Source organism: Myxocyprinus asiaticus, chromosome 17 (genome assembly GCF_019703515.2).
Source record: "Myxocyprinus asiaticus isolate MX2 ecotype Aquarium Trade chromosome 17, UBuf_Myxa_2, whole genome shotgun sequence".
NCBI classification, from domain to species: Eukaryota; Metazoa; Chordata; class Actinopteri; order Cypriniformes; family Catostomidae; genus Myxocyprinus; species Myxocyprinus asiaticus.
In genome coordinates, this window is record NC_059360.1 from 38,319,207 (window position 1) to 38,858,028 (window position 538,822).

General features: G+C 38.3%; 2 protein-coding genes across 9 annotated transcripts; one reads left to right on the forward strand and one right to left on the reverse strand.

Moving 5' to 3' along the window:
* Positions 1–14,347: 14,347 nt before the first annotated feature.
* On the forward strand, positions 14,348–459,002 carry LOC127454684 (neurexin-3a). 8 transcript variants are annotated; one of them, XR_007899593.1, is made up of 24 exons: positions 14,348–14,495; positions 19,261–20,458; positions 26,029–26,046; positions 27,163–27,192; positions 29,436–29,447; positions 109,713–110,014; positions 121,010–121,171; positions 131,400–131,838; positions 133,777–134,160; positions 165,363–165,566; positions 168,011–168,037; positions 172,640–172,759; positions 173,120–173,501; positions 177,186–177,376; positions 177,480–177,653; positions 182,918–182,944; positions 184,738–184,857; positions 331,133–331,314; positions 374,478–374,649; positions 397,787–397,876; positions 399,535–399,839; positions 440,317–440,401; positions 449,063–449,643; positions 451,124–451,271. XR_007899593.1 is itself a non-coding variant. In XM_051722045.1 (23 exons), exons 2-23 carry the CDS (start codon positions 19,762–19,764, stop codon positions 458,485–458,487), a joined length of 4,179 nt encoding a protein of 1,392 aa, XP_051578005.1. In that variant the 5' UTR covers positions 14,348–14,495; positions 19,261–19,761; the 3' UTR covers positions 458,488–459,002. The 8 variants fall into 8 exon arrangements, 7 of the variants coding, with proteins under 7 accessions (XP_051578005.1, XP_051578002.1, XP_051578003.1 ...); XM_051722045.1 differs by lacking the exons at positions 449,063–449,643; positions 451,124–451,271 and adding an exon at positions 458,432–459,002; XM_051722042.1 differs by lacking the exons at positions 449,063–449,643; positions 451,124–451,271 and adding an exon at positions 451,754–453,489.
* A 15,411-nt stretch (positions 459,003–474,413) lies between these two features.
* Positions 474,414–478,701, reverse strand: dio2 (iodothyronine deiodinase 2). Its single transcript, XM_051722063.1, has 2 exons — positions 478,169–478,701; positions 474,414–476,473 (listed from the first exon to the last, which is right to left on the reverse strand). Exons 1-2 carry the CDS (start codon positions 478,385–478,387, stop codon positions 475,916–475,918), a joined length of 777 nt encoding a protein of 258 aa, XP_051578023.1. The 5' UTR covers positions 478,388–478,701; the 3' UTR covers positions 474,414–475,915.
* Between the last annotated feature and the right edge of the window lie 60,121 nt (positions 478,702–538,822).

A 538,822-nucleotide genomic window follows, 5' to 3' on the forward strand; every position in this document is an offset into this window, starting at 1 on the left:
TCTAGACATTACTCATTTGAACAGAGGAAAGTCACGAAAAACTCATGTAATTTTTTCAAATGTCACATTTTGTGTTTTATAAGACTAACAACAAGTTTGGTAATGACACTTTTTAAAAACACATCCAGGTTTTCTGACTTCACAACACTAATATTTAAAAATGTTAAAATACATCTACTCAACATATGGTCCAGGGAGAGGAAATTGCATAATTTGTCTTCCTGGTCACAGTTTGGGGTGTAGCCAAGTTTTGTTTCAGTCCAGAGAGACTTTTTTGTGTTTGTTTTGGTATTGACAAAAAAACAAAAAACAAATTTTCACTCTAAATATTATTATTTATTTATTTTTTAAGGTAGAAAACTTATGTCAACTAAATTTTAGTAGGACTTGACAAGGTGCATTATGTTTAAAAAATATGAAAAATCATTTAGGTGTTTAATTTTTACGTGTATTTTTCGGAGTTAGATTGGGGAACATGTGCCACCCAATAGAAAAGAACAAATAAACCACTATTTTTAAAGATTTGTAAAGTTATTACATCAATTATTTCTATTGCCTCTGTTAGAACTCAACTTGAGGGGGACAGCATTTTGCACCACTCCTGTAGAATGACCCATATATATATATATATATGTGTGTGTGTGTGTGTGTGTGCGTTGTGCATTGTGTGAGTGTGTCGTGCATTGTGCATCGTGCGTGTGTGTGAGTGTGAGTGTAGACAAAGCTAAACAAAGAGGGATGGAGGAAAAGAGAAGAAAATTATCACTCACTGATCTCTGTCTCACTATACTTTATTGCCTCAGACCACTGAGTGAGCTGGTAAAGACAATGAACACAGTTTTATTTATTTAAAAACTCAGAGAAGTGGTGCATGTCTGCGGTTATGCATGCTGGTGGGACATTGATTAACTTGTGTCCCTATTTTTATCAGAAGTACATTATGAACTTGACTCAGTCGCTCATCAAACTTGGACTGAACTCTTACTGCAGTCCGATGCTTCATGTTTTATTGTTATTTAGACCAGAAATAGTACTAATTTATTAGTTTGTTTGTTTGTATGTGTACATACCCCATGCTCTTGTTTCTCTGTGGTAGTTTCTGGAGGTACTGACCCAAGAGTACAAGCCAGGGTAGAATTTCAGACCATGGTCAGATACAGTTTTCATCAATTTACATACTGTTCAAGGGGGATATCTTGAGCTTACTAGACCTTTCATTGCCCTTCTTAAACAGGCCTGTCAGTTTCACTTTTCATTTAGTTCTCACAAGTTTTGTGCAAACACAAGACATATAGAATAGGCTATATACATATGTACAATAATTTGACTAGACAAGCAAAGCACTCCATATGCACACATGTATGATACAAAAAGTATCACTGTGTTTCCTTATTGGGTCTTTTAACTGTCCTGTGTCTCACACGTTTATGGGAAATATTTGGGGAAATTTCAGCTTACCTATTAAATCCTCTCCTCTGTGTGTTTTGTCAAAATCTAGCCATTGCATCACATACTCTGTTAATGTAATAACATATTCTTAGCTCAGATATCCTAATTACAGAGCGTTTTTATTGCAGAGCAATTATGCTGTCTTTCCATTGCAGGATAGAAAAAGAACAATCACCCATCCTATCGCTTGCCTTCCTATGCCAGTCTTCCTATAGCTCAAATTAAAGTGCTAGTTCACCCCAAAATGAAAATTTTGTCATCATTTACTTAACCTCATGTTGTTCCAAACCCTTTTGTGCGACACAAAAGGACACATTCGGCAGAATGTTAGTCTCAGTCGCCATTCACTTTCATTGCTTTTTTTTATTTCCATACAATGAAAGTGAATGGTGACTGATGCTAACATTTTGCATAAAATGTCCTTTTGTGTTCCACAGAAGAAAGAATGTCATATGGGTTTGGAACAACATAAGGGTGAGTAAATGATGATAGAATTTCAGTTTTTGGGTGAAATATCCCTTTAACACCATCTGACAAAAAACAAAAGAGCTTATGAGTGCTAAAACTGGTAATTGAATAGATTTCTTTATACCAAAAAAAAAAAAAAAAAAAAAAAAAAAAGGTTGTTCAGAAAAAAACTTTCTGGAAAGTTCGTAGCAGTCCCATTCATGTGTAACTTGCCATCTATATTCTCTCCTACAAAAGCAATGCTTAGCTTGTCATTTCTGTTGTCTGTGCATGTTGAAAAACGATGGCTTAGTAAGTGTAGAATTTAAAAAGAAAAACCTATTTGTTTTGCAACACATCTCGATCTATGTTTCTGGCACAGACAACAGCTGCCATCAGGCATTCTTGTTGCATAGCGTTTTCATGTATAATTAATGTGGATATTCCTGCCCTTAAACACACAGGCCAAGATGCAGTGACACATTATACCTCTGCTATAGCAGAAGAGTTCTCTCTGCAGAGCAGTTTTTCTTGTGTAAAAAGACATCGATGAATTTCAGAATCAATTTGAGACTTTATTTAATAATACACATGCCAATCTGCCTTTAAAATATCAGAATTCCGTGACTGCTGACATAATAGAAACTACGAGATACATTCTAAATGAGAGGTACAATAATAATGATTAGAAACCATTAATTATCGCATTGATATGTAATGTATATTTAGAATATACTATATAGACCATTAGGCAGCATTATTGTATTTTTTCAGTTTAAAGCGGTTTCATCTCAGTGAGTAAGGTCTTGGCTTTGTTGGTGAACTGACAGGTGGACGTGTGCATATATGTATGTGTGCATGACCTCTGCTGCCATCACCAGCTTACATGGGAGATAAGGGGACTCTGGGGAAGGCTAGTTTGTAGTATAGTCTCTCTGACAGCTACATAACCAGGGTAGAGTTTTGGTATGGAAGTTGGTAGGGACATATTACAAGGAGGATAGTGTTTATTTACCTTTCATTCTCATATTCATTCATTACCAGGGGCATCTCTCTGACTGGGAATACCCCACATATGGAGTTGTGCAGGGAACCCTATTACGGCTCCAGGATGGAATAGAGCACTGGAAATATGTGGATGATATGACTCTGGCCCAGATGTGGATGCCCCAACTACCCTGTACCTTCCAACAGACCCTGAATGGTCTTGACACTTGGGTAGAGGAGCATAAAATGAAACTCAACCCAAAGAAATGTAAAGTTGTACATGTCTCCTGCGTGAGACATTCACCAGCTCGGCCGACTCTCTCCATTGATCAGAACATATTGGAAGTCTGTGACAGAGTCAAAGTCCTGGGGATCACCATCCTGGGTAACTTGAGATGGGACAGTCAGGTGGACCACATGTTGACCCAGAATTGGTTTCCATCTATACAGGCTATGTACGTCCGGTACTGGAGTACGCAGTCCCTGTATGGCACAGTTCTTTGACTGCAGACCAGGCTAAAAGACTGGAAGGCATGCAGAAATGGGCTTGTAAAATCATTCTTGGTCAGAGGTATTCAAGGTACCCAGAGGCTCTCTGCACCCTCGGATTCTGCACTGTGGTAGAGAGACGCAATCAACTATGTCTTGGCTTTGCAAGAAAGGGTGGAGCTCACAGGTCGCCAGACAAGGAATTCAAAAAAATTGACCATCCCAAGATGTCAAACTGAGTGATACAGGAGATCCCCTATATCTCCTATATGTGCAGACTCCTAAATTACAGCGTTCTTTTTAGAATTTAGTCTGTGATATGATTGATTACTAGTACTGGGTGTTACAATCCCTGAAGTACTACACTGCAATCGACTTGAGTGGGGTTGTTCTTGGGTATGACCGTTAGCTGATGTTATAAACACTACGACACATCTTCAGTTGTGTACCTTGACGTCACTGGGTGTTTCTGCCTTTTATCACAAGACAACCTCAGCTGAAGCTGGTCCACCGCAGGCTGATCAGACCTGGGTGTGTGTCTCATGGTTAGTCTCTAGCTGGTCATTTGGCAGCCCAGACATTATCTTTTTTTTTTAGCCACAGCCAGTGACTGCCTGTTTCAGCAGTATTGGCAAGTGCTTTGATTGCCTTCATATGGGCCTGGACTCTAAGTCCTACTTCCCTCAGGAGCCTTGCAGTGGAAGTGGCTACAAATCCCCTGCACCCCACCTCAACTGGGCGCACCTTTACTTTCCAACCTCACTCCTCTGCTTCAGCTGCAAGGTTGGCCGATCGCAGCCTTTTCCGTTCAAATGCCTCATCCACAGCATCCTCCCAGGGGACCGTCAGTTCAATGATGAAGACACGCCAGCAGGAGTTGGACCAGAGGATCAGATCCGTTTGCAGATTGATTGTTGCAGTTTCGGAGGGGAAGGTGAGCCTCTGGCCTAGGTTGACATGCATTTCCAGTTCCTGGCTGCGATCAGTGGGCATGAGTCTGGAGGCGAGGGGTTAGCCCTCGGTTTCTCTCCTTCCCGGATAAAGGATGGTAGTGGGACCATTGCCTGGGCGTTGAGAGGAATGGCGTTGATGGTTAATCTCTTGCACTCAAGTTCAACTGCCTCAGCACCTGGTTGTGTTGCCAGTTGTATCTGCCTTGTTTTAGGATGCTCTTGCAACCAACCAAAATGTGCTCGAGGGTTGCCAGAACTGCACACAGGGGACAGGCTGGATTCTCTCCCAGCCAAAGATTTAGGTTTGTGGGAGAGGGCAGGACATCATATGTGGCTCTGATTATGAAGCTGAACTTGTTTGACTCCATGCTCCACAGCTCACACCATGTGATTTTCCTCCTCTCAACACCCTCCCACCTCATCCAGCAGTCTTTCTTGGCTTGGGATGTTGCTTTAGCACACCTGGCTGTTTCTTTTTGGTGGCGTACATCCTCCACCAGCAGGTGCCGGCGTAGAGTTGGAGTAGCCTTTTGCAAGGTAGGTTTCATTGCTCCCAGGCCAAAGCCCTCTCTGCCTTGTTGGACATACAGTAGCCCACTATTTCCCAGTGTCAAAGGGCAGATTTTGCATCCTGTACTGCTGCGGCTGGGGTCCACTTCTTCCCTGTTGTTAGGGTTGGAGCTACTCCTCTTACAGTTGAGTCCCAAGATTCTTTGAGTGTCATATCCAGCCTTGTTTTGACACATTTGTATTCCTCCACCTGGTTAGAAATTGGCAGTGATAGGGCTCCGATCCCATAAAGCCCTATGCTGCTGAGGAATCTCAGTAGCCCAAGCCACTTCTTAACTTTTGAGCTCACCAGTCTCTCCAGCCGGTTTGCATGAGATAAAGTGACTTCGTAGATGGTAATTGGCCACATTAGTTGGGGCAGCAATCCAAATTGAAGGCACCAAAGCTTCAGCTTCCCAGGGAGAGCAGTGTTGTTGATTTGCTTGAGGCCACTGACTGTGTCCTGCCTGAGTTGTTCCAGCAGCTCTGAGTCTTTGAGGTCTGTGTTGAACCATTGTCCGAGGCTTTTGATGGGCTTCTCTCGGACAGTTGGTATTGGTTTATCGTTGATGTGGAACCTTTCTTCGGTGAGGCGGCCTTTGACGATGAAAATACTGTGGGATTTACTGGGTTTGATTTCCATTCATGCCCATTTGATGTTTCCCTGGTGTTTATCCAGCAGGCATTTGGTGCATGCTTTTGTTGTTGTGATTGTGGTCATGTCATCTATGTATGCCCTGATTGGGGGAGAAGCAGCCCATTTTTTAAGTGTTCCCCTCCGACCACCCATTGTGATACTCGGATAATGAGCTCCATTGCCATGGTGAATGCCAGAGGTGTTGCCAGGTGGTGGTTTTGTCCTGTGTTGTGACACAGGACTGGAGATCCTGGAAGTAAGCTTTGACCAGCTTTGTAATGCTCTCTGGGTCCTGGAAGACGTTAAAAGCTGCCCACAGAATCTCATGAGGCACAGACCTGAAGGCATTGGCAAGATCTAGGAAAACCACATGCAGGTCTCTCTTCTCCTTCTTGGCACTATCTGGTGCCAGATGACATTTGCGTGATCCAGACATCCAGAGAAACCAGGTATACCTGCTTTCTGCACTGAAATGTCGACGAAGTTTTTGCTCTGCAGAAATGCTGAGAGTCTTTGGGCCTCAACAACAAAGAACATTTTACCTTCCACATTCAGGAGGCTGATCTGGCGGAACTGGCTAATTGTTAAGGAGTTCTTTTCTTTGGGAATTAGGATTCCTCCCGCCCTTCGCCATGCCTTAGGTATGATTCCTTTCCCCCATGCCACATTCATTGATACTAGATCTTAAATTAGCTAATTCAATTGTTACATTTTGGTTGATTTTAAATTATTTAGGTCTACTTAGTATTGATGTCCTATGGCAACAGCAAAATAATTCAGTGTTTTTAATGACAACTGTCTTTATGAACCTGTAATAATGCTGAAAGGTCAGTAAAACAATAAACAATAAAACAATTAAGAAAATGCTAGAATGTCCATCTGGTAATGTAGGCTAAATGACATTATGTCCTCATTTACCTAACAAGTCACATTTCCCATTTCTCTGGCCCACCACATTAAATATTAGCCTAATTTTTGTTTGTTTGTTTGATTTTTGTTTGTTTGTTTGTTTGTTTTTGAAGAATAAAGAGGTTTAGGCTGACCACTAAGGCTGCTTGATATGGAGGAAAATGCCGTATGTGAAAAACTTTTTGGATTATATGATGACAAAATGCAATGCAAAAAACCTAAGATTAGTGTGTCAAAATCAATTTCAATTGTTTTTCGTAGATCTTCATTGAGAAAACAATTTTATCCAAGGGCATAAAGTAACATTCTGTTAAATGTATTATACGGCATTGAACAAATGGAAATCTAAACAAAAGATGGACTAAATTAACAAGTTACATATGCAAAATGACTTCTCAAAATAGACAAATTATGGGGAGACTTTACATTTCCCCCCACTTTCTACGTTCCAACTCCCCTCACTCCCTCATATTTCACCCCCTTACCTGGCACAGTCATCCAAATTTAGAGTCTTCCTTTAGAGGGCACTTACTGGCTGTAAAAACAGAATCATCCACAGGGCCGCATGCAAAACTCAGGACGTTTTTTTTTTCTTAGACATAAAATGTTTGTACATGAAAAGTATTCTTGTTGAAATCAAATGGAAATTTGCTCACGTATTCTCCAGAAAATTAGTTTTATAATAAATTATAATATTTATGCAGTAATCAAAAACGACTGTGATTGGTGCATCCTGAACAGCGCTGAGAAAAGTAACAGGTGCCACATGACAACACTGTTTCTGTGCTGCTCCAGAAGAGATGGAACAATAATTTAAACATGAATTATGATACTGAGGAACTTTAATAGTCATTCAAATGAAAATAAAAACATAGTATAAAGTGAAAGTATTTTCTATGTGGTAAAATTGCCCATATGTTGGTGGGGACATTTCTGATTTTTTTAAAAGTTGGTAGGGACATATCCATACCATCCCTTGCTAAATCTATGCCTATACCCATAGACCACTGACCCCCAATGGATAAAGCTTTGTCATCATCACTGCACCCATTCAAATGACAAATCAAGAGTAAACTGACACTTATGAATACAGTAGGCCTTATACTGTAGTATGGATGGTAATGAGCATGTATTTTATTTTGAAAACAGTCATATGCCGTCTTTGACTGTATGGATTTGTGGATAATATTGTGGTTTAAAATAGTGAAAGAATACACAGGAGTAACCACCCACTGCTTCCAACTCAACTGTTCAAATAACATTTACAAATGGACAATACCACCCCATTGTTGGTTCTGCAGCTGCTGAACTTAAGTCAATAGCCAGTGCCATTTACACAACCTCTGTATATGTTGTTTCCTGGGACCATTAATGTGCTTTTCACTCTGTCATTGCCTTAATTATCTGGTTGGAACCGATTTTCATTCATTAAGAATGCTTTCTCATACTCATTGGATACCTTTACCTTAAAGAAAATGTTGAATCCAGTGAATTATACAATCACTTTCAACAAGGTCAACTTTAAAAAAATAATTTTTATGGATAATTTTTGGGGTCCAATTTGTTGAGATTTGTCTCGAAATTGTCTTTTGGCAGGCCTAGGACAGTCAGCTAAATGTCTACTGTTTTAAAGACTTTTTAAACAAATCAAACTCAAGTTTGTGATTTACTTTTATATAGATATGTAAATCTGTAATAAAGTGATGAACAATCAGTGTATCGTCGAATATTAGGCTACTGATCATGACGGAAAGCACTCGAGCAGCCTGCTGTTAACTTCTGGATTCTGTTTAGCAGCAAGTAAAATTACAGAGTCTGACTAACTTGTAATCTACATTACTGAAACATTGTTTGAAAATACTTGATAAAATATATTTTTTTATTTTTTGTTGTATGTATAATTAAAACAGTTTAATATTTACTGTTTTGTTTTTGTTCAGACACCCATAATTTGCACCCTATTAATCGAAGTATAACTGAATTTTGATTCTTGCCCCCTAAGATATCCAGCCACCTAACGCTAATGTGCTGGTTTTGAAAATCATGTTTCACAAACAATCCACTTTATTTTGCACAGATTTTCCATTTGCTCTAGGCAATTAGGAACTCTCAATGCTGTTTTGAATGCATTCTCTATTTGTATGTTTGTACCACAGAGTATTTCCATCCTAAACACTTGATTATAACATGATTGTGCTCTTAGCTGCTGCTGGGGTTGAGGCATATTCCTCTCTGAGTCAACATCATGATGCAGTGGACATCCCAACCTGCTTTTGTGTGGGCAGCTCTCTCTGTGGGTCTACTCATCATCATTTACTTGGTACCGGAGGTCGTGCGTATGGGATATGCTTTTAAAGCTCTTTCAATAGAGTTTAGTTTTCCGGGCCAAATGTCATGGTAACATTGTGTTTAATGGTCTCGATGCAGGTCTCGAACTTCACCAGATAAAAGATGCATGTTAGGAACTTAGTCTTGTTATGAAAGACAAGATTGGTCTGTGTCATCCTGTCCCGAATTGTCATTGACAGTCTATCCCTTCCACAGCATATTAAGATACAATTGCAGACAAAATCCAGAGTCCCAATGTACTTGCCCCAAAAAACTGAACAAAAACAGATTCATTCAATGTCATTTACAAGATGGCTCTATCCATGCAAGATCAGGATCAACTTACAATACAATGGATTGTGAAATAGTTCAGGACGGACTATTGGAGGAAAATTAAGTCACTTCTCTCAACCAGAACACCTTATCCACAATTTGCAATAAGATGAAGCACTCAGCTTATCTGAAGCTGAAATGGAAATGTAAGTGCAGTCAGTGATGTATTTCCTGTGCTCTTCCTCTACCCTTATGCCTCAGCTCTTCTATTTAAAGCAAGCAGCATCGGCTTGACATAGATTTGTTCTTCTTGGCTCGAAAATAAATTGTCATGTTGAGGAATGAGCCACTGAAGACTTTAAAAGATGGCAGAGTAATCACAGTAATTAGAGATGAGGTGGGAGGAGGGCATGCTCAGGAGCCAAGATGAAAGATCCACCGCGGTCACAGAACAACACAAAATGGAGAGGTGTGCATTATGATCACTTATTGTTAACATTTTCTCGTTGAAAGAAAAATTCACGTCTCGGAAATGGTTTCGACCAAAGGTTAAAACAAGACACAGACTTGACTTTGACAAGAAGATAGACAAGTAGGACTTTTGAACAGAGAAAGAGTTTTCTCTCACTGGCAGACAGGAGAAGAAGAGTGGGAAGAAGTCGATGAAGTCTGATAACAAATTTAGAGAGGCAGGAGAAGCTAGAGTGAGATAATCCTTATAGAATCAGCACTAGGAGATTTAATGGAAGTTGGACTGGTCTAGGGACAGGATGTGTCTAGTGTAATGCACTCATGATGTCAGGGCAAGTAATGAGCCACCCAGACATCAAGGAAATGAGGCTTTGATAATGTCTGCATTCCCAGAAACCAGGCAATGTACAAACTTCTTTTGATAGAAAATGGGTATGAAAAGTTAAAGGGAGAGAACTGGCTAGGGGAAAGATGACATAGGAATGGTATGGTTTGCAAAGGATTAATACTACTTGTGGTGAAGGGAAACAGGAGTGTTAGCTAGTCCTCAGCATCAGCGTCCCACCCCCTACCCTCAGCTCACCTGCAAATTTCGTTTAAGTTATGAGAAGCTTGTAGCTTTGGAAGCTACAGTTTCAAAGTAGCTTCCCCAAAAATAATGATGCAAGTTGAATTCACCTAAAGTACACCATAGCTCCGACATTTACTGCAATATTTAAATCAAGCTAGTGAATGTCATTACATTACCAAGCAGAAGCAGTAAGGCCAATAAGGCAATGCAAAATCAAAAGGGGATTCTTAACGGTATAGGCAGACTGATTTGATGTCAGCATGTTTGTAAATCCAAATAAAACCATCTTTTGCTCAGTATGCCATATGGGAAACTGTTGAATTGTGAAGGCATTTTTTCACCATTAATTTAGTATATGTTACTTATCAAACTGTTGGAAGTGACATGCCTTCAGCCCAAGACAGCTGGGGTAGGCTCCAGCACTACCCGTGACCCTATATAGGACAAGTGGCTTTAGAAGATGAATGGATGGATGGATGGAAGTGACATTATGTTTGTGTCTATAGGGGGGCAGAGAGAAAAATAGAAGCAAAACAGGCAGGAAGTATTATATTATAAAGGTCTATTTTGTCTTATAGTTTTAAAAAAATTGAGCAGGTGAGACTATGTTTTGAGATAACAAGGGATAAAGTTAGACAGGCTGTGAATGTGAGACACAGAGAGCTATTTCTCCTCCACAGTGTAAATGTGGATGGTTTGAGCAGATGCTCACAGAAGGTTGATCACAGCGAGAGCAAGAGATGTGCGATATGGAGATCTTGCTTGATGAATGTGGGAATCTCAGAGGAAATGTCAGTGAATGCTCCAGTGACTCAGTGTGTTATCACTCTTTCTTTTTCTGTTTTTCTATCTCTTTCTTTTTTCTGTCTACCTCTCACCACCCGGTTTCTCCTTTCCCTATCTTGTGTCTTACACACATTCATTGATACACACAAACAGACTGATGCACAACATTTTCGACTCCATACACTTTCAGACCTCCTCCTCATTCAACTGTAACACAACTGTGATGTGTTCACCTCTGCTCACTTCTTTTTTTAATCTAAGGCCATTTTCCCTGAAAACAAGTGTATTTTTTTTTGATCAAGCTTTTTGCATGTCTGCTAATAAGCAGATATTTTTAATCTGTGGTCTCATGACTTCTGTAGATCAGACTTTCGCAGGATTTTTTATATGTATTTATTTTTTTACTTTATTTTTGTACTTTGAGGCAAGAAAATCTGTTTTATCTGATTTTATGAAATTCTGGCATCAGATGTGCTTACACTAAGACTTGAAACCATGCAGCAGAAACCTGGATTTCTTATGAATTGTTATGTGTTGACTAAACCTACCCTTTTTATATCATCCTATTACTACAAATCTTGTGTTGTCTGATTTCTGTCTGACACAAGCCGAGAGAAAGGGAGAGAGATTTCCTGCCTCAGCTCTATGATAACCAAACATAATGAACTTAAAAAATCCCAAGTTAAAAGTTATCCCCAGAATTGAACACTCCATAGGTTATTCAAAGTTAACCAGAATATAAATACAGGGCTGTCAGTCTCTGCCAGCAGGGTCTCTTTTTAGCTTGTGTCATCAGTCGCAACACAGGAATCTCAGGACTGAGTGTATCAGTCAATATGTTGTTTACTTAGTCAATCTAAGTAAATCTGCTCTGAACTCATACCTGTGGGCACTACATTGATCCACTTGACCCTGGCAGCTTCCAGGTTTAGTCGAAAAAGAACAGCTGAGACCTTTATGAATTAACTGAAGAAATCAATATCTGCAGAATGCCAACCTGCAAACTCTTTCTGTATACAGGGATGGTGCCAAAGAAGCTAGCAGAAGAGGAACCAGATGGTTTGCTGTGCTATTGGTGTTATTGTGTACTGTACAAGTGTACTGTACTGTTTTACTTACTCAGCATTGTTAGTGAATGTTGTATGTCAGTGTGACGAGGAGGAGGGTGTGGCCGGGCCGTGAGGGTGCAGGGCCGGCGCTGAATCAGCTGATCAGCGGGAGAGTGGGATAAAGGGGAGCTGGAGACGGCAGTTCGAGAGAGAGAGAGACGCACGCGGCTGCGCTGCATGTGTATGTGTTTGTTTATGTTTGTTTTATGGTGAGTTTTACATTAAACATTATGTTGACTGTTCAGCCGATTCCCGCCTCCTCTTTGCCCATCTTTTAACTGTTACAGTGTTGTCGAAACCCGGGAAGGAGGAAGGATGCGCTGTCGCAGAGTCCTCGCCGCTGCTGTCCACCAGAAGAGCAGCCGCAGCCATCTGCCTGGGGATGGAGGGGTCACTTCCAGTCGACGAGAGCCAGAGGAACTGCTGCCGTCCTCTGAGAAGGGGAGGACTGGTTCTGTCCGCCAGGGGTCGGAGAGCTCACTGCCATCCGCCGGGGGAGGAGCGAGCTGTCATCTGCCAGAAGGCAGAGGAGCGGTTGAGTTTCTTAGCATGTTTGTTTGGTACATTTGGTAAAGAATAGGTCATATTTCTGTTGCACCAGCTTTCATTTTGATTTTATTTCTCTTTCTTGTTTTGATGTATTTTGCCTTAAAAAAAGAGGGGTTGAGCTTTGTTGGGTTTGTAAATGGTAAAACCTTCTTTTGGACTTGCTTAAATGGCACAAATATAATAATTGGTCCTAAATGTAATAAAGGCCCTAAATGTAATAACTTTTGGTCTTAAATGTAATAAAGGCCTTAAATGTAATTACTTTTGGTCCTTAATGTATAATAATATGCTAATATGGTATATTTTAGGTAATCTAGTTTAGGTTTAGTGTTTGCATATATTAGTATATATGGAAATATAATGTTTATACACTAATTTTATAGCTAATAATAGTTAGTATGATAATGCTAGTATAGTTAATGAAGGTACACATAAAAAATATTTTAGCCTATTTCTAAGATTTATGCATTTCAATTTCATAACAAAATTCCATCAATTTCAACTGTGTAAAATTCTTCATTAAAGGAGTTCATTCTCATTTTTCATTCTAATTTTTATTCTGGCATTTGATGGATCTGTATCTCCAACAGTGCAGTAGTCTGGATAAAGGGACATGAGTTTGCATAAGACCAGGGCCACAGGAAGAAGAAGAAGAAGAAGAAGAAGAAGAAGAAGAAGAAGAAGAAGAAGAAGAAGAAGAAGAAGAAAACAGTTACACATGACCTGGTAATTGTGTACTACTACAGGGAGAACAGGAAGGAGTTGGGACATGAGTGAGAGAGATGTTGAACTTTCAGGTAAAATGACTATTTTAGAGGGTAGTTTGGAAGGCTTGTCTTAGTGCAGTGTCTGACATGTCATGAAGAGGACAAAAAGAGCCAATCTGTCACACAGGGCTTGTAGATGCCTCAAGACTTCTAGATGTGGGTGAAAACTGGAATGGACATATATACCTAAAAAGGCACATTGTATGAATGAGACTAAACTTAGTCATCTCACAGGTACACAAGCTCTGCCTGTGATAAAGTGCTATGCTATTAGAGGAATCTTTTCATGGCAACATAGGCACTGCCTTGAACACTTATCATACTGCTTTATATGAGCTTGGATCTGCAGGCTGGTGAGGTTCGATCCATACAGCACTGAGACGCGCTCAATTTTCTGTTGGATCTATGATGGATAATTTGGGCTTATTCATTGGGCAATGACATGGTCAACGCCTATCGATCGCCATGTTAGTTTTTTTAAGCGTTTAAATTTCACTTACGTCACTGAAAAGTAGCAGACTGTGTGGAAATAGCTTAATACTCTTTCAGAACCCAAAATGCAGCAACTGATACATTTGTTCAAAGTAAAGTTTCAGTAGCCTAGCATTCACGTGAAAATTCAGCACCAGGGACAGCGGTCTCTTTTAAGACAAATACCGCGAAAAGGATGAGACAAAACACGTCTTGTGGGTGGGTATCGTTTGCTAATTACATAACATACTTTTCATTTTAGCGGTTTTATTTCTTTAAGCTCCATTAGGAAAGCGAAGAGGATGATAGTCTTTCACAAAACAACTGCGCGTTTCAGTAAGGGCACGACTCCACACATCTTAAATAAGCAAACATGTCTGTTTCCACAGACAGTGAGTTGCCTTTTCCTACAATGACATTTAAACAGCTTTAAACAGAGACTAACCCTAACCTGGCTGTTTTCTCCCACCGGTTTTACTACACCTTTAAATGGCGCGAGCCTAGCTGTAAGAGGAAGGCGGAGTCGCGCGGCGCGTGTGTGAAAATCTCGTGATTACCCATCAGTCGCACTGAGCGCGCGACTCTCTATAACTGCACGCGAGCACAGGACGAGGAAAGTGCAAGCGGGTAAAACAAATCATTACAAGATCGCTAAGAACAGCTATTTTTAGTGACGTGGACCAAATAAGACCCTGTTGGGAATGTAATGTGGATTATTGCGCTTTGGGATATTTTTGTACGAATACTGAGGTTAGTGTCTTTCTTTTTTTTTCTTTTCGATGAAACATCACTGACTTCCAGTTGATTTGCTTTAACATTGTTCTCCGTATTAGCCTAATATAGTTTTTCTTTTTTACTTTTATTATATAAATGTAGCTAATCTGTCTCACAGAGTCGAAACAAATAATATTAGCGTTGTTTCGCTGGGGAAGCGGGATAAGAATATCAAACCACAGCATAATTTAATTCATAACATTCAAGGTTCGTTAGGATTTACACACGCTGTCAGGTTTTGAAAATACTTTTTCGTGTAATTATATATTTTTTTAAGAATGGCCAGTCATTCTCTACAAACCAGCATAGGTCACAATGTGGATAAAGTAGAACATTTCAGTCAGAGTTGACCGGTTTGCAACATACGGAGAGCAAAATTTTATATCGCCTGAAATATCACGAAATATATAGTTTATTTTGAGTAAAGTACACAGTTTAGGCCTGTGTTGTGGCGGCATGGATAAAAAAAAAAAAAAAGACCCTCTGTGAACACGTAACAAACAATTTGGCGCTTTGCTCCCAGGAGTTCTGTGTTTTTCTTAATCTGTAAAAGTAGCTGTGAATAATTAATAAGAGTTCTCATGTGTCTGTGGAGCACATGCAGGGGGCATCATGTTCAAACGCCACTCAAGATAAACAGCACGCATGCCCACTGCGGCTCCATCCTTCAGTGTATCGTGTATGGTTGCACATAGACATGGACTGGTCAAGCATACAGAACAGCATATTCATGTTTTGTTCATGTACATTTTTAGAACCAAATATCTTCTTAGAAATCAGCCGATTTTATTTTGGTTAGATTTATTTTTAATATGCAGACACGTGGTATATCTTTAGCCTAATACATATTGCCCTTATGCTCCATAGTGCAATACTTAATTGTGGTTTTCGACCCTTAAATGTGCGGGGAAATTCTAGCAGGGCAATGTATTGACATTATATTTATATCAATATTTAACATTTAGATTAATGCTGGCTATTCTCACAGTCTGTAATGATTTAAAACGATTATTTACAAACCTTTTAAATTATTAGACATAAAACATAGTCTTGTTGTCAGGTTAAAAAAATCCAAATGCAAGGGAAATTTTAGAAAGAATTTTTGGCACGTTTGCAATTTAGTGGGCAGTTTCAGCTCTTTTGTCCTGCTTGTGTTTAAGCGATCAAGTGTTTGCAGCGCATTATTATTATTATTATTATTATTATTATTATTATTATTATCAATTTGTAGTGTGTGTGTGGTTAATTTGAGACGTCGCACCACCACCGCATGTTGGTTCGGCTATCCTTATGAGGACTCTCCATAGACATAATGATTTTTATACTGTATGAACTATAGATTCTATCCCCTAACATTTTTACATTTTCAAAAAAACATTATTATGTTTTTTAAACAATTTGAATTATGGGGACACTAGAAATGTCCTCATAAACCACATTCATAGCATAATACCCTTGTAATAACTGTATTCCTGTCTGTAACCTAAAAAAAAATGTCCCCGTAAACCACCCAAACCCGGCCACACACACGCGCGCGGGCGCGCATTCCTTATAGGCTATTATAGGCTCCTACTTTTTAATAAATTTACTAGGCTACGTGTTTTGTCAAATGTTTTTCTGGGTTTAACATTTTTTTAACCTAATTTTAACAAAAGCACATGCGTTAGCGTCTGTGCTAAAATTGTAAAGAAAGAAATTACATTTCCTGAGCGCGGCCTTGACATGCGTTTCATCAACGAATTATTTCACAGCTAACAAAAATGAAAATAAACATGTCTGTCTACGTTGAAATTATACATCCTACATTTAAACGACCGTGTTTAATTTCTCAGTGAACGCCAAAATATAGGACAATGTGTGAACCGGTGCTGTTGTGTGCGACCTCTGTAAAATATGTGGTCTTTTCACCACAGTGTAGATTATTTAAGTTTGTTTATGTTCATAGGTGAGACTGCATGCCATGACTGGTATTGTCATTGCGCACAATAGTATTAATTGCCTATGTACCCATGGCATTTTGGCATGTACCATCGATTTATTTGTTATTTTTAATTTTTTTGTGTTTCAATGTATTAAAACACGTTTTACGATTATTCTAAATGATCATACCCGCTTTGAAACTGGTGCAATGTAAATGTTGTTTTAAGAAACGAAATATCTAAGCATAAAGGCCTATCAGATTTTATTATAACTCTTTATTAATGAACATTTTATTTTAATAAAACAAATAATTGATCATAATATGAATTCACATTTATTTGTCGGCATATTTTAAATAAATAAGACATAAAATAAGACTATATATATATATATATATATATATATATATATATATATATATATATATATATATATATATAATTTAATTTAACTGTAGCTTTTTCTTTCTTTCTTTCTTTCTTTCTTTCTTTCTTGCTTTCTTTTTTTTTTTTAGAGATAAACGATATACAATAATTCAGAATTGCTAATTTCTGAATGGAAGAAATTTGTAAGATTAAGTTAAAACGAATAATAATAATATTTTATTTTTAGAATGTAAATGCAGTATTTTTTCAAGAACTTGAAAAATGCACACGATAAAAATTATTTTTATTTGTAACGAATACCGTTTTAAACGGGTTTTGCGTATTTTCCCCTCCAAAATAGCCTTTTTTTCTGTCGCAGAGGGGAAAAAAAATCTTCTTGGCGTTGTGTAATGCACAAGCTCATCGAATGTGCGCTGCCTTCCCAATACACCGCAGTGTGACGTGATCTTTCTGTCTAGATCAGAGCCCTTTATAAAACACACTGTTCACACCATTACTACAGCTCAGAAATTACAGTACTGATTCTGTGGTAATGATTATAAGGACTGTTGTAGTGAATACTATCACACGTGTGGTGTTTTTGGCAAGGTGATGTAATGCTGTTAACCACTGCTGCAAAACTAGTCTGCTCAAGAGGTTGCTGTTCCAATTCAGTGGTTTATTTTGATGTTGCTGGTGGTACCCGTGCCCACTCTGGGTCACAGGAGTGAGGCTGGCTGAGGCCAGGTTGGAGCCTTACGCCTCCCTCTCATCTGCTGGCAGCCCAGGTGGAGAGCGCTGGGCGGACGCTGATGTCATCCATTTTGGCCCAGCTTTACCTCACCCACACCTCCACTCCACCACGCGGAAGCTTGATGGCAGCCGTGACACGCACAGCATTATACCTCTGAAATGGCGTGCACCTCCTCCCTGAGCCTCCATGATATCATCAGGGTGCACTGGAGGACATTTTGTCGCAGCTCTTCTGGTGTAAAGGCAGAGCATAATTGAGGCACCTGTGGTAAAACCCAGCTTTGTGTGTCTGATAAATGGTTGGGCCTGCTATCATTAATGCCCCCCCCCCCCCCCCATCATTAAACCTCCCTCTCCTACTCGCCGGCTTTTTATACAGCATCCAAATGCAGGAGCTTTATTTTGTGGTGTCGTGTGCCGTTCCCAGTGGGGTGTGTCAGTCAAATATCAATGAGGACAATGATGTGCTCAGCTTAGCCTTTCCACCTCTCTCCTCCTCTCAGCGAGCCCTAGCTCAACAAAAAAAAAAAAAGAAAAGAGAAAGCACACATGCATATTTGTAGGTGTGGGCGCTAGCCAACGTGGAGTATCTGTTACAAGCACGCAGTTGCTTTTTTCCCTCTTCAGCTGCAGCAGGCAGAGCAGGCATCTGCCTCTAACGGCATGCACTGTGTTTCGGCTTAGTTGAATCGTGTGGGCTGGTAGCACTATTGTCCTGCTGTACCTGCTGCCTACGCCTTTGGCAAGGACACAAGCAATATTAGATGTCTATTAGGATACACCTCGCATGTTGCTATGTAATTGGAGCATACTAATTTATGCATATAGGGGACACATGTTAAGAGGAGACGGGGCTGCGTTTTGCCTTCACAAAAGTCTTACTAATCTATATTGGCTGAAGGCCAAGTATTATTTTAGAATGTGAGTCTTCTCTCACATTTATAGAACAATGAGGAACATTGGTTGTGCATGAGACAGGTTCTTTTAAGAATGTTTGATTAATTTGATCACATTTCCAGAATTGCATTTTTACTGCATCTTTTATACAATAGTAATTCAGTATTGCTAAAACATATACAGTATGTAATAATAATAATAATAATAATAATAATAATAATAATAATAAAAAACAAGGATTTTTTTTACTAAAATGTAATTACAAAATATTTTAATTTAATATTTTTATATAGTACAGTCATATTTACTTTTCCACATTTTATAACCACATCCAACTTAATTATTGTTGAAAATCATATTTCCTCTAAAAAACAATGTACAAATGTGGAGTATATGTCATGTAAATGTGCAGACACGCATATTATCCTTTTTATGCATTGTGAATCCTCCAGAAAGCCTTTTAATTTTCCACATCATCAGATAAATGCAGGCTCCGTGCTATTGACTGATAGCTGGAGCTGCCATGTGAATAATGCTGGTAATTTACACACTAGATGACCGATAACATGCAAGAATCCTTTGGATAAAATGCTTGAAAAATAGAAACTTTAATTAGATTTATCAGGATTTACCTTTAACAATTTATTATTCAAAACAATAATAGTTTTTAAAATTGTTATTAGTGAAATTGCACTGAATTATTTTGTTTCTAAAATGTATTTGTTATTTATAATTTAGTGTTATGACCTGACATAATGAGACATTCATGAATTAGTTTGTAATATAATGCTTTTTTATTTTGACAGCTAGTGTGCCGTAGCCAGTGCAGAGAACTATATGGACTACATTACCCACAAGGCACCATGAAGACTGAGCTAGTTTCCCAAAATATTGAAAGAGTCCAACCTGGAGGACTTGTCTGGATGATTGAGAGAGTGTGTTAAGTCTGGGGAGATACCTGCAAGAAAAGAACACCTCAGCAGATAAACACCACCTTATCTGCACTCGTCTTCTCAAGTTTGTCCATTCCAGGAAACAAGAAAACAAACCTTGATTGTCGTCAGACAGAGATTGGATTGTTGTGCAATGTGATTGGCCTTACAACTGTTATTTAAGACTGTTCTCCCTCTCAATTCCCTCTCCTCTTTACGGATATTTTTTGTCACTGCGTTGACGATCTCACCTCTTCTCTAATATCTCTGGGCATGCTGTGGGATGTACTTTGGATATACTGACCTTTGAACCAAAGCAAATTCAATGATTTCCTTCTGTTCAGGATTATAACCCCAATCTCCAGCACTTTTACAATGCATTTCTTCAGATTCCCAGTCCAGATGCAGCTGCTGCTCAGTACTGTGCTTGGGCCCTGCTTGGGCCTGGAGTTTACAGGGTCACAAGGCCAGTGGGCACGCTATCTCCGCTGGGATGCCAGCACCAGAAGTGACCTCAGCTTCCAGTTCAAAACAGACGTGTCCACCGCCTTAATCCTGTACTTTGACGATGGTGGCTACTGCGACTTTCTGCAACTTCTGGTGGTTGAAGGGAAGCTCCAGTTGCAGTTCAGCATCGATTGCGCTGAGACCACCATCGTATCGGACAAGCGAGTCAATGACAGCAGCTGGCATTCTGCCACCCTGAGCAGGTACAACCTGAGAACTGTGCTGGGTCTGGACGGAGTGGGCAAATCAAGTGAGGTGCGGCCACAGAGGCAGTACATGAAGATCGTTAGTGACCTCTTCCTGGGTGGAGTCCCACAAGATATACGTATTTCTGTGCTCACTCTCCCAACAGTGAAGGATCTTCCACTGTTTAAGGGAATTATCAGGGAACTGAAGTATAATAACAAGGAACCTATTCTACTGAGCAGCCAGAGGGTCCGAATGGACATGGAGGGAATCTGCATGGAGAACCCATGTGAGAATGGAGGGACGTGCTCCGTTGTTGATGGGGAACCACTATGTGATTGTTCAAAGACGGAATATGTTGGCCGATTCTGCAGTGAAGGTAAATTTATTTAAATTCTAAACCATGTAATATTGCTTTGGTTTAAATAAGTACAACACTGCTGACATATACAAAATAAATGCTTTAATCCTTATTTCACGTGATTCACAACATTTATTGACACCCACTTTCATTAAATTCTACTTAAGATTGTCAGTCGTATCTGCTGAAATGTGAAAAATGTTCCCAAAATCCTTCACTCTCAGCTGTTTCATGCACAGGAGCTATTGAGGCAGAGGTTGACTCTAAGGTCCAGGTTAATGGCATCACTTATCCTACAGAAAGCTGCACTCCTTAGTCTCTGTTCCGTGCATTGGCAGGTTTTTTGCGTTTAGAATTTCTTGTTCAGCTTCAATACCACACTCCTTTACTCCCCCATCGCGTCTTCTGAAAATTGAAAATGAATGCCATTGAAATGCACTACCAGCAAAGCCTGCATTTTTACCTCTGTAAACCACTAAGCTGTTTGTCTTGGGCAAGCATTTTTTGTGTTAATCATCCCAGGCAGAGGTGGAATGTGAGGATGTTAAGGTGCCTTTTCAGATCCCCCAGTTGTTTTTGTGAAGTGGCCATTTTAGTTTCTCTGGGGATTTGAGGAGGCCATTTCACATCCCTGGGTTTTGTTGTTGTACCTCGTCAACAGAGAATGAATCAGAGAAAGGGGATAATTGCTATTTTGAACATGTCAATTTCAATTCTTTATGGTGCTGGTACTAATATTCCTAAAGCGAGAATTCCATGACCTTGGTTAGACAATTCTTCAATTCTGTTTTTTTCATATTCCTCTGCTGTATTACTATTGTACTGTGTTAAACCGTACTGTAAAATGTATCCTATGATAACTAGAAAAAACAATATAAACTGTCTACCTGATTAAAGGAATATTGAATTTTAATTAGCAAGAGAACATTCAGAGAAAGGAACGGTCTTAGGTCTTGATTAGACCTAAACTTTTTTTCCCCTTGTGATTGAAGTGCTTAAGCTGGGTGATTGATTTGTAGTCAGTGCTCTGAGCCATGTGAGTTGCTGTTTCCCTCACTGTAGACACAACCTCTCCAGTGATTCTCTTCTTAAATACACAATTACATAATGTGATTAACCTAAATGTGATTTAAAGATTTAAACAAGGACGCTGTCTGTGCAATCAGGTATTTTATACAGAAACTTGGGTGTATGTGTACATCTGTATGTCCAGAAAGAAAGAAAGAGAAAAAAATAGGAACTGCAAAGCCTGCCATCAAGAGAAGACCGGGCACTAGGTTTAGATTTATAGACTATAAAGAGAACAGAGTTTCGGGCTTGATTTATAGCCATTGTTCCTCTCCATCTTGTTTGGCTGACTGGGTCCTGCAGTCCACTGACAGGGGCTAAAGCCAGACATAAAAGCAGCTTTGATGACTTTGAATGCTGGGAATCAGTTCAGCCAATCATAAAAGAATATATAAACCTTTTTTTGAGGCCATTTATATTGATGCACAAGGGGATCCTGAATTTAAATGCTCTGCTTGAGGGTGTAAGGCCAACACCCTCTAACCCGACAACTACAGCTTAACTTTCTTCATTGGTATCTCTTACAAATCTAAATCGAACCAGTATGATGAAATGGCACATTAATATAAATGCATTAGTCAGTGTTTGAGGACAACATAAAAAAAATCCAGTGAACCATCTTAATTCCATCTTAATCAAGAGCATCTGAAAGCTTTTAAAACATCTGTACAGGGTGATAATATCAGTTCTGAGCCATATGGCAAGCTGGTTTGAAGTGTTAAGCGTTATCCTTCTACGTATGTTCTACTGAATCCAATTGCCATAGCAGCGGCAACAACATTTTGACAGTTCTCTCAATGGCCAGATGGCTAAAATGGCCTCAGAACTGTTTTCCGTTACCGTGGCGTATGTTCCTTACTCTGTGGCAAGCACAATAGCCACAGCGCTACATCATTTGTGAAAGCACGTCATCTTTTGGCGGATTAAAATAATAAACATTTGGCAGCTAAACAAATTCTCAATCTGTCTTCCCATGTGGATGCTGCTTGAATTGGTATGTTGAGGTTTATGTTTAAGCCAGTCACTGTTTACAGATCTGCTCACATGTTTTTAATGTGCACAGAATGAAATTCAGACATGCCTTAAGAGTATAAGTTTCACTTACAATTAATTTTTCAGGATATGGCACAAAAATATTTTAGATTTTTATGCCTCTTCTACCACAAGTTATTGTTAACTGGTGCTTGGCCACCCACTGATTCAGCCATCTTGGTATTTTTCCCATTCATTTCTTCCAAAAAATATCTTTAACTCTAATTGCAAAATATTCAGATATATGCAAATATATAAATAGTTTATGAGTGTAGGGTGACCAACTCGGTCGTAATTGGGAGTGATTGGTCACTGCACAGCTATTTTGGTGTGCTTTGTTGGCCGCGACTGATTGGTGGATCTTTCTCTTTAGGATCATGGATAGTGTATATTCACAAGGAATTCCACTATTAAACACGAGTTTAAATAACACGGACTGATGGCTTCAACTGACATATATACCATCTATTAACAAACCTCGGAGCTCACGGTAGGCCTGTCTTAAAAATGTATTTTTATAAATCAGTTCATCTATAGAGAAAATGAATGGGATTTTTACTTCCAGAAACAGACTGTTGCACTCTTACTATTGCTCATACTTATGGTTTGGGATTTGAACAAACCACTATCCATATCTAAAGACCAGAATATCATAGGGGATGGGCTCTTTTGACTTGGGCCTGTCCTGTAAGGTACCACACAGAACATCCTAGCAACTAGGGATGTGTAAAGCTACCAATTTTCATACTTGACTAGTCGGTCAGTTTTTTGAACGACTTGTCAGTGTTATAGATAATAATGTATAATTAGGCTCCTTTATGTTCACGTGATTCTGATCAGATGCCTTTTTTAGAGCGATATACGAACGCTAAGTGCAGCACTTCAACATGGTGACTAACGGATATTAAACAAATAAATAAGCTAAATAACTATAACATCTTATTGCACAAAACTATCAAAGTAAGAAAAGTAAGAAATAAGAAAGACTCTAATATAGAGTGGCACAAAACCTCTTACGCGCATCCTAACGCAGAATGATGTGCTTCAATGTAACCGGAGTGCTTCAGGGCGATCCTCGCAGCGCATTCAAAAGCGCAGAGCTGCAAGATAATATTGTGGGTACATATCTAGTTCACAACATCAAGCAGTTTAAACCTTTTTTAATGCAGCTTTTTATTTAAGTAATGTCAGACAGAATCAGCACAGCTCATCTCTCCACAGCACCTCACAAACACGTGAATATTACTCACAGCAGAAGATTTCATGTCCGACAGTGATCGTCTTGAAATTAAATGTTGATGCAGCGCTTTGCTAAAGCATTAAAGCATTAAAGAGATGAAACTTCTTGTAGAGGGTTTTATTGTGCTGACTGTTATTCACGGTTAAGCTGAACAAGCTATCATCATGAAAAAATATTCTCTAAGAAGTTGCGTTTCTCAATTAATTTGAGAATTGCGTCCCCAATTAAAACCGCCACCACTAAAAATATTAACGTTAATAGTCGACCCTACTAATTGACTAGTCAGTTATTAGATGACTAGTCGATTAGTTGACCACCCTGGCACATCCCTACTAGCAACTGCATAGCAATGCACTAAAACCACATAGAACACCTTAGCAACCTTGTAGCAATGCCCTGTCAACCATGTAAAACACCCTAGCATTGCGGCGCCAACTTTTGCATGGGCAAGCACCACTGTAAATTTCTAGTACGATGGTTAACAATTTATTTAGTTGAAGACATTGCATTGATTCGGCTCCTCTTTGTCAGGAACATTGCAATTTGATGTGAATTAAACACCTCACTCTATTACTTACTTCAAACTAAATTATCACAGCATCTGTGACCAAGCTGTTGTTAGAAACAGAGCTCAAAACTAAAGAAACCAATGAAAAGATCCACAAATCAGCCATAAGAACAAATTAATTTTGGTTTTACCAACTGGATAATTGTAGAGGGCTGGCAGAACACGGGATAGAGAAAACCAGTGTAGATACACCACAGTAGACAATCATATTCCAGTCAAACACCAGAACTTCAGTACAGGTCATCTCAAGAGCTGAGCACATCAATCAATTCACCATAGCACTGAGTGTAACTCAGCATTCCCCTCTCTTTAATTATGTCCTAATATTTTCCCCACCAGGTTAATGCATCTCATCAGAGGACTTAATGTCCTGTACCAGCCTTTAACAAGCACAGCAGACTGACACACACTTACACACTGGAACGTGTCCATAAGAGAAAACATATTGCATTTTTAGCCAGTACAGACACCCTCACATACAGCACTGAATTAATGTCTAATGTAGCTGTAATTACTCTGCACTAAAAGCATTTCATGGAGACAGACCCCATCAGGTTCCCCTTAATTTCCTGTATTAGCAGCAGTTTGTGCACTGGCAACAGATAAATCGGGTCTTCTGCCTGCCAGTCCCCAGTACTAAAGAAATCTACTGTACAATCTGTAATTCTTAAGAGTTATCCATTGAAATAACTATATCTAGATAATCTCTAATCAAATATGTGCCAGAATAGATTAGAGAAATGGTATATCATCTGTTCTTTGTCACACAGAGCATTGTGATGCTTCCTCCAAACTTGTTATCAGTGTTGTATTCCCTTTGGTTTGGGAAAGGACCAGAGTGCATTAATGAAATGAGTCATTCTGCCAGTGCAGCCCATTGCTTCAATTAATTTTAATTAATTTAATTAATTTTCTTTATTTATCACACATTATACATTTGCACATATACAGTGAAATTCTTCTTTTTCACATATCCCAGCTAGGCTGGGGTCAGAGTGCAGGGTCAGCCATGATACAGCGCCCCTGGAGCAGATAGGGTCAAGGGCCTTGCTCAAGGGCCCAACAGTGGCATCTTGGCGGTGTTGGGGCTTGAACCCCTGATCTTCTGATCAGTAACCCAGAGCCTTAACCGCTGAGCTACCACTGCCCCTATATTCCAAAGGCGGCTTGTAAGAAAGCAAGCAAGAAAGAGAGAGAGTGAGTGTCTACAATAAGAGGAAAGGCAACCAGGCTTTGAGTATGGAACAGTACTTTAGACAAACATCAACGTCCCATAAATCCACAACCCTCTCTAAAGGGAGCAGGTTCTGTTGCCTGTTTGGATTTATGACTTGTGTGGATGTGGGCTTTGTCAGAGTGTGTTAGACATGGAAGATGAACTAGACCTCTTAGATGCTGGTATGCCATGGTGGGTCAGAACGCCACAGATCTGATCACCTTGCCTCACTTCTGTGGGAGAAGAGGGGGCAGATAGATGGTTGCAAGGTCATTTAAGGATTTCTGTATACATGCACAGGGCAGATATCTGCTCGGTGCATGCTGGCAGGTGTGTCAGAGTTTGCATGATAGTGTTCATGCAAAGATGATATGAGTGGACTCTAATGGCTGCATTTTTTCTCTTCTCTTCTCTTTTTTTTTTTTCTTTTTTCCATTGTGTCTTTTTTGCTGCAACACCATCAGAGGCCAACAGTATCCCAGGTGAGTTTAGGAAGCAAAAGTGATTTGATAATATTTTTAAGCTATTTAAGTAATTTGAGTTTAATTATTGCCTCTTAAAGGCATACAGAACAAACAGTATGTGGCAGCACATACGTGACATTCAAATTGAGGCTTTCAAACATGCTTTTTTTTTAAATTAAAATGTATACTGCACATTCTGAAGGATTGTCCTATATTGCTGCATTCACATAATGTCAAAATGACCATAACTACTGTAATTACGACAACTCAGAGATTGTACTCTTGAGCTTGGAAATAATCAGTTTCTATGGCAATGCTCATAATGCCAAAATTGACCCATGTGCGGCTTTATTGTTCATGACAGCAAATTGCTTAATTATTACATTAATTCACCTCTTTATTCTTTTACAAAAAAATAAAGAACAAATAAAGTGCATTAAGTAATATTGGCTGTAATAAAAGTACATTTCAAACGTAGAGTTAGCTATCTATGTGGTTACATGATTTTGACAATAATGTGTGTCTGGATCAACATCCTTGTTGGTCCTGGAAGAACATACTAGGGTTAAGCTTACTGGGGAGTAATGGAAGACATGTAACGGGATTATGAATTTAAAATACAAAATATTAGTAACTGTAAACAAGTGAAAAAATTACCAGTGCTGAAGAAGTAATCCAAAGTATTTGTATTATGTTACTGACCTTGAGTAATCTAAAGGAATATGTTACAAATGACATTTTACAGCATGTATTCTATAATCTGTAGTGGAATACATTTGAAAAGTAACTCTGCCAATCCTGGATATGGTTAGAACAAAAGATGTTGGTCCAGGAGCACATCCTACCCTACTATAAATACTTTCAACTATTATAGTCATGCCATTTTGGTTGTTTTAACAAGACATCACAATGGTCAAGTAGGAGAAGGCGGAGCTTTTTATAAAATTCTTGTAATCATGAACAAAATAAAAAACATTTGAATAGTTTACAAGTAAAAAACGTTTAATTATGGTCATTACAACATGCATGTGAATCATCCAGATACATTTTTCATCTGCAGCGATGTGATGTCAAAATGCATATAGTATATCCTCTGATATTCTAAAGATGATCTTCTCGTTCTATTCCTCAAAGGTTTAGCACACATGATGATGGCAGATCAAGGTATGCCACAACTCGAATTTGTTGTTTACTCTGTTGTGTTTCCTTTTAATATTGCATGCCTGTATTGACTAATTTGCTGTGAAGTGAATGATCTAAACCAGGGGTCGGGAACCTTTTTTAACTAAGGAGCCACATTTTTTTTTGGTTGATGCATTTTTTCGAAAGAGCCATAGCACAAACAAATAATTTACCATTTTCAAAAATCAAAGTTTTTCAATTAAATAAAATGTTAATTATGCCCATAGACTACTCATAAACACAAAAAGAAAACAAACATGCAACAATAAATAGGTATGCAATATGGAATTGAGTACACTTGTTTGTGTGGGTCACCATAAAAGGACTTCATTTTACAATTGTTCATGAAAAAGTTCACTTCCCTTTTGGGCTGGGTGATATGTAAAAAACATTTTAGTGATAATCGCCTTAAAAAATATTGTGATATCCGATTATATCGTCAACCCCCCTCCGAGGGTCAGAGAATATTTTTGCTTTATTGATTTTGCTTTAAAAATTTCATTAATTTATTGAAACATGAAAAACTTAAACAAAAGACATTTCTAAATTCAAATTGCACTTTAAACGAAACAAAAAAAGCAATTCAAATAATGAAGTGATCAAAAAATCTTATATATAACCACCTCCCCAAATCCAAACATTTACCGTCTTCAATGGCCCCATTTGCCATCACGCAAGTATCCCTCAACGACAACAGTTGAAAAATTACTGATAGCCTACAAATTAAGAACTAAAGACAATTATAAATGTAAAGATAATAATAGCAATAATTATAATAAATAAGCCTAATAAATTCCCATGTGTTCCCAAAAAAATGCTGCCAAATGTGTGTTCTTATTGGATGTGTTTGTATTGCGAATTGGTAATACAGTTTATGCTGCCTAAAGAAAATAAAATAGAACTCAATTTTAGGTTCAAGGTGTCTTGTATTATTTTATGATTTAATCACTTTCATCTTTAATACAAATATATATATATATATATATATATATACTGTATAAATATATTAGTATATATATATTACTAAACCTGCAGAGCTGCGTTCACAATTCGTAAGAGCGAACTGCTCCATGGAAATAAAGCGAAACTCACTGCACATCCTGAGAGGATCAGAGATCATTTGCAGCATTCTCATAGATGACATTTTTCTCACAAACATTTTTCAGATGAATGAAACTGAGAAAAAAGAGTGATAACTCTTTACATGCATGTGTTCCACGAGACAGGCAAGCGCTACACGCCTCTGAACAAACAGCGAATCAGACACGAGCAATGATGGCTTTTCTTTTGTCTGTTCATATATGATAAAATATAATAAAGTTTCTTCAAGCACGTGTCATTGTGACTATCAGCATTTCTTGTCATGTGTCACTCCAAGACAGCTTACCGGTCACCCGCCTGTTGCGGGTAGATGAGCAAAATTACTCGTGCATGAAATACCTGCATTTGGACGAGCAGCTTGCGAACTGGATTGAGACTCATCACATTTGGCGAGTGGTGGGTACTATTTCACACACTGGGCGCACATTAAAAATAACGAACATTCATAAAATCGCTTGTAGAAAATGCTCTTAACCGCTAAGATCAATAGTTATTGGGAAACGAGGCCCAGAACTCTATGCACTCGTGAACAGCAGAGCTCACTGCGCACATATATCAAATTAGATGCACATCAGCAGCTTTTCTTTTATCTGTTCTTAAAAATATAACCAAACATGTTTCGTAAAATGCGCGTCTTTGTGTCTAATTTCTTGTCATATATCACTCCGAGAAGTGGGTCGCCCTCCACAGTGGCTGGTACATCAGCAAAATTACCCGCCACTGTGCATGAAAAATCCACATTTGGCGGGTGTTAATTTCAAACCTTACAGTAGGCTGTATGACAAATTCTGGAGAAAGGAAATCAAAACAGTGTCATTGACTTCAAGCTTTGCAATGGCACCCACACATTCTGCAGGAAAATTATCTTTAGAAAGTTTTGAATGTTCATGTGTTGATGAATGGTGAGACACCCGGCGAGCCACTTGATTTTTAACAAAGAGCCACTTGTGGCTCGCGAGCCATAGGTTCCCGACCCCTGATCTAAACTGTAAGCTCTACAGCCAATGCAATTCTGAACTTTTAATGCATACATGTGGACTGTGCTTTGACCATTTCTTTATATTTCTCCATGCTGTCCTTCTCTGGATACTCTTCATCTCTCTGTGACCTTCATCTTTTGCAAGCCAAGGGCAAAGGTCAGAACCTTTTTCTTCCTCATGTTGTGCTCTACAGTGTTTATATCCTTGTTTATAGTACTTTTTTGCTAATAGCAGCTCACTGTGGGTGCCTGGATCAAGAGGATAATTAAGTGAGAATTAATTGAAGGCAAACACACAAAGGGTATTCTGGTTGCAGACTGAATGGTCTGAACTGTGGTGTCTGCCTCCCTGGTGATCTCATACCCAGTAGACATTTGTATCAGCTGCTAAAAATGCTTAAACCTCACAGTGTGACCCTGTCTCATGAGGGTTTATCTGGCTTGAGACCATAACATAGTATGTCATGCAGTGTTTGTTGTGGTTTGGGTCTCGCATGTGGAATATTGAAAACAGATGCATAGATGTACAAGTTTTATTGTATTCTCTGATGCTATAAGATCACTTCTGATTTTGGAATGTGAAAATATGAAGAAAGGTGAAAGAAAGACAAAGAAATAAGAGAGGAATGTGATCTTTTAGTCTGACAGTACATGTGTGCTGTCATGTCATTGCATTGCTGGGTTCTCTAAGCAATCTGGTTAATTAGCCTGAATTAGCCTGCTGGGCTGTGCCTTCTATGCTTCTCCAACCAAGATGCAGTCATCAGTAACAGTGTACTGTAATTTCTATTCTTGCCTCCTCATTTTCTTTTTTAGAGTGATTTGTTAAATATTTCTCTTGCGTTTTCTTTCTGTGTTTTCACACTACCTCTTTTGGTTTGGACCCGGGTTCGCTTGCTGTCAGAGTTTGGTTACTTTGGTTGGTGTGAAATCTGTTTTGTGAACTTGGTTATAGGGCTGTTGCGGTGGCAAATTTGTTACCACTGCAATGTTTAAGGGCCAACCACTGTAGGTGAATTGTGTTGCATGGTGGTTGAAGGGCAGGGGAGGGAGTGTGCGCAAAATGCGTGTTTACTGTGGATCAAACTTTAAAAAGTACATAGACACAAAATAGAAATTAAACAATTTGTTAAATATAAAAAATACCCAAAATACCATAATACAAAAAAATAAAAAATAAATACAAAATAAAAAATTCTGTCTTTCATTGCGCCAATCTTAAACATCGGTAACATGTAAACGTCAAAGGCTAAAAATATTCCAGAATGTCAAAATCTGTTAATATCGCTAAACACAAATATTAGATAATACTAAATATCAGTAAAAAGCTGGACAGTAATTCAATGGTTTAATCCTACCTTGGCTGAAAGCTTTTCAATTGTCAGATGTTTTTAATTTGTTCAACAGGAAAAAAACAACATTGTCTGGTTTTAAAGAGGACCTCACTGGGGAAATTATGTTTCCAACTGCACTGAATTCACGTTCAGTCAATGAAATTACTGACAGAATGTAATTTCATTTCTTTTTTTCCTTTTTTTTTATTCCAGTAACAAAGATGAGATGGAAAATAATACACATCATGAGGATGATTAAAAATTCTACTCAAAACATACTATTGACGAAAATATGATGTAAAGTAAATGATAAAGTCGTTGTATTATGAGGATTGTAGCAGCTGACCTTTTTTCAAACACATCCTATATTATATTAATCAGCCATATTAACAACAGAAATATAATATTATCACTTTAATCTGCTCAGAAAATGAATTGCGATTGCACAACTGAACAAGTTGCGTTAGATGCTTAACTGGCATTGTGAATCGGCCAGTGTTGTAACGATGTGCTATGTCGCGCAATTTTATTTATTTTTTTTAAATGTATACGTCAATAGCATTAAGGATCGACAACACAGTAACTATGGATCCAATACCTCACTGTACTCATATGCTATTATTTCACTAATTTATTTCTGATCTTTGCAAGGTCTTATAATTTGATACATTTATGTGCACATCACCGCCGGTGGCACTCCACCACCGCGTTGAGGTGGTTGTCATGGTGATCCTAGCAGCCCTACTTAGTTACACATCAAGAAATCTCATCCATATCTGCTTGAAAATAAGTGTTGCAATTGGTATGAAAGCAATCCTGGCTAATTTGTGGAAGTGAACTGCTTTTGATTTCCAAGATGAATAGAAAAGGTTTAACTCTTCGCATCTCTTGCACTTCATCATTAGCCGATTGACACATGACCACTTTAACTTGACATACTAAAAGCCTACTGAATATCAACTGAAATACTACTGAATGTTCCAGTACCCTTTAACCGACCCCATTTTGACAAGTTACTGACAAGTGCCATCTTCCATCAGACATCTTTGCATCAGTTTAAATGTGTTCAACTTTTCTTGTGACACTGCTGATAGCACATGCATATTCTGGTCTCATAGAAACCAGGAAGTAATTGTGTCTTTTTTACACATTTTTACACATCTACATTTAATATTTGACTACACTGATGGTTATGTTTAGGTTTTGGTTATGATTAATTAAATGCACATTCCTGTTGACTGTATTGAATCATTTACAATTAAAAACAACTCTATTTATGACTCGCTTTTGGCGCCACTCTGTGGACATTTCACTTGGAAACTGGAGCTCAACATGCCCATACGCTGCACAAAACTTCCAACTTTGGGCCACTGGGGGCAGTGCTTTGAATTTCAGAAAGCACAGATCAATTTCAGCTGAAGGAATTTTGACCTATTGTCACTGAATTCACTGTAAGATCAGACAAAAACATGAGTGAAAAAGTCAAGATAGTGACACAAATAATACAATGTGAAAAGAGACCAGCAGTGGGAGGGGGGTGTAATTGTATTCTGGTTAAGATTTGGCAATTGATCCAGGTGTGAAAACACCCAAAGTCATCTATCATAAATTAAAAAAATAAAAAGAAATAGGTAGTACAGTATGAAAGGTGTGAACCTTTATTATGAAATGTGTCTGCATTAGGGCTGAAACGCTTAGTCGACGTTATCGACAACATCGACAATAAAAAAATTGTTGACAAACATTTTTGTTGGTGAATAATCATTTGATCTCATTTAACATAACATGAGATCACATTAAACTCTAATGATGAGAGCAGCAGCACTGCAGTTCGCGCCTGACTGAGGAGAGGAAGAATTACACAGCTCACAGTCCAGATGCACTCCAAACTTTCTAAACAGCTTCAGGTGATGTAGATCGCAAAGTATGAGGGAATTATAATGCAAAAATACAAAATAAGTAAATACAGAAGCACTCTTGTTGTGGAATAAGTGGAGCTGGAGCTGCCACTCCACTGAAGCAAAACTTGCATGTCGAGTGTCTTTAAAGGAAACACCCCAGCATGTTTAATGCAGTTATATTTAATGCATTATAGCTTTATTAATGTTCAAATAATATGGAAGCAAATCATGTAAATAACTACAAACTCTGAAACTGGCATTTTTCTGTGTGGTCAGCACCTTTTCTATGAGTTTTGCGAATGTCCCGATCTAAGGGGGAGAGATTGAAACTGCACCCGGCTGATGCACACTCTGTCGCGGGGACGCTCATCCCCCTCAGGTGCGCTTGCCGCAGCTAGATTATAACGTGATGGCTTACGACTTATTGAATCATAATATATCACTGTGCATTTCTTTTCATGAAAAAAATTGGCAATACGCAGCTTTATTAAGAGGAGAGAGTTTTTTTTTTTTTTTGAGTTAAAGATGGATCAAGGTGAACAAAAAGGTGAGAGAGGGTAGTCTTCACCCCATTATACACTGCAACAAAATACGTTTATGATTTTATTTTTTTGGCTTGTTTTCCAATATAGATATCTAAAACTCCTTTAAAACATTGTACATTTTCTTTAGCAGCTATACTGCAGAAGAATTGTTTTTTTTTTATCTGAGAATGTTGAATATAATATAAAAAATACAAATATTTTAAAAAGTCTAAAAATCCTTGAAAAAAAGATGCAAAGATGCATTCACCTGAGAAGCAGCATATAAGATATTTAGACTTGCTTTTAGAGAATAGATCCTGAATATAAGTATATTTTGTCTTCTCTGCACTTGCAGAAGTATAACCAAGTGAAAAAATACACTTGTATACAAAATACATACAGGTGCATCTCAATAAATTAGAATGTCGTGGAAAAGTTCATTTATTTCAGTAATTCAACTCAAATTGTGAAACTCATGTATTAAATAAATTCAATGCACACAGACTGAAGTAGTTTAAGTCTTTGGTTCTTTTAATTGTGATGATTTTGGCTCACATTTAACAAAAACCCACCAATTCACTATCTCAAAAAATTAGAATATGGTGACATGCCAATCAGCTAATCAACTCAAAACACCTGCAAAGTTTCCTGAGCCTTCAAAATGGTCTCTCAGTTTGGTTAACTAGGCTACACAATCATGGGGAAGACTGCTGATCTGACAGTTGTCCAGAAGACAATCATTGACACCCTTCACAAGGAGGGTAAGCCACAAACATTCATTGCCAAAGAAGCTGGCTGTTCACAGAGTGCTGTATCCAAGCATGTTAACAGAAATTTGAGTGGAAGGAAAAAGTGTGGAAGAAAAAGATGCACAACCAACCAAGAGAACCGCAGCCTTATGATTGTCAAGCAAAATCGATTCAAGAATTTGGGTGAACTTCACAAGGAATGGACTGAGGCTGGGGTCAAGGCATCAAGAGCCACCACACACAGACACTACAGTTGTCGTATTCCTTTTGTTAAGCCACTCCTGAACCACAGACAACGTCAGAGGCGTCTTACCTGGTCTAAGGAGAAGAAGAACTGGACTGTTGCCCAGTGGTCCAAAGTCTTTTCAGATGAGAGCAAGTTTTGTATTTCATTTGGAAACCAAGGTCCTAGAGTCTGGAGGAAGGGTGGAGAAGCTCATAGCCCAAGTTGCTTGAAGTCCAGTGTTAAGTTTCCACAGTCTGTGATGATTTGAGGTGCAATGTCATCTGCTGGTGTTGGTCCATTGTGTTTTTTGAAAACCAAAGTCACTGCACCCGTTTACCAAGAAATTTTGGAGCACTTCATGCTTCCTTCTGCTGACCAGCTTTTTAAAGATGTTGATTTCATTTTCCAGCAGGATTTGGCACCTGCCCACACTCCCAAAAGCACCAAAAGTTGGTTAAATGACCATGGTGTTGGTGTGCTTGACTGGTCAGCAAACTCACCAGACCTGAACCCCATAGAGAATCTATGGGGTATTGTCAAGAGGAAAATGAGAAACGAGAGACCAAAAAATGCAGATGAGCTGAAGGCCACTGTCAAAGAAACCTGGGCTTCCATACCACCTCAGCAGTGCCACAAACTGATCACCTCCATGCCACGCTGAATTGAGGCAGTAATTAAAGCAAAAGGAGCCCCTACCAAGTATTGAGTACATATACAGTAAATGAACATACTTTCCAGAAGGCCAACAATTCACTAAAAATGTTTTTTTTATTGGTCTTATGATGTATTCTAATTTTTTGAGATAGTGAATTGGTGGGTTTTTGTTAAATGTGAGCCAAAATCATCACAATTAAAAGAACCAAAGACTTAAACTACTTCAGTCTGTGTGCATTGAATTTATTTAATACACGAGTTTCACAATTTGAGTTGAATTACTGAAACAAATGAACTTTTCCAAGACATTCTAATTTATTGAGATGCACCTGTATATATTTAAGATACATTCTCTTAAAGCAAGTCTAAATATCTTATGTTGCTTCTCAAGTAAATGTTTCTTGTTTTAAGGATCTTTAGACAATTTTAAGTTGAAAACAAGACAAAAACACTTGCTAACAATAGGATTTTTTTGCAGTAAATTTCTTTACTGAATTAAACTTAAAAAAAAAAATAAGTGAATGTCCCCTTTAATTCAGTGAATGTCATTTAGAGGTATTTTTAAAAGATGATTTTGTCCTCTTTATTGTTAGTAAGCACGTTTAATACAACAGGGCACAAGCTGAATAATGGGTTAAGAGCTAATGACTAATCATTGCAATAATTGCTGAATAGTCGAATAATCATTCTAATAACCATTAGATTAATTGATTATCAAAATAATCGTTAGTTGCAGCCCTAGTCTGCATATATCTAAAACTTCCTGTTGAGCTGAGCACCAAATTGAACTGAATAGCAGCATATGCTGCGATTCCACTAGCCAACCTAGTTTCTTTCTTCAACCCAATTTAAGTGCTAAGTCAGAGCCCAGTCAGCGAGAACCTGGCAGACATACAAAATTGTATATCCAGTCAGATGCATTAGCACGTATTTGCCTGCATTGCATCAGAAGCTCTGTCATACTGGAGTGCTGTCTCCGCCACTGTCTATCTCTCCTTCTACCGCCCTGCACTAAATCCCTCCGTGAGATGGGGGGGACATTATTATAAATCAGCCTGGCTGTACGCCCAAGTTAAGATGACAGGGGCTTCCATTTAGGAGTCCATTTGCATCTCAGCTATGCTGAACAGGTCTTACAAAATGTTTATTTATCTGCATTTGTTTCTGCCGCTGCATCTCTTCTGCTCACTTGTCATTGCCACACAAGTTTGTATAGCACATAAATCTTGAAATTTTCCTACCCTCTGAAACCTCCAGTACAACAACAAGCTAAACCTCAATAAGGTTCCTAAATGTAGTGCTTTGTAATGTTTGACAATGTTTTGTCTGCCATACTGTGGCGGGAGGAAAAGAAAGGCAGCAGCTGTTTTGGTTAGCCCAGGGCTTAATCCTCGTATCTATGTATCTCAGTACTCACACACGCTGTTTCTCTGCACCCGTCTGAAGTCAATCATTTCAGTCAGCATGTTGGTCTCCACAATGGCACAGACATATGTCAGCAAACAACAGAAAGTCAGAGGACAGAGATGAAGAAGGGTCTCCAGGGACTTCCTGTCTCTACCCATTTTTGATTCAGTTCTCTTTCTTTCCATTGCTGTGATGTAACCTCCTCTTTATTTTCACAGAGGAAAAAATATTGTTCTGAGATTGCTCTTTCATCATTCACGAGATTTAATGATGTTCTCATTTGTGTTTCATTGAAACTTTTTTGTCAAATGAGACAATTGTTGACCTAGAGTAAGAGTATAGAAGTATAAAATTAATGTAGATAGAAGGGATGTTGCTGTAGCCGAATACCTTATTACACTAATAACGAATTCTATGAAATAATAGAAAAATATTAGTTTGACTGATTATCCAACAACAAGCACAGGGATAGAGCGATATTTTAAATAAACATATCTAAAATGACAACGCAATAGTGAGTCTGCTAAGCCAATGTGATGTAAATATAAACTTTTTAAATGAAAATGTGCATGGTGTGATTTAAAGTTTAAATCTGATGGTCATGTTGCATTCTCCATTTATTGCAACATGCATGGACATTACATTTTAGCTTTGCTATAGGCTATGCATAATTTCATTTCATTTAAACCGACTGATCTCTGTTCAGGAGACTCTAGGCTGTCATTAAAGGGTTAAACTTTCGACACACCGAGTCATGTGACAGAACAACATGGCACCGATCTCAGCTGAAAATGTGAGACTGAGATGAAATGAGAAACTGCAACAAAACTACATCTGGTAAGAAACCTTGAGTTTTTACATTAAAACCTGTTTGAGTCAAAAGAGTAGAGTCTCACGTTTTCATCGATTTATTGCGAAATGGCACGCTGTTAAACACAATGACCACATACGTAAACTATATCTTAATTTTCCTTAAAATATCATATATATTCACTGTGCATTATCACATTGAGAATGAATGGATGCATCCAAAAGTTGGAAAACGCTGCTTTCAGAGGCTGTATAGAGAATTAGGATGAAAAAATATTTCAAACTGTTCTGAGACCAGTGTAGACAGACAGCACACTGGAGGTTAAGCAAATTCCTAATTAGGGAGAAAGGGAGCAAAGGAGCATCCTACAGCTTTCCTATTCAGCCAAGTGCATTCACTCCTACTTCAGGTCAAAAGTTCAGTTTCAGGCTGCAGATGATGTTTGGACCACTCAACATGTTTGGCAGACATGGGACAGTGGTGATCAGTATGTAGATTTAGAATTTTTAATGCAAGATTTTACTTCAACATGATTGGCAGTAATTAGATGATGCTGGCCATTACTTTGAATCAGAATTATTTATGCTAATTTCTGATGTAATGTCTTTCACTAGGGGTGCCAATCTAAATTGGCCGATCTTCATCTTAAGTCTGCGATCGGCCGATCGTCTCTAGAATCAGGGCCAATCTTTTTTGCAGCTTGCAGGGAATCACACATACACTGCTACTCTAATGAATGAGCGCTTTCTCAGCACTTGACGCATGACAGTGTGGCCTCTGGAGGGTGAATTGTTGGCAGTTCTAAGTATTCACAAATTTAAACTTTCAGACACGATGTTATACAGATGAATATGCAGGTTTGTTTTTAAAAACTGTGTAAGAATTACACGTGTATGAATATCAAGTTGCCCATTTTCTGGAGTCATTACGGTAGTAATTCTGACTCACTGCACTGTGAGCACGGAGAGGATAAAGAGACTGCAAACGAGTATTGAGCAGTTTTAGAGCTTGTAAGGGATATATTTTTCTTAATTTTGAACGTATCTCTTCTGTGTGTGATGCTCTCATGGTTTTTACTGCTTACCAATATGTCACAATGACCTTTTGATATTGACAACAGAACTATTAATAACTGTTTCAAAACAAATAAGTGTTATCAATTCACAATTAATGTAATTTTAATGTAATTTTGGTAACTTTATAAAATGGTACCATTTGTTAACATTAGTTAATGCATTGGGTATCATGAACAAACAATGAACAATATATTTCTACAGCCTTTATTAATTGTAATGTTAGTTAATAAAATTAGAATTGTTTATGGTTAGTTCATGTTAGTTCAGAGTTCATTAACAAATGTTCCCTATCTGTCACTCACTCGACGTTGTGTCGATGTAGTGACACTAGGGGTCACCCTTGGGAGCCCCAAACACCTCTGATCTTTGAGAATAGGCCAATGGGAATTGACGAGTGGAATTTGCATGCCACTCCCCCAGACATACGGGTATAAAAGGAGCTGGCTCGCAACCACTCAGATTTTCTCGTCGGAGCCGAGCAGTTGTGTTGAGTGAGCTGAATTACTCTGCCAATCCATTCACCTGGATTCACGAAAAGCTGTTAGATTTACGCCGCATTACAGTGGTTTCTCCTCCTCGTGCAATGGTGGAGTGCAGAGAACACCCCTGGGCACTTCAGCAGCCTAAAAGATTATATTCTTCCATTAAAAGAGTATATTTTCCTTCTAAAAGAGTGGCACATACGGAGAGCGTCTTTTTAAAGATGTCTTTCCGTTTGTGTTTAATTCCTGGTTGCGGTCGTTATCTTTCCACTTCCGACGGCTACGATCGCTGTCTCACGTACTTGGGTGCTGCCCACGTGGAGACATCGTTCGTGGACGGGTCATGTCCTCACTGCGAGAACATGACAATGGCAACGTTGCGGTCGTGGCTTTCCTTCCTCAGAGGGAAAGCCACCCCAGCAGCTCCCCGCCGCGGTCCTTCTACCTATGGGTTTGAGGCCGTGTCGGTTAGCACTGGGGGTGATTTGGGGACCCCAATGGGAGCCGCTCCGCCGGGTAACCCCCCCACAGACCTCCCATTCCCTAGCACGCTCGTTCGCTCCGGTTGAGTTCTCAGATGAGACCGCCGGTTCGTCTCAGGGCGAGTTCGCATTCTCATTTGGGGCTCGCGAAGAGGATGAGCTGTTGATCGCAACATCGGAGAGCGGGCTCGTCCAGTCTGACGCTGAGGACTTGGGCGGTCGCCCAGTCGCAGGCCGATGCGGAACCCTCCACTCCCCCCTGAACCCTCGCGGCTTGACGATTGGTTCCTGGGCTCAGAGTGCCGCTCACGGCCACGGCCACGCCCCGCCCCGGTCCCTTTCTTCCCGGAGGTGCATGAGGAGCTTACGAGGTTGTGGCGGGCACATCTCACTGCCCAGACCTGGTCTCTCAGCTCCTCCACTCTCACTACCCTCGATGGTGGGGCTGTCAGGGGGTACTTGGCGATTCCCCAGGTGGATAAGGCGGTTGCGGTGCACCTGTGCCCGCAGAATGCTGCCACCTGGCAGAACCGCCCGAGACACCCGTCCAGGGCCTGTAGGTTTACATCATCTCTGGCAGCTAAGGCCTACGGTGCCACTGGACAGGCAGCCTCCACCATGCATGCCATGGCTCTCCTGTGGTAAAAGAACTGCACGAGGGTAGTTCTGACCTGGGATTGATGCTGGAGCCGTGTTCGGTGACCGATCTCACTCTCCGGGCGACGATGGTCATGGCGCGGACTCTCGGGCAGGCGATGTCCACCCTCGTGGTCCAGAAACGCCACCTTTGGCTCAACCTGGTCGAGATGAGGGAGGCTGACAAGGCATGGTTCCCCATCTCTTAGGTTGGCCTATTCGGCGACACCGTCGAGGACTTTGCCCAGCAGTTCTTGGCGGTTAAGAAGCAGACGGAGGCTATTCAGCACATCCTGTCCCGGCGCGGATCAAGATCCCGCACCCCATCTGCTCGTCGCCAAGAACCTGAGGAAGGCTTCGAAGCGCCCCTGAGACGGGCGACCCAGGGACGTGGAGACCCGCTGCATTGGAGGTGGTAAACAGACCACTCCATCCCCTGGTGGAGGGCCGGGAGGAGAATCTTTTGTTTCCTTTTCTTTTGATTTCGCCGCATGCCCAAAGGGCTGTGGTACCCACATTGTCAAGAAAAGAGCGGTTTCCTCATTCCCTGGGTCACACATCCGGTGTTCACGGCCATCGTTTTCACGACCGCTGGACACCGCACCTTTACGGCAGGCATAGCGCCCCGGAGGCGATCCCCCCCACCCCTGCGCACCCAGCTGTGGCACAAACAAACCCACGCCACGTGTTCACGAGACCGTGGACCCTGGATGTCCTTCCTCCTTAGCCCTGTGGTAGGCGAGTTCGCGGAGAAACTTGATGCCGGCCCAGTACGTGTGCTAATAGGCCCTGTACAGGGGTAGGTGCTCCACATGCACTGGTTGCCTGTCTGTAACCACGTGTGATGTATCTTCTGCGAGACGGTTTCCCCGTTGGTAAACCCGTGTCTTCCTTGGGCAGAGTCCCCTCCCCCCCCAACGCGGACACTTATGGCCCCAAGTCGATCAATTTCCACTCTTTTTTGGGGGAGAAGAAAGAAGAGGCCACATCCCCCTTTTAGGTGCAGGGGACCATACGACGCTCGTAGGAGCGTTGGGGGAGGTTACGTGACGGCCAGGTGCGCTGGCTATGAGGCACGCAATGGTCTGCCCGTCTCGCATCTCCAGTCCACGTAACACAGTTCAGCTAGTTGTGGCGTTTCGTATAGGGACCCCTAGTGTCACTACATCGACACAAAGTCGAGTGAGTGACAGATAGGGAACATCCATTCCCTGATGGAGGAAACGAGACACGAGACTCCTGCCACAACACTGAACTATCCGCTGAAATGGCCGGGACCTTGTCTCGGTTCCTCAGCACAAAACCTGATTGGTTGCGAGCTAGCTCCTTTTATACCCGTATGTCCGGGGGAGTGGCATGCAAATTCCACTCGCCAATTCCCATTGGCCTTTTCTCAAAGATCAGAGGTGTTTGGGGCTCCCTAGGGTGACCCCTAGTGTCACTACATCGACACAGTGTCTCGTTCCCTCCATCAGGGAACGGAGGTTACGAAAGTAACCAGGATGTTAACTAATACAACTTTTGATTTTAAAAATGTAATAGTATATGTTGTAACTAACATTAAGTTAATTAGTTCATGTTAACTACAGTAATGTCGTTAAATAATGTTAACAAATGGAACCTTTTTGTAAAGTGTTTCTGCAATTTAACTGTGTGGGGCATAAACATACAACTGCACAATGTAACTTGCAAAAGTGTGGCAAAGGGCACTTTTTTAAAAAATCGGTATCGGCCGATCTTAGTGCTAAACAAAATCGGAGATCGGTATCGGCCTCAAATTTCCTGATCGGTGCACCACTATCTGTAGCATCTCAAAAACATGAATAACCAACACTCCTGGAAATATAATAAGCAATTTGATAATATATATATATATATATATATATATATATATATATATATATATATATATATATTATATAGCTTGGTATTATTTAAAATTTCACAACGTAGTCCCACTGTCCACATACAGTATGTGGACATAAATTTTTAGGAAAACTATTTTGTCTAAAAAATAGCCATGTTTCTTAGGGGCTATTAGTTACAAATCAATAATGGAATGGAAAATGCACACAGCAGTCAAGCTCGGGTCTCAGGAGGTTAAAATAAAAATGTAAATTTACAATGCAAAGATGAGTCTGTGAACTTAATATGTCTAAAGTGTAAACTGAAATGAAAATGCACACAGTATGATCTCAACTTTAAGTCAGATGGCCGCGTTGCAATCTCCATATATTCTGCACTTCGGAGAAATCTGTGCTTGTCAAGAGTAAGCTTACCTAAGTTACTAAATCATATACAATTTCCACTTTTTGAAATGTCTATGTTAATTTTTAAAACCTTTTGAGTGAGATATATGTGAACATGCATCTGTATCTCACTCACATCTCAAGCAGGCGAGCAGACAGTGTGTGAGGTGAGGGAGGGGTTATGAGATTTATTTCAAAAACAAAATGAATGCATGTCACTTTCCAAGAACAAGCACGATCTGCAGGGCTGTGTAGGGCTGGGATATCATTCCAATGATTTTGCTGGCAATATAAAATGAAGCAATATTGTGATAATATCATGATGATTTTAATGTACTTTTTATTTGGTCACTTGATTTCTTAAAGAGAATTCATAAGAATTCCGCGATCCATCAGGGCTGCACAATTAATTAAAATTGTGATATAATTATATGTAATTTTTAAACCGCTGTGATTAAATGTAATTATTAGCCTACATGGTCTATATGCACTTCAGATTGAAAATAAATAATTAAATAATCATAATAGTAATAATAATATTAATATTAATAGAATAAATAATTTTATAAATATATATATTTGCAATATGGAAACAATAAATAGAATAGAGTTACATTTAAAAATGTGCATTTCATTTAGTTTTTGACAAACTTCCTGTTTAAGCTCCACCTACATCCGGTTATATTAGAGTACAGATACAGATAATTTTGCCATTGCAAAAGAAACAAAACAGATAGAGATACAGATAATGGCTTCACTGCACACCTCTAGTAGATATTATAGCCCAGATAATTTTGTCTTTGAATTCATTTTGAAATCTCTGACTTTTGATTGCAGAATTTAGTATCTTGGCAAATCTGAGCATACATGTGTCATCTCTTCTAAAACTCTAGAGGAGACACATGCAAGATAAGATTTTATTTTTAGAAGAAGGTAGAGCTCTGTCAGGTCCTTATAATGCAAGTACACTGGTGCCGGCACTTTGATGGTCCAAAAGTCACATTTAGGCAGTATAAAAGTAATCCATGCAACTCCAATTGATCAGTGAATTTCTTCTGAAGCAAATCGATAGGTTTATGTAAGAAACAAGTCGATAATTAAAAGTTTTTAACTTTAAATCGGCTCTTACATCCAGGGCTCTGATGCTGTTTGAAATGGCCGATCTCTCGCGTGACGTTCGTTCTTCTGTTGTAAATAAGCGGCGCTTATGAATTCTCGTGTGAACTCGCCAACACGCTTACGTCACAGCTACGTGATGCGTCAGCTGCAGGCAGGAAGCACTTTTTAAAAGTTAATAATGTTTTAATAATACATTTATTTTTTACACAAACATATCGATTTGCTTCAGAAGACATTCATTGATCGACTGGAGTCACATGGATTACTTTTATGCCGCCTAAATAAGACTTTTGGAATGTTGAAGTGCCAGCACCCGTGCACTTGCGTTATTAGGACCTGACAGAGCTCTATCTTCTTCTAAAAATCTTCATTTGTGTTCTGCTGAAGAAAGACGGTCATACACATCTAGGATGGCATCAGGGTAAAGGAATAATAAGAGAATTTTCATTTTGGGTGAACTATACCATTAAGGAAATCTCTTGTGTGTTTTTTTATATATAGGTGTGGAACTGCCTACTGGTTGTGTGTAGTTGTATTTTCTTCCATATGATTTGTCTGAGTTTGTTTTCATTTGCTTTTTTGGTGGCAGAGTAAATGGTTAAAATGGTTCTGGTTAATATGCCATGAAAAAATCTTATACCACTGATTCGTCAGTATACATCTGACACAATGTTAAAGCCTCTTTTTTAATCACCTTAAAATATTTTGCCAAAATTGGGTGGTCCATTTTAATAAATCTGAATCAATAAATGTTAGTCAGCAAATATGCTCTTCTTTGCACAGCGGTGAGATGGTTACTGTGGCACTGGTCCAGACCACCCAGAGACTTCCGAAGGCATTCCACAAGTGCACAAGACTTTGACAGATATTAGTTGGTACAGGAGGCAGTAAATGAGTTGACCTTTCTGGATGGCAATGGAGAAGTAGAGCTTTACTACAGGATAGAAGGGAGTGGAAACACTGTAGCTCACGCTATGCTGATGAACTCACACGCAAGGAAATGAATTGCAGTGCCATTATGCAAATAGTATGCTAATTATCTAATCAGATTTGATTCCATTAAGGATGTACCCAGCTTCCTAATCTTGAGAAGGAAGGCACTGGTGATAAGAGACTGATCAGCTCTCTCTATCTCCTACTCTCTCTTTTTCTTTCTCATTCTCTTTCTCTTTTTTTCCTTTACTGTTTTTCAGCCACTTTCCTTGGACAAAAAAACAGAAAGCAGAAAATGGTTTAGACAGTAGGACCATCAAGAAATGACGCAAACCAGACTTCAATTTTAGTTGCTAATATGTGCTAACCGCTAAGCCATTGCTCTGATTGCTTAAAGGCTTTCATTGTTGTTTTGACGTTTCAAATGAAGAGTCTTGTTGTGATTTAACACATTTACACTTCTTTATTTGCTGCAATATGAAAGCCTAATAGTGATATATTCAGGCCGCTATGCCCCCCTTTTCCTCAGAGCAGGGTGCTTTTGCGGCACAGAGCAGCTTTGGCACATCTGAAGGCAGATCTCCCAGACAGTGAGGTGAGACATGGTTTGTGTGAGAGGCAGATAATGAAATCTTTATCACATATTTGGGATGCCTGTAATTCCATTTGCTCTACTAATCCCTCAGTCACTCTGTCTCTCTGTCACTCACAAACAAACAGGTCTTAAAATAATTTTCCCTCCATTGATCCACAGTTTACACTCAATTTTAATGCTAGAAATGCTATGAGCCTAAATCACAATTTAAAGACATCACATCAAAATTAATCCTATTTACTTAAAGAAATGTGGCTGGTCTTATTGTGAAGGATGCATCATAATTCTAATTTTTTTTCTTTTTTTTTTTTTTCGTAATCTTGCATCAAATGTAAAAGATTTCTCTATCTCTGAAACAACTTTTGTTTTCTGCTGATGGAACCAAGGCCATGCAGGTAGGAAAAATAATATTAAACAATAATTTAATAATCTACTCTTCACAATCCAATCAAATCTCATTGGATACACTCATGCCCTACATTATTTCCAGCTGAATGTTCTGCTTAACTTCTGAATACTGTATGTCACATTACAGATCACATAACCGAAGTTAAACGTGATTCAAATGCAGTTTCATTTGGGACAAAATGCCACTAAATGTAACAGCAATGACCCAGATATTTATGTGGTGAGTTCCTTTGTTGCTTTATCTGTTATCTAACATTTTATATACAGTGGCAAGAAAAAGTATGTGAACCCTATGGAATGAGTGGGTTTTCTGCATTAATTGGTCATGAAATGTGATCTCATCTCAAGTATAAAAAAACACAATGTGCTTAAGCTATCAACACACAAACAGTTATAATCTTTCATGTCTTTATTGAACACATCTCATTAAACATTCACAGTGCTGTGGAAAAAAATAAGTGAACCCTTGGATTTAATGACTGGTCAATCATCCTTTGGCAGCAGTAACCTCAACCAAGCATTTCCGGTAGCTGCGGATTAGATCTGCACAACGTTTAGAATGAATTTTAGACCATTCTTCCTTACAAAATTGCTTTAGCTCAGCCATATTCTTTGGATATCTGGTGTGAACAGCTCTCTTGAGGTCATTCCACTGCATCTCTATTGGGTTAAGTTCTGGGCTCTGACTGGGCCATTCCAAAAGGTGGATTTTCTTTTTTTGAAGGCATTCTGTAGTTGATTTACTTCAATGTTTAGGGTCATTGTCCTACTGCATCACCCAACTTCTACTGAGCTTCAGCTGGCGCACAGCCACCCTGACATTATCCTTTAGGATATCTTAATAAACTTGGGAATTAATTTTTCCCTCAATGATGGCAAGCGGTCCAGCCCCAAATCGTGATGCTCCCTCCACTGTACTTCACCATTGGGATGATGTTTTCATGTTGTGGTGCCCTTTTTACACCATACGTTGCGCTGCGTGTTCTTCCCAAACAATTCAACTGTAGTTTCATCAGTCCACAAAACATTTTCCCAGTAGTGTTTTCCCAGGAGTGTCAAGGTGGTCTTTGGCAAACTTCAGGCATGCAGCAGTGTTTTTGTTGGAAAGCAGCAGTTTCCTTCGTGGTGTCCTGCCATGGACACCATGCTTATTTAATTTTTTCTGTATAGTAGACTCATGAACAGAGATGTTAACCAGTTCCAATGATTCCTTCAAGTCTTTAGCTGTCACTCTAGTGTTCTTTTTTACCTCAGTGAGCATTCTGCGATGTGCTCTTTGAGTCATCTTGACTGGACGGCCACTTCTAGGGAGAGAAGCCACAGTGCTAAATCGTCTCCATTTATAGAAAATGTGTCTAACTGTGGACAGATGAATATCTAATCTTTTCAAATAACTTTGTTACTCTTTCCAGCTTTATGCAAAGCAACAACTCTTGATCGTAGGTCTTCTGAGATCTTTTTTTTTGCGAGGCATGGTCCACGTCAGTAGATGCTTCTTGTGAATAGCAAATTCAAAATGTTTGAGTGCTTTTTATAAGTCAAAGTAACTCTAACCCACACCTACAATCCTGTTTCATTAATTGGATGTCAGGTTTGCCAACTTCTGACTCTAATTAGCTTTTATTGACGTCATTAGCCTAGGGCTTCACATACTTTTTCCATCCTACACTGTGAATGTTTGAATGATGTATTCAATATGTACAAGAACAATACAATAATTTGTGTGTTATCAGTTAAAAAAAGATTGTGATTGTTCATTATTGTAACTTAGATAAAGATCAAACCAGATTTTAAGACAAATTTATACATAAATGCAGGTAATTCCAAAGGGTTCACATACTTTTTCTTGTCACTGTATTTCATATATTCTATGCCTATCTAGTTGTTAGGCACTGTAGTGACCATTTCACATTTTTGATTCAACTGAAGTATTTAAATTTACATTTCACAAATGTAAGTCACTATGTGTGTTAGACAAAAATATGGCCTTATAAATGTAAATATTGCCTCTAAAAACAATTCCTGGGTGCAGATATTGCCCCTTAATAATAAATGATAATTTCGACACTGCACCTCTGTTTGAATATGTATTTAACATCTGGTGTTACTTGGAGGACCATGGAACTCAATGTTGTCCATTTAAAAAAAAATGTCACACACTGAAGACTCCTCAGGCCTCATCAGAGCAGAAAGAGCTCTTATAAAAGCCTGATTGGGGCACCTTGCAGGCTGTCTGCTGATCAGAAAGCGACGACCTCTCTTGTGTAATCAGGACCAGCCACACAGAGTGTCCTCTAACAGAATAGCCTCATCACCTCCCTCTCCGTGATCCCCTCCTCTTCACACGCTGTAACCGAGACAACAGAACTCCTCCCCACAACCCTCTGTTTCCAACTCCCAAAGGCTCTTTTCAGTGTAACACAGAAAAGAACATCAATCACACCCGATATACATGCACATACACACACAAACAAACAAAACGAAGCCTGGCTCCCTCCCCCCTTTCCACGCATCTGAATGCAGTTATGCCCATAATTGCCTGCAATTTCCCTGAGTCACACCTGACATATTAAGCTACTGTACACAACGATTTTCTTTTCGGTCCCTAGAGGGAACAAGTGCCATTTGATTATGGCTAAATGTGATTATTGTCCTCCCGTCCAACTGGCTTGTGGCGGTCTTTTGTCCCTGACAAAACAAGAGAACAAGGCGACCACTCTGATTGTGATGGACCAGCACGGATGCTGCCGGGTGAACAAAAAACGTAATTATTTGTTGGAATTGGCAATCATGACACAATGAAAGGAGCAGAGAAAAATCAGATGCACAAAAATCTATGGGTAAATAGCTACTATCACATGCCATTTTGCATGAATACGTTTTTATCTCCATGCATACATAAAGAGAAGCTTGTGTTGTGTCTTAGCATATTGTAAAAACAATTGCAAAATGTATTATTTTAAACTTTTAAATATATAAAGAATATATAGGGAAAATAAGAAAGGAAAAAAAGTCCTTCAATAATTACCCACCCTTTGCTTTTCACCTGTAAAGAAAGAAAGAAAAAAGTTATTTTAATAAAATGCATGACTCCGACTCTGAAATCACACCTGTGACTGCACATCAGTTGAATTTCATATTAAGGCACCATTATCCACAATATTACTCACAGATACGCTAAATAAATATAATATTTGGCGAATTGTTTATTGTAATTATTTCCATTAGTAAATGTATTTATTGGACATCTGTGTCTTTTATTCTGTTGCTGTTGCCACTGTTTTATAAAAGCAATAAGCAATAAGCCATTTGTTTGAGTGATAGATGCAGGACATGTTTGGTTGGTCTCATCAGAAATGCAGACGTAGCAGGCGCAATTGCAGAAATAACTGCTAATTTAGAGCCACTTGAATCAGCAAGACTTAACCACTTTAGCGAGAAAGAGAAAGAGAGAGACAGACAGAGAGAGAGAGGGGTATGGAGCAAATCGTTGTCTGCAGATGAAGAAAATATAAAGCTTAGCAAATAATATAGCCTACATGGATCAATCCAAGCCTGCTTACTTTGATCTGTTAAATATCAGATGACTCTTTAAAGTTGTTGTCCTCAACTTCCTTATGGCTGTTTTTCAGTGGCCACTTTTTCTCTGTTATCCAAACCTTTCAAGATGTTACCTCTATTTCTATCTCACTCTTTTTTTAAGTATCTCAATAACTTGGCTACATCTTTTTGAAAATGTTCTGCTTCATACAATAATTTCCCCGCATTCATAGTGAATGGTATTGGTCTGTTATTTGTCATTTGAAAATGTCATGTTTCAGTAATGGAAATTGATTCTGAAATGACACGACTTGTCTTTATGACATTGACAAAAATAAGACTCTGGGCAGACGTAATGGAACTCTCTGTGTCTATGAAACAAGACCATGCAGTGAGGAAAAATGTTGGCTTCAACATGCATGCTTTGGATTGATACTTTAAAATAAACGATGCATGCTTCTAAATACTTAAAAATGATTATTGATATAATCAAAGATTTTGTAAATAATATGTTAGCTGCATTAAATAGGCATTAGTAGAGCAAAGAGGTTTTTATCCATTTAAGTTATGTTGTTTAAAGGGTCAAGGCAGATATTTATCTTCAAATAACCATAATAAAGTGAGTCTGTTAGTGTGTGTACATGTCTGTTTCTGCACAGAGGTTTCACAGTGCATGTTGTCAAGCTGTAATTGTGTTGCTAGAAGTGGGCAGAAGTGAACATCTGGTGTCCAGCAACACACCTATTGATCCTCATTACTGTATGTACTTGAAGACAGCAGAGGGCTTTCATTCCATAATAACTCTTTCAAAGTGACAAGCATGAAACAAGCATATTTAGCACTATTTACAATCATTGATTTAGGGTAGGGGTGGGCGATATGACCAAAATCTTATATTACAATACGAGTAATTTTATATCACGATAATGTTATATATCACGATATAGTAATTTATTTTCTGGAAAACCAATAACAATTGGTTAACAAAATAACCATATTGTAAAGCCTGTTTTTGGAAAATGCAGTCAGTGATATAAATACTTTTTAAAAGAAAACTACTTACTCTTATATCATTTTCTCCTTATTTAGAACTTGACAAACAGTCAAAGTTGTAAAACACTTGGTTTTAAATCAACCTTACTATAATACTCAATTTCACATTATGACACATTTCGGTCTGATATGTTGTTGATCAATATTATAAACTTTCCTCAAGAAACTCAAGATCTTTTCAAAGCAAAGTATTTTAGTAAAAAATCCACAGCTAAAAAAACACGTCTTGCAGAAAAGACATTTCAAAACTATTTAAAACACTTGCAACAAAAAAGAAAAAAGAAAAAGAAAATAAGACGGAATTAATGCAAAGCACATCTTTTGGCTTTCATAATGTTCTTTAGCGTGCTTACCTCAAGTGATTATCATCACACAACACATTTTGCAGATTACATTTTTATAATCTTTGCCAGCTTTTGTGAACCTACAACACAGATGTCACACCTGTTTTAATAACAAGCTCCCCTTCATTTTCTTGACTTTTCTATTGATCATATCAGCAATAATTCATCAAATGATGGAGAAGTACAGATGTGCAGTGAAGTCAAGTGAACCTCTGCATGTTAAAGAGATGATACAGGTGTCTGGATCACCCTACCGCTGTCCTGGTAGAGTGTGTCTCAGTGGACTGCTGCATCCTCAGCTATAGAGTGCTCACAATCGGCCCGCAAAATCAGAATTGCAAAGAATCAGCAACAATTTTTTGCCGCGTTTGGGCCGTTGCCCGATCTGCATAATTCCTTTAATGAATCTGCTGCTAAACCAGCGTGCAAATTTAACCAGCAACAATTCATTCCCCACTCAAGCCTGGTTTCCGTCTCACATGAAGCATGGCCACTGATAGATACGTATGCGCTGTGCACATGGACATTTACATATCACGATATACATGATATAGAAAAATCTATATCGGTTGACACTTTATATCATCGCCATGATATATATCGTCATATCGCCCAGCCCTAATTTAGGGTCATTTAGGTTGTTTTTTGCAGATTGTGTCTTTGTAAATGCTGGGCAATATCAGAGTGAGCATCTATTTAATATTTATTAAATGGGTCAGGGCATGTTTCTTTATTTTTTATTATTTTAATATATTCCTTGAGGTTCACTTATTATATTAGTAGGGGTGTGAATTGATTAAAATTGTGTAACTAATTCAATGCACAATTTTCTGTGATTAATTGTGATTAATCATGGTACATAGTATACGGTACATTCAAACAAACATTGGGTCTCTTTTGCGCGGTTTCGCATTTGACACTGGTTCAGATGACATTGAATGAGCGTTTTTTGGTGATGTGAAGAGATACGGCAGCTTGCCCGGATCTCTCCCACACCTGGCTCACCACTTGCGGATGAAGTTTCCATTCTCCATACAGTAAATCCACTCCTGTGTTTATTATGCCCGTAACATGCATCGTGTGTAATGAATAAATGTTCATTGCTTCACACAGTTTTGGAGGCGGTCAGATGCAAATGTCTACCACAGTGTGACATCACAATGAAGAGGAAGTAGAAAACTAGTCAACAAATGCTCTTTTTGCAGTGAGGAGGAAGTTTTGAGTTCTGACACTTACAGTATGTTTTTATAGTACAATGACCTCTCATATGTCAAAAGCTTAAGGAAAATGTTATGCCTTATGTCATGTAATAAACCATCTAGGGTCCCATTCATTTAGTTTATAGGAATCTAAATTCATTAGGTATTCATCTCTATTTGTTTTAGGGATGCCAATTTTGGCTAATGCAGATGAAAGGCAAGTGTGTTCACAAGACAGCAGCCTAATGATATATAATTTTGAATTTTTTTTTCATTTACTGTATGCGTATTATGCTTCAGTTGGGATACTTTCACTCTTTTCTTATATTTTTCAGAACTTATTGTTCATTTTAGAGTAAGCTATTTTCAGGGTAAGATGTGTGTGTGTGGATATATACAGTGCTGTATGTGTGAGACCACATAAACCTGTTGTTAATCGAAACCCCTCTCAAGTGGAACTTGGCTTCCATGGTAACACCTGTCATGCTGTTTGGGTTTGGGATGGTGTGAAAGCATACTGCTTGGCCTGGTTTGCCATGGTTGTATGTTAAATCTAACTAGAGTGGACACATTTGTGCACTGTGTGCATTGTGTGCATTTTGCATTTTGTGCAAAGATAATTGTATCTTTTTCCTGCCTATGATAATTCACTTGCAGGAATAAACAATTCAACAGAGTAATGGAAATTACATTTGAAAATCTAGAACTCCAAGAATCACTAAGATATGGATGTATGAATGAAAAGCAAACATAGCAAACATTATATAATCCTAATAAAACCTCTTTAGCAAACATTTGCACAGACAGGTGTGTAAAACATGGTAAAGTATATTCTCTGTTGATTTTACACTGCAAAACAAATGTTAGCATTGCCATTTTGTCACTTTTATGTCATGTCTTATATCAAGTAGGAATATCCGACATCCAACTTTGAATGGCACGCAGCATGATCTTAAATGGGATATCAGATTTTAGAAGCTCCATAATGGTTGTAATAGTCCAGCAAAATTTATTTCACTCAGTGATTAACATGAAGAGTCACTTATGTCTTGCAAACAGGTGCAACAAATCAGGTATGTGTCAAATTAGTGGATCTGTGCATTAGAATTTGCAGTGTAAATGCACTAATGCAGCCTAATAGATCTGCAGCTGTCTATTATGTTGTTAATATTATTCAAAAAACAATACTGAAAAGAAAGCCAGTAACTGCTCTTTATTTATTTGTTATTATTAGCCTACTATGTTCTTAGTTTACTTAAAACTTTGGCTACTTCTTTATTATTATGACTATTTACCCAATAATTAAAAACATAAAGCAGTGTTTTCTTAACTGAGAAACATTAAGGCAACATATCATTGTTTTTATTTAATATGTTTATATTTACATTAATATTTAACTTTATATGTACAGTATATATCATATTTATAATAATAATAATATATAATTTTTTGCTCAGGTGGCCGAAACTTCTGCCCAATAGAAATAGGATTTGCTCAGCAAGAACAAAAGTAAGAGGGAACATTGCTGGTAATCGTCCTAAATATCAATTAAAGTGAGACGCCTGGTCTCACTGTAATTGTACTTTTGTGAGACAGGATCTCTGCCTCAGTGTAGACACTCTGACCTCTGCTTTTGGTTAAACGCTACACATCTTCTCTTTCCTGGAATGCGCATGCCGAAAGTAACTGGTGTCTGTGTCACGCCAGTGCTTGGTTTGAGTAACCTCCCCCTCATTGTTCTAGAAGCCTAAGATACAGTAGTCACCTGATCTGGCCACACTGTGAAAGGAAAGAGTTTGTGACCTCAAATCAGATGAGATGTCCTGCCAACAAGAACAAACAAACAAACAAACAAACCATTAATGATTGATGATTGTCTGGATTTAAATGCTAGTACTATTTAATTAAAGGGCAATTACCATGTTCTTAAGAGCACAATTCAAGACTTTGATTAAATGTTTTATAATGTATAATGTAAATGCTTTATAATGTGTTCTTGTTTTGCTGTATAAAAAAAAGCATCTTTCCACTGATATATGGCGGTTCTATGATTTATTGCTGTATCTTACACAAATTTGCATAGGAATACAAATGATCTTACATTACAACATGAGGTAATTGTGACAAATATGGTTTCATACTTACAAATTTAAATTATTTTTTAAAGTGCAAGAAATATGGCTGATGGGAAGAGAAAATCAAGTGCTGTTCCTTTAATAGTGTCATGATATAATCAGTAGTATCCGTAAATCAGTTGAGAAATCCCGTTGGCCCATAGGACAGTTTTACCTCAGGCAAAGTCAATAGCAGAGGGCAAAACGTAATTTATCTAGCGCACGCATCTGTTGTGTTTAGAAAACATAGGGGTCTGATGCCAGGAGATCTACGATAGAATACTAATAAACAGTCTGTAAGCATATTTTTGACTTATTTACCAGAAAGGATATGGTATTAAAAATTTTCCTGTTCACAATCTGTGTTTGGGGAGTAAACATGTATTGCCAATCTCTTAAAGATATATTAATGTTCATAGTAACTACTAGTATTAGAATCGGTGTTTAAATAAAAGTTTAAGGTTAATTTAACAAAATTGCTGTTACTACAATATGATTGCTTTGGATAAAAGTGTTTAGCAAATGAAAAAATGTAAATGTAAGGAATAGTTTGCCCAAAAATTTTAATATTATTATCATTGAATCACACCCACATGATCTTTAGAGATCCTTGGCTCATACATGGAAAACACAATTATGAGCATTGCGTGCTCTGTTTTGTAGCAGATGACAGCAGGCAGAGCGCTAATTCACTTTTTAGCACAAGTCATATACAGAATACATATTTGTTTAAATAGTAGCCTTTTGCTGTTTAATAATCACTTTGGGTCACGTAGCGACTGGCTTTTCCGGATTGGATATCTGCCGTCATTCTGCCGCTCCTTGGTCATAACAACACAGAAACACTTCAAAATAAAAGCTCAATTTAAATGAAAAAGTATGACAGAAATAGATCACTACTATATAGTTATGTAATATTCACTGTTATACTACTACTACTACTACTAATAAATCAATAGTAATTGAATTATATTTAAGCAATATCTCACACCTGTGTTGCTTTGTTATACAGCACTTTATTTGACAAAAATAACTCCAATGATTGTGCTGTGAGGTTCTGTATAAAATCACTTCATCTGATAAAAATAATACAATATCATGTTGAAAATTAATTGTTATTCTTTCATTTGATTAAAGTTTTAATGAATTTATTTATATACTGTAACACCATTTTGATGATAAGATTGAAATAAACTGCTGATATGGAGTTCAGAAATAAAAAACTGGTATCGGACTCGGTATCGGCAAATACTAAAAAAAGTATCGATTCTCGTACTCGTTCTCAAAAAAATGGTATCGGGAGATCCCTACATTTAACTATTTTTTTATTCTCAGCTTTTTACAGTGTTAGATAGAAATCCAAAGCACACAAGTACCCCCAGTGCTGTGAGCAGGGCGGTTAATGTTTTAAGGTCTTTAGATCCACCATCCAACTTCATAAAAGCAAAGGGAGAAAAAAAAGGTGTTCCTTTTAATAAACATTGTGAATCCTTCTCTCTCTCGGAAAGCTCGATTTAGGAAATGAAAGACTTCAAAGGCAGTGTTGTGCCCTTTCATGTCGGCAGATTACGCTCTGGCTGTAAGAGTGGGTTTGCTTTGCTAGCAGGGAAATCCATGCTGATATGATATGTGCGTGTGCGCTTATAGGTTTTCCCGTTCATGACAGTTTGGATTTAAGAGATATTCACATCCTGGCACAAGACGCTTGTAACGTGATTGGTTTAGGATAGAAATGAGGGGGAAAGGAAGTGACACATCAGATTATGATATTCTGTGTGCTGTGTTAATGTTTACTTGTAGTACATCATGTTCTGCGTGGATTGATGTTGTATATCTGTACCACATAAATGTCTATATCTAACAACTCCTGATGAGCATGCGAGTCGATACATAACAGTATCTTTTAGGTTTGAGGTTTAGGGTAGGGTAGGGTAGGGTAGGGTAGGGCAGGTTGTTGGTTTAAAACTCGATAAAGCATTTCCCTTATAAATCTATTTTGGAGAAAATGTAACTCGCTTTTAGCAGCACTCAGAGCATTTTTCACGTAAGAACTGTCGCAGTATGTGTAAGGAACCATCTAATATAATTTTGCAAAAATTTCACCACAGTTCTTTAGGCAGCACAATTTTGTTTGCATATCTCTACACATACTAGACACATAGTAGGTCAGAGATGCATCAGATCTGACACACAAACTTACATAGATTTGTCTTTGACCTGGCTTGTGGGGAATAGCTGGCAGATTGATGCTGAAGGTGTGGACTTCCTGTCAAGATATCACTGCTTTGATTACTATTTCCCCTGTCACTTTCTCTCGTCCAAGGGCTCTGGGAGTGATGGGTAAGGTGGCTTAGAGCAAGGCCACCAGACATTCATGCTTCTGGGCTAATCACAAGCTGTTGTTTGGATGTCATCATGTGCTCATGTGTCAAGTTTGCTGCCAGGGTTTTGCAAGTCTTGCTCGTATGTGCCAGGAGCATTACGCTGGATGAGGACTTCCTCTGTTTACACCCACTGGCATCCAACATGGCTTATGAATTTAACATAGCAGACCTTTGGCATGAGACAGTTTGCTATTTTTGGAAGGTTGACTGTATTAAATAAAATATTTAGAGATTTCATTTCAGCTCTTGCTCGACTATGAAAACAAATGTTTACCTGAAATTGGCAGACTAGTTTTATCATTTAACCACGGTTCTTTAAAGCAGTTCTTCTTATAAATCAAATCTCTTTCAATCATTTTAAACATTTGTAACGAGGTGATTCATTTTGCCAAGTCTCTCGAAGTCTCATTAGCTTTTTGTTTTCAACAAATTGTACTAGGAACTATAAACACATGGTAATTAACCATGACACCTCACGCAATGGTTTACATTCTTCTCTTATCAATACAATCAACAATCTGTTTAGCCTATACCTTTAAGAGTAATGTTGCACTATACTAAAATGGTGTAGCTTTTAATATTTTCATTTCAAGTAAAATTAAAACAGCTTTGACAACCCAAAAATCCACCAGGATATATGATATTTCAAGAGTTAGATTTTCTGCTAAAGTGCATGTATGTGGTGTTTAATTCTCCCTGTAGGCTTTTTTTTTTTTCAAAAGAAAGAATCCTTTTAAATTCCATTTCTGGCACATTAGCAGGAGCTGACATTCTGATGTTACACTACACTAATGCGACGTTGTCTTAAAAAAAGAGAGCAACCTCATCAGTTTGTTACACACTAGTGTTAGTGAATAATGCAAGCTTGTGGAAAGTTTTGAAGTTAAAAATAATGAATACTCCAGAGGTGTTATGTTCACATTCATCCAACATTTGGAGAGTTTAAGGTGTCATTCCTCATGTCTGCTGATGACAGAGAGCAAATAGGGGCAGAGGCTCAGGGAGGAATGACAAATATCCCACCCTGTTTTCTGGTTAAATTTAACAGGAAAGAGAAAAGTGCTAAAGCGGGATATTAGGAACTCAAAGTGGAAGTAGATTGGTTAAATAAATGCCTATGGCTATAGAGAAGACATGGGTTTACAACAACAAAAAAGACCCAAGGTGCAGAGTAGATCCCTGAGACTATCCAGCAATTGAATTAAGTACTCAAGTAAATATACCAGGTGAAAATAACATGCAAACTACCAGTGACTGAAAGAATGACACTAGCTATGGAAAAACAACTCTTGGAGATTTTGATCCAAAAATACCTAAATATTGTCTAACCATAGAATTATTGTATTTTCTGGGACAACACAAACTCTGATGTTCCACTGGATGATTCAGGGCTTGGTAAGCAATGCCAATGTGTTTATTTCTCCCCATTTCTATTTTTAGTGAGCAGCTAATATTAACAGTTTTGTCAACTCCACTGCGCCTGTGGTAAAAGCGCTTAAGTGTATCTTTTGCGATTTAAGTGACCTGCATTCCGGCATCGACTTTTCCCATTACTGGGAGTGACATTTCATTTAGGTCCCATCATTCATCTTTCTTGCGCCTGGGCCTGGGACATAAGCGCCTGTGCCCTCTCTCTCCTGCAGCTGAACGTACTGCAGAGAGCCTTGCCTCAGTCCTTTGTTTTTGTGTGTATTGTAATGTTCTTTAAAATATACATTTCATGTTTTAAGCAAGCATCTAGCTATGATTTTTTTGGTTTTGTAAAAGAAAGATTATCAATACAGTTATGAATCAAAAATATGCATATTGCAAACACCTCGTCATTTTGCCAGTGATCATGATCGAGTCAGTTTGGAAAGATTATATAAGGAATAATTGACGACGGACCGAAAACGTCACTTTAGAACTAGTAACGGAGGATGTGCTGCTTCTCGGTATTGGAGTAACAAGGTAGTGCATGTGTGTGTGTGTGCACGAATGTGGGCGTATGTATGTGTGTGAGTGTGTGTAATTTCGAATTGTAAAAAAAGACGAGGAGCGCAATGGTGCTTTTCAACCAAAATTGAAATAAATGTAGGATATTATAGAGATTGTTTGATGTTCTTAACAGAGCCTGACTGATATGGATTTTTTTTAGACCGATACCGATTTTAGAGGGGGAAAATTCACAGATTACCGATATGGTGGCTGATATAGATAATTTTTGAGCTGGAATGAAAACAGACCATTTCTATGTGGATTGTTCGCCGATTTTGCACCGATATGACTATGCAAAGGTATTCAGAAGGCTGCTTTCTTAAACAAATATTTTTATCAAAGAATATTTGACATTATTATTATAAATTGTCAACAAATTCTAGAAATGAACACTGAGAAAATAAAGAATAAATAAAAATACAATAAATAGCTAAATAAACATCAGTACTGTATGTTTAGTATCAGTCAAATGCTGACCATTAAAATAAAGAATAAATAAAAATAAAATAAATAGCTAAATAAACATCAGTACTGTTTAGTATCAGTCAAATGCTGACCATTAAAATAAAGAATAAATAAAAATAAAATAAATAGATAAATTAACATCAGTACTGTATGTTTTGTATCAGTCAAATGCTGACCATTAAAATAAAGAATAAATAAAAATAAAATAAATAGCTAAATAAACATCAGTACTGTTTAGTGTCAGTCAAATGCTGACCATTAAAATAAAGAATAAATAAAAATAAAATAAATAGCTAAATAAACATCAGTACTGTATGTTTAGTATCAGTCAAATGCTGACCATTAAAATAGAGAATAAATAAAAATAAAATAAATAGCTAAATAAACATCAGTACTGTATGTTTAGGATCAGTCAAATGCTGACCATTAAAATAAAGAATAAATAAAAATAAAATAATTAGCTAAATAAACATCAGTATTACTGTTTAGTATCAGTCAAATGCTGACTATTTTAATACTGCCAGTCAATTATTGGCAGGTTGTAAAACAAGAACCATTTACACCTGCCGAGACAAGAGAAAAACAGTGGCAGTGGTGTTACACCGTATTCTGCTATACAACTTCAGGGGAAACTTTCATCGGTGGAAAACCAGACTTCTAAATATTACATTTTTATAAATGCAACGACTGGAATTGTTCGGTTGAAGGGGGTACCAAACTGCGAATCCTTAACAAAACAGTTTGGTGAACACGTTTACACATTAGCTTCCACTCAGCTGACAAGCAATGAAAGTAGCTACATGGTTAGCTAGTTAGTTATAAGCTCGTTGTCATTTTTTATTAAATGTGATAAAACCAGCATTGTGTCTCACCAACTAGGTAATAGCATAGCGTGAAATCAACACTCAACAGACACAATCCACCACCGCACCGTCATCTGATGAGCTGCAAAAAGATGCTCTGATGTTTACCTTTCAATCTGCTACATTACTTAATGCACTGACAAACTATAGCTGGCTAACAGCAAACAGACATGAGTGACATGGTTGTCAGGGACAGGGTTAATGTTATATTAGTTATATTGAAAAGGGAAAATGATGGGGTCATTGTTTATTAACATTCCAGTATGTATTTCACAAACTAGTTATAAACTTACCGCGAAGACACCGCTCAACTCCGCACCGCTTAACTCCGCCCTGTCTGCAGAGCCACTGTCAGTTCAGAGTTAGCTCTGTAAACAATGGAGACGGAGCGTGCTCTGCTGGACAAACTACTTAATAACACCAATTCTAAAGCATTGTTTTCTGCATGATATGTTCTGAAAAAAGTTTTCATATCTGCGCATATCGGTAAAATATATGCCGATACCGATATATCGGTGAAAGGCTAATATCGGCCAATAATATCGGGCGACCAATATATTGGTCAGGCACTAGTTCTTAACCGATTTACTTTGACCATTGTCTTTGTTAATATTTTTTTTTGGCTGTAATAGCATGTACGGTGTGTGGGTGTAGGTGCGTGGGTGAGATGAAAGTGAAAGAGAGAGGGAGCTGCAGGACGCTTTTCTATCAAAATTGAAATAGATTTAGGATATTATAGACAATGTTTGTCATTCTTATCCTATGTACTTAACCAATGTCTTTGTTTTAATTGGTTATTTTGTTGTGGTAGCTTGTAGGGCACTTTGAAAATGATATGGAACTGTTATGCGGTTAAGACCTGGAACTACTTCATAGCCGTGCGTTTACATGAAAAATAATTGCACACCTTAGAATGTCCGTCAGCCAATCAGAATCAATCATTCAATAGATTCTGCATCATAATTTTTATAAATTGTGATAGATTTGTAAACTATACTCATAGTGAAAGATCTACTTAAATCTGGCTTTTAGTCTAACACCTACTGTACCATCATCCATCATGTCCCCAATAGGTGCCTGAATTATTTATACTGAAATTTGAGTTTGAATTTGGTCATGTTTTAAACCTTGCACCTTACTTCCTCTTTCAGGTTTCAAGTGTTCAAGGGTTTGCTTAAAATAAATGACATCACTCTAGAGGAATTTATGATAACTTGGATGATAAATTGGATGATTACATAGAAGCATCCCTGGTGTGTTTTGGGCCTGACTTCTCATAGTGTAGTTTTGTGTAATGATGTTTAAAAATCCCAGGTTAACAGCACTGTATCATGGCTGAAAATAAATTAACTGATTTTGAGTAAACAGATAATGATGTAAAAAACTAAAACAAATCTGATTAATTAATCAAAACAGACTGATAGGACTATATTATAAAAAATATTTATTATCACCTGGAGTTGCAAGTTCGAATCCAGGGCGTGCTGAGTGACTCCAGTAAGGCTTCCTAAGCAACCAATTGGCCCCGTTGCTAGGGAGGGTAAAGTCACATTGGGTTAACCTCCTCGTGGTCGCTATAATGTGGTTCTCGCTCTCGGTGGGGCGCGTGGTGAGTCGTGCATGGATGCCGCGGAGAATAACGTGGGCCTCCACACGCGCTACGTCTCCGCAGTAACGCGCTCAACAAGCCACATGATAAGATGTGTGGATTGACGGTCTCAGACGCGGAGGCAACTGCCACCACAAGGACTTAGAGCGCATTGGGAATTGGGCATTCAAATTGGGGAGTAAGATAAAATATTATCAAAGGGAACTGATTTTTACCATATCCACCACTTTGTTCTAACAGTAATGGGTTATGTGTGTGTGTATGTGTGTGTGTGTGTGTGTGTGTGTGTGTGTGTGTGTATATATATATATATATATATATATATATATATATATATATATATATATATATATATATATATATATATATATATATATATATATATATATATGTATATAACTTGAGGGAAAGATGCTAAAATATAAATTTAAATCCTGATGCATCTTATATAAAGGAGAGTTAAACTGGACTAAAAAAGGGCAATTTGATGATGCTGAGTCCTGTGGTTTGTTTGTGAAAACAACAGAAATAGATGTGCCCTTAGGGGAACAAATCAACGCGAAATGAACAGCACCGGCTTCCACGCACACATTCACTTATGTGTTATTATCCTGTTTTTGTATGTTTAATTTGTTTAGCTATTTGTATTAATAAGAGGGAGTGAGAGCAACTTGATAAAAATGACATTTGTGTATAAGCGTGTTTTGTGTCTTTATTTTGTTGTATGTGCATTTCTATAGTAAATTATCTTAGATATAAATGTAAACATATGCTGTTTAAAAAATCTTTGAGACAGGTAGTTGTTGAGAAAAAACATACCAACAAAATGTTGATATGGCTAGCTAATTTAAACTTTTTATAGGGGTTGTGACTGAGACTCTCAGATAATACATTTGTGAGTAATGTTATTGTTTTTTCAAAAGTGACCTTACTGATATAGATAGAAAAATGAATGTTTCCAAAAGCATGATGTTTTAAGATAACAGAATAGCCTATATGGATTTTGAAACCAATGAGGGTGATGCACCTGATTGCATGTTATACAAGGTGAGATGTATGAGCCTTCTATTTTAATCAGAACCAATTATTCCTTGTAATAGTTTCCATTGTAGCTTAATTATTTAAACATTTGTATTTCTGTTATGGGATTGTGAGCTTCATATACTGTATGTGGTGCATATATCTGACTGGCTCATAGGTGATTGGTACTTTGGCAGAGATAAACATCCAGTGGCAGTGCATAATGGGTCGTGGACCTTGTCCAGCATGGCAAAACTCCCTTCTTTACATCCATCAGAGGACAACACAAGTGTGTCCTCTACAGAGTATGTCCTTGTTCTGTTTCCTCTACTGAAAGCACTATCTGATTAAGTCGGAGATTGCAGGGTGAAGTGCGTTCTGGGGCAATACCCACTCCTTTAGGGAATTGCCAAGAGCCATTTATAATTTAATGCAGATGCAATATTGATGCCTAATATACGCCTAAAGAAAAGTACTGTCTAATCTTTTATAAAGAAGATATCATTTATATCTATAAAAAAATTTGGGGGATCACTGCAGTGACTGCATCCTATGTATTATTATTATAATCATGTATATGGAGCTTTCCTGGTTTCAAGAAATTCTGCATATAGGTCTTCTATATTTCTTTGATAAATGTATATCAGCCCTCTTTATTGCGAGTAAGTTACTCGCATACGTGACTAAATTTCGTGCTATGCGACTGAAATATTTCTGTTACTAGCCAGTGGCGAGTAAATATTTAGATTTTACTCACCAGAGTTTGAGTTGTGAAATGGTAAAGAACAACTTAAGCACCGCGATCCTTTTTCTGAAAAAGAAGCTGGTGTTAAGAAGCTGGATTCAGCCTTGTCTTTTACTGCGTGCTGTGTCTCGTGAGCGTGCACTCCAAAGGAAATTTACCTTATTTGGCTGCAGTGGGTCCTGACTCCTGAGGTGGCGTGGATTGTGGTGTCACCATCGCTTTAGTTGAGCCACGATATGACATTGACATTGCATTTAACAATGTCAACTCTGATTATGGTTAAACTTTTCCACGGACTGTTTTCACAACATTCTCCATTTTATAGCTTGGCTACAGACCAGTGATGTGCCTGTTGGACGTCTGTTAGAAAGTGTTGCAAAACTTGGGAGCTTGTAGATTTGAATTTGAGAACTTTTACAATAAATGTGTACAAGCAATATATAAGTCAATATACATTATAAAAGTAAAGGTTTCCTTTTGGCTTGTTCCAAGTATTTTGTGTCCATAAGATGAGATCCACACAGTCCATTTTCAATTTCATTTTCTTTTAATCAGTTGGTGATCAAAAACTAAAAAATAAGCATTAATTCTTATCAAACATTGCACAGATGAGGGAAAAACCACCATGCAACTTCTCTCGTTAATGTGCGCTCGTTCAACTGTAAAAATTTGCTTGCAGAGCTGGCGGTTCTCTTAAAGAGACAGTACCAATTTAGTGCTTGTTATATGTCAATTTAAACTCAATGTAAATCGCACAAGTGCATATGAACAAACATGTAATAAAATATTGTAATGTGGTAAGTGTAATAAATGTGATAAAACATAAAAAATTAAAAGATAATCATACATTATGAAAAATGTAAATTCAGAAAATACCGTAAATATTAAATAATTTAACAAAAAGGCTTATGCTGAATCTATGAAAGGGTTTGGTAAAAAAAATGTGCATAGTAGTTTTGATGTAGTAGCACTTAAATTATTATTTTTATAATAATGATTAAATCATTGTTATATGTGTAAATCTATTTTCATTATTAGGTTCCAACCCTGTGAATATATTATTAAAAATGTGTATGAAATTTTAAACAATGAAAACAGCTTGTATGCTTATTAAAAAGCTATTTCATGACATCATATAAATTGATAGAATGTGAAATGTTTACTTAAAAAAAAAAGCTAAAATGTGATTAAAAATGATCAAAAGTTAAATAAACAATATAATGTACAGTTCCGTGTACTATATTGTGGGAAGTCATATGAAAGACAAAAATATTTGAAGATGCCCCCTTCTCGTTTTTCTTAATATCTTTTTCAGTTTTCAGTTGCATTTCGCTTATATTTCATCAAAAGTCTGGCGAGTTAAAAAAATGTACTGGCCAGTGGTGATTCTTTCTCCAAAATGTCCATAGATGGTTGTAAATGCTAATTAGAATGACATCAGCACAATAAACAACATGAAGTGGCATTCGCAATGCATTTAACTTTAGTAATGTAAAATATTTCCAAGTTAAATGGAATAATTAGCACGAAATGGTGTAGGGCGGGACTTGATTTTATCCATAGGGATTTTATTAGATCATGAAAAGTTGGCATTCAATACCAAAATGTGTCTGATTTTATTGGTCAATATTATTTTTTACCTTCCCCAACCATGTGCCCTTGGTTACATAACTAGAAAAGAGAAGTCATCTAAAAGGGTAAACAAAGATATTACATTTTGAAAAAAATATTATACTAAAAAAAAAAAAAAAATTATTTAGAATAATTTGCAAAGTATGACCATTGACATTTAATAAGAAAGTAAATAGTTTTTTTTTTTTTTTTTTCTCATTGCTTTTGCAATAAGTATAAATCGGTTTAGGCAAAGAAGAAACAAAAAAAAAGTTAAAATATACTGTGAAAAAAATATGACCAGTCTATTGCTTTGTATGTCTTCAGCAGATAAAGCACTGATTTGGTACCATAGTGTACATTTATGGCCCAATACTTGATTCTGATATGTACCCTGTGTCATTGTTTTAAAATCTCGACACTCTTGAGCCCTGCCCTTATGTACATGTAGGAGTGGTGAGGTGAAGTGATTTGAATGTCTCGCATCTGTAAAGCAGTGTTCCGAAGCAATGTTTTCATTTTTTGGAGAAAGGTACCTGTAGCTTCAGCCCTGCCTCCGGCTTTTCATCAGGTTTGCCAAACAAAATGGCTCATCTAAGGCCACCTTTAATTCCTTCAGACACTGGTTGGAAGAACATGTTTTTTTGCCTGATTCTCCACAGTGAAAAAGCTTCCCTGAGGGGAAACGTTTCTTACCAGCTCTGACAAAAACAATTAACATGAAAAAACAGCACTGAAATAGAAACGCTGTGTGCTTCTAAGTTTGTTTAGGTTTACTTTAATAATGCATCTTTAATGTGCACCTATGTGTTACATTTTGGCTCTTGGACAAGCCAGAAGGATGCACAAGGTCATTTTTAAAGCTATTTATTTATTTATTTACAGTATAAGTAATTTATATACAGTATAAGAAGCTCACGATCTGATAACAGAGAAACATATTTAAATAATTAAACTATGATGGAAACTATTACAAGGAATAATTGGTTCTGATTAAAATAGAAGGGTCACACATCTCACTTTGTATAACATGCAATCAGGGGCATCACCCTCATTGGTTTCAAAATCCATATAGGCTATTCTGCTATCTTAAAACATCATGGAGGAGGCTTTTTTTTTTTTTTTGGACTTCCTCCCAGCCTCCCAGTCCTCCCAAAATCACTCGCTCAGGCTGTATCTGAGCAATAATGTTCACAGCAAAACAACTCTCGCATCTCTCTGCCAGTTTAAAAGGACGAAGGCAATGTGGAGCATGTCTGACAATCTGATAACTGGTATATAATAAAAGTCCTGCAGGCTAATTTGTAGTGAAAGCAGTCAGGAGTTGCGAATGGTACGATATCCATTCCATCTGCCTGCATACAGGAGACAGGGAGAGTGAAATAAATAAATATGGTGGCACTATTTCTTTCACGTCAAATCTATAATAATAACACTGAGAGATATTCCAATAAGAGCCTGATTATGTATACTGTATGGATATTTTAAAAAAATTTTGGGAGTGATTTTAAAAATGATTTTGGGAGGACTGGGAGGCTGGGAGGGTGTCCAAATACACAGCATTTCAGCTGAGACCCTGCCAGAACAGAATGCTCCCTTCTTACCTACCATCAAATTATTTATAGCTAATTAAAGAAATTGTACTTAACAGTTCTTAAAAGAAATATACAGATATCGAAAGTCACACAATGGCATAATTACCTATGCCTGTACATTAACAAAAACATTCTTATTATAACAGAAATGTAACCTCTGTCCATTGTATAACATAACATTGGACTCATGATTCTGTCCTCTTTGTCCATCCTGAAAGGATGGGGCTTCCTGTCAGGGTTCTGCCCTTAGTTTTTTTTTTTTTTTCTTTGGGGCAGAGCCCTGACATGTACGTGTTCTTTGTCTGTTTTATGTCATGTGTCTGGATTCAGCCACTTTGGTTGGATTGGTTTATTTACTCTGTGGCTGAGTCCAGGCACTTGTGTGTTCTCATTTCCTTTTGCATTTGTGTCTGTCTTGTCTTTATTGATACCCCGCCCTCTCGGTTGCCTTATTACCGGTTTGATTATTAGTTTATGGTCTTCACCTGCCCTGCGCGTTATCCCTCCTGACTTCCTTCCCTACTTATTCTCCCTTGTATGCTCTGTCTGTTGCCAGTTCGTTGTCTCTACATTGTCTAGTCGGTCATCGTGCTTTCTGTAGTCTTGTTTGGCCATTCGTGTTTGTTATTTTATCTGTTAGTTTTTGTTTCTTGTTTTGTCTCTCCCCTGTGAGAGTTTTATTTCCATTTTCATTTCTTGTTTGGTTGGTTTTTGGTTTTCTCTCCCTCGTAGGAGTTTTGTGTTTATTTTTGTAGTATTTTCAATAAAAGCCCATCTTTACTCTCTAGCGTTTGGACCCAGCAGAGAGAAGATGGGCATCTTCCTTTTTTCATCTCCCTCCACTGGTTTTACCATTCGTCAATGCATGGTTCAGCTCGTCCACCTGCGCAATGTCCATCGGAGGGGAACTGATGTGAAAGACTTTGCTTGTGACTTTTTGATTGCGGTGGACGAGCTGGATTATGATGAAACTGACCTTAGAGGTTTTTAACACCTGACTCGACAAGCCTCTTAGTCAGAGGAAGATGGAGAAGCTGGAGCGTTTGGGCTTTTAGAATTTCATATATCACCTTTTCGGTCATGGTAAGATGAAACTCTCATCCCAAGAGGGGCTTCCCCAGACGGACCTCACCATTGTCCCACCCTCTACAAGCCCAATCCCCAGTCCTCCTATGACCCTTAAACGGAGGATGAACGGGCCAGCTGCAGTTCCCCTGGAGATGCCCGGTATACCCGCTGCCAACCGCCATGATTTTGATGTTTTCAGTGAATTGGTTTGGATTAATCCTCTTTTGCTTGAGAAAGGATAGTTGAATGTAACTGTCAATATATAGCACTCTCCAAGGTGTCTAAATAAGCCATGACGCTTATCATAGAGTAGATGCCATTTTTAAAATGTATAACATTGATTATATTAGCATCAGTTAATTTTTCCATAATCTGTTGGTAATCCAGGTATACACAATGTGTTATAATATAGATGTTCTGATTTTATTTTCTCCATACACATGAGTCCAGTCATCTGTACAATCTGCTTCAGGCTGTTTATATAAAGCAATTCAATTTAAGCACATGTACTGAGAGAAAATTAACCCAATTATGCCCCTTAATCAGTACCCTGCTTCCATCCAGACGAGGGTAATTGTAGGCTGTGTTCAGCACTTTGAAATTGAGGGCGGAAGAGGCCCCTGTCATTTTTTGGGGTCTAAGACGTCATATAAAGGTTCAGCCAATTACTGTAATCAGCCCCAGACAGCGCAGTGTGCTCCAGTCATGATCGAAATGAGAAAGAAAACAGACTGCATCTTTTTCTGTTTGATCGACTGTCTGCTCTTATTTTGAGATGACTGAATGTTGCCAAGTCATACATCTTGAAAACTAGCCTAAATGATCTCTTATATTGATTTTTATGTGTAAACTCCCTCCGAACTAAATTTGTATTATTATCCACAATTAAATGTTTAAAAAGACGAAAAAGTAGTATGAATAAGTAGTACTGTATATGCAAAGGTAGAGAACAAATTATATTTTATTTTCTGATTTAGTTCTATACTATCCATTATCAAAATACAGCATTCCTATCTGCACGGCAAACATTCTTTAGAAATAAAAACATCTACTTGAAGCTGGGGCAAATTGTATTTATTTAGTATATATTATCATTATTATTAATTTAGTACAAGTATTTATATTGCATATTCATGAATTTGTGTTTTGTGAAATGTATTTAATTTGGTTTAAAAGCTTGAGTGTTGGAAATACAGACTATGTTCAGTTTCATTTTTAGTTTCTTTGTGTGAGATAATATATTATTCTGAAGAATTTAATCTTTTTGGTTTTGATTATTTTAATAAACACAGTCCGATAACTTTAATTCACTAAACATAAAGACACTTTATTAACTCAGGTCTTTAGAGACCTGGTACATATATCTATCAAAAATGGATCTACAAAATGCCCAGATATTGTAAAATTTTCAAAATATTTAAGACAATTATTAATTAGTAATAATAATAAAATAAAATATATTTTGATTTCTTTTGAAGTTTATTTTTCATATGTCAAAGAGATAATGCAACAAATCTAGAACAGATTTTATTTCTTTCACACTGAAATTTCATGAGACGCAACTGGCTGTCAAAAATATATTGAGCTATACATAACACATAATCTACACATAAGATACACATAAACTACACAAAAGGATTTTCTCAGGCACTTATTGAGTCTAAATAGTTGCATAACTTGCATAATTTCAGAAGTCAACCCAAATGTCAAAAGTCATATCATACTGTTTATGTGTTGTACTTGCTATAGTTTACTTCCATGTTGTTTCTTTGTCAAATAGCAATGTCAAATGTAAATCAAGTCAATCACTGAAACAACAGCGCCACCTTGAGTAAGAAATAGCATTTATAGTATGTACTGTATATGTACATGCATATGGGATACAGATAATTCACAATTTTTGTACCGAAAATCTATGTGATATAGTATTTATTTGTATGAAAATAGTACTCATTTCTCTTGAAATAAGCAAAGAAATAGACATCCTGTGATAGTAAACTTGTATAGATATGAAATAATCATAAAAAAATATTTATGAAAGTGCAAAAAAAAAAAAAAAAAAAAAAGAAAAAAAGAAGAAAAAAATAGAAAAGAAAACAACAACACTATTACATACCTAGGGCCTCTAATGACACACTAAACCATTATATAAAAATATATTTTTTTTATTTTTGCAATTTGGCATTTAAAAAAAAAAAAAAACTATTTATAAGAGATAGATTGAGGAATAGTAAAGAGGTGGGGGCACAACTCCAAAAAATGGATGAGGTACAGGGGGTGAAATGAAGTTCCGGGTCTTTAAAGACCTGAGGTATGCGTTTAATACATTTTCTTTGCTTATCCTGGACAAATTATTATAATTATTTATGTACCACCATGACAGTATTAATCAGGCCAAAACAGAACTACAGCCTTCTATTTTGTTTATACGTTTTAATACATATACATTTTACTATCCTCAAGAAACTAAAGGGTCCCATTTACAAAGACTATATCTTTTTTCGTGTAGGTGTCTATAATGAAAATGAAACACATTTAGTTAGAACATTAAATTCACCAAAATGTGCTACTAGCAAATGCGGGATCTAGTGAATGAGTGTTTGGGAGTGTGTGTTTTTGTGAGTTGGGAGGTGGTGTTGAATGCATGCATTACATTAGATGTTTCTCTTAACCCTCATGTTGTGTTCCGGTCATTTTGACACAGAGAGGATTTTCTTTTGCCTGAAAATGCTAGTTAATGTTATGCTATTGGGCTAAAACTTACTGACTTTGCTTACACAGGGTATCACAACTTCCCAAAACAATTTTGATAAAAAAAAAAATAATAATAATAATTTATGGGGGGGTCACCTTGTTACACATTTTTGAAGTGTGACTTTGGGCCATCTTGCACAAAATAAAACATTTCAAAACAAACTTCCTGGTTAAACATTAACGCACACTAGTGTGATAAATAGTACAGAATGTTTTCCTGTTTTATTTAAAATTGCCAAAATTATCCACAAATAATGCTTTTTTCACTCAAAACGGAGGTGCATAAGCTCAGGTCAGTGAGGCCTACGATCAATAAGTTCCAAAAAGAAATACAAAACCTGTGCTAATTGAAAGAAAACAAGTTGGCAAAAAAGATCTAATCCAATATTTAGTGATAATATAGCATAATGAGAGATTTATAAGCAATCTTTATAGACCGGTCATTTTTGACCGGGAACACCACAAGTGTGACTTTGTGCCATTTTGTACAAAATAAAAGCATTTCAGAACAAACTTCCTGGTTAAACATTAAAGCACACTAGTGTGATAAATAGTACAGAATGTTTCATATTTTATTTAATGTTGCCAAAATTATCCACAAATAATGCTCAAAATCAGAGGTGCATAAGCTCATGTCAATTAGGCCAACGATAAATAAGCTGTGCTAATTGAAAGAAAATAAGTTGACAAAAAGGTCTAATCCAATATTTGGTGATAATATAGTATAACAATAGATTTATAAGCAATTTTTAACAGGCTGGTCATTTTTGATCGGGAACACCAAATTAGGTAAAACATTTCAACACGGCACAAGGGTTAATAAGAATGGAAATGTATCTGGTGGTGTATTTGTATAGTTATGGTTCATAGCCTCCTCTCTGTTTTTGCCCTTAATGCATTCCATGATATTTTAATTTCTTTTTTCTGGCAGGATAGTACATTAAACACACACTCGCACATTTAGAGATTAACATATTAAAGGGAGATTTCAAAAACAAATGATACTAAATGTCGTGTTCTTTCTGCTGTTGACTACTTTCTCCAGGAGATTGTCTTTGATGCGAGAAACAGGAAAGGTGAGAAGTGAGGATGATGCCTCCCGGGGCTAACGAGAGGATTAATAGTCATTTGTGTTTAGTGTAGGTATTTATTGTATTGAGTTTGTCCACAGAAAACAGCAATGACATTTGAAAGCCCAGATTACTGTACCGTCAAAATGAAAACGAACCTGCCTTTTTTTTTTTTTTTTTTTTTTACTGAGAGCTAATGTTGCCTTGAATGTTAAATCTGTAGCCAAACGGTCAAAAAAAAAAAAAAAAAAAAACATCCCATTAGTTGGTAAACACTCTGGACTCACTGACAAATACTGTCTTGCAAGATTTTTCTCATCAGAGATGGTTATGACACAGTGATATTGCTTTGAACGAATAGTTCAGCCAAAAATGATTTACAATCCTTACTTCTTCAGCCGGAGCTCACAAATTTAATTTGTGCTTGTTGCAATTAAATATAATGTCTTTAGATACATCATGCCAGGTTTGATGTAATTGAAGTCAACCACCTTTGGTTTTCTGTGTGTCTCAAAGAAATATTCCAAGTTCAATACAAGTTAAGCTCAGTCGACAGCATTTGTGGCATAATGTTGATTAACAGAATAAATTAGAGGTTCCAATGAGGCACTTACAATGAAAGTGAATGGGGCCAATACTTGGAGAGTTTAAAGGCAGAAATGTGAAGTGTATAATTGCATTAATTCTCTGGTTAAAACTTGTGTATAATTTGAGCTGGAAAGTTGTTTATATTTACGTTTTTACGGTCATTTTATGGTTTACGGGGTTAAGTCGTCATGGCAAAGAAGTTGTAAAATTGTAACTTTACACAGAAAAGGTTAGTAAGAAATTGTATCGCAGTAAAATCATGTTAACACCCATATTGTTTATATCTTGTGACTATACATTTGAAACAGTAAATAGTTTTAACAGTCATGGATTGGCCCCATTCACTTCCATTGAAGTGAGTGCCTCACTTTAACCCAGATTTTTATTTTTTATTATTTTATTTTTTTTAAAGAAAAGGAGGGACAAGTCGAAATAATTTTTTTTGCGGTAATCAACATCATGCCATAAATGCTGTAGATTGAGCTTAGCTTGTTTTTAACCTGCAGTGTTACTTTAACTAAACATGGCTCTTTGAATATGCAGAATGGAAATAGAGATTTGAGAGCTAAGTCAGAGGAGAAGATTTTCAGTGAATAAGGACATTATGTATGTTGTAAAAGCAACTTTATTTTCTCCTCTTTCTTAGTTAAAGTTATTTTTATATTATTTTCCTTTAAAAAAGCACATTTACGATGGTTGTCTTCAAAATGACCTCCTCTGTTTTATTTCTATAAATATATATTTTTGGCTTCAATTCAATTCGTTCTTTTATAAATAATTTAAAAGACTCACTTAAAACCCACAAAGGATACATTTTTCAGCTTTGTTGTAGAGACATGCACCTTATTGAATGTTTTACTGTGGTAGTCATGTGAGGTAGGACAAGGCCAGAAAAAAAATAAAAATAAATCCAGGGAAAGGTCTGGGAGAAGAGAGAGCGAAGAGAGAGAAACACTGTACTTCTTTTGTTTCACTCTGTTCCTGACAATCACTTTGGCGCTGAAGCTGTCCTTTTGTGTTTGTGACAGCTGAACAGACGCAGATAAACAAAAGGGCTGCGTCTGCACTTCACTGAAATGTTGACTGCAGCTCCGCTGGGAGATTCCAGTCCTCTCAGATTTTGTTCCCCGTTTTGAGGATTTTGACAAACTGCAAAAGAATTTGGACGTAACTCCCCTTTAATAACTGTGATTTAAGATTAAATTAGAGGGCCAGTGAGTCAAGTCTATTGGAAATTATGATCGTCTCTTTGCTGGTCTAATGTTTTATTTATTTTTCCTTTTTTGATGCTGTCTTTGAAGGTAGTTTTAAACTGGCAGTACATATCAGTATAATATAAAAGTAGCTGTTCACCCAAAAATACAAATTTAGTCATTATTTACTCCCCCTCATGTTTTGCCCTCTGCCATAGTTCTCAATACTCATTCATGCTTCACCCACCATATTTGAATATGCATTAGTGCAAATGAGATTTGTGAGCTGCTGTGGTGGGAATGATTTTCAGTGAATAAGGACTTACTTTTCAGTCTATTCTTGATGCAAAATTATTTTATTACTTCAGAAGACATGCAATATAGCACACAATTTGTATGGAGTACATCTATGTTACTTCTTGGTCCTTTTTGGAGCTCGACAGCTTGTGGTCATTTTGATATGAGCTGTTGTAAGGATATAAGCTACATAAAGATTCTTCAAAAATTCTGAGGGTGATTTAGAAATTTCTATTTCTTCATGGACAAAGTAATTGCAATGTTTACACATCCTTTTGATATTCTTTTAAAGGTTGCCTAAAATAAAATATATACCATAATACAAAGCATATATAGGCATAACAGAAGTTTAAATCCTCCTGTAGACTGTTGAAGAAAGTGCAATTTTCAAAACTGTCTGTAAACGTACATTAGTGTAAATGCATTGACCCTAATACTGAGCAATCAGTCTACATAGCATTCTGCAATCTGATAAATAGCTTGTGCAGTCTTTGACTGGAAAAGGTCAGCATGAAAGCCCTACAAGCTTGCTTCAGATACTCCATGCAGATAAAAATTCCTTTCATCTCTTCCCACCGTGGCTGTTACAGGCTGGTCTGTTGTCACACAGAGCACTGAGCAAACATGGCTGCCGTTCCTGTTTCCCTACCGTCCTCATGCTCTATAGTGATTGTTATGAAAATCATGCTTCAGAAGTAATTAAGTCGCAGGAAATCTTTGACCAGACCTGCAAAATCCAGTCTGGTCTAGTTCTTGCAGCTACATGCCACTCCAAGGCTAATATTACAAATATAGATGGTTGTCATTGAGCTGGGAACTTTATTTCAGGATCTAAATGCTGATAATTATTTAAACTCTCATTATAAGACCAGAGAACACATTAGACTGTAAGCCATTTGGATTAAATCTTGTTTCAGTCTACAAGCATTTGTGCCATTATGCAGTGTATTATGTAATGTGCTTTCCTGTTCGTGATTTTAAGTTTGTCAATTGTGTAATTTCTGCAAAACTAAACAGAACTGCAAAAATTATTATTTTAAAACAAGTTTCAAACAGGTAGTCCACCCCAGACTCATTACATTAGTCCATTAGTTGACGCTAGATCGGGCCGCTCAAACAAACAGCACAATTTTGAAATCGCCACAGTGTTTACACTTTTCGAGTAAATAAGCCAAACAAATAGCTTACTAATAGTTGTGTCTGCACATTAAAGTCTACTCTGAGATATCCCTGCAACTTTGTCTCAGGTGTTCCTGCATAAAAAAACAAGTTGTTCTTTTGTTAATTCGATAATATAAACTGAGGTATAAACAAACGTCTAAACAGCCTATTGTGGCCAGGACTCTATGAAATAAAAAAATATGTTTTCCATTCAGGTTCATTGAGCGGTAGAGAAAGGGGAATGGCCAGAAACTACAATGTCAATCTTCCCTTTGAAAAACTACATGTGCAAAAGCAGGCAATCAAGCCGGCATGTGGAGCTTCACACATGAGTGGCTTCCACTTACCCGTCCTGCCCATCTCCACACAGAGCCAAGCCAATCCAGAGCGGCCCACGCGGCAACCTACACGCACCGTTTGCCATACCTCACCCAGCTCTCCGGGTTTATCCATCAGCTTTAACCTGGCCAAAAGCGATCCTGTGGCAGTAGCCGTTCTTTGTTTGGTAGCCGTTAGCCCACACTGAAGGAAAAGAATGATTTAGGCTCAGGTCATGGAATAATACCATTCAGTTTATGCCTGCATTCCCCCATCATTCCTCTTCACTGAGCAGCAGTCACAAAATACCCACCAACCCCCACACCAATCCTGTCCCCTTCCATACAATACAGAACCACATTGTACATCAAGAACACCTTATTTAGGTAAATGATGCATGCCATAATGGATTTTGGCAAATTGTGTAATTTGAAAATGATTAGATTGATGTTGTAATGATTCAATATATAATTTAATATATATAATTTTATTCATACAACAATATATATAAATGGCTAGTTTTTTTTGTTTTTTTTTGGCCATACATACTTACATATATATATATATATATATATATATATATATATATATATATATATATATATATATAAGATCATGTGGTCTGATGAGTCCAGATTTACCCTGTTTCAAAGCAATGGGTGCGTCAGAGTAAGAAGGAAAGCGCATAAAAACGATGCACCCGTCATGCATAGTGTCCACTGTACAAGCCTCTGGAGGCAGTTTTATGATCTGGGGTCACTTCAATCGGCCAGATTTAGGCTCAGCAATGTTATGCAGCAATAAAATGTCAGCTGACTACCTGAATGGACTGAATGACCAGGTTATCCCATCAATGTATTTTTTCTTCCCTGAAGGGACGACAATGCCAAGATTCATCATGCTCAAATTGTGAAAGAGTGCTGAATTGGCCACGACAGATTTCTTGACTGTAACCCCATTTAAAGTCTTTGGGATGTGCTGGAGAAGACTTTATGGAGGGGTTAGACTCTCCCATCATCAATACAAGATCTCAGCCAAAAATTAATGCAGCTCTGGATGGAAATAAATGTTGTGATGTTGCATAAGGTTTTTGAAACAATGCCACGACAAATGCGCTCCGTATTCAAAGATAAAGACGGTCCATTGAAGTATTAGAGTATGTGACTTTCTTTGGACCAGGCAGTGTACTGTGTGTGTGTGTGTGTGTGTGTGTGTGTGTGTGTGTATATATATATATATACAGTGGCAAATTCTCAGGGCCAGCAAAGCCTTCTCTGCTGGCCTAACATGCCAAATAAATAAATATTTTTCATCCTTTCATTCTCAATAACCTTTTTGCCTATGTATTTTTATTTGCTTTCTACTCTTAATTAATCTACAAACAAATAGAGAAAAACAAAAAGTTTATCCATCAGAATTTATTCCTTGATGCTTATAAGCGAAGTGTGACAGTTGTTTCACAAATCGCATGCCCGAAGCCCATTGCAGTGCGTGAGTTTGAGCTCCTCCCCTTCAGGCCTTCAGAATTTCCACAGAATCCCTCAACAGTGCAAATGAATGAGCAACTAAGGTCAGATTGTCAGATTCATCAGCCAATTTGTTCTTGGTGGGTGTGATCTTTAGGATATGTCTGGGTCGAGGCCTTCTAGCTGGCCACGAGTGACGCAATTACGCTTTAAGTGATGTAATTTGAAAGCGAAGAGCGCAAGATGTTGCTGATGAGTCGGCTGTCATCACTGCTGGTATTGCCGTTGAGAAAGAGATCCTTATGGATTTACAAACACGAGATGTTCTGCATGACCGTGTGATTGCTTAATTGATTAAACAGGAAAGGAGGACTGGTTTTCACTTCAAGCAAATTGATAAGTGCTTTTTGCATTGTTATAGCAACATCAGGAGTTTTCTAAGTATAAATTAGGCTGCTGGAGCATTCAGTGTCGGATCAAGTTTTGAAAAGTAGTGCTGCGTTCCATTCAACTCAGAAAGTCGGATTTTACAACTTCCTACTAGGAAAAGTGCAATGGAATGCATCTTGAAGTCAGAATTACAACTTGTAGGCTCATGCAGAAATTCTCAACTCTGATTTCACCGAGATGCAGCGGCATGATGTCACACAAACATGTCGATGCTCAGGGAGATATACAAAGTAAGTGATAAACATTCACTTTATTAAGTAATATCGATAAATGAGTTCATTTCCACGTTACATGATATTAAAGCTTGTTTAAAAAACACCTGCAGAAACAGGTGTATAAAACATGGTAAATTATAATCTCTTTTGATAATCGTACATCTGAAGCACAAATGCTAGCGCTGCAGCATTGTTTATCAGTTGGGTTGCTAGGAGACATCTCTGAAGAGAGTCAAACCACTGCTAAGCTAACGGGAGCGTTGCAGTTCCAAATATCAGGGAATGGAATGCATTTATGGTCGGAGATATCAAGCAGGAATATCCCACATCCAACTTAAATGGAATGCAGCATAACCGTGTACCCTGATGAAACGAAATGTATTGCAAGCAACATTTAAATCGCAAATATTATTAGATAGATTTTTCCAGGTATTATAGACCTCCTTGGTAGACTCATATGAAAAATCATGATTTTTGAATGTCTGTTCGGGAGACGTTCATTTCATAAAACAGTCATGCTGCAGTTAAAATGAGGCTTGCTTGTGCATTAAGTGTCGTTTCAAGTTCTGGCTTTTGTGCGTGGACGTGTTTTTAAAATGTCAATTGGTATTATTAGTTAGCTGCGACATAATGTATGATGATCAAAGGCATAGGGTGTCTTATTCATTGTGAATTGTGTTTTCTTAATGGCATGAATCACACTGAAGGCCTGGACTAAAAATACACGGCTCGCCACTATGTAAATATATATATATATATATATACACAGGGTTGGGGAGTAACGGAATACATGTAATGTGAATATTTAAAATACAAAATATAAGTAACTGTATTCCATTACACTTACACATTTAATTAATTGGTATTTAGAATACAGTTACATTCAAAAAGTATTTTGATTACTGAAGAGATTACTTTGTATTTTATTGTCATTTGTTTAATTTAATATTTAGTCCTTTCAGATGGAAAACATTTATACATATAAATGATGTGATCCAAAGTGCATTTGAACAGCGGTGAAACACTTTCTTATGATGTGTTACATTCATACGAGCAGACAGAGAAGTAAGTTTGAAGTAAGTTTGGAGCAGAAGAAATAGAAATAAACCTTGTGTAAATTGTCAGCTTTACACAAAGCTAAAATGCTATTTCTAGCCATTTTACATGCGCATTTTACCAGGCACGATCATATTTTTTTATCAAGAAAATTCACGTTAGATCATAATAAAACATTTTCTAGTAAGACCATTGATATTAGGGCAAAAATCCTATTCTTGATAATAATTTTTGTATTGTTTTCCTGTAAAAATATCTAAAAATCCTTAAAACAACACTGCATAAGATATTTAGGTTTTTCAGAGAATGTATTTTTAACATGTGTATTTTGTCTTACTGTACTGGCAGAGTTTTTATAGTCAAAACAAGTGAAAAAATCTACCAGTAATGAAGTAGTAATCCAAAGTATTTAGAATAAGTTACTGACCTTGAGTAATCTAACGGAATACATTACAAATTACATTTTACACATGCATTCTGTAATCTGTAGTGGAATACATTTCAAAAGTAACCCTCCCAACCCTGGATATATATATATATATATATATATATATATATATATATATATATACACTACTCAAAAGTTTTGAAACACTTACTCATTCTTTATTATAATTTTTTTTTCCACATTAAGAATAATAGTAAAGTCATCAAAACTATGGAATAACATAAATGGAACTATGGGAATTATGTTGTGACTAAACAAAATCCAAAATAAATCAAAACTGTGTTATATTTTAGCCTCTTCATAGTAGTCACACTTTGCCTAGATTTTGCCGAAATGTACTCTTGACATTTTCTCAACCAATTTCTTGAGGTATCACCCTGGGATGCTTTTTAAACAGTACTGAAGGTGTTCCCATCTATGTTGGGCACTTATTGGCTGCTTTTCTTTATTATTTGGTCCAAGTCATCCATTTCAAAAACTTTGAGTTTTATAATGAAATAAATTAATATGGTGGTGCAATTATATTTTTGTCTACAAAACTAATTTCAAACATTTAAGCAACATTTCAGATAAAAAAAAATAAAAATTAGATCATGAGAAACATTTCAGTTAAGTGTTTCAAAACTTTTGACCGGTATATATATATATATATATAGTACTGTAAAAACACATATGTACTGCATATACAGTAGCTATAACTTGCCTTCTGTATTAGATAAATAAATACAGGATATGAGGAGTATCTGGATAATTTTTATTCTACAGATATTATATGTTTGTCATTGTTTAGTTTCAAGGACATATCCAAAAATATCTTCTAAAATAAATAAAAAATGCAGTACTAAAGCTTAATGTTTTACCCCATTGGAGATGTAGTTGGCTTTAGGAGTAATGATGCCACTAATGATGCATCACACACAATTTATTAATTCAAGGACTCAATAAGCACCAGAGGGAAAGCAGATTCTTCCACATCACTTCTTCACTAGGATCTACATTTTCTGAAAATGTCACATTTTCACTGTATCTAAAATTCAGCTATTGTGACATTTCCCTATGTAAAGCTCAATTTCTTTTGCTGTTATTTGGTGTGATGGTACAGAGCGGTTGATGTAATCCTGAAAAAAAAAAAAAAAAGGCACAGAAAAACTAGAACAAGTGCGGCTTTAAAGGAGAATGATACTGTCATCTCAGAAGCAAGACTGGGATGACGGAAACTAGAATACACCTCAAAATGAGAACCGATGAGCCAGAGGAGAGTTTCCTCCAATGGAATTGAAGCCAGATAATCATCAGCAATTTCTGCACACACAAGAGAACTCGTTTGTTAGTCCCCGTAACCAATGAAAAGCCCGGATGTCAGTGAATTTAACGTCTCAAAGACGAAACAACAGATCTTGTTGGAACAAAAGCTGGAAACAGTGCTGGCTGCCATTTTCATTATGATGAAAAGCTCATGAGGGCTGTTGTTCTTTCACATATATAAAAAAATCCTATATAGCACAAAATGAATGAATTCAGAAACAAAGCCATTTTCAAATACTGAAAAATGTAATAAAGGGGGAAATGGCACTACCACCCTAATTTTGCTGTGTACATCTGGTCCAAAAATATTTGAATGATAAACACTGTATTTTTATAGCATACAGCCATAAATTAAGCTCTAACCCTCTATTTGCGAGCGGTGACTTGTGTGTTATGCGGAAAGGCTGTGTTATTCAGAGGAGTGCTTATATATGCCTGTTCTTTGGGTCAGTATGTATTCTAGCCCGAGGCATGACAGCCAGTCCCACAAGCATTTCATTTACTTTCAACATACTACAATGTTATTGGCCATTATCTCTGCTGTCAGCTGCAGTGTTGATATTTAATGAAGGGGCATCTATGTCTGGATGCCATTTTTCAGCTGCCTTGGCGTTGCCATGGAGACATGCCGGTGGAGGGCAGTGGGGCTTGGCCCATCATTTTCCACTTGAACCAGATAAGACAGGCATTTAGTGCCAGAGTCCAGATTCAATTTTTATTTTCCATCCCCCTTCATTTGCTTTTCATATGTTTGAAATGTTACACCTAGAGAGAAAGAGAGAGAAATAGCTTGTTAGTAGGATTACTGTTTTATAACTTACAATGGAAGGTTACACTGGAGGATATAGGAAAGATATATTGCTGCACATGGGGTGAGATACTCAATACACAATTTCTATTGCAATACACAATGAAAGACCAACACAACTGTACATGTTACTGCTGATCGCACTTAACTGAGGTCAAATAAAGATTTGTTTTTTTTCTATTTATGTAACAAACAACAATAAAGTAAACTTATTGCAAAAGTAGCATTTACCGGGGAAGGCAGCAGAGCATACGACCAAAGCAAGCTAGGTGTCAAATCTAAGAAGCAAATAATTTAAGAAACCCACAATAATTACAAATAGACTGAAGTTCTAGTTTTGGTGACCAAACAAATATTTAAACCATTTATAAATACAAACCCATATACAGTCAAAAGTGAAAAGGAAAGACAACTAATACAAAGCTTTAATAGAGCATTTGTGGAGGTGATAAGTGTGTATCATCATATTCCATGCCAATATATTTATATATATATATATATATATATATATATATATATATATATATATATATATATACACTATATTGCCAAAAGTATTCGCTCATCTGCCTTTAGACGCATATGAACTTAAGTGACATCCCATTCTTAATCCATAGGGTTTAATATGACGTCGGCCCACCCTTTGCAGCTATAACAGCTTCAACTCTTCTGGGAAGGCTTTCCACAAGGTTTAGGAGTGTGTTTATGGGAATTTTTGACCATTCTTCCAGAAGCGCATTTGTGAGGTCAGACACTGATGTTGGACGAGAAGGCCTGGCTCGCAGTCTTCGCTCTAATTCATCCCAAAGGTGCTCTATCGGGTTGAGGTCAGGACTCTGTGCAGGCCAGTCAAGTTCTTCCACACCAAACTCGCTCATCCATGTCTTTATGGACCTTGCTTTGTGCACTGGTGTGCAGTCATGTTGGAACAGGAAGGGGCCATCCCCAAACTGTTCCCACAAAGTTGGGAGCATGGAATTGTCCAAAATCTCTTGGTATGCTGAAGCATTCAGAGTTCCTTTCACTGGAACTAAGGGGCCAAGCCCAGCTCCTGAAAAACAACCCCACACCATAATCCCCCCTCCACCAAACTTCACAGTTGGCACAATGCAGTCAGACAAGTACCGTTCTCCTGGCAACTGCCAAACCCAGACTCATCCATCAGATTGCCAGATGGAGAAGCGTGATTCGTCACTCCAGAGAACGCGTCTCCACTGCTCTAGAGTCCAGTGGCGGCGTGCTTTACACCACTGCATCCGACGCTTTGCATTGCACTTGGTGATGTACGGCTTGGATGCAGCTGCTCGGCCATGGAAATCCATTCCATGAAGCCCTCTACGCACTGTTCTTGAGCTAATCTGAAGACCACATGAACTTTGGAGGTCTGTAGCGATTGACTCTGCAGAAAGATGGCGACCTCTGCGCACTATGCGCCTCAGCAGCCGCTGACCCCGCTCTGTCATTTTACGTGGCCTACCACTTCATGGCTGAGTTGCTGTCATTCCCAATCACTTCCACTTTGTTATAATACCACTGACAGTTGACTGTGGAATATTTAGTAGCGAGGAAATTTCATGACTGGACTTGTTGCACAGGTGGCATCCTATCACAGTACCAGGCTGGAATTCACTGAGCTCCTGAGAGCGGCCCATTCTTTCACAAATGTTTGTAGAAGCAGTCTGCATGCCTAGGTACTTCATTTTATACACCTGTGGCCATGGAAGTGATTGGAACACCTGAATTCAATTATTTGGATGGGTGAGCGAATACTTTTGGCAATATAGTGTATATATATATATATATATATATATATATATAATATATATATATACATACACTGTCATACAAAAGTTTGGAATAATGTACAGATTTTGCTGTTTTGGAAGGAAATTGGTACTTTAATTCACCGAAGTGGCATTCAGCTGATCACAAAGTATAGTCAGGACATTACTGATGTAAAAAACAGCACCGTCGCTATTTGAAAAAGTCACATTTTTGATCAAATCTAGAGAGGCCCCATTTCCAGCAGCCATCACTCCAACACCTTATCCTTGAATAATCATGCTAAATTGATAATTTGGTACTAGAAAATCACTTGCCATTATATCAAACACAGTTGAAAGCTATTTGGTTCATTAAATGAAGCTTAACATTGTCTTTGTGTTTGTTTTTGAGTTGTCACAGTATGCAAAACACTGGCATGTCTTAAGGTCAATATTAGGTCAAAAATGGCAACAAAAAAAAAGAAACAGCTTTCTCTAGAACCTCGTCAGTCAATCATTGTTTTGAGGAATGAAGGCTTGAAATTGCCAAAAAACTTAAGATTTCATACAAAGGCGTACACTACAGTCTTCAAAGACAAAGGACAACTGGCTCTAACGAGGACAGAAAGAGATGTGGAAGGCCAGATGTACAACTAAACAAGAGGATAAGTACATCAGAGTCTCTAGTTTGAGAAATAGACACCTCACATGTCCTCAGCTGACAGCTTCATTGAATTCTACCCACTCAACACCAGTTTCATGTACAACAGTAAAGAGAAGACTCAGGAGTGCAGGCCTTATGGGGAGAATTGCAAAGAAAAAGCCACTTTTGAAACAGAAAAACAAAAAGAAAAGATTAGAGTGGACAAAGAAACACAGACATTGGACAACAGATAATTGGAAAAGAGTGTTATGGATCTGAACCTCATTGAGCTTTTGTGGGATCAGCTAGACTGTTAGGTGTGTGAAAAGTGCCCGATAAGACAACCACATCTATGGCAAGTGCTACAGGAAGCGTGGGGTGAAATGTCACCTGAGTATCTGGACAAACTGACAGCTAGAATGCCAAGGATCTGCAAAGCTGTCATTGCTGCACATGGAGGATTTTTTGATGAGAACTCTTTGAAGTAGTTTAAGAAGTTCTGATTTTTTTCCCCCCAAATTGTAATAGTACATTTTTCACGTTATTAATGTCCTGACTATACATTGCGATCAGTTGAATGCCACTTTGGTGAATAAAAGTACGAATTTCTGTCCATAAGAGCAAAATCTGTACATTATTTCAAACTTTTGGCCGCCAGTGTGTGTGTGTGTGTGTGTGTGTGTGTGTGTGTGTGTGTGTGTGTGTGTATATACAGGTGCATCTCAATAAATTAGAATGTCGTGGAAAAGTTAATTTATTTCAGTAATTCAACTCAAATTGTGAAACTCGTGTATTAAATAAATTCAGTGCACACAGACTGAAGTAGTTTAAGTCTTTGGTTCTTTTAATTGTGATGATTTTGGCTCAAATTTAACAAAAACCCACCAATTCACTATCTCAAAAAATTAGAATATGGAGACATGCCAATCAGCTAATCAACTCAAAACACCTGCAAAGGTTTCCTGAGCCTTCAAAATGGTCTCTCGGTTCACTAGGCTTCACAATCATGGGGAAGATTGCTGATCTGACAGTTGTCCAGAAGACAATCATTGACACCCTTCACAAGGAGGGTAAGCCACAAACATTCATTGCCAAAGAAGCTGGCTGTTCACAGAGTGCTGTATCCAAGCATGTTAACAGAAAGTTGAGTGGAAGGAAAAAGTGTGGAAGAAAAAGATGCACAACCAACCGAGAGAACCGCAGCCTTATGATTGTCAAGCAAAATCGATTCAAGAATTTGGATGAACTTCACAAGGAATGGAATGAGGCTGGGGTCAAGGCATCAAGAGCCACCACACACAGACATGTCAAGGAATTTGGCTACAGTTGTCGTATTCCTCTTGTTAAGCCACTCCTGAACCACAGACAACGTCAGAGGCGTCTTACCTGGGCTAAGGAGAAGAAGAACTGGACTGTTGCCCAGTGGTCCAAAGTCCTCTTTTCAGATGAGAGCAAGTTTCATATTTCATTTGGAAACCAAGGTCCTAGAGTCTGGAGGAAGGGTGGAGAAGCTCATAGCCCAAGTTGCTTGAAGTCCAGTGTTAAGTTTCCACAGTCTGTGATGATTTGGGGTGCAATGTCATCTGCTGGTGTTGGTCCATTGTGTTTTTTGAAAACCAAAGTCACTGCACCCGTTTACCAAGAAATTTTGGAGCACTTCATGCTTCCTTCTGCTGACCAGGTTTTTAGAGATGCTGATTTCATTTTCCAGCAGGATTTGGCACCTGCCCACACTGCCAAAAGCACCAAAAGTTGGTTAAATGACCATGGTGTTGGTGTGCTTGACTGGCCAGCAAACTCACCAGACCTGAATCCCATAAAGAATCTATGGGGTATTGTCAAGAGGAAAATGAGAAACAAGAGACCAAAAAATGCAGATGAGCTGAAGGCCACTGTCAAAAAAACCTGGGCTTCCATACCACCTCAGCAGTGCCACAAACTGATCACCTCCATGCCATGCCGAATTGAGGCAGTAATTAAAGCAAAAGGAGCCCCTACCAAGTATTGAGTACATATACAGTAAATGAACATACTTTCCAGAAGGCCAACAATTCACTAAAAATGTATTTTTTTTATTGGTCTTATGAAGTATTCTAATTTTTTAAGATAGTGAATTGGTGGGTTTTTGTTAAATGTGAGCCAAAATCATCACAATTAAAAGAACCAAAGACTTAAACTACTTCAGTCTGTGTGCATTGAATTTATTTAATACACGAGTTTCACAATTTGAGTTGAATTAATGAAATAAATGAACTTTTCCACGACATTCTAATTTATTGAGATGCACCTGTATATATATATATATATATATATATATATATATATATATATATATATATATATATATATAGTATATACACTTCAGTAAGTTTAGAAAATGACACACAAAACTGATCTTCACTGTAAATAGTGAAAATGTACAGTTGTTACTGTACCGTATTGATCTATAATGATCTGACCAGGGGGCGTCTCTAGGATTTTAAAATGTCAGGGGCTGAGGCCAAATGTCAGGGGCTAGTATCCAACCATAAGCTATGAATCCATAGACATAAAAACTATGTAGTACATTATATTTTGTTTTCCACACAGGAGGGGCGTTTCTAGCCTTTCATGATTCACCTATCAAGTAGAATAGTGATCCCTTATTTTGTAGGGGGGTCTGGGAGCATGCACCAAAAAGAACAGCACCAAAACATATGATATTAATGAGTTTGGGACCAGCATTTCTACATTTTCTTGTGTAGCTTGAATGTAAATATGGGATACAATGCATCTCTAGAGTTAAATTGTATTCAATATAATACAATGGCCTTTCAAAAAAAAAAAAAAAAGAAAAAAAAAAGAAAAGTAGCTTGCTGTCACAGTACCTTGCTAAAGGGATGGTAATACCATGGTATTTTGATTTAAACTATGTTATTTAAATGATACTCTAAGGTATCTGAAGTATTTCAGTACTCTGACTTATTTTCCATTATCTAAGCATCTGTAACATTTAGTTGAATATGACAGATTGTAATTTTATTTTATTTTTTTTTGCTTTAAGGTGATATATGAAATCAAACTAAATGTATATAGCACCTTATTTCTATGAGATTAGTTATGATACTAGAATCGTTTGTACCCATGAGTAGACCACTTTACTGATTTAGGACTGTGCTAGTGAAAATGCTTTTTCCTACTCCATAACAGATATTGTTTTCCTTTCATTAGGCTCTTTATGAAGTAATCTTTAGGAATATTTTAAGTCAAACAAGGCCAGTTTATTTATGAAAAATCATTCATCCAGAACATCACTCAGGAGGAAAACTTTGTCCATCATTTTTAGATACACCTTTAAAACCCTTATATTTACAGTGCAATACCATAAGCAGGTAAGACCATGGATGGTTCCTTATTACTGTGGTTAGGTTACTCTTTCATCTTTACATTGTTGGTGCTGTTTAGCCATTTGAGATGCTTGATGTCCTCCATATCATTTTAAACTAGACAATTCTGAGCAGATAGTTTTGTGATAAGCACCAAAATATCGAGGGAAGCCCATACAACGCGTGCACTCCAGAGATAGAGCAGAGCACATCAAGCCTGTTTTTCATTGGGAGAAGAGTGCAACCACGGTACGCATCAAGTATAAATGCCTCGGGTCGTCGAGAGCTGCGCAGAAGATGCGTTGCATTGCTAGTTGAAAGTATAACTGCAGCTTCACGCGAGTGGTTTTGTGATGGCTCGTGCAACACTTGCGTGAAAACAAGGCTTGAATCGCACGTGTTTCAGATAATGAAGCATATTTAGTGCGTATATAGCACCAAATGCCAGATGAATATCATTAAATTTGCAGGAAAACCATTGCAATAACTTATATTTACTTAACTCCCGCTTCAGTTTCACTCAAACACCTGCAGTTCCAGACAAAAACATTCAAAGGCTGTACCAGAATTATTTGGGGCTTAAGCCCCTGTATCTGACCCTTAAAAATTATTTTCATTGGCATATTATGTTGACTTGAACCACTTGACTTAATGTTAGCACATGAATAATGTTTTAAGTTGCCTGACAAAACATTTACATTTGTCAAAAAATTCAAAATCACAAATTTTACTTCCTATAAACTCACAATAAAAAAGACCCTGCTCAACAAACATAACAGAATGACCTTAAGCCTCCAGAGAGATATATATCCATGACTCGTATCTGTCAATAGACTCAGGACCCAACAAGCACCATTAAAGTCGAGGTAATAGCCTATTCACTTCCACAGAAAAAGAGCAGGTGACACTGATAAAGGATATTGATCACCAAGGACATCTACTCCCTTTATATCTGTCTATTCATCCGTATATCCATTCATTTGTGTGTGAAAAAGGAAAGGCTGAATCTTAAAACTTGTCATTTCATGCAACATTCGTCTTCCTTGCATGTGAATCAATGAAAGTTGGTAAAACGGTATGAAGACTGTTATTAGTCATGAATGATTAGTAATCATATAGACCTAAAGGCTGTGTATGTGTGCACACAAAATTCAGAAGCAATATGGACAGCTGTCTTCTTGCCTTTTCATAATTCCTAATAAAGCCTGTACTGCGTTCCACCGGTTAGAGAAAATTATTGTGTTGTGACATGAGAGATCGCACAAGCTAAGATTAATTAAAAGGTTAAACTAATTTACGTAAGGATTCAGAGTGTTTGTGATAAATTACAAATATTAAAGTCAATGTGTGTTTCCTTCATGTATGTAAGTAAATAGGATTGGACAGGCACAAATGTTATGTAAGAACAATTAACAGGGGCTGAGGGAAAGGTCATTTCAGATTTAACTGGCAACAGACAGGCTGTTGCAGACCCATATTTAATTTTACATTTCAGTTCATCTAACGTAAGCCAAACTGTATTGGAAGTGTGTATGTGGGTAACCAAATGATGGTGCAACAAACAAAGCAAGCAAGCAAACAAACAAAAAAGAAAACAAAGACACAAACCCAGCTCTCCCTATGTGTAGGTCAAAGTGCTATGATTGGTTGTCCAGTCGTAACCAGATGTACCCTGCAGCAAAAGCAACATGCTATCATTGTTTAAAACGAGCTCCGCTGAGTTTTGTCACAAGAGAAGAGGAATTCAAATCAAGGCTTTAGAATAGCAAACACATCACTTTGCCTCTCTTTGTTTTCCCTAAATTAAACCATGCTGCTGACAGGTAGGCTGAAATCAACATGTTTGCCCTAAGGAAGGCCTTCCAACACTACTTAATCTATAGGCCTGTATGAAAAGCCTAGATGACATTTACTAGGGAGTGGGTCACTCGTAAGCCCTGTGGCACTGGGAAATGGCTTTCCTCATTTGGGGAACATTAATTGTAATGACAATGATAGGTAATTTATACACTTGTCAACATCAATCTTGACATTTGTCTGGTATAAAAAAAAAAAAAAAAAAAGGTTTTATTTTAGAGATAAAATATTTACTGTTATTAACTGTGTTTTGGGAATACTCCTACTGCTACTACTATTATAATTACTTATATATATAATTACTAATTATATATATATATATATATATATATATATATATATATATATATATATATATATATATATACACTATATTGACAAAAGTATTCGCTCATCTGCCTTTAGACGCATATGAATTTAAGTGACATCCCATTCTTAATCCATAGGGTTTAATATGACGTCGGCCCACCCTTTGCAGCTATAACAGCTTCAACTCTTCTGGGAAGGTTTAGGAGTGTGTTTATGGGAATTTTTGACCATTCTTCCAGAAGCGCATTTGTGAGGTCAGACACTGATGTTGGACGAGAAGGCCTGGCTCGCAGTCTTCGCTCTAATTCATCCCAAAGGTGCTCTATCGGGTTGAGGTCAGGACTCTGTGCAGGCCAGTCAAGTTCTTCCACACCAAACTCGCTCATCCATGTCTTTATGGACCTTGCTTTGTGCACTGGTGCGCAGTCATGTTGGAACAGGAAGGGGCCATCCCCAAACTGTTACCACAAAGTTGGGAGCATGGAATTGTCCAAAATCTCTTGGTATGCTGAAGCATTCAGAGTTCCTTTCACTGGAACTAAGGGGCCAAGCACAGCTCCTGAAAAACAACCCCACACCATAATCCCCCCTCCACCAAACTTCACAGTTGGCACAATGCAGTCAGACAAGTACCATTCTCCTGGCAACCACCAAACCCAGACTTGTCCATCAGATTGCCAGATGGAGAAGCGTGATTCGTCACTCCAGAGAACGCGTCTCCACTGCTCTAGAGTCCAGTGGCGGCGTGCTTTACACCACTGCATCCGACGCTTTGCATTGCACTTGGTGATGTATGGCTTGGATGCAGCTGCTCGGCCATGGAAACCCATTCCATGAAGCTCTCTATGCACTGTTCTTGAGCTAATCTGAAGGCCACATGAACTTTGGAGGTCTGTAGCGATTGACTCTGCAGAAAGTTGGCGACCTCTGCGCACTATACGCCTCAGCATCCGCTGACCCCGCTCTGTCATTTTAGTTGCTGTCATTCCCAATCGCTTCCACTTTGTTATAACACCACTGACAGTTGACTGTGGAATATTTAGTAGCGAGGAAATTTCACGACTGGACTTGTTGCACAGGTGGCATCCTATCACAGTACCACGCTGGAATTCACTGAGCTCCTGAGAGCGGCCCATTCTTTCACAAATGTTTGTAGAAGCAGTCTGCATGCCTAGGTGCTTCATTTTATACACCTGTGGCCATGGAAGTGATTGGAACACCTGAATTAAATTATTTGGATGGGTGAGCGAATACTTTTTGCAATATATATATATATTATTATTATTATTATTATTATTATTATTATGATTATTATTTGTTTTATTGTTTAATAATTATTAATTTCCATATGATAATAATATTTATTATTATTGTTATTACTATTATTATAGCACAATTATATGTTTTCTTTATTTTGCATTGTAAATAATACAAATAATAATAATATATTTATAATAATAATAATATTGTTTAAAAATAAAGGGTATGTTTTAATAACATTTAGAAGAAAACTATTATTATTATTATAAAATTATTTTTGTTTTTTAAATGTAAATATTACAAATAATCTAACACAGTATATAATAATAATAATAATAATAATAATAATAATAATAATACATTCTTTGAAAATAAAGGTTATATTTTAATAACAATTAGATGCAGTAGCTATATTTTTTTGTTTGTTTATTTTATATATTATTTATTTTATTTTATTTTTTATCCACTTTTCTCCCCAATTTGGAATGCCCAATTGCCACTACTTAGTAGGTCCTCGTGGTTACTCACCTCAATCCAGGTGGCGGAGGACAAGTTTCAGTTGCCTCTGCTTCTGAGACCGTCAGTCCACACATCTTATCACATGGCTCGTTGTGCATGACACTGCGGAGAGTCCGCATGTGGAGGCTCTTGCTATTCTCCGCGATCCATGCACAACTTACCACACGCCCCATTGAGAGTGAGAACCACTAATTGTGACCACGAGGAGGTTGCCCCATGTTACTCTACCCTCTCTAGCAACTGGGCCAACTTGGTTGCTTAGGAGACCTGGCTGGTGTCACTCAACACACCCTGGATTCGAACTCGCGACTCCAGGGGAGTTACCCAGACCCCCTTTTATTTGATATTTTATCAAATTAACTACATATCTTCACATCATGCTTCTAATTATTATTTCTTAAGAAGCTAAATGAAACCGGTTTCTCATCATATTAACGACACTGCAATGAATTTGCAGATTAACACACATGACAGTGAACATGCTCAATAAACTGTAAGAGACAGAAAGACAGATGTGTCTGACAGACCCACTGTTGGTTCTTCCTCAGAGGAACAGGCACCCGGCCAACAGCACTGCATGAGCCCTTCGGCAAGCCAGTGTCAAACACAATGACCCTGCAAAGACTCCCAGAAGTCTGTATTATCTCAGGAGGAGAGAGGAAGCACTATTCTGTTTTCCCCCTCTCCTGTATACCCCCTCGTACGATCTGTCCATACCCCCGCCCCCACCCCTATCCCCCCCGGGGTAAGTGTTCTTAACCCATTCTCTCATGGGTACCAGACAGAAGGAGTCCCCAGGCGGCCCATAATCACCTCCTTTCAAAATGTTTCCCTCCTCCCCACAGTACTCTTTCTGCAGTACTGCCTAGCATTCCTCAGACTGCATTGCTCCAAATTCTTTCTGACATATCTATCTCTTTGTGATTTATACTGGCAAAGCTGTGAAAAAACAAACAAATAAAATACATGTCTAAAAGTTTAATTTTTAGTATATAATAAATTTATATTTCATATATAATGCTTAATAACTCCTATACATTCTGTGTATATATATATATATATATATATATATATATATATATATATTACGGCTGTCGATTTAAAGCGTTAATTCAGTGCAATTAATTACATTAAAAAATAATTTGTTCAAAAGAATAATGCAATTACTCATGCACCTGGACGAAAATAAGGAATGTTCATCTTCATGTTTTCAAGAGTCTCAGTCAGCAGGGGGCAGTTAACACAACTCCAGCTGAACAGGCAACGTGCAGCTGTATAGACAACAAACAACATAGATTATTTTATACAAGGAGATACCAACCTCCAGGGCTTTACCATAGGAGAGAGCGTAATGGTCAACTTGCATCACATGAGCCTTCTAAGCTAATCAAATAATGGCCCTGACACTAAATCACTGTTTGCGGACATCATACAAATGAATTGGGAAAGCTGTAAACTGACACCTACCTGTCACAAAATTGTTTATGATTTCTCTTATGAAACAGCAATTTTATTGTCGTAAACTCCATACATAGTTCACTATAAAAGTATTGTTTAGTGTAAACATTTTTGAAGATTAGTGGTCAGTTCATTAACTGATGAGCTGTTTCATTTCAAAAGCAGTTTATTCAGCACACTGAAGCATCGCCTCCATTGACATCCATAAAAAAATGATGGCCTCTGGTCTCCTTGTCAGTGTACCACCACGTTACACTTTGTATTGCTTATTAAGGGCCCTCATGGGGAATCTCTGACCACACTTACTGACAGCAGACAGCACAAGATGTGGACTCGTTTATGCATTTAAACACAGCTGGACGGAGCGCAGCTCCGAATGCAGGATTCTCGAGATGTGTTTTTCTACTAGGTTTAACTTGACAAAGTGTCCTAAAAATGCAATGCAGCCAAATGAAGGGGCTCCAAAATGTCCGCCTGATGCATGTCTACTTAGATGCGTCCTTAGAAAAGCCCTTATAATAATATAAGTCTACTTTGGACAGATTGACGGGTTCTATTGCAATATGGATTGCTGTGGACTGTGGGCCAATGATAGGCTTATGTTCAGTAGAGCTGTTGGAATAAATCTTTCAGCGCTGCATTGCGATTTATACTCAAACAATTCTGAATCGATTCTCAAAAGAATCAGAATTGATTCTGAGTTCAGTTTAAATCACGGTAGAGCAGTGGCGCGCGCCAGAGACAGATGTAGAAACAGAGACGTGAGTTAAGTGCATACACTAAAGTCAAGTGCACAAACACGACTGTTTGCAGACCAGCTGTATCAAACACATGACAGTTTGTGCCCGAATGAAACTACGATCTTGAAATTCTTTTACAAACCCACGCACATAGCAAAGGGAGAGTTTATTCGTGATAACAAGCCAACCAACAACATGAAAATGAAGAGATTATTATACTGATTTGCACACAACGGGGGAAAACACAGAAGAAAATAATGACGAGGCAGTGTTTCCCCCGATGCCTTTCTCTACTCTTGCGCGCTCTCCATTTCATTGGCTTTTGTCATTGCCGGTCACTCGCTTGTCAGGACAGTGCGCACACCTGATGATAAAGGTTTGAAATCCATCGTAGCTTTTGTGACAGGGTCGTGTGATACTTCTACTATACGAGACGCTTGATAAATTTCTGAAGCAACAACTGCGCTATTTAAACTGCTTTACAATCACCTGTGCAGGTGAGGAGAGGAGAGGAGAAGCTGACAGCTGCACTCTCATAGAAGCAGATATCTCTCTCATCCTGGACCAGCAACTTCCATTGTGAAAATGAAAATGAAAATAAATAGCATGGCATAGATTAATTTTAAATAATAATTAAATACTATTAAATGATTTACAATGCTTAAACAAAAATAAAATAATAATATAATCAGATGAAGTAATAGTATTCAGTGTGTTTTGATTTTTTTGTGCTTTTAAGAGATTTTTTAATAAGGTTCTAAAGAAAGAAACTGAAAAACTGAGATACTCTTTTAAACTATAGAACCATTTATTTAAATTTGTGGATGTTCCATGTTTTGTTCACAACTCATACTGAATGTAAAAGGCCAGTTTATGTAATGTGACTCGTTCTGATTTTTTAAAACAGCTGTTAAATAAAAAGCTGAATGGTAAAAAAAATTGAGAGTAAAAAACAAATTTTGAAGAAACTGAAAAAAAGAAAGAAATTGAAGGACAAGATGCATCGTGATGCATCGAGAATCATTTTATTATCGAATCGTTACCCTTTGAATCGTAATCGAATCGTGAGGCCAGTGAAGATTCACACCTCTAATGTTCAGTGATATGGAAATGAAAAATGTATTGCCTTCAAAGCCACTTTTTGTATTGCCTAATCAATGCTTTACTTGTCTGCCATAATAATGTAATGTAATTTAATAATCTGAATTATTATGTGTATGATTATATTATGTTTGAAATTATTTAAATGTTATTAATGATTACTTTATTTGTTAAATAATTTTATTGATTATAATAATTTTATCATTTATTCAATAATTTTTATTTATGGGCCTTTCTTGGCAATACTGATATATGCTGATTCATTTGATTAATAAATCAGCACGTTTATTAATTCTGTTAAAAATTGTAATAGGTTGACTGTTGTGCTTGAACATCCCAGGAGATCAGCGGTTACAGAAATACTCAAACCAACAATCATACCACACTCCAAATCACTGAGATCAAATTTTTTCCCCATTCTGATGGTTGATGTGAACATTAACTGAAGCTCCTGCCCCGTATCTGCATGATTTTATGCATTGCTGCCGCACAATTGGCTGATTAGATAATCGCATGAATGATTGTTGGTACCAGATGGGCTGATTTGAGTATTTCTGTAACTGCTGATCTCCTGGGATTTTCACACACAACAGTCTCTAGTATTTACTCAGAATGGTGCCAAAAAAACAAAAAAAACAAAAAAAAAAAACATCCAGTGGGATGCAGTTCTGCAGATGGAAACTCCTCGTTGATAAAATAAGTCTACAGAGAATGGCCAGACTGGTTCAAACTGACAAAGTCTACGGTAACTCAGATAACTGCTCTGTACAATTGTGGTGAGAAGAATACTGTATATACTATATATACTGAATATTTAAGAGTAAGGTTTGATTAGGAGTTATAGCTGCTATGTCTTCTGTTGGTTGATTTTAAAGTCAACAATAAATCAATATAACCCTATTTACTTTTATTATATACAGTATAAATAGTATCTTTACAGGTCTTAATCAGTGCATGTTAATAAAAATGTTTTTATTTATTTATTTATTTATTTTTATCAAAATGTAATAACTGCCTCTGAATAAACTTCCTTTTATGGCTGATGTCAATAAACTCTCTTATTTTTTTTTTACACTTTTCCCCTCCAACAGCCTGTCACATTGAGACAACTTTTTACAATTCAATCATTTCTTGATGGATAAAATCAAGTACTGCCCTACATTTTTTTCTTGTTGAATTTTCTGTAACGTATCACATTACAGAAGTAAAATTGGTTGCAAAAGCCATTTCATGTTGATTTGAACTGGTAACTATGGATTTGGATTTCATAAGACCAATTAAATGGATTCTGAATTACCAAAGTAATGTTGTTTCTGGAAACCATCTTCCTTTATTGGCTTCATATCACTGGTGGTTATTTCTCTGATCTGATGACCAAACAAAACTATTGTTTGTGAAGGTTAATTTAAACAATGAATTAAAGTCAGACCAAAATACCTTTACTGCATTTTTAAATGGTAGTGCTTTAATAATTTTGTTTTCTTTTCCTTCAGATGTCCGCTTAATCCCAGAGCATCATACATGTAATTGAAAATACGAGAAAAAATGTAATGAAATGCATTTAATGCCAGAGATCAAAAAGAGCTGGCAAATTTAAATTAGCTGGGTATGAAATTGCTTTCCCTGTATTGTAAAAGCCAAAGCTTAAACAGTATCCTAAAGCTTTTCAAAGGTGGAATAACAATTTCAGTGGAATGGAGAGAAGCACTGCTTGTCATTTCAAGAGCTGATCTGCATTTAGTATGTAGTTTCACTTTTGCTGTACAAAAATGAAGCTGGAGAGAAGATAATACTCTCATCTATGACAGATGGGATGATAGACATTTTAACTAGGTGTGGATTGTATACTTTATCTTTGAATTTCGTATCCCTAAGTTACAATTAACGCATTTGTAAAGGCTTTGCTGGGAGAAGTTGGTTTTACTCTTCCAGTGTGTTTGAAAAGATCTCATCCCACTAGAGATTTTAAACAACAAGGAAAGAGTTTTAAGAAAGTTGCTTTGAATGCTCAATCCAATGCTGCTTATAACAGTTTTAAAATTTTAGAGCATTTTTGTGATTTACATTGTGTTAAACTGAAACTAATTGTTCTTGTTTTGCTTGGAAACTTTGTGTAGTGTGACTAAGTGTACTCTATGTTCCTGCAGAGGTTATATCTTTATCAAACACAACTGTTTGAATTCCACTTCAGATTACATTTATGTAACCCTGTAAACCCTGTATAAATATAATGCATTATAAAGATGTTCTTACATTTTTAAAGGTGTTCATAATGCCTTATAAAACACACCGAATTTAATTATATATATATATATATATATATATATATATATATATATATATATATATATATATCTTTTTGCATAAGAACTTGTAGTTATAATACATCGTACATACAACTGATTAGAATGTGTGTTATAAAACCTTAGGAGCCTTTCACACCAAACGTATTTTTGCGTCCATCAGAGCTGATTTTAGATGGATGACTTTAACCTTTGCATCACATCGCGCTGTTTTTTCAGTGTCTCCCGCAGGAGCATTGCATTTTTAGACACTGTGTCAAAGAACTACAACTTTTAAAAACACATCTCAGGACAACTGTTTTCTATTCAACTGTTTTTAAAGCATTTAGTCTGAACTGCTACTAGTAATCCATTATGATACCGTTATAAGGCATTAAAGGTTTTTCAAAGTGTAACAGTACTGTACCTTTAATAATTGCACCAAATGCAATGCTGTTAATGTAATGTGTTTCAGAACTTTTGTTGACTTGGTCATTTGAAAAAGACCAACAGATGGTCAGATCTGGAATTCCTGTCTTCTCACACCTGGTCTAATTCCAAAACTCCCTGCTGATCTCACTCCCACTCCTGTCCTAGCTAGTCACGTCACACACAAACATGCACGATCACACACTCTTGCTCCACATACAGCAGTAAAAAAATTATGTTATCCGTACAGCACACTCGATACGACCATTTGTACATCCTCTGTTATCTTTGCGATGTCTCTGAATATCATGTGAACTGAACTTTCATAACCCTGTAACATATCCTATTATACTATATCCACTGTGAAAAACACAAAAGTTTGGAGTTCAAAGGTCAAGGGCATGCAGTCTTCCATAGCAGTTTGGATGCTTTTATTGCTGTTTTACACAGCAATAAATTGCAGTGTGTGTTTGAACTTCCTGATTCTCGTGTAATCACTAACAGCTGTTTGTTTCACCCAGCACATAGATTCATTTTTCTATCCAGTGGGTATTACAGAGGCAGACAGGCACCAAGACACCAGCGGGAAGGCAGACAGACCAAGAGAGAAACTCAGAAAAAGGGAGAGAAAGCCAAAAGTAGCAGCTAAAAGCTGCAGAAGGGAGGAACGAGCCATTTAAGCTAAACAACGGACTGCAGCAGGCCTTCAAACAAAAGATTAAAATAAATAAATAAATAAAAAATGAACATTAACACCAGAGCTAGGGAGTAAATAACTAAAAGTTACTACACTAGTAACTTTTTTAATTAATTTTCTTTATTCATCACACATTTGCACATATACAGTGAAATTCTTCTTTTTCACATATCCCAGCTAGGCTGGGGTCAGAGTGCAGGGTCAGCCATGATACAGTGCCCCTGGAGCAGATAGGGTCAAGGGCCTTGCTCAAGGGCCCAACAGTGGCATCTTGGTGGTGCTGGGGCTTGAACCCCTGATCTTCTGATCAGTAACCCAGAGCCTTAACCGCTGAGCTACCACTGCCCCAACTTAACTACATTTTCAGTAGTGTAAGTAGCCCAACAACTTTTAAAACAACTTGCCAGTAACAAGCTAGAGTACTTTCCAACAAGTAGCAGTTTAACGTGACAAAGCGCTACATAGCTGTTTTATTTTTATTTTTTATTTTTTTTATGTCGCATAATAACTAAGGCAACAATCAAACATAAAAAATACTCACTGATTCATTCATTTGAATCCCTACGCAGCATTTACGTATTTCTTGATATTAAATGCTGCTTTTCATCTCTGTTTTCGACTCAGTTATAAACGTTAGGCTTTTTTATCTGTTTTTTTAGTTGTATTTAGAAGGGACGTGCAAGATGGTTGACTAATCGACTAGTTGTCTAACAACTGACTTGTTGATTAGTGGGGTCGACTACTAACATGAATATTTTTTAGTGGTTTTGGTTTTAATGGGAGACACAGTTATCAAATTAATTGAGACACAACTTCTTAGAGAGCGTTTTTGGGTGATGATAGCTTGCTGTACTTTAGGTTTAGTCTTTTTATGCACTGTTGTTACAGCAAAGCACCACTTCAACAATACATTTCAAGGTGATCGGACATGAAATCCTCTACTATGTGTAATGTTCCTGTATTTGTCAGGTGCTGTGGAGAGATTAAAGTCTTTTGCTGATTCTGTCTGACACTGTTTAAATAAATGGTTGCAGTAAAAAAAAAAAATCAACTGCTTGAGTTCCTGAACTAGATGTGTACCACCAGTATTATCGTGCAGTTCTGCGCTTTTTAATGCACAGCGAGGATCACACTGAAGCACTCCGGTTACACTGAAGTACGTCTTTCTGTGTTCAGGATGCACATAAGTGGTTTTGTTCTGCTCTGTATTGGAGCCTTTCTTATTTCTTACTTTTCTCACTTTGATAGTTTTGTCCAATACGATGTTATAGAGCCAAGGTATTTGTTAAATATCTGTTCACCATGTTGAAGTGCTGCATTTAACCTCTGTATATACCTCTTAAAGCCATTTGATCAGGTGCACATGACCATAATGGAGCCTGATTATACATTATTATCCTTAACATCGACTTGGCAGATGTGCAAAACTACCAATTTTCATAATCAACAAGTCGGTCGATTGTTTCAACGACTAGTTGATTATGAAAACTGGTAGTTTTGCACATCACTAGTATTTATAGAAAATTATATCTGTTTAAGTTTAACGCTGGCACATAACTGAAGAAGGGATGGGAGCTTCAAACTGCCAGCAAAGCTATAGGGAGCCCCTAACTTAACCCAACCCTTTCCCTAATACTAACCTTGAGTGGAAGTGATCCCCCCTTTTGGAGTTGGCGCAACCCCCTTTTTGAGAAACTCTGCCCCTTTTGGAGTAACTCCACCATCTTTTGGAGATCCCACCCCCATTTGGAGATCTCAAGCCTACAGCTACAACTACTTGCATAACTGAGATCTTTGTTTTTGTTCTCGATTAATACTGCTCTGCAAGCAAAAATAAACTGATGATCTGGTAGTTATAATTACAATTTTTGAATAGCTCCAATTTAGTTAACTAGTATTACTATTACTCACTTGCACTGTAAATAACTACTTTTGTAAAAGGATAGCTTGACTGTTGTTTAACTACTTTAAATCATGAGTACAAGGTGTAAAGCTGTAGCTTGGAAAGCTTCCTCAACATTGATAAACACACACTCCGCTGAGCCACCGATCAGCAAATATATGTCTGTCAATAAAGGCTTAATGGACAGCAACCCGAAATAGCTGGAAATAGAGGAATTAAACACTTTAATAGCATCAACCACAACAGGGTGACTGGGGACATGTCTATTCTAACTGTGATCTCACTTTTTTCAAAATCAATGTCTGGTGCAGTTTAAAATAACCTTGCCTGATCTAAGGGAATGTACAATAGAAGTGTAATTGCAGCAGTAGGTGGGTTTGGTTGCAGTTTGACAATTGGAGGTTATTATACGGTTGTTAGAGGCTGGTGAGTCAGCAGCTGTCCATGACGGCAGTGCGGCCTGGACACGGGTCTCTCCAGGTCAGCCTCATGGAGACTGGCCTCATCCCTCCTTCTCTCTTTATTGATTCCCTCCGTCACAGCTGCATGACGGATGCTCTGACTGCTCTGTCTGGAGGCTCCCTCTGGATCTGCAGAGATAGATTAGCCTTAACACTGCCTGCATTTGACAGACTGAGAAAGAGAGAGATAAAAAGAGAGACAGAGAGTAAGGGAGATTTATTAGCTCTAATTATGCACTCTATTGCAAGAATGTGGTCTATCTTTTGATTACTATAAATTTGTGGCTTTATGTTAAACCCAGTTACATCCCTTAAAAGGATAGTTCACTCAGAAATGTACATTCTGTCATTATGTAATCTCTCTCAAGTTGTTCCTAGGGTTGTGCAGGTATAGTCAGTCACTCGGTTAAACATTCGGCACCCCTCTATTCGAATACGAAAATATCTATTCGGTTATTGTATACGTGCAATAGAGGTCTGCAATTTTTTTAAGTATACGGTGAGTTAGGGGCTGGAGGAGCAGTTGAGGATCGGGCGACAGCATGTCCGGGAGCCGGTGAGCAAGTCCTTCTCTCTATCTCCTCTCTCTCTCTGTGTCTCCACTCAACCTTTCCCTCTCCCTGAATCGGGTGGGGGAGGAATGTGACGAGGAGGGCGTGGCCGGGCCGTGATGGAGCACGGCCGGCGCTGAATCAGCTTGTTTCAGTGTCTCTCGCAGGAACGTCATTTTTTTTAAACACTGTGTCAAGTTAAAAATCACTTTTTATAAACGCATCTCGAGATATCTGCATTCTATTTCATTCTAGCTTTTCTAGCACAGGTGGCATAAAAAATCCGCTTTTTCACCATTGGGCTGAACGGTTCTGAGCACGGTACGGAACGGTTACAATAGCATTTCCACTTGAGCACTGTTCGGCATGGCACGATTATAAACCGTCCTCAGCCCGGAATTCTCGGCACAATTAGCTAACCGTACTCAACCGTTCTCAACTGTGCAGGTGGAATGGCTTTAGTACGTGGTGACTCGTTTAGTGTATTGCCATGGTTTTATTACGATGGTTTAACTAGTATTGTAGCCTATATTTATTTCTCTAAACATCTTTTCCATCAGGGAAGTAGATTACTAGCTAATTTAAACTCAAAATACACCAATGTATCCTCATATACTATTTTCATATAATACTTCATATTATATATATATATATATAAATTATATATAATATTGTCAAAAAATATCCTTTTTAGCTAGTCTGTGAACTTTTACCTTTCTGCATGTTCGTGTCCGGTGGCAAACACAAGCCCTCAGCAAATGATGGTAAACCTATTTCTCTTTACTTTCCGTTTTGCGACATGGTCCGTGTCTTTGTTGTTTGTTAGCAGAGTAAAACCAGGGGAAAAAACAGTCCTAACAACTGAAATATGCAGTCATCCTCCATAGCGCACTCACTCCAATGTTGTGTACCTCTCACACTGTCACCAACAGACAGATCAGTTGCGTACATACTCCTGATTTCACTGCGACACAGTGGAAAAAGAAACCGTAACCGCGCCAGCTGGCTCGGATCAACACGGAACTGTATGGTTTTGCGATGAGAACTGTTCGGCCCGATGGTGGAAAAGCAGCTAATGATTTGACGTTCTGCAGTAGTGCAGGTTTCTTTTACACTGTTACACATGATTCCAGATTGTTTTTCACCCTGCAAAGTTTCAGCGCTTGATAAACGTTAAGCCAATTTTTTTTTTCTTTTGCTCTGGTGTACATACTGAATACTTGCTTACACTAATTTGACAAGTTCAATGCTAAACCATTTAAAAATCAAAGCATCCCGAAGGGGCTAATAAATTGGATCAGTTTAACACCACTGACATGACAATACGAGCATTCACTTCTTAATGGAAATGAGAACCTGCCCGGGCACTTAAACAACGTATTTTCCATTGGTTAAGAATTCTATGTTACAGGCAGTGACAGTTTGATTATTTTTATTTGACTTTAATGTGAGTGATTTTATTATTTAAAGAGTGTAGTGTGCTATTTAGGCTCATAGCTCACTGTGCACGTTATTCCCTGCTATTTTGTGTAGTAGGGATGGGTGATATGACCATCACGATAATGATATACATCACAATATAGTAAAGGTTTTCTGGAAAATCAATAAAAAATTGCCTTATATATTAAATAACCAAATTGTAATGCCTATTTTTGGAACTCCAGTCAGTGAATTAAATACTTTATAAATTAAAACTATTTGGAACAAGACAAATAAAGTAAATAAATACATAAATAAATTAAAATCAACTTCTTTTCAAAAATCAACCTTACCAAAATGCTAAATATAAAAGTATGCCACATTTCAGTTTAAAGTGTTGTTGACCAATATTATTATTATTATTATTATTATAAACTTTGCTCAAGAAACTTAAGATCTTCTCAAAGCAATGCAAAAAATAAAAAATAAATAAATAAATAAAATAAAAAAATCCAACAAAAATAAACACTTCTTGAAGAAAATAATTATCAAATAAATAGCACTTCCTGCAAAATAAATAAAGAAATGACCGAATTAATGTGAAGTTCATCTTTTGGCTTTCATAATATTCTTTTGCGTGCTTCATTTTGAGGTTGTAAAACAGATTGCTTGCATTACGAGTGATAATCAATAAATGTTAATTATCGATTGCAGATTACATTTTTCTGCTCTGTGCCGGCTTTTGTGAACCCACACCACAGATGTCGCACCTGTTTTAATAACAAGCTCTGCTTTATTTTCTTGAGCTGTTTGGGAGTCGTCCCATTCTGTGGCGATTACTTTCTCCATTTGGGGTTTTCCTGGGCCAAAAATAATTGAGTAGCGTGAGTGATCCCGCTCTGAGCTCTCCTGTCTCTGGAGTACAAATATCGGAAAGCCTGCTCGACTCACGTAAATTTTGGACTGGAGCTCCAGAGACAGAGCGTGGCACAGTCACTTAAAACATTCGCGTGTCAGAAGAGAAGAATATTTAGCGCTTTAAAAATGCCAAACATGATATGAAGGTCATTCAATTTGCTTGGACGGCCTCAGAAAAATGTTCAGTGCCGGAAAAACCCTGTCCATGTTTCTTTAATTCTCTTAGTCTCACGTGAAGCCCTGCCCACTGATAGATAAGCCCACACTGCGCACATGGATATTTACATATCACGATATACATGATATTGCAAAATCTCTATCAATTGACACTTATTATTATTATTATTAATGACACTTTATATTGTCGCCACAATATAGTATATCGCCATATCGCCCAGCCCTATTGTGTAGCGTTTGAAGCATATCCATTGGAAAACAATTATCACAAAGCAGTCATTTATAAGTAAAATACACTCACTAAACACTTTATTAGGAACGCTTGTACACATACTTATCCATGTGATTATCTAAACAGCCAATCGTGTGGCAACAGTGCAATGCATAAAATCATTCAGATATGGGTCAGGAGCTTCAGTTTATGTTCACATCAACTATCAGAATGGGGGAAAAATTTGATCTCAGTTATTTTGACCGTGGCATGATTGTTGGTGCCAGATGGGCTGGTTTCAGTATTTCTGTAACTTATGATGTCCTGGGATTTTCACGCACATCAGTCTCTAAGAACTAAGAATGGTGTCAAAAACAAAAAACATCCAGTGAGCAGCAGTTCTGCAGAGGAAACGCCTTGTTGATTAGAGAGGTCAATGAAGAATGGCCAGACTGGTTCGAGCTGACAGAAAGGCTACAGTAACTCAAATAACCGCTCTTTTCAATTGTAGTGAGCAGAATAGCATCTCAGAATGCACAACACATCGAACCTTGATGCGGATGGGCTACAACAGCAGAAGACCTCGTCCGGCACTTTATTAGGACCATAGTGTTCCTAATAAAGTGCTCAGTGTGTGTGTAATGTACAAGTAAAAAAGTATACCCAGGCCTTAATTGTGCAGCAGCATGTCACACATGCTCGATGCAGCATGACTTGTGTCTTTGTAATTGTGCAGCATTAGCAACAGCAGCATGTCCACATGCTTAACTCAGTATTTCTGTGTATATTCAAGCAGTAGCAAGTCTCCATACTTGCTGTGCAGCAGCAGCAGCAGCAGTAGCAGTAGCAGTAGCGTATCAGATCTAGTCCACCAAAACCAAAATACTATCAATATATCATACCCACATTAACATTGTCATAACTCTTATGTACTATCTTATTATATATTCCTGGTCTGTGCATGTGCATTATTTATCAATGAATGTTACTCTTAAAAAACTAAATGTTTTTTAATCTTTCAGCAAAATTTAAACATTTTCTCTGCCTCTGAAATGACATTTATCTTTTATGCCGATGTAAATATAAATAAGGTTACATGGGTGAGTAAAAACAATATTAAACAGTAATAGTATAGCCCATTTTCACGATCAAATCAAATCCTGATTGATAAAATCAAGTCCCATATTACATTATTTCACTTAGAAATGTGTCACAGGTTTGGCGTTCACTGAGGTTAAATGTGTTTCGAAAGTAGTTTCATGCCCTTTTTCTACTGTTTGTATCATTTGTTGCATCAATCACTGTTAGCTTGAAGTTTATGTTTTAATGTCAAATAACCAATAAATAAATAAATAAGCTGCCATTTTGGCGAATAATTGCAGTTGATGGTTTATGGTAGACAATGTTACTTTTTACAAATGCCTTGATGTTTTACATAAATTTTTAATACTTAATTGTTCCATCAGTTATTAAACACTGCTATATAGTTTATAAGGGCCTATATAAACTATGTAACTATCAATCAAATTCAATACTTAATATAATGGCAGTAATCCTAACATGCCTAGTATAGGAGTTTTTTCCTTCTGTGTCTGTCATGGTAGGCTATATATCTGAGGGCACTGTGTGGCAAACGGCAGTTCTGTTCTTAAAAGTTGAGAGGGCAATTGGTCAGAATGTTGCCTGCATCCATTCACATGTGATTGACAGGTTGAGAGCTCTTACCCTATAATGGTCTATCCTCCCCGAAGCACGTTGGATTTAATGGCTTCCCTAACGACACTACTTTTCTCCACTCCTGGGCCTCTGACACCCTTACACATGAGCACGCCTCTGACCGTACTGCCGCCATTCGTCTCTGTGTGTATTGGAGGAAAAAGGCATTAGTGGACCATCACAATTGTGACTTGATAACAATCTCTGTCCCTGGTGCCGATTTGACTAATAATGATGTTTTCATTAAGATTTCATAATTCAGCACAGTTGCTATCTCACACACAGACTATAACCTCACCCCTTTGCCCCCCCTGAGGATTTTCATTAAAAATCTATACAGATAAGGTCTGTTTTGAAAGGAGTGCTGTGGTGAGACAGAGACTGTGGGAAATAGGCTATTGTACTCGGCTTTGTGTTCGCACGCTGCTCTGTGTGATAGTTTATGGAGTAGAAATTCTAAAAACAAATACAAAGCAATGAATAAATGATATTTTAATCTTGGTTGTAATGTCCACTTGGGCTGGGCTATAAAACGATATCGATATTTATCGTGATAAAAAAAATCCACAATATCGATGATAAGCTTTTGAGGAATTTTCTATATTTAGTGCATGTCGCTAAAAATGCAAGCAGTTTGGCTTTCTCAGGCTGCTTTTCCACTGGCACGGAAGAAATCCGCTCACAACCCTAGGAAAGAGCTTGCTCCACATCACTGTCAGTCCTACAATCCACCTTGCGAGCGTGGCGCTCAGCTTGCGTAGGAATGAATTGAAAACGCTCTCTCAGCTTCGCTCACAACATGCCAGTGGAAAGTAGGGTCAAACTGGATGAACTTGCTAATGTTAGCTGCCTTACTAACAATTAGACTACGTCGGACACTGAATTGATTCCATCCGCAATGCAAGATTTCATGACAATGGTTGCGCCCTCTCATCATCTCTAGTGAAAAACACAACAAAACAACAATGCTGTGTACACCAGCTCTGATCTTTCTGCGCTGTAGTCTTGAATATTTTTCTCTAGCACCAAACACGCATCATTTATGCCCTGTCCCGCACCGCACCGCTCGCTTTGCCTCTTTTCCCTGCGTGTGTGTAGACATGTGGCGCCGCACAAGTTAATGTGGTTCCAAAGTGCCTTTTAGACCATAACGTTTTTCCTTCTAAATTTAGCTTTATTAATCAGCATGTTATGAGCCTTTAATAATGAACAAATCGATTTCTGTTTGTTGTGACTATTTTGACTGTTTAGAATGTATTTTTTCTTCTTTTCTTCCGCCAACTTTGAAATAAAATAAAAAAATTGTAAATGTGAATGTATATCGTGATAAATATCAAACAGTATGAAAAAGAATATTGTGATAACAATTTTGGCCATATTGCCCAGCCCTAATGTCCACTAGGGTTGTCAGCTGGGCTGAGAAACTAAATTCAAATGTTTACCTTAAATATGAATTAATTTCGAATTTTAAAGTCACCAGATGTCTAAATTGACGTTGTTTCCTTAGTCCACAACAGACCCAATCTTCATTATAATGGCGATACCACAGTGTTTTTCATTCATTATATAGTAGTAGCACAACATAATGGAACAGAAGGCGAGGATCTCGAGACACAAGTTTTGAAATTTAAATTCTTTCCTGACAAAGGACTTTAAAAAACATTGCTTAATCTGAAAAACGCTGATAAGAGAGCAAGATGCAACAGCCATTTTGGTCTTATGATGCACATGCGTCATAAGAGATAATTTTAAGATACTTTTATGGTGCTCTTTCAGTCATTTTTGGAGCTCAGTAGCCCTCGGCCCAATTTAATTTATATGAATTATTTCTATAAAAGATTTTATGAACACACCTGTTTTCTCAGTATCGTCAAGAGTTATCTGCCCTAAACTTTATGTAAAAAGATGAACTGTTTTTTTTTTTTTTTTTTACATGTCCATTAAATGGCTTCTTCTCGTCTAAGTTGGTGCATCTTTGCCAGAATAAGTTGCGACATTGACTAGAGTTTGAGTCAAACATCTGGCTATACAAGACTGCATTCTCTCTCAGAGAGAGAGAGAGAGAGAGAGAGAGAGAGAGAGAGAGAGAGAGAAAGAGAGAGAGAGTGAGAGAGAGAGAGAGAGAGAGGGATATACTCCCTCCATATATTGTGTATCCATTCCTGTATTCCAATCTTATTTTCCCTTATTGACCACTCTGAATATATCAGTCAAGCCCACATCATACCAGCACTGAAAGGTGACTCTTATTAAGTATTCACTGATCAAGATGAATGGATGGGGTAACATCTGGCTGTAATGCAGATCGGTGTCTTTAGTAAAAACAACACTCTGTTTAATTAATAATTGATCAGTACTCTCTCTAGGCACTTTAACAGCGGGTCAGGGTCTCAGCGATGCAGTTACCTCACAGAGGTGGTCAGGACAAAGGAGATAAGCTGTCGAGGAGCTATTTGAGGGCCTGTTCTTTTGTAAAACCCAAGCTAACAGTAGCTGTACTCTGGGGAGTAATAATGCATCTGCTAAGGTGTCAGCACAAGACTTCCATGCCATCATGTAGCACATAAAAACAACCATGTGTGACTAGGGAAAGCTTTGGGCCCTGTTCAGAAGCCAATAAACTGTGCTTTTGCTTATTTTAAGCACATCTGATCTGATTTGATGTTGAGATTTAGAGGTTATGTAGTGTAAAACAGCAGGTAGTTAAAGAAAAACCACTGAAATATTCACTTTGTTTGACAAATTCAAGTCCTGAAAAAAGGAACCCACAAAGCAAATTATTAGCCTCAATCATGGTTCACTTTCATTGCATTGTTTATTTATTTATTTAATTATTTATATATATATATATATATATATATATATATATATATATATATATATATATATATATATATATATATATATATAATGAAAGTGAATGGTAAATGAGGCTGTCATTCTTTCTTACATCTGCTTTTGTTTTCCACAGAAGAAACAGTCATACGGGCCTTAAACGACATTTGCATTCTTAGGTGAACTATTGCTTAAAGACCGACTAGTCATTCGGACAGCCCACTGACTAGTCGATTTTGAAAATATTTAGTTTTGCTTGAAAAACTCCATGATTCTGTTTAGCCCAATCCTGTAGTCTTCACTATCTAAACATTAAGCTCTATCTGTTTAGGATTTGCACTCTGAGCAGCCAAGTACATCTAACTGCCAGTTTCTGACACATGGATCATTCTATATCCAATCTCCTGCTGGTCACCATTGATTTGGTAACACTTTATTTTGACGGTCCCAAATAGATATTTAACTGACTACAAGTGACATATCAACTGGCTTGCTATAGCTAGTAAACAGTGTTTCAACAAACATTCAGCAGACTTTCAGTAGCCTGTATATAGATCTCTATTAATGACCTACTTACATTTATCAACTGACTTGCTATAGCTAGTAAACTGTGTTTTAACAAACATTCAGTAGACATTCAGTAGCCTGTATATAGATCTCTATTAATGACCTTCTTACATTATTGTTGAGAACATCAGTTCATTAAAAGGTCATTAATAAAGATCTATATACAGGCTACTGAAAGTCTACTGAATGTTTGTTGAAACACTGTTAACTACCTATAGCTAGTCAGTCGATAAGCTGTTATTTTGTTGTTGTTATACAGGCTATTGGACATCTACAGAATGTTTGCTGAAACACTGTTTACTAGCTATAGCAAGCCAGTTGATAAGTCACTTATAGTCAGTTAAATATCTATTTGGGACCATCAAAATAAAGTGTTAGCTTTTTCTGTCATTACTTTCATACTTGTAAGAAACAATATTCTGTATCATAGCTCAAATTGTACATACGTACTGGATTGTGTTCACTATTTTGATTTATGACCAAATTTGAGCTAAAGTTACAATAGTTTCTCCTATCCCTGCATAATATGCAGAGACAACTATACAAGTAAGCCATTTGTAGGCTTATTTCCCTGAAAAGTGTGAACACTGTGGCACTTTCAAAACATTATTTATGTATTTTTTTGTAAGATTTCCAACCAGCCTAACATAGCAAAATTGGCTAGTGGTGTGAGTGTGGGGTAGGATTATCTGTTTCCTGACTAATGGAAGATAGGGGGAGAATTCTGGAAACCAGTTTGAAATCAGTCATTATTTTTGCAATTCCAATTGGTGTCAGTAGTGGTGCAGAAATAACCTGCTTCCCCTTTAAAGCTTCAAACAGATTCCAGAAAATTCCCTTCATCTTCTATTGGTTGCACAAAGAGATAGTATCGCCATAAACTCACACATTGGTCAAGCCAGTGCTTTGTCAGGCTGGATGAGCCACTCAAACAAACATGAATAGTTTTAAAAGCACCACAGAGCTACAGTGTTACACTTTTGGGTGAAATCAACCTAGAAATGGCTGACTTAAAGTTGCCTACATGTTAAGCTGGGATACAAAGAAGAATTTTAACACTGAAAAAATTACACACATCAGTTTAAATGTTAGCGCGACCACCAAAAAACACAACCAGCTGCAGCAGGGCCCCATGTGCTTCCAGTATGTTCCAATGTAAGTCACTTTTCCCTGTGCTTTAACCGTGAGGTTATTACCATGTGAAGTGTATCACAGCTGGGCACCAGCACCTGTCCTGATGAGAAAATCAGCTCAGCAACCCTGCAGTCCGTTCAAGTCAACTCAGTCCAATGCAAAACAGGGCAATGCGTCTTTTTGCAGGACTGTTAAAACACATGCTACATCCACTAATGCTGATTCCTTAGATGGAGCATAGGCTTGTATATGTGAGTGTTTTGTCAACATTTAGCAGGAGAATATATTGACCTGATAAATCAATGCTGCCATTAGTGCTGAGATCCTTCTTTAGCCACTGATGTAAATGTCCAGTGTTGGTTTGGAGGAACAGTCTAGTAGATGTGTGTTTTTCAGTTGGCTCTGCACAGCCATGGCTTGATGATTAATGTACTGTGGACCAAGGGGACCAGGAGTGAACTTATTTCCATAAGTGTGGATGCAGTAGATCACCTACTCTGAATGCCAATGACCAATGGGCCGCCGGCCTGATCTTTTTCCACTTTAATTTAGCGTGCTGTCATAATAGCTGCATCTACATGGTGTTATGAAGAAACATTATGTTTTATATTGTATTTTATTGTATTAAGTAAGAATAATTACTCTTAGTGGCATTGTATGTATTTAGTCATGTTATGTTTTTAAGTCATTTAAGTAGTAATAGACAGGTTTTGTATGTTGGATTTTAGACACCTCTTTCAAAGCTCTCTTAAATTAAATAAAGTTTTTTTTTTTTTTTTTTTTTTTAAGCTGTTGGGTAAACAAGCAAACATAGTCAAAACCACATTAACATACATTCAGTCAAGTGTCAACTGTATTATGAATACAAGTTGTCACACTTGTTTCAAATATCATAAATGTATACAATTGATCAATTATAATATTTGTTGGCCAAAACAATGTCTTGATATTTCTGTCTGTTATCTTTTCCATTTTTGTTGTTTTATTATAAATCATTTTGTGAAACATAATTGTTTTACTTTTAGAATTTTGCTGACAACGCCAATAATATGCTGTTTAATGCAGGTTTTATGTTTTGGTGGTGGTGGGGTGACAGGGGAACGTGTGTCCCCCAGTATTCACATGACACCTAAGCCAGCCGCTATTGGCACATGTTGTCACAAATGTCAACATGTCTTCAATAACTGTATCTTTTATTCCTGGGTAACATTGGTAAAAATGTTCAAAAGACTTTAATGTATGTAGCCATGCAGAAATTAACTTTCAAAAATAAACCCACCCTGAGAAATATTCATTGGAGTAGAAAGTGTGCCAAGTCTCCTCTATACTGTATATGATATCACCCTGGTCATCCTGTTCTCTAGATATGGCGTCTATGGCATCAGCCATTGAAAAGCCCATATTGTTCGACTGGTAACTTTAAGTGATGAAAAAGTTCTGCTACTTATGGATTTTGACTCAGATGTACTACAGTAGGCATTCACTGGACATTAGCACATATAAGCTTTAAAGAAAGAGATCTAATTCAAGATGATCTCACTGATGATCTTACCTAATTTATGGCTTTAGATACACATACTTGGAGAACATTTTACTCAGCAAACTACCTCACTTTGCCTTACCTCATCATGTCTCATTCTGTATCATCTGGCCTGATCTAATTTGCTGGTACTCTTGCTCCATCACTTTAAAATACCTGCAATTGAATTGCTCCAGGAAAGCATTTCCAGAGCTAGCATTTACGTTTTGTTTTGTTTCAAGATGTTGTAATAACATTTACACTCTTTATTTGTGTTCTCTTACAGCACGAGAAGAGAATGTGGCCACGTTCAGAGGTTCCGAATACTTCTGCTACGACTTGTCTCAGAATCCCATCCAGAGCAGCAGTGATGAGATCACGCTGTCCTTTAAGACCTGGCAAAGAAATGGCCTTATCCTTCACACCGGAAAATCAGCCGACTACGTCAACCTGGCGTTGAAAGATGGGGCCGTTTCACTGGTCATCAACTTGGGTTCCGGAGCCTTCGAAGCCATTGTCGAACCTGTCAATGGCAAATTCAACGACAACACCTGGCACGACGTGAAAGTCACACGCAACCTCAGACAGGTAATGCTAAAGAGACAGCACTAATTTTGTTTACAGCCAAAAAATACTGTACACCGTAATAATTAAATGCTATGTTTGAATTAGGGGTGTAACGGTATGAAATGTTCACGGTACGATAACCTTCACAAAAAATACCGCAGGTATTACAGTATCACGGTATTGTAAGTGCCTTGCTAAAATTATAAGCAGTTTGATATTTATTTGTGATATGCCGTTTTTCTGGAAATAAAGTCGCACCTGGTCAAAATCACGTTGCTCAGAGAAAAAAAAAAAAACACAGATAAAGCCAGGCATACACGGTGCGAGTTCTGACACTTGGGAGGTCGTGAGCCCCTGCACATGTTACGAGTCAGTATATCTGATAATCGTACAGATGCTGTGGTCACGACACGACTTAACGACCTGAGCAATTGCACATATTTTTACGCTATTTATCATTGTAAGACATAAAGCCAGAGGAGGACATTGCTTCCATTCCTTGTAGCTTGTGATTTAGAAATAAAAAAGAAGATTGGCATGGCCAGGGGCTGCATTAGCTAAAAACTCAACTGCCAATTTAAAAAAATATATGGATAATTATTACAAATGCTGTCCAACATTTGACAGATTCAGATTTCGAAGGGAGGCTGTGTGATTTCATGACTGCATGCATCAATCATAACGACAGTGTGTTGCTGCCAGTACTGCATGATAATAAAGCGCACAAAATGAACAAGATTAAAAAGAAAGTGCGCAAAATTCGTGCACCATTTCTAATGGTTATACTTGGATTTAATCTAAGCGCAAACATGACGTTTAGTGCAGAATTAGGAGTTATTCTAGTGGAGTAGGCTACCTGTATTATTCAACATTAGATGTAGGCTACTTCCTTCTCATCTGTGTCACGCTGTCACTGCTGGTATGTTGGTAGCAGATATGCTGAAGAAGTGTTATCCATGTAAATGCGCTTTAAAGCTGCACGTAGCAAAATGTAAAAATCTTGTTTTAGCACTGCGGTTAATTGACAGGTCGAACTTTCAACCTAGAAGTCCTTGGTTTCACCAGACTTGCACTTGGGGAGTTGAAAAATATCTCATATCACATATCCACTATCATGTATATACAATTATAACAGATGCTATACTCCCCTAAATGTAGCCCTAGAACTGAAACAAATGCAAGTATGATGAATAAAAATAGACCATGATGGAAATTTTACAACTTTTTCCATCAGAGTGATAAAGATGATTTGTTTGAAGAGCAGAGAACAGCATGGCATTTCTGTAGAATCCTTCCCAGTGATGTGGTCATGAAAAATATGGGAAAAACACAGTTTTAACACAACCAATTTCATCAAATGTGTAAAAGCTTCAGGAACACTCAGTTTTCATTGATCTTACGAGTTGTAGCACCTTCTACTGATTGGTCAACTTCAGGTAGACAGCGCCTGAATTTTTAGACAGTTTTTTAAATTATCGGGAGGTCGTGAGCTGCTCGTAAGCCGCTCATAATTCCTCTCACACGATGCGTGCCGTGACCACACGAGCACCAACGATTTCCACGCGATCTCTCCCAACTGGACAAAATCGGTCGGGAGCTCACACGACAACCGAAAATCGCACCGTGTATGCCTGCCTTAAGCCGCATTTTCTCTGCATCCGTCAAATGACAGACGATAGACCGGAAGTCATTCATTTCCAGTGGAGAGTTGAACGGGGGCTGTGTGAGATTCCGACCGCCTCTGGATGCAACATTTTCGGATCCGATTTGAGCCTCGGCTGCATTTTAATATTTAAACTCGGGTGACTAGACCGTATGCGACCACCCAGACGGAAGCGATGTATTCATACAAAACTGTCAGCGCGAAGTGAGAAACATCAATAGATTTTGTCTTAAACATTTTTCTAAATGCCTGCTACTTCTGTGTTTTGGACAATTAATAATGTAGAACTCAGAAATGATTGTTTACGTTGCAGATATCACAAAAAGCTTTTGGAATTACAGTAAACGTGTGATTAAATGTGTACGTTTATTTATGCTCACACAAAACCTACATATTTAAAATCACATCTATGAATTTCTGATTCATATTTGCTGAATTAGGGTTGTTGTTGCTGTTACTTATCATAATATTAACTATAAAAATAGTAATAATGATAAATAATACTATTAATAATAAATACTGAGTGAATATTTATCCTGAATTTTATTGAATTGATTCATCTGCTCAACAAAATCACACACAGTAATGTCATTCTTAGGTAAATCTCTGGTAGCTTTTCCTTCAATGAACAAAATCCATTGCAAGCAGAATGACAATTCATCACGACTACCACTGGGGGGAGAAATACGACAGTCATATGCAAATGTCGGAGACAGTGAAAAGGCAGCTTAAAGTCACATATCTGTATAAATCGCGCTGACAGAGATTGTATTCAGCAGGCACTAGTACCCGAGAGCAGCCGCCACAGTCCCGACTTCCCTTCATACGCTCAAAAGTCAGACGCGCTCCATTATGAAGATTAAATTACCTCAGGAAATACAGATCTCTATGCATGTAACTCTATGCTGTATACAAATAAACAGCTTTTAGTCTGAGACTAAAACAGTATGCCTGTTGTATTCTATTCATTCATTAATTTTAGAGACTGTCTATCTGTGGATATTTCTGATAATTGAACCCTCTATGCTGTGCATTAATTGTCCGGTTTACTGACTGAAACTTAGTTTTTTTTTTGTTTTGTTTTTTAGAAAAATGTTATGATGGACAGAATATTTAAACTGGTTGCATAAAGTACTTTTGTAAAGGCAAAATATTCTGAACTGGCCACTTTAAAACACTTCTACTGTCTCTTTGACTGATGTTTTCATCTGTTTGAGTGTAAGTATTTGTGCTTTGGTGTGCGTGTGTTTGAATGGCTGACATTAATTACGTTTAAATTATGTATATAAATCGCTTCAGACTATAAGTCGCAGGACCTTTCAGATGATGAAAAAACGTGACTTATTTTCAGGAAAATACAGGTAGTCATAGAAATCTTGTATATCTGGGAGTGTTATGAATAGGGGTTTATAATTTATTAGAATATATACTGTATTTTCACTTACATTCATCTCCGCAAAATCCTTTGGATGACCACGGATGTGGCTTTTCAGGTTTGAAGTGTTCTCTGCCTGAACCAACACTTTTTCAACAAAGTTTACTGATTGGCTAACCATTACTGGTGGTACGACGGCATTTTAGTGCCATGAGGAAAATAAATTATTTCTAAGATTTCGAGAATAAAGTCGTAATATTTCAAGAATAAAGTCAAAATTTCGAGAATAAATTTGTAGCATTACGAGATTAATTTTATTATTTTGAGAATAAAGTCAAAGTTATGAGAACAAAGTCGTATCACTACGAGATTAAAGTGGTAATACTTTTTGAATAAAGTCAAAAATACAAGAATAAAGTCATAGCATTATGAGATTAAAATTTTAATATTTTGAGAATAAAGTCAAAATGACCAGAAACAGTGCATCATTATCACAATGATAGAATGCCAAGCCAGCAGCTTCATCAATGCAAGAAATGGATGTAGATGATTTAGTTAAATCATACATTACTTTAGGATTTAGCAAGAAAGAAATCCTTTGTCATCTTTTGGCACATCAGCACGAAGTTATTATTGGGATCCGGACACTGCAGTGGTTATGACTTGAATTTATTCTGGAGAAAGAATCAGACAGACATTCGCGCATCCCGCTGGGCATGGGTGATGCTTGGGCTGGGTTTCCCGAAGCTCTAAGTTGAAGGTTAGTAGCACTTAAATTGTACTTACTACAGCACGTTTCCCAAAAGCATCGTTAACTAAGTAGCAGGTAAAAATGCTTGTAAATTAACTTGAGCTATGATCCGCTCTTAAGTCTCTGATGCGCTGCTTGTTCAGAGGAGTGCAGCGAGACCGTGTCTCGTGGAACACACATAAAGCGGCAGGTTCACTTTATATAGGAGATGTGTATACAACCTAAACAAGTTCACCTTGAACCTAAAATGTATTTATATTTTAATTATTATTATCATTATCATTATTATGTTTACATTTATAATTGTCTTCAGAACTTAATTTGTATTAGTAATTTCCCACCTATTGTAGATGGATACTTGCATGATGGCAAAAGGAAGGGTGCTTATATTTGTGTAATTTGAATTTAGAAATATCTTTGGTTTAAGTTTTTCATATTTCAATACATAAATTAAAATTTTAAAGCAAAACCAAAATCGCAATTGCGTGTGCAATGGGGTGGGGGTTAACGATGTAATCGATATGGCTATATTTTTTTTTTCTTCGAAAAATATAATGAATATATTTCTTTCATGTCGCCCAGCCCTACTGTGCACTTGTAGACTTACTGCCATTATGCAGCATATAATTTGTGACTGCCACATAAACAGACTAGGACTATTTGAATCATTCATTGGAGGGAGGAAGAAGAGGAGGAGGAAGATGTAGAATGAATCACTCATTGCACACTCTCACCCTCCTTTGTTAACCATATTTTAATTATTTATTTTGGCCTATTTAAGTTTTAAACTGCAGGGTCACATTACCCACATGTCTTCTAAGAAAATCTGTTCGACAAGAATATATCTTTCTGTTGCCATTACAATTATGCTTATCAAAAGAAGGCCAGTAAAATGTTATACTGTATTATGTCTCATGTAAATTTAGATCTATCTTTAGACCTAATTTACGCCTATCATGTGGCGTGTACAGACTGCGGAGACTGCCTAGTGATTTTTGTGTGATTTTTTTCAACACTTTTTTATCCTCTGAAACCGTTTACAATGGATTTTCAATTATCATAATATATTAATATAATTTATTAAATGTCCCTTTGTATCTGATAAACTGTGAAAGACACGAGAACATTACGAGTTGCAATTTGTGGATTTAAGAGTGGATCATAGCTCAAGTTAATTTACAAGCATTTTTACCTGCTACTTAGTTAACGATGCTTTTGGGAAACGTGCTGTAGTAAGTACAATTTAAGTGCTACTAATGTTCAATTTAGAGCTTCAGGAAACCAAGCCCAAACATCACCCACGCCCAGCGGAACTGCGCGAACGTCTGTCTGGTTCTTTCTCCAGAATAAATTAATTTAATATGATTTAATATTATTATATTACGACTTTAATCTCATAATGCTATGACTTTATTCTCGTAATTTTGACTTTAATCTCGAAATATTACCACTTTAATCTCATAGCGATACAAATTTATTCTCATAATTTTGACTTTATTCTTAAAATAATACAACTTTAATCTTGTAATGCTATGACTTTATTCTTGAAATTTTGACTTAATTCTCAAAATATTATGACTTTAATCTCGTAATTTTGACTTTATTCTCAAAATAATATGACTTTATTCTCAAAATCGTAGTTTTTTTTTTTTTTTTCACGTGGCACTAAAACGCCGTCATACTGGTGGTGCCTTGTGGGTCTTTTAAAAAAACTAAATATTCCCATACCCCAGACTTCAGCTGCTTGATGAGGGAAAATAAATTTTCAGGCTTTGACATTTCCCTCTCTGCCGTGCAGTTCGTGCATGTGGCTTTTAAAATGAAGTGTCGGTTTAGTGAAACAGGAGGATGTAGAAAGTTAGACATTTATTTGATGAAGTTTATATGATGCTATGTAAATGTAGCCGATTCTCTCTTAATTTAACTGATATTTACAATGGAAACTTTTATTCCTTTACTCGGATTTTAAACAAAAAAAATCAAAGTAATACCATGAATGCAATACCGTGAATTATAAATGTCAATGGCTTCCAAACCCAAATGACTTTCTTCCGTGCAACACAAAAGGAAATGTTAGGCAGAATGAATGTCTCAGTCACCATTTTCTTTCATTGCATCCTTTTTCCATACAAAGAAAATGAATGGTGACTGAGGCTAACATTTTGCTTAACATCTCATATGGGTTTGGAACAACATGAAGCTGAGTAAACAATGACATAATTTTCATTTTTGAGGAAACCATCCCTTTAAGTTCTTCGACATGCCAACACAAATATTCCTCTGCGTTCTTCTACCTTGCCTCATGTTTTGACTCCTCAGGCAGTTACCTCTGTCTGAAGCTATCAACAGTGTGATGGCTTCAAGAGGCTGCCTCTCTCACCTCTCTAGATATTCACCTCACTTCTCCAAATAGTCTGTCTTATCAGGGCAGCGGGGAGAGGCACCAACCAACCTCAACCGTTCCATTTACCCACAGCCAATCTTTGTTGAACTGTTAAATCACTCAGCGCACCGCATTTTAAAATATGTAAATATTTTGGGTGGTTTTGCCCCTCAGGAGTGAAAGGATGTTACTTTTGCATTGGCATGGGTGGAGGCGCAAGTGCCCATGAGCACTAGCTTTTTCAGCTTTCAGATCCACTAGGATTGCAACATTGTTTTTTTTTTTTGGTTTGTTTAATAGCTGTTTTACAATCAAGCCAAAAACATGCATTAGAAACACCTTATCCAGTTACCAGAGGTATGTCAAAAACCATATGAATCAAAACAAAGAGCCAGTTAGATAGAGGTCACCATTCACATTTGTTTAAAAAGGGTAGCAAAAAAAAAAAAAAAAAAAAAAAAAACAATGTTGTGAATCATAAAGAGTTCAAATGGAAGCTTGAAATTTGTCGATGAAAGAGAACAGACAGCATTGTTTTTTTTTGTTTTTGTTTTGTTTTTTGCGGAAGAATACAATCTGTATTCTGGAGGGCTTTTCAAGTAAGTATGTGCTTAAAGTTCTTGCTAATAAGTACAATGCCTCAACCTGTGGAATATTTTACAGAAGTGAAATGCTACAGACTCTGGAGAATCCCCCAGAAGAAGTCCACTCTCTTTCTTGGTCTTTCTTTTTTCTTTTCCACCTTTTCTTACTCTCACTCATATATGCTTTGCCTGTCTATGGAGACTAACCACTCATGAACCATTGTCTAGATCAGTGGTTCTCAACCTTTTTTAAGATGACCCCCCCCCCCCCCACACACACACACACACCCACACACCCACCAATAATTGCATAATTTTAAAGTTGTGTTAATACATTCAGCAGGCTTACGCATCATGAATGTGAGACCAAACTTTGCATTTCTGAATTCAAACAGCTGTAGGGCTATACATATCTGGGGCCTATAAAATGAAAATGCGAAGACAGAAACTAATAATAAAAGTAATAAAAAAAGTGATATTGTTCATATATTTCAAAAATAAGTGAAAAGACCAATAATATTGCAAATTTTGTCCCACTGAAATGCTCATTCTACATTACAGCATTGATTTTTAGTTGGATGAAGATGTAAATTTACTCATATCATCAACAGTAAGGTTATCTGTAACATCTTTAAAAAGTAAACCAGATATTTTCTCTTACACTCAAACAAAAATATTTTAGCCCATTTTTTTAGGATATACACATATCTAGGGCATTTGCCCTTTTGAAAATTGTTATTTATTCATTCATTATTTATTTTTATAGTTTAACAATGTTATTTGTAACAAGACCATATAAGCAAGCACATGGAAGCATAGATCTTCTTCACTACCAATGGTTAGATGTAACATAATTTCTATAAAACAAACTATGGCAATTTTTATTTATTTTGTTATTATTTATTTATTTTTCTCCCCTTTTCTCCCCAATTTGGAATGCCCAATTCCCAATGCGCTCTAAGTCCTTGTGGTGGCATAGTGAGTCGCCACAATCTGGGTGGCAGAGGACGAATCTCAGTTGCCTCCGCGTCTGAGACCGTCAATCCGCGCATCTTATCACGTGGCTTGTTAAGCACGCTACCGCGGAGACATAGCGCGTGTGGAGGCTCACGCTATTCTCCACGGCATCCACGCACAACTCACCACGTGCCCTATCGAGAGCGAGACCCACATTATAGCGACCACGAGGAGGTTACCCCATGTGACTCTACCCTCCCTAGCAACTGGGCCAATTTGGTTGCTTAGGAGACCTGGCTGGATTTACTCAGCACGCCCTTGATTCGAACTCACGACTCCAGGGGTGGTAGTCAGCGTCTTTACTCGCTGAGCTACCCAGGCCCCCTTAAACTATGGCATTTTTGAAATTATAAACAGTAGACCTACTCTAAACACATGTGAAAACAATAAATACAAAATATAAATATGTAGAAGTTGTAACAAAAATTAATTATATTCCCTCATTCGCCTAATTTAGCCTATGACAAATTTAATAGAGCTGAAGTTGTGATATGATAATATCTTTTTTACCAATCTATTTCTCCCTAAAGTACAGTTAGTGTTACTATAGTAAATTCAAGGGTAGTGATGTAGAATTCTGTGCCAAATTCAAATGGTTTCTGCTTCTTTCACCTTGCTTCTCACCGATTCTTGCAGAGCTGCGCGTTAAAGAGCTTGAGACCGGTCTGCGAGTAAAAACGCACCCTCTTTGCCTCGCGCTGCTCGGTCTATTGAGCTGTTTCCATCTACAGAGCCATACAGGTGCATTAGCCAAGTTTGTGCCTCTGCCTGTGTATTTGACGCAGCTAAACCCGATACTTCAGATGCGTCACTAGACTTCAAAATCAGATGAACTGCGGTACAATTGCATACCAACCTGTATAACTGAGAACCAACTGATATACTCCAAGTCTAGATAAACGTTTTAATGCAAAGAGGAACTTGATGATAGATTTGATTATTATGAGTGATAAACACCCCCCCGCCCCATTTGTAACCTAACGCCCCCCTCTCTACTAATTTGCTCTCAGCGCACCCTGGCATCCTTTGAATGCCCCCTGGGGGGCGGTACTGCCCCTGTTGAGAACCCCTGGTCTAGATTCTTTAATCTACTAACAAGAACTTAAACTAATATTCTAACAGCCTGATTACTCATCATAAATTCATTTGAGTTTATTTCATTTTATTAACAACTCCTTTGTTTATTGTTTAATTTCCTTTCTTCCCCCTTTTCTCAAAGCATTCAGGTATTGGACACGCTATGGTAAACAAACTACATTGTCTGGTAGATATCATTCTTATTGTCCTTTTTTTGGGTTTACAGTGTGTTTCCCTGGCCCTTGTGTCTCTTTTTTGGTGGGGGGGGGGGCTTTATGGCATCATGAAAAATAGACAGAATGGGCTTTGTATTTCTGGGATTTCCTCCTTTTTTATTTCCATCATCCTTGTCCCATTTTTCGCCAAAGCTTTACCGCCATTTTCCATCCTTCTTTCTTTGATCTTCCTCTTCTGCCCAAGATTTTTGAAAGGTTTAATCTGTTTTAAAAGGCTTTGTTTTATTTATTTTTTTCTCAGTGAGACTGTCAAAAAACTGGCAGAAGCTTTCCAAAACAAAAAAGTGACAAAGTGATGAAAAACAACAATATAAAAATAAATAAAAATGAATAAAAAAGCTACTTCAGCACGGGAGCTCTGACAGTTGATTCCAGTTGTTTGCGCATGTTACGCCAACCCGTTTATGCTTTAAGACATCTGAAACAGTCTTGCCCTGTGTTACTAACACCAAACATCTTGTCTAAGCAACCCACCACCTGGTCAGTATGTCCTATCCTCTCTGTGTAGTGATGGAGGTCATGATTTCCTGTGTTCTCCCTCCCTGCCCCTCATGGTTTGTCTTGTGTGTGCTGCTTCCCTTTGCATGCTTAATGAAGATGCATGCTTACGTGATTGCAGTGGTTGAATCCCTCACAATAAACCTTTTATTAGAATAAGAACATCTGACTTCTTTGCTGCATGCTCTTTTGTGGTAGTATGTATTGTATTAGTGTTACAGCAATGCATGTATGCATACAGTATCTACTATACATGTGAACTAACCCAGTGTGCACAAAATGTGAACTAAAATAAGCACAAGCAAATTGTCAATGGTTTGTTACATAACACTAACCCCTCAAACTCAACAAACGTCCCGACCCAGAGAACTCATATCCAGTGCTGGGTGGATTACTTGTGAATTTTAATCAGGTACAGATTACATGTCAAAAAATGCAATCAGTAATCTAATCAGATTACTTTTGGATTACTTTCAACCTAATTCTATTTTATTTTATGTCACATGCATTTGAGTAGGATAATCATTTTAACATAAAAGTACAAAGATGAAGAAAATGTATTCCATTCTTTGAACTAGTGTGTACCCTGTGGGAAGGACCCTTAGAGATAACATCTACTAGATCCTTTGAAGCAGTTAAATTCAATGTGTGAGCTGCACACCATTGGTGAGGTAGTAAGAAATAATAACAAATAAATAAAAAAACATATCTAGTTCACTTTAAGTGCATAAAACAATAGAAACATTACATAAACAAACAGTAATTAACCTGAAATCAACAGCAATGACATTGCTAGACCAAAGCTAACAGCTCAAAACTCTGACACACTTACTTTTAACCTTTACTACTTAGTAGTAGTCCATCACCTATTCCTTAGCTGAGGTGCATATCTTACTGTTGTAACATAAATGGAGCACATGCTCAAAATGTTCATCTCTGAGACTATTGCACTTCGGGGTAAGAATATGAAAATGATCAATAAATTATTAACAATTTACTGCCGTTGCCTTGTTAATATGTAATCATGTCATCAATCTATAAAAAGTAACTGTAGTCTGATTATGAGTATCTTAAAATGTAATTTAATCCAATTACAAGTACTTGGATTTTGTAATTGATTACATAATCCATATTACATGCAATCTGTTACTACCCAGCACTACTCATATCTAACCATTTGTGATAAAGAAAATATGCCGCCAGAATATTTTCTTTATCTGTCCTTTGTAAGACAGGACAAGAACTGTCTACGTAATACAATACCATAAAAAACAAGAACTGTTTACTCAAAATCCCAAAGTCCAGGGGTTTGGTACACATTCAAAGACAGACCTCAATCGAAGACCAGAGTGATTCCTGGAAGAACCACCATCACATCCAAGACGTTCATGAACGGATCTCTCCCTCCCCTTTTGTTGTTCCTCTCAAACAGGTGACAATATCAGTGGATGGCATCCTCACCACCACAGGTTACACTCAGGAGGATTACACCATGCTTGGCTCGGACGATTTCTTTTATGTTGGAGGAAGCCCAAGTACAGCGGATTTACCTGGGTCACCTGTCAGCAACAACTTCATGGGTTGCCTGAAAGAGGTAGGGGGCCTGATTTAGATGAACTCCTTCTCAGTCTTCCAGCTACTAAATACATGCATACATCATATCACCATGTCATTGTCTGGGCTGAGAGAGGGAGAACAAGTTTGAATACACCATTCGAGCAGGATAATAGATTATGTACAGCTGATCTTGCAAAAAGGATAGGGTAGACATCATAACCCCAAGTGTGTTTCTCTAATGAAATTCGCTGGAGTTATACGTTTTTGCCTTGACGTGAAATTGTTTCAGGCATATTTAATTTGATTTTTCAATTGTAGTGAATCATTTGATTCAGTTCCACAGGCCAGAGAAGAAGCTAAGGTGATTGGATGAAATAAGACTTTGCATAATGATATGCATTATGCTCAAAAGATAACTCCACATATGCTGTGAGTCTGTGGGAGGATTAGATTTTACATTTGAAAAGACAATTGTCAATGACAAACAAAGCCACACCTATGAAATGCACAATGTTCAGACTCTAGGGTGAATCACAGAAAACAGGTCTGGTTCACATGACACACATTATATATAGATATATATTTTTATGTATAAATACTTTACAGTTTAAATTGTGTATCATTATTTTAATGGGATTTTTTGGAAATTTAAGATAAGCCATACTTTACGCCCAAACATTACAAGTTTGAGGCATGTCAATTCAAGAATCGTTGCAGAAGTAAATAGGATTTGGTAATAATTATGTTTTAATTTATTTTGAATGTATTTTTTGTACTGTTGATGAATATAGTGATAAATCTTGCCAGAAAATACTACTCATTTTGACAGACTTTTGTAACAAAAGTGCTGTACATTTTGCATTATTGTCTGTGGCAGCACCAGAATGCTAAAATACATTGATAAAGTATTAATTACATGCCTAATGTCCATTTGCACATCAGCTGTGTGCCTCATTTGTTGGACCAACGCTAAAAAAGCTTCCTATCTTTGTCATTAAGTGATAAAAAAAAACATACAAAATTTTAAATTGACCAATACGTAAATTTTTTTCCAACCAAAATCACTTTCACACTCATCCCATTTTAGCTTGAAAGTAGGAACTTCCAGGGAGGACTTAAAGGCAGTGTTACTTGTATTATTGTCACAATGCAAAAAATCTGAAGGGCCCTAAAAATAGCTTTCACTTTCTTACTTATTTCTGTTAATTTTGGTTGTGAAACATAACCTGGACATGTTCTTGACAGATTTTGTGAGATTCACCCTCTATTACACTGCTTGCAGAATTTAGATGTCATTCTCTTTATTCAGCTGTTCACTACCACATTCCTTAATCATCAGGTCTGGAGAACATTATCAGCAAATTGATTGATCTTTAATATAGCTGGAAATAGACAATTACTTTGTTGTGAGGCTGCCGGCGAGACCCTCCATTAATTCATGCTGAACAAACAGCAGACAACAGAACCTCCTTTCCGTAGTGAGTGCTACAACAGCCTGCTATCTTTTAATGACCCACCATCAAGCTATCACTGCCATTTCTATCTCCTCGACTGGCCCTCTTATCGCAAGACTAAAAACCCGCTTCATTGGCATTTGTGAGAAAAAAAAATCATTTGCACTTTACTGCGCTGAGTTTTGGTAAAAGTGCCACCCGTGTCAGAGATTACAGTAATCAGTCTCATATGTTCTGTGATATAGCGAATGGTTATGTAACACTCGCTGCAGTGTTTGCAGGGTGAACATGGTGCTAAGAGCTGCTCGCGATATCAGAATCTACACATTCTTCACCCACGAAAAGCGCCCATTATAGGCCTCCTGATAGGCTGAGGTTAAAGACGAAAAGAAATTATATACGGTTCTCAGCTTTTAAAACCTCACATTTAATTTGAAAGCTGGAAATGCCATAGTCGTTATGCATGGCTGCTCAGACACAAAGAGCGTTTGTAATATGGCATGAGAGTGTGCCCATCTGCTCTGAATGACCTTATCCACCGTTCTGTACTCTTTGCCGGTCCATATTTTCTGAAGTTATGCTTGTCTTGTAGTGTATGTTGCAATCACTGTCAATCTGTGTAATAGCAGACAAACATACTACACATAGTGTTTCTGGAATATGCAGTATGTTTACTGTGCACAGAATGCAAATTTTACAAATGTATGGATACCGGATGAGCTAAAACATTTGCCAAATTGTGCAATATACACTCACTGAGAACTTTATTAGGAACACCAGTACACCTACATATTCATGCTTTTATCTAATCAGCCAATGGTGTGGCAGCAGTGCAATTAATAAAATCATGCAGATATGGGTCAGGAGCTTCAGTTAATATTCACATCAACCATCAGAGCCATAACCACCACAGACATTGAGGGGGACATGCCCCCCCCCCCCCAATATTCATAGTAGTGGTCTACTGATATGGGTTTTTTCATAGTTGATTATAACATTTTTACATTTGGTACCCCCCAATCCTGAATATGTGGTTACATCCTTTAGAATAGGGGAAAAATGGGATCTCAGTGATTTCGACCATGGCATGATTGTTGGTGACAGACGGGCTGGTTTGTGTATTTTTGTAACTGCTGATCTCCTGGGTTTTTCATGCACAACTGTCTCTAGAGTTAGAGAATTGTGCCAAAAACAAAAAACATCCAGTGAGCAGCAGTTCTGCAGACAGAAACGCCTTGTTGATGAGAGAGGTCAACGAAGAATGGCCAGACTGGTTCGAGCTGACAGAAAGGCTACGGTAACTCAGATAACTGCTCTGTACAGTTGTAGTGAGCAGAATAGCATCTCAGAATGCACAACACGTCAAACTTTGAGGCAGATGGGCTGCAGCAGAAGACCACATCTGGCACTTTATTAGGACCATAGTGTTCCTAATAAAGTGGTCAGTGAGTGTACATCAAAACACACAAACACAGTATTCAGTGTTTACTGATCAGTATGCAGTACACTATTAAGGTTTTGTTTATTGTTTTGCCAACGCTCAAGTACAACTGTTTTCATTGTTTGAAATGTCATGCCCATATTTCTCAAACAAAGCATTTCTTGATTTTAGTTTTTATGTGTTTTGGTGGCAATGGGGAGTAAGTGTCTGACTGCATTGATGAGTGATATTATGCCTGTAAGAATAAGTCTTCAGATGATCAGATTATCCAATAAATACAGAGAAAGTCTATATAAGCTTTACAGTAGCCATGATAGGTTCATATATTGTCAGATGCACTGGCCTTAAGCCTCCATGTGCCTGCTCAGGTACATTTATGAGAACACTAGCCTCTACTAGCACTGACAATCAAGATGTTTCCTCTGCAATATATTTGTTTATTAAGTAGTGCTTGCTAAGGTAAGCTTGTCTTGTCATTTGCAATAGAAATGGTAAAAATATAGTTTCAGAAAAATCACTTGTATTTTTAATTAATGAATGTATTATGTTGTTTCCATGTATTTTAGTAAGTTCTTTTAAAGAACCGTGATTACATTTTTCTTCCTGGGGTATTTTTGTAGTAGTACACTAACTTAACTAACATTAACATAATATCAGTGTGTAATATTGTACCACCCAGTGGCACAAGATGCTTACTGCAGGCATGTTGTTGGAAGTTAAATGCTCATGTACTTTTTTTTTAATTTTTTTTTTTTTTATTTAAGACAGGTAGCACACAATTTGGTCTTAACACATAACACCATAGTATCATGAGCTGAATTCTTATTTGCATAATGACCATACCATTTTTCAAAAGAAATGTAAATGACATTTGTTTTTTTAGCACATAAAATAAAAAAGAAATGTCTCTTTAAATGAAGAGGGCTATTGTAGATGTAATGACAATTATATTGTATGTAATAAACTCTTCAGACCTGCCTTTTAGTGCCCGTCTTTCAAACTAAGCGTAAAGGGTAGTAATTAGGGTATGGTGGGGTGTGTTGCTCTGAAGGGCTCTGCCAGCACTAATGACTGGACACTAAGGTTCCTCCACTACCAAGCTGGACTGCATCTCCCTCCCTTTGTGCACCACCACCACAATCAGTTTTCAGGATGTGTGCATGGTGATTGTCATTTGTCACTGGGATGAAACTGCCCCTGCTCTCTGGACTCTTGCTCCTGAACCAGCACTGCTCTACGGATGCAAGACAGGTCTGAGAGTTCTGATAGATAGGTTAACCCAGCTTCTCTGTATCGTTCTGTATCCAACAGATTTGTTTCAATGAGCACCACAGGACTGTTGATATTTGGCAAAAGTTTAGAGTTGCAATACTGACCAGCCTAAAACAGCTGGAGTGGTCTCACTGTTGTAAGTCAGTGGCATAGTGTTAAAATTAAATAGATATGCAAGATATTTTGTTGCTGAAATAACACAAACATCAACAAAGAACATCCCTCATAAATACAAAGTTTATTGAGGGGTAATAGGATAGATAAACAAATAAATCGATAGATAGATATATTTTCATTTTTACTACTAAGTATTGCGACTAGATCTGTTTTTTCTACTGAAATGTACCTGACCCTGACCTATCTTCCATGTCCAATCAGGCAATCAAATACCTTTCTGCAACTCGCTGCCCCAAGCCCCCATGCAAAACACCCACAAACGATCACCTGGCATGCTTGACTAGTGAATAATCTATACCGATTTCCATGTTTTCTCCAGTTGGACCAGGAGGCTATTAATTCCTTGAGAGTGGTGGGTTGGCACTGTAGTCAGAGATTTATAGTAGGAGCAGACAGCTGTGGATGATAAATGCAAGTGTAGGGTGACCAGACGTCCTGATAAAACCGAGACAGTCCAGATTTTATGAGCCGTGTCCCGCATCTTGACGAAGGTACAGTCGGGACACCTTTGGTCCTGACATTCAGTCTTAGCTTAAAATGTTTTACGAAACTGACATCACTGTGCTTCATGCTTTTTCTGTCGTGAGTATCAAGTGTCGAGAGAATAATTTATTTCCTCAGTTAGAATCAGTGGTACTATCTCCAAGCAGCTCCCAGCCTGTGCTAAACTTTCCTCCTCACCTCCCCCTCCCACCTCTGCTGCTGTCTGTCTGCCCATAAAACATTGACAGTCTCCTCACCTGCTAGAAGCCAAAAACCGGGGAGGGATGGGTGATAATAGTGTCATACAGTACATGTCAAGGTAATCAAATGGCAAAATAAAATGTGTCCTCTTCATATAGCCTACTACTGTCCATCCTCTCATCTGATATAGACTACAGTCAGTAGAATCGCTCACATGTACTGTACCAATGTCCATTTTTCATTTTGTCACCATAGCAGAACCTTAGCTCTAAATTCAATTAAATATCTCAATCTCTTTACATATGTCACCTGCATAGACTTAATTGAGAACTTATGGCATATTCAGTTTGATGCAAACAAAACAAGGCTTTGAGGGTTGGAAGAACAGTCCGTTCAATTTGTAAATTTTTATTATACTGTCTTTGATACAATACTGTCTATAATAAGTGTCCTATATAATATTTACTTTTCACAACCAATATTTTCTAGACAGTTTTTTTTTTTTTGTCATCTGGGAATTATGAAACATATTTTCAATGAATTAACGATTTACACCCAGGTACAGTGCAATATATTGAACGGACTGTGCTTCAATGTACTTATGAGCTCTGTAAGTAAGCTAACTTGCTATATACTGCCTAAATAGGCAGCTTCAGTAGAGATGCACCAATAAATAAGCCAAACATCAGAGATCGACTGATTGTTTAAACAGTTGATGATCAGGGCTCATAATTTTTTTAATTCTGTCAAAAAAGGGGAGAAAAACACATCAGACAATTAGCCTACAACTCAAGCTGTGGTAGTATAATGTCTCTTGAATGGATTTGCTTTCAATTGGGTGACAATGACAGCAGAGTTACCATTTATAAGCATTGCACTGCTAAAATTTAATGAGGTGGAACTATCATTAAAAAAATGCATTAACAACTAATTTTATTACACACCTTAAAATTTGACACAGCAAGGACTAGTATGAGTTTGTTAAAGCTTGAGTGGAGGCTGCATGCTAAAAAGGGACAATCTTCATTACTGAGTATATATATATATCAACAAAGAACATCCCTCATAAATACAAAGTTTATTGAGGGGTAATAGGATAGATAAACAGATAAATCGATAGATAGATATATTTTCATTTTTACTACTAAGTATTGCGACTAGATCTGTTTTTTCTACTGAAATGTACCTGACCCTGACCTATCTTCCATACGTATATGTGAGTTAAGAAGATTAAACAATAAATAAATAAATCTGACCAATTTAATGTGAGCCTGTCAGGAGGCTATGTAGAATTCAGTTAATATTAGTAAAGAATGTTAAAGGTGCTGTAAGTGATTTTAGCTGATCTAGAATTTCCACAAGCTGAGCCGTTGGATTAGCCATGGCCCCTCTTTCCAAAACCACACACTCCACATACACCGAATGAGCTTTATTAAGAATGACATCGAGCAAAACCGATTGTCACAAAAAAAGCAGCAAAATAGCGCCCTCAGCTGACATCTTTTATGAGCAAAATGCCATAAAAATGGCATTACGCCTCAGTAATTTTTTGAAACAACAACACTATGAGAACGCACAAAATTATTGACAGGAAGAAAGCGTCAATGACCGCGGCCCACAGACACATTTTTGTTTGCTGTTTATAGAGTCTAGAGTTGTCCCAGAGACAGTGAGATATCTCACAACACTTATTTTATTAATATCTTTCAGGGAGTTTCCATGAAAACATTTTATTACAGCACCTTTAATGTGAGTTATTAATGTGTTTTTAGTTTCAGTTTTTTCTTTATAACTGAGACCAGTTACTCTGAAAAATGAAAGACATTTATAATAATACATAGAGAAAAAGGATCATTTAGGGTCATTTTATTTCAAAGTTGTATAATTAATTATTTGTGATTTGAAACAAGGTAGCGAATAACACCAAACTATCGGTATTGACAGATGTTGTTCTTAATATTGATATTGACACACAAAAAAAAAAATTATCGGTGCATCCCTACCTTTCTGTATTGAATGAAATATAAGTATATTTATAATTAACATTTCTCTTGACTCGTCTGCCATCTTGGAATACATTGTTATGGCGTATTCTCAGATGGCCTGGTTCATGAATGATACATGCGAAGAATTTGCCCAAAATTAGATATCTTAGAAGGCATAATGTTGCTGCCTACCTTCTGGAAAAAAACTTAATGCCTGGAGCGCAACAATGATTCCTTAAATTGCTGTTTAGGTAGGCAGCTTACTAGGTTTTGGACTAGAGCTACAGTGTCTACTCTGACTAAGGTCTATAATGCCATGGTGTTAATCAAACTCTGAACTTTTGGCTGAACTAATAGTCATTTACAACCAGAAAGCCCAGCTGCAGTAAGGCTAAGAAATACAGCAAAGACATAAGAATCGTAGTTCTTTCCCTCATTTTTTGTTTCTCCTTTACCAGTTTATTTCTGAAGGTGTCTGCAAGGCAAGATAACAACCTGATGAAATTCTAGTCCATCCACACGTTCAAACAAATTTCTTTCTGTGTCTGGAACCAGTCAATCCTTACGTTCCCTTGTGGCCGAATCCATAAAGCCGAGATAGTTCTACGTAGACAGATATTTGGTGTGAGTCCTCTCGTGTCTATCTATAGATTAAGGCTCAGTTACACCTGCCTGCCTTTCCCTCTGTTCCTGAAAACACATCTCATACTAGGTGTTTTTAGATAAAGCCCCGGCATTATATTCAAATGTCAAATTTCTTTAGGTGCTCCATTCAATCAACCATGTCTTGCCAGTTTTTTTACCCAGGTGAACAAATATTTGTCCTCACCTGAAATGTTGATTTTGTATGAGTGACATTTGTTGCTTTTCCACTATGGTTCCGACAAAAGTCAATTAATGCAATTAAAGAATATTTCAGTGAATAGGTTTAGCAGTTTGGATCTTGGAATGTGATTTTCTTAGCTTGGTAACATAAACAAGACTCAGGAAAGGGTGCAGATATTTCAAAGCTCTGAGCCGCTCATCAGCTGAATTAACCGGTTGACATTTCACGGGCCGCCTGAACGCATCAAAATGACAATGCCATAGAACAGACCAAATTGCAGAGTATCAATTTGTGTCAGAGACAAAGGCTGGCCCTGGTGTTGTGGACAATTTGCAGGATGAAACTTGATTTAGATGATGAAAAATGCACCAGACAAGCATTCGGAGGATAAATTGAAATTATAATGTTACAAATAACAGCAATCATTGTCTAATCAATGTCTGGCGGTTTTCAGTCATGTTAAAGTCAAGGCCATTTTGCACCTATGAGAATGGGTGGAGATTCTGTGTGCAGTATGCTGTCTCTATATCTACATAACTTGATTTCCAAGAGACTGTCTGATGTTCCAATTAATTCGTTATATTTGATGTACAAAATTGATAAAACTTGTCAATTTTGGAAAGATTAATCAGAAAACTAAACCTTAATCAATACCCAAACAAATCTAATCCAGCCTAACTCTTTTGTTTTAGTACAGGACTTAAGCAGTTTGAGGTTTGGTGTTAAAGCAATGCTCTGCACAGTATGTGCACTGTCCCTTTTGTACTAAAGCATCAACCAAGAAAATAAAACCTAGACCCTCTTAAATCCCCCATGAAACCAATTTTTCTGTTTAATATGCTCCAAAACCAGAAATATTGACTGCTCAGGGGCATATAGAATTATTTTTAGACCACAGCTGCAGTAAGTACTTAAAAAGTCTCTGATTTTACAGGTAAAATTATTTAATGTTAATCTGCCTGACAGCACCATGATGGTTTACAAAGAAGAAATACTATTTTTGAAAGAACATACTGCAGCTAGTTTTAGTCTTGTGGAGAAAAATAATGGTGCTTGTGTGAGTTGTGAACCAACGTATGGCTTTGTCTGAGGAATGGATCCCCCTCGGGGAGGATGATATTTATGATCTATCTGATAAGGAGGACGGCCGAGGCAAAAAGCCTTAGATATCTCAGTGGCTTTACTACAGGAACACAACACAATCATGCCATTCCGCTCTGCTCTTCCGGCAGAAAGAGAGGATGTCTGATTTAGGGCCAGAACTTTCAGGATTAACTGTAATATCAGGGCTAGAAAGTGTTTCTTTAGAACGCTCTAAAACGTACACACAAAAAAGATCTCTTTCTCCGAGAAATTAGTTAAAGTTGGCAATTTCACACCCCAGCGAATTTCTGCACAATTTGCAGGTACGCTCTATGTTGGTTTAATCTTTATGAAATGTAGTGTGTGGCTGCACTGTGCAAAATTAGCTGTGGAAACACAGAAATAGTGTCTGCAAGTCCAAAAGAAAAATAGCCCAGATTACAGTGGCCGCAAAAATATTTGGACACTTCACCCACACTTTAATCTGTATAAATGCCAATGCATAAGATTATTACAAAATTTCAAACAAAGTTGCTTTTATTTTGAAGAGAGACAACAAGCACACTTTTCAAGCTAAATATTTCACACAAAAGTTAGGTTTTAAATGAAAACAATAGATATACCGTCCAAAATTAAGACAAAAAGTATTTGGATTTTGACATTTTCTGGTTGTCAGATTTAATGGAACATCCATATGTTGTGGAACTTTCTTCATCAATCCTTCATACATCCACTAAAAATGACATGGGAACAGTTGGGACCAATTCATTGCAAAAATGGGTCAGAAAAATGAAGGTAGCCTTGTCAAAATCTCTAGTTTGCAGATGCCACATGGTTTTATATGTTGGTATCTAATGCAGTGACATCCATACTTTTTTATATGTGTGTTTAGGATTTAAATACCTTCTGATGCAACCAAATTTGTAGTCATGTGCTCAGAGCACATGCTGGGTGTATTACCTTTAGAAAACAGAGAATGATGTCAGATTTTAGAAGCAGGCAGTGGGCAGGCCTTGTTTCTCAAAGCTTTTGTGGCAGAGAGTGCTAAGGCAGCTTTGTCAACCCATTACCATAGTTATCAAGGAAACCAGACCCATATGCTTGTGCCAGAACTGCCAGAGTCAATAACCACTGAGAGACAGTCATTTGCAGATAATACCAGAAGCCTGGCCTATTGGTATTATCACAGGTCATATTTGAATGAAGTCACCTTTCCTGGTCTCTCTATTTAGCATCCAGCATAAAAACCTAATTAGCATATTCCTATTCATTATCTTCAAAAGCAGATAAAGATATCTTGTATATCATGATCAGTCTGTGATTATTTGTTTACATCCTCACAGGTTGTTTACAAAAACAATGACATCAGGCTGGAACTCTCCCGTCTCGCCCGTATCGTGGACCCCAAAATGAAGATCCAGGGAGATGTGGTGTTCAAGTGCGAGAACGTGGCTACTCTGGATCCTATCTCATTTGAGACACCCGAGGCCTACATCAGCCTGCCCAAGTGGAACACCAAGCGCATGGGCTCCATCTCCTTTGACTTCCGTACTACTGAACCAAATGGCCTTATTCTTTTTACCCATGGAAAGCCCCAGGAACGAAAGGACGCCCGCAGCCAGAAGAATACTAAAGTGGACTTCTTTGCAGTTGAGCTTCTAGATGGGAGTTTGTATCTGCTGCTGGACATGGGCTCTGGGACTATCAAAGTGAAAGCCACGCAGAACAAGGTGAACGACGGGTCCTGGTACCATGTGGACATCCAACGAGATGGAAGATCAGGTCAGTGGATACTAAGACAAATAAACTCACTCACACTTGCTTAACACACTTAGTATTATGTAGTTTGTATAGTCTATATCAAAACAGATAGTTTTTTGGCTTAACCTAAGGCCACGTCCACACAAATCTGATTTAGTCTGAACATGCATTGATTCTGCTGTGTTCACGCAGCTCATTCAAACTACAACAGCATTTTCTTCTATTTGAAAACGTGTGAGTGTTTTGGAAATGCGCTCCATTACCGAATACTTTGGAAAACAATGACGTTAGGAAGCTGAAAACTGAGTTTTCAAATGAAAACGGATAAGAATTGATGTGACCTAACACATTTTCATTCCAACACATTATGTTTGCTACATTTTTGCCTCTCATCCACACTAGAACACAGATTTCCTCTACCTAAATGGACGCTTTCTATTATTGCCTACTTTGGAAAACGATGCATTAGGAAACTGAAAGCAGAGTTTTCTAACGAAGTGTGGACGTAGCATAACATTCTTAATGCTAAAAGCTCCCTCCCACAGACCATTTATGTAAGATGTTGCAACACGAAGATGTTAACTAATCATATCAGAAGTCATTTACATGTTTTAAAAGTACAATAGCCGAAACGGCCCGTTTAATTTTAGAGGTCAGGAAAATGGTGGTAAGTGGCCATGCAAATCTTTATCACGGTGCTAGAAACCTTGACTAACCATTGGCCTTAAAATATATAAAATTGCCCTTTTATACTCTGCTTTCATGTGTTATTATATCAGAAGATACACTGATATAAATAAGACCCAAGCCACAATAGGTTTCTTATTTTTTAACTAGTTAAAGTTTAACTAAGCATTGTACGAACCCCCACTTTCAGTTTCATTATTAAAACAGTCAGATTCTGCAATAGCTTGTGTGTTTTCCAGGAGTGTTAAGCTCTGCAGCACAAAGATAACAGCTTTAAATAAAAAGCATAGTGGTTGTTCATCATTTACAGACCGATTTATTTTTATTTTTTGTAACACCAGCTAATATTTCCATTCACATATACTTTGATTAAACTCTTTAAGGTTTTATCACTTTCTCTTTTCTCTCTATTTCTCCTTCACCCCATTCTTTTTACACTCGCTTTTTCTTCCATCGCCCTTGAATCGCTGTCACTTTTGCTAAATTGATCTGTGACTACACCATATCACTTCGTAGCACAGGGCCCTTGGGAGGTCTTGTAGGATATCAATAATGTGAGCTTTTAGACAGAGCCATGTGGGTGACTGAGCCAGTGTCAGTTCTGAAGAGATTATTCCCATTGATCCCCTATTTCGCACATGGGATGCATTGTTTACATCTGTGTCTGTCTGAGGGACAGCACTTTACAAGATTCACACACTCCCAGTGAGGTCATAAATAGAATATAATCCTTCTGTACACCCCCCTCTCCGCTTTTTCTCTCTCCCTCTATTACATACTCTGTGGTGTCTTACTAGTCTCCTCATCATTTCCTTATCCTGTTGTTTGTCTCTTGTGATGGTAGATATCACTCTGAGGAGAAAGAGGACATTTTATTTTTTAAAGGATTAGTTTAAACACAGTTGATAGTTTGCTATCATGTGACTTTCGTTCTTCTATGAAACACACACACACAAAAAAAAGTTTAGCAGAATGTTCATGTGTACAGTGAAAGTATACAGTGACAAGTGGCTGTATAGCTCCAAACAGAACAAAAAAGCTACATAAAAATGGTCCATAAAACTGATGCACTATATTCTGAAACCATACGATAGGTTTGTGTGAGGAACACTCAGAAATTGAAGATTGCCATCTCAAATGCACAACCCTAAGAGTGTGTAAAAACTAAACTGTAAACTGTTATTAGACCACTAATAATACTGGTACTATTTTGAAGGATAGATCAACATATTCCCATCTTTTTCTCTCTTGCTTTGTCCGACTTATCCACAGGCACCATATCTGTCAACAGCCGTCGCACTCCGTTCACTGCCAGTGGTGAAAACGAGATCTTGGACCTGGAGGGGGACATGTACCTGGGCGGTCTCCCTGACAACCGGGGTGGCCTGATCCTACCTACCGAGCTGTGGACAGCCATGCTGAACTATGGCTACGTAGGCTGCATTCGGGACTTGTTCATTGACGGCCGCAGTAAGGACATCAGGCAGATCGCTGAAGCCCAGAACGGAGCAGGAATCAAGCCTTCCTGCAATAAGATGTCAGGGAAACAGTGCGACAGCTATCCGTGCAAAAACAAAGGCGTTTGTAAAGAAGGATGGAACCGTTTTATCTGTGACTGTACGGGCACCGGTTACTGGTCGCGTACCTGTGAGAGGGGTGAGTAACTTGGTTTTATTTTGAACAGTGTGTTTAAAGGGATAGTTCACACAGATTAAAAAGTTATTTAATCCTTTACACAGCCTCTCAGAAATTATTTTGTTTTGTCTTGGAATAAACATGAAGGCGGGCTTAATTTCAGTTGCAACATTTGAATGAAAAAAATATGTTTTACATTTACCGTCACGCCTGTTTGTTTAACTTCTCACCTGTAAAATCCCATTTGCTGCTGTTTGTAAATAGCGGATTAGCTCTCACATAATCAGTTCACAATATAAGCTCATTAATATCTCAGTAAATTGCAATATATAATCTGATGTTCTCTGGCGATTGGGGAGTGCTGTGTCTGAGTCAAGCCCACGATGATGTCATATCTTGGAAAAAGTCCAATCATGCTTTCAGACCTTAAGATGTCGCAGGGATAGAGATGCTTAGCGGGAAGGATTTGCATAACAATGTAATTGAATGAAACAATGTTAAGATGCAAATTCTGTAGTGGATGAGAGGAGAGAGAATGGTTGTGAATCTTTTGCTTGAAATCTGTTGTAGCTGAATGGTAGAAAGACTCCATATGGTCAGGTAAGCAGGGGTTCCAAGTAACCAGGTAATAGAGGGACTTCCACTGAGTCTGAGCAAACCAAATTTATTATTTTGGCACTAGAGCTGGTGACGCTGTTTAGGCTGTCAGGCTAAATTTGAATTAAATTAAAACATTTTTTATTGTTACAGGAAACATCAGTTCAGTTCAGTTCAGTTGTGTTTTATTGTCCCACTTGGGGAAATTGGATTAGCAGCTCTGGTACCACAGTCTATACAAACACTTAAATATGACATAAATACACCAATAATAATGAAAACAGATAAAAGTTTCATTACATAAGAGCACAGCATGTATACAATGTTTACCGCAATTTAGGATGGCAGATTACTCTTCAGGAATAATTCAATAATCCAATGGCTACCGAGATTCTTTTTTGATTTGTCAGGGTAAATGGCATGCTATCATTTATAGTCTTTGTGTGGAGAGTTTTTTTATTTGAAAGTAGAAGTAAATACTGTCCTCATAGGCTTATACATTGCAGTGTTACACTCCATTGACAGAGATATACTCTAGACTGTAAATCAGCCTGCATGCACGTTCATTCGCCATGAATGTCAGTCTTGATGATTAACAAGGGCATCACACTGAGTGTCACCTTGTGCTATACCGAGTCTGTAAGCAGAGCAGGGCACTGTTCTCGTATAGACTAGAGACATGTCTAAGCGTTGTCATTTGAGTAAACTTCTGCCACAAGGCAAAACATTCAGTTTCCAAGTGTCAGTCAATCACACACATCCTGTTCTGACACAGAGATATACAGTAGGTAATTCGTGAGTGTTTGCATTTGTATGCACATTGGCAAGGAGTCTTCTGGTCATGATGTGACTGAAAGCAATGAAATCTGTGTGCACCTGCACTGCTCATTTCCATGGTTTGTGTAATAACCGAACTTTAATATGACTAGACACCCTTAACATTCAAAAGAGCACATTGTAATTGAAGTCATTTTTATTTGTATAGCACTTTTCACAATATATATCATTTCAAAGCAGCTTTACAGAAAATTATGCGGTAATGTCTGTAATGTCTTAAATGTTTTAGAATCCTCATTGAGAAATTTCATTGAAAAACATAATTGGAAATCATGCCTTAAAATTATTTGTCTTTCAAATGATTTGTTCTTAGTCCCCTAGTGAGCAAGCTAGAGGTCTTCACAGGCCTTAAAATTAAACCCGAATCCGACCCATACCTGAGACCGTGTGGCCCGAACCGAACCCGAAATCACTCACTATATTTATTATTTCTTCTAGCAAGTACTATTGCAATAGGCTATATTTTATGTATAGCAGAAACCCATCAGGTTCTTGGGTCCCGTGGGGCCGGCTCAGGTTGCAGGCCAAAGGTGACTGTGGAAAGGAACCTAAAACTCCATTGGATGTTAATGGAGAAAAAAAAAAAAAAGACACTTGGGAGAAGCCAGGCTCAGCTGGGGGAGCTAGTTCCCCTATGGCTATACAGCATGAATATAATGTCAATACCAGTTAGCTATATTTACATGTATGCATTTGTCAGATGCTTTTATCCAAGCAACTTACAGTGTACTTATTACAGGGACAATACCCCTGGATCAACCTGGAGTTAAGTGCCTTGCTCAAGGACACAATGGTGGTGGCTGTGGGGATTGAAATACCAACCTTCTGATTACCAGTTATGTGCTTTAGCCCACTACACCACCACCACCAGCTAATACAGAAGTGCATTTAGGTGCAGTGTCCTTAGTAATTTGGCTGATAAAGACTTTAGTTGGTAGTAACTTATTGTCTGTTTATACCACTGGTCTGTTAAATGCTTTATTCTGATTAGTTGACAGACGTTCTAAGGTGTGCAATTATTTTCCAGTAAATGCATGGCGATGAAGTAGTTCCAGGTCTTGACCCCATAATAGTTCCATATCACTTCGTCAAATTATTTCAGTTATTTAAAAGAGCCGTATAGGCTACCACAGTAAAATAACAAAATAAAACAAAGACATTGGTACATCAGATAAGAATGACAAACAATGGCTTTAATTTCCTAAATGTATTTCAGTTTCAGTTGAAAAGCACCCCACGCTGCGCATCATGGCCCCATTACCACCTCGGGGTGTGCATTATTTTTCAATAATTCAACGGTCCATTGTTAATTATTCCTTACGTATTCCATTTTAAGAAAAGTGATGCAAGCAGTGGTCAGAGAAGTGTTACTTGCTGTTCAATTGGATTGCAGTTGATAGCTGTTTATTCACTGTGTAGTCCATCCTAAGACCAAAATGATGCAGGCAGTGGTCAGAGAGGTGTGCCTTGCAGTCCAGATGAAAGCTTATGGCAGTTCATTTCCGGTGAAGTTCATTCTAAGACTGAGGTGCAGGCAGTGGCCAGTGAAGTATCCCTTTATCCCTTGTTGTACAGCTGGAGTTGGCAGCAGTTCATCCTCTGTGAAGTCCATCGTACCCAGACTGATCTCACTGTGAATTTGGCGACTGTAGGTCGAAAAGTTCTTCAGCTGAAATTGCTCTGTGCTTATCGAAATTTGAACCACTGTCCCCAGTGGCCTAAGCATGAAGTGTTGTTGAATGTATGGGCAAGTGTCAGCTCTAGTTTACTGGTGAAATTTCCATAGAGGGGCGCCAAAAGTGAGTTGTCTTTAGTTGTAAATTATGTAATACAGTGAACAGGAAGGCATATTTTATTAACCATATGCCCTAACTCAAACCCCAACCCTAATCCTAACTGTCAGTGGAATAAAAATGTAATTGTAAAGGGGAGAAAAGCAACCTCCGTATCATGCTCATCATTATGTGAGTATGTGAATGTGATTACTTCCTGGTTTCCATGGAACCAGAACCCAGGTCTTTGAGGTAGAGCCACTGGAAAAGTTAAACACATTTGAATTGATGTAAAAATGTCTGATGGGAGATGACGCTTGTGAGTAACTCAGCAAAATTAGGTCAATGTTAGGGTGCCAGTATATTTAGTCACTTTACATGTCGGTCAGACAGCATCTTCCTGTCTAAGTGGGCAGTTCTTGGCTGGAATAGGCTATGATGTGGACCAGACTTTATGCCAATAGTCAAGCTCTAGTTCTGCAAGACTACATGCCCACAGTCCAGTTCTGCTTTTTTAGTGTTGTAAGTCCAAACTCACACTCTGCCAAGATTGCAAACCCAGCTCTACCCGATGTTTGTCTAAATCTATTATCTGCTCCATAGAAGCTTGTAGCTGCTACTCGGGCCAGACAACTGCTGTCACACACCAAGCTCTCTTTATGTCAGCCCACATACACTTCAGATTTTCTCTAATGCATGCTCAGCATTTAAGCACTGACAAACAACTCTTTTTTCAGACTGTGGAAATGTGATTGTATGCCTGGAATTTTAGCACTGGAAGATGGTGTGTTTATAAGGAGGATACAAGTTCCCTGATCATTTTAGTCCAGTTTCAGTGGCACATTTTAGCATGGATTGCTTTGTTTTGTGAATCTGTCACAATGTAATCCAGGCTTTGCAAAGTAGCTGTTTTTGAAGGATGGGGCAGCACAAACTTTATTAGACTAGACAGCAAACCCACAGCTCTTGAGTTATGTGCAGCAACACACTGTTTCTCATTTCATATGCGAAGAAGGTGCTTACATAGAGTCTGGAGAGTGCTTAATGGTCCTAAAAAACTATAATGACTGTTGTTGGTGCGAAAACCTTGACTAACATTATAAGTTGACCTCAGGGTGAGTAAAACTGCTAAACAAAATAGTATGATATGACTCCTTTAAAATGTTTTATTATTTAAGTTTTTTTTTTTTTTTTTTTTTTAGCATATCTTTGATTAATCAAATCTAACATCTGTTATTTCACATTGTTATTATTATTATCATTATTATTATATTTATTTATTTATTTTTTACAAAAATGCACATACTTGAATATAAACTTAAATATGAATATGTCATTTTCTTTTGTTTCCCTTCCTGAGTTTAAATGGCATGAATTATCTTCTAAATTTAGAAAATATATCTTACAAAAATGTCTTCTGGAACATAAAACAAACCCAAGCTAGATAATAACTGAACTGAATCTCTCCTATTTTCTTAAGTTATTAAATCCCTTTTACAGCTATGATCTTTCAAGGTCATCTCATAACCTACTCCTTACAAACAACACCATTACTGCATAGAACTGATAGGCTACGTTTACACCGCAGCAGAATGTGGGCCACATCTGATTTTTTTCACTCACATGTGACACAGATCTGTAAATTGGAGCGCTTTGAATCTGACATTTTCAAATCCGATTTGGGCCACTTTCATATGTGGAAATAAATATGTAACTGACTTCTTCCAATGTGCCTTCAGTGTGAACAACCAGGTCAAATTTATTTGTGATTTTTACATCAGTCTAGCTCAACATTCATTATTTGAGCACTTGATATCCTGCATTAATTGGTGTGTTATGGTTTAAATCTTTTAATTGCAAATCATATCTTTTCAAGTTAATGCATTCATTTCTTTTTTTTTTTTTTTAAGGAAAACAAAAACTTTAATTAAACAGTTGGGTTCAGCGATTCATTTGGACTACACATAGTAAAATATGCTCATGAAAAGATACAGAAAAAAAATTATGTAAGTGCTTTACTCATGTCACTCGCACAGAAAACACAGTTTCTATATTTCTCAAACTGTATCAAAACGTGAATGCAAGTAAGTTAATGGAAATCTGAAGTAATTGTAGATGACAACTCTTCTTACCTTACATACACTATATCTTATGCTCTTTAGTAATATTACACTTTGATAATTAAATTGTACCATATGACAGCAAATTACTTTATTTAAAAATACTTTATCCAACAAGATGGTCTCCAACATATTACATTTTTAAATGAAATTTAATTCATTATTTATATTATAATGATGAACATGCCAGAGTTTGTTATGTGCATGCTAGAGGAGTGTTAAAAGCATGCAGGTCAGTTTAGGAATATCAGCTGTTTAGACCAGTATCTGATATGGCTACATTTCAAATGTCATGTGAACAACCTTACGAAAAAATCTGATTTGGGCCACATTCAGCTCCAGTGTGAATGTAGCCTTAGAGATGAATACAGTACAGATTATTTAAAGCAAAGTTGCAAAGTTGCAAAGTTTTTTAACACTGTATTTTCTAGTGCTGTCAGTTGATTAAAATTGTTAATTGCAATTAATCACATAATATTTTTGTAGTTAATCACGATTAATTGCAGATTTTGAAAGTGCTGAAATTTGACATCCCATATGGGCTTGTTTTGTACATCCAGTAGTGTTAAGAGGTCCTTTCTCCATCATTTTATCACTGACACAGAAGCGCAGTTGTGTGTGTGTTATGAAGTGTGCGTCAGTGTAATGACACCGTGCAGACACATTACAAAGGTTTCACTCTTCACACCAGTGTTTGCTGTATTAACGGTAAATGCGTTAATCGCGATTAAGAAAAATGAATGCGTTAAACTTTTCTAATTAATCGGGTGTTAACGTGTTAATTCTGACAGCTGTCATTTTTTTCATATCAGGTGCAATGTCTGTGAAAACCACATTTTTTTTTATCTTATCAAAAAAGAGTGAGAAAGGGCCTTCAGGTGAACCCAAATTTTTTATTTATGCTTTATCAAAATATAATTTCTTTACAATATGTGACCCAATTACATGCTCGCATGCCCTGAATTTCTCTGCCAATCAGCATTAAATGAACTTAAGTTTTTTAATAAATCTGCCCCTTTTATATCTGAATGGTAGTTTGCTAGCATCTAAGCTACCCATCACAAGAACTCCAATACTTCCCAAGTGTTATTACTCACAGGAAAATAAAGTTGATAATGTGTAAACAAGTTAAACCTGTTTTAATATGGTAATTGAACCCATTTCACTGGATCATCTGATGTGCCTTGCCAATTTATTGCTGAGATATCATTTTGCACAATAATCCTGTAAGGCATTAATGTAGAAAATGAGTTTGTTTGGTTAATAAATGCCTAACCTCATTTCTGTATGGATGGCCCTGATCATTACAAAAGTACTTCAACAGGTCATGCCTCAGTTATAATAAATTAAATAACGAGATTGCATGATAGCAAGATGAGCTGATATGTTGATAATTGGCTAATATATTTTGTTCATATGCATGGTTTGCCATGCATATTTTTAATATAACTTTTATATGTCTACGCACTGTATTTTTATGTGTTTATGTGTGTGTATATGACCAGGTGTACTGGGAACTTGGGTTCTCTCCTAAGCACTGCTGGCTATAGCGCTAGAGTTAATTGCTATTGATTCAGGGAGTGTGAAGGTCATATATGCAGGCCTGGGGGCCTCAGTAGAGCCAAAGTGGACCCCACAGCCAGGGCCCTTTGAATCATCTGAGAGTGCCCTGACTGCAATAGCTTCGGGTCCCTTAAGGACACTCAAAAATAATCACAAATAACAGAGTTTACACACATTTTCCTTTCTCAGGGGGTTTGTATTGTGTCCCCATCTTTTGCTATACTGCATTTCTCTCTGGTTTGACTGTAGTTAAGCCTGCGTGGCACGCAGGCCTACGTGATTAGTGTAAAACTTGATAACACAGGCTGCAGGGTCCCTCAGAAATTCATTACAGGTCTATTTTACTTTCCTATTTTAGCACAAAATGGTTTACTGCCAAATGATTTTAGCATATATTGATTTGATACTGTAGTGTCTCTGATTAAGCCACAAAGTGCAGAGAGAGATGACATCCGTGAGGGTTTATCTTGCAATTACTCTTTCAGGCCTAATCTAGGTAATTATGTCAGTGATTTTACTCTTTCCTCAGGTTGTCTTTTCTTTTGATTGCCTGCATTTCTCTCTCTGTCTTTTCTTTCTGGAGATGATGAGAAGGAGGAACCTTTGTAAAAGGCACAATGATTGGGTATAACATTTTATATCAAAATTCACAAAGGCAAAACACACATACATTTTAAAAAGCATCAACCTACAGTACAAAATACATATACAGTGGCCTCAAAATGTATTTAAACGCTTAAGCTACTCATACTGTAAAAATGAATGAATGCCATTGCATTAGACTAAACCTTTTCCTATCACATTCCCTATCTGTCACTCACTCTAAGTTGTGTCGATGTAGTGACACTAGGGGTCACTCTTGGGAGCCCCAAACACCTCTGCTTTTTTTTAAAAAGGCCAATGAGAATTGGCGAGTGGAATTTGCATGCCACTCCCCTGGACATACGGGTATAAAAGGAGCTGGTATGCAACCACTCATTCAGATTTTCTCTTCGGAGCCGAGTGGTTGCATTCAGTGCACTGAATTCAATTCCCTCCAAAGACGTACCTCAAAACTGCTGGATTTACGGTGCATTTCAGCAGCTTCTCCCCCTCTGCACCGGTGGAGTGCAGAGAACGCCCCTGGGCGCTTCGGCAGAGCGAAAATAAGAGAGTATATTCTAAAAGAGTATATTTTCATTCACAAAAAGAGCGGCACACACGGAATGTCTTTTTAAAGATGTCTTTCCGCTTGTGTGCTATTCCTGGTTGCAGTCGTTATCTATCCGCTTCTGACGGCCACGATCGCTGTCTTACGTGTCTGGGCACTGCCCACGCGGAGACATCATTCGTGGATGAGTCATGTCCTCATTGCGAGAACATGACCATGGCAACGTTGCGGTCACGGCTTGCTCTTGTAAGAAAGCAAGCTACCCCAGCGGATCCCCGCACCGGTCCTTCTACCTACGGGTTTGAGGCTGCGTTGGTTAGCACTGGGGGCGATTTGGGGACATCGATGGGACCACCTCCGCCGGGTATCCCCCCCACGGACCTCCCATTCCCCAGCACGCTCGCTCGCCCTGGTCCGGCTCTCGCACGAGACCACCGGCTCGTCTCAGCGCGAGTTCGAAGCTCGTTCGGAGCTCGGGAAGATGATGAGTTATGGAGCGCAGCATCGGAGAGCGGGGTCGTCCAGTCTCGCCCAGTCTCACGCCGACGCAGAAATGACGGACATGCTTTCCCGGGCGGCCGCGAGCGTTGGGCTAGAGTGGAACCCTCCACACTCCCCTGAACCCTCGCGGCTCGACGATTGGTTCCTGGGCTCTGGGCGCCACCACGGCCACGCCCCGCCCCTGTTCCTTTCTTCCCAGAAGTGCATGAGGAGCTGACAAGATCGTGGGAGGCACCTTTTACTGCCCGGTCCCGGTCTTTCAGCTTCCCCGCTCTCACTACCCTCGATGGTGGAGCGGCCAGGGGGTATTCGGTAATCCCCCAGGTGGATAAGTTGCTCGCCGTGCACATGTGTCCGCAGAGTGCTGCCATCTGGCACGGGCGCCCGAAGCTCCCGTGCAGGGCCTGTAGGTTTACATTGTCCCTGAGGACTGTGGCTTGCGGTGCCTCTGGACAAGCCGCCTCCGCCCTGCACGCCATGGCTCTCCTGCAAGTACACCAAGCCAAGGCGCTAAAAGAAATGCACAAGGGTAGTTCTGATCTGGGATTGATGCAGGAACTGCGCTCGTTGACTGACTTCACTCTCCGGGTGATGAAGGTCACAGCGCGGTCTCTCGGGCAGGCGATGTCCACCTTGGTAGCATGCCCAGGAGGCTGCGGCACCCAAAAGCCTGACAAAAGAATGGTTCCCTTGTCTCCTGGGTCACATGTCCGGTGCGCACGGCCGTCGTCATGACCACCGTCTACCGTCCCATTTTGGCAGGTATGGCACTCCAGCAGCAGACCCCCCACCCCTGTGCGCCCAGCTGTGGCACAAACACAGCCACACGGGATTGGTTCCGGTGGACTACTGGGACGAGATTCCTCCTCCCCCCTCATCGGCCAATCATATAGTGGGCGGCAGGAGCCAGGTAAGTGCTTCGATGTCCCTGGACTCAGCACGGCCACGGGGCTCAAGTCCTCTCGACGTGGCACCTCGAGCTCCTCCCCGCCGCGAGGCCCCACCCGCCGGTACGTCCGACGTGATCATTCCCTTGGTCCCCCTCGCCCAGAGTTTGTGCGTGTGGCTCACACTTTACAACCCGTCGCGATAGCTGACCCGGACCGTCCGACTCGGCTAAGCGATTCAGTTCGCCAGGCGCCCGCCCAGGTTCAGTGGCATCTGCTTCACCTCAGTGAAGGGTGAGAACGCCACTACCTTGCGTGAGGAGATTGCTACCCTTCTGCGCAATGGCGTGATAGAGCCTGTCCCTCCAGCCGAGATGAAGAAAGAGTTGTACAGCCCTTACTCCATCGTACCGAAGAAAGGCGGTGGGTTGCGACCAATCCTGGGCCTGCAAGTACTGAACCGGGCTTTGCACAGACTCTCATTCAAGATGCTGACGCAAAAACACATTCTAGCGAGCGTCCGGCATCAAGATTGGTTCACGGCGGTAGACCTGAAGGACGCGTACTTCCACGTCACGGTCTTACCTTGACACAGACCCTTCCTGCGGTTTGCCTTCGAAGGCCAGGCGTACCAGTACAAGGTCCTCCCCTTCGGCCTGTCCTTGTCCCCTCGCATCTTCGCGAAGGTCGCAGAGGCAGCCCTTCCCCCCCTAAGGGAAGTGGGCATCCGCATCCTCAACTATCTCGACGACTGGCTAATCCTAGCTCACTCTCGAGAGTTGCTGTGCGCACACAGGGACCACGTGCTCCGGCACCTCAGCCGACTGGGGCTTCGGGTCAACTGGGAAAAGAGCAAGCTCTCCCTGGTTCAGAGCATCCCTTTTCTCGGTTTGGAGCTGGACTCAGTCTCGATGACAGCACGCCTCACAAATGAGCGCGCACAGTCTGTGCTGAACTGTCTGAAGGCATTCAGACGGAGGACAGCGGTTCCACTGAAACTTTTTCAGAGGCTCCTGGGGCATATGGCATCCTCAGCGGTGGCCACACCGCTCAGGTTGATGCATATGAGACCGCTTCAGCACTGGCTTCAGACTCGAGTCCCGAGATGGGCATGGTGCCACGGGACACATCGCGTGACCATCACGCCGATCTGTCGCCGCCTCTTCAGCCCTTGGACCGACCTTGCATTTCTACGGGCAGGGGTTCCCCTAGAGCAGGTCTCCAGGTGAGTCGTGGTTACAACAGACACCTCCAAGATGGGCTGGGGTGCCATATGCAATGGGCACACAGCCGCCGGCTTCTGGACTGGCCTGCGGCTGCATTGGCACATCAACTGCCTAGAGTTGTTGGCAGTACTGCTCGCCCTGTGGAGGTTTCGGCCGTTGATCCAGGGCAAGCACTGGGTCATTGACACCATCGCGATGTCATATCAGGCTCAGGACGTGCCACCCCCTGCAGGGTTACAAACCCTCTCTACCAGGAGTGTGGCGGCCTCCTAGGCCCTGGCCAGTGGCGCCTCTTTGGCAGACATCTGCAGAGAAGTGGGCTGGACAGCACCCAACACTTTTGCGAGGTTCTACAATCTCCGGGTTCAGCTGGTCTCGTCCCGTGTATTGGCAGGCACGAGCAGGTAAGTTCAGGGACAGCTGGCCGGGTGTACCGCTTGCGCATAGCGCCTTTCTCCTCCCTTGAGGTGAAGACGTGTGCTCTTGACTCCCAGTCGTGTTCACAGACTGTGATCCCTGGATGACTTTCCTCCTTAGCCCTCTGGCAGTTGAGTAACTTGCTGCCGGCCCAGTATGTGCGCTAATGAGACCCTGTACTGAGGTAGGTGCTCCACATGTGCTGGTTCCCCGAAGGCGACCCCATGTGATATCTTCCGCAAAATCGTTTCTCTGTCGGTAAACTGCGTCTTCCTTGGGCAGAGACCCCTCTGCCCCCAGTCTCCATGCTCTGTAGAAACTCCTCCCCTTTTGGGTAGGACCTACCATGGGACCTCTCCACATGACATACTTCCGACAAGACTCGGAACGTATTCCACTCAAAATACCCCCCCCCCCCCCTTTTGGGCAGGGTGTGGTCTCCGCGGTGTCTTCCCCTTGGGAGGGACACCCCCCGACGTAGACACTTATGGCTCCCAGTCGGTTAACAAATTCCACTCTTTTTGGGGAGAAAAGAGAGGAAAAGAGGTCCCTATTGTTGGACAGTCATCTTGTTCCTGTAGGACCGTTCAACACACATAAGAGCGTTGGGGGAGGTTACATGATGGCCTGGTGCGCTGGCTATGAGGCACACAGCGGTCTGCCCGTCACACACCGCCAGTTCACGTAACACAGTTCAGATAGTTGTGGCGTTTTGTATAAGGACCCCTAGTGTCACTACATCGACACAACGTCGAGTGAGTGACAGATAGGGAACGTCATGGTTACTTTCGCAACCTCCGTTCCCTGATGGAGGGAACAAGACATTGTGTCCCTCTTGCCACAAAGCTGAACTACCCGCTGAAATGGCCGGGACCTGGTCTTGGCTCCTCAGCACAAAACCTGAATGAGTGGTTCCGTACCAGCTCCTTTTATACCCGTATGTCCGGGGGAGTGGCACGCAAATTCCACTCGCCAATTCTCATTGGCCTTTTTTCAAAAAAGCAGAGGTGTTTGGGGCTCCCAAGGGTGACCCCTAGTGTCACTACATAGACACAACTTGTCTTTCCCTCCATCAGGGAACAGAGGTTACGAAAGTAACCATGACGTTTCCTGTCCATTTTTGCAATACTTTTAACAAACTGGTCCCAAGAGGATTATAGTGGATATATGAAATCAGTCCCCCTTAAGTTGACAACCAAAAAGTGTCCAAATTCATTCACTTCAAACAATATATCTGTTTTAGCATTTAAAAGCTAACAAACTTTACATTTGTTTTGCTTGAAATGTGTGCTTGTGCTATCTTTCTTAATTTAAATTCCATTTGGTTTGATATTTTGTTATCTAATAATACAATGACATTCATTTTTAAGTGTGGTTTAGGTGTCCAGATACTTTTGGTGTGACTGAATGCACACACACACACACACACACACACACACGAAACCCCCAAGCAAAAAAATGTATGGTCCCTAAATGTATAAATATATACTAAGGAGCTATTGTGTATCTTTAAATGTACATTTATATGTTGTTTCTCTGAGGCAAAGAAAGCGTACCTTTTTTTTCCCCTCCTTAAGGGTACAAATATGTACCCAAAATAAGGGTACCACCCCAGTTGATGACTTTGTACCTTAATCTGTAGCTTTTTTTATGAGAGTGTGCCATGTAGATGAAATCTGACCCAAAAACACAACTGCAAGCACACATGTAGATACTCAAACATACCCCCATGTCTGTTTATCACATACATTATTTATGTAAGTTTGAGGGTAAAGATCAACACTCTGCAAGTCAGATCTTCGGGGTAAACACGTCAGTATAAGTTTTCACAGCGATCAAAACATGATGCTCAAGTGGTCCCAAAGCCTCGTTTTCTTTTCCCTCCTCCCCTACATCCCCAGCGATCTGCCTGATTTCATGGCTTCAAGAAATCAGCACATATTTTGCACATTTTTCCTCCCTATCATTCACCTCTCTCTGAAAAGTCTCTAATCGCGCTGAATAGCCAATCAGTAAAGCACTAACAACAGCATTCATTTGGCCAGCAAACACAAGCTCATCCAGTCAGAGGTGAAAGGGATTTTTGTGCCTGTGTTTGTGTGGCTCTTTATTTGGGACTGGGTAAAAATGATTCCCTCCTTTGTGAGATGTACCAGTATGTTGACATTTCAAACCCCATCAATAGAATATGTTCAACATAAGCGTGCAAAACATGCCATTCCATCACGAGAGGGGAGAGGTGGTCTCTGCTGTTGCCTGAGGAAATGGGAGATAGCAATGCTTTGCTTGACAGATGGATACTGGATATTCCAAGCTGTCTAAGGCTTTTCAAAATCATTCTTTTTTTTTCTTTAAATATAGCATATTTGCACTCTTCTCCTATTTGATACTGTCAAGGAATAGTTTAACCTAAGGTATAGTTCCAAACGGAATTACTTTCCTTCTTATGAAGATCACAAAAGGAGATGTTTTAATGAATATAGCGATCCATCTTTTCAGTACAGTGGCAGTGGATAGTGCATTACTTTAAAGCTTAAAAAAAATTACCCAAAATATCCTAAAAGTAGTCCATGTGCTATGAGAGAAGCTCATTCACAGTGGTTCACGTGCTCACTAATGAACACAAAGATTTTCTCTGAAAAATTACATTAATTTCGGGTTGTTTCTCACCAAAACCTGTTGTGTGTCTTCAGAAGTCTTGGAATATGATGCAAAAATCACATGGACTACTTTTATGGTACTTCTGGATCCTTTTTAAGCTTTAAAGTGAGTCATTATCAAATGCCATTGTATTTAAAAAATATTCATTAAAACATCTCTTGTTGTGTTCTGCATAATAAGAAAGTCACACCGGTTTGGAGCAACATGAGTAAACTGACAGAATTTTTACATTTTTAAATGGACTACTGTTTTATAGGTGCCATATTCTTTATTTTGTAGCATTCTGACTTATTATTAATTAACATTATGGTCCGCTATAATGTTAGGTCAAGTTTTCAATTCTAAAACAGTCATAATGTAGTTTTAAATGGTCATTTACCACTATTTACCACTACTGTAGTGACTGTTTAGTCACTACAGTTTAACCGTATTGAGTCTGTGTTTTGGTTTGAGACACAGCCAAAAACGTAATGTGGAAAGGACAACATCAGTTGCCTCAGCTCTTAGTGTTTGGAGAAAAGTTGTTGATCGGTTGTTGACTGGCCTGTCTTTGCCACCCCACTGGGAGTTCAGACATTTGTTTCAGACATTGTTCAGACATAGCGGCTTGTGTCCTTTCTCTGTCACCTTCTCTTTCTCATGCTTATTCACAAAATCTTACAGTACACTATTATCATGGACAATCCACTTTAATCTAAGTGTCTTTCTTGAATATACAGGAAACTGCAGATTATTATAATAAAATAGTGTATTAGTGTTTCTTTTAGTTTACATTGTCTATTGCATTATACAGAATTTTATAATCAGATTTTTATTATTAAAATATGGTAACTCAAATAAGGGTTTCAGAATCCATTTCAGGTTTTAAAAGCATTCTGATGAATTATTCAGTAGACTTCCATGAACTTCATGTAAGATACTCATCAAGACAAAAAAATACTTTTTGAGAGTTCATGACTAATCAAAAGGGGGTAAGTAAAATGAATTCATTAGAATAACAAAATATCCTACACATTTAAAACATTTTAAATCAAATCTTTCATATGCAAGTCCATTAGATATGCTAGGAAGCATTTCACCTTTAATAATTTTAGGCTGAAAGTTTTAAGAATTGTCTGCTAATGCATTACAGTTGAAAAGCCAAACAAGGTTTTATAAATAATAAAATGCTCAATAATACAAAAAGCAACAGAGCAGAAACTCAAACTAATAAAAAAAACTGAAATTAAATTCATTTATTCACTTTATCCTAATCGGTCATCTTACATTTAAGCTAGTAAGGCATCATAACATATGAATTGCAGTAGCTCTGAGCTAATTACATTCCTTTCAGTAAGATAATTTAATTTGACAGTACAGGAAACATTTTAGGATTTAGCACAATACAATTGTATGGATGAGTGTGAAATCAAATAATTATTTCTCAGTTGTGGCAGAAACATGATTATGTTTAATTATTTGTTTTTTTGTTGTTGTTGTTTTTTTTGTTTTGTTTTTTTTTTTCAGAAAAATGGAAGCACATTTCTTCCAAAAGCTTAAAGTAGTTTTATTTTTCTTTGTTTGTCTCTAAGCACTTATCTGTCATGCAGACTTGAATAATTATTGAAATGAACAGACTGTGGAAAGAATATTGTTATATTTTTTATAGCTCAGGCGGGGATCAGCTAGAAGAGATGTTGTGTCTCTCTTGTCTTGCTTACATCAGTTTCTTTGCCACACAATTAAGTGTGAAGGTAATTTAAAATGTTTAAGATGTATTTTAAGATTCTGCAATCCAATCTGCCGAAGGGGCTTTTTGAAATACAAATGTTACACATGTGTATTCCAAACAGGTGCAAGCGATGCTGATGTACTTGATACCTATTAATCAATATTTATTGACTTGAGTCAAAGCTAGAGTCAGACCCAGACGTCATGCCCACAATCTATTCACAGATTGTCTGGTGCATATTACACTTATGTGGAGTTGCCGTAGCTCAACTGGTAGGGCATGGCACTAGCAATGGCAAGATTGTAAGTTCAATTCCCAGGGACCACACAAAAAATACCTTTTATGCACTGTAATTTGCATTGGATAAAAGGGTCTTCCAATTGCATGCATGCAAATGTAAATATTGCATACAAAGTGGCAAGAAAGAGCTGACTGAAATCTGATCTGACTGATTGGCCTCAACATAATTTCTTGGGGTCAGAGTGCAATTTTTTTTTTTTTGTGCTGAGAAACAAAGGCATGTTTACTTGTTTTCCAAAGTATTTGGTACTAGAGAGCTTTTTCGAGAGAGAGTCTCAATTTTTGGTTGAGGAAAACGGCATTCCAGTGTGGATGAGAGCCATAAACGTAGCAAAATTAATGCTTTTTCATATGAAAATGTGGCCTTAGATGGAGTGTAGCATGTCATACCGCATGACACAACAACTACCTCTATTCCGATCTTTTATGAGTTATTTCCGCTTTAAGATCTTCCCTCCCCTAAAAATCTAACTGTGGTCGGTCACTTTACATTTTGACAGTCTGTTCCTTTCTAAGTTGTCAGTTCTTGGCCAGAATAAGATGCAATGACCAGATAGTCAAAAGTCTCGCTATGTGAGACTATGTACTGTATGAGCTGACTCTTAGGTCACTGAATTGTAATAAGCATGTAAATGGTGTTTTATAACACTGCAAATTCTGGCTGACACCATGTAAATTAGTCATTATTGAGCATTCACACCCCACAGTATCTCATTTTACATCAATGTGGCTTTTTCTCTTTCTGATCTCCATGCATGGAGGCACATATGAGCCAAGGTCTCTTTCTGTCCCCTTGTCACACCTGGTTAGAGGAGCAAGAGGTGAAGCCCCATATAATCAGCCTAACATGCTCTTAGTAGTTGCACACAGGCCAGCTGAATTTTTTAGATCACAGGTGTTGGCAACCTCGAAAACCTTCATGAATTAATGTGAGTTGGGGGCCTTTAAATGAAGGCAGGCTGCTTTGCAGTATTATTTATTTTGCTTCTATTGCTTAGATGTTGCTCATTTAAAGCTCATGAGTTTCAGTTAGGCTTATTTAAAGTATCAACTTTGTCTTAAATATTTTTCTTAAAATTCCTTAGAAAATCAGTAGGGGTGTCATAAATATCGCTATATATCGATTATTGATTGGCACGTTATTTTATCAGTAAATATATTAACATCAACTGACATTTAAATAAGAAGCCTAATTTGTGTGCTTTCAATTCACTGTTGCATTCCATTCGATGTAGTCTGATGTAATAGCTTTGGGAGACCACAAGGGGGCAACATAACATTTACTGAAGCCAGTCGAGGTATGGACATGGCAGATATCACACACACATTACAAACTGATGACATTCCAAAGTTACAAAGATTTTTGTACTTCAAGAATTAACAAAGTGACGTTGAAGAGATTGCAGGTTAGTGTATGAAACTGGTGTGACTGTGCAAACTGAACAATTAGAAATGGTGACATTTATTATGCAATTCCCATGTATGTAGCATTGATTTGGTCTTTCACTCATGCTGCCAAACCACAAAAAGACATGGTTTGTAAATGAAAATACATTGTGTAGGCTTCTTGAAAGATGCTTCTATACAATATATCATCCAGTAGTGACTAAAGTAAATTATCTTTGTCCTTTGATAATGATTTAGGTCAAATTTAATGGAAAACTATGCGAGTTGAGCTCTGTGGCGCTGCAGAATTTTTAACAGCCTCCAGAGACGGCAAACCCACGTTGTGTATGTACCTTCATAGAAAATAATTGTTTTGCATTTTAGAATGTACCATGTCATCCGTTAGATGCATCCGATATGCGGCCCACTTTAATTAACGCTGTCGTTCACATTTTACCAAAGTTGTGTAGAGAAATATGTTTAAAAAGACAAATACTATTGTAAAACGAGCAGCCCTATTTATATATGAAAAAATCCCAATATACAGTATATATTAATAATCATCGGGAAAATCTTCAGATTATTGATACGTGGAAATGACATAGATCCCAAGCCTAAAAATCAGACAATTGTTGGCATACAGTAAGACTATAGAGCTATAAATGAATGTGAATATCATAGCTCAGATACTTCGATCCTGGAAGAATAATTTGTTTTAAGAGTTAATGTTGAAATCCGTCCTTTTGATTTGAGACTTTTGTATCTTGTCAAAGTTAAGTACAGTGTGAGACACTGTTGAGATCTCTTCTGAAACTTCAGAGGAGACATATGAAAGATTTCTAAGTTCTTTTTTTCAGGACAAAAGTCTGTGAAGCACACCAAATTAATCACAAATCTCCATTGCTCTCCATTAAATCTCTTAGCTGTCTAGGAGAAACATCTGAGATATTAAAGCAAACTCATTGGAGTTGGTCCTTTCCTCTGTCTCCCCAATAATTTCCTGCCATTCTATGCTTCCTCTGCCCAGTAAAATAAGAAACCCCCAAAAAGAGGAACACAAGAAAAGAGTGAATGAGAGAAAGGTTGTTAAAAGAAAGAAAACAAGAAGTTTATGGAGGTGTCATAGGTTTGCTGCAAGCGGGTCAGCTCTGCAGTTGAAAACAGTTTATTTTCAGTGGCAGGAGAGTTATTGAACTCTTTCTAATCCAGCGCTGAAACTAAATGAGCACAGAAGAGAGCGGTCAGCTAGCAGCTTCCACAATTGTGGCTGAAGCAGAACGAGGTAAATCCTTTTGTTCCAGTGTTGGGAGGAGCACAGAGGAAGCACATGGAGGAGGATGTGGCTGTTTCGTCCTCCTCCTCTTGTTTTAAGGTCTGCTCTACTTTATTCAGATTGTTGCTGCAGTATAGCTACGATTTGCTGTGTATTTATGGCAACAGTGGGTGTGAGAAACCCCCCTCAGGGTTTCAGTACTAACCAATCTGGCCCCACACCAGCCATCTTCTGGAAAGTTGAAACTGATTCGCACTTCAGATGGTTTTAGAGGCTATGTCAAAACCTTGTAAATTATCTAACCCTGTGTAAATAGTGTGTTTTTCACAGACAGCAAAGCTTCTTTTAAATTGTGTATTGTTTACAGTGTCAGTGCACTAATGATTAACTGTGTTTAATGTCGGCTGACATAAATTTTCGTGCAAGCGAACACATTGAAATGATATGGCATCTGCCTCCATCTAGTGGCACATGATAGAAACTCTCTTTGAGGGTCAATCGATGAAGACAGAGGACATTTTAAGGGCAGATGCTTGTTTCTGCATATTTATCCTTTTTGAGGCTTTGCTTCAAAGATGTCCCTATTTTATAATGGAAAATTGTAAAAGTGTTAAGTCTATTATTAATATCACTATACTAATGCTCAATGTTTGTTCCTTTTCTTAAATGTGATACTTTAATTGTTTCTAATCAGAAGTTGTTTATTTCTACATTTCAGATTTCAAAACAATTTCACAAACCACTGTAAATGACATTTTAAGCACACAATCTTATGTAATACTCATCCCACAGCTTTTAAATAAACTAGGGACACTTCCCATAATTTTTATAGATAAGCTGTTAAAGGCCTGTGATTCTCTCTTAGATTAGTATATGACTTTCTGCTGTGAAAAACCAGAGCATTTTCCTCCGTTAAGGCACAATCATCCCTGCTTTTATGTTAAAAGCCGCTTTGTTTCATGTACACTATGTGATTATGACAGTGACTTAAAATCACATGTAATTTCTTTCATCCTCCTTATTCAAGCTCTTGTTAGAGACTGTAATTAGCACCATCTGGGTATACATTTCCTGCGCCGCAAAATAGAACGTACACCTGTGACCCGTAGTTTAACATGCATGTGTATAAGAGTGTTTATGTGGGCGTGACCACCTGCAAGTCGTTCTGTTTAATTACAAACATGCACTGAACAATTTTCTGAATGATTCGGTTTTAGTATAAACGCAAAGACTTTGTTTTATATTTAGTGGTGGAACTCAGCACACATCTAAAGGACATACTACAGTTATAGTAACTTCTATTTTTTTTTAGGTAAAGCTAATTGAGGTTTACATGGAAAACCTGGAAATACAGTATCAGGGAATCTTAAAATTGCATTTTCCAGGCCTGAAAAATTGGTGGAAATTAATCATGGAAACTTCAATAGTGAATATATAGGTTTCAAGTTTTTCTCTGGTATAAAATTTCTTGAGCTAGATATTGCTTTTTGTATTGAGGTTGTATATAGTAGTTGGTTAGACCATTTGTCAAAAGGGTAGAACCCCTTCTAATTATAAAACACACAAACTCATACCCCTAAAACTTCTAGCATTTTTTAAATAAAAAAAAAGCTTACATTATTTTTGAATATTTTGTACCTCATTCGTGTCCTTGGGTGTCCCTAAAAGTGGGCTCAACTTGAATTATTCCTATGAAATCTGTCAAGAAAATATATTGGTCCTATTTGTAATGCTGGGTTCTTGGAGTGGAAGAGAGGAGATGCAGGAGTAAATACTTTAAATCCTTTAATAACAACTACTGGAGTGGAAACAATAAAGCTTAACATCATAACTTAACACAACCTAACACTTCAAGGACTGACCAATGAATGAACAAAACTAGAGGAGCTAAATAAACACAAGGACCTAAATGAGGGAATGGAATACAGGTGCGGATGATGAAGAACAGATGGAAGTGATGAGGGCAGTGAAACATGGGAGATGTAGTCCGGAGGAAAACTTCAAAATAAGAGTCCTTGAAGAACGTGAGGGAGACAGACTGTGACACAATTTTACCCCAAACTCAAAAGAAACAAATAAAAATTAGATTGTGTACAGAAAAAAGCCTAGCTTTAGGGCCATTAAGATTTTTTGCATTGTGACATTATTTTCATGGCAGTTATGCACATTTTAACCCCCAATCCTTGTCACCGCAGTGCAAAAAATATTAATAATAATAATAATAATAATAATAAATAAATAATAATAATAAAAATAATAATAATTATATATATATATATATATATATATATATATATATATATATATATATATATATATATATATATATATTCTTTTTTTCTTCTTTTTTTTTATTTTTTTTATTGTGGTTATTATCGCAACATGAATAAATAAACTCATTCTTAGCCTTGCGGAACTTTTGGACCCATTTAGAACCATATTAAAAACAGGTCAAAATGACCAAGGAAGGGTTAAATTGTAAAATATTTATTCATCATAGTAGTACTCTCTTGGTACTGTCTTTATTTTTTGCTGATTTTAATTTGCAAAATTACAACAGCATATTTTTTTATAGTACAAAAATGAATGTGTTCCTCATTTGGCAGCATCCTCCGCATGCTGCCAAATGAGTGCCAACCCACCATGGCATGGACTCTACAAGACCCCTGAAGGTGTCCTGTGGTATCTGGCACCAAGACATTAGCAGCAGTTCCTTCTAGTCATTTAAGTTGCGAGGTGGAGCCGCCATGGATCGGAATTGTTGGTCCAGCACATCCCACAGATGCTAAATCGGATTGAGATACGGGGAATTTGGAAGCCAGGGCAATACCTTGAACTCTTCACCATGGTCCTCGAACCATTCCCAAACAATGTGAGCAGTATGGCAGAGCGCATTATCCTGCTGAAAGGGGCCACTGCCATCAGGAAATACCATTGCCATGAAGGGGTGTACCTGGTCTGCAACAATGTTTTGGTAGGTGGCACGTGTCAAATTGACGTCCACATGAATGGCCGGACCCAGGGTTTCCCTGCAGAACATTGCCTAGAGCATCACACCCCCTCCACCGACTTGTCGTCTTCCCCCAGTGCATCCTGGTGCCATCACTTCCCCAGGTAAATGGCACACACGTACACGGCCGTCCACGTGATGTAAAAGAAAACGGGACTCATCGGACCAGGCGACCTACTTCCTCTGCTCCAAGGTCCAGTTCTGACACTCGTGTGCCCATTGTAGGCGCTTTTGATGATGGACAGGGGTCATTATGGGCACTCAAAACGGTCTGCGGCTATGCAGCCCCTTATGCTGCAAGGTGCGATAGACTGTGTGTTGTGACACAATCCTCCCGTAACCATCATTTAAAATTTTTGTGACATCTGCCACAGTAGACCTTCTATCGGTTCGGACCAGATGGAATAGCATTCATTGCCCTCGCACATCGATGAGCCTTGGGTGCCCAACATCTTGTTGCCAATTTGTGGTTTGTCTGTCCTCGGACCACTGTCGGTAGGTACTCACCACTGCTGACTGGGAGCACCCTACAAGCCTTGTTGTTTCAGAGATGCTCTGACCCTGTCGTCTGGCCATAACAATTTGGCCCTTGTCAAAGTCGCTCAGGTCTTTACTCCTGCCCATTTCTCCTGCATTGAACATGTTGACTATGAGAACTGATTGTTCGCTTACCATCTAATCTACCCAGACCTTGATATGTGGCCTTGTTAGGAGATGATCAACATTATTCTCTTCACCTGTGAGTGGTCATAATGTTTTGGCTCATCAGTGTGTGTGTGTGTGTGTGTGTGTGTGTGTATAAATATATATATATATATATATACTCCAGACAAAAAGTGGCTGGTGTATACATGGCAGTATGATGGCTTTCTTCACTTACTTTTCTGGTTTGTGCAGTTTCAACAGGAATTATATAAAATCTAAATCGGCCAGTCGGGCACCCCGCTGCAGTTGCAGATGTAGAAATCTTAATTTTCAGCATGGTGCACCACAGGAGCTAATAAAGGTTAAGAGCCTAACTGAACGGCAAAAGACAGAGGCAACACCTCTTCCGATTTGAGGCACTGCCCACCAAAGGATCTCGGCACATCTCTCTGCCTTGCAGAATAGAGTGAAGGTGGAATTTAGATTCGTCCCTACTGCCAGCATTAATGACCTTGTCATCCTTAGTTTAGGATTTTTCATCTGCTCTCTAGCAGGAAGACTGACAGTTTAACGAACATTGATTGGCTTTTATGTCTGATGTTTCTCTCATTATGTCATTGAGACAAAGCTGGGTACAGGTCAGGCAGATCTCCTTGTGCTGCATAGATGATGATGATAGATCATATCACAGATACACACCTTAATTAAACAGCCCACGCTCACTCAATATTAGAAACAAAATCAATAAATTTGTATTCCAGAGCTGTGGCCGTCCAGGTTAATCGAAACATTATGTCAAACATGAAAAAGAAACATGATGAAACACGAGGCATGCCTCAAGCAATGCCAGTGACTTTATGAGAAAACCAATATATATGTGCACACACAAATGCATGCACATGTTGGTTAGCTCTTTTTTTTATCACGGTTTTGCTTTTTTTGCAGTTAAATAGTCCTACGGCATGGCAAATTAATTTTGAAAGTGCAAATATTTCCCATAGTCTCTCAATTATGTTATTGAAAGTGCCTGCATAATAATCATAAACAATGCTGCTTAACCCTTTAACAGAACTCTCTATGCATCATTTGCTAAAGTACATTTTGGATATGATATTGTAGAACAGCTTCACAGCAGTAGGGAAGGAGAACACAGGGAAGCAAGTTTTTCCAGGCTCATGTAGGACTTTTAATCGGCCACTTCAATGCTTTACAACTTCACAAACTCATCAGTTTCACAGGCACGTAGTCACTTAAACACATCAGCTTCACAAACATAACAGATCAAATGTAACAGCTTCAGCTTCAGGAGCACCGTGGCCTTCCTTATGCCAGACTCTCTCTCTGCTGGTGGCATGGCTGCTTATATGCCGCACTCCCCAAGCTCACTGGAATTAGAGACAGGTGTTAAACAAAATCTAGCTCAAAATCTAGCTGTGCAAACGCCCTTACCGCTTTCTCTCTCTCCGGACGGACGCTTGACCACGCCCCCGCTGCCACATGTATCCTGTTGAAAAAATAAAACTATATGTACTCAACCCGACTGAGGCATCTTTACTATTTGGTTGCTGTATGATAAGCAAAAAAAATATATAAATAAATAAATAAATAAATAAATATGACAGTGGTGGCTAATAGCTATTTAATTTAATATTGCTTTTTATAATAGTTACGTATGGTATTTTGTCAGAAACTATTGTTACCATGGTCGACTTTAGTAAGGAAAGACACAGATAAGTAAGTTTGATTGTGTTCTATTATGAGATTGCCTATTATGACTTACAGTATTATGTTGCCTACAAATCTGTTTTTCACTTTTGTAACATTATAGAGATAAACAAATGTGATTTCTCCCACACAAGTTTAACACATTACAGGTTTTCATTATAAAAGAGATATGTTTAGGGAAAAAGCATTATATTTCAAATTAAAAGAAGTCTATGCAGGACTGCTTTTATTATTGTCGGAAAGAACTACAAAATGCAAATAAATAAATTGTCCTTTTTTTTTCTGGGTGTGCCAAATTTCAGGTTAAAATAGATTTAGATGAACCATCACAATGCAGGACACGTGCCACACGTCATGCCATTGTCATGTCAACTATTGGCATGTCCTCTTGAACGTGCATTAAAAATTAGATGCACATATGCATGCAAGATCTTAATGCTGATTAATAGCACTCAGTGTCTGTGAAGGATAATATGTATCTAAAGGTTCACCTGCATTAAAGAGAGAGCAAAAAATATTCTGATTAAACATTCCATGTATTCAGTCATCAATTAGTGAGATGGAATGTCAGTTAAAACCCTTTATATATTGAATTAGCCTCTCCCTTGTGTAATCTTTTTTGCTACTCATTTGACTTTCATGAACAGTGTTTCATTCGGGCATGTGATTGAATAAGTTATGTGCTCATTAATTACATACTAAAACAAAAGCAGGGCTTAATTAATGTACTGATATGTCGAATGTGGATGCCACTTTTATACAGCCACATCAACTGCTTTAATTATCTTTGTTTACAAATCAAAAACGAGAGAGAGTTGTGCATTTTGCGGGAGGATACAGTGCACGACTGCCCTCACGTGTTCTCAAATAGATTTATGAGACGTTTGGAAAGGAAACGGCTGTGTATCTATGGACTCTCTCAAGATGGCTGACTGTACTCTGTTGAGTAACAGCAGTCCCTTATTCACTCTCTGAAGATCTCACACGACTCATTCCCCCACATGCAGAGACACTGGAACCCTGGGGTCCTTTTAGCCCACTTAGCTGAACTTACAATATGAAAATAAACTTCTGCTCCCTCACATTAAAAGCACATTTCTGATACAGGCTATAATTGCCTACACTAAAAAAAAAAAAAAAAAAATGATGAGTTGGATTTACTTCAAATATATACGTAGCATTTTTGCATCACACTTTTTAAGCAAATTCAACTTATGGTCATTTTAAGTCAATTTAGCTGGAAAACCTTTGTTAGATATTCATAATGTATGAGATCATTCAACAAAATTCACACCAAAAGATTTAACAAATAATGTTGTTGTTTCAGAATAATATTTAAGCTAAACTTAACTAGAAAACCTATCTGTGTGTGTGTGTGTGTGTGTGTGTGTGTGTGTGTTTGAATTCATTCAACTTTTACTAAGTACATCACACCAATATGATTAAACAAATAATGGCAAGTCATTTTTAAGCTTTTCAAATACAGCTTATTTACATAACCAAGGTTAATTCAGCATGTTGATCCAACATAAAATTAGATCGATATTTTTTAAAACCTACAAATATACTGGTCTTCTCCTTACAATCCTCCAGAACAAAGTACTGAAAAACACACCACAAAGACAGTTAAAATATTAACATGTTCTTTATTTTTAAAAGTGTAGCAAAGTGCAACATGAGCAGTATGGGAAATGTCTCAAAGATAAATGACAGATTACATTTTTAAAAAGTACATTTCACAAAATTCACTTGTTTTATTCCACTGCCACCCTCGTGATTAATGCATCTCCAACATTAACAACACAAAACATTTTCACATGAACATCATTTGAATGTTTGATTCAGTACACGTTAAGTCTGATTGACAGCATTTGTGACAGTGCTGATTACCACAGAATATAATTGACTTGTTCCTTAAATCATCATGGTACAGTAAGGCACACACAATAGAAGTGAATGGTGCCTGTCATTAAACATTAAAACACACACTGTTTCAAAAGTATAGACTAAATGTAAACATTACATGTGTTAACATGTTGTAATCACTAACCGGATTACTATTACAGCATCGTGACAATCAAGTTGTAAGATTGGAAATAACTACAACCAAAAAGATTAGAAAGTGATTTTCATTACACTAATATCATGTTAACACGCATATTGTGTATATCTTTTGGCTATACTTTCGAAACAGTGAGTATTTTAAAGTGTATGGATTGGCCCCATCCACCGTTGTAATTTACTTGATGTAACTGTGATAACTTTTTTCAATTGGGATTTTTGTGGTAATCAACATTATACTGTTAAATGCTGTCAATTGAGCCTAACTTGTATTTAACCCAGAATACTCCTTTTAATATGGCACAGTTGAGCACATCCTAACAGTGTGCAACAAATGTGCAACAGTATGAAAGAAAAACTTAAGAAATTACAAGTCTTATTATAGCTTCATAGTGCAGAACTTTTCAGTGGAAGTGGAAACAGAATCAGAACAGCCATGTTCTTCCACTGTGTTCAAAGCAGACAAACTGTCCAATTAGTTGACAATGTCTGAACACAATTGACAGGCAACTGTAAAATTTAAATTATATATGTGTGTGTGTGTATATATATATATATATATATATATATATATATATATATATATATATATATATATATATATATACTGTATACAGTTGTGCTCAAAAGTTTGCATACCTTGTTTTGTTTTGTTTTGTTTTGTTTTATGATTGTGCCATTCTGTTATAACCTACAGTTGAATATGAATCACATAAGAAATAAAATAAATGTGTTTTGCCTGCTCACTCATTATTCAATTCTCAAATTTTTACCAATTCTCCAAGGGTATGCAAACTTTTGAGCACAACTGTATATATATATATATATATATATATATATATATATATATATATATATATATATATATATATATATATTGAATAGTTACCTCTGAATGCTTTCCTCCTATAGGATTCCAAAGGTTGCTGCACATCTTGTCTTGCTGTTATATGGAAAGATGGATATTCACATGTTGATAAAGTTAAGAGAAACAAATGAGAAAAACCATGAAAGGTTTAATATCAAACTACACTTAATGCATGTGTTAAACAACTGCATACAAACACAAACAAACACACACACACACAAAATGAAATAGGGGAGACCAGGACTAGATGTCACACGGGGAAGTTGTCACAGGGGCTAAAGTATATCTCAGTAACTAAGGGTTTGAGTAAAATGTCCAGTTACACAAATGTGTACCTTTTTTCTTTGTAATAACAGTTGTAATCTTCAATATAGAGTTCCGGTAGCCAATATTTTATGGTGCCTAAAAAAAAATGTACCCTGAAAAATATTCACTCAAGTAAAAAGTGAAAACTAACCGTCTTGCCTACTCATGCATACGGGAAAATGGCTCGCGAAAACGAGAAACTCTTTCACTCGCATGCCAGCTACCCCATGGATGCACATATACTTAGAAAATACTCATGCATTAAAGTCACTCAATGGATGATCATATACTTGTGAAATACACGGAGCATGCACATAGCCTATACTTAAGAAAAACTTACAAAGTCTGTGGATGTAAAAAGTGACCACCCACCCCCTTTCGTGCAAAACTAAAAATGTCGAAAATATGCAGTTTGTGAGAAAAAGCAATTTATCTTATTACGTTGTTGTTGTTGAGACAACTAATCATTTATTTCAGTGTATAGTCTAAAAAGTTGCCACGTTAACTTGTCCTGTCACAAACCTGGCCTAGCTGAACCGTCAGAGTTATATATCAGAGAAGTGAAGATAGCTTCACTTTGCTTCATTCTCATTTTCTGCAGTGTGTTTTAGCGAAAGATGCCAATAACCATCTATATTGCTGCTCACTGTGTCTCTGCTGCTGTTGTTATAATAACCACGCCTGAAACTCTTCGTACAGTAAATCAGGCTTTATGCGGCACCTCGTGTATAGCGAGGGAGAGAGATGCAACACACATGGAGCGGGAATGAAGCGTGTTCAGCGCTAGAGAAAAAGATCATATAGCGCTGAAAGATCTGCGCTATCTACGCCCCTTAGCACTTGTGGTCTGTACAGCTCAGTTGTTTTGATGCGCTGCTCACTAAAACTGTAGAAACATTAAGATAGGTTAACCGTGGAACCAAGGTCTGCTAATTGGTGACCACTGGTCTATAGTTTAGCTTCACATGTTGTGTTAAACAAGTAAAAATGCATTTTTGCCCCATACTGCTAAAAAGCCAGATCTGTAGACCTACTAAATTCCATACAGTCTGAATACACTTACTATATCCAGAGAGGAATATTGACAGTTGGGGAAATAAAATTGGTGCTACATCTCCAAGCATCTAACACACTAAAGTAAACTTTATATTTGATTTAGTGTATACTGGTAGGAGTAAGGATGTTAAAAAATAAATAAATTAAATGATTACACATTCTCACACAAGTTCAACATAGCCTCACAACTCGTAATAATTAATACGAAATAGCATAATCGCTATTTCATCAAATTAGAGCTGGCCTTCTATCCAACACTTTATTTTAAGAAAGGAAAGATTTGTGATTTCAGAAGTGCAGATGTACATTTTTATAGAGAAATAGCCAATTAATGTGCAGGTAACTATTTTAATTGTTAAAAATATTATAATTATTTTACTTTGAATATCTCGATCTTTATTTCTAGTGCCTTGATGTTAAATCGTTGACATTTCAGTTTGAGATCTCGTAGGTGCTCTCTACTACACTGCCCTGCAAAGCTAAAATGCTGTTAAAGCAAAACGGAAACGGAAAAACGGAAAAAAGGGCTTCAAAGTTTCTTGATTGTCCAGCCAAATGTGGATTATAAAACAGTCTCATTTTGTTTTCTATGAATCTGAGCTTTTTTAAACCAAAACAGTCTGTCACAGGACGGAACATAGTTTAATAGACTCAATTTCGGTCGTAACAAATTGTTGACAAGATCTGTACTTACTTGACTTTTCAGGGCAGTACAGAATTGTCCTCAGGATTAATTATCTACCTCTCCATGTAGTGATGTCACAATCTGCCCACCCCCCATTTCTAATCCTTGTTCTGGCAACAACACGGGCCGTCACTCTTGCCACATACTTGATGGCATGTTTCTGTCCATCCACATCAGCCCGCTACTCAATAACATTGATACAAAATCATTTTGATATGCTTTCACTCAGAGTTAATCATCAGATACTGTAGAGGTTAGTCCCACTTATCATTTTCTCTTTCTCGCTGTCTTCACTGATGGCAAGTTTGACCTCATTTTCTCTCTCCCACTCTCTCCTTGGTATGCTGGATGTAAAATTAGCATTGGCAGGGCCTTAGGCACGATTGAAAAGCAACTAATTGCACATAATAACATATTGATCACTGTGTAATTGTAGGGTTTGTCAACATTTTCTAGGTATCGCTATTTAGGATGCATGCTTCCAGAAAGGAGTTTTCACAGCTGAGGATTAAATGAGTATTTGCTGCTGCTAGCTTTATTATGGATCTTCTTTTGGAGATACTGTGTCATTGCATAAACCATTTCATTTAGCTGTATTATATTATGTAGTCTAATGTGTATTTTATTCATTTATGTATATTTAAATGCCAGTGTTTACAAAGTGCTTTACTGAAGAAATATACATTATACAATAGATCCAAACGTCATATGGAAATCTTTACATAATAACCTAGAACAGAATGTTTTAAGATTTAAAAAAGTATACTGTAAATATTTAAAGTTCTGCACTGTCATTGTTGAATGTAAACAAATTTGTGACACTAACCATGCTAACTCATAATGCTAACTATAATGGGTAAAGGATGGGCAAGGAGGAGACGGGAACTGGTAGAACAGTCAACGTAAACTTTAATGATAGAAATGAACTTAAAACAACATAAAACACATAGACACACACACACACACACACACTGCGACCGTGTGTATCTCTCTCAAACTGGTGCCCCCAGCTTGTCTTTATCCCCTCTCCTGGCTGATTAGGTGACTCAGCACCGGCAATGCACCCTCACAGCCTGACCATGCCCTCCTCCTCATCACACTCCTCCACCGCCCGATTCAGGCCAGGGGATACCTCTGGCATGACATACTCCCCTCCCATCCTGTTGCCTTTCCAGCCGTCCTTCTGCCTGCAGGTCTTCCCCGCCTCTCTGGAGCCCTGGGAGAGACAAGGAGAGGGAGAGGGGAGAGGGAAAGAGCGAGGGGGAGAGACAGAGAAGAGAGAGAGAGAAAAACACGCTCGCCGGTCCCCGGACACACCGTCGCCTGGTCCTCGGCCACTCCTCCGCCCGCTGGCAGACGACAGCCCCTTCTCCCCTGGTGGATGGCAGCGAGTCCTCCGACCCCTGGAAGATGGAATGGCTCCTCCCCTTCCTGGCGGTTGGCAGCGGTTCCTCCAACTCCCAGCGGCCGGCAGCGATTCATCCGTCCCGGGTTTTGGCACCAGTGTAACGGGTTCAGGACGGACAAGGAGGAGGCGGGAACCGGCAGAACAGTCAACCTAAACTTTAATGACAGAAATGAACTTAAAACGACATAAAACACATAGACGCACACACACACATTGGCCGCGTGTGTCTCTCACTCTGTCTCTCTCGAACTGGCGCCCCCGGCTCATCTTTATCCCCCTCCCGGCTGATTAGGTAACTCAGCGCCGGCCGTGCACCCTCACGGCCCGGCCACACCCTCCTCCTTGTCACACTAACATATAATCTTAGATGATTATCGCCTACCTGTAATCCTGCATAGACACAGTAGTGAAGCTTTGATTTTTTTGTCTTTATTGTCTTCATGTTTCATACACCTTATTTTCACAAAGCAGACATTTTATGCCCTACTGGCTTTTCTAATACAGTACTTTCATATGGAGTTTCTTCTGGCCCACGGTGCATTGAATGACAGTTACTGTACATGCTCGAGCTGGAGAGAGAGGGCATCTCTGCATCCATCAGCCCCATCTTAGTGGTGTGCTTTGGTTGGGTACTTGTGTGGCAGATTACTAAATGTGCAGATGTGTTCAACATTTCCCATGGCAGGAGAGATCTGTTTATTTATCTGTTGAGCCAGCTAATCATTATCAGTGAATAATGGCAAAATTCTGGGCATTTTGGTCTAAATTTTGGTATAAAATATTCAATAAATTTCTGAAAAATATTTGTAAGGTTTGTAAAAAGTCATGTAATGCATTGCTTGTTTTTAAAATCTTGCCATGCAAGTTTTTGGACAAAATCCGAAACATTTGGACTCGACCAAATAGGCCAAGTCTTTTTTTTTTTTTTTTTTTCAAATTAAGAGCATGTTTTGTCCTCTCAAAATGTTTGCTTTGGCTTAGTGCAGGGGACAGATTTTCAAAGCTTGCTTTTACATCTCACTACTCTATAGACATGTCTTGTTTTCTTTTGTCTGCAGAGGCATCCATCCTAAGCTATGATGGGAGCATGTATATGAAAGTGGTGATGCCAACAGTGATGCACACTGAAGCTGAGGACGTGTCCCTTCGCTTTATGTCTCAGCGGGCATACGGCCTGCTCATGGCCACCACCTCCCGTGACTCTGCCGATACTCTTCGGCTGGAGCTGGACGGAAGTCGTGTCAAACTCACGGTCAACTTAGGTATTGTATACAACCTCCTCCTCCTTCAGGATGCATCTCTTTCTATCCCTCTTTCTCCCTGTCCATCATTCCAGCCCCACCTTCCCCTGCCTCTACGTACATCATTACAGTCATTAATAAGATATATTAAGATGTTGTTTTATTGTTTGCTTTATTTGCATGGTTCACCAGACATTTGATTAAGTTCAGTTTGAATTGATTGTTTTCTTAACTTAGAAAGAAATTAACATCTTGAATTTAACTCAGATTTCAGCTATTAATTGATAAGGGTTGGGCGGTTAAAGACAAAACACTTGAGTTAAAGACAATAGACTTAAAACAGTAAAATTTGAAATAAAATAAAATAGTTCAGACTCTAAATTCTGATTGGACAATCGATGCCATCGTAAAATAGTCGATGTATGCAAACCTGTGACCGCACTTCGGTTGAATTCTACATTTATTCAGCCAGTTGCTATGTTGCAACAGTAAATGACTAAACATTCTTTTTTTCCTTGACTTTCTTGTATTTTTGCACTGCTGCATTTTTCTCTGTTGCGCTCACATGTAAATAACGTAAAGCAGCCCTAGCCACTAATAGTTATGCAAATATATCTACTGCTTTATAAACGGTATACAGTAGCAACATCTCTACCAGTTGACACATTTCTAATGTTGCATGGCATATAGTATCGTCACACCGCCCTGTCCTAATTGACACAATGATTGGTGCATCTTTTAAATATACTGACCATGATCATTGTCATAGTGATGACAAAAAGTCCTTTGAGACAGTCACAGCACTGCCTAACAGATCCTTTTACTTTGATATCGATTTCTGAAAAGATGGGTAATTACTTTTTACGATTAGAGACACAAGTGTTGTGACTTTCTGATTGTCAACTTAACACTAATTCTTGTCATCTTCTCTACTTGATCATGTCTTCAATAACTCTTTTCAAACCTCATTTTCTGTCACAATTCTGTTCGTATCACATTTGTGCTTTGGTTGTCATTTCCTTTCTGTTACATCACTTCCATTTAACCACCATCACACCTCTTCCTCCCGTTCTATGACACACATCCTCCATGCTTTGTCAAAAGATGGTATTCACCCCTTCAAAGGCCTTTAGCCTGCGGCCCGGTCGGCAAACAGCCCGAGAACAGAGCTCTCAGCTTCACCTGCAGCTGGTAGCACCTCTCAATCCTCAACCCAGCACCATTACTGTTAGACGAGAGATGAGAGACCCTAACAGGTCATTAAGTCACTGTGTCATCATTAAAGCAAGTGACATAACAGCCTGAGGTTTTACAGTAACACTGATAATCTGTGACAGCACAGCCATAGTAGAGATAAACATAGCCCACACACTGTAAAGGTACTGTCCTGAAAGAGACGAGAATGTCTTGTCACTGCATGCACAAAGAAATCTGCTGTACGATTTGACAGTCTTGCAGCCTTAAACCATACATTAACTGTATAAATACAGTATGTATATCATTAGAGGTATGCACAGGACTGTCCTCTAAAATACCAGATTATTTTACCATTAGGACATTTAAGACGTCTACAACTATGCTTTTACAAACAAATCGAGACTATAGTATTATTTGTAATGACTTATTTGAGTGGTACAGTGTGAAATAAATCTTGTTGGAGGTACAGAGGCCACTGCATGGTGCTGGTGCTTATTGGATCGAGGCTGTTTGCTCCCACTTTTCTGTTGCGGTTGACGACACATGGTAAATCCAGCCACAAAGAGCACAACCCAGAGCATAGTGCCATTCAAAATTAGACAGCAGGTTAATAGTTTTCACTGTATTACAATTTAAGAGACAGTAAATTAGCCTGTTTGCATATTTGGTTCCTTTAAATCTAGTCAATCAATATTTAGGATATTGTTTTGATATTTCAAGCTGAAAATGCCCCATCACCAACATTTTGCTAAATATAATAAAGCTATTATAGCATATTTAGCTAATGAGTTGGTGTGATTTCAATGGGGCAGAATCTCAAATATATTTACTAAAAAAATAAAAGCTCAGGGTTGAAAAATCATTGTGGTTGGTGAGCTCCAAGCGGCCATTTTATAACTTAATAGTATTTGTCGGTTCCTACTGAACCCATATCATTTGAAATCTAAACATAATCAAAAAGGATTAAATTGCTGATTCCTAAATGTGTAAAATGTGTAACAGAATCAGTAAAAAAAAAATAAATAAATAAAAAAAAAATATTCATAGCTATGATTATTTACAGTATGTCTGTCTACTTTGACAATTGCAGCTAAACCAATGATATTGTTATACAGCCTTTACATTAAATGGTTTTGTATAATAAAAAATAAATGGCCGCCTCTTTGCATGTGGACGTCCCCGGAAGGGTGGAATTATTGTTTTTGGATGTCTGCAGCTGTAACCTTGAAGGATGCAATTTCATCTGTCATTTATTCTCCCCCATCTAGACTGTATCAGGATAAACTGTAACTCCAGTAAGTTAACACTCAAATTTTGCTCCTAATGATTCTCTTGTTGAAAGGAATGTCTTGAGTCTTGTACCTTTTTCTCCATTAAGTCAAGGAGAGTTTGCATTTAGTGAAAGGGTCAGTTGATGAATCTCTCCAATCAGGATTACTGATTCGTAAATGGTGGTGACTTAATAATCATGGCTTGTTTTTGATGGCCTATAATTTACCTGTCATGTGGAGTTATTTCCTACCCTGTTAGCATCAAACTAAGAAATGGCTTGAAGGTCTTAATGTGTACTTTAAACATTGGAGGTATCTTCTAAAGTTCTAGTTTAGGTACAGTAATTACTGCATTTAGTCTGGAATGCAAGGTTTAGTGTAGCTCATTGCATGCATACATATTCAATATTTTGTGCATGCTGAAATATACTGTATGTGTAAATATTTATTTTAAGAGAAGCCTTTTTGTGATGCAGCAACTACAGTTTATGATTCTATATTTAAACACCTTATAAAGTCACCACATATCAAATGTGTTTTCTAAAATTAGACATATTGGTAAATATTAATTTCAGGGTATTATTATGATATGATGTGATATGTTTTTGTCATGTTTCTTTGTTTGTTCATATGTTTGCTGGCTTGGTTGTTTTTGTTTAACCCCTCCTTGGTCTTAACGATCAAGTCCCTACTTTGTCCTTAAGGGTCAAATTGACTATGTTCAAATTCAAAAGCTTGTAATAAAGGCTCTGTTTGCTCTATCTCTCTACTTTTGGTCTTAAATCGTTCTTCTAGGTGCCAGCTAACACTAGATTTTTTTTCTCTATCACCTTCTATCAAAATATACAGAGCTGAAAGGCAGGGGGTGCCTCAAATCCACCCATAGACATCTAGTCTTTTTTAAGAAGCCTCACCATAAAATTGTAGAAAAGGTCAAAATGTTATTATAAGAACAGTCATACTCGAAATTTCACACACACAGACACCCACAAACATTCATTGACAACAAATGCAAACACAAAAATGCAAAAAAAAAAAATATATTATAAACAAATTGTCTTTTGAATATGTTCCTGAATATTCATGATAAAATGTTATACATCATTGCAAACCTCAGGTTCTTAGCTTTCAAATGACACCAATATCACACGGGGCACCCAAAAAAGACTGGATGTCTATAGGCGGAGTCACAAATCACGTTTGGGGTGCCCCCTGCTTTTCAGATCTGTATGTTGTGATAGAAAGTGATCTGTATGTTGTGATAAATGTTTTTTATTTTATTTTATTTATTTTTTTAGTGTTTGCTGCCATCTATTGGAATGATCTAAGACTAAAAGTAGGGAGATAGAGCAAACAGAGCATTTATTACAAACTTTTGAAGCTTTTTTTTAACAAGATTTTTGAAGCCGTGTTGAGGCATCCCCTGCCTATCAGAACTGTACATTGGAATAGAAGGTGATAGAGAAAAAAATATTTTTTCTAGTGTTAGCTGGCACCTAGACGAACGATTTAAGTCCTAAAGTAAAGAGGTAGAGCAAACAGAGCCTGTATTATAAGCTTTTGAATTTGAAAAAAAGGTCATGTTGACACTTATGGACAATGTAGGGACTTTTTTTTTCAGGTTCAGATCACAAAGTTAAGTTGATGTAAATCAGTGTTAAAAATTCAAAAGGGTCAAATTGACCCATAAGACCAAGGAAGGTTTAAGTAAAACGACTGCCAATTTTTTTAATAATATATATTATTTGAAGCTTGCAAGGAAACTCTTTTTAACTGGAGCATATATGATCGCTATGGTTAAAGATATTAAAAGAAAAGGATATCAGTTCAGGCATATCATGTGGTTCTGAGAACAGGGGTACAGAAATATCCTTTTTCAATACTACAATTAATTTAGCTATGATATTTCAATTACAGTGTACTGTTAGTAGAGAAATCAAGTGTCCGCTTTTACTCATAAATAGGTATTGACTTCTATCAATGACAATATTCTGACATGCAAAAATAGTCCAATTAAAAAGAAAATGGGTGGGGGTATACACAATTGGAGAGATTTAATTATGTTCTCTGCATTTGTTCACAACAAATAAAACCACTAACTATAATTTTTCTTCTTGGAAAGGTAAGAATGTACACCTTTCAGACTGTATCTCATTGCTTCTGAGCTGACTTTTGTAGATTTTCATATTTAACTGCAATTAAATGCATTACCATTTACATTTTTGCATGCCTATGTTGGATATTAGAAGATGTATGTTACGGTACACACCTACATGTATACATGAAAATTATTGTAAATGACTTGGATGACTTACGGAACTTGGTATTGCTTCAGAGTTGTTTGCACATTTGTTTTCTATAATTTGTGACCTCTAAAACAATCTGGTGGTCTGGCAATACATAGGTTGCAAATTGAATTCCAGGTGATCCGTATCCTTACAATAACTGTACAGTAACTTACTCTAGATATAAATTGTTTCTGCATGGTGGTGTACTAGGGAGTCTGTGCCTTATGTAAATGTGGTAAAGTGAAGGTCTGCTTAATTGCAAGTAATCAAGTGAATAGACAAGTGATCCACAAACACATCTCCACCAAAATTAACCGACCAAGTGGTACACAGCTTATCATATCGCACATCATGCAAGATTAGTCTCACATCCCTTTACCTCCTCCAGTTCAAGCTTTCCATCACTCAGATTAATGTCACTAATTGTATGACATGCTTATCAGAGTTATTAGTTCTCAAGTGCCTATTACAAAACCTGCATATTTTAAAAGCATTGAGGTGCAGGTTATTAACTGGAGGGCAGTGGTCTCTGCAAGAGTGTTTAATATTGTTGGATGTGCATGTGAAACACAGTGATTTTTGAAATGCGAGATCACTCTGACAGATGCACTTTCAAAGCTAGAAAATACTGCAGCCCTTGAAAATATCATAATTGTTTTCAAAGGTTACAGTTTGCAATTGACCTTTAATACAGTAGTTGTAGTGTGAAACATTTACAGTTTTCCTAAGACATTGTGTTTTTTGGGAATTATGAAAAGGACCATGTTAACATTACAGAACAAATCTCTCTAAATTACATTAACAGTGCAAAAATGTGATTATACAGTAGGTCACAATGCACAAGGTGTTGGTTTTAGCATTGTATCAGCTTAAGGATGATCCAGTAGATATACATAATTTAATAAACTGTCCAAACAGTGTCACTGTTGGCAGATATTGCACTTCTAAGTATGTCAGTCAAAACGTATTTACTGTATGTCAGTGTTGATATGGCGGAAGGTATTATTCTATATGAGGAACACAGGTAGGTAGTACAATTTCCAAAGAGCAGAGAGATTTCAAAAGATGTTGGGCTCTGAGCTAAATCCAAAACACCTCACCTGAACTCACCTTTTTGACCGTTCAGCTCCTCAACTGTATTAAAGGTACACTACGGAGATTTTTTTTGTTACATTTTTCATGAGAAATTAACAAAATACCATTATTGAGTCAGTACATAAACTTTTTTTTTTTTTTTTTAAATCAGTGTTTTAAACAGCATTCTTGACTCCACTCCAGTCACTCCAGTAAGTCTACAATAATGATTTATATTCAGGTCTGGCTACAATTTTCTACATACTTGCTCAGACAACATGTTTTTGTAATATATCTGTCTTGTAGGATTTTCTTCTTACTATCAGTGACTCATGATGTGGTCAGATCCACTCTGATATGGTGATCACAGGAAACATGGGTATATCGAAGCACAACTGACAGAGAAAACAAAACAATGTTCCTCTTCCTATAACTTGCAATTTTGAATTACGTAGTGTACCTTTAAGTCAGTAAAAAAATATATATTTCTATCTTGTAAATTAATTCTCATTTCAGTTATTTGAAACGGGTGTGATTTACCTGTCTAATAAAAGCAGAGAAAGTAATTTGTCTGTATTAGGGAATATTGTTTAGACATTAGAATTTGCAACTATTATCGACTCTGTCCTTGAGCGGTGTATCAAGACCTTTTATGAGTAAAAGCCATTTTACCTCAGGGATAAGCTAAGAAATAATAGCTGTGAAAGACAAAGAGAACATAGAATTTAACTTGGTTTTTTTATTTATGTATTTTTTTTATTTTTATTTTTTTATGTTTTTGTATAATAATTCAATAACATCTGAACCAAACCTCTGCTTTCCATTTTGTGTTTATCATATCGGCTTTTTTTATTTATAGAGATACCATACTAAAAATACACTGTAAAAAGTAAAAACATGAAGTTCTTACCTTCAAAAAATATTTCTACCTGATCTGACCCTGAATAATTACTTTTGTTGGTATACCCTTTTGTAGTCAGGTTGATTCAGTCATATTACTTTATATTTTTGGCTTCAATCAAACCCGTTAATTAAGATTTTACCACGTAAAGCACATTTGTTAGGTTACCTGACAAAACAGTTTTTACAGAGTAGGTAAGCAATTTAATTAATTTGTTTTAGGGATTGATAAATATGCCTTGCATAGTTGGCAGCATTTTTATAATCTTTGTAATCTTAATTTTTCGCTTTTACACATTGAAAGCAAAGGTTTGGTCAAAGACAATTCAGGTTGCAATTAACGTTTCATGACCGTCGTTCTCAGGCAAAGGACCAGAGACACTGTATGCCGGACAAAAGCTCAATGATAATGAATGGCATACTGTGCGTGTGATCCGGAGAGGCAAAAGCTACAAGCTAATGGTTGACGATGACGTAGCAGAAGGTACTATTATTGATCTTCAGTCTGAAAGACAAGTTTCTCAGTGAATGGTGATGGGTTATTTTATGTGAGCATCTATAATTTATTATGGAATTATGGACCCTACTGCAATGTTTCATTTCAATAAAATCCATACTCTTCAGGTTCATTTTTGTCTTTGCATAATGTAGGACTCACCCTGTGTACCCAGTAGTGGAGTTGCCTGTTTGAGTAGCTCTTTAAAAAGTCATTGACTTGCTCCTTGAATAAGAATTTTGGTATATGATATAGTTTTCTTGCTGAACAGCAGTGTAATATTTTGTGAGGGTGTAGTATAGCAGCAATTTTTTCTTGTTTTCCCTCCCAACCTGCTGTGACTTTTAGGTCAGATGGTGGGCGACCACACCCGGTTAGAGTTCCACAACATTGAGACGGGTGTGATGACAGAACGCCGTTTCATCTCCATGATTCCCTCCAGCTTCATTGGTCACCTGCAGAGCCTCAAATTCAATGGCATGCTCTACATCGACCTGTGCAAGAACGGTGACATCGACTACTGCGAGCTCAATGCCCGTTTCGGCATGCGTTCCATCATTGCAGACCCCGTGACATTCAAATCCAAGAACAGTTACCTAAGTCTTGCCACATTGCAGGCTTACACATCCATGCACCTTTTCTTCCAGTTCAAAACGACCTCTCCAGATGGATTTATCCTGTTCAACAGTGGAGATGGAAGCGATTTTATCGCTGTAGAGCTGGTGAAAGGGTAAGCCTGTTAATGAAAGAAGAGCTCACTCAGTTACAGTTTCTTTTTACAGTTGTGGCCAAAAATATTGGCACCCTTGGTAAATATGAGCAAAGAAGGCTGTGAAAAATATGTCTTTATTGTTTATCCTTTTGATCTTTCATTCAAAATATTCACAAAAATCTATTCTCTAGTCTATTGGATATCAAACAATTGCAAACACAACACAAGTTTTATCAAAAAACATATTTTTGTCAAATATACTGTATGTGTGGCATGATTATTGGCACCCTTTTATTCAATACTTTGTGCAACCTCCCTTTGCCAAGATAACAGCTCTGAGTCTTCTCCTAAAATGCCTAATGAGGTTGGAGAACACATGGGATCTGAGAGTGTTTGCTGCCAAAATGCTCTATTTTTGTTTAATCTGACCATAGAACATAGTCCCATTTCAAGTTCCAGTAGAGTCTGGCAAACTGAAGTTTGAGCTTGTTGTTGGATAAGCGCAGAGACTTTTTTCTTGAAACCCTCCCAAACAACTTGTGGTGATGTAGGTGACATCTGATTGTAGTTTTGTGGACTTTCTGAACCCAAGACCCAGCAGATTTCTGCAATTCTCCAGCTGTGATCCTTGGAGAATTTTTGGCCACTCAAACCATCCTCCTCACCATGTGTTGAGACAATATAGACACATGTCCTCTTCCAGGCAGATTCTTAACATCTCCTGTTGATTGGAACTTCTTAATTATTGCCCTGATGGTGGATATGGGCATTTTCAATGCTTAAGCTATTTTCTTAAAGCCACTTCCCATTTCGTGAAGCTCAACAACAACTTGCTGCACATCATAACTTTATTCTTTGGTCTTACCCATTGTGATGGATGACTAAGGGAAATTGGCCTGTGGGTTACATCATATTTATACCCATGTGAAACAATTTCATGTTCCTAGTCACCCAGGTGTACTAAAAAATGTAAAATATGAATGGGAATATACTTCAGATATATTTTACTCATAATAATTTTAGGGGTGCCAATAATTGTGGCAAACGTGTTTTGGAGGGAAAAAAAAGAAAAAACAAATTAATTACGAGATTTTTTTTACCCCCTTTCATTTAGTTTACTTCAATTAAAGGTTAGATTGTTTTTGTATATTTTGAATGAAAGATCAAAAGGATAAACAATAAAGACATATTTTTCACAGCATTCTTTGCTCATGTTTACCAAGGGTGCCAAAATTTTTGGTGACTGGATTTGATTTGCCAAAGTCTTCTTGGTTTGTTCTAGCATGGAACATTAAAAAAAAAATTTTTTTTTAACATTGTAAAAAGTAAAAAGTAAACAGAATTAGACTGATGTCACTGTGAATTCGACAACAGTTGGTTAAAAGCTATTTTGCTGAAATCAGGGTGGCATACCAAAATTCAAATCACTGTACTCCAGTGACCGAAGCTGGAGTGTGTGGGCATGGGCATGTGCGAGCTCCAGTTCCTTGGTGAAATGTCCACATATTTGGCGCCAATAGCGAGTATTATTTTTAGTTGTAAATTATGTAATACAGTCAAAAGGAATGCATATTTTATTATCGCTACCTCCTACTGTAACTCAAACCCCAACCCTAAACCTAACCATCAGTTGAGTAAAAAATTTAATTTTAGAACGAAAATGCAACCTGTGAATCAGGCTCATCATTGTAATCGTGATTAATTCCTGTTTTCCATGAGACCAGAAACCAGGTTGCTTGAACAACGTACTAGAAGGAAATGCGTGTTCATGCTTAAATCCATGCAAAAAAAATGTCTGATGGGGCATGGCGCTTGTCAGTAATTTGGCTGAATGGGGTTGATTTCAGGGTGTATGAACTTTCAGAAGCAGCATGCCGTTTTCCGTGTGATTGTGTTGGAAAAACAGTATATTCAGTTGTTTTCCGATTTATGTCTGTGAAGTAATTGATGCCTACCTGTATTATATCTGAATGGAGAGATATTCTGATCACAAAATCTACTCACATTTAACACTAATATCAAATTTTTGTACAAGTGTTCATGGAGAATGCAGCACTATTATATAAATGAGCTGTCACATTTTTGATGGCCAGTCTAATGTTGTGGTGTTTTACCCACCCCTAAATGTTGCATAATGACAAAATTAACTGTGGTTGGTGGCTAAATATGTTAGTCAGATGGTCTCTTCCTCTCTAAGTGGGCAGTTCTTGGCCAAAATAAGCTACTAACCTACATTTCACCTAGCATTTACTTGATCATAAAACAAAGAAATGGTTATTATTTCAGTCATTCAGTACATTTACATGCACTTTGATTAAAAGTTCGATTTCAGATGGACTAAATAAAAAATGAGTCTTCCATTACGTTTACATGCACTTCAGAGTTTGATTTCAGATGGAATAAAACAGTAATATGTATTTTTAAATGTATTATTTATGTATTTTTTTACTGAAATCGCACAGTGCGGCTTTTGCGAAGTCGCACTAACAGACATAGATAATGTGATTGTAGCTCTGCTTCGTCCAGAATGTTTACACGTCAATCGGACCACAATTGGCCTCAACGTTTTGCACATAATCTGAAAGACAGAGGTGATGCACAATGTGTATTTAACACTTCCACAGCTGACGTCCTTCAAATATTTAATTACGCACTGTGTCATGTATCCACACTTTTCCTGACCAACCATTGGGCAGCACCATGATGATTCTGATTGCCCCTGGACTTTATTCTGGTTCCATTCTCCATAATAAGCAATGTAAAAACTACCAAAACGAGCAATCCAGAAGGAGAACAACAACCATTTTAAGTGTTAATTGGCGTAAAAGTGAGTTGAGGCTCAACTTGCAATGATGGCTGGCATAACAACTCAAAGTAGTTAATGATATTAATGTAACTAACTTTGGGCAATATTTTCATGTCATCGATCCAATCGGGTGAAGCACTGTCAAAAGATGGTCATCTTTGTGTGTCAGTAGATCAATATGATTAATTAATAACAATACTAATAAGTTTGTTTTGTATAGCACCTTTCCAAAGCTCAAAGATGCTGTACAGAAATTAAACATTAAACAGAGAAACATATAAGAAATATACATTACAAAACAATGAAAAATGGAGAGAATCAAAGCATATTTCAAGCAGATGACAAGGACACGAGCCAATAGTCTCAAAGAGGCTGATAGAGAAATCAGTCACAAAGCAGGGGATGCACTGCATACAGCTCATTTACACTGCCTCATTATTACGAATAAGCTGCCTTTATTTATATCGACTTGCTTGACGGAATGGAATACATAATAGGATGCAGATGGCACAACAACCGGAAAAGAACCTCCAAATTAAATTGCACTTGACCCAGCCTATTAGTGCTTTGTACGCACAATTTCGCCACATGCGCCTAGACTTAGTGCATGTTTGCACGAAAATATCAAAACTTCATGACCATGCCCACTGACTTTGCGAGTATAACGTATCTCATAACATTGTGCTTAAGGCATAGCACTCTTAAAATAGGGCCTGAAGACTGTAGCTTGACTATGCAAAAAACCTGGTTTGGTGCAATACAGGTAACTGTAAATGTACTGATTGAGTCTCTCATCTTATTAATAAAACATCTAAAGGTCTGAGAACAATTATGGAATATAAGCTTTGAAATCAGACTCACCTTGTAAGCTGGTCTTTCACACTTTTGTCTTATAGGTACATACATTATGTGTTTGATCTTGGAAATGGCCCCAATGTAATCAAAGGCAACAGTGAAAGAGCTCTCCATGACAACCAGTGGCATAATGTTGTTATAACTAGAGACAACAGTAACATTCACACACTGAAAGTCGATGCCAAGGCAGTGAGCCAAGTTGTCAACGGTGCAAAAAATCTGGACTTAAAAGGTACGTGAACCAACTCAAATTCATATACCTGCATTCCCTCAATCAGAAGGTAGGTGAATATGATGTGAACACTGCGGGGTCTATATTACCTCTGTTTACTTAGGTGACCTCTACATTGCTGGATTGGGACCCAACATGTACAACAACTTACCGAAACTGGTAGCCTCCAGGGATGGCTTCAAGGGTTGTTTGGCATCTGTGGACCTGAATGGTCGCCTTCCTGACCTCATAAACGACGCCCTGTTCCGCAGCGGTCAGATCGAGCGAGGATGTGAAGGTACACCCTCTTACAACTCTAGCTCAAGGAGCCCGTTCTTTCTCATGAATGCAAACAGTAGTTCCATCTCCACCTCACTGACCCATCACACCATCTTTCTCACCCTGCTTGTCACATCTTTTGCCCATCCAGCTCTTTGTTAAGCCCACTGGCTGCTTAATAGTTTTGTTGGCCATATTGGTCATGCTAGGATCAGCCAAGTCGTTGTTTGTACCAATTAGTATGACACTGTTACAAACATATTTTATGAAGGAATATTTATGTAGCAGTATTTTGAATTGAAATGGAATTCAGATAGAACTTTTGAAACTCAAAACATCATTTTATCTGATGGGATTTTGACCTTAAACCATAAAAAAATAAAAAATAAATGGGCAGCTGTTGGGTAATTATGGAGAATGTGTTATGTGAATGTTATCCGCAGTTCTTGTTTGAAATTAGATTTTTAAATGTAGAGTTTACTTGTAAAAGAAATGATTTGTAATTAGTAAAATGTATTAGATAGATTTGAATGTGAGTTAAAGGAATATTCCGGGTTCAACAGAAGTTAAGCTCAGTCGACGGCATTTGTGGCATAAAGTTGATTACCACAAACATTTATTTTGACTTTTCCCTCCTTTTCTTTAAAAAAAGAAAGCAAAAATGGGGCACTTACAATGAAAGCAAATGGGGGCCAATCCGTAAACATTAAAATACTCTGTTTCAAAAGTATAGCCACAAGACGTAAACAATATGTGTGTTAACATGATCTGAGTGTGATAAAATTGCATGCTTATCTTTTCTGTGTAAAGTTATAGCCAATTTTACAACTTTGTTGCCTAAAACCCTAAAACAACCATAAAATAACTATTTAAACAACTTTACAGCTCAAATAATACACATTTGAACAGAATAGTTAATGTAAGTGCTTTTATAAAATTATAAGTTTCACATTTCTGCCTTTAAGCACTAAAAAATTGGCCCCATTCACTTCCTTTGTACGTGCCTCACTGTAACCTCGTTTTTTGCTTTTTTTTTTTTTTTTTTTTTAATGAACAGGAGGGACGAGTCAAAATATTTTTTTATTGTAATTAAAATTATGCTAAAAATGTTGTTGATTGAGCTAACGTCTGTTGAACCTGGAATATTCCTTTAAATAGATATATTATTAGCATATTGTACATAATTACATAATACAAGTCTTTGTGCATTTGATTTTATATATAATAGTTGTTATTTAATTACATATCAGAGTAGTCTTACAGTGCTGTATATCAGTACAAAGAAAGAGCGAATTAAATTCTTAAGTAAATGGAAATGTACCAAAAAATGACTGTATTTTTGGAATGATGAACTACATAGAATTTGACAGTTTGGGTGTCAATAAATTGAAACTACAGTTTTCAATATGGTGACCACAAGGTCGTAGAGCTGAACAGCTTTTAAACTTCAGTCATAGCAAATGGTTTTATGTTAAATGCCAAACATGTTCTAAAGATCTGAGCATGGATCACTTGTAAACCACACAAGAATTTTCCTTTACTGACTCATTGCTAATATCCATTCTATTTTGGACATGATATCTCTGCCATTGTGCATGCTAATATATTTGTTTTCTGTACATTTAAATGTTGTGTAGGCTTGCAATTTTTTCTTCTTTTTTTGTCTGAATCACTTTTTTGTTCTCAGTGTTCTGTTATTCTTCATTTTATTTATTATAGAAATGTCTTGTTTTAGTAAAACTTTGTGTACAAACATTTCTATGACTTGTCCATCCTTCACAAAATTAATTGTCCATCATGACTTCATTACTCATCACATCTCAATGTTGTGTTTCAGTGATTTTGAGTTCATGTTACTTTTACATTTTGCTGAACCAGTTTAAGAATAAAATTGAATCAACTGAATTTGTTTGGTCTTTTGTTGTATCATCTTCACGTTTTGTTGCTTGACTGTATGAGAGTCTGTTAACTCTGCTTGTTACTGGTATACTGATGTCTGTGATTGGAAACAGTAGAAGCATTACAGAAGACAAAAATACTGAGATCTGGTGTATGAACACCACAGGCCTTAATATATGTGAAAATTACTTTCCTTTAAACTAATGCACATTTACTGCTTTGACGTCCATGTAGGCACAGACCTATTCACAGTGAGCAATTGCGCAATTTAAAACATGCAGTTTATAACATCACCGTTTGTCAGCAAATAAAATTAAACTTTTAAATTTAAAGTCTGGGACTTTAGAGCCTGGATCCATTAAGATGTGATTTCTGTACATCCACATCAAAATAGCTGCCTGGCTTCACTGTAAAAGAAATGTTCCAGGTAAAAAAAAGTTCTATCAACAGCATTTGTGAAATGTTGTCAATCACCACAGAAAATTATTCTTAAAATGTATTGTGTGGTGTGTCCAAATTACTTATTGTTCTTTTTCTTCTTCTTATATAGCAATATTAAAGAAGTCATCAAGACTTTGAAATAACACAAATGGAAGTATGGGAATTATGTAGTGACCAAAAAAAATTAACAGACCAAACTATCTTATATTTTAACTAACTAAAGTAGCCACCATTTGTCTAGAATAAACTCTGCACAGTTTGGGCATTATCTCAAACAACTTTATGAGGTGCATGTGCTGTACAATTCATATTTGCCTAAAAAATTAAGTCAAGCATACTGTTAAAGCATAAGTCTGTAGGTCAAAAGGTTTTCAAGATCACAAGAATTTAGTCAAGTGTTTTCAAACTTTTGACTGGTAGTAGTTTAATTATCCAAAAAGACTGATTACATAGAGCAAATTCCACCAGAGAAATGTGTCTCTACAACATCCAGAAGTTCATCCGCCTGGAACAGTAACAAGTAAAATAATGACTTAGACAGTTTTGCTGTTCAAATAGCAAACATTGCATGTAATAATTAAAACAGGCACAAAAATAAGCACATTTCTGCTTTTAAACCCTTCGGAATTCCTGTCCCTTTAGACTTAAATTGAAAGTACAGTACTGTAAACAATTTAGTTCACCCAAAAATGAAAACTTTCTCATCATTTACTCAGATGTGTATGACTTTCTTTCTTTTGCTGAACACAAAGATTTTTAGAAGAATATTTTAGCTCCGTAGGTCCCTACAATGCAAGTGAATGGAGACCAAAATGTTGATTTTAGTTTATTTAACTTTTCAATTCACATAAAGGCAGCTTAAAAGTAATCCATAAGACTCCAGTGGCTAAGTCCATATCTTCAGAAGTGATATGATAGGTGTGGGTGAGGAAACAGATCAATATTTAAGTCATTTTTTACTGTCAATCCCACTTTCACTTTCACATAATTATTTTCTTCTTGGCGATTTGCATTCTTCGTGCATATCAACACCTACTGGGCAAGGCAGAGAATTTATGGTAAAAACGGACTTAAATATTGATCTGTTTCTCACCCACACTTATCTACGGAACCCCTTAGAGGACAGGACGGGAATTGTTTTTCTGAAATAGTTTTGCGTGCCCTCACAATAGTTTGTGTTCCAAGAAACAGATCAGTCCGTTTTTACCATAAATTCTCCACCTTGCCCAGTGGTGGAGATGACTTAAATATTGATCTGTTTCTTCACCCACACCTATCATATCACTTCTGAAGATATGGACTTAGCCACTGGAGTCTTATGGATTACTTTTAAGCTGCCTTTATGTGGTTTTAGAGCTTCAACATTTTGGTCTCCATTCACTTGCATTGTATGGACCTACAGAGCTGGAATATTCTTCTAAAAATCTTTGTGTTCAGCAAAAGAAAGAAAGTCATACACATCTGAGTAAATGATGAGAAAGTTTTCATTTTTGGGTGAACTAAATGTGTTTACAGTACTGTACTTTCAATTTAAGTCTAAAGGGACAGGAATTCCGAAGGGTTTAAAAGCAGAAATGTGCTTATTTTTGTGCCTGTTTTAATTATTACATGCAACATTTGCTGTTTGAACAGCAAAACTGTCTAAGTCATTATTTTACTTGTTACTGTTCCAGGCGGATGAACTTCTGGATGTTGTAGAGACACATTTCTCTGGTGGAATTTGCTCTATGTAAACAGTCCTTTTTTTTTTTTTTTTTTTTGATAATTAAACTACTACCAGTCAAAAGTCTGAAAACACTTGACTAAATTCTTGTGATCTTGAAAACATTTTGACCTACAGACTTATGCTTTAACAGTATGCTTGACTTTATTTTTTTAGACAAATATAAATTGTACAGCACATGCACCTCATAAAGTTGTTTGAGAGAATGTCCAGACTGTGCAGAGCTTATTCTAGACAAGTGATTCTTATTTTGAATATGTCATACTTTTTACACAGCTAGAGACACATCCAACACCATCTAAATTCAGCTCCTCATTTCATACATGAATAGGACAACTTTGTGTGTGTGTGTGTTTACGTTTATCTCTCCCGCACAGCATCCAAAAGTGAACGTGAGTAGGTTTTTATGTTCACAGAGAAGCATGAAAACATATCTCTGTATGTTCTTAGTACAACTGTAAGCCGTGTGTGGAATGGCTACACAATGGCAACAGAATCTCTGCTGGTTCATAACGCAATGAATGCGCCCTTTTGCTGTAATGAAGCTTTTCATCCACCAGATGGCAAAGATGCACCAGTGCTTAGGAAGGCAAAGGCTCGATTACATGCTGCAGTAATGCTGCATTGTTTTTTTTTTTTTTGTTTTTTAACAGAATGCAAGATCATTATGTGTCACTCCTAACTGCTTGCCTCACATAATCGTAACAATTATTATTATTATTATTTTTTTTTTTTATGATTTACGTAAAGCATTCACTTTTTTATCATATCCATATTGTGCAACTGAAAGTCATTTTAACATCGTTTTGCTCTTAGGGCAAATAAATGTTGACTTAAGTAGACTATATGTTAATGAAAAGTGATTGTCTGCATATTTATTCACTAATTACATGTAAATTACTTTACAAATTAGCCTGCAAGCCTATAAGATCATGTATTTTGGCACAATCAAACAAGTGAATTTTATTTGCTTTGCATCTATGAGAAAGACTTTCATTGAGTGCCATCACACTTTATCTACACAGCCATTCAAAATCTGATCATTGATTTTATTACTATTACTTCTAACCAAATTTACATTAACTTAAAGAGTGCAAACCCTTCCTAAGAATGGTAAAAGCATGTCCTGTTAGTAAAGCGGTTGCTTTATTAACAGAAGCCATCAACCACCTTCTTACCTGTTTGATTGTTTTCGCTTTTCTGTTCCTTGCCTAACAAAGTTGGTTTCACCAAAGCAGATCTACAAGGTACATAAGGTTCAGTTCCATTCTGAGCTCGGCTGAAAGCTGCTGTTTGTCTTGTGGTGGTTTTTTTTTTGTTTGTTGTTTTTTTGCTTCTTTCAACACCCAGACATAAAGCGGACTCTAGCTGGTTCACTGTAACAATGTCTTGGTATAAAATGGTTCACTTCTTCTAAAAGACGAAGGCCTTGCTTCTATGTGAAGGTCGTGGGACTTGCAAAGTGCGAAAAGTAATGATTGCAACTGAGAGTCTACATTAATAAAACATGAGCCCTCCTTTATAATTAAGTCCCCACGTCTTGTTTTGCTGTATATAGTCTTGCTTCTTTTCCTTTTTTTTACGCTAACGACATTTAGCTGAGAAAGGGTGAAGATGGCTCGGAAGAATCTATTAAAGATCTCACCCTGGGTCGCTTCTCGTCTGCCTGTAGATGCACTGATCAGGAATACTATTAGCAAAAGAATTAATAGGATAGGCGTGATCATTGAACTAGAAATGCCAGCACACTACCATAGATATTTATATAAACTACACAGACCACTTTAACCCAGAAAGATGTGAAACTGACAACATGATCTCATGACATAATAATAGTACAAGATGGCAAAATCGTATAAGTTGTCTCCCACAGAGAAAAATAAGCAAGCCAACAAACAATGTTATTATGATTTTCCCTAAGTTTAAGCCCTAATCCAAACCTAACCCTAACCATAAAGTCTGACCCCTTACCCAAACCCTGAACCTAAATCATGATTTTAATATGAAACTTACTTTTGTGTACCAGGGAACAAAGAAAACATTGGGGTTTGAAACGAAAGAACAAATTATAGAGTATCACATCGAGATTCAGTTTTTGATTGGTTGGTTTCTATAAAAGTCATACGATATCTTACGATTTTACTGTCTCGTACCAATTATTATGAGCTGTCAAGAGACAGGATATTGAGGAGTGTTTTGGCTTTTCACACCAGTAAGAGTGTTATTATAACAAATATGAGCATGAGTCACTGTGAAAGTTCAGGAGATGGTTTTCTCTGATTTCCAATTTGATATCTTATATTTGTAATAGTAAATAGTTTGGGGTGAATCATTTTATGAACCTTTCAATTGCATTGAAGTTGCACTTTGCGTCGCGCAATAAATGCACTTCTAATTTTTTTTTCTTTCAGTAAACTAAAGTTTCTTTGTGTTTAACCTCCTTTTGTTATTATTTCACAAGAAAAATGCACTCAAACCCAATTTATTTGCAGTTAGCTTGTTTACATGGTAAATTCAGGGGAATGCTTTCGCTCCCTTGCACTGAATTGGACAATGAGCTCTATTGTTCTTGCTGCATTCCCTCAAAATGAACCCAAGTGTGCCAAATAACAAGATGTGTTTAGCACACGCTGAACACTACTGCACGTGGCTGGTGTGCACACTATTTGGTCTTAACATTTGTAACAACAGTACATACTCGACTATGTACACATCTTGCTATTAAATGTTGTCATTGACCTTTGTTCCTCTGTGCAGATGTTTGAAAGTTCATGCTTGGCCCCATGTATGAATCTACTGTTGTAACAAGCCATGTTGAACATGTCTTCAGTATGACGTTCTCTGCCCTGTATATATTACTAAAATCGAATCATATAGGGAATGCTATGTCTCAGTTTGTTCAACAGCTTTCGGGATGTCTTTTGAGTACCTCTACTAACCCAAACTGCATGCATACGGATGCATAAACACCTGCATGGCAGCTGACAGCATAGTGGGACGTTTGCCCCTAGTATTACATTGCTCTGCTTTGCTACCATAGGTCCTAGCACTACATGCCAAGAAGACTCCTGTGCCAACATGGGGATCTGCATCCAGCAATGGGAGAACTACACCTGTGACTGCTCAATGACCTCCTACACGGGAACGCAGTGTAATGACCGTAAGTCACCCTCTGTCCTCTATGGTTTCCTTAGTTTATTTAACTTTACAATTCACTTGTGTACAGAATTTAAATGTAAGCTAGAATTACAAAAACACTCCAACACTTTTACTCTCTGAAACATTAATTGAGCCCACGATAATCTACACAGCAAATGTTGCACAAACACAAATAATATTTGCTTGCACAAACACTTAGACACATGCTTAAGATCGTATACAAACACACTGCATTTGTGTTCTGAAGACTGGTTTGAAGACGTCAAAGGTACGTGATAATTACTTTCTGATGCTGGTAGAAGGTACTTCTACCAAATGTAACATTTGTTTTCTAAAGAATAACAGGACACGCACACTTCTCAAGTAAAATGTTTCACAAATTAAATTTGTTTAAATGATAAAACAGTAGATATACTGGCCACGATTTTGATAATTTGGACACTTTTTGGTCAAACTTAGTGGCACATGTACTGTACTGTGGTTACTCTGCTAGGACACCTCTGTGAACTTGAGGGGAATTGACTACATATAGTAGATCCACTAAAAATGGCATTGGTTTCAGTTGGTTAAAAGTAATTGCACAAAAAAAAAAAAGAAAAGTTTAACATTTGAATTTTAAATATTTGAGGCTTAAGTGTCCAAATAATTTTCAGGGACATTGTACGGTATAGTGTTATATTCATAGAGAGTGTGAAGTGTGATCTTTGGGGTCAGTTTAGTAAAAAGCTGATTGAAGTGCCATGAAGCCATGAGATGAAAACAAGATTTTAATGAGATGAAACTCAACCATCAGAGGGACACAAAATCAAAAGGTCTGCTCATGACCAGGCTTTTAAAGTTCAAATCCTTAATCACTTTACTCAAGGGCGTAGCAGCCGCGGGGGATGTGGGAGACACGACCCCCGCACTCTTTAAAAAGATGATTTTTGTCCCCCGCACTTTTCCAAACTAAACCCATACCGAGTCCAAACGGTGGATTTGTATACAGTATTTTTTGCATTTTATTACTTTGGGCTGATTGAGCGACCATCCCGGCAATTACAAGTGAGTTTCATGAGCCGAAACAACACTTACGTAATAGGCCGTCAGTCAGACAGTCTAATCAACCGTTCATTTCTACAAAGTCGCTTTCAACATTAATCCATTTTTTTATCGGCATTGATGTTGATCTACAGTATATTTATAATCTTGAGATGAGGAACACACAAACGAGAGTTATGTATCGGCATATCGTTCTTGATTGGGAGTGTTACGTTAAATGCACAGCAGAAAAAAACAAAGGACAATCCTTCTTTTAAGCACACATTGTAAGTGGATTTTATATCAGCTCATGAGTCTTCATTAAGTTATGCGTTTTACATTATGTTTGTGAGGTGACAGTTTGATCGATTGTTTTTTCCTATTTAAACAGATTACTAGATCGGTGTTAAATATGTAAAGCTATTTTTAGTATCAGCTCCTGTTTTTTACCTCTATGTTGGTGTGCAGTCGTCAAACTATAGGAAAAAGATAGACAAGTTTTTTTTATACATAAAAACGTACGGACATTAACAAAATTATTATAAGACTATTATTGTTGTCTTTTGATAAAAGTCATGTTTAGCAGCTCACAGACTGTAGGGAAATGATAGATTTGCTTTGTTCTTCTAATGCTTAAAACCTCTACTAAATTCTCTTTGCAGGTCTGTATTTTTTTTTTTTTTTTTTGATCGTTGATTCAGTGACTAACTAATTTCACACAAGACACTCATTTGTCACCACCTTCTGGCATCTTCAGAAATGGTCACTGAATCATTAAATGGATCTCAACGAATTTTGGTGTACGTAGTCAAAACATTTGAGCCACTTGGATACATTTAAATCCCACAATGCACAAGCACAGAGTAAAAAATAATTGACATTATTGTACTTGATTAAATAATTTATTCAGGACCAGCCTGTGCTCAGTCTTTATTGTCATGTGTGAAACAGAAGCAAGTGCTCTGCAAGATGCCCTTTAATTTTGCAGCTAATTTTGCAATTATTTTGCAATACTTGAATCTTTAAAATACTAAAAATATTGAAAGTAAATAATATGTATATATTAATATTTGCTGTAATATATTAATACTGCACTGTAAGTGTTGGGTCTGTGCCAGCCACCTGTTGACAGCTGTGTCCCCCCACTTTTAAAATGGCTGCTATGCCCCTGACTTTACTAACATCTTTATGGATGTAATCAGATCTGATTTTGTAAAGTATGGGTGCTAGAAGTAAAAATATAAAAACACTATTGATATAACAGTTGGACATCTACATCATCAATTTTTGTAACATAGGCTACATTATCCACAGTTTTCCTGAGCAACCACTGGGCGGCACCATGATAATTCTAATTGCCTGTTTTCTGTTTCTGGTCTCGAGACGCAATGTAAAACTAAACAAAATGAGCGATCCAGATGGAGAACTAACAATGACCATTTAAGTGTTATTTGAGGACAAAATGAATATCATGCTCAGCTTGTGCAGTGTTGGCTGTCATAACAACTCAAAGGACTTAATGAAATCAATGTAACTAACCTTGGATCATCATTTCATGTCATCTTCATACTCACTGGTACTGTAAAAAAAAATAAAAAAACGGTTGTCTTGACTATATGAAATATGGACACTATAGAGCAGGGGTTCTCACTAGGGGCGGCACTGTCCCCCAGGGGGCGTTCAAAGGATGCCAGGGGGCGCTGAGAGCAAATTAGTAGAGGGGGGTTCTTTAGGTTACAAATGGGCACGTTTAGCACTCATAATAATCAAATCTATCATCAAGTTCCTCTTTGCATTAAAACGTTTATCTAGAATTGGAGTATATCAATTGGTTCTCAATTATACAGGTTGGTAAGCATTTGTACCGCGGTTCATCTTATTTTGAAATCTAGCGACGCATCTGAAGTATCTGGTTTAGCAGCATCAAATACACAGCCGGAGGCACAACCTCAGCTAATGCACCTGTATGGCTCTGTAGATGGAAACAGCTCAATAGACAGAGCAATGCGAGGCAAAGAAGGTGCCGCAGACCGGTCTCAAGCTCTTAAACGCGCAGCTCTGCTAGAATCAGTGAGAAACAAGGCGCGAGAAGCGGAAACCATTTGAATTCGGCACAGAATTCTACATCACCACCCTCGGAGGCGTTCATCTAAAAAAGGTTGAGAACCACGACTATAGAGTTACATGTTTTCTTTTACAAATCTAATATTTTTTCTGCTAAGAATTTATGCTGATGCGGGTGAAAACACAGGAGACCGGAAATTGAAAACAGGCAAATCATGGAACACGTCCTGATTCAGGAAGAGGTGGATACAGTGGGGTCCAAAATCTGAGACCACAAGTGAAAATGCTTCTATTTTTCATTCTTCTAATTTAGTAAAAAAAAAAAAAAAAAAAATCTTCATTTCACATTATATTATCGGCATAACAATTTGAGTGAATTTGAGAATCTATATATTTACATGAAATTCAAAATTTCTTAGTACTTGTTTTTGTTCTAATGACATCATGCACTCGAGCTGCCATACACTCCACAAATTGTTCAAACCAGATCATGTTATCCCATCATGATTTGTAAATATTCCAAAGAGCATCTTCCATCTTGTGTTCTTCCATGGAACTAAGGAAAAGTGACCTTTTGTTCAAAGGAATTTACATGGTCAAAATCACAAATTTTCTTATTCAATTAGAGACCTACAGAAGAAAGAGCAGAATTTTATTTGTTTAATATTTTTTCAAAATCCTAAAAGTTTAAATTAAATTTCGAATCCCAGATTTCCAATGTAGTCTCAGACTTTTGGACAACACCGTATAATATCTGTCTAAAGAGAGCCTGAGAACCAAGAGCACAGTCAACCCAACTCCAATCAATCAACAACAGTGGACTTCTATATGAACAGACAATCTTTATTCTATAGTCATAATGATGCCATTGTTTGACATGACTGCCACAATAAAGGGTGTAATCTGTGAGCTGGTGGAGATAAACAGCATCCCTACAGATGGAGAAAGCGTCTCAGTGTGTGAATGTGATATGACTGAAATTGGAACCCCTCCCTCTGCAGCAACAACAACACACTGACCTTCCAGAGATTGAAGACTGACATGCGGAATAACACGCTAGCCTGCTGCTTTGACACCTCGTATTTTTGTGAGACAGGCAGCTGTGAATCAAAAGCATGTTGGTGAAGATAAGGGCGGATTTAATTGAATAATGCATAGAGAGTGATGTGTATGTGTTGGCTTTGTCAGTGTGGGAGAATATCTGACTGGCTTTATAAAGGGAGGGAATCAAGAGGAAGTTTGATGCAGACCAAATTCCCTTCTTATATTATTATTCATAGGGCATTTAGGGTTCACCCAAAAATGAAAATTCTCTCATCATTTACTCACCCTCATGCCGTCCCAGATATGTGTGACTTTCTTTTTCTGCAGAATACAAATGAAGATTTTTAGAAGAATATTTCATCTCTGCTGATCCTTTCAATGCAAGCCAATGGTGGCCAGAAATCTGAAGGTCCAAAAAACGGATAAAAGCAGCATAAAAGTAATCCATGCGACTCCACTGGATTAATCCATAACTTCAGAAGCGATATAATAGGTGTGTTTGAGAAACAGATCAATATTTATATCCTGTTTTATTAAATCTCCACTTTCACTTTCAGATGTATCATCTGAATATAGTCCTTATGGGACAAAAAAAAAAAAAAAACAAAAAAAAGGACTTAAATATGTTTAACTGTTTCTCACCAACATCTATCATATTGCTTCTTAAGATATGGATTTAACAACTGGAATCTTATGGATTACTTTTATGCTGCTTTTATCTGCTTTTTGGAACTTCAGATTTCTGTCCACCATTCACTTGCATTGAAAGGACCAACAGAGATGAAATATTCTTCTTAAAATCTTTGTTTGTGTTCAGCAGAAGTAAGAAATTAATACACATCTGGGATGGCATGAGGGTAAATAAATGATGAGAGAATTTTCATTTTTGGGTGAACCATCTCTTTAATGTTATGGTATATCTGGTATTCTGGTGAAATGTCTCTATAGCTAAAAGCATTGCTGTCTTTTTGCTAGAGATTTGCTTGATTATGTATAGGCAATTGTTTTATATTACAAATTAATAAAAGGGGTTTTATTGGATGTTAAGTGCTATTATAAAGAAAAACAAACTACTATCTCTTGTGTAATGTTTTTGTAATTGCAGTAATCTGAACCTCTCTAGAGTCACTCTGAGACACTGGGTGGCAGTAGTGCATTATTTAGAGATGAAGATGGCCATACAAGTTCTATGGCATGCTTGCCAGAACATCTAATAAGATTAGAATATTTTAATAATGCATTATGAGGATATATAGCACTCTGTGTTCTGCGCAATGTGCAAATATTGTAGGATAATTTGTTCTCGTACTTCCTTGCCAGTAATATTGCAGACATTTCTTTGATTTTTTTATTATTTGGAGTCTGCAGGTCTAGCCATTGCAAACCAGGTAATCATTTTTCATAAATTAACAAGGATAAGGCTTTCTTTTGTTTCAACCCTGTCAATAGATAAATTCAAAGTTACTGGTTAATAGTTCTGGGTATAAATTATGGCAAACAACAACAACAACAACAACAAAAACAGTATTGACTGTGAGCTGTATAATTTTGAGTAACTAAAATGATTCCTAAAGCAAGATTTATATGCACAGTTTTGTGTTTGTGCTTGATGCAAACTGCATAAATAAGCAAATTCAGAACATCTGAGATTTAATGACAAGTTTGTGCTTCAATTAGATTATTGCAGTCATTTACCCTTTCAAAGGTCAAATCTCATTGTTTATAAATACGCCTCCGTGCATCAAAACTGTAATCAATTATTTATCGGTCATGCTTCCAGAATTGTAGAACTGTGGCTTGTGGTCTGAATTGCAGAATTTTGGTTTGTGGTCTGTAACAAATTCAACTAAAAACTATTGTTTATGCACATCTTTGCAATCACAATTAGTCTTTGCCTAGTTTACATTTAATTTTAATTGCATTGCTTTTAATAAACCCATATGAGAATATTTGATTGAAATATAAGAATGCGTCCAATGCCAGATCAGCCAATAGAATGTAACTCATTGAAGCCGGCTATCATACTTGCACTACTGTAACTTGGTTCATCCAGGGCCAGGGATTATCAAAATGCTTTTTGTCGTATTACATTTACCACTGCTTAACGCATATTCAAGTGTATACTTGTGACAGATGTATTTGCCCTTCTGAAGTTAAGATGAAATCTGTGTGTGCAGTGTTATTGTATTAGACAAGAACTCCATTATGAGAGCTTGTGTATGAACGAGATGCATTTGTTGCCTCGATCAACAGCCATAGCTAACCAAACACCAAATTGCAACTGCAGTTGCCCCTCACATCCCAAGTCTTTGCTTATTAATTTGGACACACTCTGCAATCACGTTGACTGAGCTGTGGTAATAAATGACTTGTTAGCAGCTCCATTGCCTGCTAAATGAACTCGTGGCAAATGAATATTGCTTAAAGGAATTTACCAGCAACCACTAGACTTTCTCAGTTTACTGAGCTGTTTATTCAGAAGTTTAGACTCCATCGATTCAAGTCAGATTCTTTAAGTTCCTAAATGCGAAGCAGTTGGCACTCAAGATCCACGAGGCGTTCACAAATGGCTTTTGAAAGAAGTGTTCTATACAGTTTCTAATGAATTCCCCAAGGCTTTTTAGTGAAGGTGGATGTGATTTTCTAGGCTGGGGTCCCTTGATGGCCACCACATAGTGTTTTCTTCATACTGTAGCTACTTACCTCACAAGAGTTTTAGATGGTGACTCAGTATGTGTGCATTCCAACCTATAAATGACATTTATGTCTGGGGAATGGAAAATTCTTGATGTTGCCTTTACGTCTGATGCAAAGAATATGAATCTTTCTGAAGCAGTTTTACAAAATGCTTAACCAGAGGAAAGTTGTATTGTTCAAAGGTTATAGCTAAGGAGACAAAATGAGAGTTCTCATTTATGTTTCATTTAAGTATCAACTTTGTTTCCTTAGGATAAATTTAAACAAAGGAAGAAATGAGACAATAGTTGTCCTACAGTTAGTGTATAGACTATATTATTAAAGGAAAATTCTGGATCCAGTATAAGTTAAGCTCAGCTGACAGCACTTAATAGACAGGCATAATGTTGATTATCACAAACGTACATTTTTGACTTCTTTATACAAATAAAAAAAAAAAGAAGCCTAAATCTGGGTTACGGTGAAGCACTTACAATGGAAGTGAATGGGGCCAATCCGTGAACCTTAAAATACTCACTGTTTCAGAAGTATAGCCACAAGAGGTAAAAAATATGCATGTTACATGATATTAGTGTGATAAAATTGCTTCCTAACCTTTTCTGCATAAGTTATATCCAATTTTACGGCTTCGTTGCCATATGACATAACACTGTAAACCCTGTAATCACGGTAATTTAGTAGTCTGCCACAAAAGCGATGATTTAAACAACAGCTCAAATAATACACGTTTTAACAGATGAATTAACGTAAGTGCTTTTATAAAATAATAGCTTCATATTTCTGCCTTTAAACCCTGCAAAATTGGTCCCATTCACCTTATTATAAGTGCCTCTCAGTAACCTCGGTTTTTGAGGAGGGAGTTGAAATTATTTTTTGTGGTAAACAACATAATGCCACAAACACTGCTGATTGAGCATAACTTGTATTGATCATGAATAGTCCTGTAATATGGCAAGTACAGCTTATATAATTTGATCTTGGAAAAATTAAATGAGAAAAACATGAGTTCATATTGAAATCTGACAGTTTGAGACATTGTTGAGATTTTATCTGAAACTCTAGAGGAGACACGTGTGAGAATATGGATAAGAAGCATGAGACTTCCATTTCCAGTTTCATTTGCTCTCCATTTTATCTCAATTGAAATGATGCCCATGGGCATTCTTCCATTTTTTTTCGCCCCATGTCCAACATTTGTTTTATGGACGTATAAATAAAAAGATGGATGCACAAATAACATGCTGGAGGGATGGATTTGTTTTCCCCCGTGTGTGTCTGACATGAACAGAGTATTGGTAATTAAGGAGCATCCTTTTCTCTGTCTTTGTTGGGAGTGTTGGAGAGGAAAGAGGAGGAGGACGCTTCACACCCCTGCTGGTAGCGAGACTTCATCAAAGCTGTGTTCTCCTCACTCCATTAGAAACAGGAGAACCCGTCTGAGCCACACCATCAATTAAGATGCCAACAAAAGCAAAGGCGCACCTTCAGCTATCTTGTGTCCAATGTAGTGTTACTCAGACAATACGTCTCTGCAGGGAGAGAGACACGCATTAGAGATGAATATAAGACCATGTGTGTAGTCTTAAGTAACATTTGTCTGAGAAAGCAAATGTTCCGCAATTTAATTATCGGATGTGTAAATGCATTTGGCTGCGTCACTGTGATGCATCAGGATGGAAATTTTAATTAGAGGAGCTTGCTAAGACAGCCATCACAATTATTATTGCTCAGACTTAGGGCTAGGGATTTGAACAAACCTCTTACCATAAGTGTTTAGAAATTTGGAGCACGTCATTCCGCACAATTTATTGTACGGACATGAATCTTACCTCAAGTTGTGTGGCTTATTAAAGAGAGGTGTGCTATTACTTTGGACTTATGATTGGACTTATAATTTGTGCTTGCTGGACGAAGAAAAAAAAAATGGCTTATGTTTTTAGCTTTTTGAAGGGACGACAATGAAAATGAGTTGTTTCATAACTGTTTCATAGTGACTATAACAGTTAAAATTGCACAATGCTGGTCTGTTATGACCATAGATCATTGCTGTAGCCATCATGGTGATCTGCAATGTAAGTTGCATGCAGTTCAGTAAAAATGTTCCATACTAACTAGCTGAATTTGGCCAATTACTGCAGATATTTTTTTAAAAACACAGCAAATTAATATGCCGTTTTAATTAGAGAGTCATAGTGGAAATAGGACAGAAGGCCTGTGGACAATGCAATGCAGAGGAGGTCAATTCGGCAGCAGATATGACATTCTATCGATGAATATAGATAAGCAAATATGATTTGAACTGTGAACAAATCAGCTTGCCATAACAAAGGTATACAGTTGGAGTTATTAGATATGACTTCTTTTTCCATTTTTAATTAAAGGGACAGTTGACTCAAAAATTATAATTCTCTCATCATTTACTCACCCGCATGCCATCTCAAACTCATACGACTTTCTTTCTTTTGCGGAACACAAGGATATTTTGAAGGATGTATGATGTGTTTTTGTCTATACAGTGTAAGTCAATGGGGTCCAAAACGTTCAAGCTCCAAAAAGGACATTAGGCAAAATAAAAGTAATCCATACAACTCCATGACTGATGATTTAATCCATGTCTTCTTAAGTGATACAATCATTTTGGCCAAAATATCCGCAGTCTCTTTGGTATGTTCATGAGAGAAGCTCGTTCACACACTTCTATGTGCTTCATGCGCAGAGTGCTGCACACAAACCAGAAAAAGTGTTGCCAGGTTCGCAGTTGTACTTTTTTTTGGTGGGGGGGGGGGATACTTTAAAATCTACCACGGTCGCCAAAATGTTGATCAACACTAGAAAATGAGAATGCAACATATTATTGATGTATAACGATACCTGGATAGAGGACTTGGCAACTTCAGCATCAACCATTATGCATTCAGTATGCATTACTTTAATGCTGCCATTATGTCCATTTTGGAGCTTGAAATTTTTGGTCTCCATTGACTGTCATTGTATGGATAAAAACACATACATATTTTAAAATATCTTCAACTGTGTTTTACAGAAGGAAGAAAGTCCTACAATTTTGAGAAGGAATGAGGGTGAGTAAATAATGAGAGAATTGTCATTTTTGGGTTAACTATCCTTTTACAAAATGGAATAAAAATCTATTTTATGAAAGAATTAATTATTTAGTAAAAGCACTGACTGTCCTGGTAAAGAAAGAAAACTTAATACTGTCAGATTAAGGACCAGATTATCTTTGTTTGTTTGTGCAGTTCATAAGAATCAGTCATCTTCTTGGATGAGTTTGTAGACTGCCATAGCTCATGCTGTTCTCTCTGGGTGGGGCTATTTCTGTGACTCTCAGTTAAAAATGGTGTTGTTGATGAAAAATCTGAGGTGCTGGGAAGATGAATCGCTCATGTGAGTCCATATTCATCAACCAGGTGTCCCGCATTTCCGATGGCCCCTGACACAAGATAAAGAGCTGTGAGACAGGGGAAATGACTTCATCTGACAGCCTCAAAGTGAACCAACAGCACAATGGAAATGGATTGGAGCTTTCACAGAAAATATTACTTCACGCTGTATTCATGATGTGTGTTGTGATATGCTCGGCCCTTTTCGGCCCTCCAATTGAATTGGCAGCATTTGATTATTTTAGTTTGTTTAAGGTGAAGCACAAGGCGATGAAGGAGCTGTCTAAAAATACAGCCTGATTGATCTGCGAAGGTTTAATATTGACCTGGTGGACCTTTTTTGCTGTCAACAGCATTATGTACTGTATGAGTTAGTGTGGTGCATGTGTGTGTGCTTTGCTGTTTTATTTTTTTTTTAATCTGATTTACTTTATTTTTAATTGCTTTTGTTTGTGATGACTATCTATTCGCCAGCATACTTAAAAGGGACATATTATGGAAAACAGGATTTTCCTTGCTCATTTCAAATAGAAGAATTCAACATAATATTGTTTACTAATGAAAATGTTTCTATTTTGTATTTTTTTAATTTAATGCAAAATTTTAATTACCAATTATATTGTCATCATAACATTTTGAGTGAAAAAATGTTTATGGATTTTAGAATTTCTCAGCATGGTCAATGTCACAATATTACTTTTTGACTGATTATTGACCAAAAAATAAAACAATCATATTTGTCAAAATCCTGAAACATTTTATTTATGTACAGGTTTAAATAATAGTTTTATTTCAATTTTATATACCAGATTTTCAATGTGGACTCCGACTTTTGGACCCCACTGTGTATTTCAATACCCATTCAATAATCTGCACATTGTTATACTCATTTCACATGTAAATAGGTTAAGCAGTCTTTACTTTTAAAGAAAAAAAAAGAAAAAAAAAAGAAAAAAGACTAACAGTGGGCTAAATAAGTGCAAAATACTGTATGACCCATTAGAGTTTTTTGTAGAAATGACCAGTCAATGATTAGACCTCAGAAATCATGTTGAAAAATAATGTTAGTGCTTCTGCAATGATTGTGGATTTTATGTGTTGAGCACCGGACACTTTCAAGGACCCTGCAAGCTTTAAAACTGGAATGATATACAGTAGCATTTAGAGGAACAGACAGGGCCACGTTTCTGTTGAAGAAAGTTCATTTGATCTCTAACACTTCCGCTGAGAGAACCATGAAACACAATAAAGCATCTTAGCATAATCTTTCTATTTATCTTGCCTTTTTTTCTGCAGAAGCTTACAGTATATTCTTTGAACTCCCCTGCATCTCAGAGTGTCTGAAATCTATCTCAAATCAATACTGTCGTCTGATACCTTTATTTGCTGATCTCGGCGAGGGCTACTTGGGATTGCGTTCAATCAACAGGCGCATCTGACACAACCATAAAACATGATTTCCAGCGAGTGACTTCATTCAATAGGGCTCATAAAGAAATAGTAGTGTGCAAAAATCCATTTTTTGGTCAGGCATGGTGACCTTGTGGGAGGGGAAGTGTGCTTTGCTTTAAGGCTTAGTCACTCAAGTGGAGCCATCCATTACTGTGCATTTCTAGGAAAAACAAATTATGCCCCGTACCAGCACATAAATGTGGCCAATCAATATCTCTGCCCTGCCCGAAATGCCACACGTTTTACACCATTCCAAATCATCTTGTTGTCTTTCTGCCTCTGCCAGTTCAATGAAGTGTATCATAGCCATTTATTTCCCCCCTATTTTATTATTTTCTTTTGGTTAAAATGTGTGACATCACCTTGCATCTTTTGAATTTGAACTAATCGGTTTTGTTAGCTATTTAAATCAATTGCAAGACCCTTGTATTAAGTGACCTTTCGGGGGATTTTATCAATGTTATTTTATTATTATTATTATTATTATTTATTTTGCAGTGATGGATATATTCAATAAAAGAAATTGAACACTGAATACGAGTCAGCATAAATTCCCTTAAATTTTAGTGTATTGTACTGAACTCTTCCTTGATCATGATATTTCTTTAATCCTTGATCTGTGTATATATTCCTATCCCAGCTTAATATTCAGAGTCAATTCTAAGTAAGCCATTGATAGGTTGACTTCCTGAAGGAGCCTGATCTGTGATCTGATCTCATATTCATGACATAACTGTGATGACATTTTAGCAAAATTATAATACATTGTTCCTTACACGTGTTGCTACAGATCCATGAAAAGTCCACTGTGTGGTGCTAAAAGGTAGTTAAAATGCACTATAGAGTTTTAAATCAATATAACCTCCCTACCTACCATAAACCTTGAACCTAAACCTACTGATAGTGCCATAAAAACCATATGTGACATGAAAAGCGCAATTACTGAAGCAACCCTTATTTTCATCAAGAAACTGATGTGACACGTACAATGAATCATGCAAACATTATTTAAAGACTTAGCATGATTTTTGGGTGAGATTATCTGTTGCTTGACCAATGACAAATGCAGGAAGTGTTCTGGAAACCTGTTTGGTGCCGCTATAGTGGTGAAGAAATTACACTCTTTACCTTTAAAGACCTTTGCTTGATATTTGCAACACACTCTCATGGCAAAATCGTCAGAATTAGTACAACTTTTCTAAATTTGGCTAATTCGTATGATATTGTGCGACTACACTTGTTTGAATTCCTACGAACTTTTACTAGAGCCAATGATGTCGCTGGATATCGTTTCCATCTAATATGCAACAATTACTTGCTTCTGCCACACACAACATCTTCCTATCATGTTTACACACTCTACTGATTGTTTAAGTTTAGATAAGGGGTTTGTGTAAGGGCATAATATTAATGAGTATATCCTTAAGACCTCATGCTCGGAACTCGCGCTTACATCCGCATCAGACATCCGGGAATTTGCACGTGATGAAGTTGTACGAGTTTATTCGAACAACATCGTGCGAGACCATACGAAACAGCCAACTTGTAAATTATGTACGATTTTTCATGAGATCGGGTCCTAATCCGTAATCTAAAATAGCATTTTGCAAGCGTCCTTAGTCTACAGCAAACTAGATGCTTGATGCCACTTTGTGGGTTTTTAAAATCTTAATTATAACAAAAATAAGTGTCAATGGTAAAAGCAGATATATGGAAAAAATTAACAAACAAAGAAAACCATGAGATCTGTTTTTTTTTAGATAGTCCCATAGTATAGTCAGGAAAAAGAGGTGCCTTTTCTTTGGGATTTAAAAAAAATCATCTCGGATTCAGTTTTTCTAGAAGTCATCTGTGTCATGTTGCCAGAGAATCGTTACGGGGACGTGGCCAGAGCTCCTCTCTCCTCCTCTCTTATCTGCACAATTTGGCTCTGATTGAAGCGGCAGCTCTCTCAACTGCCATTGATCAGGCTGTGTGTCACTTAAGTCTTCTCTGAATGTAGTCTCATCTTCCTCATCCTGCACAGTTCCAGATCGGCTCTGGCTTTCAATCAAAAACACAATTAGAACAGCGTTAAAAAAAGATGTGGCTGCTCAATCTCATCCATTCAATCAGTTGCTTTTTGCTTCCTTCATTCATCCTTCTCTTTTTAATTTTCTCCTTTTGTTTCACAGCATGTCAGTTTTTATTGAAGAATTAACCATCGATCACTCCCTGCACTCTTATGTGTAATAAATGGAAGTGCAAAAACCAGATGGATTTGCTGCTATGGTCCAGCAATCTGGTTTATTCTTTATTTATTTATTTTTATTATGATATTTATTTTCTGCATTAATTAAATGGCACAGATCGGAGATGAATTCTGTTGCCATGTGATGCTATTTCTTTAGCTCACCCCTTTGGCTGTTCTTTATGTCATGCCAGTGCAGAAGATTGTTCCCGGGAAGACAGGCAGGACTTAAGGAAAACATTAATTACTGCAGAATGGGACCATTAATCAGTGCTGCCAATGCCAGACAGAGCAGAAGGCAAGCAGAAAAGGGCTCCTCTCTGCCTCTATGCTGAATTACTGGAGTTGTACTTATGCATACTACCCTAGTACACAGGAGGACTGCAGTCAAACTAGGACATAATGAAGATAGATTGGCTTCGGAGACCTCACCATTTCATATGTACGGCAACAAGGGGCAAGAAGGACTTAGTAGTGCTACAACTTGAAAACCCTTCTCCTGCTTTTCACTTTGCATCTTGAATAATTGCAAATGGAAAATACAAAATGCATGCAAAAAAAAAAAGGATGAGTCATAGTCCCTCTCTTCCAAAGCCTAAGGGTGTTGGCCAAAAAAACAAGTTGGCTCTACTATATTGTACTGTAGGGTACAATGGGGCTAAAGGCACACCTTGAGGTATATGTGCTTTTTTTATTTCTAGCCACAAAGTGTATTGAACAAATTCATTTCTTTTTATTGAATATTGATGGAGCAACATCATTTGTGTGAAAAGAAATAATAACGGACGGTTGTTTTTATTAAAATTCATTTTTAAAAGGTGGCGAAGGAGACTTTACCCCATACCTTAAATCTAATAGAGCATTGCACCAGTAGAATGTAACCCTATGTATAAACTATATATTTATAGCAGCCTCCGACCAGGAGTAATGGTTGGAATAAAAAGATGACATCGGTGAGCTCATGTTTTGCGTGACAGTCTTCAGTCCTTTAGACATACAGTGTATGATGATGTTGACATTTACACTCGTTTACATTTACAAGAGAAAGAACATTATGTAAAAAATTTACTTGTTAGCGGCTCTTCAGCATGAAACAGATCTAATGGTGCACTTTCCGGGGTGTTTCACTCAGTGTCAAGTTTCATCACATACAAAATATATAGGATATTAAAATTAATAAATGTAAAAAATTTTCAGCCTAGTATTTATTTATTGACCCTCATACATTTTTTTATACAGTTCCTGAATAATATTATTTACATAGGCTAAATATTCTTTTTATTAAATCTACATTAATTACGTATCCTTTTTCAATGTGGATATTATTTATTACGGCTGACAGTTATGTGAGAATACACATTGAACATAAACTGAAACAAGATAATAATTTAATGAATAATTTATTAATTAATATTTAATACTTTGTAGGCTACTTATTGGATCAGTACAGGTAAACATCATATTATGCGATTACGCATTACTTTATGGAGTGTTTACGACTTAATAGCTCTTGCCTTAAGAACAGGTGGTGCAAACAAATTAAGCACTGACTTAGTTACAAACTAACTAGTAGTTACTAAGCCCTTAGTTTAAACTTTAGGTCCCAACTTAAGCAAAATCTTACGCACAGCTGGTGCAACCCTACCCTGGTCCATTGCATTGCAAGTTGAGCAATTTAATAGCACTGCAACAAGCTTGTAAATATAGTTGTTAATATAATGCAAATATTAAAATGTACATCCTCACAAGTCATGTGCTATAGTAAAAGTGTTTTGCTGTCATAAGATAGCATTGTGTGAGGATCAGAGCGAAACAGGTAATCGACCGTTTTACTGGTGTTTTGTGTGAAAGTGAATGAAAATCATTGTTGTTGTAGCGCCTCTAGTGTTTATTTCACCAGGAAACTGCTGCGATACATAGGAAAAGCCATATAAAAGTAGATATAGTAATGTTATTCTATGAAACAAGGTTGTTTTTGCACAAAAATACTGCACGCAAAGTCCTGCAACTGTTTAGTGAATTCGCTTCAGGGCCTGATCATATTGTCAACTGTGTCCTAAGGATTGACTAGTAATGAACTTAATGCATTTGATCCAATTGAAGTAATTCAATTCAACAACCATAACTGTTAGCTATGGTCTTGGATGACTCAATACTACAAAAATCTGCTAGATTTTGACAACAATTCACCTAGAGAAAGTGTCTTGAGAGTATCCTAATGAATATGGTTTCCTCCATCTATCTTCTGCCAATTATGGCAAGGAACAGACAGATATAATCTGTTTTGAAGACTCCTTTCATATCAGTGAAGTTCCTTCTGGCAAAACATACGTCTTGATAAACCATCAATGTGCTAACCTTAAGCGAAACCACTGGCAATTTTATGAGTTTTATGTCATCATATTAGTCTCAGTGATCTCATTTTCAGTCTCGGCTCACTTGTTCTTCTGATTTTGTTTGTAACTTCCATCTAAGTACATGTTCTTTTTCTCATTGTTAGTGCTGTTGAAGCAAAAAGCTGAATAAAGCTTCCCCCTGCCAGAATTTATTTGTATAATTAGCCTAATGTTTTCTAAGAAAATAAAGCAGATGCTTTGTTGTGTTTTGCATCACTACGGCACGCATTCAAAAGGAATTTTTGCAAATCGCATCGATCTCGCACATCAACCACTTTAAGTACTCTGTCTAATGTTGCATTACATCCCTGCCTTTAATTATCGGAAAACTCTCGGCTGGGATGATAATGGATAATGCTTATTTTAACGTCTTCAAGGCCTTTACTCAAGCAGTTTAGGCTTTGCTCTGCAAGTGTGCTCTAGTTAAGTGGAATTTATGAATAATTTTGAAATCTCATTAGCTCCTAACAACATTTTTTTCCTGATTTACTCTGCCCTTAAACTGGTTGTCCACCTCTGACATCATTATGATGTCATCAGGGGAGTAGAATGATCTGAAAAGTGGGGGTTGGACACTTTATACTGTAAACCTTATCATCTCAGCTCATAATAATAATTAGGTGATATAAGGTTAGCCCAATAGTCCTTGCTGAAAGGAAGATATGAGGGTGCTACCATAGCAGATTTTTTTTTTTTTTTTTTTTTTTTGTGGCTGGTGTTATTTTTTCTTTATGCTGTGTCCAAAATACATAATGATTGAAACTACAATGAATGCTTCCTAAAAAGATGTGTCATTATTTTATTCCTAGAAAGTCGGTTGCAGATCCAGTCTCTTTTCAAAGCAACTATGTACAGATTGTGTATGTTAATATCTGGTTGTCCGAAAACTGTCTCCTTCCGATAGATAAACTTAAGCAAATAAGTGATTTAACACCAGCGCTTTAATGGCCATTCACTTTGCTGCCAACACCAGTTAATGAGTCCACAATAATTAGTTGAGGTACACTGAGCAGCACCAGTAAAAGTCCAGGTGGTGTGACTAATTACAAAGGTGTTCAAGCCCTTTACTTGCACAAGAACAAGATAGGGGAGACTCTTTGTTTATGCTCAGCTCTTGAGTCAAGGGCTGGGCAAGTGTATTGGTATCATCTTGAGAAGAGAACTGAATATCCTTTCCACAGTAAATGTTTCTGCTAATGTATTTTTTTCTTTAATGGTAAAGTGTGTAATTTATATGCCATCTGCATGCATATAGGTATAGAAATACTTGTAATTATAAGTAAAAAAGATATCTAGTGTACAAATAAAAGCAACGTAAAAAAATGGATCAATGGAGAATACTGTTTTCTAAGGCATCAAGCGCCCCCTTCAGGAAGAAAACTTTGCGTCACATAAACATTTAGTGGCTGTCAGCATCTGTGGTCTGTTCCACACAAAAATCGATTGTATGACTTAAGTTAACTTAGAATATGTCATATAAGTCATATATGGAGGACTTGTATGGTGCTTGGAGCTTGACAGTCCTAGTTCAATTCACTTTTGTTGGAAACAGTCGCTTTGAAATTCAGCTAGATGTCCCTTTTTGTGTTCCACGGAAGAAAACAACATTGTAGGAGTTTGAAAATACATGAGGATTAGTAGATGATGACAGCATTTTGAGTGCGCTATCCCGCTTCTTATTTTGTTGTGCACTTACATAACATTTGACGCCATTGATGTCTCTTGTAAAGTATCATATTCGGTTGTTCAGCTTTGTTTATATTTGTGTTTGGTTTAAGAATCTGTATGCATGATTGTAGCCTACTGTCTTGTGGAGGCATGATTACTAGTAGTAACTATTTGTTCAAATAATAATTACTGTAGCATTCAGGGCTGTTTTCTTCTGGAAATTATTGTATTGATGAAATAGTTTGTTACTGTGTGGTCTTGTGTACACCTTGTATTATTTACAATATTGCTATGTCAGGGTTTTTATGCATGGCTTATGGTGTCTCTGCATATTAAGTTATTGGAATTAGAAAAAGATATATATATATATATATATATATATATATATATATATATATATATATATATATATATATAGTGGTGGCCAAAAATGTGGCACCCTTGGTAAATATGAGCAAAGATGGCTGTGAAAAAAAATCTGCATTGTTTATCCTTTTGATCTTTCATTTACAAAAAAAAAAAATCACAAAATCTAAAATTTAATTGAGGTAAAACAATTGAAACAGGGGAAATATCTCATTATTAAATAAATATTTTTCTCCAAAACACATTGGCCATAATTATTGGCACCCTTTTATTCAATACTTTGCCAAGATAACAGCTCTGATTCTTCTCTTATAATGCCTAATGAGGTTGGACAACACCTGGCAAGGGATCTGGGAACATTCCTCCATACAGAATCTCTCCAGATCCTTCAAATTCAGAGGTCCATATCGGTGGACTCTCCTCTTCAGTTCACCCCACAGATTTTCTATGGGGTTCAGGTCAGGGGACTGGGATGGCCATGGCAGAACCTTGATTTTGTGGTCAGTGAACCATTGTTGTGTTGATTTTTTATGTTTGTTTTGGATCATTGTCCTGCTGAAAGATTCACCCAGGGCCCATTGTAAGTGTTCTGGCAGAGGCAGCCAGGTTTTTATTTTTTATCTGTTGGTATTTAATAGAGTCCGTGATCCCATGTATCCGAACAAGATGTCCAGGACCTCTGGCAGAAAAACAGCCCCACAAAATTAAAGATCCAGCACCACATTTAACCGTGGGCATTGGGTACTTCTCTGTGTGCGCCAAACCCATCTCTTGTGTTTGCTGCCTAAAAGCTCTTTTTTTTGTTTCATCTGACCATAGAACCCGGTTGCATGTGAAGTTCCAGTAGTGTCTGGCAAACTGAAGATGCTTGAGTTTGTTGTTGGATGAGAGCAGAGGCTTTTTTTCTTGAAACCCTCCCAAACAACTTGTGGTGATGTAGGTGATGTCTGATATATATATATATATATATATATATATATATATATATATATATATATATATATATATATATATATATATATTTGTTTTGGTTTTTTTTTTTTTTTTTTTGGTACTTTCTGACCCCAAGACCCAGCTAATTTCTTCAGTTCTCCAGCTGTGATCCTTGGAGATTCTTTGGCCACTCGAGCCAATCCTCCTCATTGTGCATGGAAACAATATAGACACACAACCTTTTCCAAAGATCTCAAGTTGATTGGATCTTGTTAATTATTGCCCTGATGTTGGAAATGGACATTTTTAATGCTTTGGCTATTTTCTTATAGCCACTTCCCATTTTGTGAAGCTCAACAACCTTTTGCCGCACATCAGAACTACTATATTCTTTAGTCTAACCTACTGTGATTGAAGATTAAGGGAATTTGGCCTGTGTGTTACCTCTTATTTATATCCCTGTGAAACAGGAAGTCATGGCTGAACAATTTCATGTTCTTAGTCACCCAGGTGCACTAAAAATTTTAAAATATGAATGGGAATATACTTCAGATATATTTTACTCATAAGAATTTCTAGGGGTGCCAATAATTGTGGCCAACGTGTTTTGGAGAAAAATATTTATTTAATAATGAGATATTTCCCATCTTTCAATTGTTTTACTTCAATTAATGAAAGATCAAAAGGATAAACAATGCAGATTTTTTTTCACAGCCTTCTTTGCTCATATTTACCAAGGGTGCCAAAAGTTTTGGCCACCACTGTATTTATGGCTGGATTGGGTGGTTTACGAGGACATTTTTTTTAGGTTACAAACTGGTAAATACAAGGTTAATATTCTATAAATGTGGTTTATGAGGACATTTCTAGTGTCCCCATAATTCAAATCACTTTTTTTTATTTTTGTTTTATGTAAAAATGCAGAAAGTTTTTTGTGAGCGTTAGGTTTTGGGGTAGGGGTAGGGTTAGGGGATAGAATCTATAGTTTATACAGTATAAAAATCATTATGTCTATGGAGAGTCCTCATAAGGATAGTCGCACATGTGCGTGTGTGTGTGTGTGTGTGTGTGTGTGTGTGTGTGTTTAATGCACTCAATGTATAATTATATATTTGTTTTCAGTCACTAAACATTTGACATTATTGGAAAGAGCACTATGTCACTTTCTACAAGCGCAACTTCATGCATTATGGAACATCTGTGTAAACTATCACAAATAGTCTGTCGACAAAAACTGTAGGCACACACTGCAGAATATTAACGTTTTCATGTATTAAGCAAAAAACAACAACAACAACAACAAAATGCATGAACGACAAAAGAAAGAAAAAATGCACATGATGTGCTAAATATACCATTACCAATTTGGTTTTTGGTACCTCTCAGATCCCTCCATGCAGGTATTTTTTTAAGTGTCTCAGGCACATTTTTGGAGGGAAGAACAACTTAAGATGAAAGAGGTAGTTCTCCTGCAGGATTATGTATAATGAATAATTTAAATTGGAAAAAGAAAGCTCAATTCAGTTAACCTTGTAAGTTATTTATTGTTTTTTAGATGGCTGTCATGTTTGCTAATATCCTCCCCAGTCAGACCCCACTGAAAATGAAAATTCGGTGGAGTCATTTTAGGGACGTCGTCCCAGAGTGCATGCAGTCTCTGACAGATGACTCGTACAAGGCCAGAATTTTTCTGGTAGAGTGAAAGAACAGAAAATCAGAGGAGCCTTGAATATTGGTGCTTTATTCTTGATCTAGACAAAAGCACAAGCACTGTAAAACTGACCCAAAAAACTGAACATTGCATCTTTATATCTGCCATACATTTAAGAAATTGTTCACGCAAAAAATAACAATTTCCATTTCATTTAATCCCTTTCGTGGCACACAGAATGAATGAGGACTAAGGCAAGCTCCAAAAATAACAAATAAAGCACCATAAATATAGCCCATGTGGCTTGTTTGCTGTATTCAAAGTCTTCCAAGGCCATATGATGGTTCTGTGTGACTAACAGACCGAATTTAAGTTCAAATCTCTTTCGCAAGTATGTGGACGTGAAAGAGATTTGAGAGCTGTGGCAGGAGAGCATATCTTTAGTGAAAAACCTAAGCTAAATTTGTTTCAGTGAAATTATTTACATTTCGGTCTGTTCCACACACAATCTATGAGCCGTATATACTTCTTTTTTCTTTTTTTTTTATACTTTTTTGTCCTTTTTGGTGCTAGACGGCCTCGTCATTTACCTAGCATTCACAAAGCAATGAAAAAAATTCAGCTAAACCCCTCTTTCTGTGTTCCACAAAAGAAAGAAAGTCATAGAGGTTTGGAATGATATGAGTGTGGGTAAATGATGATAGATACATAAGACGATCACCAAAACAGAATTCAAAGTTTTCTGTAAAACCTGAAGTTTGAACAATGAAGTCGTCTATACTCTGTCATTGTTGAAGGTGATCACTTTGATGTTCAAGAACCTTTTGTTTTTTTTTTTTACTCTTCCAAGGATAATAAAGTTCCTTCCTTCATTTAGATGAATTTCCAAAGCGCTTCAGTGACAGATGGCTTGTTTAAGAGAGTGCTGTGACAAATAGATTGTGATATTAAAGGTGAGACACAGGCCAGCATTTTTATGGTTTGAAGGCGCAAGCTGCTGCAGGTGCAGATGTATGAAAAAATGGTGTCTGGGTACTAAAACACTATTTCTAGGCCATTCAAAGACTGGTTGATAAGGAGGAAAAGATAATACTGATGAAAGAGAGAGTGAGAGAGAATGAGTCAAGAAAAAAGAGATTGAGAAGATGGAGGGTGATTTGTACGGACATCAAAGGTCAGCCGCGAGAAATTTTCATGCCTTGGCTTTCCTCCCAGGAAAGGACAAGGTTTTGCTGACTTGTTCTGCTTTTATTTTATTTATTTTTTTCAATTTCTTAACAATTCACTCAAGGTCAGCTTTGGAGTGTGGGTCGATGCATACGTCAACATCACAACTGCAGTGCTGTTCATTTCCCAAAAATTTTACAACTTCAGAAAAGTCACCATTCCAAAGATGTTTATCCGACCTGGTCCCATAGAATCATGTTACAATAGCTACGTTTTTGCAAAATTATTTTTACTTGGCTCGTTATATGTATCACGGCAGTTTCCTGGTGAAATGAACACTAGAGGTGCTACAACAACAACTTTTATTGGTTCCTCACACATTTACCTGTGCATGACTTGAAAGGCAATACATTTTAACGTTTGCATTACATAATCAACTACATTTACAAGCTAGTGCGATCAAATTGCACAGTAGCTCAGCTGTTAGAGCACTTGCAATGCAGAGGACCGGGTTACAAGTCCTGAAGAGCACGCCAGTCGAAACATGAGCAGAAAGTGTCATAGAAGCACCACAAAATGACTTGGTTTCTTCAGCAATTGCTTTTTTGTCACATTTGCTTTTCATGACACTATTGGTTAGGTTTAGGTTTAAGGTTTAGGTTAGGGAGGTAGGTTTTGTTTATTTAAAACTCTATAAGACCATTTCATGGGCTATTTGTCAGTTTAAGAAAGTGACATCTTTGTCCCTTGTACATTTCTGGCTAGTTGTCAAACTCATTCAAAACAACAGCGGGAGGCGCTTCATTCATATTGATTTTAATACAATTACCATTAATATGATTGTAATAGAATAATTATATTAAAATGTGGAACATATTGTTCAGTGGCTGGATGCTCCCTGGATGCCTGGAACTAACGGAAATTAAAGTGTTTAGATTTCCGAAAAAGCAACCACATATGGACGCATGAAATGCTGAGGTGAAGCGAAACAGCTGGATGGATACGTGCAGAACTAACAACTGTAGCAAACATCTTATCTCTGGTAGGTGAACAACATTTTTGCCAACTAATAGTAAGTTTGATAGGTAGAGTTTAGCTGGCTTATTAAATCAGAGTATTTCTTTATGGGCTCTAAAAGTGACAATAGATCGCTCCCATTATAATGAATGAAGCTGCATAAGTAATTTACATTTAAAATCATTTAGCAGACGCTTTTATCCAAAGCGACTTACAAATGAGGAACCTAACAAGCAATTTGTCATACAAAAGTCAACATTATCTGCAGTTTTGCACTGCCAAGATCTCAGAGTAGCTGGAGTAGTATAGAAGCTACCACAGAAGAAAGAGACACACAGGTTAAGTTTTTTTATAATTAAGAAGAAATCCCTTACCTTGTTTGCGCTTGCAGTGTGAACAGCTTCATTTTTTATAACAGGAGTGATCCAATATTCCCAACCTTGCCACTGAGGAAATAATTGTGAACATCTAAACTACGGTACTCTTTCATTGCCTCTCTTGCGTAGATGGTTCAGTATCAACAACATGTCTGGATAAGTCAATTCAGGTAAACGTTGGATGTTCTTGGAGAAAAATTGTTGACTCAGAGTCTTATTTAAAGGATCCGGTAATGGTACCTAATTGTTTATTTTCAGTTTTTGCAAATATATCGTTTGTTCTGTTTTAGCTAGTCTCAAAAAGTACGTGCTTCAGGACCAGACATGCACAGTAGCGTTCTAATTACTTTGTTATAAAACCTCATCTGTTTGTGGGAACATTTAGTACTCTTTGTACTGTTGTAAGGAAACATAAAATAAATGAGCAAAAATGTCACCACAGTCACGTAATTTTCATGAGATTTACCTATTTCTAATTTGTGACCTTGTCTTTCTATCTACAGTTTCTCAAGCCATTAAATAGATCTTTGGACTATAGATCTGCTCTCATGCAATTTCAAACAACACATCAGAGTGGCAGATGTCTAGTTGTTTATACAAAGTCTAGTTTCACAAAAGTCCCTTGTTTCCATATGTTCTTTTTGTGTCCTCTCCTGTGGTCATTTGATAAATCACACTGACTTTGGTTTATGTGGTGTCCTGGTACCTTTGGAGCTACTTTTGGCTCAGCATCACTTAGGCTCTAAAGGACTGGAGGTAAATTCTGCAACTCGCAGTAATTCGCTCATTGTTTTTGTTGTTTTCATTCCTCAGAGCAAATGGTTTTTCGTGTAGCTCCCAGAGAGAGTTTGTATAGATGGCACTTACCTGCTCCCTCAGAACCTGTATGGCTTTTACCTGGGCGGTTCCTGGTGATTGTTTCCCTGGCAACAGCCTGACATATCTTCACCTGTGTGCATCTCTACCTTCGCCTATGAATAATTCATGTCATAGTGCTTGGAATGTGGCGACGGGTCTGTTTCTCCCACAGGTGTAATGAGAGGCAGAAGTGGTGGGCTTTGAAAAGGATTCTATGTGGATGCAGGCCAAAGCCTTCCCCTTCCTTGGGTTCAATGTGACCATTGAAAGAGAGCCAGGCTAAATTTACCGCTAATGTCTCTCTGAGATCCACCTCCACCCCCCTCTGTTCGGTATTAAGACTTGTTTACCTCCACCATTCTGAGAATCAGCCCTGGAATACGCCGCCATTTTTTTCCTTCCTCTTAAAGGGGCATATTTTTTTGTTCATGAACTCCAGACCTTGTCTTCCTGAAACACATTAGTTATTATGTGCACTGTAATCTGAGTTCATGTGATGTTCTTTTCTCCCTAGCGTAATGTGTTTATAGAATATGGCAGCCTTGTCAGATCAATAAAACCAATGCAGGCAGACTCAGGGAGGACAAGCCTGGGAAGCATACAAAAAGAGCCATGGTATCAAAGGCGTAGCTATCATTTCCCAGCCTTGTATCATTAGAACACAAAGTGACATGTTGTCTGTAGCACATTTATTTAACCGACAAGTTCACCCATGCTGTCATCCCTTTTGTCCATTCCAAGCATCCCGGACTGACCATGTTTTGGAGCACGAGACTTGTGACAGTATGGTACATGGCATTCCGTAATAAGATGATGATTTGAGATGAGCTTGCTGGAGGTTTTACTCCTTCAGGTGCCCAAACATCTCCAAGAATAAGCTGAAAAGGAAAGACAAAGAACTGCGGGCAGGAAACAATGTTGGACTTTTGTTCCTGTCTATTTTCAGAATGGTTTGTACTCTAAATTTGTGCAATCATTACTGGCAGGGGCGATTCTAGAAATATTTCTTGCATTAAAGTGATAGTTCACTCAAATAAAAATCTAATAAAAATAAAAATCTGTCATGCTTTACTCACCTTTATGTTGTTCCAAACCCATATGACTTTCTTTCTTTCTTCTTAACACAAAAGAAGATGTTAGGTATTATGTTAGGGACTGACAGTCTTAGTTAGCATTCACTTTCACTGCCTTTTTTTTTTTCTTCCATACAATGAAAGTGAATGGTGACTGAAGCTAACAGTCTGCCTAATATCTCCTTTGTGTTCCACAGATGAAATAAATAAATAAATAAATAATAATAAAAAAAGTACACAGGTTTGAAAAACAAAAACAACACAAAAAACATGAGGATGAGTAAATGATGAAAGAATTTGAAATTTCGGTTAAACGTACTGTTTAAAGGGATCGTTCACCCAACAATGAAAATTAATTGTATGACTTTTTTTTCTTTTCTTTTTTTCATGGAATTATGTTAGTGCGGTGGTTTGAGGATGGAATGATGTCACGACTAGTCGAATTTGACTAGACTAATGGGCTCGACTAGTCAACTATTAAAAATCAGTAGTAGTAACTTCACACATAAAAGGTCAGTAAGCAATGTTATCACACTAAAATTATTTTAGCATGTATATTGTTTATATTTTGTGGCTATGCTTTTGAAACGGTGTGTATTTTAACGTTTATGGATTGGCCTTGCTCACTTCCATTGTAAGTGCCTCACTGTAACCCAGAATTTAGCAATTTTTTTAAAGAAAATAGGGAAGGACAAGCTGAAATAAATGTTTCTGGTAATCGACAATATGCTACAAATGCTGTTGATTGAACTTAACTTGTATTGAACCTGGAATATTCCTTTAATGTTTTATAACTTATGTTTTTTGATGACTGGTAGGGTGAGCAGCTGCAGATAACCTCAAATAGCTAACTGCAGCCGCTGTTTACAGCAAATGTGAAAAGTGATCGCATAATCACAGATTTTTGAGGGTGCTTGCACCTTAATCACAGATTTTTAGGGGGTTTCAGGGTCCAACAATCAGAATTATCTCACAGTGATATCGGAAACAGTAGGTTGACTTTTCTGTCTGTTTACCGAAATGTGAAACACTGCCCCAGTGCCCAAATCTGTAACTGTTGTTGGGTGTTGCATGTGTGAGCTCCATTTTCCAGGTGAAATGCCCATGTTGGGGTGCCTGAAGCCTGTACAGGCTGTAATACAGTAAAGAGGAATGCATATTTTATAAACTGTACCCCCCATCCCAAACCCCAAACCTAAACCTAACCATCAGTGAAGTACATTTTAATGATAGAGGGAAAAATGCATCCTCACTTGTCACTGATTATACAAATGCGATTTCTTCTTGATTTCAATGTGGGATCCCTCTCACACTGCTGACAAAGCCAGCTTTTGGTCACGCCACAGGGGAAAATAAACAAAAATGTCTGATAGGAGATGATGCTTGTCTGTATATCGGCATAATGTGGCTGATCTTAAGGTACTGGAATTGTCGGAAATAACATGACAACTTCCTGTGTAATCTTGTTGCAACAATGCCTATGCACAGTAAACTTCCCTTAGAGGATACACAGATGCACATTCTATAGACATGTTAATATATTCCGGCAATTACTGCATTTTGGAGCAGACAGGGAACATAGAAGGTTATGAGAGAGGGTCAGTCAGCATGACCTGAATCACAGTTTTCTGTGCTCTGTGTAATTTTCTCCAACAAAATGCTCTCGACCCTTTATTATTTCTCAGTGCTTTCATCTTTCCCCACTGAAAAGTCCTTGTGAGAGTGACTTTGATTGAGGTTGGCAACTGGATCTTGTTGCACAAATTCTTTTGAGGCTTCAAGCCTTTTTTTTTTTGTGACAGTTTCCTACCAACAAATTTATTTAGTCTCTTTTAATGTCTCGGAAGAAAAGTTCCAATGCAATGACAATTTCTTTCTTTTCCAACCCTCTCTTTTATTTGTTTGCTTTTCATTGCACTGTCACATTTTGAAATACTTCAGTACGCTTGCCACCTTTCTCAGCTTTATTGAAACATCTAAACATTTGCACATCGTAAACATTTTCACTGCAACAAAAATGAAAGCAAAGTGTCTGATTTTTGTTTTATTCTATAAATATCTAATAAAAACCCACAAGACCGTCAATACTAACACAAAAATAACATGCTATATATAAAATAATACATGCATCATAAACCTTTTGAGTGCATTGTTTTTCATACATGACTACAAGTCTGTTCTCCTCATGAATGCATTTTAAAAATGTCTACCTCAGCACGTGTGCTTACGACGCTCCGTGAGCCGTATTCGAAATGCTTATTGAAGAATACATTCATTGATTGTCAGCAAAACATGGCTGTGAGACATGTACTTCCTACCTCCATGTACCCTGATTCTCAATATTTCATCAAGACAACATTAACTTCTCGAATGATTCAGCTCTTTGCCGTATGGTTATTGCTTTGTCGCTTCAGTATCTCAGTCAACCATGATGACCCATTAAGAAACCTCATTGTTGTTGTTGTATTTCACATATAGGCCTGTTATGCCAGTATAACCAAAGGAAAACAATTACCTTAGGCGTTCAGTAATGACCCATAGTTTAGATATGACCTTGCACATGATTTGTCTGCACCATAAACAAAAAAGGTCGGCTTTGTGGGGGCGTCTGAGTGGTCTTCAGATTTTGATTATCTTAATCTTGCCGAGGGGCTTTATGGCTACGCCGTCAATGAGCAGGATTCAGCAGTTTTCTGGAGAAGGTTAAATCCGTGTTTCTGCCTGCTGTTCTGTTACGCGAGCAGCTGTGCCATTTTCACTTCTGCCTAAAAACCCATACAATTTTATCTGAGACTTTCTCAAGGTGTCATGATCTTCAGCTTTGCAGGTGTGATGCTATGATGTATGTGTGACTGAGCAAAGCGTTTATTTTTTTAAGTCCCCAATGATTGTTTCAGCACCTAACTGAATTGTAAACAACTGTAGAGTTGCATATATTACACTATGTAACACAATTTTTGTTCCTGGGTAGTAAGTGTTATTTCCTAATTGCGTATGCCTCAAAAGTATAGAAAATGGCTATTATTCCCCACAAACTTTGCTTTTGTGACCATTCTTGCCAGTCCAATGTTTTGAAGGGTCCACCATGCAGAAGTAGCAGTTGCTTGAGTGGTCAGTGGGTTCCCGCCAAATTCTTGGGATAGCGAACTTCATGGCTCTCTTTTCCCCTCTGTACCATCCTACAAAAATACATTTATTTCACCCATGACTAATGTGTGAGATATTTTTCATATATGATATAATTTTTCAATAACATTGAAAATGTTAAAATATTTTAAATTAAAAACTTTTACAATTTTAAAAATTAACAAAATTTATAACATAAAATTCCGAGCAACAATTGTCCATCTTACATTCCAGAGTTTTTTTGCAGTGCTCGCAGGTGAAATGAGGTGCCCAGGTTTGTCTTGATCCCCGACAGGCATGCCAAAATATGCCTTGTAGGCCTCACACATCTTAGCAGATGCTTCCACGGAGTACTTTTTCGCTCTTGTCTTGATAAATTGGCCGCAGACATAGCAAAATACGTCTGCCGGATGCTTGCAGCCTCTTGATGCCATCTCAGAAAAATGCAGATACTGTATGTATCCACTTAGGCAGCTGGAACTAAACTGAACTGGTGGGCTTAAGGCCCCTGTATTTATACTACAATTTATATTACTGGAAAGTTCTAGAAAGTTCTAGAAAGTTCTAGAAGTTACTCCATGTTTACTCAGCACTGAATCTATCTGGAATGTTCTGGAAAATAGGTTAAATTTCAAAATATCACTGTCCTGGTCAAAAAAGCAAAGTTTGTGGGAAATAATAGCCATTTTCTATACTTTTGAGGCATAAGCAATTAGGAAATAACACACTACCCAGGAACCAAAAAAAAAAAAAAAAAATGTTACACTGTGTTATCAAGTCACTGCACTGGATTTATATCTGAGCAGGCACTGACAATAGGTAAAATCTGAAGTAGTTGCAACATGTTTGCATTGCCAGATGGAGTATTTAGGGCTCTATGAGATTTATTGCCTATGCATGTAGTATTTAATGCAGCTCTTCAGATGAATGACAAAAATGTGACTCTAAACCTGCGGGAACCATTATATTATATGACAATATCTTATTCTACTGCTCCTTGTCTATAGTCAAGGACTCCTGTATTTCTCAGTCAGCAGCATCAGATATCAACCTCTGACCTACAGGAAGTCGAGTTCGATTACTCCTTAAGACAGAGCTGCAGGACAGGGAACCATATGCCGTCCTCTGGTCATTGAAACTGATGTGCATTTGTTAAGGGTACAGGTTCCCTTGGTTGAAACACATCAAAGGAAGGAGGTGTAGCTGACAGCTGCCGGTTGGAGCGGCTATCGGAGACTGTATCTGAAAGATAAATGCATGCATGCCGAGAGCATCCTCTGGCCTCCGTCCTGTAGAGAGACTGGAGTAATTGAGAAAGATGGCTCTTGCTTGAGTGGGGACACAATGTCCTCTGCATGTGTCTGTTCCTTTTGCGAAACAAGGTGAATCTTCTTCCAGAGCTTACAGTGTTGATTTACTGAGCTCCAGCCACTTCTGTAGACAAATGGTCCAACCTTCAGGAGGTGGGACTGGTGTAAATTATGGGTTATTAATGTTCCTCATTGAATACATATGGAAGAGGCTGATGATGTTGTTGAATGACTTCAGATATGTGAAGGTGTAAGCCATACACAAATGCTCTGTTCCAAAACCTAGTGAGCTGCATAGGGAGGCAGCATTTTTAAGGCATCATTATTAGCTGGGATATCCCGTATTTTGACTGAAATGATGTCGTCACGTACGGGATGCCTATTCTCCCATATTTAAGCAGCCAAATGCATTGCAACAAACTCAGTGAAAAAATAAATTCAAGATGGTAGGCGAGGCGAGAAAAATTCCAATTATAGGCACGGTATAAATACTTAAAATATAAATATATCTTTCATCAATTCATTTTAATTCATTTAATGCTGAAAGTATCAAGACAAATAGTGTAAAATAATAAAAAAATTTACTGTTCCACCCAAAATTTGAGTGTGCCATGTATACTCATGCTTATTAGAGTCCCACACAGTACCTCTTGTCTCAAAAGTATTGAAATCAGTTGTGACTCGAGTCTTCCATGTGCTTCGTATGTGGAGTGCGATTTGTATGACGTGCTGATTTATGTATGTAAGGATGCTACCTTCTTGGCCGTTTACACCGAAAGTGTTTTTGCATCTGTCTGCACTGTTTTTCAGTTGTTTTTCTATGTAAAAAAGGCGTTAGAGAGACGTTTTGACCATTGTGCCACATCTCGCTATTTTTTCAGCATCATGTGCAAAAACGCTGTTTCCAGATGATATGTAAAGTTATGAAGAACTCCAACGGGTCTTGAGACACTTGTGTTCTATTCTATTTGTTACACTGCGTCTAGCTTTTTAAGCAAAACAATATGTTCTGTCTAAACTGCCCCTTAGGAGTAGCTGTTCAATTTATCGTAATAAAATCGCAACATGAGTATGTGCAATTTCTAAACTGCAGCAACCTGCAATTTAGTTTTTTTACACACAATTCTGTGATGTATAATTTGCTATTTTGACTGGTGCACATCTTTTGCACACTGACGAGATCTTGCTAATCAGAATGCAGTGCGCAAAAAAGCTACCAGTGAGAGAACAAAACAATAATCGGGAAGGTAAATAAAGAATAAAGAAAAATAAAAAGGCATAAAAAATTACTGATGGTATCATCTATCACTTATGCAAAGACTGTTTTTTCCCCTCCTGAAATGTGGTTTTAAACACTAAAATGTACTAATGTTAAATGTATGAATAAGGAAAAACATTTGCCAAAATCGCAATTAAAATCACAATCGCAATATAAAAAAAATTGCGATATGCTTTTTGGTCCTTATTGCACAGCCCTCAGAAGGCAGTTACCTATGTAGTTGTAACTGGAGCCAGCTGGTGTGACAAGACCAGTGGAACACCTCGAGAAGAATGCTTACATGTTCATTGGTTCTTCCACACACTCAGCAAATGTGTCCATGTTATCAGAAGAGAAGCAGCAGGAAATCAAAGCTCCTCACCCTTCTCATGTGAGCACATCACACACTTATAAGCCACATGGAATAGCTCGCTCCTTCTTTTCTGCCTCACCGTTTTAGCCTAATTGTGCCGATTCACAGGCAGAGCAAGCCGCATGCATAATCAATTCCAATACTCAGACAGAGGAACCCCAGCTTTCTGCACATCAAAGCTGCAGAGCCAGCCAAGACCAGCTGGTTATTCTCGCCCCAACCATCCCACACAATCAGCAGGGGAGGACAGGCCGAGGATGAACGTTTGTCATAAGTCAGTGAGAATGTTTTTGAACTGTAAATACAGTATGTTCACTGTTAAATATGCCACACATAATATCTCTGCTAAGTGATGACTCCAGTCATGGAGATGGCATAAAAGAGATACCTGACTTCATTTCGCTTCTATCACGGACACTGTTATATGGCCTCCTACAGAACATGTTTTCTCTTGACCAAGTATTCAGAGAGCTATTCTCATAAAAGACTCTAATAATGCCAGCAGTTTTAGTGATTCGTTTTTGGAGTCTGGCAAATTCAAATAGAGGTGGTCCAGATGGTCCTTCCGAGAGGTGCGGTGTCCCACTAGAAACCCATTCAAAGTGCATGTCACATTTGAGCACTTTTTGATGTCCTCTCTCCCACGGCCCCATCCTGCAGAATCATACAGGATGTACCAAACTGAAGTGTTTGATTTAAAGAGTACAAGCACATATTCACCTACTGTCTCCGTGGTAATTGGTTCCCTATCTGTCACTCACTCGATGTTGTGTCGATGTAGTGACACTAGGGGTCACTCTTGGGAGCCCGAGACATCTCTGGTCTTTGATAAAAGGCCAATGAAAATTGGCGAGTGGAATTTGCATGCCACTCCCCCGGACATACGGGTATAAAAGGAGCTGGTATGCAACCACTCATTCAGATTTTCTCTTCGGAGCCGAGCGGTTCTATTCATTGAAGCTGAATTCATCCGCGAAGTTCATTCACCTCATCTGCTGGATTCTACGGTGCATTTCAGCGGCTTCTCCCCCTCTGTACCCGTGGAGTGCAGAGAACACCCCTGGGCGCTTTGGCAGAAACAACTAAAAGAGTATATTCTATAAAGAGTATATATTCTTTCTAAAAGAGCAGCTCACACGGAACATCTTTTTAAAGATGCCTTTCCGTTTGTGTGTTATTCCTGGTTGTGGTCGTTATCTCTCTGCTTCTGACAGCCATGATCGCTGTCTTACGTGTCTGAGTGCTGCCCACGCAGAGACATCGTTCGTGGATGGGTCTTGTCCTCATTGCGAGAACATGACCATGGCAAAATTGCGGTCGCGGCTTGCATTCGTAAGAAAGCCCTCCTGACTGCGCTCACTTCCATCAAAAGGGTAGGGGACCTGCAGGCGTTCTCTGTCAGAGAATCATGCCTGGAGTTCGGTCCGGGTTACTGACACTTATGGCTCCCAGTCAGTTAACAAATTCCACTCTTTTTGGGGAGAAAAGAGAGGGAAAAGAGGCCTCAGCTGGGCTAGCCTGTCCCTATAGTTGGGCAGTCGACTTGTTCCTGATGGACCGTTCGACGCTCATAAGAGTGTTGGGGGAGGTTACGTGACGGCCTGGTGCGCTGGCTATGAGGCACACAGCAGTCTGCCCATCACACACCGCCAGTTCACGTAACACAGTTCAACTAGTTGTGCCGTTTTGTATAGGGACCCCTAGTTTCACTACATCGACACAACGTCGAGTGAGTGACAGATAGGGAATGTCCTGGTTACTTTCGTAACCTCCGTTCCCTGATGGAGGGAACGAGACGTTGTGTCCCTCTTGCCACAACGCTGAACTACCCGCTGAAATTGCCGGGACCTGGTCTCGGCTCCTCAGCACAAAACCTGAATGAGTGGTTGCATACCAGCTCCTTTTATACCCGTATGTCCGGGGGAGTGGCATGCAAGTCCACTCGCCAATTCTCATTGGCCTTTTTTCAAAAAAGCAGAGGTGTTTTGGGCTCCCAAGTGTGACACCTAGTGTCACTACATCGACACAACGTCTTGTTCCCTCCATCAGGGAACGGAGGTTACGAAAGTAACCAGGACATTTCTTGTTGTCATTTTCTGGTGATCTTTTTCTTTATTGCTCTCTTTTTCTCACTTTCTCTCTCACCTCCTTCTCTGTTAATGTCAAAGGATTTCTTGTTGTGTGTTTTAGCAGTTAGCTTTAGAGCTTTAGAGTTTATATACAGTAACTGATGTGTTGCCACTTCCTACAGTGGGGCAGCTTGTGTATATCATTTCTACTTAAGTCAGCTCAACTGTGTTAATTCTCTCATGGTCTGTTGGGAGAACACTCAGTCAGAACATTTAAAAACAATGCACTCACCATATGATGTATCATTACACCAGGCTATTAAGACAGACAGCAAGTAATGGAGAGCACCTTTTCAGTATCTAGCACACTCTGAGGAAACTATAGATTACCATCACAGCAAACACACACCCATACACATTTGCACAGGCCGGAAGGGATGTGTTCATCTTGATTGTTCCTTACATGGCACAAGATAATGAACTGCTGTCTAAAGGAGCAATTACATTTGTGTGGCCAACCAGGACAAACACAAATCTTTGACAAGAAATAATATTACAGTATCAATCCAAGAGCAACCCTAGTGTGCACATGTCACCCCTTTGTGCAGAAATGGTTTGGCATCACATCACCATTGGATTGGTTTCTCACAGTTGAGTTGGCATGAAGCAAACGTTTGGTCATGACTTGTGGGTTTATCACGAGAGGTTTGAGCCTTTCTTCTCTTGAGCTGTTACTGCGGACTCACAGGAAAGAAAAATGACAAATGAGGTCACTTTAATATGAACTCAAGTCCTCTATTGTCATTTACACAGAGAAACAGGTTCACTGTACAATGCAATTTTTGTGTGTGTGTGTTTTCATTTCTTTTAAGGATTCTTATAGCTCTATTAGATATAATCTGAGACAAAGTTGATACTTAAAGTAATATTTCAGGTTCAATACAAGTTAAGCTCAATCAACAGCATTTGTGGAATAATGTTGATTACCAGACTAATTTATTTTTAACTCATTCCTCCTTTTCTTTAAAAAAAAATAAAAAATCGATATTACAGTGAGGCACTTATAATGAAGGTGAATGGAGCCAATTTTTGGAGGGTTTAAAAGCATAAATGTGAAGCTTATAATTTTATAAAAGCACTTACAATGATTCTTCTGATAAAACTTGTGTATTATTTTAGCTGTAAAGTTGTTTAAATCGTCATTTTTGCTGCGGACTACTGTTCTATATTATGTCGTCATGGCAACAAAGTTGTAAAATTTGATATAACTTTACAAAGTAATGGTTAGTATGCGATTTTGTCACACAAAAATTATGTAAACACGCATATTGTGTACCTGTTGTGGCTATACTTTTGAAACAGTGAGTATATTAATGTTACAGATTGGCCCCATTCACTTCCATTGCAAAATGCCTCACTGTAACTGTGGGACAAGTCGAAAATGATTTTTGTGGTAATCAACAGCCACAAATGCTGTCAGTTGAGCTTGACTTCTATTGAATCCGGAATATTCCTTTACATGAAACATATCTAACTTCATTAGCTAGTCTCCTGAGCTATTAAAGGGATAGTTCACCAAAAATGAAAATTCTCACATGATTTACTCACCCACATGCCATCCCCTATGTATATGACTTCCTTCAGCAGAACACATTTGAAGAAAAACGAAAAATATCTCAGCTCAGTAGGTCCTTATAATTGATGTGAATGGTAGCACAATTTTTGATGCTCCAAAAAGCACAGACAATCAGCATTAACATCATCCATGCAACTCCAGTGGTTAAATGAATGTATTGTGATACGGTTGCTTTTGTTGCAAAGAAAAAGTACTTTTTAACTATAAATCATCACGTCCGGTAAGCAGCAGTATGCGTGTTCACGAGAGGGCTGAGGTCACGAGGTCTTTCCAGCGATAGCATGGCAATGTTCCATTCATTGCAGCAGATGCTCTCTACCTCTGTTGGCTTTTTCTGGCATTGCCTACATGTGCACTACCACATCTCCTGAGCTCTCTGTCTCTCTGAGGCTTGTATTGTGCTTCTGTTGGTCCAGCCTCCTCCATCTTCCTGTGCTCCTGGTCAGAGTACTCAGGTTCAAATAAATATGGCTGTGCAAAAAATTTGCTTCAATTTGTTTACGGTGTTCGTTCTTTACAGCGTTCTTCCCACTCAGTTGCGCTGCTCTTCCGGGTGTGTCGTGCATGCGTCACTTCTCATGTGAACATGCCAACGGCAATATGTCAGACGAGAGCCTGCTTAATAGAAGCGATTATTTATAGTTAAATATGAATCTTTTTTGCACCAAAAGCGATTGTATTGCTTTATAAGACATTCATTTAACCACTGGAGTGGAGGACATTAATATGGAGGACATTAATGCTGATTGTCTGTGCTTTTTGGAGCATCAGAAATCGTATTTCCATCCACATCCATTATAAGGACCTACTGAGCTGAGATATTTTTCTATTTTTCTTCAAATGTGTTCTGCTGAAGAAAAGAAGTCATATACACTGGCGGACAAAAGTTTGGAATAATGTACAAATTTTGCTATTTCGGAAGGAAATTGGTGCTTTAATTCACCAAAGTGGCATTCAACTGATCACAAAGTATAGTCAGGACATTACTGATGTAAAAAACAGCACCATCACTATTTGAAAAAAGTCATTTTTGATCAAATTTAAACAGGCTCCATTTCCAGCAGCCATCATGCCAACAACTTATCCTTGATTAATCATGCTAAATTGATAATTTGGTACTAGAAAATCACTTGCCATTATATCAAACACAGTTGAAAGCTATTTGGTTTGTTAAATAAAGCCTAACATTGTCTTTGTGTTTGTTTTTGAGTTGCCACAGTATGCAATAGACTTGCATGTCTTAAGGTCAATATTAGGTCAAAAATGGCAAAAAAGAAAAAAAAAAGAAAAAAAAAACAGCTTTCTCTAGAAACTCATCAGTCAATCATTGTTTTGAGGAATGAAGGCTATACAATGGTTGAAACTGACAAAAAACTGAAGATTTCATTCAAAGGTGTACACTACAGTTTTCAAAGACAAAGGACAACTGGCTCTAACAAGGACAGAAAGAGATGTGGAAGGCCAGATGTACAACTAAACAAGAGGATAAGTACATCAGAGTCTCTAGTTTGAGAAATAGATGCCTCACATGTCCACAGCTGACAGTTTCATTGAATTCTACCTGCTCAACACCAGTTTCATGTACAACAGTAAAGAGAAGACTCAGGGGTGCAGGCCTTATGGGAAGAATTGCAAAGAAAAAGCCACTTTTGAAACAGAAAAACAAAAAGTAAAAGTTAGAGTGGGCAAAAAAAAAAAAAAAAACACTGACATTGGACAACAGATAATTGTGTGGGATCAGCTAGACTGTAAGGTGTGTGAGAAGTGCTTGACAAGACATCTATGGCAAGTGCTACAGGAAGCGTGGGGTGAAATGTCACCTGAGTATCTGGACAAACTGACAGCTGGAATGCCAAGGATCTGCAAAGCTGTCATTGCTGCACATGGAGGATTTTTTTGATGACAAACTCTTTGAAGTAGTTTAAAAAGTTCTGAATTTTTTTTTCAAATTGTAATTGTAATTTTTCACGTTATTAATGTCCACTTTGGTGAAAAAAGTACCAAATTCTTTCCATAAGAGCAAAATATATGTACATTATTCCAAACTTTTGGCCACCAGTGTACATCTGGGATGGCATGAGGGTGAGTAAATGATGAGAGAATTGTCATTTTTGGGTGAACTATCCCTTTAAAGTGCAATCAAAATGTAAATACAAAATTAAAAAAATAAAATGTCCTCTGGGAAAATATAAAAAAAAAAATACACTGAAACCTAAAAAAGCAGGAAGGCCGAGACCACCAAAAAAAAATAAAAATAAATAAATAATAAAATAATAATAATAATAATAATAAATAAATAAATAAAAAATCTCACTACATGAATAAACTTTAAAAGAATCATGCCTTCTTTCTCTCCTTTTTTCCTTTTTGTATTTATGTGCAGCTTATCATATACAGAAGCTTTTACTGTATCAGAGTAAATAAAGCAGGATCAGTGTTTTGTGAGGATTTATCCGTGGAAGAGGTATTTGGTTTAGCAAAGGATTTAAGTCTCCTGCTGCTCTTTTGAAATACCACTGTCTTTGATGTCCACAGGACAGGGCAATGATATTTCTTTTCCTATATATGCCCATTTTGTTTTATTTATTTTCTAAAAAATTATCTTAATCCATATAAAGTCAACATGAAACAGCATTCACAACCCATTTTACTTTTATGTGAAGGATTTCTGAGTGAAACCAAATAATCAATGAGAAAAAAAAAAAAAAAAAAAAATGGAGGATGTGACTTGATTGATTGGATCATGAAAAGTGGATGCCAACATCAGCCAAAAGGAAAGTGTTTAAAAAGACTTTTACTTTGAGCAAGCAATAGGTCAAGTGTAGTTATTTATTTTCTAGTTGGGTCTTCTTCCTACAATATTGCTGGTTTAGACCATAGCTGCAGGCCGGAGATCTCAAAATAGGGGCGGAATCTCCAAAAGAGGGTGGGGTTACTCTAGGAGGGGGCATGTTTACTCCAAAAGGGGGTTGCACCAACTCCAAAAGGGGGTGTCACTTCCACTCACAGTTACAATAGGGAAAGGGTTGGGTTAGGGGCTCCCTATATCTTTGCTGGTGGTTTGGAGCTCCCACCCCTTTTTGGAGCTCTGCCTGCAGCAATATCCTTCTCGAAAAATAGGGCTCACACAAGCCCATACACCCAACAACACTTGCTACTTTAGCCATTGGGGCAGTGTTTCGAATTGTGGTAAGCACAAACCAATTTTAGAAAAAGAAATGTCAACCTACTGTTTCCATTTCACTGTGAGATCTGACTGATCAGACAGCACCAGGGTTGAGGGTTGAAATTATCAGGCTTGGAGGTGGTTTGCTGCAGGCAGTGAATCCTTTGACATAATCTTGTCACATTTGTGGGGAGCTGAAGTCCTTTTTGGTATTATTAATGTGACATACTGTATTATCTGTTATGTGAAGCTAAGCAGGCTTAGAAAATAACATACACCCAAAAGACCAAAGACTGAGAGACTGATTACATTTATTTATTTTTTTATTTTTTTATTTGTGAGGGCTGTGGTGCAGTGGTTAGTGTGCATTGTGCTGTCATGTTGAGCCATGGTGCTCATCTAGGTAATGCAGGTTTGATGCCCGCAAAGTCCGTCTGAGACTCAAAGGGTCATTCCTACAGTTTGGTGACTTTTAAGTCCCCAGTACGAGGTATGGTATTTATAATGTTTAATTTTAACCAGTTACAATTCTAATAGGCTTGTTAAAAAGAATAACGACTCTTTGTAATGTTGTGCTGTCAAAGCCCATTATGCTACTGAGATCCTGGTAGATTTAAATACCAAAAAGACAAATATGTCTTGACCAATCAATACAATTTGTGTCAATTACACTTAAAGTCAGCTATTATAACGATTTGCTGTGCCATTTGTTTAGCAGATCACTAATGTATTTCAGACCCAGTTATTTGATTAAATGGCAGCTCTCCAGTTGAGCACTATGTGTCCTGCAGGCATTGATCAATAAATTGCATTAAACCACTTTAGATGGATGAAAGTTACAGTGCCTTATAAAGAGACAAACTCTTATGTTTTTGTACTGCTCTCATTTGTTCCAAATAACCCACCCTTACCAGTTATCAAATAAATAAAATAATAACAAAAGATATTAGTACCTCTTAATAAAGATCCTACTTTGGAAGAAGGTGTTCACAAAAAACGCCCAAGGACTTTGCCATTGTGTAAATTAGCCTAGGCTTGCACTTGCTACCTATTTTGCTCTGAGGACCAATATTCCAATAGAGCGTTTTATGCTGCCTGCAACTCAAGATCGATGTTCCTTTAGAATAAGTGAGCTGTTAAATTCATTTCAACCTTGTTTGAAATGCTTGCTATTATTTGATTTGAGATTGTGTTACGACACGTTTGCCTCCCCTCTCCTTCCAGATGTTTCACCCTCTCCCTGGCTTAATCCATTTTATGATGGCCAGCAAATGCCAATCAATCACTCAATGTAGTTTTTCATCTACATTTCCACAGTGGAGCCGTTATCACAGTGCGGACTGAGTTTCTACAGTTTAAGGCATCCGAAGTAGCAGAAGGGTAGGTGTGCACTCGCCTGTCTTCTTGAACTTACCCCGGTATCTGCTGGCTCATCTTTTCCACACCTGCTTCACTGTGAACAAACAGACGTCTACTTCCTCGCAGCTGCTAATTAAATTAGAACCATTAATCTTCATCAGATCTGGGTCTGGCCTCTCAAGTTTCTACTGCAGTGGATGGAAGCTCTAAGAATGGAAAACAGAGTAGGAAATTAATTGGCAAACGCTTTAGCAAATCATGCTGAAGGGTTTATCTTTTGCGCCAAATGTAACTGACGACCAGTTGAATGGAAAGCGACAGCCTGCAGCTCAGATCAAGCCTGCTGAGGGGCATGGACTTTATACACAGTAGCGCCATTTTTAGTTTTTGATGGGAATGACAAAGAGGCTGTGAACCACACCATCTTTTTCCAGAGCAGCCTGTATTTCTCCTGAGGTTACCTGTCGGTTTTTCTTTGTATCCCGAACAATTCTTCTGGCAGTTGTGGCTGAAATATTTCTTGGTCTACCTGACCTTGGCTTGGTATCAAGAGATCCCTGAATTTTCCACTTCTTAATAAGTGATTGAACAGTACTGACTGGCATATTCAAGGCTTTGGATATCTTTTTATATTCTTTTCCATTTTTATAAAGTTCCATTACCTTGTTACGCAGGTCTTTTGACAGTTCTTTTCTGCTCCCCATGGCTCAATATCTAGCCTGCTCAGTGCATCCACGTGAGAGCTAACAAACTCGTTGACTATTTATACACAGACACTAATTGCAATTTTAAAATTGTGGGAAATTAACCTTTAATTGCCTTTTAAACCTGTGTGTGTCACCTTGTGTGTCTGTAACATGGCCAAACATTCAAGGGTATGTAAACTTTTGATCAGGGCCATTTGGGTGATTTCTGCAATCTTTGCTCATGGACACTCAGTTCCAGGCAGTGTTGGGTGTAATCCAATTACAAAGTAATTAGTTACTGTAATTTAATTATTTTTAGTCCGAAAAGTAGTGTAGTGCATTACATTTAAAATTCAATTCTTGTGATCAGATTACAGTTTCAGGTGTGGGTGTGGGTGAGAAACAGATCAATATTTAAGTTCATTTTTACTATAAATTCCCTCCCTGCTCAGTCAATCTCCACTTTAACTTTCACTTCTACATACTTCTTCTTGTTTTTTTGGTGATTCACTTTCTTCATGCATACACCCTCTACTGGGCAGGGAGAAGAATTTCTAGCAAAAAAGGACTTAAATATTAATCTGTTTCTCACACACACCTATTATATCACTTTTGAAGATGTGGATTTAAACAATGGAGTCATATGGATTACATTTATGCTGCCTTTATGTGCTTTTTGGAGCATCAACATTTTGGCACCCATTCACTTCATATGGACCGACAGAGCTGAAATATTCGTATAAAAATTTTAATTTGTGTTCTGCTGAAGATAGAAAGTCACACACATCGGGGATGGCATAAGGGTGATTAAATAAGAGAATTAAAATTTTTGGGTGAACTATTCCTTTAAATTATTTGGTTTTCCTTGAAGACGGTTTAGGTGAGTGCCTTTGATTAATCCCTCAGCTCCATTGCTGCATTTGCAATACAATGTGACAAATGTAGCATTCTGTGACGCTACAGCCCTTCTCGTTGGAAAATGTAGCTTGTTACTGGAAAAGCTACATTATTGTGAAAATAGCCAAGCTACTGTTGGACTACTGAAAAATGTAGTTAAGTAAGTAGCGCTGCTACTTTTAGTTAACTACCCCTTCAGACATGTAATGCAAAGCAAAAAAAGCTAGCTAAAGTAGGCCCTTTTGTCAAAATACAATAGTTCTTTTGAATGACAATGAGAGAAATATATTTTTCTCCCATATTTTGCCTCCAGAATGGTTTAGTTACAGCCAGTGTTATTATAGTATTTTTTTTAATTAGTTTTTATTTTTATATTATTTTCAATTTTAAGTTAAACTTCAATTTTAGTTTTAGTATTTTTCTTAAAAAATAAAAAATAAAATAAAAAAATAGTTTTTATTTTTTTAAAACATTACTATTTAGATTTCGTTTATTTTTATTTTTATTTGTTTTGTTTATTTTTATTTCAGATTTAGTTTTAGTAATTTAAATTTAAGGAAGTACTTCAGCTGACTGAGTGAAAATGGATGAAGATTAGATTTAGATTAGATTTATCAGAGATAGTGTAATAATTGTTCAAACAAAATACAGATTTAATCAAGATATTATTTATTGTATACAGAAGCAATGCAACATGCTCACATCACTACTGAGATAAATGCATATCCAACCACTGCCAACTAAGGAACAAAAATACAATTAAATAAAATAACAATTTAAAATAAACAGGGAGAATTTTTTATTTATTTGGATTAATAATGGTCCTAAATGTCTACTTGTACTTTTTAAATGTGGTAACGTGAACAGAAAATGTGATGTACACATGATTTAAAGTACAACACTCAAGGTCTATGTATGCAAGTTAGGTAGTGAAAGTGTGAGCAACAATGCGAAGAACAGGGAGAGGGAGAGAGTGTCAGAAGCCTTTTGCTTGTTTTTAATTTACAACTTTTTGCAGATCCTCAAAAATGTCAACACAAACATGAAAGAACAGAAATTATGTTGCTCATGTTTAAAATGTAATGTGTATATCTATTTCATAATGTGTATGTTAATGTGCATGCATATAAATTATAAAATAGATGTTCATTATATTTGAACTTTACTGTTACTGTATACATATGTTTGAAATATTTTCAATTGCTCAACAACTTTTTGTTAACCTTCAAGAAGACCCTATGTTCCAAAGACGTGGTTGTTCTGTTGCGCACTCCAGGTGACAGCTGTCCGCATACAGAGAATATGCGTTAAATGAGTTAAATGTTAAATGAATGCTTCTGAGGCAGGTGAACAAATCAGATCTAATGCCACAGGGGCAGTCTGTGGATTGACAGAGTACCGTCGCTCCATACACACATATTACACAGTCTGCAAAGGGGACTCACTTACCTTAGGGTGGCACCACAAACTCCACCAGCTGCCCTTACTCGCACAATATACGTTATTGTAAGCAGTCGTGAAACAGACGATCGTTATTACTCGCACAATATACATTATTGCAAGCAGTCGTGAAACAGACGATCGCCTCACACTCACACTTTCGCACCACGCCTCGCACACCTATTTTTACTCATTTGAACCTTTGGCCCAGGCATGTGACCTTTCAAGACACGATGATAACATCTTTTGTTTAGTTTGTTTAATGCTGCTTGTCGTTTCCATGTTTCTGCTGTCTTTGCCACGAATGCCTAGTATTGTACAGCACTCGTTTGCTTTCTGCTAACCACCATTACATCAATGTACCCCGAAACTCAGCTCGCACATTTTGCAGACTCAGTGTAGGCATGGCTCCGTCCGAACATCTCCGCCTATTGTTGTGGTTCTATTTGACCGTTCAAAACCACAGATGAGTTATTTTTGCCCATTGATATTCACATAATTCTGGATGGAAAAATGAAGCGAAAACGAAAAATACGAAAACTAAATATAGTTATTGTGTTTTTTATTTTATTTCAGTTAGTTTTCAAGGAAAGATTTTTTTTTATTATTTTTTTTATCTAATATTCGTATCTTATTTATTTTAGTTAAAGAAAATGTTTTTTTATTCGTTTTAGTTTTCATTAACTATAATAACACTGGTTACAGCACCAACCTTAAGGGTCTTACTGGACCAGAATGACCCCCCTCAGCATATTGAATTGAACCATGAACCATTCGACAGGAAGTCCTGTTCTGTAGCTCACTTCTTTCCAGTGCAATTATCTGGCTATCTGCATTCTCTGAGACTCTGTACCAAAACACCATGAATTCGTTAATAACTGCTGCATCGTTATGAATTCAGAGTATGTGTTTCAGAAACTCTCCACATCCCATTTCTCTGCTGTACTACTTCAAATGCAGAGGAGTTTAAATTTAAAGAAAGAAGTGCATCAGGGCTCTCCATTGAGCTCCTCCTGGGTTCTCTTCAGTTTTATCTGATTCTGTGATCATGGAAAATGTAAGATTAAAAGGACCTTGTGTAGGCTACTTGTTGAAAGGTCTTATCAGCTGGGCTGCATAATTAATTAGTATGTTAGACATGTTTTGCATGATTAATTATTCTTTTGTGGAAGGATTGTTAAGTTCTGTTGCCTTTCAGCAGTCATTTTTTTACCACGTGCCTGCTTTCGCAAATGTTCTGTTAGGTACAATCTATGTGACATACAGAAATCATATCCTTTCCTATTGAGTGACATTACTTTGGTTATTCACCAGGGTAATTTTAAGACCTTGCTTTGTGATTATTGAAATGAATACCTGATGATTATGAAAACTGATTTTCATTAAATAGCCTTCATAAGCATTTCTTTGAAAAGTAAATGTTTTCCATATCGAGTCGTTTGACGTAAGTTTCATTTGCGCAAATGAAAGTGGTCCTTTTAATTTCTTGTCCCAATATGTATGAGCAATATTTCAAAAGTTCTTATCACATTTTAAAAAGTTTGTTGAGGATTATCTGTGAGTGACCTTGTATAGCAGACAAGATGTATTCCATCATCTTATTCCAATAACTGAAATTATGTCATGGAGGAAAAGGACAGTGGGTTAGAAGTCAGCAAAATATTACTCAACCAGTCAAGTTGAACTCAAAACACAAATCCTTATGACTTTTTATGACTGATAGATGAAGTTCAGGTTTAAAGGTAATGCATTGATTTCAGATGGATTCTGAAGCATTTTTCAGTCGGTTCAACTGGCCTCTTTTTTTTTCCTTAGTATTGTGTGCTGGGTGGAGCCAGTTCCGTGGCTTTTAGATAGGTCTCTTGAAAATTGCTCAAAATGGACAAATATTCTGTATTTACTTTTAAATTTAACATTGACCATTAAAATTGACCCTATTTACATTCCTGATAGACATTACTGGTCTAATTGGGCACAATTCATTCAATTCACAATTCACTGAAAACTTGTACTCCACTCCATTTTGGTATGCAATGCCACTTATCAATTTACAAATGTGAATGCTTTTCATGTGACAGTGTGGTTCTTCATCTTAGTTCAGTACATACTCTGTATGTCAAGTTCATGGTCGAAGTGTCACACTTTTAAAAGGTTTTATACAATAAGGATGAATCAGTTGTTTTGTCCACACATATTTGCTCCAAGAGGACATAGGCTAACTATAAATAAATGTTGTTTACCTTGAGCCATTCACTCTTTATAATGTTTAGGCATGCCTCCAATGGGCAATATATTGTAATGTTTGTAAGATGATACATTATGCATGTCCCATTGGGATCTGAGAAAATAAATAGTACCAGGTTTTAAGGCTTACTAATATTGAATCACTGCAATCTAGGGCGATGTTAGCGGCTCTTCTGTGTAGATAGGGTCACCGCTAACCACTGTCTTTTGTAATTAGGCATTTGAATATTTTATTGACTCCTACATATTTAATTACTTCACACTCAAACATGTGGCCACATATGGATGATCTCTCTCTCTCTCTCTCTCTCTCATTCTTCCTTCCAGTCCTTATCACAGACAATGTTCATTTTTCTGCCTGTCATATTGCATAGCGATTGTTATTCCTAGTTATTTGTACATGAAGTGTACATGCGTATTTTTGTATGTTTGGATAAACACTGAAATCTAAAATATCAACATATTTTGATATGCATTTAATATGAAAACTAATTTACTGTGTGTTCTCACAATAGTTCCTTTAGTAATTCTTTAGAAATCACCCAGAACAGAATGAAACTATTAGAATCAGAATGAGCTTTATTGCCAAGTGTTCTCTCGTACACAAGGAATTCTTTTGGTGATAGGAGAAACAAGTGCACACAGAACATTACAGTGTGACAGAATATAAAACAAGATAAGAGTATAAATAGACACAAATAATAGGACATATAACAGAATGGCGTATGTACATGTGCAAGTGGTAATATACTGTATGCGCATGTGTATGTACAGTTATTGAATTAATATGTGAATTTACATATTTACATGAGATATGTATTACATTATTGCACTATGGGGGAATCCTGAAAGCAGTTTAATTGTTCATGAGGAAAATAGCCTTAGGGTAAAAACTGTTCTTGTGCCTGGATGTCCTGGTGCTCAGTGCTCTGTAGCACCGGGCAGAGGGCAACAGTTCAAAGACGGAGTGAGCAGGGTGTGTGGGGTTCAAAGTGATTCTACCTGCATGTTTCCTCACTCTGGAGACGTACAGGTCTTGGAGGGTGGGCAGGGGGGCACCAATATTATGTTGTCAAATAAGAAAAACGTTAACTGCGTTAAATTAATGTGATGCCTTTAATAATTTAATTAATCTTATTATAAATGCAATAAAATGAATCTATGAATTCCATGAAGTCAATATGCCATGAAAGGATTCTCTAAAGTAATGTACTGTATGTAAAAGGGTTTATGTTTTAGAAGCCATACATATTGTATACCAGTGTCTATCCTGAAAAAGAAAACTGTAATTTACATGTGCTAAAAATCACACTTTATAAACAAATACCAATGTTATGGTGCGTATTGCTTCTCTATTTTTCAAACTGTATTTTAAACACATCTCTTTCTATCAGTTGTTGTCTGAATATTTCAATGCAACTAATGCAGCTTACCCTCATTATTGATCCTGATTAGAACTTTCCAGAGCTGACACACACACACACACACACACACACACACACACACACACACACACACATACATATATATATATATATATATATATATGTATATATGTGTGTGTGTGTGTGTGTGTGTGTGTGTGTGTTCACCAAAGAAAAGCTAAGCAGAAATTCAACCTGCTTGCTTTTGACTGGCAAAAAAGTGCTAGGTCTGCATTATGAACCCAGTGTCATGATAAAAACTCATGAGACAAAAGACACGTGAACTGGCATGTCATGAGATGACACACTCCCTCACCTCATTCCAGGTTCCCCTCAACCTGATCAAATGGTGTCAGATACAGCGATGTCAGTACACAACAGTTGCAGACAAGAAGCCCTGTCCATCAAAGAGCTCCCAGGAGCTCGGATGCCATTTGAATATGAAGGGGAGGTTTGCAGGTTATTGTGTGTGGTGATGGAGCCTGGCTGGCTATCGGTGGGGTGACTGAGAGTCTATTTTCTACATGACTGGGCTTTATTTCAACCCTGCCGCGAGCTAGATCACAGTGATTGATTTTTCTCCTCGGCCATAAAGCACTGCGATTATGCACAGCATCCAATCTTTAATCAGAGCTAAGTGTCTTAATCCATTATTTCAAGTGGGGATAGGTGGACATGGAATCATCCTTGTATAAACTCCATTCGGTTCTGGCCCAGACCTAGACACTGGTGTGAAGCTAATGTGTTGAGATACTACACAGAACAAGTTATAGTTAGTAGCGATGCTACTTTCTCAACTGCACATTTAAGTAGTGTGATAGTAGCTCAGCTGCTTTCAAAAAAATACTGTGGCAGGCTATTTTTTTCCAACAAGTAGCAATGTAGTTTGATAATGAATTCCATTGTTACAGGTTGCAGGTTAATATGTGTGGTGATGTAGCCCAGGTGGCTATTGATGGGGTGACAAAGAGTCTGTTCTATTTACTTGTTTGTGTGCAATCAAATTGTGCAGTAGCTCAACTAGGGATGTGCAGCGAAGCCATTATCTGTATTTGTATCTGTATCTGTTCATATGACAAAATTATCTGTATCCGTCTCTGTATTCGGATAGAACCGGGTGTGGGCGGGGCTTAAACCAGAAGTGCGTCAAAACGAAACACCCATTTTTAAGTGTTACTCTTACATAAATAGTTTCTATTAATAAAATATGCCTTGTATATGCCTTTTCATAATAGCCTAATAATAATATAATTATTATTATATTTTTTTCTTACCAGTTGAAGCTGAATTTGTAGGCTACATTAACTGTGGTTTCTCCTGATATTTCAGATATTAATATCTGCATGAAACAGAATTTTTGTTTGTCTGTGCATGTATAACAACATTATTCTGGATGCAGGATGTGTCAAGCAAAATGCGAAATGTCAAGCACACATTATTCACTGCAAAATAAAAACTAATTCAAACATTAAAATAAAATCAATATAGCCTACAGTCTATCAGGAATTTTTATGATAGGACACCATTATTTTGTTAAATAATAACTTTAAATTTATATAGCACCAAGAACTTTTAACATTCTCAAATTTAGCACAGTTTAAAGAAGTAGAAAAGTTTCTTCATTTTTCATAAGGAGGAATATTCCTAATAGATGAATACTCTATGGAGCATTTTAACTTTTTTCGGAATGAAGTCTTAACCAGATAATTACCTTAATTGGTAATTTACTCCCATTCGATCTGAAATCACACCGTGCATATTTTCATCCATAAGGTTTACACTTTAGAAATATTTGCTGCACAGATTCATAAATTCACTGTAATTTTGGATATATTTAAAATGCTGCTTTATCCTTGTGCTTTTTTGATAATCAGTCATACAAATGTCTTATATTATTCAGATGAATCTGTTATTTGTTTTAAAGTCATTATTCATGCCTTTCCGAATAATGTTTTTGGATTCGGGCACATCCCTAAGCTCAACTGATTGTTGCACTTGCGATGCAGAGGTCCGGGGCAGTGGTTCCCAACCCCGTTCCTGGAGTCCCCACAACACTGTACATTTTGTATATCTCCCTTATCTGACACACCCAATTCAGTGCTAACGAGCTAATGAGTTGAATCACTTGTATCACTTGTGTTTGATTAGGGAGATATCCAAAATGTGTAGGGTTGGGAACCACTGGTCCGGGGCATGAATCCAGAAGAGCATGCAAGTCGACACACGAGTCGAAAGTGACATAGAAGCACCAGAAAACGACGTGGTTGCTTCAGCAACTGCTTTTTTTAATGTCACATTTGCTTTTTTTGACACTATCAATTAGGTTTAAGGTAGGGAGGTTAGATTTGTTGACTTAGAACTCTATAGAGCATTACTCTTCAAAACCTCATCTGTTTGGGAGAAAAATTTACCTTTTAATGGAAATCTCATTTCAGAACTGCCATGATACGTTTAAGGAATCACGCAATCAGTTTGCAAAAATGTTTTCAGTCATGCAATTCTCATGAGAACAGGCTCAAATAATATAAGATGATAGGTATTGCCCCCTTCAATGTAGTTGGCTACTTTTTGTTTGTACTGTGTGGCGGTTTAAAGTGAAAAATCGAGTGGATGTAGCCAACTACATCCTTGGGACTCTCACCCAAGGACTTCATCTTAGCTAAGAGGGAACCACTCACATCAGAGAGCACAGGTTTGTTCTACCCAGCGATGATGGTTAAATTAAATCTATATAAAAAAAGAAAACACACACAACCCACCCCACACAGGGAATGCTGGGGCTGGCCTTCAGGGAGGCAAACTGCACTGGGAGAACGAAAGAATTCCACTCACTACACCCACACACTAGTACTCCCACTGCACAAATTGATAAACCTGTACTTTAATGCAACCATCACAGCAAACAGAAGGGCAAACACTCCTGGACCAGCCTCCCTGGGGCAAACACACAGCGTTCTCTGTAAATAGATAAATATTAAAATAGATCAAAAAGGTCAACAAAGTGACAGCAATGAGGAATGTGTTGACATCACAATCAGTGACTCCACAAAACAAAATGCTCAAATGAGCCAAAAGGTCCACATACCAAGATTACCAACAAACAATTATATTTAAACAATTATATTTCCAAAAAACCCAAAAAGACAAAACAGCAGCGCAGCCTGAATTTACACTTCCTTGTGGGCACTCACACCATTCGATATCGTAGATGGGCAGACAGACCCACCCCTCAGCCCTACACACACACAGTGCAGGGACCACACAAGCGAATGGGCTGCATATTATTGAACACTCATGCAACTCCAGCTGCAAAACACTAGCTATAGTTATGGATATGCAAGGGTTTTACAAATTCACAGCACAGTTCACATGCGCACACATACCTCAACTCACTACAAAGGAGAAAAAACAAATGAAATCCCAGGCAGCCCAACACCAATAGGCCCCACTGGGGGAATGCCAGGAGTGACAAGATTTACCAGCCACCAGCAACGAACCCAGGCAACTACTTGGGATGTGCTTATATTGCCTTTGCATCAACCCAATTAGCAGAGGCACAGGTGATGGCAATGAGTGGAGTTGCACACCACTTAATGAAAGAACAAGAGCTGTGCGTCCTGCTACATGTAGATTGTAGACTATCTAACTACATTTTTGAAAGAGAAGCCTGACTAGTTGAACTATTTAAAATTATAAGTAGCTTGTAGCCTGGAAAGCTACAGTTTCAAAGTAGCTTCCCCAATACTGGTCGAGATGGCCGTCCATCAGAGTCTGTCTCAAGTGCAATATAAATGACATCTCAGCACCGTTAATGTGTTGTTGATTAGAAATAAATAAAGTGTTTGTTGACCTTCACCTCGCCTTGGGTTTGGGTGAATGTGCAAGAATGTGTTTTCAGACTCCAGTAAGTCTGTGCATTTATTTCAGTGAGCATAAATCTAGAGCTGGGGGCAAAGAGAGAGAGAGAGAGAGAGAGAGAGAGAGAGAGAGAGAGAGAGAGAGGGGGGGGGCAAAAAAACAGCCATGCATCACCATAGACAGGTCATTGGAACTGTGCAATGCTGCGTCTGAGAGTTTCAAGATTAGAGGGACTAATAATTTTTGAGGGCCATGCTTTATGTTAATGTGACAGCCCACGCTGTATATTTCTGCTGAGACGGTGCCTTTGTGGTGCTTAATTTTGCTTTAATGGAATTGTTGTGTTAGTATCTGCAGCCGGCCCTAAGATTTAAACCATCTGGAATTAACTGACTTTATTGCAGAGGACGTCCTGTGATTTATCTCACGTCTCCTAACATCAGGAAGGACACGTGAAAGCAAACAAGTAAAAACTGTAGTAAATTAAGTTATATTGCTGTATTTTCATACCTGTGGATGGAGATTTTGCCTTTGATAAAAAGGTAAAGAACATCTGAGGTATTAGCATTCAGAAGTTGTTTTTGGCAGTATAGTAGGGCTTTTGTTCATCTCAACGGGACAAGTAAAGGAACTCAGTCCTTATAAATAATGTATACAAGTCAGGAATGCTGCTGGCAAACACAAAAATAAAAAAGGTGAACATTTTTTTTTTTTTTTGGAGGGTCAACGTTTGGATCAAGACGTTTTTAAACACATTTATGATCATTTTCGGGTAGACGGTGGGCCGTTTACTCACCCTCACCAAACCTCTATTACTTGCTTTCTTCGGTGGAGAGGCACAACTTCAGTCACCACTGACTTTCATTAGAAAACAATGGGAAAAAATAGCAGTGTCAACATTCTTCAAAATTTCTCCACTTGCATTTCAAGTCATATGGGTTTGGAATAATATGAGGGTGACTAAATGATGAAAGAATTAAAAATTTTAGGTGAACAAGTCCTTTAGGTTTACTCTGTGATATCATATCACATTTTATCTTATTTCTATAAAACTCATGCTGAGTCCCAAACTCCCACATGGTTTCATTTTAAGAAAAACAAGAGCTCACAAAGTAAAAAAAAAATATGCAAATTAAGTACGTTTTTCTATTTATCATCTAAATAGCTATAACCAAACCAATTAATCAGTCAATCAATCAGTTGAAGAAAGCCATAATTTCACTTTCCACTTTCTCTTTATTGCACTAATTCATGGTGCATGATCTTGGCTGTCCAGATTTATACAGCTGTCATTTTTCTTGAATAAATTAATTAGTGGTAATATAAAACCCTGCTTGAATCATTCATGAACTCAGTATTAATATTTAATCTATAATCGTTATACACTCATTACGCTAAATGTTCATTAAATAATGTAGTTTATCTTTATCCATCTCAAAACATCATTGGTGCAGTAGTTCAAAATGTGCCAGAAAAGTGGGTTTCCCTATCTGTCACTCACTCAACATTGTGTCAATGTAGTGACACTAGGGGTCACTCTTGGGAGCCCGAGACATCTCTGGTCTTTGATAAAAGGCCAATGAAAATTGGCGAGTGGTATTTGCATGCCACTCCCCCGGACATACGGGTATAAAAGGAGCTGGTATGCAACCACTCATTCAGATTTTCTCTTCGGAGCTGAACGGTCATGCTCATTGAGCTGAATTCTTACTGTTCATTCACATCTGCTGGATCTGATGGAGCATTTCAGCGGCTTCTCCCTCCTCTGCACTGGTGCACTGCAGAGAACGCCCTCTTCAGTTCTCACTGCGAGAACATGACCATGGCAACGTTGCGGTCGCGGCTTGCTTTTGTAAGAAAGCAAGCCACCCCAGTGGCTCCCCGCCTCGGTCCTTCTACCTACGGGTATGAGGCCAGCGCGGCTAGCACTGGGGGCGATTTGGGGACCCCAATGGGATCACCTCTGCCGGGTATCCCCCCGCGGACCTCCCATTCCCCAGCACGCTCATCTGCCCCGATCCGGCTTCCGGATGAGTCCGCTGGCTCGTCTCATGGCTCGTCTGGCTCTTGTTTGGAGCCCGCGAAGCTGATGAGCTCTCGAGTGCAGCATCGGAGAGAGGGCTTGTCCAGTCGGATGCAGAAGCCTCAGCTGGGCTCCCCCCTTCGGGGACGATTGCCTAGACACAGGCTGATGCAGAGATGACGGACATGCTTTCCCAGGCGGCCGCGAGTGTCGGGCTAGAGTGGAACCCTCCGCTCTCCCCTGAACCCTCGTGGCTCGATGATTGGTTCCTGGGCTCACGGCACCGCTCAAAGCAGCCTCACCCTGCTCCAGTGCCTTTCTTCCTGGAAGTGAACGAGGAGCTGACGAAATCGTGGGGGGCACCTTTTACTGCCCGGTCCAGATTCCTCAGTTCCCCTGTCCTCACTACCCTCGACGGCGGGGGGGGGGCAAGGGGCTATATGGTGATTCCCCTGGTGGATAAGGCGCTCGCGGTGCACCTATGCCCGCAGAGCGCCGCCACCTGGCGCAGATGCCCAAAGCTCCCATCCAAGCCCTGTAGGTTCACGTCGTCCCTGACGGCTAAAGCCTACAGCGCTGCTGGACAAGCCACCTCTGCCCTGCATGCCATGGCTCTACTGCAGGTCCACCAAGCCAAGGTGTTAAAAGAACTGCACGAGGGTAGTTCTGCCCCAGATCTGATACAGGAACTGCGCTCGGCGACTGACCTCGCTCTCCGAGCGACGAAGGTCACGGTGTGGTCTCTCGGGTGGACGATGTCCATATTAGTGGTCCAGGAGTGCCACCTTTGGCTCAACCTGGTCGAGATGGGTGAAACCGACAAGACACGGTTCCTTGCTGCCCCATTTCCCAGGCTGGCCTATTCGGCGACACCGTCGAGGACTTTGCCCAGCAGTTCTCGACGGTGAAGCAGCAGATGGAGGCTATCCGGCATATCCTGCCCCGGCGCGGCTTAAGATCCCGCACCCCGTCTGCTCATCGCTAAGAGCATCACCCTGAGGTGACTACACTGGCTCCGCCGCAGCCCACCCCTTCAGCCCGGCCCTGGCATGGAGCCCACCGCAGGAAGCAGACGCTACCCGTCTCACAGTCGGCCGCTAAGAACCCACGAAAGTTGTCAAAGCGCCCCTGAGATGGGCGACCCAGGGTTGAAGAAACCCACTCAACTGGAGCTGGTAGGAAGACCACTCCATCCCCCGGTGGAGGGCCGGGCGGAGAATCTTTTGTTGCCTTTTTGTTTGATTTCGGTGGTCTCCCCGCCCCTGCGCGCCCAGCTGTGGTACACATCCGCCGCCGATGTGACAGTCTCCACGGGTCACGAGGACAGGCCTGTTCCGGGGATGGTCACAAGGAGCCAGGTAAGTGCTTTGATGTCCGTAGACTGGCACCTTGAGCTCCACCCCGCCGCAAGGCCCCACCTGCCGGTACGTCCGACGATGTTGTCCCTTTGGTCCCCCTTGTGCAGAACTTAGATGCGTGGCTTGCGCTTTCCAATCCGTTGCGATGGCTGGTCCGGACAGTCTGACTTGGCTAAGCGATTCAGTTCGCCAGGCATCCGCCCAGGTTCAGCGGTATCCATTTCACCTTGGTGAAGGACGAAAACGCTGCTACCTTGCACGCGGAGATCGCTATCCTCCTACGGAAGGGTGCAATAGAACCTGTCCCTCCGGCCGAGATGAAGAAGGGGTTTTACAGCCTCTACTTCATCGTACCAAAAAAAGGCGGTGGGTTGCGGCCAAACTTGGACCTGCGAGTACTGAACCGGGCTTTACACAGACTCCCGTTCAAGATGCTGTCGCAAAAACGCATTCTGGCAAGCGTCCGGCATCAAGATTGGTTCACGGCGGTAGACCTGAAGGACGTGTAATTCCACGTCTCGATTCTACCTCAACACAGACCCTTCCTGCGGTTTGCATTTGAGGGTCAGGCGTATCAGTACAAGGTCCTCCCTTTTGGTCTGTCCTTGTCTCCTCGTGTCTTCATAAAAGTCGCAGAGGCAGCCCTTGCCCCGTTAAGGGAAGTGGGCATTCGCGTTCTCATTCTCGATGATTGACTAACCTAGCTCACTCTCGGGACATGTTGTGTGCACACAAGGACATGGTGCTCTCACACCTCAGCCGACTAGGGCTTTGGGTCAACTGGGAAAAGAGCAAGCTCCTCCCAGTTCAGAGCATCTCTTTTCTCGGTTTGGAGTTGGACTCAGTCTCTTTGACAGAGCGCCTCACGAACGAGCACGCACAGTCAGTGCTGGCCTGTTCAAACAGAAAACAGTGGTTCCACTGAAAATCTTTCAGAGGCCCCTGGGACATATGGCATCCTCAGCAGTGGCCACCCCGCTCGGGTTGATGCATATGAGACCGCTTCAGCACTGGCTTCAGACTCAAGTCCCAAGATGGGCATGGTGCCGCAGGACACATTGCATGGTCATCACGGCGGTCTGTCACCATCTTTTCAGCCCTTGAACCGACCTCTCATTTCTACAGGCAGGTGTTCACCTAGAGCAGGTCTCCAGGCGCGTCGTGGTCATGACAGATGCCTCCAAAACGGGCTGGGGCGCTGTTTACAATGGGCACGCAGCCGCCGGCTTGGGGATGGGCCAGCGACTGCCTCGAGTTGTTGGCAATTCTGCTCGCCCTGCAGAGGTTTTGACCGTTGATCCAGGGCAAGCACGTGTTAGTTCGGACAGACAACACGGCAACGGTAGCATATGTCAACCGCCATGGCGGTCTGCGCTCTCGTTGCGTGTCGCAACTCGCCCACCATCTCCTCCTCTGGAGTCAGCAGCACTTCAAGTCGCTGCAAGCCACTCACATCCCGGGCGACCTCAGCACTACAGCGGACGCGCTGTCATGGCAGGTTACCCTCAGGGGAGAGTGGAGACTCCACCCTCAGGTGGTCCAGCTGATTTGGGGTCAATTCAGACAGGCACAGGTGGACCTGATTGCCTCCCAAGAATCCTCCCACTGCCCACTCTGGTACGCCCTGACCGAGGCACCCCTCGGCATAGATGCACTGGCACACAGCTGGCCCCCTGCCCTGCGCAAATATGCATTTCCCCCAGTGAGCTTACTTGCACAGACTCTGTGCAAGGTCAGGGAGCACGAGGAGCAGGCCGTCCTGGTAGCACCCTACTGGCCTACCCTGACGTGGTTCTTGGACCCTACGGCAAATTCCACCTGAGGAAGGACCTTCTTTCTCAGGGACGGGGCACCATTTGGCACCCGTGACCAGACCTCTGGAATCTCACACCTAAGCTGTCTACCACCCGCGGTGGTAGACACGATCACTCAGGCTAGGGCCCCCTCTAGGAGGCACCTGTATGCCTTTAAGTGGCGTCTGTTCGCTAAGTGGTGTTCTTCCCAACTGGAAGACCCCCAGAGATGCGCAGTTGGATCAGTGCTTTCCTTCCTGCAGGAGAGGTTGGAAGGGCAGCTGTCCCCTTCCACCTTGAAGGTGTACGTTGCTGCTATAGCAGCACACCACGACACAGTCGACAGTAAGTCCTTAGGGAAGCACGACCTGATCATCAGTCGTACAGTCAACATAAAACGAGAGCGCAGACCGCCTTGGTGGTTGACATATGCCACTGTTGCCGTGTTGCCCGTCCACTTTCTTTGAAGACAGCCCTCCTGCCTGGGCTCACTTCCATCAAGAGGGTAGGAGAACTGCAAGTGTTCTCTGTCAGTGAAACGTGCCTGGAGTTCGGTCCGGGCTACTCTCACATGATCCTGAGACCCCGACCGGGCTATGTGCCCAAGGTTCCCACGACCCCTTTTAGGAACCAGGTGGTGAACCTGCGAGCGCTGCCCCGGGAGGAGGCAGACCCAGCCCTGTCGTTGCTGTGTCCGGTGCGCGCTTTACGCATCTATTTGGATCACACACAGAGCTTTAGGATCTCTGAGCAGCTCTTTGTCTGCTTTGGTGCACAGCGGAAAGGAAGTGCTGTCTCCAAGCAGAGGATCGCCCACTGGCTCACTGACGCCATAGCTATGGCATATCATGCCCAGGACGTGCCGCCCCCGGTAGGGCTACGAGCCCATTCTACCAGGGGTGTAGTGGCCTCCTGGGCCCTGGCCAGGGGTGCCTCTCTAACAGACATTTGCAGAGCAGCAGGCTGGGCAACACCCAACACCTTTTCAAGGTTCTACAACCTCCGGGTGGACTGGGTTTGTCCCAGGTAGTGGCACACAATACAAGTGGATAAGCCCGGGATAGCTGGCTGGGTGTATCGCTTGCACATAGCGCCTTTCACCTCCTCTGAGCTGAAGACGTGCGCCATTAATTCCCAGTAGTGTTCACAAACTATGTTCCGTGGTTGACTTCCTCCGAGCCCTGTGGCAGTCGAGTTTTCGGAGAGACTTGCTGACGGCCCAGTACATGTGCTAAATAAGAGCCCCGTTCTGGGGTAGGTGCTCCGCAAGGTACCCCTGTAAGGTAACCCCATGCGATATATATCTTCCGCTAATTCGTTTCCCTGTTGGCAAACTGTGTCTTCTTTGGGCAGAGCCCCTCTGCCCCAGTCTCCATGTTTGTAGTAACTCCTCCCCCATTGGGTAGGATCTAACATGAGACTCTCCACATGGTCGGCAAGACCCAAAGTTATCCCAAATGCTGTCAGGGAAATTTGTAATCTGATTTTTCTTTGATGCAGAAATGTGTAAATTGCACAGAGAATTCTTGGCATAGAGACCTCTTAATATGTGATGCATTTGTTAGCACAATTTGTTTATAAAAATGTGGGGGAAAAAATTCTGTTGAAACTGGCATGGTATCCACCTCTGTTTACCCAGGTCTCAGTCGCACATGTTGGTGCGGCTATCCTTATGAGGACTCTCCATTGACATAATGATTTTTATACTGTACAAACTATAGATTCTATCCCCTAACCCTACCCCTAAACCTAACCCTCACAACAAAAAAAACATTTTTACCTTTTCAAAAAAACATTGCTTAGTATGTTTTTTAAGCATTTGAATTATGGGGACACTAGAAATTTCCTCATAAACCACATTTATAGCATAATACCCTTGTAATTACCAGTTTGTAACCTAAAAAGCAATGTCCTCATAAACCACCCAAACCCATAATAATTTTAAACCATTTCTAGGTACAAAACAACCTGTAATTCTTGTGACGGTGTTGTCACCTGATGCTTATGCTGATGATTCAGTGGGTTCTTTCATACAGCATTATGTAAACCTGTTTTCTTTATCTCAGAATAAGAATAATAGAATAATGATGACTCAAAATGCACAATTTCATGATGAACTAGCAGAAGGGAGCTCAGGAGGTCATACTTTGTCAGCTGAAGAGGTTTTTGACTGATCTTTCAGTACAGTGAGCACATAAGGAGAGAGTGGAAGAGGTGTCACACCAGACTTCACACATTTTAAAATATAAAGACTTTAAAAGTTGAAGAGTTAACTGATATGGTGTGATTGTCAGTACTGATTTCTTTACATACTGCAGTCACATTTAAACCAGTCATATTTACACAACTGGTATTAAAGTAATACACTACGAAAGGCTGTGCATTGCAGTTGTGGCTTTTTTTGAGTTGCTGGCAACATACTGTAGCATTAATAAACATGACAATTCCTCTGCCAAGTAGTATAGTTCATACTGCTAACTGTATGCTGTTTGTGGTTGCTAAGCAATGTAGCAACTTGCCACATTGTGGTGTGTTCAGGTCATGTTGGAATTAACATAATTTTTCCTACTTGTAAAAACCATTCACGTCTTCATAAAACTCACAATTTCAAGTTGTAAACTCATAATTCAATGAATCTTTGAATTCTTGACAGTCGTAAAAAGAACAAATATGGCAGCGGCCTCAACGGTTAAAGGTAGTTTTGGCATATTTTGGCTAGATATGCCATTTTATTGTAGCCAGTGTTACCTGCAGCGCTTGTTCTTAAACATTTTGCAAGAATAGTTAGAGCTGAATTAATGAATTAATATAGTGATTACATATGTTGCTGTCATCAACAACAAAGCCTCACATGTGTCAGTTTTGGTGTTATGAGCATTGCCATAGAAACTATTAATTTCTCAGTCCAAGGACGTGAAAAGCTCTAAGTAATTCCGACGTGAATGCAACATTTATAAAGAATGAGAGGTCACCGATGTGCTTTTATCAGAATGTGATGCAAAAAGTTCTTAACAATGATAAAATTCCCTTATAACGCACAGCCTGTTTTAATCATGTTTTAAAGGGATAGTTCACCCAAAAATAAGTCCTTTTTTTAACTATAAATCACTTTCATTTTCACATTTTCTTCTTCTGTTTTTGGTGATTCTTTGTGCATATCGCCACCTACTGGGCAGGGAGGAGAATTTATAATATAAAATGACTTAAATATTGATCTGTTTCTCACCCACACCTATCATATTGCTTCTGAAGATATGGATTTATCCACTGGAGTCATGTGGATTACTTTTATGCTGCCTTTATCTGCTTTTTGGACATTTAAAGCTCTAGCAACCATTCACTTGCATTGTATGCACTGACAGAGCTGAGACATTCATTTGTGTTCAGCAGCAGAAAGTCAAACACATCTGGGATGGCATGAGGGGGAGAATTTGAGTGAAATATCCCTTTAAGGGGAAATAGTTGCACGTGTCTTTACATATGCACATGCGATCTGTAAGTATTTAAACTGCCATTTTGTTCTTAGAAAAACTTAGTCACGATCTTCTGAAATGTGTCCTTCAATGGCAAATAAGACAGACTTTTCTAGAGCAGTTTTGTGGTGACATGGAAAGTTAGACAGTGCTCAAGGATAGCCCAGAGGCTAGGTTAGCCCAGAAACAGACAGAGAAACTCTAACTGAGACTGTCCCAGAAATCTGAGGGGAAAATTCAAAAGAGAAAGGAGCACAGAAACAAAGAGGATGATCAAACTCTTTCTGCAGGAAGCATCTTGCATACCATACTGTATATTTATTGCATAGCTTTTAACCTACTCTCATTCAGCTACATTTCAAACAAACATGGCACAACACTTTGTATAAGCATTCTCTCAGACTTTCAGCACTTTGGGCTATAAAAATTCCAGTGCTGCACCATCGATATAGGGCTGTTCACTAATATTGGCCCGCACTACACCCAGCTGTTTGGCACAGATAAATTGTATTGAAGACAGGAAATGTAATATTCATATATGCCATGTGGAAAGAGCTGTGCATTTTAATCAGTCTGATCCTCATGGAGTGCAAAGGGCAATTCGGTACAAGGAGCGTGCTGGGCATTGTGAGTCAAGCTGTTCTGGGACAGAGAGTTCTCTGTGTACGCTGTACGGCTCATTTCATCACACACAGCAATTGTGCAATTTTTTTAGTGTTGTCAGTGTGCATAGATAAAATACATGATTCAGGATTTACAGTGCTGCTATTCATTACTGACAACAAGTTTGAAAGATTTAAGCTCAGTTTCAAAACTTACAGTACATTTTTATTTTTTAGTTTTTGAGGGAGTTTCTACATCTTTTCATTGGTCTTTCTGCTACTTTCCTGCTTGATAAATCCAATACTGCTTATGAAAGTTTACCAATGGTTACCATACACCATGGTAAACTACAGCTTTTGTTAAAATAATACAATTGTTACATTGGTATTAGTGCAAGCACTACTAATAAAGAAACTAGAAAAGGAAAGTTCATCATGACAAACTTACTAGATGGATGGAAGGATGGATGGATAGATGGATGGACAGATAGATGAAAGAAAGAAAGAAAGAAAGAAAAAAGAAAAAAAAACGTCCTGTTTACTTTCGTAACCTCCGTTCCCTGGTGGAGGGAACGAGACGTTGTGTCGATGTAGTGACACTAGGGGTCACCCTTGGGAGCCCCAAACACCTCTGATGTTTGAGAAAAGGCCAATGGGAATTGGCGAGTGGAATTTGCATGCCACTCCCCCGGACATATGGGTATAAAAGGAGCTGGCTCGCAACCACTCATTCAGGTTTTGTGCTGAGGAGCCGAGACAAGGTCCCGGCCATTTCAGTGGGTAGTTCAGTGTCTGGGGGAGTGGCATACAAATTCCACTCGCCAATTCCCATTGGCCTTTTCTCAAAGATCAGAGGTGTTTGGGGCTCCCAAGGGCGACCCCTAGTGTCACTACATCGACACAACGTCGAGTGAGTGACAGAGAGGAACAAAAAAAAAAAAAAAAAAACAAACAAAAAAACAAACCCAAGTTTGGACTTTAAACGTATGTTGACATTGTCAAGCCTACATAATTAAACAAAATGACAGAAAGATTATAAACATTTTAAATGCTTCTTAATTTATTATAGTTTAACTATGGTATTTTGGCCAAAACTGTAGTTACTATTGTACATTTTGGTGTAAGGATCCTTATTAGGAGTGGGAATCAGCAGGGACCTTGCAATCTGATATTATATTGATATCAGGGTCACAATATGATAATATTGCGAATCTTTTAGTGTATTGTAAATCAAACTTTGATAAATTTAAATCTTTTATTGCAAGCTTTACACGCTTGTAAACCTTAGGTTTACTTTACAATGTTTATATTTAAAGAAATAGTTCACCCAAAAATGAAAATTATCTCGTTATTCATTTACCCTGATGCCATCCCAGATGTGTATGGACATAAATGAAGATTTTTTGAAGAAGATAGAGCTCTGTCAGGTCCTTATAATGGAAGTACATGGATGCTGGCACTTCGACGTTCCAAAAGTCACATTTAGGCAGCATAAAAGTAATTCATGCGACTCCAGTCGATCAATGAATGTCGTCTGAAGCAAATAGATAGGTTTATGTAAGAAACAAGTCAATAATTAAAATGTTTTTTTTTTTTTTTACTTTAAATCAGCGCTTCCATCAAGGGCTCTGATGCAGTTTGAAATAGCCGAACTTTCGCGTGACATTCGTTCTTCTGTTGTAAATAAGCGGCACTTCCAAATTCTCATGTGAACTCGCCGACGTTATGTCACACGGCAGCTACGTGATGCATCAGGTGCAGGCAGGAAGCGCTTTTTAAAAGTTAATAACTTTTTAATTATCAATTTTATTTTTTACACAAACGTATCAAATTGCTTCAGAAGACATTCATTGTTCGACTGGAGTCGTGCGGGTTACTTTTAAGCTGCCTAAATATGACTTTTGGACCGTCAAAGTGCTTATTTTTGGGTGAACTATTCCTTTTAAAATACAGATTTTGCCCTTCACCTTCAGTCCTTATGCTTATTACAATATTCAAACTAAATAATTTGAATTTTCACAGCACAAATTGCTGTAATAAAAGCCTGTAGCTACCTTGTCATGTGTTTACTGATGTAGCGAAGTCCACTCTTTGGCATTCCCAAAAATCTTGGAATATCACTTTGTCCTTGAGAGTCCATAGTTTGGGTGCTGACAGTCGGAGTGAGGAAGCCAGTCATCGAGGTGATTAGCTTTTATCTTGGCTTCAGTGCTCTTGGATTTCACAGGTCACCAAGCTTTGTCTTTGGCCATATCCACAACCCTTCCAGCCTAAGTGGGCGCCAGAATCAGGCCCGTCTGAAAGGCAAGATCTTCCTCTTCCCCTCTCTCCCTCTCTTTCTCCCATGGGCTCTCAGACTCCCAGCTTTTTTGTTTGTTTGTGAAGCCAGGACAATAGGGAAGATGATTGCCTGAGAAACCTCTGCCAATGTGTTGTGTCAAATGTACTTCCTTCCTAATCCAAAAGGACCCTCTTTTTTAAAAAATTTTTTTAAATTTTTTTATTTTTTTTTATTTTTAAGTGGCAAAACTTCCACAACTTTTTAAGGTCATTCAGATAAAATACATTAACAGGAACACTCACATTTGCTGTAAGGGTTACTTATTAAATATTCAAGAATTAGGTCCTCCAAGTTGCGGTGAAAGTATAAAGAGGAATATATACTTCTCTAAACACCCAAAAAAAAATTTTTCCAGTTGGCAAATTATGATTAGAGTAAGAAATGGGTAACATTCGCCAAATGTTGTACTGTCTTTGGCTCCCAGCACTAAAAACAGTGGCTGGTGTATATTTTTTAACAAGGTCCCTGAATATACAGTATCTGTCTGACTTTTAACTCCCTGTGTGGCACATTTTTATGTGGATTGTTTTGTGAAACCTGTCGCAATATAATACAGGGTTTGCAAAGGGGCTTTAATTGATAGGGCAGAATGACTACAGTATGGACCCATAACCCACAACCTGTGAGTGAGCATTTTTATCATGTTTCTTCACATGTGAAAAGGGCACTTACGCACCATCTTAAAGGTACAACAAAAACTGGCCAATTCTATTCTAAGGATATTCTAAGATTCAACAATTGTTGATGCAAAAAGATCTTACACTTTGTCAGTGGACCTCATGGAAAAATAAAATGCTTTTAAAATTCATTATATGACCTCTTTAAAGCTCTTAGGCCATTACCTATAGAATTATACCCTGATCTGACCCAAACCCTTGATTTTTTAAATGAAACACAAATACTTTTTAAATCAAGAAACCCATTTGTTCTAGATCACAATCAATTCAAATTTGCATTGATTCATTATCCTTTAGTGGCATGGTTGTGGAGTGGTTGTTTACAGATACCAAATTTGGATAATAACCAACTTTCATGCAATCCTTATCATTACAACAAGGGTTCCAATTAACTAGAGCATGCACCTTCCATTTCCTCTCTCTCACTGCATTAAGCCCCATAATGAATCACTGTCAACCACATGGAGAGAGAAAATAAATTGGAGCTTGAGTCCCGGGGCGTTATTTTATGACTCTAGTGTGGCAATTCAAATGGTTACATATTATTTTTGAAATTATTAAGAATTATTAGGTGATAATTTGGCCGCCATAACCCAAAGAAAATACAGAACGTCACATTACAGTTGACTAACAGCAAGAGAAATGAGTGTGGCTGGAGAGGGCTGAATGCTGTATGAAATTGAAAGTAAATTAAAAAAAAGAAAAGAGTGACAGAAAATCTATTCCATTTAATTTAGACTAAAGGGTTACTATAGGGATGGAAATTAAGCATGGGGCAGTCGTTCCAAAAGCTCATCTTGGAGAATGGTTAGAATGCACTGGAGCTGTTCAACTCTTGTGAAAACACTGGTGGATTTTGTCTAGTTTTATCTGCATGCCAAGTGGTCTGTGAACGTGGGGATGCCGCATTTCACCACATGGCAAATTTAAACAAATGTTCCCTCATATTCGCTGTTATTGGGAATCTCTGTGATTTACACTGGGTATTCATGCAAATACTGTACAGTATATGACTTTGTATGTACAGTATAGGATTAGATATATTTTTGGGTGTTAGTGGTGATTATTTTTGAATTTCAAAATAATAATAACACATTAAATGTCCAGGTCAAATTTTGTCCAAAAATCAAAATGAAATTTTTTTATAAATCATGTTTTGCATAAAAAGTGAAGACTATGTCGAGTCCATTAAGTTTTTTGCATTGTGCATTTTGCATTATTTTTTATTACAGTTAAGCACATAAATTCTCATTACCATAATGAGCTTTGCTTTTTTTGTAATTCCCATTATTTTTAAATTAGATTTTTGTTACATTCTCATTACTGACGTACAGTCATTGTAATTGTCATGAAAATTATGTAAAAAGGCAAAAAATCTTAATGGTCCTAAAATTAGATGTTTAATAATATATATATATATATATATATATATATATATATATATATATATATATATATATATATATTTATTTATTTTACTTTTGTGGGGTATGACCCAGATATATTTTTGACAGGTTCAACCTTATATACACACCGAGCACTTTATTAGGAATACCTGTACTCCTACTTATTCATGCGATTATCTAATCAGTCAATCGTGTGGCAGCAATGCATAAAATCATGCAGATACAAGTCAGGAGCTTCAGTTAATGTTCACATCAACCATCAGAATGGGGGAAAAAATGTGATCTCAGTGATTTTGAACGTGGCATGATTGTCGGTGCCAGATGGGCCTGTTTGAGTATTTCTGTAACAGCTGATCTCCTGTGATTTTCATGCACAACAGTCCCTAGAGTTTACTCAGAATGGTGCCAAAAACAAAACAAAACAAAAAAAAACATCCAGTGAGCAACAGTTCTGCAGACGGAAACACCTCGTTGATGATGTAGGTCAACGGAGAATGGCCAGACTGGTTCAAACTGACAGAAAGGCTACGGTAACCAGATAACTACTAGATAACCACTCTGTACAATTGTAGTAAGCAGAATAGCATCTCAGAATGCACAACACGTCGACCCTTGAGGCGTATGGGCTACAACAGCAGAAGACCACATCGGGCACTTTATTAGGACCATAGTGTTCCTAATAAAGTGCTCAGTGAGTGTATATAGCATGTAAAATGTTTTACCAACATAGTGTACAACAAATTTTTGTTACATCAACCAAATCTGTAAATTGTAAGGCAGAATGCATTTCCTGCCGATCAAAATTACACGAAGGATGCATTGCAAAAGTGCATGGTGATTTATTATGAGAAAAAAAATAACCTATTCGACAGTGCTTAAAGTAGGTAACATATGTACAAATAGAATCTATGGGTGTATCTGCATTTACCGTATGAAAACTGTGTGCCTCAAATGGTCAAGTAGTGTCACTATGATAAATATTTGAATGATAGGCCTCTTTATGCAAGCCATTGACAGCTGCTTTTAACTGCATTATTAGTTCATTCATGCTTTATTTAACAGACTTATTTGTAGTGTTTCTGTCATCTTTTTGAATGGAAGCTTTTGAGGTAAGGATCCTCCAGTCCCTTAGAGCAGCAAGCGTGAGGAAACTCATGCAGGGTGTAAGTGGATTACTGTTTTTAAAAGCCTAAACTTGTCTTATGCTCATAAAATTTAGAAAGCTTTGCAGATGTTTGAGTTCCAGGCTTGATTGTGCAGAGGAGCTTAACTAGGAATTGCACTTAGAGATGATTTTGTTTGAGCCAGAGGTAAATGGAAATTCCGTTTGTCAAATGAAGTTGGAAAAGTTCTAACTTAGGCAAGACTGATGCAATATCAGAGGGCCGAGTCTCATTTATTGTGGGTCACTGGCTGTGTACTTCCAAAAAGCCAAAGTTTCTCTTCTGAGTCTCTTCAAGTTCTTTGTGTCTAATAAAATCCCTGTGTAGTTCTTAAAATTCATCAAAAAGTATTTATTTCTGGCTTTAATAAAGATTCCGTTCTCCAATTCTACCATATATTTCCTGAAAAATGTGACTGTTTTAGCATGTTTTTTATGCTAAATAGTACAGTATGTTTAATAGTATTGTTACTAAGCATTCTATTTGCATGAACTTCATACAGGCATGATTTTGCACTTTCGTGCACTACATATTGAATCTATTTTTGATCAAACATCAGCTTTTTTCTAACCCCATTGTTTGTCATTTTGGGTTATTTGTCTTACTCATCACCAAATATGCGGCAGCAAAGATTTGAACAGATAAAACACCAAAGGCAAGAACAGCTTTCACACTGGTGCTCAGAAAACAATTTAGCTGTGTCCATGGACTACACTCTCACCTTCCCTAAAAGACACAAAATTAAGCAAAAATTGTTTCATTGTGGCCTTTTCAAGAGTACTTTTCAGGAACTGCAGGTGTGAGCAAGACCCACAGACAGAAAAGAAAGACAGAAAGAAAGAAAGAGGTTATTTAAGTTTGAATAATTATTACATTTTGCACCATTATCGGTACCGCCAGTATTTAATTTATTTGGTCCGTTTCTCACTCAAAGCTATTGCATTATTTCAGAAATACATGAAAATATTGTGCATGAGCCATATGGACCACTTTTATGATGCTTTTGCATAAATTTTTTAAGCTTGAAAACCCCAAAACTCATTCATTGTAATTCTACGTAAAGAACGACCAGTTCATTCCATTCATTAAATTTCACCCAAAAATTAAAATTCTCTCATCACTTAGTTACCCTAATGCCATCCCAGATGTGTATGACTTGTATTTTCTGCTGAACACAAACAAAGATTTTTAGAAGAATATCTCAGCTCAGCAGGTCCATAAAATGCAAATGAATTGTGATCAAGCCTTCGAAGCTCCAAAAAGGTGCTAAAGTCAGCATAAAAGTAATCCATACGACTCCAGTGGTTTAATCAATATATTCTGAAACAATGCAGTTGGATTTGGGTGAGAACAGAGCAAAATGTAATTCCTATTACACTGTAGATCTTGCCATGGCAGTCTCTAGGCACAATAATGATTTAAATTATGAGAGAATTTTCAATTTAAGGTGAACTAACCCTTTAATATTTCTCCTTTTGTGTTCCAAGGAAAAAAGAACCTCAAATGGGTTTGGTGTTTCACTTGTAAGGTAAACTTTAGTCACTCCTTTTACCATCTGTGGAGTTTTCATTTGGCAAAGCAGGCAGACATCAACCTGCCATTCAAACTAGAAAAAAAAAAAAAAAACAACATGTTTAAATAACGCTTAATGTTTTGATGGTGAAATGTCAGTTTAAAGGTCTTTATCTCACACACATCCATGGAAATGAGGGCACACTGACATGATAAGAGAACAGAAGATGATATGGAGTGATTGAGGATCAGATTTTCGGTATAAGGCGAACAGAAGTAGGATACAGACACTGCAGAAGAGGTGGGAGGCAAACGTCTGGGGGATCTAACAGCAGAAAAACACAATAGGTAAATCTCTGACAGACAGGTCCGAACAGACAGAGGCGAAGGAGAGAGAAGATAAAGAATTGAAGAATGAGCACAACTGTGACACAAGTGCCAACTTTCCAGTACGCAGCTCTTTTGGGAGAAAGACACATTTAATTTTGGCGAGCAGCTCTTATAGGTCTCCTCCTGCCTGCCAAGATCCATTCCATCATTTAAACTCTCAAGGTAAGGAAAATAAAAAGCATTCGGAAGCAAGTTCATAGTCTGTATTGAGAAGAGTAGCCTTATTCTGCGGCAGTCTAATCTATCCCCCATAGAGATTCTCTCTCACCGGCGGTTCTAGTGCCAGGCGCTCCCGGACTGGCTATGATGCCTTTCCTCTCCTAGCTGTTGATTGTGCATTATCAGTGCCCCTCACACACAGAAAATTACATGTAGCACCAGGGGTGGCCATGACAATGATAGCTGGTTTCCATGGCAATCAAAGGACCTATTGGAAAGTGTCGAGGTCTGTCACATTGTGATAATAGCCTCACTCATTTTGCTCTAATTGAAAAAGCTTTTGAAAAAAAAAAAGGGGTTCCACCTCCAAATACTGTCTTTCTCTCAATGTAGAGCTAAAGCAAGGTAACTTGGCTGGTGGAATGTCCCCTGAAATTTATGCACACCATTATGTGACTTTTGTCTCACTGAAAAGCATTATTGTCTTTTACATGTGGCTGAAGTCACTTGGGGCATTGTATTTTTTTTATTTTTTTATTTTATTTTATTTTTTTATTCACAATTTCGCTAAATGTTTTTTTATTCTAGATGAGGACTATAAAGTTCATATGAATCTGAATTTAAATCAGAATTTAAGAATTGGCTTCACTTCATAAGTTGTTATGGCATGATTGCATGTTGTTGAATAGGAATGAAATTCAAAGGAAGACATAATAGAAATATAATTAGTCTAATAAGTTTTGCAAGAAGAAAAACAAAACAAAACAAAAATAATTACATTTATTTTGTCTAATTATGCATATTTATTCATGGACGTGTATTTTTTTTTCCAACTAATTAGAAGTGCTATCTTTCTAAACTAAATTCAATACTGTCAAATCAACACAGCATCAAAACAGATTTTAATTCTGCCTTACAGCACCATCAGATTTCCACCAAATTGTTTTCCGATAACTTTCTAAAAATGTATATTGACCAAAATTGCAAAATTGAGCTAAAACCATACGTGTATAAATAATAAGTGTGTATCATAAAAATCCATAGTCTCTTCATTCTGTGATGTTTTTTTCTATACTGCATTGGCTTAATTTACTTCAACTGACCTTTAGCTAAGCCCTACCTTAAAAGCGTTTTTGACCAATCATGTCTTAGCAACTATTGCCGGGACCGCCATTAATCTGACACACATTTGCTGTTTTCCAGTGACAGCCTATGGGAGTAATGTGTGTTTGAGTAGTTTTAAGCGGGATTTTATCAAAATTATAAAAAAAAAAAATGTAAAACACGATGTTACCTGGTCACTTGTCATAGTGAGACGAGGTATTCGGAGAGAATGCATGCAGTTTTTCTTTCTTTAAAAAAACAAACAAACAAAAAACAACTTTAAATAAATGTCAAGAAGAGCATATTATGGATTAAACTGTGTTAGTCCTCATTCCCAAATGAGCATGAATAACATCAGTGAGGACACCTAAATTTCCTCCAAGGTAAATTAAATCTAATAACTGAATGTTAATTCATTTATGTAGTGATTCATGTATTGGTAAAAAGCTATAGTAAATTCACAGCATGAGTGTGTTATGAGACATTAAAAGCAGTTCTGTTCACTTACATGAATGTTATCAGGTGTGTAATCACTATCAAATGACGCTTTTCTCTGTTCAAGTGACTGTAACTAAATCCATCCACTTTTCGCACTGTTTTATTATCAACAAAGTGAAAATGCTTAAAAAAACGTTTGCAAAATTTTTCCTTTTATCGATAAAAATGGTGTGCGTGATGATGACATGCTTAAAAAAATTATGTATTTTAATTCTACTTTCTTAAATTCACATTTGATTCACAGTTCTCCACCCTGTTTGCTACATCAACTCAAATAGAGGAATTTAAAATACATACTCAGTTCCATTCTGAATGGTGCATATCCCTGTCAGTTAATTTGGGACTTTAGCCAGATTTTAACCACTCACATACACGTATTGTGGAAACGTTCCTCTCCCACTAGTGTGCCCCATTGAGATCACATCAGTATGAGTAATATAATTGTTTTGCAGCCAGTTTTATAATGATCATTGTGAAAATTATGTCATCTACATGCCAGTGTTTTACAAGTCCATTTGAGGACTTGCAGTCACAGGTGATAAGCACGTTAAGTCAAAGCCATTGAATAGACTGTGAATAGAAGTGTCATTGGAAATGGAACACATCAGTGGTATGTGAAGTGTTTACCTCATGCGGAATGATTCATTGGGCATTGAGAGTGCTCTCAATGCAGTCAGTAGTGCTGTGAAACCCTAATACTGTGAACTTTTCTCAGATTTATAGTGATTTATAGTTATTTGCAGAATGATATAGAATGAGAATTAACATTTGAAACGTTTTATACATCCTGTTTTGTTCATTTAAAATATATATATATATATATATATATATATATATATACAGTGGTGTGAAAAAATGTTTGCCCCCTTCCTGATTTCTTATTGTTTTGCATGTTTGTCAGACTTAAATGTTTCAAATCATCAAACAAGTTTAAATATTAGTCAAAGATAACACAAGTAAACACAAAATGCAGTTTTTAAATGAAGGTTGTTATTATTAAGGGAAAACAAAATCCAAACCTACATGGCCCTGTGTGAAAAAGTGTTTGCCCCACCTGTTAAAACATAACTTAACTGTGGTTTATCACACCTGAGTTCAATTTCTCTAGCCATACCCAGGCCTGATTACTGCCACACCTGTTCTCAATCAAAAAATCACTTAAATAGGACCTGCCTGACAAAGTGAAGTAGACCAAAAGATCTTCAAAAGCTAGACATCATGCCGAGATCCAAAGAAATTCAGGAACAACTGAGAAAGAAAGTAATTGAGATCTATCAGTCTGGAAAAGGTTATAAAGCCATTTCTAAAGCTTTGGGACTCCAGAGAACCACAGTGAGAGCCATTATCCACAAATGGTGAAAACATGGAACAGTGGTGAACCTTCCCAGGAGTGGCCGGCCGACCAAAATTACCCCAAGAGCGCAGCGACGACTCATCTAAGAGGTCACAAAAGACCCCACAACAACATCCAAAGAACTGCAGGCCTCACTTGCCTCAGTTAAGGTCAGTGTTCATGACTCCACCATAAGAAAGAGACTGGGCAAAAATGGCCTGCATGGCAGAGTTCCAAGACGAAAACCACTGCTGAGCAAAAAGAACATTAAGGCTCGTCTCATTTTTGCCAGAAAACATCTTGATGATCCCCAAGACTTTTGGGAAAATACTCTGTGGACTGACGAGACAAAAGTTGAACTTTTTGGAAGGTGTGTGTCCCATTACATCTGGCGTAAAAGTAACACCGCATTTCAGAAAAAGAACATCATACCAACAGTAAAATATGGTGGTGGTAGTGTGATGGTCTGGGGCTGTTTTGCTGCTTCAGGACCTGGAAGACTTGCTGTGATAAATGGAACCATGAATTCTGCTGTCTACCAAAAATCCTGAAGGAGAATGTCCGGCCATCTGTTCGTGACCTCAAGCTGAAGCGAACTTGGGTTCTGCAGCAGGACAATGATCCAAAACACACCAGCAAGTCCACCTCTGAATGGCTGAAGAAAAACAAAATGAAGACTTTGGAGTGGCCTAGTCAAAGTCCTGACCTGAATCCTATTGAGATGCTGTGGCATGACCTTAAAAAGGCAGTTCATGCTCGAAAACCCTCCAATGTGGCTGAATTACAACAATTCTGCAAAGATGAGTTGGCCAAAATTCCTCCACAGCGCTGTAAAAGACTCATTGCAAGTTATCGCAAATGCTTGACTGCAGTTGTTGCTGCTAAGGGTGGCCCAACCAGTTATTAGGTTTAGGGGGCAATCACTTTTTCACACAGGGCCATGTAGGTTTGGATTTTGTTTTCCCTTAATAATAACAACCTTCATTTAAAAACTGCATTTTGTGTTTACTTGTGTTATCTTTGACTAATATTTAAACTTGTTTGATGATCTGAAACATTTAAGTGTGACAAACATGCAAAAAAATAAGAAATCAGGAAGGGGGCAAACACTTTTTCACACCACTGTATATATATATATATATATATATATATATATATATATATATATATATATATATATATATATATATATACATACATTCATACATACATACATACATATATATATATATATATATATATATATATATATATATATATATATATATATATATATATACACTATATTGCCAAAAGTATTCGCTCATCTGCCTTTAGACGCATATGAACTTAAGTGACATCCCATTCTTAATCCATAGGGTTTAATATGACATCGGCCCACCCTTTGCAGCTATAACAGCTTCAACTCTTCTGGGAAGGCTTTCCACAAGGTTTAGGAGTGTGTTTATGGGAATTTTTGACCATTCTTCCAGAAGCGCATTTGTGAGGTCAGACACTGATGTTGGACGAGAAGGCCTGGCTCGCAGTCTTCGCTCTAATTCATCCCAAAGGTGCTCTATCGGGTTGAGGTCAGGACTCTGTGCAGGCCAGTCAAGTTCTTCCACACCAAACTCGCTCATCCATGTCTTTATGGACCTTGCTTTGTGCACTGGTGCGCAGTCATGTTGGAACATTCGTTGGAACCTTCGTTGCTAATTCGAAAACGTCACGTTAGAACTAGACTTGTGCTGCTTTACTCAGGACTTACTGGAGTAAAACGTTAGTGCGTTTGTGCATGTGTGTGAGAGAGTTTGCGTTTGAGGGATCGAAAGAGAGAAACTAAGAAAATGTGAGAGATCGCTTATGGGATTACCTTTTTTTGTTGCAGCTCTCGTCAGAAGTAACATCGCTTCAAAATCGGCATATTCCCGTTATAAACCTTAACAACTTTTTATTTAAATTTTAATAATTCCACTTCAGCTATGTGAGGCTGATTAGGGCGAAATATATTGAAAGCATTAAAAGTTATTTCGGATAATAAAAATTGTTGTATTGATCAAGTGGTGGAGGTGCGATTCTATTTGTCGGTTGCGACTGGATTCTCAGTGTGCACACGCGCGTGTGTGTGTGTAATAACTGAAATCATTTGGCGATGTGATATGGAACCATTATGCGGTCAAGACCTGGAACTACTTTATAGCTGTGCGTTTACTTGAAAATAATTGCACACCTTAGAATGTCCGTCAACCAATCAGAATCAAGCATTCAACAGACCTGTGGTATATATATACAGGGTTGGGAGAGTTACTTTTGAAATGCATTCCACTACAGATTACAGAATACATGCTGTAAAATGTAAATTGTAACGTATTCCGTTAGATTACTCAAGGTCAGTAACGTATTCTAAATACTTTGGATTACTTCTTCAGCACTGGTAGATTTTTTCATTTGTTTTGACTATAAAAACTCTGCCAGTACAGTAAGACAAAATAAACATGTTAAAAATACATTCTCTGAAAAACCTAAATATATTATGCAGTGTTGTTTCTAAAACAAGATAAATCTAAATGATCTTGTTTTAAGGATTTGTTGATATTTTTACAGGAAAACAATAAAAAATTATTATCAAGAATACGATTTTTGCCCTAATATCAAAGGTCTTACTAGAAAAAAAGAAATTATGATCCAACGTGAATTTTCTTGATAAAAAAATATGATCGTGCCTATATGAATGTGCATTTAAAATGGCTTGAAATAGCATTTTAGCTTAGCGTAAAGCTGACAATTTACACAAGGTTTATTTCTATTTCTTCAAAACTTCCAAACTTACTTCAAACTTATTTCTCTGTCTGCTCGTATGAATGTAACAGATCATAAGAAAGTGTTTCACCGCTGTTCAAATGCACTTTGGATCAGATCATTTATATGTATAAATGTATTCCATCTGAAAGGACTAAATATTAAATGAAACAAATGACAATAATATGCAAAGTAATCTCTTCAAAAATCTAAATACTTTTTGAATGTAACTGTATTCTAATTACCAATGATTTAAATTGTAACTGTAGTGGAATACAGTTACTTATATTTTGTCATTTAAATATGTAATCCCGCATTCCGTTACTCCCCAACCCTGTATATATATATATATATATATATATATATATATATATATATATATATATATATATATATATATATATATATACATCGGAATTTAGCCACTACCTTTGACACTGTAGACTGAGAGCCCTGGTACACAAGGTACCTGAAAAAGTTTCCAAAGTCAGAAACGACCACATAAGCCTGCCACCTTTGCAACTATAAATCAATTTCTATTTAGATCAAGCAGATTCAAATGTGAAGGCCTAATATGGCACTGAACAAACAGGCCAGCAGATGATGAATGCAAGGAGGAACGTAATGGACTGACCGACTGATAGCCCGCTATCACAAGCATCCATCTTCCTTAATTCCCGGTGCAGTCTACTGGATCCTGTCCAGCACACTCAGATGAATTGTCAAAGACGCAGAGGCATTTTGAAGCACCCTGTTTGAGTTATAGCCATCACTACTTTGCCTGCCAAACTTCACTCTTTTCATCCCTCTGAAATATCAATTATTAAGCCCTGCCGAGGTGAGGTTGTGTTGGCTACTGCACTCTAAAATTTGAATGAAGGATAGTGCAGTCTATTATTGCAAGTGTCGATTCTAATGAATTTGTATATTATTTTGAATATCTTCTAAATAGCAACTCTCTTTATTTACTGACTTTTGTAGACGTCTTTTTATGAGGCAAAGACATCATAAAAGTGTCATGAAACTTTCATGCACATGTAAAATTACCACAGGACTTATGTCGGTAGTTACATAAGCTGCTACATAAGCAGGTGTTAACTACATCTAGCTAATACCTAATGTCTTTAATAGCCATAGCAAAAATAGTACTGTGGTGGTACCATGGTCCAGTAAGTGTATCAGTTGGCAATACCACATTACTTTGATATACACTCATTTAGCACTTTAATAGGAAAACTATGGTCCTATGGTTGTAGCCCATTCCCCTCGAGGACTGACGTGAGGATTGACTGCTCACTTGATACAGTAGATAATGTGTAATTGATCTTGTTTACATTCTGAATTAATGGCACTAATGCGCTAACATCCTATATGCGGCCATAATATGTGCCATTTACACTGTTATTTTAATTTATGATGAAACTGATACTACTGCAAAGATGGGTGTATAAAAGAGTGTTAATGTGCAAAATACAGATAAAGAATGATGAGTGTTAATGTGCAAAATACAGACAAAGAATGATGATAAGAGAGGCATATCTTGCTTTGGGCAGATGTGTGAATGGCTTTCACTGCAGATGGCACATGACTGAAGCAGCATATCAAACATCAGAGTGAATAGGCACTTGAGAGTATTTGAGTAGATTTGATTCCTTTTGTAGACTAATTTAAAAAAAGAAAATAGAAAAAGAATGACATGGTCTTGGAAAATGTCTCAAAGCAAATGATAGTTCAGATGTAGGTAAATTTGCACCAGCTAGCTAATAACTTGCTAATGCACACCGTTGTGTTCATGTTGACTGATCTTGACTGACTGAACAACGTAAACAGAATTAGACGTCGGCCTCAAGGTAGGTGTAACTCCAGGTCACACCTACCGATGACGTGGACCCATAACAGTAAGAAGGTGTTTAGCAACTGGTAAGAAGTTTTTCTAAAAGTTTGCCCCAACGAGCTGTTATGGACCACCTAAACAAACTCAAAATCTCCTTCTTTTAGGCCAGATTTTGTTCTAAATGACGTCACACCAGTTCGTCCTTTGATTTGATATAAAAAATATATCGGGGCCTTTAAGGTGACATCAGCCTGGTCTCCATTTCTGCCAGCTCTGCATATGGGGAGCATCAGAAATCCTTCAGAAGTCATTCTATAAAATTTTTATTTAGCTAAATCTTATTTGGTAGTTTTTATGTCACACTCTGTTGAATGCAACAGCATGAATCATCTACAAACTGTTGCACCCATGGTGTTATGTAGAGAATCAGAACGTCTTTTTTCCTTTGATTGTGGATCTCCTGTGATGTGATCAAGACATGACATGCAGTGCACAAGTGTCCTCTAGTGGCAGATGGCTGTATAGACAGCCTTATCAACGTCTGCTGGCATGATTACTAAACAAATTTGTCCGGAAATTAATTAATCGATGATCAATAAGCTTAATTGATCAAATCATTAACGGCAAATAATCGATTATCGATTTACCATTAACATTCCTTGTTCCTAAACACTTACTTTTCGCTCTGTTACTCACACAACGCTATCTTATGACTAATCTAAACACTTTTACCATAGTGCATGACTTGTAAGGCAATATATTTTTATGTTTGCATTACATAATCAACTACATTTAAAAGCTTGTTCCAGTGCAACAAACAAAATTTAATTTGATTATAGTGCCACACAGTGGAAATTTCACCTTGGAACTGGCTCGATACGTTTAAGGAACCATGTAATATCAATTTGCAAAAATGTCACCACAGTCACATCATTTTCATAAAATTAGGCTTAAGAAAAATTTAGGCGATCCATGAAGGTGCCACAATCTTTTACAGTCTTATAAAGATGATAAAAATTACCTAAATTCAATTTATAGGTAGTATTGGGTACATTTATTTGATTCCATCAGCTTCAAGAGCAAGATGTTCATTTGGCGAATAGGGCTGCAACTAACGATTATTCTGATAATCGATTAATCTAATGATTATTAGAACAATTATTCGACTATTCATTGATTATTGCAACGATTAATCATTTGTTCTTAACTGATTATTCAGCTTGTGCCTTGACTTAAAAGGTTGGATTAAACGTGCTTACTAACAATAAAGAGGACAAAATCATCTTTTAAAAATACCTCTAAATGACATTCACTGAATTAAAGTGGGGGAAAAATACTTTTTATCAAGTTTAATTCAGTAAAGAAATTCACTGCAAAAAAAATCCTATAGTTATCAAGTTTTTGTCTTGTTTTCCATATACAATTGTCTAAAGATCCTTAAAACAAGAAACATTTACTTGAGAAGCAACATATAAGATATTTAGTCTTGCTTTAAGAGAATGTATCTTAAATATATATGTATTTTGCATATAAGTGTATTTTTTCACTTGGTTATACTTCTGCAAGTGCAGAGAAGACAAAATATACTTATATTCAAGATCTGTTCTCTAAAAGCAAGTCTAAATATCTTATATGCTGCTTCTCAGGTGAATGCATCTATTTTTTAAAGGATTTTTAGATATTTTAAAATATTTATATTTTTAATATTCTATTCAACATCTCAGATAACATTTTTTTTTCTTCTGCAGTATAGCTGCTAAAGAAAATCTGTGTTGTTTTAAAGGAGTTTTAGATATTTAATGGAAAACAAGCCAAAACAAAAACAAATCGAATATGTATTTTGTTGCAGTGTATAATGGGGTGAAGACTACCCTCTCTCACCTTTCTGTTCACTTCAGTCCATCTTTAACTCACAAAAAAACAAACTCTCTCTTATTCAGTAGTTCGTATGTTAATGTAATCTTGTGTTTAAGCAGTAAACGTATATGGCTTGCTGTCCATATACTGGAGGGCTCAGAGCTTGAGACTCCACTCGAGTCCTGATTACCCCCCGGACTTTACTTATTTAGATAATGAATCTAGATAATAGGTGGAGATGGGGTGGAGGTGGGATGTCAGGAGAATTGTCACAGGAAGCAGGTAAGCAGCGGTTTATATACTCCTGCTCGTGAGCTGTGATTTGTCAGATTAAAATTAACATGCTCCTCCCGAACCTCTGTTAATTAACTCCATTTAATAAAGCTGTGTATTGCCAATTTTCTTTATGATAAGAACTGCACAGTGACATATTATGATTCAATAAGTTGCGAGCCATCACGCTATAATCTAGCTGCATTAAATGCGTGCGCTCGAGAGACTGAGTGTCCCCGCGACAGAGTGTGCATCAGCCGGGTGCAGTTTCAATCTCTCCCCCTTAGATCGGGACAATCGCGCAACTCATAGAAGAGGCGCTGACCACACAGAGAAATGCCAGTTTTGGAGTTGGTAGTTATTTACATGATCTGCTTCCATATTATCTGAACTTTAATAAAGCTATAATGCATTAAATATAACTGCATTAAAGATGTAATGCTGGGGTGTTTCCTTTAAAGAGCTCCAGCTCCACTTATTCCACAACGAGAGTGCTTCTGTATTTACTTATTTTGTATTTTTGCATTATAATTCCCTCATACTTTGCGATCTACATCACCTGAAGCTGTTTGGAAAGTTTTGAGTGCATCTGGACTTTGAGCTGTGTAATTCTTCCTCTCATCAGTCAGGCGCGAACTGCAGTGCTGCTCTCGCGCATCATCATTAGAGTTTAATGTGATCTCATGTTATGTTAAATGACATCAACTGACTATTCGACAACAAAAAATGTTGCTGACAATTTTTTATTGTCGACATTGTCGATAACGTCAACTAATCATTTCAGCCCTATTGGCGAATTTGCTGAAACATTCATAAACAACATGACAACATAGTGGGTGGCTTCATCACAGTAGTGCATTCTATTAGAATCAACAGTTGCTCATAAGAGACTGATATCTACAGGCTTGCAGTACACCACACATCTGGCACTCTCTCCAACAAACCACAAGGATGTCTTCCGTTACTGAGATATTTGAAGAAAAAAAATCAATATGTTAAACCTCTAATTAGACTCAAATTGATAATGATCATTTAGTTTGTCAATTATAAACTGTGCAGAGGCCAAATGAATCTCACAAATAGAATGCTAATGAGGCATCATGCAGTCAGAGGCCTCTTAGCATGTTTAGAGCTGATAATTGTGTCATACCCTTTGATTTCTCATTCCGTTGACAGACTATGTGGGTATCAGCACAAGTGTTTGAAAAATTTAGACTTTTAACAGCATTTTAGAGGTTATTTAGCTTTTTCCATGTGTGCTGGTAGGTTGGCTCATTGCCATCTGTAATGTCTATCTTTGTGTTTTAAACTTCATAGGTTTTGGGCATGGACTTTTATTTCGAAGTTCTTGTTTCATGTCCATGTTTTGGCAACAGCATGCTTACTATTTCTGCAGTATATAAAATGTACAGTGTGTATAGTAGGTACATTTTATCTATGCATGCATTTAGTATATAGTATAAACTGTACATTATTCAGGGAGTAGTAAGCTAGTATGCCATTCCGAACATAGCCATTGATTTCCTGACTTCATGCATCATTTATCAATCATCTACTTGCCCAAGTCCACAGGGTTGAAAGTGATTTTCCATTTAATCTCACAAAATCACCATCAAATACATAATTCTTAACTGCTCCATTATACCGCAATGTAAGAAAGTGCATCTTCAAAACTTTTCGATAATCCTTAAAGTATTCCCAGGTAATATTTGGTTGTTCTTAAAGAAATGTTCCTGGTTCAATACAAGCTCAATTGACAGCATTTGTGGCATAATGTTAATTACCACAAAAATTTGTTTCGACTCGTCCCTCCTTTCCTTAAGGAACAAAAAAAAAAAAAAAAAAAAAAAAAAACTGGGTTTCATTGAGGCACTTACAATGGAAGTGAATGGGGTCAATGAAAGTGAATGTGGCCAAGTTTTGGAGGGTTTAAACACATAAATGTGAAGCTTATAATTTTATAAAAGCACTTGCAGTAATTATTTTGTTAAAACTGTATTATTTGAGCTGTAAAGATTTTTAAATTGTAATTTTTAGTCATTTTGGGGTTTTAGGGTTTGTTGACATTACAACGTCATGGAGACAAAGTTGTGAAATTGGCTTTAACATTACATAGAAAAGGTTAGTAAGTGATTTTATCACACTAAAATAATTTTTGCTTGCATATCCTTTATGTCTTGTGGCTATACTTTTAAAACAGTATGTATTTCAATGTTAAGAAATTGGCCCCCATTCACTACCATTATAAGTGCCTCACTGGAACCAAGTTTTTTGTTTTTTTCAAAAAGAAGGGACGAGTCAAATTAGTTTTTATGGTAATCAATATTATGCCACAAATGCTGTCGATTGAACTCAACTTGTATTGAACCCGGAACATTCCTTTAAGTTTAAATTCCTTTTAATAAAGTTCCTTTTAAGATTATAAATAATCTTAGTTTCTAATATCACCTAATAATAGTTCATGACATTTCTGGGAGTGAAATAATGCAAGAAAATAAAGAATAAAAAAGAGGCACCGATGCTTGAATGAAAAATCTTTCTGCTTAGGCATCTACAGAGATGTTGAAAAGAGATGAAATTTGACATTATATTTCATCAGTTATATTTGAGTAAATCTAACAGACCATGCCTGCCTGCCTGTTATTATTTTTTATTTAGAAATCAGCTTTTCAAGTTTTTCAGGCAGTTACCAAATAAAAAATGCAAGCCATTTTATAACTGTTTATATGTTTAATTCTTACTGTAGCATCATAAAGGGGGAATGGAACTGTGTTGTTTCTAAGATACTGTAAATGAATATTCCTATGCAAAATGAAATTTAAAACCTTTGATTAATTGCTTTATTTGATTTTATTTTCACCTTTATTTCTTTTTGTGTTCATATAAAGTATAAATGAATTAATTTATTTTATTATGGAGTTACAGAACAATAAATAAACACTGTATAGAGCCAGTATTTGTGGTTAGTGTGCAAGTTGTGGTTGATAGCAGATTAAGGTAGTCTGTCGGGCCAGTGCTGAGCATGACGGCAACTGTGCATCAGTCACAGGGGTGCCTGGGTGCAGGGCCGTAGCAAGGTTTTCTGGGCCCCCTGACTGTCTATTGCTCAGGACCCCGTTCCTATAAAAAAAAAAAAAAATCAGTTTAGAATTTGTTGTGGGGCCCCCTGGACCTGTGGGCCCCTAGAATCTTTATCACCTTTCACCCCACTAGCTACGGCCCTGTCTGAGTGAGAGATCCAAACCCACCATAATTAGCAGACTAGCCTGCTGTGTGCTGGATGCTGCCAGGCTCTGTCCTCGCTGTGGCTTGTCTCCAGTTTGACAAAACTTTGAGCTGTCATCTTTCTCTCACTATCTAATGCTCCAATTCATATTCACAGAGGAGAGCAGATGGGTAGTACTGTACATGATCTCATGCTGTCCAAAATCTTCTAAGATCACCATAAAGATTTCAAAGCTTGACGCGGCAGGTTTGCTCAAAAGTTCTAGTATAGAAAGGCATAACATACTTATAACAAAGGGGATTTCCTTGCTTTAAACAACTTTAGAACAACTGAAAACTATTACTGAGCTTGTTTCGTGTACTGTAGTAATACTACTACTACTACTAATAATAATAATTTATTTTTTAGTTACATTGTAATGTCTTTGATAAATGTGTTTTCCTAAAACTGCTATGACAACAACACATTCACATGTCTAAATTTGGTCAGTCCAATCGGGTTACATCTTCAACTGATAATCAAATTTTATAAATGTAAAATGTACAAACAAATATCATTTAAATCAAACTGAAAATTCAGTCAGTATCTCAAAAAAATTAAAGTTGTTCTTCTCCATACAATGAAAATGTGTGGTGGTGATCACTGGCTATGAAATTCTGTTGAAAGTTTTATTAGTTTAATAAAAACAATAAAATAATAATGTGTACCACAAAACTAACACACTAGAAATAAATGTTGTTAAAATGAGTTTTTTTATTTATTTATATATTTTTTATCTTTTGTTACCTCTGAAAAGATGCGACCCAAGCGCCCCCTTATAAAAAAGCTGCATGAAGCTCCTGGTAGCCAGTTTTAACCTCGAGCAAATGTTCAGAACTAGTGTTCATGTTATCGATTCTTTGAAGGTTTCTCATTAGATTTTCAAATATATGCAGTATTTATTGGTTTATGCATCACATTAGAGATGCATAACATTTTAAATCATAGAATTGAAACCATGTTCGTGATCTTGGAAGCTGGCTAAAGGTGTAATGACACCTATAATAAGATTTTCCACCGACTGGGATCGTCATTTCTTTTACACCAGAATACTAAACACTTATTAGAATCTAACAGATCTGCACCATAACAAACATCCTTTTTTACCTTTATTACGCCATAGACTTCGAAGGTGAAGTGCCATTTACCCATAATATATTATGCTTATATTCTTATAAAGAGCTTTAAGGCTTTTTTATGAGTTAGCAATCTTTTCCTTCATTTATATGTAAATATTCTAAAACAGTAAAAAGCAACAATTTGATTGCAGCACCAAGCAGAATTAAAGGGAAAGTTCACCAGAAAATGAAAATTCTCTCATCATTTATTCACCCTCATGCCATCCCAGATGTGTATGAATTTCTTCTGAAGAACACAAACAAAGATTTTTAGAAGAATATTTCAGCTCTATAGGTCCATACAATGCAAGTGAATGGGTACCAAAATTTGGTAGCTCCAAAAAGCACAGAAAGGCAGCATAAAAGTAATCCATAAAACTCCAATGGTTAAATCCATCCAGGTGTGGATAAGGAACAGATCAATCTTTTTTTTTTTTTTTTTTTTTTACTATATATTCTCCTCCCTGCCCAGTAGGTGGCGAAAAACAAAAGAAGAAACATGTGGAAGTGAACGTGGAGATTGATAGTAAAAAAGGACTTAAATATTGATCTGTTTCTCACCCATACTTCTCATATCACTTCTGAAGATATGGATTTAACCACTGGATTCTCATGGATTACTTTTATGCTGCCTATATGTGCTTTTGGAGCTTCAAAATGTTGGTACCCATTCACTTGCATTGAATGGACCTACAGAGCTGAAATATTCTTCTAAAAATCTTTGTTTGTGTTCAGAAACATTTTGGATGGCATGAGGCTGAGTAAATAATGAGAGAATTTTCATTTTTGGGTGAACTATTTCTTTAAAGCTGAAAATGTTAGCGTCTGTCCAGTAGCGCCAACAAACACAATTTCAAAACTAATAATTAGTTTCAAAGAGGTTTGTCGAAAACATCCCCTGTCTTCCATTATTTGGACAAACAGGTAGCCTCATGACTAGCATGAGCAAATGTTGCTATGTCAGACTGATCGAGTATTTTAACATCAAACAAATCTCTTAAGATTTACACAGAAATAGATGATGCATGAAAAGAACAGGCTATAAACTTCAATAATGAATATTTAAGTTTTACAGTATCAGTATAAGTCCAAGTTTAAAAACAATATATATATATATATATATATATATATATATATATATATATATATATATATATAAATTTCGCCCCAAGTCACATCAGACAGAGTTTGCCAAAGCCTCTGTATCCTGTCAGTATACGCTAAATGATTTTGATGATTGTGTCAGACTCCAGTGATGCAATATCACGCAACAGCATTTTATTTATCTAAACATTTTCCTCACATAATCAAATATATACATTTTAGCTGTGGCTGTGATGAACAACCGCAACTTTTCTCAGAGTGGGGTTTAGGTTTCCGATTCTCATTTTCAGCTTTCCAGGGCTGTCTGCCTTTTCAGGATCAGGTACTCACTGAGGGAAGGACACGGCTCTTCTCTCGGTCATCCTGAATTCACTGTGCGTTCAATGAGGACGGTACCCTGAGGCAAGAGAAATACACCAAAGACCAGCCAGCTGAAGCGGGAACATGCATAGGAATACCAAGCAGTCATTACAGTCATCACAAAGTTTACTTTATTTAGTTCCTAACGAAGTGCTCTAGTAGATTTGCCATGAGACCCCCTGAGAAGTGTTCTTGAAACCCTGGGAAAGACGAGAAAGGGAGAGACAACGAGAGGGCCAGAATGTTGCTGCTAGTGGTTGGTCATGCTGATGCAATTCTATGATGTTTGTGTTTGTTTGTGTGTTGTGTGTGTGTGCGGACAGGCAAGATGAGCACATAAGGACCCTGAGGTAGAGTAATGAGGTGGGCAAGGGGGCTCCTCGGGGTGAGCTGGAAGGTTTTGGCAAGTTACTGGACAGATTAAGGGGGAGTGGAGAAAAAGGTGCTTTAAAAGACAGGTCAGAGAAGGCTTTGAGTTCAAAGTTGTTCAATAGGAGGCATGCAAACTAAAATTGATGCATGCAAACTTGCATTAATTAATGACACAAAAGTTGCTGTCTTGTTCCAGGCAATTAGCTTACTTTAAAGGATTAGATGCATTCTGTCGCTGTTTTTATTAGTTTAAAATGAGGAAAAGAGGATTAGATGCATTCTGTCACTGTTTTTATTTGTTTAAAATGAGGAAAAATATGATTGATACAAATGTGCAAATATTAGTACTTGGATTAATATAAAACACCACAAACTCTCAAAATACACTTGATTTTAAAATGTAACAAAGTTTGAATCAATTATTAAGCAGACCACAACAAGTACTCAAGATCAACCAGTATCACAAGTTGATCATGGAAATAAATGACATGCGATTCAGAGTTATTAGTTTGGGAGTTTCTGTAGCGTTGTATGTCCTGCAGTGTAGATTCAAAAGAACTGGCTCATAAAAGTAATTCCTTCAGGATGCGGATTCTTCTGGTCACACAGCATATTTTGTGGTAAAGATTCTGCTCAAAAGAGTCATTTGTTCTGGAATCAGATGGGAGTATTTTAGGACAGGTTCTGTACGCATATAGGAACAATGCTCATTAAAGAACCGCTAACGGAACCAAAAGTCTCGAAAGTCATTTGGTTACAGTATTTCTTTTTAAAAACAGAACCCATTCTGAATATGAACCGCTTCTCGGTTCTCCAAAATGTCCCAGCTGGCAAATGCATTTTAAGCAGTGTAGGGCATTTTGTAAAAATCATGTAATCACCATTGGCATGGAAACCATACATTTGGGTCATGATACTTCACGTCTTGCTATTTGGTTGTGTAACTTCTGTTAAATAATCAGTCATTTGTTTTGATTAGAATCAGAATAAACCCAGCAGTGTCATCCAAAATCAGGACATAGCCTGCACATTGACATTGTGCTTATATATCACATTGAAAATATGATACAAAAACAAAACAAATTCATACTGTAAACTGAGAACTTCATTTTAGCAGATTAATTATAATATTTCAGCCGAGCACACTCTAAGCTCCAGGCAGCTTAGCAGATGCCGCAGAGAGCTAAACACACTCGTCTGTGGCTGATTTTGACTGCTGATCCCAAAGCTGTCCACCAAGATGCTGCATGTCCTCCAGGTGGCTCTGGAGTAGGACTGCTAATGCTTAACTTGAATCTCATTTAGAGTCTCACTCTGAGATGGCATGCTACTTATAACAGTAATGTTGAAAAATGCCATTACGGAACAGGAGGAGGGTAATTTTGGTGATATTTACACTTGGTTATTTAAAGTGTTTTTACTGATCGGATTGCTCTCTGATTGGATATGCACATTCCATTTACACTTGGCCACATAAATTTGTCTCAGCAAAATATATGTAATCTTCAGTTCCCGCAATATTTGCAAATAAAACTGAGTTCACTTCTGTGATCATGCTTATGCCGTGCATCACATTGATTCTAAGTGACGTTGCTCTGCATGGTTGTGCTTTGAGTGTGTGCGTGCAGTGTATTTTTCCCCTCGTGGCTTGTGGTTCAAGTGATCGGATTGCTATCTGTCTCAAATGTGTCTTGGAGGGCATTTACACTTGGTCTTTTCATGGCCAGATAGCAATCTGATGAGTAAATATGCATGAAAGGACCAGATGTGAAAAAAATTTAAAAAATTAAAAATTTAAAAAAATGTTGTTATTGAATGATATTTCCGTTTTTTGAATTTATGTTTAAAGTAAAACATATCGGTTTGCTGGACTTGGGATGTAGAAAAACAATTTCCCGGTGGGCCAGCCACGCAAAAAAAAAAAAAAAAAAAATAAATAATATATATATATATATATATATATATATATATATATATATATATATATATATAGATAGATAGATAGATAGATAGATAGATATAGATATAGATATATATATATATAAATATATATTTCCTTTTTTTTCTTTTTTTTTTTTTTTCGTGGCTGGCCCACCGGGAAATTGTTTTTCTACATCCATTTCTAAGTCCAGCAAGCCAATATGTGTGTATAAATATATATATATATATTCTTTTTTGGTATTTGTTTTGTTTTCCAGTAAAAGTATCAAAACATCTGTAAGACATGACAGATTTACTTAAGAAGCAAAAAGACATTAAGTCTTTTTTGAGAGACATCTAACAAAATTTTGTGAGATGTATGCTTAAATTAAAAAAAAAAAAATTAAAAAAATTGCCAATGGGGTAAGAAAAATCAACATAATTCAAAGGGAAAAAAAGTTATTAAACTGAGGACAGAAGATGAATGTACAAGCTCAGGTTTGTTGATGAGGAATTTCTTGTGCAAATGGACGATATTTTTTTCTCTTTCATCAGAAGTCAGAGGCCACTCCTCAAGAGATGCCTCGGGCAAGGAAAAATCAGCTCGGAGGACTGAGTTTGGAGTTTAATGAAATGTAAAAGACAGAGCAGACGAAGAAAAACAGCCCTTTTGATAAATGAGTACCTTCCTAACACTGAGGGATTTTTCCCCTCGTCTATCTTTTCTCTGCGCCCATCTGTGGAATGAATATGAACTGATTATAGTCGGAGTAGATTTAAAATAAATAGTTCTTCATTAACAAAGGCCCAAATGTTACAAGAGTCTTTCACCAGAGTAATATCAATAGAGAGCTGATTTGCTTTTGTAGTATCATTCCAATGCAGCCATTTATTGTCTGTGAATAGCAGTGTTGGTTCAAGATTTGAAATATTCCAAAAGGGTTCAAAACTAATTCATTCTAGAAGGAATGATCTCGGATTTAATTGCCTATTAAAGGCATATCAAAGAAAAAAGGGTTTTCCATGCTCTTTTCAAAATAAAAGAGTTCTGCTATGTAGACATATGTAACGTTAAATGTGAAGTGTGTAATTTCTGTGCCACTAGCATTTTCAAACAGGTTTCCCAAACACTACCCCATCTTCCATTGGTCAAACAAACAGATAACCCTGCCCAAACTCACACGTTGGTTGAATAAATTGTGCAGTGTTGGGCTGGATGAAATGCTCAAACAAACCATGCTCAACCAAACCAAACAAACAAAGTTTTGTTAGCCCCACAGAGCCACTAGGGCTGTCAAAAAAAAAAAATAATTCAAAATTTGAATATTCGTTGATTTTAAGAAAAAAATGCTTAAACTATGCATTCGAATTTTGGATGTTTGCTAAGAACTGATGATGACTTCAGATCGATCGCATTCTTGTGCTAAAAAAGGCTGGACACAGCACAACAAATACAGTTTAACAGAAAGTAGGTGTCGAAAGATGCCTTTTACAGTTATTTTTAATTAGACACAAGTGGATGGTTGCAAAAATATTCGGTGTGAACAGCCCCCTTACAGTAGGTGGAAGTCTTTTGCCATTGCGTCTTGATCTCTTATAAGCGTTTCCCAGATTAAACAATGCATTTTTAAATGCTTTGTTGGGAAAGGAGTTCAACCTCATGTTTGGTTTGAACAGCCCCTGGCCTGGGCTCATAGTCTGAGCTGCTTCACCACTGAGTTCAGCCGAATACCACTGCTATCTGGGAATATTTCTACCCTGTCTACAACTGTAATGAATAAAAATGTTGCTGTTAATATGAAGCTTGAGTCTAGGGTAGTATACTGTGGCAACAGTGCAAGTGTAACACCATGTGAACTGTCTATTGAAGCGTCCCCCCCCCCCCCCCATCTTACTTTTGACTTAACATTTGAGAAAATGGTCTGACTAAAACTTTTTGTTTATTTATTTTATGCAAATTAGTTGAAAATGGAATGCTCTTGTTTAACAGCCTGGAATGTTCTTTGCAATAATGTGCGCACTCTTTTGAACTAAGGAAACAACATAATTTGAATGTATTTCAAATTTTGAAAATATTTAGGTAAAAAAATCAAATTTACTGTCTCTGCCCAATTGAAAGCCCTAAGAGCCACAGTGGTTACACCTTTTGGGGAAATCACCCTACATTACTTATTTTCTATGCATATTAAGCAGGGAAAAGAGAAAGGATTTTAACATCGAAAAAATTACACACTTCCACTTTAACATAAGAAGTTCCCTCCCCAGTCCATAATGACCTTTTATGGAAACTAAACTGAAAAAACAGGTAATTCAGAAATCGTCATGTACTGATGTCATCTGTGTTGGTTAAGTTATTCAAAAACAGTAATTCATTACAAATTACTAATTTTAACTACTCTAAACTTATAAACAATTACTGTCTTTACTGATTACTTCATTGTAAAAGTGGTCACATTTTACTATCTGTCTTCGACTTACTTTCTAAAACACTTTTCACAGAAAAGCTTTTTTTTTCGCTAAACAAATTCAAAATAATGTCTATATTTACTCCTTGTTTATTGACTCTTTAGGGGTCGCACACACTTCAGCTGTCTCAAAACGCAAACAGATGTTGATATTAAAGGTGCTGTAAGCAATTCTAGCCATTCTTACTTCCACGAGACTGAGCCATTGAATTTGCCACGCCCCTTCTTTCCAAAACCCTGCACATCAAAGATACAGTTGAGATTGACACTAAGCAGAAGAGCAGCATTAGTGCATGTTTCCACGGTTGTCAAATACAACAGCAAAATAGCACCCTAAACTGACAAGTATTATGATTCTGAATATGGCATTAGGCCTCAATGATTCGCTTCAACTACAACACTGTAAGTACACGCAAAATTAATGACAGTCAGAAAGCGTCAATGACTGTGTCCCGCGGACACATTTTTGTTTGCTGTTTACAGAGTCTAGAGCTGTCACAGAAACCAGTGTGATATCTCAGGATACATTTTCTGCATACCATTCCATAAAAACATTGCTCACAGCACCCTTAACATAATTCTGGTTCCCTATCTGTCACTCACTCGACGTTGGTGTCGATGTAGTGACACTAGGGGTCACTCTTGGGAGCACGAGACACCTCTGGTCTTTGAAAAAAGGCCAATGAAAATTGGCGAGTGGTATTTGCATGCCACTCCCCCGAACATACGGGTATAAAAGGAGCTGGTATGCAACCACTCATTCAGATTTTCTCTTCGGAGCCGAACGGTCATGCTCATTGAGCTGAATAGCACTGTTCATTCACCTCTGCTGGATCTGACGGCACATTTCAGCGGCTTCTCCCTCCTTTGCACTGGTGCACTGCAGAGAACGCCCCTGGGCGCTTCGGCAGAAAAACTAGAGAGTATATTTTCTAAAAGAGCGTTTTTCCCCTCTAAAAGCGTATATTTCTCTAAAAGAGCGCACACACGGAACGTCTTTTTAAAGACGCGTCTTTCTAAAGATGCCTTTCCATTCGTGTGTTATTCCTGGTTGCGGTCGTTTTCTCTCAACTTCGGATGGTCATGATCGCTGTCTCTTGTGTCTGGGCGTGACCCACACGGAGGCAGCGTTTATGAATGGTTCATGTTCTCACTGCGAGAACATGACCATGGCAACGTTGCAGTCGCGGCTTGCTTTCGTAAGGAAGCAAGCCACCCCAGCGGCTCCCCGCCTTGGTCCTCCTACCTATGGGTTTGAGGTCAGCGCGGCTAGCGCTGGGGGCGATTTGGGGACCTCAATGGGATCGCCTCCGCCGGGTATCCCCCCGCGGACCTCCCATTCCCCAGCACGCTCGTCTGCCCCAATCGGGCTTCCGGATGAGTTCGCCGGCTCGTCGCACGGCGAGTCTGGCTTCTTGTTCGAGGCCCGCGAAGATGATGAGCTCTCGAGCGCAGCATCGGAGAGCGGGCTTGTCCAGTTGGACGCAGAAGCCTCGGCTGGGCTTCCCCCTTTGGGGACGGTCGCCCAGTTACAGGCCGATGCCAAAATGACGGACATGCTTTCCCAGGCGGCCACGAGCGTCGGGCTAGAGTGGAACCCTCTGCTCTCCCCTGAACCCTCGCGGCTTGATGATTGGTTTCTGGGCTCGCGGCGCCGCTCAGACCAGCCGCGCCCCGCTCCAGTGCCATTCTTCCCGGAGGTGCATGAGGAGCTGACGAAGTCGTGGGAGGCACCTTTTACTGCCCGACCCCGACTCCGCAGTTCCCCCGCTTTCACTACCCTCGATGGCGGGGCGGCCAGGGGCTATACGGTGATTCCCCCGGTGGATAAGGCGCTCGCGGTGAACTTATGCCCGCAGAGCGCCGCCACCTGGCGTGGATGCCCTAAGCTCCCCTCCAAGCCCTGTAGGCTCACGTCGTCCCTGACGGCCAAGGCCTACAGCGCTGCTGGACAAGCCGCCTCTGCCCTGCACGCCATGGCTCTCCTGCAGGTCCACCAAGCCAAGGCACTGAAAGAACTGCACGAGGGTTGTTCCGCCCCAGATTTGATGCAGGAACTGCGCTCGGCGACCGACCTCGCCCTCCGGGCGACGAAGGTCACAGCACGGACTCTCGGGCGGACGATGGCCACACTAGTGGTCCAGGAGCTCCACCTGTGGCTCAACCTGGTCGAGATGGGCGAGGCCGACAAGACACGGTTCCTTGCTGCCCCCATTTCCCAGGCGGGCCTATTCGGCGACACCGTTGAGGACTTTGCCCAGCAGTTCTCGACGGTAAAGCAGCAGACGGAGGCAATCCGGCACATCCTGCCCCGGCGCGGCTCAAGACCCCGCACCCCGTCTGCTCATCGCCAAGGGCATCCCCCTGTCCACCGCAGGAAGCCGATGCCACCCGTCTCACAGCCGGCACCGAAGAACCCACAGAGGTCTTCGAAGCGCCCCTGAGACGGGCAACCCAGGGATGAGGGAACCCACTCACCTGGAGCTGGTAGAAAGACCACTCCATCCCCCGGTGGAGGGCCGGGTGGAAAATCTTTTGTTGCCTTTTTGTTTGATTTCGCCGCACGCCCAAGTGGCTGCGGTATCCAACAGTTCAACAAAAGAGCAGCTTCCTTCCTCCCTGGGTCACATACCCGGTGTGTACGGTCGTCACCACGACTACCGTCCACGGGCTTTATCTTGCAGGATTGGCGCTCCAGCGGTGCCCTTTCCGCACAAATCCACCCCTGATGTGACAGCCTCCACGGGTCGCGAGGACAGGCCTCTTCCTCCCCCGTCACAAGGAGCCAGGTAAGTTCTTCGATGTCCCTAGACTCAGCACGGCCACGACGTGCTGTGGCACCTCGCGCTCTGCCCCGCTGCGAGGCCCCACCTGCCGGTACGTCCGACAACATTGTCCCCTTGGTCCCCCTCGCACGGAATTTGGACGCATGGCTTGCGCTTCCCAATCCATCGCGGTGGTTGATCCGGACCGTCCGACTCAGCTACGTGATTCAGTTTGCCAGGCGCCCGCCCAGGTTCAGCGGTATTCACTTCACCTTTGTCAAGGGCGAAAACGCTGTTACCCTGCGCGCGGAAATCGCTATCCTCCTATGGAAGGGCGCGATAGAACCTGTCCCTCCAGCCGAGATGAAGAAAGGGTTTTACAGCCCCTACTTCATCGTACCAAAGAAAGGCGGTGGGTTGCGGCCAATCTTGGACCTGCGAGTACTGAACGGGCTTTACACAGACTCCCGTTCAAGATGCTGACGCAAAGACGCATTTTAGCGAGCGTCCGGCATCAAGATTGGTTCGCGGCGGTAGACCTGAAGGACGCGTACTTTCACGTCTCGATCCTTCCTCGACACAGACCCTTCCTGCGGTTCGCGTTCGAGGGTCGGGCGTATCAGTACAAAGTCCTCCCTTTCGGCCTGTCCCTGTCACCTCGCGTCTTTACGAAGATCGCAGAGGCTGCCCTTGCCCCGTTAAGGGAGGTGGGCATTCGCATTCTCAACTATCTCAACGACTGGCTAATCTTAGCTCACTCTCGAGACGTGTTATGCGCACACAGGGACCTGGTGCTCTCGCACCTCAGCCGACTAGGGTTTCGGGTCAACTGGGAAAAGAGCATGCTCCTCCCGGTTCAGAGCATCTCTTTTGTAGGCTTGGAGTTGGACTCAGTCTCTCTGACGGCGCGCCTTACGAACGAGCGCGCCCAGTCGGTGCTGACCTGTTTGAAGGCATTCAAACAGAAAACAGCAGTTCCACTGAAACTTTTTCAGAGGCTCCTGGGGCATATGGCATCCTCGGCGGTGGCCACCTCGCTCGGGTTGATGCATATGAGGCCGCTTCAGCACTTGCTCCAGACTCGAGTCCCGAGACGGGTATGGAGCTACAGGACACACCGCGTGGCCATTACATCGGTCTGTCACCGTCTTTTCAGCCCTTGGACCGACCTCTCGTTTCTACAAGCAGGTGTTCCCCTAGAACTGGTCTCCAGGTGCGTCGTGGTCACGACAGATGCCTCCAAAATGGGCTGGGGCGCTGTTCGCAATGGGCATGCAGCCACCGGCCTCTGGACGGGTCCGCGGCTGCGTTGGCACATCAACTGCCTCGAGTTACTGGCAATTCTGCTCGCCCTGCAGAGGTTCTGGCCGTTGATCCAGGGCAAGCACGTGCTAGTTCGGACAGACAGCACGGCAGCGGTAGAATATGTCAACCACCAAGGCGGTCTGCGCTCCCGCTGTATGTCACAACTCACCCGCCGTCTCCTCCTCCGGAGTCAGCAGCACCTCAAGTCGCTGCGAGCCACTCATATCCCGGGCAACCTCAACGCTACAGCGGATGCGCTGTCACGGCAGGTTTCCCGCAGGGAGAGTGGAGACTCCACCCCCAGGTGGTCCAGCTGATTTGGGGTCGATTCGGTCAGGCACAGGTGGACCTGTTCGCCTCCCAAGAATCCTCCCACTGCCCGCTCTGGTACGCCCTCACCGAGGCTCCCCTCAGCATAGACGCGCTGGCACACAGCTGGCCCCCTGGCATTCGCAAATACGCAAATTCCTCCAGTGAGCCTACTTGCACAGACTCTGTGCAAGGTCAGGGAGGACGAGGAGCAGGTCGTCCTGGTAGCACCCTACTGGCCCACCCAGACATGGTTCTCGGACCTCACGCTCCTCGCGACAGCTCCCCCCTGGCAAATTCCACCGAGGAAGGACCTTCTTTCTCAGGGACAGGGCACCCTCTGGCACCCGCGCCCAGACCTCTGGAATCTCCATGTCTGGTCCCTGGACGGGACGCGGAAGACCTAGGTGGCCTACCACCCGCGGTGGTAGACACGATCACTCAGGCTAGGGCCCCCTCTTCGAGGCGCCTGTATGCCTTGAAGTGGCGTCTGTTCGCTAAGTGGTGTTCTTCTCGACATGAAGACCCCCAGAGATGCGCAGTCAGATCAGTGCTTTCCTTCCTGCAGGAGAGGTTGGAAGGGAGGCTGTCCCCTTCCACCTTGAAGGTGTACGTTGCCGCCATAGCAGCACACCACGACGCAGTTGACGGTAAGTCCTTAGGGAAGCACGACCTGATCATCAGGTTCCTAAGAGGCGCTAGGAGGCTGGACACCCCTTGGACACCCCTGGCGTGGTGGCCCAGTCGGATAATCCCCCTTCTTTTTTTAGGGAGTGGAAAAAGAGAAGGGGAAAAGAGGCCACGACTGGGTTAAGCCCGTCTCTATCTTTGGGTAGTCGACTTGTCCCCAAAAAGGGCCGTTCGACACTCATAACTGTGTTGGGGAGGTTACGTGTCGACCTGGTGTGCTGGCTATGAGGCACACAGCAAGTCTGCCCACCACACACCGCCAGTTCACGTAACACAGTTCAGCCTTGTGGCGTTTTGTATAGGGACACCTAGTGTCACTACATCGACACCAACGTCGAGTGAGTGACAGATAGGGAACGTCATGGTTACTGGTGTAACCTCCGTTCCCTGATGGAGGGAATGAGACGTTGGTCCCTCCTGCCACAACGCTGAACTACCCGCTGAAATGGCCGGACCTTATATCGGCTCCTCAGCGTAAAACCTGAATGAGTGGTTGCATACCAGCTCCTTTTATACCCGTATGTTCGGGGGAGTGGCATGCAAATACCACTCGCCAATTTTCATTGGCCTTTTATCAAAGACCAGAGGTGTCTCGGGCTCCCAAGAGTGACCCCTAGTGTCACTACATCGACACCAACGTCTCGTTCCCTCCATCAGTAAAATATTATTTTATAAATATGTGTAACTCAAGTAATTTAAAAGTAATTACTTAATTGAAAGTCAGTAACTGTAATCTGATTACAAGAATTTGAAATATAATGCGCCACACTACTTTTTGTACTAAAAGTTATTAGATTACAGTAATTATTTTGTAATTAAATTACACCCTGGATGTCACAACCATGAGTAAATTGACATATGACCTTCCACGTTTACATAACAATGTCTATTCAGTATTCAGTGGCCCGCCCTGATGAACGACAATGTCAGGTATGCTGGTACATAGAAATTAGCCAATCATAACAGAGCGATTTACATATGGAAATCTTATAGACACAGTAGCAGAAACTGTTTACTTAGTTCTAAGGGGTGGAGGGGGGGGGTTAGAATGCGATGAGAGGAAATATGTCCACTTTTTGGTAATGTTAACTGTGCTCCTTATTTCCGTATTTCAGAAATGAAAATTAGACTTGACAGTAATGTTATTTATCCATCTAAGAATTCTTTTTTTTATTTATTTGATGGCAGAAAATGGTTTTTAAATGAAAATCTTGTGGCAACTAGTATCCAATATTCTTTATTGCGAGGCTCATTAACACCTTTATCTTGTTTTTGGCACGCAGTGCAAGTTTCGCCAATTATTATCTGTTTTAAAGCAGCAAGATGCACATTTTCATCATTCAGTTATCACATTTTCTTGTTTTCCTTTTCTCTTACGTAAGCTAGGGTTCACAAAGCGAATTAGTGGTCTGGAGCTCTATTTTAAGAGGCCAGGATAGAGGCAGTCAGTCAGTCATGCTTGCCGGACTTGCTTTTTTAAATTTGTTTTTAATTTTTCTTTTTTTATGGAAAACAAAACCCAGGCAAAGAGAAAAAGCAAATGTTATTCCAAAAAATCACCCATTACCTTGATTTCCCTGTAGTAACAGTAACCACCCACTTTTTCAGAGCCATTTGTTTGGAAAGCCCTTTTTCCATTATTTTTTCCCCACCAGGATTAAAAACAGCAACAACCAGCTTCAAGATAAATCATAAAATTGAATTAAAAACAATATATATATCAAATTTAGTAAAACGTGAAAGGTTTGTCAAAGACGTTATGCAACCGCCAAAGATGTCAATCTAATGCATGTGTACATATACCAACAATTAACAAATAGTGCAAATGAAATGTAAGAATGTGTCTTGTGTGAATGGCCTTTAAATATACAGCTGTATTTACACCATCAGGCTGAACAATTCTCATTGCAGAACTATACCATTCAGTACCATTCTGGGCTCATTGGCACAGTTAGGGTTTCTTTTTCACAGTGGTGCTATGAAATCTGGATTAGAATGAACTGATTAAGCAAGTGACCAAGCATGAGTCGCCACATCACTGCAGGGGAATAAGATTTGCTCACCGTGCTGAGAATTCCGAGCTGGCTATGGTTTGAATTTGAACTGTACCAAACTATGCTCAAGTAGAAATGCTACTGGAACTGTTATTCACTGTACTCAGAAGCATTTGGCCCGATGGCATAAAAATGCTTTACCTCAGACAGGTTGACAAACTCGATTGCAAAATGGATTGCTGTGGACTGCAGGCCAGTAATGGGATTATGCTCTATAATATTCAAATAAAACAAACAATACATTGACTTTTATTTATTCAATGATTTACTTGTCTGTGGAGAAAATTCATGAGATTGCTTTTTTTTTTTTTTGGGTCCCGGAACACTTTGGATGCGCTCTTTTGCATCGATGGTGTATTTATGAAAATTTTAAACTAATAGTCCCATCAATAATATCTACAATGTCATATCCATCTAAGGTAGTGTCTTCCAGTATTCTGTGGGGATCTGTATCGGACCCCCCACCCCACACACACCTTTTTTTTTTACACTTCTACACCCCAAAACCCATACACTCACATCCTCTTCTCATCCCATTCTGTTTGCTTTGTTTCACCTGTACCATTCCCTCTCTCCGTCTCTTGCATTCTCTCTCCCTCCTCCCTCCTGTTTAGTCTCTCTCCCACTCTCTCTCTCAGTCTCTCTCGTTCACTCTCCCTCCCTTCCACTCCCTCACTCTCATTTCTTAGCCGAGCTGCTGAAAGTGCGTCAAGCCTCTGTCCAAATACAGACAGGCTGAGCAACACTAATCTCAGGAGGAAGAGAATCAGAAGAGAGGTTGTGTGTGTGATTGTGTGAGAGTGCGCGAAAGAGAGCGAGCTGTATTTCAGCTCAAGCCTTTGTATTGCAACACCTTTGGAGCCCAGAGTGGACAGTGCCAGGATAAAGGAATTTGTTTCATACTAAAGTTTATCCTTTTGAACAAGGTGGGAAAAAAAGGCTTTTCTTTCCGCTGGTTCCTTTGTGTGGGATGGACAGTGAATGAGTGGCAGAGGGTCAGGTCATGACCCCCTTTTCCTCTGGGTAATTGTGCCTCTTCAGGTCTTGTGAGTGACAGCCCCACAAAGCGGACCCCATCATAGATGATCTGTCCTCTAACTCAGCAGCTGCAAAGGGGCTCTCCTCCAAAGTGAGCTCATTGTCACAGGGCCGGCTGCAGGTGCTGGAAGAAAAGGTTGTAACTCCTAGCATGGGGTTTTCACCATCATGAGAGAACTCTCCTTTCTCGGTTCTTTGTGCCTAGTGTCTAAGAGCGAGTCGGGCGTGCGTCATGCATCCCAGCAGAGCGGCATTGTTGTTTCGTGGTGGTCAGGGAGGGCAGTCCCTCTCCCGGCTCGGTTGGACCCCCTGGATGTGGTCTTTGACCTTGGGATGTATTGCTGGTTCGGTGTGGAGCTCCTCACCCAGCTCGGATAGTTCAGTGGCAGCCGCCGGACCCCCTGGGGTGGCTACCTCATACACCCACCCTGATCATCCTTTCCACAACGCCCGGCACCCTGCTTCACCAGTCTCCATATACCGTTCCCCAGCATTCCTCAGAAGCGGCCATGGTGAGTTTGAGCATGCTAGATGTGTAGTTGTCTGGAGTTTTACTCCAAAAGAGAGAGCAAAATAAAAGACTCCTCTGTTTGCTGTTCAGCTTATGTTGTTCAAAGGATTGACTTGCTCTCTCTCCTTCTCATCAGTCTCATAGAATAGTTAATTACATTGGGGGAATAATTGTGGGGATTTTGTTTATTGAGGGAAGCATGTGTCAGGCGCTCTCAATAGAGTTTATCACCCTTTGTATCTGTGCTTGGAGTTTAATTAAAGCAGGGGAGATAGCACATCAGTGGGACTATAATAAGTCTAGCTTAAGATCGGGTTTTTGGAACGAGGAGGGATCTGATAAACGTTGAGCTATTTTGTGGTTACGGAGAGCGGAGTTCTCCCTCCCAAGGCACACAGGCAATTACCCTATTAAAGGCTAAACCAAGCTGCCGAAACTGGGCTGGGCTGGGTTGTGATTGCTCATTCAAAATGTTTTAAGTGTCAACAAAGCTTTTCCAGAATGTTTAAGGTAATGCAGTACCTGAGTGATGGCTTTAGAGAATTATAAATACAAAAAATAAAGTGATGATTTGCTGTTTAAAAGCAAAACTTTGACAGAGAACCTGTAGCCACATGTCTTGGAAATGAGACAGATTAGAGTGGCTGACCTCGTTTCACCTCCCAGCTTTCTTTTTTCCTGTTTAAATCCAGTTGTTTAAATGAGGCTAATACTGCTTGCTTTGTATTATTCAGATGCTGAGTTTTGTAGAGTGCACTTTGGAAATTCTACTCACAAATTCCAAAGGATATTGGGGCAATACAAACATTCATTTCCAGCTTACCTTTGCGCTATCTTAGTACACGGCAACTGGGAATAGTAGTCTTAACTCTTAAGCCTTGAAGCCATTTGCTCATTAGGAAAAAAATTTGATTGCAAGCAGAGCGGCTTTTCTCACCTCAGAGGCTTTGTACTTACAAATCACATTTATTCTGCTCACGCGATGCGTTTTTCTGTACCCTCAGACTTTATTTTTAGGGTCGGATTTCTCTTTTAAGCTGTGTGTGGGTGTATATGAGGAGTTCACCAGCAACATTGAAATCCCTCTGTCTAATTAAATCAATAAATACATCTGGCTGATGTGGTTGACATACGTTTTTCTATGTAGAAAATGTCTCAAATGTAATTTTTTTTATTTCATCACAGTTCAGTTTTGAGTGTGTGGCTTTAAAGCTTCTAGCAATAATGAATTAAAAACAAAACAGAGAACTGTGTGTTTATTATTGTAAAAAAAAAAAAAAATGGCAAACATTTATTCAGTCTTAAATTGATACACTCTACATTATTTATTACAGTTTACTTATCTAAAATATATTTAAATGGGAGGTGGAAAGCTAACTTTCATTACTAATTATCACTGGCGTAGAATTGGGGGAGATGGGGGTCACATGTGCTGTGAAGAGGCAGCCCCCCCCCCCCCCATAATGCATCTGTCCTTGTTTATATACTTTTATCAACGTTGAAAGTAATTTAGTCCCCCCTCCGTTGAACGAGTTTGTATCGCCCAACTAGACGGCAGTGTCACGTGGTACCTGTTACTTTTCTCAGCGCTGGCCAGGATACATGAACTCAAAGTCGTTTATTATTACTGGATGAGGATTTTAAAATATGCCTTTATAGATAATGCTGAGGCAGATTTTCATTCACAGGTATGAATCCTTGCAATTATCAGTTTTATAAAAAAATAACTATCCAGTGTAAAATGTCTCCAAATGGATATAAAGCGTTCTTAGATTTTAATGTGGATGAATGGAGGATTCGGTACTGAAGGGTCAAGTGCCCCCTGCAGGAATAAAACTCTCACGACAGTCAGTGGTGGACAACATGCAATTTCGGTCTGTAGGTCTGCAACCCACACAAAAATTTCGTATGAATTTTGAAAACATGAAATACATCACATGAGTCATATGTGGAGTCAGTGAAGATGTTAGAGGTGTCCATAGAAATAATCAGTTGTTTTTCATGGTGAGGAAAGCAGTCAGACAGTCCAGATGAGCAGGTAGTGTAAGAATTGTAATTTTCAGAATGGGTAAATTTTTTTCTGTAACCCTAATGGTTTTTCTGAATGTTTGATATGATACAGTGTATAAATATTTAAGAGTATACATTGAATTACAGTTAATTTAACTGTAAGAATTTAGAATCCATGGTTAAAAACCGTGAAATGCTTTATTTACACATGGCAATCATATTAGATATAATGTATAAATACATAATATAAAGTATTTCTTTGTAAGATTTTGTAAGCCTAATTGGGAAAACTCTTGCGCATATGTGTGTAGTGGAGCTGTTGCTATGGTTACGGACGGTGGCCGTGTGGTGCTTTAATGGCCAGGTGACACAAACTGAACTTGAACTTTCAATTCACGAGAAACTGAAGCTTAAACACACAAATTCCAAAATATAACAATCGATGAATTCGATCTACCAGATGCATATCCATCAGAAAAGCAATTTAAATCGGCTGTCTGGCAGCATTTAAATGACTGACTGAAGACGACGGATGTAAACAAGCAGACAGAAGTTGTAGGCTGTGTTCCACTTTACTTTTAACATCCACTGGCTAACTCCCCTAAGCACTTCCCCTTGGGGGAATCCCTTCTGCCATTTTGGAAGTCCGTTCCACTTCGTTAAGCGAGTGAGGGAAGTTGTTGACAGACCCTCAACCCCTCGATTTTGACAAAGGGAGGGAGCCTACTCTGATGTACGCTTCAGGCAGCTCCATATCCCACAATGCAACTCAATTGTGACTGACAGCAGATTGCACTTCATAAACCCCACCCCCACACAACTCTAATGCATGATGGAAGTGAAGTTAGGTCAATTAAGCAGTTTAGAAAAGTTATATTGAGATTTAACAGCATAATACTTGTAGCTACTTTAAACTGTTTATCACAGAGTTATAGCCAATGTGTTCATTGTTATGTTAACATTTTTGTTTGTGTAAATCTTGATTAATCCTTTCTAACAATTCATTCTAATGAAAAAAATATTAAACATACAAGATTTATACATAAGCCTCTGAAATCAATCTCCGAAAACATTGTTTTCTCAGGTGCAAAAATCACTAAATAATTCCACAAATTGACATCGGCCTTCAACATGCTCCAAGTGATCAAGGGTTTAGGGTGTTTCCGTTAAACCCATTGCATGTCTTCCGCCAGTAGTGGACATTCACACAATGTAAGCAGTGGCATACATCCGAGTCCATGAGATGGAGTGAAGTTTCGAGGGAAGGGGATAAAAATTTGAAATGGAACACAGTCATAGAAAGAAACACATCCTTGGAACTAGTCGTCCAACAACAAACTAGTACGTTTAATATTTGTGGCAATGGTGATTTTGAAGTAATGAATTAAAGATGCCACTTTTTGTAATGCTTAAGCATGCTGACAGCGCGCGGTGCATTGCGTGTAGTTACTATCAGCAAGTAAACTTTGAAAAGTTGCGTCTTAAATCGTCCTCATCATTTAAAGCATTGCTTGTCTACAAATTCACTGCATTCAACAATAAATGTTCATTTTAGTCATGATCGGACTTTAAATTGCCTGCTATAAGCAACGTTACTGTTATTATGCATAGTCCACAGGTATATTTGTAAGGTGTTGTGGACAGTATTTAGAGTCTGTTGCCAATTCTTTATGCTGGGGTGTCTGACAGAAAATGGATTGCTTTAATAAACTGATGTAGAAGAAAAAACTGTTTAATGCCATGAACTACATGTTGTGCACCCACAATAATCTTACATTTACACTTTTGAAACACTCAAGTTACATTAGCACATCACTGAGTTTGGGATGCGCATAAGTGGTGTTGTGCCCTAGATTGGAGCGTCTCTTATTACCTCTTATTTGTAAAACATTTTTGTGTGTGTGTTTACCAGTTTTCTTACTATAGGGTTTCCATTAGCATTCACATAACCCCCAGAAATATGTCCACTTAGACGTTTGGACAATTGTTATATGAAATGCATTTTTTGCATCAGTGCTGTTGCATAATAAGCAAATGTGCAAATAATTGAAAAACCGGTTAAACTTGATTTTTTTTTTCTCAGACAGTAATCTAACTGTCAAAATCTCACACCGCGGCATCCCTACATTGAATATACTTTATTTATCTTATTTATGCATTTAAAATACACTGAAGTGGCACATGCCTCAGTTGGAATGGGCATGAGCCTTCTGACCGGCAGTGGTTGCTTAGATTTCTGTTTGCTTGGATATATAGCCTCCAGATGAGTGGTCCAAGCTGAAGGCTCTCCGGCTGTCTGAAGGCATCTGGAAAGTTAGATACTGTACAGAGAAGTTGTGTGCTCTAATGACAGTATCCAGGTGAAGACTCTTAGAGAAAGCAGTGCTAAGCCAGCACACTCACTCCAAAGCTTCACAATGATGAGTTGAGAGGATGACAGGCAGAACAGAGTGGATTTTCCCCCACTCGTTTACTGCGGTAGTGTGTGACAGCTTGGCTGTAAATGTGCACGTGTGTATGATGTGCATATATATATTTGTAAACATTAGATAAACTACTGTAAAGCATTGCAAAACTAAAATTTTCGGAAGCTAATTCCAATGCTAGGATTTAGTTGGGATTTATCTATGGCACAAAGAATTCCAGGTTCATGCGTGTGGGTTATTTGAGTGCACAGATGTTTTTTTTTAAATGTCTAACTTTTAATCAAATTTAACTCATAATTTTTAACTGTCACAAAAGCCACCATTGCCATGGCATTTGGACATAAACTTAGTATACATTTAGTATAAAATCTATTTGCTTCTCTTTTTTTTTTTTTTTAACCTAATAATATAGGAGCTATTAGACATCATTTGAAAGAAAAATTAACAATTTACCCTTTGCATTGTAACAGTGTGAAATTTTTTTTGATATATAAAGCAATTCTCTAATACTACTCTAATCAAAACTTTGCGCTGGGCCTTTTTGTTTGAGCATCCTGACCCAGCAAGATTGGCTCAACCAATGACATGAGTTGGGGTGGGACTATCTGTTTGTTTACCAATGGCAGATGGGTTCGGGAAACCTGTTTGAAACAGTCATAATTGTAGTTTTTTAAATGTAAAAAGTTACACACGCCACTTTTAAAACAGGGACGTACATTTTGTCTACTTGCGAGGATGTCTGTGCGTGCATGTAAGCGTATGAATAAACTTTTTGCAGGAAGATGCATACAACGTCTCTGTTGTGACAAATTATAGGCTGCAATGACAAATGTTCAGCTCAGTGTCCGCCGATACTTTGAAACGCATTGTTAGCTGTTGAAGTTTAATTAATTAACATCCAGTCACTCTTAGTCAGATAAATTTAACTTCACCACTCTTATCATGCTTGACAGAAACCTGAATCATAATTGCAGTAATTATGGGTCTTATAGTCCTGATAAAAGAGGAAGTTTCACAAACCTTTTGTAAATACGCAACAGTTCCCATTCAGTTATTGCTCTTTAATCGTAAACGAGGCCATTTTAAATTAATTCGCTACCTCAATTTATCTTCTTTTATCACTCTTCAAAGTCCCAGTCTCGCATAATTCCCACACGATACATTTAGATTAACTGTCCAGCACTCCTCTTGAATCTCAGGAGCTATTGAACACTTCACAATGGAATTAATCGACTTTCAAGAGAATTTTTTTTTTTTTTTTTTTTCACAAACACCTGCATAACCATTCCATGGATGTCCTTGTTCTTCCATTTCTTTCCTTTCAGCACATGTAGTACATGCTTGGATGTGGACACTGATGTACGGGACATCCTGCGGTGCAGTGGACCATAGCCTTAAACAGTTTTATGAGCAAACAATATTCTAGTTAAATTTGCCTATAGAGTCATTTTTACAAAATAAAGAAGCCGTATCTTGAAGGAATGTTTCGGGTTCAATACAAGTTGCGCTCAATCGACAGCCTTTATGGAAAAATGTGGATTACCACAAAAATTACACAGTTACAGTTACGTTTTTTTTTTTTTTTTTTTGTGGTCGATTGAGCTTAACTCATGTTGAAGCCTCTTTAAGTGGCATATGTATGGTGGCAGCATAAATGTATTAGAAGTGTAAAGACGTTGTAGGAGCAGCCTTTGCCAGGTCAAAGATTTTTAGAACGTAGCTTTATTGTAGAATCTTTGCTGTAGAATTGCTTTGCTGTCATTTATGTCACAGTCAAATTTTCACTGATTGGTTCAAAACTTAAATCGGTAACACTTTACAATAAGTTTCCATTTGTTCAAGGCCGGCCTGTCCTACAGGTGATACAGGCAGCCACCTAGAGCCCCGACATATCTGAGGGGCCCCGCGAACACATGCAAAGTAATTGAACAAGTCATAAGATTAAGAAACATTGACTTTTGTTTTTTTTGTTTTTTAATTGTCCACAGTCCATTGGTTTCTATTGCGCACACACTCAATAGAGTGGACAACGCGCATGAACCTGATAAATTAACTTACAAATCACAATGACGGTGAAAACTAAAAACAACATATTAAGTATAAAATGAGCTCTGAATAATCACAAAATGTTCATGATTTCTCCTGGGGACCCACAAACCCATGGGCCGGCCTTGCATTTGTTAACATTAGTTAACATGAACTAACAATGAACAATACTTATTAAGCCTGTATTAATTTTAGTTAATGTTAATTTTAACATATATTAATACATCTTTAAAATCAAAAGTTGTATTTTTTAACATTAGTTAATGCACCATGAACTAACATGAACTAACAATGAACAATATAATTTGGATTAACTAGCATTAATAAATTATGTTGAAAATTTTGTGTTAATTGTTTGTGATACCTACTGCATTAACTAATGTTAACGAATGGAACCTTATTGTAAAGTGTTACTCTTAAAACTACTATCACCATCCCACTTTAAACTTGCTGTAGCCCACAAGATTTACACTTAATACATGACAGAAATCTTTAAAGATGAACAGGAAAGCACAGAATTACAGTGGAGAACAGAAATGGAAGAATAAAGAGAAAAGTGTTGAAGAGAATAGGCTAAAACATTAGTTGACCAGAAAACTTTACTGTTTTCATTCCTGATACATTTCATCCCTGATACAAACCTTCATGTTTGGCGTCACTACTTGTGGGCAGGCTCCATCTCATGGTTCATGGGTGGCCCCAAAGTTTTGCAGTACACTACTGGATGTGGACATTTAATTGGTTCCCTGGCCATTTCCTGTGTTCTGATGGTATGTGAGAACTCTTGCTGTTGGGTTAATCGGGTTAAGGCAGAGCAGAGCAGCTTGTGTTGGTGGAGTGAGGTGCCAGGTTTGGCAGTTTATACTGAGACAGCTCCTTTATATATGAAGACCCAGAGACTGCTTCTGATGGGGTGTTGCGCTACTCTCTGAGAGTGTCTCTTTGGTAACTAAAATGTGGATCAAAGGAAAGTTTAGACCTGTATCCTCAGGATAGGGATTAATGAAAACAGCAAGCGTGGGGAGGAGAGTATGATAACAGGATTTCACAAGGCCTGTGACGAGGAGACAGTGTGTTGGAGAGAGAGGAATAATTTGAGTGTATATGTGTGAGAGAGAGAATTGGAAGGCAGAAAATGAGAGAGATATTGGGAATGGGGTTATGAGACCTGCTATGATATGCACATGAGAATTTCTCAGTTTATCTGCCAAAATTATTTTTGCATGCATTGGAACTGCCATACATTTAAAAAACTTTTTTTTACAGATTTGGACTAATTTTGTTAATGCTATCTATGGAGTTATAAGTCAAGTCAAGTAATTTTTATTTGTATAGTGCTTTTCATAACACACATCGTTTCAAAGCAGCTTTATAGAAAATCATGCATTAACAGACAATTAAACGTAATATCTATAAAGTCTTAGAGTCATTATTGTGTAATTGTAAATTGTGTGTAAAAATAAATAAGTAAATAGTAAAATAATACTTGTATTTAGAACCCCAGTGAGCAAGCCGAAGGCAACTGTGGCAAGGAACACAAAACTCCATGATGTTGGTTAATGGAGAAAAATAACCCTGGGAGAAACCTGACTCACTGTGGGGACCAGTTCCCCTTTGGCTAAATAGCATGAATATAATGCCAATATTAGTTATTTGTGTGCAGTGCAAGCCATGGTTTAAAATTTGTAAACTAAGTAAGTCTTAAGGGCCAGTGTTTTAACAAAGATTTTGTATGAACTGTAAGATTAATGACTAACATATTTGAAGTCCATCCTGGATTAACTGCAGAAGTTCACATAGATGCACTGTCCTTTGTTAGTTGGCTGATTAAGGCTTTTGTTGGCAAGTAATTGATAGCCTATGTATTCCATTTCAAGAGTGTATTCCATAAATAATCAAAGGTGATGCAGGCAGAGATCAATGAGGTGCATCACAGTTCAACCAGCAGGTCATTTCGGTGAGGTTTGGTGGTCCACCCTAAATCCACAGTTCAGGCAGTGGCATATGAAGTATCTGATGTCTTACAGTTGGAGTTGGCAGTGGCAGATTTAGGCATGGGCGACATGGTCAGTTGCCCAGGGCAGCATCTTGCGGGTGGCGAACCGCTACTGGGAGTTGGCATCAGTTCATCCTCTGAAGTCCACTGTAAAAGACTAAATTGATTTCTGGCTATCACCGGATGTAGTTTGTCATCATTACTCAGTGACAGGTTGCAGTGGAGTCCGACACAGGAACGGAGCTGGATCTGGCCGGCTCTGGTAACCTCAGGATTAGGCCTGTCGCGATTATTAAATAACCATCTGATCGCGGTTATTTGATCTAACTGTGGTTATTTGAGACAACCGCGATTATTGGGCATTCTAATTCCAATCACATTATAATGCCCAAATAAGGGAATTTTAAGCAAATATACTGTATAATTGCCATGAACGGCGCATTTGTGTGTCATTCAGTTGAACTTCGAGTCCGAGTGTCACTGAGCCACATCGTGGAAGTCAACCAGCTCATGTCTGGAAGAGCGTGTGAAGAGCTTCGCAAGTGCTCTGAACCAGAAAAACAAGCGGGATTTTGGTGCGAGCCTCTGCTGACGTCAGAGAATCTAAACGAACAAGGATAAACTGTGATAGTGAACGCAAAGCGCTCCGGTTTCACTTTAAATGATCGTGTAATGGCAAATGTTCCTGGTTCATACACGCAGTGACACAGGAGGAGAGGCACACTTAATTTATTTCTGTGGAGTGATGAAATGATGACACGAAATCTCCATGAGAAGCAAGGGCTCGTGGGTTTAATCAGAGCATTAAAATAACGTGTGAAAGTGAAGAAATGTGGACAGAAATATTTTACTATTGCATAATGTAACAAAATATTATTTAAATATAATATAATGTAAAATATAACACCTAAGTTCTTCGTTGTAGAAGACGACGTAACTACATCCATCGAGAGCCAAATTATATTTTAGTGTCTTATTTTTAGAGGTTTTTGGTCCAATAATTAGTACCACTGTTTTGTCGGAATTGAGAAGGAAATTTCTGTCCATCCAATCCTTGATTTCATTGATACACTCTGCTAATTTGGAGAATTGTGAAATTTCGTTGGGTTTTGAAGAAATATAAAGTTGGGTATCATCGGCTTCCACAATTCCACATGGACATATTCCACGATTCCTATATAAATACAGTATTATATCAAATATGACACATTTTGGTTGGATTTGTTTTTGTGTAATTATTTTTTTTTTTGTTAAAAATACTATGAATAAATTGTGGCCGGTAAAAGTGGCAGTTATTATTGCACACGTTGTCTTCCCTGGTTTAGAGCATGATTCACTAATGGAATTATGCAGATCAGGCAACTGCTCACAAAATCGCTGCAGAACGCATTTTGCACGCGCAGTTCCAATCTTGCAGGCCGATACTAAGTGCTATATAGAGGGGGATACAGCAGACCAGGATATACACTCTTCTCCATCCTTTAATTGTTATTTAATGACTTATTGCTGATATGATTGATGGAAAATATACACAAACATCTCTTTTAAATAAGATTATTTTTACCGCCTACTTTCACCTGATGGTAATAACTCCATGTACATTGTGCAAAGCAATTTTTTGGAATGAAGCGCAATCTATAATGACCCTAATTCACATAGTAAGTAGGCCTGTTTGCCAATGGAAAGCACTGACAATTACTTAATTTAAATACTCAAGACGCAGCTCAATTTTAGTGCCGAATGTGCCTGCTTAAACTAGACTGCAGGTGGTTAGTGAATAAGACGCAGGTTTTTGCACTGAAATAGCATGCGCAAAAGTGACTGTTTAGTTAATTCGCCCCATATCTCCTATCTCATAGTTAAATGTGGAGACAACTGTAAGTAAACCATTCGTAGGTTGCTTCCAATGAAAAGCGTAAAAACTGTCTCTTTGACGATATGAAAACATTGCTATTTGTCTGTGCATCCCAACCAGCCCAACATACTGTAGCAACATTGGCACAACCAATGGTGTGAGTTTGGAGTGGGACTTTATAGTTGGCTTGCCAATGACAGATGAGAAAATTGTACGAGAAACCTTTTTGAAATTGGTCATTATTGTTGCAGTTCCATTTGGTAACACTAGTGGCACAGAAATTACACACTTTACCTTTAAAGATGGACACATATGTATCTTAAATGCACTCAGTGATCAGATTAAATAATTACACATCATTGAATTCTCCTATTGCATAATAGTCCTTTAAATATAAATAAAAAAGAATAAATATTATTTTATAGAGTATAGTAGAAATGAGCAATGTGAGCATTTTCATATTTTCTGCCTGCGCTTTGCATATTGATTTTATCTGCTCAGAGATGTCAGCAAAAAAAAATCAAAACACTATATGCTGACATTCAAATGATACCAGAAACCTGATGGCATAGTGTGTCTCAGCTTCAAAGTTATGGATTTTAGAGGTGTCTGATCAGTAAGTAGCAAGCTCTTATTTCCCACCTGTACCGCAGTGTCAGCGGTTCAGTGGCTCAGTTCATTCAGCACAGATTAGATTAATTCAATCTGACATACTGTAGTAAACCAGAACATCAGTGAATGCTGGGAGGAAATGCTGCATTTGTCCTTACTGCCACGTTATGTGAAGAGACATTCATGCAGTTAATCTGTTTAGAAGGACAATGTCTATGCAATGCCCAATGGTTCTAAGTGTACACAGTGGATTGTGGAACTGTATAGAACAGCTAGATAAAGTGAGGGTTATTGACTAAAATCCATTAAAAATCATGCTGTGATTATTGAGGTTTCTCACTGCATAGGGTTTTTGGTCATTGGCAGTTAGGTCTATAATACCTGTAGAAAGCCATCCATTAACATTCCCTTCTTTTCCATTGGCACCAGCCAAGCAAACCTTTTTTGAGCCAATCACCTGTGCTGTAAATGCCATGTGACTAATCACTGAAGCTGCAGGAAGATTTTGTCATAACGCTGACTGGCTGATGGCACCCAACAACGGACACAATCCAAAGCCCTTCAATAGTGACTATCTTGGGTTATGATGTGGAAGGCAGTAAACAGGGACATCTACTATAACATAATGAAGTAGTTTCTTTTTCAGAATACACAGCTACTTTTGAATGGCTGTCAATGAGGCATCGCTAACTAGCCAAACATTGACCCCTTTGGTCTTTGGTGCATCCCTACTTATAAATTAAATGTATGTAATGTAATGTATGTTTTCAAAGAGAATCCTGTCCCATAGGACCCCTTGATAAATTACTGAGAGAATAGGCAGGGGTGAAAGATATTAACTGTTTACACCAATTAAAAGAATTCTCAATCACAGCAATGACGAACCATCTTAGTGAGAGATAACATTGAACACAATGGTTGTAATTCTGTGTCCACAGAAGACCCCTCATTTTGCAATCACAGCCAGGGAATTAGCCCCTGCTGATTAATCCCATTATGAATGAACAAAATTCTTTCCCATAGATCTCAAAGAGAAATAAATAATTAAATTAAATCTATTGGTTTTATGGAAATTTCTAATACAAATGCTGGAGTTGGAGTATAAATTGAAAGATTAAAAAAATGGCTGCTACCAAAGACGCTGAACTACAGTAGCTAATATTATTATATGGAATATATGGCCCTGGGTGGTAAATCCAGCATTATCAGTTCAAGATTAGATCCGTTTAATGTCTTGTTTTTAAAGCTGAAGTGTGTAATTTTATCCCCTACCCCAGCTTAATATGCATAGACAACTATAAGTAAACCAGTTGTAGGTTAATTTCACTAAAAAGTGTAAACATCGCTCTGTTAGAGCATCCTGACCAGCCCCAAACAATGAGCACGTTCCTGCACGATCTGCATAATCTTACCCGATTATGCTTAATAAGCCGACACTTGTGTAATCATGTAAACGCCTTAAACGGTTTTCTTTTATCAAGGTAAGGTCATAAACGGTTTAGGCATAAACCGATCGATATGGTTAGATCTTTGCCCGTTACCCTGGTTTTGCATTGAGCGTAAACACCTTTACCAGCCTTCTTACCATCTTATTTAGTGTGCACAAATGTTGTTCGAGAATAATCCGATGATTTCAAGTCTCAAATAAACATAATATTCTTGCATTTTCAGATTTTTTGAACAAGCAGATTTTTGGTAATAATCAGTGTACTGGTGTGCATGTGAATGCGCTCACTGGCTCAAGCAATGGTGAGAGATTGGGGTGGGAGTATCTGTTTGTCCATTATGGCAGTGAGAGGGAATTGTGCAATTCCTGAATCATGAGATGCCATTTAGTTAATGGTGTAGAAATTACTGTACATATTTCACCTTTATGTGAATTCTACATTCCATATTAGCACAGTTTTTAGAAACTCCCTGGTGGTTACAATCCAAAGAGGAAAAAATATTTTTGAACCCCTTGTTCCTGTATTTTGTCCAAAGGTTTCCAGAAGCTTTTTAAAAACACTGTAAAATATGGCCTTTGGAGGCCTTGCTCATTAAGCATAGTTTTTTATTTTTATTTTGTTTTGTTCCTTATAACAGCAGTGCAAGCAACTGAGAAACCAGGAATGCACCTGGAGAGGCACAGACAGTGCTGGCAAGAGAGAGCAGGATCAGCTTGATTATAATTACAACTGTACAATCAACATTAAACAGCTCTCTGCTGCAATCGCACACTCTGCTTTTACAAATGCATGCATTTAATTCAGGGCTCTACAGCATCAAATTAGTCCTCGTGCAGAAAAACATACAGACTTGAGGAAATTTTCAATACTGAATGTCACTTCCTGACCTCTGAGGGGGGCTGAGATTCTAGCATTCATGCAAACAAATCACTCGCTGCTTTACAAGGTCACAACAAGTCAACTCAAGATTGGCCAGCGATGCTTTGAGGATGAGGGTTTCCACAACACACAGGCAATGGCAGGTGTCTCCAGTTTACTTTATGAGTAATTCTTCATGTCAGTGCTAATTATGAGCTGACACACTCGCCTTCTAAATGAGCCCTACGAGCCACAGAGTAATGCTAATGCTATCAGTAACAGCCAAATCTAGTCACCGGCTGACACAGCAGTTCCCCAATAGTACGTACGCTAGGCATTGGCTCCTGCTGCGGACTAAGACACATCAGCCTTCAATTGCACTGTGACAAAGACTGAGACCTCAAGTTACCCTCTTGCAGACACTTGTTAATAACTCAGTTGCTAAAAAAGTTGATGAAGCTTCCTTTTAGGTCATTTTTGGTCATTATAAGGTATTTAACGGCTCTGGTTTTGATTAAATTCTACTTAACAATTCTGGTTTCTAAATTATTCCTTTGCAGTTCTTTTTATTACTTGAATTAGAACAAATAAGTCAAAAACTGCTCCGACCTATTCAGTCAGTGAATGAGTCTTTAGACTGATTTAAACATTTTAATGGACATGTTCATTAAAAAGAACTGAGTCATAAGAGTCATTCATTGTGTAATCACACGGGTTTGTTGATGTAGGCTATTGCGGGGGGGTTGTCCATTATTAGTGAGTGGTGGTGGTGTAGTGGACTAAATCACTGAACTGGTAAGTAGAAGGTTGTTGGTTCAATCCCCACAGCCACCACCATTGTGCCCTTGAGCAAGGCACTTAACTACAGGTTGCTCCAGGGGGACTGTCCCTGTAATAAGGGCACTGTAAGTTGCTTTGGATAAAGCATCTGCCAAATGCATAAATGTAAATGTAGTGAGCCACCAGCGCCCCCACCCCCTTACATGGCATACCTTGCATATATGGTTTTTGTGCCTCTGGTTGCGTTCAACCAGCGAGGACATACATTAGAGACTGTTGTGTGTGAAAATCCCAGGAGATCAACAGTTACAGAAACATTAAAGAAAAAGATCAATCTTGGGATTTTAAGAATCAATATTGGGATCGTTCAAATGAAGTTCACAGTTAGTCTGAAAAATCTATATTATTACCCAGTCCTAGAAATCAGATTTTTTTGGAAGTAACGAGAAAAACAACAACAACAACAACAAAAAAAAAAACATTTATTTTACACCATAAAACCTGTGTAACTCTTTCTCTTTCATAACATAATGTGGTATGTACAGTACTGTGCAAAAGTTTTAGGCACTTGTGAAAAATGTTGCATAGTGAGGATGTCTTCAAAAATAATGACATAAATAGTTTTCATTTATCACTTAATGTCATACAAAGTCCAGTAAACATAAAAAAGCTAAATCAATATTTGGTGTGACCACCTTTGCCTTTAAAACAGCACCAATTCTCCTAGGTACACCTGGACACAGTTTTTCTTGGTTGTTGGCCGATAGGATGTTCCAAGCTTCTTGGAGAATTCGCCACAGTTCTTCTATCTATTTAGGCTGTCTCAATTGCTTCTGTATCTTTATGTAATCTCAGACTGACACGATGTTCAGTGGGGGGCTTTGTGGGGACCATACATCAGTTGCAGGGCTCCCTGTTCTTCTATTCTAATCTTTTCTATTTGCAAAAGTAATATTTGGGAGTCTAACATTTATATTTCCTATTGACACACTAAAGCTGAAGATATAAATAACCATCTTAAGACAAATACTTTTGTGAAACAACAGACTTTTGCACAGTACTGTATATTTGGCAGAAGAATGCAGACAAAAAAATGGAAAAAATGTTTTTATTCTCACTTTCCAACCCTACTTGTACCAGAGGCATATTTCAGCTACTTATGCTTCAATTCTCATATAATAATAAAAAAAACTAAAAAAAACTGAGTGTGCTTTGAGCTCTTCAGTGCCTAAAAAAGCCAACATCTCCATTTTCCATCCCTGGCATTCTTTTTATCTTTATTAGCCTTCTTTTTTCTCGCTTGGCCTCCTCTTCTCGGTCACAGGCACCAACCACAGATGCTCCATTTATGTAGGTTATTGCTGGCTTTGTAACAGAATTCCAATAAATCTATGGCTGTTCTATTTTCAGACCTGTTAATGTTCACGGGGGCCAGCATACCGTTAGCTTCCTCACTCTCCAGACTCCTGTACTGTTAGATGTCTCACTTCCACAGTTTCTTCCAAAAGGAATTTCAAAAGACTGCATTATTTCAAATAATATATATGGATACATAAATAATACATCCTGGATTTTCATTAAAGATTGAAGGTCAACCATCATGTAAAATTAAACTATTGAAATGTAGCATAAAAAAATGATTGAAACGCATACATGATTAAGTGAAAGGAATTTGTTTGGAATACGACAAGCACTTATCTATCAGGGCTCACCTTGACAGCACACATAATGACCAGCAGCACATCATAGCTATTCAAGAGAGACCTATGATTACAATCTAAGAAACTGTGGGTGTTCATAATCACATGTCCATCAAGTTGGCTCTACAGCACACAGACACCGCCAGGCTAGACAGTACACTGTCAGAGTAATTTGGCTTTGAAAATTAATGGGCATAGGTGCCTACCATTGTGCCATTATTGGCCTCCTTTTCTTTGTCTTCTATACTGCATTTGAGTTAAAAAATGATGGCTGAAGAAATACAAGAAACACTCTGTAGCTATCAGTAGAAATAAATAAATAAACCCTTAATGCAAGGTTGTGCTTCTGAAATGATTGGATGCACAGTTTTCAGCCTGCACAGATTAAATAGCTAGATAATGAGACCTTTGTCTGGTTCAAGCTCCATTTCGGGAAGTGCGGTCATGCCCTGCATATTTCAGCACTCAGACTAGAGTTGCGGACGCTGATACATCCGAGATCAGTGGATGCGGTGATGCATTAAAAATGGAGTGCCATGCGGGCTGATGAATGCCTGTGTGCACAGGGCAAATTAATTGCCAGCTAATACTGTAGAACAGCTCCACCTATAATGTAGTACTTCCTGTCTGCTCTGGGGAGCTGATATGAGCTCAGACACCTAATCATTGCAGCTCATCTACATTTATGCATTTGGCAGACACTTTTGTCCAAAGCAACTTACAGTGCACTTATTACAGGGACAATCCCCATGGAGCAACTTGGAGTTAAGTGCTTTGCTCAAGGACACAATGGTGGTGGTGGCGGCTGTAGGAATTGAACTGGAAACCTTCTGCTTACCAGTTTTGTGCTTTAGCCCACTACACCACATGATCTCTTACACACACATTGTCAGACCAGAGGAGCCTCGCTCACTATAGCTTTTAATTTCATACTGACTTACCCACAGAGTACTTCTTCCCCAACTTTGAGACAGGCGAATCACAGAGGACTTGCATGCCGTGTCATTGGATTTCATACTAGATTTCAAGAGACTGAAACGTTTAGTTCGCTTTTTTTATCTGAAACTCAGTCCGTCGTGCTTTCAAAAATATTTTTTATGGTGTTTTATGCAGTCCTGGGCTATGGTGTGTGTAATGTCTTATGTAATCACCAGGGCTGGGTATCGATACAGATTTTCAGATCTGATTCTGATCCACAAGCTCTCAATATGATTATGATATGATCTGATTTGATTCTGATTATATGGCTTTATTTTGGATGTAATGGCCTATTTTTTTTAATATACAATACAATACAATACTTATGCTGTAAAATATACAGGTAACCTTCTGATTTGGTACATTATGAAAACATTCATTTTAAAATGTAACAAAATATGCAGTTTAATTGCTATTTATTTATTATATTTATAATAGGAACACTTTACAATAAGGTTGTATTATTTAACATTAGTTAACATGAACTAAAAATTAACAGTACTTTTAAAGCATTTATTAACCTTGGTTAGTGTTAATTTCAACATATTTTAAAATTAAAAGTTGTATATTTTAACGCATAAACTGCAGTATGACCTAACATGAACAATTATATTTTCAGAAACTAACATTAACCAGGATTAAATGCTGTATATATATATATACATATATATATATATATATATATATATATATATATATATATATATATATATATATAAGGTTAATTGTTAGTTTGTAATAATGCATTTACAAATTGTAAAAAAAGGTTATATAATAATCAATACAACCAAAATTGAAGTACATTTTAAAATCACAATTTGGATTTTGATAAGCAGATACTTAAGAGCCTATAATTGGATCATTGATGCAGTGATTAATATGCTTCAGCTGGCAACAATTCTTTTAACCCTAACTGTTGCAGTGTGTAGCTTCTCATTTCTTTAACAACTATGTCGGAAGACATATCCCGTGGTAGTGGAAAAGATGTTATTGTGTTTCAGAAAGGGCAAATTATTGGCCTGCATCAAGCAAAGAGAACAATTAAGGAGATTGTTGAAATCACTGGAATTGGGTAAAGAACTGTCCAACGCATTATTAAAACCTGGAACGATTGTGGTGAACTGCCAGATTTGTGGAAGAAATGTGGTCGGAAAAAAAATCTTGAATGATCGTGATTGGAGATCACTAAAACGCTTGGTGAAGTCACATTTTAAAAAATCGACAATAGAACTCACGGCTATGTTTAATAGTGAAAGTAAGAGCATTTCCACATGCACAATACGACGAGAACTTACAGGATTGGGACTTAACAGCTGTGTTAAGTGAGGCTAATTGGAAAAAATGATGTCAATTTGCTAGGGAGCATAAAGATTGGACTGTGGAGCAATGGAAAAGGTCATGTGGTCTGATGAGTCCAGATTTACCCTATTCCAAAGCGTTGGGCACGTCAGGGTAAGAAGGAAGTCACATGAAGCGATGCACCCGTCATGCATAGTGCCCACTGTACAAGCCTCTGGAGGCAGTGTTATGATCTGGGGTTGCTTCAATTGGTCAGGTCTAGGCTCAGCAACATTATGCAGCAATAAAATGAAGTCAGCTGACTACCTGAATGTACTAAATGACCAGGTTATCCCATCAATGGATTTTTTTCTTCCCTGACGGAACGGGCATATTCCAGGATGACAATGCCAAGATTCATAGGGCTCAAATTGTGAAAATGTGGTTCAGGGAGCATGAGGAATAATTTTCACACATGAATTGGCCATCATAGATTCCTGACCTTAACCCCATTGATAATCTTTGGGATGAGATGGAGAAGACTTTATGGAGTGGTTCAACTTTCCCGTCATCAATGCAAGATCTCGGGCAAAAATTAATGCACCTCTGGACGTAAATAAATGTTGAGTTGTTGCATAAGGTTGTTGAAACAATGCCTCAACGAATGTGCGCCGTAATCAAAGCTAAAGGCGGTCCAACAAAATATTAGAGTATACGACTTTTTTTTTTGGCCAGGAAGTGATATACACCAATCAGCCACAAAATTAAAACCACCTGCCTAATATTGTGTAGGTCCCCCTCGTGTCCCCAAAACAGCGGCAACCCTCATCTCAGAATACCATTCTGAGATGCTACTCTTCTCACCACAATTGTACAGAGTGGTTATCAGAGTTACCGTAGACTTTGTCAGTTCGAACTAGTCTCTCATCAACAAGGCACTTCTGTCTACAGAACTGCCGCTCACTGAAAGTTTTTTGTTTTTGGCACCATTCTGAGTAAATTCTAGAGACTGTTGTGTGTGAAAATCCCAGGAGATCAGCATTTACAGAAATGCTCAAACCAGCCCGTCTGGCAAAAACAATCATCCATGCAATTATCTAATGAGCCAATCATGTGGCAGCAGTGCAATTCAAAAAATCATGCCGATACCGGTCAGGAGCTTCAGTTAATGTTCACATCAACCATCAGAATGGGGAAAAAATGTGATCTCAGTGATTTGGACCGTGGCATGATTGTTGGGTTCAGATGGGCTGCTCTGAATATTTCTGTAACTGTTGATCTCCTGGGATTTTCACACACAACAGTCTCTAGAATTTACTCCAAATGGTGCCAAAAACATCCTGTGAGTGGCAGTTCTGTGGACGGAAATGATTGTTGATGAGAGAGGTCAACAGAGAATGGCCAGACTGGTTCAAACTGACAAAGTAGGCAGTGGCTTCCTCAGTTGGCTCTGTGGATGAGAAGAGAGCTGGCAGTCCCAGCATGCTTCAGCCCACTCTGCTGTCTGCTGCATCACTTCCTCCATTTAGCCAGGAGCCATTCTCCTCCCAAAAATGGACTGCTACTGCTCATAGCCCAGAAAATACTTTTTTTCTCTTCCAGGTCTTTTTTACAAGACAACAAAAGGAGTCAGTGTCACCCTTTTATTTCTGGGGACACGGAAGGGGAATAATACTAAGACATACTTTCTTTCTATTGTCCTCTCAAGTGAACAAGAGGAACTGAGCCTTGTTGTTCACTATTTAATTCACTAATGCATATGTTCAATAAATAATAGATAAGTTGATATAAGTATAATATTAACTGTCTATGTGGGATTTCAGGTCATGCTTTCTCAAGGCTTGCTATGTAAATGGCACAGTATGTATTGAGACATCTGTTTAAGAGCATTTCATCTGGAAAGCATTGTGGTCTAATTAAGGCATCATATTTGTGTTCAAACAAGACTGGATTCACAAGCAGTATGAATATTAAACATTCTGAATACATCAGCTGAAATGCATTCTGACATATGACAGGAAAGGTCTTTAGTGAGATATTAGATATTTAGACAAATATTATTATTATTACTCAGATGAAAACACATATTGAATAGAGGTTTTACTGATATACTTGTGATTTAAGTGAACATTATGTTATTTATTTCATGTTTAAACATTTTTATGTTCTAAAAAGAACTTTAAATTGTCTAGTTCTTTAGGATACCATTTATGTACTGGTGCTTTAAAGAAACCAGAAATCAATAAACTGATCTGAACAACCTAAAATGTACTGTAACATAAAGATTTTTTGTATATCCAAGAAACCATTTAGCCAACTCAAGAACCCTATTCAGAAGATGGTTATTTGCTGAATGAAAGGTGCAGCAAAGAACCATTGAAGAACCCTTATTTTTAACAGTATACTTGAATGTTCAAAAACCTTCATAACTGCCACAGTAACTCCTGAATAACTATTCAAAAAATGTATGTGGCCAAAATAAATCTGATTATGATTTTTCCCTTGGTGTGAATTAAAATAGATGGTCTAATCCAACTAATTGCATGTAATGTAGATGTCTTCCAATACCTGTGAATAGCTGAGCTCAAATCATCACCAGAATTGTACAGGTCATTATTTCTTAGCCACCAGCACTGTTTGCAGATGCATGCCAGTACTGGTAAAGAAAGTTGGGTGAATAGAAATGTGTTGAAGGAGGCTGAAAGTCTATAGTATCTCTGTCTGAGACACTGCTCATGAAGAATATTACAACAAAGGGCATTATCAAACTCCTCACTCTGACTTCTGAAACATAATTCAATTCATCAACTGGTAACTCAAAGAACCAAGTAGCTATCTTTGTACAGTATGTGTGTTTGTGTAAGAAGGAGAAATAGAGCAAGAAGGTTTTAGTGTTTATTCAAAGGTGTGAAATTTTAATGGAATACTCTTCTCTTTATGGAATGTTAATGGTTTTCTTCCTCTCACTTAAGCAGGCTTCCTTATTGTGAGCTCTGCTGGTTTTGCTTTTCATATTGAAATTGTGACTGCTTAATGGATGTATTCACATGCATAAATGCACTGTGTCTTCTATGAGGGAACGTCTCTTCCATTTCCATAAATTACATGCTGAAGTCTGCGAATGGACGTAATTTTGCCTGACAGACAACCACTCGTGAACTCTGCCAGTGTTGTAAGAGAGCACAGTGACTTTAAATTGATTTTCCTTGTTTCTCTTACATAGAAACTGTAGCTCTTCAGCTCTTCAAGTTAGTTTTATGAGGAAAGATTTTAATAAATGTATTAAATTGAGAAGTGTGTGTGTGTGTGTGTGTGTGTGTGTGTATGTGTATATATATATATATATATATATATATATATATATATATATATATATATATATATATATACACACACACTACCAGTCAAAATTTTTGAAACGCTTGACTGAAATGTTTCTCATGATCTTAAGAATCTTTTGATCTGAAGGCGTATGCTTAAAAGTTTGAAATTAGTTTTGTAGACAAAAATATAATTGTGCCACCATATTAATTTATTTCATTATAAAACTAAAATTTAATTAAAAAAAAATATAAAAAAAAAACGTTTTTGAAATTGATGACTTGGACCAAATAATAAAGAAAAGCAGCCAATAAGTGCCCAACATAGATGGGAACTCCTTCAGTATTGTTTAAAAAGGATCCCAGGGTGATACCTCAAGAATTTGGTTGAGAAAATGTCAAGAGTACATGTCTGCAAATTCAAGGCAAAGGGTGACTACTTTGAAGATGCTAAAATATAACACAGTTTTGATTTATTTTGGATTTTGTTTAGTCACAACATAATTCCCATAGTTCTATTTATGTTATTCCATAGTTTTGATGACTTTACTATTATTCTAAATGTGAAAAAAAAATAAAAATAAATAAATAAATAAAAATATATAATAAAGAATGAGTAAGTGTTTCAAAACTTTTGACCAGTAGTGTATATATAAAGAGTTCAATGCAATTAAATATAGGACATTTTCCCCCAAATGTATGTGCTACAATATGTATTTTAATGCCTATTAGAATGTGAGCCGAGTAGCCCATGTGGAGTGCTATTTATGTGGTCCGGGGAGTTGCTGTATATATAGAGCGTTCCAAATCAGTTACTTATAATCTTCCATTTCAGTTAAGATGCTGCCTTATGGCATTTATAGTGAAACACTAAAATAAAAAATTATTGGCAGAAAGCCAAAGGACCATCCGTGATCCGCATATTTGACTTGGCACAGGTTTTATGCCGGATGCCCTTCCTGGCGCAACCCCCAGTGGCTGGGGGACTCACACCTTCGAGGCAATTTTAGAGTCTCCAATTCCCTGCATATTTTTGGAGCACCCGGAGGAAACCCACACAAACATGAGGAGAACATGCAAACTCCACACAGAAAGGCCCAATTGAGCCAGGACTTGAACCTTCTTGCTGTGAGGCGACAGTGCTACCCACTGAGCAGACAAGTTCAAAATGTGAAATTTTATTTCACACATTAACACGCTATACAGGAGCACTGGAAAATGCTCCTTATTAGCGCTAATGACCAAGAGAGTGGTCACTTCACTACTGGGCATGTGGACTTTAATGTGCAACATAAACAATTATTTTTCTCCATGTGAGAACATTTTCAGCCTTTTTTCTCTTTCAGTCGAAAACCAAAAATAGCATTTTATGCCTTTTTTGGCTGAATATTTTCAGCAGCCAAAATGATCCACTATATACAATGTTCTATTGTCACAGTGATACAATAACAGATGTACAGAATATTAAATGTCTTGTTTGGCTCTTTGTTTACTCTTGTTTCACAGTGAAAGGAGTCCTTAATGTATAACTGTCTGATTTCATTTGGTCAAGGACAGTGCAGAATTCGCTTTGCCTGTAACTCAATTCAGCATAACATTGCAGACTCTATTATAGTGCCGTTTTCTCTAAATACGTTCTCGACCTCCAATATGACCACAGTTCAGTAGGCATTCAGCAATTGTCCAACCACCCATCAAAATATATGATTTTATTATATTTCAATCAATTGTATGAGATGGAGGTTGCACGGCGAGTGAACTGGTCTCCGGTCAAAAGGAATCTGTCGAGATTTCAGCAAAAGGTCATCTAAATGGAGTTTAGCTCAGTATTGCCACACAGCTGAGTGTGAGCCAATCAGGCAAGGTGAAATAAAGAGAATATTCTGTAAAGAGTAAAAAGCCGCCCAGTTCTTGAGTGTCTGAAAGAACAAGGGTCCAGGGATAGTCTGGGTAAATGTTAAGCATTTAAAGAGGTTGGAGAAATAGAGCTGGTGCAGGACTGTGAGAGCAGGTGAAGATTATTTTACATTACTCATAGGAATACAAGTACTGCATTATAGAGCAGGAAACAGGACATTCAACCTACCTCATGGTGTGTTATAATATACATTGGGGTTCAAAAGTCTGAGACCACTTGTGAAAATGCTTTCACAATTGTTATTATTATTATTATTATTATTATTATTATTATTAATAAAAAAAAATTCATTACAAAGTTGCAGTGGTCGACCACTAGGTTTTTTTTTTTTTTTTTAATAGCCAATGCTGATACTGATATCTAGAGAGCAAGATGGCCAGTGGACGATATAAATGCTGATGTACATCATACAATTTCACAACAGCAAATCAGATGTACACAAAATGTCTAAAGTTTAACGAACACTTATTTTATACAATATTTACTCAAATTCGCTTAAAGACGATATATCGGTCTATCACTTTAAATTATATAATCAGCATTAAAATTTGTTTGAAAAGTTTAATTGAAAAATTGAAATAATATTCCGGGTTCAAAACTAAAAAAAGGATTTTTGACTCAGGGACGGATTAACGCACAGGCCTACGGGGCATTTGCCCAGGACCTCCGACCAGCAGGGGGCCCTGGCGAGCTGCAGAAACTTCACATTTACCAGAATTATATTTTATATTTTTACAAATAATTATTATTTTACAGTAACAGGGCAATGTCAAACACTTTGTCATATGATTCGTTTAGCATTTTTTATTAATTAATTTAAAAAAAATATGATAAAAAAAATATATAAAAATAGGCCTTATGCTGCTTAAGTGGTGACTAGTGAGGGGCACCTAGTGGTGGGGAGAAATAATTGTGTTATACGAGCGTTTATTTATACTACGATCTGGAGAGGCTTTACTATAATGGATACTGATAATAAATGTCAAAGTAAATAAGCCGGTTGGTAGTGTTATAGTTAAAATACAGTGTGATGTGTACATTTTGCCCCGTCGCATATTTCGTGTAATTAAATCCTGTTTAAAGGGCCATACACATGTACTGTAAACAATGCTGTGGAATATGTGCTGCAACTGGTGGATATTTGACATCATACTTGAAGAACATGTCACGACGTGATCGCAGTAATAATATTGTAATTAAAAAGTTCTACACTGCATGTGTGTGACAGCACCATTGAGATATATGGGATATATCTTTGTCACATCATAACCCGTAAAGGCATCCATGCCCAGGGAATCCCAACGGCTTTTAATGACAGCATGCACTTGAGTTTATATAAAACCTGATGATCCATGTTATCACAGCATGATTTGAGAATGTTCCAAAGAGTGTCTTGTGTGCTTCAGTGGAAGCAAGGAAATCTGTACAAAGGGGTTAACATGGGTTAACAGTGTTACAAATTTGCATATGCTTGACGTAGAAATAGTGAAGAATCTTAAATGTTTCTTATTCACTTTACATCATAAAATTTATATGTTTATTTATTTATTTATGTATTTTTGAAATCCTAAAACTGAAGTTTAAATAAAATTTCGAATCTCCGATTTTTTTAATATGGTGTCTGACTTTTGGGCTCCACGGTATGTCATTTTAATTAGCAAATTATGTTTTGTGACCAGTACATTGTATATTTTTGTAGCTCCACCAGATATTTCATGCAAAAGCTTGTAAAACTCTTCATGTATAATTTATGAAGATAATATTGAAAATGTAGGATTTTCTGGTTCCATAACTTAGGAAATTGTTATAGTAGAGGGTGTACTGAACCCTGTAGAAACTCAATTAGTTTCTTTATGGTCAAAGTCGAGGCTCCCTATGCTACTTGATTCTAAACCTGAAATGGTGTATTGCATTTTTAAAGAGTGTGAAATTAGTCTGCTCCTCAAACTGTATCGGGTTGCATCGGTAGCTCCGGGCTTTGACGTTCAGCACAAAACTAGGAAAAATAATATAGTGGCCGGAAATAAATAGGCAGGCTAGCACATTTAACTACGAAACACACTGTTCTAGGTATGTTTTTGCATAATGGCTTTCGTTGCTGTAGGGAGACATGAATTGCTTCACATTTCTCACCTTGACATCGGTATTGTTCCACTGCATAGGGAATGCAGAGGGAGTCGGTGTGAGAAGGGGGTGGGGATTGGGAGGACACGTCTCTCATTCCTACACTGTCAAATTAAAAAGGTTACATTAGATTTTTTATCACCAAAGAGAATTAAGTTCTGTAAATGGAAGAATAAAGTGCCTCCTGGGCTTTCATTCGGAACTATTTTAATGTGTTCTGTGGCTGGAACAAGGGAAAAGGTTTCTACCGATCTCTTATGTACACTTGATTCCTCACTCAGGTGCAATAAAATTGCTATAAGAAGGCTTGTCAAAAGGTGTTATTTGATAAAACATTGTGACCAATCTACAAATTCTTTCTCTGACTGTGCAGGAATTTTTGTAAACATTAAATACTTTTGGAAAGTTGACTGAAAGTATCCTACAGTGTTACATGCTATAATCCATCTAAAGCCATTTTAAACAGCATTCTTTTGCTATTTCTTTTATAATTTTATGCATTTTCTTTTTACCTGATATTAATTAATTAATTAATTAATTAACTCATAAAAAATAATTTCTCACAAAGCAAGTTTAAATTGATCTAGTGAAGGCATAAAGGTAATTCAAATTTGTGAAAAACCAAAAGATCCCATAATCATTTAACAAGTGCAGTTTTCTTTCCTGTGTTCAGATATTTCTTATTCGATATGGTGCAGGACATATCAATGGGATTGTCCTGTAAAAAAAAAAAAAAAAAAAAAAAAGCTAATAGAGCTCAAAAGTGCATGCCCACGTTTTCAGCCGTCTTGGTTTTGGAAATATTTTTCCCATTCATTTTTCAATAGGGATTTCATAAAACCCTTCAAAAAAGAGTTCTAAGCCATGAACCAAACCAACCAGCTCCGAGGTGAATCACAATATTTCAAACTTTGATTTGAAGAAAAAAGGATTTAATAACAAACAGTAGGTCTGTCATTAAAGGTTTATAAATTATTGTTAATAATTCCCCTATGGAAAAAAAATGAATGGGAAAAATACTTCCATAACCCGACTGCGCTCTATAAGCTTTAGTTTCGTCACAGCCATAAATCATGATTTGCTACTACTAGCTGAGGTACATTCTCATTCTAGAGAGCTTTTGATTAGAAACAAATATGTGTTGTGCATAGGGTTGCTGCAATACCAAAATGTTGGCTTTGGTACGATACCAGCCCTGGTACCTCGGTATGAATACTAACTCAATACTTGGGCAACAAATAAAAAAACCTCAGATTTTTTATGAAATTACACAGAAAATTACTTGTCTAAAAGAACTGCATAAAGTCTTATAGATAAATTATGCCTTTTCCATTAAAATTTTTATGGATTCCATATTATTGACATTGACATTATGACATTAATTCTTATGTAAACAAACATGCAAGTAAACACAGTGGGCAATATCGAGGTCAGCAAAAATTATCGAGGTCACGTCCATATATCGTACGATAAGTCGATAACGTAATTATCGTGACAGGCCTACATGTGACAGTATATGATTTCATTAAAAGACATCCTTCTGCTGTTTATTGATCACACATGGCTATATAGAGGCTTTTTATTATTATTTTCAAAAGGTCTTTGATTTCATCTCAAAACTCTCACATTACATTACATTTTGCTAATGGCAGCCTACTTTAATATGGTACCGAAATTAACAACAAGATGATATTGTACCATTTTTTTTTTTTTTTTTTTTTTTTTTTGGTATCGCGATATTTTGTTAGTACCGGTTACCACGCAACCCTAGTAGTGCAACATGAGTCATCAACATTTTTGGTCCATTTTTTTACCGGAAAAGAAAGACTATATTTTAAAAGTGTTTTCTGCCAGAAATTAATTCTTTGTCAGCATTTAGTAGTACACCTGTATATAGATGACCTCAAAGCAAACTTGGACTCATAGAGAAGCCACGAAAGTCTAATTTGGATTTAATGGGATACCAAAAGAAGTGGTAACCAGCACTGAAATCTCATTTTGACCTTGATATAAAGAAAAGCTCATGCATATGTTATGCGTCAACTACCCTTATACAGCTGAACAAACTGACTTTGAATAAATACATCAAAAACATGCACATACTTGATATATACTTGACACATACTTGATTAGTCTCGTAATTGTGAACATTACCACCAGATCTCACTGCATGAGGACCATAATTTCAACTAATGCAGCAGGACTGCCAACCAGTGTGAGTTATCAGCCGTATTGATTTACCAGTCAGTATTGATTTTCCCTGTATCATTCAAAGTGCAAGCAGAAGATCATTTCGGTTTTTTCATTTAAATTATCGACCTCCCTCTATTAACTCAGAGTGGGTATTAATGTAGCTGTCAGGTAAACTTCTGGTCGTCTTCTTCGTGCTGGATGCACATGGGAAATGATGCACTCCATAAGAAATAAAGCCCTTATTAAAAGAGCACAAAGACGAGACCTCAATTGAGCGCTGGGGGACTCTCATTAAAGCAGAGCAGAATATTATGAAGGATGCAGATTTACCTGCATAAATCTGAGCCTCTATCTGCTAGAGTGTAGATGTATGTACTGTTGGCCCATTCATTTTTTTTTTTTTTTTTTTTTTGTTAAAGGTGCTAATGCTTTGTGTTTCCGAATTGGTTTTTATCTTAATTAGCTTGGCACCTCTTGACCATTTCTTGACAAAAACATCTGCGTGATGAAACAAAGCATTAAAGTAATCATTCAGTTATTCTAAAGGATAGTAATTATAAATAGCTTTGTGTGAAGTTTAAACCAATTTATTTTATCATCAGGTCTATAAAAACAAAAGTGAGATTCAGCTGTTAAAGGTAATCTTTCTTTAAAAATTGCCAATTCTCACTTGAAAACAGATATGAAAAAAAAAAATGAATTAACGAATTATTTAATTAGTACGTTGTTAAAATATCAAAGACCAGGAGCAATCCTGCAGGATCTATGTAATATATTCTAGTGCTGGACGTAATGATGATGGTAATACACTAGTCTACTTTCATGCAAACTTTTCATGTTATAGAGAGCTTTAATTTCATTTTAAGTGAAAAGTTAATGACTGTGCAGAGCTGTGGAATATTATTACACTTTGCCATCCATACATTTTTAGCTGTCATAGAAAATGTCTTTCAGCGATTTCATGGTGTACTACACTGTAGGTTTCTCAAGTAACTCTCAACCACAGTAGAAAAATAAGTGTTTGAAATAAAAATAACTGTTCTTACTCATAAAACACCTTTTTACCATAAATTATATGTTGACAAATGATTAGAGACCTCTGAAATAGATTTTAAAATGTCATGATCATGTGTTGCACCGGTAAGCTAATGGCAATTCTTTGGAATGTGACCCGGTATGTGGCCTGATACATTTCCAGCGCTTAAAAACACTGCACTAACATCTGAAATGTGAAAAATGTAACCTTCCATTCTGTAGAGAATAGCGAACATGGGCCTTGATGTACCTAAATAATATTTAAATCCCTGTGTAATATGGGTCAAATGGGGTTACTGTGTAAGTAAGGGAGTTTGTGAATGTGAAAATTGCTTTCACCTCTCTTTTTAGATAATTTAAATGCATAACATCAAATACACTGGCGGCCAAAAGTTTGAAATAATGTACAGATTTTGCTGTTTTGGAAGGAAATTGGTACTTTAATTCACCAAAGTGGCATTCAACTGATCACAAAGTATAGTCAGGACATTACTGATGTAAAAAAACAGCACCATCACTATTTGAAAAAAGTCATTTTTGATCAAATCTAGACAGGCCCCATTTCCAACAGCCAACACTCCAACACCTTATCCTTGAGTTATCATGCTAAATTGCTAATTTGGTACTAGAAAGTCACTTGCCATTATATCAAACACAGCTGAAAGCTATTTGGTTCATTAAATGAAGCTTAACATTGTCTTTGTGTTTGTTTTGGAGTTGCCACAGTACACAATAGACTGGCATGTCTTAAGGTCAATATTAGGTTAAAAATGGCAAAAAAGAAACATCTTTCTCTAGAAACTCGTCAGTCAATCATTGTTTTAGGAATGAAGGATATACAATGCTTGAAACTGCCAAAAAACTTAAGATTTCATACAAAGATGTACACTACAGTCTTCAAAGACATAGGACAACTGGCTCTAACAAGGACAGAAAGAGATGTGGAAGGCCAGATGTACAACTAAACAAGAGGATAAGTACATCAGAGTCTCTAGTTTGAGAAATAGACGCCTCACTTGTCCTCAGCTGACAGCTTCATTGAATTCTACCCGCTCAACACCAGTTTCATGTACAACAGTAAAGAGAAGACTCAGGGGTGCAGGCCTTATGGGAAGAATTGCAAAGAAAAAGCCACTTTTGAAACAGAAAAACAAAAAGAAAAGGTTAGAGTGGACAAAGAAACACAGACATTGGACAACAGATAATTGGAAAAGAGTGTTATGGATCTTAACCCCATTGAGCTTTTGTGGGATCAGCTAGATTGTTAGGTGTGTGAAAAGTGCCCAACAAGACAGCCACATCTATGACAAGTGCTACAGGAAGCGTGGGGTGAAATGTCACCTGAGTATCTGGACAAATTGACAGCTGGAATGCCAAGGACCTGCAAAGCTGTCATTGCTGCATGTGGAGGATTTTTTTGATGAGAACTCTTTGAAGTAGTTTAAGAAGTTCTGAACATTTTTCTCAAATTGTAATAGTAATTTTTCTTAAATTACTGACTTTACATTGTGATCAGTTGAATGCCACTTTGGTGAATAAATGTACCAATTTCTTTCCATAAGAGCAAAATCTGTACATTATTCCAAACTTTTGGCCACCAGTGTATGTGCTTCCTGCAAATGTGGATGCAAGCATGCCATTGTTTACTGACATTTTCTTTAGACCAAACAATGAGCTAGCTACTGTATTATTTATGTGTAAATATGGAATTGCATGCATTATCATGCATTCAGTTTACCTTAAAATGTGAATTGCCCCGCATGCCAGTTCACTTTGCATTTAATTGACAAAAGCACTGATGCATCTCTCTCGTTAATTTTCATTTGTCTCTTAAATACACTGGATTTTGAGTATGAATATTGTTTTCGCAGTATTGCAGAGTATTAAAGCAAAAATATATTTCTAAACAATTTTAATAAAAGCTGAACCCTTTACAGTAACAGACAACTTAAAGGTACAGTAGTGTTAATTTTCTTTTCAGTATTTAAATGTTTTCTCTTATCCCAGCTTAATATGCATAGACAATTATATGTAAGCTATTCTCAGGCTTATTTCCTAGAAAAGTGTAAACAATGTTGCTCTGTAGGGCTTTCAAAACATTGCCCTTTTTGTTTGAGCATCATGACTAGCCTGACATTGCAAAATTAGCTCAAAATTGGCTTTCAGTTCTATTTGGTGACACTAGTGGTGCAGAAATGACACAGTCCACCTTTAATTTTTAAACATTTGTCTAAGATAGTATTACCACAAATTTTATTTTAAGGCACATTTAAGCATTTCCCAGCTCAGTGCTACATGTGAATCATCGTTAACAGGTCTACTCTAGAGACCTAATATACTTCATGTGTTGGCCTTTAATAAAGGGCACTGGTGATGAATACATGTGCATTGAGCATCTTTTTTTTTTTTTTTTTTTTTTTTTTCACTTGGCCCTCTTTTTTCTCCAGTTCAATGTACCACATTTGGTGATTAATCCATGAGTTGCACCAGTGTGATAGTGAGCATATTCACTGCCGCTCACCTATCATGGCCCAGGCCACATCCCAGTGTGCACGGCATGTTACAGCACCTGAGTGGAGCAGACACGACCAACCAGGTGTAAAATCAGCAAGGCAGACACTCGAATGCATGGTGACAGCTCTTCATGCTTGGCAGCCTTCATCTATCCCGCATTCGACTTACACCTCGTCTGCATCCTGCCCTCCCCAATTCCTCCCTCTTTCCCCAGCTCTTCATACTGGAGCCTCCTCCATTTATCTCTGTCCTGCAGGTCACACATACACAGTGGGCACTAATGAGTCTGTCCTGCTGTCCCTGTCACCCGCACTGATTGATTGATTTATTAACTTTACAGAAGAGATTCCTGGCCAAGCCCTGGAACAGTACAATACTGCTTTATGTCCTGAGAGCTTCATGCCGACAGTGAAAACGGAATGCAGTAGACCAGGAAAACACTTTGGGGCAAATTCTGTAAACAACAAACTTCTGCATTGGGTATCTCAGTGCAAAAACCTTCTCTATGTCTTGAGAGTTTTGAGCCAACAGTGAAAACTGAACACAGTAGACAATTAAATCACTTTGGGTGGAAATAACTTAACAGTGAACTTTTGCAAATGGTATCTCAGTGGAAAAATCTGCATCATATCCATTAACCACCCACAATCAAGATTAACCAGAAGCTAAATATGCTTAAAAATTGCTGCAACGTATTTAAGTTAAGTCATTAGCTGCATCCGAATATGCATACTTCCCTAATATATAGTATGCGAATGGAGTGGGGTGTCTGAATACCAGGATGACCCACAATTTCTGGCGAGATTCTAAAGTGTGCATGAACTGGACAACTTATGATCGCAAAATTCCCTGCAAGCTGAGGAGACATCACATTCCAAATGCTGAACTAAAAAAAAAAAATAAACACTGGGGAATTGTGGTTTGTGGCTACGTAATGCTTTTTTAACAAAACCAGAGTAGATTATTTTCACAGTTGTTGTGACTATGTCATGTATTTGGGTTAGTGGACAATGCCCAAATTACCAGATGAAGTATGTCTGGAATGCATCCATACTACTCACCTGCATACCTACAGAACATAATTTTTGGTTGTTGTACATCTCTGAGAGTATGCAATTCTGGATGCAGGGATTGACATTCTTTTCAGAGCAATCACACCTCTTTTCAATGTAAATTAGGCTTATTATATATTTACAAAACTCAGCACTATTAGCCTTCCGCAATTAACGTTGCGCTATTACATAATTTAGTTTAAAATTACGAACACAATTTCAGCATTTTAAAGAGCTGATTTCACTCAGAATCGACCAATAAGATCTGGAATTGCGGCAAGCAAATTGCATTCAGCACTTTTTGGGTGTGTTGGTGATGTCACCTGATTTGCATAATTCCTATAGTTAATCGGGTGCTAAAACAATGCAAACAGTGTATGCAAATAAACATCAATTTCAGTGACTCTCATTCTTAGTGAAGTCCCTCCTTTACTTTTTCTTTCTCTGAAAACTGTATGTACATTTAAATGCGTTTGTTTCTCTGTAGAGGTCTGTCCACCCACGGCAAAGAACTGTCTCCTGGTCTTTCAAGGTGTTGGTTTGTTCACAGGGCGCGTCCTGCTGTAAGTGTGTGTATATGTGTTTGGTTGAAAAATGTGTTCCCTGAAGAAAGTGCTGTGTTTGGGTAGACCGCATTTACCATCATCAGCTGCCAAGCCTTTGGCTATGTAATGTTTCATCCTTTTCTACTAAGTGCGTCTTCAAAGACAGTCGGGTTTAGCAGCTTGCAGGGAGGGAGAAAAGAGTGGAAAAAATAATGCGGTGATGGAAATGAAAAAAAGAACACACACACACACATAGGTGTTCACATCTTTCTGCAGCTGCTGGCATTGCGACAGTGAAGCTATTGTTGCTTATAAAGAGAGACTGAACAACAAAGAGAGTGCTATCAGGAGCTCCCACGTTCTGCCTTCGCTGGCCTGCTCTCTGCCTTATTCTGAGGCAGCTAATGCGATAAGAAGCACATGCTAAAGCGCGTGGCTAGCAGACTGGAGAAAAAAGACAGAAACAAAACAAAAAAAGAGTGGGAGATAGAAGGGGCGCTGTTAGAAAAGAGCATTTACGTCTTTGAACTCAACCTGCTTGAGGGGGCCTCCAGAGTCCAGGTTCCTTTGTACTTCCTGTATTAAACTGCACTCCGGATACCCGGAACACTGATGATAACCAGAGCATTAAGCTTTATTTTGATGCTTTCCGGAGATCTGTTGGTACTTTGTTTCGTTTTGTGCTTTTGTTCGTTTATGTTTGATTGAAGACAAGTTTGTTTGCTCTGCTTAAAGGGATAATTCACCCAAAAATTCTCTCATCATTTACTCACCTTCATGCCATCCTAGATTTCTTTCTTCTACAGAACACAAACAACGATTTGTAGAGGAATATCTCAGTTCTGTTGGTCCTGACAAAGCAAGTAAATGGTGACCAGACATGTGAAGCTCCAAAAATCACATTGAGGCCAAATTAAAGTAATTCAAGAGCATAGCCAAGCTGGCTGACCAAGGATCTCTTGTTGGTTAAAAAGCCAGGTGATGACACCAGCACACCATCACTGTAAAAGTGGTTATATGCAGTTGTTTCCCTAAGCTGGCCCTTAAATTTATTTATTTATTTTTGGTGTTACCTAATGTATTCAGGTTGATTTAATAATATTATATAATATTTTTAACTTGAATATAAACAGTCAATTGAAGCGCTTTTCCACTATCAGGCTGAATGGTTATGAGCATGGTTAGTAATGTTTTCAATAGCATTTCCACTTGAGCATGTTTCAGTACGGTACGATTACAAACCTTGCTGGTGGAACGGCTTAGTTATATGGTGACTCACGATTGGTCACTTGCCGATTCAGTCCATTCTAATTTTGATTTTGCTGCACCACAATGGAAAAAGAAACTGTAACCTTGTCAACAAGCCTGAATTGGTACAGAACGGCAAGGTTCAGCAATGGCAAATGTTCAGCCAGATGGTGGAAAATCACTTTTAGATGTTACCAGATAAATTCCTTTTTCATGCTATCTGATTTTTTTTTTTTTTACCGAGCAACATCTCGTAATTCGGGACCAACCTCCAAAACACAACAAATGTTGGTGACCAGCATTTCTGATTTTCATGCTACTGTATATGGTATACTTGAATCCATATGGGCTGTGCAGAAAACAGCTCAGTTTGTTTGTGTGTTTCTTTCAGAAGATGGTACGACTTGATTATTGAGAGTGTGTACCACTAGTAGCATGAATCATACATGTTGGCCAATTTCTGTCAGACTTGTACTTTCACAGTAAGGCTTTGCAGTGCTTATCTGTACTGTTGGAGCTGCACAAGATGATGTTTTGTGTGCTGGACGTCTGAGATAAAGATCATAAAACCTTAAAGATATGTGGTCTGCTTGAGAGAAGAGGTGTAAGGATTGGTAAGGCATTCATATCTCTACAGAGTCCAAAACACCCAAACAAGCATATATTTTACCAACTCATTGATATAGTAACTATGAGGACTGTTCAGAAGAATAGGAGACCCGAGATTATCTGATTAGGGTTCCCAAACCTTTTGAACACTGAATTCAAATGATACTTTCAGTTGTTCATGATTACTGTATAAGGGTATTTAAAAATCATTGGTAACACTTTACAATAAGTTTCATGGTGTTCCTCTGTTTTAAGTTTATTTTTGGGGAAAGGTTATTTGCAACTTCTTAAGAAAGTGTGAAGTGTCCTTACATTGTGATTAATGATGCAGTCCGAAACCATAGGAATGTGCAAGTTCAGTCAGTTCAGTGTGACATGGCAATAATAATGTCTCAACTTGCTTGAAAGGGTGATTTTAGTCTAAAACATAATTGTGAATTTAAGCTCATTGTCGTTCCTTCCTCTCCAAGCCTGTAGCCATGGATGTGCATTCTTGGGGGACACCTAGGCGTTAATCTCCAACATCAAGGCATTTATCTCCAAGCAAAGCCCCTCTGAGCATTTGCTTTGTGATTAACTGGCTAATATCTACATCAAAAAACTATGCTTTGTCTCGGTAAGGTCAGCTCTATGTTCTCACGAGTTTTAAAGCACAATGCTCTGATCAAAGCTAAACTTTGTGTGTTTTGGCCAAATTTAAGAAAATAAAAGAGGGACAGATGGAAACAGAGAGTTATGTTTAATTAGAGTCATAAATAGTGAATGGGAGGTGAACAATTCACATATAGTATACCCTCACCAAGACTGAAGGGATTCGCCCAAAGTCTGGCACTGATTGTAAAGTTCAAAAACTTCTCCCGTGATAACTAGCCTATATCATGTTCCCGCCATCCCGGTTCATACCGAAGAGCCTGTTGTCATGACAACAAGGTGGCAACACTCGTTCAATGGATCAGGGAGGGAGAATAACCAGAATTTATTGGACATTAAAGAGGAAGGCTTTGGAGAATATAACCATTAGGTGCAGGCAGTATGTGTCACAGAGTACAAAACAACCCATTAGCGGATGAGACAGCTGAACACATACCCCCTTGTGCTGTATTAAGTTATTTATGCTTTTGCAAATCCAATATACTCCACATAAACAAGACCAATATGAAAATTTAATGCAGGCTCGATATATATAGATTCTTTTTTTCCAGTGCCAAAGAGAAATAAAGAATAAAATATTTTTAACCTTTTACCAAGGCTGGCTTAATGCCACTTGCTAAAGTGTAGAACAAATTGGATAATTTGTCATAATATAACCTTAGGAAATCTCAGAGAGTGGGACTTTAAACACAAAAGTAGAAGTAATGGCCAATTATCCCAGTGAACAGTCAGTGTTGACAGCTGGGGAACACAGGAAATGGTTACAGTGAGAGTGCATGTGCTCATTGCAGTGGGTTTGCTGCATATATCTTTCCATTGTTGGCTGTGGCCTTTCAAGACCACATTTTGTTAACATGAAAAATTAGAACTTTCTATGCTTTACCACCCAGTCTAATTGCTCTTCTAATTAATTTCCCATGGCCACTGCAATTTAGTTACAGCAGTTCAGAGACACGCTCATGGGTGTCATGCACCTATTTTTAAACCTTCTTTGGCTGTTCAGTCATAAAAATGTTTTCCTCAATCTGAGTGGTACAAGACTAGGTGACTTTTCCTAGACTTGTCATTTGAATTAAAAAAATAAAATGTACTTGATTTGATGGGTCTAAATGGTTGTAAAAAAAAAAACACCTTTGCTGTTTGCGGTCAAAATTGACAGCCTATAGAAAATTATTGGGAGAGACCCTTACACAGAGATTTATTTATTTTTATTTTATTTATTTTTTATACAATCAGCAAATAAGTTTATGCACAGTACAAGCCAACTCTTATGATTTCTTATGATTTCACCATCTCATACTTTTGTTATAACTTGTACTTATACCGCAGGACTGGGACATTTTTGACAATGCAAGTGCACCATGAGTGTAGATACAGTAGGTAATGACAAATTTTTTTAAATCAAATGATCTGCGGGAGGTGTGACGCAGTTGTTCTGAACAAATTTTTATTTTGAATGGCTGACTTCTGCCACAGCATTTTAGATAAACACATTCTGTTTGTACCTACAATATTCGTACAACTTAAAAAAAAAATGTTTTTTTGATAATTACCAAGAGGTCATTTTAATCTGTAAAGCAGAAAGAGCATCTTTATTGTGCCCTTTCTCCTGCAAAAAAACCCAATGAAAGATCGTTTCCCCATTAATAACAGAATGCCAAATCAATACAGTGGCTATCGGTGAAAGGGAACTGTGTTTAAAGCCAAGTCATCAGTCATTCTCTCTGATTATGATGCCTCTCATTTGTCTTTCTCCATTGTTTGGCAATCACTTAGACGCTTGGAGATTATTCACTGTAGATGAGCACATTCTGCTTAAAGGATGCGTTCGATCCCTCTGAAAAGCCAGCCATGAAATGCAGCCTGACAAGAATTTGGCAGAAATGTTCAGAGTCATCTATGCAGTGATGTCATCATTCAGAGAGAAGCCTACTCAGTCCTACTCACATTCTCGCCATATGTGCTGAGACCTGGTTACTTTGAAATGTGTAACACGATTCCCCAGCCCACAGGACATTTGCACAATGGATGCTGTCTCGGCATGTGTTTGTCAGATGGAAGTAATTCATAAAGCTTGCCACTCAGCTACATTACGAATAACGTTTCCTAATCTCCATTTGCTAGCGAATAGTGAATCAATATGTTATGTGTTGTAATGATTATCCTTCCCGGCTTGTCGAGTTTGCATGTCTCTACTGAAACAAACGATGAGCAAACACATTGATTTTTTTCAGATGTCGTCATTTGTTGCAAGTTAAAAATTTGCTGACAGCTCAAATGCCATATGTTGGCCTCATTATTTTCTGGCTTTGCTAAATAACATTAACAAACAAATAACAATATTGCTAAATAATTGAAAAAGGTAAGTGCTCTGTGATTGGCACAATTCATGCACAATGTTAATTTACTTTGGAAAAAAACTCTTAATCTCCCAAAACAACTGTCTGTTTTTCCTTAATGAAGAGGAATGTCAGTAAACAGAGTTATGCAAAAACTCGTACATTTGGGTTGTGATATTAGAAAACTGCTATGGACGGCACATTTTCATATTTCATATTTTTTTTTTTTTTTTTTTTTTTTGCCATGTTGGAAACATCCGATAGTGTCATGTGCATTAACAGTTAAAGGTGTTCAGGAAACCTGCTTGAAAGCAATCAATTTTATTTTATGATGCTGAGGGCCCAGAAATTACACCTTAAAGTGTGCAATTGTACAAAAAAAATCACTGCTTTAAAATGTGTACAGAAGAGTTATGAACATCATTTTTACCATTTAAGATGTAATGAGATTTCAATTATGAACATTTTGTTAACTCTCCTACTCTCTTATATTATAAGGCAAACAAGACAGTTATTGAACAAAACAGTTATGTTTTCTAATTGTTTCTCATTTCTGTTGTTTTCCCTGATATTCATGATTTGCATTTGTATTTGTTCTCGTTGTGCAAATGGGACTTTTATCTTTTTTTCTTTCTGAGGTGTTTGGATGGCAGCACCATCTCACTCTTGAGTACTTGTCCTCACAGTAATGATTACCTCTATTGAATTTCTCTCTCTCTGGGGAAAGCCAAGGCCGCCAAGCAGTGTGGCCTCACCAACCTCACTTCATGATCGAATGAAAAAGACTTCTTTCAAGTAGGTAAACATGCTCGGAATAACTTTAGGCGTAATGGTTGTGGGATGATGGGGGACTTTTCAAGGGGGGTGGGGAGAAAAGAGATCTAGGGAAATGGCATCTCTGATATTCTCTCCATATAGTGCACAATGTGCAGTGAGATCTTTGATATTACTCTACCGTTAAATCTGCGACTTCTCTTTTCAGAAACCCATCTGTCTCCCTCCTCGATCACTGAAGCATTTACAGAAACACCTGTAGAGGAGCAGAACAGCCAACAGTATCATACTTGCACTCAAAAATGAAAGAATATGAATGCTGTTCATCTGGTTTCTTGAGTGGCCCATGGGCAGAAATGGGTTTATTCAACCCACAGGTCTTCTGTGGGATTCATGCTGTGATAGCGTGTGCATGACTCCTCATTTGCTAGTTAAATTAAAAACAAAATAAAACTAGCAAGCTGCAGAAGTGTTTGAATTTAGTGCACAAGGTGGGTAGCGGTATGGCAACAAAAATTACAGTACTGTGCACAAGATTTAGGCACTTGTGAAAAATGTTGCATAGTGAGGATTTCTTCAAAAATAATGCCATAAATAGTTTTCATTTGTCAGTTAACTTCATACAAAGTCCAGTAAACATTAAAAAAAAAAAAAACCTAAATCGATATTTGGTGTGACCACCTTTGCCTTCAAAACAGCACCAATTCTCCTAGGTACACCTAGACACAGTTTTTCTTGCAGATGGGATGTTCAAAGCTTCTTTGAGAATTTTCCACAGTTCCTCTGTCTATTTAGGCTGTCTCAGTTGCTTCTGTTTCTTCATGTAAACCCAGACTGACTTGATGTTCAGAGGGGGGCTTTGTGGGGGCCATGCATGCCATTTGTTGTAGGGCTCCCTGTTCTTCTATTCTATTCTATTTGCAAAAGGAATATTTGGGAGTCTAAAATGTATATTTCCTATTGACACACTAAAGCTGAAGATATCAATAACCATTCTATAACAAATGTTTTTGTAAAACATTGTATGTGCCTAAGAATTTTGCGCAGTACTGTTCGCAAAATATACTCAATATTGTTCAGCCTTTAGTCAATATATATCTTAATAATTATACATTTTCTCTGAAATGACTCAAACGTGATTTGTTTTTAATCAGTGGAACATCATTCCATCATTTCATCCAAACAGCCATTATAGCCAAATAGATTCAATATTTTAAAGGCATTGAATAAAAATCTAGTTAAAAATAATGAAGCATGTTTCCCACAGTTTGTCACTAAATAAACACAAGGGAGAATGAGATTAATATGCACTTTTATAAGCATATTTACACTTTGCATATAATGATACATAGTAGCTTAAAGGTGCAATCCAAAGGATGTGATGTTTATGCGCGCTCCCGAGAGCCTTGCCTCAGACAGTAACGGCTTCTCTTCCGCTATTCGACAGCGACAACAAACTGCAATACTAGGTAACATTATCTTAGATATGGAATCCAGCAAATGTACGGCTCCCAGCACAACACCGACTCCTACACAAACTCAGTAAGCCAAAAAAAACCAAAAACATTTATCTACTGAATCCAGTCTGGCTAAGCGTAAACGTGATCGTGGTTCCTGGAGGGAATCAAAACCGACCCTTAATTGGCATTCTTCTTATTGGACAGGTAAGCTTACATAACTGCAAAGCATATGAAATATAGTGCCATAAGGATTGATCTGTGTAATTTTAACTAAACTACAATAACACATGAAATGAATGCTAGACAATGTTCAGGATAATGCAAAAAGACCCATTCATTAGTGTAACGTAACTTGGTTATACAGAAAATATATACATTCTATTATTATAAAACAATAGCGCATTGATATATCAAAATGACAGTTGAGATGGAAACTGAACTGTGTCAACATATTTATAATGTACAGTCTATTTTATAAACAGCTACTGTAATCATCCACCAAATTTGGCTAACAGCTATTGATAAAGCTGGCTAGCTAGCTAACGCCAACATAGGCTATCGTATAAATGCAGTCAATGTATCATGCAAAGAAAAGTGATTACTTCAAACTACAGTCTCGCATAGTCAGACCTATATCCACACTTTGTTTTAGCCCTGTTCCAGCACTGGAGAGTCAAATATAATATGCAGTCTCAAAGTTTGTAGTAAAACAATCATAACTGTGTAATTTTAATTATGCTACCTCATCTGTCAGCATGATGCCGGTGAATCACGTTGTCTCTTTGTACGTTACGTCATTGTTTTGGTCGATGCTCGCATCCTTATGGAGTGTGTGCACGAGCGCGAGCACGAGCAACAGGAAGCTGGCTGCAGTTCACTTAAAGGCCACAGGTGTCATTAATAACAAGGGTTTCTGAATCTTACATACTGCACCTTTAATAAAATGCATTATATACCTTCATATATTTTTACTAAAAAACTACTTATTTTTTTGGACCCAGCTGAATATTGCAGAATACTAAATTATTACTGTGGGACCTATTCAAGTGTGGTATTATAATATAATACTGAATTATCATTATTATTTTAAGGATTAGATTTGTTTTAAATAAAAGTAATATGTGTATTACCTCACCATATCTTCTTTACCTCACCTTCCTCTGGAGCTTTTATTTTGACACTGAAAATGCTGTATGCATTTGATGTTCTACATCTGGTGAAATGCTGTCATCTCCTCCTTTTCTATTATACTGTGCCGCTTTTGTAGATTTGTATAATAACTTGCAGTAGTTCCTAATGTTTGGAATTGCACAAATGCTTGAACCTGCAGTACTTTTCTTTCACAATGCATGTGAACCGTTGTAAAAGCACATAAAACATGACGAGCCCATGACCCCCGCGCATGCACAGGAAAGTGCATCACCCGTTTATTCTGATGCACTCTAGGACTGCAACTAACGATTATTTTGATAATCGACTAATCTAATGATTAATAGAACGATTATTCAACTATTCGGTCAATTATTGCAATGATCATTAGCTCTTAACCAACTATTAAGCTCTTAATCGACTATTCAGCTTGTGCCTAGACTTAAAAGGTTGTAATAAATGTGCTTACTAACAATAAAGAGGACAAAATCATCTTTTAAAAATATCTCTAAATGACATTCACTGAATTACAAAGTTTCAAAAAAAAAAAAAATCACTACAAATAAATCCTATTGTAATCAACATTTTTGTCTTGTTTTCCATTTAAAATATCTAAAACTCCTTAAAACAAGATACATTGAGAAGCAACATAATAGATATTTAGACTTGCTTTCAGAGAATGTATCTTGAATATAAGTGTATTTTTTCACTTGTTCATATTTCTGCCAGTGCAGGAAAGAAAAAAAAAAAATATACTCATATACAAGATCTATTCTCTAAAAGCAAGTCTAAATATCTTATATGTTGCTTCTCTAAATGTATTTTGTTTTAAGTAGGTTATTTTTAGTTATTTTAAAATATTTAAATATGAAATATTGTATCCAACATTCTCCAATAACAATTTTTTTCTTCTGCAGTATAGCTCCTAATGTAAATGTACATTGTTTTAAAGGAGTTTTAGATATTATTTTTTGAAAACAAGCCAAAAAAGACTAATCAAAAATGTAATTTGTTGCAGTGTATAATGGACTAAGACTACACTCTCTCACCTTTATGGTCACTTAGATCCATCTTTAACTCACAAAAACAAACACTCTTTTCTTAATAGAGCTGCCTATCGTAAATTTTCTTCATAATAAGATACACACCGTGGCACATAGGCTACAGTATATGATTCAATACGTTGCAAGCCATCATGTTATAATCTAGCTGCAGCAAACACGCACAAGGGATGAGCGTCCTCACGCCAGAGTGTGCCTCAGCCGGGTGCAGTTTCAATCTCTCCCCCTTCACGCGACTCATAGACGCGGCGCTGACCGCACAGAGAAATGCCATTTTCGGAGTTCGTTTATAACCCACTTCCTTATTAACTTTAATAAAGGATGCATTAAAGATATAATGCCAGACTGTTTGCTTTTTAGACACTCTGACATGCAAGTTTTGCTTAAGTGGAATGCCAGATCCGGCTCTGCTTTATTTCATGATGACAGTGCTTCTGTATTTACTTATTTTGTATTTTTGCATTATAATTCCCTTATATTTTTCGATCTACACTACCGGTCAAATGTTTTGAAACACTTGACTGAAATGTTTCTCGTGATCTTAAAAATCTTTTGATCCGAAGGTGTATGCTTAAATGTTTGAAATTAGTTTTGTAGACAAAAATATAATTGTGCCACCATATTAATTTATTTCATTATAGAACTAAAATTTAATTTAAAAAAAAAATAAAAAAATGTTTTAATTGATGACTTGGACCAAATAATAAAGAAAAGCAGCCAATAAGTGCCCAAAATAGATGGGAACTCCTTCAATACTGTTTAAAAAGCATCCCAGGGTGATACCTCAAGAAGTTGGTTGAGAAAATGTCAAGAGTACATGTCTGCAAATTCTAGGCAAAGGGTGACTACTTTGAAGATGCAAAAATATAACACAGTTTTGAATTATTTTGGATTTTGTTTAGTCACAACATAATTACCATAGTTCCATTTATGTTATTCCATAGTTTTGATGAGTTTACTATTATTCTAAAATGTGAAGAAAAAAAAATTATAATAAAGAATGAGTAAGTGTTTCAAAACTTTTGACCGGTAGTGTACATCACATGAAGCTGTTTGGAAAGTTTAGAGTGCATCTGGACTGTGAGCTGTGTTTTCTTCAGTGCTGCTCATGTGTCATCATTAGTTTCTGATCTGATATATGATCTCATGTTGCCTTAAATGAGATCAAATGGCTATTCGACAACAAAAATTTTTGTCGTCAATTTTTTATTGTCGACGTTGTCGATAACGTCAACTAATCGTTTCAGCCCTAATGCACACACAGACTATGTTTATCTGTCTTTTATCACAACCTTTTGTATTTTGATAATCAAAAATGATGATTGTAAAGGGGGTACAAGGGAAAGGAGGAGGCGAGAACCGGCTTAACAATATAAATAATACAGCTGAAATATAAATATTTAATTAAATAAAAAGACACACAAACACATACAGGGCAGCTGCCCATAATTCTCTCTCTCTCGAGCTGCCGTCTTCGGTCGCCTTTATCCCTCGCTCGCCTCATCAGGCTGATTGGGGTCCAGGCATCCGTCATTCCGCCCGGCCCCGCCCTCCTCTGTGCTACACTCCTCCCTGCATTGCCTCAGGCCGGGGAGCCCCCAGCATGACATACATCCCCCCCCCTCCTCTCCGGGATGGGGGGCGTGCCTTGCGCCCCACCTGCCGGCAGGTCATTTCCGCCTTCCTCGACCTGGGAGGAGACAGGAGGGGAAAACAAAACAAAAAACAAAAAAAAGGCAAGAGAAAGGCCAACACAGAGTGACAGCACAAGAGAGAGAGGAGAAAGAGAAAAAGCTCACTCACCAGTTCTCTGATGCGCCGTCACGTGGTCCCCGATCACTCCTCCACCCTCTCAGGCGGACGACAGCCGCTCCTCCCCGGGCGGACCGGAGTCAAACCTCCGACCCCCAGTGGACAGAACGCCCCAACACTTTTCTGGTGGCGCGTGGGGACACTCCTCCCTTGGCAGCGACTCCATCGCTCCAGGTGGTCGGAGAGTCCCGTTCCTCCTCGCCTCGTGGACGGTGGCCGTTCCCCGCGTCGGGCTACTCCGTCCCCTGGCGGATGGCAGCGGCACTCCCCTGGGTGGACGGCAGTGTCGAGGACTCTACAACGGGCATCCCTCCTCCCTCCCGGGTTTCGGCACCACTGTAAAAGGGGTACAAGGGAAAGGAGGAAGCGAGAACCGGCTTTACAATATAAATAATATTTAATTAAATAAAAAGACACACAAACACATACAGTGCAGCTGCCCATAATTCTCTCTCTCTCGAGCTGCCGTCTTCGGTTGCCTTTATCCCTCGCTCGCCTCATCAGGCTGATTGGGGTCCGGGCGTCCATCATTCTGCCCGGCCCTGTCCTCCTCCGCGCTACAACAATATCAATATTTTGAAGTTATTTTGATTAATTGTGCAGCCCACAAGGATTGTAAAATTAGTCTACTGATGTGCTCTTTATGAAAGTTAATGGCCAAATAAAAAGCACATTACAATACAATTTATTCACTTTATGCACCAGAGAAACAAGCGCACAGCCATTTTGAAAATTCTCTCTCTGATCTTCCTGTCAAGTGGTTGCTTTATAGAAATCTGTGGTATTTATGTCAAAGTGTAATTAGTAAGCGAAGTGGATTTACAGGTTATAGAGTTGCCAAAAGTCATCATGAGTATCACAGAAGTGCGGAGCACTGAAAAGGAGTGGAATAAGGTCAGCAAAATCATTGCGATTATATCATGAATATTCAATATATCACCCAGCCCTGTAGCACGAGGTATGTCTCTTACCTTGTTACCTTTAGTCATTGTAATCAAATCAGAAATCTGTAAACTGTGAGTCTAGAACTTATAGCGTCTCATATCTAAGCTTCTGACAATACTTCTGGAACCTAATTTAAGTCTCAACACAGTTTTTTCCTAATCGCCCCCTTATCTAAGCAGCTCAGAACCAATTGCTGAGCTGATAGACTTTAAAACGCCAGACACTCCCTGCAAAGAGCAGTTCTGTACTGTTGACTTTAGAGATCATTCTATAACAGTAGCTGACTGCTTAAAATACTCTATTTCAAGGTATTACATCCATGTGTGTTTACGGGCAAGCAATCTTTGCAATCCATAGTGTCGGGCTGAAAAGAAGAACCTGAAATGTGAGTGATCAAATTTTTTTTTTTTTTTTTTGCTGTTTGAACTTTCTCATCTTACATGGGGGAACGAAGCTCGACAGCGTCATTTTCACCCTTTTGGAATTTCAAATGGGCAGATGTGGATGAATCTCATATTCAGTGAAGGCATTTCATTTTCACTTACATTATGATCATATACAGTAGATGATCATGCACCAGGTCTTTGAACTTCTGTCTTTCGCAGTGCTTTTTCCCCAAAAGCCTTGCATGCTGACACATTGAAGCACCATTCTTTTGTCTGCCTTGCTTCTGTCCTGGTAATGGTCTTGTTGCAGTTTTAATGTGGCAGGAGAAGGCTGTGCTCTTCAGTATTTTACACACAACTAGTGAACTCTTCATCGTGCCTTATCTCTTTAACCAGCATGTTTCAAAGGGGTGTGCCCTTGTTCGCAATTGTCCTTTAGAATTAATTATAGGATATTAAAGTTGAGATGAGATTAGGCTGTTTTCTTTGGTCGTAGTTTGATGTGCAATTACACAACATTGTCATATCCAAGTAATGCATGCATTAATACTATAAAAGTAGCACACTGCAATGTAAGTAAATGTGGTAAAAGTTCAGAGGGTTTTTATTTACATTCTTTAATGTCATTACTAGGGTTTCATTATGTGTTATTCACCAACGCTGTGCACTCTCAGTGAATTCTCAGGTCAGTGGAAGGCTCTCCATTACAGGTAGAAAACCTTCCATTTGAAGACAGAGTGAAACTCTTTCAAGAATGTGACAAGCTCTTTAACTGTCTTCTTGAAGGAGGAAGCGGGAGCCAGGTAAACAATACACGTAGTGTTTTATTTTACACACGCAAAGATCTGCTTTTCAGCATAACGTTGCACACACACACAGTCAGCTTCATGCGTCTCTCTCCCTCCTCCAGCGGTCTGGATTGCCTCTTTTATCCCTTTCCAGCTCTCACTGCAACACAGAACAGCTGTTAGAGATAATTTCCCACAGGTCTCAATCCTTACTGTTCTTCCTCTCCCGGCCTCGCTCTCCACAGATGTCACTCGGCCACGCCCACATCACCACAAAAAGATACCACCCTTTTGCTTAATGGTAAATTTTAAAGAAGGCAACCATTAGCTTAAAACCCAAAAACAGAATCCTGAGTGTCTCAATAGGCCCTTTCGTCCTTTTTTCGGTTTGTGGCATGCTGTCCTCATTTGAATGCTTATCAGGTTAAGATTCACATTAGCTGGGTTGTTTGAAGCTGGCAGCTAATTTCAAGCAGGCATAGCTTTTGAGTAAAACACTGACACTACTTCCTTTTTACGAAAATGTTCCGCTGCATTTGCCTTTTATGCCTTAATCTGAGATGCATCACAGAAAATATCGGTGCGCTCATCAAAATGCAGAAAGGAATGGCATACTTAGGCTTCTTAATTGTTTTAAAAGCCTCACAGTCATTACGTCTGACATAACAGCGTAAGTCTAGATCACCTCCACGTCATTCAAATAATGGCTAATAACTTTAAAGTGCTGTGACGAGGAGGACGCCGGCCCTGAATCGGGCTAATCAGCTGGGAGGGGGCAAAAGACGAGCCAGAGGCACCAGTTCGAGGGAGAGAGAGACACATGCGGCCACTGTGTGTGTGTGTCTATGTGTTTGTGTTTAAGTTGATCTGAGTTCATTTATGTTATTAAAACTTACATTGACTGTTCAGCCGGTTCCCGCCTCCTCCTTGCACACCTTACCCCGTTACAAGTGCTTTCAGAGTAAAAATGCAATACCAACAGAATTCATGCCCCTGATTATGATATTAAATGTATTACCTATATATAATTTTTATTCAAACACAGATGTGTTCAAGTGCAAATTAAATTCAGTTCTCTCTTGTCTGTGAGCACAAGAAACACTGTATCTATGGACAGCTACGAGTCTAGCACAGATTGAGCCATACAAGTGGTAACAAATCCCCAGCTGTGACTTTCCATTCTGAATTGATGTGATCTGTCCGGAGTAAATGATAAATGCGTCCTTGCACATTCTTTTTATGATGACAACATCCCTGCATCCAAATATGTGTATTTACCTACTATAGGATGAGACGGGTCACTGTTAGACTTATGCATGGGAAATATCGTAACGCTGAATATGGCAGCTGTGTAAATAGAATTCCCGCCCAACAGTTAAAAGAGCCAATCACCTTTGGATTGCATCATCCCCTGTACATTTTCGTAGAAAATGCACATGCACATTAGCTAGACTAGCCTGAAATGACACCATTAGATTTTATTGCCCAGCTGAATTTTTATTTGATCCTAATCTTGAGCAACTGTTTTGGAGGCTTCATTCTATCCCCATTCAAGTAGAAAGGAGCTGTACTTGTATCCCATTTGTATCCAGTAGAGAGACAGAAAATAGCTGCCTGGAAGTGTTACAAACATGGCTGCCAATTTACCTGACTTGCCTTGAAGGGACTTTGACCTTATGTACAACAGTGGTGTAGTGCAGTGATGTACATTCTGAGGTGTGAAACCAGTAGACACTTTGACTGCACATGGTATTAGTATGCGTTTTGGTCAGTGCACAATATAGGTGTAAACTGGGTCCAAAACATTTGTAATCAGATCACGAAAACCACATACAGTACAAAGGTAGTAAAACGCAATTGACCACATTATATTTGAGGTTTAAATGCTAATTTGTTCTGATGCATCCAAGAAAGCATCGAAGCACCACCTGTCAATCAACCGCTGCGAGACAAGAGTTTAAACTTTGCCGGTTATATGTGGCTTTAAAAGGAAATAACTGTCCGATAGGAAAATTTGAAAAAGTGCTTACATAAACTTGCAAGAGGACTTCACGTATCTTCTTCAGTGTGTTTTATATCAACATGCCGTGACACAGATGATAAGCACACACATCTGAAGCTTATTTAATTCAGGTACTCCACTAAAATAACTTTGAATTCTGCTCAAAATGATGCATTTGTGCTTAGATTAACTTTCAACTGTATCTGGAAGAAACAGTACGCCGTTTATTTCTGTGCTTTCTTTGTATTTGATGACTTTATTGAGATTTATTATCATGCAGTGACACTGACTTAGTGACTGATTTTTATCATCATACAATCAGAGACCTTCTCCTCGAAATCCAAACACAAGTGTTCACAGAGGACGTATTTGAGCGACCGTGTGTAAATAGTGATGTGTTTCACCTGAACACATGTGATCGCATCAAATGAAACGCACCAGGTTTAAACGGGGTATTTGCTATCCCATAAAGACACAGGAACTAAGAAGCCATCAGATTCAAAATGTTGAAAAAATAAAAATGGCAAAGAATGTTGAGTCAGGCAGATCTTTTAAAGTGTAAGTTGTTCTTTGCGGTTAAATTCTATTTCAGAAGTCCTTTTCATACTACAAACCTGCATATACCGAAAGAACGTACTTTGTTAACGGTCGTGAAGTAAGTTCTTCATCAAATTACAAACTGTTAAAATACATGACCATAGCCCATAGCTTCATCCTTGATGCTTCTGATGGCGGCATCTTGCATATACAACAAGCTAATGCAATTTCAAAGCTGTCATGAGAAAGTATCACAGAGGTCAAAAACTCAAATTGAGAATTAGAGCCGTAAAGGAACAAAAAGAGGCAATACGTCTGATTTAGGTGAAGATGAGGGAAAGCTATATTGTGAGAGTGCATGATCCGCTCCAGGGCCAGATGTTCCACTTGAGAAGCCCCTTGAGTGGAGGGCAGTCCTGCCAGCTGTCCTCATTCCTACCACGCTTGCAGCCATTTGTTGGTGGATGGTTGAGCAGAGCTCAACATGATAAAAAATCAACAAAATAGCTGTGCGCTGCCTACCCATGATCCCGGAGTTGAAACTGTTGTCCAAAACATATAGTCCCATGAATTTTCAGTTTACCCAACAATGCTTTTGTTTACTGAGACACCAGGTCCAAGTTTTGGTATTCTGTTATTTCAAATCCAAAAGATTCCAGGTGAAACATTCACATTTGATTTTTTCCTCATAAAATGCACAATAATAGAAGAATTCATTCATCAAAAGCCCTGCTTTTATTCCCTGGAAAGAGTTATATTTAACTGGGATAGGTCACAGCATTTCCCAGGAGGCTCTGCTGAGAATATGAGCCCGAAAGAATTATGACTTTTCTGACCCAGGTGTGGGCATTATTCATGCTTAAGATCCGATCACTAGTGGTATGAGATCGCGGGTAAGGAGAACCGCTGGCAACTTAAAAATGTCAGAACTGTCCTCAAAGTCATTGGCCTAGTTGTGGAAACTTGAAGAGGACATTTTAATGGCATGTAATTGTTTCTTGTAACTATCATCTTGAGGTTACATAATATGTAACTTTAAGTCATTTCTAGAGTACATGTGGAGGTGATACAATGATTTGTGATGTTTTATTTTGGTTTTATCCTGTTGTTATTGCACTGTACTATTTGAACTATGTTTGTTTTCCTACAAGCATCGCATTGATTGTGTAAAGCAGTTGGATTCACTTTTAAAGGGGTAGTTCACCCACAACAAAGATTCTTACATCCATTACTTACCCACTTACCTATACCAAAACCATATAACATTGTTCTTCCATGGAATACAAAAGTAGATGTTAGGCAGAATGTTAACTCAGTCAACATTAACTTTCACTGTATGGTAAAAATATATGTGGTTGAACATTATGCCTAACATCTCCTTTTTGTGTTCTGATAGTGTTTCACTGAAGAAAGCAAGACAAACAGGTTTGAAACAACACGAGGGTGATTAAAATATGGCAGAATTTTGGGTGAACTTTCCCATTACACGATATATACATTTAAATGGTTGCAAGATTTTCTCTAAATATTAAGCATTAATTAAAAACTCCCTGTTTTTTTTTTTTTTTTTTTTGTTAAATGTTGGGCCTTGAGTTAATTTTACAAGGTTGTTCTGCAGAACTGCTCACACAATTAGTTACTCACAGTTTACATAGGTTCAGAGTCAAGCCCTCATTAGTGCAAACTACATTTTTCATTCTCTTGATCATTTTCACAGCTGGAACAACGTATATCTTTGGGAAAGGAGGAGGTCTCATAACCTTTAACTGGCCGGCCAATGAGCGCCCTAGCACCCGTACGGACAGGCTGACCGTGGGCTTCAGCACCTCGCTTAAGGATGGCATCCTGATCCGCATCGACAGCGCCCCCGGTCTGGGAGACTACCTCATGCTCCACATTGTAAGTCAGAGCTACTTCTCATTTCCAACATTAACCCTGATCCAGTCCAAATCTGTGGTTCTCTCTTGGGCCTGCACAGTATTTCTCTAGAAATATGAAAACTAAAGTATGACAACAACAACAACAACAAAAAACAATTTAAAAGTGATTGGTTGATCCAATGTACTGCTCTGCTTTGAGTTGCACAGCTTCACCTTTCCATTAATATGTATTTTAAAGTGTCAGTACCAATAAGAAGTTTGTTCCTCCACTGCAACATTATAAAACACTGTTCCTCAGATCAGCCCGTAGTGAATTACATCATAATTGGCTTAAGCTGGCAGAGCTACACCTAGCACGCTTTTCAGTTTTATTTTAATTTTATTTTAAAATGTTGTTTTATTTGGCTGGAAATGGTTATAATGTATAAATAATTCTGCGGTCATATAACATATTAAAACATGACTAAAATTTCTTTAGTTATTTACCTACTTTTCTCAAGGACAAAAAAATTCATTTTCAGACATTGCCAGCTGGGGGTCATAAATTAATAGTGAGGTTAGGTTTTTAAATGATCTAATGAGTGTTTCTATTTTTATTTGTACTTGTGGTCAGAGTTACAAATCAATTTTGAATCAGTTATGTTCACCAATTTAATGTCATTGGAAAACAAACTTTATTAAAATTAAAGGATTTTTAGTGGTTTTTAATTTGAGGATTTTTAAAAAATAAAAATTCAGGGAGAATTGTTAGCCATAGTCACTTTCATTGCATTTTTTTTTTTTTTTCATACAATGAAAGTGAATGGTGACTGAGACTAACACTCTGCCTAAAATCTCCTTTTGTGTTCCACGGAAAAAGAAAGTCACGAGGGTGAGTAAATTATGACAGATTTGTTTTTAATTTTGGGTATGCTTTTAATTATTTGTGCATGTTTGATGTCCTAATTTTACTGGTTCAAACATACATTCAAATATACAGAGTTCCCTATCTGTCACTCACTCGACGTTGGTGTCGATGTAGTGACACTAGGGGTCACTCTTGTGAGCCCGAGACACCTCTGGTCTTTGATAAAAGGCCAATGAAAATTGGCGAGTGGTATTTGCATGCCACTCCCCCGGACATACGGGTATAAAAGGAGCTGGTATGCAACCACTCATTCAGATTTTCTCTTCGGAGCCGAACGGTCATGCTCACTGAGCTGAATATTACTGTTCATTCACCTCTGCTGGATCTGACGGTGCATTTCAGCGGCTTCTCCCCCCTCTGCACTGGTGCACTGCAGAGAACGCCCCTGGGCGCTTCGGCAGAAAAACTAGAGAGTATATTTTCTGAAAGAGCATTTTTCCCCTCTAAAAGAGTATATATTTCTCTAAAAGAGCGCACACATGGAACGTCTTTTTAAAGACGCGTCTTTTTAAAGATGCTCTTCCGATTGTGTTATTCCTGGTTGCGCTCATTATCTCTCGCCTTCTGACGGTCACAATCACTGTCTTTCGTGTCTGGGCACTGCTCACGCGGAGGCAGCGTTCGTGGATGGTCATGTTCTCATTGCAAGAATATGTCTATGGCAACGTTGCGGTCGCGGCTCGCCTTCGTAAGAAAGCGAGCCACCCCAGAGGCTCCCGCCTCGGCCCTTTTACCCACGGGTATGAGGCCAGCGCGGCTAGCACTGGGGGCGATTTGGGGACCCCAATGGGACCGCCTCCGCCGGGTATCCCCCCGCGGACCTCCCATTCCCCAGCACACTCGTCTGCCCCAATCGGGCTTCCGGGTGAGTCCGCCGGCTCGTCTCACGCAAGTTTGACCTCTTATTCGGAGCCCGCGAAAGTGATGAACTCTCGAGCGCAGCATCGGAGAGCAGGCTCGTCCAGTTGGAAGCCTCAGCTGGGCTCCTCCCTTCGGGGTCGATTGCCCAGTCACAGGCTGACGCGGAGATGACGACATGCTTTCCCGGGCAGCCGCGAGCATCGGCTAGAGTGGAACTCACTGCTCTTCCCTGAACCCTAGCGGCTCGGTGATTGGTTCCTGGGCTCGCAGCACCGCTCAAAGCCACGCCCCACCCCTGTTCCTTTCTTCCCGGAAGTGCATGAAGAGCTGACAAGGTTGCGGGAAGCACTATTTACTGCCCGGTCCCGATCTTTTCAGCTTCCCCGCCCTCACTACCCTCGATGGTGGGGCGGCCAAGGGCTATTTGGTAACCCCCCAGTGGATAAAGGCGCTCATGGTGCACCTATGCCCGCAGAGCGCCGCCACCTGGCGTGGGTGCGCAAAGCCCCCATCCAAGGCCTGTAGGTTTACGTCGTCTCTGACGGCCAAGGCCTACGGTGCCGCTGGACAAGCCGCCTCCGCCCTGCCCCCCATGGCTCTCCTGCAAGTCCACCAAGGCGCTAAAGGAACTGCACGAGGGTAGTTCCGCCCTGGGATTGATGCAGGAACTGTGCTCGGCGACCGACCTCGCTCTCCGAGCGTCGGAGGTCACGGCGCGGTCTCTCGGGCGGACGATGGCCACACTAGTGGTCCAGGAGCGCCACCTTTGACTCAACCTGGTCGAGATGGGTGAGGCCGACAGGACACGATTCCTTGCTGCCCCCATTTCCCAGGTGGGCCTATTCGGCGACACCGTCGAGGACTTTGCCCAGCAGTTTTCGATGGTAGAGCAGTAGATGGATGCTAGCCGGCATATCCTGCCCCAGCGCGGCTCAAGATCCCGCACCCCATCTACTCATCGCCAAGGGTGTCCCCCTGCGGTGACTGCACCGACTCCGCCGCAGCCTGCCCCTTCGGCCTGGCCCTGGCGTGGAGCCTACCGCAGGAAGCAGACGCCACCCGACTCGCGGCCAGCCAGAACCCGTGAAAGACTTCAAAGCGCCCTTGAGATGGGCGACCCAGGGACAACGAAACCCGCTGCTCTGGAGCTGGTAAGCAGATCTCCATCTTTTGTTACCTTTTGCATTTAATTGCGCTGCATGCCCAAGTGGCTGCAGTACTCAAGAGCTCAGCAAGAGCAGTTCCTTGTTCCCTGGTTCACGTATCCGGTGTGTACGGCCGTCATCACGACCACCGTCCACCACTCTATTTGGCATGTCTGGTGCTCCAGCGGCGGTCTCCCGCCCCAAGCGCCCAGCTGTGGCACAAATCCACTCCCGATGTGGCAGTCTCCACGGGTCACGAGGACAGGCCTCTTCCTCCCCCGTCCCAGGCTGTTCCGGGGGTGGTCACAAGGAGCCAAGTAAGTGCTTCGATGTCCTTAGACTCAGCACGGCCACGACGTGGTGTGGCACCTCGAGCTCCACCCCGCCGCGAGGCCCCACCTGCCGGTACGTCCGATGACGTTGTCCCTTTGCTCCCCCTTGCGCGGAACTTGGACACATGGCTTGCACTTTCCAATCCATCGCGAGGGCTGGTCCGGACCGTCCGACTCGGCTGTGTGATTCACTTCGCCGGGCATCCGCCCAGGTTCAGCGGTGTCCACTTCACCTTGATGAAAGAAGAAAATGCTGCTACCTTGTGCGGAGATCGCTACCCTCCTACAGATTGGCGCGATAGAACCTGCCCCTCCAGCCGAGATGAAGAAGGGGTTTTGCAGCCCCTACTTCATCGTATTGAAAAAAGGCGGTGGGTTGAGGCCAATCTTGGACCTGTGAATTCTGAACTAGGCTTTACACAGACTCCCGTTCAAGATGCTGACGCAAAAACGCATTCTGGTGAGCGTCCGGCATCAAGATTGGTTCGTGGCGGTAGACCTGAAGGATGTGTACTTCGACACCTCTATCCTTCCTCGACACAGACCCTACCTGCGGTTCGCGTTCGAGGGTCAGGCGAATCAGTACAAAGTCCTCCCTTTCGGCCTGTCCCTGTCTCCTCGCGTCTTTACGAAGAGGCTGCCCTTGCCCCGTTAAGGGAGGTGGGCATTCGTGTTCTCAACTATCTCGACGACTGGCTAATCCTAGCTCACTCTCGAGACATGTTGTGTGCACACAGGGACCTGGTGCTCTCACACCTCAGCCAACTAGGGCTTCGGGTCAACTGGGAAAAGAGCAAGCTCCTCCCGGTTCAGAGCATCTCTTTTCTCGGTTCGGAGTTGGACTTAGTCTCCTTGACGGCACGCCTTACGAACGAGCATGCCCAGTCGGTGCTGGCCTGTTTGAAGGCATTCAAACAGGGAACAGCATTTCCACTGAAACTTTTTCAGAGGCTCCTGGGGCATATGGTATCCTCGGCGGTGGCCACCCCGCTCGGGTTGATGCATATGAGGCTGCTCCAGCACTGGCTCCAGACTCGAGTCCCGAGATGGCCATGGTGCCATGGGACACACCGCATGGCCATTACGCCGGTCTGTCACCATCTTTTCAGCCCTTGGACCGACCTCTCATTCCTACAGGCAGGTGTTCCTTTAGAACTGGTCCCCAGGTGCGTCGTGGTCATGACAGATGCCTCCAAAATGGGCTGGGGCGCTGTTTGCAATGGGCACGCAGCCGCCGGCCTCTGGACGGGTCCGCAACTGCATTGGCACATCAACTGCCTCGAGTTGTTGGCAATTCTTCTTGCCCTGCGGAGGTTTTGGCCATTGATCCAGGGCAAGCACGTGTTAGTTCAGACAGACAACACGACAACGGTAGCGTATGTCAACCACCAAGGTGGTTTGCGCTCTCGTTGTATGTCACAACTCGCCTGCCGTCTCCTCCTCTGGAGTCAGCAGCACTTCAAGTCGCTGCAAGCCACTCACATCCCGGGCAACCTCAACACTACAGCGGATGCGCTGTCACGACAGGTTACCCTCAGGGGAGAGTGGAGACTCCACCTTCAGGTGGTCCAGCTGATTTGGAATTGATTCGACAGGCACAGGTGCACCTGTTCACCTCCCAAGAATCCTCCCCACTGCCCGCTCTGGTACGCCCTGACCGAGGGCCCCCCTCGGCATAGATGCGCTGGCACACAGCTGACCCCCTGGCATTCGCAAATATGCATTTCCCCCAGTGAGCCTGCTTGCACACACCCTGTGCAAGGTCAGGGAGGACGAGGAGCAGGTCGTCCTGGTAGCACCCTACTGGCCCGCCCAGACGTGGTGCTTGGACCTCACGCTCCTCGCGACAGCTCCCCCCTGGTGAATTCCCCTGAGGAAGGACCTTCTTTCTCAGGGAAGGGGCACCATCTGGCACCCGCACCCAGACCTCTGGAATCTCCATGTCTGGCCCCTGGATGGGACGTGGAAGACCTAAGCTGTCTCCCACCTGCGGTGGTAGACACGATCACTCAGGCTAGGGCCCCCTCTACGAGGTGCCTGTATGCCTTTAAGTGGCGTCTGTTCGCCAAGTGGTGTTCTTCCCGTCGGGAAGACCCCCAGAGATGTGCAATCGGATTAGTACTTTCCTTCCTGCAAGAGAGGTTGGAAGGGAGGCTGTCCCCTTCCACCTTGAAGGTGTACGTTGCTGCCATAGCAGCACACCACGACGCAGTCGACGGTAAGTCCTTAGGGAAGCACGACCTGATCATCAGGTTCCTAAGAGGCACCAGGAGGCTGAATCCCTCCAGACCATGCCTCGTTCCCTCATCGGACCTCTGTAGTTCTTCAGGGTCTACAGAGAGCCCCCTTCGAGCCTTTGCAATCAGCCAAGCTTAAGGCACTCTCCTTGAAGGCTGCCCTCCTGACTGCACTCACTTCCATCAAGAGGGTAGGTGACCTGCAAGCATTCTCTGTCAGCGAAATGTGCCTGGAGTTCGGTCCAGGTTACTCTCACATGATCCTGAGACCCTGACCAGGCTATGTGCCCAAGGTTCCCACCACCCCTTTTGGGACTAGGTGGTGAACCTGCAAGCGCTGCCCCAGGAGGAGGCAGACCCAGCCCTGTCGTCGCTGTGTCTGGTAAACGCTTTACGCATCTATTTGGATTGCATGCAGAGCTTTAGAATCTCTGAGCAGCTCTTTGTCTGCTTTGGTGCACAGCGGAAAGGAAGCACTGTCTCCAAGCAGAGGATCGCCCACTGGCTCATTGACGCCATAACTATGGCATATGTCACCTAGGACATGCTGCCCCCGGTAGGGCTACCAGCCCATTCTACCAGGGGTGTAACGGCTCCCTGAGCCCTGGCCAGGGGTGCTTCTCTAACAGACATTTGCAACACCCAACACCTGTGCAAGGTTCTACAACCTCCGGGTGGAACCGGTTTCGTCCCAGGTAATGGCACGCAACAAAAGCGGATAAGCCCGGGATAGCTGGCCGGGTGTATCACTTGCACATAGCGCCTTCCACCTCCCTTGGAGCTGAAGACGTGCACCATTAATTCCCAGTAGTGTTCACAAACTTTGTTCCCTGGTTGACTTCCTCCGAGCCCTGTGGCAGTCGAGTTTTCGGAGAGGCTCACTGCCAGCTAACTAAGAGCCCTGTTCTGGGGTAGGTGCTCCGCATGTGGCGGTTCCCTGTAAGACTAACCCCATGCGATCTACATCTTCCGCTAGTTCGTTTCCCTGCTGGCAAACTGCGTCTTCCTTGGGAAGAGCCCCTCTGCCCCAGTCTCAATGTTTGTAGTAACTCCTCCCCCATTGGGCAGGATCTACCTTGAAGGATCTCTACATGGTTGGAAAGACCATGTGATGTATTTTTCCACTTAAATATCCCCCCCTTTCTTTGGGCGAGGTGTGGTCTCCGCAGTGTCTTCCCCTTGGGAGGGACACCCCCCGACTAGACCTGGCGGCCCAGTCAGATAATCCCCCTTCTTTTTTAGGGAGTGGAAAAAGAGAAGGGGAAAAGAGGCCACGACTGGGTTAAGCCTGTCTCTATATTTGGGTAGTCGACTTGTCCCCAAAAAGGGCCGTTCGACACTCATAACTGTGTCGGGGGAGGTTACGTGTCGACCTGGTGTGCTGGCTATGAGGCACACAGCAAGTCTGCCCACCACACACCGCCAGTTCACGTAACACAGTTCAGCCTTGTGGCGTTTTGAATAGGGACCCCTAGTGTCACTACATCGACACCAACGTCGAGTGAGTGACAGATAGGGAACATCATGGTTACTGGTGTAACCTCCATTCCCTGATGGAGGGAATGAGACGTTGTGTCCCTCCTGCCACAACGCTGAACTACCCGCTGAAATGGCCGGACCTTATATCGGCTCCTCAGCATAAAACCTGAATGAGTGGTTGCATACCAGCTCCTTTTATACCCGTATGTCCGGGGGCGTGGCATGCAAATACCACTCGCCAATTTTCATTGGCCTTTTATCAAAGACCAGAGGTGTCTCGGGCTCCCAAGAGTGACCCCTAGTGTCACTACATCGACACCAATGTCTTGTTCCCTCCATCAGGGAACGGAGGTTACACCAGTAACCATGACGTTCTCTCTGTACATAGATTGCTTTTGCAACTATGCAATGAACATAATTGTAAACAAACAAAACAAATCACTTCATCTCAGTAGGTTTCACATAAACAAGTGACCTTGTAGTTTGATGGGGGACTGGCTCTTTTTTGTCAGAATGTTAATAGGGAGTATTGCTCTCACTTTCTCCATCTGTCCACTACTTTTATTGTGGCCTATGTTGGTGGTCCACAGGGACTCTTATGCCTCTGGAATGAGCAATATAACTAAGGGCATTTCAATAAACCCTCACCCCCTGCCTTTACCTTTTATGACACGCGCACACAGTCCATACACACACTCACCCCATTATAGCAGGGTAGCACTGATGGAAATAAGCCTCTACTGCCAAATGAAATAAATCTAGAGCACAACTCTTAAGTAAAGGGAATTAAGCTGCCCATATTTTACGTGTTGTTTCAAAATGTACATAACTAGTGTATGATTGCAAGTTGCCTTTGATTAGCATGTAGTGGTGTGGAATATATCTCTGCATTTGGAACAGTATACAGGGCACATTACAAGTTTTGTTCCATTTTTAGATCTGAGCTCTAAACTTTTTCATTACAGATGTAATAATTGCAACCTAAATCCTCCATTATGAGCTGTTTAAATAATTTTACACCTCTTACATGTTTGCATTCACCTATTGGATAAGTAATAATGGAGGTTAGGCGTGACAACAGAACAGAATGTTGCCACATTTTTCGGGTCTATTATTGAAGCTTCTCTGCACTCATTTAATCTGCTCTGATAATGAGTGAGCTATTTTCAGCAATAAACATCTCAGTCTTGCACTTCTGAACTTGAAGTGGCTGGTGACACAGTGAAATACCTTGTTAGACAGTTTTCGACAACAAGGGAAATGTCAGTGCTGTTGCCCTTCAAACATGCCACTTCTAAAATGGCAACCTCAGTGATGGAGTCTGCTCATCAAAAACGTTAACTCTGGCCTTTTTACTATTCTTCAAAAAATGAATTCAAACCGTTAGATATAGAGTGGTCAGATTGTGGTGCAAGACTGATATCTAGCAATGTCTATCAAAACCTGAAGCAGGTTTATTTTGACCAAAAAACCTGCCTTATGATTGGATTTATTACTCTTTTAAAGGGAATGTTAACCCCAAAATGACATTTTTGTCATAATTTACTCACACCTACATGTCATTCCAAACCCATATGGTAGGGATAATATTGACTCTTTTTCATATAATGAAAGTAAACGGGGATCCAAACATTTTGTCATTAAAGTGGTCCACACAACATGTGAGCTATTTTCTAAGTCTTGTAATGTCTTAAGTCATACAATAGTTTTGTGTGATAAACAAACAAGAGTAAGTCGATATTCACTGAAAATCTTGCCCTCCACTGTCCAAATCCTCATTTATTCAAAGATAGTGTCTTTAGATACTGTACGTCAGGTTTGACATCAATGACGTTGTGACGTCAATGCAAAAGGACCAATCGTCATTGACATGTCACATGATCGATCGCACCCTGGCAAGTTTCAATATGCGCAAGTGCAGATAAGATTTAAGAGCTACCGCGGAGATGAAGATTATAATTTAATAACAATTTAAGTTTTGATCTGTTCATCATGCAAAGCTACCTTGCAGCTTTAAAAGACTTGGAATACAGCGTCTCATCATTCATGGGCTAAAGATGTGAATTACAAATTTTGAACATTAACTCCCAGTTGACAAAGAAGTCTAGCATCTTCACAATTGCTACATCAAAGCAGAGAACATCTGTCCAATGTAAATTCTGGCATCTCTCACTCTTAAAGTCATCTGATGTTTCTTCAGTCAGAGGAAGTGAGGAGTGCCATCTGTTTCTTGCCATGTATTCTGTCCATGCAAAAACCAATGGTTGTGACACATGCCCTTCATTCAAGTACAACCTCAATTCCCAGAAAGTTGAGACAGTATGCAAAATGCCAATAAAAAAAGGGGGTGATTTGTAAATGTACTTTGACTTGTATTTAAACAGTATGATGACAAGGTTCTTCATGTTTTGCCTAATCAACTGCATTGGTTTTTGAAGATGAATGTGATGCCTGAAACATATTCCCAAAAAAGTTGAGACGGGGCAATTTAGGACTAATAACCATCTGACGAATTCAAGGTTTTTCCTGTCTCGAAATGAGGCAGAGGTGGTACCATCCTGATCATGTTCACACATACACTTGTACCATGCCTTCCACTGGCTGAAGCAAACACTTACAAGCAACATATTTTAGGTATTCTAATAATTAGATGATTGAAGAAAATGACAATTATCAACTTATAGCATATTTAATTAAAAAGCTAACCTGTTCAACATTAAATTAATTAAATACAACATAACAGCTAATGTGTTCATTTATAGTTAACAAACAGCAAACTTGATTAACCTCTTATATCGATAATAAGATCATCTCTGATTTCATGTATGTGGGTGGGTATGGTGGGAAGGGACGATGTGTAAAGACTAATCGGCCACTGTTTTACAGCTTGGATTGGACTGATCGCTTAGGTCTTGATTTACCATGCACACAACTGAAACAGTGCTGGATCTTATTACTTGTTACTTATTTTATGTAATTATGTTTCTAGTTTATTGTGGCATTTACAAATGTAAGTAGTTCTTAGGTTCAGTAAAACCCCTCAGATCACTTGTTTGGGGAGTTTTTTGGACCTTTGATAAAAAAGGCTACCTTGGTTCCAAATGCCATAGCTTGCTTTGAGATAACAATACAAAATTTTGCCCAGATACAGTTGACATGAATGTAGTCATCATGTCAAGCATGAATAATTAACAAAATGAATAAATAAACTGCATCACTTACTCAGCAGTGTTGTAACATAAGAGCCTCCAAACATGAGATGTACATGTTTGCAGAGAAAATCAAGATTATGCATGGTTAGTAATTTTTAAGTCACTGAAATCAGGCCATGAAACACATAATAGATTTTGTTGACTCCAGTTTTCGCTCACAAAATTTACTTTTGTGAGATACTTTTTGTGTTAGAAAGGCCATATCGGATCACACTCTTCTTCTGAGGTAAATTCACAGCGTGTCATCTTCCAAAAATGATAATGAGCTCAAACAGGAAAGACTGTATCTCTCGTTGGTTTCATACGGATTACACAATCAGAGAATATTTGTTTTTGATTTAAATAGGTTCATTTAAAAGTAGACAATTCAGACAATTCAAATTTAAATAAAAACTAAAATATAAACAAAAAAATAAGAAATGACTTGCAAAAAGGGCACTTATCTAGTGAAAGAGGGCGGGTGCTTGAGCACCACTTGGTGAATGCCTGCCTGAATTTCGTCAACAGTCAGAGTCGGCACGAAATTTGACAGAGGTGGCCGCCTCATAATTCTCTATGCAGGAAAAACTCTGGAATTGAAATAAAATGGTGATGTGAAACAGGTGAGGCAATAGTGTTATAGTAAGTATATAAGGAGCCTCCAAAAAAAGCCTAGTCCTTCAAGAGCAAGGATGGGTCGAGGCTCTTCAAATTGCCGACAGATGTGTCAGTAAATAATCCAGTGCTTTGAGAACAATGTTCCCCAAAGTCAAATTAGAAGGATCTGGGGCATTTCACCCTCTACAGTGCACAATATAGTTAAAAGATTCAAGGAATCCGGTCAAGTCATTGGTGCGTAAAAGGCAAGGCCAAAAAACACTTCTTAATGAGTGTGATCTCCGATCCCTCAGATGTCACTGTCTTAAACACTGCCATGTGTCTGTAATGGATGTCATGATGTGGGCTCCAGAAAGCTTTGGTAAACCTTTGTCAGTCAAAACCATTTGAAGTTGCATCCACAGATGCAAGTTAAGGCTTTACTATGCAAAGCAGAAGCCATATATCAACACTGTCCAGAAGCGCCGCTGACTTCTCTGGGCTCTTTCTCATCTAAGATGGAAAGTAGAACAGAGGAATTGTGTTTTGTTGTCCGACGAGTCCACATTTTGAATAATTAAAAAAAAATAATAATTAAAAAAACAAGCGTTGTGTTCTCCAGCCCAAAGAGGAAAAGAACAGTCCAAGTGTTAGGTCCATAAACCAGTGTCTATCATGGTATTGGGATGTGTCAGTGCCCATGGCATGGGTAACTTGCACATCTGTGAAGGCACCATTAATGCAGAAAGATATGTACAAATTTTGGAGCAACATATGCTGCCATTCAGATGCCGTCTTCCAGGGACGTCCCTGCATTTTTCAGCTGGACAGCGCCAAACCACAAACTGCCTGGATTACAAGTGAATGGCTGCATAAGCAGAGAGTGCGGGTACTAGTTTGGCCTGCCTGCAGTCCTGACTTGCCTCCAGTTGATAATGCATGGCATATTATGAAGGGCAAAATACAAGCACAAAGGCTCCCCTACAACTGTGCAGATGAAGACCAGCTTAATGGATGAATGGGGGAAAATTCTGCTTGCTAAACTTGACAGATTGTGTCTGCCAGACAGACAGAGACTCAAGCAGTCACTGTGGTGTCGTTGGGCTTGAAAGACAAGTAGAGTTGCGTGTCATCAGCGTAGCAATGGTAAGAGAAACCATGTGCCTGAATGATGGGTCCCAGTGATGTTGTGTATATTGAGAAGAGAAGTGGCCCAAGCACTGGAAAAATATACACTCTTTCCAAGCATTTGGAAAGAGTGTATATTTTTTTAGAAATCAATTCAAAGGTAAAACATCAAATAATGTGTTGTTGTAGTGCTTTCAATATAGCACAGGGTGAATAGAATTTACAAATCACTCCTTTTTGTTTTTATTTGTATTTTCCATATTGAATTGGAGTTCTACCATAAAAGGTCTTGCCACACCCTCACCTCATTGGTCCTACATGAACATGTATTTTGTTGTTCTCACACATTAATGGAATCAAATGGTAGAATAAAATGACCACAAATATCAGAACAGTAGAATCCCTCCTAATCTATAAAGTCAACATGAAACAGGGTTTGCAACACATTTTAATTCCTTATTGAAGTATTTCTGAATGAAACAGGATATTCAGTGAGAATGTGAGTGGGACTTTATCCATCAGAAATTAATTAGATAATTAAAAGTGGTTGTTCCATACCATAATGGAACCAGAAGTTTGCAGTCAATTGTCCCACTTGTAAAACCGCCAAGCACTCTTTGGTCAAAAAATTAAGCATTCCTGGTGATGTCAGCTGAAAAGGAAAGTTGTAGAGAAATTGGTTGAGCATATAGTTAGTAATAAGGACATCAGCTTGATTCCCAGGTAACACACATAATGATGAAATGCATACCTTGAATGCACTGTAAGTTGCTTGGGATAAAAGCATCTGCTAAATACATTTTTCAGAGGCGGAGAAGGTTGTTACATTTGAATGAAAGACTACAAGGACAAACATTTTGTTTCTTTGGAATAACTTGCTCTGTTTAATTATACACAATAAGACCAGCAATGTGTAATAAAATAAAACCAGTTTTGTTTTCATGTTGACATTAAGGCAAAGAACCAAGACTAACCTCTTTTGACAATAATTGCCATTATTTGTGGTATACTTATTTAATAGCTACAGACGCTTTACCATTCAGACCGGCATGCTTCCGATCTGTTGACCATTGCCAGTCTCACATTGGAAAGCTAATACACTTTGCAAGTTACTTTGAATAAAGCATCTGCTTAATGCCTTTAATTTAGATGTGCTTTCATGGAGAGAAATAGAGACAAAGAGGCAAGAAGAGATACTCAAGAAGAGCTCCCTGCTGTTCTGACTGATTATAACACTCATAACACATTCATTTGAAAGCAATTCTTTTTTCAGAGTTTCTTAAGACTTAAATACTCACTGGAGAAAGTTTCAAATGAAAAAAAAAGTTTAATGCATTTCAAATCCACTTCCTTTAAATACAAACAGCAGTGCCTGCACAGCATTACATATTAGTTGTAAGAATTTTGGGTACTCATTAACAGCAAATGGCTTCTCTCTAGCAGCTGCACAGCTGGAAGTAAGTGTATAATTAGGGTAAAAAACTAAGTGTATCTACAAATTGCTTGTGCCACTGTGTTGTCGCTACACAAGTGGTCAGAATGTTTCAATTTTCTTTAAAGGTCTTTTCCACCCCCTACAAAGCAAAACAAATATGCTGTTCCCCATTTTAAACAACATTAACTAGTGTCTTTTCGTTTTAGAAGCTTGCAGTTTGGCCAAATAGGCAAGGGTCTAAAATGACATGGTCCAATGATGAGCTAGTCATTTTAACTGAATTACGTCGCTGGGTGCTTTCCACATATCGACAGAAGTGGGAAAGGATAAATAGCTTTGACACCAGCAGTCTTTGCCACCAAAGCTGTTGACTGAAATCCTATAAGAGAGAATGATTTAAGTGTACAGAAAATCAATAGTGTTGATCTCTTTTAATCAGTGAGTAGCATAACTACACATTGCCTGTTGATTTTCAATTCTGCAAAGCTCCTTCTGTTGAATGGCTCCTGCCACAAGACTCCCACTCCACTTCTATTCAGCCTTAAAGAGCAGAAAGATCCTGAGCAAGAAAAGTGAGTCCAATTACCCAGCTTGTTCCATTTGCTGCGTGGAGCTCTGGGCTTCTATGCCAAATAGAAAGGGGGTATACTTTAGTCTGACAAGCTGACAAGGGATAGTTAATTTAAAATGAAAATTATGTCATCATTTATGTGGTTCTAAACACATTTGATTTTCTTTCCTCTGTGGAACAGTCACTATTCACTTTCATTGCATTTTTTTCCCCATACAATGAATGTGAATGGTGACTCAGACTGTCATTCTGCAGAACATCTCATTTTGTATTCCATAAAAGAAAGTCTTATGGGTTAGGCAAGACATGAGGGTAAGTAAATGATGACAGAATTTTCATTTTGAAGTAAACTGTCCCTTTAAATGAGTAAGAACTATGTGTCTAAAGTTGTATAAATCCAAAATTATGAATTTCCGGTTAATACACCTGTTATTTCAGTACAGTGTTTGTAGAACAGAAGGAAAAAATCCACATTTCTTGCAGGTAGCTGTGTAATTTATTGATGTCTTTACATAGGTCATTAGTTTTAAGCATGAGTCTTACATAAATGTTTTGCTTTCGACATTTCTCTTCTAAGTGCTGTTTGCATTGGGTTTACATGAGGTTTGCATAGGGTTATTAAACTTCTGCAAATGCTGTGAAGAGTGCATTGTAAGAAAATAAATCTCATTTCTTTGTAAAATCTTAAAGGCTTGTATACCTAGTTCTTTAATTTAAGACCATGGTTGACCTTTTTCTTTTTTATATGTATACTGATCTCTTAGGGGGTATAATCATATTTCATGTTTTTGTCCCAGTTAAAGCAACTGAACTTTTTGCCTGTGAGAATTCAGATACTATGGAACTAGCAATACAAAATATGAATCAGTTTTAAGTACAGTTGACTAACCGAAAAACTGGAAAAAAAAAGAGTAAAAATTAAAGGAGGACAATTACATGGAAGGCTGACTTTTTCAAAAGGCTTTTTCCATAAACTATTTGTAAAACTAATCACAAATCTATCATACATGGCCTTTTTTCAGTTGTAGCTTAAGAATGCAGGTACAATACAATGTATATGCTTAATTTTGCTATATATTTCCTCTATTTTTTAGTTTACCTTCCACATTTAGCAGCACATACTGGTGCACAGCTGTTTTTGGCAGCTCAGATGAACTCCTCCTTTGCTCTGTGTTGTCACTGTGGTAATAAAGCCCAGCTGGCTAAATGAACTTGACATGGAGAAGGCTGATCTAAATGCATTCTGAGTTTCTGTTTTTATGGTAACACTCATCAAAAGAATCTAGCTTTAATCTCCCTTGCGGCTGAGTAATGAATCAATATTTCAGGGTCTAACATTACCTTCTAATATTGTTTAAAAATCGAAACAGACCTTTACATGGCCACCTCTATAAATAATCACACTCTTTATGATCAGAAGTGATATGATCCTTTCCCACACAAGTAGGGGCGTCATGCACCTGTTTTTCTGGAGGGCCACAGAGGTCGGCCACCTCAAACCCCATAAACCGCTGCTGCTGTGATCCGTTTAGCCACCCGCTGCCTTTCTCCCATTTAAAATACGGAACTCGTGGATACCGAGAAACCATGTAAAACCGCTTTTCGTTACTTAAAGTTTTTATAATGACTGGAGAGGACTCACACTAAAACAAGATAATAAGCTGCTGCTTTCTTTAAACATGAAGAAAAGGTAGTGTAAAGATGCTGCAAACCTGTTAAATGCATTACAGCACCAAAGGAAATGAACAGTGACCAATCAAACAAAAACATAAATATAATCTATATTACACTATTTAAAAAAACGGATTGACTTTTCCACAGAGATCAGAAATAGTTGGCAAATGTTAACTGCACTGAAACTGATGCAATTAATTACTTTTATTACCATAACACTGCACTTTCCCTTGGTGGTCGACCTTCCCCGTGAGCAAGATCTTCAAAGCAGCCACTGGAATCTGCGTATAGCTGAACATATCTGACTCCAGTGGACTTGGACTGACAGAATTTAGACATATGAATAAAGATTTCTGCCACAGACATTTAATTGAATTATCAAAGGTACAAATACGTTTTTGGAAGTTCAGATAATCAATTCAAAATCCTCTTGGCTGAAAAATAATAAGGGGGCACGTGCCCCCTCTGTCTGAATGGGTATGATGCCTCTGCACACAAGCTATGCATCTATTTACAGTGCTTTATAGTCAATATTTATATTCAATCAAAAACTTGATTTCAGTTTATGAACCCCCCCCCCCCCCCCCCCCAAAAACATTCATATTGACGCACATACATATGTCTGCTATATGTAGACACAATGCTCTCCTCATACAAAGCAAATCAATTTACAATTAAAGTTTATTTTGACTTTGTGAAAGTGTACTCTCGGGCACCGCAGTGGCTACAGGCAGGGATGAGAGTGGTGTAACGCAATCCTCCTAAGGTATTTTTGATCTGGAAATTGCGTTAAATTGGCCAGCAGTTGAAAGCAGATGAATGTGAGCTGAGCCATGTCTGAAATGGAGCATAATGTGAATGCAGATGGAGAATAAAAAATGCAGATGCCCTGAAAGGTCATCCCGATCAGAGTGCATTGATCCTGGGTTAAGTTTAGGAAATTCAGACATGTAAACAGGAGAAAAAAGATGCTTCCTCATGGGTTTTGCTCAAAACGGGTTGAATTTTAGTGACTTCCCAGTAATTCTTTTTTGTTTTTATCATTAACCATGATATTGATTGCTACATGCACACTTTTACTTTAGCCATTGTAAAAATATGACTGTGTCATTCAGTTTTGATGGTATTGCACTGTTGGGGATTAACTAAGTGCAAGTAGCAACACTACAAATTTAACTAAATTATTCAGTAGGGTGACAGTTTCTCAGCCATTTTTAAAATGGAGCAGGTTTTCCAGTAACAAGCTATTTTTTTAGCTTATCGAGGCAGTAATCAAACGTTCCTAGAATATCCAACTCTCACCTTTGAAGTCTGTTCAAAAAACAAATAGTCGCCACACAGAAGTATGTTTTTGTATCAAATTATTAAAATATATATACAGTATATATTTTATACTATTTTAAATATGCTGTTTTGACTCAGAAATTAGTATATTTCTAGGTTTATTAGTTGTATTTTATCTGTTTAATGTAATGCTGTTTGAGATCCTCATTGTTTTTGTGCCAGATAAATAGAGCTCTGATTGTAAAAATCTATTATATAATTTGATTGTTATTTTAAAAGATTTTAACTCCGTAAATAGCTTCAATGTAGTTACCTATCAGTTGTAAGTAGCTTGTAATGTAGCTAACTACATTTTCAAATGGGTAGCTTTACAGTTGATGAACTACTTTAAATTATAATTATTTTGGGAAGCAACAGTTTCAAAGTAACTTCCCCAACTCTGATATTGGCAGTTCTCCAAGGACTGTCCATAACCCCCATATTAAAGAAAGCTGGCAGCCGCAGGGCACAAATTTGCATTATTTTGTCCAGCCACATGTTTTAATCTGTGACAGGCTTGCCACTCAGTCCAGACCTCCACTGCATGACCCACTTTCTGCATAGCATATGCTGTCAAGAGAGATGTGCAGATTTATTAAAAAAAAAAATCATAACTGTTCCTGCTAAATAAACTGGCCAATTTTTGGCACAGATAAAAGACACAAGTGCCCAATCTAAAACATTTAGGCCATTTCAATTATATATATATATATATATATATATATATATATATATATATATATATATATATATATATATATATATATATATTGTTCTATCCATGTAAGTAGCCTCTGTATTTACTGAAAAGCTCAGGGAGGGGGGACTGCAAGTACTATTTCCAAAAGTACTTCATTGTGTCACTTTGCATTCACCTCACGGAGATGGCAATTGTATGTTCCAGAAAAAATTGCAGTCTGTCTGACTGCCTCCCTTGCAATTCAGTAACCAGGGGGTCTGTACAGAAATCAGACAGGAAATGTGTTCATTTGTAGTGACCTCCCTTGTCGAGCTGTACCTTCAGATTGGTTGAGAGGAACTGTGTTATCCTGAGTGCATGCTATTCTATGAAAAAAAAAATAAAATACTGATCCAATGCAATCACACAAACTTCTAACACTGTCTAAAGGGATTTATCTATACTTCATATTAGTTATTTCTAATATTAGTTAGTCACTCTAAAAATAAGCAGCTTAAACCAGTCTAAGGATTTTAGCTGGTCTCCAAGTCTGGTTTGGCTGGTCTGTTTTGCTAGTTTTGGAGGGGATTAGAAAGACCAGCAAACCACCTAAGGCTGGTCTTTTTTTCAGCGCTTAATCAGATTCCCTGCCTAGAATAGAAGGCAAAGGCTATTTGTTCTAAATGTAACTAGCAACAAAAAGTATCTTATTTGCACCCCGGTGCAAATAGTGGCAGATACTGTTTACACTCCTAATTAAATACTAACATTCAGCATAGGGGCATCCCCTAACCTTCCCTTATAAAAAGTAACCATGCTTTTACTGCAAAATTCCATGGTGAGCCATAGTATCACCATGGTATTTTGTAGTAAAATCATGGTAACCTCAAAATTAAACATGGTTACTATATTAACACCATATTACTGTAGTAAAGGCCCATTCACACCGAGAATGATAACTATAACAATAACTAAAACCATAAAGTTTTAATAATCGTTCTAACTGTAATAGAATAGCGGCATCCACACCACAACTGTAATGATAACGACAGTGAGGAACTATATAGTTTGGATCACTTTCAGAGCGATTTTTTCCAGCTGATGAACCATAAAAACATTGACAGCCCTTAAATTAAAAGTGCTCGAACCCAAACGTGCTCTCATCTTCAGAATAATGCATTCCAGCTCAAGAACCTGCAATGTTTCTTCTGCATTCTTCTTCAGTATTAACTGAGATGAGATAATGAAAAGCTAATGCAAGCTGGTGTCCAGCGCTAATTTTTTACAACATTGTCTTGTCTCCTTTGAAGTTGTATCGGTCTGTTTTTCTTTTGGTTTCTTTGCAAAACGTACAGCAGTAGAAGGTAATATGGATCTATTTTCTTCACTGTGAACATAACTACAGGGCGTGCTTAGAATAAACAGAACATTAACATCCATTGTTGTGGACGCTTGATAGTTATTGTTATAGTTATAGTTACAGTTCTTGGTGTGAATGGGCCTTAACATCAACCAAACTTTTTTTGTCCGCCAAAAACCAAAATAGCAACAAATAACTATATTTCAGTTAAGACAATTCTCGGAGATAGATTAAAGATTTTTATAGATGATAATAACAGTGAAGTAAGCCTAGTCTTGGCGGATTAGATCTGCTTTATGCATGCTGTTGCTGCTGCTTGACATGAGTCAATATGCTGCTGCTGTGGGCACAAAAACATGATGCTGCTGAGACAGAAGAGACATGCTGCTGCTACTCTACCAACATCAAGATAAACCCCTCATAAAGCAGATCTAGACAGGTGGTGATGGGGAGGTGGAGGGATAATGCTACACAAAACTGCGCTGCTGTAGCCATTTCCCGGTGTATTGCGTGAGGTGAGTAGCAGCTTTATATATTTTGAAATGAGGGAGAAGCTTCTGATTGGGTGCGTAGGAGGAGGCGCACTTGTTCAATCTATCAGTCCGTGCCATTTTCCTAACTTAATTGTCATTAAAACCATGGTTCATTTTACCCAGATGAAACCTTTCTCTCAACTCCCCGACCTTCACCGTTACCAAATAACTGCGAGGAAACCAACCTTTATATTAATTTTTATTTATTATTGGTGTTAAAGGAAAAATTAAGAGTAGAGACAGGAAACAGGATGGAAAAAAATGAAACAGAAGAGGAAATCGAACCTGGGTCGTCCGCATGAACTGCTGCATACTGTTAAAAGTGAATCAGAACCTTAATAGATGTAGACTATCTGCTTCACTGCTGTAAGTACAAAAGCACTTAAAAATGGATTTATTCAGCTTTGATTTATAGATGCCTCAGAGAGAAAGAAAAGTGTACCTGTCCATTTCAGTGGTGTCGACTGTGGCCGGCATGCATTAAATCCATATTATCTTTAGCAATTCATTAGACCAGTTTTTCTCACCACTTCTCTCCAGTATTTACTGGAAAACCAATCATCAACTTCTTATTCATCCATCAGTGTCTCTTGAAGATCCAATGTAATATTCATCTGTTTTTACTTTTATCATTTACGTATTTTCTTATATCTGTAAATTAGGCTTTTATTAATGCCAGTCTTACATATATAAGGGAAGAAAACTAAATAAAAGCAAGGGAAATTTGTTTTTTTGTGTGTTTATTCTTGTAAATAAAGCCATGTTTATTTAGTAGGGAGAGGATAGGAAATGATGGCAGAGAAAGAAGGGCAACAGAATCAGAAGATGTCATGAGCTGAATTCGAACTCACATCACCCACACGAGCATCACATGTTTGAACTACTAGCCCACAGCTCCAAGGGACAGAAGTGACATGGCCATTCAGATTTTGCAAAGTGGATTTGGATTGCAATCTCTGAAAAAAGTGCTTGTCTAAAAATGTGGCAGAAATCCAGAAGTCAGAGTTTTTGTTTTTTTCTTGGGTCATGTCGTATCTTGTCGAGGGCATCAAGTGAGCCAGGACTGCCACTGTTGCCCTCTCAAAAAATAGGTGCACCCTCTTTTTAGAGTACATGCTAAAGTACTTTTCTCTGAAAGGTTCTGTAACTTCATGATATCCGTTCTTCCAGTAGTTAAGGGGAAAGTCTGATTGGTTCTGTGCCAAATGGATTTGTCCAGTGTTTAAATGATAAAATTTGCTGAACAAGTAGAGGTTTAAAAGGTCAATGCATGGCTCTGTCTCAGGGTAAACTGAGATACCTACAGCTGAGTGTTCTCGGAGGAAAAAGTCATGTTTACAGTATGCTGGGAAGCCACTGAATGCCTCTACCTTTCCTCTTCATTTCTGAGGTAATGCATGTGATTTGAGCCCTGCTGTGAATTTAATAACTGTGGTGAAAACGTAGTTTTAAGTGTTCTTGAAACTAAATTGCCCAGGATCCACAGTTGGAGTCTTAGAACAACCTAACAGTTCCTAGTAGCCATCAGACAGGTTAAAATGACTTGCTCGCATTATCCACTCAAATGTACCAGCAATTAGACTAAAATGGGTAACCTTAATTTTGAAAGCACTAGATGTCCAGATGCACTTTGAATGACCTTCTGAGCAGTTTGATGGCTGGGTTAAGGCAAAGAAAAAAATCCTTTCTGATATTGGCATTTGACACTTGAACTCCAGAGGCTTCACTTCTTGGACTTTTGATTGTTTTATTCATCCTTTTCCTTTTGTAGAGGAAACTTGTGATTTTTCTCTTGCTGGAAGCCCGAAAGGCTGATAATCAAGAAATTGTATGGACTGGCTCTTTCATTGATTTTCAGGAGAGTCGTTCCAAAGGCATTGTGAAATGTATGATCCAGGGTACCTCAATCTGGTGGTGCAAGTGAAGACCTGCAAATCTATCTTTTAAAATTATTGTGTCAAAGTCAAAGAGAAAAGAGATGAAAGCAGTTACATCTATTAGTGAAGTCTAACAGGTGCGTTATGAATATGTAGCATCCATTGATGCATTGCGAACTTGGCTTTACCCAATAATAATGTATTAAAGAGGATTGTTAATTGAAATACCTTACTACACGAATCCTAACTCGTCAACCTCCATGATTTACCTTCATAACTAACTTGAAATCAGTTTTGTTTGATGCATAAATCATGCCTTCATTTAAAATCTGCTGAACTTGATAGTTGCACCTTTAAACTCATAAAATGACCTTGTGTGACTGAAAAACTGCATTGTGCAAGGTCCACTTTTAATGAGAAAGAAACTTATATAACTATAACTCTAATTTGTAATTTCCAGCTGTTTGTTTGGACTACTGTGCAGAGTTTCTTGTTGAATGGAGGGAGCTGTCCATCTTATCAAAGTTTTAATGAATGTGCTCTGCTAAACTTTTTTGTAAAGGGCTTGAAATCATTTTAATTTACATTTAATTTAGCCATCTATGCAAAATGTTGTATACAAATCTGCATGCAGAATAGTTCTGTCGGCCTACCTGGTGCATTTTTGCACTCTAATCTTCAGTTTTATCTGACAACTTCTGAGAGTTTTGCAGCTTATGTAATTCACCACTCTTTGATTTTCAGTGTCCATTGTTCTTATTCTGGTCAGAGACAAACAGACAGGTGAAATCAAACAGATCTTGTTTGAATTTTGCTTTGCATAGTCTTTATATGCTTCAGGTCATCAAACAAAGCACATAATTCAGCATCATTAGATCACTGATTAGTACTATTCCCTAATGAATGCTTTGTTTGCACAAAGGCCAATAAAGAATGACAGTCCTAAATGGTTCACATGATGCCAATTGATATTTAAAGTCCAGTAGTAAAAAATTACAGCAAAGTGCCAGCAGTGGTGTCAGTGAGATGCTGCTCAGAAATAATATATCATGGGTGTTTATTGAAAATGAACATAGGGGCCTTGTCTGCAATAAGGAGAACTGAGAAAAGCATCACATAGGTTTAAAATTTCATACAGGCTTTAAGGCAAAGTATCAACTGCACTCAACCTCTACTGTGCTACGTACATATGTGTGAGTGTATTTGGTGTTTTAGAAAATCCCAACTTTGATTAATCAAGACTATATAAGCGACTCACAAGCTGTGCAGAAATGACCTTGTTTTTAAATAAAGCACATGTAAAATAGATAAAGATGTGTTATATCACAAAGGTTTAGCAGTTAAGGTGAAAGATGAAAACATAACAAATGTTGGCATGCTCAGCATCTATTATGAAAGGGATAGTTCACCCAAAATGAAAGTTTGTCATTTACTCACCCTAATGTTGTTCCAAACCCTTATGACTTTCTTTGGTGCAGCACAAAAGGATATGAAGCTTACACTTCCATTATATGGAGGAAAAGGAAAAACAATTTTTTGGAATGAAATATCTCTTCAAGAAAAAAAAGATAAAAGCATTATTTTTTACAGTGATTTAACCAATGTTAACACTCTGCCTATACTGTAGTTCAGAAAAACCATTACAGACTGCAGTGTTTACCAGATAAGTGCAAATTTCTGTAAATAATATGCTACAGTCGATGGGCTTTTATTCAAAACACACTCAGAAGTGTATTGATTTCATCTATTAAATACATGTTCTTTCAGAGGCTGAACAAATATAATGCACGTATTTGGTGCTGATAATTGCACTCAAATGCAAACAAACAATTAATGTGCTTTATGAAAGAGATAATCACCCTATTGCTATTTAACATTATTCATTTGTGCCATTTATGCAAGCTGTTTGTTGGAGATTATGTTCAGGTTTTGGGAGGTTTATAATGAATCAGTTTCTCAGAAATGTTCACTCATCAACAACACACTCATAGCATTCCCTAATTATGGTGTGCCAGTCTGATGTCGTTTTGAAAGTAAAACTATGCTCACAATCTTTTAAGCAAAATAAATCGTAAATGTTGCGTGCACATAGCTGTGGTCAGATCTGATTGTATTTCAGTCAGGACCACTTCCGTAAAATAGAGTTGGGGTACTCGAATTCAGACTCGGACTCGAGTCCGAGTCACAAGTCCTATTTTAATAGACTTGGACTTGTCACGAACTCGGAAGCATTTTTACTCAGATTTGACTCGGACTCAAGCCTTTCGGACTTGGAATTTTTTTGAGTCCGGCCAAGTCCATGGTATTTTTTGATGCAATGAAAAACAAACAAACAAACAAAAAATAACATAACATTGGGTGACCATACGTCCTCTTTTCCCCAGACATTTTTCAGACCTGAAAATAGCATCCAGCCGGGATTCCAAAATTGCCTCCAAATGTCCGTGATTTGGCTTTGTCTTCATATTGATGTGCTTTCTGCAGTTAGGACTATCATACATTCTGTGTATTTGATACTGTACATCAGTTTTCACATGTATTTGTCCTTACATGTGATTATTCTGGCTGAGAGCAGCAGCGTGCACTCTTTCAAGTACTTTTTGAACTCCCGTGCTGTATGTGTGCGGGAAAGAGATCGCCATTTGTCAGACGTGCTCTGCCGCTCTCATCCAGAAATATCAGTAATGTAAGTACACTTTAAAAAGTACGTTCTACACATTTTATCAGACTCATGCTTACTACGCAAAGTAATTTCTAACTGAAAATGTTGACTATATCGAGACAAAATCAAATTTACTTCGTATCAGGGACATTTAAACTAATATGACAGATGAAATAGACCATGATGGAAATTGTAAAAGTGTCACATATTTGTAGCGCAACTTCTGTGTGTTACCTGTAAAGCTGGCACTTGCGTTTGAATGTCAAAAAAGTCAGAAAATACAATGAAGAACACAAGTTAGGGGAGAAGCCTCTATTCACCTATTATCCATAATAAATATAATGTGAAAAGAACAAAACGTCAGCCCAAGGTGAGTTTGATCTTGACTTTAGGGAAGTAGGCTACACCTGGACACAGCAGGAGGACTGAAAAGTGTGAAGTGTAGTACTGTAGTATATAAATATTTTTTAAACTTTCCTGTTTTTATTTTATGTTGTTGTATTTAATTTTATGGGCATTATTAAATGTTTTAATAGTAACATTTATTAAATGTATTAAATACATTAAATGTATTTCACCCATAATTTTAGATAGAACTAAACTAAATTGAATCGACAAATTGAAAGTGAAGTAGAAATAAAAACTAAATTAAATTCAAAATTATAATAACTCTGGTTGTAATGACTGACGTAGCTTTCACTTTCTTTGGGGTATGTTTGAGTGGAGGGGAAAAGCAAAAAATAATTGAAATGTCAACAGAACGCAGTAAGAAGTGTGTTGAAGGACAGTTTTGTCTTCATACACCTAAAGCATAAGGTTAAAATAAGCTTAAAATATTGATGTTGAGTTTACAATTTTAATTCAGATTCTTTTCTTTTTTTTCTCCTCTTTTCTCCCCAATTTGGAATGCTCAATTCCCAATGCGTTCTAAGTCCTCATGGTAGCGTAGTGACTCGCCTCAATCCGGGTGGAGGAGGACGAATCTCAGTTGTCTCCGTGTCTGAGACCGTCAATCCGCGCATCTTATCACGTGGCTTGTTGAGCGTGTTACCACAGAGACATAGCGCGTGTGGAGGCTTCACACTATTCTCCGCAGCATCCACGCACAACTCACCACATGTCCCACAGAGAGCGAGAACCACATTACAGCGACCACGAGGAGATTACCCCATGTGACTCTACCCTCCCTAGCAACCAGACCAATTTGGTTGCTTAAGAGGTCTGGTTGGAGTCACTCAGGATGCCTTGGATTCGAACTCGCGACTCCAGGCGTGGTAGTCAGTGTATTTACTCGCTGAGCTACCCAGGCCCCTCTTAATTCAGATTCTTGAACAGATTAATTCGGACTCGACTCGGACTTGGCCTGTTATGGACTCGGCCCCTTTTGGACCCGGACTCGTCTTGGACTTGATTGTTTAAAGACTCAGACTTGACTCGGATTCGAAAAAGGTGGACTCGAACCCAACACTACCGTCAAATGAACACTTGACTTATATACTTGATTGAATACTTTGATTCACTTATAGACAATTAAAGCAACCTGTTGGTGGTTTGGTTCTGTTCTGGGCAAACTATCCGTTTGCATGGACAGAGCAGGGAGTGCAGTGCATAAAGGGTGGGATTCTTTTCAGCTCCCTGCTCTGCTTCCAAGCCCCTAACTCTTGATCACACAGCACCTCTGGAGCTGGCCGCTGCTTATTAGCGTGAAAACATATAAGGGAAGAAAGCCAGGTTATACAAACATGGAATACACACAGCCACTTAAAGGAATAGTTCACCCAAAAATGAAAATTTGCTGATAATTTACTCACCCTCAGGCCATCCAAGATGTATCTGAATTTCTTTCTTCATCAAAACAGAATTTAAAACTTTTAGGATTTCATTTCAGGCCTCCTCCTCTAAACAATGCAAGTGAATGTACTACATTTTTTGACGGTCCAAAATGCATATTTAGGGTGCATCAAAATAATCCACACGACTCCAGTCGACAAATAAAGTTCTTCTGAATGCAAACGATTGATTATTTTGAGAAACAAAACAATACTTATATACTTTTTAACTACAAATGTTTGCTTCCGTATATCTCTGTAACGTGCCCTCATGAGAGGGATGACGTAAGCTCGTTGGTATAACTTCTGAAGGTCCAAAAAGCAGATAAAAGCAGCATAAAAGTAATCCATATAGCTCCAGTGGTTAAATCTGTATCTTCAAAAGCGATATGATATGTGTGGGTGAGAAACAGCTCAATATTTAAGTCCTTTTTTACTATAGATCTCCACTTTCACTTTCAGATGTAAAAAGAAAGTCATACACATCTAATATATTATGAGAATTTTCATTTTTGGTTGATCTATCCCTTTAAATGTTCTCCCAAACAGATTGGTCTGTAACTTTTTAAATCAACAAACCTGTTTCCCTGTCCTAAACTTAATAGTTTTAAAAAAAACAAGCAACTGTGTGATAAAAAACTCAATTGCTGAAGCAACCACGTAATTTTGTGGTGCTTCTACGACACTTTCGACACCAGATGTTGACTTACATGCTCCTCGGGACACATATGCCAGTCCTTAAAGTTACAAGTGCAACGATCTATCAGTTGAGCTACCGCGCAACTTGATCCTGTTTGAATAATCTTTTAAAATGTAGTTATGAAATTCAAATGTTAAAATGTTTTACCTTACACCTTAAAAGCTATAGTAAAAGTGTTTTGATATTCCTAAGATTGCATTGTGTGAGGTACAGAAAGAAAAACGTGTTTATGAACTGAAAACAAGCAGTAAATTTAGCAACATTTTTGGTATAGTAACATGATTTTGTGAGACCAGGTTGTTCAGGACACATCCTGATACTGTTGCGCTCAATTTTGATCTTTGATTTTCCTGTGAAAATTCTAATTTATAATTTTCCTGTCAGTCTACAGTAAAACTGCTATGTGCTAAATGCCCATCCTGCATCTTATTATCATATTTTTGTTTCAGTTGCAATTTAAATGAGTGGTTCAGAAGTATGAGTTGTGCTTTTAACGAGATGTAGCCCACATGGTCTGATTGCCCGCTCCGGGTAATGGTGATCTAATTACAAATAAAGTGTAATGAACCATTAGAGTGTAGATGATTTTGCGACGGCTTGATTTTCTCCTTCAGTTTTCAAATTTCGCTGGAGAGAACATGTAGTTGTGCCATTTTGCCATATTTTGCGTCCTACAATAAGCTCCCTAATTCTGTTGACAAAGCAAATTATAAAAGTGGAAAAAAATGCTCCTCAGCATCACTCCTTCCCTCTGCTTTGCTTTGGTCTGCAAAATGGGTCTTCGCAAATAACGTCTAGTGGACATTAGCTCAAGTTAGAGTATTTTGCATTGTTGCAGAGGGATGTTTAGATAACATTTTGACTGATCAGCATCAAACGTAGACAAAACACTAACGTCTTTGTCTTGTGACCTACCCGAGGATGTGGCGACTCATATTCTGCTCACATGACAGATCTTATATTCAATGTGATAAGCAGTTATCTTTTTCAGATAGCTTTCTTTTTTATTTTCATCCACAATGTGCAACAATTGTTGTAAGGTACCCGATCCTCTTGACTTCACATAATCCTATATATATACTCAAGGTCTGTGTGCATGAATGGAAAGATGAAAAATTATATTGAGCAGTGCACTAGTGTCTTTTGGAGTGCTGTGAAGTGTTTTGCATTATAGTCTTTTTGTTTGCTACCTTTAGACCATAAATCATATGAATGTGACTCGCATACTAGCACTATGTACCTCCATCCATTTTCCTTTTTTGTTTTAAAATCTGCGCTGCCCTTGAAACACACCACCCTCGTAGTTACACTGTAATAGGACCATTGAAGGCCATAAATTCAACAGACTTTTTTTTTGTTCTTTTCAATCCTATATTTGTACTTCTGAAAGAAATTTTGGCTTGGTTTACTGTCAGCAAAATTATTTCATATTTCAGTTCTGTGCTCATGTTGTTCTCAGTTTGCCGTGCAAGAGTGTTGATGTAGCAGGTTCGAGGTAGATTAAGTATTGTCTGGCAGCTGTCTGTGTTTTGTGGACCCAATAAACTTGGCAAGCAAATCAGCAGCTAGCAGTGAATTAAATGCACTTTCTGCCTCATCAACATGTTTGATATCTCTATGAACTACTTAGAAATCACAGCAGCTCTTCGACATATATGTCCCACGGACACCAGTCTTCCTTGAGATTACACTTTCATCAGCAAAGCTAATTGAAATTTCCTTTCAGTTGTTTAGTAGTAATGAGCGCATTAAAGGACTAATTGTAGTGTAAGTATTATTTATTTATTTTTGGTTTGTTGAGCATGGCTGGTAGAGCATGGCGCTAGCAACACCAATGTCATGGGTTTGATTCCCATGAAACACGCATACAGATAAAATGTTCTTTAAATGCACTGTAAGTCATTACAGAAATGTAGTTCCATTGGATGATAATCATATTCTTTATTGTACTGTTTAAAGAGCACCTATTATGGTTTTTAAATGTGCCTAATTTTGTTTTAAAGGTCTCATACAATAGATTTACATGTATCCAAGGTCAAAAAACACTTTAATTTAAATTGCAGCATTAGCTTTTTTTTCCCAGTGTCAAAAACGACTCGTTCAGTAATCCGTTCTAAAGGATTCATTCTAAACTCCTCCTTTCAGAGAGCCTACTCTGCTCTGATTGGTCAGATGTCCCAGTCTGTTGTGATTGGTCTACCGCTTAGTGTAGTGTTTGAGGGTGGGTCAAAGCTGTTCACGAGCAGCCAATGAAGACCAGAGGCGGATCTTTTGTTACCAAATTACGTAGGTTAGTACAGGAAGTAAGTCTTCTTTCTTTTGGGAGTCAATAAATCCATTTGTTGTGCACTTTGATTTTTGAAACTTTGCAGACTTTTTTACATTCACAAACGTCCTGGTTACTTGCGTAACCTCTGTTCCCTGATGGAGGGAACGAGACGTTGTGTCAATGTAGTGACACTAGGGGTCACTCTTGGGAACCCGAAACACCTCTGGTCTTTGAAAAAAGGCCCATAAAAATTTGCATACCAGCTCCTTTTATACCCATATGTTCGGGGGAGTGGTATGCAAATTTTTATGGGCCTTTTTTAAGCAACCACTTATTCAGGTTTTGTGCTGAGGAGCCGAGACAAGGTCCCGGCCATTTCAGCGGGTAGTCCAGCGTTGTGGCAGGAGGGACACAACGTCTCGTTCCCTTTATCAGGGAATGTAGGTTACACAATTAACCCGGATGTTCCCTATGACACTAGGGGTCCCTATACAAAACGGCACAACTGGCTGAACTGTGTTACGTGAACTGGCAGTGTGTGACGGGCAGACCACTGTGTGCCTCGTAGCCAGCGCACCAGGCCGACACATAACCTCCCCCAATGCTGTTATGAGTGTCGAATGGCCCTTCGGGAACAAGTCGACTGTCCAAAAGATAGAGACAGGCTAGCCCAGTCATGGCCTCTTATCCGCTCTTTTTTCTATCCCCAAAAAAAGAGTGAAATTTGTTAACCGACTGGGGCCACCAGGTCTACGTCGGGGGGGTGTCACTCCCAAGGGGAAGACACCACGGAAACCACACCCCGCCCAGGGGGGGGGGGGGTATTTTGAGTGGAAATACGTCACATGGTCTTGCCGAGCTTTGTCAGAAGTATGTCATGTGGAGAAGTCCCATGGTAGGTCCTACCCTATGGGGGAGGAGTTTCTACAAACATGGTGACTGGGGTAGAGGGGCCTCTGCCCAAGGAAGACAAAGTTTACCAACAGGGAAACGAATTAGCGGAAGATATACATCACATGGGGTTACCTATGGGGAACCAACACATGTGGAGCACCTACCCCAGTACAGGACTTAGTTAGCACATGTACTGAGCCGGCAGCGAGTTTCTCCGCAAACTCGTCTGCCACAGGGCTCGGAGGAAGTCATCCAGGGAACACAGTTTGTGAACACTACTGGGAGTCAACAGCGCACATCTTCAGCTCAAGGGAGGTGAAAGGCGCTATGCGCAAGCGATACACCCGGCCAGCTGTCCCGGACTTACCTGCTTGTGCCTTCCACTACACGGGATGAAACCGGTTCCACCCGGAGATTGTAGAACCTCGCAAAGGTGTTGGGTGTTGCCCAGCCTGCTGCTCTGCAACTGACTGTTAGAGAGGTGCCACTTGTCAAGGCCCAGGAGGCCACCACACTCCTGCCCAAATCGACTCCAAATCAGCTGGACCACCTGAGGGTGGAGTCTCCACTCTCCCCTGAGGGTAACCTGTCGCGACAGCGTGTCCGCTGCAGTGTTGAGGTCGCCCGGAATGTGAGTGGCTCGCAGCGACTCGAGGTGCTGCTGACTCCAGAGAAGGAGACGGTGGGCGAGTTGTGACATACAACGGGAGCGTAAACTGCCTTGCCAGTCGATGTATGCCACCGTTGCCATGTTGTCAGTCTGAACAACACATGCTTTCCCTGGATCAATGGCCACAAACCTCCACAGGGTGAGCAGAATTGCCAACAACTCGAGGCAGATGATGTGCCAACGTAGCTGCGGGCCCGTCCAGGAGCTGGCGGCTGCGTGCCCATTTCATACAGTGCCCCAGTCCATTTTGGAGGTGTCTGTCGTAACCACGACGCGCCTGGAAACCTGCTCTAGGGGAACGCCTGCCCGTAGAAATGTGAGGTCGGTCCAAGTGCTGAAGAGGCGGTGACAGACCGGCGTGATGGCCATGCGATGTGTCCCGCAGCGCCATGCCCATCTCGGGACTCGAGTCTGGAGCCAGTGCTGAAGCAGTCTCATATGCATCAACCCGAGCAGAGTGGCCACTGCTGAGGATGCCATATGCCCCAGGAGCCTCTGAAACAGTTTCAGTGGAACCGCTGTCTTCTGTCTGAACACCTTCAAACAGGTCAGCACCGACTGTGCGCGCTCGTTTGTGAGGTGCGCCATCATCGAGACTAAGTCTAACTCCAAGCCGAGAAAAGAGATGCTCTGAACCGGGAGGAGCTTGCTCTTTTCCCAGTTGACCCGAAGCCCTAGTCGGCTGAGGTGCGAGAGCACCAGGTCCCTGTGCGCACACAACAGATACTGGGAGTGAGCTAGGATTAGCCAGTCATCGAGATAGTTGAGGATGCGAATGCCCACTTCCCTTAACGAGGCAAGGGCTGCCTCTGCGACCTTCGTGAAGACGCAAGGGGACAAGGACAGGCCGAAAGGGAGGACCTTGTACTGATATGCCCGACCCTCGAATACAAACCGCAGGAAGGGTCTGTGTCGAGGTAGAATCGAGACGTGGAGGTACGCATTGTTCGGGTCACCCGCTGCAAACTAATCTTGATGTCGGACTCTCGCTAGAATGCATTTTTGCGTCAGCATCTTGAACGGGAGTCTGTGTAAAGCCCGGTTTTTGGTCGCAAACCACCGCCTTTCTTTGGTACAATGATGTAGGGGCTGTAAAACCCCATCTTCATCTCAGCCGGAGGGACAGGCTCTATCGTACCCTTCAGTAGGAGGGTAGCGATTTTCACGCGCAAGGTAGTGGCATTCTCGCCCTTCACCAAGGTGAAGTGGACGCCACTGAACCTGGGCGGACACCTGGCGAACTGAATTGCGTAGCCAAGTCGGACGGTCCGGACCAGCCATCGCGACGGGTTGGAAAGCGCAAGCCACATGTCCAAGCTCCGGGTGAGGGGGACCAAGGGGACAATCTTGTAGGACGTACCACCGGGTGGGGCCTCGCAGTGGTGCCACATCGTGCCGTGGCCGTGCTGAGTTCAGGGACATCAAAGCACTTACCTTGCTCCTTGTGACCACCCCCGGAACAGCCTGGGACGGGGGAGGAAGAGGCCTGTCCTCGTGACCCGTGGAGACCATCACATCGGTGGCGGATTTGTGCCAAAGCTGGGCATGCAGGGGCGGAGAGACCGCCTCTAGAGCGCCAAACCTGCCGAAATGGAATGGTGGACGGTGGTCGTGATGACGGCCGTGCGCACCGGGTATGTGATCCACGGAACAAGAAAACCGCTCTTTTTCTGAACTCTTGGGTACCGCAGCCACTTGGGCATGCGGCAAAATTAAATGAAAAGGTAACAAAAGATTCTCCTCCCGGCCCTCCACCGGGGGATGGCATGGTCTGCTTACCAGCTCCAGAGCAGCAGGTTTCCTCGACCCTGGGTCGCCCGTCTCAGGGGCGCTTCGAAGCCTTTCTTGGGTTCTTGGTGGCCGGCCGTGAGACGGGTGGCGTCTGCTTCCTGCGGTGGGCTCCACGCCGTGGCCAGGCCGTGGGGGTGGGCTGCGGTGGAGCCGATGCAGTCACTGCAGGAGGACACCCTTGGCGATGAGCAGACAGGGTGTGGGATCTTGAGCCGCGCCGGGGCAGGATGTGCCGGATAACTTCCGTCTGCTGATTCACCACTGAGAACTGCTGGGCAAAGTCCTCGACGGTGTCGCCAAACAGGCCAACCTGGGAAATGGGGGTGCCAAGGAACCGTGCCTTCTTGGTCTCTCCCATCTGGACCAGGTTGAGCCAACGGTGGTGCTCCTGGACCACCAATGTGGACATCGCCCACCTGAGTGACCGCGTCATGACCTTCGTCGCCCAGAGGGTGAGGTCGGTCGCCGAGCGCAGCTCCTGCATCAATCCCAGGGCGGAACTACCGTCGTGCAGTTCCTTTAGCACCTTGGCATACTTGCAGGAGAGCCATGGCATGCAGAGCGGAGGTGGCTTGTCCAGCGGCACCGTGGGCCTTGGCTGTCAGGGACGACGTAAACCTACAGGCCTTGGACGGGAGCTTTGGGCGCCTGCGCCAGGTGGCGGCGCTCTGCGGGCATAGGTGCACCGTGAGCGCCTTATCCACCAGGGGGATCACCGAATAGCCCTTGGCCACCCCACCATCGAGGGTAGTGAGAGCGGGAGAGCTAAAAGATTGGGACCGGGCAGTAATAGGTGCCTCCCATGACCTTGTCAGCTCCTCGTGCACTTCCTGGAAGAAAGGAACTGGGGCGGGCGTGGCTGTGAGCAGCGCCGCGAGCCCAGGAACCAATCATCGGGCCACAAGGGTTCAGGGGAGAGCAGAGGGTTCCACTCTAGCCCGACACTCGCAGCTGCCCGGGAAAGCATGTCTGTCATCTCCTCATCAGCCTGTGACTGGGCGACCGTACCCGAGGGGGGGAGCCCAGCTGAGGCTTCTGCGTCCAACTGGATGAGCCCGCTCTCCGATACTGTGCTCGAGAGCTCATCACCTTCGCGGGCTCCGAACAAGAGGTCGAACTCGCCATGAGACGAGCCGGCGGACTCATCCGGAAGCCTGATTGGGGCAGACGAGCATGCTGGGGAATGGGAGGTCCGTGGGGGGATACCCGGCGGAGGTGGTCGCATTGGGGTCCCCAAATTACCCCTAGTGCTAACCGCGCATGCCTCAAACCCGTAGGTAGAAGGATCGGGGCGGGGAGCCGCTGGGTTGGCTTGCTTTCTTACGAAGGCAAGCCACGACCGCATCGTTGCTATGGACATGTTCTCGCAATGAGTACATGACCCATCCACGAACGCTGTCTCCATGTGGGCAGCGCTCAGACACAAAAGACAGCGATCGTGACCGTCAGAAGGTGGGAGATAACGACTGCAACCAGGAATAACACACAAACGGAAGGGCATCTTTAAAAAGACGTTCCGTGTGTGTCGCTCTTTTAGTGAAATATTCTCTTTTTTAGAATATACTCTTTTATTTCTGCCGAAATGCCCAGTGCAGAGGGGAGAGAAGCCGCTGAAATGCGGCGTCAGATCCAGCAGAGGTGAATAAACAGCCATGGGAATTCAGCTCAGTGAGCATCGACCGTTCGGCTCTGAAGAGAAAATCTGAATGAGTGGTTGCATACCAGCTCCTTTTATACCCGTATGTTCGGGGGAGTGGTGTGCAAATACCACTCGCCAATTTTCATTGGCCTTTTTTCAAAGACCAGAGGTGTTTCAGGCTCCCAAGAGTGACTCCTAGTGTCACTACATCGACACAACGTTGAGTGAGTGACAGATAGGGAACAGCTATATAACACACTACATGAAAGGTAATATTTTAAAAACCATAATAGGTGCTCTTTAAAGGCATAATGGCATTTTTAAATGTTGTGGCACAAACAGAGTGAGTTTTGATTGTGGTGTGTTTAATGAGATATTCATAAGTGTCAGCTTCCTGAAACTTCTTCCTCCATGCTGGTCTAATTAGTGTGATGAGCAAAACATCATAATGACACTACACTTTCTCCATAATGTGATGTGAAAGTGTCTTTATTATAATATAAATGCTCTAATGATACAACAAAGTGTTCTACACGATCCACTTCTTCAACTTGATCAACATCCACTTCTTATTTCTCAATGAGCATTATGTATTGTCCTCTGAAGCAGCTATTGGGTCATGACAATGTTTCAACAATGATTTAAAAAAAATGAAAATAAAACCATAATTTATACTGTTATTGTACAGTGTTAAGATATAAATTAGGCTTATCGACTTTTAAAAGGGAGGAGAAAACACTTCCCATATTTTTTGTTGTTGACATCAAAGTCTGTGCGTCCAAACTCTACACTATTTTTGCGCAAACTAGGCATATGCTAAAATGGACAGTTTGTGTGACATGCCCTAATCCTCAAAATTCTTAAAGAAAACAATGCCAAGAAAATACAACCGACTACATTTAATATGGGTTCACTTGCAACAAGGATAAACATGGTTTGTGACAACTTAAATATGTTTTTTGCTGTGAATTATTGGTTGCCGAGAGCAAAAACTCGAGTCAAATTTCCTATTTAGCATATTTAATAAATCAGTATATTACTGGGCCTATGTAGTTCATAGTATTCAAAATACAGTTGAAGTCAGAAGTTCACATACACCTTAGCCAAATACATTTAAACTCAGTTTATCACAATTCCTGACATTTAATTGTAGAAAAAAATTCACTGTCTTAGGTCAGTTAGGATAACTAAGAATGTGAAATGTCAGAATAATAGTGAAGAGAGTGATTTATTTCAGCTTTTATTTATTTCATCACATTCCCAGTGGGTCAGAAGTTTACATACACTTTGTTAGTATTTGGTAGCATTGCCTTTTAATTGTTTAACTTGGGTCAAACATTTTGGGTAGCCTTCTACAAGCTTCTCACAATAAGTTGCTCGAATTTTGGCCCAATTCTCCAGACAGAACTGGTGTAACTGAATCAGGTTTGTAGGCCTCTTTGCACGCACATGCTTTTTCAGTTCTGTCCACAAATTTTCAGATCAGATTGAGGTCAGGGCTTTGTGATGGCCATTGCAATACCTTGACTTTGTTGTCCTTAAGCCATTTTGCCACAACTTTGGAGGCATACTTGGGGGTCATTGTCCATTTTAAGACCCATTTGTGACCAAGATTTAACTTCATGGCTGATGTCTTGAGATGTTGCTTCAATATATCAACATAATTTTCCTTCCTCATGATGCCATCTATTTTGTGAAGTGCACCAGTCCCTCCTGCAGCAAAGCACCCCGCAACATGATGCTGCCAGCCCCATGCTTCATGGTTGGGATTGTGTTCTTCGGCTTGCAAGCCTCACCCTTTTTCCTCCAAATATAACGATGGACATTATGGCCAAAAAGTTCAAGAAATTTCTCCAAGAAGTAAGATCTTTGTCCCCATGTGCACTTTCAAACTGTAGTCTGGCTTTTTATGGTGGTTTTGCAGATTTGGCTTCTTCCTTGCTGAGCAGCCTTTCAGGTTATGTCGATATAGGACTCATTTTACTGTGGATATAGATACTTGTCTACCTGATTCCTCCAGCATCTTCACAAGGTCCTTCGCTGTTGTTCTGGGATTGATTTGCACTTTTTGCACCAAACTACGTTCATCTCTAGGAGACAGAATGCGTTTCCATCTTGAGCGGTATGATGGCTGCGTGGTACCATGGTGTTTATACTTGCGCACTATTGTTTGTACAGATGAACGTGGTACCTTCAGGCATTTGGAAATTGCTCCCAAGGATGAACCAGACTTGTGGAGGTCCACAATTTTTTGGCTGATTTCTTTTGATTTTCCCATGAGTTTGCAAAGTGGCACTGAGTTTGAAAGTAGGCCTTAAAATACATCCACAGGTACAACTCCAATTTAGTACACCTCCTATCAGAAGCTAATTGGCCAATTGCTTAAAGTCTTGACATAATTTTCTGGAATTTTCCAAGCTGCTTAAAGGCACAGTTAACTTAGCGTATGTAAACTTTTGAATTCTAAACACTGGAATTGTAATATAGTCAATTAAAAGTGAAACAATCTGTCTGTAAACAATTGTTGGAAAAATTGCTCATATCATTCACAAAGTAGATGTCCTAAACGACTTGCCAAAACTATAGTTTGCTATTATTAAATCTGTGGAGTGGTTAAAAAATGAGTTTTAATGACTTCAACCTAAGTGTATGTAAATTTCTGACTTCAGCTGTACATTTTAATTTTTGCTTTTAAGGAAATGTGTAGTTTTCTGTCTTTTCACATTTGCATTGATCAACCGATATGCTGTGAGACAGAAGATTAAATGGAAAGCAATGAAGTTGTTACGAAAAATATCCTACGCTATTTAGTGGCAGACTTGAAAATATCGACTCTTATATTGATGAAACAATCAGCCTAGAAAAATTGTCACTTCCATTTTCCCTTTACCAGCAATTCAGCTGTGTCTCTCCTTATCAGCTCTCCACAGATGGGCACTGAGAGAGAGAAGGTTCATCTTTTAGCCACTTATCAATTTGCCCAGGTGATACAGTGGGGCAGACCTCTTTACCTCTCACATGGTAGAGGAGAGCACAATTGATGACTGTAGTGATTGGAGTTTGCATTCTGGAGTGAGGACGCTAACTGTCTAGTGATCGAAGGAGTGTGTCACAGAATACAAATAAGATCACGCTTTGTTCCTAACTGCTGTTTATTCATTACTTCAGTTTTTTCTTGTTTATTTTCCTGAAAGGCATTTAGAATGGTGCATAATGATATTTTGATGGAGGTTAACAACAAAACAAATGAAGTGGTCTTGGAATAACAGAGAGGTATTCAGTTATGAAAGCTGGAGGGTTTTATCTTTAAAAATAGCTGCCCTTATTATTTTAAAGAATGCTCTGACTTCAGTAGGTATAATCCTGCATGACATAGTTTAATTTTTATTTTATTTTTTTTACTTTACAGAATGCAGTTTCAGATCTAAAAGAAGAATAATGAATGCATTTGATCTTTTAGATTTAAATATTAAAATCTATCATTGATGGCTGTACAACCATGTTTAAAATCTCATGTACGTATTTATACTACAATATAAAATTTAGTTCAAGCCCCAGTTGTTTACACTGTGTTTGCAGAAGGGATTATCAGGATTTCTTATTTCTTTCCTTCCATTTATTTCTGTCTTATTATATTTTTTGTGTGCAAAATCATTATGTGACCCATTGTTTCAAACTCTTTCTGGAAATCAGTGGGTTTTTTGTTTTGTTTTTTTGTGCCTTACTCCTCTTCAAATACATAACAAGTAATTAGATGTGCCAATTATCTTACACTGTGCCCACAGCAGAGTTGTATATTAAATGGGAGCTTCATCTGAAAGGATAAAAATGCATTCGGCCATATACAGTATTTGACCTTTAATTGTTTACAAACAATTTTGTGTTTTTTTTTTTTTTTTTTTTTTCTATTCAAGTATTGAAAGCATATAACGTTTTATCCATAGCATATAACACCATATTGAAATGTAAGGACACAGGGAAAAGCGTATAATAGAAAATCGCACAGAGCATATGCTCTATTTGCACACCCTTCCTGTGTGCTGTGATGACACGAAGCACAATATAGTGTGTGTGTGTAACAGACTATTTCCTTTCATGTATCGCTTGCTCAAAAAACAAGTTTATTTTTCCTTTTACCCTCCTAGATACAAGTGTCGCAGTATTGGAATTGAGTGTGTAGGGTGGGATAAGATGGATGTAGAGATGGATGTTTATATCTTAAAAAGTATTTGATGCTAAATTTAAAAGAGTTTTTTCTGTGATCAAACAAGTTATACAGCAGCATTTGGCTTTCACAGGCTAGAAGTGGCAGAGCGGCTCGATATTTCATAGCACTGTGCATAAATGTATGCATGTTTATGGAAACAAATTTAGCAAATGGCTCTTTTTGTGTTTTGACTCATTTTCGTCTAATTAATATTTTACAGTAGGGCAGAGATATGTTTTCTGTAGCTTTTCATGCAAGAAGAAAGGCAGGGTTACAGTAATGTACAATCCTCCTTCCTCTAAAGCTGGTCTTGGTCACATATTCCCTGTTTTTGTCTTGACTTTTATGTTGAAATTCTGGTTTAGTTCCCTGTTCCTGTTTCCTGTTAGTTTTGTGGTCCTTTGTAGTTTCTTTTCATGATTGGTTTTCCCCTGATTGTTTCCCCAGGTGTTCCTCATTCCCTTGTTTTCCCTTGTGTATTTAAGCCCTTGTTTCCCCCTGGTTTCTTTGTCAGTCTTCATCTGTATTATGCTGTGCTTTGTTCCTTGTGTTTTGTTTCATTATGTTTTGAGTTACCTGGTTTACTTTCCTTTTATTAAAAAAGGCTGCATTTAGATCCTCATTCCTCTCCTGTCTCGTCACAGAGGTCAGTCTTTCTGTGACGAGACAGGAAATGAATGAGGATCTAAATGCAGCCTTTTTTAATAAAATAAAACTAACAGGAAACAGGAACGGGGAACTAAACCAGAATTTCAAAATAAAAGTCAAGACAAAAAACAGGGATTATGTGACAGTCTCATAGGGGCCACAGTATCATTGAACACAAACACTTCACTAAAACCCTACCACACACTGCTGTCAAGGTTATGTATACCCTTCTAATAAATTTATAAATAAACAGATGCATGCAGTGTCAGAAAGTGACTTGTTAAGAGGCAATATTTGCCCTTGGAATTGTTTATCAAGGGATTTTTTTTAAATTATGCTTCAAATAATAAACCATTTAATAACAGTGTGTGAGTCCACGTTTGCAAAATACTTTAATTGAATCAATTAATTTAAATATTTTCTTAATCTGAACAGTTATGGCTGTTACTTTTAAAATCAAATAACCTTCAAATACAAAAGTAGCTGAAAATAATGCACAAGATATCTTTACACAATAAACACCAGATGCTAGTATCCTTTTTAAGTAATTGTACAGTCCCTATATTAGATTATACAGCTCTCTACTGTATTTTTTATTAACAGATTGCTTCAGTCTCTGCAGTTGCACAAAACACATACTACTAACTTTAACCAGATAGGCCTAGAATATAGTATAACATTATATATATATATATCAAGTGTAAGATTACTGAAATAAAAAAATAAAAAAAGTGACATTTTTGCAGCTACATTTTAAATACCTGGGGCATTTTTGTTACTTTCAGTGGCATTTGTTTCCCCAAACCCTTTTAAACCTGTTAATTTGTGATTCTGTATGCATATAATATAAGCCACAATACCTAATTTCTTACAGTGTTTATGCAACTGTTAAGGGTTGTTGTTAGGAACGTGAAGTGGCGCATTATAAAAAAATAATATATTTTTTTATATATGTATTTATAATCAATATTTTATAAGTAGTAATAATAATAACAACAAACCAAATTTTCCAAGTAAATTCCAAGTAATATAGTTAATTAGCATAACTCTAGGTCATTTGTTTTTAAATGTGACGCATACAATCAGATTTTACACCAAGAACAATGGGATTAAAAATAAATATAAAATTATGCAGAATAACTTCACAAGCATAGAAAGCGTAATTAATTAAAGGTGGAGTGAGGGAAGGATGGTCAACCTCGCATTTCAGTCTTTGGGAAAGTCTTCCAAATGAACTTGAGAGCACTGGCCCAGATTTCCCTCAAAGAGATCTTGCGGTGATAAATGCACTGTGTGATGATAAACATCTCCCTTGATACAATTTATCATCTGTCTTAATTTTCCATGCTGTAACAGATAAGAACAACGGCAGATTTGGTAAATATATCCGTGCAGCACAGAAGGCTCTGTAGAGGGGGTGAGAAAGTGCATTCTGGAGGATGAACAAGTTGCAGACAAAGAAAATCGAAAAAGATGAGAGAAAAATAGTGTTTACGCAGCAGATTAGCTATACCAAACATAGGCTACTCAATTAAATCTGTCTTTTTTAAGAGTAATTAGAATTTGTATTTACTTTTTATTACTTTTCTATACTATATATATATATATATATATATATATATATATATATATATATATATATATATATATATATATACTGGTGGCCAAAAGTTTGGAATAATGTACATATTTTGCTCTTATGGAAGGAAATTGGTACTTTTATTCACCAAAGTGGCATTCAGCTGCTCACAATGTACAGTCAGGACATTAATAATGTGAAAAATTACTATTACCATTTGAATTTGTTTTTCAGAACTTCTTAAACTACTTCAGAGTTCTCATCTCATTTCTTTTTGTTTTTTTTGTTTCAAAAGTGGCTTTTTCTTTTCAATTCTTCCCATAAAGCCTGCACCCCTGAGTCTTCTCTTTACTGTTGTACCTGAAACTGGTGTTGAGCGGGTAGAATTCAATGAAGCTGTCAGCTGAGGACATGTGCGGCGTCTATTTCTCAAACTAGAGACTCTGGTGTGCTTATCCTCTTGTTTAGTTGTACATCTGGCCTTCCACATCTCTTTCTGTCCTTGTTAGAGCCAGTTTTTTTTTATTTTTTTTGAAGACTGTAGTGTACACCTTTGTATGAAATCCTCTTTTTTTTTTTTTTTTTGGCAATTTCAAGTATTGTATAGCCTTCATTCCTCAAAACAATGATTGACTGATGGGTTTCTAAAGAAAGCTGTTTCTTTTTGGCATTTTTGACCTAATATTGACCTTAAGACGTGCCAGTCTATTGCATGCTGTGGCAACTCAAAACAAACACAAAGGCAATGTTAAGCTTCATTTAACGAATCAAATAGCTTTCAACTGTGTTTGATATAATGGCAAGTGATTTTTTAGTACCAACTTAGCAATTTAGCATGATTACTCAAGGATAAGGTGTTGGAGTGATGGCTGCTGGAAATGGGGCCTGTCTAGATTTGATCAAAAATGACTTTTTTTCAAATAGTGACGGTGCTGTTTTTTACATCAGTAATGTCCTGACTATACTTCCGAAACAGCAAAATGTGTACATTATTCCAAACTTTTGGTCGCCAGTGTATATACAGATGTGTTCAAATTTGTTGGTACCCCTCCACAAAAATCGAAGAATGCACAATTTTCTCTGAAATAACTTGAAACTGACAAAAGTAATTGGCATCCACCATTGTTTATTCCATATTTAATAGAAATCAGACATTGCTTTTAATTTTTTATTCAACATAATATTGTAAATAATAAAACAAATGAAAATGGCATGGACAAAAATGATGGGACCCTTAACCTAATATTTTGTTGCACAACCTTTAGAGGCAATCACTGCAATCAAATGTTTTCTGTAGCTCTCAATGATAATTCTGCACCTGTTAACAGGTGGTTTGGCCCACTCTTCCTGAGCAAACTGCTCCAGCTGTCTCAGGATTGATGGGTGCCTTCTCCAGACTGCAAGTTTCAGCTCTTTCCATAAATGTTCGATAGGATTCAGATCAGGACTCATAGAAAGCCACTTCAGAATAGTCCAATGTTTTGTTCTTATCCATTCTTGGCTGCTTTTAGCTGTGTGTTTTGGGTCATTATCCTGTTGGAGGACCCATGACCTGCGACTGAGACAGAGCTTTCTGACACTGGGCAGTATGTTTTGCTTCAGAATGCCTTGATAGTCTTAAGATTTCATTGTGCTCTGCATAGATTCAAGGCACCCTGTGCTAGGCGCAGCAAAGCAGCCCCAAAACATAGACGAGCCTCCTCCATGTTTCACTGTAGGTATGGTGTTCTTTTCTTCAAAAGCCTAATTTTCTCATCTGTGAACATAGCGCTGATGTGACTTGCCAAAAAGCTCCAGTTTTGACTCGTCTGTCCAAAGGACATTCTCCCAGAAGGATTGTGGCTTGTCAATATGCATTTTAGCAAATTCCATTCTGGCTTTTTTATTTTTAAGTTAATGTATTAACTTATATAATTTAACTTTGTTAAATTTCTCAGAGCTAGGTAGTGTATTGCTATCTAGTGGAAATTTCATGTTTAATAAATGTGGGTTATGAAGGATTAACATTGTATAAAATGCTATGTATCAAAAACTAAAACATGAAGTCATGTTCATTTTTATTTTATTTTAGTTCATTTTGGAGTCATTACATTTTATTTTTGTTTCAGTTAAAATCTTTTTTTATTTTGTTTTCATTAATGTTAATAACACTGGTTCTGCTTTTAACTTACATTCCACAAAGTTAATTATTGACATCAACGATGGATGAAAAATTTCCTCCATGTTTCCGACTCTACCAATGCTCATTTTGGCTGTGCTAATTAATATATACTGGAAATCTTTGCAGCGACATTTGCACATTGTGGATCTGTGAGGGCAAACACTACACACCTTCCTGTTCCATTAATCATTCTTATCTCTTTTTCTGTTTTAGCTAATGCTATTGATTTAGTCTACTTTCACTGCATTATTTAAATCAATGAGCCTGATTCTTCACTTCCAAAGAGGGGGGAAGTTAAGGGCTGATGAATACTTTTCATCAAGCAGACAAGTTTATCAAGGGTCAGTAATGCTAACAGATAATTCAGGATCCCTCAAGAAAAAAAGTAAAACAATAGGTAGCAGATTTCAAAGGCGCCTCTGTCATTAAAAATGAGTCCAGAGTAAAAATGTATCTATTTATTGCAGATGTTGTAAATCTTGTTTCCAGTTTGAAACATATGTGTATTCATTGTACAGGATTGCCATTGTCATGGAAAATCTATAATAAAATATAATAAAACCTAAAAAGAAAAAAAAAGTCACAGTAAAGTCATGTTTGGCTGTAAATATATATACAGCTCTTTTTGAGTGCAATTTCTATAAAATTACTTTTTAAACATCTTTATCCAGTAATCTGAACAACTAGAAAAGTAATGGAAAAATCATGGAAGTTCACTGGTCAAAAGGCGTGGGAACCCTGATTGAAAATGTTGTTTATCTTATAGACATAATTGAGATTTTGTGTGTTTGTTTGTTTTTTCAGGAGCAAGGCAAAATCGGAGTCACATTCAACATCGGAACAGCTGACATTGTTGTACAAGAGAGCAGCACTGCAGTAAATGATGGCAAGTACCATGTAGTGCGCTTCACCAGAAACGGGGGCAATGCCACACTTCAAGTGGACAACTGGGCCATAAACGAGTACTTCCCCTCAGGTAAGACCTCTCACCGACTGATTCAACCTTTGCCTCATGACATCAGCAAGATATATGGACAATACACAGAACTGGACAGCAACTGCTTTTGTGCTATTTCTAAAGTCACTTTGTCTTCCCAGTGACCAAACGGTGTACTTTCTAGCATTTAGGAACATCCTTTGCATGCCACAATAACAACAGTAGCAACAAACAATGGATTTGCAACCTCTCCTACTTGGTTTAATTGGGTAACTTTCGCATTAAACAAGGGCAATAAGATGGTCTTTTTTTCCCACAAATGGCGGGCAAAGGACAGAAATTTATTTTTTGGTATGGCTTTGTGGGTTCCTCTGGAAACCAATGTCCGCAGTGACAAGGTGTGGTAGACAGTATATGCCTCATCACATTATGCCAGCAACTTTCCATTTTTTTTCAATCACACATGTTCTTTCATGCAAATCTACCCTCTTTTCTCACTTAAAGTGATGGTTCGCACAAAAATGGAAATTCTCTCATCATTTACTCACTTTCATGTCGTCACAGACAGGGCTGCAGACTGCGGCTAAAATGGTCGCAAATGCGACCAAAAAGAAATTTTTTAATCTAGTCGCCATTAGCTACAGTCGGGATATGCTTTCATATGTGGTTTCGTCAGATATCTTGTGAGTTATTGAATACATCTTTAGAGCGCCAGTCTGTCTAGCGCCGTTTTTAACCCTTTCTGTTGATGATATGAGTTTGCTGGCTGCATGCAACAACAAACACAGCACGAGCCATGATGTCCGTTATATATAATTTTATTTATTTATTTGTGATGTGAGATCCTACTACACAACTACTACACAAGGTGCAAACATTCACTGATGCTCAAGAAGGCAACACACTACAATATGCATATTATACTTCATGTAAATACCTGTTATGTAGATTCTGTAGGGTAGTAAAAAAAAAAAAAAAGATCTTTTATCTCTAATATTTGTATACATTCTGAAAGAGGTGTGAAAACTTATGAGACAAAAGGGGAATGCAAATTTGTGCACTCAACTGTAAAGTATATACAGTGTATATATATATATATATATATATATATATATATATATATATATATATATATATATATATATATATATATATATATATATATATATATATATATAATATATATATATATATATATATATATATATATATATATATATATATATATATATATATATATATATATATTAAACACCCAATTAATAAGCTATCAGCTGTCTTTTCTTTGGCTTTCTATCTTGTTTTTGAACAACAATCTAAATCGAGCAATTCTGTGATGTGGCAACTAAAACAGCCATTTGGCTCCTAAATGTTTCAGTTTAGGAGCCAATAGCTCCTTAGTCATTTTTTTTTTTTTAGTCTGGAACCCTGATAGATGTGCATGACTCAAATCAATATTTAAATCCTTTTTTACTATAAAATGTGAAAGTGGAGATTTGTAGTAAAAAAGGACTTAAATATTGATCTGTTTCTCACCCACACCTATGATATCGCTTCTGAAGACAGATTTAACCACTGGAGTCGTATGAATTACTTTTTTGCTTTTATGATTTTTGGAGCTGGACAGGTCATTCACTTGCATTGTATGGACCCACAGGGTGTGTAAACAATGAGAGAATTTACATTTTTGAGTGAACTATTCCAATATTATTTTGTGCTTCTACTCCCAAGAAAATCATCCAAAACAAACAAAGAAAATCATATGCTGCTAAGAAAATCAATTTTAAGGCAACTCTTTAACTTGGCGCCATCTTGGTAACACCCTATTTGTAGGCAAGCAAATGCATCTACTTAAAATGGGAAAGACCCCAGATAGCACATGAATATCTTCAAGATGTCTGTTTAAGAGCATTTTAAGAGTATCTGTTTTCTCTGGAAAGCAGTTCAGTTATCATTTTTGTGTATAAACATCTGATAAACATCTTAAAAAGAGCAGATTTACATATAATCTAAATCATAAAAACCTCAAAGACATTTGCTGAGGGTCCTATAGATATCTGAGATTAAATGTCTCATAGATGTATTACAGATGAGCAAACACTCTAAAAAAAGAAGTCCAGATGAAAACACATCAAATAGATATCTTGGTGATGTATGGGTGCTATAATGTCCAAAACGGTTTGTTAAGATTGCGTCTCAATAAGATATGTTGAGTCAGCAATAAAATCTGACAGCAATGGTATCATAAATGTTGCTTCTTTAGGTCAAATAATTTCTTCAGGCTGGGTCAGCTAATATACATCGCACAGTAAACGAACAGGCAATGCTTCTATCAAAATGGCACCAGGTACACCTCATACAGTGAAGCTATCAGCTTTCCATCAACATGCACCTCTTCTCAGGTGTACATTAGGCATGACTGATTTGGTTCTTCCATTACACATTTTCTTTTACGCAAATCTAATATTTAGTATCTTCTCAGTTAATAATGCTATTTGCCTCTATACTCCCAAAAAGTCAGCCAAAGCCAAAGAGGAAAATTGTGTTCTAGCCAGTTCCTCTAAGCTCCCCTTTGATGGTATTCTAGTATGACTGGATAAATTGGAGAGGGTCATGAAGTCTAAAACTTCTAAGGTTGTCATGACTTTATATAGAAAAATCAAGATTACTACTAGATAATTGAATACGGATGCTTTCGCTATAAATTACTTTGATAGCATTAGACTAATGCATTATCTATTGAGTCTTTCCTGTAATGCAGGTACTTGGAGTACAGATTTAGTCATGAATTTCATTGATGGAAGTAAAGCTGAGATTAGTGTAGACTATGCAAACGTTCTCCCATTGACTTCTTAGCTGAGACATACACAAGGCATGCTCTCAATAGGCCACATGGACAGTCTCACCACCCACCCCAGCCTCGAGCTAGCTAAAAGATTCTCACATGGAGAACAGACTCGCACTAATAACATTACCTGACTGTACTCACTGCATCAACCAGTCAAAATTGCTGTCATGGTGTTCCTGTAGCTTAGCTGGTAGAGCATGGCAATAGCAATGACAAGGACACAGGTTTGCGTCTCAGGGAGCGCATGCATAAATGTATAACTTGAATGCACTGTTACTTCCTTTGGATAAAAGGATGCAACGATACCTGCTTGGAGACAAAAAATTATAAAGAGAGTGAGCGATTTTGGGTTTGGGTCGGGTTAGGGCTTAAAATTTGGCGGTACCTTTCGGGTTGGGTAGGGTTAGGTCACATGGTCTCGGGTACGGGTCGTGTTCGGTTTTCATTTTAAGGCCCATGCAGACCTTCTTTTCTCATTTCTTTTTTGGCATTTGGGTACTAGGGTTATTTAGGGAACAATTTAGTCAAAGTTCTCACCATGAGTCAGAGAAATGTAAACTTTTGCCCAATTTCATGGAACATGTCTATACGCAGATCCAGTGTAGAGTAATTGTTCTCGACTATTACACCAGCGTATCTATTTTTTTTGTTTGAGCATTTCAGGGCATCAGTTTATGTTCCTTTCCCCGCTGAATAAACCTATTTTATGTGGACAGCTCTGCTAATGCACCCATTTATCAGTCTGCCATTTATATGAATGATATTAGGCATGAAAAATATATGCACCCGTGCATAGCTGCAGATGCATATGGATGCATTAGGCTATACAGAAATCAGTGCCTTTCTATTTTAGGTCTGAAGTTTCATTTTTGCCAACATGGGCTTTTGCACCAGGAGATGAGAAAATATATCATGAGATTTATAGGTTGCACAGTTGTATAATACTTCTGTTTAAATGTCAGCAAAATTTACTTTCTCTGCCAAAGTTTCAACATGATAATAAAATATTTATATATTCCGCTGGCTACCTGCGAATGGGATATGATTACGCTTGAAGACAGATGTCCCCTCATGGTAACCTGCTCTTTGCTTTGGCTCTGGTTTCTTTGTAATGTTTGATTTTTCAATTTCAACTTGTCAGGACATTGATTAAGAAATATCATCTGCGGATTTGTGCATGCCAGAGTCTCTTTGAAAGCTGCAGTCATCACGAGTGAATTGGTGGTGCACTGCCATGGTGTTCTTTATTGAATTTACAGGTTAAATTAGGCAAACTCTTGAAGACTCGTGGAGAGCACTGAACCACACTAAACATCTGTGCTTTATTAATGCTTCAATGAACAAATGCTTAATAGTTCTACCATATCAGTTCTAGAGCTGTGCTTTTGCCAAGTTATTATACCATATCTTGCTGTGCTAAGCACACACAAATAGCAAGGGCAAGTTAGCTCATTGTGTCTTTCAAGCACACTGCCTATTTATCTCCCATGTGTCCCAAGAGGTCAAGCAGAGATGTCTACAGGGCTCCAAGCACAGTCACCTAAAGCTTATGACTGTCATTACACTGTAACCCGAGGCCATGTGCAGAATACTCAGAGAACGTTACACCAACCTTCACTTTGAGAATAAATTATGCTGTGCTTGTCCATTCACCTTACTTGTTTAGAGATATTCAGAGCCAAGCCTCCTCACCCTCCAGTAATGGCTAACGAATATGAGTAAGCATATAAGAAACTACTTTTTTGCCAGCATTATTTGTTTGTCGTAAGCAAGTGTGTGTGCTTTTGGCTGGATGTGCTTGGATTTTTCTAGAAAATGCTGAAGGGTGTTTCAACCATCTCCATTATTTAGTTTAGAGTCTGCAATCTGGAGTTGAAAATCAGCACAATCTTCTCTCGCTCACTTCATTTTACCATATAATAGAATTATGGAGTGAAAATGTAGTTTTCTAACTCACTGCAAGAGACAGATAAGCAACTCCTTTTCAAGTAACTGTACCTTCCTATACCATGGGCCAAAAACTGCTTGCCACAAGATGATATATTTAGAAAACAGCAGGTACTAAATCATGTGACGAATTTTACAACGTGGTCACTGACTCACTTATAACTACATTCAGACACTAGAAACTGGATTTACTTAAAATCTGATTCAATCCAGGGGTGGTTACAACAGAAAGGCAGTCATATCGATCATCATTTCAATACACCTGTTTAATTCAGAAGGAAACTGAAGTTAATGACTTTCAGCAATTTCAGCTAAGGCTGTATGTCACCTCGCTGTTGTCATGCCACCATTGTCTTGTGAAAGGCTCTGAAATATTGTAGATTCCATTAGTTTTTGCATTTAGAGGGGATTTTTAAGGGTAAATATAGAGAGGGTTAATTCCTGTACAGAATCTCATCCCTCACAGAGTGAACTTTCTCTTGTAGCTCCAAGTTTGGTGGATATCCAAAGAGATTTGTAGTTTAATCCTTTGATATCAGCTCTACTTGTCTGCTTAAGATAGGCTGGGATCTGTCTGAGAAGAGTTGGTGACTGGTAGAGTTGAATTCATAACCAGACCTGCCAGGACCCAGACAAGACCTCCTAAAACCTAGATGCTGACCAGACCTCTGAATATCCAGATCCAAACCAAGACCAACACTACCTAACCCGAGACCCAGATCCAGACTAAAACCTGTCAGTCCAAGAATTAGGCTGTCAATTTTAATGATCTGAAACAGAGAAAATGCTGAATTTATTGAAGCATCTATTTAAGATACCCATTAAGCAAGCGTCCCCTTATTTTCATTGCTTCCAAATTGTCCATGCATCACCATCTAGAGCCACATACCAGACATGTTCAGTTAGCCTAGGTCAGGAGTATGGAGAAGATACTGCACTGGTTAGCGGCAAAGGCACAATAATTACCACCTTTTGTACACTGGAAGTACACCATATGCCAAAACCCAGATCCTGACCAAGACAAAGAGTAATGACACCCAGATCAAAGCCATGTTTATGTGGCCATGAGAGGTCTGAAAATCAAGAAGATATAGACTGATCATTTACACTAATCAATGAAAAATAGCTTTTTGGCCCAGGCATTACTGTTGATATGCAGATTCCATTACACAAGGTGCATGTAGTAGTATATAATTAAGAGATAAAAACTAAATTATCCTTAATTTCACCTTAAAAGCTCACGATTTGTCAGCCTGATCTCATGAAAATTTGAATGTGATTGTGGTGACCTTTTTCCAAAATATATGTTACGTGGTTCCTTACTCGTATTGCGACAGTTCCAAGGTAAAATGTCCACTGTGGTGCAAAAAGCGAGTTAAATTTTCTCAGAAACATGTAAGGGTTTTTAGGGTCATGCTCTATCGAGTTTTAAAACTACAAAACATTAGGTTACTTCCGTAACCCCGGTTCTCTGATTAAAGAAGTGATGTATCTCACAAAGGGAATGCCTTAGGTATGACCGATTGAGGAAGCACCAACAGACAACATCTGTCAGAAAGACAGACCAATCGCTGTAGCAATCAGGGAGTCACGCCTCCCTCGTATATAGAACGCTGCAGCCCGATGCTGCGCCATTCTCAGCATATCTCATCACCGTGCTAGTCTGCAATGAGGGTGGTGAGGTGAGATACCTCACTTCTGTTATCAGAGAACCGGGGTTACGGAAGTAACCTAACGTTCTCTTTCTAACATTATTTCAGTATCTCACTAAGGGGTATAGACAACTCCTGTATTGCAAATATGCTGAACGAGGCAGACGCAAAAAATTTATAAAAAGGCAGCTAAATAATACAAGAAAACTTTATCCCTTGTACAGTACCCTGTGTGTAAGTGCTTAAAGCGCCTCACGTGCTGCTCCTACACCAAGAACTTAATGGGCCAGTGACGGCTCAGTCACCTGTAGTATTTCACAAATATGTGCGGAGATGCCCAACATGCCGCCGTGCATAAAGCCCAGGATGTGGCCATACCCCAAGTGGAGTGGGCTCGTAATCTGGGGGAGATTGCAAATTTGCGCTTTTGTAACTTAATACAATCGCTTCAACAACTCATTGTGAGAGATGCTGATGAGAAATACGTTTACCCTTATGAGTGTCAGCCCACGAGATGAAGAGCCGATTACACTTCCTTTGTGCTCTTGTCTTCAGCACAAAAGTATGCAGTGCACGAACAGGGCGTAAAGCGTGCAGCCGCTCTTCCTCCGGTGACGAAAAAGGCGCCGGATGAAAAGCTAGCAAATTAACAGGTTTACAAGCCTCCGTTGAATTGCTCACTTTAGGAACAAATGCCGGATTAGATTTAAGTGTTACTTTAAACCCAACGCCAGCCAGCTGCATACATGATGAGTGAACTGACAATGCATGCAGCTCGCTCACTCGTTTTGCTGTTGTGAGCACCAATAGTAAAGCCGTCTTGAGAGAGAGAAGCTTTAAGTCAATGCACTCTAGTGGTTCAAAATGGGGTTGTGAAAGCACGTCTAAAACCACTGATAAATCCCAAAATGGGACTAGCGGTTTAGATACCGGGTGTAACTGTCGCATGCCCCTCATAAACTGACATATCAGTGGATGCTGATCTATTGTTCCTGAGTCAAGCCCAACATGACATGCCACAATAGCTGCCAAATAAACCTTTACAGTAGAAAAAGCTCTAACTTTATCCAACAAATCCTGAAGAAAACTTAGAACATGAGTCACTGAACATAAGAATGGAATGACCTGTCTATGCGTACACCATCATTCAAACACTCCCCATTGATCACTTTAGGGGGTAAAGTGGTGGCATCTAGATTCATCCTCTCACGGGCCAAGCCCAGAGGTTGATTCTGTGAGGGGAGAGATGAAATATTTCCCAGCGTGATTCAGAAAGGAGGTCCCTGTGCAATGGAAGAGGCCAGGGCTGGTCGTATAGGAGTTGGATTATCTCGGGTAGCCATAACATCCCCGGCCAATACGGTGCAATTAGTATCAGTGGATGCCCATATTCCCTCACCCTCCATAATGTTGGTATGATGAGACTCAGTGGAGGGAACACATTTGACCAGGGGTGCACTAGAGCATCCACATCCAACGGTGCATCTCTGTCCACGAGGGATAAGAACATGGGACTACGGCAGCCCGACCGTATCTCTGCTAGATCTGATTCCCCACCTAGGGATGGAGTGCCCAATTCCCATATATGTGATTTCCCCTGGACAACAGATCCGCACCCAGAACATGGGTCACATGAAGCGATAGAAAGTGATCGTTGCACCACAATTTCAGTCTCTGGGCCAGACTGTGAAGTTGTCATGAACAAACACCCCCTTGCCAGCTTATGTATGCTACCACCGTAGTGTTGTCTGTTCTGACTAACACATGGTTGCCCTGAAGGAACCATACAAAGTGTTTCAGAGCTAAAAACACTGTTAATAGCTCCAGATAATTTATGTGTTTCTCCATTAGGGACAGAGACCACACACCCCACACTGTTCTGCCTTCGATCACCGCACCCCAGCCCTTGAGTGACGCGTCTGTCGTCACCACCTTTTTTCGAATAACTGGACCCAACGGGGTCCCCTTCCTGTGAAAAAACTGTGCTTTCCAGTGACGTAGAACTTGCACACATTCCTTGGAAATAATTATTTTGTGGCTGAGATGGCCCCCAAGGCGCACTCTCTGTGTTGCTGTCCAGTACTGGAATTCCCTCATTCTCAACAGCCCGAGAGGATTAACAGCTACTGCTGATGCCATCAAACCCAGTAACCTTAGACACATCCTGAGAGCAATGGATCTGAAAAAGGGAAATGCAATTTCGAAATGTCTCGATGCATTCCTCCAACTGGAATGCACAAAACAAAACAGAGTTCAACTTAAGACCCAAATATTTTATTTCCTGGGCAGGATCAAACAGCTCTTCACTCAGTTTATTCTGAAACCCAAATTTATCAGATGTAAAACCAGAGTCTCTGTATCCACTTTCACCTGGTGCTGTGATGGTGCGCAGAGAAGCAGATCGTCCAAATAAGCTGACACTCTGATGCCCGTATGTCTTAATGGGGTCAAAGCCGCCTCCACACATTTGTTGAACATTCGCGGTGCAGAGACAGTCTGAAAGGAGTCCTCAAATACTTGTATGCTGTGCCCTGATAGGCAAACCTAAGAAATTTCATGTGAGCAGGAAATATGTCTATATGGAAGTATGCATCCTGGAGATCTACTGTAGTAAACCAGTCTGTGGGACGAATAAAGTGAGACAGCATTCTGAGCATGAGCATTTTGAATCTGTACTTTCTGAGATGTTTGTTTAGGGTTCGTAAATCCAGAATAGGGCGGAGACACCCCCCTCCCTCTCTTGGGAATTACAAAATAGCGGGAATAAAACCCCTGCTAGCTTTGCTCCGCCTGTATCACCCTTATAACTTTCTTGCTCAACAGAGAGGATATTTCCTCCTCTAAAATTTGAGCTGATTCCCCCTGCTGACATGACCACTCCACTGCAGCTTGGTGGTTTCACAGCAAATTGTAGTCTGCAACATTTATCCACTGTGGAAAGGACTCATGGAGACACTGCGTATACGTGCCAGCTCTCCACTCGCATGGCGAGCAGGCCCTGGCCATCCTCGCTCACTAGTGGCACCACAGTGCCATCTAGTGGTGAAGAGGGTAGTTGCTTCTTTGTTAAGGGATTTATTTTTGGTTTTATTTTTGTTATTTTTGTTGTTGAATATTTCCCCGCCCTCGGCCCCTGGCCTGGATGCGAAGGAAAGCTCTTTATTTTTACACTGTGCTTATGAACATTTCCTCCTCTGCCCTCAAACTTAACCCCATGGGTTGAGGGGGGAGAATTATTGACTTGGGAACTGGGGGAACTGATGCCATCATGCTGCTCACATTGGGTGGTGTATTTACTAAAACTGGCCACCAAACTGTCTAAACTCGTACCATCTTGATGCAACAATAGCCTCCTTCATTTCCCCGGGGGAGGAAGAGAAATGTTGAACTCCAGTGGTGGTGGAGCAGAAAACCCTAGGTGCTGCTCTCTGTCCCCCTGTGGCAAATGGGTCCTTTCTCTATGTCATCCACCACTTCTTGCCACCCTGGGGATTGGCAGAACTTTGCTTCGCCACAGCCACTGCAAAATACTGCTTTCCTTTTGCCTGAGCAGGCTTGTGCTGTGGTGCCATGTTGCTAGGCTGCTGAGGAGGGGGGGGGGGGCATGGATTACGGTATTCAGAATACCCCTTAGAATGAGGCGTGAAGTTCGCTCGAGCCGGCTGGTATGCGTGGGCAGCTGGCTTCCTAGGTAACAAGCCTCAAATGCCTCTACATCCTTTTTTCTCAGATCACACTGTTGCAGCATGGCTGTGACCGTTGCACCGAACAGTGCTTTAGGATCCATGGCTGCATCCAGGAAGTCTAGTTTTCTGCCACCTGAAGCCTCCTTTCTTTGGTCTTGGTGGGGAAAGAGGCTCATATTGGGCAGCACTAGATTGTTGTATATCTTGTTTCCCCCAAACAAGTTATACAACAAGGGTGTGAATCCTTGACTGATATCCACGAGCCATACGGGGGGGGGGGGGGGGGGGGGCATAACACCACATCTTTCACTCTCTTCTTTCTGTAAACTTCAACACAATGTGACAGTCTACAATCACGGAGCGGTGTCAGACGGCACTCTCAACAAAGAACCCCGACTTTCTCTTTTGATGCGAAATGAATCATATCAAAATAAGCGCGCTTAGATGAGAGTGAAAATATATTCGCAAAAATGAAAACTCGCCTTGACGCAGTAGTTAAGACTCCCGAGAATGAAAACACCCAGCAAACAGCAAAACGTATCATGTTTGTGACGTTACCTCGCGGCTTCATCTGTAAACTGTTGAGCGATAACTCCAATAATGCATCTGATGAGTGCAGCTTCTACAAACTTCACGGGGAAGAGAGCAAGAATGTCGCAGCATTGGGCTGCAGCGATCTATATACGCGGGAGGCGGGACCCCTGATCGCTACAGCAATTGGTCTGTCTTTCTGACAGACGTTATCTGTTCGTGCTTCCTCAATCGGTCACACCTGAGGCGTTCCCTTAGTGAGACACCAAACGAATGTTAGAAAGAGAACCTATCTACCTCTCTACCCTAAACCTTAAACCTAAACCTAACTGATGGGTTCTTCGAGACATATTTTTCAAAGTTTGAAACTACGTTTAACTTGGCACATCATCCTAAAAACACAGCGCTTAGGACTAGAGGTGCTGAAAACAAGTGAGACGCGATGGACCCAAAGTGAGTCACTCCAAAAGAATCCATCTGACGCACGAGAACATAGAGCAACAAATAAAAATAGAGCATAGGGATATCTTCCAACAATAGGGTTATTTTCAATGATATGAAATAAAACAAACAACATTTTGATTTTTAAAGACACTTTTGGTATTGTGTTAATGTTTTATTTGTCTGTTGCTACAAAATATATATAAGATGTAATGTATTTAAATGATCTGAATGATAAGATTTATTATATATTATATTTATAATTAATTATTATATTTATTATATCTTATATCAAATTTTTATATAATGTTTTTAAACTGATAAACTACAGTTTTACTGGTGATTTGTGTGAAAGGGTATGAAAGTCATTATTGTTGTAGTGCCTCTAGTGTTTATTTCACCAGGAAACTGATGCGATACACACAAAGAGCCCAATTTTTTGTAAAAAGTTTTGTATAATAACGTGATTCTATGAGACCAGGTTGCAATTTAATGTCTCAAGGAAAGGTTAATCAAAAAGAGAAGCAAATAACCTGAAAGGTAGAGAGGAGGGAAACTCAAAAATCATCTTTATCTTACCAAAATAGAGCAAAGCGAGTGGAATCAGTCCAAATCTTTATCACTCTGACTGCAGCCCCAAACTGTCCCACACACACTCCTGCAGTTTGGCAGAAAATGTCAGAGTGTGTCAATCAGATGGGAGCTTGATGCTATGTATGAGAGACAAGCTTATTCCTAGGACAGGGGTTACAAAAAGCAGACGGAGGGGAAGTTATATCATTTTTGACACACGTGTGCACTGATGGGTCAACAGTGTGTGTCCGTGTCTACATCTTTGTGTGTGTGTGTGTGTGTGTTTCGAAGAAGTTTATGTTTTGTCTTCATGGCTGTGTAGGGGATTTTTGATGTTCCTCTGTCTGCTGTAGCAGCTCCAGGACCCAGGCTGGGTAATAGTGTATGACAGCAGGGAAAATGGTTGACGATTACATGTGCAGTGAGCCCTGCTATTCTGCTATAGCACTGACAGTGGTTCCGAGCGCCATACTTCAGTCAAATCACTGGATCATTTTGGTGCCATCAGTGAGGTTGGTAGAGATATTCAGTTCTCTCATTTGCTGCCCATTCTTGCCGCACACCTTGCTGAAAGCTGTTAGTCCAGGATCACTTCATTCACATAGGTGCTGTTCATTTACACCCCTAAAAAGCACATTTTTACCTCTGTATTCTCTGTTTTAGTGATTAGGTAAAATATTTCATTTTTATACTCCTAGTTCAATGTATAAATTCTGACATTTGTACATATTTTCTTACATCACACTCAATATATACAGTATATATATATATTACAAGTCACTGAAGAAACAAAGCAATGTGAGTGTATGAGAGAGAGAGAGAGAGAGAGAGCGAGAGAGAGAGAGCGAGAGCGAGAGTCAGTGACTGAGCGAGTGATTACCTGCGTCTGTTAGTTTAACTCTATTCCTCTGCTGGATTGTGATAGTAATCCACTCCGATTGTGAGGTGATGCTGCCACACGTACACATTCTTGTATATTCCTTGCGGAACTCTTATTTTGACTCCAACACAGAAACAAGACTCTCCTCCGCCATGTTGAAAGTTTACATCTTCTCCCAACTCAGCAGGTATGAGGTAGGCGCCCTGAGCATGTTTAATTACTCCGTCTGTGGGACTCTCGCTGTTATCAGCAGTAATGCTGAAGCTGTTAGTTTAACTCTATTTCTCAGCTATAGTGTGGTAGTAATCCGATCGATCATGGAGTGAGAGACAATTCCAGATGACATCAATTATATTTGCACACTGACTGACAATGACACAGTTTATTAACGTCAGCTCAACTCACTCATAGCACACACAAGACACAAGTTGCCACCTGCTAACTCCAATCTTTCACAAGGATGAATGAAAATTCACACATCTGGCTGCTCTTACACATCTGCACTGTTCTTACACATTTGGAATGCATCGAACACAAGTGGAGTGATAGAAACTTTAAGGTGTCCCAGTGCTGATGATGTGAGCTATCAGCACTCTTGTGCAATTAGATTTGAGGACCGGAACTAATTGTTGTATATATACTATATATATATATACAATACTTACATACTCGGCATCCATTATATATATTATGGGGAAAGGCTCAAATTTGATTGTTACCTACTATGATCATCGTAGTGTGTTGTATATTCAGATTTGTAATTACAGTATTTTATGTCTTATAACCATTCCTGTTAAGTTTCTTAAGCATTTTAATCACTCTTTGCTCTTGCAATTTCATTTTAAATAACCCTGTGGTGTGATACAAACATTCCATTTAGTCTGCTTTGAAAAGTTCTGTTAAATGCAGTTCTGCACAAATCCCTTTTTGGACATGTTAAGTGTGGAGCCATTAGATGCATTTATTTATTTATTTTTTCTTAAAAGGCAGTTGCAGCACACTATTATGTGTGATTGTGCGGAAATATATTCGACTGAGCTCACAGGTGTAATCATATGTGCTCACCCCATGCTGTTTCAACCCTGTAGTTACTGAAGCAATGATGCTTTAGGGTCCCATGCAGCCCTGCTTCAGAAACACAATTTCAACTCAATGAATTCTACATCAGCATGCACATATAATACACCAACTTGATGCTAATATCTGGATGTCGATATGAACATTTTTGTAATGTTTTTGAAGTTCTGAATGTTTTTGTGACCTCTTTGTTAGGTAGTGTGAGATACTTCCTCCTTTTAAAACATTCTAGTGCTTGTTTTGCTCTTGGGATTGATGCCAACATCAGGCTTGTTACTTGTGCAAGGAGGGGTTTGTGATGCAGTAAACTGCAGTAAAATAGCCTCACCTGCTCTTTCTCCATTATCCTCTGTGCTTTCATTTGTGCAGTCCTGTTTAATAATAATGAGCCATTTTCTTTACTTCTTCTATGGACTCATATGGCACACAGTAGATGACCTCAAATGTTTCAAATGTTTTCCCTGAACACATCTTACCAGAAGGCAGTTAGAAAGTTGTATCCTTAGAAACCTTCTGTTAACTCTACATGGCAGGGATTTTCAAATGTTCTGATGCCAAGAAAACTCAAATATGAAAATCCCCTTGCAAGGGTCCTCCTTCCTTAAATAATAAGACAGCTTTTTTTCATGTATGAAGACCCATTTATATTGTGTTAGAAAAATAGTAAACATCTTATTATAAAGACAACACTGTTTGCAATATTAAATAAGTAAAATCTTAAGTGGAAAAGGTTTACTTTGTATTAATTTGAAAGCATGTATTTTTTTCTGCCCACTATTAATGATAATTGTTACATGTACTGTATATACTTGGGGAAAAAATTATTCAAATTTATTTGTAGTCTTAAGAAAGCAGAATGAAAAAGTAATAATTGACAAATTTGGCAAAATGTTTTTTTTTTTTTGGGGGGGGGGGGGGGGTTCTGTTTCCACAGACCCCAATTTGAAAACATCTGCAATATGGCATGGTGTTTCCATGTGTCACATTTAATTTCCCTTAAATTTCTTGCTAATCTGAGAACTACTGCATTATTGGAATTAAAAGAGCAGTATTTCAAGAAACCAATAAAAATGCTGTTTTAAGCCACATAACATTTTCTACAGTTCTTTGAAACATGAATTTAATTTAAGGAAAAATTAATACTGTTTTAGAAGAATTGTAGATTTGGCAATTTGGCAACATTTCCCCCAATTTTTTTTAATCTGTCTATACTTTTGTATTCTGAGCTATTTTATGTCAAAAAGTCTAATGGGAAAAACTGTATTCCATCATTAGAACATAATATATACCATAGAGGGTTAAAGACCACAGACGCAACATGAATACAAAGATCTGACCTTACATCTTCTGTAATCTGATTGAGTCCTATAGTAGTGAGCAGCACACATTTTCTGATAAGGTATCCTTAGTCTTATTGAGTGTGGAAGTATTGTTGGAAGGACCATGGTAAAGCTTGACTGGACTGCAGGAAGACAATTATCTCTCAAAACAAAAAGACAAGATTGTGTTTTTGACAAAGGAAAGAACCTTTTATAAGGAAAAGATTAAAGGCAGGTTCCTTATGTACGAAATAGATACTTATGTATCCTTTGAGCCAAATACAATTACTCGTATCAAAAACAAAATCTGTTGCCCTTATAAATCTCTCCAGAGGGGGGAAATAGATAAGCGTTCAATATGAGCTGCCTCTCTAATCCTACGATTAAATGAAACCACCAAGGATGGTTGGATAAATGTTCCCACTCCCATTGTCTCTTAAGATACTATGAGGCGATCCTCAGGAGTCGCATTTTTGTTTGGGAATGTGTTTGGAGGAAGATAATGTGCAGAAAGACTCTTTCGAGTGAGACACAAGCCAAGTGTAAGAAGAGTGTTCTGGAAGGGTACAGAGAAAGCTCGAGAGAGGGCTATGAGGCGAGTGTTTTAAATTTAAAATATTCTCTTTGTCAAAGTTAAAGGTGTATTAAGTTTGTGAACGCTCTGGCATGTTTAGTTCTTGACTTACAATAATTTAGTAGAGGTTACAGTAAGAAGTTTGATGTGGGAATCCATAGACTTCATATTTCATACCTCATTGCCTGTAGTGCCTGAGCGACAAGGTCTGCGGTACAACATTCCTCTTTTGTGCCTTTTTGTGTCTTAAAAGTCAACATGAAATGAAGTTCACAACCCAATTTATGTCTGTAATGTGTATTTCTGAGCGAAACAGGATATTCACAGGAAACAAATATAAGGTCGGACTTATATTACACTTACAATTTCTGCCATAGCTTTATATGGTAGAAATAGTACAAGTAATAATTATGTACAGTAGTATGCTATTCCAATCTCAGCAGTGATCTCCATATGTCAGGTGTTTGGAGGGGAGGGATTATAAAATAAGAGGGCTTGTTAATGTCAGCCGAAAAGGAAAGATGTTTCAGTGGCGGAGCGAGTTATTACATTGTGATAAAAGATTACAAAAGCAAACATTTTTGTCTTTGTAATAACACATGCCAGTTAATTTTTCACAATAAGACCAGGAAACTGTATTAATAAAGTAAACATGATCCATGTTGATTCTATGTTGACTTTAACTTAAAGGTGGTGTAAGTGATGAGAAAGACTGTTGATAGTTGAACTCAACAGACAAACAAACACACCCCTCCCTTCAGTGCTGCTTCATCAGTTCCTAGTTCCCCAGTTCCTACAAAATCTGTGGCACTACCATGGTTTTGCAATGTTGTCTTATGGTAATGCCATGGTACTTTGTTATATAGCGTGATACTGATGATTATCATATGCATATACAGTGGTATTACCATTGTACATGTTAAAAACATGGTATTACCATGGTACCATGTCCAATATAACATAGAATGACTATAAAATCATGTCCAAAAAACAAAAAAGTTTTGATATAGTCCTTTTCTGTAAGTGGATCAGACACCTAAAACTAGTGTATTGAGTTTTTTTCCTCCCAAACATTGCAATTGCAATGATTTGTCACTGGGCAACACAACACAATAGTGTTTATTTGGAGACTTATTCATTTATTTATTTGTTTATTTTTTAGGTGGCTCAAAGGCTTAGAAAATACTTGGCAAGGACGGGCGGTTTCATGCAGTAGGCTATATTTGTTTTCTGCTAGACGGCAACAGTGCTCCATAGTAATTCATCACTGAGCAGCAAGAGCAACTGCATGCAACATTGCTGTATTACAAAGGAAATGTGTTCACAATCAGACGGTTGTTCTCATTAATTATTTTGAGTTGATATTAACAGCCTTTTTCACAGAGATGGACACTTATCTCATCTAATTATAAAAAAAAAAAAAAATGTTTGTGCACACTCATGGTACAACCTATCCTAATTTGGAATTAAAGGGAATTAAAATGCACAGATATCACACATTCATATCACACAATTTTGATTTGTATTTTTTTTTTTTTCTAGTATGTGTATGTAAAACTTATCACAGTTGGAAGAAAACGCAGCCGCAACGTGTGATCCTTTGCCATGTTAACACCTCCTAGTGCTGTTTCATTTTCAAAGAGGCTTTCATGTCCTCTGGAGTGAGAAAAGGTGTCATGCCCTCTGTACTGCTGGATCAAAGCGACACAAATCCACAAATATCTGTGAACCAGGCACTCCTCCATCACTACCCCCTCTATCCCGAAAAAACTGAAACTAAGCTCTTAAAGAATGAAAAAATATTTATTTGATTTATTGCTCACTGTAAAAAAAAAAAAAAAAGTAAAAAAATCTGTAAAATTTACGGTAAATTACCGGCAGCTGTTGTTGCAAAACATTTACCGTAAAAAATACGGTGACCATCTTTCAGGCTTTACAGGGTGTAATTTTAAAACCTGTATATTTTATGGTTCATTACCATTTAAATTATTAAATGATATAAACTTGATACACTAACATTCTGGAACTATACAAATATAATACGGAACACCCCTAAGCACATAACTGATATTAAAAATAAGAAGAAACATAACTGTTCTCATAAAATACAATGAAATGTAATGGGTCACGCAAGGAATTCTGGGAACGCCAGAGTATTGTTTTTTACTGTCATTTTAACAATGATTTAACATTAAAAATAATATACATTTTTACCGTAAATTATACAGTAAAATTATACAGTAAAATGATAATTTTTACATCTAAAAAACATAATTTTTACAACATTTTACCGTAAAATTACTTGTATTGTCTTGTTAATTTTATTATAATGTTTTTTACCATATATTTTATGGTAACTACCCATTGACCAATTAACATTTTTTAACTGTAGCATTACTGTACATTTGTTTACATTGTACATTAATCCAGGTTTAGTACAAGTTCTGAAACGTCAGCATTTCAGGCATAAAATTGATTACCACAAAGAAATTTTTTTTTTACTTGCCCCTCCTTTTCTTAAAAAAAAAGCAAAGATCTGGGTTTTAGTGAGGCACTTACAATGGAAGTGAATAGGGCCAATCCGTAAACATTAAGATACTTACTGTTTTAAAAATAGGTAGTATAGCTACATGTCATATACAATGCTGCATATATGTTAACATGATTTTAGTGTGATAAAATCGCTTACTAACCTTTTCTGTCTAAAGTTATAGCTAATTTTACAACTTCATCGCCATGATGATGTAATGCCAACAAACCTTAAAACGAATGTAAAAATGACAATTTCAACAACTTTACAGCTCAAATAATATGCGAGTTTTAACAGAAGACAATGTAAGTGCTTTTATAAAATTATAAGCTTCACATTTCTGCCTTTAAACCCTTCAAAAATTGGCCCCATTCACTTTCATTGTAAGTGTTTCATTGTTACCTTGAGTTTTGCATTTTTTAAAGAACAGGAAGGACGAGTCGAAATAATCTTTTGTGGTAATAAAAATTATGCCACGAATGCTGTCGACTGAACTTATTTTTTTTAAACTCCGGAATATTCCTTTAATATACTGAATGTAATACTAAGATAAACATGAAAAAAAAGAAAAATACAAACTGTCCATTTTTATTATTATTATTTTGGGGCTTTTGCCATTTTATTGACGGAGAAAGCAGGGAGGTGACAGAAAACAAAGAGGTAAATGGGAATCAGCACCTGACACAAGCTGAACCCATATCTCCAGGTTGAGCACTAGAGCTCAGTAGTTTTAGACAGGCTTTGCTTAAGTACCCACATTTTACATTGGACATCAAGTAGGAACTAAATAATACCAAATAGTAACTGAATAATGTACATAAGTAAACAAAAATATCTAAAACATTGACATTTATTACATAAGATGATTAGGAAAATTTACAATTTTGTTGATACTTAAAGTATAGCAGCCTGTACAGCCTAGAGCAGTGCTTCTCAAACTTTTTAGGCCTAGTACCACCTTCGATCAAATCAAGTACCACCTAGTCACCACCAATGTTCACTCAATATACAATTTTTGCAATCCAGTTCAAACAAACTGCTATATATATTTAGAAATTCGGAGCTTAGGCATTGCTAGACCCTGTTTTTCATCTCAACCCTCCTAAAATTATGACACTAGCATCAACGTTAAAAGTATGTGATAATGTGCATGTGATCTATGAAAATAGCGGCTGCAGTAAGCTATCTGAGGTTCATTTTACTCTGAATCATTCCCTTACCAGTCATTAACTTTAAAATTTGTCAAACGAAGTATTTTCCTTCCCTCTAATCATAGGTGGACTCAGACATAGGTGACATAGCGGCAATGTTCGTCACATAGTGCTGCCTTGCGCACAGCTGTCAGACGCGCACTCCATTTCTCTGTCCCTCATCCGAGCAATCTTCCAGTGATATCAAAAACAAAATACTGCCAAATACAACCCAGTGTCTTTGAGTCAAAAGCACTATTTACGATCATAGACTTTAAGGAAGTCTGAGAATGTGTGAAATAAACAGTATGATATCTCAATCACATCAGTTTTTGCTGTTCTGTTTTCTGCATGGGAATAATATTGTGGTGTGCACACAGAGACATCAGTGCAGCTGCATGCAAGGAGAATGTTACCTATTCACATCCTGCACTGCCAGTGTAAAAAAAGAAAAAGGTGGGCTATCTGAAAGATATATTACAATTGTAATCATACATTAGAAATAAAACATGGAAAACATTTGAATAAAATGTATATTTGTATTTTGTTTATTGTACTGCGTACTTGCGTACCACCTGAGGGCACTGAACCACTGACCTAGAGCATGGAATAAACACTGTGCTAAATATTGCATTAGTGTTAAGTGACAGGTGAATTTGATCCAAAATACTATCGATTTTGATTGGACGCACAGCCTCTGATGTCAACAACAACAGACACTGTATATAAGTGTTTTCTCCTCCCTTTTAAAATATTTAATTTTGCTATAATAACTACATAGAATTAGATGGTAATATTATATTTTATTATTTAAATTTAGCTTTCTTTTTCCCTGCTGTCTGAAACCCTATCAGAAAAGATCTGCGCCCCATTTTCGAGTTTGTGACCCACTGCGACAAACTACGGCTCCGACCGTTTCTGTTATTTCAAGAAGTAGCATTTCAGAGTAGATACTGGCAAGGAAGTGTATGGCTGTAGAAAGAGCAAATCTGGTGAAACAGCTGCCGACTGTATCAGAGGTTTTATTTTTAGATTCTAGTGTTAGATTCTGATGTCTATAACAGTACCAGAGCCGTGGACAAGCCCAGCCTTAATGAGATACACCATCAGATTGCCCTTCAGTGTAGTCATAACACCATAGCAGAGCTTAGAATGATAGCAGTAGACATTCATCCTCTTGAGGATCTCTTTACTGCCCAAAACATTCTTTATTAGGGTAAAAATTCATTAGGGACTCAGAAATGTAAGAGGAAAGAAAAAAATGGTTAGCAGGAGAAAACTATGTGTGTGGTGCATGTGAATTTCAAAGAGGTCATGGCCCCAGCCTGCTGGACTCCCTTTTTCCATTGGTAATAAGTGTCCCAATCATTCTCTCTTCTGCTCTGTCAGCACTACATCTCTTTTTTTGTCATCCCACTGCCCTTTTACATGGCCAGTGCAAGTACCCTTACCAGCCACCTGGAACTGTACTGCTTATTACGACACTGACATCTGTCCATTGTGCAAGAACATGGTTAAGGGTCTGTGACAGTACCATAAGGATTGCAGATTAGGTCACAGGTAAGGATAGAGTTACTCCATTGGAACGTCTTGTCTGTTAGTATACTGTAAAACTAGTGACCCACTAACCGATTTTTCCACTGATTTCTGGCATTAGCCTAATACATGTATATAGAGTTCCTGTAGCTCAACTGGTTGAGCATAGTGCTCGCAACACCAAGATCATGGGTTCAATTCTTGGGGAACAAGCAAATTGATACAATGTATACCCTAAATGTACTATGTCACTTTAGAAAAAAGTGTCTACCAACTGCATAAAAGTATAGGGTTGGGAATTGAAATTAATTCAACAAATTGATTAATTCATTCAAAACAAAATCTCTTTTGATTCTTTTTTTGTAATTTTTTTTTTTTTTATTCCGTTTCTTTAATGTTTCATTAACGATTTGTTTAGAACTATTGAGGAAGAAATATTTGGAAATAAGAAATGCAATTCTTATTGTATTTACTGCCCTCAGAAGCCGTACGATGAAATGAAATGTTGCCAAGGTAGCATTGTATGTTTTGCAGTATAGATTATAAAGAACAGGCTCAAGAGAGTCATTCGTTCGTGTACTGGACTCCACTTATCATTCACGTTTCACACTGTAGATTTAAAAGAAACGGCTCATAAGAGTCATTTGTTTGAGAATCGTGCACCACTTGTTGCACTGTATTTTTCACACTGTAGATGAAGGAGTTGTATTTTAGTTCAGTTTTCCATCCACATCGGCAGAAAAAAATGCACATTAAAGAACTATTAACAGAATCAAAAGTTGTGAAAATCATTCGATTCGATTTTATTTTTTAAATGGAACCAGTTCCAAATAAGAACCGGTTCTCTGTTCCCAACCCTATTCATATACGTGTTTGAAAAGCAAAGTTAAATGTTGGTGGACACAACTGTATCTTTCCTGCAGTTCCACCAACTCAGTTCCTTCTAACGCTCTTGGTGGCCTCTAGGAACAATTCATATTTTGGAATTTCCTGGTGTGTGTTAGTGTGTTGGCTCTTGTGGCCTTGGCAGTGACCAATGAGCTCAATAGCTAAATACCCCCAAATTTTGGTGCAACTTCTTTCTTAGCTAATGCAGAGACTCAAATTGCAAACTCTACAGCAAGACACAGATTGTTATTTCTCATAGTCATTATTCACGTTAGTTCAGTGCCCCTGTTCTTTCATTTGGCAAGCTTGATGTTGATTGGCTGCCAAAACTGGGTGTTGCAATATGTGACAAAGAATCAGTGTGAAATGTTAGAAACACTCACTTAATTGATCACGACTTTTCAGTTTCTAGGCAGTGGGAGTGACAGAACCAAAAGTGAGGAGTGGCGAGATTTTGGTAGCAACACTTGATAGTTGTGACATCCACTAACGTTGTTGATATGTTTTGAGTTTGTGCAACTTTTCTTCGTTTTGCTTTCATTTAATTCTCAAAGGCTACCTCCAAGCTGTTGGCCTTTATATGTTTGTAAAATTCTTTGTTTTGCGGGTATTGGTTGTACTTCCTGCTGTCTAAAAACAGCTCTGCCAGTGAAGGAGGCTCCTTTCAGGCTGCCCCCCTAGAACCCTCTTTGGAGTCCTGAAATTTGGCTCACCTAGCATCCTGCAGTGGTGTGCCACCCTTTCCACTTGAAGTCGTTGTTGAAACAGTATGACAATGCAGACCCCCATCTTCAAATGAAATCCAGAACCCCCTCTGATCAGCTTCATGCTGTGTCTCCACAGACCCCCAATAACATGGAAAATCAGCACATCACCTTGGGCTTGCCATTAACACAGTCGTCCCCAGACACATCTCCTGAGAACTCACTTGTGTCTCTTTGGTACCAGCTCATTCATCAAACATGATTTCACAACTACATTATTTCTGAGGCTTTGGAAAACAGAAGCAGCTGCTGTCTAGTTCTTGTTCTTGTATGATTATGACTGTTGATATGGTTTACACTGTGAAAATGTCTAAATATTGACCAGCATTATTAGCAGATAAATGTGTATGTAATTATGAGTTTGTAAAGCATGAACAAGTGCATGCTTTCATCTTTTGATAAATGGATGTATTGACCTCAGGCAGCAATCTGCTGAGATTTTTATGCATCTCTTACAGATGAAGCAATTTAATTATAAATATTTTTTATTCAACTCTGGTGATGACTGATTTAATTACAAGAGAAGATCGAGTAGGCATTCAGTATAAATAGTGTTTCGTTACTGCACTGGAAAAAAATGAAAATCAACTACAAATTGACAGCAAACTTTTTATAAATAAAACATAAATTTAAATCACTAAACATCTCTAAAAGTATTTAAATGCCTTGTAAAATATTGTCAGCAAAAGTAACTGGAGTTTTTGACCGATATTACTGATATTATCTTTTAAACTTCCAAGGTAACAGCGATAATGAGAGAATTCAAATGGCCAATAAGAAAATTCCTTTCAAATATGCCCGGCCCGTAGAGGAATGGCTTCAGGAGAAAGGTAACTTCCTCCGCCAATATTTTTGAATCAGTTTCTTTTTTCCATCAGTCACATTTCTCATCAGTTACATTTACTTACAAACGATAAATATGAATATATCATATTTCACTCATCTAATATTTTAATTTTCATTCTTTGTTTCCCTTTTGCCTTTTCAGAAGGCATGCTCATAGATATTTGTGTTGATATTAAAGACTAAATGGTAACACTTTACAGTTAGATTCCATTTGTTAACATTAGTAAACAAATGAACAATACTTTTACAACATTTATTAATCTAGTTAATGTTAATTTCAATATATACTAATACATTTTTAAAATCAAAAGTTGTGTTTGTTAACATTAGTTAATGCACTATGAACTAACATGAACTAACAATGAACAATTCTATTTTGATTAACTAAAATTTACACAGATGAATTAATGCTGTAAACAATATATTACTAATTGTTTGTTCATGATACCTAATGCATTAACGAATGTTAACAAATGGAACCTTATTGTAAAGTGTTACATACTAAATAATACTGTATATACATTGTTTAAGTATTCTATATTGGCCTTGTAAACATTGCATTTATGGTTTGAAAATATAAACCCTTCTGGAAAAAATAAAAAACAAACATCTTAAACCAACCTCAGCTGTTTTTGCTGGTCTTAGCTGGTCTCCCAACCTGGTCAAGAAACCAGCTAAGACCAGCAAACCAGCTTAGGTTGGTTTAAGATGATTTTTCTGTAGGGACTGTTAAAAGCAATTAATTCCAACATAAATTTATATTGACTCTATGACTGGTAGATGGATAAACAGACAGACAAGAAGTCAGACAGACATACTTTTAGTGATTTCTGAAGAGAAATTGAGAAACACAAGTGCTGCTGTTATAAGCAGTGGCTTGTGACAACACAGAAAGTATCATCTGAGATGGAAAAGGCAGCATGATAATTGTTTCAGACATAAATTGCATACCATCAAGAGTCGTCCTCATTACAATCACAGGAATTATCTAAGAAATGAAGTTTTTTTTTATTATTATTGTAATCATTTTAGCTGTAGATGTTATTATTTTTGCACTCAATTAACCAGAATTTAATTGTTTATTTGCTGTCTTTTTCTGAATTGTTGTGATATGTGTCTTGCTACACTGGTTTTTATTCACACATTGCAGAATTTTAGGCATTTCATTTAGTCTACTGTTTTGATTATACCATATCTTTAGAGTCAAAACAATAGCATAGAACTTAAGACTTTCTAAAGTAACAGCATTTAATGTTCTGCATGTAATAATTTTTTTATTGCATTAGTGTAAATTTTATTATTATTATTTATTATTTTGGGTGGTCTCCCCTTGTAGATTAAAGACAATTATAGTCAAATGTACTGCAGCCATCATGAGCTTGTAGCAAGTCTTATTCAGTGTGACCATAATGGCTCTGGTTTATTGCCTGGCCCTCCAAATGTTTACGACATGTCTCATGGTCATATAACTTGGGGCATTTTGGATGGAAAATTAAGCCATAATAATCCAACACAGCCATTTAAGTCATTTTTTCTTGGTTGGGTAGGTTAAGTGTCCAAAACAGCCTTTAATCTAAAGGAAATATTTGTGCTCAATTCAACACATACCAATAAATTTTCTGGATCTTTCTTGCCTCCTCAGGGCGGCAGCTAACAATATTCAACACCCAGGCCACAATAACAATTGGTGGTTCAGATCGCAAGAGGCCATTTCAAGGCCAGCTCTCCGGACTTTACTATAATGGCCTGAAAGTGCTCAACTTGGCTGCTCAGGGCAACCCTAACATCAGAATCAACGGGAGCGTTCGCCTGGTGGGCGAGGTTCCCTCTGCGGGTTCAGCCAGAACTACGGCCCTCCCCCCAGAGATGTCCACCACCTTTATCGAGACCACGACCACAATGTCTACCACAACAATGAGAAAACACCGCACTCCACCCACAATAGAGGTACAATCCGAGACATACACAACACAGACCCCCTTCTTTAGAGATGCTGGGTCAAGGAGATCTTTCAAGCCAAGTACACACTACACAACTGAAGGTCATCCTGTGCACACATAAAGACAATGTACGTTTACATGCGCAATTAATCAAGCTATACAGCTGGGTTTTGCGTAGTTCAGCTGTAGTCTTCGGCTGTCTGTCAAAGTATATGTAATCAAATGCATAATCAAACATGTGGACTATAGGACGTCAGCTGTAGAAGTGTATGTAATGCAAATTGCGTGCGTCTCTGTCTTCCGGAGCATGTATGCGCACAATACCAAGGCCAGTGATGGTCCGACTGTATACATGCTGGATGAAGCCGAGCTACAATCGCATTATCTGATGTTAAGGAGTGGTGCATTTTTTTCAAAGATAAATGATTGTTTTAGTCTGACTGAAATCAAATTTTTATAGTGTATCAATTACAAGACCATTCTGGACTGAAGCTACGATCCCGAAATTCGTTATCAAACAAACTCACAGACATAGATATGGGAGAGTTTATTCTTAACAATATGCCAGCAAACAACATCAATAAGGGCTTGTGGTCATTATTTGCTATGATTTGCACAGAACGTGGAAAAAAATATAAGAAAAAGAAGCTAAAATATTGATGAAACAGCATTGTAGCATCTGTGATTAGATAGAGCGTTTCTCCTCAGTGTGCACACCGAATAATTCACAGTTATCTTGAGTCATGTAGTGTGCGCTTGGCTTTAGTCTGCATGTGTGGATCTACCCAGTGGTCTTTATCATTTCTGATGTTGGGCTGCCAGCACTATACCACAAATAACAGATGGCCCAGATTTACAATTCAAATAAATGAGGACACAACCTTGTTGCAACACAACATGGAAAATAAATCTCAGAAGTGGATATTTTGGAGGTTTTCTACAAAGCCATGCCTTCCATTCTACAGAATGTCATATGTTATTGACAATGACCATGTGTACATGCTCTTAAGAAAACTAGGGATGCACCGATACCACTTTTTCTCTTCCGATCCGACTCCGATATCGGAAATCTCAGTATCGGCCGATACCGATCCCAAGCCGATACCAGTGATGTTTTTGTGCATAATCAGTTTAGAATATCTTTACATTATTGTGTGGAACTAATTGGGAGTACTCTTTAATATGTAAGGAAACACAAACCTCTAACTACACATTATTTCAATATAAATGCATAGCTTATTAAGAAACACTTTAATATTAACTAGTATACTGGATAATGTAGCAGCAAAATTAACAGTAATTCCAGTCTTCAAGTCTTCAGTAGAAAAGAAACCAGTGTTTTATTTTTCCCTTTTTTTTTTTTTTTTTTTTTTTTAATGTTTCAACTTCATCTGGACTTTAAAGGATTCAGATCTCTTTTTTGTTCAATTTAGTTGTAAGACATCAGTCCACTTTTCATTCACGGTTATTTTTTGGAACCCATTCAACTTAAATATTGTTATAAATTGTAAACAAATACTAATGATGACAATAATAGAAATAATAATAATAAATTGTTATTAATTTTATAATTATTGACTTTTAATTTTAATTTGAAATACAACAGTAATATATTTAAATCGTGCACTTTTTAAACCCTCACGCTTTTATTTTGACATTCTAAACTCTCCAGAAAGTCCTGTATGTGTCTGTTTTTAGGCAAGTTCACAGTAGTTTAATTCGCTTCTTATTCAAATTCTGGTAAAATGCACCTCCGGTGCCGTTCTAAATGCATATTATAAGTGAACCGAACTATTGAGCATTTACAACTGAGATGCTGATCTTGAGTAGCGCTCAAATATTGCACACTGCTGTGAAGGCTAAAAATACCAGCCTGTGCACGAGTTTGTGTCAACAGAGCAGCACCATTCACTAACAAACACGCTGGCGCTGCACATACTATATATTTACTTATTAAACACAGCCTTTTGTGATTCACAGAGCTATCGCACGTCTTCAAGTGGCTTTGAATAAAATGCACGAGTCATATGAACTGCTTTAATGGTGTTTTTATGGTTCTTTTATGTCATTTTTGGAGCTTGACAGTAACGAAGATGACTAACACACGGTATCAGATTTGGATCGGGCTCATCGGACCGATTTCCACTCCGTCTTAAAGCTTCAGTGTCGGAATCGATACCGATCCAGGTATCGATCGGTGTATCCCAAAAGAAAACAGTTTATTCTAGGGTTTTTGCAGAAAGCAGTGTTCTGAAACGTCATGTAAACGAGAACTCCGATTTCCATACGCCACTTGAAGGGATTAAGAGAAAGCAGTTTAACACACCTACGTTTCTCCTTGAGAATGTGGCTTAATGTGGCCATGTAAACACATAAGCGGCATTCTGATGTGTGTTTGAATAGTGCGCTTGTGCATGAACAGACCGAATGAAAAACGTCATAGGATGGAGCCCAACAACAAGTCGATACAGTGGAAAGAATTCAACATTTCTCAGAGTACAGCACATACACTATAAACTATACCCATTTATACACACCAGTGTAAATTATCGACTGTTCCTCACGTTCGCATAAATGTAGTCATAAGCTGCTGTTTACATGGACACCAGGAAGCGGTTTATTGCAAGAAAGGAGTTATTAAACTAGCGTTCCGGTTTACATGCACCGCGTAAGTGGCGTACTCTTTACTCCCGTATTCATGTGGCTTGGTCAGTAAGCAGCTTTCTTCACAGGAATGTAATTTCCCTGCAACACTTTTGTAAATAACAAACATATTAACAAGTAACTGAAGAAGAATTTTTGCTATTATATTCTCCTTTGCTTCACTTTATTTCCAGATATTCCAGATTTGCAGCTGTTTTTATTTCCTTAAAGGGTTAGTTCACCAAAAATAAAAATCCTCTCATGATTTACTTACCTGTAAGACATCCCAGATGTGTATGACTTTCCTTCTTCAGCAGAACTGAAATTAAGATATTTATAAGCACATTTTAGCTATTTTTGTCCATAAAATGCAAGTGAATGGGTGCCATTAGACTGCTGGCTATCTGATGGTCCAAAAGGCAAATGTAGGCAGCAGAAAAGTAATCCACGACTCCAGTCGATCAATGAATGTCTTCTGAAGCAAATCGATAGGTTGGTGTAAAAAATACATTGATAATCAAAACATTATTAACTTTAAAAAATCGCTTCCTGACAGCTGTCGACACATCAGTGACGTAAGCACAATAGCGCATGAAGTGGGAAGCGTGCGCTTTGTATACAACAGAGGAACGAACGTCACATGACAGTTAGGTCATTTCAAACAGCAATAGAGCACAGGGTGGAAGCAACGATTCAAGGTTAAAAACGTTTTAATTATCGATTTGTTTCTTACACCAACCTATTGGTTTGCTTCAGAAGACATTAATTGATTGACTGGAGTCATGTGGATTACTTTTATCCATTAAATATGACCTTTGGACCGTCAAATAACCAGCAGTCTAATGGCACCCATTCACTTGCATTTTATGGACAAAAAGAGCTGAAATGTGCTTATACAAATCTTAACTTCAGTTCTGCTGAAGAATGAAACTCATACACATCTGGTATGGCTTAAAGGTGAGTCAATCATGAGAGAATTTTCATTTTTGGGTGAACTATTCCTTTAACTTTGCATTGCGACCTGCAGTGGAATTATGCTGCAATAGTGGGGTTTCACTTTTATGTAAAACTCCGGGATTCACCCGATGTACAAGCGCATATATGCGGATGTGAGGGACTCAATATTTTACATTTGTGTGCTTAAATGGGTATAGTTTTTAGTGTATGTGATTTTTCCACTATACTTGAATTCTTTCTGCTTTGTTTATTGGTGTTGAGGTTCATCTTATGACGTTTGTTATCTGGTCTGTTCACTCACAAGCGCACTCTTCAAACACCCATCAGAACACCACTTATGTGTTTACATGGCCACATTAAGCTGCATTCTCGAGGTGAAACCTATATGTGTTAAACCGCTTTCTCTTAATCCCTTAAGCGGCGTAAGGAAATTGGCGTTCTCTTTAACCTGACGTTTCAGAACCCCGTTTCTGCAAAAATCCTGGAATAAACTGTTTTCTTAAGAGCATGTAAATGTGGTCAATGACTCTCAGTTTGGTCCAGCAATTTAGAGCATACGCAGTGGGGTCCAAAAGTCTCAGACCACACTGAAATTCTGAAATCTTAATCTGAAAATCTGAAAATTTAAACCTGGAATTAAACCGTAAATTGTAGGATTTTAATTAAAAATAATTTTAATTGACCATATTAACTCCTTTGTATAAAACACGGTTAGATTTACTAGCTGATATTGAAGCACACAAGATTCTCTTTGGAACATTTTCAAATCATGTTGGGATAATATGGATCATCAGATTTTGCACAAACTTGTGGAGTCCATGCTAGCTTGAGTGCATGCTGCCATTAAAGCAAAAGAACATACCAAATACTAAGAAATTCTTAAAAAATAATATTTTTTATAAATTTTTCAGTTCATCTTTTTACTCAAATTAAAGAAATTGCTGATAATGTATTATGAAGGATTGTATAAAAAAAAAATCATAATAGAAGAATTTTCAGTAGTGGAGTTTTTTGCATTCTTTTTTCTTTGTAGATGCAAATATAACTGTGGTATTGAAATGAGAAACAATGATTTGCCCAGGTCATGCCAGTCACATATTTGGACTGGCAAACACATTAAAACAACAATACATTGTGTGCGTGTGAATAAATATTCAAAAGAGAGGTTTGTTTCATTTACAAAGTCACTCAACCAGGTGTGTTTGAATGATTTTCAAACATTATGCAAACAGCTTGCTCCAGTTAAAGAGAGTACGAGCATCTCTTTGTGAAGCATCCACAACTTCATTTTATTAAGGTCAATTGCCTCTTTGACGGGTTTTTTGTGTTTGTTTTTCCTCACAGCTTATGTTGCTGACAGTATGTTTATAATTCCCCATGCTTTAGATAAAGATTTGAGAGCAAATGTACAGTGCTTCATTCACACACTCTTGACAACCAAACAGAGTACCACCCACATTAAATTTGACCGTGAGCCAATAAAACACTGTCGTTTGGAGAAATTTGATTAGACTGGCCATTTCATAGGCACCCTGGTACAAACTAAGCCAGTGGAAGTGATATTAAAGCCATCAGTCTCTTCTGTGTCCCTGACATATTTTGGCAAGAGACATTTGTATCCATGAAGCCCCCACAATTGACCACATAAAGAAAATTTGTGATAGACCAACGCTTAAAGAATTAGTACTACAAATGTATTCTTTCTATTCAACACTTTTGTGTAATTTAAATAGTACATTAATTTCTGGAAACAATTGGGAAATACATTGTTCTACACTTCACATTAGTGAATATCTCAAAGATAACTTTAATCAAATATATTGTCAATGCTGTCAGTGTTGTTTGTCATGCACATTTAATGCAAGACTGATTTGCTTTTACTGGACTGTGTCAGCTGTTGACAGATCGGTAATGGGTGATAGATGACAGCTCTTTTCAGCCTTCAGATCAAGAGATACATGGACAGGCGGTTGTTCTATTAAGAGAGAGTGCACATCCTGAACACAAACCTTTCTGCTTTAGCATTCATTGGTGTAGATTTGTGAACTTTGGGGGGAGGACACGTCCTCCAACCCCTAAAAAGTTAATAAATAAATATATCAAAAAATACACCTAGCTAAATATAGATGATTGAGAGAAACTCATGAATGAATAAAATGAATGATTTTAGCCAACCTTGAACACCAATAAGAACGTGTTTGCTCTTTGGAATTCTCGAAGAAGGCTGCAATGAGTACGGAACACAAGTAAGGAATAATTGACGACGGACCATTGAATTGTTTAAAAATAATGCACACCCGAGGTGGTAATGCGGTCACGACTCGCAGCCGAGTGACCGTTGCACCTCGGGTGTGCATTATTCTTAAACAATTCAACGGGCCGGAGTCAATTATTCCACTTATACCATGGTTACCACACCTTAAGACATCGTTCAGGGTTTTATCTCAAGACATTTTCTGCTTTTCGTCCCTAAAACACTCTGGTGAGTAGAATTACTTTCTTCTGCCACATATTCAGCATTTTGCTTTAATACAATCGGAGCCTTTGTTGCCAATTCGAAAACGTCACGTTAGAACTAGCAATGGAGGCTTGTGCTGCTTTACTCAAGACTTACTGGAGTAACAAGTTAGTGCATTTGTGCATGTGTGTGTGAGAGTTTGCATTTGAGGGATCGAAAGAGAGAAACTCAGAAAATGAGAGAGATGGGATTACCTTTTTTGTTGCAGCTCTCGTCAGAAGTAACATCGCTTCAAAATCGGCATATTCCCGTTATAAACCTTAACAACTTTTTTCATCCCCACTGAGATGCAGGAGTGCGCTGACATGACGACTCTGTTTTTCTCTCACGAGTATGTTTGGGCCTTAAATGTGTGCGTTACGCATATAATGTGTGTCCACAAGTGTGGGAGTGTGTGTGTGTGTGTGTGTTTGAGAGGGGGAGCGCGAGGGTTTTTACCACAGATATCTCAGATCATATAGAAACTGTTGTATTAATCAAGTGTATATTGCTCGGATACAGCTCAAGCCTTCGTTGCTAATTCGAAAACGTCATGTTAGAACCAGCAACGGAGGATGCGCCGCTTCTCTCTCTCTCTCTCTCTCTCTCTCTCTGTCTCTCTCTCTCTCTCTCTCTCTCTCTCTCTCTCTCTCTCTCTCTCTCTCTCTCTCTCTCTCTCTCTCTCTCTCGTGTGTGTGTGTGTGTGTGTGTGTGTGTGTGTGTGTGTGTGTGTGTGTGTGTGTGTGAAAGCGAAACTGGGGGGCGGTGCCTTCCACTACAGCTATGTGAGGCTGATTAAGGCGAAATATATTGAAACATTAAAAGTTATTTCGGAAAATATAAATTGTTGTGTTGATCAAGACGTGGAGGTGCGGCTGTATTTGTCGGTTGCGACTGGAGTCTCAGTGTGTGCGCGCATGTGTGTGTGTGTGTGTGTGTGTATGTGTGTGTGAGCGTGTGCAAGTGCTGGGGAGACGAGGGAGCACTAGGGCTCTTTTTAACCAAAATTGAAATATATGTTGGATATTTTAAACATTGTTTGACATTCTTAACCGATTTACTTTAACCAATGACTTTGTTTATATGGTTATTTTGTTTTGGTAGCCTGTAGGGCTCTTTGAAATAACTGAAATAATTTGGCGGAGTGTTATGGAACCGTTATGCGGCCAAGACCTGGAACTACTTTATAGCCGTGCGTTTACTTGAAAAATAATTGCACACCTTAGAACGTCCGTGAACCAATCAGAATCAAGCATTTAACAGACTGGTGGTATAATGAATATTAATGTATTGTAGTGCCACAATCATTTTCAGTTTAATTTACATTAGAGAAGTACAGTTGCTTATGTTCCTAAAATAACTGTTAAATAATTCCAAACTTTTAATCACATTACTGTAGATATTTGCTCGTAACATGAGCATGTTGTTATACTGAGTGTTTGTTAATATACAGAGCAGTTTACTATCTAATAATATGTTTTATATATATTATGTTATTGTATATTTTTATCAAATTTATTGGTGTTGCTTCAACTACGGTAAACTACCAGTGAATAGCTGTAAAATTCTGGCAAACGTTTGTGGCGAAACACAAGCTCATTTGCATGTAAAAATAGTGAGTGGTAAATTTGCCAGAACTCTAGATTTTTGTAAGGGGGTGTATGTACACGCATGCAGCACATTTATGTCATTTTTGTCCTTTTTTCTGAAAGTCATTAAAATTCCCACCACAGTGTAATTTCTTGGAGTGTAATAATCTCAGATTTTGTATTGTGTTTAAAATGACCAAATCCTTTTTTATGCTAAGGCTAATTTCATGGCTAACATTTTATGTATCCTAAATACACACAATTAAATAATATTTTCATGCTTTTTTGTTTGTTTGTTTGTTTGTATGATTTTTGCATAATTTGGCAAAACAGCTTGATTGGAAATAACGGCCAATAAAAATACTCAATGCTCACAAGTGATATTTAACTTGATTTTTCTTTGTTTTCTTCAAACGCCACCTGTCTCATTTTAAGCATGCTCTTCAATTACACATTTGTCTACTTGGTTAACAAGTACACTAACTTTTATTGGGGGCAAAATTGTTTGGTTTGCTGGAAATGATGCTACAATCGTGGGACAGATGTAAATTTATCGAAATCATTTTCACACAATAAATACTGAAACGGTTTGTTTATTTCACAATTTGTTTAAATTATATATATATATATATATATATATATATATATATATATATATATATATATATATATATATATATATATATATAATTATTATTATTATTTGTATTTTTTAATGGATTTTCATAGTTTAAAGTGTCATGAAACCCCCTTAGTTCAGTACCAGTCATTCACACCGCAGAGTGAAGTGAGAACAGCACTCAGACCAGGCATTGCCACCAAAACCAGGACTTTATATAAATTCATACAGTAGATATTTATTCTTACAATTAATTTTTCGAGTTTAATACAAGTTAAACTGTTTTGACAGCATTTGTGGCATAATATTGATTAGCAGAAAATATTTAGACTTATGTCTCTTTTTCTAAAGAAAAAAATTGCGTTCAGTAAGGCACATATGATAAAAGTAAATGGGTCCAATACACAAAACATTAACTACACAATGTTTTAAAAGTATAGCAACAATACTTAAACATAATACATATTAACATAACTCTGGTGTGCTAAAATTGCTTACTAAGCTTGTCTGTGTATTTGTAATTCATTTTCATCAAGGGCGTAGATTTGGCTTGAAGATGTGGGGGGGTTACAGTGTGAAGAATTTACATGTTTCCACTGATCATGGTATAAATATTGTGTGTGTGTGTGTGGGGGGGGGGGTTACCTCCCCCCATCCCCCCTGGAATCTACGCCCCTGACTTTCATGACAACGTAACACCAGTAAACCCTGTAGGCCTATATCCTGGTAACTTTCACACAAAGTATGGACAAATAAAAGAGAGCTAACATGACTTCGAGTTTTTGGTTTTCATCATTGTCTTCTGTTTTTTGAACAAGCCGTTGTGTTATCAAATAGCTGGTTTATTTTTGGAGCGCTAGAGTAGCAGAAATGCGGCCAAAAAACATGCTCACTCCTGTCCGGTTATGAATTGTGTACTGTACTGTTGAACTTGCGCCAGAAATTATGTCACGTCCATTCCGCGAGTGATTTTGAATTCTCTGCTGTAATGTGATCTCATGCATATTGGATGGTTTAATATTGAAAGTTTGGCTCTGGGACAAGGATAAAACAGTAAAATATATCAATAAAGGCATTTGAAAAGTAACAAATTAAATGATGATAGTCTCATAGTCAGTTTCAGTGTGTTGCTCATTTAACAAAAAGACAGAAGTTGAAATCTATTTTTTTTATTTATTTTTTTTTATACTAAAAATCAACCCCTAGGACATGAAAATGGCCAAAGTTGAAGAAATACAAACACACACAAATACACACACACACATATATATATATATATATATATATATATATATATATATATACAGGTGCATCTCAATAAATTAGAATGTCGTGGAAAAGTTCATTTATTTCAGTAATTCAACTCAAAGTGTGAAACTCGTGTATTAAATAAATTCAGTGCACACAGACTGAAGTAGTTTAAGTCTTTGGTTCTTTTAATTGTGATGATTTTGGCTCACATTTAACAAAAACCCACCAATTCACTATCTCAAAAAATTAGAATACATCATAAGACCAATAAAAAAAACAATTTAGTGAATTGTTGGCCTTCTGGAAAGTATGTTCATTTACTGTATATGTACTCAATACTTGGTAGGGGCTCCTTTTGTTTTAATTACTGCCTCAATTCGGCATGGCATGGAGGTGATCAGTTTGTGGCACTGCTGAGGTGGTATGGAAGCCCAGGTTTCTTTGACAGTGGCCTTCAGCTCATCTGAATTTTTTGGTCTCTTGTTTCTCATTTTCCTCTTGACAATACCCCATAGATTCTCTATGGGGTTCAGGTCTGGTGAGTTTGCTGGCCAGTCAAGCACACCAACACCATGGTCATTTAACCAACTTTTGGTGCTTTTGGCAGTGTGGGCAGGTGCCAAATCCTGCTGGAAAATGAAATCAGCATCTTTAAAAAGCTGGTCAGCAGAAGGAAGCCTGAAGTGCTCCAAAATTTCTTGGTAAACGGGTGCAGTGACTTTGGTTTTCAAAAAAACACAATGGACCAACACCAGCAGATGACATTGCACCCCAAATCATCACAGACTGTGGAAACTTAACACTGGACTTCAAGCAACTTGGGCTATGAGCTTCTCCACCCTTCCTCCAGACTCTAGGACCTTGGTTTCCAAATGAAATACAAAACTTGCTCTCATCTGAAAAGAGGACTTTGGAACACTGGGCAACAGTCCAGTTTTTCTTCTCCTTAGCCCAGGTAAGATGCCTCTGATGTTGTCTGTGGTTCAGGAGTGGCTTAACAAGAGGAATACGACAACTGTAGCCAAATTCCTTGACATGTCTGTGTGTGGTTGATGCCTTAACCCCAGCCTCAGTCCATTCCTTGTGAAGTTCACCCAAATTCTTGAATCGATTTTGCTTGACAATCTTCATAAGGCTGCGGTTCTCTCGGTTGGTTGTGCATCTTTTTCTTCCACATTTTTTCCTTCCACTCAACTTTCTGTTTACATGCTTGGATACAGCACTCTGTGAACAGCCAGCTTCTTTGGCAATGAATGTTTGTGGCTTACCCTCCTTGTGAAGGGTGTCAATGATTGTCTTCTGGACAACTGTCAGATCAGCAGTCTTCCCCATGATTGTGTAGCCTAGTGAACCAAACTGAGAGACCATTTTGAAGGCTCAGGAAACCTTTGCAGGTGTTTTGAGTTGATTAGCTGATTGGCATGTCACCATATTCTAATTTTTTGAGATAGTGAATTGGTGGGTTTTTGTTAAATGTGAGCCAAAATCATCACAATTAAAAGAACCAAAGACTTAAACTACTTCAGTCTGTGTGCATTGAATTTATTTAATACACGAGTTTCACAATTTGAGTTGAATTACTGAAATAAATGAACTTTTCCACGACATTCTAATTTATTGAGATGCACCTGTATATATATATACTGTATATATACACCATTCACTTAGTGATCAAAGTGTAATTTACTGGCATCTCTTCTCTACACTGATTTTTAAAAATTATGTATGATTGGGGGAAACAATGCATTCCAATCCAAACATTTGAGGGTGTGACACATCCCCCTGCCCCCTCCTAAATCTACACCTGTGCTAACATTGAATCTGTGGTCAGCAAAAATCTCCCACGAATGCTAGAGTGTGCTAAATGTGGTGGCACAGTGCACAGTGAACCGTGGAGATGGAAATTTCCACTTACATTAACATGGCTGAAGTTGACCATGTCTGACCTTAGCTGTGATACTCAGCCAAGCATCAGACCGCATTTCAATCTGTGCACAAACAGGCAAAACACATGCAAACACTGCGGTAATGAGAAAGCGTGCATCTGCCTGGAGCAGGGCCACGCCAGAGAATAGAACAATTCTTTCTGACGTACTCTGAAAAATTGGAAAACAGCACTGCTGTAGGTCTTGTTTGGCTTTTGTGGCAAATCAGTATTACAGAATAAACATCTATAGATTGATATCTGATGTTATGAATCCGGCATATTCACATATTGCGTGTGAAAGGGTGAGAGACTTATGATGATATTAGGATGAGTCATTTTGCTGGCATCACAAAAAATGACAGGAATTAAGCTTTTGTAAATAGATAATGATACACCCACAATCATTTCTAACATGTTTATTTACGTATTCATTTTTTAAATCCCCCATCCCACACACACTGGGCCATCTTCAGATTGAAGCATCCATTCCAGGCGGAATATTTAGAATTAACACTGACGTGACTGTGAATGTTGTTGTTTTTCCATTTACATTTCTTTGCGTGTTTAATCTACCCTTGTCGTTTTGACGCTTTGATAAAAAAAATTAAAAAATAAAATTTTACGCCCAATATCTACACAGAACCACTCATTTAAATGTTTTAATAAAAATAATGGCAGGAAATTGGTGGTAAGATGTTGATGATGAGCTTAAAATTCGAATTAAAAGTGACGTCCCCAGTCTTCTTCTTCTCACCATATTTCAGTAAAATTGGCAGGAGGATTCTCATTAATTCCGATCATCCCAGCAAGTCAACCGGCTGCTGGTCATGTTTACTTTCTCATCATAATTTGTGTAAATGGGATCAGTAAACAAGCGGGCTTTTACAGTTGGGAAAGTAATTTAATTGTGAACTACAATTCCCTAAATGCATTATGCTGGGAGAACTATTTTTATTCCATTTGCATTTGATGTGCTGTGACGAAACTGGAACAAGCTCTATTCGTTTTACTAGGCTTAATTAAAATCAGGGTTGTGGAGACAGGGAGCAGTCAGTCTTGTATGGATCTCAGTGTAGAACTCTTTCGAGGTTTGGTTAAGTATACGGATCTGTTCTTCAAAGAAATTTCCTTAGAAGAAAAAAACAACCCTGGAGAGAGGCCACAAGAAAGGGTTTTTTCTGATATTTAATCATGTTTAGAAAAGGTTCAGAAAATTTTTAGGAAGAAATAATTGTGATTTCTTGCATTTGACGGACAGAAAGTTATTACAGCATGGTAAAACAGTTCATTAGCATATTAGCAGTAAAAAACATGGTAAAAAATATTGTGTAAATTATGTGTTTCGAATAAAAGGGAAAGAACTTTAAGGAATCTCTGCAAGGTAAGGGCCTAATTTACGTAAAGCTGAAGTGTGTAATTCCTGCGTCACTAGCGCCACCAAACAGAATGGCAATAATAAACATTGTTTTCAAACAGCTTTTTGAATGCACCTTCCATCTGCACTTTGTTGAACAAACAGATAGTTCTGTCCTTAACTCAGTCAATGTTTTTGTGTCAGACTGGACAAGACGCTCAAAAAGAGGGATTTTTATAGCGCTTTCTTTACAGAATTTTTACAGACGGTGTTTAGAGTTTTCGAGAAAATAGTTTACCTACAGTTTTCTCTGCATATTAAGCTGTGATTGGAGATAGTATTTTAACACAGATTAAGGGTACAATAGCCACTTTTCCACCATCGGGCCAATGCGAGCCAGTTGGCTTTGTTTGGACCAGGGGTAATCGGTGGACCAAAGGCCATTGACTATTGGCCCTGAGGAAGCCCTGAGGAGGCATGATGAAGCCCCGGAAGTGACAGTAAGAATGTAACTGGCACGCACTAGCATGCCCTCATTTGGCTCAAAGGTGGAAAAGTGGCTAATGTGTCATTTTTGTTGCACTAGCATCAGCAAATGTAATGGCAAAAATAAGGAATAGTTCAAACAGGTTTTTCCTGAATACTCCCTCATCTGCTATTGGTCGGCCAAACAGATAGTCCAGCCCCTATCTCACGCCATTGGTTGAGCCAATATTGTTATGTCATTCTTGTCAGGATGCTAAAAACAAAGAGAGCAATGTTTTGATAGTGCCACAGACAGGGCCACCACTCCCTATGCGCAGAATATGCAGTCTGCATATGGCACAAACCCCCTATGGGGCACCAAAAATTCCACCGGCTGCACTTCCTTGCACATTATATGCCAAAGAAGGACCCGATAGCAGTCGCAGAACACTCTCCCCATCAGACAACTGCCTTGGTCACCCTACACATACCACCCACACAAACCTCCCAACCCCCTCACAGATGAGAGGTTATATTTAATTACAGCCTACAATGATGGTAACCCTCACATATGAGAGGTGTGGTAGATGAGTGTATTTCACTCTGGGCATTAAAATCATTGATATATGGTAGGTAAATTAAGCTGCACCTATTTTTATATCAGGGCTGTGGGAGGATAATACATATTTCAGGGCAACGATTTCATCGATTTCATTTCATGTCCTTTTGGCCTCTACTAGCAGGGATTTCAAGCATTTACTGGAGTTCCATTCCAAAATGACCAAATCCTTTTCCTTTGCCGTACTGCTGAAATGCACTACATTAAAGGACTGTTTGCCAGAGGGGATCAAACTGCTAGTGAGACATCGCAAAGGATTTTCTCTTCGAATTAGCCCACTTTTTGCCATGCTGTCATAAGTGCTCTAATTACTTTAAACTGGATAATGGACAGAACGATTGAATGCGCTGGGCATTAGGATGGATAATGCATATTATAGCAGTGTTGATTTCAGTTATCCTGAACCACCATTGAATCTACAGAGCCACGGCAAATGAAATCATGGTAACACTTTCTACGAAGCCTATATTTATAGTGCATTGTAAAGGCATTATAAATGCATTTTACTGCATTCATAAAGTCTCATAATACACCTTATAAAAAGTTATCACTTCTCATAAATAATTATAACTACAGTTATAATACATTATATGACTTCCCCTATTCATAGTTATACTTAAGAGTATAATGCATTATAGCACAAGCAACATCCAATTTTAACACAGCATAAGCTAATAAAGTTAATCGTATAAGTGCTGTTATAAAAAATCAGCATAGTTTAAATAGTCAAAAGGCTTTATGATGTCATCATATTATAAGTGGTCTTTGCCTGCTTTAAGTTACAGAAGCAATATCTTCTTATTAACAGCCATAACATAAATTTGTGCAACGCGTTCTCACTCCCAAGGTGTCAAAGACTGACGCTTGTGCGAGAGACCAGTGCGTCAATCTACAGATGCCAAAAGCACCCTCTGGCGTCAGTTTTACGACGCATCCAGCAAGTGTGTTCTTTTCAACGAGAAACCTTTGACGTCAATGGGCATTACAATTTTAGCATCATTTAATTATACGTTGGGGTACATTTTTGTCCCCCAACAAAATTGTACTTCAAAATTGAAGTGACCCGTTTCATTCCGGGTGTATTCCGAGGCTTACAATCATTTTATGTGAAGAACAAACCTATTTGTACCATTTAGTCACTAATCACGGTCACCCGGCGTCCACCATAACACATCTTGCACAAGTTTCCTTATAACACATTACAGATTTGCCGCCTCAAGCGTAATGACACGGGTTTGACGTCAGAGACTCAACAATTATGCCATTGGCTCTCACGTGACTTGTGACTGATTACAATGACCTCAAATAAATTTTTTGAATGAAACGCTGGTAGAATCAGGATGACACAGGATCAGGGTGCCTTCACGGAGGGGGAATATTTTTACAGATTAAAACCTTCAGTTTCACTCTGCTACTTACACAATGCCATCGTGTGGTTTGGAATATTATTATAGTGCATTTTAAAAAATTAATGCTTGTGACTGTAGTTTATCTGCTTGTTACATCTTTTCTATTGTTGAGAACTGGTTGAGTTTAGGCATAAATGTGCGGGTGGTGTTCTTAAAAATATCTATAAATAGTGTAATGTATATCATATTATGAATATCAAAGTGTCTCTTTCATGTTTTATATTGTTGATTATCAGTTTAGAAATGGGGTTGGATTAGGGGATCTAAAATATTATATATGATTGTATAATGTAATATCACACTAACATATTTATAAGTATTATAAAACATTGAGTGTAAGCACAAAATAATATTCAAAGATTGATAACTGACGACAAAGTTTTCTCATTGAAAACAATGGGGTTTCTCACCACGTCAATGAGGAGACAAGTGTCAAAAATGACGCACAAGTGTCAAAAATGACGCCTAGGGAATGAGAACGGGTTGACTTGTAACATACGGTTCATTACAAGTCAAACTTATACAATGGAAGTAATTTATTAAATAAGTCTCCAAATAAGATTCACAAACATTAAAAGTTTATTGAATAGAGTCCAGTTTAGAATTAGTTTGATTTTTTATTTTTTTTCTTGGGTGTGTTCACCCAAGAAGATTGGCTACACGTGTGATCAACATACATATATATATTTTTTTTTTTTTTTTTTTAGAGAGAGAGAGAGAGTTTCTGATGTATTGTAACCTTGTAGCTTTAGAAGTGTTTATATATATAATATATCAAAATTTACTTTGAATGTGTGTTATTTTGTTTTTTGTGCTTGTGTAATGTATGTAACTTCCAGCATGACTTGTAATGACTTATAACCACTTAAAAATATCTTATGGATGTTTATAAGAAGACATTACTTTTCTCACTTTACTTAAAGCATACCTATTTATATATATATATATAACAAATATATGTAATTATAACTTCTGCAGATAAAATTGGATGTTGCTTGTGTTATAATGCATTAAACTCTAAGGTATAACTATGAATAGGTAAGTATTATAATGTATTATAATTATGTTTACAATTATTTGTGAGAAGTTATAACATATTATAAGGTGTATTATGAGACATTACTAAAGCCTTTACAATGCATTATAAATATGAGATTCATAGAAAGTGTTACCGAAATCATATTGTACCTTAGTTGTCAGCCTGCTGGTTCAATGGAATGTAATGAGTTAAAAGGCCCTGGTAAAGCGTCTTTCTATTGAATCATTCACTGAATCCGTCAGAGTGGTTACTAATATTTAACATTTATTAAACAGCAAGTCATTAAAACTTTCATTCATGACCGACTCAAAATAAACCAATAGCTTACACCATATTTTGTTATGTATGTAGTGAAACTAAATCTTGGGGTGTGTGGATTTGGTTCTAATATGTTCTAGTTCTAGTGACAGAACAGGCCAGGGTTTTACAGATGTCGTAAAGATTATACCATCAACATTTAAGACAATAAAAACAGAGGGCGGCTGATATATGTTGACTTCAATCCGTAAATGTCACTTGCAATAGGACACATCCAAAAATAATGTCCATTTTTATTTGAACTAAAACTGCTTTTAAAATTGACTCGCTGTCTTCAAGGGATAGTTCACCCACAAATTAAAATTCTTTCATCATTTACTCACTTTCATGATGTTTCAACCCACATGATTTTCTTTCCTTTGTGAAAGGAAGTAGATGTTAGGCAGAGTGTTAGTCTCAGTCACCATTCACTTTCATCTTTTTTCAATACAATGAAACTGAATGGTGTTTGAGGTTTTCAATAACATCCTGCCAAACTCCTCCTGTTGTGTTCGACAGAAGAAAAAATCCATAGGGGTTTGGAATGTCATGAAGGTGAATAAATATTTACAAAGTTTTTGGGTGAACTATCCCTTTAATATTTTCAAGTAAATTAAAGATTGAAAGGCTACTTCAATGTAATTTAAATATTAAACACTAATGAATGCAGAACCTCTCATTTAGTACAGTTCATGTAAATGGTTTCACCTAGGAGTATTTTATGCTCCTGAATCTGAATCTATGTAAGACATGCATGTAGCCAATTTCATGGATTGTTATCTGTCACCATGCATCTGCTGTGCACAGCAGCTAGTATCTATTGCTGTGTTGTGGCTGGGAGGACATACTGAGAAACAAACAAATTACTTCAGCATTGTGATGTACCTCACGGAAACGACATGATTTTTGTGGATTTAATCAAGTCAACACACTAGGACCCTCGTAATTGTCCACAGTGAGAACAACTAATGGATATTTTTGAATATGAATTGCTTCCTCATGAATGAAGTGAAGATTTAACAGAGGATTAGTTTTGGTTTTAAATGTATAGCTATCACAAAATCTAATAGAATTTAAATCTAAATAAACAAATAAAATATACAATGGCTCCAAAAAAGTATTAGGACACTTCAAAATTTAAAAATGTCATTGCAGTAGGCAACAAAATGTCAAGCCAATTGGCATTTATTTTAAATATATCTTACTCATAATTTTGAAGATAAACATTTCACAAAAATAACTTTGTAAAGTATAAAATGATAATTCACTTTCTGGTTGTCAAACGTTAGTAGAACATGTCCATAGTTAAGTTCATGAACTAACCTGTGGTTACATTAGAGCACTTGTGTGAGCTGAGGGGAACTGACTTTTGAGGAATTGAGTAATTACTGAGTAATAACAAGAATGGCTCAGAAAAGTGAAGTTAGTTATGAGAAAAGGTCTAGCATCATTTGTCTGCATTTCCACTGGGTTTGATATTTTGTTATCTAATACAAAGACATCCATGCATTTTAAGTATCCAAATTCTTTTTGGGGCCATTGTATGCTGTGTTGCACTATGCAGACACAATAATCAGAACAATGTTTAGAAAAGGCAAAAAACAATGTGCTAAGGTACACCCGGCATGCTTTGAAGTCTAAACTTCTTTTAGACTAAAAGCTGTACAGTTTTCCTCTGTTTGAGAGCTGCAAGACAGGGGTTAACCACACCATCCACTGAGACAGAAAAAAGACTGTCAGCAAGGGGAGATGGTGCACTACCACAATAAAGACTAAAATTTCTCCAGAGTTGTGTTTAGAATCCAATTATATGGAGGTTGGAGGCGGCCGATAGTGGCTGTGGTGCAGAGGACTGATACGTTTCAGAAGGTGCTGACGAGCCACGTGGGACCGGGATATTAGGCGTGGGTAGACGCAGCTATCCCTAAGAGACGGCAGCCTTGATTTATTGAAATGTGCTGCAGCTATAGTTAAAAGGGCCAGAGCTCTAGGATCTGTATCATGGTGCTCCACGGGTAGATGATGCGAGTCCAATCTCCAGGCCATGGTTGTATATTGAAATGTGAATCGAGTTCCACTTTATTCCAGTTTATTTCCTCTTGAGGTGTAATGCCACAAAAAAAGCAACAAACAAAGGGGAAGCTATTAGAAAAGGACAAATCTGCATAACAATGGCAGTAATATTTATTATATTAAAACAAAGATATTCCTTCTTATTGTCCAAAGGAATTGTAAAGGATCATATAACGTATCAACTTTTAACGTATCAAATTTTTCCAAAGTTGTTCTAGAGTTTTGAAAAGACATCACTGGTAAAAATTTAGACATTGCATCAAGTTATATGCACATGAAAATATACATTATAAAATGAAGGCGTAAACAGATACACTATATTGCCAAAAGTATTCGCTCATCTGCCTTTAGACGCATATGAACTTAAGTGACCTCCCATTCTTAATCTATAGGGTTTAATATGACGTCGGCCCACCCTTTGCAGCTATAACAGCTTCAACTCTTCTGGGAAGGCTTTCCACAAGGTTTAGGAGTGTGTTTATGGGAATTTTTGACCATTCTTCCAGAAGCGCATTTGTGAGGTCAGACACTGATGTTGGACGAGAAGGCCTGGCTCGCAGTCTTCGCTCTAATTCATCCCAAAGGTGCTCTATCGGGTTGAGGTCAGGACTCTGTGCAGACCAGTCAAGTTCTTCCACACCAAACTCACTCATCCATGTCTTTATGGACCTTGCTTTGTGCACTGGTGCGCAGTCATGTTAGAACAGGAAGGGGCCATCCCCAAACTGTTCCCACAAAGTTGGGAGCATGGAATTGTCCAAAATCTCTTGGTATGCTGAAGCATTCAGAGTTCCTTTCACTGGAACTAAGGGGCCAAGCCCAGCTCCTGAAAAACAACCCCACACCATAATCCCCCCTCCACCAAACTTCACAGTTGGCACAATGCAGTCAGACAAGTACCGTTCTCCTGGCAACCGCCAAACCCAGACTCGTCTATCAGATTGCCAGATGGAGAAGCGTGATTCGTCACTCCAGAGAACGCGTCTCCACTGCTCTAGAGTCCAGTGGCAGCGTGCTTTACACCACTGCATCCGACGCTTTGCATTGCACTTGGTGATGTATGGCTTGGATGCAGCTGCTCGGCCATGGAAACCCATTCCATGAAGCTCTCTACGCACTGTTCTTGAGCTAATCTGAAGGCCACATGAACTTTGGAGGTCTGTAGCGATTGACTCTGCAGAAAGTTGGCGACCTCTGCGCACTATGCGCCTCAGCATCCGCTGACCCCGCTCTGTCATTTTACGTGGCCTACCACTTCGTGGCTGAGTTGCTGTCAGTCCCAGTCGCTTCCACTTTGTTATAATACCACTGACAGTTGACTGTGGAATATTTAGTAGCGAGGAAATTTCACGACTGGACTTGTTGCACAGGTGGCATCCTATCACAGTACCACGCTGGAATTCACTGAGCTCCTGAGAGCGGCCCATTCTTTCACAAATGTTTGTAGAAGCAGTCTGCATGCCTAGGTGCTTCATTTTATACACCTGTGGCCATGGAAGTGATTGGAACACCTGAATTCAATTATTTGGATGGGTGAGCGAATACTTTTGGCAATATAGTGTATATCTGAGAAACTCATTTCGATTTTTTTTTTTTTTTCAGTTAATCAAAACCTAACCAAATATGAACAGGCAGGTCTCCTCTCTGAACTTTTCGCATTTGATATTCTCTATGTTAAAGTCAATGTAAAATGCCATTCGCAAACCAGTTTACTTCGGTATTGTGACTAGGGCTAGGTGATATAGCTATAGATATTTCTCAACCTATTATTGATGATATTCAATAAATATCTCGATAATTATGTATTTGCTCTGAAATGACATAAAAGTGATTTCAACCAAAGAGCCATTGTAGCCAAGTATATTCAAAATGTCTATTTTTTTATGCATGACATCAAAATCTAGTTAAAAATAATGAAGGCATTTTTTCCAGTTTTTCACAAAATTAACACAAAAAAGAATTATATGTAATCATATTCATTTAGATACACTAATACAACAATACAGTAATAAAAGCAATATTTACATACAGTATATATTTTTTTACTAAAACAGTTTTTGTAAATGAACGGAGTATGCAAAAACTACAACTTAACTCACTTATTTTTTGCAGCACAGTAAATTGTATTAATATAATATAACATAACATAACAATATAATATAATACTGAATTTATTATCATGATTATTATCATTTTGAGGATTATATTTGTTTAATACAATAGTAATATATTTCTGTCCTATTTACTTCACCTTCACCTTGAGCTTTTATTTTGGCAGAACACTGAAAGTGCAGTTTGTAGCTATTTTAGGTTACAATGTGCAACGAATGTTTGAACCTGCAGCACTTTGCTTTTACAATGCATGCAAAGCTCTCTGAGATCGCTGAAAAGAGTATACTATGAGCTCTGCTGTGCACACAGAATAGCGCGTCACCCGTTCACTCAGAAGAGCAAATAGACCATGTATTCATTTAATTAAATTGTAGCCTTTTGCGATTTAATAATCACGTATGACAGTACCGTTATTTTGATGGATTTTGCAGCCTTGAAGAATTTCGAAATTAGTCTAATGACGCGCTCTTTAGGCAACCAAGCGGCCAAACAAAAAGCGCATTAAAATCGTTGCAATATTAACGATAATGCTTAATTTTATATCGCAAGCAAAATCATTGCGATAATATTGTGAATATTAAATATATCGCCCAGCCTTAAATGTGGCATATTTCTAAGGAAACAGGATATTCAACAAGAAAAAATGTAAGGTGGGACTTGATTTTATCCATCGTAATTGATTGGATTGTGAATGTAGTTTGTTGGAGGGGAGGGGTTGAAAAATAAGAAGGATTCGTAATGTTATCTGAAAAGGAAATTCACTTCAGAGGTTGTAATGTTTTAATAAAAAATTACGAAGACAGTTATTTTTTTATTGTGAATTGTGCACAGTAAGACCAGAAACATGCATTAAAAAAGTAAAATGTTAAAATATGGATTTCATGTTGACTTTATGGTGTACACATACGTACCATAAACAACAAGTATGAACAGAGAAGTTTACCTTATCCATGAAAAGTTATTGCAAAAGCTGGTATTTTTAATTCAAAACTTTCCATTTGATGCAGACTGACACAGGATTAGATGAACTGTCAGGAAAGCCAACTTACATCCTTATATGCGCACCACATGTCACTGTATTCTTATTAATGTTCCATACTACATAAATGCATCATTTTATGAAGCAGATATCTCATATTCTGATATCAAGGTGTCTAGGTAATAAACTCAGTCTCGTACCTGCTGTCTGAAACCAGTGTTCCTGTCTCATTTCTATGTCTACTATCTCTGTCATCTGTGCATTCAACTACTCCTCTGCTGACACAACCACACACACCATTTCCGAATGTAATTTTTAGCCACTCTTCAAATTAAACCGGCATGTCATAATAAAAGACGGCATTTTAGATTTGAATCTATAATTGCAACAAACAGTGTATTGCTTTCTAATTTTAGCCAGGACACAAAAGGGAGTGCTCAGGGAGATAGTTTGTCATAAGGTCCCATGCGACCTTGCCTTCCTTAGCTTGAGAGTGATTAAAGATAAGGCGCAAGAATGTTCCCGTGTAAACAAAAGATGAATGGCGGCTGTTTGAAAGCTCCAGCATTGGCTCATGATGATTATAGTTGGCCGTGCAGAGCACAAAAAGTTATGAGTATACAAAAGAGGATAAAGTGTTCTGGACTGAGTCTTTGCTGCAGGCCAAACTGGTGGAAGGAGGTATTGAGCAAAGTGTGCTGACTTAGATCTAAAAGTCAACAGGCAGTTGAGATACAAGGGGAGAAACAGAAATGGAAAAAGGTGGAGAGACAGTATTCAGAGAATGAATCACTTACACATACACATTCATTCTGACACCATTGTAGATACTGGCCCACGTAGTCTAAAAAAATCACTTGTGCTTTGTACAACCTTGCACCACACAGACAGGATTGTTGGTCTGGTTATTTCTTCAAGAAAACACGATGTGAGATAAGATGGCTGTCATCAGAGAGCTGAAACTCTCTGAATCATTCTGAAACTGATCTTCTCTCTTCTTATTGATTCGGTTTGTAATACAAGCTGTTCAATCCTCGTACTGCCAAAGCGGAGATAGACATGATAGCATCAAGGCCAGAGAGACCCACTGGAGGGATGAAAGGAGATGATTATCTGAAGACCAGAGTCAGCCAACTTTTCTTTTAATGTCTGTCTTTGTCTGCCTCCCGTTTTGAAGCAATGTGGAATCATTTGGGGGCATTGTGACAATGAGTACAGCTAGATGTTTTCTTTTATTTTAACTGCATGGAAAATGGAAGTGTTATCTTTAAAACCGGTGATCACCTCTTGAAGAGCATTTACTCTGCCCCTGTTTGCACCTGGAATTAGCATACAGTACATCTCGGGTGATCTGATGTAGACAGCTGATACACATTATAGTTTATATTGGTCACAAATGTGTCTCCTCTGACTACTTGTAATAGGATTTTGTCAAGGGAAGGGTCTCTAAATTCATGACTGCTGAAGATGTTCTCTGAAGTTTTTAGTATTTATTAGCTTTTCCGGACTGTCATTTCTTTGTTGATTGACAAGTTGTTTGAAGTTGATTGACAGGTGAGTAGGTGGCCCTTAACTATTGTCCAGGACACATTAAAACGAATTTAATTTATAATTTACAAATGCAATGTTGTCATTTCTTTTTAACCACCTATGTGGTTTGATTAATCGGATCACAAAACGTTTTGGACCCTGTTTGCACGTATTTTTTAGGACTGTCAATCGATTAAAATCGAATTAATTACAGGATGTGCCAATAATTAATCAGATTAATCCAGTTAATTGCATATATCAATATTTACTGAGAAAAGCCCCTAAATAAAGATAATTTAGTATGTAATAATTTAAATAATTATAATATATAATAAAGATTATAATTTGTATAATTCAAATACATTACATCATAAAGATACAGTATATTGTGCCAGCAGACAAGTAAAGCGTTTAGACAATAAAAAAATAAATAAAAAAAAGTGGCTTTAGAAGTCAAAACATTGTTTGTTTTATTTCCATATCAGTGAACATAACCCAATTATTGGCCTACTTCTGTATGCACTATTTTTAATTGTTGGTCTACGTCCTCATGCAGGGGCGTCGGACAGTGGGTAATGATGGACCTGAGTAACAGGGGCCCACAGAAAGGCTTCACTGATATTGCATTATATTATCATTTGTTATATACGTATATAGTAATAACATGCTGTTGGTTGGAATAAAATGTTGCAAGACTCTGTTTTCCACCTGTAAAAATGGGGAGTTCCCCTATAATCTGCCTTGTCTCCTCCCATGTTAGTGACCCCCACCCCCCCTCAACATAAGTGAAAGTGGTCTGGTCCATCAGCGGCACGTGGTCTAAACTGAGTACACGTCATGATGTAATTTGCTTAGTCCGTTAATGTATCTACAGAAATTAATCCAAAATTGGACATTCAAAAGAAAAAGGAGCGGAGAAAGAGTGGGAGGTAGCAGACAATTTATGAGTTTTTTACAGAAGAAAACTGAACCATACATGTCAACGTAGCTACTTTTGAAACTGGTGAATATTTGTTTGATATTCATGTAAACATGGTCCAAAATTAACACCTTGTATTCGGCAAATACAAGAAAAAAATGCTTTTGGCGAGAAAATACAGCGGAAATATTCACCAGGTGGTAGGTAACAATTATTAACAATAGCATAATTGCTTGCTTTTCATTAAACAGTGAACAATCAGATGCTTGCTTAATAAAGTGACGTGCACAATTCAAATCAAACTGTCAACATCTGCCGCTACTCACGCATCTACATATTTTACTTCACTGCAAAATTTACCATCAGATGTTTATCTATGATGCCTAACTGTTATTTTTTTTTTCCAGAACTCCATGAGATACATGTGAAAATTTCCTCACATTAAGCCACCAAAAAAAAAAAATAAAAAAAAATGTGAGGAGCAAAATCACCTGTCGTTGCGCTCCGATGCCATTGTCTATTTAAAGAAACAGTACCGATTTAGCATGTGTTCTGAGTATCAGTGTAAATCATTGTAAATGGAACCATTTATGCATGTAAACAATAAACATGTAACAAATATATATGAAAAATATAAATGCAGTTTCAAGACATTGAAATGTCTCAGGATAGGCCGAACAACCTGGCACTCTTCTCATTTCAGAAGTGTTATGGTGACTTTGCCAACAAGAAAACTCATAAATTTATACATGTATAATTTATTTTGTTAGTATGCTTTTTTTAATAATATTTTGCTTGATTCAAATAATATTTGTGTTTGAAAATAAAAAGTTGTGAATTAGCACTGTTAAATATCCATCTAAAATGTTTATACTGGATATTATCCCCACCACAAAAATAGTCCTTAAAATAGTTCTGTGCCCGGGGCCCAAAATTTGATGCTATGCCCCTGCTTCATGCATCAAATAAACGCTTTTGGAGCATTTCATTTTGGTTGAATTGCATCACACAAGCTTTCAGCATCGCTTGTCAAAAAAACGCTATTTTCTGGATGCTGTTTCAAGATAAAGTAGTTTGAAACTTTGTAAAATGCATCTCAAGATCCCTGCATTCTGTTATCATCAGTCCAGCCAAGTTTGAGCGCAAGATTAGACATCTGTGGAAATCTCAGCTGTCTGCTTTTGTTAGTTTGACAAGATGTGCTGCCAGTACAGCTGGAGTTGCACTGACTGCCCCCTACTGCCACTAATTCACAGAAACATCGTGCTTGAATTGCTCCGATGGTAGGAACATTAACTGCATAGATTTTTTTTTTTATGTGCTATTTTTTTTTATGTGCTATGTTTTTTTTTTTCATTTAATTAATCACACTTAATTAACATGTTAAATCGACAGCCCTAGTATTTAACACTATTCACATGAGATCGAATCGCCTGAAATTGATGCCAGTACCATGCGTAAACAGGTTTTCTGATTTGAGCGGTTTTGTAACATTCATTCTCAGATCCATTTGATTAGTGATGTACATTAAAAGCTCCATTTGTCTAATCCATGTCTTAATATGTTTGTTTGCAACCTTTTTTATCGCAGACCATATTTTAGTCTCAAGTTACAGTGACAGATGTTTACAAAATTTCTCATGCAGGTGAGAAACTCCTCACCTCCCACAAGTGACTGAAGAGTGTGATTTGGAAACAATATATACTGCAATGTAAGCAATTTCTGAGATCCAACATTCAGCTCTACCTTCCTCATGTCTTAAGGCCGGTAAATATAGTTGATTGAAAGGTTCATTTAATTAGTCCTGTCTGCTTAGCTAAATCAAACTGTCTCATCCATTCAATTAGCTACTGTCTCATCCATTCAATTAGCCGCCAATGTGCTACCAACATGCACTAACTATGAGAGCTGCATGTGAAGATTTTGTTTTTTTACAACATGCATAATTTCCTGTTAAAACAATTAGACTTAATGATAAAGGAAATGTTTAGAGACTTTTGTACCTTTAAGATGCAAATATATTTCCAACAGTTCAGTAGTTATTATGACAGCATTACCTCTGTTTCCAGAGATTACGACATCAGAATTGCTTTTGTTCCTAGTGATAATGACAGCTGCATTCTCTCAGTTCACAGTGATTATAACATCAGTGTTTCCTCTGTTCCCACTAATTGTGACATCAGCATTATGACTGTTAGCAGTGATCTTGACTTCAGAATGACTTTTGTTCCTGGTGATTATGACATCAGTACTATCTCTGTTCCCAGTGATTCACACTTAATCTCTGCATCTTTGAAGATGATAACCATAACCACTTCTTAAATCAGAAAGGGCATAAAAACATGACTAGGAGAACTTCCTAAATCTCAAAGATTATTCCAGTGTCAGCACTTTCATTGGTGCTGTATAATCGATTAGGACTGAAATGAATGATTTGGCTATGGTCTGGATCGTAAATCACATGCATGCTCCTATATCTACAGGATTTACATGCACAGACTTTTGGCAGAGGATGCACTGATCCAGTAGTGTGAGCGTTTCGACTTAGATTTACTTTTGCAATTTGTAAATGTGTATTTTTGCACCCTTTGTAAAGTCCCTGTACTTCTTTGTTTTTTGTATGTGACAAATGAAAAACAGCCTCCAGTCCCTTGTCTTTTTTCTAAGGGCTGAGTAAAGATACAGAAAAACATTCACCTCCATTTTTGGGGATAAGTTGTTTTCAAGTGCAAGTTTAGCAGGGCTGCCCATTACTTGGTAATAGGCTTTCTGTGTTAATGTATTTAAGTCTGTCTGTGTGTTCACACTGCACTTATTTGAGTCCTGTTAATGAAATGTCCTACATTATCCACAAGCTGCTCTCTGACCTCAATTAAATCAACCGGTGAGACAAGCCAAATGGAAAGAAATAGCTAATTTCGGGTCTTTGGGTCAGAGGCAATACATTTGCAAAGCTTTTCATCAAGCACTGAAACTATTAAGCTTTTACACCTCAGAAATGTTTAAACTTGCAAAAATACTTTGCATTAAGTCACTGATTTAATGCAAGACTGTCAGCGTAGTCATTTAAGTTATCGACAAGGTCTCGCAGATGTAATGAATTTAGTGTGTGTGCCCATTTAGTTATTAAGGGAATGAGTTTATCCCCAAAGCTTCCTGCTGTCATATTGTTAAGCATGCATTTTTTTTTTAATGCAAGTCCAAATTTATGGCATTATTTATTCGTTTCAACATGATGACATGAAGTTGGAATGTTGATTCCGAATGTTCCATTACCCTGACATCGACCCCATTATGCAGAGTGACTGACAAGCACCATCTCCCATGGAAGAGCATTGTGTCAGCTGAGTGGGGGACCCAGGTTCACAAACCACATTGAAACGAGGAAGTAATCATGTTCGCACAATCAGTGACAAGCACAATTTGGAGCTTCTATTTTCCCTCAAAAAATATTTTTATTCCACTGATGGTTAGGTTTGGGGTTTGGGGGTAGAGTTAATAAAATATGCCCTCCTCTTCACTGTATTACATCCTTAACAGCTAAAAACAACTCACTTTACAATTAACGTTTCAACCTACTGTTTCCGAATTCACTGTGAGAAAAGTCTTTTCACCAGTTTGTTTCACCATGATGAATTTAAAGTGAACATTATGTTTTCGGTTTTGGTTACATGTTTGCTGCATTTGGAGTTACAAATGGCGGAACAAAAAAATCCCATGAAAAAAGGCTCATTTTGGTGCACTGTAAAAAAAGCATTTTTGTCTTGTTCTCCTGTAAAAATATCAAAACATTTTTTAAAACAAGATCAATTTACTTTAGAAGATATTTTGTCTTGTTTGCAGAGAAATCTTACAAACATTTAGTAGTGTTAATGCTTATAACAAGAAAAAAACTATATGCTGATGGAGTAAGAAAAAAAACTTGATTCAAAGAGAAAACAAGTTTATTTTTCTTACCCCACTGGCAAATAGTTTTTTTCTTGTTTTAAGCATAAACCCCACAAAATTTTGTGAAACTTGGAAAATTGCCAATAGGGACTTTATGCCAAGTCCTCGCCCTACATTCCTGTCATTAGCCCCGCCTGTTTATATAGTACATATACGCAGAGGACTTAACCACATTTTCCAAGGACATCATTCAACTGAAATGGCCTATTTTAACCTGTATGCACAAGAACATTAGAAATGTTGACTTTATTGTCTACATCAGTGTTTGATGGCCAAGCACTGAAGCCAGTTGCTCTTAGTTTAAGCATTTATTAGACAACGTCACTTGTTTTTCAAAATATTCCACTTCCAGTTTGCACCTTGTTTGCCATTTGATATTCAAAGGCTTTGAGTAGACCCTTTGTAATAACGTGTCCAAAAGACTATATCTCTCTTTTTTATAAACATCCTTAGGGTGTCCAGATTAACCACATTCTCTGTAACTGAGATGCTGGCCTCTTCTACTCTGTCACTCTTTAGCTCCCTCCTGCTTCCAGTACCCAGCAGGACACTAGCACAACTCACACAGGCTGTCAGTTATCTCTGAGCAGAGACATGGTACATATCTTGCATTGATTAAGCAGATTTGCATATGCAGAGCAGGCCTCAAGGCAAAGAGCTGAATGCTAACCAACATCCACAATGTTACAGGCCCAAAAATACCAGCTCACCCTGCAGCTGTGAGGTTATTGTGCACTGAGTAGGCAAATAATGCCATCAGCCTGCTTGGCACTGTATAGGAAGTGGCCTGGAAGTTGTCAAGCTGTGCCATATCTGCTAGAGCAGCATTTGTACACTTTTGTGTAGATTTCTATGACGAATGTCCATTCATCATACTGTATGTGTAAACCTCTATCCCTGTATGCCTCCCAATTTTACAATCTGTTTTCAAGTAGGGTTGGGAATCCGTAGGGACCTTTCAAGCTTTGCAAACAAATGTTGCACTTCCTGCTTTACTTCATCATATAGCCATCGTAGAGTCAGTCAGTACATGTGCAGTTATAAACAAGCTACAGGGGTTTTTCGCATAGTCGAGCTACAGTCTTCGTCTTTCTGTCACAGTATATATATATATATATATGTAATCTAATATTTGAAGTAAGGACGTCAGCTAAGGAAGTGCCGGTAATACACACTGCGTGCCACCTCTGTCTGTCGGAGCATGAGGCCAACGCCAAGGCCAATTGCAGTCCGATTAACGTGTGTATGCATTAGGGATGTGCCAGAAGCCAAATTCCTTATTCGGAAAGACATGGATAATGCCTTCAAAATAATAACGGATTCATCCGAATAATATAAAAAATATTCGTATGACTGATTATTCAACAAGCACAAGGATCAAGCGGCATTTTAAATAAACATATCCAAAATTACAACAAATTTATGAATCTGTGCAGCCAATATTTCTAAAGTGTAAACCTTACGAATGGAAATGCGCAAGGTGTGATTTCAAATCGGATAGGCATGGTCTCGACTCCGTTTGCAGTCTCTATTAATTGTGCGCATCTGGAGCTTGTTAAGTGTAACATTAACTAAGATAAGACATCATTTACACTTTCCACTTCTTGAAATGTCTGTTAATGTATCACATGATTCACATGTGACTCTTGTGTATTTATTTATAGCCTAAACCTGAGTGCGATGTTAAATTCCTGAAATGAAGTGATGATTTCACATCGGAGCTCGTCTGTCCATCTCTTAAAGTTGACAACATTTATATCCACATGAGTGATTAAGGTAATTGTCTGTTTTTTGTTTTTTTGTTGTTGTTTTTTTCTAAATCCATAAAGGTTTAAATGCTCAATAGTGTAGCCTATTCATCTCTTAGGATAATTCCTCCTTCAAATCAAATCAGATCAAATCACTTTATTGTCACACAGCCATATACACAAGTGCAATGGTGTGTGAAATTCTTGGGTGCAGTTCCGATCAACATAGCGGTCGTGACAGTGATGTGACATATACCAATTTACAATAACATCAAATTAACACAGCACAATTTAAACGTCTGATATACACATAATTACACACAACAATATACAAATAATAACATACACTGTACAGTATACAATATGCACTATATAGATACACATTATTCAATAAAAATAAAAAATACAAATACAAATATATAAAAAGTATATATAGTAGTATATATAGAATGTACAGTATTGTACTGTATTGACATTCAGGCTGTCGGTTGATAGACAGTTGTTAAGAGAGAATATAATATAATAATAATAATAATAATATAATTTATGACAGTCCGGTGTGAGATATAAGAGTAAGGGTAATAAAATGCAGTGCTGATGTATTTTGATCGTGGGAGATCAAGAGTTCAAAAGTCTGATTGCTTGGGGGAAGAAGCTGTCATGGAGTCGGCTGGTGCGGGTCCTGATGCTGCGATACTGCCTGCCTGATGGGAGCAGTGAGAACAGCCCATGGCTCGGGTGGCTGGAGTCTCTGATGAGCCTCCGAGCTTTTTTCACACACTGCCTTGTATATATTTCCTGGAGGGAGGGAAGCTCACCTCAGATGATGTGTCTGGCAGTTCGCACCACCCTTTGCAGTGCTTTGCGGTTGTGGGCGGTGCTATTGCCGTACCAGGCGGAGATGCAGCCAGTCAGGATGCTCTCTACAGTGCAGGTGTAGAACCGTGTGAGGATGTGGCGGTTCATTCCAAACTTCCTCAGCCGTCTCAGGAAGAAGAGGCGCTGATGAGCCTTCTTCACAACGACTTCAGTGTGGATGGACCATGTAAGTTCCTCAGTGATGTGCACACTGAGGAACTTGAAGATGCTGACTCTCTCCACTGGTGCTCCATTGATGGTGATGGGACTGTGTTCTCTGTCTTTTCTTCTGAAGTCCACCACAAGCTCCTTTGTCTTACTGACGTTGAGGGAGAGGTTGTGCTCCTGACACCAGTAGGCTGTTTCATAATTGTCAGTGATCAGACCTACCACCGTTGTGTCATCAGCAAACTTAATGATGGCATTGGAGCTATGTGTTGCCACACAGTCATGTGTGTACAGGGAATACAGTAGTGGGCTGAGAACACAGCCCTGTGGGGCTTCAGTGTTGAGGGTTAGTGATGAGGAGATGTTGCTGCCTATTCTAACCACCTGGCGTCTGCTTGACAGGAAGTCCAGGATCCAGCTGCACAGCGAGCTGTTTAAGCCCAGAGCCCGGAGTTTCTCATCTAGCTTGGAGGGCACTATGGTGTTGAATGCTGAGCTGTAGTCTACTTTTTTCCCAGGTGGGAGAGAGCAGTGTGTAGTGTAGATGCAATGGCATCATCAGTGGAGCGGTTGTTGCGGTAAGCAAACTGCAATGGGTCAAGAGAGAGAGGCAGCACAGAGCAGATGTAATCTCTGATTAGTCTCTCAAAGCATTTGCTGATGATGGGGGTCAGAGCAACAGGACGCCAGTCATTTAAGCAAGTTATTTTTGATTGCTTTGGAACAGGCACAATGGTGGATGTTTTAAAGCATGTAGGGACTACAGACAAAGAGAGGGAAAGGTTGAAAATATCTGTAAAAACACCAGCCAGCTGGTTCGCGCATGCTTTGATGACGCGGCCCGGAATGCCGTCTGGGCCCGCGGCTTTGCGGATATTCACCCGTTGGAAGGATCGGGTTACATCCGCTACAGAGACGGAGAGTGAACTAACCTCTGTAGCTTCGGCCGTGAGAGCTCTCTCCACGAGGGCGGTGTTATTTCCCTCAAAACAAGCATAAAAAGTATTTAGCTCATCCGGGAGAGAGGCAGCGGTGTTCATGGTGGAGTTTTTATTCCCTTTAAAGTCTGTGATGATGTTAATTCCCTGCCACATGCTTCTAGAGTTGGTGGTGTTAAACTGTCCTTTAATCTTGCTCCTGTACTGGCGTTTCGCTGTTCTGATAGTTTTCGGAGGGCATAACTGGCTTGTTTATGCTCCTCCGTGCTCCCGGAATTAAAAGCAGAGGTCCGCACATTAAGTACCGCGCGAACCTCGTTATTTATCCATGGTTTCTGGTTCGGATAGATCCGTATTGTTCTGGTTGGAACGACGTCCTCTACGCACTTTTTGATGAAACACATTACGCTATCAGCGTAAAGCTCAATGTCGTCATCAGAGGCGGACCGGAACATCTCCCAGTCCATGTGATCAAAACAGTCCTGTAGCGTAGAGTCTGATTGGTCCGACCAGCACTGGATCATTCTGAGGGTGGGTGCTTCCTGTTTCAGTTTCTGCCTGTAAGCGGGCAGAAGCAGAATGGAAGAGTGGTCCGATTTGCCAAATGGTGGGTGGGGGAGGGATTTGTAGCCATCCCAGAAGGGAGAGTAGCAATGGTCCAAAACCCGGTCCCCTTGTGTGTTAAAATGAATGTGCTGGTGGTATTTTGGTGCGACTGATTTGAAACTGGCTTTATTAAAGTCTCCGGTCACAATGAACGCGGCCTCAGGGTGCACGGTTTCCTGCTCACTTATACATCCATACAGTTCCTTGAGTGCCCGGTCTGTGGCGGCTTGTGGCGGGATGTACACAGCAGTGATAATGACTGCTGTGAATTCCCTCGGTAGCCAGAATGGTTGACACAGAAGCATGAGAAATTCCAGATCAGGAGAGCAGAAAGGCTTGATAGAATGTACGTTCCTCTGATCACACCAGGATTTGTTGATCATAAAACATACACCACCACCTCTGCTTTTACCTGAGAGGTCTTTCGCTCTGTCTGCTCGGTGCACGGAGAACCCCGTGGGTTCAATGGCTGAGTCTGGAATCTCCACAGACATCCAAGTTTCCGTAAGGCAGATAATGCAGCAGTCCCTTGTCTCTCGTTGGAAAGAGATCCGCGCTTTCAGCTCGCAGAGCTTGTTATCCAGAGACTGAACATTTGCCAGTAGAATAGTGGGTAGTGGGGGTCGATTTGCGCGGCGTCTTACTCTGATGAGAACGCCGGCTCTGTTTCCCCTTTTCGTCCTGCATTTCCGCGGCCATGCAGCCCAGACAAAGGGCTCCGCTTGCGTGTTTGTAAACAGCAGGTCGGCATTGAGGAATTTGAAGTCTGGTTTTCGGTGTGAAATTGCTGAACCAATGTCCAAAAATGTTTGTCTGTCGTAGACAATAAGGCTGACAACATCCAAGACAAAAAAACATAAGAATTGTGAACAAAACAAACAAAACACTACTATGTTGTGTCGGAGCTCGCAACGCAGCAGCCATACTCGGCGCCATCTTGAGTCCAATCATCCTTACGTAATATGAAGAAATTGAAACATGCTCCGTCTTTTTTTCTTCTTCTTCTTCTTCTTTAAACTGTGCTAAATTTCAGAATGTTAAGAGTTCTACATTTAACATTATTATTATTATTAGCCTATTATTATTGTTGTTGTTGTTATTGTTATTATTATTATTTTACTAAATAATGGCGTAGTATCGTAAAAATTTCTGATAGACCTGTTTTTAGGCTATATTGGTTTCATTTTAATTTATTTTAATGTTTGAATTTGTTTTTATTATTCACTGCAAAATGTGTGCTTGACTTTTCACATTTTGCTTAACACCTCCTGCCTCCAGAATAATGTTGTTATACATGCACAGACAAATGACAATTCTGTGTCATGCAGATATTAATATCTGAAATACCAGGAGAAACCACAGTTAACAACATATTCCACAGTTAATGTAGCCTATAAATTTAGCTTCAATTAGTAAGAATAAAAAGAATAAAATCATATTATTATAATAATTGTATAATAATAATAATAATAATAGTAATATAATTATTATTATTATTATTAGGCTATTATTATGAAAAGGCATAAACAAGGCATATTTTATTAAGAGAAACTATAAATGTGAGAGTGACATTTAAAAATTGCCATTTCATTTAGTTTTGACGCACTTCCGGTTTAAGCCCCGCCCACACTTGGTTCTATCCGAATACAGAGACAGATACAGATCATTTTGTCATATGAACAGATTCAGATAGAAATACAGATAATGGCTTCACTGCACACCGCTAGTATGCATGCTGGATGAAGCCGAGTTACAGTCAAATTATCTAGATCTGTTAGCCCCACTTTGCAAAAATCAGACTAAAGCATTTATGATATTTTAAAAAGACAAATTATTGTTTTAGTCTGACTGAAATCAAACTTTTAATGTGCATGTAAACGTACTGAGTGCCACAAAAAAAGTGTACCATGGTTTCAACATGTTTATCATTACACAAAAGCCCTTAGCAGTCAAGCTTTACTGAGGATTTGTACAGAAATCCTTAAAAATTATACAAGTTACAGACTTAGCCCCTTCTGAGTTTGCATTCTGAACGAATTACAATAATTGAGTCTTTTCACACACTTGCTCTGAGTGGAGGGCAATCTGTTTGATCCCAAAAATATTAATATGAAAAATGTAACTAAAAATATTGATTACTGGCATTAGAATATTGTAACAGTAGTATTATTAGGTAAAATATCACAATACTTTGAAAGTACTTTGTCCCACTTCTAAGTTCAGACCACTTACTGTGTGAACAGCTGTTTCGCATAATTTCTCTGAATGGAATTTAGAACAATTCAGGGCTTTTTTATCATGCAGACTTGCAGCTTTTGGTGCAGCCCATTCTTTGGTGGAAGTTACACTGAGCTTATCTTACCCTAACCCTAACCGAATCCTGACCTAACAACCATTAAGGATCAGGGTTGTAGAGCTCACAGCTTTCTGCTGCTCTATACCTGGTTGGGGAAAGTAAGGGAAATATACAAAGGAAGTTTTGAATGTTAAAACCATATTGTATCTGTATCTGTATATGCATATATTTATGGTTTTCATTGATATTTTGTGAATATTTTGGCACCAAGATCTGCACAGCAAAAAAAATTCCTTAATTAGTTTTTTCTTCCTAGTTTTTCCAGTAAAATTATCTAAACATTCATAAAACAAGATATTTATTGAGAAGCAAAATTTTGTACGGTTATATGACTTGTTTTTAGAGAATACATCTTCATAGGTTTATTCTTTCCTAGCAAATTCATTGAAAAATAGTTTTTTTTCCCCCTTCTTTTAGGCATAAATCTAACAAATTTAAGTGAGGTTTATGCTTAAAACAAGAAACTAATAAGATTAATTTCTGATATATTCTCTAAAAACAATTTTGCTTTTCAAGTAAATGTATCTTGTTTTAAGGATGTTTATATATTTTTACTGGGGAAACAAGATAAAAGTGCTGATTAAGATTTATTCTTTTTTTTTTTTGCTGTGTTCTTTCTGCCTGACTTTTACTTTCTCCTTTCAGTCTTAAGTCCTTTGCACACCAGAGGCGACACAATAATGCTAAACGAATTGCAAACGAATCACTTTTTCACATTAAAAGCAAGGCTAATTATCGCCGTTAGCACATTCACGCCTTTAAAATAGGTGGTGCTAATCGACAAGCTATTTTAACCTGGTACAGTAGGTGACGCAAAGCACCTTTCAGCCGGTCTATCATGGATGAGAAGAAGAACTACTTATTTGCAAAACAACCATGGAACCACAATACAAAAGACAAGCAAGCAAGTTCTCTAGCAAGCCGACTGAAAAAAATAAAAATGGATTTCTCTACAAGCTGCAGCAGTGATGCCCATTTCGTTGTAGATTTGCTTAACAAGAAAGAAAACACTTCATGAAACACTTTCACAAACTATTTCTGTTCACCTGCTGGACAAGTTGACTGGCAGCATTATCATGTACAGTATACACAGTCTAATGGGTGATTAGAAAGAATCAAGTGTAAAAAATAATATTAACTGTTAAAACATGTTATCAATTGGAACAATACTGATTATATGCCACTGCCACACTTTTTGTATATACTTGTTTTATGTGCATTTGTTTCAAATGAATGCGTAATGCATACACATAATGACTGTTTAAACAAATGTTGTCAATTGGAATAATACTGAATGCATCTTATTGCCATGTCCATCTGCTTGTGTTGTACATTTGCTCAAAACCCTGCATGTTACATGCGGGTTAAATGCGACAAAATCTAAATGATCCAAGAGTCTATTTAATCCACACAATAAAACACAAATCCTAATCAACAAAACCAATCTTCAGTCTGACCCATTATTAGATACTTGAAAACTGTTACCAACGATAACACAGCAATACAATTACATAATTTTGTGGAGAACCACCACGTTTTTTTGTTACACAAAGGCATTTTGTAACAAAGACATATTCTGAGTGCACTGCAAGTCACAGCAATAGTATTCATATTATTAATTTTGGGGAAGAAAAACACTTAAGATCTAAAAAATTATACAAAGGCAAAGATACTGCAGTATATATTATACTCTATTAGAGATATAAGAGAACTCGCATAAGACTAAATGCAAAGGCAAACAATGCAGCAATATGGAATACATTATGAAGTCAATCCACATAAGATCAGAGAGGTTTTTTTTTTTTTAAAGGGGATGCAAGGCAGTGATGCAGCACTATCATTTACATGTTAAGAGAACTTAAATTAAATACACATCCTCACTGCTGATTCAAGATTTCTTCCTCGAGTTACTTCAGCGTTTAATGTCTGTGGTCTAAACAGCTTTCTGTGCTTTAGCGCCACCAGTTGCTCTAGTTCTGGTAACTGCAGCGGCTCCTAACACGTGATTCAAAGCTCGTATTTATTAGTCAAGGCATTTCATTGCCAGGCAAAGAAAAAAATCAACACACTCTCTTTGTCGGCACACGAATGTTCACTTTAGGTGTGAATGGCTTCATAGGAATCCATTGTTTCTCTTCAAAACATCGAGAAATTCCAGCGAAAATTTGCATTTGGTGTGCAGAGGCCTTTTGCTGCAGTCAGTCCACTCTGCTTTCAGTGAATCCACAGACTATTATTGAAGTTCAAGGGGAAAAATACAAGCATGTCCGTAATGACCTTTACCACGTCAAGGTAGAATAATCAGATTTCACTCTGTCTTTGCCTCAGCATGCCTGCAGACAGCTCACTAAAACTCAATACACCGCAGAGCTGCTCATTTTCACCTGGCCAGACGGATAGACGGTCCAAAGGGTACTGTCATACTGTATATAGCTACTGTATGTATGCCCATTCAAAACTGGCATTGTAGTCAGCTATTATTCAATATAGAAAAGCAAGCAAGCTATAGACTTTAGTTAGATTGGACATATTCCATTTGGCAATAACAAAAGTGAGGCTTTAAGGGACGAGTCCATTCAATGTGTCATTTTGTGTACATGGGTGTCTTTCCACAAATTGTCAGTGGACAAAACACTTTCAAATGTGGAGTAAAAATGTGGAGTAAAAATGTCATTTAAGAGTGAAAATTCAACCTCCAAATCAAGCTCATAATTGTTAATGTGAACGCAATTACTTCCTGGTTTGCATGGGACAAGTGTCTAGGAGATTTCTCACGCGACGTGCTGTCAGTAGCGCTAGATGGAAAGGTGATCACTATTGAATTGGTGTGAAAATGTCTGATAGGGGATGGTACTTTTCAGTTTGATAGAATCGGGTTGATTTCAGGGTACATGAAAATTCGGAACCAATGTGTCGATTTCCAATGTGATCATGTTGGTTTAGAGCTTCTGCAATTAATTCCTGGACACCAAATCAGAATAAATAGAAGGTCCACAAAGTTTTATTTAATGATGTTCAAAATCAATAAACAGATAAGTCTTGGGTCAAAATACGTTGTTCTTTAAATAATGTGTAATTTTCTTAAGACTGAAAACAAATTGAACGGATTTAGCTGGATTTGCTTATCTGTTAGACACCATGAAGCATTGCACTTTGGGATTTGAGAAAAGTGACGAAGCGAGCTAATCTTCCAGGAGTTCAATATTAAGTTCTCGTCCCTGTCAGGCTAGGCAGGGAAAGGATTAGGCTCTTCTGCAGAGATGAATATTAACGGCTTATGTACCACGGAAACACATTCTCGCATTGTTAATATGTAGATTTAGGCCATTTTCTCGTTCCCAACAAAAGTATTAGTAAATGAGTATAAAATGACATAAATCAGCAGCTCTCTACTGCATTACTGGCCTGTGTTAGTGCTGAACTCATGGTATTGTGAAAGAGGATATTGAAGACAGCTTTTGAGATATGCAATGCTTCTAACATATTCTGTGCTAATAGATTGCAGTAGCCGTACATGTACCTATGCATTAGTTGGCAAAAATCTTTAGACATGCATGTATTCACCAACATATTCAAGGCAGTCTTTGTGTCAGTAATGTTTAATACTGAATTTCAATCGTGGGCTCGGTTTGGAGCAGTTTATGACATTAAATGCTGCATTTTGATGTCGTTCAATGGGGAACCCCAAGATAATTTCACATTTTCTCCGCAATCAGTCAATTACATTTCTCATTGCTTTCTGCATCAGTGATTTCCACCTCTCCTTTCCGTCACAGCGATGAGATGTTTGCCACACTAAATATAAATTCAATGAATAATTTCATATTTGCGAAGACCGATATTCCACACCAATCCAGTGTGGAGCGCCACCTTGCCTGGAATGCATTCAAATCCATTTTTGCACAACATTTATTTTTATTTTTTTCATTCTCATACCAAAACGTGGAAAAAGGAATAAACTCAACTCTTTCCCGGCTTAAGCCCACCAAGAATATAGGGGGATAACATTTTATTATTTTGTCAAAGCTAATCATATTTATGGTCCTGTGCTTTCATATACTGTAGGAAAGCACTTTCAGTTCCTCTGTGTTATTTGAAATTTCATCAACTTGGTCTACGACAGTACTTATTTTGCCCCACATACTAATCTGCTCCTAATAAAGACATGCCAAGCAGAGGGTGTGAAAAACGAGCTCACCGCTGCGTTTGCCATGAGTAAGAGGGAGCTGTGGGGATAAATCAGAGCAGAGAGACATTGGAGACACACAGATAATCTCAGAGCGCCGCTGTGTATTTGGTCCTCAGCTCTCAACAGCAGTGATCTACAGTGATGGAAAATCCATGCAGAATTTCAAAAGGGCGAGATGGAGGTGACTCACATAAATGTTTGGCTTTAGCAGTTTTTCCAAAATAAAAGTTTTTTTTTTTTTTTTATTTATTTATTTTGGAATTAACACCCTGAGCTCATTCATTTAATGTCTGTCACTGGTGACAGTGACTTATTGCATATGAGCAAGCAAACATAGAATCTGCACCCACAGAAAGTTCTGCTGATTTCTGCAGAATTAGAATTCTTAAAATTCATAAACTGCACCACAACCATCACTAAATGGAATTTAATAAATAATTGTCGTTTTCAATTATCGTTTCTGTTTGGGATGTTTAGACAAACAGAGCAATATTTTGATAGCTCCACAGTTACACTTTTCATGGAAATCAACATACAAATAGCTTACTTAAACAGTAGTTGCCTCTGCATATTAAGCTGGGATTGGAGAATATCTTTAAACATCTGAAAAATGGCACACTTCCGTTTTAACCCTTAAATGCATGGGAATTTCACCAAACACACATATTCGGTTCTTTAGAGACCCGGCACTTATGTCTATTAAAAATGGATCTACAAAATGGCCAGACAGTGTAAAATTTTCGAAATATTTCAAGACAATTAGAAAATAATAGAAAATAATATATTGATATAAAATATATGTTGATATATATTAGCATTTTATTTTTCATATATCAAAGAGAAAATGCAGCAAATCAGGACAAATCTAGAACAGGATTCATTACTTTCACACTGAAATTTCATGAGAACTGGCTGTCAAAAACATCTTGAGCTACACATAACACATAAGATACACATGAGGTACACATAAGTTCATTTTTTTTTTTTTTTTGGTGTGCATGTTACACTATTTATAAGAGAGAGATTGCGGAATACTAAAGAGGTTTGGGCACAACTCCAAAAAATGAGGCACAAGGGGTGGAATGAGGTCCCGGGTCACTGAAAATCCGAGGTATGCATTTAAGGGTTAAACTAATTTGATAATGCTTTCAGCTACCAGTAAGTAGTCTCAGCTCCATACAACACATTTTTTGTTTCAATTAATTCTGCAGATTTTCCCTCTAAATCTGTGAAAAGCAGTTTTGTAGATTCTTTAGACTCCTACAAAATGAGCAATGTTATCTTAAAATGCTCTTTAAGAGTATGGTGGTGCAATCTAATGCATTAAGTCTATCTCTCTTTTTTGGGTCTGTTCTCCTGTTTGTGTGTTTCATCATCTTATGGCTACCCAATAGACCACGGACGACATGGTCTCTTCGGCAGAATGCTCCAGTGACGACGAGGACTTTGCTGAGTGCGAAGGACATGCAGGTGGGCTAGGTCAGTTGAATTTTGCTTGCCTCTATGTGGTGGCCTTTCATTCGCAACTGAGGATCAGATCCTCAAAGCATCGCCTCCCCCCATGGAAAGAAAAAGTGTAACTTCCTGCCCAATCCAACCCATGTACACCAGTATAGAAACATGGATATAGTAGGATGTAATAGAAATAGAAATAGGTTTGCATTTCTAATGCTTAGACCATTCAGTAGCCTAGAATCAGAGCTTATCTCAAATCATTCCCCCCAAGCTTTAATTATGAGCTACACTTGGCCATGGGGTTTTCCGAAGTGGTTAACATGATCACACTCAATACTAATTTTGTCCACAGTGCCTATTATCAGAGCATACGTACAAAATTAGTACATAAATGTGACATGTTCTCTGCATTGATGCTTCAAAATGTATCATATACTGAGGTTTGTGATAGTGGACTGCGTTTTGGCACATGATACATTTTGAGTTTTCTCTATGAACTTTGCTTTCAGCCAAATAGTCAATTAAGTGCTGTTGAAGCAGTCTTTCCTTTTCTTTTCTGTTTCCTCATTTAAAGAGGCTTGATCTAAGTTAACTTTCTTTAATAGAGAACAGATATCATCGAATTTCTGTGTACAGATTTTTGTTTTGTGTCGTTATGCTTATATAACAATATAATTTTGCCTCAGTGTGAACAAAAGTGTTCTGCTAATTTTTTCCAACCCAAATATGAAAAATGTAATTTAGCGATTAGAAAACAGATATAGTGCAAAAGACATTTGTGAGAAATTGGGTATTGGCTTTTTTTTTTTTTTTTTTTTTTTTTTTTTACATAATGGTAGCTTTCAGAAAATAGCTTGTCATGTCTTTATGAAAAATGTAAATTTATGATTGTAGTTGTAGATAACTGAAATTGAATTCCTTTAATTCTCAAATTAATTGTATGATAATTTGAATATAACACCACCTATTATAATAATGTTAAATTTTTCATATCTGAGAAGTGGACCAGCACATAACAAAGAACTTTTTACATTAATTCATTTGGCTGATGCTTTTATCTAAAGTGACTAGACATTTAATAAGTTAGGCTTTTTTACATGGGATTCGAACCCATGACCATGGTGTCACTAAATCCACGCTCTACCAGTTTAGCTACAGAACGGCATCATCAGATCATTTTCAGTGTCCTAAGCTATTTCATGGCTTGTTAGTTTTATCTATTGGCCTGTAATGTGGACACTAATGTGTAACATTTTTATTGAGTTCTATTCAATGAAATCGTATATTGTTATGTTTTCATGTAGACATGACAGGCTAGTGTCATCTGCTTTGTTCACCATAGCCCGCTCTGACCCTCTGCAATTCTCTAAAATGTCAGTCCCAATTTCTTCCAAATGACAGTCACCAGGTTAGTGGTTTGAGAATAATATCCATCTTTCTTAAATCTTTATGTACTCATAAAGAAAGCTATTGACAGGGTCCCAATCATCCAGTCACGTTTACACAGAAATTCATGCCATTCTAACCTCTACATTGATTGATGTGAACGGCTGCATGAAACATTATCGCTGCAGGGTCTGTCCTCGTATATGGAGAGTATTCTGTACCGCATGTATGGAGTACTTGATTCACCCTCTTGATTTCATGAGCTTGTGGTTTCTTTTGTTTTCAAAGAAGTCTTCATCTGTTTCCCAACTCTCCAAAAGCAGCATTCCTGTCACCTCGCCTCATCTTGTTCCGCATGATATTTTGGTGTTGAAATCAAATTTTCCTCCATTTTTCTTAAGCATCTGTGCCGTTAGGCTTGACCTTGAACATTGCCATTATTGATTAACAAAGCAAATAACAGGCAACAAAATCTTTTCTTGCCATCAAAAGACTTTTTGAGCTCAAGTATGGATTGTAATCTTAAGAAAGTTGTGTTTTAAGAATGACCAACACCCTTGAACCCCTACTCTTTAATACTTTACAGAGCCTTTCTGCATACTAAGTATTTCTGAATGCAGATGGCATAGAAAGAGTTTTATTGCCACAAAGCTTACGCTTCTCAATGGCCCTGTTTACACCTGGTATTAAGATCCATCTTAGGTGATCCGAACTGAGACACATCACTGTTTACACCTGCTTGTAACTTTCACCTCAAATGTGTCTCCTGTGACCACATATGATCGGATTTCAAGGCGAACTTTTCTGATTTCGTGACTACATACATCACTTAATATGTCAGTGTATTACTACTGCATGTTGATAAATATGTATATAAAAAATGCACGAAAAATCTCTTCTAAATATATTAGAATTTTACTCTAAGCACAAACAAACAACCGTTTCAAGCTGAATTCTCATTTATTTCCGGGAAGACTTCCTGTATTAAATGAACTTCAGATGTGCATACTTCACATGATCTGCATGTTGATATCAAACATACTAAAGAAGTTGTGTGAAGTATATGTATGCGGTTTTCTAAATGCTTTTATCGGATGGTTATTTTCTTTTAAAGACATAAATAACTGGCAAAGTTTAAAACCCTGGTCGCATCAGGACGAATTCGCATTTAATACTACAAATGTGATTTGGTTACATGCATTTTCAACTACCTCCGAATGTCGTTTGAAAAATCCGATCACAAACCGTTTTGAGCTCTGTTTACACTTGTACTTAGCACTTGTGATCAGATCGCCCGAGACGGATCTTAAAACCAGGTGTGAACAAGGTCAATGTCATGGTTTCTCAAGCAGTCATTTGTGGCATGGTAACATAGTAGCTGGTAGTTAGAGCCATTTTCCAGAATATAATCTCATTCTTCAGTGCATGGCACCATTTTTTTATGCTTCATGCATATACTCACCATTGGACTAACCTGAGTGCTGTATGTACGAGCCAGTTTCAACAAAGCATCATTCCTCAAGCTTTTATGGTTGCAAAGAGTTCCGCTGCATTTCCTGTTTCAAGTCGTTTTCCTGTCTGTGTCTTGATGTGTTGTTATGTGATTCTGTTCTCTGTTTGTAAAATTGTTGGGTTTTCCCTTTATCCCTTTCTGGAATTCCATAGGAGGGCTTATACTGGTTCAGTATATGCTTCCAAACCATTCTGTAGAGCAATTTTGCTTAAATATTCTAAAACTTATTTCTTTCTTTTCAAACAAGACAAAGGGTGAAGTGAGTTTGGAATTGAGGGCATAAAGCCTCTTGAGACTTAATTATCTTTTTGAACGAAGTATCTCACTCTTATAGTTAACAGTAGAGTTTGTATATGCAGGAATGGGTCAGTGCAATGTATTTACTCTAAAAGGTGCTTCACAGATCTGTGTTAACATGTAGTGTTATACTAATCAGTTCTAAAGGGCAAAGTTCTAAATCTCTGCAGCAGTGTGATTTGTTCAGGCTTATCGGTGTCTCATATTGAGGCTTTTGATTAAATAATTATAATCCGGTATTAACAAGCTACAGTTTTGCTTGGCAGTGATAGCAATTTGTTTGTGTCTGCTGAAAAGTCCCATGATACTTTTATATCATTAAAACCATCAGCAAAGCACACAACATATAAGAATATAAGAATTAATAAAAACGAGATGTCATTTTCCAAAATTTCAAGAAATGAATATGGAAATTAAGAAAGAAGTGGCTTTTATAATCCCATTTCATTTATTTAAACTACTACTATTCATATGAACTTTTTTTTTAAATGGACGAGTGTCTATTTGAAATGCACTAAATCTGTGTTTTATCTGTAACACTATGCATTACTCATCCTTATATGAAAACCAGGAGGCATTTTATACTGCACTTATATTTCAGACTCAAAACTAAGAAATTCTCAAAAGGTATATATGTGTAATGGGCTAGATTTTAGATGTAAGTCTGATTCCAGCAGATACAGTATCTACCTTTTTCAGATATCTACTAGTTTAGCTTGTTTTTGCCCCCTGCTGATTAGACAGAGATGAGAGTCTTTAGACTCAAAGCCAATTAGATGCCTTCAGAATGTATGAAATTGAGAGGCTGTGTTCATTGGTCCCACCCTGCACCAAGAGAGAGGTGGTATGTTTTTATCACAGGCTGGCAGGTGGCTGTTCTGCACTAGAGCTCCTGCTTAATTACCTATCTATATTGGTACCAGAGATAAGAACATACAAGATACCTCACATTGAGACACATCTCCTGTGTGTGAAGAGTTTGAATACTCTCACTGTAAATAATAATTGATGTATTACTAAGTTTGCATTCTAATGGGGCACCTTCTTGTACACTCACATAGAAGCTTCCAATGGGTCTTGCTTAAAGGGGTCATATCATGAGGAATAAAAAGATAAAAAGCTTGATATTCTGTGGAAACATACTGTTACTTTCAGATCTCAAAACTTCATCCCCAGTTCCACAAAGAGCAAACCAAGCTCCAATTCCACAACTTTCTGATGTCAGACAGATTAATTCACTTACACATGACCATCACATTTATATCAATGAAGCTTATTGTGTAATCAGATACTTGGCCTGAAAATTAATAAGGAGAAATCCAGATAGATACTATAATTCCTAAACACCAGAATAAAAAGAGTAAAAAGACTGATCTCACAAAGTAAAATCGGAAACAGTAGGTTTACTCCATAGGTGTGTGCTTACCGAAATTTGAAACACTGGCCCCAGTGGCAAAAGCAGTAAGTGTTGTTGGGCGTATAGGCACGTGTGAGCTCCATTTTCCACGTGAAATGTACACGGAGGGGCGCCAAAAGCAAGTTGTGAAGCGAGCTGTTTTCAGCTGTGCAGGCTGTAATACAGGGAAGAGGAATGCATACTTTATAAACTGAATCCCCCAACCCAAAACTAAACCTAACCAAGTGGAGTAAAAATGTAATGTTAGAGGGGGAAAAGCAACCTCCGAATCGCACTCTTCACTGATTATGTGAACATGATTACTTCCTGTATTCAATGTGGGATCTGAACCCAGGTCTCCAACGCTGCTGATGCAACACGCTGCTGGTCACACCACAAGGGAAGGTAAACACGCTGGAGCCGATGCAAAAATGTCTGATGGGAGATGGCACTTGTAAGTGAGTCGGCATAATGTGGTCGATCTTAGGGTACTGGAACTCTCGGAAACAACATGCAGACTCTCCGTGTGATCATGTTGGATTAAAATGTGTGAGAGTTTGTCAAAGCTTATGCTGTTTCTGGCTGTGATCACAATGTAAATTCAGCAACAGTATGTTGAAAGTTTTGCGGCTAAATTGGTCTGTGCATACCAAAATTCGAATAAGTAGCTGGGCTTCCATCCAACAATGTTTATGTGCATTTTCAAATTGTACATAAGAAATCCCGAATGGAAACACTTGATATGCGAATCAACTCTCAAAATTTGCATAAAACTTAATGCGCTAGGAAGAGGTGGAGTTTTGCATTAGTTAAAATGTTCATTAAGGTAAACAGTTTACTCGCAAAACAATGACATGTTTTGACCATCCGTGCACGTGTTACGAGTGTGCGATAGCTTGATGTGACTGTCCCAATGCCTCGTGCATAGCCCTTGGCATTCGGAAGGGTTTAACCCACATCTGGTCTTTAAAGTGGGTCCTCACAATCCGCCAGAACTGTTTAAGAGTGACCGCTCCCATGTATGTGGAGGCTGGCAGTGTATGGGCATCGCATCCATTTCAGCCCTCATTATATCAGATATTACACTTATTCTGTGGCATCTCCTGGCAGCATTTAATAAAATGAGGAATAATTGCTCCAATCCTGCAAATAAAACCCGATGCAAGGAGGTCATTCAGCTGCTCCATCAAGACAAGGCAGACTCCCTCAAGATAATGCACATGACATTGTGGATGGAAACGCGCAACGATTTGTATTTATTCAGGCAAATGCTAAACATTTAGATGGAAACTCAGCTAGTGGCCCCCAAGTGGCCAAAACCAGAATTGTTGTTGAATTCAAAGGCACATGTGAGCTCCAGTTTCTGAGTGAAATATCCAAAGTGTGGCACCAGAAGCTAGTTGTTTTTAGTTGTAAATACAGTCAACAGGAATGCATATCTTATCAACTCTTATTACCGTTAACCCAAACCTCATCCTTAAACCTTATCATCAGTAAAACAATTTTTTTTTAGAGTGATTAGAACCATGGTTTATGTGAACGCAATAACTTTCTGATTCCCAAGGGACCAGAACCCGTGTCTCGGAGGTTGCGTGTAGCACACTATCAGTAGTGCTAGAGGGAAATGTAATCATGCTTGAATCGATGCAAAAAATGTCAGTAACTTGTCTGAATGGGGTTGATTTCAGGGTACATGAACTTTCTGTTGCAACATTTTCCATGTGATTATGTTTGAAAAATCCCTAGGTTAGGAAATAATGGCTGAAGTTTATTTTATTTTTATTTATTTTTTGGATTTTTTTCCCCTTTTTCACCAAATTTGGATTTTTTCGTTTTTAAGTCCTCATGGTCACGTAGTGATTTGCCTCAATTCGGGTGGTGGAGGACGAATCCCAGTTGCCTCCGCGTCTGAGACCGCCAACCCACGTATCTTATCACATGGCTTGTTGAGCACGTTGCAACAGAGGTGCATGTGGAGGCTTCACGCCATCCACCGTGGCATCCACGCTCAACTCACCACGCACCCCACCGAGAACGAACCACATTATAGCGACCATGAGGAGGTTACCCAATGTGACTCTACCCTCCCTAGCAACCAGGCCAATTTGGTTGCTTAGGAGACCTGGCTGGAGTCACTCAGCACACCCTGGAATTCGAACTAGCAAACTCCAGGGGTGGTAGCCAGCATCGTTTACCACTGAGCTACCCAGGCCCCATAAGTTTATTTTTTGCTAGATCTAGGATCAATATAAGTGGACCTCAGGGAGAAAAAATCAATAAAATATTATGATATAACCCCTTTAATATCAAGTGTTCTTTAGCATGCTTACATTTTACATATTTAAAATGTGAATAAGTTATAATGTGTTGTAATATGTTGGAATAAAAAGGTTTAATCTTCAAGTCAGTTCGGCGGTGCACAAAGAAACTTCTGGAGTCATCATAACTCAAACAAACAGGCCTTGATGGTCATGTAGCAGTATGATTTCATTTAGGACAAATTTTTTTGCTCACACTCTTGATTGAGCATTGACTCTTGTACAATCAGTCTCCCCAGTATTACAATGTCAAGATTTTCCAGCATGCAATACACGGTATAATGTTGGATAAGGTAATAGGGAACACATATATTGCACGAATGTTGTGTTAAACCCTTCATGCATGGAGTTCATACATTGGCAACACACTGATTTTAAATCAAAAGGAAAGTCTTAAGTGGCATTTTGTCTTCATTTAAACAAATGTTGTACACTTTCTCAGGAATCCTACACCTTCAGTTGATCATTTTTACTGGATTCTCCATCACAATGTTCACAAAAGTTTTTTTTTCTTTTTTAACCCAAGTCAATAGAAGAAACGTATTGGTTGTTTCTATCAAGGATAGGTTTTAGATTAATAAACTAAAGTAATTTAATGACTCACAAGTTAAGAATGTTTACCCCAAAGCTTTCAGAAAGTTTGTTTCTAGAAATATTCTATTATCAACCCTCTTGTGGAATTCCCCAGTCAATACTCTGCTGCTTTTGAACCAAAGTCTGTGGGTACCAAACATGATTATGGATCTTTTCTTTCCTTCTAAGACAGATCATTCAGATATTATAACTTTAGTTTACTGGTATAGAAAACAAGGAATCTGCTCTATGAATTCCGGCAATGTGCAGTGAAAGTGCACAGATAAACATCCATGACCTACAGGCCCTGGTTAAAAGGCTTAACCTTTGGTGTCTGATATGACCCCCTGCTTGCTGTGTTGTTTGTCTACTCTCCCTAAATGCAACTTACTTTACGCATGCGTCAACATCTTGCAGTAAAAAAGAATTAACCCATTTTCAGCCAATTTTCCTCTCTCTTTGACATACATCCAGACTGCACGCTCGTTATATGTGTAAGACTAACAATGACAGATATATTTGTCTTTGGGTCACATGACAGAGGATACAGTTGTCTGGTAAACTGTCCCTCTCGATTGTGTCTGTTTTATAGTTTGTGCATCTGGTTGTAGTGTGTGAAAATTAGAATTGCTTTGTTCTTTCGTCTCTGGGAATTTTGTCTTTTTAGTTTATACACACTCAAATCAATTTCCTTTTTTTGTTGGTTACCATTTTTTGAATAGCTGAATTTTTGGGTTCAAAATTAGTGGTGAAATTTAAACTAGACGTAACTATTAAATCGCAGTTATCATTAATTTGATAACATGTTTTGATTTTTGGTCTTCTTTTTTTTAGATTTGGAACTAATTCAATGAAAATTCCATGTGCTTCAACTGATAAATCATTTGACAATGCAAAAACACAAAAAATATCACAACAAGAATAATATGGCAATATCTCACCTGCTAAAACAGTTCCATAAAGTCCATAAAGCACATGATCGTCAGTGAAAAGGTTCCAGATCTTGATATGATTCTTGTTTTTTTTCAAATTCTGACAGTGATCTTGATAAACAATTGACGTTTAAAGAATGTTTTAAAACTGCATGGCGAAGAAGTTGCAGTTTAGGGTTTGTCAGATTGTCAGTGTTAGAGTTTTGTTCTTTTTTCGTAGATGGGCATGTATATGCTCATTGTTTGTATATCCCCATCCCTTCCTTACAGCCAAAAACGTTAATGCTGCCCGACCGCTTCGTACTGCCTATACATGGACATGGCAACTGACTTACACAATCACCCCCATCATTGTCATCTCCTATGTAGTATGTTCATAGGTCCAATTCCCTTGTCACACCCCCTTACCCCACCCCCCACCCCCCTCTAGCTATGGTAAAATATGTACAGTCATCCATTCACTCAAACCTGAAGATTAAAACCAATCTAAGCAAAAAGTTTAATTACTAGAATGTAGATATTTATTTAACAAAAAAAAATGCTATATAAATCAAAGGCTCAAATATGTACAGTTTTTGTAAGAAAACTGGATTATTTATCAAAGTAACGACAAAACAGGATAATGGTGAAGTTTATTTTTCATGTTATGTGGTGTGGATGTATGTGTTGTTGCCTCCCTGTACTCTCTCATGTGGGAACAAAAGTATATATATATATATATATCTAACCAGAAACACGTTGACCAGTCATTATGTTTTCACAAGAAAAAAACTTGTCCAAGAACATTCTTACACAACTTTCTTTTGTACGTTTTTTTCTTCATGCCAAAATCATGCGGGCAATTTGTTGATGTAAGTTGACAAAACACTTGGTATGCTTTTATGTTTTCAGTGTATATACTGTTGATAATTTGCTTGTTTAAATCTGTAATATTATGAGGTCAGAAATTCTGATCTCCGTTTACTACAGTGTGCAGTAGATTTTTATATTGCCTGTTTGTCAGTCTTGAGTTTGTAATGTTTGTTGACTAGCTATTGATAACATGGCATTGTCTTTTGTTTACTTTCGTTATCATTTCAGTCTGCCTTTTTGTTTTGGAGTTGTTTTCATTTTATAATATTTTTTTTTTCAATGCAAGTCGTGTAAACCTGATGGCAGGTTTATCTTCCATTTGCAATGACTGAATATCTAGCAGTTAGAAATCATAAACAAACCTAAATATTTTTTCCTAGTATTAGAATTGCCTCATTCTTTAGCAACTACACACATTGTAGTTCATTACTCAAGGCATAACTGTATCTTACTGCAATAAAGACATCCAAGTTTCCTTTGTACTGTAACAGGCATCTCAGTAAGTCTAGAGGATAGATTTTCGAGGAAATATATTATCATTATAGTTAGAATTGCATCACTTGCCTTGTGAAATTCTTAATTTGTTGCCTTTGTATCAAAGTTTAACATTGTGTTTCCAATAAATTATTTATTCACTTAGGGCCTATTTGAAATTATAAATGTAATTTGTCATAGCTTAAACAAAATACATCCAGCATTGCATAGATTTCTTATTACTAAAAGATTTGTGTCAGACTAAGGCTTCTGAAACCAACCGTATCCAATTAGTAATGGGGACAGAGATTCGGATGTCATTGCATACTGAAGATAGTACCTGGCATTGGTAAGGCTTTCTAAAGCCATTCAAAAGGCAAGAGGCAGTGCAACACTTGGGAACCAGATGTTCCATCAAACACAGTATAATTATACATATAGAAATTATAGAAAGTAGGTACTTTTTTCATATGTCAACTGTACATGCTGTTGACATGCAGCTCAACTTCTTAAGGCACATTTGAAAATCTTCATAGCTTAAGTAAATAAAGGAATTTTAAATAGATTTTTCTTCTGACATTTATTTTTAGAAGACATGCATGAAACTACACATTAAACTATACTTCACGAATTAGCAGTGGTAGGTTAATTCATGCATTTGAGTAGTTAGTTTTTGCACACACAATTTTGAAATTTATGCAAATAATGTAAAATATTATTTAGAAAATAGTACATACATTATTGGGCTTGAAAAAGAAAATGCAAAAATCTAACTGGCTCACCAACGAAGACCTCTCAAGCCCTTTTGATGCCAGTTTATAGTCGTTTCTGTTCTTGGTTATCGGATATTGGTTTGCTGTTGTCTTTGACTTTCCTTTTTTTTTGTGGAAGTATATTATGCATTGTATCCGTTACCAGTCTTTAATTTCACCTGAACATATGATTTCATTGTTCTTTCAATCGAGACGTTCCCTAACATGCCCGCATGTCTGTGTTCAATTGTAGGAGGTGAATTAGTTATCCCAGTACTTGTAAAGCACCCCTCAGAGCTCCCCTTTGTAGCTAGTCGTACACCCTTCATCCCCTTTCCCCCAACCCTCCGCCCCCACCTCACCATTATTGAGACTACCAAAGAGTCCCTGTCCATGGCCACTGAGGCGGGGGTATCTTGCTTGTTGGACCAAGGCAGCGATGATTGTGATGATGATGATGATGATGATGATGGCTTGGTGATATCTGGGTTTGGCTCTGGGGAAGCATACGACTCTAACCTGCCCCCTTCCGATGATGAAGATTTTTACACCACCTTCTCCTTGGTAACAGATAAGACCTTGTCTTCGTCGGCCTTTGAAGGTGGCTACAAAGCTCACGCGCCTAAGTGGGGATCCAAGGACTTTAGACCTAACAAAGTCTCCGATTCTGGTAGGACTACTACCACCACTTTTTCCCCTAAGCTGAGCCGCTCCACAACCACGTCCATGCCACCCAAACTGCCTGCAGGCAAAATGAATCACAGAGAGCTAAAGCCCCAGCCCGACATAGTCTTGCTGCCATTGCCCACGTCCTATGAGGTAGACAACCCAAAGCTGAAGAGCCCATTAATAACCTCCCCCATGTTCCGTAATGTACCCACAGCAATCCCCACGGAGCCGGGCATCAGGCGGGTTCCGGGGGCCTCCGAGGTGGTCCGTGAATCTAGCAGCACCACCGGAATGGTCGTCGGGATAGTTGCCGCTGCCGCTTTATGCATCCTAATTCTCCTGTACGCCATGTATAAGTACAGAAACAGGGATGAGGGATCCTACCAAGTGGATGAGACCCGGAATTACATAACCAACTCAGCACAGAGCAATGGAGCAGTCATGAAGGACAAACAGCAGAGCTCAAAAAGCGGCAACAAGAAACAGAAAAACAAGGACAAGGAGTACTACGTGTGAGATATCGAGAGAGGTGTAACAGAACATTAATCTGTTTTGGAACTGCACTGACAGAAGCCAAACCCTGGCGCTGTGCTGAGATTGCAAACTCTGACAGGTGAATTGTACCATAAAGCACACTTAAGCATACCGAGAAGGTAAATAGCAACATTAGTGACCTTATTCCTCTATCTGGTCAGAGACGTTATCAGTGTAGAATATTCCACAGCTACATCATAATCCTAAGTGACTTTTAGAGGTATGTGATCCTTGGCGTAAATCTTGTTTCCTTTTCTTTTATCTTTTTCTTTTTTCTTTTTGTAATTCTGTAAAAAAAACATAAAGAGGAAAAAGTTATATCGGCCATTTCAAGCATGTAAGAGACACAGTGCTGGCGTCTGTAACGAAAGTGGGACTGAAAAAATGTTTATCACATATTATGAGAGATAAAAAGGACTCTGGCAACAAAATATATATAAATAGATATATATGATAAATTTGTATTGTTTATACATTTCATGTGGTGTCTTATAATTTTTTTGCTCTCTGCAAAAAGAAGAAAAAAATATGTAATAAATGAAATTTGCTAAAGACAGGTCACTGATGACAGCACAGCACTGGTATGACATTTTAATTGTGCAACCAACTGTAATATTGAAATTGTGTGAGTTACGAGAAGGACAGTGAAGTTTTGTTGTCTCAGTAAAGCGACTGATTGTAGTGCATGCCATGCCATCCTTCGCTTCGATATAAGATGTTCGACGAACGATGCTTGAACACGTCCACCACGCCAATCCGATCATCAGACCCCTCACAGCGACAGCAAGGGACCACGCTCCCAAACCTCTATCTCTGTTTCTTTGCAGCCAGTTGCTGATTGGAACTTTTTGAACTGTATGTATGTTGGTCCATTTGCTCTCGTCTTTTTATACAGCTGTCTGGTGCAGACTGGCGCAGTGCTATGATACTGTTAAAGGATGTCTATACAAAAATAAATCTAATGTGAAAAGTGTGAAAAATTCTATCTGTTGTCACAGTCAGCTGTGTCAAACAACAAATTTGTTTACATATTTTATTACATGATATAGCGGTTGTACTTTGTAGGTAGATGATGTACATAAAAACCTAAGTTGTATTTTTTTTAGTAATTCTATTGTACAGAGAGATCATTTGATTTATCAGTGTATTTCATGAAGAAAATTCGACACTGTCGACTCATGTGAAAGAAAGACTTTGCCGTGTCAAAAATATACACACGTTTTGTAAGGAAAAGCAGAGAATATTGTTAGATTAGAGGTCTAATCTTTCTCGCAGATGTTTCGCATGGATATTTGACTACTTGAAGCTGTCAAAATACAAGACACACCTCTTAATTGTATCAAGGTTTCCTTGTTATCAGTTGTTCTATTTATAGAAGAATCAAAGAAATATGTAATAAAGACAGACTAATATGGATACACACATATGCAGCTCAGATAATTTACACGGTGTGATTATTACCGTAATGTCTTAATACGAGTGGCCTGGACTGCAGTAAACCCTGTTGCATTGGCGCACTTTTGTTTGGCATTTTTTTTTCTTATTCATGTATATTTTTGAATTTGATTCCATTTTTATATATGTTTGTTTATCACTGTAACATAAATATGATGTGGAGATGTGGCCATGTTATTTTTTATATTTATTTTCTAATCAACATCATGTGCTGTTTTATTATTTGCATTTATGACATCATAGTCATGTCGCTTCACTTCAAAAAATATTTGACAATGGTGTATAATAAAACATTCCATGGAGGTTGATCATATATCAGTGGTCTTAATATACGCTCATCTCTAAGCTCTGGCCATCTGCGGTTTTTCAGTATGTGTCGGTGTGATACATATTTTTCTAGAATCCATCATGCTGAAAAGCATAAGCACTTTCATTTCCTGTTCTGTTACCTCTTTAATATGTTTGAAAGACTGTAATATGTTATGCTTAGCATGCTTTGGATTAAATTGATTAAATGCCTTGCTCTGTGTTTTAGGACAGGAAAGGTGCAGTCCACATTTATTTTGAAGAAACTAAAAGATGTTACAGCAATCAGACCAATCACAGTAATAATAAATCAATATGCACCAGTGTTCCCAATCAAAAATCACAAAAATGAAATGTATGTAAATATTTTGCAAACCACTTAGCTTAAATGAATTTTGACCCACTATCCACATAAACCTATTAACAAAGCAAGACAGAAAGCAAAATTATTATTTTGTTACCATGCCGACATAATGCCACTAATCAAAAGCTGTAACCTTGGCTGGGTTTTAATCACTTCATTAGACATGGTGATTAAAATATTACTTACTATAACAAAAATCAGGAGGGTTTTTAATATGCTATTGTTCGAGGACAAATGCAAAGTGTATATGCATGCTCTAACCATGACCAGGAACAATGACTTTCTCTGACTGACCCTAAACCTATTACAATGGTTTAAAAAAACATTGTTTGCTCATCGCCTCTTTAAAGATTGATATGTTTCAGCAAATTGTGCACCTCTACAAAATAACATTTGTGTAAATTTGTATACTATAACTTAATTTAGTCACTACATATCTCACCGGAATGTTGTTTCTCATTATTTATGTTTGAATATATTTTTAGCAATGCTTTTTGCAATTTTGCAAATTTCATTCAATTTAAAGCAATATAAGAATCAAAATGTTTTGCAGAGACATTTGCATAATTATGTTACCCTTGTCCAGGTATAATTGATATTCTCTTTAACTTTAAGTCCCACTCACACAGGCAGAACCAGAAGTTGCTCGGAATAAAAGCAGAGCGTGAAATGTACAATTTTGTAATGAACATCTTGTTACATGGGTGACTGGATTATTGAACCACACTGACTGAGGAAAGCCTTTTTCTGGGCAAAGAGAAAGATCATTAAAATTCTACAAAGGATTAAAATTCAATAATCCCCCAACAACTTCCAGATAAGTTCTGTTGATTGGACCAATTCATCAAAACAGATATTTTCTCTGCCAGGAATTTAGTTCCTCTCTGTCTGTGGGAAAGGCTTTTGATTATGGATAAAATGTAACTGCCTTTTGTCAGTAAATATTAAGTAATTGTAAGAAAAAATTATCAAACCAGATCTAATGTACTGACCAAATGCCAATCATTTGAGTCACAAAGGGGCTGTCTACAGGGGTAGTTCCAATAAAGTTCCATTCCAGTCCACTTGCAAAGATATTCCACAGTTCTATTCCATACATGTTCCAACAGGTTACATTAAACACGTTTGCTATGGCACGGTTAATGTGTTATGTTTAAAAAAATGTTTGCGCTTTCCTTGCCAACAACACCTGACTTCCTCTTCCCCATTGCTCATCTAAATAGCACCTGTAATGCCCTTAAACGCCACCTAGTGTGCAACAATGAAATTACAAGAATAAACAAAAACAAAATGCAAATACAAACAAACAATGAAATGACTCCTACACTAATCATCTCATTTTAATTGGCCACCTGAACAACTGAAGAGTGCACAAAACGCACCGTTTCAGCCAACATGATCCCATGGGAAATCATCATGTTATGCTACATTCCATTCAACTCGGAAAGTTGGATTTTCCAACTTCCTAGAAGGAAAAGTGCAATGGAATACCATTTGAAGTTGGACTTCCGATTTCTCCGAGGTACAGGTGCGTGACATCACACAAACATGTCGGCACCCAGGGGAATATGCAAAGTAAGTGATAAAACATTCACTTTTATAATAATAATATCGATAAATAAGTCAGACTTCCAAGATTACATGATATTAAAACTTGTCTAACAGTGTTGGGTAACGTTACTATTAAAAGTAACTCATTAGAATATTGCGTTACTCCTTAAAAAAGTTACTTAATTAAAAGTTATTTTCATGGAAAGTAAAGTGTTACGTTACTTTTGCGTTACTTTTTTCTCACAGCCACTTTCTCTTCTGCTATGCTATGCATTCTGTACAAATAAGCCATGCATTGCATACAAGAGACATTACAGGTCATGCTAGCTACTGTACAACACTCATGTCAAAACAACATAGTAAACAAACAGATATTTAGAAAGTAGGTCTTCACATCATATTTATAATAAAGAATCAATAACATGAATATGCATGATTTGTTTTTACATCAAAATGGCAGCCAATATGAATAATGAAGCATAACCACTGTCTTACCTAAAGCAGCAAAGTCCAACACTTGAACCTGCATCATATGTACAGTATATCATCATGTGCTATGCCCATCGACAATTTCAGAATCAAATTAAGATGCTTTTCAAGAATCAGTGGGGAAAACCAGTCTAACATGTTCAAGGAATAAGTCTGATGAATACATAAATATTTTTCACTTAAGTCATGTCAGTGCATGCTTGTTTTGAGTTGATCCATGGTGCGTACAGACGCCACAACTTCAAAGGTGGCATGTTGATACAACTTGAATGGAATAGTTTTTAATGCTACCAAAATGTCATAAAAGCGGTTTGTTTCATGAATCAAACTACGTGTTTATTCTAAAACAAAAATGTAGAATCTTTTTAGAAACTAAGACATTTTCTCTGCATACACAATCGATGTAGAAAGTTGCTTGGAGTCACTGATCCAGAGTCAGCTTTTCTCATCCCATTCTCCCAGTTACAGAGAGCTCTAACGCGGAGCAGTTCGGCTGCATAAGTCCGTGAATTGAGCGAGTATTTCACCCTGTGTATCATGTTGTGTCAAGTGGAAAACTAGTCTTATAATCTCTCTGCCTAAACGTGTTTACTGATTTTTTTAATGCAGTGTGTATTAACGAATCAGCTGCGTTTCACTCAACCAAATGTTGTTGACCTTGTATCACGCTAAAAACACGAAATGCGCCTGCGCGTTAGCAAGTTGATTGACAGGCAATATCTGTATCTAAAAGGGGATTGGCTCTTTTAACTGCAAGGTGGGACTTCCTTTCTACATCCATTGACTGTTGGGTGCTAGAGCGTTCCCATTTCTCCCATTCATTTAAATAGAATTGACTCATCTCTTTCTGCTAAATAGTCTCTGGCCTCACACTCGATAGAATGCCCATCATGCACTACGTCTCCTCCCCAAAGTTTGCACACTTTTACTCCTGGTTTCTCATAATACAGGGACAGTACAGGTGTACAAAGCAACACGTTACTTTATTTAAAAAGTAATTCTGATATTATGGTCTAAAATAAAAAATATTCTGTTACTTTACTCGTTACTTGAAAAAGTAATCTGATTACGTAATGTGCATTACTTTTATTGCATTACCCCCAAAACTGTTGTCTAACAAACCTGTAGAAACATATGTATATGTGTAGAAAACATGGTTTGATAATCGTACACCTGTAGCACAAATGCTAGCGCTGCAGCATTGTTTATCAATTGGGTTGCTAGGAGACATCTCTGGTGACAGTCAAACCCCCTGCTAAGCTAACAGGAGCGTTGCAGATTTGTTTCCTTACACGTCGTTTCCGAGCACCTGACAATGGAATGCTTTTATGGTCAGAGATCGGAGATATCAGGTAGGAATATCCCACATCCGACTTGAATGGAACGCAAACTTTTTTCAACCCAAAAACCCAAAGCGACAAATGTTCATTCCAAATGTTCAAATAGTTAGATACTACATTTGCGAAGAAGTGAGTGAAAGAATGCAGCTTTGGACTATGTACTCTAAAAGGGGTCTCACACTAGATACGTCTGGCGGACGACATGGCATGTTCAAAAAATTTGAAACAATGGACTCTATGCATGGTCACTTCCGTATTTTGCCTCAGGGGGCACACTTCCGGCGCAGTGGTGGAAAAAATTTCTTCCTAAGTTCCTATGCTGATTAATGCTGTCGAGAAAAATTACTTTTCACACCTGTTATTTACAAAAGTTTCTGCAGATGACATTGGACAATATACATCGCACATTGAGACAGAGAGCTGTTGCTTCATCCAGTAAAAAGAATAAGAGGTTTAATAACATGTATTTTAAGTTATACTGTATCTACCACAATGAGCGTAAATATTCACAAGCCATAGACTGAAGGCTTAGCAATGTCCCTGTTTCTAACTGTATTACATGTAATTATTTTGATTCATTTTGCTAGATAAAGTATAGCCCTCTGTGATATTATAAGTTAACATAAAATTACAATTGATGATACTCCAGCTTTCACAGCAAAAGCAGGAGTGAACTATAATATACTTCTTAACATAGTGACTCTTACTTTAACCATACAATTTGTCTAATAGTGGTCAATATTAGTTTGTTGTATTGTATTTATGCAGTATAATATAATTTTCACTTTCAGTAAAATTTACGTCAACAAGAATTGTGTCCTGTTTCTGAGAGATTTGTCATGTGTGTGTGCAGAGGTCTGCCAAACTGAAGAGAGCACTGATGATGGACAAATTGCTTATGAGAAGTGAACTTTTTATTCTCCTTTTTACTTTTATTTGCAAAAAAGGACAGTTAACAATGACGCAGTAATTTGACAAATATATATATATATATATATATATATATATATATATATAGATTAAATTGTGTTAACACTTTACAATAAGGTTCCATTCATTAATATGCATTAATGTATTAGGTATCATGATCAAACAATTAACAACATATTTTTTTACAGTATTTATTAATCTTTGTCAATATTAGTTAATAAAAATAGAATTGTTCATTGTTAGTTCATTGTGCATTAACTAATGTTAACATATACAACTTTTGATTTTTAAAATCTATTAATATGTTGAAATTAACATGAACTAAGATTAATAAATGCTGTAAAAGTATTGTTCATTGTTAATTGATGTTACCTAATGTTGTTAACTAATGTTAACAATTAACCATAATGTAAAGCGTTACCAGTTGTGTTATTGTATCATTACTTTTATTTATGAATACTGTGGTGTGATATTACAGATTATATGAATAAACAAATTAATCCTCAACTGTAAGTTTTTTTTTTTCTTTTTTTTTCTCAGTAATGCTTTGCTCATGTGTAATCTCATGCTTTGACTATTGGGGAAAATTGTACTGTGTGAAATGTTCTCAGTTATGTTTCATCACCCAGCGGATGGTGCTAAAACCTCAGCTGAGAAATGGAGCAACTGTCCCTAAAATCTTCTGGTGATTGTTTGTGCTCTGACATGAATCGTTTGTGCTGTTGTATTTCTCACTTGTAAATCACTGTGCAATCGCTGGGGTGGCTCAGTGGTTAGCACTGTCGCAAGAAGGTCCCGGGTTCGAGTCAAGGCTCAACTGGGCCATTCTGTGTGGAGTTTGCATGTTCTCCCCATGTTCATGTGGGTTTCCTCCAGGTGCTCTGGTTTCCCCCACAAGTCCAAAAACATGCAGGTTAAGTGAATTGGGGACTCTAAATTGCCCCATAGGTGTGAGTGTGAGTCCCCCAGCCACTGGGGGTTGCGTCAGGAAGGGCATCTGGTGTAAAACCTGTGCCAAGTCAAATATGTGGATCAAGGATGGTCCGCTGTGGCGACGCCTAACAGGAGCAGCCAAAAGAAGAAGAAATCACTGTACAATAGCTGGATGTAAATACTTTGCACACAGAGGAAGCCTTACACAACAGTATTGGAGTGCTCGGCCATTCTGCAAGCTTCAAAACGTATGTATTTACACTTTTAAAGCTCATTACATAGATAATTTTTATACTTGTACTAAATAAAATCACATTTGTTGTGATAAATCGCTTTATTTTAGAAAGAATAGTAGTTTGCAACAACTCTTTCACATCAGCTGGGTACGAGACCGGAAAATCGTTAGCCCACTAAGATTTGACAGGAAATACTTAGGCTACGTTCCACGCATAGAGTCCATTGTTTTCTGTGAAGGTACACATACCGCCGCCAATGCTCGATGTCTGTTGGCGGGACCCAGCTACAACTCTGGATGCTGCTCAAAATTCTGCAGCGCCACGAAGCTCAACTCACATCGTTTTTCATTAAATAATGGACATAGATTATCTACTCTAGCCATCACTTTATGATATATTGTGTAGAAGCATCTTTCATAGAGCCTACACAATGTATTTTCAGTTACAATTATTTCTTTTTTGTGGTTTATCAGCTTGAATGAAACCTATTCAAGGCTACATACGGAGAAATTGCATAACAACTTCGCCATTAATCATTCAGTTTGTGCAGTTACACCAGTTTCATACACTAACCTGCAAACTCATCGTCACTTTGTTCCTTCATGAAGTACAAACACCTTTGTAACTTTTGTGTGTGTATGCTGACTAGATTCACAACTTTGGACTCCCACCTGCACCGCATCGACACATCCAGTCCTACCCGCAAACCGATGGGGCATGGCACTTCTCGAATTTGGGGTTAGGTTTAGGGTTTGGGTTAGGGTTAAGAGTATATTCATGCAATTTCTTCTCAAATGTTTCATTCGGATGTTTGCCATTGACTAGGAAAATAAAAAAAAAAATGGCACAATATTCATTATATGCTATTATTTTCTGGAGGTCAGGACAGTTTTCTCATGTTTAATCTTTAATATGTTTGATACATATTTAAATAACTGTAAGTAGTTTATACATTTTTCAAAATATTTGGCTAAAGTTTGGTCTGTTACAGTTTGATACATGTTTTTGTCGTTTTGCACATTTTAGTGAGTAAAACTGACTCAAATGAATGAATATGACACAATTTAATATTGACAAAGTACATTTTCGTCAAAAGACCAAAATTATGATTTTAATAAAAAAATGAAAATTAACAGTGCCATGTGCTTCCAGCTTCGGCCACGGATGGTCGTTTGGAAATTGGGAAACCAGAGACGGATTTCAACAGTCAAAAATTCGCCCTCCTGTTGTAGTAATCTGTTATTGTGTAACACATAGTAAGCTAACTCTCACAACATAAACTATATTAATGTGTAAATAACTGTACTGTATTACAAATCACTCAAAGGCATCTGGGATCACTACCATCTTAGAGCCACATGACCTTCTTGACTGTGCCACCAGCAGCTCAGCCAGCATTGCCAGGTCTATGTTAATGTTTGCCATGAGGTTTTCTTGTTTCAGCTTACCATTAAGTTTTTTGTTTAATGTTGAAAACAGTGTTTTATGTTGCATAGTTGATATATTTCCGCAGTAAAATAACAGTTCTGCTCCATAATCATGAGTTGTTCAAAAATTTCTTCACATTTTCAATCATGAACAGAAATGTACTTATAATGCCATGACAATTTGAAGATCAACTCTATGACATTATGCATAAAACATATGCTGTATCATCCAAGATGGCTTAGCTTCAGGTATTGAGCTCTACAGGTATTGTGTACTTCAAAAACAACAATGAAAAAACACTGAGATTTATGCATGACATTCCAATTCAGGGAAAAATAGCCCAGACCATTTTCAACATCTAATAGATTTAATGTAGGCTAAATTGAATTATTAAGACCCTATATCCTTGAAAAAGTGTTGTCCAATCCAATCGTAATTTTACAGACACTCTCCAAAATCTACTTATTGTCCCTAAAATGAATGGAGTATCATCAAAACCATGCCATTCCAAAAAGGCAGCAGGAACCTGCTCCATAGATAGAGAGGGAGCGAGAAAGAGAGAGGGAGCGTGGTAAAAGCCTTGATTCATTATTAATCTAAGCTGCAGAGCACTGGAGATCAGCCACTGCTTTACAAGAATACTAACACACCAGTATAGGACATTGCTGTGTCGGACTGAGGAGGATATACAGTATGTTTGTGCAAAACATGCATCATTGCCATTGGAGGATTAGCTTTTCTAAACTATTTCTATCTAAGCTGCATATTCATGTATGCACAGCAAATCACAAGAATGTGATTTTTTCCCCCTCTCTTGCACTCTTTTTAAGGGTTATTTTTAGTGTTGTTTAGAAAAAAAAAGTTGAAATCTGTAAAAAGAGACACAATTGGGGAAACACTATATATTTACCCTGTACTGAATTTCAGTGGCTGCGAATTTTCTATTTAAAAATTCAAGTTCGATACGTTATATTGCTGAAAAAGTGCGATATACAGAGTTTTAGGGCCTTTAGTGGCAGATATGCTCAAATGATCATATGCACAGACAATGCATACAAACAATGCAATCATTTTCCAATCATTTGTAAACTTACATGATTTAAAGTCTAAATTACAAATGTTGAAAGAAAAAAAAAGTTGAAAGAGATTAGAATGATATCAGAGTACTCCACTGAAAATCAGGACAAAATTTTCCTTTATATCCATAAAATAGTGATGTTCTTTAAAGTGTATCAAGGGTGCCGAAACTGTTAGAGTTTAGATTAAATCACTGAGTAACTGATGTCTCTAACACCTAAATGTGCTTCATGAGAGAATAAAATTTGCAGACGTCTATCATTTTTAGTTATGCACAATGTAAGCTTGCAATGTGGTAACTGTTTTCTGTTACTGAATGCACAGCGCCCTCTAGAGACATGTGAGCTTTGTGCAAGTGTATGTGTGTGGGCATGTGCATGTGCTGAGATCACTGGAGTTTTGCAGGGGTGGGCGAAGAACGAGAGCCTGTGATCAAATAGGCTGCCTGTGCTGGCCAGAGTGCCGGCGAGACAGCATGATGTACCAATGCTGTATTGTGTGAAGACAATGCCACAGTTCTCCCAAACATTCCCTCGTACCAAGTAAGTGGAGCAAAATGTCGGTCACCGAACAGTGTGGTTCTTGTAAACACTTCCTCCCTTTTGTTAGAGTAAAAAAAGAAAAGAAAGTTTGAAAGAAAACGTTTAAAAAGAGTTTAGAAACATTACTTTAATGTAATGAAGTCTACTTATGGGTCCCTGTCTTAATATATTTCCCATATTTTTGCAGCAGTGGCTTTCTTATTTGTTTTATATGACTTAAAATAATTTCAAGACATGCTGTGTATAAAAAAAAAAATATGATAACTGAAAACTATTGGGATTTTGGGAAGATATGGGAACATATTCACCCACTTAGATTAATGTGCATTGATGTTAATGGTAAAATTATCATGACCAATTTGAATCAACAGTTGCTGGCAGGAATGGAAAAAAGGAATAAGGTATGAAGATCAGAAAAGTATAAAGAATTGAGTTACCACATTTGATCATTTGTAGCATTTTGATGATAATATATATGGAAAAAGCTGTCTGTGGAAATATGAAACAACTCTTCAGCAATACTCCTAATAGATTTAACATTTAACAGAATGTGTAGATGCTGAGCAGAGACAGAAATCAACCTGAAAACAATAGAAAAATGAATAAATCAACAAATGATGTAATTACAATTTTTCCTAAGTTTAACCCCTAACCTAAACCTAACCATAAAGTCTAACTCCAAACCCAAACTAGGGATGTGCGGATCGATGCTAAAGTATCAGTACTTCCGATACTGATGTGGTATCAACAGTATCGATCCTCACATAAAAGTATCGATTCTGAAGTTGTTTTTTTTAACTAGTGATCTTATTATTTAGATAACATGAATATTAATGCATCTCATAATCTTAAAAGTGGAAAAAAGTAATTATATTAGCGCAGTGTTTCCCAAACTTTTTTCTGCCACGGCACACTTTTTACGACTAAAAAATTCTACGGCACACCACTATCCCACACAGGCTAACCATCGTCAATATTTTTCCTTTTCAAGAACTTGTCCATGTTTTCTGTCCATCTTAGTAGCATGTTTACTTGTAATGTTTGAAATTCGGTTATGCCAAAAAAAAAAAGTCACATAGGTAGGCTACGCTGTGTGAGGTCACAGGTGGAAAGAGCGCTAAATGGGTAATAAAAAAACAACAAATTTGCTTCTTTTCTAATTTGTAGATTTGTTCTTGCAATACCACAACAAATTACAGGGATGCAAACTCATGAGGGGTGAAAAAGGTAAGACAATCACTGGTCCACGAACATTTTTTCTGGGGATATTTTTTTAAAAAGAATAAGCTAAAAGCACCAATTCCAGCTATTTTAGAGATTCAAGTTTTTTTCAAGTTTACAATTGTGCAGAATTAGCTGCAAAATGAAGAGTATTTTGGTGAGGTTTGCTTCTGTTTCACAAATTTGTACAATTTTATTAACTGATTAGTTCAGTGACCCCTTCTGGAAATGTCACTAGGTGGCGACAAATGAGCATCTTATGTGCTATGAGTGAGTCAGTGAATCATTTTGAGTCATTCATGACCGAAATCTACCAAGAGACTTTATAGTGTTTAAGCATTAAAAGAACAAAGCAGATCTATAGTCTTCCTTCAGTCTGAGCATTATGTTTCATCCAAAAAGACAACAATAATAGTCTAATAATAGTGAGTTTCAATAAGGTCCTTACCTTCTCCTTTATTAAAACTTGCATGGCTACAAATCTACTGACTTCAATATAAGAATTATAAACACAAAGCAGATCTATGGTATCATTTTCCTACAGTTGCCTATTTAAACTGCTGAGCATAGCATGGCTTTTATCAGAAAAGACCACAATAATAGACAAATAATAATAATTTTGAGATTCAATAATGTTCTTTCGTCATTGTAAAGCGCATTTCACATGAGTTGAGTCGTCAACGCTCAGTTCAACGTCAGCGTCAAGCACCACATTGCCCTCCACATGACAAGAGCTGCGGAAAGCGTCACAGTGGGGCGATTTTACGGGTTTGCCACGTAAAAAAGCGGGAGGTGTGCACAATAAACATTGAAAACATATTTGGAAGAGAGAAAAAAAGCTTGCAGTTGCTTTGATAGCAGAAAGTAATAAAATGACTCGTTTATGTTTAGGTCTAAGTGTTTTCTTGTTGAATTTAAATTAGTTCAATAACTGGGGTCTCTGATATTCGTAAACGTTAAGGTAATATTTAATTAAAAGAAATTATGGGACATTCAATGTCTCTTCATAAATTTGGACAGTTTTTAAATATTTCTTGTTGCTTAGTACTCTCAAAGACATTATTGGTGAAGCAAAAACGTGTGTATATAACACTTTGGTGTAAAGTGGCGTCACTTCATAGACTTCAATGTATTCTGCAGTGCTGACGCGAGTCATGTGAAAGACGCTTAACGTGTATAAATATGTCACTTTTGCACATTAATCTTTTTGCACAAAAGTGACCGATTATGGTTTCAAAACGGCGAATTTCTCCGAAAGGTGAGGAGTTTGGATTCCTGAAATTATTTTATTTTTTCATGCATTTATTTATTTTGTGGAATTTGATCATTTTCCATGGCACACCTGAAAATCTTTCACTGCACAGTGGTTGGGAAACACTGTATTGGCGAATAGTTGCATGGCACAGGAACTATATAGAAATGCTAATACACACTAGCAGTCAGACAGCGCTCACCCTTACAGTCATAGCCCTCATTCAAATAGGGAGCAATGCCTTCCTGAGGTAATGACAGAAAAACAGCATCTGGAGTTATTCACATTAAGTAACGACAAACCTAGAAGTGGCATGTATTATAATGGGCTTGTGTGACCATTTTTACAGGTTTATTTAAATTCAGAGTTGTTAAAACATTGATAATGATCTGTTATCTCATTAATAAATAATACACTTATGAAAACTTACCATGGATTTAATGTAGTAATATTGTATTAACCATGACTAGTAACCACGACTGTAGTAACCATGTTTTTTTTTTTTTTTTTTTTTTTTTGGCAGTAACCAAGGTTGATACAGTTAACTATGGTTTTACTACAGCATTACTGTAGTATCCATACAGTAACTTGGTTTTTGTAATAGTAACCATATAATAATATCTGTGGTTAATTATTTAGTTTTATATGTGGCTTATACTTACAAATGTTTAGAGGGTAAACAAAGCAGCCAATTTAAGTTACTCATTTTATCCAAAGAATTCATAAAAATTCAATTTAAAAGAGGTATTGGTATTGGTATCAATATCGGCAATATTGGCCTAAAAGTACTTGGTATCGGATCGAAAAGAAAATTTGTGGTATCACCCATCCCTAACTCAAACCAATAACCCAACCATGATTTTAATAGGAAACTAACATTTGTATACCAAGAAAGAAAGAAAACATTGGGGTTTCGAACAAGGGACAAGGGAAGCTTATTACAGGTTATTGACATACATCAGTCATGTGTGTTGCATAAATAAATATGTAACGTTTCCTTTCTTAAAATAAAGTGTTGGATAGTAGGCTAGCTCAAATTTACATAAAGTCTCTTTAATGGGTTGTACAGTTGTTAAAAGGGATAGTTCACCCCAAAATGAAAAGTCACCCTCATGACATTCCAGATATGTATGACTTTCTTTCTTCTTCTGAAAACAAACTAAAATTTTTAGAAGAGTATCTCAGCTCTGTAGGTCCAAAAAGCATATAAAGGCAACATAAAATTAATGCATACGACAAATTTTTTTAAATCCATATCTTCAGAAGCGATATGATAGGTATATAATCTCACTGAGCACTTTATTAGGAACACCTGTACACCTACTTCATGCATTTATCTAATCAGCCAATCATGTGGCAGCAGTGCAGTGTATAAAATCATTCAGATAGAGGTCAGGAGCTTCAGTTTATGTTCACATCAACCATCAGAATAGGGACTGATCTCAGTGATTTCAACTGTGGCATGATTGTTGGTGCCAGACAGGCTGGTTTGAGTATTTCTGTAACTGCTGATTTCCTGGGATTTTCACGCACATCAGTCTCTAGCGTTAACTCAGAATGATGCCAAAAACAAAAAACATCCAGTGAGTGGCAGTTCTGCGGACGGAAACGTCTTGTTGATGAGAGAGGTCAACAGAGAATGGCCAGACTGGTTTGAGCTGACAGAAAGTCAACGGTAAATCAGATAACCACTCTGCACAATTGTAATGAGCAGAATACCATCTCAGAATGCACAACTCGTCGAACATTGAGGCGGATGGGCTACAACAGCAGAAGACCACTTCGGGCACTTTACTAGAACCATTGTGTTCCTAATAAAGTGCTCAGTGAGTGCATGCTTTGTATGCTTATGGACCTTCAAAGTTCTGGCCACCATTCTCTTGCATTGTATGGACCTACAGAGCTGAGATATTCTTTCAAAAATCTTTGTGTTCAGCATTTTTACTTTGGGTGAACTATCACTACTAAGTATTTTTGGGCCATTGCGCTGATGAGACATTAAAAAAATATCTTTCCAAGAAATGTCATAATCAAAAAACTCCAGTCAGCATGAGTTGTGGAAAATTAGATTTAGCTTTTTGATATCTTTATACAGTGCATGCCATTGAAGAGACTAGGGGTGCACCGATCGATCAGCCACCGATCGAAAAAGGACGATATTCTTCTTAAATCCGCAATCGGCCGATCGTGCCTAGAATCAGGGCCAGTCTTTTTTGCAGCATGTAGGGAATCACACATACACTGCTACTCTAATGAATGAGCACCTGCTCAGCCCTCAGGAGGGTGAGTTGTTGGCAGTTTTAACTTTCAGACATAATGTAATTCACATGAATATGCCGTTTTGTTTTTAAAAATGTGTACGAATTGCACGTGTATGAATATTAAATTGCCCATTTTCTAGAGTCATTACGGTAGTTATTCTGACTGGTTGCACAGTTAGCAGGAAGATGATAAAGAGGCTGCCAACGGGTATAAAAACGAATTAAACAACAAATAAACATGCAAATACAAATCTGAATGCATGTGATGTAGCACAAGTCGTGACAATCAGATGTTGTGTGGAGTGATAGAGACTTTTTGAGCGATCCTGAGCGCTTTTAGCTTTACTCTCTTTAACATGAGTGCTCTCGGTGTCAATCAAACATGCACACTCTCTAGGTGCTCTCAATATGTCATCATCAGTCACTCATTCCAGCGCTATTCTGTGAGGATCCCAATTTATATCAGATTCATGTTGGTCACAATACGACTAATAACAGATGTAACTGTTTAACCTTCAATAACAGCACAGCGTCTTCACGCATTTGCTTAAAGGTGCAGTATGTAACAATTTTCATGTAATATTCACCTTTTTTTGCCAATGTGTGAACAGCTTGTAACACAACTTAAAAAAATGAGCCCTTCCCGGACTTCCTAGATTGCATATTAAAGCCTGTAGACTGATTTTCATGCGAAGGGAACGGGTCAGTTTTGCCGGGAAAATCCAAAGGATGTGATGTTTTTGCATGCTCCCGAGAGCCTTCTACTGAATCCCGTCTGGCTAAGGGGGAATGTGATCATGGTCGAGCGAAAACTAGAGTGAACATCGGCAGGGCATTTGATTCCTGGAGAGAACTTCGTTCGGTTTTGGGACTCAAAACCGACCCTGAATTGGCGTTCTTCTCATTGGACAGGTAAGCTTACATAACTGCAAAGCATGTGAAATATAGTGCCTTAAGGATTGATCTGTGTAATTTTAGCTAACTTGATCTTGCCTGCTTACACTGTCGAATTGCAAGCTACCTTGCTTCGTAACTTTCAAATAATTTAAATGATCTTCTCTTTATACTAAAAGTCAGGTGTACAGGATAAATTTAAGCAAATATGCTGGTTTCTTGATCGTAGTACAACATATGACATAAAAAACACAATAGTGCAACAGTGCAGTGCAACAGTAAACTGTCTGGTATAGTTCGGTAGTATGTAGCTGTATGTGTGTATCAGTATGCTTTGTTAGCTGATAAGTAGTTTTAGTTTAGTCTCAAAGTTTGTAGTAAAACAATCATAACTGTGTAATTTTAATTATGCTTCGTCATCTGTCAGCATGATGCCGGTGGATGACGTTCAGTCTCTTTGTACGTTACGTCATTGTTTTGGCTGATGCTCGCTCGCGTCCCTATGGATTGTGTGCGTGAGCGTGAGCACGAGCAACAGATAGCTGGCTGCAGTTCACTTAACGGCCACAGGTGTCATTAATAACAAGGGTTTCTGAATCTTATATAATGCACCTTTAATAATTAGTGATTTTGTTACAAGACGCCAAAGCCAGTAAACAAATCCTAGATAAACTCAGCAAAAATAAACGTCATCTCACTTTCAACTGCTTTTATTTTCAGCAAACTTAACATATGTAAATATTTGTATGAACATAAAAAGATTCAACAACTAAGACATAAACTAAACAAGTTTCACAGACATGCGACTAACAGAAATGGAATAATGTGTCCCTGAACAAATGGTGGGGGGGGGGGTCAAAATCAAAAGTAACAGTCAGTATCTGGTGTGGCCACCAGCTGCATTAAGTACTGTAGTGCATCTCCTCCTCATGGACTGCACCAGATTTGCCAGTTCTTGCTGTGAGATGTTACCCCACTCTTCCACTAAGGCACTTGCAAATTCCCGGATATTTCTGGGGGGAATGGCTCTAGCCCTCACCCTCCGATCCAACAGGTCCCAGATGTGCTCAATGGGATTGAGATCCGGGCTCTTCACTGGCCATGGCAGAACACTGACATACCTGTCTTGCAGGAAATCATGCACAGAATGAGCTGTATGGCTGGTGGCATTGTCATGCTGGAGTGTCATGTCAGGATGACCCTGCAGGAAGGGTACCACATGAGGGAGGAGGATGTCTTCCCTGTAACGCATAGCGTTGAGATTGCCTGCAATGACAACAAGCTCAGTCCGATGATGCTGTGACACACAGACCCAGACCACGACGGACCCTCCACCTCCAAATCGATCCTGCTTCAGAGTAAAGGCCTTGGTGTAACGCTCATTCCTTCGACAATAAATGCGAGTCCAACCATCACCCCTGGTGAGACAAAACTGCGACTCGTCAGTGAAGAGGACTTTTTGCCAGTCCTGTCTGGTCCAGCGAAGGTGGGTTTGTGCCCATAGGCAACATTGTTGCAGGTGATGTCTGGTAAGAACCTACCTTACAACAGGCCTACAAGCCTTCAGTTCAGCCTCTCTCAGCATATTGCGGACAGTCTGACAGTAACTCGGCCAGTTGTTGTTGCCATCCTGTACCTGTCCCGCAGGTGTGATATTCAGATGTACCGATCCTGTGCAGGTGTTGTTTCACATGGTCTGCCACTGTGAGGACGATCAGCTGTCCTTCCTGTGTCCCTGTAGTGCTGCCTTAGGCATCTCACAGTACGGACATTGCAATTTATTGCCCTGGCCACATCCGCAGTCCTCATGCCTCCATGCAGCATGCTTAAGGCATGTTCACGCAGATGAGCAGGGACCCTGGGCATCTTTCTTTTGGTGTTTTTAAGAGTCAGTAGAAAGGTCTCTTTTGTGTCCTAAGTTTTTATAACTGTGACCTTAATTGCCTGACCGTCTATAAGCTGTTAATGTCTTAAAGACCGTTCTACAAGTGCATGTTCATTAATTGTTTATGGTTCATTGAACAAGCATGGAAAACATTGTTTAAACCCTTTACAATAAAGATCTGTAAAGTTATTTGGATTTTTACAAAATTATCTTTAAAATACAGTGTCCTGAAAAAGTGACGTTTCTTTTTTTGCTGAGTTTATTAATGATTTCTCACTGGAGCAGTTTTAGAGCTTGTAATGGATATATTTTTATTTTTGAAAGTATCTCTTCTGTGTGTAATGCTCTTGTGGTTTTTGGTTGCCAGTATGTCACAATGACCTTTTGATATTGACAGAACTATTTATAACTGTTTCCAGTACAAATAAATGTTAGCATTTCACAATTAATGTAATTTTTATGTAATTTTGGTGACATAATAAAAAGGTTCTTTAACATTAGTTAATGCATTAGGTATCATGAACAAACAATGAACGATATATTTTTACAGCATTTATTAATCATAATGTTAGTTAATAAAAATGCAATTGTTCATTGTTAGTTCATGTTAGTTCATAGTGCATTAATGTGCATTAACTTATACAACTTTTGATTTAAAAAATTATTTAGTATATGTTGTAACTAACATTAAGTTCATTAGTTCATGTTAATTACAGTAATGTTGTTAAATAATGTTAACACATGGAACCTTTTTGTAAAGTGTTACTGTAATTGTACTGTGTGTGGCATAAACATAAAACTGCAGCATATAACTTGCAAAAGTGTGGCAAAGGGCACTTTAAGAAAAAAATCGATATTGGTATCAGCTGATATTAGTGTTAAAAAATCGGCCTCATATTTCTTGATCGGTGCCACAGCATAACAGAAATAAGCCACAATACAACAAAATCAAGCCACAACACGACAAAATTAAGAAGATACAACACAAGAAAATTATAAAAACACTGTACTTATTTGTCCTTAAGTGCTCTGGCCAATACATGGTTGGGTTTCTACCAGAACTCTTAATGCACATAACTTCATCAACATTTGCAATGATGCTTAAATGATGTCACAGTACCTGCAGCTATACTTGCGTATCAGCAGCTCTTAAAAGATGTCCTGCATGAAAATTGGCTGTGTGCAGAATGTAGCCTCCGCTCAGATGCCGAAGCACTCAGGGGAAACGCTCAGTTCCTGTGTCAATGTTCTCTTGTGACGCATTGAACTCTTGTAGTGGCTTGCCGTGGGACAGCCTCATGATCTCTAATGCACTGAGTCAGACTACCATGCGACTTCAAATACAATGCTTACATTTTTTTAAATTTCTGTTAATTTCGCTGTGCTGCAACTTAATTTAGTTGTGCTGTGGCTTATTTCCTTTGTGCTGTGGCTTTATTTCGTTGTGTTCTTTAGTTCGTTATTTCCGGTTGTGTTTTCTGCTTTTATTTACTTGGCTAATTTGGTTGTGTTGTGCACTTCTCGGCTACCATACTTGCAGCATTACTGTTGCTTAAAAATTAAGAGTACTTTAAGAATATTTGAATATTAGGATAAAGAAAGGATCAGGCTCAGTTAGAAAATAAGAAGAAAAAACAATCCAGATAGTATAGCTTTAAACTACACACAAAATGTTTTCACTCTGGCTTGAAAGCTTACTGCATAATATTGAGATTTAGCTCTTCGCAAGCTGAATTCCATAAAACAATGGAGATCAAAAGGTTGAAGGTCGTGAGGAGAGGAAATCTGAATGTAAACAGCCAGAAGCCTAATCCTGCTAGGTTTAGTGGCTTTAGCTTGAGGAGTATGAGATGAAGAAACATTTTATACATCAGTAATGGTCTATGGACAGAAAATGTAAGCGATGAGAGAAAAAGGCGGGATAAGAAAAGAAAAAAAGAGCAGTTAAGAGAGAAATTTAGTTTGACAAGTGTGTCAGGCCAACATAAATATTAGGCTTCTGTAACATAGCTTTTGCTGCAAACAAGGAGTTCAGTCTTTGTTACTATGGAGGTGTATTGGCAAAACAAAATAACATTTGCAAAAGTGTGAATAACTGTTTTTCCTCTTATCATGAAAAACAAGAGATGCTTTTGTGCAACGGCTGGAAATACAGACTCCGTCCCAGGGCGAATGTCAGAATGTTGAAATGTTTTGTCAGAGTAATGAGCCGAGTTGGTCTCACTCCCGCAATAAACTCCGCTTAACCAGTGGTCTTGAGAGGAGTCCATTTGAGAAAATCCATTGCAATCTGTAGTCAATCTATTTAAAAACGCATCGTTTAGAGCTGTTCGTTTCATGACATCAGAATGCGTGAGAGAGCAAGGTGACCCAGTCCCTTTAGATGTTCCCCAGAGAAGATATAACGGGAAATACAGCGAGTCAGACTGGAATATTTCATTGCGTATTCTAAATCTAAATGGGTAATTTTTGTGAAAACTTAACCAGCAGGGCTTTCCCCCTCTGGCATAAGATCATAAGTGAAAATGCAACAGAGAACATTCAAATGGTTTCAGATAATCTGCTGGTGATTAATTAAACCTGGATGTTTGCGCACCAGAGAAGAGCCAGATATGACTAGACATTAAATATCGGAAGGTAGGACAGAATTGCTTTCTCATCATCACAGATGGTCCAGTCTGATTTACTCTTGGTAGAATATGATATAGTCAAATGCAGATTCATATGCATTCAAATGACCAATAGATAAGATTCTTTAAAGGTGCACTCAGTAACTTTTGTCTTTGTGTCATCTTGGACTTATCTGACACCTAGCGGCTTGGATGCAGCATCATTTAAAATCAGTATTTTTCCGTTTCAGATGCCATTGTAGAAATGTAGTATTCACAGTCAGCCATGATTACTTAAATCAATGAGTGAAAGTATCAAATAACAGGATGGTTACTGAGATTAAGCAAGTAGTATTTGGCTGGTTATGTGATTCTAACATGGCAGCCCCCATGTGCAACCCGCTCCATGTAGAATAAAGTGGTCATGATTTCCTACATATATTGCAAAAATTACACATTTAAGTTTCTCTTCAAAAGACTTTCGAAAATTTTCTTTGAAGGACTTAATTTGCTATGTCAAGTCAAAATCTCCTTTTTCCCATCAGATGTATACTTGCAGGAAAAAAGTGAATTAAATGTGAATAAAATGTTTGGCATCCCTTGGGTTGGCCTCCGAGCTGATTTACTGTATATATTGATATTATGCATATGCTCATTTTCCCGAGAGAATGGTCAGTTCACATCCAAACCAAATAGTCCGTTATAGAACTATGAACATAAGTGCCTTATCTTTGAACTGCAGATCCATACATTTAGATGCTTGCGTCAACATTTCGCTTGAATTTATACAGGCCGATTTGGCAAAGCACTGCTTTTAAAAGCCGTCATGTCCTGACCTCATCTGAATAAATGGGACCAGGTTTTCCCTCTTCAGTTTTGCATCCTTGTTATGCCCTATAAATGAGAACAGTTCTTCACACGCTGCTTAGAATTCTGTTCAGTACCTGTTTACCAGACGCATTCCTTAGAAGGCACACCATGGGACTCTTTCCTGGAGTGGGGCTTGTGTTTGGTGCTGTTGTGTGACTTTCTTTTCCGATGCCTCCATCTTTAGTGTTGGCACTCACCCTGCTTTATCGTGCTGCACGATGCTTTCCAAGAATGAGACAGTCTGTGAATAACGTCTCAGTGGTCCGAATGGACTAGTTCCGCTCGGATAAGCGATGCCCGGCCACAACAAGGGGTTCTGTTTCATGATGCTTCCCAGGGGCATGTTCTTCCCGAGACTTTCCTATTTAGTTATTGGCAGCCTCAAAGACGCAGAAGTTCAGCCAGAGACTTTTGCGTCACACGGTTTGATTTTGTGTTGCACATGTTCAGGCCCATCACTGTGCACATTACTGTGGACACATTTTTAAAGGAAAAAAAAAAAACATGCATGTACTCCATGACCCCTTACGGCTGCTGCGTTTTCAGTTATTATTATCAAGCACTCAAACAAAAGGTTTTCTCCATTACATATGGAGTTTTCCACTGAACTCCCTCTTTCCTCCCTTTTTCAATCCCATCACCCCTCATTGAAATTTCCCAGAATCGTGTCAAACACAAAAAAGGAAAGAACTCGTGGTGAGCAGCAGTTCAACTTTATTTTTTCTTTCCTTATTCTCATTCAAAGAAATAGGAACGGTTGTACTACATGAAAACAGCCATGTGAAACAAAACTCAAAGCCTTTAAGATTGCGAGTGATTGTTTCAGTATGTTAGCAGTCATGTTCATTTGGATCAGGACAGAGAGAGGTGTGGTCTGTCATCCAACCACAGACAGGACAGGGGACCATTTCATCTGTGATTTTCATGCGCACACCAACTCTGTATTGACCCAAATGAATGACTGCAGGTCTGTTAGAATCAGTTCAATCCAAACATTCTTAAAATATTTCTCTAACATTCAGGAGTAAAACACACATTAAACTTTTCATCAGCTTTCCTGTACACTGCAAAGTGTCTGAACTAAGCCCAGTGGCCATGATCAGGGGCACATTAGTGGACGGGCTTATACGAGCTGAAGCCATGGGGCCTACAGCTCCCATGGGGGCCGGCCTACAACTCACTTGGGGCACAGCGGTAGGAGCGCATTTAAACGCTGTCAGCAGGAGATGCAGTTGTTGACATGGTAACAGTGTGCAACCATTAAAGGCGTCCGTGTTGTACTTGTTCAATGCAAAGCAGTACCCCCCACCCCCCGCTCAACAACTTGAAGGGGGCCTCAGCGAACCAGCACGACAACCACACCCCCCTCCCCACCCCAGCGAGCCCATGGGCACAGAGGTACATTACAGAGCCCCGGCCATGATGTGAATATGTGTTTAACGCAAGGCCACCGATGCTTCTTAATGTGTCAATCCTAGCATCATTAAATTGCTCTTTGTTTGTTGTGTTATGTACAATATGGACCAAATGACTATCATTAAAGAATACTGTATTGCGATGTTTGCATTATCGACACATTACTGGTGCAAATGGACTGAACAGCATATCAGGATGTAAAAGCTGATGATACAGGTGCATGTAAAATGGACTATGAATGATTGTCAGTTTAAGAGAGAGGGGAATGGAAAGCAATACAAGCGCATAAACAGGCCACATATTAAAAATAACAAACATTGAATGTCAATAAAAATAAATTATTCTCTTTTCATATAAAAGCTGGGTACTTGTGCTTTCTCTTCTGTTCAGCAATTTGGTTTATCTTTATTAAGCAATATATGTTATGTCGCATAAAATATTGCACTCTTTACTTCTACATTAATCGCAAAGAAATGAGAAAGTTATTAATAGTGCATCTACAAATGGTTTTGCTGGCAATAATGTGTAATCTCAAAATTGAAGTGCAAACCACACGTCAGTACTTAAGTGTCTATATTCATTTCATTTTATTTTTAAAGAGGTTAGAAATGTCGACATCCACCCAGGACACCTGCTGATCATTTTAAGCAATTCAAGAAAATGGACTTGGAACCCAGCCCAAGTGTTTCCACCGGAGCCTCCTTTAAACAGTTTCTCTCCATTATACAAAAATAAATTCTTCTACCATTCACAGGCAAGGCTATTTGACCTCTTTTCGAGATATTATCGCTGCCCATAGCTCTTTTCGAGCCAATGCCGCACATCTTTAAGGTTGTAGAAAAAGGGACCCTTGCCCCCCAGGTAAGCGATTTTATTCTTCTGTACAATGCAGACCCTCTCGTAGGACACACCATAGGATACATTGGCATTATTGTCCATGCAATCGGCCACCAATTGGCACTGAGGGGGCAAGGAGAAATGCTCCAGAAGTTTGCGGGCAGCCAACATCCTCTCCTCTAGATTACGGTGCTTCCTCACTTCAAAGGAAAAGGGCTCCATGGGAGGAGCTGCCCAGCCATCGGAGGGGTGAGCCTCATCGATGTAGACGAGCAAGAAATCTGCCACATCCGAAAAGTCCTCCACCATCCGCCGGAACACCGGCAGCTGGCTTATAAAGGGGGGTCAAGTGGCCGAGCCAAAGTTGACCACTAGTGGGCGGTCAGGAGACTCGAAGTCCAGCAGGTGGCACTTGTCATGGGTCTTACCACTGATGCTCCATCGTCTGTTTATGCCAGGGACTTTGACCACCTTGGAGTTTGGAGCCGCCTCCCCCAGCTTCACCTGCACAGAACAGTGTCAAATCCACAAATTTACTGTCTGAGGTCATTGGGACCGCACTGAAAATGACTCATCATTCCCTGTGGCATTAAAGGATAGTTCACGCAAAAATGAAAATAAATTTACTCACCCTACTCATCTGTATGACAGGTTTGGAACTTGGGTGAGTAAATGACAGAATTTTCATTTTTTGGTGTAGCTACAGTATAGCTATTTTCCAGATAAAGCTATTATCGTGGTAGATACCAGCCACTTATAGGCAATGGCATGAGTTGAGGTGGTCTCATGAGTACACTAACTGTAGCTTAGTGGATTTAACAGCCTCTGTTGTTATGGAAACTCAAGTGATGTCACTAGTTTTCACTCTTGAGAAGTATAAAAAAGTTATTGTGAGCTTGGATATTGCTCTAAACCAATTACTTGTTTTGGGCTTGCACCTTTTAACACCATCTGTAAGACCTTAAAGAATTCTAATTTAAATCTAAATAATAACATGTAGACCACATGGTCTCTTTGTTCCTATGAAACACTTAGAAGTTGAGTTGTAGTATAAAGCAAGACACGTACGATAATGCCATTCTGTGACATTGCTCTAAGAGCATAAAAAGCATTGCATGACATTGCTAAACAGATGTGCAACGGGGGGCAGGAAACACGCATGCCAAAAACAACCCACTATGTCTTCATTGTTTGCTATTTTGCCACCAAACGATTGCCTCAGCCAAGACTTTTGAAATGTCAAATAATGACATAGTTAATGGTTGAAGATAATGAATGCCCATAAACTAGTATATTTTACCCCACTGGGTGATCTTTGATGGATTTTTCGGTTAAAAATTAACAGGAACGGGAATCCAGACATTTTATGAATTAAGGGCATTGACCAAAGAGGTCACTGACTGTCTGGATGGCAAAGTGCACACACCTTTAAAATGAATTACACTGAATAACTTCTGTAAAATGTGCAAATATATAATCAAAATATCACTTTGACAAAAGTTAGAGGATGCACACCATAAACAAAATAGGTAATGGCAAATTACTTTGGGTGACACTTTATACTAGAGTTTCCATGTCACACTTCTAATAATAATAATAATATATATATATATATATATATATATATATATATATATATATATATATATATATATATATATAATTATTATTATTATTGTTATTATTATAATTATGTATATTTAAATGTATGCATTTAAGAACTTATTAGAACTGTGACATGGAAATTTTGAAAATATTTTGATTATATATTTGCACATTTTACAAACGTTATTCAGTGTAATTCAATATATATATATATATATATATATATATATATATATATATATATATATATATATATATATATCTCAAGTAAGTACATTTATGTTAATGAACATCACTTTGGTGAACTTTTGTTGTTTAAAAATGCTTCATAATAATAATAATAAAATAAAAAAAGAAAAGAAAAGAAAAAGGTGCCTTCACTTGACTCATAGTGTTCATTAGTATTTTTTACTACTTTTAAGTTAAATCAGGTACAATTAGGCCTACATGCATATGTAATGTAAAGTGTGACATTGCACTATACTTAACATTATCAAAACATAGACAAATCAATTTGAAAACCTCTAAATCTCAGGCATACCCCATGTGGTGGTTAGATCCTAAAGTCTGAGGCAGCAGATTTGTCACCCTTACCTGTTTGTAGGCGTCCAGCAGAAAGCTGTTCCATATGGAGCGCACACCGGCTGTGGTTAACATGCGCTGCCACTCACCCGTCGAACCCGAGCAGCTCAGCAGTGACACCACACGCTTCACCAGCACTATAGAGTCGTAGAGCACGAAAAATAGGCAGTTGGAGAAGAAACCTGGCAAGATCTGCAAAGTTACCAGGAGGTCCACACTTAGCATGCCCATTTCTCCCAGATTTATGGCAGGTGGCTAACGCGCAAGTTTGGTCATTGAAGTTCACCTTTCCGACTCATCTTGGTCAGATACCATCTCCTCTGCTGTCCCCTCTCCTAGTAAACTTTCATCAACCTACAGAAAGAAGAGCCGACTTGAGGATGTGGGCGTGCACGCGCGGTGAACCCGAGTCTGTTCTTCTCAGAACATCAGTGAAGCGCGTTGGTGCCAAACTTCTGCCCTCCTTTCCGCTTTTACAATTAACTAAAGGCTATCCGTTGGGCAGGTTCCTGAATCGCACTGCGTCTTTTTATACCGTAAAACATTCAGGGCACTGAAATAAAGTCCGCGGGGCTTATCTCGTGGCGCGCGCATGACGTCATGCTGAGGGCTTTCTTTCCGCACAGTGCATGCAACAAAACGACGGAAAGTGACTCAGTGCTTTTATACGTCAGTTATTGATAGCAAAGGAGATTACTTTTCCCGTGAACAAATAGATATATAGATGCTTGCATGAATTTGCATGAAACCATATGTTTCCTTAAGCTGAAATAAAGGTGAATAAATGAAGATGTATGATATATTTTGTAAAGTGGTATAGCAAGGTGTAACAGACTAAAAATTCAACACCAGTTCATCTTCATTAACTGTAGATAAAACTCCATTTATCCCCCAGATTTCCATAAACAATGGCAGACATCCAACCAACTTATAATAAGCATAGAGAGAGAAGAAAGGAGAGAGGGTGACAGACAGACAGACAGACAGACAGATAGATAGATAGATAGATAGATAGATAGATAGATAGATAGATAGATAGATAGATAGAACAGCAGACAGATAGATAATGTGTTTAAATAGATCAAATGTGTTTTCATTTTTGTCTGTGAATTTAACTTTGGCATATAATGGATAAAGCCGATTGTTTGCCCCAACATTTCAAATTAAAGGCTGGATAAGTCAGGACAAGACCAGATATGTACCGTTAGTTATGATTAGATCATTGTAGATACAGCAGATAAGTGGATGCTTATCATTGCTGCGGTCGGAAAAGCATAAGTCTGAGCTTTGACGCACGACAATTAACGCAATACTCTTTCACCCATTGAAAGCGAGTTGAGTGCCATGGCCTTTCCCACAAATATTATTCCATTATGACTGACAACATGAACTCGTCCTTAACTGTGTTTGCTCTTGTTTATCACTACGGTTCCTAATATCCTGCCAAACTGGTTCAACTCCAAAAACCATAACATTTCTTTATGTCTAAAGATCGAGTTCATCTGGCGAAGTGGATCAAAGCTCTTGAATCTCAGGGTGGTTACCCTCAGCTTGACCAAGTGGAGGATAACCAAGAAATATGCGGCAAAGCGGCTACGGCAGCCCTGTCTCTTAACCCATTGACCCAGAAACTTCATCCAAGCCAATTAAGGTCAGCCACACAAGGATTCCTTTGTCCTATGGTCATTTGCATCTCAATCGCACATATCAATCTCGAACTGTATACACAGTGTTTACATGAGAGACTGCATTTAGTCGTTTTCACCTTAGATCTTTGTCCAAAAGAAAACTTAGAGGATAGCAGGGTATTGGTGAAATTATGAAAATCTGTTTATCTTATACATCAGTGATTCCCAGAAGAATAGCGCTGTAACAATAGCAGGATTGATGAGTAGGGTGGAGATTATTGCTCTCTCTTTCAGCCTAGTTGCATGACACGCACTTGGTGGGTCCCCCTGACTTGACATTCAACTTACAGACTTGCATGCAATGGGTCGATGGGTTCGTCTTTACTCACACACCAAGCTTGCTCTTGTTTGGGTGTCCGGTCTATAGCGTCTGGTGATCTAGTCCAACATCGTTCTTCTACAGAACTCTATAGCCTTCCTGGAAGTGTTGCAATTATGTTTTTCAGCCCAATCTAATTCATGGGGTACGACAGAGTGTTGTTTTTGGATATAAAGTCCTCAAAGAGCTTAAGGCAACAGGACATTACAAAAATATGCAGAGCCATAAAGTCTATAATATGCTATGCAGTTTATGTTTACATGGACATAAATATGTATATTGGCAAAAGTTGCCAGAAGATTCTTGCCAGACCGAATAATCGTTCACTTTTTGAAGGTTATTTTCAGACAGCATTTTTTTATTTATTCCGCAAATAAATTATTTCTTTTTTTAAGCCCCTTTTGTAGAGCTTTTATAATTGTTACAATGTTTCAAAGTATTTCAGATTGGAATAGTTTACATTCCACACCATAAACAAGATGCTTCCTTGCAATTTCTTTCAAGTATTCCAAGGTATGTATTGACTTTAGGGTACTGGCAAAAAAAAAAAAAAAAACCTTGCCAATAGACTATATTCTTATGCATCACAGTGTAAATCACTCAGAGCTTCTCATGTCTGACAGCCCAATGCAGTCCAACTTGTTGTCAGCTGTTATGACAAGAACAACATACTGTAAATTAAATGTTTGCAAAAGGGAAATTTGCTGTTAAAATGCATACTTCTTCAGCTGTTGGTGTTCTATTTTTTGAAGTTCATTCCTGGACAATTCATAATAACATTTAAGAATTAAAATTGATTAAATTCTACTGATAAGACCCGTGCAAATTCTAATTTGATTCAAATGACCCTTAATGATTGCTCGATAAGACTGATTTACCATTAGTCATTGATGATGACATACTGTATAGTTGTAATATTAAACAAAGGTGTGGCTGCATTCTTTAGGATTGCCAAAACCATAACAAACTATACAACTCCACAATATCCAGAAACAGACCTCTGTGTATCATTGCATTAAACAAACCTCTTTAATTTAGAATGATAGCTATATAGGGTGGGATTGAGCCTACTGATAGTGCTGAAATACCTTGAGCAAAGTTGAATGCTGAATAACTAGTACCGCACGTAGAATCTGCTTAGAAACGTCATATAAACTATTAAAAGACCTCTTTTATTTGGTGGCAACCATGAAACAGGCCCATGCTATGACCTCAGCCGAGTGCTAGTTGGCTACATCGTCATTCGATTTAGTCATTCAATGAGTCAGGGTGGATTGAATGTTTGTTTTATTGTTGTGGCATGGAATTGTAAACTGTCTCATCTGTTTTATGTGTTCCTCACAAATATGTACTTCCATCTGCGCACTGTGTACAAGCAGGAATTAAGCCAACAGACAATGAGCTTTAGAATGCAAACTTGGCTCACGACATCTTTATCCACAATATAACAGGAATGTAGCCAAAAATTCACTTACTTCTTCTGCATCGAGTGTAAAATAGGAGATGGTGGCCCATTGTAAATGCACTCTGTGGTCCACTTCAAAACATCATAGATGTTTAAGCATTCTCATAAAATGCATCCAGAAAGTGTGCCACTTGGTTAAGGCTGCATTAAATGTAAGGATGTTTAATATACACAGACAGTTTACTGTGGGCATTTGAACAAATTTTCCAGTCATTTTAAGTCTGATTTGTTGGTGTTTTTCCACAGCAACCACTTAAACTTATTCAGTCTTCCAGAGCTATACAAGTATTTGGACACTTAAAGGGATAGTTCACTTAAAAATTAAAATCATTGTCCTCCATCTCAAACTTGTTTGACTTTCTTCTGCAGAACACAAAGGTATTTTGGATAATAAATTAGTTGTTTTTGTCCATACAATGCAAGTCAAAGGGGTCTAAAGCTTTCAAGATGCAAAAAAAGGATATAAAGGCAGCATAAAAGAACCCATTTCCAGTTCCCCTTAAAGGAATAGTTCACTCAAAAATGAAAAATCTCTCATCATTTACTCACCCTCATGCCATCCCAGATGTGTATGACTTTCTTTCTTCTTCTGAACACAAATTAAGATTTTTATAAGAATATCTCAGCTTTGTAGGTCTTCACAATGCAAGTGAATGGGTGCCACAATTTTGATGCTCCAAAAAGCACATAAAGGTAGCGTAAAAGTAATCCATATGACTCTAGTGGTTAAATCCATATCTTCAGAAGTGATATGGTAGGTGTGGGTGAGAAACAGATCGATATTTTTGCTATAAATTCTTCTCCCTGCCCAGTAGGGGGCGTATGCATGAAGAATGTGAATAACCAAAAACACAAAGGAAGAATGTGAAAGTTAAAGTGGAGATTGGCTGAGCAGGAAGGAGATTTTATAGCATAAATGGACTTAAATATTGATCTGTTTCTCACCCACACCTATCATATCGCTTCTGAAGACATTGATTTAACCACTGGAGTCATATGGATTACTTTTATGCTGATTTATGTGATTTTTGGCACCTATTCACTTGAATTGTATGGACCAAAAGAGCTGAAATATTCTTCTAAAATTCTTAATTTATTTTCTGCTGAAGAAAGAAAGTCATACACATCCAATATGGCATAAGGGTGAGTAAATGATGAGAGAATTTTCATTTTTGGTTGAACTATTCCTTTAAAGTTCACATCACAATGGACATGTTTTGCCAAGTTTGACCACCAGAAAGTGTCCAAATAATTGTCTTCATTGTGAATGGTGTATATTTTATCATATGAAACATTTTAATTTAGTGACTTGTTCAACCAATTTTATTACATTTATTAAATGTTAATAATCACACAAAACAGGGCAGAATGAAAACAGTGTTTATTAAATTATGTACAGTATATAAATAATAATATACACTTCTTGTGATATATTACCTGTTCAGTTGCTGTGCCTAAGTCCAAACAAGCTACATTTAGCATTTTCTGATACTGTTAGTCAAAGGGAGAAGTTAAAGCTTGGCTCCACCTTTTATACCACTCCAACAGGAAATTGGACTTTTGTTATTTAATACTTTGCTTCCTTTGGTCTTTGGTAGAACCAGGTCTATTAAATTATCCTTGTTTAAAGCAGAGGTTGGTTGTTTTTTGTTGTTGTTTTTGTTAATTTGGTTACAGTTTATGAGTTTATGTTTAGAGGCTTAGCTTATTTTTGAAAGTTTTCTCATTTATTTTTTAGGACATTATTTTTTGCCTAAATTTACAATGCAGGGATTAGACCTAAAAGTTTATGCATGCCCAGCTGTGACAGCAACATGCAATCGTGCAATCAGTTGCATTGCTTGGTTGCTTCATCAAATGATGGCAAATGTATGTGCCTGAAAAATGACTAATTTAGAGATGAGAGTCATTTTAATGCATTTTAGGTTTAATCAAATTAAAGGGATAATTCACCCAAAAATGAAAATTCTTTCATTTATTTAGCCTCATGCCATCCCAGATGTGTATGAATTTCTTTCTTTTGCAGAATATAAACGAACATTTTTAGAAGAATATCTCAGCTCTGTAGGTCCATACAATGCTAATGAATGTTGGCCAGAACTTTGAAAATCCAAAATGCACATAAGGCAGCATAAAAGTAATCCACATGACTCCTATGGTTAAATCTATATTTTCAGAAGCGATATGTTAGTTGTGGGTTTAAAAAAAGATAAATTATATATAACAGATATATAATGATGTCATCCAGATAGGCAGCGGCGTACGCAGAGTGCGGTCTGAGGACTCGGCCCATAAGGTGCTGAAACGTAGCCAGGCCCCAAACAAACCGAATGGAAGAGTCACGAATTGGTGTAAGCCAATGGTGTGGAGAATGCCATTTTCTCACTGGACATTGGTGTTAAGGGGATCTGCCAATATCCCTTTGTCAAATCCAGTGTCGAATAAAAACGAGCCGCGCCCAGCCGATCGAGCAGTTCGTCAATACGAGGCACTGGATACACATAAAATTAAGACTCCGTGCTGATCTTTCTATAATCCACACAGAACCGGACCAAGCAATCTCTTTTTGGAACCAGCACCTCCGGGCTGACCCAGTCACTGTGGGATTCTTCTATTACCCCCATATCAAGTATGGCCTTTTATTCTTCCCGAACCACCTTTTTGTTTGTGTTCGGGTAAACGGTAGGGATGACTGCACACCACTACCCCTGGGTTTGTTTCGATATGGTGTTCTATAAGGTTCGTACGACCGGAAAGAGGCGAGAACATGATGGAGAATTATCTTTGCAACCGTGCCACATCCGTGTCATGCGACGGTGAGAGGTGGTCTCCGCAAGTGACCGTGGAGCCTCGATTGGCTTTTACATTCACCTCCGGCCCAAGCTCCTCCCTCTCCGGAACCACCATCGCCAAAGACACAGTGTCCTGCATCCCTTGATACAACCAATCATTTATAATAAAAAAATATGGATATGAGAGTGCGATGCCTGGTTGAAGACGTTGACCATCAATCACTTTCACTTGGTCGAAGGCATGCCTAAGGGTCTCATCTCATGTCTGCTCCAGAGGGAAATCCCCGGCAGGGAATCCTCTAAGGACTGGGGAAGCCGTGACTTCCCCCTCCCTTACGTCACCCTGATGCGGAGCTGAGGTAGAGAGCCCTGGCTCCGCCTCCCCAGCCAGCACATCACAAATCCCACACCGAGACGCTTTGTTGCAGGACCCACCTGCACAAATTTCCCTTAATAATGTGATAAACACTGGCCAATGGGTGTTGTTCTGGTGTACGCCCGACCCACTGAAGGATGGCCTTCTTCAGGTCCTCATAGGCCAAGCGAGTTTCCGCTGGAAGCTGATCAGCCGCGAGTTGTGACTCCCCAGAGAGCAGCCCATTGAGACTTCGGCCAGCTGGAGGCAGTAGCTGCTTGTTCAAATAGCCAGATGAATGCCTCCGTCTCATCCTGGGGTCCCATCTTCATCAACTGCAGATAAGACACAGTCGCTGCCTCCGGGTCTGCAGCTGAAGATCAATCCTGGGCCACCACGCTCCACCACGCCTGCCGGTCCTCCACTTGGGCCCGGAGGAGTTCCTGGAATTGCTGTTCCTGAGCCAGGAGGGCTTGGTGGTGAGTTTTTTGAATCTCTGCAAGGGCACGGATGACTTCATCCAATGGGGAGGACTCCATGGTGACACTCTTCCTCTTTTTATTCCCAGGATTCGGCACCAGTGTAAAGGAATTGGGTTCTTGGGGTGGGAAAGGAGGAATCGGGAACATTGAACATTTCTATTAAAAAAACAAACAAAAAAACACTCTATTTGCAACACTCTCATGCCACACAGGCTCAGTGGGTGTGTGTGCGAGTCTCTCTCTCTCTCTCCTCTACTGGCGTCTGGCTCGCTTTTAACTCCGTCACCACTCTCACTGCAATGACAAACAGCTGTTAGAGACAATCATTGACAGGTGATGATCCTTACTGTTCTCATCTCCCGATCTCGCTCTCCATTCACAAGCCGGTGCTCGACCATGCCCCTGCTACCACAGTGTTATTTTTATTTATTTTATTAGATTACTCATTATTTCAATGTGTAATCTGTATAACACAAACACTGTAATGTAAAGTGGTACCATTTCATGTCATATAATGTATGATCTAAGATGTTTCTAAGTATTTGGATGTTTAAGCCATACTTAATGTATTAATGTGTTGCATTAGATAGACTAGCACAGACACACTTTCCAAGCCAAATATTTAACAAAAGAAGTTTGTTAGGTTTAAATGATAAAACAATACATAGTTAAAAAATAAAGATGAGCATTTAGACACTTACTGGTTATCAGCTGGTTATTACTGTCAAACTATACCTGTAGTTACTCTACTAGGACACTTGTGTGAACTGAAGGGGAATCCTCTAAAAATTACCTTGTAACCACATATTTACAAGTAGTTGCCAAAACAATGTCTTGCATCTTTTGTTTGCAGATGCCATTTGCTTTGGTATTCTGTAATTTAATGCAATGAAATTCATACATTTTAAGTGTGGCATAGGTGTCAACACTTTTTGGGTCCACTATATGTATGCAGACATGAATAATGCTCATCGTTTTTATATTCATCACAGAGATAATCAATACTTTTCAAAGACCCATGCCTTTTTGTAAATCACTAAGCGCATCTGTCAAATTAGTAATTAATATGAACAGTACAAGTAACAAAATAGGAAGTTGAGAAAATAAGAAAATGAGACTGAAAGTTCTTTCAGTTATTTCCAATAATTAAATAACAGTTTATTTTCAATTCCAATAATAAACAGCAGTTTGTCTACAGGGCATCATTTAGCTTGATAATAAACAAAAGTATGCGCAGAAGGAATTGTTTAGCTCCATTATTTACAACAGTCTGTGCAGAATGCCCCATTCAATCGTCAGTTATTCAATAAGACCTCCAAGGAAACCCTGAAAAAAGTACTTCTCCAAACATCACCACCCACATGACCCTCAAGCCTTTAGTAGCAATCAGTCATTATACTGTAGCTTAACATGAATGACATCTGCAGGAGAAACAGTATGTCAGAAGTTCAAAACCCCCAGTACAGGACTGTTTGTTAAGTTGGAGAAAGGAAAATGGAGACATTTTTAATAGTCAAGGAATTAGGTGCCACATTCATCCTTTTCCTTGAGTGTTAAAAGTGCTCTCTCAGCAGTGGACAGTTAAGGACCTTGGCATGCCACAAAGCCCAATGTGTCTTCATTCTTCCAAACGAGCAGTGGTGATTTCTCAGGGCCAGCAAAGCCTTCTCTGCTGGCATAACATGCCTAATAAATAAATATTTTTTCATCCTTTCATTCTCATTGACCTTTTTGCCTATGTATTTTCAAGCGCTTTCCACTCCTAATTCATCTACAAACGAATAGCAAAAAACAAAAAGTTTATCCAATCAGAATTTATTCCTCAATGCTTACAAGCAAAGTGTAACAACTGTTTCACAAATCGCATGCCCGAAGCCATGCTCCTTAGCCAAAGCAGCGCTTGAGTCTGAGCTCCATCCCATCAGGCCTTCAGAATTTCCACAGAATCCCTCAACACTGCAGTGAATAGGAATCTAAGATCAGATTGTCTGATTCATCAGCCAATCAGGTTGATTTATTTGTTCTTGGTGGGTGTGGTCTTTAGGATATGTCCCAGTCCAGGCCTTCTAGCTGGCACTGAGTGACGCAATCACGCTTTAAGTGATGTAATTTGAAAGTGAAGAACGCGAGATGCTGACGAGTCGGCTGTCATCACTGCTGTTATTGCCGCTGAGAAAGTGATCCTTATGGATTTAAAAACCTGAAATGTTCTGCATGATCGTGCAATTGATTAATTAAACAGGAAAGGAGGGCTGATTTTCACTTCAAGCAAATTGGTAAGTGCTTTTTGCATTGTTATAGCAACATCAGGAGTTTTCTAAGTGTAAATTAGGCTGCTTGTGCATTCAGTGTCGGATCAAGTTTTGAAAAGTATCTGTGTACCCTGACGAAACAAAATTTATTGCAAGCAAAATTTAAATCGCAAATATTATTAGACAGATTTTTCTTGGTATTAGACCTCCTTGGTTCTGGCTTTCGTGCGTGGATGTGTTTTTAAAATGTCAGCTGGCATTATTAGTTGACTGCCACGTAATGTATGATAGGCATACAGTGTCTTATTCATTGTGAAACTGTGTTTTCTTAATGGCATGAATCGCACTGAAAGCCTAGACTTAAAATTTCACGGGCCAGGGCTGCAAACGAGAGACCTCTTGCAAATTTCCTCGAAATGTTGGTGAGGAGGTTCGCTATGCTCATTGTTTTTTTGTTTTGTTTGTCTTGAGTACTTCAAGAGTTATTATTTGCAATGCAGTCTGAGTAAACACAGCAGTCTGCAGATGAGGTTGGCAAGATTTCCAATTTGACGTCTAAAACTTGCTTTTCTGAGTACAAGTTTGGTAAGCAATTAAGTTGTAATTGGGGGATGATTGAAATTCTGCATTTGATCTTTGTGAAGGACAGACTCTAAACAAATAAAAAAGATTAATATGCTTGAAAAAAGAAATACATTTTGAAACTGGGAAAAGGACTAATCTCAAAATCCGGTCGTGCAAAAGTTATAAACACATCCAGGATTTCATGGCAAACCACAGCCAAGATTTATAACATTGTGGAAATTACCATCAATGGGGTCAATTTATGTCTTTTCAGGGCGCAATTGTTTGAGGTTCACCTTCCAACCCAATTTGGCACCCTTAGCATAGTTTGCTAACTTTAAGCTAAATGTCTTAAAGATGTTTTAAACAAAGGACAAATGTCATTATTTACTTGTGATATGCAAATCTATAATAAAGTGATAAATAACGACAGTACTTTATCTGTGTATGTCTGATGCCACATATAACAGCAAGTGTATTGTTGCTGGCAACATGATCATGCAGGAAACAGGCATGTTTTTTCTAATTGTTATGCCTCCAGATTCTGCCCCGCTGTGCCGAATTTCTGACAAACACCACTATTCGCCGCAATCTAACTTTTGTGGTTACCTAAATGTTGTTTGAAACAATAAAAGAAAAATACATACTTTTAAGACACCTCCTAACCTTTTATTTTGACTTTCTTTTGGAGGGAAGTCTTAATTAGGGGTTCAGATGCAAACCTACTCCTATAATTTGCACCTGATTAGTAATACTACATTAGATTTACTGGTAACACTTTACAATAAGGTTCCATTTGTGAACATTAGTTAACAACATTAGTTAAAATTACCTAACAATGAACAATACTTTTACAGCATTTATTAATCTTGCTTTATGTTAATTTTAACATATAGTAGTACTTTTTTTAAATCAAAAGTTGTATACGTTAACATTAGTTAATGCACTATGAACTAACATGAACTAACATTAACAAATGTATTTTTATTAACTTACATTAACAAAGATTAATAAATGCTGTAAAAAATATATTTTTCATTGTTAGTTCATGATACCCAATGCATTAACTAATGTTAACGAATGGAACCTTATTGTAAGTGTTAAGCGTTACCAATTTGCTAGTTTTATACTAGAGTCTGTGTCCTTATTGTACATACCGTTGCTAAGGGTCCATTCAACTGGAAAGGTGTCTTAGGGTCATGAGATCTTAGAAACGTAAGCAATAACTTTTACATGTTGGTCACTTGACCTGTGATGAAGGCCACTAATTGATTCTACTGTAGGGAGCCATTCAACCAGCAGCTGCCCACAGGATAGTCAATATAATCAACCAATGTAATTATTCATTAAACTTAAAGGTCAGTGACGTAAAGAAAAACACAAGTTTTGTGCCACCCAACCGTACTTGCCTGATTTTATCTATGGCTTTATGCACCCCTAGTATATTAGCTGTATTAGTACTTAAGGTAATTGTATCATTATTCAAAAGTCAGAAACAACAGGATGGAGGATAATTGGATTAATACTGGGAATCTCCATAATCTCTGTGGCCCTTTATGATGTAAATTAATCAGGGAAATAGATTTATTTTCCTAAACACAACTTCAAAGAGATTACTAACAATGGCTCTACTACTTTTTGTATGCATGTCCTCTTGTGCTTACTAAATCATTTCTGCCTTATTTTTCTAGATTTCTCTTAGGAAATTACCATATAGTGAGTAGGACCAATGATTGTTTGGTTTAGATTTTTCTTTATATTGTGTTACTTAATTTTGTTTGTTTTTTTCTCTTAATCTTGTGTGACCCCACGTTCACATGCGTGTACATTGTATTTTGGCTTCCCTATATGCAAAGCATCATTTAATTTTATTTAAACAGACTGATCTCAGTTCAGGAGACTGTGGTGTCAGTAAAGGGTTAAACTTTTGACGGACAAAGTCATGTGACAAAACAACATGACACAGATCACAGTGGAGTTTGTCTTTGGGAGATACACCAACAAAACTACATCTGGTAAGAAACCTAGTAAAGTTTTTACATTGAAACCTGTTTGAGTCAAAAGATTAGTCTCTAGTTTCATCCAATATGCCATTTTTAAAATTTGAGCAATTTATCGCAAAACACCACACTGCTAAACACAATGTACACTAATGTGTACAATAGCACAATGTTTTCATTAGAAATCCTATATTTACTGTGCATTTTCACATTGAGAAAAAAATGCCTTTCAGAGGCTTTTTATGGAGTTGGGATGAAAATACAGTGCATTTTGAACTGGTCTGAGACCAGTGTAGACAGATAGCACACTGGAGGTTAAGTCATTCACTAAATAGGGAGCAAGGGAGAAAGGTATATTCCTATAGGTTTCCTATGAAACCAAAAGCATTCAATCCAAACTTCCTATCAAAAGTTCAGTTTCAGGCTGCATATGATGTTTGAACCACTCAAGATGGTTGGCAGATATGGGACAATGGTAATCAGTACTTAGAATCATAAGTATTTTTTTAACAAGGTTGGCAATGATTGGACAATGCTGGCCATTACTTATATCAGAATGAATTATGCTATTTTCTAAAATGCTTCAGCACTGGCTATCACTTGTTTGTTTGACAGTGCAAAGAGAGAACATTGAGATTTTGTTTCCACAGTAGAAAAAAACATTGTAACAAAAGTAAAATCAACTCAAATAATTTTAATTTGTATAGTTTTTTATTTGTGCTTTTCCCAATACACATTGTTCCAAAGCAGCTTTCCAGAAAATCAGCTTTTATGTCTGTAATGTCTCAAAAACATGAATAACCAACTCTCCTGGAAACATAATAAAACAATTTGATAAAAAAAAAATCTGACTTGGAATTATTTAAAATTTCATAATTTAGCCCCACTGTCAACATATGTGGGCATCAAGTTTTAGGAAAGCTATTTGCTCTAGAAATTATTATTATTATTATTATTATTGTTATTATTATTATTATTATTATTATAGAATTTTTATTAGGTGCTACTAGTTACAAATCAAAAAGGGAAATGGAAAATGCACACAGCAGTCATGCTCGGGTCTCGGGAGGTTAAACCATATGTCTTTAAACAAAAAACTATGAACTATGTGTCATTAAAAGACTTCGTGATTGTTCACCCAGTTCCTGCTTCCTCCTTTACAATAAGTAAGAGACCTTTTGCTACAGTGGTGCCGAAACCCAGGAGTTAGAGGAAGTGCGCTGTCAGAGAGCCCTCGCAGCTGACAGAGGATCACGACACTGAGGAAGTGATCGATTCAGTAGCGCTGGAGCAGTGTGTCAGCTGGCGGCCGAGAGGGACCGGATAGCTCCCCAACCTGAATCAGGCGATGGTGGTATGTGTCGAGGTGGAGGGCGTGGCCGGGCCGTGAAGATGGATGCCTGGCGGTGAATTATCACAATCAGCTGAGAGAGGGATAAAGAGGAGCCGGAGATGCCAGTTCAAGAGAGAGAGAGAGTTGCACACAGCTCGCTGACGTGTGCATTCTGCATTGGGGCAGGAAGGTCAACAGTGAGAGCATCACACGGAGATGTGTGTGTGTGTGTGTGCTGCCGTTATTGTGCTGAAAAGCACTTATTATGTTGTGTTTGTGTTTAATTTAAGTCTTTTGTGAACCGTTCACCCGGCCCCCATTTCCTCCTTCTTTGGGAAGTCAGAGATCTACCACAATATACTTTCAAAATATAATTTTAAATGTACAAACCAGCTAACAAGGTAATCTCCAAAAATAGCAAAAAACGAATTGCTCTTTTTTCTAAATTAATTGTTTTTAATTTAATTCAATATTTTTATTTATTTTTAGTTAAATGAGAGATAATGTCTTACTAGTGATACTGAATCCTTTACTAATAATGTTTAGGTGCTGTCCAATATTACACTTCTTATCTGGACCACATTTATGCACATGTGAGAAATATTGCATGGGACAGATGATTACAATTACCACTTCCTGATTAAAATAAAAGTCACTATCTTGAGGAAGCGATTAATTTCAGTGGAAAGTTTGGCAGGTGTGGGAATGTTGCTGCAGATGTTTTGCCAGTAACCACTTTGAAATGCTTTGAAATTCTTCCTGAGCTTCAAAAACAGAACACAAGACTGTAATACAGTGATTATGATGTAATCCATGCCTTTGTGTGATGCATTTGATTTTATATTTCATGTAAATTTCAACAAGACTGTAATTTTCATTTTGGTAAAAATGATCACAGAAAATGTAGCCCTGTTATGGACAAAAAAAAATGAATGTCTTTAAAAGTAGTTTAAATGTACAAAACTGATATGCAGTTAATTTATTTCATATTTAATTTGCAGATCCTGCCCTACCATTGGCTACCTCTTTTATTACTGCTTGGTTTAAAATGCCTGTAACCGCAAACAGTAGTAACTGAAAGGATACAGTGGCCTTACAACTTAAGCCACACTTAAAATGTATGATTGTCAATGTATTAGATACTAAGGATCAAACCAAGTGGAAACTACATACAATTGATGCATTTTTCTCAGAACTACTTTTTTAAAACCATTTTTTCAATTACTTTAACCAGCTGGTCCCAAGGTAATTATAAGTTAATGTAATTCAGTACCCGCAAGTTCTAACAGGTGTCCCAGTAGAGTAACCACAGGTGTAGTTCATTGCATTACCTACGGGCATGTTCCAGTAACGTTTGACTACAGAGTATACAAATAGTTTTTGTCTTCATTTTGAATATTTCTAAGCGTGGCTTAAGTGACCAAATACTTTTTGGATCCACTGTACTCCAAAGCCAAACCCAAGCATAGAAATATAGGCTTTTGTACAGGTCTGAAAGAAAATTTCATTTCTGAATAGAAAATCCAAGGAACCCTGCAGTTTTGGGATAAGGTTTGCATAGTCGCATGTATAAACAGTTTGAGCTGCTTCCTGTATATTTGGCTGCCTTTGAGGGGTGTGGAATGCACAGGGGTGAGAGGCAGTGGGGGGTGAAATGGTGTCTGTCCAGAGAATTGCAACATGATGATCTTCCCATGGAGAGTAAACATTGTCTGGTGACAGCATGACCATAAGCAATTAAAGATCAGCCTATATAGCCTTTGACTTCATCATTACTGATGCATATGTCATCTCTGTCCATTACAAATCCAGTAACACACAATTACCTCAAACAGAGAGGAGTATAATGGTGTTTTGAGAATAATGGGTTTTGGACCACTCTGCTATTGCCAAACATGTTACTGAAGGTCCGGCTCCTAATATTCAAGCCATCACCCTGTGTAATATGTATGCAGTTATTTGTATAGACATGGATTAACAGTATTTACTAAGAGCAGGTGCATAAAGGTCATTTATTGTTACTTCTGGTCAATGAATTCCATTCACTGTTCAGTGTTCAGTGTACTTCATTAGGCCTTGTTTGTATTTTTGAATGAAGATGATTACTGGACATGTTTTAAAAAATTTCTGAAATGGTTGTTGATTTTTCCATTTTTCATTCTTCATTGAGTTTATCACCATTTTTCATTTTTCATTGAGTTTATCAACTCAGTTTAATAATAGTATCGTTTGAATCAGGGACGGTACTAGGGTCAGTGGACATTCGGGGCTTAGCCCAGACCTCTGTGGATATGGGGCCATATACATAAACCTGAATATATCTATGATGTGTCATTTATATAGTAAACTAAAAAAGTCTCATTCACTTTTGTCTCAGATACGCTCGAAGATCAGAAATTGCACGCTTTTAACATCTATACTTTGCGTTTTAAAGTATAGATGTTAAAAACATGCAATTTCTGATCCTCAAGTGTTTCTGAGACAAACGTGAGCATTAAAAAACAAAAAACAAAAACAAAAAAAAAAAACACTATTTTGTCCCTTTCGGCCCTTTTCACATACATTGTCTATGGCTGTATACACTTTTCATTGAGTCGTCGGGTGCTTAAGTTAAATTTACAAGAAAGCAGGTTGTAAACAGGCTAAATAGGTACTAGAGATGAAAAATAATAGCTAGATTGCCTAAAGTTTGCTATGTTTATTGCATCGTGTCAATATAGAGTTTTGCTAAACACGCAAATGTCCTGGCTCTTGACTTTAAAGTTAGAAAATTTCTCGTGTACGATCTGTATTTATTACTCCTTGTTTTCAGGGTTATATATCTAAATATTTGGTATTTACTGCATCTGGATAGACCAACTCAAAAACCGCAATCGCGTGCCTCAAACTCTCTTCTTGCATGTGCACACAAAGGCTACATGAGAGCTGGAAAGCAGCTGCTGACAAGACAGCTCATGGGTACTGAATTGAGCCTGTATTTGGTGTTGTCAATACAATAGAAAGACAGGAAGCATTCATTTATATACAGTATATTACCCTAACTTTAAAATGTAATGTTAAAATAATAAAATTTAATATGTTTTTATATCAACTTGATACCCAAGCACTGGTACTTATGACATCACTACAAAAATATGATCAAAACATTCAGGGCTTTATGGAAAACATTTGTGGCTTAAGCCCCGGTAGCCCAGCCCTAGAGACGCCCATGGTTTGAATATTTCAAAGGTTTTGAAGATAAATATAGTTGTCCTATTTACATTTTTACAACATAAACTCTGCTGCAAAAGTGGTCTACTAGAACTTTTCCTACCCGCAATGTTTTTTTTTGTGTTTTTTTTCTGGAGTTATCCTGCATATAAGCTGCTCAATCAAAGTACCATACCTGGTTTTAAGAGGCCCTATTATGCTTTTTGGGATTTTAACTTTCCTTTAGTGTGTAATATAGCTGTTTGTGCATGTAAAAGGTCTGCAAAGTTACAAAGCACAAAGTCCATGCAAAAGGGAGTTATTCTCTCCCACAGACAAAACTGCTCAAGAACTACAAGAAACGGCTGGATTGTAGTCCAGCCAATTCTTCCGTAAAGTATCTACGTCACTATGCAACACATTTGCATAATGCCCGCTTATGGGCTACTTTGGCCTGCCCTCAAACAAACGTAGTTATAGCACAGGCCAGGATGACTCGGGGTAGTGTTGTCGCCATGTCAAGAAGATGCTGTTTTCTTCACTGTGAAAGCAAAACCTCTTGTTTAGACTCCCAAAGGCAGACGAATTGAAGTATCAGTGGTTAAAATTTATTTTTACCACTATTCCTTAGCAGTACAACCACAACCAATGCCAGATTTTCAAGTTGGTTTCTCCTGAAAGATGGTGCAGTTCCCACTTTGTTGGGACAATCTGGCACTTCAGGATCACAACCTGTAAGTATGCTTTATTATTTGTGGATTTATCTGCTACCGAGAGTTCAAAAGCGGAAATTTGTGTTGTAGCTATGGTGTACACCCAGCCTCTGCTAACCTGCTAACTAATGTTACTGTTTTGAAATAGTTTTGCTAATCAGCTGCAGGCCCACTTTTACCTACAATTGTGTAGAATTATGCAGATTGTTAGTCGTTCTTACTATCATGAATAGTGATCAAGTGACGAGATGGATTTATTTTTACAAACGGTAATTTTACGTCTGCAATCCACGGTAGTGCTCGGCTAACTTGCTATGTAACGTTATTGTTTTGGTAAGGGTTTACTATTTAGCTGTGGGCCAGCTTTTACCTAAAACTGTGTAACAAAATGGTCAGTCTCAAGAGTCTTATTTAATTATATAATTACAAGCTGTAATGTTATGGCTGCTATCGGTAGTCCACGGCTAACTTGCTCACTAACTCTCTAATACATCCAGTAATATCCAACCGGGAGTAAGCCTCTGTTCTCCGTTCATATCTCGGGCAAAAAAAGTTTGGTTACACCCCTTCCAGCAAAAGATGACTAACTTAGATGCACTACGTGTCTTTTACTTGAAGCTTTGTTAGGTTCACAATAATCAACAATGTACTTGTAAGAAAGCTACTAAATTAAAACTTACCACTGTGAAACGTCCTGTTAAAGTCGTGCTTACGAAGGTGGTTTGGGTTGATCAGCTTGTTCTTCCAAACTTTCATTATTTCATTCATTATCGGACTCGGGCTAGAGCTGGTACGGCAAAAACCGACGCCACTGTTACCATAGTTACAGTAGTATTTACAGCTGCTTAGGAAGACTCGGGAGCTGAAACTCAGTTATGGTAAGGGGCGTTACATTTCTGACACATGCTCTACATGGTTGACCAATCACAACAGACTAGGCCAGCTGACCAATCAGAGCAGACTGGGCCTTTCGGAAAGGGGAGCTTTAAAGAGACAGGAGGTAAATCAGAGCATTTTGGCCAGAGTTTGAAGAGAGGGGAAAAGCAATGCACAGTATGAGAAAAATAATGTTTTTTGAACATTAAAGCATGTAAACCTACTCTAGTAGACCCTCAAAATACAATTATGAACCTGTAAATTAGCATAATATGGGCTCTTTAATGCTTAAGAAAATTTTCACTGTTATATGTCATTTGTTTGACTACCACACCTGGAGTCATGAGTTCGAATCCAGGGTGTGCTGAGTGACTCCAGCCAGGCCTCCTAAGCAACCAAATTGGCCCGGTTGCTAGGGATAGTAGAGTCACATGGGTTACTCTCCTCGTGGTTGCGATATAGCTGTTCTCGTTCTCGATGGGGCGTGTGGTAAGTTGTGTGTGGAGATCGCTGGGAATAGCGTGATTGTCTCCACACACGTTAAGTCTCCACGGTAGCACTCCCAGCAAGCTACGTGATAAGATGCGCAGGCTTACTGTCTCAGAAGTGGAGGCAACTGAGATTTGTCCTCCGCCACCCGGATTGAAGTGAGTAACTGCGCCACCACGAGGACCTAGTGAGCACTGGAAATTGGGCATGCCAAATTTGGGAGAAAAGGGGATAATATCCAAAAAATATATATTATAATAATAATTTGTTATACAGGTAATTGTATGTTGATTCAAGTGCAAGTGGCGCAGGTTTAAATGTGACATCCCACTCTCTTTGCCCAATCATTTCTTGTTCCTACTCTACTGTCTCTAAAAAGTGGCAAAAAAATACTCACTATACCATCATGGACTTACACTGACACCTAGGGGCCTGGATGCAGCATCATTCAAAATCAATATTTTTTAGTTACCGATGCCATTGTTGAAATTCAGTATTCACAGTTAGCCATGATTAATTTAATCCATGAGTGAAAGTGTCTAATAACAGGTCGGTTACTGAGATGAAGCGAATAGTATTCGGCTGGTCATGTGATTCTCACGTGGCTCCTCCCCATGAGGGGACCTCTCCATGTAGATTAAAACAGATTTTATGAGGTTACTGATATTACTGGAGTCTTCATCTAATGTGAGTGGTCAAGATTTTATACATATGTTTCACAATTAATATTCATTTCTTTAGGAGTAAAACTTTTTTTTAATGAGGAAAAAATGACTGAGTACACCTTTAAATTCTGAAGCACGTTTCCCTGCATCATATGCCCCTAGCAAAGTCCCTTTAAGGTAAGTCAGGCCACTCGATGGCCGTATTCGTAACACCTTCAGGCAGGCCCACATTAAGACCTCCCTGGGTCCTGGGGCTATGAATACCCCACAGCAGAAGAATGTAGTTCTTCAGAGGTGATTGTATGCATGTTGCTCAGAAATCTGAAGCTTCGGTCAAGATCCTTATACAATTTGTAGTGCCGATCAAACTCAGCCACATGTTTGTCAATTATAACATTAAATACACTCACTTGAAACTTTTGTTTGCCACACATTGAACTCTGAGAATCTGGCACAGACGTCTCATCTGGTTGCTTTTTACGTAGTCTTTTTATTTATATGTCTGTGATACACATGATGATATGTTTTTGGCTGTTGATTCAAACCTCTCAAACTGATCACTTAGATCTGCAATAAAATCTCTCAACGTCTCCACCAAACTAACAGCATTAGACAGGTCAAGGGCAACCACTTGAAGTTGGCTGCTTGTTTTTTGAACTCGCTGCAGTACTGTGTTCCATATGCTGCACAGGATAGCAATTTCAAGCTTCTCCATCTGCCTAGAGAGAGACATGGCCTCATTACGCGTGGTCAGGTTTTGATTTTCATCTTCTGCTATTGTTTGAAGCGACTGCTGAATGTTGTCATAATTCAGACAAAGCATGCTGGTTGCTTGCGCTTGAGCGCACCACCTTGTATTAGACAAGGATTTCAGAGTTTGAATGCGCCCCTTCTCATTTTCTTCTAGGTTGGACGTAACAATCTGCCATCTCCATATGGATTTTAAGAAGTTTTCACAAACGTGAAAAGCTCATCAGTCTTAAGACAACAGTTCAAAGTATTTATTCCAATGAAATTCAGAGTATGTGCAGCACAGGGAACCCATTCAGCATAATGGGTTGACATCGCATACGCGAGACTGCACACCTTTATAAACACCAGACATGTTACTGCCCTTATTAAAGCATTGTCCATGTTTAGGTCCATCTCTGTCAGAACTGAAATAACTGAATTGAACAGTGACTTGCAAGTGTGACTGGTTATGGGTGAAACTTTAGGAAATGCTCTGCTTCCTTCTTCTGATACATAGCACACAATAAAAGCAAGTTGGTCTGAATGTGAAATGTCTGGACTGGAGTCAATGATTATTGAATAATATTTTGCCATCCTGATTTTATTCACAATTACAGAGAGCACCTTTTCACCCATCAAATGAATAAACTATTCACATACAGTAGATGAAAGATATGAAGGAGTCCCCTTGCCCGCGTTGCCAAATCGTACAATATGCTCTCTAAGAAATGGATCGAACTGACTGATTAGCTCAAGGCACCCCAGGTAATTTCCATTATGTGGGATCCAAATCTTTGTGTGTCTCCTCTGAAAGCAAGTCTTCGCTCAGATATAAATGCAATAACTGCAACTACTCTTTTAAGGACCTCTGACCAATACTGGCACTCAGTTTTGTTCTGTTGTCTAAGTTCATGGTCAATTTTACCCTTCTCCGCAGTTCTTGTGTTCCATACAAGCATGCACTTGTGGTGTGACTCTGAGCCCTCACATTCTACAATCCGGTCATTTGTGTGTTTCCATATGTTAAAGCCATCAGCACTCCCAAATTTTGAATGGACATTCTTGTCTATTCCACCAAATAGCCGGCACATAAAACAATACATGGCTCTCTTTGATGGGAAATAAAGGAGCCAATCTCATTGCACGTTTTCACCATTTACGAGACTACAATAAAACAGGCTTTTTGAAAATCTTCTCTTTTGATTTTTATATTGCTGTTCTGATGCAGAGAAATCAGCTGTCGGATTTTGAAAACAATTGTGGGCCTTTATCAACCCAATACTCCCAAACCTTCTCGTTGATCTCACCCCAAGTTCCAGGATCAGTGATTGTGTACACTGTGTGATCTACGGTAGACAGGGTCGGTGGTGAAGCCGGTGAAAAGCCGCTAGTCTCAGGTTGCACTGCAGAGGGCGGTCCCAGTACATTATTATTAGCATCAACCTCGACCAAGTTTTTACCTCCTAGCAGCAGTTGATGGTTTTTTAGCTTCATCTTTAAGATGATCTGGTCGGGATAAGCAATCAACACATCTACACATTAGCTGTTAGATTAACATTAACCTGTTAAAATAATTTAAGGCTTGCCCTAATTGTGCTGTTATAAACATAGAGCTTGTGAAAACAATAAAATAGCAATGTACGTTTATCAAATTTATCAAGTTAATTACCAAACTAACCTAAAATTGGTGATGACATGTTTTTATCTGCTCCCCAGTCCACTTGCTGTTCCACTCCAACATCAGCTTTGGTAAAATAGATTGACAGTTTGGGGATTTTACTGAGTAACTGATGTTTTTCTGCTGTTTGTCTTTTAAGTTTTTTCTTTTTTGAGACCCACTCTCAATTTTTTTTATAATGGATGACATTTTTATAGTATGTCGAAGATGATTCCTCTAGCATATCCTTTTCCAGAAATAGCTTGTTGAATTCGAAGGCGAGGTGAATAAAACGTCCTGGTTACTTTCATAACATCCATTCCCTGATGGAGGGAACGAGACATTGTGTCGATGTAGTGACACTAGGGGTCACTCTTGGGAGCTCCAAACACCTCTGCTTTTTGAAAAAAGGCCAATGGGAATTGGCGAGTGGAATTTGCATGCCACTCCCCCAGACATACGGGTATAAAAGGAGCTGGTATGCAACCACTCATTCAGGTTTTGTGCTGAGGAGCCGAGACAAGGTCCCGGCCATTTCAGCGGATAGTTCAGTGTTGTGGCAAGAGGGACACAACGTCTCGTTCCCTCCATCAGGGAACGGAGGTTACGAAAGTAACCAGGACGTTCCCCTATCTGTCACTCACTCACTCGACATTGTGTCGATGTAGTGACACTAGTGTCCCTATACAAAACGCCACAACTAGCTGAACTGTGTTACGTGGACTGGCGGTGCGAGATGGGCAGACTGCTGTGTGCCTCGTAGCCAGCGCACCAGGCCGTCACGTAGCCTGCCCCAACATTCTATGAGCATCGAACAGTCCTTCGGGAACAAGTCGACTGCCCAAAAAATAGGGACAGGCTAGCCCAGCCGTGGCCTCTTTCCCTCTTTTTTTCTCCGCAAAAAGAGTGGAATTTGTTAACTGACTGGGGGCCATAATGTCTGAGTTGAGTGACACAGGCCTTTTTTCAAAAAGCAGAGGTGTTTGGGGCTCCCAAGAGTGACCCCTAGTGTAACTACATCGACACAACGTCGAGTGAGTGACAGATAGGGAACTTAAGTTCCACGTAAGTTATCATTGGGCAATGAAAAGACACATGACTCACACAATTTCCCAATCAAAAGCATTTATTCTGTTTAAATTTTGACACATAGGCCTATCGGGTGATCGCAGACTTATTAGGATGTCCGCCAAGGCGCCAACCACCGGCACTCTTTTCTAATTATTACAGGCTGCGCCTGCACAGCGCAACTCAGATGGTGTGAATCAGAATTTATTTTTTTAATTAAATGTAATTTTTTTGTGTGTGTGTGTGTCATGCAGGCCCCCTGGTAGCCCGTGCATTAATGCGGCCCTGTCAGGCACTATATTGTAGTCACACAAGTACAGCTCCTGTATCCTTAAATGATGAAAGACTGAAATCAAAAAACATATTTCAAATCAGCAATAAAATCTGACAACAGTATAAGAAATTGTGCTGCTTTAGTAGAAATTACACAAAAAACAAATTTTTTCAGGCTGGTCCAGCTAATGTGCATGCGCATTCTGAAGTAAACTGTCAGGCGATACCTCTATCATAAAGGTGATTGGGACTAACATTTCTACAGTCACTATATTATACAATTTCTCCCATTCATATGTATATTAGAGACTCATCCTTACAATGTCTCTGGTCCAAACAATAGGACATCCAGTGTGACATTTTTTAATTGAAAGATTGTAAGTTAAGCAAACAGCCAAAGCAAAGCAAAACAAAGCAAAGGCTGTGTGTGAAAATGAATCTCAACTTCAAATCTCCTTTCTCCACAGCAATTTAAACCCCACCACCTCAGAGGTCAATATCCGTTCACTTCTGGGGAGAGTTCAAAACACAGCATATCTTTTACTTGTACAAGGGGTGCTGGGTCAGATTGCTGGATTCCTGGATGTGCCTTGTTTTTCGTGGGAGATTTATTTATTGGGTCCAGAAAAAAACTATGCACATTGATGCTTCTATATACAAGGGGGAAACAGTTTTTTGATTTGATTTGGGGGGCATGTAACTGTTAAATGATAAAACAATTTTTTGTTATGCTGTCTCATGGTTGAATTGATACCTATTACTTGTTTCTCTTAAACTTTATTCAAATTGGTCAATCATCACATTCAGTGGTCAAACAATTCTGAATAATACCAATGGGACACTTTATAACTGCCCGTTATCTGGGCAATCTATGTTTCTTACAGTACATAGCCATGCTCGTGTGCTGTCTCTCATATCAGTCTGTAGTCTCAACAAGCAAATATAATAATTTCAACTCATATCAATATTTCATATGCATGTATTTATGTATTTGGTAAGTAGCCATGTGATAAGCAGTATAATGTCCCTTACATATTTAATTATACATAGAACAGTTTTTTTGCACACTTTGCAATGTCCTGCAACATGCTTGCAGTTCTATGTTGTAACATTGATAAGATGCGAAGAGAACTGATAATACATTTTTTAAATAAATGCACACAGTGCACAATTTTTATTAGTTTTCCTCCAGTACAGAAGAGGGCATTGTCAGTGTAATAAGAAAAACAAAATTTGTAAATGTTCTGAAGAAATTGCATGTGGTGCTTGCCCGTGCAAAACTTGCTGCCACAATTCTATATAATCTACAGTGAAGCTACTCTTTTTAAAAAAGGAGCAAGCTACACTACAAGCTACTATCTAAAAGTAACTAACTACATTGAAGCTATTTAAAAAATAAAATAATTTTAGATTTAACAATCAGATGATATTATTTAATTCTGTAATATTTCTTGATAGTTTTATATTTTATTAGGGTGATCTTCCCTTATGAAAATTAAAATGGTTTCACACTAAAGCAGAGGTTCAGTCTTTTTTCCGTTTTGCTAGTACCAGTCACACATTAGCACCGAATGCCGTTAAACTCTGTGACATTGTTTGCCGGAAATGACATCTACACAGCTGCACCAGAAATTAAGGCTTCTTGTCTGAAAACATAGTGGGTTTTTGTATCTGAACACATGTGGTGATGTTTTAACAGTCCAAGACCAGAGTAGATTGAGTTCGAGTCAAGACCAAAACCAGAAGATGGTCGAGTTCGAGTCAAGACCAAGACCGGAGAGGGCCGAGTCCGAGTCAAGACCGAGACCAGTAAAGGCTGAGTCTAAGACAAGATTTTTTTATGAATGTATTAAATGAATAGTTTAAAAGACTATTGAATCTAGGCACATATATCAAATTAACCTTATGTTGATTAAACAATATTACCAGTTGAGAATAAAAAATAAATAAATTACATGTCCTAGGATTAGTGAACAAATTGGTATTACAATTACGACATGTTAGTGTTAACAAAATGTCAGTGAAAAACTCAAAGGTTTAAAGTGCCTATGTGGCTTAGCATGGCAATACAAACTACCAGCTTCTGCATACTATTATATTCCATTCAAGTCAAGTAAACCTTTCCGCTTTACAAAATACAATATTATGTATATATGTATATAACTAAAATGGGCCTAAAAACCAAACAATAATGTATTAAATATGACAATGTTTACGCAGAAAGTGAATGTAAACATATACATTCAATTTGTTAACAATTTCCTCAATCGCACTACAATATTTCATTCACTGTAAGTCAAGTAAGCATTTCTGCTTAATTTTGCCTGCAAGATTTCATCTCGAGGTACACACAGAAACCGTTTTTTTCCCCCCCAGAAATTTTTCAATTCTGATGACATTGAGAGAAATAATTTTTACATTTTCTTCAGTACAGTATGTGTTCTAAAAGACTAGAGGCTGTTCAGTCCAAGGCAGTGCAACGAACCCAGATAGTACGTCTCCGAGATGTCTGTATTATATATTTTCATCTGGAAAGCATCTAGCATCTGCTAAACATCTTAAAAGGATCAGATTTACAATCATTCTAAATAATAAACGTCTCAAAGACATTTGCTGAATGTCTTATTGAAATCCGAGACATACTTATTGACATACGTCTTTAAGTCAAATAAAGTAAAATAGACGTCTTCCAAATGTAAACACACACATCAAATAGATGCCTGGATGTGCTATGTGTGCTATCAGGGAATAGAGTATAACACAGGTGTCTCGAGACACATTTTTAACATTTGATGTTCTTTTTTACTTGACAAAATAACTTTTTTTTTTTAAATGGTGGTGCTCCTGTGCAAAAAGGCAAAAAACATAGCGATATGTAATGCATCGGTCAAAGACATCTGTTTAGCATGTTTACATAGAAAAACAACTGAAAAACAGCATGGATGGATGCAATAACGCATTTGGTGTGAACAGCCCCTTATTAACAAGACACACAGCATCAATGGAACTTTCTCAGTGACCTCTCAAAAAAGCAGTCTTTTGTTGAGTGCCCATTCACTCTGTTGTTTGAAATGCTACTGCACTCATGTGCTGTCTGCAGCTGAAAGCCATTTACACATCTGCCCATCTTATCATCATTCTTTTATCTGTATTCTGACCAATAACACACTTTTATATCCCCAACTTTGCAGTAGTATCAGTGTCATAATAAAATACAATAACAGCGGGTTACCAGTGAATATTATGGCTGTGGATAGCGTTAGCACAGTAGCACCAAGAATGCAGAATGTAAACATGACAAATTACACATTATCTACTGCAAATATATTGCTTTAATTCATCGAGTGGTTAAAAAGATATTATTTTACTGATCTCGTCCCATTCTACTTATAGAATGAGGCATGAAGTCACTGACAACACATTTTTATGTCACATTAGTTAAGGTTTTACATGTAGTCTTGTGCGCCCTCATATCTAAATGCTTCTCAAAATGCCTTTGAAATTAGTCAGTATTTCGTCATGTCATATTCATTCATTTTAGTCAGACGAAAGTCAGATTTCATCTTTACTATGACGAAAATGACATATAATTTTAGTCAACGAAAATAATATCTTTTAGTTGATGGTGATGTGCAAAATGTACTAAAAGTGTCAAACTGTAACAGACCAAACTTTAACCAAATATTCAAACATTTTGAAAAAAGTAATTACAAACATTTTCTAATTTAAAAATGTATCAAACATATAAATAAATATAGCCCTACATACTGTCCTTGTTGTGGAAAAAAACTGAGCTAAAATAATAATGAATAGACTGAAGTAGTAGGTATTTTTTTGAAGTTAGTATACTGTATTCTGAATTCTTCATGCTTTAGAGACTTATTAATTTTACGTGAAAGGGTATTACATTGCGTGTAGCGTGTTTCTTGCGGAAACAGCGTATCACAACGCAAGTTCCGCAATGCAAATTATGCATTTTCTGACTAGCGTGTCATTTAGTTCTAGTTCACCTGTTCATTTGCTTCACTGTACAGATGTATGTTGTTATATTACATACAGTATATATTGTGATTAGTAGTGATTAAACTCGTGTATAAATAGGATGCGTTTGAATGAGGTATTAACCCCGTTTTAAAGCAGTTCATTTTGCCGGAGTTCAGCACGTTCATTTCATACAGCTCATGCGGAGAAATCCACAAAATACTGGATGAATGGATTAGATTATATCTCATTTCTTCTTCTATCTACAGATTCTCCAGATGTTTCTTCTCCTTTTCATATCTTGCACTGTTAATATCCTGCAGTATCATTTTTATCTCGTGCAACACTCTCACGGTGAAATCGTTAGGATTCTAACAACTTTTCTAAATTTGGCCAATTCGTATGATATCGTGCAACTTGTTTTAATTCTCACTACTTTCACTACAGCCAATGACATTGCTGGACATCGTTTACATCTAATATGTGACAGTTACTTGCTTCTGTCACACACAGTGACTTCCTATCATGTTTACACACTCTACTGAATGGTTAAGTTTAGATAAGGGGTTTGGGTAAGCATGTCCTTAATGCCTCGAGCACAAAACTCGTGCTTACTTCCGCATTATACATCCGGGAATTTGCATGTGATAAAAACGTACGTTAATTTCGAGTTTATGCAAACAAAATCATGCAACAACACACGAAATAGCCACCACGAAAATTATGTATGACTTTCATGAGATCGGGTTGTCTTGTCATATTTTCGTCAACAGTATGCTTTAATAAAATAGTTTAATTATTGTCATGTTGAGCCTCTTTTGTCTCGTCTTAAAAAAAAACCTTCGTCAACAAATGTTTTCATCAGTGATTTCATTGACGAGGTTAACACTGGCATTTATGTAAACAAAGACGTTCTCTTGTGCGTGCCAGATTCAATGAGTGAAGAGATTCATTAAAACTTAAATTTCAGTCTGTTCCTCACACAACACTATAGTATGGCTTAAGAATAATTTAAAAATCAGAACCAGAATGAGCTTTATTGCCAAGTATGCTTACACACACAAGGAATTTGTCATGGTGACAGAAGCTTCCAGTGCAAGAGAATGCAATGTACAGTATATACATACATACAAACATATAAATGTAAACATATATACATATAGTGACATAATAATAAAAAATAAAATAAAAAAAAGATATAACAGATAAAGAAAGAGAAATATACAATAGCACATGAGTGATATGGATGACTTTTTGGTGACATTCACAATCACACAGTCCTTGCATCCCTCAATCTTGTGTTTCACGGATGAAAAACTTGTATGATGGTTTTGAACGACAAGGGTGAGTAAATGATAGCAGAATTTTTAATTTGTGATTGAGCTATTATATATTTACATTGCAGCAGTATCACTTTTTATTTTTTCTATTTTGGGATGTTTTAAAAGTATATAGGCATATTTAAAATATTTTATTTATCTAACACAGAAAGTATACAGAAAATAACAGACCAATATAAGCCTAGTTACAAAAAGTTTATTCAGATTTTTTTTTTCCAATGAACTTTTCATTATTCAGGAGATCAGTGAACACTGAAAGCATGCATTATTTAACAAAAGTTTTAACTAACAATAACAGTAGGTAAGTACAAGTATCTCTACAAAATAATTACTCAGTAAATACATATAGTTCATTAGTGTTACTCATTAATTAATTATGTAAATACACAGTTACATGAACACTATAAAATAAAGCGTGGCCGAAAATGCAGTTAATCTTTTAAAAGCATATTTTATTTTCAATAAAAACTTGAAACATTATATTTTTTTATCAATAATTATCTGTCAGATTATGGGGTGGGGGGTGCGAGCATTTTCTTTTATTTTTTTTTTGGTTTGACCAAAAAAATTGAGAACCACTGTACTACAGTATGGTTTTTGTAGTAAAATAGTAACCATAAAATTAACCAAGGTTACTACAGTAATGTTTACTACAGTAAAACAATGGTTCATTTTCATAAGGCTTAAACAACTTTAAAGTATACATACATTTATATTTTATACACAATACACTACACATACACTAATAAACTTTAAAACACCCTATTTAATATAACTGTACCGATATACACAGATGAGCCAAAACATTATGACCACCTGCCTAATATGCTGTTGGTCCTCTTCGTGCCACCAAATTAGCGCCGACCGCCGATGCATGGACTCTACAAGACCCTTGAAGGTGTCCTGTGGTATCTGACACCAAGACATTAGCAGCAGATCCTTCAAGTCCTGTAAGTTCTGAGGTGGAGCCACCATGGATCGGACTTGTTGGTCCAGCACATCCCACAGATGCTCAATCGGATTGAGATCTGGGGAATTTGGAGGCCAGGGCAACACCTTGAACTTTTCATCATGTTCCTCAAACCATTCTCGAACAATGTGTGCAGTGTGGCAGGGCACATTATCCTGCTGAAAGAGGCCACAGCCATCAGGGAATTCATCCCATTGCCATGAAAGGGTGTACCTGGTCCACAACGATGTTTAGGTAGGTGGCACATGACAAATTGACGTCCACATGAATGGCCGGACCCAGGGTTTCCCAGAAGAATATTGCCCAGAGCAGTTCCCTAGGTAAACGGTGCACACGTACATGGCCGTCCAAGTGATGTAAAAAAAAAAAAATGGGATTCATCGGACCAGGGGACATTCTTCCACTGTTCCAAGGTCCAGTTCCGACCCTCGCATGCCCATTGTAGGCGCTTTTGATGGTGGACAGGGGTCATCATGGGTACTCTGACTGGTCTGCAACCACACAGCCCCATACGCAGATGGGTGCAATGCACTGTGTGTTGTGACACTCTTGTAACCATCATTCAAATTTTCTGTGACTTGTGCCACAGTAGACCTTCTGTCACTTCGGACCAGATGGGATAGCCTTCGTTGCCCTCGCACATCGATGAGCCTTGGGCACCCAATCACCCTGTCGCCGGTTTGTGGTTTGTCCCTCCTCGGACCACTGTCAGATGACCGGGAGCACCCCACAAGCCTTGCCGTTTCAGAGATGCTCTGACCCAGTTGTCTGGCCATAACATTTTGGCCTCCAGCATTCAACACATTGACTATGAGAACTAATAGTTCGCTTACCATCTAATCTACCCAGACCTTGACATGTGGCCTTGTTAGGAGATGATCAACGCTATTCACTTCACCTGTGAGTGTTCATAATGTATGGGATCAAAATCCTGTCAAAAGTATTGCGGTCAAGGATCCAAAAATAATAAGCGTGAATCAAACAATATTAAGTGTAGATAACAAAATAATAAGTGAAAAATAAATAAAAAGCACAGATCAAAATAATAAGCGCAGATCACAATAATTAGCATTACAGTAGATTCAGCGACATGGAAAAGCAGATCAAGTTGGGTTCTGAACTTGTGAATACATTGGTACAGCTAATAAAATCATGCATCAAACATCCACACCAACCCAGCCTTGTTTTTTTTTAGATATGCAGCCAATAACCTACAAACAAGGAAGTCTTAAATAATGCCTAAACTAAAGACTCTGCTAACTGAATTCAGTTGATTCGATACATGTGTTAATGGACTATGATAATGGCCTACTCAGACAACACATTGTTTCCTAGATCTGGCAGAAAATACTCAAAACAGACACAAGCAGCATATCTATCAACCACAAATAATATAGTTATATTCAATTACCTGTGATTGTCCAGGATTTGCCAGCTGTTATCCAACTTCATCTACCATTGTGCAATTGAGCAGTGGAGTCGCATTGGAGTGACGTCACCTCCCCTCGTTGAAGAGGAGGAGCTGTCAATCCAGAACTAGTGGACCAATGGGGATGCAAAACGCACCCTAAATTTACATGAAATGCTACTCGTATAACATCTGAGGTTGTTAACCATCCAACCAACCACCAGAGGGAGCCCTCTCCCGAACACTGATCATCACCCATTTTTTCACAGCTCATTTCCTGATTACTATATGTATATATAGCCATGCAGTTCCATTGTTCATTGCGGAGTATTGCCAGTTTACCCTGCCTTACCGTGCATTCTCCATTGCCACTGTTTATTGATTCATGTTATGACCATTGCCTGTTTACTGCTTTTTGGATAACCCTTTGTTTTGTTTGCCTGGTTGGACTGTCTATTTGGTTTATTGGATTTGTCTGCCTGCTTTTCGACTACGCCTGCTGTTTTGGTTTGTTTGCTTATGTCTCTTTTAATAAACTTCCTGCACATGGATCCTAACACCGTCTCCATGGCCAGTTCGTTACAACTCGCAAGTTTTGGAAAACCAAACGCAGAACTTGGAAACAAAAGCAAAGAAAAATACAGTGTAAGCATACAAAAAAAAAAAATGAAAATATGAGCAAAATTGACAGAGTACAAAAAACAATAATATAACCAAGGAAAACCTGATTTTGTTTGCAGTTCTTATGACTTTGCTTACATTTTTCTGTTGTTGTTGTTTTTTTTTTTGTAGTAAATGTGTTTATATATTTTTGATTCATGCTTGTTATTTTTTGATCTGCGCTTATTATTTTGATCTGCGCTTTTTATTTATTTTTGCGCTTATAATTTTTTGATTCACGTTTATTATTTTGATTCATGCTTATTATTTTTGGATCCATGACCACAATATTTTTGACGGGATTTTGATCCCATAATAATGTTTTAGCTCATCAGTGTATAGTGATAAACAGCAGCAATTAACTAAATATTTCGCTTTGAAGAAGAAGGTAAAGTCCCTCTAAGCCTGTGCGGTGCTCAGAATCTGTGAATCATTTAAATGAACTAGTTCATTTACATGAGCCGTACAAAGTAACTGACTCTCTAAAATGAATCGGAGTTACCAACGTAAGGAAATTGTTTATTTTAACAGGTTCAATAGATGAACTGTCCAACAGAACTGATTCACTTTTTTAGCTCGTTCTTATGTGGTTGCCAGGGTGTTCCATACTTAAAGGGATAGTTCACCCAAAAATGAAAATTCTCTCATCATTTACTCACCCTCTTGCCATCCCAAATGTGTATGACTTTCTTTCTTCTGCAGAATACAAATGAAGATTTATGAAGAATATTTCAGCTCTGTATGTCCTCACAGTATAAGTGAATGGGTGCCAAATTTTAAGCTATAAAAGGATATAAAGGCAGCATAAAAGTAGTTCGTAAGACTCCAGTGGTTAAATACATATCTTCAGAAGCGATATGATAGGTGTGGGTGGGAAAATGTTTTTACCATAAATCTCCACGTTCACTTTCACATTCTTCTTCTTTTGTTTTTAGCGAATTGCATTTTTCATCCAGATTGCCACCTACTGGGCAGGGAGAAGAATTTATAGTAAAAAAGTACTTAAATATTGATCTGTTTCTCACCCACGCATATCATGTTGCTTCTGAAGATTTTGATTTTAACCACTGGAGTCTTCTGGGTTTAATTTATGCTGCCTTTTTGTGTTTTTTAGAGCTTCAAATTTTGGTACCAATTCACTTGCATTGTATGGGAATAAGTTATGCATGAAAGTTTACAGTAACTAAAGGTTTGTTCAAATCCAAAACTCAATTATAAGCAATAATGGGTGCCACAATACTAGGGTGTTGTATTCGCCACTGCCCCCACCCAATTCAGATCAAAGTGTAATTCTCAGTTTGTTATCAAACCATCAACATACAATCAAAATAATCTGTGCTTTCCAAGTATAGATACATTTCAGAGGAACTCATCGGCTTCTGTGAAAGGATTTAAGTTTAACAGGAGTGATAACTGCATGCTGTGTACATAGCAAACATAATGTTCCACTACACCAACAAAAACTCTGCATTAGTTCAAGTCTATTTTGGTACTGGACGCTTACTGACAGTCCACACAAAATGTATTGAATGAGCTGGCAAAATACTTCCACACCGCTTGCCTGATGTATGAAAATGTGCTGAGTGAGTGTTTGCCATTCGAGATTTGAAGTTGCCAAGAGTTCATGGAATTACACAGCTGTCTGTGCCATGCCATGTTTAGGGGGGCATATAATCCATATCAAAACATGTGTCAGATTCAGGCTTATTTTATTTATTTTTTTACCAAGGGAATATTTTAGGAGAATTTACTAAAGAGTGCATAAAATTTCTAATAATCGGGTGAGACATGATGCAATGTTGTGGATAAAATCGCAGCACGTTAAGAACCACATAAATTATTGCCGTATTTGTTATGTAACAATATCATAAAACCCAGTTGCAAACAGAATCATGCGCTCTACCAATAAAACTGGTTTTATCGCACAAGAACATTAATAATGACAGTTCATTTATTTTGTACTTCTTCCGAATGGTTTTACATCTTTAAAGGGAGGACATGCAGTGCTTCCAAAATTCAAGTTTTAGTGTATTACATGGATAGAGGAAAATGCCTGCACATGAGCAATGTTAGCAGCTGTAAACCTTTGGGATCCACTTCAACAGGATGCCGATAAACTGTCACGGGCCTTACATAACTTTGCATAACTAACAAAACTTTTTTGGCAGGGGGAAAAGTGCATCGTACCAAAGCAAAGAAAGACTGTAACCTTACATAATAATATGAAACAGCTCAGGAGACGAAAACGGCACTAAAGAAATATGATCTGAACACTTATGAAACATCTGACTTTTCCCTTACATTTTAAGCAGCATGTATGCAACAGACAGAGGTCTATCCCCCTGCCAGATTTCCAAGAAATCATTGACTAGTTGCTTTAATTTCTCAGTAATTGAGATGATTGTCCACTTCTCACAGAACCCATGAACTCATGAACTGGCACGCTATAGTAATGAGTTGGCACTGGGACCTGAACTAGAACAATGTCTCCCTTCTGCCTGCGTCCAGACATCAGATCTTCCTCTACGACACAGACAGTCCGCCAACATGCCAGGTTTATGGATTATCTATCCATAGGAATACAATCCCTTTATTACTGTTAATTCACTGGCAACAGGAACATATGCCCAAGCTGTTTCTAATGGGCTACAAATGGCCTTCATTAGCAACAAAATATAATGTGCACAAAAGGTTTTGTTCTTGATAATGGCCAGAGCCTAGTTGTGTTGGCACTTTTTACGAATAGGGTACAAAACAGACCCTGAAAGTCTTAAATAAAGTACATTTGTTTTTTATTTTTTCAACAAATGCTCAGTGAAAGGAGGTGCTTGACATTCAGAAAATGATCGTCAACCTCAGGAGGCAAACAAAATATTATATGAGCTGTTTTATTTTCTATTCATTTTGTATGAGGTTTGCCATTTTTGCAACCCTGTTATCAAAATGTGTCCAAATATATGTAAATATGTCTAAAAACCTGTGATTTTGTTATTTTATATCCATAAACATTACAGCTAAAAATAAAATTGAAAGATAAATAAAACATTTTAAAAAAGACACCAGAATTGGTAACAGGGTTTCAAATTACGCCTAAATTAAGCTTTTTCGTCTAGTTTGGGACCAGTAAATTACAAAAAAAAGTAATCCACTACAAATAATTACTTTTCTGAAATTTTAATCAGATTACTGACTTTTGTCACATACTTCTTATGTCGATTACTTTTTACATAGAAAAAAAGGAAATCTCATTAATAATTTATGCCACATGTCGCTTAAAAAGCTTTCGCTCAATGAATTCAAAATATTGTCTATACTGTATTTTCTTCTTGTTCACTGTCACTCATTCAGCAAACACATTTCCCCTTATAATTAATTGTTAGGGGTTGCATGCTCTCCAGCTGTAACACAAACACAAATAGATGTTCATATGAACATAATTCATGTTTACATGTATTCTAAAATAATATTATTTTAGAAATATTTGTAACCCATGTAAGTTAAATAGCTTAATTGAAAGTCATTAACTGTAATGTGATTACAATAATTTGAAATATAATAAATTAGGGCTGTCAGTCGATTAAAATTGTAATCAAATTAATTACATGGTATGCCGATTAATAAATTGAGTTAATCGCAGTTAATCGCATTTATAAATATTTGCTGAGAAAGCCCCTCAAATAAAAATAATTCAATATATAATGATGAAATAATTATAAATAGTTATATTTAAATAATACAAATATATATGTATTATAAAAAATATATATATTCAGATAATTACAATTCATTATATTATTGTGGCAGACTAGTAAAGCATTGATAGGACAATCCAAAAAATGGCTTTAGAATCCAATGTATTGTTTATTTCCATATTATTGAACACAAGCCAATCACTGGTCTACAGTTCTCAGTTCACCATGGTTTTTGCAATTGAATTCATCAGTCAGTCCAAGATTTATTATTAGGGCTTGTCTAAGTAAGCGTCAACGTACACCTGCATCAGACGGACGCTTTTGAAGGTGTGGGTGAGAAACAGACCAATATCTAAGTCCTTTTTTACTATAAATTTCCCTCCCTGCCCAGTAGGTGTTGATATGCACAAAGAATGTGAATCGCCAAAAACAAAAGAAGAAGAATGCTAAAGTGAAAGGGAAAGTGGAGACTGATAGTAAAAGAGGACTTATATATTGATCTGTTTCTCACCCACACTTATCTTATCACTTCTAAAGATATGGATTTTACCACTGGAGTCTTATGGATTACTTAAATGCTGCCTTTATGTGCTTTTTGACCTTCAAAGTCCTGGTCACCATTTACTTGCACTCTATGGATCTACAGAGCTAAAATATTTATCTAAAAATCTTCATTTGTGTTCAGCAGAAGAAAGAAAGCCATACACATCTGGGATGACATGAGGGTGAGGAAATGCCAATGATAAGAGAATTTTATTTTTGAGTGAACTATACCTTTAAGGGGGAAAAAAAGAATTAAACACCAGTTTGTACCCTATTTGTGGAAAGCGCCTGTTACAATGAACAGCATGTTCTGTCCTAGGTAAGCCAGAAATAACGCCTAAATCATCTGGGTTTAACCACTGTGGTAAACCTTTTCGAAATCTGCATCAGCGGAAGCAACTGCTGACTGTCAGTGTCATGATTAATCTACACTTTCATGCTGGTCCAAAGGAAACACACCATCTCTGATTGTGCAGGTCATTGAGGGCATATGTGTTCTCCAGACGTGGCCTGACTTCTAAAGGGTCAGTAAATTCAGATGGCATGACACATGCCCAAAATAAGTTCTATGAAGGCTTGCACCAAACCATAACTCAACTGGTCCGTTTGACCATTTAAAGTCAATTTACCTTTAGATCTTACCCAGGCCCCCTCCAAAAAAAAAAACAAAAAAAAAAATGTTTAAGCAGATTCTTGCTATTGCAGAGGAGAAACTTTAGTGTGCTAGCAATGTAATTCAGTTCAGGGAGAGTGTTTGCTCTTTAATTTATAATCCCCATTAATGTAAGGAGGAACACAATAAGTCTGTGATTGTCTTTGTGACCTAATGTCCTCCAAATATTGATTGGTACATTGTGAGGTCTGTTAAAATAACACTGTGACCCGAAAGAGGGTACATTTTAAAGACAGGAAAGGAGTGTAACAAAGCAAAACTAGTTTTTCAATTACTGACTGTAGGCTATTGTGGTAGATACATCTCCCTTGGGCATCAAATGGCACTCAGACTAACGAGCTTGAAGCCCGGTCTTAGTCTACCAACTGGCACATCTGACACCCTTAGGTCGGAGGTTCACTTTGCCTAAACCGAAACAAACTCAGGCAGAAGAAGATCAGAGACCGCCCATCATGTTGTGAAATACTTATTTACTTCTCTACAAAACTGACAATGCAACATCCCCCCAAAATTGAACCTGGGTCAGCTAACCCATAAAGAACAGTCAGTCTGTAAAGACTGGCCGAATGTCTACCAAGGTTTGATATTAACTGGTTTAATGTCTCATCCCCACAGATGTGGGTAAAATTATCTGTGTAGGTCGGTGGCAAGATTCTTGCCTGCATTGGACATGCACTGCAGTGTCTCTTACACTCTGCACCTCACTATCATTTGTGTTATTAAACTCTTCAAGTCTTTGTTAACATGTAAACATTTGAGAATAATGCATTTACTTCTGTGTGAGTTATAAAGAGTGGTTAGAATAAAAGCAGCAGCACATGTCAAAACATACAACAAGGCATTAATGGATAATATATTTATAAATCAAATTCAAATGGCACTAACAAAAGCGAAGTCATTTGCATTCTGTGTAAATAGTTAAATAAGTATGAAATATCACCTATAACACACTGTAGATGTTACTAACATTAATAAGAAGGCCACATGTGGAGTGCTAAACATCTTTTTTAATCTTCTTTGTTTTTGTTGTTGCTGTTGTTGTTATTGTTTTTGTTTACTTTTCTTAAAAGAGGAACTGAATGGACTACATTACATTAATATAACTATTTAAAAAATGTGTCAATAGTGTGACGCTCATTCTTTGTCGCTATTTTTTAAGTTTAAAAAATATATATTTAAAAATGCAATTTACACAAAACAATTACTTGAATACACCTCTACTATGATGAACATGTTTTCAAGTACTAAGTTCAAAGTTTTTTTTTTTTTTTTTTTTTTTTTTCTGCTGGGGCTTAAAGTCAAAAATATCATGTGGTGTAGCCTTCCGGAGACAGTAAAAAAAAATAAAAAATATTCTCATTAGTTTCATTCAAATCTGACCTTTTTTTTTTTTTTCAAAATAAATGTTTGCATGAGTAGTGCAGAGTAATCTTTTTATTATTATTTCTTTAAAAAAGGAGCAATTTTGTTTTAAAATCTTGTTAATATTTCAAAAACTTTTCTCCACCAAATCAAAATCAGGTGGTGTAACCAATGTGTAGGGTGCCATTTTTTTTAAAAAATAAATAAATAAATAAATAAAAAAACAGAGAGGGCCCCTTTAGACCTAGTGTGTGAAGTTTAAAAAATATCTAGCAGATATTTTGATATTTTTATGAAACGGTCATATAGAGTAACCCTGAAAAAATCTTACTTGATTTGATATTCTTGACTCCAAAATCCATGATATTTGTAAATAATAAATATATATATTTATGTGTGTGTGTGTATGTATATATATATATATATATATAAAATATATATATATATATATATATATATATATATATATATATATATATATATATACACATACACACACACACTCACACACACATATATATGAACTCAGCAAAAAAAAAAAAAAAACGTCCCTTTTTCAGGACACTGTATTTTAAAGATCATTTTGTAAAAATCCAAATAACTTTACAAATCTTTATTGTAAAGGGTTTAAACAATGTTTTTCATGCTTGTTCAATGAACCATAAACAATTAATGAACATGCACTCGTAGAACAGTCATTAAGACACTAACAGCTTACAGATGGTAAGCAATTAAGGTCACAGTTATAAAAACTTAGCACATAAAAGAGACCTTTCTACTGACTCTGAAAAACACCAATAGAAAGATGCCCAGGGTCTCTGCTTATCTGCATGAACGTGCCTTAGGCATGTTGCATGGAGGCATGAGGACTGCAGATGTGGCCAGGGCAATAAATTGCATTGTCCGTACTGTGAGATGAGTTTATATATAATTATTTTACCTTTAAAAATGTGTTTATTTATTTTTTATTAATGATTAAGTTGTGTACACGTGTATTCAAGGTGCAAGGAAAGTATTTTAATATCCTGTACTTCATGGTTACACCAAATTACATTTTTAAAATCATTAAATTTTTTTTGTAGAAAATGCTATGTTTTTCAAAAAATTATTAAATCAAATTGGACACAAAGATTATATATCTATGAACTTTACATGTGTTTTAAATGTAATTTTTTATAATTTCTCATTTTTATCACCTCAGACAACAGTGTCAGTGACCCAAATATTTGCATTTTAGTGGCAAATGTCAGCAAATTCAAAATATAACATAAATCATTTTTATGCCAAAATATTCAATAGATTAATTGTGAATAGTTATTTAAGTCTATCAACAGCCAAATATTTATCTTTACACTACCAGTCAAAAGTTTGGACTTTTGATTAACATTTTATTGGTCACTACATAATTCCCACATTTGTTATTTTATAGTGTTGGTGGCTTTACTATTACTCTTAAATATAGGAAATAGTAATAATAAAGAATGCATAGGTGTGCCCAAAGTTTTGATTGGGAGTGTGTATTTAAATTAAAAATAAAGACCATTGTAATTCCATTAGCTGTACAAAATTTATCATGTTCCCTATCTGTCACTCACTTGAGTCCCGAGATGGGCATGGCGCCACGGCACGCATCGCGTGCCTATCATGCCGATCTGCCGCCACTTGATCAGCCCTTGGACGGACCTGGCATTTCTACGGGCAGGAGTTCCCCTAGAGCGGGTCTCCAGGTGAGTTGTCGTCACAACTGCAACCTCCAAGTTGGGCTGGGGTGCCATTTGCAATAAGCACGCAGCCGCAGGTTCCTGGACAGGCCCTCGTCTGCGTTGGCACATCAACCGCCTCGAGTTGCTCATGGTATTGCTAGCCCTACAGAGGCTTCAGCCATTGATCCAGGGCAAGCATTTGTTGGTCCGGACGGACAACATGGCGACGGTAGCATACATAAAACGCCATGGTGGTTTACGCTCACCCCGCATGTCGCAACTCGTCCGTCGTCTTCTCCTCTGGAGCCAGCTGAGGCTCAAGTCGCTGCGGGCCACTCACATCCCTGGTGAACTCAATCGTACAGTGGACATGCTGTCACGGCAGATGACGCTCAGGGGAGAGTGGAGGCTCAACCCCCAGGTGGTCTGGCTGATTTGGAGTTAATTCGGCGAGGCACAGGTAGACCTGTTTGCCTCCCGGGAATCCTCCCATTGCCCACTGTGGTATTCCCTGACCGAGTCCCCCCTCAGCATGGATGCACTGGCACACAGCTGGCCCCGGGGTCAAATATGCGTTTCCCCCAGTGAGGCTACTTGCACAGACGTTGTGCAAGATCAGGGAGGACGAGGAACAGGTCCTGTTGGTAGCACCCTACTGGCCCACCCAGGCTTGGTTCTCAGAACTCACGCTCCTCATGACAGCCCCTCCCTGGCAAATTCCCCTGAGGAAGGACCTTCTTTCTCACGGACGAGGCACGATCTGGCACCCATGACCAGACCTCTGGAACCTCCATGTCTGGCCCTTGGACAGGATGCGGAAGATCTGAGTGGCCTACCACCCATGGTGGTGGACACTATCACTCAGGCCAGGGCCCCCCCACCAGGTGACTGTACGCCTTGAATCGGCGCCTGTGTGCGAATTGGTGTTCTTCCCGAGGCGAAGACCCACAGAGTTGTGCAGTCGGGTCGGTGCTTTCCTTCCTACAGGAGAGGTTGGAAGGGCGGCTGTCCCCCTCCACCTTGAAGGTGTATGTAGCCGCTATAGCAGCACACCACAATGCAGTGGACGGTAAGTATTTAGGGAAGCATGACCTGATCATCAGGTTCCTTAGAGGCACCAGGAGGTTGAATCCTCCTAGGCCGCACCTCGTTCCCTCATGGGACCTCTCTGTAGTCCTGCTGGGCCTACAGAGAGCCCCTTTCGAGCCCTTAGAGTCAGTTGAGCTGAAAGCCCTCTCATTGAAGACGGCCCTCCTGACTGCGCTCACCTCCAACAAGAGGGTTGGGGACCTGCAAGCATTCTCTGTCAGCGATACATGTCTAGAGTTCAGCCCGGCGTACTCTTATGTGATCCTGATACCACGGCCGGGCTATGTGCCCAAGGTTCCCACTACCCCCTTTAAATATCAGGTGGTAAATCTGCAAGCACTGACCCAGGAGGAGGCAGACCCAGCCTTGTCTTTGCTGTGTCCGGTACATGCTTTGCATATCTATATGGACCGCATGGAAAGCTTTAGATGCTTCGAGCAGCTCTTTGTCTGTTTCGGGGGACAGCAGAAGGGGAACACTGTCTCCAAGCAGAGGATTGCCCACTGGATTGTGGACGCCATCGCGTTGTCATACCAGGCCCAGGGTGCGCTGTCCCCTTTGGGAATACGAGCCTTGGCCAACGGCGCCTCTCTAACAGACATCTGTAGGGCAGCGGGCTGGGCAACACCCAATACATTCACGAGATTTTATAATCTCCGGGTTAAGCCAATTTCGTCCCGTGTGTTGGTAGGTACAAACAGGTAAGGATGCGGGCAGCTGCCCGGATTTACCACTGGCACACAAGCACCTTTCCCCCTCCGAGGGGAAGACGTTCGCTCTTTCATCCACGCGAGTTCCCGGGATCGGTGAACCCTGGATTCCTCCCTCAGCACCTGCGGCAAGCAAATTCGGTGGAGGAATTCAACGCCAGGCCCAGTACTTGTGTCAGTATGCCCTGTTCAGGTCAGCCCCTGTACTGGGATAGGTGCTCCATATGCGTTGGTTCCCTGTCGGTAACCCCATATGACGTAATCTTCCACGGTACGGTCTCCCTAATGGTAGATTCGTGTCTCCCCTTGGGCAGAGTCCCCTCTGCCACCGGTCGCCGTGTTTGTAGAGCTCCACCCCCTCCGGGTAGGACCTACCATGGGTACTTCCTCACAATCGATACTGCCGATAAAGAATTGGTAAGCCCATGTAATGTATTTCCACACAATTACCTCCCCTTCGGGCAGGGTGTGGTCTCCCCTACGCCGACGCGAATACGTTTTGGCCCCAGTTGGAATCAAGCGAGTTCTTTCTTTGGGAGAAGAAAGAAGAGAAAAGGCCGAACCAGCTAGTGCGGCCTGTTCCCATTGTGGGCACGTCTGACCCCCCCTTTTATGCTTTCGGGAGGCGAGGGTCCATACGACGTGCACGGGGTGTTGGGAAGGTTACGATAGGGCCGGTGCACTTGTTACTTGGCACGCAGTGGCCTGCCTGCACCTGCACCACCGATCCACATAACACAGTTCAGCTGGTTGTGGCATTTTGTATAGGGACCCTTAGTGTCACTACATCGACACAACGTCGAGTGAGTGACAGACAGGGAATGTCTAGGTTACTTTTGTAACCCCCGTTCCCTGATGGAGGGAACGAGACATTGTGTCCCTCCTGCCACAACACTGAACTACCCGCTGTGATCACCGGGACTCTGTCTCAGCTCCTCAGCATAAACCTGAATGAGTGGTTGCACACCAGCTCCTTTTATACCTGTATGTCCGGGGGAGTGGCATGCAAATTCCACTTGCCAATTTTCATTGGCCTTTTCTCAAACATCAGAGGTGTTTGGGGTTCCCAAGGGCAACCCCTAGTATCACTACATCGACACAACATCTCGTCCCCTCCATCAGGGAATGGGGGTTACAACAGTAACCTAGACGTTCTCTCCTCCTACAGCTCTGCTTATGCATTTGTATTAGTGCTGGCTTTCTGCTTTTCTCATTATGAGATAGGACTGGCTCTCAATCTGCTCTGGTGTACAGAGGAAACAACTGATGCACTGTGGGAGCAAATGTGGCAGGTTCAACCCAGAACCTTGACACTGTCATGGGGGTCTTTAAATGTAATTAATTCTATGTTTATCCTCAGCAGTTTTACAGAGTTAAACATGATGTATATGTACGCCGTGCATCTATGTACATTGTGCATGCTGTATTTACACCCTTGACTGCACATACATTATTAAAGTGCTTGACCACACAAACTCAGAAACCAGCATTTGATAAATTGCTATCATCACATTCTAAGATGGCATGCAAAAACGATTTGATCGTGTGTTTTCATCAAAGCTGATCATGTGTTTTAATCCATTATACTCTTTAAAGGTATAACTATGTATATGTAAGTATTACAATGTAATATAAATGTCAATACAATTATTCATGAGAACATACAACTTAATATTGTGTATTATAAATAGAGACCGATAGTTTGCCCATTCCAGTAAGTGAGGTGGTGGAAAATGCTGATAACCGATTAATCGGCCAACAGTTAAAAAAAAATTATTTACTGAATGTTAAAAAAAAAAAAAAAAAAATTTATCAGTCTTTCCTTAATATAACGGGCACAAACATAGAAGCTACAAGAGTACAAATTGAATAAAATCCCAGATGCAGTTTAGAACAATCAAAATCCTAAAATTTGCAATTTGGTACATAATGTGGGACTTTTAACTATTAACAAGCCCTAAGATCGTAAGGGACTCTTATTTTGAAATGACAGAGATTTGGCTTTTTTACAATGCTCTACAATTAAGACTGTCCCAAATAAGCTTTTTATAGCCTATATATTCACCAGATTAGGTTTTTTATAATTATTCATAAGATGTGAAATTGTACGATGTGCTGACAGGGTACATTTCCATATAGTCACATTTTCCTTTGCATATCCCTGCTTCAATCTAGAACACTTGATTATCTAATCAAAAGAATAATATATGCATTTAAGTGAGGTTAAAAATATGGATGAATATTGACAATTATGAAAGATTTAGATGCAGCAAATCACCACATGATTGTTTTTATTTCACCTCTAGAGGCCGCTCTTATACTGTAGAAGAAGCCGTTCTAACTGTAGAATCCTCCAGCGTCAGCCACAGAGGAAGACAGAGAATTTAAAAAAATTATAATAATATCGGCATAGATTTTTGTCAATAACCAATAGTTTCAAAAAGCAACTATCGGCACTTATTTACCAGTAGAATAGGTCTACATCTAATTATAAGGCACTATGAATGCATTACAATGCATCAAATACTTTTATAATGCATAATATATATATATATATATATATATATATATATATATATATATATATATATATATACACACAGGCTTCAAGAAAGAAAAAACAAACTATTTACTATAATTTGCTTTAAGTAGGTAATTCTTGTTTAAAACTTTACTAGTTTATTGCAATTAAAAGAGTTGAATGCATTACAATAGGCTATATTCATTACAAAAGGAAAATAAAGTTGCTTTAACAACTATTCAGTAACAATGGGCGTGTAGCTTAGAGTGCCTATTGGCTTGTTTCATAGATAAAATTTGAGAAGTGTTTGGGTTCTAGAGGCTCATAACTCTTGCTCCAAGCTTTTCCTTTCTTTAGTCATAATTGTGCCAATATAAATCTTGTTAGCAAATTAAGTACATACAGGGGAATTCCGCCCACTTTCAATGTTTTTAATAATGCGTTCTCTATCGTACAGCTGTTCATGGGACGTAGGCAAATATTCACTGCTCTGCCAAAAGCAAGAATCAAGAGATCCATCCATAACACCTTTTGGCTGTAATGCTAAAGCCTCCCAGCTTGAGAGAAATGGCTAGTTAAGAGTGTTGGTCTAAGGCCAATCTGAAAGGACTCTAGACAAGACAGCTGTATCAGGCCGAAGCTTGTCTTTTCAGTGTCAGTAAATGTAGTTTACCCCTGCAAATCAATATATAAAGTTTATTGTCTATGTAAGGAGGTATTGTGAAGTCATATATTTTTAACTGTAAGTTATTGCTACCCTCTTATAAATAAAGGTTCTTCAGTGGGTTTCTCCCACAAACAAAATGTAAATATTGTGGTTCTGTTGTGCTATCAAAACATTGCTCTGTTTGTTTGAGCATCCCAATCAGTCAGACACAGCAACATTGCCTCAATACTGGACCCAAATCCATAATATAGCTTTCTTTCTTTCTTTCTTTCTTTTTCTTTCTTTCTCTCTTTCTTTGAAATATAATTCACTGCAGTACTGATGGGACTACCTGTGGCTGCTTTTAAGCAAACTTGTGTTCTCAGAACCTGTTTTGATTACAACTGGAGTATGTCACAAATGACCAGTGCTTAAGGGCTCAGGTTGCCCTTCAGTTTTTGCTTTTCCAGTGTTCTGTTCAATAACCCCACTGAACACAGAGGGCTCTTCTGTACTTATTTCTGTAAAAGCAACATAACATAGCATAGACATTAATGTAGAGTTGCTCTACTAAATAAATATGTAAGGAAGAAAGACTGCAAATGCCAGTGAGCGGGAGAGAAAGAGAATACGAGAGAGACTATGAGAGAGTAATGTTGCATAATAGAGGTGTCAGGGATTAAAACTTTCAAATAGTCCCGTTGATGTTGACTTTGACCCCTCCTAGACAGACATATGCTATTAAAAGTCAATATCAGTCAAGCTGACACTGAATCATTTGAAATACACAGCAACACCACAGTTTACCAAGGGCCTGAATGTTCTCATTAAATGCCTGAAATGCATTTGTAATTAAGTTTGCCAGTTCATGTGGGAAGCAAATGAATGAAGTTATATCCAGTAAAATTCTATTTTAATGAATCTTACATAAAGCTCAGTCCTATTTTAGATAATTGTTGTTTGCTTGATCTAACATTTGCCTTCAAAAGTGGAATCACACATCCTTTTATTATTACAATTTTGGACAATTAGAAATGAGACAGTTCTGCAGCAAATAAGGGCTCAACAGGGGGACATATCTACGGGCTTATCCTTTTTTGACAGCCAATAGCCTTTAGTTAATGCTAAAGCCCACCAAAACCATTATTTGCTACTTGCTACTGCTAGTCAGCAGGTGGAATTAGGGGGAGGGGACACTCTCCTTCAAAAAAGCATTTTATTGGACACAATGTTTTATATGCCCCTGCAAACAAGAGACATAAAAAATGTTGGTTCATTTACATGGAAGTTAAAGACTGTACATTTTAAATGCGCTTATCTGCTTAAAGTTTGTTTTGTTAACTTTAAAGATCTGTTCACACCAACTCAAATGCAACTTAACATGAAAATATACAATTATTATAATGAATAACAAACAATTATATTTATAATTCGTTCAAATATAGTTGTAATTATATGAATATTATTAATTATATGAATAAATTGTATTATTAATTATAATAACTTTTTTTGGCACCATTCAGAGTAAATTCTAGAGACTGTTGTGTGTGAAAATCCCAGGAGATCAGCAGTTACAGAAATATTCAAACCAGCTCGTCTGGCACCAACAATCATTCATGCGATTATCTAATCAGCCAATCATGTGGCAGCAGTGCAGTGCATAAAATCATGTTGATATGGGTCAGGAGCTTCAGTTAATGTTCACATCAACCATCAGAATGGGGAAAAAATTTGATCTTAGTGATTTGGACCGTGGCATGATTGTTGGTGCCAGACGGGCTGGTTTGAGTATTTCTGTAACTGCTGATCTCCTGGGATTTTCACACACAACAGTCTCTAGAATTTACTCTGAATGGTGCCAGAAACAAAAAACATCCAGGGAGCGGCAGTTCTGTGGACGGAAATGCCTTGTTGATGAGAGAGGTCAACAGAGAATGGCCAGATTGGTTCGAACTGACAATGTCTACGGTAACTCAGATAACCATTCTGTACAACTGTGGTGAGAAAATTAGCATCTCAGCATGCTGTTCTGAGATGCAGGTTAGCGCTGTTTTGACAGCACGGGGGGGACCTACACAATATTAGGCAGGTGGTTTTAATGTTGTGGCTGATCGGTGTATATATATGGCCAAAGATGGCCAAAGATGCCCCTAGCAAAATCATCCATTGTTTCACCTATATGCATTTTGCAGCGCCACTGCGCCACTGCTGAATTATGAGTGCCGCTGTTGGGATTTCACATGGTTAATTTAATATTGTTGACACAACATAACACTTGCCAGCCCCAGTCAGCTGTGCGCTTTCTACACTGCGAAAGAGACCCCACCACACACAAGAAAATACACGCACCTACTCACGGTGAAGTCACCGCATAACAACATGTGTCAAACTCGCTTCATTTCAAGTGGCCCGCGAGCTCATTTCTGAAACGTAGGATGGCAGGGGATCGCAACGTTTCACTGAACAATCAGTTAGCGCTTTCCTCACGAATATAAATGAGCATTCCCCTGTCATCTGTATGTTTTGGAGCACATTTTGCACGCTTCAAAAGCAGAATGAAACAGCGCTACACGGGTCAGTTATCAACACGGCTTAATCCAGCATGAGGGCAGAGCAGGTGTGGTAATTCGCAGACTGGTCTCAACCAAACAACAGACTATTTTAAATGCGCTTGTGAACCAGAGAGATGCACGCAGAGATCGCAAAACCTGTTTGAATAAGGTACAGAATTGTCTGTTGCAAAACTCTAATGTCTAATGTCCTGCTGTGGCAGGAAAACTTTCTAAATGTATTTAAACTGCTGTTTTTTTCATTACAGAATGCCATAGCTCTTTATATAGAAACCATAGTTACTAAACATGGTAGTGAGGAGCCATGCATGGTTTTACCTATGGTTACCATGAACTATTACAAATATCATTGTTAAAACTAAGGATACTATGGAAGAACTATGGTACATTTTCATAATTATGGACCAAGCTATCAGTTTTCCATATGTGTAAAATATGTACTCTTGTAATGCTCTCTGATTGTAGGAAAATGTAAGTTGTTTTGTTTGCCTTCAGAAATTCCAAGACATGACTGTAGTTTAATTAGTAGGAGCCTGATGAAAGGAATCTGTAAAGAAGAGCCAACTTAGTCACTTAACGTAATATTATTTGCATAGGTGCTACCAAAGCAGCTGCTGGTGCCACATTTTCAAAGGGCCCTTTGAGGGCACAAATAAACCCTGATGTGGCCCAGGCTGAAATTGAGTTTGACACCCCTGTTTTAATCTATTCTTTGACCAACACGCGTTAACACGGGTCCGGCGTTGTGGGCTTGTGGACGCGCACACAACAGCACCGCTGCTGAAAAAAATCCTAGGGGAAACACATTCATCCATGATGTGGTTCCCATGGCTGAGTTCCATAGTACTTTGAGAACTTTATAAGAGCAACAATTACACATTTGGTTGAAAGAACTAGGAGTTCCTGTCTCCCAATCCCTGATTGGCAAAGTGAAAAGTGGTCTGTTATTACTTCTTTGTTTATCAATTACAGGCAATAAACAACCCATTGTGACATAAATATCTGTGTCAGCACAACACTTGACACAAATCATAAGAGAGGAGAAGAAATGAACAGAGAGAACCGAAGAGTAAGATTCAATTGAAAAGTGTACAACAATTAAGGGTTTACACTTGACATGACATGACAGCCTAAAACTGAGTGGATAGATGTTTATGTCATACAATAAATACATGAGGATTTATTACAATGAAAACACTGTTAAAAACTGCAGTTTTGCAAACAGCTTGCATGGGCAACACTTGCTCCAGAATACTGTTTCTGATTGGACAACCTTAATCAGAATTATTGATGCAGTTCATTTAACATCCTGGCCAAAACAACAAGCTATATCCACTTGCAGGTTATTACAATAGCTTGATATGATAAGTGTGGGTGAGAAACAGATCAATATTTAAGTCCTTTTTAACTATAAATTCTCCTCCCTGCCCAATAGGTGGCGATATGCACGAAGAATGTGAATCGCCAAAAACAAAAGAAGAATGTGAAAATGAAAGTGAAGATTGATAGTAAAAAAAAGGACTGAAATATTGATCTGTTTCTCACCCACAGTTATCATATCGCTTCTGAAGATATTGATTTAACCACTGGAGTCTTATGGATTAATTTTATGCTGCCTTTATGTGCTTTTGGAGCTTCAAAATTTTGGTCACCATTCACTTGCATTGTATGCACCTATAGAGCTAAAATATACTTCAAAAAAATCTTTGTTTGTGTTAAGCAGAAGAAAGAAAGTCATACATCAGGGATGGCATGAGGGTGAGTAAATGATGAGAGAATTTTCATTTTTGGGTGAATTTCCCTTTAAGATACACTTCTCAAACAAACTGAAGATTTCTACAACAGCTTGTACAACGAAATTACTTCATTTAGAAATGCACAGATATAAATTAATATTAAGTTACTGTGAAAATTAATAAAAATAAAATGTGAAATAAGAGGAAATTCAGATACAAGTGTTTAGTAGGTCATATGAACAGATGTTGGATATGTACCGGATAAAGAACCACATATAAATATGACCATAATCGGATTCAGAAAAAAAATCCTAATATGTGTTTTAGCTGTTTAAAAGATACAACAAGATCTAACATGTTCCAGATATCTGAAAAAAATAAATAAATAAATAAATAATGGTTGTCACTGTAAATGCAGGCAAAATAACTGAGATGGGACAAGGTTTCACATGCTAGCAAACAAGGTGAAAAGACATTTACGAAAGGTCAAAGGGGAACAAAATGGGTGACTTCACCATGTGGGTGGGACGTCACAGGCACTTAGTGAACATTCAACATCGAGATTATCCTGTGAGCAGAGAAAGGACCAGTGTGAAGAATGAGATGTAAAGAGGAAGTAGACCATGAGTCGAGAGGGACAGAAGAGGAGACAAAAAGAGAGGAGAGAGCCAAGTGTCGAGGGGACTGCAGGAAGTTGTACATCCACAAAATCGAAACATATTGGACACTAAATTGGCCATAAACTCCCTAAGAGAGGTCAGGTTCACAGAAAACGGCTGGGGAGATGCAAGAAGGCTGTCAGCGCAGCAGTGGGAAACCAAGGTGCAACAGGTTCAGCAGAACCCAGAGAGTGGGATGAGAATGCAAAAGAAAAGAGAGGTGTTTTCCTATATAAGTACAGTTGAAGTCAGAAGTTTACATACACTTAGGTTGAAGTCATTAAAACTAATTTTTTAACCACTCCACAGATTTCATATTAGCAAACTACAGTTTTGGCAAGTTGATTAGGACATCTACTTTGTGCATAACATGAGTAATTTTTCCAACAATTGTTTACAGAAAGATTGTTTCACTTTTAATTGACTATATCACAATTCCAGTGGGTCAGACATTTACATACACTAAGTTAACTGTGCCTTTAAGCAGCTTGGAAAATTCCATAAAATAATGTCAAGCCTATAGGCAATTAGCCAGTTAGCTTCTGATTTGCTAATTTGAGTCAATTGGAGGTGTACCTGTGGATGTATTGAAGGCCTACCTTCAAACTCAGCGCCTCTTTTCTTGACATCATGGGAAAATCAAAAGAAATCAGCCAAGACCTTAGAAAAAGAAAAAAAAGAAAAAGAAGTGTGGAACTCCACAAGTCTGGTTCATCCTTGGGAGCAATTTCCAAATGCCTGAAGGTACCAGGTTCATCTGTACAAACAATATTATGCAAGTATAAACACACAGCCATCATACCACTCAGGAATGAGACACATTCTGTCTCCTAGAGATGAACATAGTTTGGTTCGAAATCAATCCCAGAACAACAACAAAGGACCTTGTGAAGATGCTGGAGTAAACAGGTAGAGAAGTATCTATATCCTCAGTAAAATGAGTCCTATATAGACATAACCTGAAAGGCTGCTCAGCAATGAAGAAGCAACTGTTTGGACATAATGACCATCGTTATGTATGGAGGAAAAAGGGTAAGGTTTGCAAGCCGAAGAACACCATCCCAACTGTGAAGCATGGTGGTGGCAGCATCATGTTGTGGGGGTGCTTTGCTGCAGGAGGGACTGGTGCACTTCACAAAATAGATGGCATCATGAGGAAGGAAAATTATGTGGATATATTGAAGCCAAATCTCAAGATATCAGCCAGGAAGTTAAAGCTCAATGCAAATGGGTCTTCCAAATGGACAATGACCCCAAGCATACCTCCAAAGTTGTGGAAAAATGGCTTGAGGACGACAAAGTCAAGGTATTGGAGTGGCCATCACGAAGCCCTGACCTCAATCCGAAAATTTCTGGGCAGAAAAGTGTGTGTGAGCAAGGAGGCCTACAAACCTGACTCAGTTACACCGGTGTGAGAAGCTTGTGGAAGGCTACCCAAGTAAAAAAAAAATAAAGGCAATGCTACCAAATATTAACAAAGTGTATGTAAACTTATGACCTACTGGGAATGTGATGAAAGAAATAAAAGCTGAAATAAATCATTCTTTCTACTATTATTCTGACATTTCACATTCCTAAAATAAAGTAGTGATCCTAACTGACCTAAGACAGGGAATGTGTTCTATGATTAAATGTCAGGAATTGTGAAAAACTTAGTTAAATGTATTTGGCTAAGGTGTATATAAACTTCTGACTTAACTGTACATACATGGAGCCCAATCGCAGAGGAAGGGGGAGAAACACTTGAGTCTTAATTGGCCTGATTTTGTGGGGTTTGTGTTAAATAATTTAGACTAAGACAATTTTGGCTATTAATTAGTTGACATGAAATACTTTTGGGAAGTTGGCATCTCTGATGTGATATGCTATACTCCATCTAAAAAAATGAAACAGAATATAGTGACCAGCTACAACACATACATACAAGAAAATATTCAACTACCCTATATTTACAGCAATAGCACACACACAAAAAACTATAATACTGCTTTTTGTACAATGTGCAAATAATGCAGTGACTTTCAGTGGGGTAAACATTAGAAATTTGTATAGGTAATTTTCAGGCTGTAATCTGCAAATTTTCATTTTGCACCATAAGCAGAGTTAGCTAAAGAATTCTCTAAATATATATATATATATATATATATATATATATATATATATATATATATATATATATATATATATTATATAAAGCACCAAAGTATCTGTACTATGAAAATCTATGATAAAGTGGGATAACAATAATGGAAGTGCGAGTGCAGCATACTGTTGCTATGGTTACCTCTTCAGGAATGCAATTCTATTTTGTGACAGGTGAAAATAAGTGCACTTTCTAACTTGTAAAAACACTTTCACTGTTACTGAAACTTTTGAAACCCTGTTTTGGTGTATATATATATATATATATATATATATATATATATATATGTATATATATATATATATATATATATAAATTATCCTGTAATTATCCTAATATTTTCCAATAACCTCAACCTAAACAAAATCACAGTAAACCCTCATATTTAGATTCAGACTTTCCAAGAAAGACTCTGATCAATGCCTCCTTAACCTAAACTGCAAAATAGATTAATCATTCACTCAATGAGCACTTTATTAGGAACACTATGGTCCTAATAATGTGCCCGACATGGTCTTCTACTGTTGTAGCCCATCTGTCTCAACGTTCGATGTGTTGTGCATTCTGAGATGCTATTCTGCTCACTACAATTGTACAGAGTGGTTTACTGTGATACTGTAGCCTTTCTGTCAGCTCGAACCAGTCTGGCCATTCTCTGTTGACCTCTCTCATCAACAAGGCATTTCTGTCCACAGAACTGCTGCTCACTGGATGTTTTTCGGTTGTTTTCACCATTTGGAGTAAATTCTAGAGACTGTTGTGCATGAAAATTCCAGGAGATGAGCAGTTACAGAAATACTCAAACCAAACCGTCTGGCAACAACAATCATGCCACGGTCGAAATCACTGAGATCACATTTTTCCCCATTCTGATGGTTGATGTGAACATTAACTGAAACACCTAACCCGTATCTGAATGTTTTTTTGCATTACACTGCTGCCACATGATTGGGTGATTAGATAATCGCATAAATAAGTAGCTGTACAGTTGTTCCTAATAAAGCGCTCAGTGAGTGTAGATTAAAATGGAATATTTTTATTTCTATATATTCCACGATAAAGATCAATCCTGACCTCATCCGAAAGATTCTGAAGCCTCATAGATTACCTAGTTCTCCACTAAAACTCAATCAAAGAGGCTTTTGTAAGGCTGTAGTGCCTGGCAATAGAGTGAGCACCACGGTGACCTTTCTACAATAGCCACTGTTCTACAATGTGAACTATGGAGCTTAACAGCACCAAATATAGCTGGTCCATTCTGAAGAGACAATTGCATTTTCTTGGAAAGAGAGCATCTACTCTGAGGCCGACCATCGAAAACATGAGCTTTTCTGGATTCAAGCAGTCTATCTGGACATTGTGGGGTCATCAGGCATAAGGGGACGGAGCAGCAAAGACAAACAGCAGAGCCATTGTAAAATTCCTATGGCATCAGAGCTATCACAACAAGCACAGAGCCGCACAGACAGAGGGCCAAAATCAACAGGCTCTCAAAACCTCTGAAACTAGCCAACATTATATTTACATTGGAGGAATAAGAACCAATGCACTTTGTGATCATGATCAGAGAGGTGAGTAAAGGCTCAAATTTAGGGCAATGCTTGGTTGATTTCGACCGTATCGCTGATCTGAGAAAAATGCTGTGCGGTTGCATACAATGGACGATGTGTTTGATGGATCATTTTGGCAGTCTGTCTTGGCCACACACCTCGAAAGAAATAAACCACTATAGAGCTGGCCTACTTAATCATGAATAAATGATTTGTAGGGGCCTGGGTAGCTCAGTGAGTATTGACGCTGACTACCACCCCTGGAGTCGCGAGTTCAAATCAAGGGTGTGCTGAGTGACTCCAGCCATGTCTCCTAAGCAATGAAATTGGCCCGGTTGCTAGGGAGGATAGAGTCACATGGGGCAACATCCTTGTGGTCGTGATTAGTGGTTCTCGCTCTCAGTGGGGCGCTTGGTAACTTGTGCGTGGATCGCGGAGATTAGCATGAGCCTCCACATGCTGGGAGTCTCCGCGGTGTCATGCACAACGAGCCACGTGATAAGATGCACAGATTGACTGTCTCAGAAGCGGAGGCAAATTAGACTTGTCCTCCACCACCCGGATTGAGGTGAGTAACCGTGCCATCACGAGGACCTACTAAGTAGTGGGAATTGGGCATTCCAAATTGGGGAGGGGGGGGGTTGGGGGGGTTCGTTTCCATTGTTGATGGGTTTTAGAGCGGAGGGATCTCCAAACTGGATCATGCAACCTTAAAGCTCAGGGCCACCCCAGGCAGTCAAGGGCCCCTGGTAGTCAAGGGCCCCTTGGCACTGGCCTCATTGGCCCAATCGGTAATCCATCCCTGCCCAGACTTTCAATATTGAACTATGAAAATCCATTATAAAAATAAAAATTATTACATGTTTAAAACTATGATAATATAAACAAAGAGTGAAATAAACATAAAAAATTTCAGTAATTATTGTGTGAAAATTATTTCCATCAATTTTTCAAAAATTACGACTGTCCCACAGTTGTGGTGTCATTTAACACCAAACCAAACAAGTTTGTTGGTGTACTTGTTAACCAAGTCAACAAAAGTGTCAGTGATGAGCACACTTGAAAGTGATGTTTGAAGAAAACAAAGAAAAATAAAGTAAAATATCAATTGTGAGCAGAATATTTTAATAGGGTGTCATTTCCAATCAAGCAGTAATTTTGCCAGATTATGCAAAAAGTGTGAAAATATTATTTAATTGTGTGTATTTTGGAAAAGTGTTAGCTCTGAAATAGACCTAAGCATGACAAAGTAGTTGGCTGTTCAATTTTAAAAACATTAAAATGCCATTTTCACTACTGAATTCTATTAAACACAATGCAGAATTTGAGATGTGATGGAAATGACACAGTAGTGAGAATTTATTACTTTGTCAAAACATGACCAAAAAGGCAATTTCTTGTGCTGCATCTACATATACTGTTGGAAATTGTTATAGACCAAAAGAAAAAAAAAAAAGGGAGTGAGTGTGAACAAATGTTTTAACCAGGCATTACTTTCTAGACCTCCGCAGTGCTAAAAGTGCCTGATGTTGAAGAAACACCTGCGGTTACAAATTCAGTACCCTATGGCTACCCTTATTAATATAATCACTGTACTCTTTTTACATAAACTCCATCTTAATCGCAGTACTGCCTTAATCGTACTATAAGGGTGCATGTAACCGTAGCCATTGTACGAAGACCACGATGCCATCAGAAGCACAGTAACCTTCGATCCATGGGCAGTATTTGCTCTGGCACTTGAGTAGTCATAACAGAGTCATTTTGGACTGAGGTTTGGCAGTATTCCCTGACCTTCTTCTGTTTCCAGACAGACAGCAAATTGACAAATGAAAAAACTGATAAGCAAACACGCAGAATGCTTGATAGGCCATCTGAACACGCTAAGATCTGCTACATGTGCACTTGGCTCAACGGGCCAGACGATGATGCTGTACACCACCCACACCACCAGCAGCACCCTTACCCACCCAGAAGAAATCCATAACATGGACTTGTCATATGCTTTGCCATGCCAGTGTGGCATACATTGAAGTGTTGAAAACTTTCCAGAGGCCATACTGTATTGCAGTTGTTCCCAACGACTGGCTAGGGGTGCAGTGGAATCTCTGCTCAGTTCAATATTTTAATACCCATCGATGTTAAAAGTACCGGTGTTGTGTCGAAGTCTGTTTCCCCGTCGGATTCTGTTTCCCCCTAGCCCCGCCCCGTCCTAACGGCAAAGGAAGCAAGCATTCTCAAAAAGCTCACCCCCGAGATGCTGTGCTCTATCACTGAGGGTCTACGGAGAGCGCTAAGGCTCAAAACTAGTTTTTAACGAACTTAAAAACTCTGTAGAATGACTGTCCAGTTATATTTTGAAAATGGGGTAACAGAACCTATGTTTGTTGAGTTTTTATGTCTTTATGAACACAACCACCTACAGTTATTTCTATCAATAAATAATATTATATTTGTGAGAGTTTTCATTTTGAATGTTGTAGCCTTTTGGAATACATGTGTGCTCACTCACTTAACTGTGATTTTTTAGGCTAAATATGCGACCGCTCTCACAAGGCACAATACCTGGACATATTGATCATATTTCTCTTTTTCCTCTTAGCCCAGCTTTTTTTTTTGTTTTTTTACATTTAGTTCATTGGCTGAAAGTATAGTCCACCCCCCCCCCCCCCCAAACGCTGAAGCACTGGCTTAAAAAACACTATTATTCCTCAAGCTAATATTGGTGAAAGAATTAACGTTTATTGTTTACATTATAACGCAATTGTTAAAATGTTATTTCACTAACCTGTGAAATATGTGTGTAGGAAGGCCAAAGATAGAGGAGAAATTTCTGTGTGTAGCATGCTGAATCTCAGTGAGACATAAGGAAGGAACCAAAAGACCAAAAACAGACCAAAAATTGAGTTTAATGTTTTTTACATACTTGTAATTTTGAGATTGATATTGTTTGTTTTTCATTGATTTTGAATGTTTGTTTTGAATTACTTTGATTTTTCCAAATATATATATATATATATATATATTATTTGTAATATTTCTTTAATTCCCATGTTTTAAATGGTATACTGTTTTCTTAATTTTTTTGTTAATGTGTTAAATATTGTCCATTTTGCCATTTAGTTTTGTATTTATTGACATTTTTAGTGATATATAACAAATTATCACCATTTGTATCTTTTGTGAAAAACATTTAGACAGCAAGGCAAGCTGCTACCGTGCTGGTTTCAACTAAAGTGAACTCTATTGTATATTCTAAAAGGTAAGTATGCACAATTATTATTATTATTATTATTATTATTATTATTATTATTATTTTTATGGTATTGAAGTATTCCATGTAATACTTGTGTGAGCTTTCTTTCTTACTGAACACAAGGGGAACAGTATCTGACAGTAATGTTCTCAGCTGTCAGGATGCGTTCCCCCTGCTATAATGGGGGTGGTTTTAAGATAAAGATAAAACCTAAAAACTTGTGTGATATTTTTTTATCTACAATTTCTTTTAATCTTTTCTCAGTAAATTGTGGTGAACGTGTACTTGTTGGGGCAGAAAACCATCAGATTTAATTGACTCTAAACATCTGAACTAAAGTGGACAACGGAGCTCTCTTGTGGCCAAATTGCGTATTGCATTTAAAAAAAAAAACAAAAAAAACAAACCTGGGGTAAGTGGAAAAAGAGAAATATGATCAATATGTCCAGGTATTGTGCCTTGTGAGAGCGGTCACATATTTAGCCTATAAAATCACAGTTAAGTGAGTGAGCCGAGTGAGCACATTTATTCCAAAAGGCTACAACATTCAAAATGAAAACTCTCACAAATATAATATTATTTATCGATAGAAATAACTGTAGCTGGTTGTGTTCATAAAGACATAAAAATAAACATAGGTTCTGTTACCCCATTTTCAAAATATAACCAGACAGTCATGAAATTCTAGAATACATCATTCTACAGATAAAACTCGTTCAAAACTCTAGTTTTGAGCCTTAGCGCTCTCCGTAGTACCTCAGTGATATGAGCACAGCATCTTGGGGGTGAGCTTTTAGATAACGCGCGCTTCCTTTGCCGTTAGGACGGGGGCGGGGTTAGGGGGAAACAGAGTTCGACACAACACCGGCAATAGCGTGTACAGGCTGAATTTGGTACCGCACGCTGTTTGACAACAGTCAGCTGCTTTCAAACGCTCACATGCAATGATCTCTAAAACATGTCTGCACATGCTCGTGTCTTGTGGTGAATACAGCTGCGCGCGTGAACAGTCAAACGCGCTTCTTGTTCAAAATGCCCCTCACCCCACAGCCGTTAATGTATTCAGTAAGTGTACGCAGACAGGACAAGCATCTTACATCTCAAAATAGCTGATCTGTGCAATGTGTATATGCAGCCTAATAGACCTTTATTTTAATCAAACAACAATATTGACAATAAAAGAGAAAAGCACTAACTGTATAAAGTTATCCAGCCAATTGGTAGCTTAAAGGTGCACTTTTGTCTTTGTGTCATCTTGGACTTACACTGACACCTAGCAGCTTGGATGCAGCATTATTTAAAATCAACAGTTTTCATTTTCAGATGCAATTGTAGAAATGTAGTATTCACAGTCAGCCATGATTATTTAATCAATGAGTGAAAGTGTCAAATAACAGGATGGTTACTGAGATTAAGCGAGTAGTATTCGACTGGTCATGTGATTCTAGCATGGCAGCCCCCATGTGCGGACCCTCTACATGTAGAATAAAACAGCTGTTATGAGGTTACTGATATGACTGGAGTCTTCATTTAAATGTGAATGGTCATGATTTCCTACATATATTGCAAAATTACAAGTCATGTCTTTAGGAGTTAAACTTTTTTTAATGAGGAAAATATTACTTGGTTCACCTTTAAAGTGCAATGTCAATGACATGTCTGCTTCTCAGTCAAACTGTGACTTCACTGAATGACTATTAATGTAGCCTATATCTAATAATCACACAGTAAAGATTATGTCAACAATTTAAGTAGCTTATTTTGTATTAGAATACTTTTTATTGTTTTTATATTAAGTTTTAACATATAAAATTTTTTTTTATGTTTAATTGCTGCTGTTACTGAAAAACCTTAAAGGGATAGTTCACCAAAAAATGAAAATTCTCTCATCATCTACTCACCCTTATGTCATCCCAAATGTGTATGATTTTCTGTCTTCTGCAGAACACAAATTAAGATATTTAGGAGAATATTTCTGCTCTGTAGGTCTTCACAATGTAAGTAAATGGGTGCCAAAATTTTGACACACCACAAATCACATAAGGCAGCATAAAAGTAATCCATATGACTCTAGTGGTTAAATGTAAATCTTCAGAAGTGATAAGATAGGTGTGGTAGAGAAACAGATCAATATTAATTCAATTTTTGCTAGAACTTCTTCTCCCTGACCAGTAGGGGGTATATGCATGAAGAATGTGAATCACCAAAAACAAATGAAGAAGAATGTGAATGTTAAAGTGGAGATTGACTGAGCAGGGAGGAGAATTTATAGAAACAATTTCCTAAAATATTGACCTGTTTCTCACCCACACCTATCAAATCGCTTCGGAAGATATGGATTTAACCACTAGAGTCATATGGATTACTTTTATGCTGATTTATGTGATTTTTGGAGCTTCAACATTTTGGCACCCATTCACTTGGCACTGTATGGACCAAAAGAGCTGAGCAAATCTTCATTGTGTTCTGCTGAAGAAAGTAAGTCATACACATCAGGGATAGCAGAAGGGTGAGTCAAAGGATGAGATAATTTAAATTTTTGGGTGAACTATTCCTTTAACCATGATTTACTCTATTTTATTAGCAGGTCTTGAATAATTACTTTAAAAGCTTGAAGCAATGTTTACTTAAAGGTGCACTCAGTAATTTTTTCTTCATTAAAAGTGTAACTCATAAAGACATGAATTGTAATTTTGCAAATTATGTAGGAAATCAGGACCACTCCCATTAAAATGAAGACTCAAGTCATATCAGTAACCTTATAACAGCTGTTTTATTCTACATGGAGAGGGTCTGCACATGTGGGCTGCCATGTTAGAATCACATGACCAAGCCGAATACTACTCGCTTAATCTCAGTAACCATGCTGTTATTTGACACTTTCACTCATTGATTAAAGTAATAATGGCTGACTGTGAATACTACATTACTACAATGGCATCTGAAACTGAAAACTATTGAGTTTAAACGATGCCTAAATCCAAGTTGACACAAAGACAAAAGTTACTGAGTGCACATTTAAGAAACACTTGAAGGCTGCATTGTTTTCATTTAATTTGTTAATATTAATATTAAACTTTTTAATTAAAGGAGAAGAGCATATTTGTTTATTTATTTTTCTGTGCCATGGAGGAAAAAAAAACACTATAAAGTGGTGCAGTAGTTTAAACGTTTTAGGAATCAAGCCTTGGAGGCTTTGGGTCTGGTCTTTTGAGTTTTCATTCTTCAACGACTATAAGAGTTATGGCCTTTTAGCAGAAGCTGAGCCAAAGTTAAGTTTGAAAGGACCTTATTGAGCCTATATGGTAACATTATATCCTGATGACATACTGCAGATGAATACAAACCACTTATGAAATGTAGGCCAAGAAAAACATCTCTGGCAGTGCGTGGAGATCTAGAATAAAGCAGCTGGTTTTGTGTCATTTTGCTTTCCTTTCAAATGTGGTTTGTTGTTGGCGCTCTCTGCTGGGTGAGAGTTTTCAATACAGCTAATTCTGGGTTCAATACAAGTTAAGCTCAGTCAACAGCATTTGCGGCATAATGTTGATTATCACATAAAAAAAAATTATGCGTCCATCATTTTCTTAAAATAAATAAAATAAAATCCAAAATCTGGGTTACAATAAGGCACTTACAATGTAAGTCATAGGGCCAATCTGTATACGTTGAAATACTCACTGTTTCAAAAGTATAGCCACAAGACATAATATGTGCATTAACATGGTTTTAGTGTGATAAAATTGCTTACTAGCCTTTTCTGTGTAAAGTTATAGCCAATTTTACAATTTCATTGCTATTATGATGTAACACCCTAAACCAACCCCAAAAACTACGATTTAAACAACTTTACAGCTCAAATAATACAAGACTTTTAACAGAAGAATTAATATAAGATCTTTATAAAACATAAGCTTCACATTTCTGCCTTTAAACCCTCCAAAAATTGGCCCCATTCACTTCCACTGTAAGTGTCTCACTGTAACCTCGCTTTTTGCTTTTTTTTTTTTTTTTTTTTTTTTTTAAGAAAAAGAGGGGCGAATCAAAATTATTTTGTGTTGTAATCAACATTATGCCACAAATGCTGTCGTTTAAATTCAAAACCGACACAGTACACTAATAGCACAGAAAGTCCCCCTGGAACATTGAAAATTGCAGTGCATTCTGACTAAACCTTCTTGGTACACAACTTGCAAACTTTTTGTTAATGTAATGACTAAATATTACCTTTGATGTCAAATAGTCATAATGTTTTGGTTTTAACGTGCTTTAGTTTGTCTGTCCGTCCATCCATCCATCCCTTGGTCTTAAATCATTGTACCTTTTATATTATACCCTTCTATTGTAATAAACAAACAGACATTTACAGTTTTAGCTGATAAAAAAAAACAAAACAAAAAAAGACATTGGAAAAAATTAAATGGGGGGATGGAAAAAATGAAGTCAAGGAACTTTATAAAATTAATAAACAAATAAAAAGTTTTACCAAATAATCAAGGCAAAACGATCTTACAGAGAATTAAAGAGAGCTTACAGAAAGCA

Bases quoted from the DNA above. Each gene is read 5' to 3' on its own strand.
- LOC127454684 (XM_051722042.1), top strand. From the start codon at position 19,762: ATGCATTTCTTCAGATTCCCAGTCCAGATGCAGCTGCTGCTCAGTACT. The intron at 165,567-168,010 runs GTATTGTATACA...TCCCCCATCTAG, and splicing joins CAAACTCACGGTCAACTTAG to ACTGTATCAGGATAAACTGT. The intron at 184,858-331,132 runs GTAAGTCACCCT...TCATTTTCACAG, and splicing joins GGGAACGCAGTGTAATGACC to CTGGAACAACGTATATCTTT.